The sequence below is a fragment of the Heterocephalus glaber genome, unplaced genomic scaffold (assembly GCF_053883595.1).
Source record: "Heterocephalus glaber isolate CG9 unplaced genomic scaffold, H.glaber_assembly_v1.0 deba00000331, whole genome shotgun sequence".
NCBI classification, from domain to species: domain Eukaryota; kingdom Metazoa; phylum Chordata; class Mammalia; order Rodentia; family Bathyergidae; genus Heterocephalus; species Heterocephalus glaber.
This window is the reverse complement of record NW_028258142.1, coordinates 66,158,039-66,731,024: the sequence shown is the minus strand read 5'-3', so window position 1 is coordinate 66,731,024 and position 572,986 is coordinate 66,158,039. Positions and strand designations below refer to the sequence as shown.

General features: G+C 49.7%; 4 protein-coding genes across 11 annotated transcripts; 1 reads left to right on the top strand and 3 right to left on the bottom strand.

Annotated features, from left to right (window-relative positions):
* The first annotated feature begins 111,673 nt into the window (after nucleotides 1-111,673).
* On the top strand, nucleotides 111,674-433,366 carry Piezo2 (piezo type mechanosensitive ion channel component 2). 5 transcript variants are annotated; one of them, XM_087194939.1, is made up of 56 exons: nucleotides 111,674-111,829; nucleotides 171,363-171,458; nucleotides 223,235-223,360; nucleotides 262,119-262,161; nucleotides 294,538-294,700; nucleotides 303,360-303,570; nucleotides 304,758-304,971; nucleotides 330,346-330,508; nucleotides 333,624-333,743; nucleotides 336,376-336,414; nucleotides 337,184-337,322; nucleotides 339,980-340,128; nucleotides 342,937-343,167; nucleotides 346,577-346,700; nucleotides 348,049-348,344; nucleotides 349,401-349,549; nucleotides 350,897-351,070; nucleotides 354,150-354,191; nucleotides 357,004-357,036; nucleotides 357,457-357,692; nucleotides 359,132-359,292; nucleotides 361,032-361,208; nucleotides 361,459-361,584; nucleotides 362,522-362,722; nucleotides 363,266-363,470; nucleotides 363,550-363,651; nucleotides 364,120-364,285; nucleotides 371,725-371,968; nucleotides 374,928-375,024; nucleotides 375,840-375,999; nucleotides 378,528-378,617; nucleotides 379,917-380,038; nucleotides 381,074-381,145; nucleotides 385,159-385,265; nucleotides 386,378-386,476; nucleotides 389,573-389,687; nucleotides 395,091-395,150; nucleotides 397,495-397,661; nucleotides 398,611-398,777; nucleotides 401,577-401,744; nucleotides 403,698-404,144; nucleotides 404,738-404,996; nucleotides 406,533-406,715; nucleotides 407,663-407,915; nucleotides 408,742-408,874; nucleotides 409,656-409,803; nucleotides 409,881-410,095; nucleotides 415,619-415,777; nucleotides 417,051-417,198; nucleotides 423,028-423,216; nucleotides 423,550-423,642; nucleotides 424,893-425,065; nucleotides 426,331-426,459; nucleotides 428,738-428,817; nucleotides 431,003-431,186; nucleotides 431,954-433,366. In XM_087194939.1, the coding sequence occupies exons 1-56, from the start codon at nucleotides 111,766-111,768 to the stop codon at nucleotides 432,204-432,206; spliced, it is 8,664 nt and encodes a 2,887-aa protein (XP_087051065.1). In that variant the 5' UTR covers nucleotides 111,674-111,765; the 3' UTR covers nucleotides 432,207-433,366. The 5 variants fall into 5 exon arrangements, with proteins under 5 accessions (XP_087051065.1, XP_087051085.1, XP_087051075.1 ...); XM_087194959.1 differs by lacking the exons at nucleotides 386,378-386,476; nucleotides 401,577-401,744 and having other exon boundaries at nucleotides 403,698-403,785; nucleotides 404,020-404,144; XM_087194949.1 differs by lacking the exons at nucleotides 357,004-357,036; nucleotides 386,378-386,476.
* Nucleotides 433,367-454,427: 21,061 nt separating this feature from the next.
* Napg (NSF attachment protein gamma) lies at nucleotides 454,428-475,285 on the bottom strand. 4 transcript variants are annotated; one of them, XM_087194929.1, is made up of 12 exons: nucleotides 475,182-475,285; nucleotides 470,243-470,310; nucleotides 469,033-469,117; nucleotides 468,301-468,318; nucleotides 467,200-467,230; nucleotides 464,023-464,132; nucleotides 463,854-463,920; nucleotides 463,517-463,587; nucleotides 459,597-459,675; nucleotides 458,488-458,567; nucleotides 457,910-458,039; nucleotides 454,428-456,640 (listed from the first exon to the last, which is right to left on the bottom strand). In XM_087194929.1, the coding sequence occupies exons 3-12, from the start codon at nucleotides 469,053-469,055 to the stop codon at nucleotides 456,500-456,502; spliced, it is 750 nt and encodes a 249-aa protein (XP_087051055.1). In that variant the 5' UTR covers nucleotides 469,056-469,117; nucleotides 470,243-470,310; nucleotides 475,182-475,285; the 3' UTR covers nucleotides 454,428-456,499. The 4 variants fall into 4 exon arrangements, with proteins under 4 accessions (XP_087051055.1, XP_087051048.1, XP_004853298.1 ...); XM_087194922.1 differs by having other exon boundaries at nucleotides 475,135-475,244; XM_004853241.4 differs by lacking the exon at nucleotides 475,182-475,285 and adding an exon at nucleotides 473,738-473,932.
* Nucleotides 475,286-492,634: 17,349 nt separating this feature from the next.
* On the bottom strand, nucleotides 492,635-520,927 carry Apcdd1 (APC down-regulated 1). The gene is made up of 5 exons (XM_021265255.2): nucleotides 520,696-520,927; nucleotides 510,690-510,873; nucleotides 507,499-508,024; nucleotides 495,912-496,233; nucleotides 492,635-494,403 (listed from the first exon to the last, which is right to left on the bottom strand). The coding sequence occupies exons 1-5, from the start codon at nucleotides 520,742-520,744 to the stop codon at nucleotides 493,955-493,957; spliced, it is 1,530 nt and encodes a 509-aa protein (XP_021120914.1). The 5' UTR covers nucleotides 520,745-520,927; the 3' UTR covers nucleotides 492,635-493,954.
* A 35,561-nt stretch (nucleotides 520,928-556,488) lies between these two features.
* Nucleotides 556,489-561,273, bottom strand: LOC101714529 (disintegrin and metalloproteinase domain-containing protein 21). Its single transcript, XM_004853240.3, has 2 exons — nucleotides 561,140-561,273; nucleotides 556,489-559,434 (listed from the first exon to the last, which is right to left on the bottom strand). Exons 1-2 carry the CDS (start codon nucleotides 561,271-561,273, stop codon nucleotides 557,145-557,147), a joined length of 2,424 nt encoding a protein of 807 aa, XP_004853297.2. The 3' UTR covers nucleotides 556,489-557,144.
* Between the last annotated feature and the right edge of the window lie 11,713 nt (nucleotides 561,274-572,986).

The following is a 572,986-nucleotide window of genomic DNA, read 5'->3' as shown; positions in this document are numbered from 1 at the left end:
AAAATCTCAACAAAAATGATTTTGACCATTTTATCTCTTTTACAGTATAATTCTGATTGTGAGATAGAATCATAGTACTTTCCTCTGTGTATCTGGCTTTAGGAGGTAGGCACACCACACACGGGTGTAGAGAAATACTAAATTGCTCCTTAATATATTCCAAAGGAGTAAGAGGTTCAGATATAGAGTCCCAATTTAAAATAAGAGAAACAAATATGGCATCCCATAAGTCTCTGCTTGATTCCTGTGCCCCCTAGGGCATTCCTAGGGAGTCCCCCAAGGTTTATACAACTCCACAGTAGGTTGCTACCAACTGGAGAGAGAACCAGAAAATAAAACTGGACTGGACTATCTACCCTTTGCCAGTGTATGACCTTATCTTCCTCATGGAACTCATATCCTTACTCCAGTAGGTACTCTTAAAGTTCAAGTTACAATCAACTTCAACCATAACAATCATGTTTAGAGAAGGAAGTATTGCTAGCACATCAAGGGATTTAAACCACTGCTATCTAGTTCCTTGAAAGAGAGAGAGGAAAATAAGTCAACAGTCAAATTAGGGCACTTTTCCTGCAAAAGAGATCACCTCCAGAGATGGTAAGTCAGAGATTCTGCCCTGGGCCCTAGGGCAGAGAAAGCTCTGAGAAATTTCTGTTGTCTGTCCAGTCATTTAGGCACCTTTTATTAGCAGCGATACAAGGCTACTCCTTTAAGGTCCATTTTAAATTCACTAAGTATTTGAAACTCATAGGTCCTCCTAGCAGCCACAATCTATGGACTTCCTATGCACACATGAATGAAGAGAAAGGCTGGCTAAGATAGTCCCATATTCTAGTTAACAAGTAAAAACACAAATGCAAGTTACTGATTGCTATTTTTCCTAGTGTAAGACAAAACAGTTGTTGCAAGTTGCCTTAGTCTGACTTTCTGGAAGGAGGAGTGGTCTGACTACAAGGGATTTTCAAATGAACTCCCAAAAAGGTGGAGAAAAGTTTATGTGGAGTTTTTAACTCACTAGCAGAGAGAAAAAGCCCAAATAAAGCTTAAGCTAGTTAAACAGCCCCCAAAATTACCATACAGCATTTTATAAGTCCACAGTCACGTTCCAAAGTCCATAACCTATCAGAAAAGGCATTTTTCTTCCTTACCTACACACATAAATGATTAAGACCATGCCTAGGTGGAAGAAAATGTTTAGGTATTTTTACTCTATCAAAGATTTGTTTTGTACATTTGTCTAGAGGTCTTACTAGTAGGAGAGAAAGGAGTCCAAACCTGTATCTCAACTCTTAACAGAGGCGTAAGAAAGGGCTCTGACAGCATCGTGTCAGATCACTCTGAGACAGAGGATCTCTGATGATCACTGATAGAGTTCCCCTTTCACCTCACTGAGGAGTCAGATAGGGCCAAGATGTGGAGATTTTCTGCTGGTTACCCAGACGGGCTGTCAGGACCTAGTTTCTTCTGAGGGACCTTTGGATATCTGCCAGAAAGTAGCCCTGGTCATGACCCCTCAGTTGTCACCTCAGTTTCCACTAGTTCCATGAAATCAGAGATCTGTCTCCAAAAGGAACCCAATTGCCTATCTGGTAAACATTCCACCCACCATTGGTGTCAGTGGGAGTGGGGATTCACCAGAGGGCAACCAGAGAAACCTGTCCTCTGCTTTGAGAGTGGCAGCTGCCCTAAAGGCAATTACTAGCTGGCAAAGTAACCAGTGTTTGGCATTCTATAAGGGACAGATAAAAGCCTGAACTGTTTTTATCTGAGTTGATTTCATAAGAGACCCATTTTACAACATTTTTAAGCAATGAAGTCCAAATGCAACACATGCAAAACAAGAATAAAATGTAGTTTTAACAAAAGACAATGCATAAGAAAAACAAGAAATGAAAACATTTAAATCACACAGCTTAAAATTAAGACACTTTTGAAACAAAAGCCAAAATAAAGGTCAGAATTTATGGAACAAAAACGAGAATCTGTGAGACAAATGTCCAGAGCCTGTGAAATGAAAAGTTACACTCTATGAAGCAAAAAGTCCAAAGTTAGAACCTGTGGAACAAGAGCAAACTCTTACCTCTGGCCAGTAATCTCGGTGGAACCTCCAAAATGATATAGGGGAAGAGATGTAACTCCCACACCTGTCAGATATCCAAAACACAAGTTCATGTTCTCTAAAATCAAAGAATGAGTTCTAGGAACAATGGAGGTTAAGAGTAGGAAAAATTTATTGAGAGAAAGACAGCTTCTGTCTAAGAGACACAGAAGGGGGACTGGAAAGTGGGTGGCCCCTATGTGTTTGCTATTTGCATTTTTTGACCTACACCTCTGTTTCCTCCAATCCTGGTCACCACTGCTTTATCCTCTATTTCTATGTGTTTGATTAAAAATTTTTTTTTTTAAAATTCCACATGAGATTATGCAGCCTTTTTCTTTATGTGGCTCACGCCACTGGGATGCTCTCCAGGTCTGTCTGTGTCTTGACAAATACCAGGGTCTTCTGAGGATTCCATGTGTCCTTGAGTTTCTCCAGCTGGTCCCCTGGCCATGAACACCCAGGAGCCTGCTGTATCCTGGCTGCTGTGAAGGGTGCTGCAGGGAATGGGTCGGTGAAGATGTCTTTATAAAACAATTTTTTATACTTACCAGTACATGTTTGCAGTACCAAGTGATCACCTTCACCATGGGGAGTAGCATGTACTTAACACATCTCAGTTCTTTTCTCACCCCTTTCCTCCCTTCATCCCCTCTCCCTCCACTCTTGGTCCCCTTCCCATATGCAAAAGATCTAGCTCCCTGCTTCCTATTATCTATCTTTCATTTTGCTCTTAATTTATTTATACTCTGGATTACTCATATAAGAGAAACCATGTGATATTTAAGCTTGTGTGTCTGGTTTATTTCACTCAGCATTATGGTCTCAAGGTGCAGCCATTTTCCTATAGATGTCTCAAGTTTATCATCTTTATGGCAGAGTAGTACTCCACTGTGTGTAAGTACTACATATTCTTTATCCATCTGCTGATGGACACACAGGCCGCTTCCAAGATGTAACTATTAGGAGTTGTGCTGCTATAAATATGTGTATGCACGAATCACTGTAGTATGGTGTCTTTAACTCTTTCAGGAAGATCCTAGGAGGGGAATACTGGGTTGAATGGAATTTCTCATTTTGCCCTTTGGAGGGCTCTCCACATTGATTTCCATAGTGGTCGCTCTAGTTCACACGCCCACCAGCAGTGGAGAAGGTTCCTTTCCCCGCAGCCTCGCCAGCACTTGTTATTACTTGATTTCCTAATGACGGCCGTTCTTTCAGGAGAAGATACCGTTTGCTGCCCCTGGGTGCATGTGCACAGGAGGGCCGCCAGGACGGGTGGCTGTTTTAACCCTGTAGGTGCCTGTGCACTGTTGCCCACAGAGGCTGTCCCGGGACACCCCTGTGGCAGGGCACGCAGCCTCCCCTCTGCACCCTCGGCAGCCCGTGCCATCTGTGTCTTGGTCACAGCCGTGCTACCAGGTGTGAGGCCTCATCTACAGCTAACAAGGTTCCTTTGAAGAGGATGCTGGAGTTGAGCCACAGCCGTTTTCTTTTTAATTGATGAGATCCTTAAATCAAAGGGAACCCAGGTCGAAGACCAAGCTGTCCTGGTTATTTGTGGAAATTTAGTCAAGTTCATTAGGGTTTTAAGTTTTTTCCACCTGTACGGCAGAGAGAGCGACCAGCCGTGCAGCTGCACTCCTACTCGGTCAGACAGGGTCGAAGGCCAGGCCCGGGCAGCAGTGGTGCTGCCGCTGTCCCTCCCACCCTGTCTGCTGTGAGACTCCTAAGCAGGGTCAGTGCATGGAGAATAAACTTGCCGACAGGAGGTCCGATTTGGGGATCCCCTGCCGGAGTGCTGAGCGGGCCCATGTGGGTCAGTTTAATTCTCGCTGCATTGGACCCAAAGTCAGAGAAGCGCAAGGAACCCTAGGCGCAGGGCCAGGCTTTAGAACAACAAGCACTCTGAGGTGATTTACGGCCTTTTGGAGAGGAAATGGTACAGGAAGGGGCAACTCAGTCAAGTGCGTTAATTATTCACGGCTTTATGGCCGGGAGGGAGTGAAAGCTTCTGTCTGCAGCCTGGCGCTGCCTCGCAGACTCAGACTCCGAGAGGAAGACGCGGCTCTCCTGAGGGTTCACGCTCCTCAGAGGTTCCGGGAGGTCCTTAGGGCGGCGTCTTTCAGCCCAGTTGACCGCAGTGCAGAACTGAGGCGGGTGCAGGCCTGCGCGCTGCGTCCCCGCCCTCTGTCGCTGTCTTCACGTGCGTCCGCAGTTTCCCTCAGAGAAGTATGTGACCCTGGCCCCAAGACAGCCCTCACGAAGGAGAAGCCCCTGCACAGAGGCCTGGCCTTCCTGGGTTGTGCGGAGCTCACAGAGCCAACGCTGGCCCGGGCCTGGCCGTGCGGCCAGGAAGCCCAGAGCCCCAAGGATTAAAGCCAGGACCTCGGCCTCAGTGCTAGCGTGGAGCCAGCCTGGCTCTTTGGGGTGCTGGGAAACAAAGGACCTCGAGGGGCAGCTTGGACCACAGAGCTTCGCTTCTTTTCAGCTCTGGGGAGAAGCCTGAGCTTGGGGTGCTGAGGGCTGCTCTCCTACCCACTTGAGTGCGCAGCACGTCCCCACGTGGTCCGTGCCTCCTGCTCTCGAGTGGCACAGTCATTACCCGAGTGAGAGCGGCTGCAGCACCTCCTGGGTCTGTCTGCAGACCCAGGCCCACACGGCCTGGAGTTGGGGCCCAGCTGGAACCCGGGACACAGTTCAGCCTCGGGGCATGAGCTGCTTACGTGACCTGCGTGGTCACCGTGGCCAAGTGTGTGTGGACAGATGTCTCCTTCTTCTCGGCCATTCCCAGAGTGAAATTGCCTCCTCCAGTAGTAGTTCGTGCTTCATTTTTAAAGAAGCCTCAGACCTGTTTTCCGAAACGGTCACTGTGTTCGCGTCTCCAATGCCCTCGGTTGAGTGCCCTGCCTGCTCGTGTCTTGCCGAGGTACACCATGAACTGCGCTGCCACTAACACTGGGCCAGGGTGTGATTCTTGGCTTTCTGGGCAGATCTGTGGTAGCAGAGGATGCCGGGCATCTTCTTGTGTGTTAGGTGCTGTCTTTATTACCTTATCTGCCCATTTTTTAAACCAGATTTTTATTAGACTGTTTATTATTATTCAGGTAGGTGTTCAGTGTATGTTCCAGATACAAGTGCCTGGTCAATTATATGTTTTGTGTACATTTTCTCCCATTCTATGGCACAATTTTCACTTCCTAATAAGCATCTTTTGAGGAGAAAAGTTTTTTTTAGTTTTGGTGAAATTTATGAGTTTTATAAATAAAATGTATCAACAAAGAAATTTATCACTTTTCTTTCATAATTCATGTCTTAGTGTATTGCCCTTCCTGTTGTTTTGCTTGGAACTCGTTGAGCGTCTTGGTTCTGGGGGATTATTGCTTTCACTAAATTTGGAAAATTCTCAGCTGTTGTATTTTTAAGTGTTTTCTTACACTCCTTCCAGGGACTCCCGTTACAGATATGTTATTTCTTTTGAAATCTCCTTCTCTCTCATCTCATTGACAGTTCCTAACGCACGCTTTCTAGCTCATTACCCTCTTACCTGTAACATCGAGCCCACCGCTGACCCTACCAAGCGTGCGTCTGGATTTCCATGTGGCAGGTCCCATTTGCTCGTTGCCAGCCCCAGCTGCTTGCCTCCTTCCCTATCCCTCAGCACACTGCGCTTCCCCGTACCTTCTCTGCCTTGCAGGATGCGGCCCTAGCAACTTCAGGTGTCCTTGTCCCCTCACTTTATTACCTTTGTCACTTCGGGGGCTCCTGTACCTACTGATTGGTAATTTCCTTCATGATGGGCTGTTTTTTCCTGTTTCTGGTAATTTTTAATGGAATGCTCAACATTGTGATTGTCTTGCAGTTCGTTCTGGGAGTTTTGGTTTTCCTTGGAGTTACTGTCTGGGACAGAGAACAGTTCAGGGCTCTAGTGCTTGCTCTGAGGTGGCTTTCTGGTGGTGTGGGGACCCACCTGGTCCCTCTGCTGGGGCACCCTTCCCGTGGACAGGAGGGAGGAGGCCCGTGCCACCCAGCCCTGCACCCGGGGGCGCTCAGGAAGCGCAGCCTTAGTCCTTGGCAATGCGGCTCCCCAGCAGCCTCCCCACAGCCAGCAGCCCTCATGTAGTTCATCCTGAGCCCCAGGACTTCGTCACCGTCAGGAGCAGAATTTCGTATGGAAAGAAGGGGGTCTTCTTTCACCCCGATACATCTGCTAACAGTGGGCATGGGCAGAAAGTCCCCGTGACAGCCCCTGTGGCCAGCCAGGAAGGCCGGGGTAAGGTGGGCTGAAGTTGGGAGTAAGGGAGCAATCAGTTCCCCTTGGGATGGAGTGACTCTCAGGATGAGGCCCGGAGCGGCTCCTGATGGCTTCCTGTCCCAGGAAAGAGCGAGGCTTGGGGATCCTCAGCCCCACAGCAGGGAGCCCCCACGGCCAGTGCCGGCCTGGAGCAGAATCAGCAGGGGAGCCCAGGAGCCACAGGCGTGGAGCCTGTGCAGCGTCCCAGCCCCAGCCCGGGCAGCGTGATGGCCGGTGGCTGCGTTGCTTAGGCACAGGGCAGAGACAGTCTCTGTCCCCTGTGGCCCCACAGCAGGGGAGCCGTGGGAACAGCTTGGAATCCAAGCCTGGGACAGCACCTGGGGCGGAGTTCGTCACTGATCCCCCAGGGGTGTGAGGAGTGAGCCCCCCACCCGCCCGGCTCTGCTCAGTGTCCCCGGGTTGCCCCTCACCAGCCATGCATGCTGGGAGCCGCTGGCCACCCGGGCACTCAAGCTCCATGGCACAGGGCAGCACCTTCTGTCCACGGAATACGGCAGGTTAAGAGTGACTCTCGGAGGGCCAACAGGTAGCCCACCAGGGCTACCCTGCAGAAATTTTAGAAAATTACAGATCGTCCAAAGATGGAAGACCGAAGTTCCGTAAATGAGCAGTTTGGTGTCTGCCCCTCCAGCCTGTCTCTTGCTCACGCATCTGTAGGTCTACGGCATGGACCTGTCGCCCGTATAGGTGCACCACACACCTGCATGCCAGAGTCACCCATGTGCACACATCATCTACATACGGGGATCACTGGGCTCCACACGACCTGACAATTTGCTCTAATTATCCAGTACTATATTCCACCCAAACGAGATCACACTGTGGATGCTGTTTGCATTTTGCTTATTCATTTAACAATATAGCAAGATTTCCCCACAGAAAGAAATGTTTTTTCTTTTTGTTTTAGCCTTGAGGTATAAGCCACTAGAAACCGTGGGACTTGGGTTTTAAATTTTGCTTAATGTGAGATGATAAGTCCAATGGTAAATATTTTACCAAAGATCCAGATAGAGTGGTGAATTAAGAAATAGAGTTCCCTGAATATTACATTTTCTTCTTTTCTTGCTTCAACAAAGTAAAACGGGTTCAGAAGCTTTCCTCTGACGTGGAAATTTGCAGAATAACTACTCTTTTGATAAAACCATGAACAGTATTTAAAAGAAAACTTTCTAGTGTAATTTGGGTATTAGAGGATCTTCTCAGATTGTAATGGAGCAGTGGTTAAGCGAAAGCAACAACTATTACTCAAATGTCCTTTATCCAGAATGCTCAAGACCAGATGTGTTTTGGATTTAAGATTCTTCTCAGAGTTTGGAATGTTTGTGCATACACAATGAGAGATCTCGGAGACAGGACCCAAGTCTAACATGAAATTTAGTATTTATACACCTTATCCACACTGTCCAGGGACAATTTTATGCAGTATTTTTGGGTCCTCCGTGTTTCAACTGAGACCTGTCCCACGAGGTCAGGGGAGGAGTTTTCCACTGTGGGGTGGCAGTGGCACTCGCGTGCTGGGATGCTCCAGCTGCAGCAGAGACCCGGTGGGAAAGCAGTGGGGGAGTCTTCTGTCTGGGGCCTCTCCACCCTCGAGAGGTCTCGGGCCTCCGTGACAAGCGGAGAAAGGCGATGAAGCACGGGTCAGCCACGCCCATATGCTCTGTGCTAAGTGACCGCCGGGTCCCAGGCGGCTCCCGGGCCCAGAGGACAGCGGCATCCACACACCCACTACCGAGACGGTCTCTGCCCAGAGAACTCCGCGTCCCAGCCACGGCCCCCACCGGCGACGGGGCAGCATGGCTTCCTTGCTCTCGTTCCAGACATTGCCTTGGACTGAATGTTTACTATTGAAAATACAAACCACCCTGTCTCCTCATTCTCGCCCTCATTTCCTAAAGACGAAAACAAGCCTAATTATTTGGCTCTTTCTTGCGGTACAGTGATTCCCTTTTCTCAGGACGAGCTGTGAACTACCAAGCCTCCGAGATCCCCTCTGGGAGGCGGGTTTTCAGCAAGCCGCAGCCTCTCCTCCGCAGTCTCTGCCGGGCCTGGGGCCTCCTTTGCTAATGGGACCCGTCATCTCCACGGCAGCTGCCGAACTCCCGACCCTCTCTAAGAGCGCTGGAGGCGGCCACAGCCCGGGGACCCAGAGGTCCTGCTCCACTTCTCAGAGCCTGGAAGGAGCGGGTCTCTCTTCTGACGGCCAGAGCCCTTCCTGAATTTGGAGATTTCCTTTGCTTTTGGCTTTTAACTCCAAGCTCTCTGGGGACACATAAAAATCATAGTTCTTCAAAGTAGTTTTTTCCATTAGGAAAGAGGCCGTTCTGATCATTTTGTACCAAAGCAGATAAAACTTGACATATTTTTGAGAGAAAAGTACAAAAAAATCCAAGAATTTGTTCTTTATGAGAAGAGTTTTACTAATTTCTCTTTTCCTGTGCTGGATGACAAGTGTTTTCAATTTTTATGCTGCACAGGTTCTTCAAAACAAGCATTAGGAGTCATACCCCATTTTCTGTAAGTGTTCCCAACCCTGGAAAACATCCCCATCTTATGGAATTAATAACTCTGTTATAAATGTGTCCGTGTGTGAAGTAGGGCCCAAGAATGGAAGGTGAAAGGCTGCCACTAAGACGACTGGTCGAAAGAGTAAATAGCCTAGGACTCTGGCAGTTGTTAGCACTAGACTTTAAATGTGATTTTTGGAAAATACTAATGGAGATAAATTTGGGCACCAAGGTCACAGACTAAGAGGTATGCAAAACGTGGCTCCCGCTGGAGGTGCTTTCCTGCATCAGGGGCTCACTGGGGAGAGCCTTGGCACATGTAGGGCACACGTCTTGAGAGCTCAGCTTAGCAAAATAGTGATGCCAAGTCCACCTCCCTCCCAGAGCCAGGTGGCGGCAAGACACAAACCCCTTTTATGCCATGTTTTCTCTCTAGGTGTGATCAAAAATGGCCAATCTACCACAGTATGAATAACACCCTTGCCTCCTACAGCCATCCGCCGAAATCATAGTCCCCAGCCCCTGGACTGGCCCAGGCCCACAGGGACTGGATGGGGCGGCCTGGTGCATGGTGAGCACAGCTCTGCGTCTGCAGAAGGCTGTCTGCCGCCCGCTCAGCATCTCCCCAGGACATCGGCCACAGCCAGGGCCTGTTCTCGAAGAACCCACGCTTGGGTTGTGCAGACAAATAAGCTTTCCTTTTGGCAATGCTGGGTCTGAACCCAGGGTCTCATACAAGGCTCTATTGCTGAGCTTTATCCTTGGTCCCGAAAAAGGTACCTTTGGGTTTAGATCCTTCAGCAAACATGGCCCTGCTTTTCCTGGGTCGCTTCCCCAGGGATCCACCCAGTGTGGAGTGTCGGGAGTAATTCTACATCATTTTGGGGAAAAATCATTTGGTTAGCCTAGTTCTCCTGCCTACAGCCCAGCTATGGAATTCCGAGACATAACTCCATTTTGGCCTCCGGTCACAGCTGGGACCTCAGTGATCCGGTGATGCTGTGATTCTCCAGGACAAGAAACATCCTGGGAGCTGAGAACATCCTGGGAGGAGCAAACATCTACTCGGTTCCTCCTTGTTCTTGGATTGTTACATCTTGTTTACCTGGATGTACTGAACTCTCTGCCAGTCATTTGTTACACTTGTTTCTCCTGATGTACTGAATAAAAGGTGCAGTAAGCTGGGGGTTTTCGTCTTTGCCGCCCAGAGCAGCACTGATCAGACCCAAAGCTCAGCTTCTTCTCAGTCTCATTTGTCTACCTTTCCTGTATAATAGGTTAATTCGCCTTATGCTGCCGTGGCTGGCAGGAGATGAGGACTCACCACCGAGGTTCCAGTAACGTCCCCTTCCCAGTCCCCTACAGTGGAGGAGCTGCTCAAGAGCGCGCTCTGTTCAGCAATGGTGTGGGACCTCAGGACGCAGAGACCTCTTTCCCTCAGGTAACGATCTGATTTAACCCTGTGCTCCCTTCCTCCCTTCTCTCTCTTTTATGTTGTGGTGCTGGGGCCCAAACCCGTGGCCTTGCGTTCCTCAGTGGATTTTCTGGGAATCGGCCCCTGTGACTAGTGTGATTGTCAAGAGAGGGGGTTGGGGCTGGTCCTGAGTGGAGGCAAACATTGTGTGAAGAGGAAGTTGACTCCTTTAAGGCCTCTGTGTGATCCACCAACAAAAAGAGCTTCGTTTTCCAGTGAGGGGAATGGGCCACTTCTGCAGACTCAGGAGGTCCAGGAGAATTGAAGGACTCAAAGTTCTTAATTACACCCAGAGGGTATTCTCATTCCAACTTCATTATTGTGCTCTGCTTGTAGTATAAGGGACCTACTGGGCTGAGGGTCTAGTGTCACTGAAACTCAGTTGTTCTTGTGATAAACCCTGGGCTTCGTTCCTCACTCTCCCTGCCTGTCGGCAGCAGGGTTTATTAAATACCTTCAGGCTATCACATGTTGCTGTAAAGGCTTAGTCGCTGTTGGGTGTACCGTCACCCTGTTCCATCATTATCTCTCTTCTGTGACTCAGTCGGCTCTCCCTACATCCAAGCGGTTCCGTAGTCCTTCCCACCTTCCTACCACACCTCTCAAGGGCAGGACACAGCCTCTGTGGCCCTTCTCACTGGCTTGCCATCCATTTGCACACCAGGGGAGGAATTAGCTCTTGTGCCACTACAGCAGTGATGGCAAACCTTGTAGAGAGCGAGTGCCAAAACTGCAACTGCAAACCCGCTTATTTATCACCCAGCGCCAACACCGGAATTCAACCTGGATATTCGATGCTGGGCTGCTGGGCTGGCTTGGATTGTACGCCAACAGAGAGAGGGCTCTGCGTGGCTTCTTCCGCACACCTGCCATAGGGTTGCCACCACTGCACTAGAGCATTCCAGGTGATATGTAAACTCCTCCCTCAGCACTGGCACCAATGCCAGCCCTCCAGCATGTGCTCTGCACCTGAATCCCAGTAAAAAACAGGCTTGCTAGGGCCACTCCATGTAGCAGTGCTCTTAGGTTGGTTTTCCTGAGCACAGAGTTAGAAGTGGGTGGTTACACCGATGCTTCTCTGAGGAGGCTCTCAGGAGACACCTCTGGGAGGAAGAGAGGGTGGGTGGGATACTGATCACAGTGCAGCTGCAACTGATGCTGCAGCTGGTCTCACAGAGAGCTCTGGGGCTGAACTGGCTGCAAAGCTTCCTCAGACCAGAAAGTGGCAAGCCCTTATAAGCTTCCATCAGCCCAGTGAGGGCTGGTAGTTCTTATGGCTACAGATCATTTCAGGAGGAACACAGTGGTGGGTGGTCTTAGCAGCTGGGCCATGGATGCCTCATCTTAAAGACAGGATCTAGTTGCAGTATACATTACAGTGGAGCTTAAAAATATTTTCCCCTTCTGGCACCTGCCTCGCAAGTGCAAGGTCCTGAGTTTGATCCCTGGTACAAAAAAAAAAAAGTCTTCCTTAATTCTCCCTTAGGTAGGAAATCATCACCTATGTCCCAATGATGAAAGATTGATCTTGGAAATTAAAAATACAGTACCTTTTACATTAGTATCTCCCAAAATTAAATGCTTCAGTACAAATCTAACAAAATATTTACAAGATTGACCTGAGGAAAACTACAAAACTCTGATGAAAGAAATCAAAGGAAAACTTTAAAAATGGAGAAATATCCTCCTTTCATGGACAGGAAGACCCAGTATCACCAAGATGGAGAGCTATCCCATGTTCATGGATAGAAAGTCTTAGTATCATCAAGATGAGTTTTCTTCACAACTTGTTCTATATTCAGTACACCGAACAAAACCTCAGTGAATTATTTTATGGGCATTGAAAATGATTCTAAGGCACATATGGAGAGCCAAAGAACACAAAGAAGCTAATGAACCAATCAAAGAAGAACAAAGAGGACTGAATCTGCTTAAGACCTAGTACAAAACTGCGGCAGTGGGGGCAGTGTGGTATGGGCAAAGGAATGGACCATGACACCCATCGAACAGAGCACAGGCCCCCAACACAGGCCTACATAAAAGCGTTTAACTGACCTTTGACAAAGGAGGAGATATAGTACAATGGAGAAACAACCAGTCTTTTAGAAGAAGTCTGAACACCACCCTCTAGCCAAAAGAAAATCTATACAGAGCTTATAGCTTTCACAGAATTAAGGCAACATGGACCACAGTGCCAAACACAAACAGAAAACTGTAAAACTCAGGAGACAATCTGGGTGATGTTAGATATGAGAAAAACTTTACAAAAATGCAACACCAAAGGCATAATCCATGAAAGAACCAGTGACAAATGGAACTTCATTCAAATTCAAAACTTCTGCTCTGCTTTGTTAAGAGTTTTAGACAAGAAGTGTAGTGGAAAATATTTGTAAAGATACACCTCAGAAAGGGCTGTTGGCCAATATATACAAGGAACCTATAAGACTCAACTGTAGAAAAACGAATGACTCAATTTTAAAAAGGGTGAAAGACCTGAACAGACACTTCACCAAAGAAGATAAACAGATGGTAAATAAGTACACGAACAGATATTCAGCATCATTATACCATTAGGCAATTGTAGTAAGACAACTGTACATTCATTAAAATTTGCTAAAACCCAAAACGCTGACAACACCCAGTGCCGGCAAGGATGTAGAGCAACAGGAACTCTTATCCACTGTTCATGGGAATGAAAAATTGAAGGCTATTTTGGAAGACAGTTTGGCAGTTTCTTTAAAAACTTAACCTACTTTTACTGTGCAATTTAGCAATAATGCTTCTTGGTATTTGGGTGAGCTGAAAACACATGTCCACACATGGACATACCCACAGGTGTTTACAGCAGTGTGGTTCATAATTGCCAAAACTCAGAAGCAACCAAAATGTCCTTCAGGTGGTGAACAGATAAATAAACTGTGATCCACTCAGACAGTGGAATATTATTAAGTGCTGAAAATAAATTAGTTATCAAATAATTAAAAGACATGAAGGAAATTTAAATGAATAGTACCAAATGAAAGATGCCAATCTGAAAAGACTATTGCTGTGTGGCTCCAACGTTATGGCATTCTAGAAAAGGCAAAACCATGGTGACAGAAAAAAGATCAGAGGTTGGCATGGGCTGGGGTGGGAGGGACGACAGAGTAGGGAAGTTGTGTGAGGTGGTGACACTACCTGTGGTATTGTAGCAGGAGGTACTGTCATGACTACACCTCTGTCCATACCCACAGAACACACAGCATCAGGAGTGAACCCTGGAGTAACTGGGACCCGGGTGATGGTGATGTTCAGGGCGGGTGCACCCAGTCATAGATGGGCCACAGCACGGGCTGTGTGTGTTGGGCTGAGAGTAAATGAGAATTCTCTGTACTTTCCATTCAATCCTGCTGTGAACCCAAAACTGCTCTGAAAAATAAAAGTATGAAAAATGAAGGCTTTTAAACTCAATAGTGACTTAAACTTGATCATTCTTTTATAAGTATTTACTATGTAACATAGTTTCCAAAACGAGAAATTTTGTGTTCTGTCTGAACAATTTCATTAAAAGGCAGAAGACTGGGATGAAGTTTAAAGTTAGCAAAAGTATATGACTCTAAGCTGCAGACGCTGTATTTTAAAGAGCTTTACCAGAAACAGTCATCTCCTTCTCACCACCACACCGGCTTGAGCGAGAGGGCTCAGCGGGAGCCGCTCCTCCCGACTACCATCCACGTCACAGGTGAGACAGGGAAAGTGCACCTGGCCTGTGCGTGTGCCTGCACACCTAGTCCCCACAAACATCCCCAACCCTGCCTACACCATTAACTCCAGACTGAGTTTGTGTCTGTCAGAATGAGATTACCATTTTGATAAGGAGAAACAGCACAAATCCTTAAGTCATACTCTAATATAAAATCTCTCTCTCTCTCTCTCTCTCTCTCTCTCTCTCTCTCTCAGTAAGGGCCATTAGTTCAATCTGGACCAAACCAATATTTCCTGGCAAAAGACAAAAGACAAATTATTGCTTTAAAATTTGTGAAAGGGAGCAGTAAGTTTTTCTCTTTGATCATCTGAGAAGAATTAGTAGGATTTATTAATCCTGGGTATTTTTTAAAATTTTATTTTATTGGTACATTTTAGGTATTCAATATAATGACATTCATCATTGGAAATTTGCACCTTTACATAATCAATCTTGAATATTTTGATCTCAGTCTCTAACAAATCACTGAAAATGATCACTTATGGCAACCAACCTATTCCAGGAGGGGCATTTGCAGGGCTTTTCTCAGCCTCCAGAGGCGATGGGCCCTTCTGTCAGAGAGCCACAGGGCAAACACCTACAGCAGAGCAGCGAACAAGTGTATTGGAGTAAAGATGCAGTTAAGCATCTATGAACCATTTTTTTTTTTAAAGAAGCGGAAAAGAATAAAATTTCCAGGAATCACTAAAACCTGCAGAGCTGCAGCAGCAGACTTGTACTTACTTCTGGACCAACAGTGTCCTAAATGGGTAAAAACAGGCTTTGGATTTGTTGCACAATTATTCTCAAGTGCAATTTAAACAGAGTCAGGCTCAAATCTTTCCAGCATAAATGGCCACCAGATTACTACCCGTGTGTTAGTAAATGGCACATAAGAGACTATCCCAATTAAGCAGAGCCAGATACAGGTGTTTCCAGCTTAAGGCCCAGCGCCATGCCATTCACAGCCACTACCATGGGCAGGCTCCCAGAGCTGTTGGAGCCTGCATTCAGGAGCGGGACCCAAGGCAAGGTGCCAAAGGAAATACAGTAACAAGCCCCAGGCAAGAGTGTACATGCTGCCTTGGTCAAAGCGTTAAAAATAACGTCGGGCTGCCAAAAGTAGAAGCGATGGGGGCAGTGGCCTTATTGTTGTTCTTTGAACCAACAACAATCCTATTTTTATTCTCTGCAGAAGGGAAAGAGTCACAGTAGTTACCCCTCTGCTAGAGCTCATGCCTATGGCTTGGCCAAGGGGTAGCTCTCTCTGGAATCTGGCCGAGGTTGACCACTGCCACAGCGGCCAGGAAACCAACTGCTGCTCCCAGAGCCTGGTAAGTGTCCTGTTCTTAGGTTCTTCTTTTCAGTGGGTGGAACCATCTTCCCTGCACTTGCTGCAGTAGCTCATCTGGATGCCAATGTCATTTCCATGTTCTCTTTGAGGAGTGCAGGAACTAAAATGGAAACTTTTGCAACTTTATGAATACTTCGGTATTAACTTCCTATTGCTGCCAGAGTAAATTACCACAAACTTAATAGCTTAAAACAACACAAATTTATATTATAGTTTTGGAGATCAGAAATCCCCAAATTGAGGTGTCAGCAAGGCTGGCTTCTTTCCAGAAGCTCTGGGAGAAAGCTATTTCTTTGACCTTTCCAATTTCTCGAGGCCATCTCCATTCCTTGGCTTGTGGCCCCTTCCTCCATCCTCAAAGCCAGTTTTGATTCCTCCTTCTCTCATACCTTGGTCCTCCTGCCTCCCTATAAAAGGGGCCCTCAATTCCACTGAACCCACCCAAATACTCCAGGATACTAGTCCTTTCTCCAACCCTTGGTCACATCTATACAGCTTCATTTACCATTTAAGCTAATATATTCATAGACTTAGGGGATTAGGGGTTGGACAGATTTGGGGGCATTATGCTGTCTACCAGAGTCCAGACCTAGCTCCCAAGATCCACATGAATTCCATAGGCAAAATGTCTAGCCCCCCTGCCACCACAATCCCTGAAAAAAACAGGGGTAGCAATCTTATTTAAAGACAAAGTAGATTTCAAACCGAAACTAATTAAGAGAGACAAAGATGGTCACTACATCCTTGTGAAGGGAACAATCCAAGAGGAAGAGATGACAATCATAAATATATATGCACCAAATACTAATGCCCCCAACTATACAAAACAAATATTAATGGACATGAAAAACCAAATAAGCACTAATACAATTGTAGTGGGGGACCTCAATACACCACTATCACAAATAAACAGATCATCTAGACAAAAAATCAACAACAAAATATTAGAACTGAACCAAGCTATTGAACAAATGGACTTAATAGATGTTTACAGAGTGTTCCACCCCACAAAATCAGAATACACATTCTTTTTGGCTGCACACTGGTCATTCTCCAAAAATAGACCACATGCTAGCTTACAGAACATGTTTAAGTAAATGCAAAGGAATTGAAGTTATCCCCTGTATATTATCAGACCATAGTACCATAAAATTGGAGATCAATAGCATAAGAAACTACAAAAACCCCACAAAAACATATAAATTGAACAACACTCTCCTGAACAACCAATGGGTCACAGAGGAAATTAAAGAAGAAATTAGACAGTTTTTACAAATAAATGATAATGCAAATACAACATATAGGAACATTATGGGATATAATGAAAGCAGGTCTATGAGGGAAATTCATAGCAGTGAATGCCCATACTAGGAAAACAGAGTGAGCTCAAATAAACAACTCAAGGCTGAACCTCAAGCTCCTAGAAAAAGAAGAGCAAGACAAAGCCAAAGCTCTTTCAAGGGAGGAAATTATAGAGATCAGAACAGAAATCAGTGCAATGGAGACTAAGAGAATGACACAAAAAAATTAACAAATTGAAGAGGTGGTTTTTCGAAGGAATAAATAAAATCGATAAACCCTTAGCCAACCTTATCAAAAAAGAAGGAAAGAAAAGGCTCAAATCCATGCAATTAAGAATGAAAAAGGTGAAGTCACAACAGATCCAGCAGAAATCCAGAGGATCATCAATACCTACTTCAAGAACCTGTACTCTAATAAAATGAAAAACACAGAAGAAATGGACAGATTCCTAGATACATATGAATTACCAAAGTTGAACGAAGAAAATATAAAAATTCTAAACACCCCAATTATGATCAATGAAATTGAAAATGTAATTAAAAATTTACCAACAAAGAGAAGCCCAGGGCCTGATGGCTTCACTGCTGAATTCTACAAGACACTTAGAAGAGAACTATTGCCATTACTCTTTAAACTCTTCAATGAAATTGAAAGTGAAGCAATACTTTCAAATTCATTCCTGGAAGCAAGTGTTACTTTGATTCCAAAACCAGGGAAAGACCCAATCAAAAAAGAGAACTACAGGCCAATCCCCCTAATGAACATAGATGCAAAAAAACCAAGATAGAGGGTCATCAAGAAGATCAGACACCCTGACCAAGTTGAATTTATCCCAGGGATGCAAGGATGGTTCAACATTCGAAAATCAATAAATGTAATACACTATATTAACAGAGTCAAGGACAAAAACCATATGATCATCTCAATAGATGCAGAAAAAGCATTCAACAAAATCCAACACCCATTCATGATAAAAAAAAACCCTACAGAAAATTGGAATAGAAGGTCTTTATCTCAACCTGATTAAGGCTATCTATGAAAAACCAACAGCCAACATCATACTAAGTGATCAAAAACTGAAAACTTTCATGCTAAAATCAGGAACAAGGCAAGGATGTCCACTATCACCACTCCTATTCAATATAGTTTTGGAAACATTAGCCACAGCAATTAGACAAGAGAAAGAAATAAAAGGAATAAAGATAGGAAAGGAAGAAGTTAAACTGTCATTATTTGCTGACGATACGATACTCTACATAGAAGACCCAGAAAACTCAGCCAAAAGGCTTCTAGACTTAATTGACAGATTCAGTAGAGTAGCTGGATACAAGGTCAACACGCAAAAATCAATAGTCTTCTCATACACAAATAACAGACCCACTGAAAGAGAAATTAGGGAAACAATCCTTTTCACAATAGCATCCCCAAAAATGAAATATCTAGGAATCAATCTAACAAAGGAAGCAAAAGACCTCTACATTGAGAACTACAGCACTCTGAAAAAAGAGATTGAAGAGGATATAAGAAAATGGAGAGACATCCCCCGTTCCTGGGTAGGAAGAACCAATACAGTGAAAATAGCCATACTTCCAAAACTGTTATACAGATTCAGTGCAATCCCAATTGAAATCCTAACAGCATATTTCACAGAACTAGAGAAAACAATCCAAAAGTTCATCTCAAACCAGAAGAGACCTAGAATAGTAAAAGCAATTCTAGGCAACAGAGACATGACAGGGGGTATCACAATCCCCAATTTGAAACTGTACTACAAAGCCACTGTAATAAAAACAGCATGGTACTGGCAAAGAAATAGACCCGAGGATCAGTGGAATAGATTAGAAGATGCAGAAACAACTCCAGACATACTCAGCCACCTCATCGTTGACAAAAGAGCCAAACAACCTCACTGGAGGAAAGATAGCCCCTTTAACAAACAGTATTGGAAAAACTAGATTTCAACCTGCTAAAGATTAAAACTAGACCCATATCTATCACCATGCACTGATCTAAAATCGAAGTGGATTGAAGATCTAAATATTAAAACAGAAACACTAAACGTGCTGGAAGATTAGTTAGGTAGAACACTTGAAGACATTGGCATAGGAAAAGACTTTATGAACAAAACCTCAGTAATACGGGAACTAGCACAAAGAATCAACAACTGGGATCTCATCTTATTAAAAAGCTTCTGCACTGCAAGAGAAACCACCAACAGAGCTAAGAGACAACCTACAAGGTGAGAAAAAATTTTAGCAGCTGTACCTCAGACAAAGGACTACTATCTAGAATATATAAAGAACTGAAAAAAATCAGACCCCCCAAATTTAAAGACCCAATTCAAAAATGGGCATCTGAAATGAAAAGACATTTCTCAGACAAAGAAGTAAAAGCAGCAAATAAACATATGAAAAAATGCTCAACATCACTCATCATTTGAGAGATGCAGATGAAAACAACATTGAGATTCCACCTCACCCCAGAAAGAATGGCTGCTATCAAGAAATCAACCAATAACAAATGCTGGCTGGGGTGTGGAGAGAAAGGAACCCTTCTCCCTTGTTGGTGGGAGTGCATACTGGTGCAACCACTGTGGAAATCAGTATAGAGATACCTCAAAGAACTAAGATTAGAAGTTCCATTTGACCCAGCTATTCCTCTGCTGGGTATCTTCCCAAAAGAATTAAAAGAATCATACCACAGTGATATATGTGCACCCATGTTTATAGCGGCACAGTTTGTAATAGCTAAAGCTTGGAAACAGCTCAAGTGCCCATCAACTGGAAACTGGATAAAGAAGATGTGTGTGTTTTTTTAAAAAAATAAAATGGAGTACTACTCAGCCACAAAAAACGAGAAATTACAGACAATTTATAGCTAAGTGGATGCACATTGAGGCCATACTCTTAAGTGAAATAAATAGGACACACATGTAAATACCGAATACTTTCTCTGGTATGAAAAACTAAAAGTATAAATAAGGATTAAAATGAATGACTGATAATGTGAAATAGGAAGAAAAGGTCCAAAGGGGAAGGGGAAGTGGGAGGAGTAGGGGAAAGAAAAGAAGGGAAAGGGAAAACTATGAGAACAGGAAAAACACAGAAACAAAGCCTTTGTAAATAGGGAAGGTTGGAGGGGTGAAGGGAGGGCAGGAGAATGGGGAAAAAATAAGAACCAAGATACATCATGTACAGGTACAAGTTCCCAATGAGAAATGTAAATGTATTGTATACCTAAAATGTACCAATAAAAGAATTTATGAAAGTAAAAAAAATGATTAAATAGATACAGAATACAGTGAAACCAGTAAAGTTCATCAGTCATTGGGGTTTATTCTTTTTTTTCCAGGAAGAGATGGAATTAATGACTAATGACAGGAGGCATGTTTAATAAATAATGGCACCTACCTTATATGGTGATATCTGGGCTGGAATACAGGGGAACTTTCTGCTGTGATGTGGAAAAGACTTGAATTCTTTCTATCCAACACATGTCTATTACCATTGTCATCTCTGAAATCAATTTATGATTTTTGTAACCCTAGAGCTTTGTGTTTATTAAAATTGTAAGGGCTGGGGATTTAGCTCAGTGGCGCCACGCCTCTCTCACAAGCACAAGGTCCTGAGTTCAATTCCTAGTACTGAAAAAAAAAATCTAGGCCCCATCCCAACATCTCCCAACGTCTGAAACCATCGAAGACTCTCAGTGCTGCTCTCTGCCCAGTCATGCCACAGAGAGAGCCCAAGCAGCTGGCAACACAGGCATGGGTGCTGTGGTACCACAGTGGCACTGGCACTGGACCCCTTGCATAACTTGTCATTTCTTTCTGGAACACCTTTTTCACCATTGCTAGGAATGCCTTCGTCTTTTACATGGTGGTAGTCTCTAAAGCTTGCATCTAGCACAGCAGCTATAGTTGGGACAGGCATGAATTTGGTGACAGTTTGATAGTCCCTGCTCATATTTCGTGGAAAGGTACCATGGACACCCAACTCCTTGTGGGTGCTAGGTGATCATTCATTCTGCCACACTCCTTTGCTTCTTCCCCCCATCTTTCTGAACTTTCTGGTGAGTAACTGGAACCACACAGAGCAGCAAATGTAGAAACATACCAGACTGAATCTGTATCACATTTAAGGGCAATGTGCAAAGCTTTTTTCACAACGTGGACAACGACTGTGTTAATGACAAGTCTTTCTTCACTATGAGTTATGTTGTCATAACAACAGCCCACATGTTCCTAGGTCTCCAGCTCTTGAGGAACCACAGTGGTTCAATGACAACCAAGAGATTTTGGTTTAAACCAGTTGCTGACTTCACTGTGTAGAAAAGAATATTATTTCCACTAACACAGGGTGTCCAATAGCTGATATATATTGGATCTAAGTGCACCTTTCCCCAGCAAACTCCAGGACTGCCCCTCTACTGCCACCTGCCTTGGTTGGCAAGAGAGATGGAGACATTCCAGGCAGGGGGAAGGGCATTCAGTTGTCTTCCAGCAACCTTCACACATAAATCTACTTTAGTGGCAAATGCAACTGAGGTTCACTATCCATCCAAATGTATGTCACATCTCTAGCAAAGGGTGCCATTATTTTGCTCTGGATTAGCAAGATTTTTGAAATTTTTTGTGGTTCTTTTGCACAAACCAGCCAATCATTATGAAACGAACAAAAGAGAATTTGTCTTTCAGCCAGTAAGGTGCAGTGCCTTTGCGGGTCACTCTGCCCACACTCACCGCCCCCAGAGCCACAGCACAGCTAGAAAACGCCGTGGCCCTGCCTGGGACACTGGGGCTCTTTGACCTTTGGCCCCTACACATAGCCGCCGGACATATGATCCACTGCGAGTCTGGCTGGGTTTAGAAAACCTCACATGAGAAACATTCTTGGCTTTCCGAAGACAATCGGCAATTCCCCAGAATTTAATATTACAGTCAACAAGGCTGATTTATACATTATGCATCTGTACCTGGCCAGCTGCAACACACTACTCTGGAAAAAACAATGGGATCAAATAAAACACTGGCAATGTCTGATCTTTGACAGAACAGAAACACAGGGCCAAATTTAAAAAAAAAATTATGTGCTTGCCTCTGGCTTTCCGGGCAGGAGAGCTGGAAAAACTGACCTGTAAAGTATGATGTCTTCTTCTCCTTCTCAAGGTTGCTCTGGCTGCAGCTCAGATGGCTTCTTGCTTTGGGACTCAAAGGTCACTGTGTCCTCGGGACTGTCCAGGAAGATGCTTGTCTTTGTGTCAGTAATCCCCAAATCTTCTCCGCCCTCTAGCCATGATCGTGACAGGCAAAACCAAACGATCCCTAAACTGTTCATTTAAAATAATTTTTAAAATATGCTAGAGGCTTTTATTTTCCTTCTCATCAGACTTTTACAAAATGATGAGAGTTGTGTTTTCATCTTAAACATTTTATCAAAGGAATACAAAAAAGAATGATTTGGGGGAAGTGTTTAGGACTCTGTTTCTGGGACGAAACTAAGGAATGATGCCAAATAAATCATTATAAATCAGTAACAGTAATACTGTCCACCTGATACTGTACCATGAAATACACCTGGGATGTTATTTAATACACATAACATGGAATGGAGCTACTTCTTTTATCTCCACTTTGCTTGACAAAAAGATGCTTTTGTGCGGGTAGATAACAAATCCAAGGTCACAGACAAGAAATATGCAAGAATGGAAAATGAACCAAGGCCCGCCTGGCTGCAGGGTTCTTGATCTTCACTGTTACACGTATGCTATCTGCAGACTCGGAAAACATAGCAACAAAACCTAGATTTTCGAAATTAAACCTATTAGATTTTTCAAATCCAAACTCGACCACCAACAAGCTGATGGGCTTAACAAGCCTTGCTTCCTGCTGTCGCAAGGCTGGTGGTGACCAGCATGACAGCACCCAGCAGAGCACCCAGAGGACAACGAGCTGCCACTGGTGGCCAGTTTTCACACAAAGCATGCCATTCTCTTAGGACAGGTATGCATGTGTGTCACAGCCAGGGGAAGGTCTGAATTTCACTGCTGAATTTAACCTGGTGGCTCCTACTTAAATTTAAATTTGCTTTAAGGAAAGACCTTAAAAACTACTCACGGTACACTGTGGAGACCACAAACCGCGAAGGAGCACAGCCTTAGCACAGCTGTATGTAAGGCAGGCAGGGGCGGCCGGCTGAGGTCACTCTCTGGCTGCTGGGGCTGAGGACACCTCGCGGCTTCCCGGATGTTCCCAGGAATCTGCCCTGGCACTCTGTGTCATCGAGGGAGCCTCCAGGTCCTGAGCATGACGCAGGATGAGGAGGCACTGTCCCAAGGGACAGGCCCCTGGACAGCTGGGGTCACAGGCAGAGGGGTCTTGAGAAGCTCACCAGGGGAGGGGAAGAAAGACACTGTGCAGCACATTGGCGCCAACCCGACTAGCCATTTATAGTCCAAAGCAAGGAGACAGTGTGGTCGCCAGGCCTCTGCCGCAGAGGTCTGTCAGGACTGTCTTCACCAACCAGGGCCTGGGGTCACCATGCCTCTGATTTTGGGGTCCGTGGCGGGTGGGGAGATGGCTGTGTGTGTACACACTGAAACGAAGCTCCAATTCCTCTCCCATACATCGATGGACTTAAAACGGCGCCATTTATGTCTCTTGCCCAAATGTCTGAGTTCTAAATGTGTGTAACTAACTACACTTGGCCTGTTGTCTTGAACTTTCTGCAGGCAGCCCAAAGTCTACAGCCCCTAATGAGCTTTTCCTGTCCCCTGGAGAAGCACCCTGTCCCTACTCCTCCGTCTTCTCCCTTTCTTCTCTACTTTCAGAGTTCACTAACTCAAACCACTCCTTACCCAGCCGCTCAAACTATAAACTAGTTATTTTTTCCTTAGGGTTATGACCGTATTTATTATCTATGTTGTCTTGGGGTTATAGCTATAACCCCTTATTCTTTATGTATTGTTCTGAAACTTAGTTAAAAATCCTGTGGAGATAAATGTTTTGTTATTATCTGCTATGGTAATGACAAAGAGACAAGACACTGTAGTGCAGTGCTAACAGATGAGACGGTCAACTCACTAATAGTGTGGACTGTCTATCAGACTGGTTTTACTACACTGATGTTGACTGGTGAGCATGACGATCCCCACGTTCTTAGTCCTTCTGGTAGCAGTTTAGACTCCTGAATTCTTCCCTGCAGGCTTTCAGGGGAAAATGTCCTCTCCTCCTCATCTTTCCAAGAAGTGGATGAGGCCTGGAACTCTGAGGGGAAGCGCTCTGCTGGGCTCGCTTTCTCTCTGTGCCAGTGACACACACTCATGTTTATTCTCCGATTCTGAGTCACTACTGAGCTTAAATTCCTTCCCTGTGCTTTAAGTTGTAGATCACTCATCTAAGAGGAGATCTGAGGAATGCCAGGGTATCGCCAAAGGGCATGGTCTTATGTGGTTTGTTTTGCAGTGACTTCCTATCTATTTTTTATGAATAACAAGAACAGATCAAAGCGAATTTCTTGGTGCTGCTGCATTTGCTTTTAGACATTCTAGTGTTGGGAGCTGGAGGGCAGAGATTCCTTTCAGACCATTCCAGTCTTCAAATGGCAGGAAGGGTCAGAGACATAGCTGGCTCCAGGACATATGTCGGGAAGGGAGACTTGCCGTGGAGGAAAGGACACACACCGGCATGAGAGGAGGGCAGAGCAGCTGGCGACAAGTGGGTGCAGGGTCATCTGGAAAGGTGGCCCTCTGGAAAAACAGATCCTCTTCCTGCTTGATGCTATCAGAAATGCCATAGTCAGGGATGCGTTTACAGCTTCCGACCCTGACAAAGCACCAACACTGGGCCATGCAGAGGAGCTAAGCCTTGGCCGTCCTTCTGCCGTCAGTTTGTATCTGAGAAGAACGTGAGGGACGCATGCAGAGGGCAGGGTGTGGGGCGTGGAGCAGAGGACCAACGCGAACTGCTACCAGACACAGCAGGCGGGTGGATGACAGCACAGCAGGTGAGCCTGAAGACCACCAGGTGGAGCAGGAGTGTTTCTGCGTGCAGCTTCTGGGTAGGCCTCCTCCCATCAAGGCCTGCTCCGGGCCTCCCACTGTCCCGCCTCTCTGTTGTTACAGCCATCTCCGCCCTGTTTCAGAACACTTCCAATCTCCCGGAATCTTCCTGATCTTTCTGAGTCCTGAGACTCGGAGAAAGGATTTTGTTCTATGGTCTGCCTTTTCTAATTGTTTTGACTTTTTGCGTGCAATTATTTCAGCAGTAAAAGTGAAGGCATGTATACTGGTGAGTGATGTGTGTGCGACTGTGCATGGAGGAAACGAGTGACAGCAATTGCCCCCCCCCCCAACACGGGGCAGGAGGGGCCCCTAGGAGGCTGCTGCACCCTTGTCATGGCGTTGCCATTGGTCCCATGAAGTGAGCAGTGTTTCCGCAGCAGTTCTGCACATCTTCCTCACGGAATCCCTAGGCACTGGGGGAACACAGTCTTTAACCTGTACAAACTTTTTTATTAACCTCAATTTTCCAACTTACATTCTAAAATCTGCTTCATCACTCAACAAATGTCACATGCTGCTTAAGCGCGTTTGAGCTTTCTCATGGTAGTGTTTGTTCATCTGTGAGCATGAAGCGCAGTGCATGAGTGGATAGCAGAGAGCCCGGAGCAACCCCGGGCTGCCCAGCTTGGAGGACACAGGCTCTGCTCTGCCTGTGGGTCACCGCCCTCCAGCGTGGTCTTCAAGGGGAAGCCTCTGGGTCATTTCTGATAGTTTTTCTGCATTTATAAAACATTTTTTGAGCGCACACAATTGTTTTTTAAACAGGCAGCCAAAGAACAGTAGGAACACAGCCACTTGCATTCCTGACTCCCCGAATGAAGGCTGCAGGGACACATATGTTTGAGCTGAGTGACTGCCCCTTTGGGAGAAAGGGAGCCTCATCCACCCATGCAGTTGCTTCTCCAGGAAGTCTCTTTGTCCAGCCAAGCTGACAAGATGAACTGGCAGACCACCGGTAAAACACTGAGGTAAGCTAATAAAGACACTGTCTTACATCGACATTTACATTCATAGGTAATGAAGAGTAAGTAGTAACACTCCAATTCCAGAAGTTCCATATTAGCTTCAGAAAAATATTTTGATTGAGAGAAGTTGGCATCGATTGAAAAGAAATGACAAACATATCACCACAAAGGAAAAAAGAGATGATTCCTTTTTTTCTTTTCTATTCTTTTTCTTTTGAGATGGGGGTCATGCTACCTTACATATGCTGGCCTTGAACTCTGGGTCTCAGGCAATCCTCCTGCTTCAGCCTCCCAAGTAGCTGGGGCCTTGGGGCTACAAGTATGCACTATTGTGCTTGCCTTAAAAGATCATCTTTTGGGCTGGGGATTTAGCTCAGTGGTTCCACCGCCTGCCTCACAAGTGCAAGGTCCTGAGTTCGATCCCCAGTACAAAAACAAAACAAAAAGATGATCTTTTTAAAAATAAGGTAAAAGTGAGGCAGGCTACATGTCATATCCCAAGTATAAACATTCCACATAATCATAAAATTGATAAAATAAGCAGAAATGGGCAACAAAAACTGCATTTTTAATTTGGCCTTAAGCTATTTCAAAGGCAAGACATTTTTCCCTTAAAAAAAAAAACTTGATTGAACCATACAATAAAAGAAAACTATTTGCTAAGGAGCTGGGGCAATGACGACACAGCTTGGATCATCTCTGGGAGGTCACCGAGGAGAGGTCAGGCACCATCACTGTCACCCAAGGGGAGTCACAGTGGAAAGCAGAAGCTGAGCCCTTGAAGGTCCCGCTTCCCACAGTCACTGGTCTGCCTTCAGCTCCACCACATGTCCCTGTCTTCATCTGGGGATCGGGCTGGAGGATTGGCACAGTCTACCTCGGGGCGCCACAGGACCCCTGGACCAGGACTCCCTGGTCACTGTTGTCCCTCAAGAGAAAGCCCTGAGGCCCAGCATGCAGGCTCAGGCTGCAAGTAGAGGCAGGGAGGCTGGACCCTAGGCAGCAGCCAGCAGGGGCTGGGGCCAGGCCTGCGCACGAGACACGTGTCACACCTTCAGTCTCCAGAGGACAAGACTCATCTGCAGGCGGGCGGATGATGTTTAAATGCACACGCTCAGTGCCTGCAGGGACATGTGAAGGTTACCAGGTCTGTAAAAGAACAGCCCCTGCAAAGATATGTATTTTTTAAGGATTTAAATACTTAGGGATAGGTGCCATGCTGTGGCCGAGGGTTGTGGCACTTAATTCAGAAGAGCCCATGGAGGCGAGGGTGCAACCAGTATCAGGTGCGCGCTTCGCAGTCAACAGAAGAGGGGTCTGGCAAAGCCTTCCTCACCTGTGCAAAGAGCAGCCAGCCAGGTCTGACTTCCGTTCTTCCTTTTACAGTCAGTTCTGTGCGTGGACCCAGCTGTGGAGCCGCCTGTGAGGTGAGGACACCGGGGCCTCAGTTGGCTGCAGACCCTGGTGGGAACCCTGTGTGTGCCCAGCCCCTCAAGCAGCAGTGTCTCCGTGGGCACGGTCATCCGCAGACCACCTTGCGGGGCAGCTTTCCCACTGGGACAGACATCTGGTGCGGGCACTGAGGAGGAGGAAGAGCTATTTGGCTCACGGTTCAGGTGCTGTATGCCTGGGCGCACAGTACATGGTGGTGGGAGCTGTGCTGTACCAGGCTTCTCACCTCACAGAAACCAGGAAGCACAGAGGAAGGGGAGGGTCCCCACCTCTCTGAGCCCACGCCCCAGTGACCTCACTTCCACCCACCAGGCCCCCACCTGCTCCCAGGAGCAGCGGGCGCTGGCATAGGACATCCGGGAACCACACCATGACAGCCGCTGAGCCTGCAGCTCCTGCTCTGCTTGGGGATGCGAACGACAGCCCAACACCAACTCTTGAAGTCTTGTCTCTGTGATAAATGGACAAACTGTAAAAACCAAGAGACATCTGAATGAAACTCAGAGCACACAGAGCACACAGGACCTCCACAAACAACGGGAATGTCAGGTGGAAAAGAAACCCGCAGAGACAAAGGAGGGGAACTTGGGAAAACTCCAGACAGAACAGAAGAGATGGTGGAAGCCGTTAACGCACAATGCTGTGTTAAAGGATCCAGCCCGCTATGAAACCAAACAGAGGCAGAGCTCTTGGAAACCAAAACAGGCAGAGATGGAGAGAGGTCGACATAAAAATGGAATGATTTAATATTATATGGTTCAAGTTCTAAGTATTCATCTGGAAGATACACTTGGAGAAATCTCTCATGACGTCCCATAAAGGAAAAAAAGCAAAAGAAGTGAAAGAAAAGTTTAAAAACAAAGAAGATTGTTCTAAGAAGTCCAATACCCATCTAACAAGACTTCCAGAAAGAATTCAAGAAGGCAAAAAATGAAATAACTTTTAAGAAAGAAAGGAGAAGAGAAGGAAGGAAAGAAGGAAAAGAAGGAAGAAAGTCCCCTGGTATGAAAGAAGTTTTTAACTTTCAGTTTTAGTCTACTGAATGCCAAAGGAAAATTGAGAAGTGACTATTATAAGAATTCTGAATTTTAACAAAAGAGCATTCTTAAAGGTCTCACCATAAAGCAAAACAAAATAAGCACAAAACAAAACACACAAACAAACCATGCATTAGACTTTTACTGGTATCAAGAGATTCTAGATCTACAGCAAAATCATCATTTATGTGTTAGGGTAAAGAAGTCTTTCTAGATGCATAAAGACTCAAAATATCTTTTCTGCAAACAAAATTAATAAATAATAAATTGAAATAAATATGCTAAAAGAGTCAATAAAAGAAAAAGTCATGGGCTGTGTGAGTCTGTGATAAACAAAGTTGCCAGCAACATGGATTTAATTTTTACAGTGAAAAATGTGAATATCTTACATTCATTAGCTAAGTGAGAAATCTATATTCATATAATATATGTATATAATATATGACGACTCTGGGACACTTGATGAAAACATACCAAAGTTAAGATGGAAGTTGAAAATAAAGGGCAAACACATGAAAAACAGACTACTTTTTAAGAAAAGAGTAAGCAATTAAAAACAGGATGTGGTTGCTGTTCAGGTCACAGGTTTAATGCAGTGGGTATAAAATGCAACCCTTGCCAAAATCCCAAGCCCCAGGACTATTTATACACAGTGTGAAACAATTTTCAAGTGTATGTTTGTATGCATGGTTATAGAACTTTGGCAACAATAGTCAAGATAATTACAGAAGTGACAAATGCTCAGAATTGGAGTAAGAATTGGAAAAAGCCAATAAAACACACTGTACCCCAGAGGCAATTCCAAATACATGAGACTGTAATTCATAATAATGTCAAAAATTCACCACATGATTGTGGAGTATTATAAAGTCAAAGGTGTTTTTATTTTGCTGATATAGTGCCATACACCTGTAATCCCAGTGCTAAGGGAGGCTGAAGCAGGAGGACCCTAACTTCAAACCCAGTCTAGGCAATTTAGTTACTTATTAGGACCATGTCTCAAAATAAAGGCTGAGGATGTAGCTCAGTGCTAAAGCCCTGGGTTCAATTCCCAATGCCAAGGGAGGAAGGGAAAAGACAAATCTCATACAGAAATGAGAAAAGGCCAGAAATATTATATTTTGTTTCATTACCAAAAATTTATAAGATTTGATCATAAATCATGTTCCTGAGGATGCACAGACAGAAACTCCCAAGTACTTTATAAAAACATCTGATTAGATCAAACATCCTTTAATGTAATTTAGTTGTAACTACCCAAAGGTAAGTGTTTTCCTTAATATGTATGGCACAAAATGATAATGGTGTATACAATTTTTCAGTTATTTTTTATGTGGTCTTATTTATCTATTTTAATTTTTGTTTCCTGTGCCCTTTGCATATTGTCAATATTCAAAATGTCAATATATAAATGTCAGTATACAAAATGTCAATATACAAAAGCTTTTAATTTTGATTAAGTATATTTGTCTATTTTTTCCTTTGAATATTTGTGCTTTTACAAATGATTTCCTGGTCTAAGATCACAAAGCTTTGTACTTGTGTTTCCTTCTAGGAGTTTCATGCCTTTAGCTCTTCTACTTACATCTTTGTTTATTTTACCCTTTGGGGTGAGGTAGGGGTCCAACTTCACTTTCTTGCCTGTGGCTCTCCAGTCATCCCAGTGACATTTGTTGAGTAGACTACTATATTCTTTCCCAATAAATGGTTTTGATTGTTTGTTAAAAATCAATTGACCACAAACATGGCTATTTCTGGACTCTCAGTTGTATCCTGTTGACCTATGTATCTATCCAGAATCAAGACCTCAGTGTCTTGGTTACTGTACCTTTGTGGTAGATTTTGAAGTGGGAAATGTGTGCGTTTAAATTTTGTTCTTTTTCAGGAATGCTTTGACTGTAGTGTCTTGATATGAATTTTAGGATCAGCTTCTCAATTATAACCAAAAAATCCAGCTGTGATTCTGACAGAGATCATATTGAAGTTGTGATCAATGAAATTAATTTATGCCACGAGGTTAATATTAACAATATTAAATCTTCCAACTGATAAGCATAAGGTGTCTTGCGTTGATTTAGTACATCTTTAATTCTTTCAATGTTTCATAGTTTTCAGTGTATAATTTGTGTAAATCTTGCACTTCTTTGGCTAAATTTTTTCCTTATATTTTATTCTTTTGATGGTATTATACATGAAGTTTTCTTTATTTTTGTATTTTTATTGCCAATATATAGTAATAACATTGGTTTTTCATATTGATGTTATATCCGGTAACTTTGCTAAATTTATCCCAAGTGGGTTGTTTGCTTTTTGATTCCTTAAGGTCATATATACAGAGAGAGTTTGATATAACTGTGTATCATCTCAGAATTTTCCTGATAGAATTTGGTAGTCAGGGCTTGAACTTTTATAAGCAGTACAGCATAAGATTGGACTCTCATCTCTAGTTTTGGCCAATACCAGTACCGAAATCAAGCCAGTGACCTGGCTGCATTACGTCACAGACCCGAGCCCTTCCTCTTAGAAGGAACAGTCACTAAACATCTGAAACTTACAGTGGATCAGGAATGCAAATGGCTGTGCTCCTACTGTTCTTCGGCCAACTGTTTAAAAATCTCATGAGAAAATAACTGTGTTTACTAAAAAATGTGTTTTTAATTTTAATTTTTTTTTTTTTTTTTTTTTGGTGCCAGGGATCGAATTCAGGTCCTTGCGCTTGCGCAGCAGGTGGTGAAACCACTGAGCTAAATCCCCGGCCCTTTAATTTTGATTTTTATTAGCAGTCCACGATTGCATTCCTCTTTGGAAGTTGGTACATGTACGGACACAGCTTACTTCTTTTTACACCCTTCCCCTCCCTTTCCTCCCTCTCCCTCCACTCTTCAACCCCTTCCCATTTGCAGACCTGTCTTCCTGCTTCCTATTAAGTATCTTATACTTTGCTCTGTATTTATACTTTGGGTTTCTCATATAAGAGAAACCATGTGATATTTAAGCTTGTGGGTCTTACTACTCTGCTATAAAGGATAAATTTGAGTCATGGGTAGGAAAATAGATGTCACTTGAGACCATAATGTCAAGTGAGAAAAATTATTTTTAAGTTCAAGAAAATTGTCAGGAATAACCTAGAGGCAGCCCGGATGATGACAAGAACTGCAGGCGGGAACACACACAGGCACAGTTGTTTACAGCTAAACGTGCTGTGAGAAGGCGGGGGAGGATATTGGAGGAAGGTCTCTGAGGGCTGTGCCTCTGGAGGGTGTAGCTCTCTATCTCGTGCTGCTGTGCTTTCCTGGACTCTGCTTCCCAGCTGCTGTGAACAAGCACCTTTGCTCCACCACACCCTTCCACCATGATGTTCTGCCTTTAATCTAGTCAGCCATGGACTGAAACCACTGAAACCATGAGCCCAGTTAAGATGTGGGTATCAGGTATTGTGTCCAGCAGTGGGGAAGCTGACCATTACATGTGAACATGTGTCTAGCAGAATCACCTGCAGTAGCTCAATTCAAACTCCCTGGTTTCTGACCCTGGTTTAGAATACATCTTCCATATTACTGGCAGGTCAAGCTTGACATGTGCAGTCTCCTAAAGGATGAAGAAACACTGTCAACCAGTAATGTGTTCTACAAGACATTTTGATGTGTAAATTTGTTTTAAAAAACATTTAAACTTTCAATATTCAAAAGTTTAAATATTTAACATCCACAAAAGAAAAGAAAAGAAACTATCTCCTTGTATGACATCATCATTCAAAGGATAACACAAAAGCATTTTTATTGATGATTAAGAGGTGAGTGTTTTATGTCATGAACCAGGCTTTCAGAAGCAGCTTATAAACTAAAATCACATTATTTTGCTTAAACACTCAGCAACATTTTATTGCCATCTAGTTAACTGATATACATGGCAATTTAATCATTCTGTTCCCAGATACACACTTGGCAGCTATTTTATTTTGGTGAGTCATCAGGAAATTTTGCTGCTTAGTATTAAATATTCTATGAGAGCTTTATTGATATTTTTTCAATTACAAGGTAAATATTTAATTACTTTTGATTTTAGAGATTTCTGGTTGGTTTTATGAACCTCCAAAGAAACCGCTTTCTGGAATTGATTGCTAGACTGGCTGTAGGTTATCTATTTAGCACTTTCCTTTTCTAAAAGCTTTATTAATTATGAACCTCACTCTTTCTGTAATTTTTACCAGTCTTTTTAGGCCTTGTTTTCCAGGTGTCTTGGGACACCAGGAAACTATAGGGTGTGGCTCTTGTGGCCACCCTCCTGGCCTTGGTGAGGACCTGCTGCTTTATTGTTCTGATGGGTGTCAGGCTGGCCCGTAAGGCCTTACTTACACAAAGGTTTAGTTGTTATAAACACCCTGCGTGCACTGCCTTCCTTCTGAGCTGGAACTCCAAGAATGACCTCTGGTCATGGTGTAGTCTGTTCGTGAGTGGCTCCTGGTCCCCATCTGTAAAGAAGGTGTACAGGTGTCTGTTCTCATGGGGACTCTTCAGGGTCAGGAGAAACCTTAGCCCACCTCAGCCCTCCATCAGCTTGGCCCTAAGCCTGAGTACTCGTTGCTCTCTACCAACCAAAGCTACAGGGGCAGAAGGATCCGTAGACATTGAATGAGTGCATTTTCTGGATACTAGAGAACCTGCTGTGGCTCACAGTGGCTCATGAGATCTGGACTGAAGACCGTGCAGGCCATGCTGCGAAGTTGCCCTTGCTGACTTCGGTGTGGTCATGGTGGTGGCACTGCTGAGGGCCAGTCCTTGCCATGTCCTCCTGCAGTAGCCACCCAGGGCACTTCTGTCTCCAGGGCTTCCGCTCAGGAGGACACTGATCTTTGCTTAGTGACAGCAGGAGGTCCCTGGCCCCATTTCGTGCTGCTTTGCAGGTATTTCCAGCAGTGCCACTGACTCCCGTTTCTGTCTCATTGGCAGTGGCAAACACTGGGAGCTGTGGCTGGGGACACCTCTCCTAGAGACAGACGACCTGAGGCTTAGGTTGGGTACACTCTACTGCTGCTCTCACTGCCTGCTCCTTCTGTTTCTTGTGATTTCCCCACTGCCTCTATGCATGTATTTATATAAGCTATCTGCATCCTGTTTCCTTCAACATACAAGGAAGGAATAAACATTTTAAAAATTATACTCTGTGTATGATACAGGATTGACTGAGATCCACACACAGCCTGTCTCAAAGAGAGCGATTTTCTAAGTAAGCCTCATTTCTGACAATTAAACTTTAAATTAAACTTCATCCCATACTTACTCTTGACCCCAAAGACCTTGGATGTGATGCTGACCTCTGCCATGACCTTGGGCTGGCCTTGGCTCCCCCCCCCCCCCAGCCCACTCCTGCCTCTCAACTGCTGTGCCTGGGGTGTCAACCTCAGGAAGGGACACTGCTGCTGTGACACAGCCATGGTGACATGAGTGCATGGCCTGTCAGTTGGTGGACAGATTGACCATGACTCGGGAGCCAGGCTGCGCGAGCACTGCCAGGGGCCAGAACAGGGAGGTGGCCAGGAAGGACTCTGTCTGTATGTGGCCTGGCTCAGGACGGGACAGACAGACTTCTTGTCACTCGTGGAAGTGAGGGACTGCTTTTTCCCCCTCCCTTCTAGGCCATGAGAAGAAAACAAGGGAATGAGTGTGGCTGAGTCAGGAAGACCCCTGCCTGCAGAGCTGCTCGGGGTCTTTGTTACTCTCCGTCTCCATCACCTGTCCATAGAATTTGACCATGACAAGGTGAGCAGCTGAAAGTGTGACTGGGTTAGCGGTAGGGTTCGGTTAGTTCAGAAAGATCTAACAGCACAGCATGGGTTAAGGGAACATCTTTTCTCCTGCACGTTAATTTTTAGTAGACCAAAAGCGGATGCTAGGCTGAACTGGGAGCTGGGATGGGAGCAGCTCAGAGTGGCACAGTCCCCAGTGCCGTGGATGTGCAGCCCCTGTGTGCGGGGACAGTGAGCATGATGCTGACCCCAGCTGCGGCCTCTTCAGCTGCTCCTTCCTATGCAGCATTTCTCTATTGAAACTGGTTGTGCTGCCTTTGTCCACTTTGCAGATGCAGCATCTCCGAAGTTTATGGCTTCAGTTGTCCTACTTTCCCTCTTGCAAGTTCTGCTCCTGCCTGCATGGGTGACGATGATGAGGTGTGAGACGCCATCACAGGTTGCTCACTCCCACCTGTGTTCTGAGGCAGGGACAGAAGGGCCTCGACCCTGGGGAGTGGGGTGATGGAGCTTTGGGAGCCTGGGGTGGCTGCATCTTAGTGTAGAAAGCAGACTTTTCCTTAAGTAAAAGAGAAAGTGCTTTCCCACACGGAGCCATCAGTGTTCTGGAAAGAAGCAGAAATGGTTTCCAAGAAATGGAATTTAAAGCATTTTTATAGATTTTGAAATTAAAAGGGCTCCGAAGTAGGACGATACACACCGGTCACCGAGAGCAGAAGCCTGTGGTCCATGTCCCGGGTGCTCCAGCCCAGGGCTGGCTTTGGATGTCCTGGCCTGCTGTCCTTGCTCCCATCCTGTCTGAGGACTGAGGAAGTCTGGGTGTGCAGGTCACATCCCATGAGGCACGACGAGCAGGTATGAACGTCTCCCAGCTGATCTGATCTGTAAGCGAAGGCCTTTATTTAGGAGATCCTCACAAATTCCCCGTATTAACTTATCACCTAACCTGGCCAAACTTTCCCACATTTTTTCCTGAATTTACACTCCTCTTGAATTGTCTTCACATCTCCAGTTTGAAGCTACACATGCCGTAATAGCATTTTTGTTTCAACCACTCCCTAGTCTCTCAGAGGCTTGCAACTTAAATTTTGGCCCCTAGGTCAGCAACAGCAGCAGTCGGTGTCTTGTGGAAGCTTGTTAGACATCGGAATAGTGAATTCCTTCCAGAACTCAGAATGAAAATCTACATTTTGTGCTCCAGGCAGTTCTGATGCACTTGCAACTAGAGAAACTCGGAGTTATCTTAGCCTGTTTCCAGTTTGCTATAAGGTGCTTGAGTTTCATGCTATTATTATCGCTAGGACATGGAATGTCAAGTAGGTCCTGTTGTGGTCACATTCTGTGAAAATGACCATGTGGACAGAAGAAATGTCCTCGTCAGGAGGCATCATGAAAATAAATGCAAATTACATGTGTACAGTCAGCGGCAGGCGTCATGCTAGGCATTTCACACATTATATTTAAGTCAATCCTTTTAAAAACTGAGAGCACCAATTATTGATCATATTTTTCTAATTCATATTGAGAAATGTAGAGTTAAAGGAAGTTTCCTTGGCCACCCAGCTGGGGAGCAGGGCTGGGGGTCTGAGGGCTCCTCTCACACTACCCTGCACTCATGGGTACCCGCCTCCTTTGCCACTCGGTGCTGCAGATTGCAGAGAGCACTGGCAGTTCAGGATTAGTATTTTATGTATACTTTTTGTAATCTAGACAACCAAGAATTCTGGCTATCTACTAACACAGAGATTTGCTTTAGGTATAAACACTTCAAACAAAATCATTATTGATTCTTGAAATTATTCATGACTGTTTGAGTTTTTGTTTGAAATAGATTGTATTTTATCTGTGATGATAAGGCCAATTCTACAGTGTTGAAATTCAAGAATTTTTATGCCTAAATATATGAGCAATATTGGACTTTTCCTAAGTACTCGCGTGACTTTTCTACACTTCCTTGGAGTTAAGTTGGATAGTCCCCGGTCTAGACCAAAATGGTGCACGAATTGTGAGTAACATTGTCTGGTTAGTTTTTTGTTGTACTATACAGTTTTCTAAGGCTTACAATACTCAGAAGTTATTATTTTGACTTTTTCAAAACAGCAACTGTTTTTGGAGGCTGAAGGGTCAACACTGGGAGGCCCCATGCGTCTGGCCTCTCCTGGGTCCTCCAGGCAGACCAGGTTCCAGCCCCGGGCACAGGTGTGATGAAACTATAGGATTTTATGATGTTCTAATATTATCACTCAGCCTAGAACTGGGTGGATAATTTTTCTTTAAATATGGTGAAGAAATTCTCAGGGATTTTGAAGTTGTAAAAATCATTTTAGCTAACTGTTAATGCCTTTCACTCTATTAAAAAGTGAATGCCCACTAGGTCACTAAGATCACCGGCACATCTGCCTGGCGATGCCCTGTCCCTTCTCAGGAAGGCAGTCCTTCCACAGCTTCCTGCCGCAGACTGAAGTCTGAACTGGGGTGTGGGCGAAGCTGCTACTGCTGAACCCAAGGTGACAACTGGGCCACAGTCAGACTCTCTAAGCTGTGTGGCGCCACAGGGGATCTGCCAGGAAATCTGTGCCAAAATGGGACAGTGGTTATTACGGCAGGCTGATTTCCCGAGAAAAGCTCAATGGAAATCAAGGAGAGACATGTCGAGGAAAAAAGAGAAAGATATACAAAGAGAAATAAGGAAGCCATGAGGGAAAATGTTGGCTGGGATACCGACTGTGTAAAAAGAAGCCAGGAAAGAAAGTGGAGGAGGCCAGACCTCGAGTCCCCCGTCAGAGTCATGGGGCAAGCCCAGAACACCTCCTGGACTGAAGTCCACCCGGACCCATCCTTTCCCCTTCTGTGTGTGCCATCCCTCGGGGGTGGTTGTCTCCCCTCCCTATTCAATGTCATTTGGCCACTGGTGACTCCATATGCACAGAGATCAGTGCTAGTCCATCCACATGCTCGGAGATTAGGATGATAACGGAAACTGAGGTCAAAGACAGGAAAGAGTGAGCGAAAGTGTGCCACGTTCTGTGGTTCTGAAGAGCTGTGGGCTGCTGACCACTCACTCTGGTGACGTCAGTGCCACCAGTGCCTTGGTCGGAATGATTTCAGAGCAGGAGGGGCAAACCCTGGATTTAACCGGGTGGACTAGAGAACTGGAGGAGAGGCATTTATGAGGATAGAAACAATTCTCAAAAACACATTTAATAGAGACAACAGAGAAACGGGGTGGCAGTGGTACGAGGAAATTGCATAAAGGGAAGGAAGTATTAAGTTTGGGGAGATTTCAGCATATTTCTATCCCCATAGGGATGGGCCAGTAGGGAGGGAAATGAGGATCCAAAAAAAGAGGGGTCAATTTAGAGGTGAATCCTCAAGGGATTCACCCAACCTTTTGGCACTAAGGGCTGGTTTTGCGGAAGGCAGTTTTTCCATGGGTGATGTGGGCGTTGTGGTTTCAGGATGATTCATGCGCATTACATTTATTGTGTACTTTACTCCTATTATTGATACATTGTAGTATATAATGAAACAATTATAAAGTTCCCCATAATGCAGACTCGGGGAACCCTGAGCTTGCTATCCCGCAACCAGATGTCCCCTCTGGGGTGAGGGGACACAGTGACAATCGAAGTGTGTTGCTATGTCCAGCCCACTCTGTAATCTCATTTTGGTTGTTGTCCCTGAGGAAAACTCTGCTTCAAAAAAGGCAGAATATTGGAAAGGGAAACAAACATACTTTTAAAGCCACCATCATTTGTGATCTCAAGCATCTGATCTTCCAGCATGGATGAGGTCACTTCACCTGGCTTATTCACATGGGGGTACAGACTCGCTCCTTTCCAGTTCAGGGCTCTTTTGTGGTGGGTAGTAACGCTCAGACTCTTCTGCATGCTGATTCAGGTGATCATGCACCAGCCAGGAGAAAGGGCCTGGCTCAGACTCAAGATCTCTGCTAAGTCTGAGACAGTTCAAAAGCCCTGATGTTCTTATTGCCCCCCAGAATTCTGGTTTGGCTGTGAATGCAGCCACTTTTCCTGCCAACCTCTCCCCTGAAGTCACAGATGGAGTTTTTCAGCAGGGTGAATATGTCCGAGGATTAAGCAAGGTTTGTGACCATTGTGTCACTGAAATGTGCTGCCAGTGGTGACTGCTTTTCAAAAAGAAATCTCTGGAGCAGCTCTCACAACTCAGTCTGTGGCCAGGGATCTCCTTTAGAAAGCCGCCTCCCTCTGTGTGAGAGATGTATGGCTGCATCCATCTCCTCACAGAGTGACGTGAACAGACACGCGCTAAGCACGTGCACTTTAATATGGCTGATGACTAAATCACATCCTGCAAAACATCCTTAGGCTCAGGTGACATTCTGCAGCCGACCAGCATTTCTCTGTGGCAGTGCATTGACTCAAACTCAGAAGTGACTCTGACCAGAGCAGTGAAATCAGAAAGCCATCTAGTTGTGGCAGCCACTCCATCTGTGCATAAACTGACACAAAACGACCAATTCAGTTTTTCTGCTATGGGATCATCGGGGACTTGGATACAGTAGTTGACTTGGATACAATTCGTTTGTAACCAGAATTGTGGAAAGAATTAAGTTCATGAACCGAGGTGCCACTGTAGTTCTGCCACTGTGGTGTTGGCTGGCAGTGAAGGTGCACAGGACACGTCTTCTTGCACACCCTCCTGAAGAGTATGTCACACAAAAACGAGCACTGTTGCGTTGATGTCAACACCAGTAGACTCATTAACCTGGGCTGTGTACCACAGTGGCTCATTAATCCTAACAACTGTGCCTCAATATCCCCTGCCATTTCATCAGTTTGCTAGGTGCCAGCTGAAAGATGAACACATGTTATTGTTGAACAGCAGCCTCCTAAAAGTTCAGGACAAATACTACGTGTTCATGTTTTTATCTTCTTTTGAAAACTCCAAAGGTTTGTCTTTATGCAGAGTTCTTGGTCTCCACATAGCTGAACAGTTTTGAAGGTTTAATGGCTTCATTGGGTAGCTGCTGCCACATATTACACAAGTGGGGTTGGAGAATGTGAATCACTGGTTGCAATGAACCCCTAATTTTAGTAGGCCTCTTGGTATCTTCTTTCAAATGTAGCTATTGATTTCTGATGGTATCTGTGCACATAGACCTCTCTGCTATGTTCATTATATATTTGCAGCCTCTCCCCAGTGCTAGCATCACTGTCTCAGCTCCACCTCCAATCATCAGGCATTAGATTCTCATGATGAGCAGGGAATCTGGAGCCGTCACTTGCACAGGTCACAGGAGAGTCTATGCTCCTCTGAGGATCTAAGGCTGCCAGTGAACTGACGGGGGATGGACCTCAGGTGGTCACCAGAGGGAGGGGATTCAGAGTGAATATGATGAAGCTTTACTTGCCAGACCCTGTTCCTCTCCTGCTGGGCAGCCCAGTTCCAGTGCCAGTCCACCACCTGGGGGTTGGGGACCCTGCTCAAGGGGACAAGAGAAGGTGGCATCCAGTGCACAGGTGACTGTTTTCTTCGTGATATAGCCAGAGAATAAGATGTGAAAATACAATTAATAAGTCTGGTTATGGAAATTCCATAGATAAGGAAAATCCTGTGTTTCAAAAATATACCTGGAACATTTACAAAAACTGATCATTTAATATTCCAAAAAGTAAGTCTCAATGCATTTCAGGAACTTACGTAAACATGTTCCCTCTATTCAAAGCAATAATGTTAGATGGCAATAACAAAAACACTTTTTGCTCTGAGGTATTTCTTGGTACTCCCAGTACTGGTCTCAGATTACTTGGAAAGGGTCACAAGAACAGTGTTACCCTGGGTCTGGAAGGCAAGACCCCTGTGCTGCTCCTGTCGGGTCATGTGGCTATCTGCTCTGGGGCAGAGCTCTGCCAATGACTTGTATCTGTGCTGAGCAGCCTGCGAGCTCCCTATCTTGGAAGGCCTTCTGCCAGAGACTCGTGTTTTCCATGCCCGCCTTACCCTCCTGTGGGAAAGTCCTGGCCCCAGGGCCCAGAGCCACATCTCACAAGCTGTGAGTTTCACTGGAGGGGTCTGTGGTTGTTTAATCTTATCGCTGCGACAAAGTGGTTTCCCATCAAGATGTGACTGTCAACTTCATGTTGCCCACTGAGGCTCTCAGTCCCACGCTGTGTTTCAGTATTTGTTTTTAGACACTTAAATGAAATTTAATCACCTCTACTCATTCACATACTTAGAAGAGTGAAGGACTATTCTATCATGTAGTCTGACAGTGACATTTATATAATGTATCTACATATATGTAAGTCAAGCTCATGCTGTTAGGTGTTATATTAAAGATAAACTTGAAAGAAAGCCCATGAGCCTGCTTCCTATCCCTTCCCAAAGGGTGAATATAAAATAAAAGGCTGCATGTGGATACCTGAAAGCCTTTGGTAGGCAGCATAACAATAGCTTTTTGTGAAGTTCAAATGTGATAATGTCTGAGTGTCTTGAATATGTCACAGCACAATGCACGTGTAAGATGTACCATCAGTCACCTATGTTGTCAGAAGAAAGAAAAGCAATAAAATAAGGCAGCCAGTCTTGACCTCGATGGTGAGGATACAGTGCTCAGACTAACTACTGAACAAATACTTTCTTGGGAAGGACAGATCCAGCAGTCTCTGCTCTGCAATTCCACTACTGCTGAGCATGCTTTCTAAAAGTTGACAAAATAATGAAAAGAATATAGCTTAGAATGCTGAATTAAGAGATACCCAGCGCCTTGACTACAGGCAGAGTCTGACGTGCCTTTGGTTCACTGCAGGTTTACAGACCATCTGACCCCGCCCCGTCACACCTTCCCGGAAGGAAGGGTTCTTTTCCCTCAAGACCGGCCTGGCAGACATCAGCACATCCTTTGCAAGGTAGCATTTTTAGCTTTAAGGGTTTTGTGAAGCCTTTAACAAAGAAGAAGGATTTCGAAGGATGAAATCAGGCCAAGATCTGCAGACATAAGAGAAGCTCCTGGGGCAAAATGGGGACCAAGACTGCTTCCTGTCCCTCGGGTGGCTGGAAGAGTCTGGCTGCAGCGGCCAGAAGACAGCAGGCTCTGGTGTGGGCTGTGGCTCCTGGGAGGCCTGGCTGAGGACAGTCCCCCCATGCCAGCGCCCATTCAGTGTCCGCCCCAGTTTGTTCTACTTTAAATAGCTGCCCTGATGACTCCAGGAAGTGGGTTTCAGGGCAAAGCGATGACCAAGTCTGGCCCAAAGAAAACTTTCCTGCAGGCGCTGCCTGTACAGCAGGATGGGTTGAGACTCAGGAAGCAGAGTGGCCCCAGGATCTATCTTTGAAGTCTTTCTTCTAGGCCTGTGGCCCACTCTGGGCTCTGCTCAGCTTACCTCTTTCCTCTGTGTCCACTGTGTGCTGCTTCTGTGATTCGGAACATATTTATTCATCTGGCCAGGAAAGAGTTTGTCACTGGTATTTATTCACGAGGAATAAACACAGAAAACAAGTTGGCAAACAGGACGGGAATGAGGGCCATTCTCCAGGCCTGTAGCTTCACGCTGGCTTTTGTGTCGGTGCTTGCTCGCTTGCGAACGCAGAAGCACAGGGTCTGACTTGTCTGCAGCTGCGCCTCCTGCAGGGGTCTGGATGCTCTGGTCAGTGGGGTGTAGGAGGGGAAGAAGGGCAGGCCTCACGGGCCTTGTTCTCCTCTTTCGGACTGGAAAATAAACTCAGCAAATAGGGCAAACACTCTACCTGGCCGGGGGCCCGGCTGCACCTGACACACGCGCTGTTTCATCAGTCCAAGTCCCACCTCCTTCCACAGAAACACGGCTCGGGCTCACAGTGTTGACTGGCGCGCGGGGTTTTTCTCGGGGGACATAACGGGCCCCGAGGCCATCAGCGGTGTCCTAGGGCCGCGGCCGCAGCCGAACGCGGAGACAGAGAGGCAAGGCCCGTGCGGACCTGAGACGGCCCCTCCAGGAGCGGGCGCACTTAACCAAGGTTTTTCAGTCTGCACCGGGCTTGGTGTGAGAGACTCAGAGGTCCTGGCCAGGCAAAGACCTCCGAGAGGGAGCATGTGCCTAACCGGCACTGCAGGGAAGGCGGACCTTCCGCCAAGACAGGCCCCGCCCCTCCGACTTCCGGTGGGGGCCGTCCGCGATCCCCCTGCGCCCGGTTTAGGCCTCAGGTGGCTCCGCCCTGTGCTCTGAGCCAGGCCCGTGCTTGCGCAGAAGCCGCTCCGGCGCCCCTGCGGCCGGGCTGCCTTGTGGACCGGGTTCTGGCTCCGGTGTTCCTGCCTACGGCCCCTGGTGGCACAGTAAGCAGCAGGGAAGGAAACAACCGGAGCCCTCCTGGAAACAGCTTTCCCTCCTGGAGCTTGGACATGTGTTCAGGCCGTACCCTCCCTCCCGCCTGGGGATTTAGAAAGCACTCCTGCCCTGCTGAGGATGTCAAGTCCTGCGGCTTGGCTTGGCTCAGCAGATGCCTTCCTGCTGATGTCCCTGTTGTGCTTGTGGGGTGCGGTACACCCGATGTGCACTGCAGGACCACCAGGTTCCTCAACGTCTGCCCGCAAGCTCCGTCATGGGCTGGACACATGTAGACCTTTGCATGCACGTGTGTATGCCTTTACAACTGCGGTTTGTAGAAAGCACCAGAGTACTGATTTAAAGAGAGGCCTCGGTCTTTTGTACAGAGCAGGGAGAGGGCTGAGCGAATTGCAGTCGCTGTTCCCCAGGTGCCTGTGTGGATGCACAGCTGGATCAGAAGCTTAGCTGTTGCAGCCTTGCAAACGACTGGAGAAGTCATTGCTGCGCTCCATTTGGCTCTCCGGATCTTCTTTCTTTTCTTTCTTTTCTGGATAAATAACACAGAAGTTAAGTAGACCCTACCTGGAAGGAGCCCCAGGATGCGTGTGCAGTGCATGGCAGGCGTGCTGGTATTCAATCAGGGCCGGGTAGATGTGAACAGGGAGACTTTCAGTCCATGCCAGGCTTGGTGGAAGGCTCTTTGAGGTTTGTAACGTGTGCCAAAGATGGAGGGAATCGGCAGAGGTTTGGGTTGAGTGCAGGCCAGAGGGTTCCCAGCCTGGGCTGGAAGCAGCGTAGGATGTGAGAGTTTTACATGGTTTCCATCCAGGGCAAGGTAAGGCTTCAAACAGCAACCACCAGGAGCCAAATGAAAGACAGGATTTCATAAATCCATCCCGGAGCTTGGGCAGAGTGCCAGGGAGCAGAGGGGACCAGGGCGCCCGTCACGGGGAGGGAGTTCTTGCCATGTCTGAACCTGTGGCATGGCTGCAGCAGACAGGAAGCACTGCCCCCAGCGCCCAGTGACCTGGGCTTCTTTTCGCTCTCTCGCTTTGAGGTCGGTGTGTCTGCACTAGTGACATGCACACCCTGGCCTGGTCTGTGTGACACTGCCGGGTGGGAGGAGTGCTTCGGGGTCAGGGGCGGGGGGCTGCTTGCTGGGTGGCTTTGCAATCTAACTCAATATTCTGCCGGCACTTTTAATAAAAAGCCACAGTTGGTGAGCTATTTTAAGCATCTGTGTAACCACTTGTATTATTTTGTGAGTGTCCTGTTGTGCAGGTGTGTTTTGTGCCCAGTACATTTTGAGGCTAACAGAAATCTCCAGAGGCCAACATGAACGCGAAACAAGTAATCCGTGCTCCCACCCCCAGCGACAGAATCAGCATCAGCGGCCGGCCGGTGGCCAGGAGGAGGCCAGGCCTGGGGCCGAGTGAGCCCTCTGGCTGCGGGCACGTGGCAGCTTTGGGAGTGGGCCCAGGGGCACAGGCAGAAACTGGTCCTGCTGCATGGAGCCTTGCCCTCCACGGCCCAGGTCCACGCCTGCTTGCGCTGCTGTCCCCAGGACCACCGACAAGGAAGGTGGCTTGCAGACCACAGACATTCGTTCTTTCCTCACAGCCCTGCTGGAAGTCTGAGGTCGCTGCCAGTGTGTCGGGGCCCTAGGGAGCCCTGTGCGGGGACAGAGCCCAAGGCCACGGGTGGGTCTCACTCAGTTACTAAGTTTCCCAGGCTGGGCTTGAACTTGGAATCCTCCTGCTTCAACTTCCCAGGGTCCTGGGGTTGCAGGTGTGCATCACTGGGTTTTTCATACGCAAGAACCTAGGGCAGCTGACAAGCGAAGGGGATGAGGAAGCAGCTGTGAGGAGGTTCTCTGACAGACTGCAGGAAGCGGACGGTCACCTCTGCCTGTCCAGTCCCTTAGCTCCTCTTCTGGGAGGAGAGAGCAGGGCTGTCCCACAGGCATGGCAGGTGTCACGCAAGTCTGCAACAGGAAGCCCCAAACAGTTTGGAATCACGCAGGACCCTTTCTTGTCCCTGAATCTCATGGAGTTGATTGTGCTGTTCACTTGGCTAAAATGTCTGGTGGGCAGTGAATGTCCACTCATCGTCAGGCGACCAGAGAGCTTTGACTTCTCACAGAGGACCCAGGCCCCTGGGGCTTCTCTCTTCTCTGTTCTGTCTGAACAGAAATCGACCACTCCTCACTTGTGTGGTTTGGCGCTCAGGCTCCACACCCCTTCACATGGCAATGTGACCTGCAACTCCCAAGGCGATGCTCCCCGTTGGCCTGAGTTCCTTGGGGATTGGTGACTTGTGGGTGGAGCAGACACGGCCTCCCTGGAGACGCTGTGCTGGCCGCATCCTACACAGCATTTTACAGACAGACTGGGCAACCCAGAGACTCGGCCTGCCGCTCCTCCATTTTCATTGAATTTGTAACCAGAAAACTTCATTTCTTCACCTGCCTTAAATGCATGGGGAAAAGTCGACAGGCAGTTTTCAGTTGTCCCTATGTGGCAGTCATCCACAGGCGACGCCTTGTGAACAGGCTGCACTGCCCACTCTCAGCTGGCAGACACCGGGGGAATGCCGCTCCTTTGCCAGGGAAATTGGGAAACACCAGTACAGTAACTCAACATTAGCTACACTTTCAGAATTTTGAAAAACAGAGCAAGATGGAACCAAGTGCTGATCGATTTTTACCCTCAAAGGTACGACTTGTGCATCACGTCAGCAGACTCTACCACTCCAAACGGAGCTCAGTACTGACCCGACCTACAGCCAGGAGGGCAGTGCCTTCCAGCAGCTCCAGTGTGGCGCCCAGCTGAGTGCAGCCAGACCCCACAGCTTGGGCCAGCCCCACGGTGGTCACATCTATGACTGGACTCCTCCCTGTGCTGAGCAGTCATCGAGCCTGCCCACTGCTGCAGAGGAAAGCACTACGAGGTCTTCCAAGGCTGTTCTCTGTGCACATGGTCCTTACAGAGTCTTTCAGAGTAACAAGGCAGTCATGGATTCAGATGGTCAGAAATGTAGGACTCGCAGGTCATCCGTCTCCTGACACGCGAGTGGTGGCTTTGCAGACAATGAGCAGTGGTCATCTGACGGCCAATCCTCCTTCAAATCCAAGGTGCTGAGATGCAGGCAGAGCTCCCTACAGCTGGCTGCGAACATGGTTCGTCCCAGGAAGCTGGCACAGTGGTGGAAAGGTGCTCAGAAGCATTTCCAGCCGTGTCTGTTACAGCAAAATTGTTTCCCTTGGCATCCTTCAGGAGCTGGGCAGCGGTCACTTCCTGGGCACTGTCCTGGCCAGGGAGGGCATTCCTTGTGTTGAAGGACGATGCAAGTGCTTCATGCATCCACTAAATGGATGGGAAACGGTACTGCCTTGTGTGATCTAGAGCTCTCAGCTGAATTGTTGACTGAGTGGAGTCATTCAACAGGAATGTCTGGGTCAGGCTGACATTTGTCTCAGGCAGCATCTTGGGTTGGATTTCAGTGATCGCAGCGGGGCTTGGAGGGGTCTGAAGGGACCTCATCAGGGAGCTGGGTCTCAGTTTAGAGTTGTGTACAATAAGCCTCAGGAAGTGCGTGGCCCCCTGCACAGCAGACGTGAGCACTGGGGTCTGTGTGCCTCCGTGTGCGTGCGTGTGTGCGTGTGCATGTGCGTGTATTCATAAATGCCTTCCCTTAGCTAAGGGATTCATGAGTCTCAGCAGGTCTGGTGGTGGTGGCCTCCAAAAGGCAAGAAGCCCCACTGTGGGGAGCAGAAGGCACTTCTGGTGCAGAAGAGGTAAGTGCTACCCTAAAAGTCTGCTGACCAGGCCACGGAAGACATCTCCAGCTCCCGCCTGGGCCCAGCAGGTCTCCCTGCCTGACTTGCAACCCACTTGCGGGATGGATGGTCACCGCTGCCAGCTGCCAGGGGCTCAGCAAGGCTGGGTCCACCTGTGAGGACAAGTCCTTGTCCACTGAAACCCACCATGAGCTCTGTGCATCCACCACGTGGCCTGGCAGTGGGCACGGGACCTGTGCGGGCCCTGAGAAGGAAGGGCCGGTGGGGATTGGCGAAGCATCCGCCTTGACAAAGGTTGAAGGAGAGACGTTTGCAGGCCGGGCCTTCCTACCTGGGCAGGGCGTGGATGTGTGAGGACACACTGTCAGGCCGGCTGAAACCACTCTGTCACCATGAGAAGACCAACTTGAGGCTGGAGAGGCTCCGTTCAACAAGCAGCGTTACCTGCGGGGTTTGTTAAGTGAGATCACAACTGCCCCTTTCAAGAAGCCCTGAGAAGGAGCCCTTCTGTTGTTTCTGAGAAAGCCCCTTCGCTGGGAGGGGCAGGGCAGAGGGAGCCCTTCAGCATGGAGTCAGGGCACATGCGTTCCTCCTCCAGCCCTGTGGCTCCACTGGGCCTGGACTCAGCGTGCTGAGCCCGGCACCAGAATCTGTCAAGGTCCCCCCAGGTGACCTGCTCTTACCTGACGCCCTTTCCCGATCGCATGCACGAAGGGGCGAGAGGAAACCTGGAGGTGACAGGCTTGTCTACCGGGGTGATCATTTCATGGTGCACGGTACCCCCAACTCATCAGACCGTGTGAGGTGATGTGTTTCGTTGTGAAGGGCATGGAATGCACACCCTTCCTGTCTCCTGGGCCTCAGGCTCTTGGGCTCCTCCCCGCTCCCCTGTGCCGCTGCCTGAGAACTGCTCGTTCGCCTTCCATTCACAGTCTCCTTCAGATCTGCAGCTCCCTTTTGCCTGCACGCCCCCCTGCCTGCCCTCCTCTGTGGCAGCAAGAGTCCCACTGTTATTCTTTTGTTCCTCTCCCTTGCTAGTCCGTAAGCCTAAAATAGTGTGCTGGCCACTATCAAGAGTGCTTTAGAAATGGTGGGCACTGTGCACTATGTAATATTTATTCAGCACTTACCGTGGGCCAAGTACTGTTCCACACGCTCTGCATGCATCTCATTAAACCTCTCTCCATGAGAAATCGGTAGTGTACTGTTGTTCTTTGCAGCTGAGGAAATTAACACTCAGAGATTTAGGTAATGGATGTGAGAAGGCACAGCCAGACAGGGTGGCACCAGAGGATCAGTAAGGAAATAGCAATCACTTTTGGAGTGACTGAATTTCTAATTCTTCCAGGTGGGTATTTTAATGCTTATTTTATAGGAAATGAGTGGACATGCAGGAGCCTGAGGACTCACTGTAGCTGCCCTAGAGCCCAGGTGTCTCAGCTAGCAGCTGGGGTCCGATCTCCCTCACCCTCCCAAGGCCCTGTCTGAACAGGGTCCTCATGGTGGCCAAAGGCTGCAGGAATCCATCACTGGAAGGAAAATATCCAGTGTATCAAAGTGAAATAAAAATATGGAGACCATTATGTTGGGTGCTGTTGCAGGCCAGTCCCCAGCTGGTGGTGCTATTGGGAGGTGGAGGCGCCTTTAGCAAGCAAGGCCTCATGGGAGGAAGTGAGGTCACTGCTGCTCTTTCTACTTCCTGGATGCCATGAGGGGAGCAGCCTTGCCTTCCACATGCTCCCACCATGACGGAAAGGCCGCCACAGGGCTTCAGTGGTGGGGCCATTGGACCACAAACTGAAACTTCTGAAACCATGAGCTAAAGTAAGTCTTTCTGCCTTTAAGTTGATTATCTCAGGTATTTTGTCACAGCAACAGGAAGCTGAATCTCCAAAAAAGAACTTACATTTGGGAATTTAAAAAGGTAGGATTGCAATCCAGGATGCTCTTGCTCAGGGAGGGCTGGCCCCTAGTATGTCTGAGGAACACAGGGAAGTCTGAGGTCTTCCTGGGGAAAAGGGAAAGCCACATGAGATGTCTAGGAAGTGCGCAGATCCTAGCGGCCCATGCTTGGGGCCTGGCAGCTGAGAGGCAGTGGCCTGTCCTGAGTCACGCAGGCTGTGTGGCGGTGCAGGTGGCAGGACAGTGCTGGGCTGTGAACAGCTGGTCGTCCTGGTGACAGCTGCTGGGAGAGACACATGGTGCCTGCGTGTCCTCCCTTGGGCCCCACGTCTCTCAGAGTCTGACACAGACGACTCTGGTTTGAACCTGATGACCTCCACTGAGAGAAAAGCGTCAATCCACACAGCAAGGTGACCTTGTAAGTCCCCCATGGGGGACTTTAACCTGCAGGAAATACAGACCATGACCTAGAGTCAAGGATTTGAGGCAGGTCAGGACTTCAGGGTTATTTCTTCAAATTATTTAACAATCGAATCTTCTGAAAACATAGTCTAAGAGTTCAAAGTTCTAAGGAAAATCAAATTTAAAAGTGTGTCTTACTTTTGTAAAAACCAACATACAAACACATTTTGTGTATGTAAAAAAAAGTTTAAATAATGGACAATCCCTTTACATAAGGTGCTTTTAATTGCCTGTGTCTGTTACTTGCTGGTGATAAAATCCCTGATTCAGTGATACTATGGTGTTTAACTCTGCTCTGTTTTTAATTAATTAAGTGTATCGGTGCATTTTAGATATGCATAATGATGACATTCAGCATAGGGAATCTGTACCTGGACGTGAGAGATCTTGGTTCTTTTTTTTCCCCACTCCCCTCCCCTCCCTTCCACCCTTTCCCCTCCTTATTTACAAAAGCTCTGTTTCCATTTTTTCCTTCCCCTTCCTTCCTTTCCCTCTTCTCTCTCCCTAGTTTCCCTTCCCATTTGAGCATTTTCTTCCTGTTTCACAACAGCTATTATACATTTTGGTCCTTTTTTACACTTTTGGTTTCTAATATCTAGGATATATAAAGAACTCAAAAAGCATACCCCCCAAATTTAAAGACCCAATCTAAAATTGGGCATTTGAAATGAATACACACTTCTCAGATGAAGAAGTACAAATGGCAAATAAATACATGAAAAAAAGTTCAATCACTGGTTATTCAAGAGATGCAGATGGAAAACAACGCTGAGATTCCACCTCACCCCAGAAAGAATGGCTGCTCTCAAGAAATCAACCAATAACAATGCTGTCGGGGGTGTGGGGAAAGAGGAACCCTGCTCCACTGCTGGTGGGAGTGCAGATTTCCTCCCTCTTTCATCTGTCATTTTATTTTCCTTGGTGCGTACTAGCTGCACAGGAAGGGCCTGACTTGGGCTGCGGGGGAAAGCATACAGGAGGCCGCTCCTTCCCACCCTCCCTCCTCCTTGTTCCCTGCCCTCTTTCTCTAATGGCTCCTCTTCTACTTTCATGTAATCTCTGGGCTGTTTTCTTTTTTCTTAGATCCAATGTAGCACAATATTTATCCTTCTGGGTCTGACTTATTTTGTTTAACATGATGATCTTTTTTTAATATAGAGAAAGTTTGTCTTAGCCTAGGAGTTCACAGAAATAGAAACTCGGTTCTTTGTTCTATCACAGGAAAATCAGTCATATGCCTTTTGAGTGTCTTTGAGGTAATACTGTTGCTCGGTCTAAGACAAGCGGTTGGATGTGGAGACGCAGGGAGACAGCTGAACCAGAGACGCTGCTCAGGCTGCTTCAAAGTCTCCATCCCGGGTATTAAGGTGGAATTTCCTTCCTTCCCTTCCTCCCTCCCTCCTTCCTTTCCCGCGATGAAACAGAATCATTTGTCACAGAATCATTTGTTGCAGAAAGATCTCGGACAGAGGTCAACTTCAGTAGAAATGTAAAATGCCAGTCGTCTGCTAGGGCTCAGCCCAACGGCCGGCCCGAACTCTGCGACCCCAGCACGGTACTCAGGGTGTTCTCCGCAGCGAGGCTGTGGAGGAGCAGCGCTGAAAGGCTGGCCTTAGACTGCGGACGGATGTGCTAGGCAGGGGGAGGCGACCACACAGCCCCAGCTGTGTCACCGACAGACCCGCTCTTTGCCGTCCTCTGTTCTGTGGAGCACCTATTATCTTCACAGGAAAAGACGCCAAGCCCTGGACTGGACAAGCAGCGAGCAGCATGGTGTTATGCCTGCTGGCAGATAGGTTTCTCTTCGCCTGCACAGCCATGCGGACGAGTTGTTTCCCTCCCCATCGGCAGTAGTTTGGATCTTGAATGCGCCCTAAAGCCCATGTGTCAGGGACCTTGGGGGTGATGGCGGGGCCCAGCGGCCATTCTTGGGTAATGGGTGGGCCCTGGAGGGGGAGAACTGGGACCCAGCCCTTCCTCTTTGGCTTCCGGGTTTTGCTCCACTGCACACTCCCTCTGTGGTGCGCTGCCTGTCACAGCCCCAGGGCCAGGAACATGGGCCGGACCCTCCGAAGCTGGGCCAACATCCCGCTGCTCTCATAACCCGCTCACCTCTGGTGTTTCTCAGAGTGAGGGGAAGCTGGCCCATGCACCACCTTCGTGTCTCTGCTGTTTTGGTTTAGAATATATAGTTGAGATTTTTTCATCATTACTTCTAGGCTTCCAGATGCAGTGTTGTATTTTCAAGCTTCTCTTTTACAATCTGAATTCCAAGTTATGCAGATGCTGGATGCAAGGCAGGCAGTGTACGTGGAGTGTGTTCCCGGAGCCGGCAAGTCTCCACCGCTGACCCAGGGTCACCTGACGTGGCCATGTGGCCAGCAAGGTCCCAGGTGCTGCGTTTCCTGGATTCCAGGTGGAACCCTGGCAGGTTGTGCTGTGTGGCATGGACAGCCTGGCTGCCTCTCGGAGTTGTTTACAGGGCAATAAGGAAGAGATAAAAATAGAAAAATATAGTTTTGACAAAGTCAAAGCGGTATTTAGAACTATTTTAATGAAATCAGGTTGCTGGAAACAGAACATGGGATGTGTGTAGAAGTGAAAAGCACGCTGGCACATCCTTAGGGAGGGGCTGGGAGAGAGGAAATGGAGCCAGCGGATGAGAACAGAAAACCCTGCCTGGTTCCTGCTGCATGGTGACCCGAGTGGGGACAGCACATTCCCTGGACGTCCGGAGCCACACGCAGCTGCTGCCCCCTCTGTGGTCTGGCCTTGGACCTTCTGGACTTTGGGGAACTGGGAGTTTCCGAGGGAGAGTCTGAGGCCTGGACAGGCCCCAGGAGGGAGCAGTGGCCCAGGACAATCCTCCCTTATCAGTAGCAAGTCTCGTCCACACATCCTCTGCTTCTCACGGATTTGTTTCATTTTCACTTTTCTTAGCAGACATTGGCAGTGCATAATGATCCATTCACCACAGAGAGCTGGTACATGGACATGCACACCTTAATTTTCTTCACTTCCGCATCTGCGATTTAACCTCAGAGTCCACAAGGGAGACAAGGCAGCAGCAGGTCGCCCGGACTCAGCCTGGGCTCCCTGGAACTTAGGGACAGATCTGTGGGCTCTGGGGTCCCACCCATGTTGGTTATTTTTGAGTGTTTTTCTTACTAAATGCTCGGGCCTATTAAAATGCTCTCTAGGGAGCCTTTTTTAAAAAAAGAACATTCTTATTTCAGACAAATTGCCAAAGTTTTTATTCTTTCAATCTATTCAAAATCCAAAAGGATAAACCATCAGTTCCCAAAAAACAGGAAGCAATGCAAACCAAAGGGTTCTCCTCTGTGTTTGGATGTTGAGCACCGGGAGAGGGGTGAAAACCCACACTGTCCTGCCGTGTGAACAGTGACAAGCGCGTGCGTAAGTCGGTCTGTGCCCAGGGGCGGGGACGGCAGAGAGGAGCTGGTCCCTGCCTGCTGTGCTTGCCTCTGAGCTGCTGGTCTCTCCCCTCCGAGCCCCACCAGAGCGGCTGAGCTCAGCCTCTGCTGGCCCAGCCTCCCGGCTCCCTCCTCTTCCTGGAGGCCCCACCAGGCCCTTGCCCCAGGCACCAGGCCAAACACATCATTCTTTCTCCTCAACCCCGAGAGCCACGCTGAGTAAATCTGAGCTCAGCCTCGAAGCTGAAACCGGCCTGCAAAGCGTGCCAAGCCCGCCCTCCCCTGCTTTTCTCCTGCCTTCCGCTCCTCTGCAGACCTGGAGTTTGCACACAGCTTCCTGAGTGTGCGCTTTGCCTTTCAGCCTCTGGGTCCACGCTTCCTGTGCCCGCCCCCCGGGTCCTTGGACTCAGGGCCTTCAAGAGCCGCCTGGGTGTTTGAGGGCCGGGATTTAGCTCAGTGGTTTCGCCACCTGAAGGTGTTTGAGTCGCTCCTTAGCAGTGCCCTCCGCATCCCGACCGTCCATCCCAGCCCTCTGAACTGACTCCCTCCTGGCCACAGCCAGGGGCTGCACTGGCCTTGCTACTCAACCCACGGAAAGGGGTTAGACTCGGTTCTCCCAAAACCTTTCCAATTCAGCTCAGAGCCTCCCGGGACCGGGACCCACATTACCCCTGTCTTCCTTCCACTCCCCCTGCCACCCCTGCCCTTTGTCCCTGGCAGACGGGCTCTACCCACACAGGGGCCGATGCCGCAGACGTCAGTAACGTGAGCTGCCTGGACCCTGACGGACGGGCGCGGGTGCTGCTCTGTGTGTGGGGACAGCTGTGTCCGGCGCCCCGGCCTCTGTCGGCCTGCAGGGCAGTCCATGGGTGTCCCTTGCTCGCTGCGCGACGGACAACCCACGCGCCAGTGTCTTTACCTGCCAAGTCTGATGAGGAGACCTGTTGCTGACAGGTAACGCCTTACAATCCGAGTCCCTCCCCAGCTTTCCTTGTCTGGAGCCGGGGCCTCCCCTGGGGTGCTCTCGGCTTGTGCCTGGGCATGGGGTTCAGCTCGTGCACTTCAGTGCTTGACGTATTTGCCCCTTAGTACCTGTCAGGGAAACCCTTGAAGGCATTTTAGTATAATCTCCAATTTAAAAACGAGGAGCGAGGCATGCTGAGACTAGGGCGCTCCACTAGGAAGTGACGGCTGCCTTTCCTCCCAGCCTGCGTGGTTAGCGGCAGCGCCCGCCTACCTTTCTGACATCAGAGTGCACGAGATGCCTTCAGAGCCTGGCCACAGCAGGTGTTTAGTGACAAATTCTGTTGCTGCTCTCAACTCAGGATTTCATTCACTGCTGTAGTGTTTCATCATTCTGTAGAGGGACTTGAGCATCCACAGAGTTCGGTGTCCACGGGAGCCTGGGACGGCCCTCCAGATACAGGGATGGCAGTGCCATCGGAGGAGAGCCACTGCCGCCACGGCCACTGTTCAGCCTTGCCGGGTCTGTGTCTCCTTTGTTCGAGGCTGGACACGCCTAAGGAGGACTGAGCAGCCCACCCGGGCCATCTGAAGGGAAGCTTTCTGGGAGGCTCACTCTAGAGACCTGGGCACAGCCATCAGGGGCAGTGAGAGTGACACGCACTGGACCCTGCGTTGTGAGGGCTCAGGGTCACCTCCCCGGTGTCACCTGTTGCTCTTCTGACCACTGTACCCGAACTAGCTGGTTCTCGATGCAGCTGACCTGGGGTCCTTTCTTGGCCTGCTCTCGTGGGTTCTCGGGGTTGAGGGAGGAAGACAGTCCATGACAATGGAAAACCCATTTCGCCAACCTCCAGGCAGAGGTCCGTGGCTACCTCTCCCCCGGTGGACCTTCAGAAGGAAGAGTGGCCTGGTCCTGATGGCCCCACATGGCTTGGCCCTGGGCCATGCTAGGGTACAGTGCCCAGTCCAGCCAGGGCAGGGGGAGCAGGACACAGAGTGCGGGTAGAGAAGGGGACAGAGCTAGAGGCCTGCTTAGAGCCAGAAGAGCCAGAAGGCAAGGACTCCTCAGGGTGTGGGGCCAGCGGCTCCATGGCAGGGCTGGGGCCCAGCGGGAAGTGGGCTGCATGGGCCTTCCTGGCCACAGGGACCCTTGGGGTCCCCAGAGAAGTCGGGGGGCTCCTCAGTGTGCATTAGCAGGGTGGACAAGGCAGCACTCTCCTTCCCTCCACCCCTCCTTGTTCCCACCCTGCTGCCTGCCTGCCTGCCTCCCTCCCTTCCTTCCGTCCTTCCGTCCTTCCTTTCTTTTTTGTTTTCATTTAAGAAAATTCTAAAGCCAGGTGTGCTGGTGCACAGGTATCACCCCAGCACTCTGGGAGGCTGAGGCGGGAGAACTGCAAGTTCCAACCCAGCCTGGGCAGCCTGACCCTGGAGTGTCCCAACCAGCTGTCACAAAATTCAGGAGCCTCCTTATCTCTGAGCTTATCAAGGAACTCCACTTTTGAAAAAGTTCTTCAGTATTTCATTGCTTCTTTAGGAGCAATGACTTGTAACGGTTTCCTTGCATGCAACTTTATTTTTAACTCTGTAAAAGCAGAGGGCATGATGGTACCTGGGGTGCCCCGGGCTGCTCTGGGCCTGTGCTCCTCACGTGACTCATCAGTCAGGGTGACGTGTGCATCTGCTGGAACGGGCCTCATTTCTCTACGGGGAGGCCCTCCTGGTCCCTTCTCCCAGCCACACTTGGAGGCGTGCATTGGCCAGCGTGACTGCATGTCCAGGGCCGGTCCTGCCAGGATGGAGCGAGTCCTGGAAGAGCACACATTAGCAACCTCGAGGTCACAGAGCCAGCGCCAGCCACGCTGGGTGGCAGCATCGTGATCTGCCCTATCCGTCTCGCTTTTGTCCCAGGACACCAGGGTGGGCACTGGGCAGTTCTTCCTTCGGAGGACAAACTAGAGTGAGCTGGGCACAGGTGCAGGCTCGGCACCAAGCCCCGGAAGCCCTGGGCCCACTGAGTGTCAGCAACAGATGCCGGTGGCCTCTGTGTCTCGGAAGCGACCCTCAGAGAACCCGGGAGGCGCAGAGGTGACTGCTCCTCTGCGGCATCAGGTGCAACTTGAGTCTCGTCACAGGGAGAGCAGCACGGGGTTGCTGGTCTGGGGCGGGGGCAACACCCAGCAGAAGGGAGCGTGCAGGTAACGCTGGCCCTGGGCTGTGACTGAAGCTTTTGTGCGGAAGCTCCCTAGGAGCGGGGTGAGCTGTGAGGCCCAGTTGGAGGTGTCAGCCTCTTGTGCAAGGGAGACGCCACAGCCCCAAATCCGTTCACTACACAGCCGTGCTGTGGAGGGTGGGCTAGCCCAGGGCCCTCTGACCAGGAGCAGGCCCCGCCCCGAGCCTGGCTGCGCTGCTCCACGCAAATTGGTCTCTTGAAGGCGGATCGGCTTAGACCCAGGCAGCGGAGGGTCAGATGAGGGGAGCAGGAGGCGAGATGAGCGTCTCCCGGGAGAAGCGTCTGGCAGTTGCTCACGGGGCAGGTATGGGGCGCGCGAACCTCCCCCAGGGACGAGAGGAAGCCTGAGAGTAGCTGAGTGAGCGGCCCTCCGCCCCCAGGGTCAACGGTGCTGGCACAGGAGCTGAGGGGGCTCGAAAAGCCAGCCCTGTTCTCACCGTGTCCTTGCCCTTCCAGCTCCCTCAGAGCCACTTCCGGCAGTTTGTCCCACTCCCAGTCACCACCAGGAAAAGCCGAAACAGATGGGTTTTCCGGGACGCTGAACCCTGGTCGGGAGCAGGCGCACCGTAGGCACAGCTCAGTGGGGAAGTCCCCGGGGAGGGCGCAGTTGCTGCCCTTTCTTTCCTGGCCCACCTCCTCCTGCCAGGTGGCTGGAAGTCCGGATGCTCCTCGCTCTGCCTGAACCTGCGGGGTGGAGGTCGCCCCTGGCACAGCGCTCACCGCCGGCTCTTTCCGGGGGGCTCCGCAGGCAGCCACCTCTCCACGTGCTGGAGCAGCAGCGCCTGTGCCCTTCCAGAAGCCACGCCCAGGGCCCATGAGGAGGGAGACGGGGGCAGTGGCTTCGCGCTTCACAGGGATCCCAGTCGCTGCGCCCTCAGGCTCCGCGACGCGTGCGCTGTGCGCTTGTCTCTCACGTGGTCTGGAGGTGGCCAGGGGCTGCAGGAAGCCTGAGTGCTCCCTTAGTGAGAAACACACGGGCCGGGGCCTGGCAGCCTCCCTCGCCCTGTGATCACACTTGGCTTCCAGTGCAGTGACTTTGGGCCTTAGCCAAAATCGAGAGAAGACAAAATAACCTTTGTTGTTGTTGTTTTGTTTTGTTTGCATTGCTGGGCTACATCCGGAGCCCTTTTATTCTATTTATTCATTTTACTTTGAGACAGGGTCTCGCTAAGTTGCCGAGTTAGGCTCGAACTTGTAGCCCTCCTGCCTCAGCCTCCCAAGTGGCTGGGATTACAGTTGTGTACCAGAAAAGCGACTGAATGTTCCTTTTAAGCTGCACCTCCCCTGGCCCGGGCTGGAGGACAGCGTGGCCAACAGTCTCCTCCCACCCCGTGAGGAGGTTCTGTTCTTCACTGGGTGAGCTCCTGACCCGATGAGCGTCACAGCCTGACACAAGCCCCGTCCCCATCTGCACGATCCACTTGCGGATCCTGGGACAGGCCACTACCCCTCCCACCTGAACACACCTCAGTGCGCACCCACAGCCCCGCCGAGGGGGACCTGCCTCGCCGCCTCCCGAGTGCTGGTGCCTGCAGCACACAAGTGGTCCGGCCGGCACTGAAATCCATGGGGGCAGCACCAGCTGCCTCAGAAATCACATGCACTTTCTCTGCTGGCTTCTAGGCAACTTGGCAAAAAAAGTCATGAAATCGGCTTTTTGGGTATGATGAGAATGTTAAAGTTTTAGCCAAATATCCGACTGGTCCACAGATCAAAGGTTGGCATTTCCCAGTGAACTTCATTTGCTTGGAATTTTTTAAAAAAGTGCTTCATTTGTTTCATTCCCTAGTGATGTGAGTCAGTGGCTTCCCCAGGCTGCTCTCCAGCCTCAGTGCCCGAGAGGTCATCAAAGCTGTGCTGGAGACGGGGCCTCGGGGTGCCCGGGCCCCTTTGCTCTCTCCCCATGCTCCTCGCCCCCCAGCCAGTGCACGGCAGCACAAGCTGCCATCGAGGTGGGACAGCAGCAGCAGAAGCAGACCCGGAGTGCCACGTCTCGCCTTCCTCAGCAGCTCCGGCGAGGGCCAACAGGGCAGTGCCCACTGGGCCACCTGATTCCTGTCTCCTTGGATACCCGTCATCGCCCAACCCCAGCCTCGCACCACGTGCACGCACACACTCCTCTGCAGCGCACAACCAGGTCTTTGCACTTCTCCAGGACTGCCGATTCGGGACGCACAGACACATTTCAGCAAAACGTACCCTGCGACACCACCAGTTAGAAGTCCGACCCTGGACTATGACCGAGCTGTGCTGTGCTCCCGCAAAGCTGTGCCTGGCACTTCGAGCCTGTTTCATTTCCCTTCCAGTTCCTCGGCGTGCACCAGCAAAGGGAGCTTGCAGCCGAGGGCATGAGGAGTTTCATCTGCCGCCTGAACTGGAGTGTTCTTCCTTTCTTCTCCAACAGATGGAGATCATTAATTGGGCATGAAAAATGGTCTGCAGCGGCGTCTGAGAGGAGGCACGTGGCAACCAGGGTTTCTGTGGCCTCTGCAAGATTTATTAGGTGTGGGGCACAGGCAGCTCGAGGCTGGGCTGGGCTGGCTCAGGAGGCCAGTGCCCACTGTGAATAAGGATGCGCGTTTGTCACACGGACACAGGGCATCCAGGTGTGAGCGTCAGCTAAAGCCAGCAGGGGAGGGACCCACTAAATAGTAAGGTTTTGAGCTGAAATTTTGCCAGAAGTAGGAAGTGGTTTTCATTTTCAGGGAGTTGCAGGAATGTTCAGATCTCCCCTGTCTTTCCAGGGTTAAGTTGCTCACAGTTCCCCAGAGAGGGGATGAGCGTATTAAACATGCTTGGGCACAGGACAGCAACATTGTGGGCCCAACAAGTGAAGCTCCTTCTTCAGGAAGAGTATTAGGAATATTATTTTAGTTCTTTTCTGCCGTTAAAATTTTGGATCTCTGGCTGGGGTATCATTCCAAGCTACTATTTACCCCTCAGTCCATCTGGTGATACAGTAGCGCTCAGGAGTTTCAGCTGTGTTTATGCAGATATTTAGGAAAACATTAGGTCTCTTGAGTTTGTAGATATTAATTTCAGCTGCTTTCTCCTGGTACAAATTTCACACTTTGGACAGAATTCTGACATCATAATGTGGCTCTGCCATGGTTGGAACATGTCCCTCTGAGGTTCCCTGGGAAATGTCATCTTCTGGTGAGTGGATTGAAGAAGAGGCCTCTGGGAAGTGGCTGTGGCCTGAGGGCGTCACCCTGCTGAGTGGGGTCAGGGAGCTCACATGGGGAGCCCCTCCTGTCCTGCCACGTGAGGACACAGAGAGAAGGTGTCACCCACAAGGCCAGGACTTCCAGGGGACACCAAGTCTCGGCATCTTAGCCTCGGGTTTTTCAGCCTTTGAAGCTCTCCTCAGTCTGTCTTGAAATTGCAAATTAATCCTCCTTACTGCTACCTGTTGCTATAGGTTTCCATCTGAAATGGTGTATTTTTCTCCCAAGCCCCGATTTTGACCTTAAACTCCAGACTCGCTAATCCCATTACCTCCTTGGCATCTCCACACAGATGTCTACTCACCATCTTACCTCACCAGGACCAAAGCTGAGCTCCGGACCCCTTCCCCTCCTGCCCCTCTCAGGCAATGTCCTATCTCATGGAGTCCCCAGCAAGCAGTTGCATGAGTGCCGCACCCTGGATTCGGTCGTGGCCATGCAAGCCACGGCCCACTTCCTAGCAGCTCTCCCTCAGCTTACTTCGGTCACTGCACTGCCCCTGCCCTGGCCCCAGCCACCGCCTCTGTCCCTGACTCTGGAGCTGGGCACCCACGCACGGTCCAGAGTGGCTCTTTACCATGGCTCTGGCCCGTCCTTGCCACTGGGAGGAGAACCAGGCACCTTCTTGTGCCCCTCAAGGGCTCATAAAATATATGACACCAAGAGTCATAATTCTTAAAATATGTGAACACATTATTAACATAAATCCTCACGGAATCTTTGTTCAGAATTTCAGTAGTTATGTTAAAAATTATATGAACTCTAACATAAAAATAACTGGAAAATCCCCAAATACTGGGAAACTCAAAAACACTCTTCTAGAAATGTATGTCAGAGAATTATTCTCAAGAGAAATCAGGAAACATTTATCTGAATAAAATACTCCCTTCTCTTTTATGTCTTGAAGTAATTAAAACAAAATTGGTGTTGTTGCTTCTTTGAATGTTTGGAATTCCTGAAGTGGTCTCTGCATAGAATTTTCTTTTGAATAAGGTTTTGAACTACAGATTTGATTTCTTTAACTAATGTAGGACTATTCAGGTTATCTGTTTCATCTTGGGTGAATTTTATTTTGTGACTCTCATCAGTTTTATTAATCCTTCCTGAATCATTGATTTTTTGTTTTGTATTTTTTATTTCATTTATTTATGGCATTATTTAAATATTTAAGTCATTCTTCCTTTCTGTGGTTCCAGGTTTTTCTTCTTTTTTTTGGTTTCTTGATGCAGAAGCTTAAAATAATGATTTAAAATTTTTCTTCTTTTCTAATAAAAGCATTGAATTTTGTTATAAATTTCCCTCTATGCCTCACTTTAGCTATGTCCCATGACTTTTAATAAATTTCACTTAATTCAGTTTAAATATTTTCTGATTTTCTAAATTCCCTTGAGACTTCCTCCTTGGCATATATATATATATATATATTTATATGTATGTATACACACACACATGTGTATATACACACAGATATATGTCTTTTTTTAACCAAGGTGTGTCCACTTTCAAGTGCGTGGTGCTTTTCAGTTGCTATTGTCGGAGTTCACATACTTTTAACATGTTTACTGAGACTCTGACAGAGACCCTGTTGGAACAGGTACTCGTCCCTGTTCAGTGCCTACGTAGCTGTAAGTCCCTTTCAATGCCAGCTGTTCCCTTATCTAAAGCATCAGGTCCTCCGAGCCTTCCTGGACACCATGTCTGGGCATGGCCACCCTGGCCCCTTCTGCCACCTCTGCACACTGTGTGACGCCCCCGCTGGGTCTTCGGTTCCTGCCCAGTTGTTCTCTGTCCATTGCTTCCCACTTTCTGCACGTTCTTTCCCACAGAGGCCTCTGCTCTGTGTGAACTGCTCCTCTGGGGTCTCAGCCCTCCAGACACCCTGGGCAGATGGCGGGAGGGAGCCTCGCCTGGCCTGTTAGGGTCACTGACACTCAGTGTCCTCCTCCTCTGCCCCTTGTGGAAATCCTGCTGTGCCTCAGCACCTGGCTGGCAGCACATTTCCCTAGTCCCTTTGACCACTCCTGACTGACCCTCCATAGAAGTGCTGATGTGCTCGCTGCACATGAAATTCCCTCCAGAGCAGAGCAGGCCCTCGTTGCTGAGGGCCACTGTCACGAGCTGTATCCTGCATACTTTGGAGCTCAAGGGAGTTCTTTGCTTTCTTTTTCTCTTTGCTACTGCTGACTCCACGAGTGATTCTCAGAAAATGGAACCAAGATGTTCTTTAGCCAAAGCGCTTCCCTCAGGAGACAGGACAGCACCTCTCCAGAGCTGTGTATGGGGACATGAGAGACCCATGGGACAAACAAAATTCCCTTTCAAAGAGCACGGGGACCCTGCCCACTCCCCTCCACTCACCCTGTTGATGAAGGAGGGCCCCACCTGAGGTGGTACAAGAGGATGGAACGCAGGACGGCCACAGTGAGCCCACGTGATCCCCAGCCCAGGAGTGGCAGTGCGGTCAGGAGTGGGTGGGCCTGGCTCCCGTGGGAGGTGCTATCGGCTTACCCAGTTTTCTGGCTGGCAGAGAACTGAAGCCCCTGAGATGGGAGAGCAAGGGAACCCAGCGGGTGCAGCAGATGGGGGGTGGCCAGGGAGCCCTCCCTGCTGGGTGGGGTGGGGGGGAGCTCTGCTCAGGCCTGCAGGCCCTGCAAGGGTCTAAGATGTCAACGCTTGAAACTGAGAGCAATGATGAACAGCTCCATCTATTACAAGACTTCTTAGAGCTTCTAAAATGCTAATGGCAATGCAATTTCAAGAGGAGGCAACAGGATTGGTAGTTCTTAAACCCGTGTACACACTACAGCACTTACAGAGGAGCATTTTGTGGATTAGCATTGCGGAAAATGCTGCCTTAGAAGATTGATATACCCAACATGGGGCTAAAATGGCCACAACTAAAGTGACTGTCCATTTAATTTAATGAATTATAAAAGTTGGACATGCTGTTGCCTACTTATACTCAAGGTAAAGAAAGGGCTTGTGTCTTGAAAACATGTCTTTTCTACTAAGTGGTACTTACGGCGCAAATATTTCATTTGAAGCTTTCTAAGATCAGCTTCCTGTGTTTCATTTAGATGGCATCTGTGCTCAGAGGGGAGCTTCTAGCAGCAAATGTGTATATTAGTAAAGAAGAAATACCCACAAAACAGCAAACTAAGCTTTCACTTCAAGTAACCAGAGCAGAGAGAAATTTAAGCCTAAAGCAATTACAGGAAGTGAAGTGGGTAATAAAAATTAGAGCACAAATCGAAGAAATTGAAAATAGGGAAACAATAGAAAAAAACAAACAAAACCCACAGCTAGTTATTCAAAAAGATCAATAAAAGATCAACAAAATTGAAAAACCTCTAGCCAGAATGTCCAAAAAAATAGAGAACAAATATTAATATCTTAAATGAAGGAGAAATCATCACTAAGGATACCATGGACATTAAATGAATAAAAAGGCAATATGATGAGTAACTAACCTTCACAAATTTGATAACTTAGATAAAAAAGGATGTATCCCTTAAAACACACAAACTATCAAACTGACGCAGGCGTGGTCAGTAGCCGGCCAAGTCTGTATCTGGTAAGGATGTTGAGTTGATATTTAATTACCTCCCATAAAAGTAAGCACCAGCTTCAGACGATTTCATGGATGGAGTCTAAAAAATACACAAAAGTAAATGGCGTCAGCCTTCTGCAGTCTCTCTGAGAAAACAGAACGCAAAGAACTGTTTCTTAACTCGTTCTCAGAAGTCAACAATACCCTAAGACCAAACCAGATGAAGATGTTACAGGAAAGAAAAACTAGAAGACAAGCATCTGTCATCAACATTGGTGCCCAGACCCTCAGCAAGCCAGGTGTGGTGGTGCACAACAGAAATCCCAGTGTTCTGGAAGGCAGAGGCAGGAGGAGCCCAGTCTCAGCAACTCAATGCCTTAGGGAGGACCTATCTCAAAATAGAAAATAAGGAGGGGCTGGAGCTCTGGCTCAGTTCGAGAGCCCTGGTTTTAACTTCCACTATACACACACTAAAAAATTAGTGAATCAACCAACAGTTATTTTAAAGCATATATGCCATATCCAAATGAGATTTATTTCAGACTTGCAAGGCTGATTCCAAATTTAAGAAGCAATCAATGTAATCTATGATATCAACAGGCTAACTGAGGGAGAAAGAGCAGTTGACAAAATCCAACAGCTCTTAATGATAAAAAGTCTCAAAAATATATATATATAGGAGTGGAACTTCCTTACCTGTACAAAGAATGTCTATCAAAAAATCTACAGGGCTGGGGATTTAGCTCAGTGGTTCTAGCACCTGCCTCGAAAGCAGAAGGACCCAAGTTCGAACCCCGGTACCAAAAAAAAATCTACATGCAGTCATGTTGAATGCTGGGAAAGTGTTCTGCCAAGATCGGGAACAAAGCAAGGACATCCTTGACCACCCCCCTGTAACATCATCCTGGAAGTCCTAGCTAGGATAATACCAGGACTAGAACGGAAAAGGGAAGAGGGAGGCAGCCTGGGGAGGATGGAAGGAAACTGTCTTTGTTCAAAGATGGAATGATTGTTATCTGTAGAAAACCACAAATACAGCGGACCCTTGACTTACAAACTCAATCCATTCCCGAGGGCTGATTGTAATTCAAGTTGGTCAGTGAAGGCTCAGGCGCCTCTACACAGCCTTCTTAATTCTCAAGATTTCTCAGCTAACCCCACACAGGAGAGGACGCTGTCATGTTCCTTCCAGAACTCTTCAAGGGTTAGATCTGTATCTGAGACCATCTGGAAGCACAAGTGGCCACCACCGGGGTCGTAACTCAAGACTTAGTTAAAACTAAAACTCCAGTCATAATCCAAGTTATTCGTATGCCAGGCCGGTTGTAACTCAAGGGTCTACTGTAATTGACAAGCAAGATAACAAAAAAAACCTTGCTGTAATTAACAGGCAATTAACTATAGCCAGGCCTCAGAATGCAAGGTTAATATGCAGAAGCCAATTACTTTCCTATGCATCGGCAATGAATAATTTCAATTTGAAAGTAAAGCACACCGGTTACACTGCTCAAAAATAGAAATTTGTAGGTATAAATCAACAAATAAGTGAAAGATCTACCTGCAATAAAATACAAAACTTGGGAAATAAGTAAAAGAAGATCTAGTAAAAGAGATACAGTTGATATTTATGGATTTGAAGACTGAGTATAGCTAAGAGTCATGTCTGTCCTACTAAATCTGTAGGATCAATGTCATCACAGTGAAAATTCCAGCAAGCTATTTTAAGGATATTGACCAGACAAACTTTAAGTTCACATTGCAAGTTTACAACTGAGAACTTCCCACAGGAGGGAAGTCTATGAAAAAGGACTGGTTTTTAAAAAAAGTTTTTATTTATTTATTTATTTATTTATTTATTTATTTATTTATTTAGACAGGGTCTTGCTATGTAGTCCAGGCTGGCCTCAAACTTGAGGTGATCCTCCCGTTTCAGCCTCCTGAATGCTCAGATTACAAGCATGCACCGCTACACCTGGCAAAAATATTGTATACTTATACGACGCAACAATGTGGACATCTATATAAAAATGCCTAGGAATATTGTTAAAGGAAAAGGGGTTCACAAAGGCTGTGCATAGACTCATGTGCGTAAAAACATAGCAGAGAGATTCACAAAAAATGTCTTTGACTCAACATAAATCAGGCTGCAAAGCAGCACTCATGTGTAGGGTTATAGCTGAATTTTACTTTCTTCTTTATGTAGCTCTAGTTTATTTTCATTCCTTTAAATAGACAAATATTCTTTTTAGAAGAAAGTAATAAAAACTCTTTACAAATTCAATTTTTTTTTTGGTACCGGGGATCGAACTCGGGACCTTGCACTTGTGAGGCAGGCGCTGGAACCACTGAGCTAAATCCCCAGCCCTTAAAAATACAATTTTATTTGATGTAAAAGAAAAATAGGAAGTAGAAAAATACAGCAACACACAACTAGACAAAGTATTTTCTTCTCTTCTCAAAGGTAGGAGAGCCCTGGCGTCTGATCTCAGCGCTGGCGACCCTGTGGCCTTGCCCTGAGACAGCAGGCTTGGTGTGCGGGGCCCAGGGTGAAAGGGAGCTTGTTCAGGTGCAGGGGCTCAGAACACAGCAGCTGTGTCGCTGTGGGGCCCAAGGTCTGGTCTCCCAGGTGACCAGGTGACCTGGTCTGGGTCAAGCGGCTCCCCGTCTGAGACCCCCCAGGGTCTGGTTGTCGGGGCTGGTGCCAGGACCAGGGACAGTGAGATGCAGCTGCAGGTGGGGAGCCCAGGCTGAGGCCGGAAGCAGATGAGAGTTTGAGAATCTTCTGGACCAAAGGAACAGGGTTCTTGCGATTTATGCATGACAAGGGCGAGGATGCAGAGACCAGGTCAAAGGAAAGGAAATGTCAGGAACAGGAGACAGGATCCTGACAGCCGGGCCTGGTCAGAAAGGCTCTGTGGTCCTCCCTGCCCCTGAGGCAGTCTGGCTGCAGCGTCCTGCACTTCTGGGCCTCTCCTGGCTGGGCAGGGATGTGAACCCCAGAGCGCATGAGCCTGTGTGATGACAGGTCCCCATCTGTGGCCTTTGGCAGACCTGCATGCACACTGCATGGTGGCACAGGCAGGCTGGCTTTGCTCACGGGTGCAAGCCACACTGTCCAAACTGCAGCCCGGGGCTGGGCTCTGTGAGTCCGAGTCCTCCACTTCCCATCGCCGCAGTGGCAAACTCCTGCTACGGGCTTCTCATGCAGTGAAGGTTATTTTGGCTCACGGTTCTGGAGGATCAAGTCCAAGGGTGGACAGGTCCTGGGGTTTGGGCTGCTGGCAGGCAGCACAGCATAGTGGACGTGTGTAGGGGTGAGCAAGGCTCTCTCCAGCCTGGAAGCAGAGAGACCTCAAGACCAGAGCCTCACAGCCCTTCAGGGCTCCCAGTGACTTAAGGGCCTCCATGGGCACCAAGCCCTTACCCACGGCTTTGGTGATACTCCTATGCACCCAAGTGACAGCACCTTCTCAGGCCTCCCCCGAGAGACACGGCAGCCCTCCTGCACAGGCCACTACTGCCAGGAGTCAGGCCCTGAGCCCCGGCCCGGGGTGAGTGGCCCTGATGCCCTCTATGGGCAGTGATCTCAGCCTGTGCTCAGGTTGGCAACCACCAGCCTCGGAGGAAGTCGGGAATTTAATTCTTCCTCCAGCAGGGTGTTCATTCTCTATTAGAAGGACAATGTCCTAGTTTTCCAAACTCTAAAATCATAGCTTTTAACCAAGCACGAAATGAGCACTCATCTAAGAATTTATTGAACTTAAAGAGGGAGACAGTGAGATGTCACGAGCAATTCAAAAAGCGTTTTTTTTTTTTTTGGAGTCAAAGTCATGCAGCAGAGGGTAAGGCTGCTGGCTTAGACAGGAAAGAGGTCAGTGCCAGCAGGACCATAAGCAAAGCAACCATTATTCCTGGGAAATGCAGCCTCTCCTGTCAGTGGGTTATAGAAAAGGTTAAAAATGACATTTTCTTAACTCTTGCTAAGAATTCTAAGGTAAATCTATCTTCTCAAAAGAGAGAAAGCCAAGTTTCAAGTTTTAATATAACATAATATTTGACAGAAAGACTTTCACAAGATTTTCCCCCTCATGAATAAATCCATAAAAAATGAGCCAACGTTGGCAAAATTTTAATGTTTTTCTGTATCTTTCAGACCCACTCTTGTAAATCAAAGCAAATGAAAGCTCTTCCTGCAAACCATCTACAACTTCCTATATCCATTGGGATTTTGTTTTTCTCTGTTTTATCTCTCGTTCTGGAAGAGAGGGGCGACTTACAGCAAAGCTGTCTCTCCAGGCAACCCCGGGTCCCCAACCCTAACGCCCTGTGTGCACGCAGCCCATGCTGGGACCTGGCTACCTCCACTTCCAGCTGTGACCCTGACTTTTATAGAGAAAAACCTGGGTGACGGGGAGCTGAGACCGCCTGCTGGGTGGGATGTTCCACAGCCACAGATCCCCTCTGCTCACCAGTGCGAATGCTGCAATGGATCACCACATACTGAGAATAATGAGGGCAATTTTGAGCAACCTGACGAAAGCTAACTAGAACAGCAGAACTCAGGACAGGTAAAGACATTCTTGAATAACGTGTCGTCCATTAAAGTTAGTGACGAGAGGACAGATGATCGGCATGCGGGGGAAGCACGTGCTCGGGTGCCAGCCCCTCGATTCCCTCCTGAAGATCTCACTGAAGGTGGACTAGTGCGACCCTTAACTTATGAAGCAGGCTGACTGGGTGCAGTTGGAGGTGTCCAGACCCTGGCTGCACACGTCTGTGTGTATCTGTGGGGTGTAATGTGTGGATCAGGGACTGAGCAGAGCGTGCTGTCCTTCCCTGGGCTGCTGGGCCTCCTCCGGTCCCTTGGAGGCCAGAACAGAGCAAGAGGCTGAGCAGTGGGAGGCAGAGGTGGGAGGGCTGCAAGTTTGAGCCCAGCCGGAGAACTTGGCAACTTTCCAAGATCCTGTCTGAAGATGAAAAAGAAAGAAAGGGCTGGGATGTCGCTCGGGGAAAAGGCCCTGGGTTCAGTCCCCAACCCCCAGTGCTGCAGATAAAATAAAGCAAGATAAAATAGCTGGGCAAGTAAGGTCATTCTCTGCCTCCTGCTCTGAAAGCAGGATGTCGGCCTGGTGCCTGTGGCCTGGGACGGGAACTTCTGCCTTTGGTCCCCCAGTCCTCAAGCCTTTGCCCTGGGCAAAACACAGACACACAGACACACACACACACACACACACACACACACACACACACACACACACACACTGCTCCTTCTGCTTCTCTGGAGAACCCTGTCTAACACAGGCAGGTGCATAAACCAAAAGCTTAAAGAGCATGCCAATAATTAAAAAATCTAAGGATCAAAAATAAAAGAGATTTCCTCAACGCGTAAGTTAAGGAAGAATGGCTGCAGACCCCTTTCCCATACGTGCAAAGCCATTTGATCTGGATCGCGCCCGTTCCAGGGACCGTGTCTCCACCGGGGTGGCTGCCTCCTGCCCCTCGCTCCCTCCTCTCTCTTAAGCGCTGGGCGCCCCATCTTCCTGTCATGCCCCAGTTCCACCAGGCCCTCAGAAGACAGTAAGCAAATAAATTGGTAAATGAACAAATGGTTGTTTTTCCCCCAGAGTCAATATAAGTAAAATTCAATAAATAGAATTCAATTAGTTTGTCACAGTGAAACAAAACATTGTACTGAAGCAAAAAACGTTAAATTTCAGGCTTCAAAAGTGACAAGAAAAGGTTTAACACAGAGCCTACACCCCACGCCAGAGCTGCGTGTGTGGTGTCGGGTCTCAGTCTTGTCCCGCTTTGCCTCCTTGCCTGGCTGCCTCTGTACTGCGCACCTGGCACCTCCCATCTTCCCCCTGGCTCTGAGGGCTGTGATCTTCTGAGGGAGGGCAGGGACAGGGAGGGTTTTCGGCCTTTGAATCCTCGGCCACCCCACCCGGGGGATAAGCAAACAGTGCCTACTTAAGTCGCCCACACTCAGTCCTGGGTCTCATGGCCCCCGGTGCCTGGAGTCTGGCCCATCCCCACTGTTGCAGGGTTCTGGGACCAGCCGGGGTGCCCTTGGGACTCCGTGCCATGTGGAGATGCAGTGCCCATTTCCTTGTGTGTCCCAGGCCGCGCTGCGCTACTGCAGTGTACAACATCACTGTGTGACAGCTACAGAGATCCCATGGATTCCTGTGTTTTTACCCCCTCATTCCCACAGGAAACAAGGGTACAGGGGTTCACTGTGCACAGCACCCATGACAGAGCCGTGACTTGAAGTCTTTCTCAACAACCTGCATATTACTCTACAGTTTCCTGTAAAGAGGACAGGCAATGAGAGGAGAGGAAGCACAGTAAATGTCTGTGGTTAGAAAAGCCCAGGATGAATAATTTAAAGGACAGATTTCCTGCAGACGTGTATTTGCTGGGCTTTAGAAGGGACGCCTCACGCTGAGGGAGTGCCATGTTCCATCCCGATGACTGGTGAGGGCTTTGTTCCCAGCCCCATCACGCTGTGCCTGGGGAAACCGGCCCTGCTGTGCTGCCCTGCTCAAGCTTGGGAACACCCTGGCCTGGCCCTGAGTGATGGGCATGGCGGTGGCGGTGCTCTGCGTGCTGGCTGAGTGCTGCACACTGTCCGACTCGGAGACCCAGGATGCACATGTGGGCCTGTGTCACACGTGGGACTAAGCCGGGATGGGCCTTGTCAGGTGTAGCAGCACAGACAGCAGGAGCGCATGGACAGTGGGCCTGGCCTGGGAGGCCCCGTTCTGGTGCAGAGTCGACCCTGAGCTCAGGTCCCTCCCTGCCCACGACTGGGCTCGGTAAAGGGTGCTGCACCAGGGCAGTCTAGACTTGCTGGTTCAGAAGCTGCAGACACCTGACCCAGGCGCCAGACAAGTGGGTAACAGATCGGGGCTCTAAATTATTCACGATTTCTTTACAACTGCCTTGACAGAAGCCCTCCGCATCCAGCCGGGCCCAGGGCCCCCAGATCCTCCTCCTCCGGGCCCCAAGTGTGGCTGTGGAACCCTGCTCCACCTGGGAAGCACACGAGACTCAAGGCCAATGTGATTTCAGCCTGCTTGGCACCAAATCATACAGCATATTCTGGGCTGGGTGTGCGGCTCAGGGGTAGAACATGAAGCCCGGACACCAACTCCTAGCACTGAAAAAATGTAAAGGATATCTGTATATGTGTGCATATAAAAGCACATACATACGTGTGTGTTCTGCTATCTTCTTCTTTATTCAAATGAGAATCTACCCATGAGAGTCAACACCGGTTCCCCTGAGGCTCGCAGGCCTATGGTCACCCACAGCACACACACAGTCTACCTTGTGGCTCATTGCTATTTTTATTTGATTTCTTTTTTCTGATACTGGGGATCGAACTCGGGTCCTTGTGCTTTTAAAAGAGGCAGGCGGCGGAACCACTGAGCTGAATCCCCGGCCCTTTTATTTGATTACTTTAATCATTTTTAATAACACTTGCGAACACTGCCCTAACGGGTCCTTTATAGCATCCATTTGCATGCCTGTGAGGGGTTCAGCCTGCACAACATCCAGTCCTGTCCAGTGGGTGGTGCAGATGTTGTCTCAAATACAGAACGGGCTAATTCTCTGTGCCTGTCTCACACCACACCCACCAGCGACAAATCAAAGCACCACAGTTTCTCCACCACTGGGTTCACATCGAGTACTGAGGTTCTTTGTTTGCCAATCTGATAGGAGAAAAAAAAGCAGAACCCCATGTCCTTTAGTAAGCATTTCTTTGTTGATGGATGAGTTCAAGGTGCGCTGCCCTGCTTATTGATTATTTGTATTGCTTGTTAAGTGGTCTTCCCGTTCAGCTACTTAGCCCTTCTTACTCCCAGGTCATTGATCTTCGAGCTCAGATTGTAGCTCCTCCTTGAGTGTCCTGGTACCATCTCTGCTGTTACTCCTGATATTCTGACCACAATTCCACTGCTGTGCTCTGCTTTCTCCTCCTGTTAGACACAGGAGCGCCTGGGCAGCAGGAGCTGTCGTGGGGACCTGTGCTCCTGTTTGCAGTCTCTCTTCCGGCTTGGTAGGAAGTATGTGGAAAGAAGGGGAAATTATGGAAAGCCCAGAGATGCCACTGTTTGCTCCAGATGGTGACCGGAGCGTGCGGAAGGCGGGTCGTTCACTCTTCTGTCTCCCCTGAAGTCTAGGAACGGACAGCCACTGCAATATGTCTTTTGTTTAGGCTGTTAGAAATTTTAATAGGACTTGAATTGTTCATGACATTTGCAGTGTACAAACAAATTGGAAAAATGTGGTTTTTAAAAGCGCTGAAGTCTTAGAAATGCAATAGGCCTTGAAGTCAGCCTCCTGCTCACCGAGCTGAGGAATCGGTGGGAGTGCAATGTTCTCAGTGGACTTTGGCATAAAGTAGACAGGAAGAAGTTGTGCACAGCCAGCCCTGAGTGCAGAGGTGCCCACTCATGAGCTCCAGGGCTTCCCCATGACCGTCCACACAGTGGGTCAGGATGGCTCCAGATGCCGCCCACTCCCAGGGGTCCTGCCTGGGTGGCTCATGTTTGGGACACAGACGTCTGCCTGGGCCAGAAGAGGCGGTGTGTGGCCCTTGTCCCAGCTTCCCTTGCCTCCGACTGCTGCCTGCGAGGTTCTGTTGGACCAGCAGTGCAGCTGAGCTCTCCCTCTCGCCACTCATCGGTAAAGCCCTGGGGTCCTCAGGCATCCAGACTGGAGACGGCCGTCTCAGCCCACCCCGTTCCAGGCCCTCGGTGACACTGGCCCTGACATCCCTGCACATGGCCCTTTTGTTCCACCACTGTCATGGTCCACACCTGCTAGCCTGGCCTTGTTTACCACCGCTGGTCACACTTGCCATGAAGTGGGCTCCCGACACCCAGAGGGACCACCCTGTCCAGCTCCAGACCATCCCTGGGTTCTGAGGAGCCTGTGACTGCACCACCAGCTCCAGAACTCAGGTCTGCCCAGTACCGTGCTCGCTTCCTGCCGGGTTTCCACCACTCCCGAAGCTAAGCTGGACTGTGGCTGCCCTCGGATGTGGCCCACACTTCCTGTCTCCACCTGCACTCGCTATCCTTCCCCACGAAGGGGTTGGCCCTGGTATTCAGTCAGCAGCCTGCGGAGGCTGCTGTGTCACACGCACTCGGCTGTGGGAATCTTCATCCTCCCTGGTGGCAGAACCACAGCTTTCTCTGGAACGCAGGGCCAAGAAGCCCCTCTGCCCCCTCAAGTCCCACTCTTCAGCTGTCTTCATGACTGCAGTGGCAGCAACAGCCTCATTCTTGGCTGTCTGTGACCCCAGATCTCTGGTTTCTGGGAAGAGAATGGGAAGGCGACGGTGAACTGCCAGTGCGCGTCATGGCTGTTGTTCGATGTCGGCTCCCCTCTGTCCCCAGGAGTGACCATCAGGAGCATAAGAGGCTCGCACACAAGGGGCGGCCAGATGGTACCTTCCCATCTTCGCCAACGGCATCCTGGCCGGGAGCCCGTTACCCAGCTTTGGTGACGATGAGGTTGAGTGATGGGAACTTCCTCATGGGTCTTCCCAGGCATAAGCCAAGTCCCCAGCCTCTCTTACCACAACTGGGCTGTTCCTGCACAGGGACCTGTGGAGAAAGAATTCCTTCTCCCAGGACCCTGCCAAAATAGATAACACGAACACCTGTCAGACAGCATCTACCATCTTATCTGACATCCATCTGTCATCTGTCTGTCCATCCATCCATCCATGGCTCCGGCCAGGGTGCTGTTGACACAGGGGCGGAAGGCCTTGTATTTCTTTTCCAGGCCCGACTGCATTGGCTAGAATTCTCATACGAAGCTGAATAAAGGAAGAGGACACACATGACCCGCCAGACCCACCCGATGTGTGCTCGCCCGCTGTCGCTTTGACCCCCACTCTCCCAACACAGCTGGGGGACAGGGGGTGGATGCATCTAACTGCTGTTTTCTCGGGTAAATTTTGGGAAGATTGTGTCTTGCATGGTGTTTGCATTTTCATATAATTTCTCAAATGTGCCGACACATGTTTGTTCACAACAGTTCTTTACCATGTTTTGCCGCCCCCACTCTTTAGTGTCTGCAGACAGAAGCGAAGACGCCTGTTTCCAGATACGGGGAATCTGTATTTCTTCCCTTTACTTGTGATTGATGGGATGAATTTCACCAAGTTTTGATTTTGTTACTTCTTTCCTTTGTTGTTCTGTTTTCTGTCTTATCTCTGCTTTATTCTTTTTTCCTGTCAATTTCTTTTCTAACTTTTCGTACTTCATCAGTCCACGTCTGTGGCACCCAGCGGCTCCACTCCTCCCGTGCGGGGGGCACACGTGCACAACACCCCATTTGTCTTTTCATCTTCTTCCCTCCCCTCCCTCTCCCTTTCTTCCCTTTCCTGATTCCCTTCCCATTTGCAAAAAGTCTATCCCCCCATCTCCTATTGTCTATTATTGTGCTCTTTAATTTATTTATACTTTGGATTTCTCATGTACGGGAAACCATGCGATATTTAGGCTTGTGTGTCTGGTTTACTTCACCTAACATTATGGTCTCAAGGTGCATCCTTTTTCCTGCAGATGATGCCTTTTCTTTGCTGTGTAACAAATGGCTTCAGCGTGATCTGCCCAGGTGACGCAAGCTCGCTGTCCGAGGTCTCTGCACAGGGCAGAGCAGACGCTCTGCTCAGGCTCTCACGGGCTGCAGATGCGTTGTCCCCTGGGCCGCACCTCCCCTGAGGCTCAGGCCCCAGTCATTTGGGTGCTGACAGAGCTCAGCTTCTTGCGGCTGTGGCCCCACTTTCCGGCCAGCTCCTCCGCTCACCTCTCAGCGCCTCGCTGCCGCCTGTCTCAGAGCACAGCCTGGCTGCGTGCGCTCCTGCTCCAGCCCAGTGAGAGGACGTCTCTGAGGTGTCACCGCTTGTTTCTTTGGTGGTACTGGGCACTGAACCCAGGCCTTCGCCCTGAGCTACATCCCCTACCATTTCTTTGACTTGTGAGACAGGGGCTCGCTGAGCGGCCCAGCTGTGCTGGAACTTGTGACTTTCCTGCCTCACTGTCTTTCTCACCGGGAGGGGTGAGATGGGCCCACTCAAGTTCCTCTTTCTTTTGATTAACTCGCTTTGGTTGACTTGTCCTAACCATAGATGGGGAATTCCTTCTGCTGTACAAAGTGGAATGATTCTGGAAGTGGCTTCCTGTGTATTCCCAGACCCCTCCCAAGCGCCAGGGACATTTCATTGGGTGGGCATTAAGGGGAGGGACTTTGGAGTCCGTTATAGATTCTGGCTGCCGCATAATTGTTTCCTTTTCTCTTCTCTGGATTTAACTTGGTTTTCTTCTTCTGGCTTCTCCAGGCCTTCCAGTTGAAACCTTTGTTACTCTTCACAGTAGCAGGAGCAGCCTCCCCGGGGCCCTGCTTCCACGGCATCCCACACATTGTGATATCTTGTGTTTTCATTTTCCTTTGGTTTAAAATACTTCCCAATTTCTCTCTTGGTTTTTTCTTTGACCCATGACTTATTCTGAAGTGTGATATTTCATTCCCAAAGTTGAGGAATTTCCCAGAGAGCTTTCTGCTATTGAATTTTGATTCAACTCCATTATGGTCACAGAGTTTTCTTTGTGTGACTTGGATCTGTGGATTCAGATTTACAGAGACGACTTTACAACACAGAATGTTTATCTTGGTAAATGCGCTGAGGTTCTTGTGGGCTTGAAAAGCGTGTGTTTCTGGCCACGGTCGGAGGGAGGGTCAGTAGACGTCGGTCAGGTCCGGTTGCTGGGTAACTGAGCTTCCACGCTCTCTGTAGTCCTGTCTCCTCATCCCATCTGTCACAAAGAGAAGGCTGAGACGTCGCAGTGTGCCTCTGTGGATTCGTCTGTCGCAGTCATTGCTTCTGCTGCCTTGAAACTCTGCCATTAGGTCCATAACATTGGTCTTTCAGCTTTAATACAGCGTTTGATGTGAAACAGGCCCTGCTGCCTCATACTCTCAATGTCCCACCACAGGGCTCCTGGTCATGTCGCAGCCTCAGGACCACCAAGGCTCGGCTATGACAGCAGGGAGAGGGAGCAGCTCCCGGGCCCCAGGAGTGCACAGTCTGCCCCCAAAGAGCACCCTGGACGTGAAAGCTCACTGCTTCTACCACAGCCCCGCAGGTGCACGGGAAGGAGGATGAGGAGCTACATCTCTGAGGGCCTTCTCTGTGTTGCATCGGTAGCAGACTCTGGTCACTCCTCTTCCTGATGCTGGTGTGGTTGATTAGCTGGCTTCCTGTTTGTGATTTATTAGGCCCGTGCTGAGCACACCTCACAGACAGCCCCACTTGGGCTTTAGGTCAGTTAACTCCATTTTATACACAAGAGGACTTGAGGCTCAGGGGGGTAATGGGCTAGCGGAGGCCCCCAGTTTATAACTTGGGCCATGCATGAGTGGCTGGCGCCCTCCCGGCTTGTTCCATGGCACACTTTTGTCCCTCTGCTGATGCAGTTGAAGTACCCCAGTGGCTGGCTATGGACGGAGAGGGCAGGTGAGCCGTGCAGATGGGACCATGGTGACCACAGGGTCCTGGCAAGTGGAGGAAGAGGGCAAGAGAGTCCATCAGACAGACAAGGCAGAGGCAAGCCAAGGACTTCAGCTGTGGAGAGCTCAACCTGCCAGGTTAGCTTTGTAGACAAAACAGGGGAGCAGGTGCCAAGGAAGAGGTGGCTTCTGGGAGCTGAGGATGACCCTCATTGGTGGCCAGCAAGAAAATGGGATATCAAAAGAGTTCAAGTCATCATACTACAGTAATCCATGCCTACCATGTTCACGGCAGCACAACTCATAACAGCAGCCTGTATGTCCATCAACTGATGAATCAATTAAAAAATGTGCGATTTTTACACAATGGAGCATTACTCTGCTATAAAAAGAATAAATCTGAGTCACCTGTAGGAAAATGGATGTATCTTGAGACCATAATGTTAAGTTAAATAAATCAGACACACAGGCCTAAATATCACATTATTACACAGGCCTAAATTATCACATTGGGTTTCTTTTTATATGAGAAACCCAAAGTATAAACAAATTAAAGAGCAAAAGAAAAGATAATAGGAAACAAAGAGATCTTTTGTAAATTGGAAGAGGGTGAAGAGATAGAAGGAGGGAGAAGGGAGGGGAAGGGAAGGGAACATAGAAAGAATTATGATGTGTCATGTCTATGTACCAACTCTCCACGATGAACGTGATCACAGTGTACTGCAAACATGGACTAATAAAAATAAAAATTAAAAAGAACAAGAAAACAGGTGCCTCAGTGATGCAGTCCTGCCTAGCTGAGTTCTGCTTCGACCAGAGTAGCTGTCAAGCTGGCTCACCCGGGGCCTCTGCAGGAACAGGGCGGGGGGTGGGGTGGGGGGCTGGTGGTGACAGCTGTGCCAGACTGAGAGGAGTGGTGGTCGGGGCGCCTGCGATGTCACTGTTAGGCCCGCAGCGCTGCATCTTCTTTGCTCTGAAGTCCATGCTGGGAGATGGAGCCATGTTATTCCACAATGAAACGCATTCTGTGTCTGTCCTGTGGACTTTGGAAAACTCCAATCAGAGGAGGCTCCGTGGTGTTTAAACACGCACCACTATAACCCATCAGTGTGGACTGCAAACCAACAGCTCAAATTTCAGACACCTTCATTGCTTTTGTCTGCTACTATGCAGAAGGTTACACTCCTTCTCTGTGGGAGGAACCTAGCTATAATGAGGGCCAGAGGAGGAGAGCCAGTCCATGCCATTTCTGTTCCTGTTTTAGTTCACCTTGTGTTTGTCACCTGTGTGACCAGGGCTATGGCAGAGAGTCAAACCCGCCGGATGGAGAGATGGTTCCTGGTGAAGCCAACTGAATAGATTAAGAACTGCCTAGCAGATTGGTGGACTCAGTTCTGGGCATGTCTGTGGATGATTGACACCTAGGCTGCACCCGAGGAGGGACAGCTGGCTCTGAATGTGGGTGGCACCAATCAATAGGCTTGCAGCCCAGTGGGAATGAAAAGGAAAAGAAAAGGAAGTCTTCCCTTTTGCTTCTTTAGAAGGGCTCAAGTTTGCTATTGCCTTTGGAACTTCCTCTCTGGTTCCTGATTTAGGCTTCCAGCACAGACCCTTCAGCTTTCCAATATGGACTTTCATCTTCTGTAGGCAGCTATTGTCAGCCCACTCAGTAAACCCTCTACATATCATACATATCATATTAATGTTATATATTTCAGATGGGCAAGAACCATGCCATAGGGCTGCTGGTCTTTCATCAGTGGCTGGTCCTGGTGTCCCCTGCTCTACCCCTGTGCCCCAGGGGGGCCCTGTCACTCCTTCCTCAAGAACACTGAGTACCAAGGAAGGACAAGCAGCTGGACCTGGGGCTGCACATTCAGGAAGACCTGGTGATTGCCAGGGGAGCTGCAGCCATTCATCTTCTGTGCTCAGCTCCGAGTAGCAGTTGTCAGGGGCACAGAAGGGTCATCAAGAGGAGGTGTTCCACCCAGGCACTGGAGTGCACACTTACGGTTCCAGCTACTCAGGAGGCTGAGGTGGGAAGATCGTGAGTTTGAGGTCAGCCTGGGCAACATTGCAATACCCCATCTTAAAAACAAAACAAAATAACAACAAAAGAAAGATGTTACAGTGTTTGCAGTTCCCATTACATTTTATTAATTCGGAAATGGGATCTAAGGCGGGTATAATAATTCTCAGAATTATGGACTCAGCAAGTGGTTAATATTCAAAACCATCCTCCCTATCTCCAAGCCTGTGTCCTCTTTACGATGACACCTACCAGCTACTGATCTGTCCAGCATTCAGGGACGGATCTTTTCTATCCCCTTCTTTTCTAAGCTCACAGTGTCCCTCCCCAGCAGTGCAGAGCGGCACGCCGCGCCTAGGTGCACAGTGTCTGTGACAAAGCTTGGCCCTCCACTCATTTCTTATTCAGTGACTTTTAATTGTCCTTCGTCCAAACTTGAAGCTCTTCCTCAGTAACTAGCTAGCAGCATGGGAGGGCTCCATCTCAGAGTCTAGTTACATGTCTGCTGGAAGCCACAGGTCATAGAAGTTGCCAACATCACTTGTTTTCCCTAAGTTCCCAGCTCTTAGAAAACTTGTGTATGATTTTTTAGGAAAATAGAATTATTTTTCTTAAAAATTGAGTTTTTATTGACCCAAAGGATGTTGAAAACATATGTCCACACCAAAACCTACACCTAGATGTTTATTTTAGGCTTATACATAATTCCCTACACCTGACAGCTACAGAAAAGACCTTCAGGAAGTGAACAGATAAATGAACTGGCATTTCCTAACAAAGGATATTACTGAGTGATAAAAAGAAATGAGCTTTCAAACCATAAAAAGACATAGAGGAATCTTAATACATATTACTACGTTTAAGAAGCCATTCTGGAAATGTGACATACTGTATGGTTCTCAACTATATGAATTCTGGGAAGGACAAAATAACAGAGACAGTAAAAAGATTAGTGGTTACAGGAGTTGAGAGTAGAAAGTAGGGATAAATAACAGAACACAGTCATTTTTAGGGTTGTGAAAATATTCCCTTTGACACTGTTATAGCTTGTATCTAGACATGCCTCCAAAGACTCATACATTCATAGGTGTGGCTTGTGGGACATGGCTGGTTCTAGGGTGTGTGGATATAGATTTTGGGAATGATAACTGGATCAGTCCTCTGATTGGGTTAGCATGTTTTTGTGTGTGGATGATGGATTTACTGAAGACACAGTCCCCACCCTGGGTTTGGTTGGTACCAATCAATAGGCTTGTAGCCTGGATGGAATATAAAGAGACAGAGGAAGACAGGCTTGCTGCCTCCTGCTTGCCCTGATATGGACTGTTTCTCCTCTGAGACGCCCCTCTGCCATGCCACCCTGCCCTGGAGCCAGCCAACTATGTACTTAAACCTCTATAAACTGAGATAGAATAAACCTTTTCTCCTTTAACTTTTAGGTGTTGAGTGTTTTGTCTCAGCAATGAGAAAATAACTAATATTACACTATAATGGTATATACATGTCATTACACATTTGTCCAACCCCATAGAACGTACAATATCAAGAATGAATTCTAATGAAAATTATAGCATCTGGGTGGTAATTGTGATGTGTCAGAGCATGTTTATCATTTTAACAAATGCACCACTCTCTTGGGGGATGTTGATGATGGGGGATGCTGTTCATGTGGGACAGGGTGTGTGGGAATCCCTGCTTATTCCTCTCAGTTTTCCAGTGAAACTAAGACTTCTCTAAAAATAAATATTTAAATTTTTTTTTGGTACCAGGGATTGAACTTAGGACCTCGTGCTTGCAAGGCAGGTGAGGTGCCACTGAGCTAAATCCCTGGCCCCTTTAAAAAATTTGTTATAGCCTTATTAAATGGGTACTGGCAGGTTTTTAAAAATATGCATATATAATATTAAAATATATGTTTAAAAAAATATATGTATTTTTACAATTTTATAATTGTCTACATTCTCACTCATTGGGTTTAATAAAAGGTATTCTCAGTTTGTCCGTGACTCACATCAAGCATTGTTTTTCACAACAGTTTTGGAGATTTCTCAATGACTTTAAGTAAAAGATACCCTAGATTTCCAAGCAGCATCTCCTTCCTGTTCGTTAAAGTTTACTTGTCTCCTAAACTCAAAGCTCTTTCTAGATGACTCCTATTCTTGGATCCCAAAACTGTTTTCAACAGAATGATGTCACTGTGCCAGGCCAGGCTTGTTGCTTGGCCCCAGATTCCTTTTCATGCAGACCTCCTGGAAAGTGGCAGGGTTGCCGGGCTTCGGGGCCAGAACAGGGAGTTCTGGTGGGACAGGTCATGAAAAAGGGGACATAGGCACAAAACAGCAGTGAAAATGTTAGCTTTCAAATGATTTATCTTTTATATTTTTCATTTGAAATAAATTAGATATCTATGCAACTGTTTTCCTAACTGAGCTTATTACTAGTCAAGAACAATTAATTGAAAATAATTTCAAAGGAGATACATTCCTAAGGAGAAAGCATTGCTTCCCCTCCATTTAGCAGACGGACAAGTGACAGAATCCATATGAGCATGAGGCCTGGCAGAAGCGAGTGCCTGGATGTCAAGCTCTTGGCGGGGCGGTACGTCTGACGGTCAGAATAACAGCAGCAGCAGGCGGCCTCTGGGTCTGGATGCCTTTTGTTTAGATTTCTAGTTTCTTTTGCTTCAGCATGAAAGAAGTGAAAAGAAAGAAAACTGCCTGAGAATTGCTTAACTGGCTTTTGGCAATAAAACCTGTAACTCGGAGAAAAAGTGATTTTGGCTCTTGTAACTCTGAACTAATGGAATGCAGAAGACAGGAAGGCTAATGAGGAGAGGTGGTGGAGGTGAGGCTCAGCTATGAGAAACAGTGGGCTGTGCTTCTCTCACTTCACCGCACCCTGTGCCCGTGCCAGGTAGCAGGCAGCAGGCAGAGGAGGCTCTAGGAAGGTGGAGAGAAAGTGGGGGTCTGCTCTGCTGGGAGGAGAGCCGAGCCCTGTGATTATTACAGAGTGGAATCATGTTTAGTTTTCCTAAGCTTGTGAATTTCAACGTGGGATTTCCAAGTGTGGGCTCTTGGGATTTCTATGAAATTTTCAAAGGATTCATGAGGTTAAAACTAGTTTCACACAACAACACAATCTCACTTGCATTTTTCACCACATTTGTATTTGTATTGAAAAGGGCAAGGAAATGGAACACCAGAACACAAGTATTCAGACAGTGGCAAAACCTGCGCTGTGGATACGGTAGGAGATAGGAACATCACAGTGGATCACACAGACTTCAAGAATAATGAGAGACACTTGGGAGCAGATCCCAGTCATGATGGCTACCACTGTCCTAGACTCAGGGTTTTTAAAACAAAAATGTGGGTTTCACTTGGGCTTATGGTTGATAAAACAGCAGCACTGTTTTAACTCTACGAGCACTGGCAGGCCAGGAGCTGTCTCCTGCATGTCCTGTGCGAGAACGCCATCTGGGGCAGACATGCTCCATGTAGGGGCTCTCGGGCACCACTTCAGTTGCCATTGGGGCAGTCCTTCCACAGAGCTACCAGCAAACATGAGTTCTTCACCCCTAAGCTCTGGACAAAAGTTTTCTCAAAAGGTGAAGTGAGCCTGTCATTTTAAAGAACACCATGGCTGGTATTTGTTGACATGTTAAGACTAGAAGTTTCAAGTGAACATTAGAATTATTGAAAACTTACAAGAGTTAGAATCAGACATCTTCCAGTTTTAAAGAATTCATGGTGAAATTTGTAGTGAAAATAACAATGGTGAATTTTCAATATTGTGTGATGAAATATATTCACATTTATAAAATCAACCTAAATATTTGAATCAATATTTTCCAAATAATAAAAGCACCATGTGACACAATCATATGTAGATATATGGTCCATTCCAAGTGAAAGATAGACCATTGAATCTTTCTCTCTTTTCTTCGTGTGTGTTTGTGTGTGTGTGTGTGTGTGTGTGTGTGTGTGATGAAGATTTAACTCGGGCCTTGTGCAAGGAGATACCCTTCCCAGGTCAGTGAATTTTGGTGCACCAAAAATATTTCATTGACATGGTAACAGATTCCTCACTGAAGTTAAGTGTAAAGAAATAACGATTTAGAAGTTTAATTACTGTCAAAAAGGAGAGGGACATGTAAGCCCTAGAGATCTTCGCCTGGGTCTTCAGTTGAGTCCTAATGGCTGTGTGCATGGATGGAAATTACTCAGTGCTGGGGAAAGAACCACCCAAAGGGAAAAGAGGAAATTAAGCTGGAGCTTGTACCAGGTGGCCATGCTCTCTGTTCCAGCGGCCAGTGTGGAACACCTCGTAACTCATGAGCATTGGGCAGAGCTCTCCGACGTCCATATGGAGTGCTGACCAGGACGGACCATGTTCCAGGCCAAGGGAAAATCTTCAAATTTAAAAGGATCCAAGCCATGCAAAACATGTTTTCTGTCCATAATGAAAATCATTTAAAGGTCACTAACAGAAAAATACCTGGAAAATCCCCAAGTATTTGGAAACTAAGTAGGATACTAAAAAGCCATGGAAAAAAGGAAAATAGAAAGAAGATTTTAAGTTGAAGTAAAATTGACAATCATCTATTCAGACTTGCAAGGTAAAAGAAGGAACATAAAACATTTATAACATTTATCGTTATCAGAAATGAGATAGATAACATCACAATGAATTATAAAGACATTGAGAACAATGAAACTTAAGAACAACTCTACAGCAAAATAAAATCAATAATGAAAGTAAAGAGGATAATTTCTTGAAAGAGACTAACAAAGGTCACACAAGAAGAAATTGAGAAACTGAGATGGAAACTCCAGGTTCAGTTGTCTTCGTTGACTTATTCTACCATGCATGTAAGGGAGAAATAATCGGATTTATAGATAAATTTATCCAGAACAATTGAAATTCCATGAAGCCAGTATTACTCTAATTTCAAAACCAGCTGAAAATATTGAAGCAAGTGAAAGTTATAAATATCCCCTATAAACATTAAAGCAAAAAAGAAATCTAGCAAAACCTTAGTAAATAGAATCCAGCCATATATAAAAGGCTAGTTCATCATATAAACAATGAGATATAGAGCCAGGGATTTAGCTCAGCAGTGCTGCACCTGCCTGGCAAGCACAAGGTCCTGAGTTCGATTCCTGGTACCAGAAAAAAAAAGAGATATAGGGGGATTAATCTGAAAAATATATGCAAGATTTACTAAAAACTATAAAACATTATTTTCAAAACTAAGGACATAAATATATGAAATGATTTACAAGTTTGTAGATCAAGACTCAACATGATTACAATGTCAATTCTTCCCATATCAATCTATAAATTCAATGCAATTCTGGCCAGAGTCCCAGAATACATTTTGTGGAAACAATAAAACGGATTTTAAAATTTATACAAAGAGGCAAAAAATATAGAATAGGCAAACAATTTTCTAAAAGTACAGAATTCAGGACTTACATTTCCTATCTTAAAATCTTACTATAAAGCTTACAGTAATCAATTCAATATGTTAGACAGATTAATGAAATAGTATACAGTCTTGAAATACACAGATGTGGGGGGGGGGTCAATTTATTTTTACCAAAGGTACAAGGCAGTTTGGTGGAGAAAGAATAACATATTTGATAAATGGTAATGGAATGATAGAATATCTACATACAAAAAGTGGAATCTAAAATTCACAGCTTTTACAAATGTTAACTAGTAACAAATGATAGACTTTATAGAGCTTAAACCTAAAGCTTTTAGGAGAAAACAAAGGGTAAAATTTTTGTGACACAAGCTTAGGCAGGGACTTGTGTGGACACATGTGTCACTTCTCTTGGGAAAATGCCGATGAGCAGAACGTCTGAGTCAGATGATGTATGTGTATTTAATTTTTGAGCAATGCCTGGATTATGGTGTGAGTGTAGACATTTTAAGTTGCCACAGTAGGCCTCCATCATTCTCTTGGTGCATGTGTGGGAAGGCTCATGTGTCCTCGGGGACCCCACTGCACTCTTCTGGGTCTGGAGCTCTGCAGGGGGTCCGCTCAAGGCTCCAGCTGAGCACAGTTAATGCAGGCTCAGGAGGAAGCCACTGCTGAGCCAGGGCCCCCTGAATGAACCCCACGAGCAGGCAGAACTCCCCGAACAGTGTGATACCCGCAGCTCACAGAGGGTGGGAGAGGACTTTGCTACTGTCTGCTTCAAGGTCACTTCAGGCAGAGCACGTCGGTGGGTTTCCTGGGCTCCTGTGTCACCCAAACACCCTAGAGCGTGTGCTGCCTCCACCTCTCAATTACCCGAGGGGCCAAGGAGTCCATGTAGAGGTGGCCATCTCCTGGCTTGCCAGCAAACTGCCCCTCGTGCCTTCCCCAGTAGAAGGGCACCGAGTCCAGGTGCCCCGTGGTGCAGGAGCTGAGGCTGCCCACATACTGGCTTCCCCGACGCAGCCTGCCTTTGCCTCCCATGTCCAGCCCAGCAGGAACAGGTGGGGAGAGCAGGCCGGCCTTGCAGAGGGGCAGCAGGGACAGCATGGGGGCCTGGGCCCCGGTGGGTGAAGCCACGTAGGATGGCACCGGGAGGCCCTGAAGGCTGAACTATCCCTGGACCCTGGCCCAGACCCAAGGCGGAGCTTCCACCCCAAGCCTGGGGGAGGTTGTGCTGCTGGACAGGAGAGGTACACAGATCTAGACTCCCCTAAAATTAATGCAAATTGCTTGGCACACAATTAAAAAGTCATTTGTCTTAACAAGAATGAAGGAAGGCTCAAAGGCTCTACAAAATAAGTCTATTAATTTTTCAGAATTCACAATTCTGCAATCAATGAGGTTGGAAGTATCTGACAAAGATTTTAAAGCAGCAGTTATAAAAATGCTTCCACAGCAATTACAACACATCAGCAAGGAAATAGAAGTTATAATGAAATGAAGCAAATGGAAAATACAGTAACAAGCAAACACAAAACTCACTGGGTTAGTTCAAAAGTAGAATGGGGATGCTGGGACAGAGAAATGTATAATTACTCAAATAGGGAGAAAATGGAAAATAAAGGACTTCGGGTAGCTGTAGACGGTAACAAAAGATCTAACACAGATCACATGGTCTGAATTTCGGAAGAAGAGAGAAAAATATAAGGCTGAAAAGGGGTCAGCTAAACAATGGCAGGAAGCTTTTTAGGTAAAAGATATAAAGTATGGGTAATCTAGAGTCAAGGAGGTGAACAGAGTGAAATCCATGGCGGAACATACCATCATTAAACTCCGGAGAACTGGAGACCCACACACGAGTTTCAGAGCAGCCGGAGAAAGTGACGTGTTACACACAGGGAAGGAGAGAGCTTCTCAGACCCCACCGAGGCAGAGAAAACGGCAGAGCATACTCGAAGGACAAGAGTAAGCCCGCCCCTTCACACAAGCTGATTCCATGGGTGTGGCTGTGATTTGTCCCCCTGGGGTCCCTGTGTCAGCAGCTTGGTCCTGCGTGGAGGTCATGGGCCTCAGGAGTGGGGCCTGGGGGAGGTCGTCAGGCTGCAGGCCGCACCCAGAGAGACCGATGCAGCCTGGTGTGAGTTCTCCTGAGTGGGTTGCTTTGAAGTGGGCCCACCCCGCACTCACCATCCCTTCTACAAGCAGCCAGCTCCTTAAACACTGGCCCAGCTTCCTGTGCCTGCTCATGTGCGTGTTCTGAACGAGTCATCTGCTTCTCCACCATGGTGGGACCCCTTCAGGGACTCAGGAGACGCCAAGCAGATGGGACCCTCAGTCTTGGGCTGTCAGCGGCTTTCCTGTCTGTGTTCTAATCACGCCTCCTCTGGTTGTAAGTACTCAGCTTCATGTGTGTTGTTCGAGCAACAGAAAAGGGGCTCAGAAGGCATCCAAGCATACTCTCCATGAGTGGAGGAGAAGGAAGGTGTCCTCAGGCAAACACAAACTGAGAGAGCTTTGCACAGCAGGCCTAGGCCTAGAGACAACCAGGGGAAATCCTGCAAGCAGGAAGGACATAATATCATAAGCTTTGGGGCCTCTGGAGGCAAAGAACAGCAGACGGGAAAAATCTGGGTAATATGTTACCCTCCTCTGAGTTTCTTAAATGATGACTGAAGTAGGAATTCTAACGCTGTCTGATGTTGGGCTCTGTATATGTAGAGGAATCCCTGGGACAATTTTATTTTCAAAATGGGGAAGAAGGGTACCAAACGGAAGTAAGGTTTCCGCACTCCCCTTTCGTGGTAAGATGCTGACTCATGTATGCTGTGCCATACGCACACGGCGATCCCTCGGAACAACACCGGGAAGACCCCAGCATTGCACTCAGACTCAGGAAGAAGAGAGGGAAGAGTCCTTCACAGTGTTCATGTACCACAGAAGAAACCAGAAGAGAAACAGGAGCAGGAGGCAGAAAAGAAACAGAAACATAGGCTGGACTAATGGCAGAGGGAGCCTTAGCGTAGCAACATGAGCTTGAAACACAAATTGCCTAAATACTGGTTCAAAGACAGTGATCCTCAGAGAACTTTGAGCCCCTGAGACCAAACCGCACGCTGCACGCAGCGATGTCACTTCAGTGCCGGGACACAGGCAGGGGGAGCGTGAACTTCCGGAAGAGCGTGCATCTTGCGGCCCTTGAAGAGTTTGCTTCCAGGGACCCGGCTCACAAGGGTCAGCTCAGGGGCCGGCCGGCTGTCGAGGAGGTGCCAGGGTGCAGCCAGCTGTGGGAGAGGGCTCTGGAAGGACCCACTGGCGGAGAGGAACGGAGCAGCCGCCTCCTGAGTGCTCTCCTCGGAAGCCCAGGCCACTCTGGAGATCGAGTGGCTCAGGAGCACAGACGGAAGCTGGCCTGAATTCAGAGGAAGGGCGAGGGTGTGGAGACCACTGGGCGCGGTGCGTGAGCCCCAGCGAGCAAGGCCGGGAGCAAGGGCTGGGCCCCCAAGACACCCCGTCCCCAGACAGGGTCCCGGTACCTGCTGGCCGCAGGATCCCCATCACTTCTCCCCTTTCAGTGCAGTCCCTGTGGACACGGCCAGGGCCCGGGAGGTGCTGATAAACTGGTGTGCAGAATGGACTGTGCCACAATGATGTTTATAAAAAAATCATTTTACCCATCAAAAAAATCTTTCAACAGCCTTTAATTCTAGAAATGTATCCTAAAGTGATCTCGGAGAGAAGGGCTTGCCATATGTAAATTCAATTCGGGATTTCAGTGTTAAGATTAAAGGCACAAAGGAGCTTCCTTCGTCTAGGGCAGGGCAGGCACCATGGGCCCCCTCTGGAACCGCGTCTGCAGCCAAAGGGAGTCAGACCAGCCTTTAGACAGCCAGCGCTGCCAGGCCTGGGCTGTCTGAGGGGGCTGCAAAATCTCCTCACTGGGCACCTGTGCCCACCGGGCTGCAGAGCACCATGGTCACTGGTCAGGCTCCTCCTCTGCTCTTTTCTCCTTCTGATCGTCTACAGCTACTGACCCTGGGCTTTAGGGTTCCAACACTGAAAGCCTCTTTCTTTATGCTTTTGTAATTATCTTATAATGTAATTTTCTTTCCAAAGGCGATGAGGTAAGCAGCAGCCTCCTTCTATAATTATCTTTTCAATGCAAACATTTCGGAACAGAAGCTGCAGAGGAACCAGTCTCTGCCCCTTCCATAATGCCTAAGATGTTTTGTGGAGACCATGTTTTCGGGGTGCTGGCCTCCCCATCTGGCCCACCACCCTGCTAGCAGGACTTGCACGCAGACAGGCAAGAGTCCATGCCCTTTCCCCCTGTCCTGCTGTGGTCTGAACCTTTCTCATGAATAGATTGGCTTGTTTTTCTCAACAGTGAATCTGAAGTTAGCACTTTTTTTCTTCCCTTGCTTGACTTGGAATCTAGAGCAACTGTGTGTGAGTGTGTGTGTGATCGATTAACTTCCCAGGAAGAAAGGTAGCTACCGAATAAAAAGAAACACATTTCTTCTGCAGGTAGAGCAATCCTTTTGAAAACGATGCCTTGCTTGCTGGCACTGTGGGCCTCTCGGAGTAACCTCTAGTGCTTCTGAGGGGCTTGGAACGTGTTGGTAGAAACCACCCCATATAACTAATATGCTTTTTTAAAATTAAAATGTCTGGGTTTATACTCTACTGAACTGTGAGGGAAATGAAGTCATACCTGTGGTGCTGCCCCCTTCCTTAGATATATACGCCGCTGTTAGTAGTTTATATTTAGGAAGAGTCTCTGCCTCTTGCCATCATCAGGTAACCTAATATAATTTATCAAAATATTTTTTAAAAATAACAACCTTAGTGAAATCAGAATCCCACTATGGCATTCTGGTGGGATTCGTGAGTGTGCAGAAGGAAAAAGATTTCTAAGCACATTTTTATTTATTTATTTATTTATTTATTTCCCATTAACTTTATTGGTACATTTTAGGTATACAGTACAGTTACATTCATCATTAGGCTCTTGTACCATTACTTGAGTCTCTTGGTTCTTATTTTTTTTTCCCTTTCCTTTGCCCTTCCTTCACCCCCTCCACCCTTCCCTATTTGCAAAGACCTTGATTCCATTTTTTTTCCTCTTCTTATATTTTTTCCTTTCCCTTTTTTCCCTTCCCCTACCCCTCCAATTACCCTGCTCTTTTAGACCTTTTCTTCCTGTTACACAATATCAGTTATACGTTTTTTAAATTACAATATTAAGATCTAGGAGGCATTACCACAGATTTTACAGAATTTAAAAGGATATAGAAAGCATATTACAAAAATCTTTTTTGAAATAAATTTGACAACTTCTTAGAAGTACCTTGGAAGACAAATTAATGAAACTAACTCTTTAGGAAATATAAAATTTGAATAGCACCTATTAAAGAAAGTATATTCCTAGCTTGAAAACCTACCTATATGACAACAGCAGGCTCATATACATTTTAACTGAGGAACTATATCAAACAATTAAAGCAGAAAAAAGAAGGAACACTTCTCCCCTCATTTTAGGAACTCAACATTGTGCTAATCCTCAAACTGGATAAAGATAATAGAAGAAAAAAGTATGAACATAGATAGAAATTTGTTTAACAAAACAAACTATTAGAAGTCAGATCTGGCAGTATGTAGAAAGTGGTTTTGTTATAGGGATGGCAGTGTTGGTTCAGCACTGGAAGATCCACCCCCAAAAGTCATCATTTTAACAGGGGAAAGGAAAAAGCCATATGATCCTGTCATTAGTTGGAGAAAAAGTATTGGACTAAACTCTACAGCTGTTCGTGGTAAAAGCTATCAGGAGACTAGAAGTAGAACAGAACCTTCTCAACAGATTAAAGACATGTACTCCATACTTCCAGCAAAAATTCCTTATATAAATGGAGAAGATACAATGCTTTCTCCTTAAGGTGAGGAACAAGGGCAGATATGCTTACTCTTTATCTGTCCATTAAACTTTGAAACTTAGGTCCCACCAAAATAGTCTGGCAATAAAATGACACAATTAGGATAGGATTGGCAAGGTAGAAGCAAAATCTTTATATGTAGATGAAATGATCATCTACAGAGAAAATACTAAAAAATCTCTAGGAGCCCCTGGAACTTGTATTTGAATTTAGCAGGATTAGAAAACACAAGGTATATATAAAAATTCAGGTCTGTGTATACTTGCTATAAATGAAGAACTGGATATTGAAATTTTAAAGTTATGTAGGAGTACAAAGGACCCAGAAAAGCCAAAAACAAAAACAAAAACAGTGTTGGAAGATGTTTAGCACCCAATTTTAAGACTTCTTCTAAAGCTACAGTAATCAAGGCAGTGTCGGTGTAAGGAAAGACATATAGATCATTTGAATCAAACAGAGAATCTAGAAATAGAACCACACATATATGGTCCACTGAGTTTTGAAAGATTATTTAATATTAGCATTTTATAGAATATAAACTCGATTCAAGAGCCAAGGAAGAGACAGTGTCTTCAGCAAATGGCACTAGAACACCTGGTATCCGTATATAAAAAATTAACCTCAACCCTTTTTTTGCACACATGAAAATAACTTGAAGGGATCTATGAACCTAAATAAGAAAGCCTAAAAGTATAAAACTTTAAGAAGAAATTATAAGGGAAAATATTTATGAATTCAGGGTAGGCAAGAACTACCTAGGATACAAAAACCATGATGTATAAAAGAAAAAAAATTGATGAGATTCCATCAAAATTTAGAACTTTAAATGACATCATTCAAATGAAAAGTAGTCCTTAAACAGACCATATTTACAATGCATATAACCTATGAGCAGAATATATAAAGAATTCTTAGAGCTCATTAATAGACAACCCAATTAAAATGTAGACATAAGAAGATGATAAATAGCCAGTATAGCACAAGGAATGGTGTGCAACTCTAGAATCAGAAAAATACTAATCAGTACAATAACAAGATTGAATTATACATTCATTAGGGAGATGAAGTCAAAAGTTTTAAAAGCCTTGTCATGACTTTTTCTTTTTGTTGGATTCTCCCCCTTTGCATTTAATTTCTTACGCCCAATGGATTCATTCTGCTGGGCTTCCTGGGGTTGTGATCCCTTTGTCTTTTCCTAGGGTATTGTCTAAAATTTTGTGGAGTGCCAGTTTGGTATTCATGAAGTTCCTGAGGTGCCCTTTATCATGAAAGTATCTTATTTCTCCATCAATTTTGAAAGATAGTTTTGCAGGGTACATCAATCTGGGTTGGAGGCTGTTTTCCTTTAGGGCTTGGAATACGTCACTCCAAGCTCTTCTTGCCTTGAGAGTTTGCATTGAGAAGTCTGCTGTGATTCTGATGGGCTTTCCTTTGTATGTGATTTGTTTCTTTTCTCTCACTGCTTGTAGAATTTTATTCTTCTGTTGGATTTCTGGAATCCTAACTATTATATGCCTATGTATAGATTTTTTTTTTGATTAAGGTTAGCTGGAGTCCTATATGCCTCACTTATCTGTACGTCAAGTTCTTTTCCCTTCCTTGGGAAGTTTTCTGCCATCACTTCTGTGAAGAGTTTTTTTATGTCATCTGCACTCTCTCCTCTTTCTTCATTGACTCCAATCAGTCTTATGTTATTCTTCTTTGCATTGTCTAGCAGCTGCTGGATTGATTTCTCATGTCCCCTTACAATTTTAAAGCAATTTTTCTTTTCCTGGTCACTAATTGCAATCTTATTTTCTATATGTGAAATTCTATCCTCAGATTGGTTCATTCTGCTGCGCAGACTTTCAATGGAGTTTTTAATCTCTTGGAAATGTTTGCATGTGTTTTATGGATTCCATTTGTTTCCTATGTTGGGATTCCATCATGTTCCTCAGATCCTCTATTTTTTTATCTGTGTCCTCTCTAGATTTATTAATCATGTCTTGCACCATGAGCAAAATCTTTGCTGTTATCTGAGTAATTATTTCTGATTTCATTTTTCCCAGATCCTCTTTTGTTGCCAGTTCAGAGAGTCCAGGTGGTTGAGTATCAGATTGTTCCATCTGGTTTCCCTTTAGGGTTGCTGTAGGTGATCTGGAACTCTGTTTTTGAGGCTTGTTTATGTGTTTTCTCATTTCCACGGCTGGGGGGGGGGTTGCTTCTGGTGCCCACGTGGCTCACCTCTCCCCTAGGAGCTTGGGATGGCAGTGGGGGAGCTTCCTTCCGGGTTCTGGGACCAGCTCAGCTTCTCTGCCCTAGGAGCTTGGGATGGCCTCTAAGCACATTTGTAAAAGATAATCTCTTGTGAAGATTCGTGGTGCTTTAAGAAAAAAGATTAAGCCCTTTCAGAGAATCTGCTAAAATTATGTTCATTGGACATATTTACCAAATCCTTGAGCTTGTAACATTTACTTTCCAAAGGTTGTTTTGGGATAACAGTTAACAGGAATAGATATGATTGTGTTGTGGCATGTGGAGTTGAAGCCCTTTTCTCATGTGAGCTCCTGGACTGTCGGTTCTCTGCCGTCAAGGCCAGTGCTGTGTGAAAGTGCACTGTCCATTTCACTGCTTCATCATTCTGTGCAACACAGCGTCTACACCCGGCTGATGGACCTCCCTGGGGCTAGAGGCTGGGACGCGTTCTGGCCGTTGTCTCTCCACCGAATGGATGCAGTCTCTCCTTTATGACCCTCTTTTCCTTTTCATTTCCAAGGAGCAATAACATCAAGGCTTTATGGCTTGGATAAAATCCCACAGTTGCCAAGTTTACTGTTTATTGTGTTATATATATGCCTGTAATCCCAGCACTCTGGGAGGCTGAGGCAGGAGGATTGAAAGTTTGAGTCTAGCCTGGGCAACCTAATGAGACGCTATCTGAAAATAAAAAAAAAAAGGGCAGGGGATGTAGCTCAGTGTGAAGGCTCTGGGTTTATTCTCCAGTGCTTCAGAACAAATGGACATGGCTCAGAGCCACTCCACACACTGAAGCAATGAGCAGCTCACTCCACGTATAAAGGGCTTCACGCACCAGATGAGCACTCGGGGTAGGACCCCAAGAGACTGTCCTGCCCATTTTGGTTGCTTAGACCAGATTTTTATAGGTGCCAAGAGTCAGTGAGCTTCCCTGGTGCCTGCTTGGCCTTCATACCTGCTGATGCGTATTTGTTGAATCTGCCCATCACACCTGGCTGCTGGGCAGAGCTTGGAGCTGTTGTCTTTCCTTGACAATGTCTATGTCCTTATGACCCAGAGCAGTGCCTAACAGTACTGTGTGCTCAGTACCAGCGAGGTGACTGATGAAGCACTTGGCAACAGTGAGCCCCCGGCCAGGCAGGGCTGAGATGGCTGAGGATGTGGGTCAGACATGTGCGGAGTCCAGGACTCAGATCCCAGGTGTGGGCCCAGGGGCAGAAGATGACAGGTGAGCCTGGGTTCTCCTGCTGACAGGATGGGGGGACAGTGACTCTCTCTGCCTCACAGAGTTGCAGGGAGAACTGGGCTCCTAGATGGGAGCATTTGGGGTGGAGTTCAGTGCACAGTGAGCACTCAGTAACTTAGTCTGCTGGGTGCTTGAGCAGAATGCTGCAAACCGGGGGACACCTACACATAACGCATCTCCCAGGCCAGCCCTGGAGGCTGAGCAGCCAGGACCGAGGTGCTAGCAGACCCCGCGTGACAAGGGCATGCTCACTGCTTGGCAGAGCCGTCTGGGCCATGGTCCTCATGGCCAAAGAAGTGGGGGTCTCCCGGGTCTCTCCAAGGGTGCTGATGGCGTGACCCCATGACCCAGTCACTCTCCTCGTGCCTGGTGCTGGTCCGGGCCTGTGAGGTCTCTCTCTGTCCTTGGCTGTGGCCCCACCGGCCACCACCTGAGCAACATGGTGTCCCTGTGACCGGCGGGGTCACGCCCTCCCCTTCTGGTGCTCTCCTGCGCCTGTCTTCTACTTTTGGGCCCCGTGTGGCTGCATCGGTCCTACCAGACATTCCCCCTAAAGTCAGCCGAGGGGCAGCTTCCATGTGCCCTTTCCACGTTCGGCGCTTTTCGAAGTTCTGAGTTGGGACGTGCACACTGAGCGGTCGGGGTTCGGGGGCCTCACTCTGAACTACACTACTGTTTTTGAAGTAAATGTCTGTTCAACCACAGCCATGTCACCATGTCTCTGCACAGCTGCACCCACAGGTAAACACAGCTGGGCTACGTGCACTGGCACGGGAATAAAAGCTCCAAGTCAAGCCAGTGCTGGAGGAGACTAAAGGAAGATGTTCCTCACCAGGTGGGCTTTGATGGAACAATTCCAGAGAAGCATGCAAGGTGGCAGCAGGTCCGGGCTGGCCTTTCTGTCCCCCTCTCCCTGCACTGCGGCCAGGAAGCCTCCCAGAAGCTGCATTGTCACGTTCCCTAGAGTTTGCACCTTGAGAAGCCACGCACATCAGGGGCACCCAGTAGAGCCTGGGCCCTCTGGGGCAACGAGTGCACTCGAGAAGGATGCTGTACATGCTCAAGGGTGCTCACGCACAGTGCTCTGCTGTCACACTGGGCTTTCCTGTAAGGCTGTTAGTATAAACTGAGTATGGGGTTACGTTAACATTGTGGAGTGGCACAACAAGAATATCTAATTATTTCAGTAGTTTTCTACAGTATGTGTAAATAGGACCCTTTTCATTAGGGAAAAAAATGAACAGCAGCCTGCATCCTAAAGGGTTTCTTACACACAGCCCTCTCTGTGCTGTCTGCTGAGTAAATGCTGACCTTCTTACACTCCTGAGCATTTAGGCTTCGCCCCACGCCCTGGAGTGGACGCAAGGCTCCACAGAGCCGGGCTCTGAGTTGACTCGCTGACTCCGCAAGGGCGGTGTGTACACTGGCACGGGCTCAGCAATGCTTATTGGACAAAGGCAATGTATTCTTCCCTATTGACTTCCATGTGATTCAGTTTGCAGTAAGTACGAGAGTAACCTTAATAAACAGCCCTCTGAACTTAAAAGCAAGTTTGCACTTTGTGGTTAACTTTTCTTTTACTGCATGACTTCCAAAATGATGACCTAGCTTTTTGGATCTTGGAAACCTTTTAGCCAAGTAATGAAAATGAATGGTCGTGCAAATGCTTGGAATCATAATCTAAAAGTTGATAGATTGCGATTCAACTAATGTTGAAGGCAGACACTATGGATTTATAGTTTTAATAAAGTTAGATAAAAGGTAAATTGTACTTTAATTGCACAGGAAGGCAATGAAGGATTAACTTTAAATCTATCATTCTACTTATTTTTAAATGTTGAAAATTAATAACTGTCGGTATTTATGATGGGTACGATGTGGATGATTGTATATATGAAAGTATGTGAGGCTGTTGGTTTGTTAATGAGTTTGATGAAATCTATCATTTTAGATAAAGTCATGGATGGGCAATTTCCATAGTAAATAAGTGTTTTTCATTTGAAAAGCTCGCATTAGTTACTTTGAAGCATACTTGTGCTTTGTTTTTCCCCTTGCTTCTCTGGCAATGTGGACAGTTGCACACACAGGCTCAAGTGATTACTAAGCCTTGTTCAGGTTGTGTTCTACTCAGTGTCCCCTGCACACCTCAGAATTATCCCTGTAATAACAAGGGCTGACTTTATGCTTTTAGTTCTGGGATTTTCTTTTCATTTCACCACGTTTCTCTGACCCATTGCAGATTCATTTGGAGATTATGGGTCTTTTCCTACTGAACTTTATTATTTTTGTAGATGATAAAGCTTGTCTGCTCACAGGGTAGCAATATTGGCTGAAATTAAGTGAATTCCTTACATTCTGTAATCAATTGATGAACTTCTAGCAGGATTTCTTTATGGAAACAAGGAAACATTTTTACCTATATATGTTCAAGGGACTCTCTAGTTTGGTAGCTTTGAAACAGAAATGTGTTCTTTATACACATTCAGAATGCTTATGGAAAGCTCCAGCAGGGTGGCTAAATAGCCTAGATTGCTGAAATGTTTTAGCTTTTGTTAATTTTTGGTGAAAATCCACATCAACAATATCTTCTCTTGTTATTGTCATATTTCTGTTAGTCATTTCTTTTTTCTTTTTTTGGTTTTTTGAGACAGGGTCTCGCTATGTAGTTCAAACTCCCCTTGAACTCACTATGTAGCCCAGACTGGCCTTGAACTTGCAGCAATCCTCCTGCCTCAGCCTCCCGAGTGCTGGGATTATAGGCATGTGCTAGCACACCCAGCTTCTTCTGTTAGTCATTTCTAAAACCGGAGTCTGCAACGAAATCTTCAGAAGTTATGAATTAATTAGCTTATAAAGACCCACTGTGTCCCTGGATTTGTGCTTGGTGTTAAGAGATGTGCCTGGAACACAGGATCTCATTAGAATCAAGAGTTCTTTTCCGATGGACAGCTATGTGCTTACATCACCCCTGCAATATGGAAAACATCGGTTATTGCTGATATGTTACTCCTCATTAGAAAGGTTCAGGTGAATGTAAAGAATGAATTGGTTGAAATTTATGTTTATCTCTGAACATTTGATAGATCAAGGTTATTTGACAGAGATTAAATATGGCCAGAGGCTAAATTATGCACTTGAGTCAAACACTGGGACAGAGACCTGTCCAAACTGTTTCATAAGGCTGACATATTTTGGATCACATGTTTTCTGAACCTAAAATGTTTTACCAGGCATCACATAAAATTTTTTAAGCAACTTTGCTTTTGCGTAAGTTTCATGACCACTCTTTAGGGATCTGGAATACACAATTTTATGAGGGACTCAGCAGTGGAACATTCTCCCCAGCCCTGACATGCAGCCAACCTTACCCAGTGCTTGTGCTTCTCAGTGGAGGGGACTTCCAGGGTCATTCTAAGCCTGACAAGGCAGCCGAGGATTTATATGTCAGCTGGAGCCACCACACTGCTTCTATATATTTCCCATCACCCTTAGAGTCCCAACTTTTGGTTCTCTAAAATAAGTGAGTTTCTTTAGTTTTGCTGTCACAGCTGCCTCAAAGTCCTGAATCGATTAACAAAGTTCACCTTTCGTGGTCATTGTGACCTTGGGGAAAGCCACAGTCGCACAGTGCCAGATCTGGTGGATGAGGTGGACGAGGACTCAGCAGGGAGGGAGAGGATTCTGAGGGGATTAGTGACCACGTGCCTTTTACTGCAGTGAACATTTTAATGCAAGCATTCATCACACATTTCCATCACCTGTCCTACACTAAGACTCAGAGCCCTTAGAAATACAAGACATGTGGGTTCCTCATCCACAGGTTATTTGGGAAAAATAGAAAGAAACGGTCTGTAGACATGTACAGATCCTTCGCTCAGCGTTATTCCCTACACAACACAGTGCACATCCATTTACACAGTGTTTACCTGTATTGGGCATGACAGCTATCCAGAGATGACTGAAGTTCACAGCTGTGTAGACATTCTTTGCCATCCATGGAAGGGAGTTGGTTGGTGTCCACAGTGGGTCTGAGAGCCGATCTGGGCTAAGTCGCCCAGGCTGGGGTGAACTTGAGACCCTCCTGCCTCAGCCTCCCAGAGTGCTGGGATTATAAATTGCTCACATTGTATGCGGCAAGGATAAATGTGTGGTTCCACTTCTGGTTTCATGTGCTCCGGAAGTGAGTGCGTTCTCACATGGGGTTTGGTTTAAGAGGCTTCAAGGTGACTGCTCTAGCACAGAGCTTCCTGGCAATTCCAAAATAGCCCGGAGACCTTCGTTGGGATCTACAGCGCCAGCTGCCCTTGTGGGCGGGAGCTGCCATTCCTCCCGGTCCCCGGGCACAGGAAGCTGTGAGTCAGGGTCCGACTGCTCGCTCTCGCAGCTCGCTGGGAGGTGAAGAAGGGGCGGTGCTCCGGACCGCAGGCTCCTGGGTCCTCCGCACCGCAGGCTCCTGGGTCCTCCGCGTCTGCCGGGTGGATGCTGAGCGTCATAGCGCCGGTGAGCACAGCCCGGTCTGACAAGTTGAGTGGTGTCTCCGGGAAGTCCGGATGGGGAGGCGGCCAGAGCAGACTCTCTGAGAGGCCCAGGCCTGAGGGAGGCTGATGTCCCTGATGCCAGAGGAAGACTGACAGTCCCCCGAGCTGCCCTGGCATTGGTTAGACCCACCGACTGGTTCACCTTAGTGAGGACGAGTCAGGAATGGCCAGCGCCTGAGGAGAAGCTTGAAGGAGGACCTCGTGCCCTCCTTGTTATAATTCAGTCTTCCCTAACTTGCTCCCTGGGCTCCTGGTGTGGCCGGTGGGACCGAGAAGAGGCCTTGGCCCCATGGCCCCTGCTCCCCAGCTTCTAGACCCGTCTCCGCTCTGAGCCCCAGTCCCACGAAGGGCCCAGCCGGCCCCTGGCTTTCTGCAGTCCCCAGTGGGACCCCTTGAAATTCTGTCACCCCAGCTCAGCTACTATGTGGTTAATTCTCCCCCCAAATATCCCAACTTGGAAGCTGAAGCCACTGAGAAATGCTGCTTTAGATCATGGCTGGATTGTTGGACTCAAAAGTTCTGTAATTCAGTTGATCCTGGACTCGATGATGAAAGAATTGGATTAATCATTGAAGACATCAAAAGCCACCTCTTTCTAATGTGGACATGAAGCCCAGAGGGCTAAAGCACAGCCCAGCTTTGGGGACTCCTCATGTCTTTCTCTGAGATGCTGGGGTGGGTGAGATCAGTCACTGCCCAGGGGACACACTGTGGGGGACACAGCCCTTTTGAGCTGATCCCTCTTCAAAAGTAAGAAACATGGGCTGGGATATTGCTCAGTGCTTGCCCTTCATGTGCAGGGCCCTGGGTTTGGGCCCCAGAGCCCCCCAAAGCGAAGCACATGTTGGAAGTATCTACATATTCACAGTGTCCGTACTAAATGACTCCTGTGCTTTGATGTGAATTAGTCAGTGAGATGCAGCAGTGCTGCCTGCCTTGAAAAGGAGGTATTTCTAACACTGAGCCAATCTGGAGGAAAAATTAGGCAGGAATGATCTTTGTTTTTGGAACATTAATTTTCTGAAATCTAAAGCAAATCCAGAGAGGGATGAAAGAGAAAGGGTTTGCACTGATGACTTCCAGGTCTGCGGGAAATGCCATGAGCACGTGGCTGGCAGTGTGGAGGACCCCACTCCACCTGGGGACAGTAGCTTCACCTCAGGGTGCAGCAGGCTGACCCGGAGGCTGCCGAGATCCCGACAGCTCCATTAACCCCACGCCCACTGGCACCAGGTCTTCCCTGCTTCCTAAGACTAAGCCAGAAATTCCTTTCCCTCCACAGAGCCTGGGGCCATCGCCCACCGTCCTGCTTTCTCCTGGGATGTCTCTGGCCCTTCTGTCCTGAGAGCCACGGGTGTGGTGGCAGGAAGATCCCCTCCTACAAGGGAAGTGGCCGTGCTCCGCTGGCTGCCACTGGCTGTCAGGGGATGGGCCTTCCGGGTGAAGGACATGCAGAGCCGTGATGCCTGCAGAAAGGTGCTTCCTTCCTTCCTTCCCTCCTCCTCTGACTTCCTCCTTCGTCTTCTCCATGCCAGAGCCCCTCGCTCTGCGCTGGCATGTCACTCCAAGAGACAGTTGTCCTTGGTGCCCTCCTGCTGATGGGAGGCATCAGGCTCCGGTGCCCGCTCCCACTGCCCTCCCACGTCTCGGCCTCCGGAGATCGGAGTGCACAGGGATCCCAGGCTCTGCCACCCAGGCCTGCCCACGGAGTCTCCTCCCTGCTACCCTGAGGAGTTTGGGTGCCACGGAGCTGGGCCTGCCGGTCTCCATGTGCCCTTGGCCATGGCTGGGCCTCCTCCCCAAGAAAAACCTCTGCCCCACAGGACAGGGCTCTGGGCGCAGGGACGGCCCCGTCATACAGAGGCCACTGTCCACTCGTGGCCAGCGCCCGCAGGTCCTCTTGGCGTCAACTGTCCAGGCCCTGCTCGCTGGCCTCGTCCTGGGAGTGCAGCCTCAAGTGGAGAAGCCATGCCACCCATTGTGGGGCCGCAGGCACAGGGCCAGGTTGAGCATGGGAGGGCCCCATGGGGAGGTTCCTGGAGGGAGGGAAGTGGGCGCTGTGCGCAGAAGGGCAGGAGGGAGGAGGGCTCCGTGCGCGCCTCTGGTCCTGCTCTCCAGGTGACTCCTCGGCCCCTCCCGGGGTGGCCCGGCTCTATTTCTGGGATGTCTCACCTATGGATGCGTCCAAGGGAACTGCCTGGCCCAGACACTGCAGGGTGATTCCAGGCCTAGTGTTCCAAGGAAAACGCATCACCACCTGACAGTCCTCCTGGGCTCTCTTCAGCGCTGATGTGTTCTGCAGGAGGTGTGGGAGCAGGATAGTCTGAGTCATATGGAATCGCTTCAGAGCGGTCTGGGCAGGGCTGGGGCGGAGCAGCAAAGGACTGGCCAGGTCCTCGTGGAGCTGACCGAGGGGCAGAGCCAGGACGGCAGGAGTTCCAGGAGACGCTTAGCTGTCCCTATTCTGCACACAGAGGCTTGCCAAGCCGAGGCTGGGCCCGGGCTGTAGATCAGCAGCTGCTGATGCAGGTGGAGATCAGGAAACACTGTGTCCAGCGCTTCTGAAGCTCCCAGGGCTGTGTGGTCAGACCACTCAGCTCAGCCCATCTCTTCCTCCTTGCTACTGTGGGGTATCGTGCTTTTATTTCCTGGGGATGGAGCAGTAGTGAAGGGATGATGTGCCTTCCTTCGCCTTGCAGACAACCTCAATCCAGAGCGGCCAGGGGACATTTCTGGTGCACCTAGCCCTGGCTCCTCCTCCTGTCGCAGGCCCGGCCACCTGTCACTGTGGAGCTCTTGAGGCCTGAGGGACTCCAGTGGGCCACACATGGATGGCCAGCCTCCCTCCAGCATCCTGCCATGCTACATGGGACAGGTGGCCACCGAGGGTTCATGACACATGCAGTGGGCCGAAGGTGACTGTGGCAGGGGAGAGTCCACAAAGATTGACAGTAGAGCAGACATCTGGGCAGCAGCTGCAGGGGTGCTTATTTACCAGGCAGAAACAGGATCAGTGGGTGGAAGAGACCCCCATTCCTGGGTCTGCTGCAGCACTATTCAAAACAGATAAGAAACGAAATCAACTACGCGTCTGTCGCCACATGCATGCAGAAAGAAAATGTGATTCACATACACAGCGGAACACAACTCAGACATGAAAAAGAGTGGAATCCAAGCTGAGCATAGTGATGTCCGACTGTAATCCCATGCTCTGGGCAGTTGAGGCAGGAAGACCCCAACTTCAGGCCAAGCCTGGGCGACATAGCAACTTAGCAAGACTTGGTTTCAAAATAAAAATTAGAAATGGCTGCGGATGCTGCTCAGAGAAGGCCTGGGTTCTATCCCAGCACAGCAGAAAAAGGAGTCATTAGTGACAACATGGGTGAATCTGGAGACCATTGTGTTCCATGAAATATGCCGGACCCTGAAGGACCAGGCCTCAGGTTCTCTCCACCATGGCCTGAAAAGCTGATCTCAGACATGCAGACTGGCACTGCTCAGGGAGGAGGGAGCAGGGTGCATTTGCCGAGAGAAGTCGCTCCGGGTTGTACGGAGGTGACCATGGCTCAGCGCCACAGGGTCTTCCTTGGACCTCGGGAGAGAGCCGGAGCTGTTCAATGGCCTAACCAGAATCTAACACAGAAAAGATGGGGCTGCTGGGGAGGTGGGTGAGTGGACTGCCTTGGTTTGGTCACTGCAATGCGGCGGAGTTGGGATGTCGCAGTGCACCCCGAAAACGTGCACAATCATTATGCACCAATCACAGAGCAGCGACCACCGGTACAGAGGGAGATGGCCCTGGGCAGAGGAGGAAGGGAAGGCGGGGAAGCGGGACCTGCTGCAAGGAGGGAAGGTACGGGCTCAGGTCTGCGGCCCGGGCCTCCTCTGTCTTCTGCGGCCCAGAAACACCTCTCTGTCGTCTTTTTCATGGAACAGTTCCTGAAAGTCGATCATCCCTTCCCCACTTTGGAAGACCTTCCCAAGAGATGGGATTGGTGGAGACAGTGCGCACTAAGGACTGGAAAGAAGAAAGGAACAGGAGAAGGAGATGAGACAGAGGAAGTGTGAGCTCTGCCCAGCAGGGCCTTCAGAGCAAAGCGGACTGGCTCCTTTATTCAAGTGGACTTGCAGATGCACGATAATTTAACACTGCGGTTTTACTGCCATTGTATTTTGCCTCTTGTCTTAGGGAAGATGGGATAAAAAATGCTTTGCTGTTTTTCCTCTTGGCTGTACAGCAGCATAATGTAATTACCAAACTGTAAAAATACAACATTAGTACCATAGCTGTGTAATTACCAAGCCAATGACCTGGGCGTAGGGCTAACGTGAGGTCACGGAACTGCTGCCTTGTTCTCCTAAACCTCATAAAACTCCTTAAAATAACCCCTGTTTCGTCATCTCTCTTAAGTGTTGAAGATCAGAAGCTTTCCCTTAATCATAAACAAGACGTATGCACAACCTTCAGTGCTGGAATCCTGTTAAAAATATTCGTATAGAAAGAGAGATAAACTACAGATTAGAAGTCTTTCTGTTTTCACAGCTTTCTAAGGGCTGAATATTTAGGAGTATATTTTTCTTCCAAAATGTAATCTTGTCAGCATTTTGTCACTTGCAGAAAAGTAAATTAAAGGGTAATATCTTAAAATCAACCACACTTTTCTGACTATTTTCAATGGACTTGATAAAATGTATTGTTATTGCATTGCCTTAGAATCATTTACTACTAAAAGGAGATACTTAAAATATTCACCGACTTTCAAAATTTTATATTTTCAGGAGGAGTTGAAAGGAAAATAAAATAATACAATAAGTACATATGCCCTCCATATAAATCTCAAAAATGTTAACATTTATTATATGTATACTACACACATATATACATGTTTCCTCCCTGTCTGTCTTTCTCTACATATAAATTTTGTTGTTATCAAGTATTTGAAAATAAATTGCTGGCCTTATGAAATGTCACCCCAAATAGTTCTGCTTATGTCTCCTGGGAAGAAAGCCCTTCACCTAAAATGCCATTATTATATTATTAAAAAGTCTGTAGATTAAAAATATCATTTCACGTCCAATCCATAGTCAAATTCCCAAAGCCCCAGTTATGTCTTTGCAGGTCCTTCTTTAACACACAGGATCTGACTGGCCTCGTGCGCTGCCTGTTTCTCATTTGTCTCCTAACCAGGGCCCTGAGCTCACCTCCGCCTGGCTCCTGTGCTCCCTGCACTTCCGTAAGTCCGCAGTGAGCATGGAGGCTTCATGGCAGTCTGCACAGACACTTCAGAGACGACCTCGGTCCTGCCAGATGCATCACCCTGAGAAGAGAGGCACGTGTGGGCTTCAGCTTGGTGACTTGGTTAAGTGGTGGTGGCCAGGTCATCCCATCGGAAAGGAAAGCTCTCATCTTGCAATTAGTAAATGACCAGCCAGGTGCTACCCACGCTTCACAAATATCCTGCTCTCCAAAGATTTGTGGGTGTGTAAAATGATGGGTTTCAAATCCCACCCTCTCTTCTACATCTGTTGCTTACATATGGTCAGTGTTCTCTCTAGCCCGCCATTCTACAGCTTTTGAGTATTACTGTCTTACTATGTTGTTACGTACTGAATGTGTTCAAGTCTGTCACAGTGATTGTTCCTCCCAGGGTTCAGAAGCCCTACTGCTGGCCGGATGGGTCTGTTCCCTCCGTCTTCGGGTCCCCGTTGTGTCCCTGTCTTTCCTGTGCCTTTGCTCTCTGGCAAGGACCTCAGAGCTCCCTGTCCTCCCCTGTCCCAGTCCTGGGGGCAGCCAGGCCGCCTCTGAGGCTGGAACCCCTGGAGCGGGACATTCTTGGGACATAGGGACTGGCACGAAGGACCCTTGTGGCTGTTGTAGGGACCCCGTGGCCCTGTGCCCGGGGGCAGCGGGAAGGACACATCTCTCCAGGGACCGTGCTGCCTGTGACACCAGGCCTTGGCAGCGAGGGACTAGCACCTCCTCCTCAAGGTCAGTGTTTGTGTGGCCACCGGCACAGAGAGGCGAGGTACGGACCTTTTCTGGCTTCTTCCCGCCTCCCTCCCTGGAGTGATCTCAGGTTGATGACATAATGTCGAGAAGCACTGGGGCTCCAGGAGGAAGGGACTAGATAGGCACAAGGCACCGTCACTATCACGACCATCTGCCCAGCCTCCCTCCTCTGGGGAAGTGCGAAGCCGCATTTCCCCCGAGTTCCTGATCCATGTGGCTGGTCCTCGCTCTCCGGTCACACTGCACCTTCTCAATACTAGAGAAAGCAGAAACGTGAAATGTCAAGTAAGCTGCCTCGGGTCACCACGGGGCTGGGGCAGAGTGCCCGACGCCTCCTGCACCCCGTGGTCACACTGCTCCCCAGAGGAGGGACAAGTCGCTGCACCCGTGTCGTGTCCCTGGTGTCCTCATGGGGAGAAAGTGGCTGTGGGAGTCGGCATAAGGACTGCAGTGTGGCCAGTGGCTGTGTCCCGTGAGAGGGACGGGAGCCCAGCACACGCGTCTGACAGTGTGGATCGCTCTTCCTGATATCCTCAGTCCTGCACAACTCCACTCTGCTGAACCAAGTGCCACTAGGTACAGATGTGGTGGCTCCACAGGGTCAGTGGCCCTGTCCCGGTGCTGAGTAGTGGGCGCACAGCCCAGGCCTCAGAGTGCAGTCCTGTCTGCAAGGTGCCCGTGAGGTTCCTGCTGTCCCCTGGCACTGCAGGCCACAGAAAGCTTGCTACTACCTGGCTGCTCTCGTCTCTCAGCAGAGCTTCCACTGCCCTGGAGGCCAGGGCTGCCCTGGGGAGAACAAGGAGAAAGGAGTTCGGAGACAAAGGGAGAGGAAGACAGCCTCTCAGCCTAGGCCTTGGCCCTCAGAGCACCCTGGCTCTTCTGCACTGTATCTTCTTCCAGCCTGGAAAGAAATGGCACAAATGGAGGGGTCCACTGTCTCAGACACCACCAGGGAAGAAAGGATCAGTGGCTCGTGGTGGCACATGGGGACACCGGAGTGCAGGGAGAAATAAGCCATGAATGAAATGTCTGAGTTTATTGCCCTAGTGCTGGACAATCAGGTTATTTCTAGTGTTCTCACTACGGTTAAATGATATTTTAGTGAACTAGTTTCTTTGCTTTTCCTTTTTGGTAAATGTATACAATTTGTGTGATATATATTTTCCTCCAATCCTTTATTCAAGGAATCTTCAAATCTACATTGCATCCAACAAAAAAAATGAAAGTTTCTATTTTGCCATAATTGATCATTACATTTTGAAGTTGCTAATAATTTATTTCACGGGTAAAAGAATTGTACTTTGTTTTGGTTGTAACTTTTCTAATTTTAGCTTTCAGTAAGATTGAGTATCTTCCTGTGAGTTAATTTTTCTCCCAGGTAAATTTCATGGATTGTTTAAACAACACGAATAGCAACTGCAGCTCATTGTCATATATGTTTTGATTATGCTCCTCAGCTTGTTTTTCTAAAACCATCATTTAAATATTAATGATGCCAATTCTTTTTGCTGTGGAATACGTAAAATGCAGAGATACTGGGCAGACCTGTCTGCATGGATTGGGGCCTGCCTGCTTCTCGGGGGGTGGGAGTTGGGGTGGGGTGGGGCACTGTCCTCTTGGGCGAGGACCAGAAGGGAACAGATGATTTCCTGGGGCTCAGACACGCTGCCAGGGGGAGCCTGAGACTCAACTGTTACCCTGGCGTGTTGCTTGGAGAGGAACCTGGACTGCGAGTTGGATAGGAAGGGGCCACGTGTTGGGTTGTGATAGGTTAGAGTCCTGGGAATGAAGCCGCCTGTCCAGGTGAGCCAATGCCCATGCCAAGGCCCAGAAAGACACCTCCTCCACGCTGTCCTCCTGTGGGACACAGCAGGGCCCGGGGCTCTCCTAGCTGCACTGCTCCTCCTGTCTCAAAATCTTTATAATTTTATCTTGGAATGAAAAAGACTGACCGTGTCAAGCACTGAAAAAGACATGGGGCAACTGGAACTCTCACATGCCATTGATGGGCTTGTGACTGGGCCCCAACTTCCTGGAAGACTGAGTTGCTATAGCAATGACCACCCTAGGAGCCAGGCACTCCACTCTTATATTTTTACACTGGAGAAATGAATTCATACTTCTCCCCAAAGACTTGTCGAAGAATACTCAGCTTGGTTATGTTAACAAGTATTCGCCAGGAGAGACCTTAAGATGAGAGAGAAGCTTTATTTCAGTTCCAGGGGGGTCACTTATGCAAAGGAGGAATGTCAGTGTGCTCAGCCTTGATTGGTTGGCTTTATGTAACTGAGGATGGCAGCCACGCCCACTCCTGATTTGCATATGGCTGTAGGCAGTACCTCATTGGTCAGATCCTGCAGCACAGGGATCTCTTCCCAGTGGTTCACCCAGCAGCTGGGACCCCAAAGCACCCAGGCAGGGTGGCCAAAGGCAGCGTATGGTCCTTCCAGGGAGAGTGCCTGGGGCCCAGTCACCACCAAAGGGTGTCAGCCCCAGGCCGAACCACAGACCCAGCTGGCCTCTTGGGACACTTCCTGCGGTGCAGCTCTTCTTAAGGTTGCCAGCTGTATTTCTAAGAGCCCCAAAGTGGAAACCATCAGCAGGAGAAAAATAAGAGAACTTGGTACTCATACCAGGAAGCAGCAGCAAAGAGTGGTGCTCTGGTGCTCACAGTGACCTGGGCAATCTCCCAGACGCTGCACAGGCTGATCCAGGCACCACGGAGCCGTGGACGGTGCTGATTATAGAAACTCCTGTACCAGCAGGGCCGATGGAGAAGCCATGAATGTGCACGTTGTGTGCCCGCTGACACTGCTGTCGAAGTGTGGCCATAAGGAGGTGGAGGAAATTATCTTGAGCTCCTGTTTGCTCGAGAAGTTCACAGGACAGCGGAGCAGGTGTGGTAGAGATGGACAGCAAGGCTCCTGGTTTCTCGTGGGCACATCCCTGTGCTCTCGGGTTTCTCATGGGTCTGCCGGAAGTGCCCAGGGAGCCACACAGAAGGTGGTGGCTGGGGTGAGTGGAGCTCAAGATGAGGGTGTCACCAATGACTGACGGGGTGGGGAGAGTGACAGCCCTGGCCCAGGGCTTTCCCTGAACCAGCATCCATGTGGAAAGCAGGCAAGGGCTAAGGCCCACCGAGGGCCACAGGTCCCTGTGGGGGCCTCTCTTCCTGGTGGTCCCTCCCGTGTTCGCCAGCTGTGTCTGCTACGAGCTGTGCCTGTGAAGGAAAGGACAGGACCCCACCTCCTAGCAGGGGTGGGAGGAAGGGAGTGGATCTGGAAGTGAGATGGAGCCAGTTTCCTGCAGGGTGTTGGCTCTTTCAGTGCAAACAAAACACAGCATGTACCAGCTACAAAATGCCACTTGTGTGATTTCAGTGCTCCTGCATATGAGGTAAAGGCTCTTATACTTGCATTTTTTAAAAAAGTAGCGCAAAATATAATTGTTAAAGGCCAGGTGTGGTGGCCTGTGCCTTAAGTCACAGCTATTGGGAGGCTGAGGCAGGAAGATCATACAAGCCCAGGAGTTCAAGGCCAGCCTGGCTAACATAGTGAGACCTTGTCTCAAACACAAGTAAAATACAAAGGCTTATGGTGAAAGTCATGATAATTTAAGTGACTTTAATTTTTCTTAGAACAACATTAAATGCAAATATAAATGTTATGGCAGTGCGAGGGATGAGGAGGGGAGAGGCAAAGGGAAAACGTCTTCTTTCAGGGCTCTGAGCGGAGCCGCACTTTCCTACTTCCTGAGGAGTGAGGCTCGGCCTCCGGGAAGTCCTCGCTGTTCTGAGACGTGCAGCATCTGAAGCATGAGTTTGGAAGTCTCCTTGAAGGCCTATCCACCTCTACTGCCACAGCACTGTGGCTTTGTAAACGTCTCTTTCTCAGCTGAGTTAGCAGAATGCAAGCAAAGCCTTGTCTCCCTTCGAGGGGGAGGAGAGGGCCCTGGCTCCCCGCTGCGTGGAGGCCTGGGGAAGGCGAGCGCGCGCGCTATGTTTAGCAAGGAGGAGCTTGCACACCTCAGTGCAGGCCGCAGAGCGCTTTCCCCCGGTGTTCGTCCCACCCGGGAGAGCTCCCCAAGGGCCCCAACAGCACCTGTGTCCCATGTTCGGTGCTTGTGGCCAGCACTTGATCACGACCACCAAGGCCTTCCTGTGTGGACAACGGTACGTGGGCCACGCGAGCATCGCTGCAGACAGAAGGCGCATCCCTATGTTCCCCAGGCACGCAGGTGGGAAGGGAAGTCGCCTGGACACACAAACTGCGGAGGGAAAAAGGCAGAACTCAGAACGGCCAGAGAGGCCAGAGAGGTGGCTCCACCCCGCCCGCGTGTCCCTGTGTGGAGTCCGCGGGGCGGCTGGCACTCGGAGCGGTTTCCCCGACGCCGATGCCGTGGAAAGCGGGCGCTGGTCGGGCCTCTGAGCCCCGCTGATGGACCGCGGAGACTCCCTGAGATCTGCTCTGGATTCCTTGAACGATCGCGGTAAACACTGCTGCCCGTGGGCTGCTGTCCGTCCTTTCTGCCTGGGATAGTATTCCTTCTAGCCCACCTGGGCAATTCCTCAATGTATTCAGCTAGTGTACTGCGTCTGCTCCGGGTCCAGCAGGAAGTCCGTTGTCCTTGGGCTCGCGCTCTGGATTCCGTGGACTCTGCAGGACCCGGGAGACAGCAGTATCTCAGAGGCCCGGTCCCCTTCCCTCCCCTTGGAGGGGCCTAGGTGAGCCGCTTACCCGAGCCTCTGGCTAGCGCTTCCGAAGTCCCTCGGCACACATACTTGGCCCGTGGCTTACTGACACTCTCGGGGGTGTCTACCAGCCCTCGGGGAGCCCTTGCATACGGGCAGGGCTGCGGGGGCTCTGCCGGCCTTGGGGTCTCCCAATGAACCTGTCACAAGCCTGCGGCTGCCCGGATGTGTGAGGCTTGTGCCTCCGGCTCCCTTCTTGCGTTTTAAATACTTTTTAGCCAAAAGGTGGCAGTGCAGGAAAGTGAGTGACCCGGCGGACTCTGCAGTCAGAATCCCATCTCCTAGTCGCAGGCTCAGCAGTAACCGCTCCCCCCAGCCTCGCTCACACGCATCGACGTCAAGTACACACGTTTGCACACGCCTGAAATCTCTTAGGAAGCCTAACTAACCCAAATCGCCCGCTCCTAATAAATACTAACATTTCTGTGACCATTGAAGAGGTCCGGATGGTGTCATGACTGCAGCCTGGTCCAGAACAAATATGTGTTGACGGATGAATGTCTAATTGGACAAGGAGATTTTCTTGCCTGTGTGGTTATAGGTATAGAAAAAGCTTGGAATATTTTTGGTTTAGTAACTTGCTTTGAGTGACTACATTTCCTGCTATATTAGCCCCCAAATTCTAGTTTCCTACTGCAAAAACCTTCCTCGAGTTGGATGACCCTTTCTGGACGAGGTGATGTTAAAACCAGCAGCCTCGTCGAAGGCTTCATGAGCAAACTCAGCTCAGCCAGACAACCCCCAACCCCCAGATCAAACTCTGCTCCTGGCGGTGGCTGTAAATAATAAATGGTGGTTTCCGTGTTTTAGTATCGGCCACCTGGGTGCCTGTGGTGCCCAAGGCAGCTCACGGGCTTCACAGAGCACCTTCCCATGAGTTCAAGATGCATGCATCTCATAACAATCAAATACAAATCGACACGTTCCTCTATTTCTTCCTCATCCAGTTACGGGCCTGTGTGTGTTATGGAAGCATATCAATGGATGCTATCATCATTTGGAAACAGTATTTTGCTTTGTAGTCTGCTTTATAGATGAAACTGTGTCTGTGTCCTCAAAGCCTACAATCTAGTTGGAAAGATAAGGCACAAACACTTACCAGTCAGCTGGTTTTACAAAGTTCTTTAACTGCAGACACAAAAGCAGCTGCCTCACCACGGTATAAACTGTACAGTGCCCCAGCAGGACAACCATGTTGAAGACCCAGATGTGAGGAGCAGTGCATTTCACTGTCTATTCCTGTGGTCAGAGCGCATGAGGATAACCTGCTTGGCAGAAGAATAACAAGACTACACTTCCTATGAAATACTACTGCTGTAAACCTAAGGTCGTTTAGAAAAATTTTGTGACTACAGAATATAGTCATCCCTGGGCCTCACTGGGGGATCATTCCAGGCCACCCCATGAATACTTGGGGCAGCTGGTGCCCAGGCCCAGTGCAGGAAATGGTGCAGGATTTGCACGGAGCCCAGGCACGTACACCCCCCTTGTCTCTGCCCTCTCTAGATGATGTACAATGCCTCACATGACGCAAATGTGCATGAGCAGTTGTTATGTTGGATTGTTGAGGGAAAAATAACAAGAAAAAACCTGTATATATTCAGTAGAGTCAGGGCTTTGAGTTTAACCCACAGATGTGGAGGGAGGATATTATTAGCAAACAGAATAAAGGCTTCCATTCACCGTCCAAGTTTGCTTAAGTTTAAAAGTCAAAGACTCTGTGGGCCCTAAAGAAATTACCTAAATAAGTATTGTGATAATGTTATGATAATTGCAAGTGCAAATATAGAAACGTATGTATTTAGATGTTTGCTTAGCACACAGTAAAGGAAACGTGTTGCCGTGCTAGCAGATGCACTCTCTAAGTGGGTGAGGGCACCCACAGACCCCAGCCGACTGCACTGGGGGAAACGATGCATGGATGACCTCTCTGATCCCTGCGGGACACAGCCTTCTGAAAGAGTCTCTCTACCCTGAGCTCTTCCTAAAGCAGCCAGCACAGGATAACTGAACTAGGTGAGTGAGGGCGTGAGGCGGGGAAGGTGACTGGAGCCACAGAGCCCACCTCGCCTGGCGGGGTGCTTAGCCTTTGGGGCAAAGATGCCGATTCCGAATGGTTCTGTCCACCAGGGGAGCATTAAACTAAGTTCAGGAAGGGTGGAGGACAAACAAGGTGACCCCATACAGGACACGTAACACGTCCTCTATAGCCCAAACCAAACAGGAGAGTGTCTGTCATTGTAAACATATTTCAGGAGCCCGAGTGACACTGTTTCACGGATTCTGGACCAAACCCTGTTTTCCAACAACAGCGGTGACACAGTAAGAGTAACAATACCAGCCAATACCCATGCCTTTGGCATACTCCAAGCACCATGTGGATTGCTGCTGTCTGTCTGTGTGGTCTCTGTATTATGGGTTTGATCACTTTCTTCAAGTTCCCAGTGAAGAAACTGGGGTATTAACATTTCCAGTATTTATCAAAACAAGTCATTGTTGCACAGGGAGGGCAGCTGGTACCTTCTTCATTCCCGGTGGGAAGCTGCCATCCTGTGCTTTAGATGCTGTGTGCCAGCTTTCTGGTACTGTAACAAATACGAGATAAACCAACTCAAAAAGAGGAAAGGTTTATTCTGGCTCTCAGTCCATGGCCCCACTGCTTTGGCCAGTGATTGCACAGGACACTCAGGGGCTGCACAGGGCAGAGAGGTCCATTCACTTCACACCCAGCGCCAAAAGCAAGAGGAGGAGATGCAGGTCTCCCAGTGCTCTCCGCGCCCAGCATGATCTGGGGTCTGCCAGTCACCCTTCTGTTAAAGGCTGTAGCACTTCCAATAATGCTGGGGACACTCACGCAAGCACAGCAAGCTCTCATCAAATGCCAAAGCCACACATCTGTGAGCATGGAGTGTGCTTTATTCCTCACCAAGCCGTTTTCTAACCTGTGCACCTGTGCACGCTTTTAGAGTTCAGGGACGACCGTGCCCAGATGGAGGACTGCTCCTGAGCACGGATCAAAGCCCCAGAGGGCTGCTGAGCCCTTGCAAACATGCCTATCTATATGCCACATACTGGTCCTCGAGGCAAGAAGGCTGGGGTGAAACAGCGGTTGTGAAAATGGTACCCCAGGCTGGGAGGGGAAGCCTGGTCTGGGATGTTGGATGGAAATCCAGTGCGCTGTTTTCTGAGTTCTGACTGGAGAGGGAAGAAAGTGGTGTCTACACTGAATCACCCAAGAGCTTTTAAAAATTCCTAGATGTGGGCACAGGGCCACACCTGGCCACTTAGCCAGGATTTCTGGGAGTGTGGACAGTGGCCAGGTGGCTGGGCTTGAGAGCCTGGTGTTGGACATCGTCTACCGCTGGAGCTTCCCCTCCAGGTAGATGTGTCCAGCTCCAAACAGGGACGAGGCGCTGAGATCTCCAGGAGCTGAACAGCCACATTGGCACCTGTGTGGCACAGCAAGCACAGGTGCCATTGGTGGAGTCACTGCCCACTGGGTGGCTGTGTCTCCTCACCAGACGTCCAACAGGCGATTTCGATGAACTCTAGGTGGTTGTTAATAGGGAAGGCACAGCAAGACCACAGAAAGGACCAGAGGGAGCCAGAGTCAAATGCGCTGCTAACCAAAGCTCTGGGCTCCGTCCCCACTGTCTCTGGGCTCCCCATGTCGCCTGGGGGTAGACACTTTCCAAACTTGTGGGTGGCCGCACACAGAGGCTGTCTAAGTTTCAAGGCGTCTTCCTAGGATGTTAACCGTCCTGGGTCTTTCATGAAAAAACACCACAAACCAAAAAACAAAACCAAACAAAATGAAAAACAATGAGTCTTTGTGCAACTTTCTCTGCACTTCTTGGGGAATTTGTGAAGGCACCGAACTCTAGCACCAAGCTCACTGTACCCTGAGCGGCAATGTCCCTAAAGGACAGGTCACACGCTCAAGCGAGTGCTGGCCCGGAACAGAGGTTCGCTTGGTTGTCCTTGCTGGTTGTTCATCTGCTCCCTCTACAAAGCCCAGAGCACAGAGGCGGGCACAATCCTCCCTGCAGATCCAGAGCCCGTCTGCCTCCTGGCCCAGGGTGAGCCCACCCTGGTCCAATGCCCGGTCCCTGTCCCCACAGTCCTGAAACCAGAGACTCGGGCACTCTGGACTCCCCCAGCTAAACCAGACTTCTCTAGACCTCGTCTAGAAAATGCTCGAAAGGCAGGTTCTTAGAACACTTCTGCACCAGCGTTCTCTCTCCGGAACCACAAGCAGGAAACAAACCCGAGGCGCTAGGAGAGTTCCTGAAGCGTACCAGGTGGACGCGCACCTGCGCGTCTGTGCAGTTCTGGAAAAGGCTAGGATCATCCAGTGCCCAGCAGTCGGGACCACAGGACCTGGGTGAACTGCGGCTCTGTTGTGCTTCATCAACGCCAGGGTGGCTATCTGTGGACCTAGCCGGAGTGACAGCCCGGTTCTAGCTCGGTTACTCCGGGCTGGCCAAGCCATCACTGATTCCTGGCTTGGGCGGGCCTGGACGGGACGACGTCGCGGGCTAGGGCGCAGCCCACCTGGCCGCCTCTGGGTGTGCGCTGCGCCAGCCCGGGGCGGAGCTGGGCGGGGCGGGGCGGGCGGGCAGCGCGGGGGCCGAGCCCTGGGCCCCAGACACGCCCGTCCGGCGCGCTGCAAGGTCCCCGACGTGGAGAAGCGCGCGCTGCCCCTGCCGGCCTTGCGGAGGGCGCTCTGGGCACCGGGCGCTTGTTGGCGGCGTCCGGCCCCGCCCCACCCCACCCCGCCCCGCCCGCCCGCGATCCGCCTGGAGGGCGGGGCTGCAGCCCCAGGACGCGGAGCTCACGCCCCGCGGGTCGGTCGGGGATGCTCGGCGCCCTGCGGCCCGGAGCCGGGGCGCGCGCGGGCTGAGCCGCCGGCGGTGCGTGAGGCGGACGCGTGGGCTCGGAGGGCCCGGCCCGGAGGTCCTGAGCGACGACCCGAGCCTGCGAGGGTAGCCTCACTCGGGCCCACGCCGCTCGGACGCGCAGGTCGGCCGGGCCCGCGGCTGCCCAGGCCGGGGGCGATGCCTGGGCGGCTGCGGGCGGGCGGCGGCGGGAGGCCCAGGGCAGGCGAGGGCCCGGCGTCCGGGCGCTAAGGACCGCAGCTGCTCGGCGGGACTCGGCCTCGCCGCCGGCGCGATGGCCTCGGAGGTGGTGTGCGGACTCGTCTTCAGGCTGCTGCTGCCCGTCTGCCTGGCAGTCGGTGAGTCCGGGACACTCACCCAGGTTTCCGGGATGGCCAGGGGCGTCTGGGCAGGGGCTTCCTGGCGACCTCAAGGGGGCCCTCGAGGGGACTTAGACGCGGCGCCCGCGGAGCCGGGGCCCCAGCCCGGCTGGGCTTCCCGCCCGCCCGGGCGCACGGAGTCGGGGTTGGGATCGTGCTCCCGGGCCGGCTCGCGGGCTCCGGAGGCTTTGGGCCGAACTTCGCGTGGGTTCTCTCTAGTGCAGGGCTGATTGTGCGTACGTGGCCAGTGAGGTTGGAAGGCGGTGTGGATCACCCGAGGGACAGCACAGGATCCTGGTGGGGACCTTGTCTTCCCCGGCGTCCGGGGCGCTCAGAGCGTGGGGCTTCGGTGGCACCCGGGGTGGGGTGCGCCTCCCCGCCCTGGATCCCGGCCAGGCGGCGCAGCGAGGGTCTGGGAGCTTCCTCCTCCCTCCCTCTCCGCCGAAGCCCCGCTGGGAAGCGCTGGGTGCCGAGTCCCGCCCGCCTGCCGCCCGCGCTCTCCACAGGCGCAGAGCAGAGCGGCAGGGTTGGGACTTCGCGGGCGGCCGCGGCAGCCACCACTTCTGCGGGGCGCCCAGGCCGCGGGGCTTCTGGCGTCCCCGCTGTGTTGGGTGCTTTGGACCCGCCGGGAGGACGCGCAGCGCCGTCCCCACTGCACCAGGTGGAAGTGCGCCCTGGCCCAGGCCCCCTCTCGCGTCCGCCAGAGGCCGAGGCTGGGCCGCACCGCGCTGCGCCTTGCACCCGTGCGTGCCTTCTGCAGTCCATGCTAACCGCGCGGGAGTCCGCCCGGCTCCCGCGTGTGGTTCCCGGCGGCCCCCAGCCCGGGCGTCTGGGGGACCCTGTCACTGGACCCTTGTCCTCTGTGACCGCCGGGTGGGGTGCAGGAGAGCGCGGCTCCACAGAGCCGTGTGTGCCCGCGGGCAGCCTTAGTGCGCCGCACACGCACACGGGTGGTGACACAGCGCGGCTTGGCCCCACATGGGAGCGCTGGCACCTCAGCTTTCTGTTCTTGACGGGAAGCTTGGCCAGGCAGGGTTAGCTGAGCTTCTGGTGGGGGCTGGGTGTGGGGGTCGGACGGGCTGGGAGGGGAACTGGGAGGTACTGGGTCCCTCGCCCCTGCCCCCCACCTCCCTCTGCACAGGGCTGGGCAGAGGTCGCCTGCAGCCAGCTCATCCACTCTGCAGTGAGCACAGGGTGCCTGACCTTGACCCACCACCATCTCCCCAGGGCTGCAGCCTTGGCGTTTGGCATGGGCTTCCAGGCCTCAGGGCTTTGGAAGGAGGGTTGTGCTTCCCCCCAGGTAGCCCCCCACTGCTGGGTTGGACCAGTCTGGGGTTCCCCATTACCCCCCCCCCCCCCACACTCCGGTCTCCTGTGATGCCTCTGGCCAGTGTTCACAGCCTGAGGCCTGAGCCAGGGCAGGCTGAGGACGGCTGGGGCCTGGCTGTGCGGCAGGAGCTCGGCTTCCAGGGGCTCAGGCTGGAGAGCCGAATCCCACCTCCCTGCTGTGTCCTGGGCACAGAAGACACTGGGGTCCCCTCACTCCTTTGCACTTCCAGGAGCATCTGGAGGCTGACCTGCCTGTGAGGGAGCATGTGTGAGGAGCTGTGAGTGTGTGTGTGTGACACGAGTGTGTGAGATGTGTGAGTGTCTGTTACGAGTGTGTATGAGTGTCTGGAGCTGTGTGTGTATAGGTGTGTGTGTGTGGCATGTGCAGTTCGAGTGTGTGTGTGGGGTGTCATGTGCTGTGTCCCCCAGTCTCCCGAGTTCTGCTTGGCCTGGTGGAAGGTGACTGGGCCCCACCTTCACCAGTGGACGGATCCACAGGTGGGCTCACAGGCCTTCCGGAGGTCATGGAGACTGGGAAGGGTGGCGGGAGGGAGGGCCCTGGGCTGTGACCCTGGGCCTGTGTCCTGTCCCTGGGCCCTCATCTCTGGCTCTCTCCTGTTTCCTGGCTGCAGTGATGTGGGCAGCTGCGCCCCCGCCCTTCCCCACGGTGTCCTGCCCAGAAGCACCACCTCCGACTGAAATGCTGGGACCACGAGCTGAAGCCAGTGTCTCCTCTTCTGAGGTGTTTTTGTTGGGGATTTTGTCACAGTGACTAGGCGAACACACTGCGTGAGTGGGAAGTCAGGAGCGTGTGATTGTCCTGTTGGGCTGGGGGCAGAGCTGTCCCCACCCAGCCACTCCCTGGCAGGCCTGTTGTTGGAGCAGCCACGGTGGGCTCTCCTGTGGGAGTAGGGAGAGGCCTGGCCCGCAGCCACCTCTCGGGATGTGTGCTGGCTGCTCTGGAACAGAGCAGTTTCTGATGGGCAGCAGGAACCCGGTGGGGAAGATACCACCTTCATTCTTCCGCGGGAAGTGGCTGTTTTCAAGGTTATCGGAGGGTTTCAGGTCTGCTCGCTCCCAAGCTGCTACTAAATCAAATATTCAGGTTTCCCTCACCTCCTGGGCATGGGGAGTGCAGCGAGCTGCCTGCCATTAGGATCGATTTCACATTTTAGCCGTCTATTTTTACATCTGGGCAGGGCAGCTTCAAAGCCAAGCCTTTGAGGAGGCTCTTTCCTTCACGCCCCTTTCTCTCACAAGGGTGTGAAGTTTTCCTGCAGAGGCACAGGCAGCCCTGGCTTTCCACCACGGATGGGTGTGAGAAACGACTGCCTTTGTGAGCCAGCTGATGGCTGCTTTGCTTTTTCCACGAGAAGTGAGGAGTGAGGGCAGGGTGCCTCGTCGTCTCCCAGGCTGTGTGCTTCTCCAGTGTTTTTGTTCTAGGAGGAGCACAGAGCCATAACAGAACATGTTGTTTACCATCCAGAGTGAACATCTGCTTACTGATGCCTATGTCCATGGCGCTGAGCGGTCTAAATATCTGGAAAACTACCTCTGACTCCTTGATAGCATCTGATTATATGCATAATACATGATAAATGGCAAAAATCTTTCATGATCTTATAAATCTTTGATAATTATAACATCTGATCCTTGTTGAACACCTTACATGTCGGAGTATTTTTGCATTTATTTTCATTTAATGTAGTGCAGTCCTGCTTTCCAACTTGGTTTTTGGGGGTGCTGGGGTTTCCTGTGGGGAGGGCACCCAGGCCTCGTGCGTGCTGAGCTGTGCCCTGGTGGCTTGTCTGGAGGTGTGCAGTTCGAGTCCACGCTAGGGTTAGGGAGGGGTCCTGCCCTTGTTCCCGTGGTCCTGACCACCGCCTTGCTCGGGGCTACCTGGGCCTCCCTGACGCCTTGTGCAGAAGCCGGGCTCCTACTTTCAGGAAGGGGGGCCAAGCTGGGGTGGAAGTCAGGGGAAGAGGAGGGCAGATGCCTTGGTTGAAGCTTTTTTTTTTTTTGGTACCGGGGATTGAACTCAGGACCTTCCGCTTGTGAGGCAGGAGGTGGAACCACTGAGCTAAATCCCAGGCACTCGGTTGAGGCTTTTTAACACCACCTGAGCATGAAGGGCCAGAGGTCAGGAGAGAACAGGGCAGAAAAGGGGTCTGAGTAGCACTACAAACAGTCTAGCAACCAACTAATGCTTTGAGGGCAAGTGCACTTGGATAATGTTGCACACTCAGAAGTTTTCTCTAAATCTCTCTTCAGAGATATTTGGATTAAAATCAGAGTAAAAATATGAGGTCACTTCTGAAATGCGTGTAGGTATGACCATCTAAAGTGACCTTCTCCTGTTGCTCAACATACTTTCCCCGGGCAGCAGACCTCGCCACACGGCCCAGGACTTACAGGTGAGGCCTATTTGTGTCATTGTGGATCTTTGCTCCGGCCAGTGAGTGTTCAGCATTGCTGCTGCCCTCCTGCTTTGGTCCTGGGCCTCAGCTGCTGCAGGCCTCCTGGCTCCTTCTCAGCCTTACTTGTTACTATTTGTCACTCTATTTGTTACTGTTACAGACACTACTTGTTATTCTTGAAAACAAAGACGATAGAGAGGATTAGACATTTGTAGGTAAAGAAAGTATTTATGTTCTGTAAAGTATTTTGGCAAAGATTCGGAAGGCGTTCTGTCACTGGAGCAGTGATGTCTGTCCAGCCCTCTGTGGACCGCTGTGTGTTTATCACAGTGGGAGGTGAGCTTGGGGTCACAGGTGGCGGTGACCTGGCCCTGCCATTCCACCTGCAGACACAGTGTCCTTTGTGCTTGTTCTTTCTTTTTGGGGCCTCCTTTTGGGTGTGGTTGTGTGGTGGTCCGCACCACACACCTTGTGTTTGCCCATTGGCACAGGGTAGGTGCTCTGGGGCATTGGTGACACTAGCCAGAGGGCTTAGGAGCGGCAACCTGGAGACCTTAGCCTTGCAGGTGGTGGCAGGACCAGGAGGGGCTGGCAGCAGGAGACAGGGCTCAGAAGGGCAGCTGAGGGCTGCCCGGAGCAAATCCCACAGAAGTTGGTGTGTGGCAGGGAGGGTTTTTGGACTGTCAGGATTTTCTCCCCAGTTTTACTCAGTCTTTTAGATCTCTCTGGTTGCATATTTCCCGCTAACCACTGTATTTCCTAGAACGGTACTAAGTCCCTACACCTCAGTTTCATAGTCTTTGTTCAGTCTGACTTGGTTGTTTTTTTTTGAACTGGGGATTGAACTCAGGTCCTTGTGCTTGTGCAGCAGGCAGCAAAACCACTGAGGTAAATCCCGGGCCCACTGACTTGGTTTTTTAATGTGGGATTTTCCTTTTGGGTCCTTGTGTGACCAACAGCCAGATGTCCGTGAAGGCATGTGGTAATAATGTGTGGGCTGTCAGAGCTTTTCGCACAGCATTCAGGGGAACTTAGGATGGTGAAGCATGACCAGGTACCTCAGCAACTGCAGACACTGCATGTAGTATACCTTGGCGGACTCTGTAAGATTTGCAGATTTGAACAGTTGTTTTGGGGACAGGACCCAAGTCAACAAAATAAACATCCTGTTGAATGGAGGTGAAGTGCAAAGGTGTACTGGGAAACATGTTGGCATACCTGGCACCAGTGCAGAGGTTTGTCACATCTCCAGGCATCTGGGGGGCCTTCCCGGGAGATTAGAGGGCGCTCTGTGGGAGGTGCCCGTCCCACCTGGGGTGCTGACAGCATTCCGGCTTGTCACATTGCCCTGGTTAGCTCAGCCCAGTCACTGAACTGCTGTTTGATTGTGTTGGGCTCAGGCCGGGCCTTGCATGTGTGAAGCACCAGGGTTACGCCTGGCCCCAGGGAAATGCTCCTTACAGTGTAAGAGAGAATGTGATTTTTGTGCTTTTCTGGTTTAAAAAGCATGTGTTTGTCAGCTTCCTGTGGCTGGGACAAGTCTCTGATGTAAGCAGCCCCTGGAGGAGAGCTGGGCCGGGCTCGGGGCTGCTGGTCCCTGTCCCCAGGCCCTGTGCTGTGGGCTGTGGTGGCCCCGTGGGGGGTGACTGGAGTGTGTGTGAGGCGGCTGCTCACCCCATGACAGCTGGGAAGACACACACACACATGCACACACACACACACACATGCACACACACACACACGCGCGCGCGCACACACACACACACGCGCACACACACACATATGCTGAGTGGAGGCCACTCCTGTTGTGCTTCCAAGTCCCTCCTCGGTGGTCTCTGGGGTAAGGAGGATGAGACCCCTCACTCCTCTCTGGGGGGCGGGAGGAGGCAGGGCCCCAGGTTGGTGTGCAGATGGCGGCCCCAGCAGAGCTCTTGTCTAAGGAGCCTCGTGATCACTGGTTTCCAGCACAGAGTTGGAGGACTCCATGTGGGCACAATTGCCGGGACCCTCTGCTGTCAGATCCGGCTGAATTTATTGATTTGGGTCCCAAACTGGGGCTTCTGACTGTCTGGGTGACTTGGTTAGAATGGGCTCCAGGGTCCAGGGTGTGTCGCCTTTGAGTGAGCCACACCCAGCATGGGCACTGTGGACGCATGTCGACACAAGCATGTGTACACACACACACACACACACACACACCCAGAGTGGGAGGGAGGGGGATGAGGAGGATGAAAGGAAAGGAGGAGGCAGGCAGAGGAAGATAGAGGAGGAGGACAGGGAGGGAGGAAGGAGGAGGAAGGAAGGCCCCTAACTGGTGGCTTTTGGCTGAAGCTGGGACCCCAGGGTGACCCAGGCCTGGGGAGCTCCGTGCCAGCCCTGCTCCAGTGATGGCCTTGGTGTAAGAATGGCCGGGGATTTAGCTCAGTGGCATCGCTTGTCTGGAAAGTGCAAGGTCCTGAGTTCGATCCCAGCTATGAAAAAAAAAAAAAAAGAAAAAAAGAATGGGGAGGTGTGGGGAGGCCTGGCGGGGGAGTGAGCAGTGCTGCGCGGTCAGCCTCTCCCGGGAGCGAGGGTCCGGGGCAGCCCTGTCCGTGTCCTGAGAAGTAATGGGGGCAGTCATCCCGGGAAGGCGTGGCTCACAGACCGCAACACCAGAGGAGGAGGTCGCCGAGCTTCTGGATGGCAGGTAGAACCAAGCCTGCTCAGGACAGCTGTGGGCCGGGCCCAGAGGTCCTGCTGAGAGGCCCAAGCCCCTTAAATGGGAGGGAAGGGCCCTGTGATGCTGCGTGGCCCGTCTCCTTTCATTCCCCTCTCCCGTCCGTCCAATGCTTGGAGTAGCAAGTCTGCATTCAGCGTGCTGAATCTGTGGAATGACAAAGTGGCCATGCGTTAACTGAGCGTGAATATACACTGTTTCCTACCCTTCATCTCACTGGCTGAAGAGGATGCTCTAAACGAGTGGTGTTGGGGTGCTCTGGAGGCCCAGGTGATGGTGGGTCTGTAGTCCCCCAGCCCTGGACTTCTGTGTGTGGACCGGGCTCTGTCCTGCATCCCTGTGACCTTGATCAAGCCGTGCCACTCTCTGTCTTATGCGTGCAGTGTGTAGAGCGGTAGGTGAGGGAGCGTCAGGCCCAGAGGTCCACCAGGTTCGGATGACAGTGACCTGGGCTGCCCTGAACAGGGTACATGGGTGATGAGCACTCAGTGCACAGTGGCTCTCTGCCCCCGCTGGATGAAGTGTGCCGTTCGCTTCGGACCCGCCCTCCACCAGCAGCAGGGCCCTCAGCAGGTGGCGCAGAGCCACAGAACTGGGTCATCTCTGGAGGGGCGGAAGCCAGCTTGGGGCGGGTGGCCCTGCCATCCCCCACAAAGCCAGCTGCCGCGGAATGTGAAGGTGGCTTCCTTCTCCTGCCCAGGTGGACGACTGCCACCCTGCGCCCCTGCCCCTTGTCCCAACGGAGTCTTTCCTCCCCGCAGGTTCAGGGATGATCTTCCTGACAACAAAGACACCTGACAAAGTACTTTCTGGAACTGTGGCTTTCTCTAACTTCAAGGATTGTGTCTGATCTTTGTACTTCAGGTTTCTGTACATTCATGGGGTGATCACAAAATATGGCGAATATTTAAATTAAAAAGTTATTACAGTAAAAATCAGATTGCCACTAACCCTTCTCAAAATTTTCCTGATTGTTTTGCCCACACTCCTCCCATCATCCTCTCCACGTTCTGCAGCAGCTCCGGAGCCCTCTTTCCCTAGGGTCTTTAGCTGTGCTGTCCTGGCTGCCTCGATGTCCTGAACCGATTCGAAATGTTTCCCTTTCGTGGCCATTTTGACTTTGAGGCAGAGCCAGAAGTCGCACAGTGCCAGATCTGGTGAATGAGGCCAGTGGGGATACATGATTATGTTTTTGTTAACCCTCCTTTCTTTTGGATGGCACTTGGCAGTGGCATTTGCTGTAATTTTTAAATCACACCTTGTAAAGACACTCAGGAAAGAGGATTCCAGAGCTGCTTCAGAAAGTGGCAAGAAGGATGGAATCAGGTGTATTTGAACCGAGGGGGAGGCTTTGGAGGAGGATTTGTAGCAATGGGTCTTTTACTGTAATATGTTCTTAAAATTTAAATACATAGCATCATTTTTGATGAGGCCTTGGGTGAACACTTGTATGCCACTTCACTGACTCATTGAATAACTTCTTTCCCTTGAGTATCTCAGAAGTCTGAATATAGTGTTAAGGTCTAGCTTCCAGCAATTACTGGTTTCTCAGTCTTTAAGGATAAAATTCTAACAGCCTAATTTATCCTTTCTGGGACTTCTATAAATGAGAATTTTATCAGTATGGCGGTTAACACCTTTTACTTGCTTCGCAGTGAAAAGAGAAAGAAAAACCCATGTGACAATGTAAAGTTTGACCAGAGCAGCATCCTTGAAGTGCATATTATTTTTTAAAATGTTTTCAGCTTTTTGGAACCACAGAAATCGATCTGTTTTCTCTGTGGTCAGATCCTCTAGGTCAGCAGATTTGGCCACTGGAGCAGAGAGGCGGAAGGACAAGCCTTCCCATGCAGCCTCACGACGCTTCTGCCCCGAAGGGCCATGGGGGCTCCTGAGGTCCCCAGGCCTGGGCTCACCTGGGAGTGGGCCGGGATTGAGTGAGTACAGGTGGGGTGGTGTGCAGAGGGCTGGGCCGGGGCCTGATCACAGCTCTGCAGCTGCACTAATGAGCAAGGTGACCTCACCGTGTTCTCAGGGACGGCATCTGTGCTGGCAGGGGCTTCAAGACTGAGATGCTTTCAGGGTCCTTGTAGAGTGATTTCTGTGCATACTTTTTAAGTCTGAAAAGGTCTAACTAGAAACCAGTGATTTAAAACCAACACACCAGGATTTGTACATCTAAATTGTTCTGATTTCTTAAAAAGCATCTTATTTACATTATTTGTATTGACCCTAAAAAAGGGTTAGGAGCTGCTACAGGAGATGTTACCATGGTGGTGGACAGAGTAAGGATCCTTCAGGGCAGCTGGCTGTGGAGGAGAAGCCTAGCTTCGGCCTCGAAAGTCTGGTGTGTTAGAAACCTCCCTTACCTGCTGCCAGACAGTGACATGGGGACTTCGCCTCCCCAGTGATGGCAAAGATAAGAATATGTGTGTGTGGTCCCATTGGGGTTTGAATGGCTGTATGTGTCTTTGCAGACATGAAGGACTTGTACCATCACAGTGAATGATCAGACAGGAAGGAAAGCCCAGCTATACTATAATAATAATTGATGCTCATGGTCTCACAGGACATGGAATCAAAAGAAGATATGTTGACTAGAATACAGAATTGTCTTAGTTACTTCTCTAGTAGGTGAGACAAAATAGTCGACACCCAGAGTTAAAGGAGGAAAGGTTTATTTCAGCTCACAGTTTGTAGAGATTTCAGTCCAAAGTTGGCTGGCTTCATGGCAGAGGGGAAACAGTCCATAGCAGGGAGGCAGGAATCAGAAGGCAGCAGCAGCAGCAGCGAAGCAGCAGAAGCTGCCTTCATATTCTATCCAGGCTGTAAGCCTATTGATTGGTGCCATCCACACCCAGGGTGGAGCAGCCCTAGTCTCAGCATCACACCTTTAATTCCTTTAATCCCAGCATCACACACCTTAGACTCAGCCACCTCTGAAAATCCCCACGTGTGACTTTGTTAGTCAGGGGAGCACATCTAGATACAAGCCATGACAAGAATTAATCAGTGTGGGCTGGGGATTTAGCTCAGTGGTTCTGGTGCCTACCTTGCAAGCACAAGGTCCCGAGTTCGATCCCCGGTACCAAAAAAAAAAAAAAAAAAAAGAATCAGTGTGGCATTACAATGACATTGTAGGCCTTAGGTCTACTTAGTTGGATAATTCTGTGACCAGGAGCGGAAAGGGAGGCTCACAAATCTTGAAGTGAGTAGGAAAGAGCCCTGGGGCTCCCCAGGCAGATGTTGCTGTCCTGGTTTCAGAGCTAGCTGTGGGTTTTGGGCGCCTCCTCTTTCTCTTCTTCCTTCTCCTCTTCCTCCTCCTCATCCTCTTCCTTTTCTCCCTCATTCTCTTCCTCCTTCTCCTTCTCTTCCTCCTCCTCTTTGTCTTCCTCCTCCTTTGTGAAACTAATTCTGAGTGCCTGTGTCCCCAGGATACCCCTTCCTGCCATTGGCTGGGAGCTCAGACTCATTGGAGCTGGAAAGCAATGAAACATTCTTAGTGCGAGCCAGGCTTTCATGCCAGGCCCATGGCCCCTGGCCACCTGTCTTCAGCTAGGAGAGAGGACAAGAGGTCAGGTTATGAGATAGGGAGGAAGAGGTCCTGGAGTGGGATGTGTTTCTCCTCATCCCAGGTTTTCCAGAGACCCCGGCTCCCTGGAATTTTTCACTAACCACCACAGACCCCTTCAGCAATTGCTTCAGACTTCACTTGAGTTTGGCAGCTGTACAGAGGAGGGTCACAGAATACTTCTGGCCCATGGTGGCACTGCCTGGCCATGCTCCCCCCAGCCCAGGCATGGGATTCAGGGGTTAACACTTTTATGTTTCCACGCATTAAAACCACCCTCTCCTCCCACTGATTTCTTGCCCTCTGGTTATTTTTAAAGTATGTGGATGGTTCTGAGAAGCACCTCTTAAAGTGGATATCAAAATATTTTGAGCAGTTTTTACAAAATTCCTGTCTTCTCGAAGTCATTACTCAGAAGGGCACAGATCTCAGATGCTGTCTTAGTCTCATGACACCGCTTATTGTCCTAGTGAGGGCCACTCAGATTTTCGTGTTAGGTCTCCTTCTGGAATATGCATTTTAAGTGTAGTGCTGGCTAGGTGTGGTGACACGCACCTGTAACCCCAGCACTCTGGGAGGCTGAGACAGGAGGATTGAAAATTTCAGCCCACCCTGAGCAACTTAGTAATTTAAAAAGACCTTGTCTCAAAATAAAAGCTGAACATAGGTCTGGGAGTGGAGTTCAGTGTGAAGGCCCTGGGTTCAGTCTCCAGTGCTACAAAATAAGAAGGAAAGAAAGATACCAAATAAATAAATAACTGGTCTTCCAAGGAAGGGGAACAGTGCTGGTGCAACAGGCTCTGCTGGATGTCTTTGCAGCAGTGCCTCGCTCTGACAAAGCTGCACACATCTGCATGCAGGATTCCTTTTCTTGAAGAACGTATTTGAAGTGTGGTTTTCACAGTCCACATCTGATTTTGTTTCTTTCCAGCGATTATTTTTATCACCCTCTGGCTCTGATCAGCGACCCCCTGCCGTGAGCTCAGTCCACATTTCCCAGAATGCCTCAGGTCCTGCCGGGACCGAGAGCGCATGCGCCTTTTCGGCCTGGCCCGCGCTGGACCTGGGCTCTGAGGCGGAGGAGCCGAGGCTGGCATCGCGCTGGTTCGCATGTCCTTGTCCATTTTGACGCTGCTGCTTGGTTTCTTTGTTTGCTGTTGCCCAAGCAGTATGGCGGTTTCCGCGTCTTGGGGAGGTTCCTGTCCCGCCGGCTTCCCATCTGTGTCATCCCGGTCACGTCCTGGCCGCGTCTGCATCTCATTTCCTACTAACGACGTAAGTTATTATTATTATTATTATTTTTTGCTTAATTCTTTTCTTTCTCCTTCAAAACTAAACAGCTGAGTTCCCAGACACAGCCCGAGGTTCTCGGCGGAGTCTTCGGGTGGTGCCGGTCCCTCGCGGACCACGGGGTACGCGGGGGATGCAGGCCGTGGAGGCCCTTCTGGTTCTCGGGCCTCGAAAGTGCGTTCTGGCCTCTGGCTCTGCAGTTCACGGTGTGCTTCCTTTTGGGAAACGGGTTTATTTCACATAGACTTTCAGTATCTGAAGCCAGCGTTTTTGACCCCAAGAGTAAGAAGAATTTTGTGATTAGGCATTTTTGACAAATCCCAGCCCCTGTAAAGGAAACATTCTATGTGTGGCAGGCCGGCCAGGGAGCATGCGTTTCTGAGAGCAGCTTGGCATGCACTGCACCCTGCACCTGTTTGACCACCGCACCCCCAGTTTGTCCCCTGGCACTTGTGTGTTGGAGACACACCTTGGAAAATTCGGGACTTCTGGAATTTTGTCCCAACTGGGGGACCAATGAAGAGAGGAGCGTGTTCTGGGATCTGGATCTTCTGAAGATCCCCAAAGCTCTCTTTTTTTAGGTCTGAGAGTGAAGCCAACCCTAGGTTGAATGTCCCGTCCAAACTACCAGGAGAAGGAACTGGATTGTCGTTACCAGGTTTCTGGGCTTGTGTTTGTGTGATCATTTATTTGTTTCTCAAAAGGTGAGAAACCGGATATTCTGGTGGCCGTAGATCCCTGGACCCAAGCAGACTGTGCCAGCCTCCAGGCTGGGAGCAACTCGCTTCTGAGCCAGTGAGGGGTAGACTGAGTCACATGGCCCCACCTGGCCCTGGGCTTCTGGGCTAGATGCAGCATGGCCTCCAGGGCCTTGGAGTCCTCCTTGGGTCTGTCCTCCCACACATGCCACAGTGAGCTGTGTGACATTAAGTGGGCTGTCATCTTAAGGTTTATAGCCTCTTCTGCTGTTCTGATGCAGTTAAAAAACAAACACTAAATCCTTCACTTGGCTGTAAACCCCGGTCCTGCACCCTCCTGCCACCCGGAGTTGTTGTTCTTACTCAGTTACAGCTGGTTTTGCTGCAACGTTGTTGTCTTTGCTGCTTGCTGTGACACTCGTCCTCAGATCCCCACGGGATATCACCGCCAGGCGTCTCTGCACATGATCACTGTGTCCCAGAGCACCTGCCACGTCCGTGTCTCACTGAGCTGTTGCCACTGACCTCTCTCATGCTCACCAGTGTTGGTAGTTTCCTGTTCCTGTCTCCTCTGCTTCCTCTAGTAAAGCACCTGGCCCAGGTGTACAGCTCCTGTGTGATCACCCAGTGCAGCACTGTGCTGTCACCGACACTGCAGAGGAAGTGGCTCCCGCATGCTCTTCCACCAGCTTATGTCTCAGGCTCCTTATCTGCACAAAAGAGATCATAGCAATACCTGCAAAGTAATGTGGGCGAGGGTGTGGCCCATTGGTAGTGTGGTTGCCTGCTGTGCACAAGGCCCTGGGTTTGTTCCCGCACCAAAACAGAGAGGCATGCAGGTCAGGGAGTGAGCTGAAGGAAGCACGCAGCCCTTGGCGGTGACAGCCCCAACCCTGCCCCTCCACCTGCTCGCCCCAGCAGGCTGCGTCCTGCCTGCGCAGTTGCACCATGGAAGAGCACCGGGAGCAGCGGATTCTGGCTGTGAAGGACGGATGTCCCCGTGCTGCTCTTAGCATATCCTGCCTGGGGCGTGTCTTGCCCCTTAATACAGTTGAATCAGGGAAAGCCGGTGCCGACAGGGAGAGAGGTCTCAACACTTGGGAGAATTTCGCCCTGCTCAGGGAGGACCCCAGGCCTGTCAGCTGGTTGTGCTGTTGTCTTGTCTCAGGCTGGGGCCTCTCTGTCATAGACCCCCCTTAGCTCCGGGTTTGCAGTTTCTTTCCCTCCTTCCTGGTGGTTATAACAGCACTGCATAAAGCCAGGACACTCTTCCCTGAACTTAACCCATTATTTAGAGTGGAGTGTGTCTCGGGTTCCTCAGATACAGGGAGGAAGCAATTCAACAACTTAATAAAGTGTGCTGGCTTCGTAGAACTCAGCAGGCATCTTGTCAGCCAAAAGTCATTTCGTTGTATATGTGATGGGGCTGACTTCCTTCCTTCCTCAAGCATCTTGAGATAAAGTTGAATTTCTAAAATTGCTGAAATGCTGCATTCAACATCACAGTAATGAGGCAATACTGGTGATTTAATGAGAATGCCTTTTGCTTGCTGGACACTTTGTTGGTGTCTAGAACATATTTACATAGTTTTGGGGTTATAAGCTCAAGAAGGGCTGGGGTTGTGTTTTCTTGCTTAGTGGTCTCCCATGTCCCCTGCAGATGCCTGACAGACGGTACAGCTGTTACCTATTTGAGTGTATGTGCCTGGGTTAAGGTTCCCATTTCATAGTTGCAAGTGCTCTGTGAAATAGGTAGCATTCTCTTGTGTTTATACCACGAGTAAATGGAAAGGAACTTGGTTTTACATGAGAAAATAGAAGCTCAGAAGCACTAATTACCTTTTTTTTTGGTTGTTGGATATCAGGCAGCTGGTGGATCAGGACCAGGATGTCAGTGTTTCCATTTTTAGTCTAGTTTCAGCAACAAAGGAAGTTGCTCTCAAGTGCTGATTCTTATACATGCTGCTGATCTGGATCTTTCGATCTATGTTCTCCATTTCTGCAGAGTGAGTTTTTAAAAAGACAACCTGACATGTTTGTCTGCCCATTGCAGCCCACATGGAAACTAACGCACCAGTGTTCAGATGGCAGTGTGCCGTTTATTCCCAGGGGAAGTGGCCGGTTCTTCCACAGCAGGAAGGATGCAGTACTTCCTCATCTCTCCAACAGTGCATCCTGGAGTTTGAGCCTGGGGCAGAGTTGGGCGTCTGCTGGGCACCACGGCAGTCCTGGGTGGCACACAAATGCAACTCTGCCAGTATTTTCGGCTACTGCTGCTAGGTTCTTTCCTGTTGCACAGTGCTGTTGCCATAGTTCTAGGGCCAGATACAGTGGGTGATTACACTGTGCACCATCCACAGTGGATGGCAGGAGGGCAAAAAGCAAATTCCTCAACTTCTCTTGGGCCCCGCTGGCGGAGCCATTGTGTCCCTAGAGAAACAAAGTAGTTGAAGGGTTTGATGTGGGGTGGCCTTCAACTGGCTAGGTGTAAGCAGCTCCCGTTTCCAACTTCAGATGAGCCTGGAAGGTCATTTCCTAGGTTGTCATTCATTCATTTAACAAGTATGTGCTGGGTACCCATTGTCAGCTGCATGACTCTGCCTATACTTACAAACTCTGATAAGTTAGTATTTGAGAAGTGCGTGTATACCTGGGATGTACACCATGACATTTTTATGTTTGTGTACATTGTTGAATGGCTGGATCCAGCTATTTACCATATGCATTACCTCACATGCTTATTATTTGGTGGTGAAAACTTAAAATCTACTCTCATCAATCTTAGCTTATCTCTATAGTATACAAGATGCCAGAGCTCTGTGTGGTGTACAGATTAATTTGAATCTTTTTATGTTCTTGAAAATGAAAGGATTCACCCCCAAATCTTCTATGGTCATATTTCACACGAATACAGAATGGTCTCTACTAATTAACCTAGTAGTGAGATTTTACCTGGAAATGAAAAAGCTTATGACAGACGCTTCCCTGCTGGCATTAGCAAATCTTTGTTTCATAGGAAAGGAGTAGCGATGCACGTGTGGGCGTGGCCTGACCCGTTTGCAGTTAGCACGTATTGGACGTGGAAGCAAAGTGTGGTTATGTGTGTCTGGCAGAGGTAGATACGGTGGGACCCAGCTCCTCATGAAATCCCGTGCAAGACCCAGAGGGACCTGCTGTGACTTGTTGGATGTATCTTCCCCGCCACTTTGAGTCTCTTAGGAGAGAGAATTAGGGATGCTATGGTAAGGGGCATCTTCTCAGAATATCTTGGTAGATTTAGACTTATGTATTACAGTAGATCATTAAAGTGCAATACTTACTTTAAAAACATGGTATATATACATATCAGCTTTAATTCTCAGGGACTTACTCTGTTTGGTTTGAAATGCTAAGGGTTTATCTGAGCTGACTGAGGGCTGCATGTAGTTAGGGTAACCGCTTATTGGGATGGCCGTCTGGCTACTTGCGGGTGAAGAAATGCATATCCAGTGTCTTTCAGACAAATCTTGCTGTACGGAAGGATGAGATGCCGAGACCATCCGCCCTCAGTGTTCTTACTTGGGTTTTATTAATAGAAACCTCAACTTGGGAACTATTACACTGAATTTTTTTTCAGAACTTTTGCCTGTTGCCTGTGCAGCATTGGTCCCAGTTCCCATGATAGCGGATCTGCAGTGAAGCGGCTGACTGTCTCACATGGAGGCTGTGTGTGTGTGGTCGTCTTTGAGTCAGGATTTAGAAGAAGGAAAATTATACTTTTAATATTTCAGACAACATTTGTGAAATACCATTATTAATGATGGTATTCATTGGTGTGGGCATCTGCTGAGGACATTACAAAATTCCTTGGCTGTTTGAAATGAGACGTTTAGAAGGTGAAACTTGAAAATATCTACCAGTGGTGCTGGAAAATGGGGAAAGTCCTCAGCGAGAGGGAAGGAGGTGTTCTCATCTGGGGATGATCTTTACGGTGAGGGGCATGATCTTTCACCTGGCCTCACTCTGTAGTTAACTGAACAAAATAAGGAGGACAGATGAGAGAGCATGGTGCCCCTGTGTACAAGTGTCGGCGAATATGCCGACAGAGGTCGTTGCCTCTCTCTGCTGGGTCTAATGCTGTGACACAACTTACCCACGTTTGGTGTCAGGGAGGGTTTGACCTGTAAAATCCTCTGGAATTCAAATGAAAGTCTTTCCAGGAGAAATCTGAGAATGTTCGGGAGTAGAAGCAGCGATTGAGCAAGCTGAATTCTTCAGATATGTGAGAATGAAGTCAGGCTCTGTCAGCTTTCTTGTAGTTGATATGATGTTTTGATGCATGTATTTTTAATAGAATTATGTATTTCTTCATAAGGTGTTTGTTCAAATTGAATGGGATTTAATCAGCATATATCTTTATGGTTTTAAAAATGTACCAGTGTATTTAGGAAGAGCAAAAATACATTCTTTCTGATCCAGGTTCCAAAGCTGCAGGCACAGTAGAAAGAGTGACATGGCCTTGTGTGGTGAGGTACTTGACTCGTGTTCCCACAAGTATCCTCAGAAGCCTGTGGCTGAGAGCTGAAGACGCCATCAGATTTGGATTTGATTGGGATGCATAGAATTCCACAAATCAATGGTTCTTTGAAGCTTTTTTAAAAATTCGTTTTAAGGCTTTGCATTCAGAATCTGTTTAGTGGACCTCGAACCAGTGGCAGGTGGAATCAGTTGTTTGTCGTTGGATTGGACCCTGGGCCCGGCACCCCTTGCCTTAGCAGTCAGCAAGGAGCTCAGTAAAGCCTGGTGCACTGCTTTCTCTCTTCCAGTTTCTGGAAGGGGAGCAGGGAGGTGGGGAAGCAGTCATCCTGTTAAATGCAGAAGAGCCTGACTCCCCAGGACCGGGATGTGTGAACCGCTCGAGCCCGTTAGGCTGACAGTGTAAGTGAAGAAAGGGTCTCTTTGAGGCAGCCCCTTCTGTGGCAGCGTTTCTCTTAGGAGACGCCCCTTGGACTTGCACTTGGCTTGAGCCGGTGTGGCCCTGCTGGTGCTTCGCAGCAGGTGTGGAGCCTCCCAGGAGGCCGAGGGTATGGACCCTTTCTGGGCTGGGGATGGCATCTTGTGGTCAGTTTGGGGACAGCAGGTCTGGGACGCTCTTGGCAATGTGAATGGCACTTGGGCAGTGTTGGGGCCCCATGGGGCTCTGGGCAGTCCCACCTGCTTCTCTGGGAAGCAGGCCCACTGAGTCTGGCTATTCTAAGTGATGTCACGGGGTGGACTCACCTCTGAAGTGGTAGCTGGGTAAAAACTACAGTTTCATATCGGCTGCTGCGTACCAGTTTTGCAGGTGGTGGCTGTTGCTTTGTTGCTTTGTGAATTCATACAGCTGTTTACCAGCTGCCAGAAACTGAGCCTGACAGGTCAGTGCATCCTACACCGTGGATTTGCCCTCATCTGTCCCTGGTGTGTGGCGGGCAGTGTGGGGTGTTTTCCTGAGGACTCCGTTCAGCCGAATGTGCACGGGGCCTTACACCAGGGACACAGTGTTGTGGCCTTCTGTTTTGGCAGAAGCAGCCCTGCCGCATCCTCAGATTACAGTGTTCACGTAACCCACAGGGCCGGAAGAGCTTTCAGCAGAGAAGTCACAAACAGTTCTTCTAGAGCTTAATTAGGCAGAGGCACTTATTGGTTGATGCTTTTTTAATTGAGCCATTATAACTTGGTTTTATTTGTAATCAAATGCAATTGTGTATTCCATTGCTTTTTTCCATTTACCCAAGAGCTACTCTGTTTGTCTTTTTGTACTGTTCCTCAGTGGTGAGACTGTAGATTCCAGTGGTCTGGCTTCCTCCTCCCAGCCGGTCCTTGCCCTCCCACAGCTGTACCAGGGCCCCTGGCTGCACGACAGGGCCCAGGTGTTCCTGCGATGAAGGCGGAGAGCCAGCTTCCTCCAGGCTTAGTGTTTCTAGTTCTAACTCTGCCGGTAATCACATCTACATTGTTTCCTTGACCTGCATCTTCAGACAGAATCTGGCAGTAAAGTCTCTTTGGCATTATTTGGTATAAAGGAGTGATTTTTACTTGAGCAGTTCATTCCATGCAAAGCTCACAGCGAAAGGATGTGGTTAGTTACAGTTTGCATGGGTAATTCATCCTTAGGACATTATTTTACAGTAGAATCAGGCCAGGTGAGAAATTTCTGTTGCCATTATTCCAGTTTGGGACCCTCCCAGCCCTGGCTGACTTTGGACGGGATGCAAAGGGGAGGTGTGACCGAAGGTGTCTACTCTTCTGTCTGTGTTGTGGTGCCGTTGGCAGGAGTTTGGCAGGGAGGGCGATAATAACACTTCTCAGGGGCCTCACCCACTTTCCAGTGGGGCAGAGAAGAAGCAAGTGCATGGAAGGAGCTGCGGATGGGCACCCGCAGGTCAGGGCCCTGCGGCATGGCGGGCAGCAGATGGCATGCACTCATGCCCTGAGGCTGCTTGGATCCCACCCTGGGGTGGCTTTTGCTCAAGCTGTGGCTCAAGCACACCTATTTACAGTGACAGCCGTGGCCCAGAGAGTCATTTATACAGCACAGCAAGCAGGCAGTGATCTTCAGCCATGGTAAGAAGTTTATGGGATTAAGGAAACAAAAATTATTGCATGTGTGCTGACAACATGAAAGTCTGGCCGGCCTACCAGTGAATAGACTGCTGAGTGTTCTTAGCCAAAGGACTGGAAGCTGAGACCAGGTCTGAGGCCGTCTTTGGATGCACTGCACTGAGCGCCACGACCTGAGGAAGCAGGCTTTCGGGGGGTGGAGGTGCTGACCCTGCGGCCTTCGTCCCAGGCTCCTGTACTCCTGCTGAGCCAGACACCCAAGGAAGAGCCCCAACTCTGAGGCTCCCCAGCCCAACCTTCTCTGGTGCGAGTTGTGTCTTCAAGTAGAGACCACATTTCGATCCCATACGGAATCATCCAAAGGCAGATTTTCTCTGACTCAACCAGGAACGCTCAAATCCTCAGGCTGTGGGAGTTTTCAGACTTCCTGATGGAGGCGGTGGACAAACTCTAGGGGAAACCTTCGTGGCAGCTGCGTGCTCTGTTGCGTTTTTCTAAGTCTGTATGGGATGGGCCTCCTGGTTCACAGAGAGAAGGTGCCATTGGGTGCTCTGTCGTCCTGCTTTGGGAACGTCGAGAGCAGCTTGTAGATGCCCCGAAGCTGGGAGGTTGAGTTCCCAGGGACAGATCCTGTTGCCGGTCACTCAGGACTCAGATGTGAGGCCCCATGTTGGGTCCTGTTCACGGTGCCCGGGAGGTGAGTGCTCCATAAAATCCCACTCCCTGCTCCAGCTTTGTTGACTCTTGACTCTACTCTGTTCCTTAGCATCTGTTTCTGCTTGGACTCTGAAAGCTTCCAGGTTTGAATCTCTCTTTGGGATTTATCAAGAGCTCCTTGAACTGTAGGAATCATATTTTGCTTCTACACAGAAAATTACTTTCAACTCAGCAGGATCCTGGGTGGGAAAGGAAATTTGAGAACTTTACTCAATCACACCACGGGGACCGGCCAGCTGAGTGTCCCAAGGTGCCTTTCTATGCTGTCCGGACAGACACCGCCTGTCCTGCAAAGGCCCTGTGTGTGGCTTCCTTTCATGACTGAGGCTCGAGGAAGCTCTGCCCTGCACAGGAACCCTCCCTGAGCAGTGACCCGGATCGAGCGCTGTAGAGGCTCCGTGTTGAAGGCATTGAGCGGACTCTGAACACTGGCCTGAGTTTCCCTCTGTAATTGCTGTGTAATCTTTACGGTGACCACTGGGAAGTCACAGCTTTTATGGAAACTGCATATTTACAGGGTGCTTTCTCCAGCTCATTACGTTCATCACTCAGCTCTAAGCTGTAGAAACCCTTTCCCTCTCAGCTCCTGACGTGCACGCCTGAGAAGTTCATCCCAGACCAACAGAGGGGTGAAAATGTCTGTTTAAAATTTTCTTTTCAGGCCAGGCTTGGTGGTGCACTCCTGTAATCCCAGCACTTGGGAGGCTGAAGCAGGAGGTTCACTGGGAGTTCCAGGAGAGCCTGCAACTACAAACCGAGACCCTGTCTCAAAAAACAAAAGCAAAACAAACAAAATTTTCTTTCCAAGATGTCCATATGCACATATATTTTATCATTTTGAGGATTAAGTTTCTTCTTATAGGCTATGGGAGGTTCTCCTTACACTTCCCTTTCTAGAAGGACCCAAACTTGGTTAATTAAATATTACACTTAAAGTATTTGGAACACTTACATATTAGTGCAGGCATTTGGTCTAATATTATGGTTGCCAGATTAAATCAAGATCTCCAGTTAAATTTGAATTTGAGATAAGCAGTGGATATCTTTCTTTGAGTAACGTATGCTTCATGCAGTATTTTGGGCAGTTAGATATTCTCCATATTCATATATTATGTGCATTACTATGAGTCTATATGTATGTAAAATTTTGGATTCACTTGTTAATATTACATCATAATATTTCTATCTTGCTACCTGGTCTTCCTAGTTATTATTTCAATGGCTGTGAACTAGGATCAGATTTAAGTTCCATGCTGAGATCTGTTTTGGGCATTTTGAATATCATGTATTTTTACTTACAGCATTAATTTAAAACTTATCTTTCCCGATTTCAAAAAGATTTAGAAAGCGTAGCACGAGTGGATATCTAAACAAGGATTCTTGTTCCTTTGCAATGTTTCTTTAAGGCACTTCCTTGGAGACTATTTTAAGTTTAATAACCAATTATAAAATTTAATTTTCAGTTACTAATCATGTAGTACAGGAACTTTCTTTTTATCTCAGACTGTTAAAATGTGAACATTTGTTTCTGAATTCTGTGTTTTGATGAATACTCATTTAAATGTCCATAACCAAACCATCAATCCTAAGTAACCAGGTCTGGATGTCCCCAAAACTTCATAGTTGTTAAATATTACATAGTTGTAAAATATTATCTCTGGGAAGAGACAGAGGAATAACAGCAAGAGAAAATATCAGTGTTTCCAAGTTTTTGTATGCACCCTTGGATGGACTGGGTGAAGCTGGCTCTCCCCACCATCTTAGTGCAGAGTCAGACCAGCTGCTCTGCTGTTGCTGTGTGATTTATAAGAGCGGAATCAACCCAAGTACCAAAGATTCCAAAATAGTCGGTGAGCTCCTTGGTGGTTTTGAAGCCCTCTAGCATTGGCTTACTCTTGGGGCTAATTTGTGACCGCTGTGAAAACTCTGCGTTGACTCCTTATGCAGGAAGCCTAGCTGTTGCTGCAGCTTCTTTTCAGCTGGTTGGAAAGTAGACACCATACCACGCCCTGGCTCTGATCACACTGTGCCCATCGTGTGCACTGTGTCAGAGGATGGGACACCAGGGACAGTGGGTCTCAGCCTGAGCAGCAGCACTGCAGTCCCCACACATCCGTCCACAGTGCACCTCTTCAGCCCAGCCCAGGCCCAGCAACCTAGACCCAGATGGAGGGCGCAGTGGTGCACTTGGCCCAGAGTCCCAGGTGACTGAGAGCCTCGCAGGAGGACATCATGGGTGAGGCTCTTTCTGGAGCAGAGAACTTCAAGGAGGAGGAAAAGACATCTAGAGCCATTGCTACCTGATCTCTGTGCCAGTATTACACAGTACAGTAAAGATCACGATTGCATTGAAAATCAGTGTGAGACACCACAAACTACTCACCTTCAGGACTGAGCAAGGAAGAGGGTCTGTGGGGGCTTGTGTAGCTGTGGTGAGTTAACCTTAGCCAGTGTGCTCATGGAGTCTTTAAAATTTTTTTATTGGTACACATCTGCAGTAGTTAATGTCTACATTCATCTTAGGGTGTAGATACATGCACTTAACACATCTTCATTTCCCTTCATTCCCCTTCCCTTCCCTTCCATCCTCCCTCCTTCTCTCGTATTTTTGTTTCTTTTTTTTTTTTTAAGTTCATGTTTGGGATATGTCATGATTGCATTCATTGTGGGGAGTTGGTCCATGTGCGCACACACATCTCCGTTCTTTCTACCTCCCCTCTCGGTTCCCTTCCCATTTGTGAAAGATCTATCTTCCTATTTCCTTTTGCTTGTCTTTTATTTTGTTCTTTAAATTTTTTGTACTTTGGATTTCTCATGAGAGAAGCCCTACTGTTTTTGGCTTAGGCGTCTGTGTGACCCCGGACACAGAGGTGATTTGACCTGTTTAGATGCCTAGTCTTCCCAGCACATCACATTGAAGGCGTTTTTCCTGTTAAGTAGAATTTATTTTAGAGAGTTTTTCAGGTCATAGCACGACTGAGGTGAGAGGATGGTGCTCTTAGGGTCCCCTCCTTGGACACCCCTACCGTCATGGACACACCACAGGGTCAGCCTGCAAGGACCAGTCACTGTCCTCACCACTGATGTCCATAGTCTACATGAGGTCAATAGAAAGTATAAACTGTATTATTAGAATGACTATTTCTCTGTTGTAACTGTAGGACATGATCTTCTAGGTAAACCATTAGCATTTTTCCCAAGGTGAAAATATTTAAGTTTTAGTATAATTATTGAGTATGTAAACTTCCATATAAAACCATATAGAAGTCTGATATACTTCTGACCCTCCACAATGACAAATGTTCCATTTTAACGCATTTTTATACCAGTTAGGAAGTTTTTTTAACTGAAGATGCAGAGTGAATTGCAGTTTGATACCATAGAAATCTGAAGGGTTGGTGTTGTCATGAATCAAGGTGTAGATTTATTTACCCAAGTTTATAAGCAGAAAGTTTGAGTTTTCTAACTCTTAAGCAGACTCAGTAAAATTTGTTTTCATTAACCTGAAACACTGTTCTCGGATGTTTTGTGTCATATTTAGGGTGATTGAAATGTGTTTCAGTCACATTTCATTTTCCTGTGGTTTCATAAAAGTCAGTTCTAATAGTGGGCTTTATAATAAAGGCATCTGACTCCTAGTTTAATTTGACTCTTTCAGCATCAATATGCGTTAGATCGTTTCATTTTCTTCTCTGTGAAACTATTGAAAATAATTAAATGCTTCAGTCTGGAACTTGTTTTGCAGTCGTCACATGATCCATAAGTTGGCAGTGTCCGTGTTGTGTTGGTGGTTGCTGCAGACTCACTAGAATGCTCTTCCTTTCAAGAGTGTGCTATTTGCGCATCTTCCTCAAGTCCAAAGCTGCTTCAACAGCACAGAGGACTCCTTCTGTCTCAATGCGTCTCTCCCCCAGCATCCTATACTTTGCACTCGTTGCACTAAGATGATCATTGCTCACAGAGCTTCCAGCAGCATTTGTGATCTGCAGTCGCTGTTTTTGGAGTCAGGGTTACGGCAGCAGGCTGGCAGAGAGGGAAATGCCGCCGCTGATCACAGCCCAAGTCCCAACTGTGTGGCTGCACTGCACCTTCAGAGATCTGCACCAGGGCTCCTGCAGTTTCCTGTCTGAACACATCTTAGACCAGGGTTTGTGGCCTGAGCTGCAACATAGATGTGTCTGTGTCAGGCACAATTTTCAGATGAAATTATTCTCCCAAGTCACCGAAACGTGCACGTCTCAACCTCTCATTTGTGAATTTCTGATCTGGAACTTAAGAAGTGTACTGAATGAAAGTTACTCATCTTGGCAACTGTGTTGTCTGTGTGACACTTGTGTTTGGGTGCACGAGTGTGTTAGGATAGATAAGCTGCAGGTGGGTGGTGAGTCACGGAGACAGATGCACTCTTTAGGAGGACTTTGTAGATGTGGTAGCAGGTGCACGACCATTTGCTATGTAAAAACAGAGAGGATTGGCGGGAAGAGCACAGGCTTGGAGTCGGGCATACCCCAGTGGCAGCTGTCACTTGTGGCTGGAGCACAGATCTGATCGCCTGAGCCCCTCATCCCCGTCCTCACCTGGAGATGAGACCTATTGATTTTCACAGCAGAGGTGGTCAGGGCGAGTCAGCAGTCAGTTCCTGATGCCGCACCCGCTGACTGCAGAGGAAGCATAAGGAGAACATCTCGACCTCGGGGTGTCATGTGCCGTCCGAGGAGAAGGAGGATGGGCTGAAGGAAGCCTCTCGAGGGGACGCTCCGCGAGGCCTGGGGAGTGTGGAGTCCCCGCAATGGTGTCCCACTCACCTGCTCTCTATTAAGTGCAAGCCTTGTCCTGGCTGTGTGAACAGAAAGACGTACACAGCATCGTCCTTGCAGCTTTTGTTGAATAAGCTGTTGGTCGGTAGAAATTTCTTACTGTTTGAGTGTCATGAATAATTACATTTTTCCTAAATAACTGTCTTGATTTTAATCTTCTGGAGGTGGCAGTTGTGTTTTTGCAGATTTAAGGGCTGTTGTGAGCTAAAGCCTTGGGGTGGTATTTATTTTGCCGTCTGCACCAATTCCCTTTGCCCCGCCTCCTCTGGGCCTCTGTTGAGTGGGATGAGTCTGCTCTCTACTAATCTGGAGGTGGATAAACTGCAGTGGCCACATGGACTTCTGAACTCACAGCCTTTCCTTTTTGTGAGGTTGAGCACCTTCTCTTATCTGGCTTCCTTGAATTCTTTCAGGAAGAAGGAGAGTTGTGCAAAACCAGACAACAGTAAGAAGGTGGTGGGGAAGTGGAGAGATTCAAGGCTCCAGAGCTTTGTTATGAAGAGGCAGCGATGGTGCTGGCAGTGGGAAAGGAGAAGGCACCTGGGCTTCTGGCATCATGGGCCTGGCCTGAGAGGGGCAACCTGTGCTTTGAGAAGGAGCAGGGACAAGAGGACATCACTTGGAAATGAACCCATGAGTTGATTCTTTGAAAGAACCACTGGGATTGCCTTCTGCACAAACAGTTTGAGGCCTGTGCTGGTGTTTTGAGTAGAAACAATGCCAGAGTTCCATCTGGAAAACATGACTATGACCCCTTCCCAAGCCAAAGACGGACATACACAGCCGAGCCACAGTCATGTGCCGTCCGACCAGATTCTTATTTTGAGGTTTCTGAATGGGTCGAGAACATGACATGGGAGAATTCTAAGGGGCAGTCTCCAGAGAGCAGGTGTGCAGGGAGGGAAGGTCACCCTGATACACGTGGGCAGGCGGGAAGGTCACCCGGGTACGGGTGTGCAGGGAGGGAATGACAGTGGGAACAGGTGGGGTTCTGAGGGACCCTCGTGTTTCCTGGCCTTCTTGTGTGAGCAGTGTCCTGGATCCCCTGTGTCTTTAGAAGGCGATTCCCATGTGAGTGCATTTTCCTCAGCAGTGCAGACAGCTTTTCCTCCTTGCCGGTCCTCGAGAAGGCTTCTTTGCTGTTACGGTGGGGAGTCCTGCAGTCATGCAGGTGTCCGCTGCGTCACCCTGAAGCTTTGCTGGACAGGAGCTTTCTGGGACCTCTGCCTCAGGCTGTGAACCTGCCGTCTTCCCAGACCCCTGGGTGCTCCCTGTCACGGGGGTTCCCAGCTGCACCGAGGTGATGCTTTTTGGTGCCCAGGCCCCGAAGCGAGTCCTCAGGAGGGAGGTGAGGGTTTGGAAGCCACTGCTCCAGGCCTCCCAGGCCATCTTGGGGACAGGAACTGGGGTGGAGATGCTCACCCAGATGAGGCTCCCAGGCGACTCACAGGTCTCTCCCTGGATGCTGGGGCGGGGCCGGCACTGCTTGGCCCTGCAGAGGTGGCCCCTGAGCGACTGCTCTGTGCAGGGGCGTTTTCTCATCTGGAGGCCTGAGGTCCAGGATGAATTTTAAAAGTATACTTACAAATGACTTTTCCTCCCACATGCTGGAAAGTAAAATTTGAGCAGTACAAGTAAACTAAGGTTCATGGTCAGCCTTGTGTGACTTGCATTGTCCACTCATCCCGAAGCAGAGACCGATTGTTTGGGAATAAGTGTGTCCATGAGGCCCTGGTGCCTCCAGCTGGATCTTTCCTGGAGAGAGGATCAATCTAATGTGCTCTGATGCAGACTTGCCCATGCGTACATTTTGCAGTGTCATTTTGGTACAGTGATGGAACTTTGCAGGGAGACCTCAGGAGCCGATGGCCTTGGCGACACGGCCAGGCCAGGCCATTCTAGGATGCGCCGTGTCCTGATGCTGCTCTGTCTCTGGTGGAGCCCATGGGTTGGGCCGGGCAGTGTGTGGGTGACGGGGGCTGTGTTGCCCGATGGTCGTCGACCCCGTCCATCTAGTTTGCTGCAGCCGCGCCTGATGCTCTCTGAGAAGCAACCTGGAGCCCTCTGCAGAAGAGGCTGCCACGCTGGCAAGGCCGGGGTGGTGCTCGTGACACAGGATGGATGCGCTGGGGCCACAGCTCCTCCCACAAGGCATTCAGAATCCCTGGAAGGACTTGCACGGCTCCCGGGGGACTTCAGTTTTGTGAGTATGTGTTTGCAGTGCATGAAGTTTACTTCATCTTAGTGAGCAGGTGCATACACATAACCCAGTTGGATTGTTTTTTATCTCCCTTCCCTCTCCCCCTCTCATAAGAGTTTTATTTTAAATAGCAGTTGTTCTTTTTTTGGGGAAGTACTAGAGATTGAACCCAGGGCCTTTGCCCTGAGCTACATTCCAAGGCCTTTTTTATTTTAATTTTTAGGCAGGTTCTCGATAAGTTGCTAAGTTGCCCAAACTAGTCTTGAACTTTTGATCTTCCTGCCTCAGCCTTCCAGAATGCTGTGATTACAGGCATCTCACCAGGCCTGGTTTAAATATTGAAGGAATTCTTGTTTCTGAGAGTAACAGAGATAGGAACTTGCATGGCTTGTTTCTTCAGAATCCACCCAGCAGGTCTAGCCACTTCGAGTGTGAGTTTCTTACAGAGCAGTACAGAGTGCCGGCCCTCTGAGTGGGGCTGTGTGGCATGGAGTCCCTACAGTGATCTTCCATTCGAAACAACCGGCAGCTTGGCTACGGGACTGACTTCCAGTACGATGAGTGCAGGCCACAGGGTGACCACGACCTCTACGTCTCCGTCACCTCTGCGTCAGTCACCACACACAGGTGGAGGAAGCAAAGAGGGTGCCCACGAACATAGAAGGCACGCGGGCTTTGTCTGAAAGGCAGAAGCTCGACATAGTTGCAAATCACCTCAGAGCACTTTGGCCACAAGCATTCTTGGTTTGTTTTCCTTCTGTACTGAAGTTGGTCATGGAGGGGGAGGTTACAGTGAGTTTCCTGTCATCACAGTGGTGATAGAGGTGGTGTGGAATATGTTTGTGTGGTCCACTGTGCAAGTCAGACGCTCCAAAGGTGCAGGTCCCCGATCTCCCCAGGTCCAGGGCTGGGAGCAGAGCTCTGCATGTGCTGAGGTCAGCCCAGCGCTGCACGCTCCTCTGGCGGGCAGGCTCCTCTGGTGGGCAGGCTCCCCAGGGGAGCACTGGGCTCAGGAGTGTGGCTGATGCTGTGGCCGTGGTTTCTCCCCATGGGGACTCCGTGTTGTCAGCAAGGCCAGGTGTGGGACAGCCAGTCCTGTAGATGGGAGACGAATGTGTGAGTGGACAAAGGCTGCTTTCTGGAGCTGCAGCTCCAGCACGGACAGTAGGACAGGCAGGCAGAGGGGAGGCAGCCCCTGAGAGACACTGGGTTTCTCACATGATTAGGCCCACATAGCAAAGCTGCTGCCACAGTAGCCTGTGCTTCCTCCTTGCACAGTTCCCTCCTGCCCTCTGTCCCATGCTGCCTGTCAGCCCAGGATAGAGAGGGACAGAGAAGCTACCTCATGGCAGAGTGGGGTAGGCATGACCTTGGATCATGGTCAGAGTTTGCGTTGTTGAAAGGAGGTGGCTGCTCTGATCGCTACACTGGGGCTGTGTTTGGGGCTTGTTTTGACCCCAGGAAGTGATGGGATGTATTGGTCAGGTTTCCTGTTGCTGGGACACAATACCCAACACCTATAGCTAAAAGGAAGACAGGTTTAATTTGGCTTCTGGTTTCAGGGGATTCAGTCCATGGTGGGCTGCTCCAAGGCAGAAACATCATGGCAGAGGAGTATGGAGGAGCAAAGCTGCTTAGTTCACGGTGACCAGGAAGCAGAGGAGGGGAGGGAACTGCTCCAGAGAGGAAGGGGCCAGAGGCCAGACATAGACCCCAAGGCCAGGCCTACATGGCCCACCAGACACACCTGGAAGTGTCTGCCAATCCCCTGGCAGATCCCAAGATAGTCAGCTTGACCCTCACCCTAACCTCCATTCGAGCCTTGCCCAGGTTTTTATCGCAGGGGCAGGGCGGGTTAACCAGAGTGGACCACAACATGCACCACCATGGCAGACTTAAAACCACTTCCATTATACCCCAGTTTGTGTTTGTTCAGCTGTGGGCTATGGTAGCTGCTCACTCGCTTTGTTTTCTTAGTTTAGAAAGGTTTTAGTCCATTGGAAAGAGAAGATTTCTGTCAAGTCTCAGGTATGCTATCACTGCAGCCACTTGCAAGGTTAAGAAAGAAGATAAAGGATTAAGGATGAAGCCTAATTCTAAATGATCGAGTCTCTGGACTCTAAATTGGATCCCACAGTTCCTGGGGAAATAACTGTTCACATTCCTTACTGCATCAGCAGGTACAGAGTCAGAGGTTTGAAAGCCAAAAATACTCAGCTGCACTTGTGTCCTCACCCTGCTCATTAATTTGTGGCCTCGCTTGAGCACCTGTGATAGGAACTCTAAGTGTGCGAATCCACACGTCCAGAGGCTAGTCCTGGAGTCCCCAAGGACCCTGCCCGCCATGGCCCTGAGAGCCTCAGATTGTGTCAGTGTGAGGATTTAAACACTAAACACAATCTTTTTATTTTTGTTGTTTAGTTTGGGGCCAGATTAAGTCATGAGAAATAGAATTTCTTGGTGAAAATGTCATATTTTCCATTTCAAAATTTCAACAACTAAAGTAAAAAATATTTTTAGTGTTATTGGCAGCTTTTTTCTAATTACATAAAAATGTGTGTGTGTCTGTGTTTAGTACTGTGGACTGAATGTAGGGCCTTCATATTGAGCTACATCTTCAGTCCTTTCTTGTTTTTTTTTTAAAACAAGGTCTCAATAAGTCACCCAGGCTGAGATTGAACTTGGAATCCTCCTGCCTTCAGCCTCCCAGAGTGCTGAGATCATAGACATGCGCCACGCCACCGTGAAGATAATATTAGGGTTTAGAGCCAATGGTCTCTTGTATGAAGTGGCCAGGCATGTAATCTCAGCACTGTGGGAGGCTGAGGCAGGAGTGTGGCAGGTTCGAGTCAAGCTTGGACAATTTAGTGACTTAGACCCTGTCTCAAAATGAAAAACTTAAAAGAGGGCTGGGGGAATTGTAGCCTAGTAAAAGGCCTTGGGTTTGCTCAATCCCTAGTGTTGCAGCAACAACAACAATAACAAATAAAGGAGAGGAAAGAAGGAAGGAAGGACGAAGGGAAAGGGAAGGCAGGAAGGAAGGAAGGACAGATGGCTCAGAGGGGCAGCTTGGACTGGGTGCAGAGCCCTCCCCACAGCGCTGGGTCCTGGGTCTTGGGCATCTCGCCGTTTCCCCAGGAGCTGGCCGAGCGCCAGGCTGCCCGGGCAGTGTAGTGGCTCCTGACTCTACTCTGCAAACCCTTTGTGATAATTAATTCCATTGCTTTTTAAAAGCATTGAAATGGAAGGAAAAATCAAATGAAACAATTTGTTGAAACCAATTATTTTAGCAAGAGAATCAAATGATTGTGGATTCAGGGCAGTGGATGTATTCAATTAAAAACCCCACTCTTTGAATAATTACCGAGACTCTCCTCCCAGCTAGAACTTGGAATCTGCCTGGCAGAGTGCTCAGCTTGCTGACCCATGCGGGTGGGCGGGTGTGAGGATCGGTGGCGCCCCACATCAGTGTGTGAGACCCCCACTCTCCTTAAGATAAAAATAATTAAAGATTTTTTATGGCAAAAGACTTCATAAACAAACTGAAAGGCAGATGACAGCAAGACAGTGTTTACAACTCCATGGCTAACAAAGGCGTGCTCTCTGGAACACAGAAGCCTCTCCCAGTCCACCTGGGGGAGGAGAGAGCAGGACACTGGAAGTGGTATCTGCCAACAGAGAAAGCACAGAAGAAAGCTACCTCGTTAGTGTACAGATTCCACACGGACCTATCAAGGAACAGATGGAAAAATACACAGACTGAGTCGGAATTGCTGAGGGTGCGTTTGATTCGGAGCTTCTGCATGGGACATGTGTTTTTCAGTTTTGGGGAGATTTGATGTTGTCTATTTAGATTTAAAATACATCCGTTTAGGGTGTTAGCTCACAGAAACACCGACACAAAGACCTGGCTATGTGAGGCCCACAGTTGAATGCAGGACTATGGAAAAATAGTGAGGTATCAGTCTGTTCCTATAAGACTGGTTAAAAGTAGATTAAGTTAATCATATCAAGTATGGAAACTATGTAGTCTTTAGGTTGCAATACCTATATATATAATGTATGGATTGTTTAATAGGCAAGTTATCAAACCTTGTCTATATAATATGATCTCACTTTTGTAAAAAGAAACTGGTTTAGAAGAGTACACTTGTACTCTCAAATTTAATTCAGAGTACTTGTAGAGAATAATTCAGTCTAGGTTATGGGAGAACTTTCTTTTTTTTTTGCAAATATTTTATCTTTGAAAAGTTTCATTAGAGTACCACTGTGTAAAAATACAGAAGATTGGAAAGTAAGGAAGCCTAGGAAGAGACAAAGGTCACCTGGCATCAGTGCCCCACCTGAACGGAGCCATACCCCGGGCCTCGTCTGAGGTTTCCCATGGGCCAGCAGTTGGTGCGATCTCCCTTCCTGAGCCGTGTGATAATGTAACCATTCCACATGGTTGGACATTAGCCAGTTTCTCATTTTTAAGCCTTAAGAATAAGGCTGAGGTTAACATCCTTGGTGCATAAGTCTTTTCGCCAGTGCTGGTTATTTCCTAAAATAGATTCCCAGAATTCCTTCGACTGACGCATGGGGTGAAAGCGAATCAGCGTTAGTTTCCATAACTCATTTATTTTATACAATATGTCCTTCACGTCGAGGTGTGGGGGACGTGGAGGTAAAAGCGAGGGCTCGCGCTGTCCCTTTGTTGCTGACGTGCCGTGTGCAAAGCGCTTGGCACCAGGGCGGAGCAGAGTCCACCAGCTCTTTTTACGTTTCTGTATTTCACGAAGCGGTGTCCTTGTCGTGCCATCCCCGTCACTTAAACGTGTGAAAACTGTGCTCAGCTTGTAAGCACGGAGTGGAGTGCGAGCGGTTTCCATGGAGACGGCCAGGCCTGGTCAGCACTGCTATTTGTGTCTGTCGTGTCCCCAGCCCATGCACAGAAGTGTCCTGTGCCGGGAGGGTCAGCTGTTTTTACCTGACAGTGCTCTGCAGGACAGCAACACTGTTGGCTGTGGATCTGTATACCTGTCCTAGACGGTTGAGGGACATCCCTCGCTCTGCTCCCCGAGGCGGACTGCAGAAGGATTGGTGCTGTGTCCTGTGGTCTCCTGGGCTGTATGGTGACCCACTGCCTATTCTTCTGTCCTAGTGTCCTCCTGCTTCCTGGTTTCCCAACCTACCTTGCTGCCAAGACTCCAGGTCACTGTGTGTGTGCGTGCATGTGTGTCTGTGGGGACCAAGAGGGTAAAGGGCAGGAAACCAGCCATGAATCGGGGAGATTTAAAGTCTGCCACTTCCTGTTTCTCTTGGAAATCCTGGCGAGAGAACTGGGAACAAATGGCCCAGAGACTGCTTAGCACAGCTTCTTGTACTTGCCACTGAAGAAACAGAAGCCCGGCAACAGCAACTGTGAGGATTTGTCCCTCGGAGCGCTCCATGGGGACAGGAGCCAGGTGTGGGACCAGGTCAGCTCCTGTGTCAGAGCTCGCTGGCCTTGGGCAGGGCTCAGCTTCAAACCAGGCCATTGTCACAGGCCCAGTGGGATGGGGGGGTTAGTGGCAGGACTCAGAACCCAAGGACCCAGGTCCGTCTGGGCCAGGCCGTGTGACATGGGGCCCTGTCCTGTGGCTGTCTTGCTGAGGGCTCTGCCAGTGGCCGAGCACCACAGCATGAAGACTGGGAGCCCTCGGGGCCTGAGGCACCTGGGAACAAGATGAGGGACTCACGGTGGCTGAGAAGGCCCAGTGCCTTGGCCAGTTCAGTCTGCCTTGAGATTCCTGCCATGCTGAGGGGCAGAGTCGGAGCCACATGGCCAACGTCCTCCGTTCAGCACGGACACAGGACCGGCTCCCAGTGTGTGTTTGGAAGAGGCAGAGCTTCTCCCTCAGGCAGCTGAGTTTAATTTATCGCCTTCTACTTCAGCAGACTCCAAAGAGAGACTAGATGGAGCAGCTGGGCCAGGGTGCTGTTGTTGGAAGTCAGGGAGACCAGGGAAGGACGGGGGACCAAGCCATCCCTGCCTTGCCAGACCAGATCAGGGTACTTATGGGAGGCCTTTGGGATTGGCCCAGGAATCCCGTGATGCCAGTTCAACTCAAGTTCTTCATCCGGAACCCACGAACACTGCCTGCTTCTAGCTCGCTCCTTAGTTCTCACCTGGTGTGGAGGAAATGACTGGGCCTGCGCTAGAAGCTTGTAGGGCTGGGGCTGACTCCCAGGGCAGGGGGGCGGAGGTGTGGTGGGCACAGGGCTGCCTGGCCGGGCTCTTGCTGCCCTTGTCTGGGGTGACTTCTCTGCCAAGGCTGGACGCCAGGGCAGGATGGGGCACCCCATGCTGCAAGGTCCTCCACAGACTTCAGCATTTGCCTCCTGAGCCGCTCCCATCTCTGCAGGACAAGGAAGGGGCCTCAGTGGATTCTCGCTGGGCGCCCAGGGGAGGGAAGAAGCAGTGTCTACCACCTGCTGGCTGAGCCACATGTCCAGGGGCTCATGGCCATTGTCACCCCCTCCACCCCGAAGACTTGGGCGTCTCTGCATCCACAGGTGTGTCCCCAGCCTCCCTGAGATGTGCGCAGGGGCCCTGGGTGGGGGTGAGTGGGACCGAGCAGGCTCAGGTCCACCCCCAGCCGGCGGCACAGTCTGGTGGCACCTTGAAAGTGGCTCTGGGGACACACTTTCTCAGGGTGATCTTCAGGCTGTAGGAAAAGTGGGAAGAGTGTAGGGCCCTCCCCGTGGCCCTGTCACTGGACTTTTACTAAGAGCACCTCCGTTTGCAGTCTGGTGTGCATTTCTGAGAGAGCTGGGGAGGGCCCAGCCGTGCGGAGCAATCAGTGCTCCTTTGTGCCTGCTTTCCCTTCTGGTCTGGAATCTGCACTGAGAAGTCTGCAAGGCACCGGTGCACTCAGGAGGCGGCGTGGGGTGGTCTGGGCGGGTTCTGGGTGCTGCAGGCTGTGCTCGGGTGGCTTTGGGGAGCTGCTGAGGTCCTGGCCATCAGGGCCTTGGGCGGAGGACAGCTGAGTGGCTGTGCCTGGAAGCAGCTGTAGCACAGTGGAGAGGCCTCCATGTGGAGTCAGAGCCAGAGCTGCAGTTCTCTGTGTGACCTGAAAGCTGCTCGGCCTGCGCTTTGTCCCCATAAAATGTCAAACGGCTGCACCGGCAGCGTGGAGCCGAGCCACAGTGTGTGTGTGGAAGTGGGGCCATCACAGAGCTCATCAGATTATCACTGTTGAAAACTGGGGCTCTTCAGCTCCCCACACCACACATGCAGATTCTGTATGCATTTAGTAGTCAATCACATAGCACCTCCTTGCCCAGCGCTCAGGGCCAGGTGCTGAGCCTGGTCCCCAGGGCATGGTATTTGGAAGCCAAGCTGTCTTCCTTCACACGCTGGGCAGGTGAACGCTTCAGTTTGGCTTCGGTTTTACCGCTTCGGTTACAGGTGGGAGGGGCTTGTGTTTCTCTGGAGGAGTTTTGGACACTGGTGGACCCAGATCCCATCTTCGGACAGCTGCTCAACCTCAGGAGGGGGACTGCAGCGCGGATTCCCGGGGACCCACCTTGGCCATCGGTAACTGTCTGATCACATGGCCAGAATGAGCCTTTCTCTCTTACTGAATTTGTGTATAAAGTCTGAAGAAGACAGAGAGTAAGTGAAACCCTATTCAATCTCTGCTTGCTCGGTAAATTGCAGACATCAGCAGGATGATGATTTTATTCCTTTTTTCTCTGGGAGGTGGGGTGAGGTCTCACTGTGTTGCCCACACTGGCCTGTAACTCCTGGGTGCAAGTAACCCTCCTGCCTCAGCCTCCTGAGTAGTAGGACTGCAGGTGCGCCCACCACACCAGTGTGTGGAGCCTGCTTCAGAGCCGCTTCGGGGTGTTCCTCTGAGACAGGCAGGGCTTACTGTGAGCGTATCACGGGGCGTCGTTTCCTAGGTGGCCCTGACTTATTCGGGACCCAGAGTGCGGCTCTGGGCAAACATGGAGAGAAAGCAGCCGCTGTGCTCTGTGAGGCTGCAGAAGGGCCGAGTCCAGCCCACTTCTGAGCACCCAGAAGGCAGAGTGCTGAGTCCTAGCGGTGGGAGGAGTCACTCTCGGAGACCAGGGCACCTTCCCCAGGCCAGCTCTGGGATTGCTAGGGCTTGGGGTGGGAACAGTGGAGTTAAATGAACACCTAGGAAGCTGGGTGTGGTGGCACACACCTGTGATCTCAGCACTCTGGGAGGCTGAGGCAGGAAGATTTCAAGGTTGAGCCCAGCCTGAGTGACTTAGGGAGATCTCATCCCAGAATAAAATAATATATTAAAAGGGCTGGGGATGTAGCTCAGTGCAAAGGCTCTGGGTCCAGTCCCTAGTAACACACACCCACACACACAGGCGGCACTTGTACTTACTAAGCCAACATTTTTGTGCGGTCAGCTGTGCACTCAGGGCTGGGTGGTGGCAGCAGCCTTGGGTACTGTGACCTTTTCGCTCCGCCCGAGGCTGCAGGCTGAGGTCCTGACCCAGACACTGAGCTGCATTGAGGAGCTGTGTCCGCCACTGCACGAAGTCTGATTGTTCAGATTTCTCAAACCAACTTGATAGCCAAGTTCATCCCTGCCTGGCTAAAAATGTGCCTCAGGTGTTTTTTTCATGGAAATTTTAAAAGAATTTTAAAATTAATAACTTACCTTTCTGGTTATAAAGCAATTATGTTAATTGTAGAGAATTAAAAATAGACGAAAATGTTTGGGTATGTAACAGACTGGCTCCTCTTGTGCTGTACAGTGATGGCTATGCTACTCTTCTGTCTCCTTACTGTAGCTTTTATCAACTGAATATTTAAATATCTTAACAAGATTGAATCATACGCCGCCTATCTTTTATAATTTGCTGTATTTATTCAACAATCTCCTGGTTCTTCATCATCAAGATTTAAAGGGGATGAGCGGATTCCACAGCTGGCCTGTCCTGGCATGCTCACTGCTGTCCTGTGTTACTTCCGCCTCTTTGCTCGTATCGCCCACGGTCTTGGTATAGACTCTGTCAGTCACCGTGGGCTCCTGGTCCTGGGCCAGCCTCTGCAGTCAGTCTCCATCCCTGAATCTCCTTCTGCAGTCACAGTGGTGCCAGAGACCTCTCTAGAGATTCTTGTGAGCCGCTTCTGAGTGAAAGTAAGCTTCACATGAGACGCACAGATGCGGGCTGTGCCTCACGAGTAGCACAAGCCCTTGTCCCAGGCTCCCGTTGCTGCTGAAGGCTTGCAGGTTGACTGGTTGGTTCTGGAGTAATTTCTCTGCACAAAGTGCTCCATTAGTGCCACTCTTCAGAGCCCGCCATCCTGGTAGGGTTTTCCCCTCGATGCCTATAAATGCAGCAGAGAATATTCTTCTTTAGTCCTAGAGTGAGGCTCCAGGTGCCCCCTGTGCACCGGCACTGCGACCCCCAGGTTCTCTGCTGCTTCCTTCTTTTGCACATTTCTCTTCTCCATGCAAACCCACAGTGTTCCTGTTTTCTCAAAGAGCCCTGCGCCCACTCTTGAAGGAAGCAGGGAGTGTGTTTGTGAACTGGCTGGAAAGATAAAGTGGTTGTGCATCTATTTTTGCCTGTGTTTGTTCTTTTAGCTTATCAGGTGCTTTGCCGAGAAGCACTTGGCTTCCACTGCCCTCCCCCTCTCCCTGCCTGCTCCCTCTCTCCGTGGGCCAGGTGGAAATGGTTTCCATAGCACCCAGCCATTGGTGGGCTCCTGAGCCCTTAGATGGTGTCAGGTTAGGCACAGCACCGCCCGCATGCAGTGGCCTCTCCTTGACTTCCATTTCCCAGCTTAAAGCCAAATATCAATACTTTCTTTTTTTACTTTTTCTTTGATCTTTTGCAGTGCTCGAGATCGAACCCAGGGCTCAGAGGTGCTGGGTAAGCGCTGGAACACTGAGCTGCATCCCCAGCGACCCAACCCGCAAAGCACTTTGCGTTTCTTTCCCTCTCTCCTTCCCTCCCTCTCCTTTTTTGCCTTCCCCTCTCCCTCTCCCCCTTCCTTCTCCCCTGGTGTGGCTCTGATGGACCAGACCTGGCTGCCAGCCCGTGGAAGGTCGGCAGACCTCAGCGCCCCAGGAATCTCAGCTGCTTCCTTCCCCCCTTCTCCCTCAGCAGGGCTGGCCTGGCTACTCAACTCCCTGGCCTTCTCAGAACTTCTGATGAGACCCTGGTGCAGTGCCGCTCAGTTCCCTGCAGCAGGAAGGGGAAATGGAAGCATGTGGCTGACTCCTGCCCTGGTTTTGCCCTCCTTTCTGAGACCTGCATCTACGAGGCCTGTAGTTCTTTTCACAGGACTGAAACTGTCCAGGGCCGATTGGTTGATGGATGGGCGGTGGTGCCTCACACGCTGGGCAGCGTGCTCAACCCCTGTCCAGGGCACCTGGGTGCCGGTGGCCATGTGGCAGGACAGCCAGGGGCGCGTTCTCCGTCTCGGGGGTGGGGGGGATCGCGGCTTCACACGTGCGCGCACCAAGGAGGCTGGCGGGGACTCCGGGCTCCTCCGGCACCGAGAGTGCGCAAACCTGGAAGGGTGGCCCCACCGGCCTCTCCCGACCGACCGAGTTGTGCAGCTGCCCCTGGGCACACGTTTCAGGGGCTCAGCAGCCCCATGCTCCCCGTGGGGCTGGGGGTGAGGGATCCTCTCGCAGCGCGCCTGTCCCGTGGAGTGGAGCGAGTGTTCCTTCTCCAGCTCAGTTACTTTCCCTGCCGAGGTGCCCGCTAGCGTGGTGTGTGCTGCAGCCTGGGCTGGCCTAGGGCCGCCTGCCGTGGTTCTTTATTTATAACCAAGGAATAGTGCACTTGGAAGATAAAGCACTGATAGGCCATCGTGCTGTCCAGAGTTTACAAATCAGGACACAGCAAGACTCATCCGTGTGATTGCATCAGAGCAATCGGGACGGAAGGGCCAGAAAGAGGCCGCGTCTGGGCCTCGGCAGGAGAAGTGTGGCTGATGAGCTGACGTGCAGAAGAAGCTCGCGGTCCAAGGAAGTGTGCGTGGCATCGTTTCCTCCATCTGCCTTTGTGCGAGGGGATCCACTCGGGAGGCTGCGCTGCTCCTGCTGGCCTGGCCTCTATGCTCCGGATTAATTCCAGGACCCATGCGCCTCAGGCCCCGGGGCCACAGGACGGAGCAAGGCTCACGCTGGGGGAGACCGGACTGCGAGTGTGGGCAGGGTGTGTGTGGTTAGCACCTGTCTTAGCTTCCTGTGTGCATGAGGTGGCTTCCGTCACGCATCTGCCTAGATCGGAAGGAAACGCAGGCCACAGTGCCTTTGTAGATGAGGCTGAAGAGCCACAGAGACCGGCAGAGGGGCCAGTCGAGGTGGCTTTGTCTTCAGATGCCCCTATGCTGGGAGGGAGGGGACGGGCAGCACCACGAGAGGTCCTGGGGCCTCTTCTTGGCCCCCGAGGCTCCACCCTGAGTCGCTTCCCTTGGAGAAAAGGGGAGACTGGCACGGAGGTAGACGGGCCTCAACGCTGCCTGAAGTGAGCGCTGCGTGCTTGGTGAGAGGCTCGGGCCGAGGGCGGAGCTCCCCAGCCCCTGGAGAGCCGGGCTGTGGCCGTGTTTGTGGGCAGAGGAGTAGCGCCCGAGTCGCCCAGAGAGAGACGCTGGGTTTAGGAGGAAACGGGAAGCCCGGGTGCACAGGGAGCAGTGACTGGGGGGGCGGGCAGACTGCAGCCACCAGGCCTGCTCTGCTGCGGGCCAGACGCATGTGTGATGTGACTTGTGCCTGGCCTGCACACCTGCGCCCCGCCCAGAGGGGGAGCCGACCAAACCTGTGCGCTTCCCTCCGCCCTGTGAAAGGCGTGGTACTGGGGACCTTTGGGCTCTGCGGCCTGTGGCTGTGCCATGGCGCCCGGGTTAGGGTTAGCGGTGCAGGCTTGGGAGCAGGGGGCCAGTTCAGAAGCAGGAGGAGGCGGGCTGAAGAGGAGCCAGCCCTCTCCCACCGTAAGAGGCTACCGGAGGGGTCGCCGTACAGGGACTGAGCTGCGTGAGGAGGCGGGCATGAGGTCCCTGCCTGCCGGCGAGGCTGCGGGTCCGGAGCCTGTGGCGGAGCCCGGTAGTGTGGGACTGCGAGACAGCAACAAGAGTGCCCTGCCCACCCGACCGCCCTCGGGTCAGGCGGAGACCGGGCAGTGTGAGTCCTGCACGCCCGCCTGGTGGAGGGGCCTGGAGCGGACATCCAGACCCAAGGCGAGGGAGGGTCACAGTGGGGTGACCCCCGTCCACAGGAGCCTGTTCTGTCCTGCATGAAGATCTGCAGGGCACAAGCGTGGGAGCTGCACACAGATGAGCCAGGTGTGGTGGTCCCAGCTACGCAGGAGGCTGAGGCGGGAGGATCACTTGAGCCTAGGCATTCAAGGCCGGCCTGGGCAGCATAGCAGGAACCTGTCTCAACAAAAAGAGAAGGACAAAAAGAAAAGAAATGATGGGAAGAAAGTGCTACCTACTGATTCAGTCAATGCATACTGGATGCAAGTGTTGAAATATCCCACTGAGCCCTATTAATACATCACTTAACACATGTTAATAATAATAATGAAAAGGAACCCAAGTTCAGGCACCACCTGGCCAACCTCACCTGCTATGGTCACCTGGTCTTTCTTCCGTGTCCCCTTCTCTGGAAGAACGGTGATGTCACCCACTCCACAGGCCCCGAGTGTGGCTCAGGAGACACAGGGCTTGGTACCCTGGCAGGGTTCCCAGGCGTCTTCCCTGGGACCCTTTCATTGGCTCAGCAGAGGATTACAAGGAGAAAATTTAATTCTGTCAGCAATAAAATAACTAGGACCCCTTCCCTGCCTCTCCTTCTGCTTAGTCGAATTGGTGGACTCGGACTCTTGAATTAAAATGGACCACACAGACTGGCAACTCGGGTTTCAGACCTGCACAAGCAGCCACCCCTGTGAGGCGCTCCTATCCAGCCCCCGGGCACGAGTGGGTCAGCCCGGAGCACTCAGGGTGACTTTCAGACACCCCCAATCCTCCTCCTGGGGTCCCCTGCCAAGTGTCCCGCTTTGTTTCTGCCTCACTTCTGGCTGAAGAGAGAGTCCAGAGCCTCCAGAGTGAACCCCTTACACTTCGTGGGCAGTGCCACGAGAGGCCCATGCCACCTCCCACAGGGCTTGTGCCCTGAATGGCCTCCCAGCTGTCTTCTATCTTTTCCCTTCCAGAAGCCACCGGAAGCATTTCCCCTCAGGCTGGGCATTTCTGCCTTACCTGGATGTCCTGGGACCACTCATCCTAACCAGAGAGCCACCCAAGGAAACATCCACATGAACACAGTTTTAAGAGAAATTCTGCGCTAGCTACTAGATGGATAAAAATATTTCTATCTTGTAATAAGACACAGTACAGCAGCTTTTTAGTCTTAGACATGGAAGAAAACATAGGAGTGAACAAGATATCCAGGGGGTGTTTAAATTTAAAAACTTGTTACAGTAAAAGACACATTGTCACTAATCCCAGCCCTGCAGACACTCCCCTCCCTTCACACACACTCCTCCTGTCCCGGCCCCTTCCTGCAGCAGCTCCGGAGTCCTCTTTCCTGAGGGTCTTCAGCTGTGCTGTCCTGGCTGCCTCAGTGTCCTGAATGGATTCAAAACCTTTCCTTTGCATGGTCATTCTGACTTTGGGGAAGAGCCGGAAGCCACACGGTGCCAGATCCAGGGAATGAGGAGGCTGAGGACACAAGTGCTGTGTTCTTAGGAGCCGGTCTTTCTGTTGGATGGTGTTTGGCAGCAGCATTCACCGTATTTTTTAATCACATTTTCTAAATACACTCAGGAGAGAAGACTTCCAGGACTGCTTCTGAAAGTGCCGAGAATAGTGGGGTGTGTTTGGAGTGGGGCAGGATTTGAGAGGGTTCATGGCAATGTCTTTCATTGTGACATGTTTAAAAGTCGAGACATTGCCCATGCACCCCTGTCTCCCTTACGGCAGTCACTTTGCCGCCTCTTCTTCACCTGTCCCCTGAGTGTGCTCGCTTCTGTCTGAGCCAGGGTCCCACCCAGCTACTGGTGGGGTGCAGGGCAGGGTGAGCAGGGCATGGAGCGAGCCCTAGGCTCACCAAATGCTAGAGCGAGGAGTGCGGCCTTACTGCCGAGCTGTGAAGTCACCTGTGCCCGAGTTCCTGCCTTGGGGTGTAGAGGTGGCCAGCTAGGGTGACACCCAGTCCTGGGCAGTTTCTCCCATCATCACGCCTGTGGCATCCTGGGGAGAGGCACCTGGGCGGTGTCTCTGGAGCATTTTAGGGAGAACTGCAGCCTGGAGTTGGGTTTCCTTTAGATTCCAGATTGTAATTTTAGATAATCTGGAACAAAAATCAGCACGTGCCACATGATGGCTGAGGGGAAAAGAAAGAAAAAGGAACAAACTGAGAAAAAAAGAATTATTGCTGTCCAGGTTTCATCTGGTCTGAGGAAGGAAACCAGAGTTAGAGGACCCGGCAGAGGCAGCCACTCGTGAGGAGGGGTGACATCATGCTTGGGATGCCGCTCACTAGTCAAGTGAGTCACTGCTGTGCGACGCTAGTTAGACTTCCTGTGTTGATCCTCACAAACACAGCGGTGGATGGATTCCTCCTGCTTGTAACTGAAGAAGGGGAAGGACAGTGCTGTGGGCGAGAGGAGCAGTGTTCTGCTTCCTTGCAGGGGGAGCATGTCCAGCCTGCCAGGATAGACACCTGGGCCGCACTGTGGGTCACAGACTGTGGGTCACAGTCTGCGCTGACCGAGTAGGACGCATCCGTCCCACACAGAAGTGGCCCCCGCAGCTAAGGTCAGAGGGGTCACTGCAGAGTGTGCCCCCTGGGAGGGGAGCCGGCCTCTGTCACCTTGCAGAAATTCCGATCTGCACAATTCCTTCTCCGTGCAGGCGTCTTGAGGCCTGGGATGTTAATAGGTTTGCTTGAAGCACCTGCTCTGGGATTAAAATTGCATTTTCCTCCTCTGGGGTGGCCACATAGGGCTGGTGCTGTGGGCCCAGTGTGTGCAGTTGATACACATTAGTGCCCTGTGAACACCAGCAGCTCACAGAGAGGATGCGTCACACCCATTGGAAAGGCGTGGAGTTTTGGCTTTACTCACCTCTTTCTTCTAAGAGAAGAAAGGTACCCTGGTGCTTCCTTCTCGCTCCTGGCCTCTTCCCGCAGGGCTCAGTGGAAGTTACACTGCACATGTCCTTGCTAGTATTTCTTTCTCTGAACCCGGGGCTTTGTGCATGCTCAGCAAGTGCTCTGCCCTGCCTGGGCTATGCCCCAGCCCACACTCAGGCATTTATTTCTCCCGGTACTTGCTTCTCTGTCCCTCTTAACGCTCCCATAGGCTGTACGGTAGGTGGATCGGCCGCGGCGAAGCACCTCACCCGCATGGTGAGAGCTGCTGCACCTCATTGCTATTGGGCAGATATTGACCAGCTTCCCCTCATTCTGTTGCAAAGGGCTGTGCCGTGCATCCCTTTACCCTTCATATGTACCCTGTCTGGTTGTCACGTTCTTATCTGTGAGGCACCACCCCAGGCTCCCTGCAGACACAAGGACGAAGCCCGATTCTCATGGCCCAGGCCTAGCAGTTAGCAGTATGTATGTGCTGACGTCCTACACAGCTGTAGACCGTGAGATCCTGAGAGTGACAGAGCCAAAGTGCAATGGATCAGAAGAGATGAGATGGTGACTTTCCCCTTGGGTCGTCTTTTAGATACAGAGTATATTTTTGGACACTAAAGATAAAAAGTTCTTCCTCCTGTAATTGCATTTCTCCAGAAGGAATGATGTTAACAGTATAACAGTCTTGGTGATGTTTTCTGCTCCAATGAGAGATCGGGGGATATCTTGTTACTTTCATGTTGCTGGGACAAAATACCTGACACCTGCAAGTTAAGGAGGAAAGGTTTATTCAGGCTCACAGTTTGTAGAGGTTTCAGTCCATAGTCAGCTGGCTCTAAGGAGGGCAGGACGGTAGAGGGACATCACTGAGGAGAAACAGTTTATGGCATAGCAGGCAGGAACCAGCATGCTGTCCTTCTTCCTCTTTTTATTCCATCCAGGCTACAAGCCTATTGGTTGGTGACACACACACTCAGGGTGGGGCTTCCCTCTTCAGTAAATCCATTCAGTCACACCCAGAACTATGCCAAACCAATTAATGGGTTAATCCAGCACCACACGCCCATGATCCAGCATGACACCCATGATCTAGTAATACATCCCCATGATCCAGTATCATACCCCATGATCCAGTATCATACCCCATGATCCAATATCACACATCCATGATCCAGTATCACATGTCCATGATCCAGAATCACACCCCACGATCCAGTATCACATCCAGGATCCAGTATCTCACCCCCTGATCCAGTGTCTCACCCCCTGATCCAGTATCACATCCAGGATCCAGTATCATACCCCATGGTCCAGTATCACATCCGTGATCCAGTATCACACCCATGATCCAGTATCACATCTCATGATCCAGTATCTCATCCATGATCCAGTATCACACTCCGTGATCCAGTATTACAGACTCATGATCCAGTATCACATCCATGATCCAGTATCGCATCCATGATCCAGTATCACACCCTCATGACCTCTACCTGGAGCGCATGAGGTTTTTGGGGGACGTCTAGATGTAAGCCAAAACAAGGAGTAAGGGCAGGGACTCCAGAGCTAGTGCAGGGGGGTTAACTCCATTTACCTAACACTGGGTCACGTATTCCCTCCCAGCCTCAGTTTCCTCTAAGTGAGGATGTCCATCCGTCACAGTGTCTGCCTCTTAGACTTGTCCTCTGTGATACTTTGCAGTCTTTTACTCCCGTTGTTCACTACCCCATTCGCCAGTTGTTCTGTGACTGTGGCCTCGGATTACATGGGATGGAAATACACACTGAATTATTCCCGTATGGCCAGACATGGACCCTTTTCCATTCAGGCAAAATATGACTTTGCTGAGGTTATGAGGACTTTTTAGAGGAGATGACAAACATTGCAGCTACTTACGAATTTTGGGCAGAGAAAATTACAGGTTGGCAAAGAAAGAGGCAATAATTTATTTCATTCAGTAAATAGTTACTGGGTGCTTACAGTGTTCAGAAATTGCCATAGAAACTGGAAGTAGAGTAACAAACAGGAAACAAGGCCTACTCCACAGTGGCCCGGTGCTGGTGATGTGCACATTTGGGGAATGGCTGGTGGGGGAATTAGAGGAAGTTCACTTAAGGGGTGCATTGTTGCTTGTTCTTCAAGTGTTAGGCCAAGAGCAGCAGGGTTCTACCACCTTCCTGTGCCCCAGTGAAAATCTGCCAAGTGACCCAGCAGAGGTATTTGTGGAGCAAACACGACCTCTGTAGAGGTTTGTTAGAAACGGTCCCTGCAGGTCTCAGAGTGGCTTTTGAGTTATAGCTGCTATTTGGAGGTAAACTCTACCAAGGTGGCCTCACTTTTGGGGAACACAAGGCAGTGCCCTAAACGTATGGATCATTTAGCAAATGCAAGGCATAAGGATAGGCCATGAGAGGTGAGGTGTCATCTGTGCCTGGGAGATCTTTATCTAAAGTAAAAAAGATCAAAGGCTCTTGTGCCTCAGGCCAATGGAGCAGCAGAGTTCCTGTGGTCCTCACTTTGTTCTCCAGTAAGACTGCCCTGGCAGCATTGTTATGGCCTTCGTTTTTGAAGGGAGGCTCAGGAGGCAGGGGAGGCCAGGGGAGCTGAGATATGGCTGTGGGTTGCCCCAGGGGGCTCCTTTGTGCCCCACTCCTAGGATTACAGACCGCTGTGATCTGACCAGTGTGGGAGAAGGCACGGAGTAGGCAGAGATTGGTCAAAGAGATCTGGCGGGAAAGGCCACTTTGGAGGTTTTTGTCCAATTTATCGCGACTTAGGATGTTGCTCTGGTGGCAGAGGTTTCATGCTGTGGTCAGAGGCTGTTTGTCATTAGTTCTGGGATGGAGCACTCAGACCCAGAAGGAATCAAGGGCTGAATTCTCACTTTTTTAGCTGCAGAAGTAGCTGACAGGGTGATAGCGATAGTCCCAGTTGTTTCAGGGAAGAGGGTGTTCCCAGGGAGAGGCAGGAAGGAGGTCATAGTGGATTTAGCAAGGCAACAACAGTAACTTCTAAGCAGCGTTGAGCTATGTGAGTTGTTCCACCAGACCCCAGGTCGTGCCACTCCGTGAACTGAAGGCAGAAGAGCTGTGACCTCCTTGTGGTTGGCAGAACTGATTTCTTTCAGGCTGAGGAGTTGCTGCCAAGAATAACATAGAATATTCTGCCGTCTGCAGGAAGAGCCTACACAAATCTATTTTTAATAAGTTCTTGAAAGAAGAAAACCGTGGCAGGCAGTAAATTAATCCAGTTATTGCAAAACCACTGCTGCTTACAGAAAGCTGGATCTGTGTGTACACTCTGGGCTTTGCCAGTGCTGGAGACAGGCTAGAACGATACCGATCTCTTATTTCCCAAGTGGAAGTGTCCTTCAGTCTCCACTTTGTAGCCAGCCTCCGTGTGTGTTAGGTTGAACTAGTGAACTTGCTAACATTCGAGATCTTTTGGCATAGGAACCCATGGAGTTCAGTTGTTCAACCTAATAGCTCAGAGGCACTGATGTAGCAGGTGTGGAGGGTCTGTGGGCTTCGGAAACTGACTGAAACTTTAAGGAGTTGCCTTACAAACGCCTGCTGCTCCCTCCTGGCCCAGGGTTGGGAAGCTCGGCTGTGGGAGCTGGCGGTGGCGTAGAGCATGGACGTGTGAGGAAGAGAAGTTCATCTTCGGGAAAATTGTGGAAGAGTAGAGTTAACAAAAATATGACAGTTAATAAAGACAGATAATTAAAAATCAAGAACACAAAACAAATTTAAAAGGAGATCTAAAACTAAACACAAATGGCTCACTTATTATAAACACAATGTTTTTGCTGAGGACAGTAGGCTTTAATTCTTAAAGAGCAATAGCTCTTTACAGATTACAGCTTATTTATAATTAACTTTTTAAAATCCAGAACAAGTTCTGCATTCTGTTGATGTGGACCATTAGAGAGGTACAGTGATGTATAGCAGTGTGAGTTGTTGAATTCTACACAAATGAGTTCAGACCCACTGCATGGGAAGTCTGTCCTTCACGCGAGAATACATGTGTACCAGCAAGGTAGCAGCCTTTGGTCTTCGGTCTACAAAGCATAGCGGACATCCCTAAACTAAACAGGAGCAAATAGTGTTAGTGCTGACGGCCCCTCCAGTCCCACCACCCACCCTACTCACTGCAGTGGTGACAAGTTGTACTTCGGGGGACTTGGGCTTCAGATTCACGTGCAGAGCTCTGCACACTCATGAGGGAGCAGAGCGGATGCCCCTCCTCCTCCCCCCTCCGGAGCCTTGCACACATGTGCTCTAGCCCAGGCTGTCCTCCCAGCCCTCCTAGTTTCCACTGTAATTTTTCAGATGGTTTAAGAAATTACACATTCACACAAATGCTTCATTTCCTTCTTGCTGTGGTGAGGATCCATCCCTGGTGCTGTTCTCTCAGGCAGAGGCAATTGTGTGTCGTGGACACCGCTGAGCTTGAGCAGAGGGCTTGGGTTTTCCGTACAACTTTTTGTGGGCACACTTGTAAAATAGTACAAAGTGTATTAAAAGGTATTTTTAAAGGAGGAAAATATTAGCACCATTTACTTAAAAAAAATTCTGTAGACTCTGCAATCCATCAGGATGAATTTATAAAACTCAGTGACACTTTTAATACTGTTGTTAATATTTGATCTCATGTCTATGGGTGCCTGCTATATGTTAAACAGAACTTACCCTTTCATATTCATTCCAGGCAATGAACTTTTAAACTCACTGCCAAACAAAACATCAAATTATGATCTTAGTGATCATCTACTGTGACTCATATTTTACATCCCAATTTGTTTGGACAAAGTATAAAATTCAGACCAATTTTTCATTTAAATAGGCTTAACATTTTTAGTAAGCCAAGTCGTGGTTATGATTTTATACTAACAATTTGACTCTAGGTACTTGTAATCTATTACCTTGTAAAGATCTTGTTTTCCTTGAAATTTTACCCTAAAATTCCATTCTTTTAGCTAATTTATTTAATGACATTAATGCACAATATAAGATTTCTATTTCTTTCGTAATTATTTTATTTTTGAATTTTATTGTACATGTTTCCTGTACATGCAGTTTACAGTTGTCTCGAGGAGTGGTTACATGTGCAAACTAGAGCTTGTTTCCTTTTTTTAACCCCCTTCCCTCCATTCCCTCCTCCTCCTCTGCTTCCCGCATCCCGTTTTTCGTTCCTGTTGACATCACTTGTCTTAGCTCATCTTATGACGTGTAGTGCTCACATTAATTGGGGATATTAGGCTCCTGTACAGGGCACATCTTTGTTCTGCTCATTTCCCCTTCCCCTCCCCCTCACCCCTTGTCTTTGTTCTTTGGACCACTTCTCTATTGCAAGAGATCTGTCCCCATGTCCCCTTCCATCCATCCTTGTTTACTCTCTGTTTGTACTTTGCCTCACTCAAAAGAGAGATACCATACAGTATTTAAACTTGTGTGTCTGTTTTATTTCACTCAACATTATACTTCCCAGGTGCATCCATTTTCCTACAAGTGTCTAAAATCTGTCATTCTTTATAGGCGAGTAGTATTCCATTTTATATAGATACTACATTTTCTTTATCCAATCGTCTATTGATGGGTGTACAGACTGTTTCCAGGATTTAGCTGTTATGAATTGTGCTGCTATAAACATTGGTATGCATATATCGCTGTAGTATGTGTCTTAAGCTCTTTGGGAAAGATACCTGGAAGCGGGTAGCTGAGTCATATGGAATTTTTAATTTCAGTTCTTTGTGAAATCTCCATACTGACTTCCTTAATGGTTGAGCTAGTTTACATTTTGTTTCTTAAAGTGTAAGAAATGCATGACTGAACCATCAGTTTTGTGTTGACACTCTCAACACAACAAGGTCAGCTTTAACACATCTCTGGGTAAAAAGCCAATGTTCGGATATACGAGCTGTCTTTAAACCTGAGATCACATTTTCTTGTTTGAAAATATTTCTGTTGGTTTTTTTATGTCACAAGTATCTGAAGATCCTTTTGGCGTGCTGAGAACCATGGTGTCTGAGAAGAGGCTCGGCCTATGTCCTGCCCTTCTTGACGGCAGCGCAAGAGACTGGTGTCACCTTTGTTGAAGAAACGGTGTTTTTGCCACTGCCTTCGGGGGGCATTGGGAGGACCTGGGGGTGCAGAGGCCAGAGGTGGAGGACAGGGAGGGTGTGCTCTGGTCTGCACTCTGCGTTCTGAAGTGTTGCTGTTTGGGACACTTCCAGCTCTAACCGGATGTGTGTAAGGGGAAGGGATGCTATACAAACAGACAGTGAATCAGGCGGAATAACCACCTCGCTTTCGTCTCTCCTTTCTTTGATAATTCTACTTCCTTGGGGAAAATCTATGATTGTTTAATTTGTTTCCTGCTCCATTGTAAATACTTTGCAGCTGGGCCTGCCTCTGTCTCTCTCTAACTTATGAAGTAACAAAAGATTTTGAGAGGACATCTATCCAAAAAGCAATTGATTGCTCCAGAGTCCAGAAAGAAAATATTAAAAATGTAAACAGTTTCTAGAATCACTGAGTTGGCAGAACTGTTTTGTCATTTGATATTGAGGTTGCTTCTTCTGAGTAATGTGTATCTATCTAGTGCTCTGGCAACTGTTAAAATAAACAAAGCTCGGTGGGCCAGTAAAAGAGCCTTAGAAGGTACTTAGTGGAAATGCAGGCTCTAAACATCCCTGGTTGCAGGCGGTGAATAGTGAGACGTTGCCTGGCCTTGCTAAAAGGGTGCAGGAAGTAGGAAAGCACACCCTGCTGCAGATTCAGCCCTGGGAGCACTTACCTACAGTAACGTCATCTGAAATTATTACCGTGAGCTGTGATGGGAGGGCGGTTTAAAGTGGGCTGTCTGTGAGCAGAGTGCAGTGGTAGGGAACTTGCTATCCTTCCAACACAAGGAAGGTGGCCTGGCCATCTTAACAACGTCAGATCTGTAAAGATTCTGTATCGAAAAATTGTAAGTTGTCCAGGTGGCATCTACCACTCTTCCCACTTGTAGAGGTTTTCAGAAACCATGTGGCAACTTTCATCTTCAGAAAATAAAATTTGCAGCTGATCTTCACAGCTCAAGTGGTGGCCTTGGTGTGCACACTGCTCTTCAGCTTGCTCGGGGCCTCAGGTTTCTCTCAGCCTCCTGCAAAATTTCCATCTAGCTTTGGAGGGTGAAAGCCAGGTGGGAAGAGTGGAGACTGCACTGATTCTTGTTGAGAGCAGAGTCTTCTTCCTGTGAGCACTGGGGTCTGCGTCTTTCTTGCTCTGCCAAGAATGTAATTGTCCAGGCCAAGGCTGAGGCTGGGGCCTGGCCTGGTGAGCCATCAGCTCCTTATGCAACGTGATGGTGGGTGATTCATCTCTTGGTCCAGAGCAGGGCAGCATCACGCTGGACGAAGGAGGAGCATTTGCCTTCTGAGGGCTTTTTAGCTAGAATGTGCTGTCCTGCCAAGTTCAAAGACATATTTCGCCCTAGATGGGGATAAGTCACTTAGATATGGCACTTGATGTCCTCTCGAGCTTGGATAAGTCCAGGGTGGCAGCTTCCAACAGATAAAGTCAGGCAGAAACTTTGACAGTTTGATGCCTGCTGCCAGTCAAGTGGTATATTTCAGACTAAAGGAAAGGAATGTGCATTTTTAGATGTGGCTTATTATTTATTTAATTTAGGTCTTAGTTACCATGTAGTGAGCAGGTGAAAGAACACACTTAGTCTCCAATTCCTGGGTCAAGCCCTCTGGCTCAACATCCCCATGGGCTGCATTCGGTCACCAGGCCGGGCACAGCCAGGCAAGGATCTGCTGCCCACTGCACATGTGGTTGGGGGCTGGAAACATCCCTCACCCCACGGGCTCCCCACTGGATAACACACCAGGTGGCAGGTGGCTCCCCTCACAGGGGGCCGGGCAGAGGGGGCAAGAGGCCCAGGACAGAAGCCACAGGGCTTCTGCACCCGAAGCCCTGTGTTCGAGGTGTTCGGTGTACCCTGGGATGTCACATGCATACTGACCCCTCGGGGACTCTGGGAAGGGGCACTGGCTGCCCTCAGGGACTGTATTCTGGGGCACTCACTCTTGGGGTCATAGGAATCCTGCCCTCACGTGTCCTCTGGAGTCAGCTCCTGCCTCCACCACCCACCACCCTGGTATTGGAGCACCTGTACCCCCACACTATAGATTCTGTGGTGTTTCACAGTTTGGGTCTTACACACTTCTTTAATCCATTTTTGAGTGAGTTTTATACCGTCCTTTCCCGTGTCCTGGGGCACACGTTTCAGGACAGTCAGTGAATGCCTGTGTCAGCTGTAGGGCTGAAACCGTACCTTAGCAGTGACATTGGATGGCCCATCTGGTCACTGGGCCAGCAACTGTGTGACCAGGGGCTGTGGTGTGCAAGGCGGGACTGTGGGGCAAAGGAGAGATGACTGCCCAGGGTGGAGATAAAGCCGATTGTGCAAGATTTTGCACAATTTAAAATTTATGAGTTACTTCTAGAATTTCCCGTTTTATATTTCGAGTGGTGGTTGACTGTGGAAGGGAAGGCTGCAGATAAGGGGGACACATGTGTATGCTGTGGGATGAGGGCCCGACGTCATCCTTCTGCCCGTGGACATCCAGTTTCCCAACACAGTTTATGAAGGGACTGTCCTTTCCCCCTCCTATGATCCATGCACAGATTGTCTAAAATGTCTAAAATCAACTATGTGGTTTTATTTCTGAGCTCTCTTTTCTGTTTCATTATTTGATGTATTTGATGTTATGCCAGAAGATACCTGTGTATATGCTTTGATCAAGATTGCTTTGGCCATTTAGGCTCTTTGATGGTTTCTAACAAATTTTAATTTTTTATTTTAATTTCTGAGAAAGTCCCATTGGAATTTTTTATAGCAATTGCATTGAATCTGTAGATTACTTTGAGGAGTATGGGCAGTTTAGCATTATTAATTTTTCTAATCCATGAACATGGGATATCTTTCCATTTATTTGTGATTTCTTCAATTTTTTCTATCAGTGTTTTTTCTTGAGTATTCAGTGGACAAGGCTTTTTCTTTGTTAGTAAAATTGATACCTAAGTATTTCTTGTAACTGTGATGAATAGGATTATTTTATTGATTTCTTTTTTCAGGTAGTTTGATGTTTTATATAAATGTGATCAGTTTTGTATGTTGATTTTGTGTTCTGTAGCTTAACTGATTTTTAAAAATAATTGTAACACTTTTGGTAGCATTGTCAGGGTTTTCTATATTTAAGATCATGCACTAGCAAGCAGAAACAATTTTGGCTCTTTTTTTCCACTTTGGTTGACTTTATTTGTTTCTCTTGCTTAACTGTGCTGACTGGGACTTCCAGTACTGTGTCAAATAGAAGTGGTGAGGGTGGGCACCCTTGTCTTGTTCCTAACTTACAGGAAGAGCTTTTAGCTTTACACTGGTGAGCATGCTGTTAGCTGTTATTGTATTGAAACACATTCCCTAGTCCTTAATTTGTTGAAACGTTTTATTTTAATCATGAATATGTGAATGTTGTCAAACATATTCTGCATCTTTGAGATGGTCATACGGTTTTTGTCAAAAGAATGAAGATTCTGTTAATCTGGTGGATCACATTTATGTGTTTGTGGATGTTGAACCATCCTTGCATCCCTGGGATAAAGTCCACTTGTTCTCAGTGAATGATTCTTTTAGTGTGCTACTGAATTCAGTTTAGTAGATTTTGTTAAGGAGTTTTGCAGCTCTTTTCATCAGCAATATTGGCCTGTGATTTAATAATTTTTTGTGGTGTCCTTTTCTGTCACTGGTATTTGGATAACAGTGGCCTCAAAATGAATTTGAAGTGTTCCCTCTTCTGCCATCTTTGTGGGAAATTGAGAAGGACTGGTGTTATTTCTTCTTAAATGTTTGGTGGGCCTGGACTTTTCTTTGACAGAAAGTTTATTACATATTCAGTCCCCTTACTTATTTTTTAGTCTGTTTGGGTTTTCTATTTCCTCATAATTCCATCATGTTAGTTTGAATGTATCAAGGGATTTTGCCATATAGAGGTTCTTAGTAGTCTTTTATGGTCCTCTGTATTTCTGTGGTAACTCTGATATGTCTCCTCTTTCATTTCTGATTTTGTCTTTTGTATTTTCCTTAGATTTTTATCAATTCTGTTTATCTTTTCAAAAAACAACTTTTTTACATAATTATTCTGTTGTTTTCTACTCTATTCTTTTTTTGTATTAAATTCTTTTATTGGCACATTGTAGGTATACAACACAATTACATTTCTCACTGGGAATTGTACCTTTACATAATGCATCTTGGTTCTTATTTTTTCCCCATTCCTAGCCCTCCCTTCATGCCCTCCACCTTTCCCTATTTACAAAGACTTTATTTCCATTTTTTCCATTTCTCATCATTTTTCCTTTCCCTTCTTTCCTTTCCCCTGCCCCTCCCACTACCCCTACCCCTTTGGACCTTTTCTTCCTATTTTACATTTTCGATTATTCATTCTAATCATTGGTACGTTTTAGGTATACAATATAATGACATTCATCATTGGAAATTTGTACCTTTACATAGTCTCTCTTGGTTCTTATTTTTCACCCTTGCCCAGCCCTTCCTTCAACCCCTCCATTCCTCCCTATTTACAAAGATTTTGTTCCTATTTTTCCATTTTCTCATATTAATCCCATTCCCTTCTATCCTTTCCCCTAGCCCTCCCACTTCCTTCCCCTTTGCCCCTTTTCTTCTGATTTCACATTATCTATTATACATTTAGTCCTTATTTACACTTTCAGTTTCTCACACCAGAGAAACTATTTGGTATTTACACATGTGTGTCCTATTTATTTCACTTAAGAGTATTGACTCAATTTGCATCCACTTAGCTATAAATGTCTCTAATTTCTCATTTTTGATGACTGAGTAGTACTCCATTTTATAAAAAAACCACATTTTCTTTATCTGATCTCCAGTTGATGGATATTTGGGCTGTTTCCAAGTTTTAGCTATTACAAACTGCACTGCTATGAACATGGGCACACATATATCACTGTGGTATGATTCTTTTAATTCTTTGGGGAAGATCCCCAGCAGTGGAATAGCGAGGTCAAATGGGACTTCCAGTCCTAGTTCTTTGAGGTATCTCCATACTGATTTCCACAGTGGTTGCACCAGTCTACACTCCCACCAGCAGTGGAGCAGGGTTCCTCTTTCCCCACAGCCCAGCCAGCATTTGTTATTGGTTGATTTCATGATAGCAGCCATTCTTTCTGGAGTGAAGTGGAGTCTCAGTGTTGTTTTCATTTGCATCTCTCAAATGACCAGTGATGTTGAACATTATTTCATGTATTTATTTGCTATTTCTACTTCTTTGTCTGAGAAATGTCTGTTCATTTCAGATGCCCATTTCTGGATTGGGTCTTTAAATTTGGGAGGTCTGATCTTTTGAAGTTCTTTATAGATTCAAGATAGTAGACCTTTGTCTGAGGAAGAGCAGGTGAAGATTTTTTCCCACATTGTGGGTTGTCTCTTCACATTGCTGGTGGTTTCTCTTGCTGTGCAGAAGCCTTTTAATAAGAAGAGATCCCACTTGTTGATTGTTTGTGCTAATTCACGGGCAACTGAGGTTTTGTTCATAAAATCTTTTCCTACACCAATGTCTTCAAGGGTTCTACCTAACCTCTGTTCCAGCTGGTTCAGAGTTTCCATTTTAATATTTAGATCTTTAATCCATTTTGATTTTAGTTTAGTGCATGGTGAGAGATATAGGTCTAGTTTTAATCTTTGGCAAGTTGAAGCCCAATTTTTCCAGCACCATTTATTAAAGAGGCTCTCTTTCCTCCAGTGAGGGTGTTTGGCTCCTTTGTCGAAGATGAGATGGCTGAGTGTGCCTGGAGTTGTTTCTGCATCTTCTAATCTGTTCCACTGGTCCTCAAGTCTGTTTCTTTGCCAGTACCATGCTGTTTTTATCACAGTAGCTTTGTAGTAGAGTTGCAGGTTGGGGATTGTGATACCCCCTGCCATGTCTCTGTTACCTAAAATTGCTTTTGCTATTCTAGGTCTCTTCTTGTTCCAAATGAATTTTTGGATTGTTTTCTCGAGGTCTATAAAGTATGGTGCTGGGATCTCAATTGGAATTGCATTAAATCTATATAGCAGTTTTGGAAGTATGGCCATTTTCACTATGTTAATCCTTCCTACCCAGGACCAGGGGATGTCTGTCCATTTTCTGATATCATCTTCAATCTCTCTTTTTAGAGTGCCATAGTTTTCAGAGAAGAGGTCTTTGTTTTCTTTTGTTAGGATGATTCCTAGGTATTTCAGTTTTTTGGATGCTATTGTGAAAGGAATTATTTGCCCTATTTCTCTCTCAGTGAGTCTGTCATTGGTGTAGAGGAAAGCTATTGATTTTTGTGTGTTGACCTTGTAACCAGCTACTTGACTGAATTTGTTTATTAAGTCTAGAAGACTTTTGGTGGAGTTATTGGGGTCCTCTATATAGAGTATCATGTCATCTGCAAATAATGACAATTTGACTTCTTCATTACCTATCTTTATTCCTTTTATTTCTTTCTCTTGTCTAATTGCCGTGGCTAATGTGTCCAGAACTATATTGAACAAGAGTGGTGATAGTGGACATCCTTGTCTTGTTCCTAATTTTAGTGTGAAGGGTTTCAGTTTTTGACCATTTAGTATGATATTGGCTGTTGGTTTTTCATAGATGGCTTCTTTCAGTTTGAGGTAGAGACCATCTATTCCAATTTTTTGTAGGGTTTTTATCATAAATGCATGTTGGATTTTGTCAAATGGTTTTTCTGCATCTATGGAGATAATCATATGGTTTTTGTCCTTGGCTCTATTGATACAGTGTATTACATTGATTGATTTTCGTATATTGAACCATCCCTGCATCCCTGGGATGAATCCCACTTGATCAGGGTGTATGATCTTCTTGATGATCTTCTGCATTCTGTTTGCCATTATCTTATTAAGGATTTTTGCATCTATATTCATTAGTGAGATTGGCCTATAGTTCTCCTTTTCAGTTGGGTCTTTCTCTGCTTTGGGGATCAAGGTGATGCTTGCTTCCAGGAATGAATTTGGGAGTATTGCTTCCCTTTCAATTTCATTGAAGAGTTTAAACAGTAGTGGCAGTAGTTCCTCTCTAAATGTCTTGTAGAATTCAGCAGTGAAGCCATCAGGGCCCAGGCTTTTCTTAGTTGATAAACTTTTAATTACATTTTCAATTTTATTGGTTGATATTGGGTTGTTCAGAATTTTTAGGTCTTCTTCGTTCAACTTTGGTAATTCATATGTATCTAGGAATCTGTCCATGTCTTCTGTGTTGTCCACCTTATTGGCGTATAGGTTCTGGAAGTAGGTATTGATGATCCTCTGGATTTCTGCTGGGTCTGTTGTAATTTCACCCTTTTCATTCCTAATTGCATGGATTTGGGCCTTTTCTTTCCTTTTTCTGACAAGGTTGGCTAAAGGTTTGTCAATTTTGTTGATTCTTTTGAAGAACCAACTCTTGGCTTCATTGATTTTTTTTGTATCGTTCTCTTAGTCTCCATTGCATTGATTTCTGGTCTTATCTTTATAATTTCCTCCCTTGTATGAGCTTTGGGGTTGTCCTGCTCTTCTTCTTCTAGAAGCTTGAGGTTCAGCATGAGGTTGTTTAATTGGGCTTGTTCTGTTTTCCTAATATGCGTATTCACTGCTATGAATTTCCCTCAAAAGACTGCTTTCATTGTGTCCCATAGATTCCAATATGTTGTATTGTCATTGTCATTTAATTGAAGGAACTGTCTGATTTCTTCTTTAATTTCCTCTGTGACACATTGGTTATTCAGAAGTGTGTTGTTCATTTTCCACATGTTTATGAAATTTTTTGAGTTTCTTTTGCTATGGATCTCCAATTTCATTGCACTATGGTCTGATAATATACAGGGGATAACTTCAATTCCTTTGCACTTACTTAAACATGTTCTATGTGTGAGTATGTGGTCTATTTTTGAGAATGACCCATGTGCAGCTGAGAAAAATGTGTATTCTGATTTTGAGGGGTGGAAGACTCTGTAAACATCTGTTAAGTTCATTTGTTCAAGAGTTCGATTGAGTTCTAGTATTTCATTACTTATTTTTAGTCTAGTTGATCTATCTATTTGTGACATTGGGGTGTTGAGGTCCCCCACTACAATTGTATTAGTGCATATATGACTTTTCATGTCCGTTAGTATTTGTTTTATATTGTTGGGTGCACTAGTGTTTGTTGCATAGATATTTATGATTGTCATCTCTTCCTCTTGGATTCTTCCCTTTAAAAGGATGTAGTGTCCTTCTTCATCTCTCTTAATCAGTCTTGGTTTGAAATCTACTTGATCTGCCAAGAGGATAGCTACTCCTGCTTTTTTTCGGGTTCCTGTCACATGGAGTATTGTTTTCCCCCCTTTACCTTTCAGTCTATGAGTTTCCTTTTGAATTAAGTGTGTTTCTTGTATGCAGCATATTGTTGGATTTTGCTTCTTAACCCATTCTGCCAGTCTATTTCTTTTGATTGGTGAATTGAGACCATTAACGTTGATGGTTATAACTAAAATGTATTGACTTGTCATTGCCATGACTTTTTCTTTTTATTGGATTCTCCCCCTTTACATTTAATTTCTTTTCATGCCAGATGGGTTCATTCTGCTTTGCTTCCTGGGGTTGTGATCCTCAATGTCTGTTCCTAGGATATTGTGTAAAATTCTTTGGAGTGCTGGTTTGGTATTCATGAAGTTCCTAAGGTGCTCTTTGTCATGAAAGTATCTTATTTCTCCATCAATTTTGAAAGATAGTTTTGCAGGGTACATCAATCTGGGTTGGAGGCTGTTTTCTTTTAGGGCTTGGAATATGTCACTCCAAGCTCTTCTTGCCTTAATGGTTTGTGCTGAGAAGTCTGCTGTGATTCTGATGGGCTTTCCTTTGTATGTGATTTGTTTCTTTTCTCTGACGGCTTGGAGAACTTTGTTCTTCTGTTGAGTTCCTGGAATCTTAACAATTATATGCCTATGTGTAGTTTTTTTTGATCAAGGCTATTTGGAGTCCTATATGCCTTATCTGTGTGTCAATCTCTTTTCCCCTGCTTGGGAAGTTTTCTGCCATTATTTCTGTGAAGAGATTTTTTATGTCATCTCCTCTCTCTCCTGTTTCTTCGTTGAGCGCAATCAGTCTTATGTTATTCTTCTTTGCATCATCTAGCAGCTGCTGGATTGATTTCTCATGTTCCCTTATAATTTTGAAGCAATTTTTCTTTTCCTGGTCACTAATTGCAATCTTATCTTCTATATCTGAAATTCTGTCCTCACATTGGCTCATTCTGCTGTGTAGACTTTCAATGGAGTTTTTCATGTCCTGGAAATCTATTTGCATCTGTTTTATGGATTCCATTTGTTTCTTATGTTGGGATTCCATCATGTTCCTGAGCTCCTCTCTAGATTTATTAATCATGTCTTGCACTAGGGGCACAATTTCTCCTGTTATCTGAGAAATTATTTCTGATTTCATTTTTTCCAGATCCCCTTTTGTTGCCAGTTCAGTGGGTCCAGGTGGTTGAGTATCAGAGTATTCCATCTCATTTCCCTTTGGGGTTGCTGTAGGTGATCTGGAAGTCTGGTTTTGAGACTTATTTACTTGTTTTCTCATTTCGACTGGGGCAGGGGGGCTGTTAGCGCCTGCACGGATTACCTCCTCTGAGCTGGGTGAGGTGGGACAGGGGCCGGGAGCAGTGGTAGGGATGGTGATCCAAAGCCCTTTCCTGTGGGCTGGGAGCAACGGGAGGGATGGTGGCCAGGAAGCCCCTTCCTCTGGACCAGGAGCAGTGGGATGATGGCTCAGAAGCCCCTCCCTCTGGGCCGGGAGCGGTGGGAGGGATGGTGGCCTGGAAGCCCCTTCCTCTGGGCCAGGAGCAGCTGGACAGAAGGTGGCCCACAAGCCCTTTCCTTTGGGCTGGGAGCAGCGGGAGGGATGATGACCAGGAAGCCCCTTCCTCTGGACCAGGAACAGTGGGACGACGGCTCAGATGCCCCTACCTCTGGGCCAGGAACAGCAGGACTCAGTACCTTGGTCTGGTGGTCTGGTGTCCTCTGTGTCTTTGTAGTGTGGAACCAGGTGGCTGCCTGTCTGCAGCGGTATGATTCTGTGTCTTCTGCTTGACTCAGGACCTCGGTAGGGCGTGCACAGACCTTCCTGTGTGCAGCGGGCTGATTCGGCGTATTCTGCAGGACTGGGGACCTCGGTAGGGCGTGGGCAAACCCGCCTGTCTGCAGCGGGCTGACTGGACTCCTCTACTTTATTCTTTATCATTTCCTTTCTTTTACTAATTTTGGGCTTCATTTGTTCTTTGTTAGTTCCTGAAGTATAGGGTTACATTATTTGATGTCATTCTTCTTTTTATCTAGGCATTTGCTGCTATAAACTTTTCAGAGTTGCTTTTGATACATCCCAAAAGCTTGGTATCCATTTCATTTGTCTCATTATATTTTTAAATGTTGCTAATGTTTTTTTTCTTTGACCCATTGATTGTTCAGGAACATGTTGTTTAATTTCCATCTATTTGTGAATTTTTCAAAAGTCTTGCTATTAATTTCTAATTTCATAGCACTGTAGATATAAAGGTATTTGATGTGATTCCAGTCTTCTTAAATTTTTTAGAACTTGTCTTGTGGTATGACATGTGTCTATCCTGGAGTATCTTTCCCACACACTAGAGAAGAGTGTGTGTTCTACTGCTGTTGGCTGGAAAGTTCTATATATGTCTGATCGACCCATTTAGTCTAACATTTAGTTTAGGTCTAAAGTTTTCCTATTGATTTTCTGTCTAGATGATCTGCCCATTGTTGAAAGTGAGGAACTACGTCTCCACTATTATATTACAAGCTACTTATTCCTTATATCTATCATTATTTACTTGACATATTTAGGGGGTCTAGTGTTGGGTACATATATATTTACAACTGTTATATCTTCCTAATGAATTGACCCTTTATCAGTATGTAATTACCTTCTTTGCTTCATTTTAATTTTTCATGTAAAATATATTGTTTTCTGATATACTCATAGCTGCCTCATTCTCTTTTCATTTCCATTTCTTGAAATATCTTTTTCTATCCCTTTAATTTCAGTTTCTGTGTTCTTAAGTGTAAAGTGCGTGTCTTGCAGGCAGTACATATATAGTTGGGTTTTCAATCCATTCAGCCACTCTGTCTTTTGATGGGAGAACTTAATGCATTTACATTCAAGGTAATCATCGACAGCCAAGATCTTATTACCTCCATTTTATTCATTGTTTTGTGACTATTTTATACATCTTTTTTCCTATCTTTTGATGATTTCTCCAGTGATACACTTTGGTTTCTTACTTTTTATCTTTTGTGAATCTACCATAAGCTTTTGCTTGTTGAATGTAATTAGGTTTGCATAATACATCTTATAGATATAACAGGCTATTTGAAGCTGATAACAATTTAATTTTAATTGTCTATAAGAAGTCTACACATTTACTCCACCCTTCTCCCAACATTTTATGCTTTATGTCACAGTTTACATCTATTTTATATTGCACATCTTCAATAATTATTGTAGCTATTACAGTGGTACCCCGGATCATGAATGCTCTGTTCACAAACAATTCTGTTCTCACACAAGAGCATTTGACAAAATTTTGCTTCCATTCACAAACTTTACATCAGGTGACAAACACAACTCCAGCCATCTTCCCCCAAATCATACAACAAATTAAGTTCATGGACCATGCCACCACTGTGTTAGTTTTTTAAACCATTCTTTTGTAAACTTTATACTTCCTGACTGGACCATGCATTTTAATTCTGTTTCACATCTTGTTCCACATAGTGCTCAACATGAAACACTCAATGCGTTACTTTGTGATTGACGTGCCTTTCAGGGAGTGATACTGCTCAGCCCAGTGATGTCTCTTACCATCACTCACACTTGATTTACGGGCCACTGGTTCTGGGATCCTGCCATTACTGATGACATTCTCTTCTCTTCTCTCTTTCCACCCACAGCATGTGCGTTCCGGTACAATGGGCTTTCCTTTGTCTACCTGATCTACCTCCTGCTCATTCCTCTGTTCTCAGAACCAACAAAAGCGACGATGCAAGGTAAGAGCCTTTCCTGTTCTCTCCTGGTTGTCCAGTCCACTGTACTGTGCCGGGCTCCTTGCCTTTGTCTTTCTCCAGTGGGAAAGACGTCATCTGTGCACATGGTCCCTTGGGCAGTGGGGGTCCCGCAAGGGAAGGGCTGCCCAGGTGGGCTGCAGGCGACTTGCCGTGATGCCCAGGCCCAGATGCTCCCTGTAGATGTTCTCTGTTAGGTCCTTAGCAGCGGGCCTGGTGGGGTGTCTGAAAGGTTTAACTCTCAGTATTGTCAGGCAGACATGGCCCAGGCAGGCAGTATGGCGCATGGGGCTGGGCTTCGGGTTGCTGAGGAGAGCACTCTGAGCAGTGCAGGAGGAGACGGGGTGGGAGGCCCGTCCAGCTCTGCTTTTGTGCCTGTGAGATCTGTTAAGTGGGTGCCGCATGGCAAGGGTGGCGAGCAGTCACTGCAGGTTTAGTTCTCAGCACTAAACCCCCACAAAGCTCCAGTCCTTTCTCACCCTCTGCAAGACCTCGCAGTGCAGAAGAGAAGAGAAGAGAAGCCGCGTTTTCGGAGGCTCTGATGAGGAAGAATGCTCTGGTTTGTGAATTTATCTAATTGAAGTTCTTCCACAATTATAAAGTGAAAGTGACACTGAGTTAATTTAATAAACCATTTAAAAAACTTTCTTTGCAGTGCTGGGGATTGAACCCAGCATCCTCACACTGAGCTACAATCCCAGTTCTTTTTTTAAAATTTTTTTTGAGTCAAGTTCTCACTAAATCACTAAGTTGTCCATGCTGGGCTTGAACTTGGGACCCTCCTGGTTCAGCTTCCCAGAGTGCTGGGAGGACAGGTGTGAGCCCGGCTAGGTTGTTTGTTCCTTAGACACACCTCCATAGCAAGAACTAAGGAGCATGGCAGGGCCGGAAGCGGGTGTGACAGTGTCTGTTTGCGGGAAGGGAAGGAAGTTGGGTCTGACATGCAGAGCAGCATGGACCGTGTGGGCGCTGGAGAAGCAGAGCACAGACCCCGTGTGCACAGAACAGCAAGTGCGGCTCCAGCTCTCCCGGCCTCTCATTCATTCCCCGGGCTCCAGAGCATCAAGGCCGCTTGCCCTGGCCGCGGGACTGCGGTGCTGGCCTGATGTTGCTGCCTCAGGCCTGGCTCCCCCACAGCTCCCGAGTCCCTTCCACACTCACTACACAAGCTGCCCATCTTGTCAAACACAGCCCCTTCCTCGCATTCAGCACGAGCAGAGCGGCTCCCGGCCTCAGCAGCAAGGTGACAGCACAGCCTGTGACGGAGATGGAGAGTGGAGGACACTCTCCACTCTTGGAGGACAGACGAAGCTGCTTTACTCGGCGCAGGCAAACAGGTGGCCTGGCCCTGAGCAGAACCAGCGGAGCATGGGGAAGAGCATGGACCAAAGTGAGAAGTGGTCACCAGTGAGGCGTTGGTCAGAGGATTTAATGCCTCGAGGAGTCAGGGTGAAGGCAGCGTGGTTTGTGCTCCTCGCCTGGTGGTGGCTGTGCCGAGGTCTCTGGAATCAAGGCCGGGACCCGATGGCCTTTCCCGCCTGGCCAAGCTGGGGGTAGGGTGGTGGCCAGGCTCTGCCATGTCCCCTGGCACGATACAGCCCACTCCTGCTTTGGGAGCGTTCAGAACACTGCCACACTTTAAAACCATGCACTCTCGTGTGTCCCATTAAATTATCGCTGTTATACCATGAGAGCCCCTCCTCAGCCGGCTGGGACATGAGGCAACTGGGTCCCAGTTCATGTGGCTGCCCCAGCTTTCTTTCCCTGAGCCAGCAGCCCTGAGCGTGAGGTGGTGTCAGGGGCCATTGGTCTCCGCCCGGCACATCTCAGTGGCTCCACCGGGCAGTCAGGATCACGCCACACCAGGGGGTGGAGCAAAGCACAGCTCCTCTGCCACGGAGGGGCCCAGGTGATGCCGTGTCATGGGGCTGGGCGCAGACAGCAGGGCAGGTGCAGGTCTGTGCTGCCGGCAGTGCCTCAGTGCAGCTCACTCTCGGCCCTCCCAGGAGCCCCAACACAGCAGTGTGGCATTTTGTCTTCCTCCTTCCTGCGTTTCGGCACCAGGAATCTTGATTGGTCTTCAGCGTAGCCTCCTGTGTTAGTTTCCGCAGTCGTAGGCAGGTACCTCTGGAAGCAGGTACCCCAAGGTTTTCTGAGTGTGTGGGACGCCCATCCATGCACCCCTAAAACCTGTGTTTTGAGGCATCTTGGGTCAGTCCTCCCTGGTGGCTCAGGGGTCCTGTGTGGTGCCCAGCTGTGCGGGTGAGGCCTGAAGTGCATGCGGAGTGGCTTTTCAGGGAAACTCGGCCCTAAGCTCCTGACACTAGGCTCTGTGCTCTGACACCTTTCACAAGTCTGATGGGTCTGTTGGCGAATTGCAAGGAGCACGAGAGTGGAGCTGTCCCTGTGCCCAGATTGTCTGTGAATCTGCGTGGATCTGCATCTACCCCAGGAGCTGGTGTGGCCCTGGCCGGGCCTGGGCCATGCAGTGTCGCGGAGCCCTGGATGGGAGCCAGGCCATCCTCTGCCCTCCAGCTGGACTGACTGCGTGTTCACCTGTGTGATCTGTTTCGAAGCGGGCCCCTCAAAGCCTCATTTAACATGCGTATTTGGTGCATTTTTCCTCCAGTGTGTGACTGTCAGGAAGGCAAAGGTGTACAGTTTGCTTGCTGCTATATTTCCTGGCCCTGAAGCAGGCCCTGAGGGCTCTCAGTACACACTGTGAAATGAATGAATGGAGCCATCGCCAGGGCTGGGGTCCCAGGAGTGTCTGTGAATGAAGCTACCGACCTGTGCGCACCTTGTCCCTGGCACAGCCAAGGCCAGAGACTGGTGTGTGGCAGGCACCAGGCTGCTGGGGACGGGTGCGCTTGGGAAGAGGCCTTGGCACTATACTCATTCAGATTTAATTAGGACTGGAGGATTCAGAGCAGCTGAAGACACAGAGACCATTAGAATGGTTTATGCTGTTGCCCACCACGACGGAGATTTCATTTAAGCCTACATACCCTGGGGAAGGCAGCAGGCACCTTCTTGCCCTTCAGGAACTGTGCTCTGTGCGGGGACTGAGCGTATTCTCCACTGGATCCAGTCACTCCGTGGCCAGGTGCTTCGAGTGTGTGAGGTGTATCCAGACACAAATAGGTTCCCTCGCGTTGTGATGCGTGGAGTATAGTGCATTGGTCAGCACGGTGGAAGGATCTGTACTTTGTCTGGATGGAATGTAAGTCTTAAAGCTGAGGCTGGAGGAAGGCCGCAGTGTGTGCTCAGTAAATACTGGCCCACACTGTTGTCACCGTTCTCAAGCGCAATGTTACTGCTTGGATGTCAGAGTGAGCTGGATGTACCCTTGCTCGTGGCTTACCGTCGCTAGTCTTTACTAGTTGAGGGATTGTGGAGCTTTCTCACCTTTGGTAAACGAGTCCATAATTTCAAGGTGTCTCTGATTAACGGTTCAATGATATTTCGGTTAGTAACCTATTAAGGGAGAGCCAGTCGCGCTGTCTTCTGAATACATCTTTATATTCACGAGCTTTAACCTCATTCTCGCAGTGAACTTTTGATTAAAAATGATGATCAAGGAGCCTCACATTCTGGGGGTGCACAGGTGCCCTGTGTGTGGACTGCCACACCCGCAGCCCCGGGCTGTTCTGCCTCACACCCAGGACACAGGAAATCCTGGGGCCTTGGGAGGAGGGAGCCAGGTGGTGGGTCAGGGTGTGGCCGACAGACTGCTGTGTGCAGGGCTGAGAGTCTGGAGAGATGACATGAGCAAACCCAGGCCCATTTCTGTCCGCTTTGGCTCGGATTGATGGTGTGCATGTGTTGAGGGTGACCGGTTCTTTCTTTCAACACGCATTAATCCAGAGACTCTCCACACAGCTCCGTGTTGGGCTTTGGAGGATACAGAGGTGCAGCGTGCATAGCTCTTCACTGGAGTGGCCTCTTCCTTCCCCACCTTGGACATCTGGTGCCTCATTGGGTGGTGGCTTTTCCATGGCACAAGCAGCCACCTGCTTCCTGTGGCGAAGCCACTGTGCTCTGAGCTGACTCTCTGGTGCCTGACGGCACTGTCTCAGAGCACGAGATGACCCTGGGACCGCTGTCAGCCTTGCTGGGGAACACTGGTGACAAAGTGAGCCGTACTGATCTAAAGAAACCAGGACAGTTAGCGTGGATCCCAGGGTCTGACAGTCACTGCTCCCATGAGCAAGGAGGCGGGAGGCTGATTTGAGGAGGCACAGGCGAGAAATGCACGTGGAGCTGATGAATGTCTGCGTGGTGAGCAGGTGTGCAAGGATGGATTTGTGGCATCTCTCATGTTGTTGCAGGAGACCCCCAGGAGGGAAGGCGGCAGCTTGGGAAGCGTCAGCTCCTGGTTTACTCTAGAATCCTGGTGACTGCAGTCAGGCAGTGGCCGTGCATCCAGCTGGGATGCAGGCACCAGAGTGGGCGGGTGCTAGTCCATAAGAAGAGAGCTAGACAGCTGTTCTGCCCCTGCCCCGTGTGCCAGGTGCTGCACTGAGCCCCCTCCTTTTGTCAGAGGATAGAAGAACCACTGTGATTGCAAGACAGCGCCTCCATTCCAGATGGGAACACGGCTGTGAGCGAACTGGCCTGGGAGTCCACTGAGCACTCAGCTCCCACCTGGCGCCGGTGGAGGGACTGGGCTGGCAGCAGCAAGACCCACCCCACCTGGCCAGCCCAGCTCTCTCGCCTCCCCACACCCCAGCACAAGTCCCTGGCTATGCCTGTGAGTCCTGGAAGTCTGGTCTCTTGGCAGTGTCAGCACACACTCTCCATGCCTCCTGCACTCTCGGCACACAGGTGACTGTGCAGCATTGCCACGGCCTGCCCACGCTCTGGGTGCAGCAGATGAGTACCCAGCCAGTGTGCGGCCGGTGCCTTGCTGGAAGCCACTCCTGTCTGCTTGTGCCCTTCCGGTAAAGCCCACTGTCGTGCGTCCTCACAGGCTGAAGGTGGGGGCCAGGCAGGTCTTCTTTTTCCTCTTTGGGTAAGTCATTTACTTGTGGGGGCCAGTTGAATTTTGTGGGCTGCATCGCGTCAGCCTACAGCAAGGGCCTCTCAGAAGCCTTGCCACTGGAATCGGTTCATACGTGAGATGCTCATGTCGCACAGACACAGGGTGAGGGTCACGTGGTGTCACTGCCTGAGATGTGCGACCGCACACAGCTGGCTCTGGCCCAGGGGCCCCAGCTCCTTCAGAAGCCTTGTTTTAGAGCAGACAGCTCTGGCAGAGATGAGAACGAAACTCCTGGGGGCGATGACAGGGAAGCCCCCGGAGCCTCAGTGGGTCTCCCTGACGTCCCGGGCATGACAGTCGGCTCCCCGGGAGGAGGCACCCATGGCAGGGCCCTGTCTGCTGAGCCAGCGCGGTGGCCAAGGAGTGCGGTGGGTTTGTGGCAGCCCTGCTGTGAGCATGGTTTTCCCCAGGTGCCCTTGTGGAGGAGAGTCCTGCTTCCCTGCTTGAAAGGAGGAAGCCTCTCAAACAGCCTTATTTTTCCCTTAGCGAACTTTGCTTTGTTATTTGGAGAGGGTAGCAGTTAGCCGGATGGGTCTGCTTGCATTGCACGCCAGGCGCATTGCTCACCTTGTGTCTTGTGCGCCGGGTGTTCTCCAACACCTGTGGAGACAGAGTCAGAAGGGTGAGCCCTGGAGGCCCCTGCCTTCTGGTGAGGATTCTGACCAGGAGAAACCCTGAGCGGGCCAAGTGAAGTTTGCACTGTTTCCAAGGCTGCCTTCAGAGGGCGGGAGAGAGGGCAGATGTTACACTGCACAGTTTGGGACAGGGGCCCCTGCCTGGCTGGAAGTCGCACTAATCTCAGAATGCTCACCGTGTTTGCGTAAAGTAAACACCGGAAGAGCCTTACCCTGAGCTTGTGACCGGGGCGGGACACTTAGCTGGAGTCACTAATGGCACCGGGGAAGACAAATGACTCTCAGTTTGCCCTACCTGAAGAGGCCAAGAGGTCTGCAACTTGTTCAGCTGTGTTTAGACACCAGAAAGGAAATAGTAGCAGATATTTAGAACTGCTTGCATCTGGTTTTTGTTAAAAACAGTCTTTAGACCATTAGGCTTATTATTACTGTTCACTGTGTCACAGTAACACAAACAGCAGGAAGACGTTTAATTGAGTAAATTATTAGGTAAGTGTTTATTGTCAATAATATCTGTTCACTACCGAAAGGAAAGGTGCCAAGGTGCCTGATTCTTTAATTCTTTAATAAATTAATGATAGCACTTTTAGGTTATTTTACCTGTTCTTTTCTGGGATGGTACAGATGTAATATTCCATTGTTGTTTTAAATTTAGCACGCAGTATTCAGGCAGATGGAGGGAATTTTCTACTCAATAAATTCCCAGCTCAGGAAACATCGAATCTTGTTATTATGACTGAAAAAAAAAGATCTCAGAAGTCTCAAGGTTTTTTGCTTTATTTGGCTATAATGGACCTTTTGTTTAAATGGCGCTCTGTCATTACAGTGCCTTAATTCACTTGAATGGGTATCAGTCGATCAGCTCTTTGAATGCTGGAGCTTTTGTGTCTTCATTTGTCAAACATTTCCTGGTGCCTTCTCTGTGAAGCTGTGTAGTAGGTGACTGAAGATGCAGCTTAGACAGGGCCAGGCCCTCTGTCCCACCAGGGGTCTGTACAAGCCTGGGGTCTTGGCTGTCAGATTCCCAGCCTCCTGGTTTCCTTGTATGTTGGGTGCTGGGCTCAGTTCCTGGTGAGAGTTCGTAAGCCAGCTGCCCCACAGGTAACCCAGGGGCTCTGACAGGCACTCCCAGGCTCTGTGGAGGGGACCAGGGGCTCTGACATTTATTTTTCCTTTAACAGTGTGCAACTCTAGTGCATTGACCAACAATTGTTTCTGATCAGTTTACTTCAGTTTTGCACCTGGCTTGCTTGGAAGGCGGCTGGATAGCTCACGTCATGTGTGCTGCCTCTTTTCGGCACGGCCACTTGGTTTGTACAGCTTCAAACCTTACTGTCCAGCGGGCTGAGGGCTCTGCAAGTGTAGACCATCTGTTACTGACCTGGGCCCCTCTCGTTCCACTGCAATCTTCTCTGCAACACAGAGCAGCCTCAGTGTGGGGCCATTTATCTGGGACAGCAGCTTCCACACCCCACCTGGCAGGTGCCTGGGGGTTGGCAGGAGGACCAGGAGCCCACAGCTGTGTGCTCCGATGGCACATGGGTTTTGGGTCCTGGAGAAGCCTCGTCTGTCTCCCCTGGGTGGCTGTCATCACCTCGCTGGAGGGTCCCCTGTCATCTGCCAGTGCCCACTGCTTTACCATGGACTCCCCACCCAGGGCTAAGGCTCTGGGAGATGAAAATGGCTCCTTACAGTGAGTGCCAGGGTGGCTGCAGGAACAGTCAGCCATGGTGACATCCCAGCTGTCCCTGCAGGGGACGCTGCCTGGCCCCTCACCTGCACCTCTTGGCCAGGACCAAGGATGGGTCCTTCTGTGATCCCTGCTGCACACCCCCAGCGAGAGCCCTACTTCCAGGGTCTGCCTTCCAGTGGTTTGGTCCCATGGGTGCCCAGGCCCTGGCCTCACTGAGTTTGGAGTCAGCAGAGCAGGGGATCTCCGACCTCTGTGTGCTGCCCTCTATCACTGCTGTTCTCCAGTGCATACCCCGAGGGCCACACCAGGCCAGGCTCTGACCCGGCTCCATAGGCTCCAGGGACAGCAGGAGAGAGCGTGACTTCCTGATGCTGAGCCCCTCCCCCAAGTGACCTGTCCCCTTGCCTCTGGCCTGCCTCAGCCTCCTTGTGTTGGGTCACCCCAGCAGCACATGGCGGAGGTCATCTGGGGCCTCCTGCCTGCCTTGGCCTCCTGGGGCGACCTTGCTGTGCCAAGCTAGGTGGTGGGTGGGACCCATGGCTGCTCCACTGGACCCAGAGAGAAGGGAGAGGTCAGTTCCTCGGGTGACATGGGGCACAGGGGAGCAGCTGGTGAGGTGGAACCTGAGCCAATGCTGGCAGCAGCTGTGGTGGGGCCAGCGGCTGCCCCACACCTGGACGCCTCGCCTCTCCTGCCTCAGTCTGTGCTGGCGAGCGCAGAGTAGGTGGCATTAGTTCCTCCTCACTGGTCACTTGTGCTCTGTGGCCAGGTGATTAGCAGGGCACCGAGGGTGGGGCTGTGCTGTCCACACGGGGCTTGGTGTGCTTGTCTCGCACCCCGGGACCTGTGCACCCTGAGGAGCAGAGGCCGCTCTGTCGCTCAGCATATGTCGGCATAAAATATTCAGCAGCCTGGGCAGCACAAAGGCTGCTCATGAGCAGCGTGAGCAGGGAGGAGATCAGCCTTCGGTCGGGGGGAGGGCTTGTCTGGGAATGTGGTGTCCTGGTCCGGAGTCTGGGTGCTGTGTGGGCTGAGTGTGGGCCCGAGCTGATCTGCATGTTTATTCCGGGCCCCTGGCCTGTGGGCCGAGCTGCATGGTTGCGGCCCGAGGGTTGGGGCACCTGTCCCGTGCTTTCGGGCTTCTGCTGTCCACAGACACAGACGCTGGCCTAGGAACTGGCTGTGCATCACTGAGCGAGTGTGAGGCGGCCTGGAGCCGCGGGGCCCCTGCGGTACAAGCTCAGCCTCACGGGGCGCCCTGAGGTCCGGGCTGCGCATGCAGTCAGTGCTCACAGATTCTGCGCTCACTCTTGCATTTGACTCCCTGCTGAGGCTGCTTCGTACCCACAAGTAGGTCCTCAGAGCACTTCCGGGGCCCTCAGGGAAGGTGCAGAGCATACAGAGAAAGAGCCGGGTGTGCTGGGGACTCCGTGTCCCTGGCGGGATGGAACAGGTGGCCTGGACCCCGCCTGCTGCTGTGCCGTCTGCTGCTCGGACTCCAGAAGGCACGGAGAGGGCTTCGCTGGCTGTGTCCAGGCTCAGGTGCCAGCGCTGTGGGTGCCAAGGTCAGCGCTAGCAAGTCCGCATGTATCCTGCGGGCGGCCTTAGGAGTGTGCGGACGTGGGGTCTGGAGCATCTGAAGGAGGTGGGCAGAGGCCGGGACCCTCCCCAGACCCCAGGGCACAGTCACAGTCACAGGATGTTTGCTGATCCTGTGTCCACAGTTCCCAAACAACAAGGGCTGACTTCGGATGCTGCCCTGGACCATGAGGGTGAGTCTCACAGCCTGCAGCCGGGAGAGGAGAGTGCAGTCCCCCGTCCCTGCCTTTCTGGAATGGTACCCTGGGTTTCCCTCTGCAAAGACAGCAGCTCAGGAGAGTGTTGGGTGGATGAGCAGCTGGGGTTGCATCTGCAGAGTCTTTCTGAGACTCCTTTCCTGGGAAGTGCCCCACCATTGGGTGCAGCTGCCCCAGTGGGGCGGGGGAGGAGTCTGCTCGCCTTTGCATTTCCACTCCCTAAATCGATCTTAACTTAATGATAGCGATATCTCTGCTCCCATTTCACAAGTTGCTTTCATTACTCTTGAAATTGGCACCCCCAGGAGAGGGTGAGGCCGGCTCAGCAGTCTCTGGGCTGCTGCACAGTGAGTGTGTGGGGGAGCTGTGGGGTCGCAGCCCCGGGAGTTCTGTGCCCAAGTTTGGATTCTGAAGTCTGGAAGCGCATGAAAGGAGGGGTCCAGAAACCTCGGATGTCATCACCTAGGCGCTCAGCAATCTTACTTTTAAAAAACCAGTGAATTTTCTGTCCCAAAGTGTACACACTCACAACACATGCATGACATGCGGACACGCAGGCGCAGGCGCAGGCGCACGCACTCTAGGGGCTCCGAGCACACCTTTCCCGGTGACTCATGATGTCTCCCCACTCCAGGTTCTTCTTTAACTTACACATTGGCCCTCTGCGCTGGCACTGTCAGCTGTTCTCTCCCCTCTACACAGAGAAAACTGTTTCCAGAAATGACACAAAACTATGCACAGTCTATAGGACGGTGTGCCAGCAATAGTCAGGATTCCAGAGGGAATACAGTATGGCCAATGAAAATTTTAATTACAAACAAGTAACTTTGAATGTAATTATATTCCCAAACCTTACTCATTTTTACTTGAAATTGAACTTTACTGCAAATCCTGTATTTTTATGTTAAATCTGGCTGTGCTAAGGATCATCAGTACCTACCCTCCCTGTCCCGTAGCTGAGGGATGAGCGATTCCCTCCCCTTCACACTCCTGTTTTGGCTCAGTTTGGGCTCTGGAAGATCAGCACTGAGAGCCTGGTGCTCACTTCCGAGTGAGGTGTCCGTCTGTCCTGCGGTCTCAGCGCTGGTTCACACAGAGGTCCTGTGTCCTCCCTGAGCCAGGAGGGAGACGGGCCTGACCCTGAGGAGGATGACCCTCATCCCAGCTGCTGGCAAACCCTTCTTCTTATGCTGGACCACTTTTGGAGAACACGTTTTGGGATTTACTCACAAAACTAAAACCAAGTGTTATCTGCAGAATCTTCTTTGAAGATTGTTTTTTTTTGTTGTTTTGTTTTGTCTGTGTTGCCCAGACTGGCCTTGAACTCACAGCTGTCCTCCTGCCTCAGCCTCCCGAGTGCAGGGATTACAGGCGTGTGCCACTGTGCCTCACTGAAGACGTATTTTCTGTGTCTTGTGAAGCTCCGAATCTGACTCCGCTCAGCAGGTGGGGTGGGCCCAGGTGCCATCTTGCCGGTGGTCCAGGGACATTCACAGTGTGCTGAGCTCGTGGTGGGCTTTATTTCCTGCACCTGTCACTAGAATGCATCGTCTCTCAAGCACGCTTGGGGACAGGGCCGGCCGCCTTTCTAGCAGGTGGCCGCATGGAGCACCGCTGTGGAAGGACAGGGCCTTGGCGCAGTCATTGGCTCTGCCTGCAGCACCCTCCCCTGCCCCACTCTGGCCGTCTGTCGCCGGCAGCCCCGTCCTAGCACTGCTGCTCGGCAGACAGGCACATCCTGCTGTCTTTGTGGCAGCTGCCCCCAGGGTCTGGGAGGCTGGGGCTGGTGGAGCCGCAGAGCTTCCTGTCCCACCCTGGCCCCACCAGGGCCGTGGCGACAGCATGCACGGAGCACACCAGGCCCAGCTGGCAGCCTGTGGTGTGGGATGCTGACTGCACCACTGAGCGGTGGACCTGGAACAGCAGCTCTGCACACATGCAGCTTCCTCAGCACTGCTCCTGGGCAGGCGCAGCTTTTCCTGTCGCCTGGGTGAGGGACGTCTTGGCGCAGAGGGCGGGGGTGAACTGTGCTTTCTCCTGCCCCAGACACGTGGTCTCCTAGATGCCCCTCCAGGCTGCGGCTGGGATGCGGTCGGTCACCAGGCAGCCTCCGGCCACCGCTGCGAGGAGCAGGGGCTGCCGTTCTTCCTGTGCAGTCTGAGGCGGAACTTTGGTAGTGGCTGGGTTTTCAGGCATTGGGGTATGGAGTGAACTCTGTTGTTCTGTGGGAGAATTAGGTGAGGAGGTAGCAAATGGATTTGCTCCTTAGGGGATTTTTCACTCACCTTTCCAGATTAGCATAGCACTTGCATTATTAATAAGTAGTCTTACAGCAGCAGTAGTTTCTACTCTTCTCTCCTGAAGAAGACCCAAACAATAGCAAAAACCTGAGGAACAGATTTAGTACAAACACCAGAGGACCACAGATGTGGGGAGATAGTGTGGCCAGATGCACCGTGACTGACATCACGATTTCCTCAGTTCCAGCGATTTAGTTTATGCCCCTGACCTTTGGGAACAATGACAGCGCTGTCTGGGACACAGGATGGATTCTGGAGGGCTGTTCTGGCCTGGAAGTCAAGTCTTTGTCTATTCATGGACTCGGGCCACCCTCCCGGCCATCCCCTCCAGTCTGCATGGACTGCCCCACTCCTGAGTGTGGTGTTGAGCTGTCCCTGTGTCCCCCGTCCTCAGGGCCTGTGATTGTGTCGGAGTTGTCGTGAGTCACGCTGTCCTGTCTGCTCAGCAGCAGGCGGCAGCTCCTCCGAACCCCAGATTATGCCTGTGTGTGTGTGTATGTCACCGGGGTTCCCCCAGTGGGTCGGCCAATGGTCAGAAAAGTTGAATTAGAAACCAGCCACTTAGTGATTCGCGTTTCCCAACTGCTGGGACCACCCTTCTGCTGAAGACAGCCACGCTCTGGCCTGGGTGGGGTCTGGCCCAGAGGAAGGGTCCTGTTCCCACCAGGAGCGCCATTTTGTGTGACTAGTTCACCAGTGGTGGCTTCCAAGGTCCTCCCGATGGTGCTCACTCACCCCATTTAATTGCCTCGTTCCTAGGGCTTCTAGAGAAAATGAGACCTCTCAAGCAACCCTTCAGAGGGAGCGTTATTTGGCCTTTGAATTGTGCAAAAAACAAGAATGCTTTTCTTTAGAGTGGAGACTAATGGAATCTAACTCCATGGAAATCAAATTTATTGGGCAGAAAAATGGCTCCTAATGCCAGCACCGACTTAATGGTGAAACCCTAATGCACTGTTTTCCCCTGCACTGAGGCCCATCGTGGGGATGGGGACGAATGGTGGAGGGAGGAGTGCGCAGACAGAGGTGTGAGGCTGGGGAGCGTGTGGCAGTCGCCCTCTGGGGTAGGGATGCGTGGATGGCTTTAGGTGGTGTGTGGACTTAGGTTTTCCGTGTGAATGGCCAAACCCTGAAATCTCACAGCACCCGGAAGCAAACCCTTTTGTATGACCCTCCAAGAGCAGCAGCAAGACATCTATTTATGGAGCTCATTTAATTGGGCCAAAGAGTGGCTTTGTCTGTGGATGTGAAGATGACGGTCATGGCCCGGTTACACTCCCAGCAACGTGCCCGTCGCTGCCTCCGCCTGCGGGGAAGACTTCCTCTGTTGGGACTCAGGAGCTGTGATGGTGTGGGTCTCCAGTGCACACGGGGCCATGTGCTGAAGACCTGGTCACCAGCCAGGATGCTGTTGGGGGTGCTTTGGTGAGTGGGGCCTTGTGAGAGGAGGTCAGGCCACCTGGAGGGCCCTGGGAGGGACCTGGGACCCGCCCGTCCTGTTCCCACTCTGCCCGCAGGCAGAATTGCTGTTCTGCTGCCTCTCACAGCCTCAGAAGCACTGAGTCTGTTGGCTGTGGACTATGGGCCACAAGAACCTTTCCTCCTTTTAAGCTGGTCACCTCAGGTATTCTGTTACAATAAAGTCAAACTAGCACAGATATAAAGAAATATAAATGGATCAGCTAAACTCAAGGGGTTCATAATATAATTCTGAGATTATGCTTGAAAACAATGTTAAATGGATAGATGGAACATTGCTCTGATAGTAACAGAAGCACAGATAGTTGAACTTTTCTGTTCTGTAACAACAAATGGATGTGGACTTGTGGATACCGAGGAGCATGCACTGAAAACTCTGCTGAGGGTTTGAGGTACTTTCTCAAACTTCCTTTGAGTTTAGTGGGTGCAGGGCCAACTGCTCAGTGTGCCATTCTGGTCTCCCGAGTGGGGAGGGCCGTGCACGTCACCTAGGCGGCGGGATGTGTGTGTTGGAGCCTGGAACACGACGGCGCATGCCTGCCCCAGCCTGCACAGCTGTCGGTCAGAAGCAGAGTCTGTGTCTGTTCCTGGGTGATGAGGATGGAAAGGTTCTCAGAGCCATATTTCTGATTCCTGAAAATGCAGCAGGAAGGTAGATCTTGGAGTCTTCTGTGGCTAGTTAAAAGTTTAACTTGTGTTTGCTGGTTTTTAGTTCTGTGGGTGTTGCCGGAAGGGGGAAAGTGTGTGTGTGTGTGTGTGTGTGTGTGTGTGTGTGTGTTTAAAATAGAGCCAGCTTAAGAAGTGGGATTTGATAGGGGATGAGAAATTCAGGGGAGAAGGTGTAAGGAGGAGTCAAACCATTTGCTTGGATGTTGGCAAGGAGGGACACGCTGTCCTGCAACCTGAAGTCAGAAAACAGCCCAATGAAAACCTTTTCCAAAGCAGGCTGGCTCGGCAAGTCTTCTCAAGCAGTGTCTGGGTACCCTGGGCCCTGGAATGGGCTTGCTTCCTTCCTGCCCATAGAATGTTCCAGCTCAGCGTGCGGGGTCGCCTGCGGTGGAGGTGCAGCCCCCCTCCTCTTTTCCAGGCTCCCAGTCCTGCTCGTAACAGAGCTGCAGGTCTACGCATAGCTTTCCTGAGCAGTCTACTCCACAGCATTCACTTCACTCCGGCTTGGGACCTTCTTGGCGGGGTGGGTTTGGCTGTTAGGGTTTATTTTGTAAATGCCACATGCCATCAACACCTGCCTTTGCTCAGTTGGCTTTTTAAGGGTACATCTGTCACCGCCCCACCCATGCCTGGCCAGTGCTCACCATCTTCTCTTCTTAGAGAAGGTGGAAAAACTGAAGAAATTGGAAAAAGTTTAAGGATAACCCTTTCTAATGTGTAAAAGTTGCAGATGTTATCTAATTGGTCCATCAGAGCTGGACTTGTAGGTTGTATGGAGCTAACCTTATTTGCATGTATTTATTTATTTATATTTGCATTTTACCAGGGAGGAGGTTGAAGTCAGAGAAGTTACACAGTCTGTCTGAGTTTGCACATCTCCGAGTGGCAGGGACACGGAGACGCCCATGCTTAGACTCAGTGCTCCTTCCTCACTATGTGCTGCTCCCTGGACTGGGCTGCCACGTGCCATGCCCTAGCTGCACTCAGATGCGATGGGAGGGTGAGGAGGGACATCTCCCCCATCTCCCTGGGCAGTGGCCAGAGGATGGGTGAGCAGAAGGGACTGCACAGGACCAACAACATCTGGAGCAGGTGACAGGTCTTACTCAGCATTCCCAGCATATGCTTGGCGTGAGAATAGTTTCCTTTAGTTTTCTGTCATTGAGGAGGCTTGGAAGGGAAACACAGCTTAGGAATAATATTGCTCACTGAAGCAGTTTGAAGACTGTGGCTTTTCCTTATGGTCTCAAAGTGCATCCATTTTCCTACAAATTAGTCAAGTTTATCCTTCTCTATGGCAGAGTAGTACTCCATTGTGTGTAAACACCACATCTTCTTTATCCATTCATCTGCTGATGAACATATAGGTCCCTTCTAAGATTTAGCGACTATGAGTTGTGCTGTTACAAACATTGGTGCGCATTCATGTCTGTAATAGGATGTCTGTAACTCTTTCAGGAAGATACCTGGAAGGGGAATAGCTGGAATGAATGGAATTTCTAGTTTAGTTTTTTGAGTAATCTCCATGCTGATTTCCATTGCAGTTGTTTACATTCCCTCCAACAGTGTAGAAGGTTCCTTTCTCCCCAAAGCCTCTCCAGCATTTGTTATTATTTGATTTCTTGATGATGATTCTTTCTGGGGTAAGATGGAAGCTCAATGTTGTTCTAATTTGCACTTTCCTAGTGACAAACATGCACTAATGAAAATAAAAATGAGCTAGAGGCCAAGGATGCTCTGGACTCGAGTGGAGTCCATGCGTGTTGCGGTGCAAGTGCAGGGCTCGATGGGCCATCTCAGTGGCGGGACACAGAGGCAGTTGCAGTAGTGAGCTGGCTCTGTGTGCGGTAATCACCAGTTATCACAGAAGCTCCTTGCCAAGGCACTGTGGCACTCATTCAGTGTCACTCCGATTTTACTGATACTCTGTTCCCAATTTATCCCATTTGACAGTTTTAGTAAGACCTACTGATTACACGGATGAAACAAACCTTCAGTAGTTCAGTGACTTCAGTGTTCTGTTAAGAGTTTTATACAAAATAAAACACATTTTATATCAAATATGTAAATGTTTCTTTACATCTTACTTCAGTTCAAATAGGATGTGAGAGGGTTACAAAGGCACATGGAGCCGAGTAAGACATAGGAAGGAAGATACCCCGGGGATGAGTTCATGCCCCAAAGCCACAGCTTTGCCCAGGCGGGTCATAGAAACTCTGAGTGTCGTAGGGAAGTGATTGGGTACAGGGTGTGGAGTCCTACGTGAGGTGCACTACGGATTCCGAGGTGCTGCGTCGAGGCGTCACTTCCGCCTGCTCATACCCAGGAAGAAGGCGTGGACGATGCTTGGAAGCCACCTTCCTACAGCTTCCACAGTGGCCACGGGGGCAAGGCTGCTTCCAGCTTGTCTCTCAGCATCGGGTACGGCCAGGGGCTCCAGGGGAACCGAGCACTGTGTTTGCTTGGGGCCAGGTTCTCGGTGCTGCTGGCGTCAGGGTTGCCTGGATTGGGTCAGACTCCAGGACAAGGGCGGGCTTTGCAGCATGTGGGGGAGGTGGTACAGAAGCCTCTGTGTCCCCTCCAAACCCACACTGAGGTCCAGTCCTGCATGAGTTATGACTCATGCACATGAGTCATGCATATGCCTGGGTGGACCCATTCCTGAGACACAGTCCTGGGCCCACAGCCGCTCTCGAGTGAGTCTGCCACAAAGGCAGTCTGGCCGCTGTCCTCCAGGCTGTGAGGTGGCACCACATGCAACCCCACGCCTTGGACCAGAATCATCAGCTTGGATAGACCTCTTGTCTTTATGACTTTGAGGTACTGTGTTGTTAGGAACAGAAAATGGACTAAGACGCGTCCTCTGACAGATACACGGAATACAGGTATTGTTTGTTCTCCATTAGGGGACTGACTCATGGGCTTTTGGAGTCAGGGAATCCTGTTCTTTTAGTACTTAGCTTATTTCAAATGTGTGTGGTCAAAACTACAGTGAATATTTAAATAAAAGAATGTCTTACAGTACAAGACAGTGCATTACCATTAATTTCCCTCAGAATTTTCCCTTTCCCTGCTTCAGACACTCTCATCCCATCATCCTTGCCATTTCCTGCAGCAGCTCTGGAGTCCTCTCCTCATTGTCTTTAGCTGCGCTGTCCTGGCTGCCTCGATGTCCTGAATGGATTCAAAATGTTTCCCTTTTATGGTCATTTTGACTTTGGGGAGGAGCCAGAAGTCTCACAGTGCCAGATCTGGTGAATAAAGTGGATGAGGATTCAGGGTCATGTTTTTACAAGCCTGCCTTTTCATGGGATGGGATTGGGCAGCAGTGCTCACCATGTTTTTTATCACACTTTGTAATGACACTCACAAAAGAGGACTCCAGAACTGCTTCAGAAAGTTGCAAGAACAATGGGATAGTGTGTTTGGAGTGAGGGGGAGTGTCAATATATCTTTTGACTTTGAATTGCTCAGTGTGTATTTTGGTCCACCCTGTACATTTGGGACTGTGCAGCGTACCTTTCCAGAGGAGGGTTGTGGCATGTTGCTTTGACCCTTGTCATCCTGCCCAGAAGCCCTCTGTGGACGGTTTTCTGGGTGAGTGGCTTGCTCTGTAGACTGGTTGCTTACTGGATGTGGTTTTCCTGTCTCCTGACAGTGATCCTGTATAGGGCCCCTCTGCGTGGCTCCTACCCATCTACCCTGGTGTCCCTAAGAGCTGTGGGCTGGCCCTGCCTGAGCTCTGGAAGTCTTCATCTCCCGCTGTGACCTGGCGAGTGGGCAGCTGGCGGTGGGGCTGCGGGCACTGGAGGTCGCTGGTCACCTCTCACCTCCTCTCTGATGCTGGCGGAAAGGTCTGCCTGGCGGGCAGGACCTGGTGATTTGGCGGACGTGTGGCACAGGGTTTTAAAATCATTCTGAGTGCCTGACACTCGAGACTGAGAGGGATTTTGTTTTCTGTGTTTCCAAGGCCACAAAGCCTGTGTTTGCTTTCACTCCACCCGTGAGCAGCAGGTCAGGAAGGCCAGGGGAACAGTCCTAAATATCGGTACGTTTATTTTGCTAAATAGACGTCGGATCGGCAAGAAGTAGCACAGAGCTCCTGACTCCAGTTTCAGGGAGAGGATGAGGGGACCTGGGGTGAGCTAGGTCCTCGGATGCCAGCCCCAGCTCCTGAGGAGTCACACACAGCACTGGGCAGAAAGAGACCACCAGCCAGTAAAGCCTGGCAAAGCTTTGGATTAAAACAGATGTTCCAATAAAGAATAGATGTATTTTCTCTCCCTTCAGTTAACTCAGCGCAGTGCTGTGTGTTTAACCTCCTCAGTGTTGAGTTATAACCCAGCCCCAAGCCTGCAGGGGCTCGGAAATGGTTCCTCTGCTGCACTGCACGTTCACAGCACTCGGGGACCCTGTGCCTGGGGACACGGAGTGCCCCGCGCCTGCAGGGTCTGTGTGCATTTTAAGTCAGATTTTGTGTTCCTTGTGGAGGCCTGGTTGGCACCGTTGGTCCTCCGGTGTGGCTGGCATGCGCTATACATGTGTGACTCTGCAGGGTTTGTGTTGGAGACTCGTGCTTTTTCAGTGAAACGAAGTTACCCTGACCCTGGGCGTCAGAGACAGCTTCCGGGGCCACATGTCTGCTACGGGATGTGACCCCAAGCTGTTGAATCCAGGGCCCGACTCCACTGTCTTGAAGTCAGCGTTATGCTGAGGTTGCTGGCGTTGGTTTCCAAACAAGCGTGTGGCAGCAGGAGGCCCTGGGACCCAGCACGGTCTGTGGGACAGATGGTGCTCCACCATCGCCAACCAGCACCTGGCCCGAATCCTGGTGGCCGCGCCAGTCCTGCCTCCTCTGACTAGTGCTGGGGCCGTCCGTGTGTCGCGTCGTGCCTGGACACGTGGCTTCTTAGGGCTGGAAGGAAGGCAGGACAGGCCCCTCCTGGCTCCCAGGTGCTGGCCATCAGCCTTGCCCGGTGGTGCCAAGGTCCCAGCAGTTAGGAAAGAGTAGTGGGCGCCAGGGAGTCCTGACTCTTGTGCCTGTAAGTGTGACTCCCTCCTGGCTTCCCAGACTGCCCGAGGTGAGTGCTGGGTGGGGTGGGGGCACTGGAGAGCTTCCCCAGCATCCACCCGCAGGCCTGAGAGGAGCTGGCTTTGGGAGCACTGTGGGTGGAAGCACAGCCTTTCCCCAGACAGCACTCAGTGTGTGCGTGCGCACAGCCGGCTCACACACCAGTGCACCCATCACAGGCAGGGGCCTTGAAGCTGACAGTTGCCCCCCTGCTTAGACCACCACCGTTCTGAGTGGACGCAAGCCTGCCCTCATCCCAGTCCCTCTCAGAGTTCTCTGGGCTCCCTGTGCTCTTACTGTCCTCTCCTCTTCCTCATGCTGGCTGGAGTTGCTCCGCAGAGCTCTGCCTCACGAGAGCAGGGCAGGAACCCAGTGTCTGCTCCCCTGCAACAGAGGACATCACAGGAGATGCCGACCCCTCCATCTGCAGACATGTAAATGTATGGCCTGCACTGCATCCTTCCTTGATCCCCTCAAAGAAGCCTCTGGGCCAGTTCAGAGCCCACCGGCTTCCTTTCTTCCCAGTGTGGTCCTGGTCCTGTGGGCCGGGCCCCCCAGAGGAGCATTGCGTTCCCTAGGGCTGTTGCTCCATTGAGAAAGACACCCCTGGCGACCGTGATCAGTGTGAACTTGGACGTAGAGCAGGCCGCCAAAACCTTAGCTCCTGTCATCGCCACTGTCAGCACCATTGTCACTGGAATCAGACGTAAATGTGAGACGGAGGCAGGGACAGAGACAGAGGCAGAGACAGAGACAGGCAGAGAGATGTGGAGAGACACAGAGAGACACAGACAGACGCGGAGACGTGGAGACGCGGAGAGGCAGAGAGTGAGCAATGTTCTGGGGAGGGTAAGTGCAGGGCCCGTGTCCCGCCGGCCAGTGCCTGTGCAGCCCAAAATGTACCGCCTGAGCCTGCAGCCGACTGCCGCCCCGCTCCCGGCCTCCCCGCAGCAACAAAGGCACCCTCGTGCCCACCTGCGCCCTGTGATGCGGCTGCTGTGTGTTCTGCGTCCGAGGTCACTGTAAGCTCAGTGTGGTGCTTAAACATCCTTAATATTGCTTCTGCGTGAACTAAAAAGTATAAATATAGTACAGTTTAAATATCACCTCTGTGAAGGTTGTTCAGATAGCAAAATTGTATCAATTCCAGCATTATGAAATTCAGCTATTTTTAAGAAGTGCCTAGGCCAAGATACAAGCGGTCCTCACCATTTTTTCTCAATTAAAATATTAGTTAAAAGTGGAGTCTAATTTTAGAAGTGTTGATGTATGAGATTTGTAATCTCATATTTATAGCCTCTAATCTTGCTAAAGGTATAAGTACATTTTTACAGCATGACTGGAGCTAACCAAGTTAATTTTTTAAAAAAAGTCTTTATTTTAAGTGAGACGATTTTTCTGAGTGTGTCTTCCCTAGGACTGCCTGTTCAGGGTAGCCTTGAATGGGCGAGGAATCTGAAAGTGGGCAGCTTCTGCCCACACACACCAGCCAGGCTGGCACTGGCACTGGGCGTGGCTTTCGGACACCAGGACACAAGCAGATGCAAGGAGCTGGCGGATAAAGAAGCACTGAGCTTCTTAAGTCCCAGTCACCGTCACCAGCCGGCCCGGGCCTGGGCCTTCTCACAGCTGCACTGCAGGGCCTGGCTGGAAAGCTAGTGACAGTCAGGCGGTGTAGACACCAGGTCTGGAGCCAAAGGAGGGTTTGTGGCTTGATCCTAAAATCCAGCACTGATTGCTGTTGACTCCTGGACACTTTCCCCTTCATTCTGACATTTTTCAAATGACAGAACATCTTGTGGCTGAGAAGTGGGCCGCTGTCCTTTCCTCTAAATCTGGCCGTGAGTGTGAGACTCTGCTCAAATGCTTCACGTCTTGCTTCCTCGTCTTTATACCGTGCACCAGGGCCTGGCACCTTGGCCCAGATGTGGGTGGCGGTTGATGATTAGCGCTTTTCACAAAGGCCCGAGGACGCCAGGAATGAAGGGCCCTGTGCAGAACCAGCCTTCTTGTGTGGCTTGATGGGAGTAAGAATTGCCCCATCTTTCAGAACAGATGCCGAGGATTTCAAGCTCAGCAGGGCTGTGCAGGCTGACCTGGGAGCTCTTGGTCCCGGGAGACAGCTCGGGACAGCAGCCCTGGCCCCCGGAGGGCGGGGTGCGGACGAAGGTGGAGGAGTGGCCCGCAGGGCCTCTGGGAGGGAGAGGAGGGCTCACAGTGGAGCGGCAGCGTGGGGGTCTCCGGGCAGAGACCACAGAGGACGGACAGCCTGGGCCACTCAAGAGAGAGGCGGCCGTGGAGCTGGGCGGGCGGCCTGGGGGCCTGGGGGACCAGGCAAAGGCTTTGGCCTCGACTCTTGTTTGTAAACACTTTCATGTTTTACTTCCTTCTAAAATTTTTAATCGACATCTAATCATGGTACTTGTTTGTGGGGTACAACGTGAGACTTTGATAAATACATATGTGTCGTAACCCGGGGTGATCGGCATCCTCGTCACACCTCTGTATGGGGAGACCTCATGCTCCAGCCTCCTTGTGCCTCCTGATGAGGAGAGGCTGCCCCTGCAGTCACCCCCGCCGTCCTCCTGTCTGGGATCTGACCCTGACCGCTGCTCTGCTCCCTTCCGCGTTGAGGTCAACCTTCTCAGCTTCTGCAGAGGAGAGAGGGCACAGTGTGTGACTCCTGGCCCCGGCTTCTCTCGCTCCTATGCTATTGCAGCCCCACCTGAGCTTGCGAGGTGTGGTGGGGCGCCGTCGGGAGGCCAAGTGTGGAGAAGTCCTCTGAGGAGCCTCTGTCCACGGCAGGGCCTGGGGACCTGGAGGAGGGCCTGCTTTCAGTCTGTTCTGGAGGAAAACCTGGCAGGATGTGCAGATGGATTTGTATGGAATGTGGCAGGGAGGGGCCGCAGGGACGGAGGGAGGTACTGGGCTTGGTATCCAGGCCCTGGCGGGCGGCAGTGCACTGGCCTGCAGCGGGACCAGGGCCAGGGTCGTCTGGGCCCCCAGCTCCTTCTGGATGGGAGGTGATTGGCTTGGCGGGAAATCTGCCAAATGGGGCTGTCCCTTGAGCCAAGTTCAGACTCACTCTTAAATGCAGTATGGAGAAGGCCCAGACCGAATTTTAACTGTGACTGTGAGAAGTTAATGCAGTATCCAGCTAGTCTGATGCTGTTACGAGTTCATGGAAACTTTACAGCTCACGTGAAGGTCCCCCAATTCCTGCATAAGTAACTGACAGCAGAGCTTGCACTTGATGATGTTTAGAGGGAAGGAACCCAGCCCAACATCTTCAGTTCCGCCTGCTGACACCTGCTGCATCCTCCAGGGACTGGAGCGGCAGGGTTCTGGTGGGGTCCGAGCCCAAGAAGGAGCAGGACTGCAGCATGGCAGCCGCGTGTTGCATGGAGCCGGTCAGACTGCTGGTGCCTCTCTGTGGGAAGGAAGTGTGCTTCCCGTGGACTGCAGGAGCGAGCATCCCCAGCTCCACTGGGTCCTGTGAGCTCACAGGAAGCAAGCGACCAGGCTGCATTTGTGACCCCGCACATGGGGCCCACGTCAGAGGAAGCAGGGTGCTATATGAAATGTACCATACGAGAGCTCCGCACAGAGATGCCGCTGTCTGCACTGTCGTTTGCGGGTGGGAACGGAGTATCAGTTGCAGTTTCCAGAGCTTGGAGCAAGTGGCACTCCCGCGTGAAATCATGAACACTCATGTCTGTAGGTACAAGCTGAGCTGCCTCCAGTGTGAACACGGGAGTCTGAAATGCTCCAAAGCTGGGAGCGTTTTGCACGCTGACCTGACACCATAAGTGGAAGATTCCAGCCCTGATGCTTTGTTTTGTCCCCAGAATTATGAAAATACTGTACCCGCTGTGAGTGTGTATCAGGTGTGTAGGACACATGAAGGCATTTCATGCTTAAACTGCGCTCCAGCCAAAGCCGTGTTACCTGTGTGCACCACACAAATGCAGTTTCATTATATTCACGCAGACATCCCATCCGCTGCAGATGCTCTGGTGCCAGGTGTTTCGGGTCAGGGACATGTGCCCTGCATAGGGGTTCAGAGCCGCTTCGGTGAGCCTGCCCCACACTGTCCCCGGGTCGCCCAGCACCAGGGTATGAACAGCTCATTCTCCAACCTGGGATAACTCTCAGATGCAGCTTTTGAAGAATTTGTCCAAAAGAATACTGCGGTAGAGCTCTTTTTAGTATGTTTAATTATTCTTTTTTAGTCTATTCTGTTCTTTAAAAAAATAAAGTACAAAACTCTCCAATGGAAAAACACTTTCCCAGCCATAAGGTGCAGTCTCAGTCCTGGCTGGGGCTCTTGGTGATCTGCGGGTAGCGCTGTGCCTGCTGGAGTGACAGCCAGGGGCTATTTTCATTGATGTTAATGATTTCTACATTTATTTGTACAGTATAATTGTGAAAGAAGACCCCAGATGGAACTTAAACCCCCTGTACTTCCCTCTGTCCATCAACCCATTACCTAAGACCATTTTTAAAATTAGATTTTCTCCACTTAAAGGAAAAGAAAACAAGTCATATCAATAAAACGCGGTGTTGAAGATTTTTCCAGATGACCGTTAGGTATAGCTCTCATGCAAAGCTTGTATTATCTCAAAAATTAAATTTTAAACAATTATGTTTCCCATTTCCTTGTCAGTTTGTACTATTCCTTTGTACTGTCCAGCCTCTGGCCCTTGTTCTGCATTGCCCGGCGTGTGCCCTTTGCTCTGCCGGCCGTCCTGGTCCTGGGCTTGGCTCTAAGTGGACTCAGGTCCAGCAGAGCTGGTTGTACCTGGACCAAGCTGGCATCCTCCCTGCCCTCGGCTCCGTCCCAGCCCACCCGTCCTGCAGCTGTGCAGGTCGCTCACTGTGGCCATTGCAGCCGGGCTTTCCCTCGTGCCCACAGTGCCCCAGTGGACTGCTGGGTGACAATGCCTGCGTCTTGGGCGGAGCCTCACCTGGGGACCAGGCCCTGAACGGAACTCTGGAGGGTGCGCATCAGCTCACCAGCTTGGGGAGAGGAGTCCTGGTCACTCAGCGCTTGTCTTCTTTTATCCCTTTGTGGGGTTCAGACCTGCACACAGTGACCGGCTGTCTCGCTTCCCTCTTCCTGTCTTCGAGCTGAGGAGCAGCAGCCCCTGTGCCTGGCTCTGTTCCGAACTCCTCACAGCTCATTAGGGAGAGTGCTGTGTTAGCATATCCTGAAGGCAGAAGTAAACCAGGGGGCACAGAAAGGGCAGGGGGAATTCGGGGACATGTGGCCTTGCAGTCAGATGTGGGCACAGGCAGAGGAGCAGCCCCCCGTGCTGTGCCTCGGGCCCTGAGAGCTTCCTTGGTGACAGATGCTGTGGAAGGCAGGTGCCAAAGGACGAGCTCGGAGGAGCAGCCAGGAAAGAGGAGCCCAAGGGACAACATGGGAGCCACAGCAAGGCCACAGGTCCCTCAGCAGAGATGCGGGGCTCTGTCTCCCTGGGGCTCCGTGTGCTGAGACCCCGGTCCCCATGTGGCACTGTGGACCTCTGGGAGCTGGAGCCCTTGGGGGCCCTCTGGTCACCGGGCTGTGCCCTCCAGAGGGTGGATGGGCCTGGACTTTGGTCTCCTCTCAGCCCCCAACATTGTCAGCCGGCCCGTCTGCCCAGCCTTGGACTGGAAACTCCAAACTCAAGCCAAAACAACCATTTCCTTTGTTAGTTAATTTCCCCTGTGTTGGGTCATAGTGAAAGGAAGCCAGCACGAGGAAGTTGTCCAAGTTGTCCGTGGTGCAGAGCGACCCTGAGGGGCCAGTTCTGGCGTTCTGCTGCACAGGAAGGCCGCTGCTCACAAGGTTGTCTCAAAAGGGAGGGTTTCACCTGTTCTGATGGCAAAGAAACTACCCAGGTCCTGCACCAGTTGTCACGCTGGGCCTCATGAGATGTGCAGTGGAAACAGGAACTTGAGGGAACCCCAGAACTTGAGTTGGAGCACGGAAGTCGGGTGTGGGGAGTCCCCACATGGGGTGGGGTGCGCAGGTATCCCTGTGCACATGGGGTGTCCCTGTGTGTGGTGCATGAGGCGAACTCCTGATGTGGAACCCAAAGCTCATGGCTAACTCCTGACGCCTCGTCGCAGCCATGTGCCAACTGCCCTGGTGGTTTTGTTCCTGGAGACGATGTCCTCTGCTTACTCACGTGGTAGAGACTGGACGCCATCGAGGACGCCATCGAGGCCCCGAGGCCCCGAGGCCAGAGCACCAGCCCACACTCCTGACATACTCAGCACAGCTCTTTCAGCCCATTGCCTGGAGCAAGAGGAGAAGAAGTCGGCCAGAGACACACATGGGTCTTTTGCTGAAGGGCAGAGCCTGAGTTTCTCTAGAATGAAGGGGACCGGGGGACAGGCGGTGGCAGGAACATGGCACAGACATGTTGTCCCTGATGGCTAGCTGGGAGCCTCCTGAGGAGGCTGGGCTGGTGAGAAGGTGCAGCTCAGGGACGGCAGGGCTTGGGGCTGGTGGAGGTGGTCAGAGCTTCCTTCTTGAGCCTGGGAAGGTAAACTGAGTCTGACCTATGAGGCCCTGGGGCAATGATTGGTCTCGAGCTCCCGGTACCCATGTCTACAGTGGGGCTGCACATGTGGGGATTTCCTGTCAGTCGAGGACCTGCAGTTTAGGCACCAAAAAGTTTCTCTGACCCGCAGCCATCTTTACCTCCTTAGGTTCTTTGATTGCACTTGGGGGTCAGTTTGGGACATGAGTCTCGCGGAAGATAACGCAACAGAGCTTAGGGCAAAGGAGGGAGAGCGCCCTGCCCAAAGACGTGCTGCAAGTGTTCCCAGAGCTGCCTGTGTTGTGAGACCTTGCTTTCAAGACCGGACTTCAGGAGCGAGACCAGTTAGTTGTGTAAAAACCAAAAAAGCTCATTCTGTGAAATACAGAGTGCCGCTTTGCCTGTGGCCGCCAGCTACCTCCTGGTTAGCGGTTAGCAAGCAGCTCGAGACATGTAATTTGAGTGTCTTCCAGCCCTACTCTGCAATTACTGGGTTGTTTGGATGGCCGTTGCCTGCCACGATCTTGCCCACAACCCCAAGAGCTGTGGGAGTTTATTTTTCTAGAAAAATACAGTAATTCATCAGTGCCAGGTACAGACAGGAAAGCGACTAGCCTGCACATGTGCAAGTCAGAAACGTCTCATTTTGCATTTTGAGTTGAGCTAATGACAGGAAATAACTGGACCCCAAGTGCCAATTTCACCTAAGCCAAGCAGAACGGTATTGCAGGAAGTCGTTGGGTCCAGACTGTGGAGCCAGCAGAAGCTGTGGAACCTGGAGTTGCGACTGGGGCTCCGGGGCATCGAGCCCATCAGGCAGCATGGGCTGAGGTCAAGAGCTGCAAACCAAGGAGCTGCATAAAACATAATTAAAAGCCACAGCCTCAGCTTTCAAAAAGGGATCCCTTCTGCCTTTGCCTTTTCTTACCAAGGAGATAATTATGCTTTGTTTTCTTCCAACCACTGTCTCAAAATCCCAAACTTTCAAAATTACAGAATTGAAGTTGAGGTTTCTAATTGTTTCATAGAAAGCATTTAAGGAAGAGGATACTTATTTCAACAGCTGAAGAATGGGTAAAATCAGCCCCTAAGGGAGCCCGTGCATTCATCTTACAAGTATTTCTCCTGCACGTAGAAGGCTCAGGGCCAGGGCTGGAGGTCCCAAGCTGCAGTACCTCTTGTCTTCTTGGGTTGCTCCCTGGTGAGCTCTAATAAACAAGGTAATAATCAAGTAAATAATTCCATTACAGATTGTAATAAGTGCTGCAAAGAAAATAGACAGGATGATGAAATAGAGTGTATGAGTTATTTTTGCTGTATAACAGTTGCAGTATCAGAGGTGTACAAAAGCCAGCATTGCACAGCCATGTGAGTGTCTGGGCACAGGAGTAAACTCAGTGAGCCCCACAGGACACTTGGCAGGGCTGGGCATGCAAAACCTGCAAAGAGGAAGCCATGGGAGAAACTGGAAGGAAGCTTTGAGGGCATGGTCTCAGAGGCTGCTCTGAGGAAGTTGAAACAGAAGAAGGAAAAAGCAGCCAGTTGTGCTGAGAACTGGGGGAAGGGTTTACTGCCCAGGAAGGACATGGTTCCTGGGCAGCAGAAAAGACTCACCTACCTCGAGGGTCTAGGGATGAGGTGAGAGCCAGAAGCAGATTGGGAAGGGAGCCCACAGGTTGGCAGGCAGGTTGGAGAGGTCCTGTGGGGATGCGGGGGGTCGGGGGGAGGTTAGGGCTTGGTAAGGAATTTTAATTTGATTTTCAGCGCTAGGAGAAGCCCCAGAATATTTTAGGAAGGGACTGTGTGACAAAAGTAGTCTTTAAAAGATCTCTGGTGCCTGAGTGGACAGAGGAGGAAAAGTAGTTCAGAGAGAACCCTGGAAAACTGCTGCCTTCCTTTGGGACAGTCCAGGAATCTCCAGGAGACGGGGAGGGAGGAGAATCAGCGGGGTCACTGAAGAATTGGGCTCTGAAGGACACAGAGCAATCAGGGATCTCTCCTGAATTTTTGGAACTTGAGGTCCTCCTGCCTCAGCCTCCCAGAGTGCTGGGATCATGGGCGTGTGCCACTAACCCCAGCTTCAAGCCATTCTTTTTAAAACATAAGTTAGTCATATGCTGTAAAATTTTCACACCAAACCATCTGCTCATTGCTGACTCCCCAGAACATTTGGATACAAAGGGCTCTTCGGACATGACTGTGTCAGGCGGCATTAACTCTCCATCTTTGACTGCCAGAGAATATTCTCTGATTACTCGGAGGAGTCGGAGGCTTGGGGTGGCCTGGAGGATGAAAGCAGCAGGTGGAGCCCCCTGGTGGTCTGCAGGCCCAGCGTTGTGGGAAGGGGCCTGGGTCTGTGTCCTGTGGACTTAGCCCAGCACCCATCTAGCAGGGGGTGGTGCCCAAGCAGCGGTGGTTCACAGTTGAACCACCAGTGGAGTTGGTCCTGCGACCCAGCACACCAGCCCTGCACCTCTCCTTCCCCTGGGCTTTGTAACCCCACTTGCAGTATCCTCCAAGTTGTGTCAGCCATCCTCTGTCATGTCTGGAAAGACTGAGGACTGTGGGACTTGTGTTTCCAAGAGCCTTTGTTATGGAGCAACAGCACCTCTGAGAATCGAAACAGCCTCGGCAGCTCCTGGCTTGTTAGGAGCCTGTGCGCCGGGTTCTCTTAGAGTCTGAGTTTCCCTGTCACTGCTGAATGGGCCGTTCAGTTTCTGATCAGGCCACGCGTCAGACCACCCAGGCAGCTGCAATGGCTCCTGTGAGTCAGAAGGCGGCGGCCTGGGCCATCTGGTCTACCAGCAACCTCCCACAACCCTAGATGACCTTGACTAAATTTAATAAAATGATAAAGTCAACATCAAGTACTCATGAATGCTTATTGTGTTTGTTTTGTAACAATAGCGGCACTTGTGATGAGAAACTATCACAAACTCTGCGGTTCAGACAGTGTGAGAGTACATTTGTGCCATACCGTGGTCAGAAGCGCCAGGAATGGGTCCTTCCTGGAGGTCAGGCGAATCCTGTCACCGAGGGAGCTTCCAGAGGCTGCCGGCACGCTGTGCTGTCAGGGCTGGTGACCTTTCGTCCTCAAGGCTGTGGGGACCAGCCTGGGCTTTCTCACATGATGCTGCGTCTCTCCGTTCTCCTTCCCTCCAGGACTCCATGACTGCACCTGGACGAGCCAGGCTTGTCTCCCCAGCACGCGAACCCAATCCAATCACATCTCACGTCAGAAGCCATGGAAGGTCACACAGTCAGGTTCTGGGAACTGCGTATCTGAAGAAGTTCAAGAATTAATCTGGAAATTTAAAATACATGAGCAACTTCATGTCTTAAAGGAAATCCTGGATAATCATGCGGGTTTATATACTCTTGAAAGTGCCTTTACCTTCAAGAATAAGGCACAACTTGCTAGCCTTTCCCTAAAATTTTTCCCCTTTTCCAAAGGGATAAGACAAACACTATTGTTAATGTGCCCATTTTCAATTATACAGATGTTCATATTTTTTTTTTTTTTGGTAGACTTTTATGTTGGTTAAGCTTAATTGTCAGCTTGATTGGCTTGGTTGCCTAAGGGATTAGTACAGCACCCTTCTGGGTGTGTCTGGTGGGCGTGGGGGTGTGACCTTGGGGTCTGTATCTGGCCCCTGGCCCCTCCCTCTCTGATGCTGTTTCCCTGCTCTGCTTCCTGGCTGACATGAACTAAGCAGCTTTGCACTCCTGCTCCTTCCACCATGATGTTCTGTCTTAGAGCAGCCGTACATGGACTGCATCCCCTGAAACCATGAGCCAAACAGACTTCTCCTCCTTTAAGTTGTGGGTGTTGCGTATTATGTCCCAACGATGAAAAGCGGAGACCAACTGGGATATAGCAAGGATTGTGGAAAATAATAATTTTCTTGGGAACTACAAGTCCAAGGGCAGCTTGTACCGTTTTTTGTGGCTCCTTTCTCTTCAGGCTTTAAAATGGGTTCTCCAGGGTGTGGATCTTAGGAAGTAATAGTGTTTGAATGCTAGAAAATGGGTGTGATAGAAAAGATGCATGAATGGTGATTGTAAAGTGTTGTGTTTGATTTAATGTAGAATTTGGATCCTATTATATGTAAGAATATTAAAGCAAAATTATTTAGCATATTTAATATATGAACATTGTCCAGAAAGATACCATAATAGGGATTTCATGAGCTATGGGAAGGAAATAGTTAAATGTAACTAAGTTTAAATATGCTACAAAGGGGAGAGACATTTTGAATGAGTTGGTTTTAGAACTTGAGAAAACTCCACAGAGAGTGGTTGTCCCAAGAGGGACTTTATTTCCCTCTGATTTGGTACTCACAGACAGGTGCTGGCTGCCACGTGCAGACAGTGCTGAACACAGGCAATCCCAGTGCTCTGCGCTGTGTCTCTGATGAGGGCCTTTACCTAGGAAGTGCTGGCTCCTCACGCCCTGCCTGTGTTTCTGTTTGCTTGGTCTGCAACAACAAGAAGCCAGGGGCTGAGCGACTTGAACAAGAGGTGTTCACGTCTCCTCACTGTGGCAGCTGGGAGTCGGGGCCAGGACACCTCTCACTTTGGCTCATGCACAGCCACCTTCTCCCTGTGTCCTCTCCTGCTCTTCCCTCTGGGCGTGTCCCGAGTCCTAACCTTATCTTGTAAGGACACCAGTGATGCTGGATTAGGACCTTGGGGCACCTTAGCACCTCCAGACCATCACACCTGAGGTCCTGAGTGTTAGGACTTCAACACAGGAATTATGGCATGGACACAGTTCGGCCTGTTAACATTTATTTGTACAGTGTTCCACACATATAACTCTGTGTAAATACTAAAGAAGCTTCGTGATCTTAAAAAAAGAAAGCCCTACAATCTGTTTAACTCCTCAGTTGGAGGAAAGCATCATTGCTGCTGCCTGTCTGCTTCTGCAGCCACCTTTCCCACCGACCCAGACCCCAGCCAGGTCTTCGAGTCTCGCCTTGGCTGGCTGTGGGATTTCCCAGGGAACATTAGGACCATGGTCTGATGACCCTGGGCAATGATGTTAGATCTTCTGGGCCCAGAGAAAGGACATCCTGTTTTTAACAGGGTCTGAGCAGCTTTAAGGCACAGCAAGGCTGTTGAAACCTGGAACTCTGCAGAGACCCAACAGGCAGGTGTCTGCTCTCCAGGGCCCATGGGTTCCTCTGGCCCTCAGGAGCACCCTGCAGCCACCCTGCTCATGTGTAGGAGGAGGGTGAGTCACTGAGACCCTGGAGGACATGGACAAAAGCACAGAGTAGTTAAACAGCAGAATTCCATCCTTAACACAGGCAAGGGGATATATAAGAAGTCGGCAGACACGATTGCATGCAGAGGCTGCTAGGTCCATTTCCTAGTGGGATTCATCAGCTGGAAGATTGTTATCCATGGCAGAGGACACAAATATTTATAATCTGTGATTACTACTGCAGAGCAGCATACACACTTCCTGGGAGACTTGAGAACACCCACGTACCTCGAATCACCTAGTGGGCCCCCACGCTCTCTGAAACGTGACTGTGTGCTATTTACCTTCATTGCCATGGCGCCCAGCAAAATTCTCCACAGGATGCAGTCAGTGAGTGTGAGAATGGATGAGGGTGTGCTGAGGGTATGCGAGGACGGAACTCTGGACCAAAGTGCAGTTTGGACTCTTGGTGATCAGGGCTAGAGGTCCAGCGCCACCCCTTCCCAAGGCCAGACGCCAAAATGTGTAGCGGAAGCAGGTGGACTGCAGAGCTGGCGGGTGAGCGGCAGGCATTGTCCCCGGGCCATGGGGTGCACAGGTGGTCAGGAAGCTAGGCCACTGTAGAGCTCCATGTGTGGTGATGAGGACCAGGTCCAGCGTGTGTCTCGGCACATCCTGGGGGTGTGATGTATACAGGTGTTTCAGTGTTTGGCGCTAGGTCATGGCTGTAGCTGGGAGAGTTTGATCCCTGTCTAGCTGACCTGGCAAAATGATTCCCTCTGAGGGGCATCTCTATGCTAAGAAGTCTGCTGCCTACCCAGGGTAGGGGTCAGCCACGGAGAAAGAGTCCCAAGGTGACCTACTTAGGAGGTGGCTTGTGCTCTGCAGTGGCAGACTTTGGAGCAGTTCAGATTTTAGATATTGGTTTAGGGATGCTCAATGTAAAGTCTATTCCCAAATCTGAAAACTCCACCCTCTGAAACATTCTGGTCCCAGGTGTTCCTGACCCGCAATCCCAGCCTGCCTTGCTCTTTGTCAGACAGGGTGTCCGCGGGGGCTGCATCCATGGGGGTGTGGGGGCCTGTGGTGGGCATTCCACACTTGGGCTCACACAGCCCGGCCCGCTGTCACTTCTGTACCTCGCCTTCCACCTGGAGGTGGCGTGGCCTGGGGTGGGACTTCATTCCTGGAGGGAGACTCAGCCTTCCCTACAGTGCGGATGAGTGCCGACTGCAGTGTGCTCAGTCGTGCTTCTTTGTGCAAATAGATTTAGTTTGTTTCCTGTTTGAAGAACAGCTTCACTAGAGGGGATTTCTGGTTGGCATCTTTCCCTCCCTTCAACTCTGACCTGCAGGCCCAGGGCTACTGCTTCCTTAGCCTATGCCGAGGTCCCCATAAATCTCGGGTTCTCCTCTGCTTCAGGTGTGTTCCTGCAGGTTAGGGATGCTTCGGGTCAGCTCCTTTGAGCCTTTGGAAATGCTCTCCTCACCTCAGAACTGCTGGGAGTCTGACTGCTGAATCCCAGAGTGACTTTTCTTTGTGTCGCCTATGGCTGGGCTTTACTGAGAATTTTGTTTTGCTTTGTTTTTGTGGTGCTGGGACTGGAACCCTAGCCTGTAAGAGGACAGGGGCTTCCCACCGAGCCACACCCCAGGGTGGGAGTCGCCTCGGGGGCACAGGGGCACTGAGGCCAACAGTCCCAGCCCTCGGGAGCTTTCCAGGTGTCAGACCCACTGAGATGAGATATAGCCGGAAGGCCTGTGCATGTCACTTTGTCCAGTCCGTGCTGGGCCCCAGGTTAGAGGGAGGGTGTTAGTGTAAAGCACATGTTGCCCTAGGGAGAGAGGGTATAATTTCCTTTAACAAATGAGTCTTTCTGAACAGACTTGGGAGTGTACCCTTCTCTTTCAAGGTCACATTTTAAGTCGCTGTGCATATCTTCATCTAAATAATAAAGGTCCCAGGGTAAAAATGAGAAATGTAATGAAAAGAAAGCTACTTTAATAGGGGAGGATTTTCATTCTTCAAATATGTGTGAGAGTCAAATAATAAATAAGGAGAGGGCTGCACGTCGACATTGGTGTACCAAGGATGGAAGAGGGAGGAGGGAGGACGGGAGAAGGGAGAAGGCAGGCACTGCTGTTCCCTTCCTTGCGTGTTCTGGAGCCCTCTGCCCTGAGTCTTCTGTCCCACTGAAGTCAGAGGCTGGACCTTGTGCTCAGCAAGGTCTAATCCCCGTGGCCCTGCTAACCAACGTCTCTCTCCCGGGGGTGCCTGACGCATGCACTCAGTTTCTCATTCATTCCACCAACCAGCCTCGTGTGCTTTCTGCTCTGCACTTTTCTGTGCTTTGGGAGCACAGGGATGCCAGGCCTGGAGCAGGATCTGTGACACTATGACGCTTGCCTCTGGAAGGGAGGGACGAACAGCGGAAGGTGGTCCTGGGAGAGCTGCAAGCTTTGAGGAGTGCCCAGGAGACGGGTCCCCATCAGCCTCCGGGTGGACCTGCATCTGTGCCAGAGGAGAGCGGTGCTGGACGTCTACAGGGAAACAGAGTCCTCTCCTCACCACCTTCACAGAGAGATGGACACTGTCACTGTAGCTTTGGGGACAAATGAATCGAAGAGATCCATTTCCTAAACTGGGGAGAGAGCAGAGGTTTGGGCCTCCCTGGGCCAGGCCCTCCCTTCCCAGATGAGTCACTGTGGCTGTGGGACAGGCAGCACCGGGCTCGATGCCAGCCGGCCAGGGGCACCAGCATGGCGTCACGGGCGGCCAGTCACAGCAGCCAGGTGGCGTCCCTGCTCCAGCCAGCTAAGCTGCCCCTCGGGACAGTGGCTGCACAGGAAGTGAAGCACCACTAACAGCCCCACCCTGAAGCGCCCACTGCTGAGGTGTCCTGGGCATCACCCCTGCTGCAGCTCTGATGGAAGCACCAGTCACTAGAGTCCCGAGACCACAGCCTTACAGGGGACCGCAAAGGACAGACGCCTTCACGGAGAATCCCACGGGGTGGCGTGTGGGCCTGGGGGGGCCTCAAGGCCCCAGTGAACAGGTCCTAAGGGGCTGTGTCCTGGGCTGCGAGGACGGGCAGGACTTGGCAGCATTGTGACCATCTGGGCCCCCTGACACAGAAGGTGGCAGCTGGCTTCACAAAGTGACACAAAGTGCGAGGACTTCTGCTGGCTTGATGTGAATCGCCGTTGCCCACACACTGCAGTCAGCTCTCGGGCCACCCCCTGTCCCGGCGTGTCCTCTGGCCCTCTCATGGGCATGTGATGAGACTGGAGGGCAGAGCGGAGGCCCCGGCCAGCTCACCCCACGTCCCCCCTTCCTTCCAACCGAGTCCCTAAGGCAGCTGGGCTGAAAGCAGGTGACACTGACCCAGGTGGCACAGGCCTCATCACTGAGCGACGACTGACTGGCCCGAGGTGGTGGCTCTGGGCCCTGTGGGAGTTTTCAGAACCAGGACCGCAGGTGGAGCGGCCCGGTCTCCATTTGGATCTGGTCAGTGCCCAAGTTCTGTCTTCTCTGGAGTCTGGGGAGCAGGGTGCCGGCCACTGCGACGCCAGGTGTCAGTGCTGGCAGCCCGCCAGTGTGCCCCACGTGGACAGAGGGAGGAGAGCACGCTTCCCGGAGCAGGAGGCCCTGCCCTTCCGCGCCTCCGGGAGACTCAGCAGCCACCTTTGTTTAGGGTCAGAGTGGTGAAAGTTATAGCATGGTTTTCTGGGGAAAAAAAAGTTAAAAATGACAAAAAATAATGACTGTCTGCTCTTGTCCCTGTGTTGTATGGTTTGTTTCCCACGCTGGCAGCAAGCCCTGGGCCCGGCTGTGTGTTACATCGAAGCTTTTCTCAGGACTCTGCTGTTCCCACAGCCTTGAACCCGTGCCCCCTGCGCCCGAGGAGACCCCAGGCCGGGGCAGCAGTGGGACAGTGCCGCCCACGTCCGAGCCCTGGCTTCCCTCACGCCTGGCCCTGAGCCTATGCAGGGGACTCAGCCCACTGGGAAGAAGCCCTGAGCGACTGGAAACCCCAGTGTCCCTCAGCCTTGGCCTCTCCTCGCCACACCTGTCCTCAGAGGACTGAGCAGAGCAGGGTGCTGAGGGCGGTCATTGCGCAGCCGCTTCAGCAGGACTGGATGTATTTTAACACGTTCCACCTGAACACCTTCATTCGTTCACCTAGACTAAAGCCACCCTAAAACATGACTAAGAAATAGTAATAACTAATGAACTAATAATTAAGGATATCTTTGCAGATTGAGTTCTGACCCTTGACCCAGTTTGCTTCAGGAAGAGGTGAGACTGGAGCAGGCGAGGGTGGGCGGGCGGGGTCTCCTCCCGCACAGACCTGTGTGACCCCGTTCAGGGCGGCTGTGGCCCCCTGGAGGACTTGCAGACCCAGCCGAATCTGCGGGAAGCCTCCGAGGAAACTCCTCGGCTGCCCAGGCACAGTGCCTCTTGTTTATTTGTACTTACAAACGTTTCACTATCTGGAATGCCGTCTTCCACTCCAGTGGGGGCCAACGAACAGCAGGGTCAGTGTGTGCCCACCGTGACCGGTTTGCCTGTTTGGGAGCTAAATTAGATGGTTGGAAAAAATCAGGAGTAAAATACTATTTCAAGACCCAGGGTAATTGTCTGAAATCCGAAGCTCAGTGTCTGCTGAAGTTCTGTTGGCTTCAGCTTCAGCTCCCCAGCAGCATCTCCAGTACCCAGGAAAAATAACCTACGAAGCAGAGAGGTTTTTTGTGGCTCTGGGAGACTGCGGAGGCTCCAGCCACAGTGGGTGACCCTCCCTGAGCCGGGAACTAGAAGCAAAGAGGAGAGAAGGATGGGGCCTGGGGCCTGCTGACCCTTCCAGGGCACCACATGACTTCATGTGGCTTCAGGACCTCCACTGGCCCCGCCTCTTGAGGCTGCCACTCTGGGGACCCCGCTTTGACATGGGCCTCTGGAGACATTGGCCACAACCTCAGCAGGAGCTGGGGGTGCAGTGAGCGGGGCACAGGGCAGCTCCGGACAAAGGATCTGGAGGAAAAACCTGGACTTCTGATGCCCGGAAAGGGTGCGGTGCCACCTGGTGGGAGCCCTGTCAGCTATCAACTGTCTCTCTGTGTCTACTGGCCTGGAAGAGTTAAAGGCGTCACTTACAGTGATACATGCACACCCATGTTTACAGCATCAGCTTCTTTCCATTGCTTATCCTGGAGTGTAGTATTGTGGGAAATCCTTTAAATAGATCGTTTGTTCTCCCTGATACGTTTCGCCTAGATGTAATATATCTGTTCTATACATGTGGACTGCACCACACTGCTGCTTGGCTGGTCTAGTTGAGCTGTGCACATCATGAAAAGGTTGCCTCAGGAGTGAGCAGAGAGGACTTTGTGCAACACCGGCCTCTTACTCGGTGGCGTACCCAGGACAGCACCCAGGAGAAGTGTCCTGCTGTGGTTTCACCAAAAAGACAGTGACCGCTGGCTGAGAACTTTCCTTTAGGCATTCAGGGGTTTGGGTGTGGATTGCTTCTTAAGGGGAAAATTTCAGAGTTAGTTACAAAACCCAGCACCGTCACCACAACAGTGGGTTTCCTGTGTCTGATGTCCCATTGAAATCACTCGCTAAGGTGTCATGGCTGTGTCTAGACGTCCCCCAAAGCCTGATGTGGTGGTCACAGGTGGGGCTTTTCAGAGGTGTCTGGGGCTACAGTGTGTGAGGCTGGGACTGATTCATGGTGCAGTGCTAGGCTCCAGGGCTCTAGGGTTAAGGGTGTGAGTGTCACTCGCCCTAAGTAGTCTGGATAGGATAAAAGGGGCAGGGAAACATGGTTGAGATCCCTTGTGGTTTTTGCTACCTTGTGGGCGCCATGAACTGTTCTCCTCTGCAGTGCCTCTGTGCCACACCGCCCTGCCTTGGAGCCAGCCGATTGTAGACTGAAGTCTCTACGAACTGTGAGCTAAATAAACCTTTCCCCTTTAACTTCGGGTGTCAGTTATTTTGTCTCAGCAGCGAGGGAAAAGTAACTAAGATGTAGGCAATCAGACCTTCCTAATTACTTGCAGAAGGATAATAAATGAGGGGTGACAGTCCTGTCTATTTTAAATCCCAGTCTTTGAATGGAAGGTAAGTAGTTGTCTTTTTTTTTTTTTTCAGCTTTTGTTATAGAGGAATATATTACAAATTTAAAAATGAGTGAATAAAAACCAAAGTTTATTGAGGAAAACTACTTCTTCTCTTTGTTATTTATTTCCTTTGTTAGTACTGAAATTCTTCTGCTTTGGCCTTCATATAAATATACTGTTTGGGGGCTGCGGATATAGCTCAGTGGTTCCACTGCCTGCCTCACAAGCGTAAGGTCCTGAGTTCAATCCACAGTGCCAAAAAGAAAAAAAAAGAAAATCTTAGATGTACTGTTTGGTACTATATCGTTTTCGCCATAGATGATTTATTTTGTGTTTCTGCTGCTTGGATTCTGTTGGAAATCATCTCGAAGTTATCATGAGTATTTTTATTCTTTAAAACATAAACTCCATTTCCTTAGGTTTCTAATTATGAGTACTGATTAGGTGATATATCTTGGGATAATTCAGATTGTAAGCACATTCATATTTCTTATAGCGGTAGGAGTCCCAACTTAAAACACAGTGGCAACATGATACCCTCAGTTATTTCTGTGGACATGGACTATTTACCAGGCCAGAGAAACAGAGACCATCTAGAAATGCCATGGATTAACTGGAGCATGGCTGTAGTTAGGGTGTGTGTGTGAAGACACGCTTTGCATCCCCGACGGTTGCTCTCCTTCGTTCCTGAAGTCCCCGGTTTCCACAGAACCACTTTGCTTCAGTCTGAAGGGACGCTGAGCATTGCTTTTAGAGCAGATCTTCATTTCCTTCATCTGACAATGTCTTCTCTTTGCCTTCATTCCTGAAGGCTATTTTCACAGGATGTAGACATCTGGATTCACAGTTCTTTTCTTTCACAACTGTAGAAATGTTTTTTCACTGATTTATGGGCCTTGTTGCTTATGAGTTTTAAATTGTTGTCTCTGTATGTAATTTGACATTTATATCTTCCTTCAAGAGCTTTTGTCTTAGGTTTGTAAGAGGTACTTATTGTGTCTTGGGGTGATTTTTTGAGTTAGCCCCATTTAGAATTTGCTGAGCTCATTGAAGGTAAAAATTGTATCTTCATGAAGTTTTTAAAAATTTTTGAGTTACAGTATTAGCCACACATTCTTCCTGTGCCTCTTTCTCCATCCACCTAATAACTGGGATGATACAGACTTGTGCTGTCTAGGATCTCTGAGGCTATATTAAGTTTTTTTGTCTTTGGCTCTCTTTCTTCACATTGGATAATTTTTATTATTTCTTCATGTTTCATGACTCATTTCTTTATCATCTCCATTCTTCTAATTTGCTCAGTATCTTAGTTGCTTTTCTTGTTGCTGAGATAAAATACCTGACACACAAAGATAAAAGAGGAAAGGTGTATTTGGCTCACAGTTTGCAGAGGTCTGAGTCCCTAGTCAGCTGGCTCCAAGGCAGGGTGGCGCGGCAGAGGGGCATTGCAGAGGAGAAGCAGCTCATGGCAAGTAGAAAGCAGAAGGTAGAAGACAATAAGTAGAAAGCTATAAGTGACAAGCAGAGACCCCATTCTGTCCCTTATGTCTTACCCAGGCTACCCATCCTTAAAGTGGGTAGCACTCACACCCAGAGAAGGGGGTCAGTCTTAATCCTAGTGGTGCACCCTGAATCAGTGCCAGGATCACATCCTCAATCCCAGCATCACACACCATAGATCCAGCCGCCTCCAAAAAGCCCCACTTATGACTACATGAGGCTTTGAGAGGACATCTAGACACAAGCCATAACAAAAGGAAACAAGCTAGAAATTAGTAACCGAAGGAAAAGTGGGAAGTTCATAAATACACAGAAGTTAAACAAAATATTTCTAAATAACTAATGGGTCAAAGAGATGATCATAAGGAAACTGAAGACATATGGAAATGGAAGCACAGTCCATCTACCAAACTTAAATCGATGCAGAGAGAGCAGTGTTCAGAGGAAAGCCAAGTTGTGAACAACTACATCATAAAGCCACACTGATCTCAAACCAGTCGCCTAGCATTACACCATACAGAGCTAGAGGAAGAAGGACAAACTGAACAGAGCCAGCTGAAGAAGTGAAGTAATAAAACAGACAAGATCCATGAAATAGAGGAGGCTAGAAAAATAAAGAATCAACAAAACTGAAAGTTGGTCTTTTACAAAGATCAACCAAATTGACAAACCTTTAGCCAGCTTGACAAATCAGTAAAGAGAGATGTAAATACTAAACTCAGAAATGAACAATCTACCAAATACGATACTATAGCTATTAAAATTCCTGTGGGGCTGGGGATTTAGCTCAGTGGTTTCGCCGCCTGCTGTGCAAGCTCAAGGACCAGAGTTCGATCTCCGGTACCAAACAAATAAAAAAATAAAAAAATAAAAATAAAATTCCTGTGGGTTTTTTTTTGGCATAAGTTATAAAGCTGATCCTCAAGTTCATATGGAAACACAAAGGGGTCCAAAGAGCAAAAATAGGCAGAACCTCATGTCAGAAGGGTACAGGAGCAAAGCTGCGCAGTTCGTGGTGGCCTGAAGCAGAGCAGGGGAACAGTGGCAGAGAGGAAGGGGCAGGAACCAGACAGACCCCACGGCTGTGCCACCAGGACCACCTGGACACATTCAGAAGTGTGCTTTACTAAGTCAGTGGACAGCTCTCGAGCCCTCAAGGTGGCAGTCCAGCTTAACGTCACACTGCACTCATCAAAATAGTATCATTGCCACAAAGGTAGAAATACAGAGCAATAAAATAGACTTTTCTTCTTCAGAGAAAATATGCACATAGCCAGCAAGCACATGAAAAAATGTTCAGCATCATTAATTATTAGGAAAATGCAAATCAAAACTACAATGGGATACTACTTGACGTTCAGTAGGATGGCAATATTACTAAAAATAAAAACTTAAAAAAACAGTTGACAAATCTTGACGGAGATGTGGAGAAACTGAAACCTTGCACTTGTCTGGTCAGAATGTAAAATGGTACCTGCTGAGGCAGGCAGTTTGGCAGCTCCTCAGGAGGCTAAACATGCAATTGCCACATGATACAGTAGTTCCTATCCTAGTGTCCACACAAGATGGTTGCAGAAAGGTTCTCAAACACAGGCCTGTGCATGTCCATGGCAGCACTATGGACAGGAGCCAGAAGGACCCACAGTCCATCAGAGGTGATGTAGGAGCAGACTTACGTGCGTACAGTGGGATGACAGTCAGCCACAAGCAGAGCGAAGGGCTAGTCAGTGGTGCAGTGTGGGTGAACCTTGAAAATGTTGTGCTAAGTGAAGCAGTCGAGTCACAAAAGGCCACACACTGCAGCTACATTTATGTGAACCAGCTGTAGAATTAGGAAGCTGCCTTGTGGCTACCAGGGGATAAGGAGGAATTAGGGAGCAACTGCCCAATAGATGCTTTCGGAGGATGGCAGTGTTTTGGGAGTTGATAGAGGCAACAATTGCACAGCATTGTGAATGCTGATTGGTGCTGAATTTCACATCCATCTATCTGTCCATCTGTCTAGCTACCGTCTGTCATCTGTCATCTGTCATCTATCTTATCTATCTATTGCATACTTGACAAGTAAAATCTGCTTGTTTATAACAATAATCCAATATTATTTAACTGATCTTGAGAAAATGTATGTGTGTGTGTTAATCCTGAGTTCGCACCAGTGAAAGCAGTAAAGCCTACAGTGCCACTGAAGACACCATTTCCCTTTGACTCTTGCATACATTTATACTACATGTTCAATTGTTTTTTGACTAATAGAAATCAGCCTTATTCATTTGCTTTCATTTAAGCAACTGATGGCATGTCCACAGTGTTTCACGAATTAGGAAAATATAGACAGCATTTTAGAACAAAAACCCACGAGGCAAGTTTGGTTCTTTTCTTCCCGTTTATGGTGTTTTGGACCTTCCAGCTTCACTTGTGACTGGAGGTCCAGGTTTCCCTTGAGGGGATTTGGGGATTCCCCTGCCCTGGGTCCAGGTCAGCCATGGAAAACACCCAAGTAACTGCCCTGAGCCCAGGGCCTGCAGCTGGTGGGCTGCCCTGTGTGTGGTTTCTGGGGCCGCCCAGGGCAGAGTCTGCACATCACTGACTAGAAGCAGGGGATGCTGGGTGCTCCCGTGATGCACTGTGCCTGCTGGGGAGAGGTGGCAGAGTGAAAGGGGACTCTTTGTGCTACCAAGAAATAACTGCATGCATGAAATACTCAATGTGTCTCATATGCATCTTGGTTAGTGCTTACTTGCTCCGCGGGAGCTTTTCCTTGGCGCACCCCCATTACTCCCGATTCTGTTGCCTGCGCAGAGCCAGTGGCCAGGAGCTTCCCACTCTGCTTGCTTTGGCTGCTCTGCAGTCAGATCTTTTATCCACCTGGGGTTGACTTCCGCAGATGTGGCAAGATGAAGAGCCGAGTTCATTCTCTTGCTCCGAGATAGCTAATTCTCCCAACACCACTCGAGGAAGCCCTCTTCCTTCCTGGCATTCCTGGCGCCCCCTGCAAAACCGGCTGGCCATGTGTGTGGGGTTCATTTCTGCTCTCTATCATTCTGTTCCTCTGTGTGGTTGTGTGTGCTTATGCTGTGAATGTTCTCTTTCATTGTTATGGTTTTGTCGGAAAATTTGAAATGAGGAAGAAGTGTTAAGCGTTCACTTTTGTGCTTGTTCAGTTGCGTTAGCTACTTGGAGCCTTACTGGTTCCAGATGAAGTTTAGAATAGTTATTTTTTTCTGTTTCTGTGAAAAATGCCATTAGAATCTTGATAGGGATTGTATTGAATCTGTAGATCATTTTGAGTAGTATGACCATTTAAACATTATTAATGCAGCTAAGACTGGTGGCTCATACCTATAATCCTAGCATTCTGGGATGCCAGAGCAAGAGGATCTCAACTTTGAACTTAGCCTGGGAAAGTTAGCAACACTGTGTATCAAAATGGAAAATAAAAAAGAGTTTAGAATGTAAGTCATTGCAAAGGCCCTGGGCTCAGTACCCAGTGCCCCCACCAAATCTTACAAACTGTGAGCATGGGATTGTTTTCATCTATTTATATCCACTTTACTTTCTCTCGTCAGTGTTTCATAGTTTTCAGTGTATACGTCTTTTACTTCGTTGGTTAAATTTATGTCTCAGTATTTCATTCTTTTAAATATTTTGTAAAAGGAGTTTTTCCTTAATTTCTTTTCCAGGTAGTTGGTTGTCAGTGTATAGAAACACAGCTGATTTTAAATGATGATTTTATATGATGATGAAACTTAACTTACTAGTTTTAAGAGATTTTTGGTGGAATCTTCCAAAACATTTATTTGTCAAGTTTGTTGATCTTTTCAAAATACCAACTTTCAGTTCAGTGATCTTTTCTGTTGCTTCCTAGTTCTCATTTCATTTATTTTTACCCTTCTCTTTATTCTTTCCTAACCTCTAATGTGGTTGGGCTTTGATTGTTCTCACTTTTCTAGTTCTAGGTTGCTTATTTGAGATCCATATTTGTCTTAGTCATCTTCTGGTGTAAACTTCTTCTTACAACTGCCTCTGCTGCTATGCATAAGCATGTTGTGTTTGTTGCGTTTCTATTTTCATTTGTCTCCAGTAATATATATTGATTTTTGGCTGTCCTGGGGATCCATCCCAAGGCCTCCCACATGCTAAGCAGAAGGTCTACCACTGAGCTACAGCCCGGACTTCTGGCAAGTTTTTATTTCTCTTTGGATTTCTCCTTCCATCCATTTTTCTGTTCAAGCAGAGGTTGAATAATTTCCCATTTTTTTCAATTGCCCAAATTTTCACCTGTTAGTGATTTCCAGTTTCATACCCTAAAGTCACTCAAGGTTCTTAATATGTGCAAATTTATTAAATTTGTTCAAACTTCTTTTGAAGCCTAATCTATGATCTATCCTGGAGAATATTCTTTGTATGCTTGGGAAGAATATGGCCTGTTTCTATGGGATAGAACTTTCTGTATATCCATTGGTGTATGGTATGGTTAAAATCTTGGTTTTTTAACTGATTTTCTGTCTCTGTGATCTAGTCGTTGATGAAAATAAAATACTTAGATCTCCTGTGTTGCTATTTCTCCTTTCAGTTCTCTTAATATTTGCTTATTTAGGGTTCTGATGTTATGTGCATACATGCGTATGCAAAATTATTATGTCCTTTTGAAGAGTTGACTGTTTTATCTTCATATAGTTCCTACTTTGTCTCTTGTGAGTTTTTGACCCAAAGCCCATTTTGTCTGATATAAGAACAGATATCTCTGCCCTCTTTTGGCTACCACTTGCATGGAATGTCTTCTCTAGTTCCTTTCTTTTCAGACTATATTATGTCCTTAAAATGAATTTCTTGTAGCCAGTGTAGAATTGGGCCTCGTTTTTAATCCATCCAGTCACCCACAGCTTGTGATGACAAAATTGAATCCATTTACATGTAAAATAAATGTTGATAGGGAAGGACCTACTGTTGCCATTTTATTAGTTATTTTTTGACTCTTTGTAGTTTCTTTGTTCCTTTCTTCCTCTTTCTGCCTGCCTTAGCAGTTAGATATCTTTGTAGTGGTATATTTTGATTCTCTTTATCTTTTGTGCATCTACTTTAGGTTTTAGCTTTGTGATTACTATGAGGCTTACAGAAATCATTTTACTTTTTTAAAAAATTGTTTTAAATTGCTAGCAACATTTTTCAATCATATACAAAAACTGTATTTGTACTTCTACCCACATTTTGTGTTGATATCACAATTTACATCATTATAAATCTGTATTCATGGACATGCATTGTCATTTTCAGTTCTTTGGAGTTATAATTTTTGTGTTAGATTTCAGTGTGACTGATATGCCTCCCCTTCGAATGTAAGTGTATTCCGAATTTGTCTCCATACTTAGCTTTCCCCCTGTGTTTTTTTATCTTCCTATGGGTCTTGGTTTGATTTAGAACTCCCTTTAGCATTTTGTGAAGCTGATCTCATGGTGATAACTTCCCTCAGCTCTTGCTGACTGGGGAAGCCTCCCATCTCCCTCGTGTCTGAAGGGACAGCATTGCTGGGTGCACTTTTGGTTGGCAGTCTTTTCCCTCAGCACCTTGAGTGTATCACCCCTCTCCTGGCCTGCTGGGAAATGCAGTCATAGTCTCCTGGCAGTGCTCACATTGTCCACATGTTCCCTGGTGGAGAAGCTGCAGGGTGGCCAGGCCTCTCCTGGCACCATCTGTGTCACCTTGAGGAGGTGTCCTGGGTAAAGGGACTCTGGTCTCTTGACTTCTCAGTTTGTTGGCACGTGGATATTTTTCCCATGGAGCTTCTGGAAATGCAGCCGAGATGCCAGGCCTCCCGCGGGAGCCCTCCCAGCCAGGGGCGCTGAGGCTTGGCTTTGTGGGGAGAGGAGTGCTGGGACCTCATTCTGCCTTCTGAAAGGTGTCATCACCTCCTGTCCCTTAATTTGTAGGATCAACTTTGACATTTATCAAGTTAATATAAGTAAATCAGCTTGTTTCTGAGGAGCACATGTTATTCCATTGCATCTTTTTTTCTATATAAGGAATCTTTGTTTTGGCTTCTGTTTTTTGTTTTCTTTTAAACTTGTAGGCATATAGAGTGCCTTAATGTCTGTTCAAATATACCAGCCTCTCTCATTTTTGGCCTTATTTCTTAATATTTCCAAATTAACATAGAAATACATGGAGTTTTATTCTTAAATATATTTTAAAGATAAGTTGAGAACTTAAAACATTTTCTTTTATGTGTTTTGAAATGTTGTGTTTATTGAAAGTATAGAAGTTTCTTCAGGAGCTTCATGGGCACGTGGGCTCCCGCCAGAGGCCCACCATTCCATCCCTAAGTGAGGGCAGATCCTGAGGAGCAGCTATGTGGCCCAGACCAGCTCGGGCACACCTGCCCAATCCAAAGGCCCACCCAGAAAGGGGCTGCACGGGCACACAGGCTTCAGCCAGAGGCTTGCCATACCATCAGCCACAGCCAGGGACCTGCCTGGAAAAGTGCTACACAGGCACACATAATACCCAGAGGCTCACCCCGATACCATTGATAAATGCAAGGAGACCCTAGTCAAAGCCAGTTCAGACAACAGGAACTGGGGTGCACAGCCCCAACCAAAGGCCCTCCCAGACAATAGCTACATAGGGGCCCCAGTGAGAGGCACACCTAGATACCATCCCAAGTGTGCTCAGGCCCCAGCCAGAAGCCCACCCAGACAATAGGTCAGCTCAGGAATCCAGAAAGCCACCACTCTGAACCCAGGAATTGGTGTACTGGTGAGCAGCAGAGTAAAGACTGCTTTGTGGCTTGCTGAGAATTCAAGACCACTGGGTGAGCAAAAAATTGCCTCAGCAAAGACACAGGAGGCTGCATCTGTTGAAATGAGAAGACATGTAAATAAGTCCCCAAACCAGACTTCCAGATCACCTAATGGAATCCCAAAGGGCAATGAGATGGGACAATCTGATATCCAACCACCTGGACTCCCTGAACTGGCAATGAAAGGGGCCCTGGAAAAAATGAAGTCAGAAATAATTTCTCAGATAACAGGAGAGATTGTGCCCATAGTACAAGACATAATTAATAAATTAGAGCAGACACAGATAAAAAAATAGAGGAGCTGAGGAATATGATGGAATCCCAACATAGGGAACAAATGGAATCCATAAAACAGATGCAAGGAGATTTCCAGGAGATTACAAACTCCATTGAAAGTTTATGCAACAGAATGAGCCAGTGCGAGGATAGAATTTCAGATATAGAAGATAGGATTGCAGTTAGTGATCAGGAAAAGAAAAATTTCTTAGAAATAGTAAGGGACCATGAGAAATCAATCCAGCAGCTGCTAGACGATGCAAAGAATAACATCAGAGTGATTGGTGTCAAGGAAGAAACAAGAGAGAGTGCAGATGACATAAAAAAAAACTGTTCACAGAAGAAGTGGCAGAAAACTTCCCAAATAGGGGAAAAGAACTTGACATAGAGATAAGTGAGGCATATAGGACTCCAACTAGCCATGATAAAAAAAAAATTTACACATAGCCATATAATAGTTAAGATTCCAGAAACCCAACAGAAGAACAAAATTCTACAAGTAGTGAGAGAAAAGAAACAAATCACATACAACGGAAAGCCCATCAGAATCACAGAAGACTTCTCAGTGCAAACCCACAAGGCAAGAAGAGCATGGAGCAATGTATTTCAAGGACTAAAGGAAAACAGCCTCCAGCCCAGATTGATGTACCCTGCTAAACTATCTTTTCAAAATTGATGGAGAAATAAGATATTTTCATGACAAAGAGCACCTTAGGAACTTCATGAATACCAAACCAGCACTCCAAAAAATTTTAGACACTATCCTAGGAAAAGACAACAAATATCGCAACCCCAGAAAGCCCAGCAGAATGAATCTGTCAGGTGTGACAAGAAATTAAATGCAAAGGGGGAGAATCCAACAAAAAGAAAAAGTCATGACAAGGAAAAGTCAATATGTATCAATTATAACCATCAATGTTAATGGTCTCAATTCACCAATCAAAAGAAATAGACTGGAAGAACGGGTCAAGAAACAAGATCCAACACTATGCTGCATACAAGAAATACGATTAAAAAAGAAACTCATAGACTGAAAGTTAAAGGGTGGAAAACAATACTCCATGTGACAGGAACCTGAAAGAAAGGAGGAGTAGCTATCCTCTTTGCAGGTCAAGTGGATTTCAAACCAACACTGATTAAGAGAGACAAAGAAGGACACTACATCCTTGTTAAAGGAAACAATCCAAGAGGAAGAGATGACAGTCATTAATATATATGCACCAAACACTAGTGCACCCAACTATATAAAACAAATACTAAAGGACATGAAAAGTCATGTAAGCACTAATACAATAGTAGTGGGGTACCTTAATACCCCTCCCTCACAAATAGATCAACTAGACAAGAAATAAACAACTAAATACTAGAACTCAATCAAACTCTTGAACAAATGAACTTAATAGATGTTTCCAGAATGTTCCACTTCACAAAATCAGAACACACATTCTTTTCAGCTGCACATGGGTCGTTCTCTAAAATAGACCGCATGCTCGCTCATAGAACACGTTTAAGTAAGTGCAAAGGAACTGAAGTTATCCCCTGTATATTGTCAGACCACAGTGCAATGAAATTGGAGATCAATAGCAAAAGAAACTGCAAGAATTTCATAAACACATGGAAACTGCACAACACACTGCTGAATAACCAGTGGGTCACAAAGGAAATTAAAAGAAGAAATCAGACAGGCCCTACAATTAAATGACAATGACAGTACAACATATCGCAATCTATAAGACACAATGAAAGCAGTCTTTTGAGGGAAATTCATAGCAGTGAATACTCACATTAGGAAAACAGAGCGAGCTCAATTACACAACTTGATGCTGAACCTCAAGCTTCTAGAAAAAGAAGAGCAAGACAAACCCAAAACCCATAGAAGGAAGGAAATTATAAAGATCAGGGCAGAAATCAATGCAATGGAGAGACCTAGAGAACAATACAAAAAAATCAATGAAGCCAAGAGTTGGTTCTTTGAAAGAATAAACAAAATTGACAAATCCTTAGCCAATTTATCAAAAAAAGGAAAGAAAAGGCCCAAATCCATGCAATTAGGAATGAAAAGGGTGAAATTACAATGGACCCAGCAGAAATCCAGAGGATCATCAATACCTACTTCGAGAACCTATATGCCAATAAGATAGAAAACACAGAAGAAATGGACAGATTCCTAGATACTTGTGAATTATCAAAGTTGAACAAAGGTGACCTTAAAAATTCTGAACAACCCAATATCAATCAATGAAATTGAAAATGTAATTAAAAACTTACCAACTAAGAAAAGCCCAGATGGGCTTCACTGCTGATGGCTTCACTGCTGAATTCTACAAGACATTTAGAGAGGAACTACTGCCACTACTGTTTAAACTCGTCAGTGAAATCCAAAGGGAATACTCCCAAATTCATTCCTGGAAGCAAGCATCACCTTGATCCCCAAAGCAGACAAAGATCCAACCAAAAAAGAGAACCTATAGGCCATTCTCACTAATGAACATAGATGTAAAAATCCTTAATAAGATACTGGCAAATAGGAGACAGAAGATCATACACCCTGACCAAGTGGGATTCATCCCAAGGATGCAGGGATGGTTCAACATATGCAAATCAATAAATGTAGTACACTACATTAATAGAGCCAAGGACAAAAACCATATGATCATCTCAATAGATGGAGAAAAATATTTGACAAAATCCAACACACATTTATGATAAAAACTCTACAAAAAATTAGAATAGATGGTCTCTACCTCAATCTGATAAAAGCCATCTATGAAAAGCCAACACCCGGTATCATACTAAATGGTCAAAAGCTGAAATCTTTCACACTAAAATCAGGAACAAGACAAGAATGTCCACTGTCACCACTCCTATTCAATATAGGTCTGGAAATATTAGCCACAGCAATTAGACAAGAGAAAGAAGTACAAGGAAAAAAGATAGGAAATGAAGTCAAATAGTATTTGCAGATGACATGATACTCTACATAGAAGACTCTACGAACTCCACCAAAAGTCTTCTAGACTTAATAACCAAATTCAGTAAAGTAGCTGGATACAAGGTCAACACAAAAATCAATAGCTTTTCTGTACACAAAAAACAGACTCACTGAGAGAGAAATGGGGCAATCCATGCCTTTCACAATAGCATCCAAAAAATTGAAATTCCTGGGAATCAGCCTAATAAAAGAAATCAAAGACCTCTACTCTGAAAACTATAGCACTCTGAAAAGAGAGATTGAAGATGATATCAGAAAATGGAAAGACATCCCTTGCTCCTGGGTAGGAAGAATCAACATAGTGAAAATGGCCATACTTCCAAAACTGCTATATAGATTCAATGCAATCCCAATTGAAATCCCAGCAGCATACTTCACAGACCTGGAGGAAACAATCCAAAAATTTATTTGGAACAATAAGAGACCTAGAATAGCAACAGCAATTCTAAGCAACAGAGACATGGCTGGGGTATCACAATCCCCAACTTGAAACTATACTACAAAGCTACTGTTATAAAAACAGCATGGTACTGGCAAAGAAATAGACCTGAGGACCAGTGGATCAGATTAGAAGATGCAGAAACAACTCCAGACACACTCAGCCACCTCATCTTTGACAAAGGAGTCCAACACCCTCACTGGAGGAAAGATAGCCTCTTTAATTAATGGTGTTGGAAAAATTGGGTTTCAACTTGCCAAAGATTAAAACTAGACCTATATCTCTCACCATGCACTAAACTAAAATTGAAATGGACTAAAGATCGAAATATTAAAACAGAAACACTAAACTGGCTGGAAGAGAGGTTAGAAAGAACTCTTGAAGACATTGGTATAGGAAAAGATTTTATGAACAAAACCTCAGTTGCCCGTGAACTAGCAGAAACAATCAACAAGTGGGATCTCTTCTTACTAAAAGGCTTCTGCACAGCAAGAGAATCCACCAACAGTGTGAAAAGACAACTCACAATGTGAGAAAAATTTTTACCAGTTGTCCCTCAGACAAAGATTTACTATCTAACATCTATAAAGAACTTAAAAAAATCAGTCTTCCCAAATTTAAAGACCCAATCCAAAAATGGGCATCTGAAATGAACAGACATTTCTCAGACAAAGAAGTAGAAATAGCAAATAAACATATGAAAAAATGTTCAACATCACTGGTCATTCGAGATATGCAAATGAAAGCAACACTGAGATTCCACCTCACCCCAGAAAGAATGCCACTATCATAAAATAAACCAATAACAAATGCTGGCGGGGCTGTGAGGAAGGAGGAACACTGCTTCGGTGCTGGTGGGAGTGTGGACTGGTGCAACCACTGTGGAAATCAGTATGGAGATACCTCAAAGAACTAGGACTGGAAATCCCATTTGACCACACTATTCCACTGCTGGGTATCTTCTCCAAAGAATTAAAAGAATCATACCATAGCGATATATGTTCACCCATGTTCATAGCAGCATAGTTCGTAATAGCTAAAACTTGGAAGCAGCCCAAATGCCCATCAACTGGAGACTGGATAAAGAAGATGTGGTTTTTTAATAAAATGGAGTATTACTCAGCCATAAAAAATGAGAAACTAGAGACATTTATTGCTAAATGGATGCACATTGAGGTGATACTCTTAAGTGAAATAAATAGGACACACGTGTGTAAATACCGAATAGTTTCTCTGGTGTGAGAAACTGAAAGTGTAAATAAGGACTAAAAGGTGTAATAGATAATGTGAAATAGGAAGAAAAGGGGCAAAGGGGAAGGGGAAATAGGAGGGGCAGGGGAAAAGAAGGGAATGGAATTAATATGAGAAAAAGAAAAAGTGGAAAGAAAGTCTTTGTAAATAGGAGGGAAGGAGAGGTTGAAGGGATGGCGGGGGAATGGGGAAAAAAATAAGAACCCAGATGGATTATGTAAAGGTGCAAATTTCCAGTGATGAATGTCATATTGTAGACCTTAAATGTACCAGTATAATTAATAAAAAAAGAAGTTTCTTCAGGTAGTTCATTTGAAATTGTGTTGAATTTGTAGACTAAATTTGGGAGAAATTGACCTCTATCACAACTCATTCATGAATGTAGCATATCTCTTCTTTTATTCATATCTTCTTGTTTGTTTTTCTACTTTAACCATGAAAGTCTTACTTGCTCTGTTAACTTTTAAATATTTTTGTTAATCAGAGTGCACCCAGAGTAGCAGAACAATAGGAAACATGTCTCTACGAAGTGCATGTTTCTCTTGCACATCAGCTAGTTTTCCTGGACTTGCTTTACAAACTGACCATGAGAACTGGCTATGGAGATCCGGGTCTGTGAGGCACAGGCACGGGGAGGTGAAGGAATCCAGCTTGCAGGCAGGGCTCCAGCTCCTGTCCACGTGGAGGAGTTAAGTCTCCCTCTTGTTCTCAAGCTCTCCGTCTCCTCCACCTGACCTGGGGCCTCTTGTCTGAATGAGTCAGGCCTGTGCAGGCGATGGAGGACAGTCTCCCCGGCCAAGATCCCCTGCCTGTGGACTGTAATGGCCTCTTTGCCTACAGGAGTGCCTAATTAAATAACCGCGCTAGAGCCGAGCCACACTGATTTGTGACACCGTGCCGATCCAGTTTTGATTGCTAATTAAGTTGTATCTCATTTTTGGTATATTGATTTCTGTTAGATAATTTTGTATCTGAATCACTTCCCCAATTCTTACATTTGTTCTCGTATTAATTTGTCTGTTCGGTTTGGCCTTCTATATTGATATTGATATTGATATCATCTGAAAATAATTCCATTCGATCATATTATCTGCAAATAAAGCTAGATATGCAGACTTCAGTTTTTAAAAATCTTATGGCATTGGCCAGAACACCCAGAAATAAGTTAATTTATGGTGATTACATTGAATGTCTGTGATTCTCTGACATTGGTGGGACTATGTGTAAAATTCCAACATAAACGAGATGCTTGTTCTAGGTATGATATAAATCCTGTAAGGATGTTTCCTTCTGCTCCTAGTTTTCTTAAGTGTGTTTTGAAATTATAAACACATGCTGAACTTTAGGAAATTTTTCTTTTATATCCATTGAGAAAATCATCATATGACCACACTGGTGTGTGAATTTCACTTTTATATTTGTTAATGTGAAAATACACTTGCTTTTCTGCAATAAAGTCTAGCTGATTATGATGTGTTATGCTAGCTTAAATGGGTAGCAAATTTTTAAAATAATTGTGGTCTGTGTTCATAAGTAAATTGGCTTATACCATAGTTTTCTTTTGTAGCTTTAATTTTGAAATTAAAGTCAACCTAACTTTGTAAAATGTTACAGGCTACTTTCCTTCTTTCTCCTTCCTAGAACTCCTTTTATAACAGGGGTTTATCTGTTCCTGCAGAGTTTGCAGCATTTACGCATAGAATTTCCTGGGCCAGGGCCTTTTGTGTTTCCATCGTAACAGGCTGTATGAAGAATAGGAATGTGTCTTTCTTTTACAGTGAAGTTTTGATAAATGCAAAGCCAGTTGTACAACGCTGCTTAGGGAGCATTAGAGCTTTCACTCAAAGTAAGTTATCACCCTCCCTCTGCGCAGAAGTCTGCTTAGAGAGAGGCCTTGCAGAAGTGCAGAGTGCCTGTTTGCTCCCGGGTCTCTAAGTCTCTGCTTTCTGTCCTCAGGACACACGGGTCGGCTGCTCAAGTCCCTGTGCCTCCTGAGCCTCTCCTTCCTGCTGCTGCACATCGTCTTCCACATCACGCTGGCAAGCCTCGAGGCCCAGCACCGCATCGCGCCTGGCTACAACTGTGAGTGTCCGGGGCTGCGCTTTGTATCTCATGTGTGTCTGAGAATGCCATGGGTCATTGTCAGCGTGCGCCTAGAAATGATGTGTGGTGATTTGCAATCCAGTGTAGCATGATTACATAAGAAGCTTCGCCATAGAAGCGAGGTCACAGACAGTGAACCCAACATAGGCTGGATACAGGGGTCTCGTCTGTATGTGGAATATTGTCATTAGAGTTCACCTGAAATCAAGATGTACACACAGCCTTTGGGGCCACAGGTATTGGGAAAGATAGTGGAGTCTTTTATTAAAGATAGTAAGAAAAGATATATATATATAGTTTCTAGCAAGACAAATAAGAGTACAAAAGTAGAATAACTTTATGTGAATTATATGTATGACAATGACATCAACCCTATTACAAACTGTAATGTGAGATTTCTCATGTCTTTATGGGAAAATGTCACAACACAGATTATTTTTCAAACTGGGGGTTATTTCCTGGTATTCATAGAGAAGTAATATGTCTTATGAGCATTATGTGTTTAATTTATGATCTGAGAAAGTCCATATACCGATGTTTTGTCTAGATGTTATCTTTCCAAAATAAACCATGCTTCTGTTTTTGTAGGACATGTGATTGTCACTCCAAGTACAGAAACATTTCAAGCACATGGAATACTACCCATATGTTTTAAGTTAAACATAAAGAAACCCTGGGATATGTGAACTAGGCTGCAATAACAGTTGTAACTTGTCAGTTTTTCCTTGAAGAACTCATTTGTGGGTTTGAAATTTCCTGAACTCTCCTGAGCCCCAAGACAAGAAATGTGAAGTAAACATACCCTTCCCTCTGAAGTAGAGAGTTCAGAACTCTCCATGGATCAAAGGGTATTAACTTAAATGAGGTGAGGGGATTCTTCAATAGAATTCATATTTGTGAATTGCTTATTGTCCCTCGCTGCATGTGCAGAACTAAGCATGTGTTCCTTTTGGTCACTCTCTTCACTTTGGAGTTCCTTTGCTGACTGTGCCTACCAAAGTGATTTTCATTAAAGACCCATAATTTAAGCATGCTTGCTACACTTAAAATTAATAAATTATTCACATACTGTAAAATTCATCCATTTAAAGTATACAGTTAGATGGTTTTTAATTTAGAAGACAGTGTAACCACCTAAAACACAAGTTTCAGAAGAGTATTCACCCTTAAACCCCGTGTCCACCAATAGTTCTTCCCATCGCCTTCCCAGCCACCCCTAGGCAACCACTAAGCTACTTTCTTTCTCTGTCAGATTTACCTGTTCTGCCCCTTTTGGAATTATAAAGGAGTGGAGTTCCAAGATATGTGGCCTTGGTGTCTGTCTGACTTGATGTAGTGTGATGTGTTGAGGTCCTGTGTGCTGTGATCTGCATCAGTACTTCATTCCTTTCCCTGGAGCAATGTTATTCTGTTGTTAAGATGTGGTTCGATAAAGCCAAATGTCATCTCATTACTAAAGTTTTGAACAAACACAATGTTTAAATAATAGCATTTCAGCTGTGTATAGTGATGAAAAGGCTTTCTCTTTGGCTAGGCTCGCACTGCTTTGGACCATGTAGAAAGGTGAGCAGCACAGCTCTGTGTAATTCCCAGGCAGAAATGCTTTGGCCGTGTCACAGCCAGGCGGTCCTGGAGCATAAGGACGGATTTTATAACCATAAGCAGAATCTGCCTAAAAGGCGTTTTCAAGAATAATGAGTTCTCCATCACTAGAAGTATTTCATCACAGATACATTAAAAGTTATCAGATTTTAAAAATTGAGTTTGTAAGTACATTATCTTGCCTCCTTCTGCAAATAATACCAGGTTGCCGAGCAGTGTGGAGTGCTTGGACAATGAACTTCGTGATGGCTTCTGGCTCACAGAGTCTGGGCATTTCTATTTTTATCCACAGTGATGATTTTTCCACAACTCTATAGTGATCAAAATAAGAATGCAGTATGAAATGCTAAGACAACATTCTTTCCTCTGCAGTGTACTTTTGTTCTCTTTTATAAGGTGTAGACAGACAGTTACACTCACACACACACACACACACACACACACACACACACACCCATCTGGTCTTGCCTCAGCCCCTCCTTCCCAGCCAGGGATTCAGGACACCCGAGCAGCACTGCAGGTGGGATCAGTGCCCTGGAGAGCTCTGTGTCTCCCAGGGGTGCAAGGAGGAGGCCACCTGGGTGTAGACAGGGCTGGCCTCCTGACATCCCACTTCTCGGGCGTCCTTGGCCAACCCCGTCTTGTGGAGTCAGATCTGCCTTTCCTAAGCTTTCTTCCTAGATATCTGGGCTTCTTGATAGTGGGGTTTGCCTGTGTCTCTGCCAGAGGTCTTTGTGTTTGTGCACAAGTGTGGGCTACACTCATTTCTTCCTGCACTGTCCCTTGAGCTAGTCACAACCTACGGGGATGTCTTCCCCCACCCTCGACTTGCTGTCCCCATAGGAAATCCCTCCTCTGCTCCACAGAGAGGCCTTTGAAAGGAAGTTACAGTAGTAAACTTGGTTTCTACAAAGTTGGATTCCAACTCAAAGTCTCTTTCTAGCAAAATCAAAGTTCCAAATGGAAGTTCCAGTATTTTTGATGGAGTAATCAGTAGACAAGAGGATGTGTTTAAAGATGGATGAAAAGAAAGTTGAGTTCTTTCGTTACTTGAAGTTAAGTTTCTAGACATTGTAAATTTCTTCTGAAAACTCTAGCTGCACATGCTACAGCATCAGCTCCCCAGGTGTTGCACATTATTTTGGGTTCAGTTGCATGTGTAGCATTAATATTAATACATTCTTGGAAAAGGGCAAACGAGAAGGACAAACAAACTTCAGAGCTTGGCAGGCTGGCTTAGTGTCCAAAATTGACACAGACTAGGTTTTCAGCCTCGAGCATTTTTTAATGATCAAATTATATAAACTCCAGAAAATACTGTTAGGGTGGGTAATGGAAATATCGGCTTTTAATTTAGGGTTGAGTTCACTATAGTGATGTTATTGTTTCTCCAGCAGTTGGAGTTATGGTTACACCATCAGAGTTGCAAACACAAACTCAGTTGTTTTGATATCCTAAGTTTGAAGCTCAGCCTTCTTTGGCATCTGTAAATAGAAAGTGGCAGATTTTCAAATCAAAAGGCAAACACTGTCTTGGTCATCGGGGTTGTAAATTTTGAATGCATTTCTCTGTGTTGAAGAAACTGGTAAACAAAAATGAAATAACCCAGGCTGGTCAGGTTTCTCAATCACAGTCAAGTGGTATTCAAATTCAAGACCACCAAGTGCTCATTTATATGTGTTTAGTTTTTTTCCTAATGACCTCTTTCCCTATTTAAAACTGTATCCTCACTCCCATTATAAGGAACGCTCTCAGCATCTCTCAGGAATCTGACATGTGCTTGGTGACAACAGTAGCATTTATAAATACGGAGTCCTTGTAGGTTCTTGTCCCCTTGAGTCCCATGAATATTAACTATCAGTAGTAAGATTTTATTGTAGCCTATTTCGTGTGTGCTGGCTGGCAGGTTTGTTAAAGGTGCTATTGTGCAGAACTGAAACCTGACATCACCCCCTCTTTCTTTCCAAAGCAGGGATCTCAGAGTGAGCTAGAAGTCCCTGGAGCAGGGAGAACTCTGCACCTTCTGCTCAAATGTGTTGTGCCACTAACTCAAATATTTTCATTCCATCAAAACTATGCTGCTTAAATAAACGCCAGGCCAGTTCCAGTTCTGTCACAACAGGGTCATAGGAGGGGCTTGCCTGACCGTGTGGTCTGTGGGTGGCCAAGCGGGCACCGTCTTTAGCAATCTGGGTTTGTGCAGCACCGATGCAGGGAGTCGACCAAAAGCAATCTGGAGCTCACAACTGCAAGAGAGAATTTCCTGGTGGCGACTGCTCCACACGATAGCTGCCCTCAAGGCCATGGGCTGAGATCATGAGATTCCTCTTCCTTTTGCTCCTGCTTTCGTGGTGCAGCTGTGCTCCGCTCTTCTCAAGGCGTCCGGTTGCCCTATTCCATTCTCTACCTGGGTCTTCTGGGCGGCTGCACAAAGGACACTGCAGGGCAGGCAGGCCTGTCTGGTGCTGTCCAGCTGCAGACAGCAGTGCCACCTGGTCCACTTGGGGGCCAGGCCTGGCCACCATGTCTCGTGCCCTGTGCACGCAGCCATGGCGGTCTTGCAGAGCCGCCCCGATCCTGGGTGTTCACCTCCTCATCAGCGTGGTGTTTGGGGCGTTTTTGCTGCTGCTTGGAGGAGACTCCTTTCAGAGTCTGGCGGGACAGTTCCTGGTGTTGAGGCCAGGATGCTCTTTTTCCATCTCCTCGTCCTTGCTTGTTTCTTCTGCTGTGCTCGGTGGCCCCCTCGTATTGGGCCCTCAGGTCCCCCATGGGTGGGGGCATCGAGGGTCTGTGTCTCCTCATTCTGAGAGACAACACACCTCTGCCCAGAGGTCCACTGCCCGGGGTGTCGTGGTGGCCTTAACAGTGCTCGTTCCTGATCCCCTTCTGTCCTCAAAGCACATGGCTCCCAGAGTAAGACCCCATGTGATGTGTCCATGTGGGGGACAGACACAGGCCCCATGGGGACAGATGCAGGGACCGACGGTGGTCCTCACCCCATGAGTATCACCGGGGTAGCATCACTGACTGGCACTCTTACCGTGTTCGCTGGGGATGGCCCTGACCCTGCAGCCACCTGGTAGGTCTGTCCTGGTACAAAGGACCCCATGGCCTCAGGAAATTCTCTGGTTTTCCATGCTGTAACAGTGCCAGGGAGCAGAGTTAACAGGTATGAAGTGGGGGACATGTGTGTGAGGGACTCACCCCTGTGGGCTGCAGGGCCAGGGTTCAAATCCCCTCCCATGCTGCCCAGCCCCTGACTTGGGCACCCACAGCTCCCCGATACAACATGAAAACCAGGGTGCAGCTCCTCCTCATCTGTCGGTGCAAGGGGAACCCCAGCCCCACTTTCCACGAAGGTGGTCCAGGCCGAGGGGACCTCGTGGTTCTGCAGCCCTGGGCACCAGATGGACTGGCTGTCCTGCTGACCTAGTGGGGAGCAGTCCCAGTCCCAGATATTCAAGGCAGGGGCCTGCATGGAGGTGGTGCAGAGAGCCATCCTGTCACAGTGCTCGGCTGCAGCCAGGGTCCTGAAGCAAAGACCACGAGCAGTGCTCACACCCAGAGCCAGGCGCAGGCAGAGCTGAGGGGGGCGTGGAGGGGAGCCATCCCCTGGGTGGAAACTCATGGGCCAGTGCCACACGAAGGAGGGACAGACTCATGGCGAGGGGCATGGCACACAGCAGTTTCCAGAGAGGATCTCCCTGGGTTGTGAGGAACATGTTTATGAAAATGTTCATACTATTTATTGTCTGAGTCAATTTAGGCCATTTGGCGACCCAGCACTACTCCCCCTGTGCCTCAGTTACTCCACTGCGAAGGGCAGGTGGCAGTTGGCATCACATTGGTTGAGAAGCTAATGGGAGTCCGTGGACATGCCCAGGAAGTGTGAGCTGGTTATGTTAACCCTTAGACAGGTTATGTTTCTCACCCAGGGTTGCACACATGCAGAGCACTAGAGACATCTCGGTCCAGGTCAGGCACAGGTGTGTGGGTGAAGTCGGGGTGAGGCACAAACAGTGCCCTGCCCCGTGCTCTAGCTGACTCTCTCACCAGTTCTGTCCCACCTGGCTTCATACACACCGTGCCCTATGGCTGGAATCGCAGACGCCAGGGCTCCGTGGTGCTGGTGGAAGGGGGGGTACCTGGGGCCTGTGTCTCTAGGAACCTCATGTCCTCCTTCCAGGGCTGGCACCCCAGCCCTGCTCTTGGAACTGCCCAGGGCTTCTGGGTCCTGTATGGCTCCTCCTCCTTTCTAACTCACCCCAGGCCCTCCAGCTGGTGATAAATCTGGAATTCACTGTTTTTTCACCCTTTCTAGATATAGAATTCTAGAAAAATGGAAGTCTCCGGAAGAGAAGAAACTAGCACTTTTGTGTCCTGTGACTAGTGCTCTACCTTACATATCTCCTTCCACGCTTACTGTGTGGCTTTCGCCACCGACAGGGACACTGAGGCAGGGCAGACAGTGACTCATATTCCGTCACTTAATTACTTAGTGGTATAGCTAGAATTGCAGTTCAGTTTTCTGGGCTCCGTACTCCATATTCCCTCCAGTCTAGCCTGCAGCCTCATAAGTTTCTTGGGCGTTTTCATGGAGAAGTTGAGAGATGATTACTTAGATTCTGAGGAATATATCAGATGAGAATGTGCAAATTTTGGGAGGTGGTGCGTAAGAAGATGTGTAAAGTGTCCTTGGTTCATGTTGGTTGGGAGTGGCCTCATGGACTTGGTACATGATGTTGGCTTTGAGGACACCTTGGCCCCTGGGAGGAGATGGGGGATGTAATAGGGACCTTGCCGGCCCAACCACTGGCCGCCGGAGCACGTTCCCGTCTCCTGGAGCCCAGCCCCTGCCCCTCTTCCCGTGGGCCTGGCCATATTCCTGGGTCAGTGGGCTGAGAGCCCAGGTCTTCCGTGCTACAGCTGGATCGGCTCTGTATTTTAAAGCCTGAGAAAATTGGAGACTTGTTTTTGAGGATGTAAATCAGTCATTAAACCCACAAGAATGTACTGGGAGTCTTTTTGTGAGCAGAAATCGACTTCCGTGCAGCGGGAGGCCCTGAGGTCCTGGACCCTGAGCCACCTCAGAGACCCACATGCACAGTGGGTCCTGACGCAGCACGGAAGTCTGCAGTGTCTGAGTCAGCTGCGAGGTTGGAGCGGGTGTCAGGGCGGTGGTGATGTCACATCTGAGGGCGGTTCGGGACACACCTCAGCCCTCCTCCCTCCGGAACCCCCGCCGGAATCCTCGTGCTGCCTGGCACACCCTCTCTCCTCAGTGACCCTGGCCAGGCTCAGCTCGCAGGCCCCCACCCAGTGCAGCCCCTCCAGCCACCTCTTCCCTCCCTGGGCTCTGCCTCACCGTGCGGCACCCCAGCGCAGTGTGAAGTATCTCTTTGGTTCTGTTTTGATCTGAAGCTGCTTTGATAATAGCATCTGTGCGTAATGGCCCTCAAGTGCCAGGCGTGTTTTATTCACATCGTCCCAGCTGCGTGTCCCGGTCCTGGGACGTGCCCGGCCCTCCGCACCATGCTCCGTGCGGGAGCCTGGAGAGACTGGTGGTGGCTGGGTCCCGCGCACCCTGCTCGGCTGCCCTTCAGCACGGCGCCTCCCTCGGGGTTGAGCTGATCTCGGGGTGCCTGAGGGCTCCCAATGCCCTGAGGACGGTTGGTCGGCAGTGAGCTCTTCACAGAGTGTGCAGCAGCTCCTCCAGCTCCCGAGTTAGAATGCCACTGAGTGGAGGTTGGAACTCTGCACTTGACCCACGTTTGGTAGCCGGAGCCCCTGCCACAGTGCGATGTGCGACCCTGAATAAAGGCGTCTGCAGCAGCAGGAAACAGATGCAGGTGCTACAGATGCCACAGACGCCGCTCCCTTGCTCCATTCTGGTTCTGGCCCAGCTGTTGCTGCCGCTCTCACACTCGGGCACATGAGAGCCCTGGAGTGGCTGCAGGTGACAGTGTCCTCCTTCCTGGCCCTCTGTCCCCATGCCCTGCCCTCCAGCTGCAGGTGACAGTAGTTCCCACTGTACCTCTCACCTCAGGAGGGTTCATCAGCAGGAGGAGTTTGGCTGCTCTTTCAAAGACATCTATCAGTCAGTTACTCGGTGTGTGTTTCCTTTGCAAAAGGAAGTTCAATTGCCATCTACATTTAGAGAAAGTAGGAGTGAAAAATACCAAAGAGCTGGAGCCGGAGGTAACACAGGGGGAAGAGGAGACGGGTTGTGGTGGGGCGAGTGTGCTTTGGCCTGGGGTCTCACACTAGCCCGGGAGGACCCTGCCAAGGACGTCACCCGACCCATGCCCTCCAGTTCTTGTAAGGTGAACACAGAGCAGGAAGTCTAAAACGATCTGGAATTGATTTTGTTTGCTTAAATAACAATTTCCCTAACCTCAGTGTCATGACACAGCATTTCTAGTGTGAATTATTTACAATAAAAGCACTGAGGCAGGTCTGTGTGGTATGGGAGTAAATGCAGCCTCACAGTTTTAGAAGGACAACACCAAGCTCCATCTACGTGTGCTCAGTTTACAGTAGAGTGGAAGGGCATTTCAAGGGCACAAGGGAGGCCACAGAGTCAGGCCAAGTACAGTGCTGATATTCCAGAAAGTACTGACTGAGCGGTGCAAGTGTACTTACCCTTCAGATCCCTTACGAGCTGCTGTGTGTCTCAGGACTTAGATTTGTGAGTTCATGGATTGAAGCCATGTTTCCCTGTTAACACAAGTTTGGACTTAACACAATTAATCTTGATTCCAAGAATGTATTTTAAAGAACAAAGATTGGCAAAGAAGTTACTAATATCATTCACACCTTACATTCAATTTGGAGAAAGATTTAAGCATATCCTGGTGACCCCTATTAAATAAGAGAATATATAGAAATTAATATTATAGACCTATTATACAAAAATGTTATAGACAGATGTTTTACTTATGATTTTACCATTTATTGTTCACTGTTTGCAAACATGTATTGTGTTTTTGGTTATTGTTTCAAATTCTTTTTCTTTACTTTGTGTATATTTTTGCATGTTACGTTTTCTTCTATGTGTTCAGCGGATAATCCACTCTGTAAAGGGCAGTCGCTCAGGGACAGCCCAAGAGTGTGAAGATAGCTCAGAAAGGCAGAGCTGACCCCCGAGCCCGGCAGTCCCGTGGGCTGCTTCATCTCCCTGCTCTACCTCGGGTCACGGTAGCAACCGACACACCCTGTATCCAATCAGGACGGAAAGGCCAGAGTCCCTTCATTTTCTCATTTTGCAGAATCGGGACAATATTTTCATTGCAATCTCACCTTCATTTTTATAGGTACAACTCAAAAACACCATTTTGTATTTGCTCCCTTCATGAAGAAACGTGACTGCTACATTTTAATTTTAACAATGATAATTATATCTTGCGTTATTAATTTTCAGAATGTCTTCCCCAGAAGTAGGCCCTGCACAGCCATCAATAAAGTTAGACTTAACTGGTTCCAGTTAGTCACGCCCCCTCATCCCGCCCTGTACACCTGTGTTCACAGCTGTTTGCTGCAGCCTTTCCGAGTGCACTTGCTCTGTCCAGTGCCCAGCACAGGCTCTGTGCTCCAGGCTTCCAGCCTGCAGGCAGGCAGTGGGAACACAGGGACCCCAAAGGGTCTGACATGGCCTGCCACTGAGGGTGCCCCCGGGGCCATGGGAATACATGTAGTGGCCCTAGAAAGGTGGCTGGGTGTCCTTGCCAGAGACATCGGTGCTGCTGCAGGTGGAGACTGATGCCAGGGCACTTGTGTGTGGGGTCAGAGGAGCCCAGCAGGGCAGGGAGAGGAGCCAAAGCCAGTGTGACAGTGGGCACGGGGAGTGGAGCAGGAGCCAGCACAGGGGCCCTCTGACCCTTGGGGTTTGTAGGCAGTGGGGAGAGGATGAGTTCTCAGCAGGGAAGAGAAATGTGGCAACTCCTCCAGCCTCTCTGAAGCATCATCCCTGCGGTCAGCCTGGCCCCTCTGCTGCCCACTCTGGTGGCCGCCTCTCTACTCTGCTCCTGTGAGGTTACTTTTTAGGCTGCACATGTGAGTGAGGTCATGCAGCTCTCTGTCTTTCTGTGTCTTCCTTGTCTCATCTAGGGTGATGTTCTCCAGGTCCATCCATGTTGGCACCAGTGACAGCATTTCCTTCTTTTGAAGGCTTCCATGGTGTATATGGACCATGTGTTCTTTATCCCTGCATCCTCTGTGGGCGTTTACATCATTTCCCTATCTTGACCATTTTGAACTGTGTTGAAATGAATGCAGGAATGCAGGTGTGTACTCAACATTGTCTGTGAACACTGTCACATGTAAATTTATTATTTCTTTCCTTAGGATCAATTTCCAGGAGTGGCTTATGTAGGCCGAGTAGTTTGACTCTTCTGCCTCTGTTCTGTACCATTCTTTAACATGTCTGTACCTCTTAGAATATCACCAACAAAGGCAGTTGGGTGGACAGATGGATGGATAGATATTTTTAAAGTGTAGGCTCAAGGTCTTGGGCCTCCCTGAGGTCTCAGAAAAATCCTAACTGACAGCCCCACTCTGCTATGCAGATTTCCAACAAGTATGTAAAAAACCCAACCTCATTAGTCTTGAGGTACACACAGGTAACTGCCATGTGCTACAACTTCACACCAACTGGAATGGCTGAAATAAAAAGACAAATCATACTAAGTGTTGGTGAGAATCTGGAGAAACCATTGCTCTCACACACTGCTGGAGGGAATGTGACCTGGCACAGCTGCTGTGGGAAACAGTTTGGTAATTCTTCAGAAATTACACACAGAACTGCTATATTCTCTGACAGTTCCACCCTGTGTATGGGCCCAAAGAGTGGAAAAGAGTTTAGACTGGCACTGTTCACACCAGGACTATTCACAATAGGCAAAAGGTGGAAACCACCCAAGCACCCATCAGAGGATGTTTGGCCAAACAAAACAAAAGTGTGGTGTGTGTAGACACAGAATATTGTTCACTCACAAAATGAAATACAGTAAGGGCTCTAGTGTGGCTGAACCAGAAGTCACACTCAGTGAAGAAGGCAGATGCAAATGCCCGAGTGAGATGAATGCCAGAGGAGCCCTGCCTGGGATGGGCGGTGGCTGCTCAGCTCTGTGACCTCTCCCAGTGCCCTCTTGCTCCCTCTCCAGCAGTTAGGCCTGCGGGGTGTGTGCTTCACCTCAGCAAGGAGAAGAGATGAATGCTCATCCTGTGCACCAAAACCTCATCACGTCTGAGTAAAGCTTTGTGCGCCTTAGAAGATGTAAATAGTCCAGGCTTCTTTTAAAAATAATCACCAGGGGGGCCAGAGATTTAGCTCAGTGGTTCTGGTGCCTTCCTTGCAAGTGCAAGTACCCAAGTTTGATCCCCAGTACCAAAAAACCCCCCCAAAAACACCAGTGAAATGAGCCTCTTCTCCTGCACTTACTATTTGCGTTTATTTTGTGGAAGTTTTGCCATCTTGTGGCTCATGCTACTCTCTGTACGTGTGCTTTACAAGATTGATTTAAATATTGATTTTTTAAAAATTATTGATCCTTTTTTCCCTCATTTTTATTGGTATAATCCATTGTTGCTATTTTTTATTGCTTCAGTGTGATAAATCTTCAAATTTTGTTTCTATTGTGCACTATTTCTTACTAGTTTTTATCATTTAAAATATATGCAGCTCTTTAATTTGTCTGGAGCTTATTTTGCACAGAGACTTCGAAGACTGGAATCCCCCAAAGTCTCCTAGCTGTCCTGACCATCACTTCTAAACAAGCCTGCCTTCTAGAGCAGCAGGCAGGCTTCACCCTCAGAGCCAGCTCTCAGGGCTGGGGGTCGGGTTCTGGTAGGTGGGGCCCTCTCTCCTGGGCCTCCCTTCACTCTTTCTCTGATTCCGAGTAAGTTTGTGAAACCAAAATTCAGGTAAGAGCTTGGGTCTTGAGGACCCCAAATCAGGGCAGCAGCACCCTGCGTGGTATCTACTGAGACCTCAGTCATCTTCATTTCAGAGTCAGGCATGAGCTCCATGTGGCTCTCAGTGCCAAATGTCAGATTGACAGACAGCTTCTGTGAGGGTAACATCGGGCCACACACTTCCAGACTCTGTATTCAGTTTATGAGTGTTGTTCCTCTCATTCTGCCATGAATTAAGGCAGTGTGAAAAGGCACAGCAGCCCTGCTTACTGGCGGGGGACAGGTTCCCCTGAAACCTCGACCAGTGCCTCTTCCCTCGGGTGCTACACTGTCCTCTAACATCCCATGGTAGCATTTCATTTACAAAGTCGGCATGGTAAGAGATCGGCAATGGCTGACGATAACCAGAACAGCTACCGTGAGGTGGCCAGACTCACTGCTCTTGCACTCGGCACTGTGTTCAGCAAGGCCAGGGCTTCACCGAATAGGGCCTGTGCCGTGGTCTGTGTCTAGATGTCCCCTAAAGCCTCTTAGAGTTTTAGATGGGGGATTTTCAGAGGTGGCTGAATCTAGAGTGTGATGCTAGGATCAGTGGTGTGTGATTATTAACCCAGTCCGTGATTGCTTTGGCACTGCCCTACTCCCAGTGGCCTAGAGAAAGTATAGAAGGGGCAGAGAGACGCTGCCATGGCCCTGGTCACTGTGCTACCTTAGGTCCCCATGAACCGTTGTCCCTCTGCCACGCCTCCCTGCCTTGGAGCCAGCCGGCTATGGACTGAGACCTCTACAAACTGGAATTTGTGAGCTGGAATACGCCTTTCCTCCTTTAACTTTGGGTGTTGGGTATTTTGTCTCAGCAATGAGAAAAGTAACTGAGCCTGAATCCCCTGAGGGTCGCTCTGGAACTGAGGCAGCCACTGAGGGCTGCACAGTGGGGTACGCCAGACACCCCAGTCCCGGAGGGGCAGAGCTGGATGGGGAGAGATCTCACTACTCAGAGCAGTGCCCAGGTTAAAACTTCGGAATTGTGCATTCAACGATTTTCCAGTTAACATTTTCAGATGGCATTGCCTGCAGTAACTGAAACCACAGAAAGGGAGACTCCAGATAAGGGGGACCACTGTGCTGCTGTGTTTTGAGGGGGGAAACTAAAGATAAATGCCAATAAGGAATTGTGGGGTTTTTCCTACAGCTACCTGGTGGAATCAGTGAATGTGCAAAACCATTCTTTACTTTCTCCAGGTTTTATTTCCTGATCAGCATCATGACTTTATATGTCATATATATTTGGTAAACTTCTAAAGTTAGACTTAGGTGGAGACACACAAATATTGTTTTGAATCTAGAGCATAAATGCAACTGTGTTTGCTATCCGATATCTCCCACTAAGCTGATTTTTTTTTTTTTTTGGTACTGGGGATCGAACTCAGGACCTTGCGCTTTCAAGGCAGGCACCAGAACCACTGAGCTAAATCCCCAGCCCAGCTGATTTTTTTCTAAGGATATTTCTACTTAATCTTGACTGAAAGAATGTTTCTGAGTATGTTTACAGCTTCAGAGCCAATTCTGCTATTCTAAAGTTTGTAAAGTGATGGAGGAGTCTGCATATTAGGATGGGATGCAGCTTCAGAGTCGTGTTAACAAATGACTATCAGTTTCTGGCTGAAGGGGAAAAGCTTCTGATATTTAGCTAATGTGGACTCACAAACCGGTGGCTGGAAAGGACCATAGCAAGCGTGACCCTCCAGGTGAAGAGGCCACGTGGCACGTGTGTTTGGGGGATCCAGTTATAGAACTAAAAAGACAGTGAAGCGAGGCTGTGAGTCCGTTTCTGGAGAAAGGAATCAGTACTTGGTAAGGGGGAACTAGAAGAAAGAGGAAACGTAGCACCGCTGAATGAAGCAAAATGTCCTGGCTCTGGAAGTCACGAAGCACATAAGTGGCAGAAGGACTGACAGAAACCCCAGCAGCTGCGGAGACCAGGTGCAGATGGACCGTGGTGCCGGACCACGGAGCAAGGACAAAGCCTGTGAGCAGCAACCAGGACACCGGGGAATGGAGAAAACCTCACAGGAAATGCCACGTGTCTGAGGAGGCTTGGGAGGGCAGGTCAGGGGCTGCAGAGTGGCCGAGCAGAGGGCCGAGGCTCTGGGGGACTGTGTGTCACCCACTGGGAGCTCAGCCTGGGTGGATGTCGTGCTGCATTATTTCTGAGAGCCTTTTACTGAACTGAGCACCTGAGATGGCTCTTACTGAGGGCCACCCAGGGACCAGAACCATCCTGATGTGAGTGCTCCCATGTGTGGATTAGGCAGTTGTGGACTCGGGTCCTCGCGAGTGGGGAAAGTGCTGGCTATGAGCAGCAGGGTGTGTTCCAGGGCATTGCACGTGGCCTTCAGAATTCACTGCTCAGCGCCCTCTGCGTGCCTCACAGGGCACACCCACTAACACGCAACACAGTGGCCAGTGGCTCTTGGGGAGTCCCTGCATTTCCTCCTGGACGCGACAGCCATCTGGCCACCTTGGCTTTCACTGTTAAGGCTTGAGGAGCACGGCCTTCCATCACTTGTGAAGGATCTCTTCTGCTGAACTCACGGTGTCTTTGTGGGCCTCCAGCCTTGCAGACACAGGGTGCCAGGCGTCTACTGCTGGCTAACTTGAGGGGACCCCGCGGGAGCACTGCACGTGAGGATCTTCAAGTGTTCATGCGAGCTGACTCGTTTTAAATTTCTGTAGCTTCAGTGTAGCAGACTCTTCCACTACATGGCGCATTCCAGATGTCCCGGACCATCTTTTCCACTTCAGAAACAAGGAAGCAGACACCGTAGTTCCTGGTCTTTTTCAAGATCACAGAGGAAGAGGAGTGCGACAGAGCTTGCACCAGACACATAACCAGTGCTCGGTTAATCATGTGCTGGGAAAATCCAGGGCAGAGCTCATACATGGGGGCGGGGACATTTTCCAGCCAGAGTAGGCAACTCAGGGAAAACCCAAACAAACATACATGGATAAGTAAAAATCAACCAATCACGTATACAGTAAATAGACTTTCAGCCTACATTTAGAGAAGACAGTTATTTATTGTCATCGCTGCCACTGTGCTATTCTGGATGTCACAGAAGCTGATCCGTTCCCGGGGCTATCAGCAGCTGAGGCTTTTAGGGTGGAAGGTGCTGCACTTTGCATTTTTAGTATTTTTTAGAATTTGAGTGACTATAAAAGTATAAAAACTTTTATATGGCTTAATGAGGGTAACGTCCTTTGCCTCTTGCTTCATAAAGAGAATTCTCTTAAGCTATTTTTGAAATATTTAAAACGAGCTCTAAAGCAGTGCAGTAAAACCAACATTAGCATTGGAAATATGTATTATATTGTCATCATTTTTAGGATTTTATTTTTATTTATTTATTTATTTATTTATTTGGTACCTGGGATCAAACTCGGGTCCTTGTGCTTGTGCAGCAGGCAGCGAAACCACTGAACTAAATCCCCGGCCCAGGATTTTATTTTTAAAGAGACAAAGTGCTACAAAATTTCTGTCAGATCAAGCTCAGAGCCTTATGGTTACGAATATCTCAGAGCAGATAGAAACTATTTGCTCTGACTTGACCATTATGCATTCAACACATGTGCTGAATTACTGTGTGGTACTCTGTAAAGAGGTACAATCATTAATATGTGGAGCCACTTAAAACATTTAAAGCTTGATTTACTTAAATTTGATAATTTGTAGGCTCTGAAAATAAAAAAGTATGCAAAATAAATTTTATATTCTCTGAAACTCAAAATAATGGGGATTTTAATTTTATTTGGGAACAATATTTGTAACATGAGTGTTGTCCTTATTTACTTTTAAGTAACTATAGTGCAATAAAAATTTACCAATGTAAAATACTTTGTGATCAGATTAAAGTTTATGACATGATGTGGTGGCACATGAATATTTGAATTAAAAGAAATGGAGATGCTTGTTTTATTAGAGCTATAATTTATTTTTGTAATTTATCCTTGTTATTTTTATCTGACATAAAGATTGTGCATTACTATCATGTCATGTTTGATATATGTACATAGTATATAATGTTCAAATCGGGGTAGACGTATCTAATTCCTCAAACATATCTTGTTTCTTTATGGTGAGAATTCAATTCAAGTTTTTTCTTCTAGTTTTTATTTCCTTCTTTTTTTTTTTTTTTTTTGTACCAGGGATCGAACTCGGGTCCTTGTACTTGCGCAGCAGGCAATGAAGCCATTGAGCTAAATCCCTGGCCCTTCTTCTAGTTTTTAAAGAATGTAGGTGGTCCATTATCACTGTCTGCCATCACCAGCCTCAGTGCTGCGGTGGACATTCTTGGTCCACGCTGTACCGCAGCGCTGCCGGTCGCCCACCCTCCCCGAAGCTCCCTTTCAGGTGAGAGTGGTGTTGAAGTCGGGAATCCTTTTGTGTCTCTGCAGCAAGGGGTGAGTGCAGGAGCCCAGGGGCGGGGCACATTCCCTCAGTGTCCCTGTGCACAGTGGTGAGCAGCAGCAGCGTCCACTCAGTGCAGGTGAAGAAGGAGCTCTTCGTGCTCTGTCTCCTGGCACTGGCTGTAGCGGATGTCTTCACGTAGCTTCCCACACAGTACAAGGGAGCCTGGACCCGTGACTCTCCTCTCTCCTCTCGAAGTCAGCCAGAATCTAGATTATTATCGAAGAATCTGCCTTTAAGCATTGTAAGCTTCAAATAATTGTGAGGGTAGTTACATGAGCTCTGTGAAGTCACATCTTTTTCTGTGGTCTTGGTAGCAGCGTGCACGCCTTCCCACCCTGTGACTATGGGAATGAAACAAGACACGTACGTCTCCCACGTGAATCTGGTCAAAGTAGTGAAATTCATCTCACTACAGGGGCAGCTCACTAATAAGACTGATAAGAACAGATACTATTTCTTGACAAAATGTATGGAAGGTCCTTCCTTGGTTTGCAGCTGTAGGAGGACACTGTGCACAGTGTTTGGAGTTTATTTTCCTCTTAGAATTATTATTTATGTTTGGCTTTCAGTCATGGCAGTAAATATTCTCAATAGTGACATAATTTTAAAATTTATTACCCTATAGTAACTGTACCAGTAAAATTTATATTCAATAATAAACAATTCCCGAAGAGTTGGTATTTTTATTTATGCTTTAGAGTTACCAAATTCATACCCTGCAGTATGTCTAGGTTTTTATGGCCCTAACACATTATAAATACTCAACTGTCTGAAGTACATGAGTGCACTTCTGGAAAAAGTAGCTTTTTATTTTTATTTGCATAAAGCTAGAGATGTTATTAATCTATTTACTTTAATTGACAAATAATAATTGTACATATTTTAGTATACAATGTGATGTCTTGGTCTATGTATATATTGTAGAAAGATTTACTCAAAAGAGTTAAAGTATCCATAACTTCAAAAACTTACATTTTTATTGTAGTAGTTTTCTTTGGGTTTATTCTATTCACCTTTAACTCATCACAGTTGGCTTTCCCAAGATATTAAAGCACTTCACTTATTATGAGCCTTGAAACAGTGGACTCACATTTATTCTTGTCCAACCTGTAAGCTGTCATTGTCACATATCTTATGCTATGAACCCTATAATGTGTATCTCCTGTGTCTGTTTGAACACTCACCTTTCACAGAAATTGAGAGGCTTCGTAGAACAACTGAACCTCTGGCTCCAGGACAAGCTGTGCCTTCATGGGTCACACATTCCTGTGGTATCCTTTCCTCTTATCTGCAGGGGTTGCTTCAGTACTTCCTTTTTTGATTGATATTTTCATGGTAAATCTTTGCCTTTTTACTCGCAACCTCTATTTCTGCAATGTCTTTCTTGACATAGAATACACAATTAAAATTCCTTTTTTTTTTTTTTTTTTTTTTTTGGTCCTTGGAACATACTGTACCACTTCCTTCTGTCCAGGTAAGATGTTTGTTCAAATGTAAGGTGGGCTTCCTTTGATAAGTAATGCATCACTTTTCTCTGTCTACTTTCAGAGTTTTTCCTTTGCCCAAAAGATGATTTGTCCTGAGACATTTTTATTTATTTATCCAGCTCATATTTCTTTCTCAGATTAAGTAAATTCTATGGAGGACTTTCCCCTCTAGTTCATCATGTCAATTGTATCCTCTATTATCTCCTATTAAGCCCATCTAACATGTTTTTAAGTGTTTTCTTTTATATATTTTGTTTCACAACCTCCATTTAGTTTTCTTTTTAATAACTTTCACTTCTTTATTAAGATTTTCTATGTTTCCATTTGTTTCAAGATGATTCGCAATTGTATGTTGAAGCATGTTTATGTTGTCACTTTAAGATTCTTGCCAGATACTTCTAACAACTGATATCCCTTAGTGCTGCTATCTTAGATTTTTTTATCCTTCAGGTTATGGTTTTCCTGGTTCTAGCTAGGATGAGTGAATTTTAACTGCATCATGGATATTTTGGGTGTTATGGGATTCTGGATACTCTTCAACTTTTCTTCACCAAGCCATTCCCCTGTTGAGGTGTACTGTGGGGGCCGAGAGGGTACCTACCATGCTGTTGAGCTTTTCCCTAGGCCCTGCCATTCCCACTCAGCATGCTGGAGGTCTGCTTGCCCTTGACCCTGCTGGTACATCCTAATGAAGTGGGCACTGTCTCATACCATCTTGTCGGCTCCAAGGCTCCTGGCTGAGCCTGGTTGACTCCAAGGAGCAGAGGAATGGAAGCCAGAGTCACCACTTGGTAGCTTTCAGATGGAGATGAAATTGAATGTGCCCACTGAGCATCCCTTTTGTTTCTGAAAGATAGTCCTGCAGGGTATGAAAAATGAAAGTTGACAGGCTTTCATTTTTCTCCTAGGACTTTGAAAAAAATTATTTCACTGCTTTTGTACTTTGTTGCTTCTGGTACAAAAATCTGCTGTCATTGTTACCTTTGTTTCTTTGTATGTACCATGACTCCTTTCTCTGGCTGCCTTTAAGGTTTTCCGTTTTTCGTTGATCAGGAGGATTTATACATGATATGTCTGCCATAGGGAGAGTTTCTTCCCCATTCTCATTCCTGGACTTCACAGAGTTCTTGGATTTGTGTGTTCAAAGCTTCATCAGATATGGAGAATATTTGGCCATTTTCCAGGGCCTGATTGCATGGATACTGTGCTATATGATGCCCTTTTCATTTTTATCAACTGATCTTTCTTTCTAAGCTCTATGTGTGTTGCTTTCTCCTGTTTTAGCTTCACCTTTGCTAGCTTTTTCTTCTGCAAAGTCTGATCCACTGTAACTTTCCCATTCAGTGCACTTTCATCTTAGATACTGTAGTTTTTACTTCAATAAGCTTGTTTTCTTAGTATCCTCTATAAATCTACTTAATTTTTGAATACACAGAATATGATTGTGATAACTGCTTTGATTTTCTTGTTTGTTGATTTAAATACCTGTGGAAGTTCTGGGGAGATTTTGACTGATTTTTGCTAAGTGTGGGTCACATTTCTCTGCTTCTTTAGGTATGTGGTGATTTTTAATTGGATGATTACCTTGTAAATCTTACTTTGTTAGATGCTAGATATTTTAATATCCCTAAATGTATTTTTAAACTCCACTCCGGATTGCAATTAAGCTATCTAAAAACACTTTAGTACTTCAGGGTCTTCTTGTAATATTTATTAGGCAGAATCAGAGAAGCACTCACTCTGTGTCCAGATCTTCCCCACCACTGGGGAAGACCTTGGGTTACTCTCCTGGGTGCTGTGGGGAGCTGGTATTGCAGACGCTGCACAGTCTCACCTCCCGGAGGTTCTCCCCAGATCTGGCATCCTCCTGTACCCTGTGCTGACCTCTGCCCAGCCTCACCGAAGATCCTAGGCTCTGCTGAGAGCCTGTGTCCCTCTAGGGCCACCCCTGTGCGCTGCAGCTCTCACAGCCTCCCCGGATTTGCAACCAGGTGTCCTGTACTCTGCACATGGGCATGCTGCCATGGTGGGGGTCTGGGAGCCCCTGTTGGGTTTGTGTTAGCTGTTTTCTTCTCATCAGGGACCACTGTTCTTTGTTCCTTGAGATTCAACATTTTGAAAATCTTTATTTCATGACTTTGTCCTCTTGGTTATCTCAGCTGGGCGGGTAAATCTGAATTCTGTAACTCCTTCTTGACTGAAAATAGAAACTCCTGTCAGGCTGAAGATAAAGAGTATTCACTGCTCTTGCTCCCAATATTGGATTCAGGATAACTGTTCTTAGGCAATCCAGCTGTTTCTCTCTGGCTGATTTTAAAGTATTTTCTTTGGCTCTGATGTTCTTGACTTTCATTAAGGTATGTATCTGTGTAAATTTCTCTTTATTCATTCTTGTCTGTGTTTCATTGGACTTTCATAGTACCACTGAAGAATTGATGCATTGGGTGAAATCTGGAAAAATGTGTGCACATTATCTCTGATCTTTGTTTTGTTCCTGTCATTTTCATTCCTTCATTTTGGAACTCTGATCAGGGTGTTGCTCTGTCCTTCCTGATGTAGTTTGGATAATTTCTTCCCATCTTTCCCTCCCTCATCCCAAACTGGTGATTGCTGCATCTACTGAGTATTTGTTTTAAATATTTTTATTTTCATTTCTTTTTAGGTTTTTCCCCTTTGGTTCTTTTCAAAGTCCTCTGTTTGTAGTGTTGGTCTTTTGCCCTCTACTTCTGTCCTCAGTCTTTGTTTTTGTTTGCTAAACATAATAAACCAGCCCGTTTTCTGCCCCATCACTCAGTCTAGTATCCCATCTCTAGGTTGCTGCTTCTAGTTTCAGCTTGGGTCTCTGGATTCTCGAATGTTTGGTTTGTGTTCTTTCATCTTTTATTCCTGGGAAAACTGCATAGGGAGACACTTAGAGGCTGAGGATGGATATGTGTCCCTTTGTAAGGGAACATCTTTGCTTATACCAGAAGTCTGGGGGGCCCTTCCAACTTGGAACCTCCTTCATATAAATTCTCAGCTTCCCAGCTTCCCAGCTTCTTGGACCATTTGGGTTGTGTGAATCCTGGTGGCAAACTTGTGTATGGATGTTAGTTCTTGGGGCAGGCGCTGTCCTCCCTTTTCTTGGCAGACACAGACAGGTTACCTTGTCACTTTCTTCTGTGTTGGGTTCATTTCCAGGAAAAATTCATATGCTGAGAGAAACAGTGATGGAGTAATAGTGATGGAACAGCAGTAATGGAGTCAGTGCCAGGACTCTGCCACACACTTGCTCATCCGCCTACCTTTCACACCAGTGGTTTCACCAACACACTCACTCAACATTATTTTAATCAGTAGCAAATCCTCTTCATGTGGCTCTCCCAGGACATGATGGGCACACTGGTCCCTGGTTCCTCTGTTTCTGACCAGGGCATCACCCGTCCTTGAAGAAAACCAGTGACTCCTGTGCATGTCACACACGGCATGTGCCCTCACAGTGCTGCAGAGATGCAGAGCCCCGAAGGCTCTGCTGTCTTCCACCTCGTCTCTCCTGCAGTAGGTGCCCCGAGCTCCTCCTGCATCAGCCCTGGGTGCAGGTGGGCCAGAGGCGCAGACTCGGATACCAGGGCCAATACAGCAACACAGCGCTCTCTCCCCGTTGTTAAGACCATTAGTGCACCCTGCACTAGAGACCTTCTCAGGAAGCCGTGTTAGGGACCTCAGCTCATGTTTGGAACGTGAGTAATCCCTACCGCGCTGTCGCTTCAGTGTTCTGGAAGATCATCTTCCTTGCTTGAAATGAATTACTGTATCCATTTGTAGCATTCCTCTTTATTTCTGGTCATGAAGAATTAGTGTGTTTATTGTCATCTGTTAGAGTGATATGTTTTATTCATCACAGGTAAAGGCTAAGTAATGATTGTTTAGTACTTTCCAAGGAATTGTTCAAAGCTAATTAAAATTAAAAGCTAAAAATATTAAATCTTTGCTGACTTCCTACAGGGCCTCTGTGGGGAGACTGATTTACGAGTCTTTCCTTCCTCTGGAGTCTTGGCAGAAGTCAAGGCTTAAAATAGGTGTTTGCTTGTGCTCAGGCCCTGCTTCTGTGAAAGCTCAATTAGATGCCTAAGCTGTTCACTTCTTCGCATGTTTTACATTTCTGTAGCACTTGACTATGCAGAGTGCGCCTTGCACTATTATTTCCATCAAGAGCTGGTGAGACATTGTGTATTTGTCACCTGCTGTGACAGATGAAGAGGCTGAGGATGGAGTGTGCATCTGACCGTGCTCTTTCTGCTATTCCGTAGATGCCATGTTTCCCACACGGGTGACTTAGCGAGTGTGACTCACTGGAAGTGACACCATCACGCCAGGCTAGGTGCTCCATTATGTGATTGTTAGCAGCAAAGGAAGCCCTCCTTCCATGCCATCCACACTTGGGACCCATCTCCATTTCTTCTGAGAGTGTCCCCTTCTTTGTGTTGCTTCCTGAAACCCAGGGTGGGTGTCACAGCCAACTGACTGGAAGCTGTTTTTAAATGAACAGGTTACTGCGACTTAGTTTACTGTTTTCTTAGATCACAAGCCAAGGCAAAGGCTTTGAGAATGTGGAGCCTGATCCAGCCAAATGGTGGGAAGGAGAGCACAGGAGGACATTGAGTGGGCTGAGTGGCGAGAACAGACTGAGTGAGGTGGCCCTGGAGGCTTAGGGGCTTGGGAGGAAGTTCCCCAAGCTGGGAGAAGAGCGCTATTGAAGTGAGAGGGACGGAGTGGGGGAATCTGCGGAGATCCAGGCTGGCTCTTTAAGCCAGAGCTGCTTAGAAGTGCTTCTGCCTGTCCTGTCAGCCATGTGACAAAGAAGAGGCTCAGAGCATAGCAGAGGTGATGCAGAGGAGGACCGATCATCTCTGAATCCCAGCCACAGGAGAGTCTGTGACCGCAGCGGGTGTGCAGGGTGGGGATGTGTGGAGACTGCTGTGCACACGGCTGCCCAAACACGACTGTCCAGAAGGCTCAGGACGCCGGCTCAGAGGCGAGGCTCAGGTCGGAGCCCTCCTGGGGCTGTGGGGAAGAGCAGCTGAGGCTGTGTCACTGCAGTCAGCACTGCCAGCTGGGTCAGGATTTCAGGAGCAGTGTTTAATTGTGTGCCCTCTCCCGGTCATCTCCTGTGATGTGCTGGTAAATAGTTTACGTTTCCTAAACAAAATACTTGTGTTTCTGGATGACAGGAAGCCGGAATTGTCTATTTTAGGAGTTGTCCGTTGAGGAGAAGCCAAAGCCGACTAAAAGAAAAAGTCCCAACGGCTCTGGACCTGGCCAGATGGGAGCAATGCGGCGAGGGGAGGTGGCTCCACCAGGAGGCAGCCGCTTTCTCCACCAGCCTGCGGTGCCCCTGGGAGGTTCAGGTCTGCAGTCTGGCAGTTCTGTCCTCACAGCAGAACAGGGCTCCATTCTTATCTCTAGCAAATGTGTATTCTGCGGGCTGAGTTTTGGACAGTCTGCCCGGGAGAGATGGTATCTGACTGTTTCCTTCCTGCATCTGGGGAACTCCAGCCCCAGGCCTTTTAGTCTTGGCAAAACCTTCCCAGCCAAGCTCCAGGCCTTTACCTCCCCCAGCCCAGGAGAATAAGCAGACGGAGCAGACCACTCACCCTCAGGCAGAGGCCCGGCACGCTGGCAAGTGCCCCTCAGCAGCCCTAGCGTGGCTGCCTGCTTTTGTAGGGAGAGGTTTCTGGGTCTCTTTCCTTCTCTTTGCCTCTTTCTTTCTTTCTTTCTTTCTTTCTTTCTTTCTTTCTTTCTTTCTTTCTTTCTTTCTTTCTTTCTTTCTTTCTCTCTCTCTTCCTTCCTTCCTTTCTTCCTTCCTTCCTTTCTTTCTTTCTTCTCCTCCCTCCCCTCCTTCCTTCCTTCCTTTCTTTCTTGTTCTTTCTGTCTTTCCTTCTTTCGAGTATATAAAAAGCAATTTCTAGCAGACATTCCAAAGCAAGCTCCACCTTTATAAATCCAATGAAAGTTTATGAGCTGTAAAGTTTGCATTGCTTTAAAAAAAAGTGAATTGAGGCACTGCAGTTTCTGAGCCCTGAGCCAAAGCTCCCTGAGCACAAAGCAAGGCCAGCGGGGGCTGAGAGGCTGTGGCTTGGGACAGGAGAGCTGCCAGAGCCTCCGCGTGCTGAGCCTCAGGAGCACACATCCACGCAGCAGCCTGGTTCCTCCAGCTCTGAAGAGCAGGTGGAGGATGGTTCGGTGCAGAGACCGCAGCCAGAGCAGAGTGCAGAGTGGGCGTCGGGGATACCAGTGTGGACGGACTGCCTCCCAGAGGACCTGCTGCCGCACCTATCTTCAGCAGTCACAGGGAAGAGGGGACCCTGAGAGCAGGGTCCCCTCGGAGTCAGCGTCCATGAGGGCGTGGGCTCTGTCCTGCTGCTGCTGTGGTCTGAGTCCGCCTGGGCTGTGTGGCCTGCGCTGTGGGGCCAGCACGGAGTGCCCCATCCCTCTTCCCCCAGCGTCCTGCGTCCCAGTGCCCACGAGCCTTTGTGGCTGGTGCACAGGCCCCTCCCAGGATCCCCTCCGGCCAGTTCTCCACGGCGGGGAGCGGCTGCATCTGGCTCATCTCAGGAACAAGGACCTTCCCTGTGGCTCTGATGTACAGCGCAGCTGGCTCCTGCTTGGAGTGTTCACTCGGGGCTCTAGATACCTTTCCTCAGCGGCAGGGAGCTACAGAGGCTGCACCTCAGGCAAGAGTGGCTCTGGCTCAGTGAGACGGGCCAGGACGTCCCGCCCCCCCCCCCCCCCGCAGATGCACCCTCATCAGCCCCCAGGCGGTGCTGGCGGGAGCAGCCCGGCCCAATCCAGGGTGCCCCAGCCCTGTGCCCTTCTCCCCACACCTCCTGGCACGTTCCCTGCGCCTCTGCTGGAACCGCGCCTGGAAGCGCTGTGCGAAGTGGGGGCCAGGCTGTCGGGGCCGGCCACAAGGCTCTCCAGTCACTAGTGAGCAGGGCTCTGGCCCTTCTGTAGTGCTGGGCTTCGTGTGTGCTCTGGGACAGGAGGTGACAGTGACATGGCGGGGCCTGGGTGACCAAGTCATTTGTTCACATTTGTGAGATTCATTCATGTGCAACACCCTTTTTCATTTATTTTATTTACAGCCTGTAAGAACTGAGGATTTTAACAAATGAAATAAAGCAGGTTCCCTCCTTCCAAGAGGGGAAAGTAGCATGGGGCAGAACAGAAGAGTCCAGCGTAGCTGAGCCAGCACGCATATCCTTGACGTCGCTTCCAGAGGCCTTGGGTGGCAGCCGCTTGGTGGCCATCAGCAGCCCTCAGGGCTGGGCCCCGTGCCTCAGTTCCTCCTGAGAGCTGCTGCCAGTTGATGGCTGATGGAAAGCTGTGTCGTGGTGCTGTGAGCCCCGACTCAAGTCCTGTGACCTGACACCCGGGTTCCCTGTGAGCCCTGAGCCCCATAAGATGGAAACCGGGGTCTTGGCTGCTGTCAGAGCTTCTGTCCTCGGTCCTAGCAGCCAGTGGGTGAGCACCACCCTGTGCCCTAGGCCGAGTGCTGCTGAAGGGCCGGTGCTCCCTAGACTGAGCTCAGCAGCCCGACCCAGGCCTGGACTACTCCTCCCCCTGTGCTGCACTGGAGTGCAGGTGTGGCATCTCCACTGCCGTGAGGGGGTGACATCAATGGGTGGAGTCTGCTCCAGGGAGGGTGTGGGCCAGTCTGCCTTGACCTGGCCTGGGCGCCTGGAGCCCCAGCAGGAGGGGCCTTGGTCTTTAGTGAAGGTTGCTGTCTTGGTCACTTTTCCCATTGCTGAGACACAATGCCAGACACCCAGAGTTAAAGGGGGAGGTTTATTTAGGTACAGTTTGGAGAAGTTTAGTCCTGGGCCAAGGCAGGCTGGCACATGGCAGAGGGGCACCGGTTCATGGCACTCAGAGGTAGCAAAGCAAGAAGGGACAAGACAAGCTCTTTCTGTGCCTTATATTGTATCCAGGCTACCAGGATTAGGGCGGTGCCAGGCCAATCAGTGGACTGGTTTAGTAATCACACACCCTTAATCCCAGCGTCACACACCCCAGGTCTAGCCACCTCTAAAAAGCCCCACCTATGACCACATGTGGCTTTGGGGGACATTGAGACACAGGCACAACAGTCGCCTATCATTTCAGGAGCTCTTAAGACCTCATACTTGAAAATACTGTCTATCATCCATCCATCTATCTATCATCTATCATCTATCTACTATCATCTGTCTATCATCTATCTGTCTGTCATCTGTATAGCTCCCTAGCTAGCTGTGTCTGTTTTAAGGTAGATGTGTGCTCCATCTCTGCCTGAAGTGTGTTCGTTTGCTGTCCACTGGTTCGGGTCCACGGCCCAGCACTTTGCTGGGTGTGGAGGCTACAGTCAGACATTCCTGAGTGTGGATGTCACACCCAGCAGTGGTGGTAGGAGCGTTCTGAAGAGGCGTGGCTGTCACTCTGCAGTGACGTCGGCCCCCTCCTGTGGCCTGGTAGCTGAGGTTGCCCCCACGGCAGGGCCTGGGCTGGAGCAGCCTGGGTCACTGCCTCCACCTCACACTGCTGTGTGGGACTCAGAGCCCCACACGCGCTTCCCTGGCCAGCAGCCCATGCTTCCTGGGGGGACTTTGCTGAAGAGGAAATGGGGAAGGAAGGCAGGCAAGAGAGAGGGGGAAGGGAGGCAGGAAGAGGAGGGGGAGGTACAGCAGGGAAGGAAAGAATAGGAAGGGAGGGAGGAAGGCCCAACCCTGATGCTGGGGAGTGCCACGCTGAGGGGGTCAGATGGGGCCCTGGGAAGGGAGCACCCCTCCTGTGTGTGACCTCCTTGTGATTTCTGTGTGAAAAATAGCAACACGCTGTGTTCCTGCTTTCACTCAAGCCGCTTGGGTGAGGGTGGTGAGAGGTATATTTTCTTTTTAAATTTTCTTCTTTGTTTTCCTTCAATGTTGTTATTTTGAGGTGAGGTTGCTCTGTGTTGCTCAGACTGGCCTTCAATCCCTGGGTTCCAAGGATCCTCCTGCTTCAGCCTCCCAATTAGCTGGGACCACTGGCTGGGACTGTGGTCCGCACCAGGGCGCCCAGCTGAGGAGAGTGTGTTTGTCCACCCTTGGCCTTGTCGCTGAGCAGAGAGAGGCCTCACTGGCAGTGTTGGTGTTGTGTCTTCTGGCCGGACAGTGGTGTTAAGCCCCGGATGCTGCCCCGGCATCCGACCCCGAAAGCCCAGCCGGGCTGCTGCTCTGAGCTTGCGGGGTGGGGCAGGGATAGTTGGCCTAATGTGCTGCCTGCGGCCTGGCCACGGCCCTCTCGTCAGTCCCTGCTTTCACTGTGTCTCCATCTTTGTCCCTTTCTGGAGGGGGCAGCGAGGGGCAGGCCCGAGACTTCGTGGAGGCTGGAAGTCTGTTTCTTGGGCTCATTCCCTGTGGTCCTCCATCCGTCCTGCCGGATCCAGGCTGCCGGCCTGGCTGAGCAGAGCTCCTCCAGCCCAGCCGGGGCCCTCAGAACTTCCTGCCTTGGTGCTCTTGGCCTCAAAGTGAAGTCCTGTGGCCCCGTCCGACTGAGGCCTTGAGCCAAGCTGAGGACCCTGAGGCCACAGCCCCCAGCAGCGAGGTCTGCGGACTTGGTGCTCCCAGGCCAGACTCCAGGACATGACCAAGCCCTGGCTGGCGGCCTTGGAGGTGGTGTCTGTGGCTTCCCCGGGAGGGCAGACTGTATTGGGGCAGAAAGAATAGAAGACATTCGGACTGTTAGGGGTCCTGGCGGCTGGCTTAGGACAAGCTGGGGACACCAGAAAAGTCAGGCTTGAGATTGCAGTGGGGCCGCAGCCTTGAGTGTCTCACACACACGCACACACGCACACACACACATGCACACACACGCACACACGCAGAGGAAGAACAGAAAAAGACCTGCGTGCGGCCTCCTGGAAGCCCCGCTGTTTGTGCAAGCGCTGGGATTTCAGCCTCGTCTCCCAAGCCCTGCTCCTCTTCCCCACAGCCACAGAGTTCACTTCCTGCCCTGTGACTTGCAGGACCCAGGTCCCTGCTGCCAGCCCACCATCTTGTGGGGATTCGGGCTCAGTCGATATTTACGGAATGCATCAAGCAACTGTCTTACTTTTCCTGTTCCATGGGAGTTGTTAAATTATTGGCCAACTTTCTTACCAGAATTCTTAGATTGATGTTGACTGACAGACCGTGCGGCACCTGTCCAGGGCGACCTGCGGTGTTCTAGGGCTTTGGCGCACTGTAGACCCTTGAGTTGTCTGCACCTCAAGTGCTTGTTGCTTCTCCGTGGCGAGGACCCGTGGAGTGCCCCTCTGGGTGCTGAGGCACATGGTGCAGCACTGCTGATTGCAACACCAGCAACCCCCTCCTGTCCCCTTGGCTTGGCGCTCATTAACCAATCTCCCACCTCCTCCCTGCCTCTACTTCCCCGTCCTCAGGGAGCCCCTCTGCTCTTCCCACCCATGGGATCAGCATTTTTAGATTCCAGGTGTGACTGGAACTGTGCAGTACTGGTCCTTCTGTGCATGACTCATTTCCCTTAGCATCTGATCCCCAGCTTCACCCACCTTGTTGCAGATGGTAGACGCCGTCCTTTTTAGGGGTGAGTAGTATTCCAGTGTGCATGGGCACCCATTTCCCCCATGCATTAATCTAGCAGAGGACAGCTTGGGTGACTCAGGAATGCAGCACTGTTCCGTCTGACCCCAGAGAGTACAGAGAAGTCTGCCGTGTTCTAAGCATGATGTACTGTCCAGATCAAGATGACTAAATATAGGCTAGATAGAGAGATGAGAGCTCCCACATACACTTATTAACTCAGTTACTATTTTATTATTTCATAATATATTTTGATGTGTTACAAGTAGATATTAATAAAGAATATAAACACCATTCTATGAAAAAATAATTTTTCATAACAAAAATTATTAGAAAATAACCATAATAAATACACTGTGAATCATGATCTTAAATAATATATTTTTTCATTTGCTAATCTTTCTACTCATTTCCTAATAATACTATACCTTTTTTGCATAAAGCATTTTAAGTACTGACAAAGTATCTCACATTCTGTATAATTTTGAACAATTTCTTCCCATTTCACAATATTTATTATTCTTTTTGGTTCTTATTTTTACTTTAGTTTCTCACACCAGAGAGAATATTTGCACATGTGTGTTCCATTTCTTTCACTTTCACTTAAGAATATTGTCTCAAGGTGCATGCATTTACCTAGAAATGGCTCGAGTCTATCTTTGTTTATGGCTGAATAGTCCTCCACTGTATAAAAAACCACGTCTTTCTGTCCATTCATCAGTTGGTGGGCATCTGGGCTGCTTCCAAGCTTTAGCTGTTACAAACTGTGCTGCTGTAAACATAGGTGCACATATATCACTGTGGTATGATTCTTTTAATTCTTTTGGGAAGATACCTCACTGGGGAATAGCTGGGTCAAATGGGACCTCTAATCCTAGTTTTTTGAGGACTCTCCACACTGATTTCCGTAGTGGTTGCACCAATCTACAGTCCCACCAACAGTGGAGAAGGGTTCCTCTTTCCCCACAGCCCCGCCAGTATTTGTTGTTGGCTGATTTCTCAATAATACTCATTCTTTTTGGGGTGAGGTGGAATCTCAGCATTGCTTTCATTTGCATCTCTCGAATGACCAGTGATGTTGAACATTTTTTCATATATGTATTTGCTGTTTCTACTTTTTTATCTGAGAAGTGTGTATTCATCTCAGATGCCCATTTTTTGGATTGGGTCTTTAAATTTGGGTGAACTGATGTTTTTTAATTCTTTATATATACTAGATATTAGTCCTTTGTCTGAGGAACCACTGCCTCTGACAACCACTAGGTTGTCTTTTCACTCTGTTAGTGATTTCTCTTGCTGTGCAAAAGCTTTTTAGTAAGATGAGGTCCAAGTTGTTGATTCTTTGTAGTATTTTCTGTGTAGCTAGGGTTTTGTTCATGAAGTCTTTGCCTCCTCCTATATCTGCAAGCATTCTACGTATTTTCTCTTCTAGCAGGTTTAGGGTTTCTGTTTTAATATTTAGATCTTTGATCCACTTTGATTTAGTTTAGTACATGGCTAGAGACACTGGTCCAGTTTTAGTCTTTGGCATGTGGAAAGCCAGTTTTTCCAGTGAGGGTGTGTGGTCCCTTTGTCAAAGATAAGGTGTGAGTGTGTTTGAGGTTCCTTCTGTGTCTTCTAATCTGTTCCACTGATCTTTGGGTCTGGTTTTTGCCAGTACCATGCTGTTTTTATAACATTCATAATATTTTTTCAATCGCATTAAAAATAAAGAACTGCACACCGCCTGGCCCTTTGTGTGATAAACACTGGTCTTTTGTCTGAATTTTTTATGTATAGTCATCTTTTTATATTAAGGGAAAATAGAACTAAGTGGCTATTGCAAGTTGGAAGTGCATAAATCTGCCCCATGAGTTTATTATCTTATTCGGAAATTTCCCACTGTCCAAGCATCCACCATGATTCTCTACTTAATTTTCCAAGCGAGCATTAGGCTTTGGCACCGCTTCGGCAGTGTGGGGTTTGTAGTGCGTGTGGAGAAAGCCACAGCCCATGGGCAGCCGGGTCAAGCCATGCAAGAGGCCAGGTATGCAGAAGGGGGTCCTGCCCTGGCCGGGTAACTGCGCTCGAGGGCTGGCCAGCGTTTCATAAAGGCCAGCGAGTGAGAAAACGAGATCATTTCTTCCTCTTGCTCCCGCAGGCACGAGTGCATTTTTAATGGGAAAGTGCAGTTGTTTCTCAGGTTTCTGGCCGGTCCACGCGCCCCTCCCCAGTCCCTCGCTGCGGCTGTGTCCTTGGCACAGAGGGGACGGACCCGGGTCTTGCTCTCCTGCCTGTTTTATGGGGCAGCCACATAAACACCAGCTGGAGTACTTTATCTTCCATAAGCTCTTCAAGAAGGACATCATGAGAAAGGAGCGGAGCTTGCGTGGATTTGGCCCTGATGGACTTTGTTTGCATGTCTCCTAAGAGGATCTTAGGAGTGCCTTAGCAAACACACTCAGCGGGAAAATATAGAATGAACACGGATAGCCGAAACCACGCCATACAGTGAGGCGCCAGATGAAAAGAAGCCATGCTGCAACGTATTTCTGTACACGTCAGCACCCATCTTTGCTTAAATGTGTGCATGCACGCGGTGTGTGGGGCAGCGGACTGAGGAGAGGCACCAGCCGCGGGTGTTCAGCATGCCGAGTCCCTGGTTTCTGGGCAGTCCGCTGGCTCTCCCCTACCACACAGCCAGGCCTCCTGGGTGCCGCCTCCCCTGCCCTGCCTTGTGCTGAGGCTGCGAAGAGTCTGTGGCTACCCAGCGCACAGGTGTCCACTCACCTCTGGAGGCGCCTGAGGAGCCCGCGGGACCGGTGTGGGTGTGTCCAGAGCGGGTCGCTGCGCACAGCAGCGGGAGCGGAGGCCCCGGCGGGTGGTGTCCTGCTGCTGCTGCCCTTGGCCTGCCAAGCCGCCTTGCTGCTCCGGATTGGGAAGAACCCACGTCCTGACAGAGGGGAAGAGCGCGGCGGGAAAATGTGGCGGTCATCGCCAGACAGCTCGGCGCTGAGGCCAGGAGCGCAGGCCCCGTGGGTGGCCATGACTCCTGGGGGCGGGTGACATCTGAGGTGCAGATGCAGGCTCCTGGTGGCCCGCGAGCGGCTGCGGTCACGGTGCCCCTGCAGCAGCAGCAGCACGGGGCCGCGGCGCCATCAGGGCGAGGGACGGGCTGGACTGTGCTCGCTCACACCTCCGGGGGCTGGCTGCCTCGGCCACGCGCTCACAGCGGTTTGTCAGGAAGGTCACAGGGTGGACCAGGGCCAGCCTTGGACCCAGCACTGCGGCACAGCCGGCCCAAGCGGAAGTGTGGTGCAGATGCCGACGCCCGGGCCAGGGATGTTCCGGGCCGACGCGGTGCGCTTGAGGCTCATGAAGCTCCTATCTGTCTGTGCTTGAAATAACTGGAATTACGGCTCCTGCAAGCGGCTTCCTCAGTCAGCTCTCATGAGAAAGGCAGAATGGACAGACAAAGGCGTCTCCAGGGTTTATTTTCCACAGTAGCTTTTCGAGCATGTGTGGGGCCACTTCAGAGGCTCCCGGCCTACCAGACCTGGGCAGTAGAGATTCAGCCTTCACTGAGGAAGGTGGCTGGGCATGTTTTCCACACTGGCTAAGCAGGCGGCTTCCTCTGTATAACCCAAGTGAATTGGTGTGTCCCTGTCGGGGACCCGCAGTCGGCTGAGAGCTGCTCTGTGGCCGAGCAGAGCAACCCTCATGCTCCCTGCCGTCCCCACCGTGAGCGGGGCGCACCCCAGGGCCTCCCGCTCTGCATCCACGCCTGCCTGTCGGCCTCCCTGCCCCTGCTCCTCTTCGTCGCAGGACATGGCTCCTGCGTCTGCTCACTGCTCCCCACCCTCAGCTCAGGGAGACGGCCTGGGTCCCGCCCAGAACAGCCCCACTCCACCTGGCTTCGTCTGGCGCCCCCTCTCGGGCTCAGCTCAGCCTGGGGTTTCCGAGCAGAAGATGTCCGCTTGGATCCCAGATGCCGTTGTCTGTAACTCCCCGAAGCTGTGTTTTATTTATCTCTGCAGTGCTGAAGACGGGACTCAGGAATGCTAGGCAAGTGCTCACCACTAAACCACACTGCTAGCCCTGACACCTGTCACCAGCCTTTCCTGGAAGCCAAGTGCACAGGTCACCCCGGCCAGGCTGGCCCCGCTATGAAGCTGACTCCCCTGCTCTTAAAACTCCTCCCTCTGCATTCTTATACCTTCTTCTTAAAAAACAAAGCAAAACAAAACCCCTGAGTCCTCTTTCTTGACTTGCCCTTTAAATATCATGAGGTTTTTCTCCAGAGTGTATTCTTGATCCCCCCATAGTAAGAAATCTAAGCATTCCTGCCAAAGGAGGAGCCTACCGAGCAGGAAACGTGCAGTCACGGGGACGTCATGGGCCTGAGCAGCTGTGAGAGGTTCAGTGCCAGGTCGCTGAGCACAGGAGGCGGGAGTCTCTGCTTGCTCCTTGCCTTTTGTCACAAACTGAGTTTTACCGTCGCTGTATTTAAAGACTGCGTGTGAATGTTCTATAACCCTTACACATTTAGGCTCTTTCCAGAGTGCACGTTGGGTGGCTGCGAAGAAGTGTGCATCCTCTGTTGTTTCTGTGGCTTTGTCCTGCTGAGTCTGCTGTTCCCAGCAGGCGCTGGCCGTGGCCCCCATGCCCAGCCCTCCCCACCCTGCCATCCACTTGCTTCTGAGGGGGAGAATGTGAGAGGCCCTCCGTGGCAGAAAATGGTGCTTTACAGAATAATGAGTCATTTGACAGGAGAACTGCCACTTAAGGGAGAATAAAGAATGGTGACTTTTTTCCTATCTGCATCTCTCACCCTGAATCCATTAATAATAAATCTCATCTGGGAAGGAGGACTTGGGAAATTTGCAGATCTCACCAGTCACCCCAAAACACTGGAACTGCTCATTGCCTGGGGAAATGGCTCTGCTTGTGTGACAGCACCCATTAAAGCACCTACTTCTGAGTTTTCAGTACATTACACTAAAGTCAAGCACAAGATCGTCTTGATATTTGCAAAGTGAAGTGTTATTATTTTCTCTTAAAATTTCACATTATATTCACAGTGTTTGGTGCAAGTGACGCTTCTGGCAGAAAATTTATACATGGGATAGTTTCCTGATAGTTGCATAGACAATTTCTGTGCCAGGTCGCCTGGCAGCCCCTGTGGTGTATGAAAAGACAAGGGGTGATTGCACAATACTGTATGGTGAATGTTTAAGCTCAAAACACTTATTACGGTAAAAGACATATCACCGTCAGTATCCTCAAGATGCTCCCCCTCCCTTCAACCACACTTATCTCATTGTTCTTGCCACTTTCTGAAGCAGGCCTGGAGTCCTCTTTCCTGAGTGTCTTTAGGAGCTATGATCAAGAATATGGTGACTGCTGGTGCTGAGCACCATCCAGCAGAAAGGCAGCTCATAAAAACATGGCAGTGCATCCTCATCCACCTTACTCCCCGGATCTGGCACTGTGCGACTTCTGGCTCTTCCCCAAAATCAAAATGACCACAAAAGAGAAACGTTTTGAATCAATTCAGGACATCAAGGCAGCCACAACAGTGCAGCTGACGATATCAGGAAAGAGGACTCCAGAGCTGCTTTAGAAAGTGACAAGAACGATGGGATAGGGCCTGCGGTTTAGCTCAGTGGCGCCCCGCCTACCTGGCAAGCACAAGGTCCTGAGTTCGATTCCCAATACAAAACAAATTACAAAAAACAAAGCAAAACAAAAAAAAAGATGGGATAAATGTATTCAAAGCTAGGGAAATGTTGGGAAGGGAATTAGTGGCAGTGTCTTTTACTATAACAATTTTTAAAAATTTAAACACATGCTATATTTTTATCACACTTCATACTTCTATTTTTATAGGAATATGCTGGAAAAAACCAACTGCTTTTATGAATTATTAGTCATTTTCTGCTGGTTATTTTAAAAAAGCAGAGAGACAGGTCCCAATCCGAGTGTCACAGGGGTTGAGATGGCCCCGGTGGGAAGCTGTTGGTCACTGAATTTGATATCTGCATGGCCCACAGGGCCCACCAGTGCATTAGGAAACCTAGAGGGAAAGTCAGGCGGCTTTTGTGGTGGTTGGAGTTGTGTGCTAAATGGACCAAAAGCATGGCAGATAAAACTAATGAGTGGGAAACATGATGGTGAGTGACAGGTTACGACACAAAGACAGAGACTTGCTTTTCTGATGGTAACGTGTGGAAAAGTAAAATCACAGCCTGGAAAGGACCTGTTGAAAGCGCCCCCATGTACCACGAGGGGAGGAGAAGACCCGGACCTGAGATGGCCAGAGGTGGAGCTCTGGTGGGAGTTCATGTGCCCGGTTCCCGGCACGAGCACAGCCCTGTGCTTTCAAACTAGGACTTCAGAAAGATGAGCAGAAGTGAAAATACACATGCTGTCACCTCACACTCTACAGCTTGTGCGTGACCCCCGATCTGATCTCTGTGTGTTTGCACAGCTGGAGCCCTGCTGTGCACACTGAGTGTGACACAAAGCTCCCCAGGCACCAGAGCCCTGCAGAAGGCCACGGGAGCAGGAGCTGGCCAGTGACAGACACCGTCGGCTACACATGCACACGCTTCCAACATTAGTGACCTCACGGATTGAACTACGAGTAATAAATTTATTTTGAATTCCATGTATAACCAGATGGGGCAGAAGACAAATGACACAAAAGGAGAATAAGGGCAGGAAAATGCAGGGGGAGGTGGCTTGGTCTACTCCCTGCTGCTGTAACTGAGTGCACAGACAGTAGTGTACAGGAAGTGGGGTGGCTCTGTGGGGGCCTCCTGCCGTGCTGGAATGCGGTGGAGGCATCACCCAAGAAGCAGGGCAAGCTGCCTGCACAGCTCCTGCTTTGTTTCTGGAAGGGTTTCTCGTGCCAACCTGGGGCGGGGCCCATGACCCCCTTCCAGTGACGGTGAGCCTTTCAAAAACCCAAGTGTCCAGACTGCAACCCCAAACCCACTTACTTATCCCAAAGTGCCAGCACTGCAATTGAACCTGAATCCTGAGGTTCTAGTTTAGAAAAAACAAATCATACATTAACATCTCTTGTCTTAGAAGAAAAACAAATGACATGCGGGTTGTAGGGATCGGGGCTATTCCATCTGAATCACCTCCCAAAGGCCACCGCCAAATACCACCCACGTCTGCATCTGGGGCTAAGTCTGCCCTCCAGGAGCATGGAGGGGTCACATCCCAGCTCCAGCAGAAGGGAAGACAAGGCTCACAGAAGACAAGCACGAGTGGGAAAGCACAGAGCCGTGGCCCCCACCCCAGCCTCTCCACACCCCAGCTCTCTCGCCTGGGAAGGAGTGGACTCAGTCCCGGTCTCAGATGGCTGGAGGGTCGCGTCGGCTAACGCACCTACAAGGCCAGCACCTTGGAAGGCCTCAGGTGTAAGCTGCTTTTATTGCTATGTCAATTCTAGGGAAAATATCCACTCTCTTGGTTTAAAGTATGGCTAAAAATGATTAAAAATTCTTTGATCACAGAATTATTCTATTCCTGTCTTTCCTTAACTCTTGTCATCTTGGGCTATAGATTTCAGTTCAGTCAGGTATTGGGGCCAATAAGGAAGATTTAAAGGTGGAGAATCCTGATTCATTGGTTCTAACTACTTTGCCTAAGATTGAAGAGGGAAAAATCTCATATGAATTGTAGCCACTTCCTTAGGCTTGTATTTTTATTTTTATGGCTACTGCTGTTATTCGCTTTTTCCAGAGAAATGCAGCACACTTCAGGTGTCTCAGTAGTGTACAGCTGTCCCTTCCCTGGGGCCCACATCCAAGGCCACAGTGGGCCTCTGTGTACTGTGTTCGCTGTACTCGTACCAACCTGTGACAAAGCTTAATTTACACATTAGGCACAGTAAGATTAACAACAATAACTCGTGATAAAGTAGAACAATTATAAAAGCATAAAAAAGCGATTTTAAACATACAAATCTTGTATTTCTGAAATTTTCCATTTAATATTTTTAGACTGTGTTGACCCCGAGTGACTAAAACTGCAGTAAGCAAAACCACTGTGAATCTCACTGTAAAAGCGTTTGTCCAGGGAGCCGGCCGGCTCCCTTTGACTTCTTAATATTTTCTCCATGTTGGCTGCTTTGGCAGAGGAGAATAATCTCCCCTTACCATGTAGAGCATGCTTAATGGCTTTAAAAGAATTCCCCAGCAACGAAGTAATGAGCTGCCAGAAATCTGCTGGGTTCCAAAGGCTCTGGGCTCATCTGTTCCGTTTATCGTGTGTTTCTTGTTCTTCATGACTAAGTGCTCACAAAAGATGTGAAAATGTAAGCCTCCAGAGCATTGGGGGTTTCAGGGCAGGAAGCGTGTTTTAATGTATCCAGCCTCATTCCCAGCATGTGAGGACAGACGGTTAGGAAAGTACCAACAGCAGAAACCATGAGCCCAAGGGATGTGCAAGGCACTGACGTTACTGACAGAAGCAGTCGGCAGAACTGGGTGGCTCATGCAGAGACCCCAGTCTGTCCGTGTGCGAAGAGTCCTTTGCTCAGAACCAGGAGGCAGATGTCTTCTTCATTTAGCGGCCCCGGCCAAAGGGCCAATGGTGCCATATGGCACATTGGTTCTTTTTAAAATTTTACCTTAATAGCAAATCACATCTATTAAGAAAAAGAATTTTCTTAAAATCTTTTATAATCTGGGGAAACACTGGAAATACAGAAAAACCTAAAAGGTACTCTGTTTCTCCCTGGAAGCCGATAACCTGAGAGCATGCTCCTGATGAGTGTCTCCACCTCCCGCGCCCTCCCACTCCAGCTGCTCACCTGGTGGGTGGGGCCTGGTGGGGCCTGTGGCCCTTGGCTGCTCTGTGTTTCCACCTGGCCACTGCCTTAACTGCTGAGACTTCAGGGACTAGATAATTGTCTTCACCAGTCCCAGAGCCAGATTCTTCCTGGTCTCCACGAGACACAAAGCCGGGAGACACCCCTCGGGGCTGCTTCCCCGGGCCAGCAGTCTGGGCGGGTAGTGCAGTCTGTCTTCAAGCCTGCTTGGCACAGATGCTGGAATGCAGCCGGTCAGAGTGGTGTCGGCCAAGATCAAAGCCTGGCTCTGCTTCAGATTTGTGTGTATGATTCATATGTGAACTTTCATTCTTTATTGCTAATAAAATTATTTAAGACTCTGCATCATGACCATCTAGCCTTGAGCCTCAGGGTGAAACATCGTCTTCAGTCCATCTCGGGCTGCCAGGGTTGTCTCCTGTGCTGTGATGGGGATCTGTGTGATCCCTGGAGATAAAGCCTCAGGCAGAGTTCAGAAGAAAAAAACATGAGCATGATCCAGTTTGTTTTGACCTAGGAAAGAAGCAGAGCCACTCAGCTGCCTCTGCAGACTAAAGGTGGTGCCCCCCACCTGCCGGCAGGACCGTGCCTTACAGAGAGGCAGCAAGGATCCGTGAGACCTGTTGTGGTTAGCAGCTAGTGCATAGCACAGCACAGCTTGTGAGTTTAGGGCAAGGTGTGTAGTTGTTTGCAGTAGTTACTGAAATCAGTATTTTTGCCACTGATTGAACACAGGGAGAATGTAAAATTGTGGATTAGCACAAATTCTTAATGCCTGCACATGCATTTCTTATTAAAATACTTTTTGACACAAATTAGCACTTTTCTGTATATGAGATAGAGAAAATTATTATATACCTATAATGTAGAGAAGAAATATTACATGAATAAAATGTACGCCAGTGACAGCGAACCTTTTAGAGACCAAGTACCCAAACTGCAACCCAAAACCCACTTATTTATCATAAAGTGCCAACACTGCGATTAAACCTGAGTACTGAGGTTTTAGTTTAGAAAAAGTAACTCATACATTAACATCTTATGTCTTAAAAAAAAAACCCCACAATAACATGCGTGTCATAGGTTCATCACCACTGAAATAATCTTTTTTATACCCAGCTGTACATTTTTTATGATGTGGGTATATTACTCATGTGACTTACAATAGCATTCTTGTGTTCTTCTGATTAAAAATAGTTTAAATTTTTTACAGAAAGATCTGTTGATCCTGTACTTTAACATCAGTAAGAGAAAGGCATAACTTTCAGTGAGTTGGAACTTCAGAGGTTCATCTAGATGTCAGTATGAAATTAAAGCTGAATGTCAGAATCCCCAACATACCACGTGCTATTTCTTTATTTTTAACAAGAGAGTTTTACAGGTCTGATTCTGCACTGGAAACCCTTAGGTGTTTAGGGGTGACTGTGTGGAAGCTTTTAGTTTGCTCTAATGGCATTTGCTCACTTTTGCCTGGGTGCCATGCATGGAATCTAGAAAACCTATGCAGTGGAAGGAAAGAGCAGAATGAGGCTCCCAGAGCAGGCACAGTTGGCAAGAGGGCTAGGGGGCAGAGAGTGACCGTGGGTGCGAGGTTACCATTTTATAGGAGAAAGAGATTCTTATCATGGACTGCATGGTAACGTGGCTATAATAAACAATAACTTATTTTATATTTCAAAATAATTAGAAGAGAGGACTTGTTCTCACCACTGGAAAATGATTAACGTTTGAGGTGATGAATACATTAATTTTCCTGAGTAGATCCTGATGCTGTGTCTCCGTAAGAGAGAGCCATCTTCATGCCTGAGGGGAACTGATTCTGTCTCTCCTTCCGTTACAGGCTCAACGTGGGAAAAGACATTTCGGCAGATTGGCTTTGAAAGGTAAGCAGGGGTTGGCATGACTCCACTTTTAGCTACTCTGTCCTGCTTTATTTTGAGTAACTTTTGACTTTTGATCTGGTGCCATTTTGCCTCTCTGAGTCTCAAGGTCTTGTAGAGCTAGAACTTTACTTTGTAAAATCCTTGCCTGCACATGCAGTGGAAATAGCGATTACATAGGACCTTTAGGTGAAAATGCTTCTTGGACTGTGAAACAGTACAAAACCTATATTGTATAGCTGCAGAATTACAGAATTAGATTGATGCTTTCTTAGGTTCTCCACCTCCTATGTGGCATGTTAGGTTCTACAGCAGGGAAATTTCCCTCCTCTTGAGTCTTCCTTCATACTTTGAAACGTGACAGAATAAGCACCAAGAATAGCAAAGTGAGTGCCATGTGTCCACCCCATGCATCGACAAGACTCGAACATCCTGTCATTTCCTCCCATGAGGCCACAGCACATCTTGGCAAAACGTGGGCATTTTTCCACCGCACCCATAATGCCTTTTCCATTCCTGATACCTTTCCTTAATATCCAGTCAACATTTAAATTTCCTGACTGTCACATGAATGTCATTGTTTGTGGTCTGAATGGGCTTGCTACAGATCCACACAGCCCTGTTACAGCCCTTGAGCCTCTTTGCATAGAGCAGCACCCACCCCTCCTCTTCTAGCTCTTTTTGGTTTTCCTCACATCGCTGACTTTGAAAGAAATTAAGTCTGCTGTCTTGTAGAACGTCTCCCATTCTGGCTTTGTCTGTTTGTGATATTGTTTGATTTATTATTCTAACTCCCAGTGTCGACTAAATTCCAATGATTCCACCTTGAGCCTTTGAGAACAACTTGAGGTCGGCCTCTTGTGGTTTTGACACCAACCTACTAGTGTTCTTTTGCCAGTTTCAGGCACCCCAAGCTGGCCGGGTCACCTGGTACCCCAACCTGGAGTCGGCTGGTCACCCATGGGGCCCTTTCTTGGTGAGAAAGTGTATTTTGAAACCACAATCTAAACACTAAGGGTGCTCATCCATTCTGGAGGTCATTGTTTCTGGGCTTCAATGATGGAAGTAGGAAATTTACTTTACTTTTAATGAGAAATCCTGAATTCATAGAATACTTCCAACTCTAATGTAGTCTTGCAAAGTTTTTAACTTCTCTGGTGTTAGATTTTCATCACTTTTTTTTCCCTGAAAATCATGACTCTTAACATGTTTCATTTTAAGTGTACGCAATCTCCTCAAAAATACTAATTTACCACTAATAAAAGATGACTGGATATAGTTTTTAAAATTTTTCATTTGTCCTAATTTGATGTTCCATTCAGGATGTATAATCAAAAGACCGAAAAGTATAGAATTCAAAATTATTTTTCTTCTCTTTCTGTGATCATATCTCAGACTTTATATGTAATTTGGTTTAAGTTCAGCATATTTCTCTTTCAGTTTATTTTTGAAGATGTAACATTTGCAAGAAAGACTCTAAGACCACATCCTTGCTGAAAGGTTTTCAGAGAAATGTTGGTTCCCCTCTTTCCCACATGCTCTGTGGCCTCTTTTGCACTAACCATGTTAAAAGCTTTGGGCTCAGCCTCTGATGTTGGTTTCTGGAACAGGGAGCCCTGTGCCTCAGCTCCGAGCTGAGGATGGGGGTCCCCTTCCCTTCTCTCTGGGTCCATCTCCCCTGGCCCTGTCCCACGTCAGGCTGTGAACACAGCACACCTGTGGGGGCTCGCCACACCAGGGGCGGGAGCCATCAGGGCCCTGATGATGCAGGGTCGCCCGGAACCCCCATGGGTCCTGGGTCTCTCTTCCCACCAGACCCCGCTCTGACGCAGGCTGAGAGTGGGTGTTCTGGTCCGCAGCATTACCCTCGTCCCATCCCGGGTCTATAGCCAAGACGTGCCAGCGGCCCCCGTAACTTCCCAGGGAGTCAAGCCTGGTGGGCCAGTGCTGTCCCACACCAGGCACATGGGCTTAAACCAGCGCACTGACGAGGGCTTTCTGCCTAAAGGGAATCACTATCTATTTGATCCGTTAATATGTTTACAAAGGATTGAAGCAGGTTCAGCCAGGTCACCTGCCTTCTTCCCCAACGCCAGTGCTCATGGGGGGAGACATGGGCCCAGGCCGCTGGCTTCACCTCCTTCTGCTGGAGCAGCACTGCCTGCTCGGCCAGGACAGTGGAGGTGGACAATCTGGCTGTGTCGTCTTTTAGGGAAGTATGTCAAGATGAATGACGGTTTCTCCAGGTACCTTAGGAATACTTTCCTGCCCACAAAGAGGTCAGTTCAAGTGGAATTTTGCTACGTGTTGCCAAATTTCCCCCCACAGTCTTCAATAGTTTTCACTCCCACCTGCAGTGCTTTGGAGAAAGCTGTCAAACTCGGGCCTCTGCCAGCCTGAGAGATAAGAGAGCATCCCGGCCGGCGGCCTTTCTCTGTGCATGGCCGGGTTGTTCCCACCATGGGCAGAGTGAGAGCTCTGCTTTGCCCTGAGTGAAGCACTTTGGGCAACAGCTGCACAGGCTGCCCAGGGCCGGGCCCCAGCCCGCTGCTGACCCCCTGGAGGATGTTTTCACGAAACCAGCCATGTGCCAGACGCTGTGTTAGAGCCCTTCCAGCTCACACGTCAGCCCTCAGGCGAGGAGCTGGCAGAACTGCAAAGGGACAGACAGGGAGCCGTTAGGGTATGCAGGCCACACAATCTCGCCATTTTTCACTTTTGCTGTTGGAGCAGAAAGCAGCCAGAGATATTGCGTACGGCTGTATCGCAAGAAAACTTTCTTTATAAAACAGGAAGCTCTGGGGCTCAGTGGTTCCATCACCTGCCTTGAAAGCCCAAAGTCCCGAGGTTGATTCCCGGTACCAAAAAACCCCTAGGAAACTCGGGACTTGGAGCTGCTGACGACCCCCAGTGTAATCTGCACAAAACACGGGGTTGCCAAGCTGGTGACGCAGAGGCACCGCGGCCTCTCAGATCTGTCTGCTTCCATGACCAAGCTTTCTACACTGTGCCACGCAGCGCCTGAGTTACAGGTCTCTGGCTCGGTGTGTCTGCGCAGCATGGGGAAGTAGCCTCCGGTTTCGAGTCTTATCGACTGTTCTTGCTTTAGGACTGTTTTGAATAAAGCCAGGCAGTATAGTACCCACATTACACTGCTTCATTCAGTCCGAATCGTCACGGAGGTGAATGTCCTTAGGGTACACAGCCAGGGATCCCTCACTGCTGCCCACAGCCTTGCCATCCTCCCAGACCCCACACTGAGGCTCACTGAGGGCGCTTGGTGATTGCTGTGTTCTTAGGTGCCGTAAAATGCTACTGTGTGTGTTCTCACTGAAGGGCACACAGCGCTCTGTGCCTCGCATGAGCAGATATTGGTGCAGGTGACCATACATTCACAGTTCAGACTGGGACAGTAGGGCTGCTAAAGAGGGCTTTGCCTTTTCCCTTTGCAACTTTAGCCTTATCTTTGCCTTAAAGAAAATCCCAGTGACAGCTCACAGAAAGCCGGCTGGTTCTACAGAGCAATCCTCAGCGATATCAATCTTTTCCTTGTGTGTTTCCTTGAAGTGTGGCCCTGCACCTGCAGGCTGGCAGGTGATTATACTCACACTGCCACAGTTTATGTTTATGTGGCTGACCCCATGGCAGGAGGTCAGGGTCCCTTTGCACACAATTGCGTCTCCCCTCTGGGGCCGACAGGAGTTCATTCAGGGTTTCCTCAGAAGTGCAGTAAGGTGAGTGCGTGCCTGGCGCTCCTGGAAAATCCCATGGATGTCTACACAGCAAGGTGCACTCAGCTGCTTTGTTGCTGTAGTTTCTGTTTTGGTTTCAGCTAGAAATCTCACTTTCTGTGGAGATTTTCTAAGTTTATGATTATGGCTCAGTCGTTTATGAGTCCGTGTTACAGGTGTGCCAGGCTAGCACAGCATTGTGAACCGATGACACGCCGATGTGCTAAGTAAGAGTTACCAGCAAAGGTGGCTTTGCAACTGGAATGGCAGTGGCTTCCCACAGCAGGGCTCGCTTCCGGCTCGTGCAGGTGCCGAGGAGGCCATGGCAGTGTGTTGGCCGCGTCGCTCCTTCTGCACCTTTGTGCCGGGTGACGCTTGAGTATGCCCAGGTGCCATAAATGTGCCCCCTGCAGGAGGCATTTGTCACTGCAGCTCACTTGCCGTCCAGCCATGTGCCCAGGAGGGACTGCAGGCAGGAACGTCAGAAACCCTAGCAACACCTGCCCCGGAGCCCTCCAAACAACGTCTGGACGTGGTTTTCTCTTTATAAAGCTATGCTTTTCCTTAAGAAAAGATACTTCAGCGAGTAAGTAGGCTTAGCACAGAGTGAGAGAGGAGGTCTTGCTCTCTGGAAAACCTCATTGGGCCGATTTAAAATAACAACTGACTGCTGAGCTCTTGCCCATCTTCATTTAAAAAGCAAAGAGCGATTCTCAGGAAGTGTGTGTCATCAGCAGCGCCCTTACCTCCAGCGAGTCTCCGTGACGCTGTACCCCATGGCCCGAGGAAGTGCCTTGCGGTTCAGAGAACTCTCCAATGCAGAGATTCCCTGCAAACGGCTGCTGTGATGCAACACCCCCCCAGGATGTCCCCACAGGGCAGACAGGACTCCGAGGTGTGGCTGTGCTCTCCCTTCAGCTGATCCCTGGACCCGCCTCCTCGCTCCTCTATGCTGGACACGATTCCCTGTGGACCTTTTCCCATCCCCGGTGCCCCAGGCCCTGCTCCCCTCATGCTGTTCATGTGCTTCTCTCGGCCCTGGACAGGCTGCTTGGAAGTATTTTCCCTTCCTGTCTCGTCCTCTAGATGAGAAGCCTGAAGTGTGCGAGGGCAGATCTGTTCTGAAGTCTGGTGTCCACACCTACTGGGTAGTGGGCTGAGCTAGTGACAGCCTGGTTGGGGGCACAGGCACAGGGTCGCAGGGGAAACCCCGCTGTGGGAAAGCCAAGCTGGAGAGCAGCCAGAGTGTGTTCCCCTGCGTCCACCCTCAGAGCCTGCAGTGCTGCAGGCAGCATCAGGCAGAGACGAGGCTGGGCTTTGTGCTGCGTGAGTGTGGAAACCACTCCCTGCTGGAGCTCTGTGTCAGCGTTGGGCCGTTTCTCAGCCTTTGCTCCCCAGCCTCTGCTGTAACACGCTGAGTGTGTTGGGAGCTCCGTGGTGGTGGATGCCAGCGAGGCACCTGGCACCTCCTCCAGCAGGTGAGAAGTAGGCCAAGGATGGAGCTGCCACCGCTGATTGCAGGAAGGCTGACCAAGTCCATCCTTGCACCCTGTGCTATGGTTTGCGTGTCCCTAAAGGGCCATGTGTTCGAGGTGTGGTTCCCGGGGTGGCCGCATTGGGAGGTGGTGGCACTTTTAGGGTGGCCCAGGGATTGGTCTTGGTCTTCGAGGTACTGCCTTTGGAAAGGATGAAGGGAGCATTCTGGAGCATATGTCCTTGCAAATGTGTTTCTGTGTGCTGAGTGCAGTCAACCCCACTCCATGCACCCCCACGCCACCCACTCCGTGACATCATTTGCTGTGCAGCCTCCCCAGGCCCCGTGGGCCACCAGGATTGGACCCCGTGCCTCCCAGCTGAGCCTGTGATCCCCTTGTCTTCACGAATGGCCTGTCTCAGGGAGTTGGTTGTAGGGACTGCAGGATGACTAGTGCTTGTCTCGTTGGCCTTTCCTCATTGAGGACCCCTCCTGCTCCCCCAAAGCACCCCAACCTCCCCAGCTCCTGTGCTCTGCGTCCCTCTCTGTCTCCCGCCCCTCCTGTCTGCATTAGAACAAAACAGCTGTGTCCGAAGTCCCACACACACTTGGCATCCCAGGTGCCCCGCTCCCTCCCGGCCTGTACCCTCTGGGCACAGAATCGGCTCTTCTTACGTTGCCGTCTCCAGTGCAGGCCCAGGGATTGGCAAATAAGGGCCTTAATAAATGCTGGGAAACAAATTGCTTTCAGACAAATTAGTAGTGTGTCCTTGCTCTGTTGTCCTATCGGCCACTCTCACAGAATTTGCTTTTCTCAATATGTTTTAGTTGCTATTGACTATTCTTTTCAAGAATGAATCGTTTTTTAGGGGAAATTTAAAGCCAAATTTAAGTTTTTATCCTCAAGTTGTATAATTCACGAGCTGGTTCATAGAAACTAATGTTATTTCTTTAGATAATGTTATATAAAATATTGAAAAATAATGAAAAAGTAGATCCCATGGGTGGTTTTACTGTATGCTGTTTTATCTGAATGCTTACACCCAAGAAATGAGATAGAAGTGCGATCAGCTGGGAGAAAGATAACCCTCTGTGCTTTTGCAGTTATTGCTGAATTTCTCTGAAGCTTGAAGGTGAGGTAAGCTGGTGGGCGGGAAGGGTGATGCGGCTTCATTGGCATCGAGACAGGGATTTCTCTCTGAGAGGCACTCAGAAGGTGCTGCTGCCTCCCCGTAGTTGTGGGTGTGAAAGGTCCCCTGGCTGCTCTGTACGTGACAGCGCCACGCGCCCGGAGGTGCACAGTCCGGCTTCCCTGTGCAGCGATGCACCCCGCTCTGGCGCCGGCTTTCCGGAAGATGGGCTCAGAAATCCCTTCAGGCAGGAGGCACAGGAATATTCCTGGGAAGTTTAGCAACCTATTTTGAAACTATGATATACATTTGTCAGAGCAGTTTACATTCAGGAAATGACCAGAACAAAAGGATGTTTCTGTAGCTTAGTGTTTAAAATTAAGGCCAACTTATTAATATATTCATTTATTTGAACATTTTAAAACCACCACTTCCTGCCCCCTCCTGGGCTAGACTTGGGGTTTTCCAATGCACATCACAGGAAGGAGTGAGATTTGTTGAGCACTTGTCCTGGCATCCCTGCTAAGGAGTTTGCCTGTAGGATTTATTGAATCTTCCCAAGGTGCTTTAGTCCACTTTTGGAGCTCACCGTGGTCTACCTGCCTCACAGGGCAGCTTCAAGACCAGGCCAAGGCTTCATGCTTGGTCAGGGTGGGCTGCAGAGGCTGTGGACTGGCCATGGCTCTGCTCCAGGCTGCCCTCAGGGGCTGACCCGAGACTTCCTTAGGCTGGGGAAGTCACCACGGCCACACCGAGCAGAGGCCCTGAGAGACTGGCCATTTCCGCTGGCTGTTCACTCCCCCAGAAGTGACAGCCAGCCCGTTAGCTCTGTCGCTACTCTGTGCCAGGCTCTGTGGGGGCACGGGCGGCACATCCACCCTCGGGGCCCTGCAGACCTCACAGGAAGGAGCAGGACATGTGGTGTTGCTGCAGGAAAGCAGAGGGTGTGGCGACATAATCACACGTGGGTTCCCTCAGCGCTCACGCTGCCCTCAGGATCACTAAGCAAGGCGCGTCACAGCGAAGCGGAGCACATTTGGTGCGATTCTCCCACCCTTCACATACCCATGTCGCACAGCCACGCTGGGTGCGGGGTGCGGAAGAGGCAGCTTGGCTGTCAGAGGCTATCAGGGTGCAAACACAAAGCATCACCTGTGAGGCCATGGATGGTGTTTGTGTGTCAGTGACGCTGCATCTCGGGGCTCCTGACCGCACTGCAGCCACCGTCAGACCTGCTGGGGCCACAGGACAGTGCAGTGGTAAGGGTGAAACGGAGTCAGGTCACCTGGGGAGCATCCTGGGGCTTTGGCTCTGCCTCAGTGGGCCTGGGAGGAGTGTGGGAAGGAGAGGGTCCAGGGGAAGATAAGGGTCTCAGTCGGATTTCTGCTGCTGTAACATAACACCTGACACTGGGTGACGTGTAAAGGAAAGAGGTTTGATTGGTTCATGACTCTGGAGGCTGGGACGGGCACACTGCATGGTGCCGGCATCTGGTGTGGCCTCCTGGCTGAGTTATGGGGTGGCAGGGGCACCCCGAGGCAGGAGTGTGCATACGGAGTCAGATCTTTCCTAAGGGCCTTGCTGCAGGGAGCTCAGCCCTGTGAGGACCAGCCACTCTGCTGACCTCCACGCTGGGGAGGGATCCAGTTCTCAGCATCCACGTGGGGGGGGGCTCGTGAACCTCAGGGGACGAACCACGGCCACTCAGCTGGCTGTGCTGTTGGAGAGTCCCATGGGCAGCAGTGTGGACCAGCTGCAGGGCTGGAGGAGAGAGGAGTTGGCTAGAAGCTGCTGTGCTCACTTGGGAGGAGGCTCCCGGACGCTGGGGCGCAGCAGTGACTGTGCCCTGTGATGACCAGGTGTGTGGGAGGAAGGGACACTAAGCTCCTGCTTGGTGCACACTGAGTGTCTGTGCAGGGCAGAGGGCAGGGGTGGGCATATTCGTCCGGCTTCAGCTCACTGTGCCTCCCCAGCCAGGTCTGCACCCACCCCGTGGGAGGTTTGCACCCTGCACTCAGGCGCCCAGGAGGGCAGAAGTGGTGGGGTGCTGCAGGGACAGTTGCCCACCCAAGCTTCCCGGGAGTCCGAGCAGCGGGGCCTGCTGGCCACACACGTGTCCCGTCCCCTCTTCCCACTGTGCTGTCCAGGTGACAGCCCTCGTGCCACCTGCAGGCACCCGGTCGGGGCTGTGCTGGCAGGCCCGGAACTGCCCTGGGCCTAGGTACACGTCCTCACTGGTTGCAGCTAAAGAGCCGGGGCCCCTGTTTTATCTTCGGCATGGATTTATGCTGCAAAGGTACAGAGTAGCCTCTTATTCTCCACACTATCGTTTTAATCACCACTCATGAACCGTTAGAAACCCTAGTTTGTAACTTTTAGGTAACAGGAAGTGCTGTGTCTCAGGTAGCCTGAGGACTTGCTTTCTGGGGAGACTCTCGGTGCATAAACAGCAGATTCCATGTCCCACTCTCGGTGTACAAAGAGCTCAGCAGCACAGCGCTCCCCATGGTCTCAGTGTGGCTCTCCTGCTTTCAGTGGAGGCACCTGTGGGGCTCTGAGCCCCACTTGGAAGATGCTGTCCTGCAGTTGGAGGCCTGGAGACCCTGGAGCCCCCACCCCCGAGCTGCGTGGGGCCCACTGAGGCACGGAGGAATGAAGCAGAAGAGCCAGAAATGTGGGTTTTTTTTAGTTCAAGACGTGGTCAGATCCAAATGTGACCTCATATTTAGTACATTGAATTTATTTTGTCATCATCTAACAGTAAGCCTATCAAAATATCAGTAACCCCGCTCAGCCAGCCCTGGACGTGACGTGGGCAATGTGTGTTCATCCACTGCACGAAGCTTCATGGCACCCTTCAGTGTGTGGCACACACCAGACTGGACTGGAAGTCGAGCCCCAGCAGTCCTTGCCCAGCAACCCTGTGCTCAAAAGGCGTGGACAGGAGAGTGGGGCTCTGAACACCATTATTCCTCTGTTCTCTGGCTCTAGGTCAGGTGGGTAGCAGTGGTCAGAAATAACTCTGTTCTCCATTCTGAAGTAGATGGAACTCTGCCCCCCCAGGGGAAGGTGCCTCCCGTGTGTGTGTGTGTGTGTGTGTGTGTGTGTGTGTGTGTGTGTACATAAGTAGATGGTCTGTACGCCCTGCTGAGCACCTGCAGCTCAGACTTGGGGCAGAATCCTGCTCCTAACATTTTGGACAGAGCCCGAGACACAAAGAGGGGAGCCCGGGGTGGCAGTGTTAGAGGTGAGGCTGGTTTGGAAAACCCCCATGAATCAGAGAGGACAGGCTCCTCTTTGTCATCGGCGTCTCTGGCGCTTGCTGACACTCGCGAAAGTCGCACCGTTGGGTTTGCTCCGAGGAAGCTCACCCATGGACGTACTCATCAGCTAGGAAGCAGTGTGTTTGTTTTCAACGATTACTTTCCTCTCCGTTTCAAAACTGATCGTTAACTAGGGAGGCAGGCATCGACTGAGGGACAATGTTTCTACACACCTGAGTTCAGGGATGCGGACACCTGACCAGGTGTGAGCCCACGGGACAGCGGGAACGGCCCTGCTGACACCCCGCTCGACGCTCAGCGTCCAAATGCAAACGCCGAGCACTTGCAGAGACGCAGTGACTGGAAGTCCCCTTCAGCACTGCGAGAGGAAATGACTCGTGGTGACGAAGACCAGCTTAGTCCAGGCCGAGGGCCACTCCCCAGCGTGCACGTGTGGCTCACCCCAAGCTCTGAGAGACTTGCTGAAGCCCGTTGTCACGACGTGGCCGCCCTCCCTCCCTTGACAGTGCACCGAGGTCTTCTTCATCCTTGCACAAGCACCAAGCACCCTGAAACCCCACAGTCAGAAGAGAGTTAGACGTTGCCACCAAGCTTCCTGTCCGGGACACCACGGAATCATTTCCACCAAGTGGCTCTCGTGCAGTTGGTCAGATCTGCTGTTGCTCTGTTCCTCCCAATACCCTGCGTATACGTGAAGCACATCACAAGCCGCAGAGCTGACACGTGTGCACCTGCGAGTGTATCTGTTTGTGTAGCGAAAGCAGGCAGTGGACATCTTCAGGCTGGTGAAAGTGTGGCTGAGGATGCTGGCTTCCAGCTGGGGAAGTCGTTAGCTCAACCTTCTTCCTTCGAGCAGTGCCGACAGCGAGTAAGTATTTGGTAGAAAGATCTATTTTTCTTCCAGGAAAAATATATAATCTTTGAGGCTTCTTGTCTTTCTTTCAAAACATGATTGAAAGAAAATGTCTTCCGATTTGTCGTGTGCATCTGGGTTAGATCAGGTCACTGTGACTGACATGAGCTGACCAAGTAGGAATGAGAGAAGCGAGTCTGCACCAAAGGGTCCTCACGTGGAGGACCCAGCTCCATGTGGCTCCCTAGTGCCTCGTTCCGTACAGAATCAGAGGAATCGGCACGAACACTTGGGTTTCCTTCGTGGTGTCCTCAGAGCCTTCAGCCTGGAGTCCGAAGTGCAACATGAGGACACAGGAAGCCATGCCATGGGCGGGAGAGAGGACCTGGTGTGACATGCTGGCAGTCTGTGCTGATGGACGGGCTCACTAGCTCCTACCTTCGGGACTGAAACCAGCTCTTCCCTAGCTGAGGTACTTGACTGGCTCAGCAGCGCCACAGCCTCGGCTGGTGCTCAGACAGAGCCATGAGGACTGTGCGAGTTCGCCACCAGGGGCCTGAGAAATAATCTCAGGTGACCCCAGGGACACGCTTCCTTCTGGATGTCCTCCTGCCTCGTCTGTCCACACACACACACACACGCGCACACACACACACACCCGTTCCTCAGTGCACAGACTGAAGGGGCAACAGTCGTGGTATTGTGCCTGTGGTTTCGTGGTTTCACACGCAGGCAGTGTGCAGAGGGAGACCCGAAGAGCTTCTGTGACCTCTCTGGATGCACAGAGGTCTCCTGACGGTGACAGCGATGCCGTGTCCGTCCCCCAGAGCAGTTCACAGCCTGGGGGTGGGGGCATCCTGTCATCAGTTGCATCTTGAAGCTGCCTTGCCACCATGTGCCCCAGTCCCCTCCTTCCCCACCTGTCTGTCCACCCCTCCGGGTCAGGGCTCCTGCCCAGCTGCACCTGTCACCTTCTGTGAGACATGTAGGCATCGCCTTGCCCTGCTGCCCCGCCCTGGGGAGCAGCTCTGCAAATGCCGTGTTACCAGCCTTCCCTGGTCTTGCACCAGCTCTTCCATATCCCATTCCTCTTAGGGAGGAAAGCAGAACTATCCTTACTGAAACATGGCTACAGTCCAGTCTTCCCTACTCCCTGAATTAATTCAACTTCCAGCCTCATAGTCCCCCCTTCCCCACCCGAGTCCCAGTCAGGTCTTTCACTGGTTCCTTGACACCTTCGTGAAACCCATCTCTCCTGATTTCATACATGGACATTATTTTCACTAACACGACATTTTTACTGTTTACATTTTTGCCTTAGGCAAAACTCTCACCTTTCATAAAGCAGGCCTGGAAGGGCAGCACAGCACACCTAAGGGCAGCACAGCGTCTTAACTAAGCCAAGTGGTTGCAGTGTGTTAATGTGAAGCAGTTACAATGTAAACATCTATCTGTAGACAGTTTGTAAGCCAGAGCTTTACATGGAGGTTTTTTCATCCCTATAACGAAGGATTTGTGGGGTTTGGACTGACCTTTCTGCAATCATTTATAGTAGGGAAAATCTTTACCTGTTTTTATTAAGACTGAGTAATCCCTTATGAAAGAGGAAGAAAGATTTAAATTATTTTATTATATAAAGAACAGTCGTAATTTCAGAAGGATCATGTAAAAGAGTTAGTTTGTTGATACTCAGGTTGTGTTTTCCTCTTAGCCCAAGGGTTTAATTTCAGAAGTTATTCCTGTGCATTTAAAAATGTGTTTAAAGTCAGTAATATCAGAAAAGCCACGAATATTGTTCCACAGCAAGCGTATCAACAGTCCTGGCTTTCGGAGGAGGCAGTGATATAGTTAGTGTGTTTAATTTTTCACCCAGTAATCTCAGGATTTGGGATTCAGTACAGTTTAAACACGCTTTCCAGAAATGCATGGACTGAAGTATTTCAGATTTCAGCGTTTTTCAATTTCAGAGATTTGCATACACATAATGAGATACCTTGAGGATGGGACTCAGTCTAAATGGAAAATTCACCTCTGTTCCCTGTAGACATTGTCTGAAAGTAATTGCTGTACAGCATTTTCAATAATTTCGTGTATGGAAAAAAGTTTCCTAATGTGGGGTTTTCCACTGGTATCGTCATGGCAGTGCTCAAAGTGCTTCATATTTTGGATTTGGATTTGGAGATCGATCAAGGATGCTCATTCTGCATACGAGCAGCTCCCCTCATCCCGCGGGGCAGGAAGGCTGGCCTCATCAAGAGCTTGGGAGACAGTTTTTCTGCAGAGTTAGTGGAAGGCCAGGCCAGAGGAGCATGGTGCTCAGGAGACCACACCCGCCAGGTCCGTGGGGCACAGCGTGGGGACGGAGCAGCCCACAGTGATCTGCTCCCCAGGGGAGGGGCGGGGGACACCAGCATTCGCCCAGCAGCCAGCAGCCTAACACAGGGCATCCCTTCTCTTGGAGTGCCTGAGCAGGACACAGCAGGAGGGTGTCATGCGGGGAGCAATAGAAGCCCTGATCAGTGGACACGCTGACTACACAGGCAGGTACAAACTTTAAGTTAGATAAGTCGGGAGCCTCCAAGGAGGCTCCAAATGGCTCAAGCCAGATGTCGCTTATTGACCTGCTTGCCGTAAACAGAGAGAAAATTGTTTGCTCCGGGTCATCATGACAAATGTTTGGGTTTGAAAACTTCTCTGCACTCTGCTCTGCCCAGTAAAATATATTTATTTAGAAATCTCCGCAGATAATCAAATTCCACCTTGGACTGAGTGCAGTTTCAGAGGGTTTGCTGGTGGTTTGCATAAGGGCTGTAATGGATGGAAACCACAGAGGAGTGGGGAGGAGAGAGGAATGAGGGAGGGGGAGGAAGAGGAGTAGGAGAAAGAGAAGGAGACCTCTGCTCTCCAGAGTCTGAAACAAAGGCTGCAGCGCTGCCCGTCGCTGCGTGGCCAGGGGCACTTTCCAGAAGCAGCACTGAGCTTCTCCGGGAAGCATGTCAGGGGGGGTCACACGAAGGCTGCTGGGTGTGACTCCGTCAAGGTCCCTGGGATCTGCGGTCTGGGTGCTGTGGTTTGTCCCTGGCCTCTGCATTGACCTAAGTTACTTTTAGGACAGAGAGAAAAACAAAACAGGCACAACACAACCAGTGTCTGCTGTTGCTGTGGGCATAGGGTAGAGATGAAACTTGTGGGTGAAGGGAGCATGCGCTTCCCGATGAGAGGCACAAGATCTGCAGCCACACATTTGGCTCTGGGCAGCACATCACAGAGCAGCCTCCCGAGGGCCCAACTCTCCTTGCTGGTCACGCAGGAGGGCACAGAGCCCAAGGATCCAGCTTGCTCGCAACCAACAGCAGTGTGGGACAGGTGCCTGTGGGGTTCAGAGTTGCTGAAGGAGACAGCATGGAGACATCTGTGCGAGGGCCCGCTGCAGGCTGCCGCAGTACGCGTGTCCAGGGCACCGCCGGGTGTGCAGGGAAGCATGCCAGTGGCACGCGAAAACGAGAAACTTGGTACAGCACCAAAGGCCACTGCTGAGTGTGCAGCTCCCCGATGGGTCCCCCGAGACGCAGGAAGATCTCTTGTACAGTTCTACTGAGGGGTTTGTTAAATAAGGACCTTGAGTGCCAATGTGTTGCTTGTTCTCAGACCCCCACGAGGCGGCTCGGCCTCTGCAGGGACGGCACTTGCTTGGCTCCCCCAGGAACCAACACCAGAAGCTCCTGGACTAGACTGGAAGGGAGGCGGGCAGAGGAAAGGGACAGTGTGTCCCCGTGACATCCTGGGGTCAGGGTGACCCGACTGGCCTGCGGAGCTCCTCTGAGAGGTCTGGCCCTGCAGCGGGAGGCTGCGTCCTGTGAATAGGCCGGGAACCGCCCTTTTGGTCATGTGGAGCCGAAAGAGCCAGGCTGAGAAACACATGCCGCACACTCGCTCGCTCTCAATAATGTGCAGAATCCAGAGCAGACACCAGGAAAGGAGAGGGGCTCTCATGAGGAAGGGAAGAGGGGAGGGGGATATGATCGAAACATACAACATGCACTCGGCTGCCCCGAACAGCGAGACGGGGTCCTTGAGGGGCACGGTCAAAATACATCCCTCGAATGGACAGGTCTGCCGAGCTGAGCCCATGCATCTGTGCAAACAGTCAGCATGAAGAAAGCGACAAGAAATAAGCAAACAACAGCAGTGAAAACGAAACACTTGCCGCTCAAGTGTGCATCCAGATCACAATGGCAACAGCTCGACTCTTATTTATTTATGAAACCAACAGATCTCCGCCTAGGAGAAAGTCTCTCAGGAGCCCAGCTGTCATCCCAAGTCAGTGATTTGGTCATAGCTCTTGAACCATTAAAACAGAATTCCAGACTGGGGATTTCCAGAGGAAACAGTTTCCTCCGCACCCAACACTGTGGATTCACCCTCGCCATAAACCCTTCCTGTTCGGAGCCCTGAAGTGCAGGAAGAGCTCCTGCTGAAATCCAGCACTGTGGCCTGCAGGTCCTGTGGCTCAGCTAGGGTATTGGAAATGCCCTGCTCTGACCAGGGCGCTGGTGCTGGGCTGTTTTTCTCTGTTCTCTGGGCCCCTCTGCCACTTTGTGCTGCAACACTCCAAACGCTGCTGGGCCCTCCCCTCCTCCTGCCCCTCCTCCTGTTCCTCCTCCTTCCTTTCTCTTCCGCTTCTACATCCTCTTCCTGCGCTAGGCCTCCCCCCACCCCATCTCTTCTCCTTCCTGGCCCTCCTCTCCCTGTCCATCTCCTGGTGTGCTGAGCTGTCCTCTGCAGTCACTGACACCGCACCCTCTGTAAGTGTGACCAGCACACGGCCCCGAGGCAGTCAGGCAGCAGTGCTTTCCTCCCCTTCGGTGTCTCCACCACCTTCCCCAGAAAGGGCCTCGAGAGTCACCCTGCTGGAGGGACCATGGGGCCCAGCCTGCTCCACACTCAGCTGCTCACAGTGCCCGCTGCACAGCCCCGAGCCCCCCATGGCGGCGGCAGGCGGGGGCCTCATGCTGCCTGAGGACGTGCATGGCCATGTCTGTGACACCGGTGCTCCTCTCGCTTGTGGGTCCTGTCTCTCACCCCTCAGCCCTCAGCTGGTGGTCAGTCCCACCCTGCACAGTGCTTTCTGCCCACACTCTGCATAGCCGGCTCCATTAACCTGGGAGCCGAAGTGCATATAAAATGTTCTTTGACTTTTCTGTTGGTAGTGTACGCTGCTGTGCTGTAATTTATACCTTACAAATTTTTATTTTCATTGCTTAGATTTTTTTAGCATAGGATATACTGTTTTATTTTTATTCAGCACCTAATGATACAAATGTGTGGGGTAAGATGCAAGCGCATTACACGTTCACCAGATCAGGGGCCCCACCTCTGAAACTGATCGTTTCTCTGTAGTGAAATGCTCACACCCCAGCTACTCTGAAATGTAGAGTCCACCAAAAAATGCATACACCAAGAAAAGACAAACTGGTATAAATATCTTAATACTAAATTCATTGAGGTGTCATGAGATTAATACAAGTTACCTAGGCCTCTACAATTACAAGAGTGCTCAAAGCGGTGGCCATTGGCTTCCAGACATTTATTAGCCTGTCAAACTGCTGAAGTGTCCACGTTATTGTTTGGTGGACTCTGTATAATTTGCTGTTGTTAGCCATCGTCACTCTCGTGTGCAACAGGACACCAAGCAGTTGTCCTCCTGCCTGGCCCAACCTAACACCCACGCTGATGCAGCCCAGGTGTCCAGCCTTCCTCTCTCCCCTTCCATGAGGTCAACCCTCAGATTCTGCACATCAGGGGGACCTTGTGGCCTCTGCCTCTGCCTGGTGGACATCACATCATGCCCTGCGGTTTCCTTCACGTCACTGCGAGTGACGCGGCCTCTTCCTTTTGGATGGCTGAATCCAGATGGTCCACTCATCAGCCATGGCCCATCTTGCGCTGTGTCCTGTGCGGCGCGTGCCAGGTGCGGGGTTGCTTCTGCGCCCTGACTCCGTTGTCTTTGGATGTAAACCCGGAAGTGGGTGAGCTGGATCCTGTAGAGCTTTCTTCTTAATTTTTGAGGAGCTTCCATGTGGTTGTTTATGAATCTGTGCAGTAACGGCTGTGCTGATTTACATTCTCCCCACGGCTTCCCTTGTGCCGCCCTCTGACGTCATCTCAGTGCTGTTCCATGTGTGGGGGTGTTGACTCCTGGGACAGTTTGACCACTGGAGTCTCGCACAGCCTGGGGGCCCTAACCTGCAAGCTCAGAGTCAAAATGCTGGGAGACTGTGCCTTCCCCTGTGGGGTTTCAAGTGCACTCGGCTCCCAGAGATTTGAACAAAGACCGGTTTTATCTTCACCTTGGCCCTGCAAGGCTGCCCCACCTGCTTACTAAAACAGGATTTTCCCACAGAGTGGTTTCAAATTTCTTTTTAAAAAAAGAACAAAAAACAAAACTACACCAAGAAATGAACTTGATGTCGTGACCTTGTACAACACAAACTTAGTTTCAAAAGAAATGCTCTTACCACATGCTATGCATGCTGATACTTTTGTTGGGCCTTATTCTGCTACATTTCAGAAAAAATAAAATACGCTATCACTGGGCAGAGCCCAAGAAGGTCCCAAAGCCAAGCTGGGGACCTCTACTCACCCTGCCCGTGGCACAGGTTGCAGGTTCACTGACGTCCATCATGGGAGAAGAACTTTTAGGACACACCAGGAAGCGGCATAAAGAGACTTAGTGGGCAGAATTTTAGTAGTACACACTGAGAAATAGAGTGCCGCCCTCAGAAGTGAGAGAGAGGCACCGGGTGGCCTCGATCTGGGTATATTTATGGGGATTTGGGGTGAAAATCTTCAGAATTGAGAATCTATAGAGAGGGGATCCACTTCCAGATGACCAGCTACAGCTCTTCCCCAGGGGGGAGTGATGCCCTTTGGGCTGACAGCCAGCACCCGGGACGGAGCGAGGGGCCCGGCCTGGGGAAGCTCATTCACAGTGAGGAGGTGGCCTGTGCACAGGTAGGGAGGCCCGTTTACAGGTGAGAGGGCATGGCATGGGCATGTTGTGTCTTTAAGGACCTTAGGGATTTTTTTGACTGGGTTTGTGCCTTGAACCTGCAGTTGTTACTAAAAGTGCAATTTTAAAAGTACAATTTTTCTTGTCTCCTTTCTACCTATCTTATTTTCCTGTCCTGCCTCTTGGCCCCTCCTCCCAGACTTTGAACCCTTAGAGGACTTGGAGGGCCGCAGGTCTGTCTTCTGTGAGCCCCTCAGGCTGAGACAGGGCCGATCCTGCCTCACCAGGGGTCAGGGTCTCCTCCTCACTGACCTAAAGGAGACAGGCTAGACGGGCAAGTGCCAAAGCCCTAAAAAGAGAATGGCGAACCATCTTTAATATTAACCTCTGGGTCTTAACATGTTGACCCAAGTACAACAGGTAGAGTGTAAGAATATGTAGACTCCTCTCGATTTTGTTAATGAGAAAACTAAATTTTTAAAATGTTAATTATAGTAATGGCCAAGGAATAAATCAGGTAAAGATTATGTGTGTTTCACACGAACATTTGGCCATGAAAGCTCTTATTACAGGCTTCAGAACCTGGGATTTGGCCTCTGCTCTGTAGATTCATGGATCCTTGTAGTGCCTGGCTCTAGACCATGGAGTTAGTTTACACCACAGAAGGAATAAGCTTTAGTAGCCGGAACATTTGTATTGGCATTTAACCCTATGGGCAGACCTACTAAGAAGCCAGATTTTTACTGAGGAATATTTATTGTATATCAAAGTAACATGATGACGATACACTAAGAGGCTGAAGGACACGTTTTTGGAAAAGTTAGTGGGACTGGGAGTTGTGACATTTTATGGCTGGATTAAGATGTCCTGAGTGCGGCTGGAGACTCCGATGGGTGCTGATGCGGTGTCTGGAGCCCCTTTTGTCTGTGCTTGCCTGTCCTGTTTCTGTATTACTGTCACTCTCAGTGTAAGCCTGACTGGTATGGCTCCCTCAGGGGTTACTTTTGGGGCCACATGAGGACCCCCTTAGCTCCTCCGGTTTTTCTTCTACGAATTGCGTTGTCTGCCATGATGGGTCTCAGTCTGCTTGGCCTCGTGGCTTCCTTGGAAGTGTTGGGAGCACTGTGCTCTTCGGGGACCCCTTCTGAGCACAGGGCACACTGGTTGGCTCCTGACCTCAGGATCTAACAGTCCCCTTCTTGGGAGGTGGGGTGACCCAGTAGGCCTTTCAGAGGGTTCTTCTCGTGACATGGGTCCTCCTGACTTTGGAGGGAAAGAGCCAAACTATTGGCTGTCCTTCGAGCCCTCTGTCTTCCTTAGCTCGGGTCTCTCAGCCTCAGTTGTTAAACACCCAGCCCATTGCACTCTTGAATCAGGAGTAGTCGGTCTTAATTTTAACCATTCTAACCCCTTCTGGCTACCGGGAGCTTCGATTAATCACGGTTAGTGTTTGCGTCAGCTGCAGGCAGTGTCACAGGCCATCGCAATGCTGTTCAGGTTGTCTTTCAGGAGATGTTTTCCTGCACCATGGTGGCAGATAACAGTCACAGAGTTGTACAAGGAAAGTGAAAAATAAAAATAAGAGTAAACATAGCATTTTAGGGTAACAGTTATGATGGCATCATTATAGCAGAACAATTAGGTTCTTCTTATTATCTCTAAAAATACATTGAAATTCCCATTTTAGTATAATGTAACTTATCAATAACGGGTTACCTTTATCCAATTAAAAATATTAAGTCATACACATAAATTCTCATCTCAACTTGCTCCTTTTTGAAATAAAGTGTCTTCTAAGTAGAATGTACTTGTTCACCGATGATCTCTAATCTTCAAAGATTAAAGATTTTTAATCATTAGCATGGGTATCCCTGGACTGCGTAGTGTTTGATATATCTGACTATCATGATACAATTAGAAACACATAAATATCAGCCTGGAAAAGTCCGTTATTGCAAATGATTTTGTTTGAAGACATCAAATATGGTGATTTTTTAAAGTTTTGTATTTTAGAAGGCTTGGACATCTAAGGAACATAAATGAATTTAATATACTAAGAAGTTAGTGATAGCTGGCATCACAGCTATATAAAAATCTTTTCCAAATATTAATTTAGCTTTTGCTCTGAAGGTGAAACTTAGGTTTAAAAAAACAAAACAAAACAGGTTTGCAAAGTATCAGCACTGACAAGACTCCAGGGATACTTTAAGACCTCCTCCAAGTTCAGGAAGTAGTGTTGACCACAAACAGATTTACTACCCAATGGTAATAAATAGATCTATTACCACTCAGGCGCAGACAACATAGCTCTCCTAGTGGACATTGCTGTCCTGACTTTCCTGGGGCCAGGTGTCTAAGCAGCCCACCCTAAGTTTCCTGGGGTCAAGACTGCCCAAGTAGCAGCTCACATCAACTTTCCCAGGGTCAGACCAAGGCCCACCCAAACTTTCCTAAGGTCTGCTGCACAGCCCACCTGAACTTGGGGTCAGACTGTGCACACACCTACCCCAACTTTCTGTCCTGACTACTATAGTCATCCCTGCCAGTCGTGCAGAAATCTGCCCCATGATCAGGCACATTGGCCAGTCCTCTTGCTTTAATAACCAGGGCAAGTATCCTTGCCCCTGGCATACTGCTACTTCCAGGCCCTCAAAAGTATGCAAAAACTACTTTGCATCTTTCACAGTAGATCAGAAAGGTGGAAAGTAGTTGTACACAATAGCTGAGCTTGATTCAAAAAGTTCCCCCAAAGGTCTTTGTATCCAGGAACCTGTGACATCCTGTAGAGAACTCCTAGAGGATTTAACAAGTCTGGAGATGCCTCATTCTGTTGTAATTTAAAAGCACATACTGTTTGAGATAGAGAGATCAACTTAAGACTAAAATATCATGAGATTACCAAAACCAAAGAAGGTGGAAGGAGGGAACAAGGTGGCATTGAAGAAGCCACTCTGTGAGATCCCATAAGAGTACTGTGTGGAGCTGTAGGGCTGGAGCAGGTGCCTTCAGAACCAGGAAGTCCATGGTGACTGCACTTCAGATAGCCATAGAGGGCTGAAGTGAAGCTCTTGTCCTGGGTGGGCAAAGCCCTGAGGGCATGCATCTTTAAGCTGTGTCCAGGGAAGGGGAGTCTGTCCTGTCTCCCTTCCTCAACACAGCATAGAGCTGCTGGCTAGGGAGGAGGAGAGAAATAGCTGGGCTCCGGCTAGTTTTACCAAGTTACTGCATCACCATTTATCTTTTCTGCATCAGCAGAAAGCATGGGGAGTAGAGCCCTTCTCCCAGTGTGGTAGTGTTGCCCAGAGAGGAGGAGAAACCAAGGAGATTTGGGCCTATGTCGAGCCAGGAGTTTGGGCATGGTTTACTTTCCTCTCCGGTCAGCATCAGCACCCAGGCTGGACACATAAGATGGGAGCCTTTCTTCCTCACCTGAGCAGAGAGGAATAGTCACTGTTTCCCAGAGCTGTAAAACACTCAGAGCTCTGAGCTCCCATGCATCCCCCTGCTAATTAACAACAGAAAAGGATAAAGGATTTGTTTCCTGACAGATGAAAGCCTCAGAGTAGGAGAGGAGAAGGGACAAGAAAGGGACTGAGTTTTTAGGGGAGAGGGTGAAAAACAAAAAAGAAAGCCAGTGGGATCCTTCTTGGTTTGAGTCCAGAGGCTCTTTCAGGGGCCAAGGAGGATATAACCCAGATGCTACTTGAATCTGTATGGTTTAGGTTGTGTTCCCAGCCACCCAAAAAGGGCATCAGGCAGACCAAGTTTATGACTTTCAGATTTGAGAGTGAGGAAGGTGAGGGATGAGAGAAAAAGGATTAAAAGAGCAGTGTAGAGGGTTTCCTTTATCTAACATGTTTAGGCAAAAAGGCTTGTCTGACTTATGGAGACAGCTTTCTTGATTGCCATCCTGAGACTGGTTCTCTCCACTGTGTCTTGGGACCAGTCTTCCCATACTGGTGGGTGAAGAAACCTTGCTAGAAACACTGGATGGGTTTGTTCTTCCGATTCCCTCCCTGGTGAGCAAGTTTTAGTTCCATCTGACCCAGGAATGGGTGTGTTGACCAGAGAGGACATCTAACAAGGGTGCTACTTGACCTAGAGTGCACCTCTTGACATCTCTCCACACTTCAAGTTAGAGGGACCAAGGGCCTTGTGTCTTTGGTGCTGTCAGGTGTAAGCGCTTATTTTCTCATTTAGGAAAAACCTAAAGCTGTAAATGTTTGCAAAAAGAGAAAGCAACAAAGAAAGAAGGCGGGGGCAGGGCGGGAGAAAAGTATAGAGAGAAGTACAAGAAAATAGGAGAAGAGAGAGCAAGAAGGTGAAGAGAGAGGTGGTAGGAGAAAGAGGAGAAAAGAGAGAGAGAGAGAAAAGGAAGAAGCCGTGCCTTGGAGGGCAACGATTTGGGGGAGGGGGAAAGGGAAAAAATGAAATGCCCTCAGCTGGACTTACTAAAGTCATAGTCCCAGTGTAACTTTACCTCCTGGCTGGCTCGCCAAAAGAAATGTCATTGGACAGGGAAAAGTCCCCAGTGCAGAGATGGGGAACCTTGACTCACCCCACCCACAAGATAGGCTGCTGGTTTGCTGACTTCCATCACAGAAAAGAATTTTCAATATGTGTCAGTAGGAGGTTTATTAAGCAGAATTTTTAAAGTCACATTTGGAGAAAAAAGTTTTAAATTAAAATTAGAATTTTTAAATTAGAATTTTTCTTATCTCCTTCCTACTTATTTTCCCTATCCTGAATGTGTACTAGTTTTATTTTATAATAACTAATTAGTTGTGCCATGTAACTGAGTGAATGAGGGGTTGCGAGGCTAGGGCCTAGAGGAGGACTGTGAGCCAGAAGGAAGCCAGAGGCATCTCCAGCTGTACCGCTCCCTGCAGAGGTGACAGTGAGTTACTTCATGGCATCTGCAGCTCAGCCACACAAACAGGTGACAGGCTCTGCTTCCAGTCCCACCACTGTGCACTGTGGGGAGGTCCACAGTCCTGTCCCTTCAGGACTGTGCCAGGAACACTGACCTGCTCTTGGGGACTGTGTCTTCCTCTAAGCTGGTGAGAATCTCTGACCTAGCTCAGACAGAGGCAGTTTTGCTCTTTTCCTTTTTCAGTAATTCCCAAAAGCTTTGCAAGCCAGTAAGGAAGGCCAGGACTTTGCAGGGTTCCAGGAGGAGCATAGTTGTTGTTATAGACTAAAGAATTCATCCTGGGAATTGGGCTGGCCACAGCTGTGGGCAGGGCTGGGGAGCGAAGGTCCAAGAGGAAAGATAGAGAGACTCACAGTCAGTCCAAGGACAATGCATCCAGCAGCCAGCACAGGACCTGTAGGGCGTGCATGGGAAGGCCCTGGGGAAGCTCTTTCCACCTTTGTGGAAAACCAAGTGCCTGGTGGGGCCTGGGGTGGCTGCCGCAGGAGAATGGGGATAAAGGAGCCCCTACACCTCTGGTGTGTCTGTCCCTGTCCCCAGCTAAACGGGCTTCACGCACACCTTTCTAGCACATCCAGGGGTCTCCATCCACTTCTCACACAGGCCCCTGCAGGTTGGGGACTCTGGGGACAGTCCCAGCTCAGCTGTGTTGACAGGCACAGGACCACTAGCTGTGGGAGGTTATTCTGAAACCCAGATCACCTTTCTCTAGACCTTTAACTCTTATCTCCCAGAGAAATAGCACAAACACTCCTGGTTAATTTCTCAAATCTGCAAAGACATTATAGTCACCATTTAGTTGAAAAGGGCAAACCTTTGGCCCAAAGACTCAAAATAATTCACTATCAAAACCATGAGACTTCTCCTTCTGGCCTCATCAGAGCACTCTTCCTCCTCTAAACAGAGGCAGTCGCCCTGGTCTTTGCTGTCTCCTTGTACCTGAGCATTTGGTCAGTGGTGCCTCATTCAGCAGAGGAGCTGCAGAGTGGGGGAAACCGATAGTCCACGGGGAGAGATGAAGAGCATTGTGGGTGGCAGGTGGACACAGACGCATGTCCCTGTCTCTCCTCTCATCTCCCTCCAGCCTTCCCACTGCAAGAAGCCATGAAGAGCCGAACCATCTCTCCATATCTTTCCACTTCTTTTTGTCCCTCTTCTATCAAGCCTTCGTCCATTGTGGCTGCCAAGGATGCATGCGGGGCAAAGCCGTGGCACCTTGCTTTGGCTGTAGCCGTGTTTCCTCCCCGTGGGAGCTGGGTCTCTGGGGATGGTGTCTTGTGACAATGAGGTGGGGGGTACTCAGTGTGACAGCAGCTTCCTGTCAGGGAAGGCAGATGTGGAAGGTGGATGAGGCAGCTGCAGCAGTTTGGAAAGTAGTTACATTAAATAATTAAGCAACTGGACACATAACAAAATATATGACGGTTAACGTGAGCCAGATTTCTCAGGACTGGAGCAAAGGCTAGAAAGATTCCAGAGGTGTTAAATTCAAATTGAAAGTATCAGAATCAATGCATGAGTTGAAATAAGTATGCACAAGAATGTATGGAAAGTTTTCAGTGTCATCTGTGTGAATCAAGGTCTACGCAGATATCTCCAGTCTCTGTTGAGTGAACAGATCTCAAGATAGTGACTCCAGGAGCAGCAGCCCCTCCAAGAGCAAGATCTGAGTGCCAGCTCTGAATGCCACACTGCACTACAAGAAAGGGGGCTCTTCAGAGAAGTGGCAGCCTGAGGGGAGAAGGCAAGGAGCTGAGAGAAGATGGGCCTGCAAACCTTACTGCATCAGGAAATAGGGCCACACACAGTGAGCCGTGGGACAGCCAGCTCACAGGGGCTCTCGCAACTCAGGGCAATTTCAGCATCAAAACAAGCTGATAATTTCAAAACACAGCTCATCTAAAAAAATAGGAATTCAGAGGCTACACTGATAACAGTTAGCTAAGCAGTTAGTTAATTGGAGATAAGGGGAAGTGTCTGCTTGCATTAGAACACCGATTAATAATGGTGGACATAGCTAATCACCTTTGGCAGCATCATAATGGGATGTGATAGACACAGGAATTGTTAATGACTGCTAAGCTTGGTGTAAGGAGGTTGATAAGGAATGGGATACTCATTTAGTTTGGAACATGTCCCTACACCATGCAAATCAAATGCAGCTAGAAAGATAATGACTTCAGCAGAGAAAGCTGTCACTCACAAACTTGCCCAGGTCACCCAGGTGGGGTCAGGGTTGTGCCCCTGATACGCTGTACTGAGAGGGACATAGTGTTGTGTCTGTGTCCTTCCTGCAAGAATCCATGAGCCAGGTTGGGAGATGTCCTACACAGCGAAAGATGGTACCCACTCGGGCTGTGAAGGACAAAGGTCAAAGAGTGAGGAGCTGTCCCCGGTCCAGGAAGATGGATGGGTCTTGAGGCTGAATGTAACCCATGGCCCAGGTTAGGGTTCCAGGGACAAAGGAGTGTGGGACATTACAGGCACATCTGAGTGGAGTTCCTGCCAGCTGACAGTGCAGCATCACATAGTGGTGTGGAGTTGCATGCTGGTCTTGAACAGGATGGTGGTATTGAACTGGATGGCAGTATTGTATCAGTACAGTAAGTCCCTGACTTATGAACAAGTTCTGTTCCGAGAGAAGGTTTGTCAGCTGGATTCATTTGTAAGTCCAACAAAATGAGTCCTAGACACCTTTGACACAAAAAATACAATGTAAAGCATAAAAAACCAAATGTGAATTCTGTTCATATCGGTGTCTTTTACGAAGTTCTTATTCCTAGACATGCGTGCACTGCGACTGCTCTCAAAGTCACTAAACCCAAGCTACTAAAGGCACCTGCATCACACAGGTCGTATTTAAGCTTAAGGAAAACCACTGTGTGACCTTCAGAAGCCACCGGGAAACCACATCCAAGCCTTCGATGGCTCGTATTTGTTTAAAGAATGCTCATTTGTGGTTCTACCCACATTACTGCCGTTTGATGGAAGCTGACCTCTCTACCAACAGAGCCTGGGGCCCTGCTCCCCTGGGGCCTCGAGACTGGGTCACCGTTTGCCAACTTCCTGCTTCTGTGGTGCCAGGTTGGAGCCCAGGACCTGGCAGTGCCAGGCGTGTGCCTTCAGAGCTGCCCTCCGCCCTGGGGTATACTGCCCACTGCTCCTCCTCAGCACTGCCTGAGATTTTTCTAGGGTTTTCTTCTCCACTGTTCCTATGTGAATCCCACCACCTCCTGGGTTGGGCTTTTCATAGTCAAAATGAAATTTTAAAGTTGGGAAGACCTGGAGGCACCATCATCTTATAAGGTGAGAAAATGAAGCTTGGAAAAATAAAACCTACCCACCTGCCCCGCCTCTGGTCTGGACTCTGATGGGAGAACAGGGATTGGTTACTAAGTGAGACGCCAGTCGGTCATTGTCCCCCAGACAAGATAACTGACCTACGTCCTTCAGGTGTGCTCTCCAGAAGGAATTCTCAGCTGCGTGGGTATGCTGGCTTTTAAAAATAATACAAAAGGTTAATGATAAACTTTTATATCTACCAATGAGCTCCAGCAGGCTTAAGAACTTAAACAGCACCAAACAGTTGATTGTCTCTGTCTTGCCTTGAATTATGTTTGTTGTTTTCATCTCATTCCTTATGTGTGACTCTCTCTATATCCCTATTTTTTCACATTGGCTACATTTTTTGTCCATCGTCTTGTTTGTGAGATATGCCCTTATTCATTGGCATGGACCTAGCTCACACATACACTTGCATTTATCTGTTGCTCTAATATCTTATCATCTGGACACACTGTCATTCAACCTGTGCATTCTTTCAGTCTGTCTGTTCTTCTCTTCATGGATGAGCAGCTGATTCCAAACTTCAGCTACCTGGAATCTCTTTTAAAGAGGCACAGTTACTCTGTGACTGATAAGATCCATGGACTGCCACAGCATTGGTGAGGAAACATTTGCTGTTTCAGAGAACAGACATTTGATGCAGCTTAAAATATGCTGTCAAGTGTGACCCGTGTCCTTGGCATGAGCCCGGAAAACAGCATGATTGAGGTTGACATCTGATGGTGAAATGTCCACATTGATCTAGTGATTTATGAAAACAGAATTTCTGTGTAAAACCTGCTTAGCCAAATGTAGAATTCACGTGAAATACAATTTAGTTGTAGTCAAATGCCCTCTCACATATAGTTACGTTTGAAACCCTCGCACATGCATTTACTCCATGCATACACCAGCCTTTGGCAGTCTAATTTATTTGTTGACTTTAGTCAACATGTGTGAGATGATGCCTCCAGCACAGCTGGTCTCCGGGCGTAAGTCCCAAGTGACCTCAGCGTGAGGTACAGCTCTGCACCTGAGTGACCCCCACACACAGCTCACACATGGATGGAAGTGACACTGCTCTCCCAGAGCCCGGTTCCCATCCTGTGCACCACACCTTTGGGGCCGTGGCGATGCCCCGAGCTCACAGACACCCCAAACGCGGTGCCTTCACCAGCCTCACCTCCTCAGCACACCAGGGACTGTGCCCAGCACAGGCTCCGCACTTGATAACTTGATTTGCTCTCATGAGTAGAAACTTCTACCACATTGAGCCATTCCATGTTCATGAAACACACTTATTTTTCTCTTGTTTTTGAACCTAACATGTTTATTTATCAAAACCAAACATATATCCTACTGATTTACACTGTGCAATCTTGGCGATTAAATCTGCATATGCCAATAACTGGGACTTTACCTGTGATTCCCAGAGCCCCATGCTGTTCCCCCCGCAACAGCAGTCTTCCTCCCAGGTGCCTGTGTCTCATCTTCCCCACACTGAGCCTCGTCTCACTGATTCTTCCACTGTGCCCTGGGAAGTGAAGCCAAAGTCTTGGGCTGCGAGCAGCATCGTGTCCTGCCTGGGGCCCGAGTGCGTCCACCTAGCCGTGGCAATCATCTGCAGTTCACTGCCTTGGGGGAGTGCAGAGGTGCAGCGACAGCCGCTGCTGCCAGGCGGACTTGCAGACAAGGAGAGACCCACGGTGTTGGCTGCTACATGGCATCCGCAGGAGCGAGTGGCTGGCTCTCTCGTGGGATGAGTGCTGGAGCACTCAGGAAGGCCACAGGTGGACAGGAGGCAGGGAGACTTGGCAGTGGGAATTCAGAAGCTTCGCTGACCCAGGGAGCAGATGGACGGGCGCTCAGCAGAGAGTCGCCTACACACTGGGCGCCTGCCTGCAGTAGCCTGGGATGGGCTAGAGACCATGATGAGGGAGAAGGCAGGCAGGACTTGTGCCCTGCTCAGGAGAAACCCATTTCCTGTAGGCAGAGGCCAAGCACCATCTGCTTCCTGCCTCTAACAACTGAGCTCTGGGAGCACTGGTGAGGCCTGGTCTGAAGAAGAGACTCGGACTGAACAGGGAGGCCACCATCACCACGGTCCTAGGACAGAGCCAGGTGTGGGGAGGAAAGGGCAGGTGGGCCAGGCCAGCGCAATCTCAGGAAGACAGAACCCACGCAGGCTTCTCAGCAGGAGGACAGAAGTCTTCAGGCTCTGTCGTGGGTGCTAGATGGACGATACCACCAGTTTTCAAGGTAAAGAGCAGATGAAGAAAGCGGGTTTTGAAATAATGTGAACATTTCGTTTTGAAAAACGCTGGGATACTAAAGAGATATCTAGTAAAAAAAAGGCATCTGCTGATATTTCTCAGGTGTCCAGTGTGAGCAGGGCATGCAGAGTTGTGAGTCATTGTGCAGGTGTCTTCGGGAGCCTGGAGGTGGACGTACGTCAGAAGAGTCTACGGTGGAGAGCAGGACCTGGTGAGCTCATGGTCCTTTCAGCAGGAAGCACAGGAGAGTCTGGTTGTGCAGTCCAACTTGGGGATTCTTGGTGGATTTGCCAGCAGCGCGGGTCTTCTGGGGTGTTCTTGGGGGGTGGGAAATGGGTACATGACGTCAGAAAGCTGAGGTGGAGGGCCTTGGAGCCGGAATGTGCTGAGAATGGGGACGGGTGGCTCCAGCCCGGCAGCCGCAGACCCCTGGAGCCCGGAGCAGGCACCTTCTGCTGTGGTAGGGGGAAGCCGGGTGAGGTGAAGCTGGATGCAGCGGGTGCTAGGGAGAGAAAGCCCTGGCCGCCACAAGTCCTGCTCGCCATGTGCTGAGCCTGTCACTTGCTCTTCCATGTGGCGCTCTCTGTGATCTGTAGGATGAGGAAAGGGAGTGGCCTGTTTCTCTCTGCCGGCTCTGCAGTTTGAACGCTTGTGCAGTGAGTGCGAGGACTGTTGGGTGATTAGGTAAGGGAACGGAACGAGGTATCCATGACCTCAGAAATGGAAACCAAGGTTATGGGGAATAGCTACACCTCAGTATAGTCCCCAAGTCATGCACTCGTTTTACCAGGAACCTAGAACAATGGGCATTCCCTAACCTAACATTCCCGCAATCCATCCTTGAACATCTGCTCTATAGATGGTGGAAGATGTTAGCTGAAATCTTTAAGAAATTGTCTTGGGGTCAAGTAAATGTGCTAAGTGTTGCCTTAAATGAATTCAAATTAATTGTGCTCCCTCAGAACTTCTCAAGTCTTTGAGCATAATAATGTGCAGTATGAGCTCCTAGCACTTACTTGACCAAAACTATGTTTCTTTTGTCTTGCTTTATCTCAAGGCACAGCATTTCTGGGGAGGAGTGCCCTGATGCACATACTTTATTTAAAATTCTTTAAACAGCGAGGCAGGCCACTTTACCGTTAGGAAGGCGAGAGTGCAAACTGATCATTGTGCGAACTCCTCACTGCGCTGTCCAAAGCCTGGCTGTTTCCCCAGTGGCCTAGTGATGAATGTGAGGGCCTTGTTAGGTCAGCAGGCTGTGCTGGGCATGTCGCGCTCCGGGGCTGAATGACTCCATTCTAATGGGACTCGGATTCCAGCTCGGGTCCAGTAGCTGCATTCTAGCACAGCTGTGAGATGATTGCTTTTGCAGACCACGGCGTTTACCCCCTTCATGTGCACATGCTGTGAAATGTCTCTCTGGGGACTGAGAAGCACAAGGCGGAGCTGTCACCTGAAGTGACTGGCCAGGAGCTGGGGCCTGATGTGATCCACAGGTGGCAGGCGCAGCTCTGGCTCCTGCCTGCCTGTCCCAGCTGTGGGAGAAGCTTCGGGACCCTGGCTGGGGCTCCCCTTCCTCGGGAACCTTGTCCAGCCCAGCCTGGTGTTGCCTCTTGTACATGGCTGCAGTCATTCTATTTTCCATGAACAGCTATACAGATCGATTGTCCAACAACCCCCCCCCGGCCCAGGGGCTCTGGGGACCCCAGCCCCATCGGGGACAGCCAGCCTGGCTGTGGCACTCTGGTCGCTTTCCTGGACTCCCCTTCTTTGTCCTGTCCCAGTGGCATTAACTTATGCTTCATCAGAGCATGTGGAGCACACTTTGAAAGCATCCAGTGAACTTCCATGTTTTCCCAGGACAGAATCTTTCATCAGGGGTCATTAACACGCACTTCATGTAGGTGAAGCTTTCTTAATTGAATTTTCTCAGTCTTGCCCAAAATAAAAGGCAGTTTCCATTTCTTAGCATCTGACACACGATGATTATTTTATTTGTGGAATAGGAGTTCAGAGCCATTTATAAACATGAAGCTGTTACAGAGAAATGCCTTTCCCAGGCCCTCTTATTAAAAAAGCAAATGAGACTGGTCTGAGGATGGAGTCCTACAAGATCCTGGATTAGAAGACATTTATTTAATTAAATATGGTCTTTTATGTACTACAGTATAGTGAAAAGTAAATGGAAACATTCTCTGTATAACAGTAGTGAACTAATCCTGTCTGACCACAGTGATAGGTAAAAGTTACCAATAACTGTGAAAATGTTAGTGACATACTAAGGAAACGGATGACTTTCAGAACAGCAGGTGAAATATGAGTTCAGCTCTGGCGGCTCTCACCCTGTACACAGGAATGGGGCTGGAAGGGAGCTGTGGAGACGCACGGATGAGGCTGTGGGCATTGAAGGCATCAATTTACACTTCATCGAAATGACTTATAATCCCATCACTCTGTATCAGGGTGACTCTTGGGAAGTTCGTCACCTTTTCAGGCTTAATGTTTTCGTATGGAAAAGGGCTGCCTCCACTTGGTGGTTGGTTGGATTCATAATATTGTGAATTCTGAGCACAGAAGCACTCAGTAAGCGGTAGATACTAATAATTTTTTATTTACCAAAGGGTAAATGTAAACTTTATTATGTAATATTAATAACTTTACTTCCAGTGTTTACCAAAATGCTTACAATGTGAATGAAACGACTCGCAATGCACAGGGTGTATGTGACTAAACATACTCAGTCCTCTGTATCTCACCTTCTGTGTGTGGGGATCAGTAATCACAGGCTGAAAGTCCGTGGGGAAAATTCCATGAGTACTGAACATGTACACATGTTTTCTCTTGTGAAATTCCCCAACAGTGGAGGGTACAGCTATCTCTGTAACACTGATATCATGCCGAGCATCGGAAGTCATCAAGGATGATGCACATGCCCTGCTGTGTGCGGGGTGCACTTCAGGTCGTGGTCCAACCCAATGACACTGTGAGAGGGAGCATGAGCATCTTGGAGTTGGTGTCCACAGCTCCCAGAAGCTGTCCCCTGTGGATGTGGAGGGTGACTGTGTTTGCCTACATCAGGATGGCCTGCGTCCCTCTCTTCTACTTCCTTTTATGGCTGATGGACGTTTCCTTAAACTGAATGCTCCTGTGATGCCCCCTGTTAGCCTTTCCACAGGTGCCCCTCACCGGGAGGTTCTGGGCTCCCTGCTCCGATGCATTCTGTGCCCCTCAGTCTGTGTGGCTTTCTGGTCACCAGTAGTCCTTTCACTCATGTATCCTTGCCAGAGTTTGTTCCTCCTTCTGTGGTTGAGCAGAGACTGCCAGGAGTCAGTGCTATATGGCTCCAGATGGCAGCACCAGGTACTGCGGGTCCAGGCCGTGTGCCTTGTGAGCTCATATTTCACTCGTGACTGCAGTGACACCATGACCATCACCCGGCACTGCAGTAGGAGCCCAGGGCCGTGCTGGCTGCCACATGCTGGATGGTGGGACGTCTCGGGGCCCCTGAGCTCCGTCCACACTCACCCCAACCCTGGTCCGGATGAGACAGCGTGTGGTGGCCATGCTCAGGACAGCTCCACGAGCCCTTACTGGCGCCTGCAGACAGACAGACAGACAGACCTCCTTTCCACCTCCCTTCCCCTTTGCTGTCTTCAGGGCCAGATTTGCTTTGAGGTCTCAGTTGTAACAGGGCCGGACAGGGGTGAGAAGATCTCAGGGCGGTGAGTGCTGCTGTCTTCCAGCCACAGGCTGCGTGGAAACATGTGTCTCCATTTCCCAAGCCAAGTGCGTTATTCCATACCTGAGCCATTCATCATGCTTTCTGAGGTCGTGGCCTGGAGGCTCCTTCCACTGCAGTGCACAGGGAAGGCACACGGTCTCCGCTCTCTGTCCCCCAGAGAGAATGGTGTTGCTCACAAGTCCTCCGGTGGCGGGTGGGAGGTGGCCTTGGTGTCACACCTGTGCCAAGTCCCACACGTTCTCTCTGCCATGGGAAGAACACCCTGGGCCCGTCCTTCCCAGGACAGCAGGGACAATGGTCAGCTGAGTGTGCGGAGTCCAGAGAGTCCTGGGTCTGAGGATGGCGCTGACATTTTCTCCGTCTCCCCTTCTAGCTTCAGCCTGCATTTACAATACAGTATCTTGTAGTTGCTGGTGTGTGCTCGGTTTTAAGCTGCTTCAACCAGCTTATAGGCAGCTGCGTTTGTATGGGATATGTGGCTTCAAGCCTGATCACAAAGCCCTCTGGTGCCTTCTGGGCAGAAACCAAGCTTCTTTTCCTTTAAAGAACAAGGAGCGGAGCCCGCTGTGAGGCAGTGAACCCCTCACACAGGCACGACTAACCGCCTCCGTGTTCCCCCGTAGCTTGGAGGGTGCAGACGCTGGCAACGGGATCCGAGTGTTCGTGCCGGACATCGGGATGTTCATCGTCAGCCTGACCATCTGGCTCGTCTGTAGGAACATGGTCCAGAAACCCGCAGTGGAGGAAACAGCCCGGGACACCCCCGAGTTTGAAAACGAAGAACTGGTAAGTCCCACGGCCCGCATCTTCACACCGTGCTCCCCAGCGCCTGGCCCCCGGGTGGGTGGGAGGCTCCCCGTAGTGCCCAGTGGTCACCACGCAGCGGCCTGCGCGGCCCACACCTCAGCCCTCAGGTGCTCTCAGCAGGACCGGGCCCTGGCCCTTCCCACTGCCCCACCATCACCTGCATTGGCCTGACAGCCGCCCGGAGTCCCTGCACCAGATCGTGACCCTCTTGGTCTGAGTGTCACCAGTAGGGCCTCTGCCGTCGCCAGCCCGCTAACGAAATGCCATAGTTAGGGAAGCAAACTCATTCTTCCTTGAGGGAAGGCCGGTCACTTTGCCTGCCAGTGCAGCTGTGGCACACTATGGCCAGGGTTAGGTGCTCCGGAAGAAGAGCGTGAGAGCGGAAGGAAAAGGTAGAAATAAAGAGTGAAGCTGTTTTAGCTCATGGGAAGCTCAGGAGCAACCCAGACCGGGAGCACTTTAGTTTTCATTTATTTTTGTTAGACCCTGTGTGCCTGCGCGAAGGGAGTCAGGGCGTGGACACAGCGCTCTAAACCTGTTTTACTCCCTTCCCCACCCACCTTCTCTGGGCCCCTTCCCATCTGCAGAAGACCCGATTCCCTGGTTCCTATCACTTATGCTTTATTTTGCTTTTATTCGCTGTGTTTCTCATATAGAGAAGCCATGTGATTGCTAAGCTTGTGTGATTTATGTCTCTTAGCATTACCGTCTCAAGTGTATTCATTTTCCTGCAGTGACTGAAATTTATTCTTCCTTATGGCAGAATAGTGCTCCATTATGTTTAACTCCACATTTTCCTTATCCATTCATCTGTTGATCAACAATATCCTAACACACGTTAGGTGACATCACTTTAAAAGTCATTGCTCTTTTTTCTTTTTTCTTTTTGGTACCGGGGATCAAACTTGGGACCTTGCGCTTGCAAGGCAGGTGGTGGAGCACTGAGCTAAACCCCTGGCCCACATTGCTCTTTTTAAATTAAAAATAACTGACATTTATAAAGATAAAAGTCACTCAAAAATACTTGATTTGGCCATTTGACACAAGATATTTGGAACTAGCAAATGTTTTCAGTTACAAACTTTAGTAAGAAATTAAACCAGGCATGGTAGTATGTGGTATCGCATTGCCATCCCAGAACTCTGGGAGGCTGAGGCAGGAGGATTACAAGTTCTACCCCGGCCTGGACAGCTGAGGGACTTAATGAGACCCTGTCTCAAAATAAAAAGGGGTTGGTGACGTAGCCCAGTGCAAAAGCCCTGGGCTCAGTCCCCAGTACCACAAAAACCAAAAAGTAAACTTTTCAAGCTGACTTTAATAGACATTACTTACTTGAGAATGTTAATCACTAAGACATCAAAGGAAGAAAACTCTCAGTTACGCCGCATAATTTATGTCCTTCACCAATAAGCAGACACTTGCCTTGTATGCCCATTTCAAAACAAGACAGTGAAGAGAGGATAAAATTCAGTAAACCGATGCAAACTACAGATTATATTACTGCCTGAAACCCTTACGGTTAATGCTGTACAATCACACTGCCTGTGACTATTCTGATCATTTTTAGGGCAAGAAAGGTGCATGACATAAAAAATAATTGTAGCAGAGTAGCTGCTAACAATATCTTGCGTTCACATCTAGAAATTCTAGAAATGGATAAAACCATGACTACAATTTCGTGGACTTTACAGTTTCAGGACAGGGAATTTAAATCTTGAATATTTGAGTGTCATTATATAATATTTACAGTTTTGAAAGATACTGCTGAAATAATCCTTATTAAAAATTATCCAGGTTTGGCAGAAGTAAGCCATTTGCTCAAGTACTCCGAGCTTGAGGCTCTTCACTGTGGTCTCTGAAGGTGCGATTCCTTCGCGGTCACCCTCACCCTGCAGATGGAGGCCCAGGGTCACTGCAGAAACCCAGTGGCTGTGCGATGTCTGAGGCAGTTCTCTGTCTTCCTCCTTCTTGTGCAAAGTGGGTTAATGGGCTCAGTGGCAGTGCGTGCATGTAGTGTCTGCGAGGCCCCGGGTTTAATCCACAGCAGTAAGAGCGAAGTAAGAAAGAAGCTGATAATAAATCACAGAGTTTTTGTGAATACTAAATTAAATATCAAAGGAAGCGCACCTAGCACAGTGCCTGGTCATTTGTCCCCATCTGGACCCTCTCCCTGTGAGAGGCAGTGGACAGTTTCAAACTCAAGGTCCTCTTAGAAGTCCAGAAACCTAGAGTGAAACTTAGAGCAGACAGCGCGTTTGCGGCAACCCACTCTGCGAAGGAATCTCCTGTTCTGCTTACATGGCCAGGCGTGAGCCGCAGCCTGTCCTGAACAGGATGCGTCAGCAGGGACCAACTGGGGACTCGAGCTGGGGGACGGTTAGGAGGAAGGCTCACGCATCGGGTGCGGGAGAGACCATGGCGCCACTGCAGGACCGGCTGCAATCATGTTTCCTCCCTCGCGATGCTCCGTTTTCTTATTTAGACTCACGGTGCCTCTTTCCCATTTGAAACTTGTTTAAGCATCTAAACCTCGTACAAGATTAATCACATCATTTGAAGATGACAGTGACACAGAGAGGTTCCCTAGAGGAACACTTCTCATGCTGGGCTCTGAGGATACTGAATCCCTTCATAGAGGTCAGTTTTCCTTCTCGGTAAAATTTGGTTTTGGCTATGCAGATATCACTTTCCGTGCTTAGTCCATTCCTGGCCACCAGCTAGCCCAGGGGGATAGGGAGGTGGCTGTGTCCCTGGCACTCACCATGAGGAATGGTCCCTACATGCGATAGCGGGCCAGGAGGCTGAATGGAGTAGGAGCCCAGAGCCAAAGCAAGTGAAGGAATTTGTTTTATTTTTGAAGGGCCCAATTACTTCCTACTGCTGCTTATAAATCTTGGCATTGGCACTCCAGAATGTTTGGGTTTGAGGATCCTGAAATAATGATGTTTGCTGCTATTGTGTCTGCATTCATTCGCCTCAGTGGAGCAGTGGCTCCTCTTCCACAGCAGCAAAGCCCTGGGGACCCAGGTCTCCTTGATTGGATGATGGGGTTCATGTGGGCTGGTTGGAGGGTGTTCCCAAACCCAAGGGTCCCTTAAAGACCCCTCTGGGGAAGTAGAGTCACAGGGCGTCGGTGCAGCTGGGGTTTTGTCCTGCTCGGGTTTTTGCAGAGTCATAGGGAGCCCAGCTCAGCAGGGAAGCCACCTCCTCATGTGCCAGAGAAAGTTTCCTCAGCAGACATGTCTGTGCTCATGTTTATTTGTTCATTTTGATTCAGAGCACATCTGCCAGTCACAGATTCAGTCAAACATTCCTACTCTGAAACTTTAAAAAATGAGTTGTATTATGAAAATTAAATTGTGTAGTAAAGGGTTCTCCATGCACTGAAATACTGAGTTCACCAAAGTGATATTATCTGTGTATCCTATACGTGTAGTTCTTTCAAGCTATGTCCTGGGACTTGAGTGAGGCCTTATTTTTAAGCAAATACCATTTTCATATATTTTAAACCAAGTTTATAAAAAAGTGTTTATCCAAATAGAAACTGCAGTCAAAACTTGATCTATGAAAGAGTCAATTTTAATAGTCTGACAAATCAAATACTTTTTAAAAATAAAGGATAAAAAGCGTATTTTAATATAAGCTATCTGCCCTTCTCCTGTTAAAAGCAGGGACAGCATTTAGGCCCTGCGGAAGTGCATTGAAATCCGCCCTGAGTCTCAGTGCACCCTCTGCCTCCTAACACACACACACCGCCCCCAGCGCCGTGGCACCCGCAGCCCGGCACAGAAAGTTGCCCATGCTCCGAGCCGCAGACGTCCGTGCTGAGCTCCAAGTTCCATCTGTCCCCAGCAAGGCGCGAAGACTGGAAGAAGCCCTGGCCGCAGGCCTGGCCTGCACACAGCTCCAGCCTGACTTCGTCCCGAGGCTCCTTCTGAGAGGTCCTGGCCCCACTTCTGAGCAGGCACACAGCCCTGAGAAGCCCTGCAGGCCCCGCACTTCCTGTCTTTCCCTGGAGGGAAACCTGTCTCTGGGCCTGTCCCCAAGACGTTGTCTCCCCCACTGTCCTGGACAACCAGGTGACCCTGAAGGGCTCCTGAAGGTCACTCTTGGGGTGGGGGAGAACTTCCTGTCTGCGCCCCTCGCAGTGGCTCTCAGGGCTGGCAGTGGTGATTGCCGTTGGTTTAGACGAAAGAGAAGCTTTCGGACTGGGGAAGTCCCGGCCAGCTTCTTCATGGAGAGGGTTACCTTTGGCCCCCAGAGCCTTCCCGCCACCTCTCCCTGGCCACCTGGTGAGAGTGTGGGTGCCGCTCCCCCTGCCTCCAGACAGCAGCCCCGGGAGAAGCCCACCCACAGTGCCTGCCGCACAGGAAGTCAGGGCGCCCTGGGTACAGAGCTCAGGGGCGACCTTTGCCCCGCTGCGTAACAAGCGCCACTTACAGAGGGTTAAGGGCTGGGAGGCCAGGGCGTAGCTCGGTGGGAGAGCACTTGCAAAAGTAGAAAAGAGGAACCAGGATCCGGAAGTGAGCCCAGAGCTTTTAAACTGCCATCGTTTTTGTGTTACCCGTTCACGCGGGCCATGGGTGACAGTGCGTGCCTGTCCTCTCTGCCCTCTTCAAGAAATCAAAGGAGCCTTTGACCTTTATGATGTTTCTAGATCAATATTGGTAGAAATTCTCAGAACGCTTTGTTCTGTTCCGGGAACACTTGATAGGTGATTTTAAGCATTTAAATTGCAAATATCAATAAAGCACACCTATAGGAAATTTGTGAGAAACCCTGCCCGTTGGGGGGCTGAGCAGGGTGGTGGCCCCCGAGGTGAGAGGACCTGCAGTGTCCCCTCGCCACCCCTGTGTCACCCAGGAGCTCCTGGGCCTGCCTTCTTCCTCTCTCCTCCTGGAACTGGAAGCAGCCTGCACCAGGACAGTCACCGCCCTCCACCCACCCCATCCAGGTCAGCGTGGGCTCTATCCATGCCTAGGTGTGGCCAGACCTGGAGCTCCTCGTCCCCTGCAGCGGCAGCAGCTGTGGCTCTACCTCCAGATTCTGTTCCAGCTCACTCTGTCCTCTGCCACCATCCTCAACAAGCAGCCCCTGCCTCCCAAAGGAGGCAGAAATACCCCTCAGAGGGGACCCCCCACTTCCATCTCGCTCTTTTTGCAGTTTCCTGCAGTGTCCCTCAGGAGACACCAGGGGTCAAGGACGCTGCTGTCTTGTTCCAGGTATGGTGAAATCACCCTGGATGGAGCACCTGGCCACGCCCACACCCGGTAGCTGGACACAGACACCCAGCGCCAAATAGAGAGGCAGAGCCAGAGCTATGTGTGCAGGGCTGTGTGCCTGTGAACACTGCTTTGGTTTAGCTGTCTGTAGGTGATCTTGTTTTTAATTTGAAAGCAATATTCCTTTAAGCAAAGGGCCAGACCCATTTGCCAGTCTCCCCTGCCATCCTCTGCTTCCCACGCATCACTGACTGGTGACCCAGCCCAGCCAGTGCAGGTCCCAGGGGTGGTTACAGACCTCTTAGGGACACAGCCTTGGGGGTTCGGCAGCCGAGTGCTAAGTGCCCAGCCCCCTGCTCAGCCTGAAGAAAGGGGGAGGCTTCCACTGCTCAGGCCCTGCAGTGTGGCTGGAGGTGGAGGAGATGCTGAGGTCAGTTTCTGCGGCAGGTTTCCCATCAAGGGGGCCACAAGGCAAGTCTAGCAGGATACGCCATGGTGGGCACCCATGGGCTGACAGCCCAGGACCCTGCCTTCCTGCATACCCTGACGCGAGTCCCGGTTCCTCAGGTGGGGCTGGCCACCTGTCCTCGGATGCCCCACATGGCCCTCACGGGGTGCCAAGCACAAGCTCTTGTATGCTTGGGACCCACCAGTGTAAATAGGTGTTGAGTAGAAGGACAGCATGCGGGCCACTGCGGGTGGGAGGTGACCATGAACGGGAGGTGACCTCGGGCAGGAGATGACCGTAGGCAGGTGACCATGGGTGGAGGTGACTGCGGGTGGGGTGACCCTAGGCGGGACTTGGAAGCTGCTGTGTGCAGAGACCACAGGACGCATGCAGAGCTGGGTCCATAGCGCTTATTGGATTTTTGAAATCAGGAACTTTTATTTATTTTTTAGTGTTCAGTTTTTTCTTTTAAACTGGCAAACAGTAGTTGTATGCATTTATGGGTTGCAAACGTGTCTGCATACCTGTACGTGTGTAGTAACAGAATGACTGGACCACGGCAGTCCACACATCTATGCCTTGCAGATGTCACTCGTGTTGAGAACATGTAACATCCCAGCATCAAGCCATGCTGTAATGTGTAGTGGTCACTGTACAGCGGTCATCGAGGCTGTTGTGCCTCCTGCCCCGGCCCTGCCCTGGCTGACAAGGTTCAGCCCTGTAGACTCTGTGTGGAGGGAGGGTTTGTGTCTGGCCTGGCAGCCTGCACACAGCAAAAGTCCTCTAGTTGTGTTGTCATGAAAACCAGGATTCCTGTTGAAGCCAGTGTGTTGAAGAAGTGAGGCAGAGGTCTCCAAAGCCCTTGGGTAGGCTTTAGATTTGGTGTGGTCACAGCTCTAGGTGATGTTCTAGTGGACTTCGTAAACCCTGCTCTCTGCTGCTCCCGTGGTCCCCTGCAGGCTCTAGCTGTGTCCACCAGGGGGGACAGAGCCTCCTGTCAGTACACACAGTGCACATCCTCTCCTGCCACGGAGGCTCACAGGGTGGGGACAGTGCCTGAGGCTGAGCCAGCAGGCGGGACAGCAGGGCCCAGGGTTGCCACCCCACCCTGTAGTCTCTGCTCAGCAGGTTCAGGAAGCATCTCCATCCGGGCCCAGTTCTGGTGTGGCTCACTGGAAGGACCAGTGAGGGTTCCTCCACACTGCATCTAACAGCCTCACCAGGCTCCAGGCCCTGAGGCTTCCTTGATTTGACCATGTCTGAAGTACAGGACGTTTGCATGAAAGTCACAGAGGGTTCCGTAGGGGACCCAAGTAGCCCTTGCCCCCCGCCCCCGCCGTGTGTGTGTGTGTGTGTGTGTGTGTGTGTGTGCGTGCACGCGCGCGTTCTGTTTTCTTTTCTTGAGACAGGGCCTTGCTACAGAGCCCAGGCTGGCCTCAGACTCCCAGCCTTCCTCTTGCCTAAGCTTGCCCAGTGCTGAGGGCTCAGGTGTGCACCCTTGAGCCTAGCCCTTCCATGGTTTTCCTCCCTTCCAAGCAACTTCCTCCGAGGAGGGGACTTTCCCTGTGTCGCTCACCTGTTGTGGACTGAGGAGAACCCACAGGCCCTGGCCTGTGTGTGGACACAGGGTGGGGGGAAGCCAGGTGCTGCTTGGGACAGTGTCCTCCCAGGTGGGGTGCAGGGAGCTGGGGCTGCTCCCCAAGTCCTTCCCTCCCTGTGGCATGCATGGAAGCGGGGGTGAGAGGCTTCATGGCCTTCCTGCTGTGCCACCCCCTCTCCAAGCCACAGCCTTGGCCTTGCTGCTGCAACCCACCACAGGGGTGGCTCTGTGCATGCAATGTCCTGCCCCCAGGGAGGCCACGCCCACGGGGAGGCTGGAAGCCTCGAGGAGAGCCTGGCCCGCCGAGTCTCTGCAGACCTTCTCCTGGCAGGCCGCAGAGTGGATTGGAAGAGGGCGTGTCAGCCCAGAGCGGACAGCCAGACGTTTTGCTCTGTGGACGGGGCTCTCCGAGGGCATGGGCTGACGGGTGCATAGACACTTGAGCTAAATGTCCCCGAGAACCTGTGACCTGGGGCCCAGGGCTGAGGACTCCAAGCCCCTTGGCCTGGAGACGCGTCCCATTCCCCTTCCATCTCCAGATGATGGCTTCTGTGTATGAGTCCTTCAGAAACCTGGCCTTTTAGGGAAAGACAGTCATTAGCACCCGATTTCCCATTTACTGTCTAAAAGTAACAAGTGAGCAAAAAGCACCTGTGTGCTGAAAAATGAGAAATGTCTGTGTGTTTGCTTGTGTGGGCACGCGTTTCCCCCAGCTCCCTAGTGACCCTGCCCTGGGTGGAGCCAGAGTCCTTCCCCAGAGGGATAAACCAGAAAGCAACTGCACACGCAGCCAGGGAGCCCAAGCCGTCCTCCTGCTAGGCCAGGAAACACTGAAGTGGCAACCAAGATAACCTCAGACAGCAGAGGGGCTTCCTGAGCACCAACCATGCCACCCACAGCCTCAGCGCTGTGGCGGCAGTGAGTCTCCCGGCAACCGAGGAGGAGCAGTAGAGAAAGACCAAACCAAGACTGGCACAGCTGAGATGGCTAACAGACGCTTGGGCGGTTTCTTCTCCTGCCTGTAAGAAGCCAGGTGTGGTGGTACATGGCTGTGACCCCAGCACTCTGGGAGGCTGAGGTAGGAGGATCTCAATTTTGAGCCCAATATGGGCAACTTAGCAACTTAGTGAGACCCTGGCTCACAACAAAAAGGGCTGAAGACGTAGCTTGTAGAAGAGGCCCTGGATTCAATGCCCAGTACCTCAAAAAAGAAAGAAGGGGGAGAGAGAGCACAGGTACTGATGCCCTGGCAAGGCCCCCGGGGCCCTGTGCTAGGGATGTCCTGCCCATGTCCTCAGGACAACCAGAGGGACCAGGCACTGCGGGCGGCAGGGGCTGGACTGGGCATTTCTGCTTGTCACCTTGCAGGCCAGAGGAGAGAAAATGGACTCCAAGGAGGCACTGATTGAGGATGAGGACCTGGACGGGGCTGACATGGAGGACACCGAGGGGGAGGACAGTGCCCGGCTGAGGCTGTTCCGCCAGCTGGCCTCGCTGGCCTCGCGACTCAAAGAGTTCGTGGGGAATATGATCACCACGGCCGGCAAGGTGGTGGTCACCATCCTCCTGGGCTCCTCAGGTGAGTGTGGGAGGGACAGGGATGAGCTGCAGCCACAGCCCACCGGAAGCCAGCGGCTCCATTCTGGTCTGGGCATTTTCGGATGGTTTCTGTTCACTCTGGGAAACACCGTGTTTCACGTCTCAGGGGCCTCACTTCCTGGGCTCAGGTTAGAGTCACAGCCATTTCCCTCCCCCGAGCCACAAGTTGCACTAACACAGTGGCCTGTGCACCTGGGCAGTGTGTCCCGCCTTCCAAGGCCCAGCTGTCAGCACTGACCCCGGAACCCTCGCTGAACTCCTGGAAGTCTGATTGCAATCTCCAGGCGAGACTCACTTCCGCCAAGGGCAGGATGGCCCCTTACTCCATAGTAAAGTTAGCTCCATCTTTCTCTCCAGATCCGTAGCCCCCAGCTCGGGATGCTGTTAGAATTGAGTCCCCCAGACTCTTTCCAAAAAGGGCCAAGATTAGATGACTCCGCTGTTTTTTACTAGGAAAAAAGAGGGAAAGAAAGAATTTCTCAAGAAATAAAACCCAGTGTTTTAATCAGGAGTCCTTTCACATGCCCGATTAAATCATCATAACATCTGTAAAGCGCCAGCCTCTTCTTGCATCTCCTCTTTGTGGGATAGGATGAGGATGTGAGGAGACTTCAGCTGCCAGAGTGTACTATTATTATGAATACTACTTAACTAAAAAGTAAGTAAAACCGGGAGTGTGATGCCGCACACCTGTAACCTCAGAACTTGGTAGGCTGAGGCAGGAGGATTGCTGACAGTTTGAGGCCACCCTGGGCTACACAGTGATTTCAAGTCCAGCCTGAACTGCATAGAGAGACCCTGTCTCAAAAAAAAATTAAAAAGGTAAATCATTGTAAAGGAAAAGCTGTGATAAAGTTGGAGCAGATGCGCAGTTATTCCTGAAACATCGAAAAGAGAAACCAGTCAAGAAAGGTGCAGATTCTCTTGGTGAGAAAAGCAGTGTCCTCAGCTCAAGAGACCCTGGTAGAATCTCTCTGTCATCTTGTCTTTCCTAGAAAACTGTTGCTGTTCTGTGGTCTTCTTCACAATGAATGGAGCACTGGTTTTGATTGGATGTGGTCGCTGCTGTGAAGCAGGGCCACTCCATTCATCCCAGCCTCGGTGCCTATGGGTGCAGGGTGCCCCAGTTCCCCATCACTGACACCTTGTCCCTGTCCCTGTCCCCAGGCATGATGCTGCCCTCACTGACCTCGGCTGTCTACTTCTTCGTCTTCCTGGGCCTGTGCACCTGGTGGTCCTGGTGCCGCACGTTTGACCCACTACTGTTCAGCTGCCTCTGTGTCCTGCTGGCCATCTTCACAGCCGGGCACCTAATTGGGCTGTACTTATACCAGTTCCAGTTCTTCCAGGAGGCCGTACCCCCCAATGACTACTACGCAAGGTGAGGGGTGCAGGTGGTAAGGAGAGGCTGTGCTGTCCCCACCTGCTGTGATCATTTTCAGTGTTGAACAAAGACTTGTCAGAGTGGGGAAGCCACTGTCTCAGTTACTTTTTCATTGCTGAGACAAAATACCTGACACTTACAAGTTAAAGAAGGAAAGGTTTATTCCAGCTCACAGTTTATAGAGGTCTCAGTCCATAGTTGGCTGGCTGCAAGGCAGGGTGGCTTGGCAGAGGGGCATCACAGAGGAGAAACAGTCCTTGGCAGGGCAAGCAGGAAGCAGTACCAATGAGCTTCCCTTTCCCTTTTATTTCATCTAAGCTACAAGCCTATTGGTTGGTGCCACCCACACCCAGGGTGGGCCTTCCTGTTACCCACCCCAGAGCAATGCTAAACCAATGAGTGCACTAATTTAGTGATCACACACCCTTAGCCCATATCCACACACCATAGATCCAGCCACCTCCAAAAAGCCCCACCTATGAGCACATGAGGCTTTGGGGGGACATTTAGATACAAGCCATGACAGACACCTAGCCCTTCAGTTTTATTGGGCAACTCAGTCTAGAAGGGAAAAACGGATCCCCTTGCTTGGAGGTGCTGTTGGCCTGGAGGAAGGGGTGCTGCCGTTTGTGGCACTCGGGGCTGATACTGATTCTCCTGGAGGAACACTACACTGAAGAATAATTAGGCAGTGTCTCCAGCAACCAGCTAGAAAGAGCTTGCACTGGCCACGTGTATGATGAACAAAAGTAGGAACGGTTCATTGTAAACAGTGAAAAATAACAACATGGTGAGAGGAATAGCTGATGATTTGCCTCAGTTCCAAGTGACCATTGTACCAAGTCCTCATTGTGAGAATGCGATTGAAGGTAAAGAATCCAGAGTAGACTTTGATTTCCTAGGGATTCTAAACCATTCTCAAAGAGGGAAACCTCCTTACAAGATAACAGGGACCAATGAAAGGGAGAGAAATAATAAGATTAGAAAATTACTGTTTATTAATCCTTCATGAAGTGTCTGATTCTGACCACCACCTGAGGTTGCTGCTTGCAGGCTGGTGGGGATGGAGGGTCTTGACTGCTGGTCATTGCAAAGGGAAGATCTTAGTTCACAACAGCGGTCGATACATGGCCAGCTGACCATAGTCCACCCCCAGGGCGGGGCAGCATGACACCCCTCTTGATGTGGCATGGTGTGTGACATCTGTGGCTGCTGATGACAGCCCGCAGACCTGATCGCCAGAGTGCAAGAGGAGATCAGAAACGGCTTTAAATGGTTCCAGGAGAAAGACCGGCAGAGCAAAGCCGGGGTGTGGTCCACACAGCTGATGACCTGGTCTCTAAAATCAGCATCCAGCAGAGCAAGAGAGTGTACAGGGTGGGTGAGAGCACCCTCGTTACAGAAGTCCACAGACGCCCCACAAGCACGTGTGGGTCTGTGGATTGGACGGCCTGGGTCCCTGCTCAACAGCCGATTCCTAAGGGTGTTTGGGGTCAAGCGGGGAGCTTTCAGTGCCGAGTGGGCATTAGATGCCGGTGTTGCTGACTCCGGGCCCTGCGTGAGGGAGTGGTGACGTGCAGGGAAGGCCACTGTCCTGAGTGCGGCGTGGGGGCGACATTGGGGCCTTGAGTATATACAGTTGCTGGGACGGGTGATCTCGGGAGTCCCCACCATCCTCAGCAGTGGAGATGTCCACAAGTGCAAGTGACAGGGAGGTGAAGGGGCAGGAGTTCGCAGAGCCCAGGGCACTGCCGTGTGAAGACCGCGTGGGTCCCCTCCTCTGCCGTGCCCTGGGAAGTGGGGTGCGTCCTGCCCTCCCGCTGGGAAATGGGGGACTGTGTTTTCACAGAGCACAAATAGCATCATGTGAGCGGTGCAGGCACATGGCTTTGTGTGACAGTGATCCCGAAGGTGCCGTGTGTGCTTCCGCTGATTCCTGGGCGGAATCAGCCCATAAAAATACCACTTTATTTCTGTGTCTGCATGGTGCAGAATGCAGTATGTCAGTCAAATTCCAAACCACCTAAATTCAGTGAAATAAAAACGGTGCCCTACACACACACATGCAGCCTTAATTCTAAATCCAGTTGGCTCGGCTGGGGTGGACCTGGAAACTGGAGACTCGGCCCGTCTAACTGGGAAGCGCAGGCAGTGAGGGCCCCTCGACGGTGCAGGTTACACAGTGCTTCTTTCAGCAAGAGGGAATGAATGCTCGATTTCACTGCAGCTGTCCCTTCTGCACTAAATGGGTCCTGCCATTTCTTTCAGACTTCTAATTCTCGGTTTATTGAACACATATAGAAAAAATGCTGCGCACTGTTGAAAGAGCAGCCTTTCAGGTGATGACTTAATCGGAAATGTAAATATCCTGGTAGGGCCATAGTTAGGGGGCGGGTTGGGGTTCTTTCTCCCTGCTAGTTGAGAGCCTTTTCTGCCATCTAGAGCTGATGGTAGGAAATACAGTGGTGCCTCAGTTTGTGAACTCAATTCCTTCCACAGTTCTAGAAGATGACCATGTTGCTGTTCATCACCTGATGCAGAGTTCGCAAACAAAAGCAGAATTTGCCAAATGCTTCTGTTTGCAAACCAAATTGTTCAAAAACAAAAGTGTTCATAAATGCAGGTGCTACTGTACAAGGACTATTTATAACCACCTTGAAAACGCTTGCGTAGATCAGGCAAGTTCTGTGCAGGGTCGGTGAGCAGGTATTTAAAAACTTCATAACCCTGCAATTTGAATTCCATGTTTTCGTCACACTTTACAAAGTATTTTCCCATTGTTTTTTCCAGCCCTTTGACAATATCAAACTCATGAGTGACTCAAACTGTACTGAGACAGGTGGAGGCCCAGGCTCGGCCCTGGGGCGATGGTCTGCCTCCTGTGGTGTAGACAGCAGCTGTTCTACTGGTGTTGCCATAGTTGTTTTTCCTCTGAATTGTCACAAACTGAAAAGTCTAGTCATCACTTCTTAGAGACATGGTGTCTCTCCCAGGTCAGAGTCTGGTCCTGACCTCTCATGGAGTGGGTCACTAAGAACCAGGTAGCTCCTCAGGACACGATGTCTGAGTGGATCAGTGCCATTGGTGAATTTCCTGTTGGAGGTCCCATCCACCCCTTAAGCTGTGATAATGGGACCTTGTACGTTATTCTTTTAGATCTTTGGAATTAACATCTTTAAAACCATTGCTTTCTCCTAAGGAGCAGTTTTAATTCATTGCTATTAGCCCCAGTGTCTGAGTTGGAAAAAAATTCAAACTGTAAATGAGCACAGATAGATAGATGGATGGATAGATAGGTGGATGGATGGATGGGAGGTTGGGTGGATGGATGGATGGATGGATGGTTGGGTGGATGATGGATGGATGGGTGGGTGGATAGACGGATGGGTTGATGGATGGGTGGATGGATAGATGGATGGATGGATGGGTGGGTGGGTGGGTGGATGGATGGATGAGTGGGTGGGTGGGTGGATGGATGGATGGATGGGTGGGTGGATGGATGAATGGATGGATGGATGAGTGGGTGGATAGATGTATGGGTGGATGGATGGATGTTGTCCTTCAGAGGTCTTTATCACAAAGGTCGAAGCCACAGAGACTCTGGCCCCTTCATCCAGCTTCTGGACACAGCTGCCATTGAAACCCTCCAAGGGTGCTGATCCTTTCCAAGGCTACCTGTTGGGTACTCTAGTGAAAGTGATCCTTATTTTTAGACACACTGAATTGATTTTTTATTGTTATTGATGTAATACATGATTGTTGGGGATTATTTGAAAAGTAAGAGAGGAAAACACTTTTTTTAAAAAATGTAATTCTAACTCCCCAAAATGAATACTACTGACTTGTGGTCTGTATTATTCCAGTATTTTCCCTTTGGTACTTTCTGAAGATGAACTTTGAATCCTACCAGACATGCTGTTTTAAAACGAGCTTTACTCTTCTGAGCACTGCAGCTTCCTAGGCTGTGAATCTCCAAAGTGCACTTTCAACAGGATGCAGAGCATTTGCTACGAAGCTGCTCTGTGCCTCAGCCTGTCCCTGGGTTGTCACTGGGCTGACAGTCCCTCTTTTCTGCTCTGTGCCAGAACCGACATCACATTACCTCTAAATCTGAATAAACTCATAAAGACCAAGAAGCAACCCCACAACCCTGTGCGTGCTGGTTCTGTGTGAGGATCCCGAGGTTGTGGTCCGGAGCCAACATCCTATTAACTACTGGTTGTGATGCCCTCCCCACACCAGTGTTACCTGCTGAGAGCCTTGCCTCCTGTGAGAGTTCATCTTGATTGCCAGCTTGATTGGCTTGATAGATGCCTGCAGATCAGTAAGGCACACCTCTGTGGTGGTAGGCCATGGAGGAGCGAGCGACCTTAGGGATTAGATCAAGTCCCTGCCCCCTTCTCTTGGGCTCTTCCTTGCTCTCTGCTTCACAGAGGCCATGAATTGAGCAGCTTTCCTCTTCCACAGCCTTTGCCATGATGGCAGCCTAGGAGCTAGCCAACCATGGACTGAAACTTCTGAAACCATGAGCCAAGTAAACCTTTTCTCCCTTTAATTGTTCATTGTGACCCAGCAATGGGAATTTGACCTGTATTCCTGGGCTGGCCCAGATGGAGGGGTCTTGTTTTTCCAGGGTGAGCCTGTCTTTTTAACTCAGTGAACCCAAGGATCATCTGGTTCTTGGCAGACTCCCTTAGACCTTGGTGGACTTTTTCCCATTATTTTATCCAGCAGAGGCCGTAGAGAGCTGGACTGAGGAACATGTGGGAGAGACCAAGGCTGCCCGGAAGCTTGGTGTGATGTTGAGTCGGGAGAGAATTACTGATGTCTTCCATCTGTGCACACAGGAGTGGCATGGCAATATTTTCCAAAACAAACTTCAAGACTCATTGTTTGACAAGGATGAGTGCACTTCCAGGAAGGTTAAGGCAAAGTAGGGTTATCCTTCCCAAATCTGAAATGCTGTAGTCCATTACAGCCCTAAAATTATTAGTGATCACACTTTTGAAGTTGACCCAGCGAAATAAAGCTTCAAATTAATCCACATAACTAAGTAAAGATCCATGTATACCATTCAGATAGCTGACTTAATAGGCTAGAGACCTGTTGAGACTTACTGTGCCATGTCTCCCTAAGAAAAATGCGGAACTAAACAAAATTTTCCTTAGCCAATGCAAAGTGCTGTCCCTTGCAGAGGTTTATATTGGCACAAAGAGCTTGTGAAGACAGCAGGCATCTCACATTTTTAAAACTTTTATTGGTGGCTGTGGGCAGTGTCCACTGTGGGGAGTTGGCATGTGTGGATAACACACCCACGTTTACTCCTCTTTCTATCATCCCCTCTGCCTTCCCTTCATCTCTTGGCCCCCTTCTCATTTTCAAAAGACCTAACTCCTTATTCCCTGTTTTCTATTTTTAGTTTGCTGTTTTTATTATTTACACTTTGGGTTTCTCATATAAGAGAAACCGTGTGATATTTAAGTTTATATGTCTCATTGATTTCACTTAACATTATGGTTGCAATGTGCATCCATTTTCCTACAAATGACCAAAATTTATCCTTCCTTGTGGCAGAGTAGTACTCCACTGTATACAAGCACCATATTTTCTTCGTCTGTTCCTCTGAACATATAGGTCACTTCCAAGATTTAGCTATTATGAGTTGTGCTTCTATAAACACGGGTATGCATGGATCGCTATAATATGATGTCTTTAACTCTTTTGGAAGATAACTAGAAGTGGAATACCTGGGTTGAGTGGAATTTATATTTTTAGGTTTGGGGGAATTTCCATACTGATTTCCATAGTGCTTGTACTAGTTTACATTCCCACCAACAGTGTAGAAGTGTTTATTTTACCCCACAGCCTTACCGGCATTTGTTATCATTAGATTTTTTTGGTGCTAGCCGTTCTTTCTGGAATAAGATAGAATCTCAGTGTTGTCTTAATTTGTATTTTTCTCATGGCCAATGACATTGAACATTTTTTCATGTATTTATTGACGAATTGTACTTTTTCTGAGAAGTGTATTCATTCAGGTTGACTATTTTTTGATTGAGACTTTGATTTTGGAGGGGTCTACTTTTTCTGAGTTCTTTACATATTCTAGATATTAGTCCTCTGTCCAAGAAGTAGCTGGAAATGTATTTTTCAATCTTGTAGTTGTCTCTTCACTTAGTCATTTCTTTTGCTGTGCAGAAACTTTATAATTTGATTTAATCCCATTTGTTGATTCTTGATGCTATTTCATGTTTAATTGGGGTTCCGTTCAGAAAGTCCTTACCTATATCTATGTCTTTAGGAGTATTTCCTATTTTATCTTCCAGCAGATTAAGTGTTTCTGTTTTAATATTTTGATCTTTGATCCATTTTGATTTTAGTTTAGTACATGGTGAGAAATATGGGTCTAGACTCAATCTTCTGCATGTGGATATCCAGTTTTCCCAGCACCATTTATTAGAGAGGCTGTCTTTCCTGCAGGGTATGTTTTCTCCCTCTTTGTCAAAGACCAGATGGCTGAATGTGCCTGGCATTGTTTGTGCATCTTCTAGTTTGTTCCATCACTTCACAAGTCTGTTTTTGTGCCAGTACCATACTGTTTTTAACACTGTGACTTTGTAATATATCTTCGAATCCAGGATTGTGATGCCTCCCACTTTGCTCTTTTGCCAAGGATTGCTTTTACTATTCTGGGTCTCTTCTTGCTCCATATACATCTTAGCATTGTTTTTTTAGTTCTGTAAGAAATGCTCTTGGTATTTTGTTTGGGATTGCATTAAATCTATATAGTAGTTTGGGCGGTATTGTCATCCTGACAGTATTGATTCTTCCTGCCCAGGAATAGGGGATATCTTTCCATTTTCTGATGTCCTCTTCAATTTCCTTTTTCAGTGTACTATAGTTTTTGTTATAGAGATCTTTCACTTCCTTGGTTAGGTTAATTTCTAAGAATTTAATTTATCTTTAAGGTATTGTGAATGGTATTGTTTCCTAATTTCATTCTTAATGGGTTCATTGTTGGTGTACAGGAATGCTGTTTCCTAGAATCAAATGATAAGGCCAGGATAACATAGCAGAACCTATGAGACACAGTGAAAGCAGTCCTAAGAGCAAAGTTTATAGCTATGAATTCCCACATCAGAAAACAGAGCAAGCTCAAATAAGTAACCTAATGATGCACCTCAAAGTCCTAGAAAAACAAGAACAATCCAAATCCAAAGCTAGTACAAGAAAGAAAATAATAAATACCAGAGTGAAAATTAATGAAATTGAGAGAAAAAAGAATTGATGAATCAAAGAATAAACAGACAGACTCTTAGCCAAACTCACTGAAAGAAGGAAAGAAAAGAGCACACCCATGCGATTAAAAGTGAAAAAGGTGAAATCACCAAAAGCCAGAAGATTATTAGTAACTACTTCAAAAACCTATATTCCAGGGCCGGGGATTCAGCTCAGTGGTTTTGCCACCTGCTGCACAAGCACAAGGACCCGAGTTCGATCCCCGATACCAAAAAAAAAACCCAAACAAAACAAAACAAAACAAAAAAAACACCCTATATTCCAAAAAATTGGAAAATCTGAAAGAAATTGATAGAGGTCTAGATACAAATGAATTACAGAAAGTGAACCAAAAGGACATAGAAATGCCGAACAAACCGAGAACAAGCAGTGATACTGAGGCAGTCCTAAAAATCATCTCATGTTTTGAACGATGGAGCAGGATTGGGGGATTAAAGGTGCAGGGCTGATTGGGGTCTGCCAGTGACTGGGGCACAGACCCTACCTGTCCCTGCCTGGGACACTTGGCCCATTCACGGGCCTGGGCATGAGCCCGACCCTGCGTGGGCTGAGCCAGCAAGGATGTGTGGGCCCTAGAAACTTCCAGTGCACTCATAGTCAGTAGGTGTTCGTTCTTCTCTGCTCACTTGTGACTTCTGTTAAAAGCCAATGTTAATAGTTTGACAGCACATGGTTGGCTGTGTTTCCCTGTGAAGATGACACCGAGTAATTTTGAGATGAATTTTTCTGAAAATAGTCCTTGATGTCACTAGACAGGTCCAAGGAGGTCCCCCTAGGAGGGAGTTGGGGACGGGTTCCTGATACTCACTGTAGACTAGAAGGCGCTGGAGAGACACAGTGGGATTCTGAGGTGAAGGCTGGATGCACACCAAGGGCACTGGGAAGATAGAGTCGTCCTCTCAGGGAGCCCTCCAGTGGCTGACCCAGGATGCTGTCTGAAGGCAGCCTTTGACTCCATTACCACCCACCTGGCACCCAGTGGTCTTGTGATCAGGTTGCTTGCCATTAGTGAATTAAAACAAAAACTGACTTTATCAACCAGGTTAAAATCTAAACTATTTCTGTGCATGTGGAGGTTAGAGCCGTGGTAACCGTTTAGTAGTTTTGTTCGTGTGGTGTTTGTTTTGAAACTGGAAGTTTTGATGTAGCTCTTAGAATTATGAACTTACAGATCCTTCAGATTCTTAGGAATTGGGGTGTGGTGGGGCTGGAAAGAAAAGAAACAGTAAAACAAAACAGAAACAGCCTTGGGAGGTTAAGGCCTGGGCCACATTGGGTAACTCCGATCATGCCTTAAACTACAGTTTCCTTGTCTTCCTTATTTCTTCTGTGCCACCTCACTTGACAAAATGTGAGCTTTTGGCCTGTTTTTTTTGTTTTTTTAAAATCTCAAGCTATGTAGATAATTCAGGTTCTTGAGTAGGTCAGGGTGCTGAGCGTGACAGGAGGCTGGTATAAATGCTGACCGTTTTCTTAATCCTCAAGTGCATGCCAGGAACCCGTAAGTATGTTTCCCGATCTATTCATGAACATTTTGTGCATGGCAAGCACTGAGTTGAGTAGCCAGCTTTGACTAGTTCTACCCTTGCTGCTGCCTCTCATTCCCTCTCCACCTCCAGCATCACCGCAGAGGCGGGCCCTGATCACTCAGGTTCAGTTCATAGTTTTGCTGCTGGGTTCACCTTAGGTTGGGAAGTTGAAAAACGAAAAGGTGGAAAGGATGGGGAGATTCTCAGGCCATTCTCATGGAAATAACCCTCTATTAAATACATGTACAGTGATTTTCCCTGTTAGTCATTTTTGTTGCCCTTTCCATAAATCATGATGATTAGAAAATGAATCATGTTTAATGAAGGATAAGCTCATGTTTATTTCAGGATTAAACTGATGTCAACAAAAGAGGTCCTCCAGCATTGTGAGCTCATCCCATGATAAACAACCAGGAGGTTAAGAAACAAGCCTTAAAAGTACAATGTCATTTATTACATTTATACTATCTTTACAGTAGCCCTAAAGGGTCCGTTGCATGTAGGGAGAAATAAAGACCTCGGGCAGGGCATCGCTGTCCCTGGGTTGGGGGACCGGAAAGAGCGCACTCAGCCCTCCCACGGAAGGTCTGTGGCAGTTGGCTCTGCAAGTGCTTCCAGAAGCCTGATTGCTTCCAGAATGCTGTGTGGGCCTGGCTTGCATCCCCCAGCACAGGCTTAGTAACTAACTTAGTGGCTAGAAACAGGCTTGAAAGTCTAAAAGGTTCTTCTGGGAGACTAGTTGTTGGGAACTTCCTCTGAGGAGCCCAGTGCTGGGGAAGCACACGCAGAGCCATCACTCACTGCCTCGAACCCAGGTGGACCTGGGCAGGTTAGTCCTTCCTTCTCCTCTTAGTATCCACAGGTGCCCCAGGCAGTGTGGCCTGTAATGTTGTTGTTTTATTTGTAGAGTTGTAAGGGACACAATGGCCAACAGGCGTTCGGTTCCGCTTTGAAGACTTCGTGATGGACTCTGTCCTTGTCAGGTCACAGAGTTCATTTGTGCTCATCTGAAAGGTGACACACAGGAGCTGAAACAGAACTGAGTCGCCCCAGATGAAGAGAGAGACAAAAGAACCTCAATAGCTGGAGCCCAGGTCCATCGGGACAACAGGCCACACCTTATGGTTGCCTGGGGTTCATAGCTTATGGGGTGCGGTGCAGACCAGCTCCTCAGGCAAGGGGCATCCTGCAGCGGGATCCTTGGCCTTGGGTCCCAGCCCTGCGCCTCTGCGTGCGATGTGATCCAGCCTCCCTGACCTTGCCCTCCAGGGCTCCAGCCTGGTCTCAGTCCACTGAGTGTCACGCCTGTGCCCGTGGGCATCCCCCAGGAAGGCCTCCCGCACAGTTTCATGGAGCAGGAGTCCGTCCTCTGTGGACACCGAGGGTGCCTCTCCATTGAGCAGACTGGTGATGCTTCCCAGGCTACAGAGGAACAGAACAGCTCGCCTGCAGGCACCTGACCTGGCGTGAAGGCCGTTCTGCTCAGAAGGCCCAGTGTGTGCCACTCCTTGGGAAGAGGATGGGAGAGGATGGCAGGGACATCCAGAGCACCTGGAGTGTTACCGGATGGAGGGCCCAGGGGCTTCTCTCCAGGTTCTTGGTGTCTCAGACAAAGAACTAGAAAGGACACACAGAAAAGGCACCGAGGTGTACATGTATTAAAGAGGGAAAAGAGTGTGAGTGGGCTGAGAAGCAGCTCATGAAGCAGCCCCAAGGATGAGGGAGGTGGTCTTAGCCTCCCAGACCCCAGGTTATTTCCCTCCCAGACAAGTCATCCTGCCACTCACTCACTAGGCATGGTGCCAAGTGTGAACTGTTCTGTGGAAGTGCTCACTTGACTTCCGCCATATGTAAATAAAGGATCATGAGCAGTGTCTTTTGATTGGCTGTGCCCACATGCAAATGAAGAATTGAAGAGGATGACTTCTGATTGGTCCTGTGAACAGCACCAGATTCAAGTGAGGGATTGAAAGCAGCACTTTTCTGATTGGTTCTGTGTACAGTGAGGATGGCATCGCTGTACTGGGAGTGTCCCAAACCCTGTGGCCCTGTCTTGAAAGCTCTGTGCCTCTGTTTCCCTATCTAGGAAATGGGTGTGGAAAGCATGCCTTGCTGGGCGCGAGGTTGTGTGTGCCCTGGGAGGACGCAGTTCAGGTCCTTGGAAATGTTAGGTTGCTGCTAGAAAGTCACTGATTTTTTTCTGCTGAGGCCACCGCCGTTTCCCATGTTCAGACTCACTCTCCGTTCTCTCAACTCCAGGCCCTCCAAACACACATGAAGCTGCTCCACTCAGCTTCCACCTCCTATGGGAAAGTCACCCTCTTCCTGCTCATCTCCCTGCTCCTACGCTTCCCCCAGGGCCCAGCTCAGGGACCTCCTCTGGACCTTCCCTGGTCCTCCTGTGAGGAGCATGAATGTCCCTGGGCAGTTTTTCTGTGCAGGCTGGCTGCATGGCTCCATGACCATCTGTGTGCATGGCCAGGTCCTTGCCTCTTGAGGTCCTGACTGTCAGGGGGTGTGAAGGCCCGCATGGCCTCTGAGGACTGGAGGAGCTGATCTTCCCTGGGCTCCCACGAGCTCCCAGTCCAAGCTGTGCTCTCTCCCCACTCCATTTCCGCTCCTCGTGCATCGAAATAACATGAGACTTTACTTGTCCTGAACTCCAAGCCCCAGAGGGGCCACAGGCAGAAGATGAGTGGGAAGCTACTGTCCCAGAGGATCACCATCAGTTCTTCTTCTCGTGCCAGGGCTCGGGTTCCCCGACCCCCTAGGGATCCATCGGGCTCAGCTCAGGGGCCACACAAGGCGATGGCCAAAGCAGCTGAGGTCCCTTCAGTGCAGAGTGGGCCAATATTTAGATTTGGCTTTAGAAAAATGATGTGTTTATATTATTTACTTATTTAGGAAACTCAAGGTTAGCTTTCTGCCTCCTAGTCGAATATAGCTACAGTAGTAAATAGCCTTCACTTTGGAGGAAGTTAAGTGATTTCAGCTCATGTCCAGTGTGCTCTTCAGAGACTCCGTTTGCTTCTTAATTGACACTTTGGGGGCCGTTTCTCAGTTTAGGGGGCTGGCCTTGAAAATGGGACGTGGTCCGGACCATGTGGGGTGGTACCACTGACATGCACAGGGTTCCGGTGCGTGGAAGTCAGGGACAGTCTGAGTTCTTGTTTCCTTCTTTCTGGTGCTTGTGTGGGAAACACAGTGTGATTTTTGTTATTAAGCAAACTTTTAGATGTGAGGGTTCATAAGTTTTTCTGTACTGATTGACTTCCAATTTATGTGGAGGCCGGTAGCCTAGTAAAATCCAGTCTCACATAGAAACTCCTCCTCCAGCTTCTCTGAAAAGTCCAGCCACTGTCCCTGTATCGCTGGTCCACAGAATTGGCTCTGTCTCTGGAAAGTTTAGTTCCATTTAATTCTTTTCCTTGGTATTTTTTCTATAAAACAAAGTATGTTCCTTAAATAAAATCAAGATGAAGTTTTAAGTATATATGTATGTTTTTCAATAATACATGCATATATATAATGCACATAAATGGCAAAAACTGTAGTAATACCTTTACATAAGCTTATTGTAAATATTTAATGAATTAATATTTGTAAAGCAGTGCCTATAGATAATAAATGTAAAGAGAGATATTTGTTAAATAAATTTTAAATTAAGTTGTCTTAATAGTTAAGTTTTCCACATTTGATTAGAATTTTAATTACAACATATAAGAATAATACATCCCATCTCTCTTTTTTTTTTTTTTTGGTACCAGGGATCAAACTCGGGTCCTTGTCCTTGCGAGGCAGGCGGTGGCACCACTGAGCTAAATCCCCAGCCCTCGTCTCTTATTTTTAAACTCTGAGTTCAAACATGAATTTTGGTTTTAGGTAACATAAGTTTAGTGTTTGTTTGCCTGCCTTAGAAAATACTATAATCTTTCTCTCAGTTACTCTGTGGACACTTGGATTAGTATATTTTAGATCTTACTTAATTATCCTAAGAGGTACTGTTACTTTTTAAGTGCATTTTTCAAAGGGAAAGGGCAGTACCAGAGCTTGCAGTGGCTAAGCAGCGTGTTTACTGAAGGATGAAATTGGGACCTGACCTGAATCTACCTTACTTCTGGCCTCGCTCGTGCCTGTATTAGCTGTGTTAAGCATGATCCCCTTCACAAAACTGTGCGCCCACCCTATAACATGCCCCCACTTCCCTCCTGGAGTATTTGTGAGCAATTCCTTCACACTTCCTGGTGCCAGACGTCTTCGGGATCCCCAGCCTCTGCATTTCCCTCACCTTGGTCCAGGAGCTCTGGATTTGAACCCAGGTGAAAGAGACCCCTAGTCATGGCATCAGTAGGCACCCATTGGCCAGGCCTGTTGGGTGAGGACAGAGCGGGCCCTAGGGATACGCAGCTTCTGGATGCAGGCACAGAGCCCTGCTGGTGGATCTCCCAGCAGCTGAGGCTCCTGCCTGCATCTAACTTACCTTTGGGTTGCCTTGGTATTGGGTATCCTGTCTGACCCGCCACAGGCTCCAGTGAAGGTTTGGTATATGACACAATCTCAAAATCAGAAAGGGAATAAAGATGTCTCATAGTTTAGTATATGTTCTTCTAAATATGCCCCAAACAGTCATTGTTAATGGACATATCCAAAACAATGTCTGGGTAATACATGGAGGTTCTTTCAGCTGTGAAAACAAATAGCAAATTAGTGATGGTAGAATTTCTTGTGGTGGAAACACTGACTGTTCCTTCAAGTTAAGATAACAGTGTATGGAAAAAAGAAATTTAAAGAGATCTTTTGGGGAAGGCATTTTAGAGCAAAACAATTATTTAACCATCGAGCTTTTTATTGGAATGTGTGACCAGCCTGTTTGTTAGTTAAAATCTTCATCTCTGCTCTGGATTTTAACTGATTGCAGCAACACCCCATTAATTCTTCAGTTCTATTACAGATGAGCCAATTTGGCTGCCCCCTGAAGAATTTTAAGAATAAACACACAGAAGTGTGCTGCCTTGTCTCTGCTGGGATTGTTGAGGTTGTGGCTGTTGTTTATGCAGTAACTCCCACCGTCGTGTCTGCTTGTCACTTCCAGGTCACTATGACTCAAGCATGAGACATTCATTCAGGCACAAGGACCAAATGCTTTGATTTTTCTCATCAGAGTTTCTGTGAGGAAACTAAGAGGATTTGGCAAATGTTCTCAGAAACTTGCTGGTTACTCATTACAGCTCTCCTGAAGTATGGTCGATATGGAATGAGCTGAACATATTCAAAGTGTGCATTTTGATAAGTTTTGACATAGAAGCATCCATGGAACATCCTCAGAATCAAGATGATGGGTCCACCTGGCCTGTTCCTGGCTGGGACACTCTCCTGTCTTTCTCCTGCCTGTCCAGTGTCCAGGAAACCACTGGTCTGCTTTCTGTACCTAGATTTACTTACACTTTCGAGGAGCTTACATAAATGGAATCGTGTAATACCTGCTCTTCTCTGGGAGGGGCATGGTTGGAGTCAGAAGTACGTCTGTCTCCCTTCACTCCTCCTGGTGAGCCTGCTCTGCTCTGTGCAGAGCTGCCCCTGACAGCTTCCGCCCTACACATTGTCACTCAAGGTGATGGAGTTGGTCTCTTCCAGGTTCACACCTGTGGTTCTCAGACTTCACTGTGGTTTTAATATGCATTCCCTTAATGACTAATAAAGCTAAGAATATTTTCATGAGCTGATTCAGTATTTTTAAAAGAAGTCTTTTAAAATACTTTAGCTACTTTTTTAAAAATTAGAACTGTTTTCTTGGTATTAAATTTTGAAAGCTGTTTAGATAAATATGACAGCTATCACTTGTCAGGTATGTATTTTTGCAGAAATATCCTCACTCTGTGAAACATCATCCTCTTAACTAAATAGTGCTAGAACAGAGTTTTTAATTTCAGTGAAGTCCACTTGGTCGATTTGGTTTTTTTATCAATCATGTTTTTGGTATGGTATTTCATAAATTGTTGCTAAACTTCAGTTCACAAAATTTTCCTCTATGTTTTTTCTAGAAATTTTGTAGTATTTCAAAAAAATATGATGTTGTGTTATTCCAGAATCATTTATTGAAAAGAATTTCTTCAGCATCACCATTATACCTTTCTTAAAAATGAAGTGTCTTGCAAGGACCTGAGTTCAATCCCTGGTACCAAAAAAAACCCCCCAAAAATGAAGTGTCTGTTTAAGTGTGGTTGGGTTTAAATATGGACTGTATTCTGCATCATTGGTTTTTATGGCACTGTGTCATGTTTGTGTAGTTAATCCTTTATTTTTTAAAATTCATAGTCATTAAGGCTATTCTGAGTACCTTATGACTCCACATAAATTTTAAATATGTTTTCAATTTTATAGGAAAACCTGCTAGGGCTTTGATTGGGATTGCATTGATTCTTTACAAAAGTCTGGCATTAGACTTTCTAGGTTGTGCATATGGCATGGAGCTTTTCCAATTTATTTTTAATTTTTAGTGCCTAGGTCTTTCATGTCTGTTGTCACCATTATCTCTTAAGTATTTCATAATATGAATGATGTTGAAAATGGTAATTTTAAATTTCTGACTATTTGTTGCTGATAATATAAAAATATAATTATGTTGTATATTTATCCTATATCCTGCCACTTTGTTACACACTTGCATTGGTTTTGCATTGATTGTACAAGACTTTTTTGTAGATTCCATCTGGTTTTCTACACAGACCAGCTCACCTACAAGTAAAGACAATTTACCTTCATTCTTTTCAAACTTAGCACCTTTTATTTCTATTTCTTATCACCCTTGCTAGAAATTCCAGTGTTGAAGAGGTCAAAATGAGTACCCTTGTTTTATTTTCCCTTTCAGGGAGAAAGCATTTACTCTGTCTTTATTAAGTATGATGTTAATAGGTTTTTCACAGATGTCCTTTATCAAGTTGATAAAAATTCCCATCAATTTGCTGAGAAATTCTACCCACAAAGATCAGATTTAACACACATTTTTTCCAATCCATATTGAAATCATCTGGCTTTTTTAACTTTTCTAGTCTGTTAATATGGTGAATTGCTGCTTCCAGATTTTAAGTCACCTTGTTACTCCCATGATAAATCTCTCTTGGCCATGAGGGATTATCCTGGGGTGTGGGTTCTAGCTCAAGATTAGAGCATGTGCTTATCATGCATGATACACTGGGTTGAATCTCCAGAAAAACAGCAAAAAAGATATTAGCCTTGTTACATATTGCTGGATTTGAATTGATAAAATTTTGTTTAGAATTTTTTCATTCATCATTGTAAAGATATTGATCTGTAGGTTTCTTTCAGTGGATTATCTTTGGCATCAAGATGATGCTAAGATGACTTGGAAAATATTTTTTTCAGCAATCTGGAAGACTGATGTAGTATGGGTATTATCTTTTTTTAATGCTTGGCAGAATCCACTAGTAAAACTAGGGACTTGAAGATTTTCCTTATGGGAAAGGTTTTAACCACAAATTCAGTTTCTTTCATAGATTTAAGACTGTCAAGGTTGTCTCTTTCCTCTTCAGGTTTGGAGTTTGAATCTTCCAAAGACTTTCCCTTCCTATGTAAATTTTCAGATTTGTTGGCAGGAAGTAGTAATATCCACAGAGTGATGTGATGATCTGAAGCCAGCCCACCTGACTTGTGAGCCTCACCACTCACTGCCTTTCCAGTCATCGGAGCCTCAAATCTACATGTGTAGTGGGAATCATGGCAGATTTCCTGAAGTTTTTATGGCACTGTGGTTACTGCAGGACCTGATTCATCAGGGAAAGCACTTGCTGTCGGTGTCTTTCTCTTCTGTGTTGTAGCTTTATTGTCCATCAACATCAAGGACTTTAAAATGAGATATTTAAGCCCCTATTGATATCATTGCAACTTAGGAGAAATTTGATTTGTGTGTGACAAAAGTACCTCCATTTGCTTCCTCTTATGTTGTATCTTCCATTACAGAAAGCTTCAAAGCTTACAGGTTGAGTGAGGTCTTATTGTCATAAAAAGCAGAACAGGGGCTTGGAAGGTCAGCTGGTCCTGGGAGTCTTGGTCCTGACTCAGATTTCTTGCAGAGCTATGTTCAGGCAAGGAAAAGAGATCAGCAGTTAAAATACTCACAGAATCCAGTATTCATTATGAACCCGTCAAGTGACAGCAAAGAAATAGCGCCTATAATCACTACTTGGAGTGGCCTCAGTTTGTCCACAACTATGTTTCTGCATACAGCACACTTTTTACTGGGTACGAAATCGTCCTTTGGACAGAATACGATTTAGTGTAAATATAGCATAAAACCCAATTACAGAAAATTGGCAAGTAGTTAAGACATAAATGTGCCCCACAATCTTCAAAGGCATGATGTAAAGCTCAGGAGACTCGAGACTGGATGCAGTTTTTCTGAGCTTGAAAAAACAACGTAGCATGAAATCTGTCAAATTACAGTTTTCTCTCACACAGAACCATGTCCACAGGTTTGGCATGGAAACATGTTTAAAGTCTAAATAAGCAACTAATGAAAAAGGATGGTTAAACATTGGCTGTGTTTTCCATATGATGCAATTCAGCAGGAAGGGGAGGAATTGAAAGCCAGAGTAGCAAAACCTCATGTGTAAAAGGCAGCATTATATCCACATCGATGGCATGCCACAAGAAATCTGGAGGCTCGCTGGAAAGAGACTTTAAAGGGCATAGAATCTTGCTGACACAGAGATACTTGTCTGACATTGAGGAAATTTCCTAAAGTGATGCGTGGCACAAACACTGCTTCCTGTGGATACCTAACGACGTAGACGTTTCCGACAGTGGTCCCTGGTTTCATTCACAAATACAAGTTAATTCTGTTGCACCCACCACAGTTAGATTTGGGGCCTCTTGGTTTCACTTTGCAGTTTGGGTCGGGGGAGACTTTGACACCCTCCACTAGTGGTTCTCACTCTTCCTTGCTGCCCCAGGAGTCTGAAGCAAAGACTGACCTGCTGGTGACAATGCAGTGTCCTTGGGACCTGTTCCCTTACCCCTCGTGCCAGTCAGCAAGGGTGCTGGAGCACTCTGCAGGACTCTGGGCCAGGATGGTGGGCGCTGTGTGAAAAGAGCCCTCAAGAAATTCTGCTTTCCCCTGAGCGGGGACTTCACCTGTTGAGGATCGCTGACTGTCCCCGAAGACTGTCCCCATTCTAGACTTGGACAGCATGGACTCCCACACTTTGTGTCAGCCACAGGACTGCTGGCCACCTCCCCACCCCACCTTCCTCTTGGCCTGGGAGGTGTTCATTCTGTGCAGAGCATTTCTTTGTTTAGCATAAGAAACTAACACAGAGCACGGGTGGGTAAGAGAGCTCATGGGCCGCAGTAGAAGCTATGCTTTGCTGAGGCCAATCTGAAACCAAGTGCAGACTGAGCTCTTTCTTTCTTTGACCACATTACCAAGATCAAAGAAATCTCTCTTGGTGAACATCCTGACATTAATCATGACACACAGGACAGTGATTTTGATTCTGTGCACCCTCCCAACCCACTGTGGCCTCCCCCACTGCTGCTCAGCCTCACCAGCCCTCTGGAGCCCGATTCACTGAGAGGGGTTGCTTTCTATTTCGGCGTAAGAGGACACATGAATACTTATGCTTGCCAGTGCCATGGATATAGTACTAAACCGTGACCCGGGCATAAGCCAAGTTTATGCTTTAATTCATAATAGCAGGGTTTCTTAGGCAGCTGTTGTGTGCTGTGATGTTATTCTGTGAGCATGGTGTCATGTACCTCATCACCTAAAATCTAGTAATTAGCAACAAAGCAGTGGAATTTGCAATCGATTGGCAATAAAGTTTCCAGGTGCCCTGGCTTCTACTTCTAGCTATTTTCTTCATTGTAGTCAAGTCAGAAGACTTGAGCAAGTCAGAAGAAAGCAGGACAGGGTGTGGAGGTGGGTTCAGGAGTGGAGAAGTCAAGTCACTGATGGCTACGGTCCTCGTTAGCCCTACAGCACCTGTGACTTGAGGCAGGCCTGTCGGCCTCCAGAGCAGCCCATGCCATGCTTGAGATGGGTTGGGTTTGCTTTCTGCTCACCAGAAAGTCAACATGGTGAGTTCCATGACAGCACTGGGGGAGAAGAGTTGATGTGGCCCAGCATTCTAAAATTGGGTGATGAGATAAGAGCAGAGAGCAGTTAAGCCTGACGGGAGAAGTTTTGCTGCATTTCCTAGGAATCTGTCAGTTTCCGACACTAACATTACACTAGCAGTGAGTAACTGCTAGTTTTCTCCGAGGAGGTTATTATAGAAAGGCCCACTGGATCTTTGTGATGGAATCTGCACTAAGATACTGCTGGTCAGAATTGAGTTCTAGGGGAAATAACTGGGAATGTCAGTGATTCGTGTGAGAAGCTAGGGGTTTCCTGTGTAGCCATTCAGTCTTGAGCGAATTTCCAGCATGACATTATGTACATAGCTCAATGAAATGGAGGGGGAAGGAAAGCTAGAAAAACAGAGCAGATATCTGGACAGTTTCTGTGTCCTTGTTTTCGTATTTGACAGCAAACACTCTCCGATGGCTGCTTGCTAGTATTCTAAATCTGCACTATCTTGTCTCATTCTGTGTCTGCCGTACATTGCGTGTTCAAAACATGGCAGAAAGGACTGCGTCTGGTAGAGTACTTAGTGGTAAATGAACCAGTTTACTCCAGTCCACCTAAGATAGGGGTCTGGGTGACCGGGAGGCTTTGGTGGTCACTTGTGGGTGTCTCTGCAGGGCCTCATCTGAAGCAGACAACGATCTTGGGGCAGCAGGGGTCATTGAGAGGGCGCGGGCAGAGGCAAGTATCCCCACAGGTACCTTGCTTGGCCTGGACTTGCCTATAGAAACGAGGTGTCCCATTCCCTCTTCCACGGCCACCAGCTACTCAGCACTCCCTGCAGGCAAAGAAACTGTCTCTGTCAGTGACAGTGGCCTTGAGATGCTGAGCTCAAGGCTCAACATGGGGATTCCCATGGGGACCACGGCACCTGGGTCTGGCACCAAGCCCTGCTCTGGGGAGATTGACTGTGTGCACGGTACTGGCCTCCCACCCTCACCAGTGCCACCATGCAAGTCCTTGGCCTGTGAGCGCTCCGCCTCCGCTGTGCTGCTTCCCTTCCATTTCAATTAAGAATGAGGAGATGATTAAAATGTTTTCTTTGGAGGGTCATTTTCCCAAAATATTGAGGCCACTTTATGTCAGTTGGGAGGAACCTGTTTCTTGGCTTCAGAAGCAGGTCTCACACCTGCCTTCGGCGTGTATCAGCCTAGCTGCACACATGCCCATTCTCGCTCGCTCCCTGATGCTGACTTAATTACAGAGTGGCCTCCCTGTGAGAGCCCTGTCACCAGTGGCTCAAGGCTCTTGGGGAGAAAAGGCTAAATTGAAAGTGCTGGTGTCTCATCTTACACCCACAGAATGCACAGCATAGCAGGTGTTGGCAAGGGCATGGTGCACCAGAGTGGGAATGCGGAAGGCGCTGCCACTGCCCCAAGCAGGAAGCAGTTCCCAGCAAGTAAGGGTACAGTTGCCCTGTGATCCAGCAGTTGCACTCCGGGTTATATGCCTGAAAGAGTTGAAAGCAAGATTTCAAGGGATGTTTTACACCTGTGTTCATCACAGCACTGTTCACAAGGGTGAAGTGTGGAGGCTCCTGTTGTTGGATGGAGGATAAATGAAGTGTGGGTACGCGCACCATGGAACACGAGCCACGCCTCGGGTGATACGGAACTCTGACACGCACTGTCACACAGTCACCCTTGTGGGCGCCGTGCCCAGAGCAATGAGCCAGTCCCACAAGATGCGTGCTCTGATCCCAGTTCTCTCGGGTGCCCTGGAGGAAAATTCGGACAGAAGAGTAGACCAGTGGCTCCCAGGAACTGGCAAGAGAAGACGGGGAACAGTTGAGTGAGCCCAGGGTTTTGGCTTTGCAGCATGGAGGCATTCTGGATATTGTTTGCTCAGTATTGACGGAGTCAGCACCACTGGGCTGTGTCCCTGAAACTGCGTGTTTCCCCACAGTTAAATCATGTTTGAAGCGTGGCGTCAGTCTCACAGTCCCAGCGTTCCGCATCTCCCGCACACTGCAGGTTCCTGTTACTAGACACCGAGCAGGTGTGACCCTGAAGCAGGTGGTCCCTTCATAAATCTGCCACCGCGTGCACCTGGGAGCCAGTGTCCTGCCAAGTCACATCGGCCACGTGTGGCGAGACGTTGTGAGTGCTCTGGAGCGGGAGAGAAAGGGGCGAAGACGGGCTCTGCAGGGCGGGGAGGCACACAGAGCCCCGAGAGGCAGCTGCAGGTGCATGGGCCTGGGAGGAAGGCAGCTCAGCAAAGTCCTTTGGCCGACTGCCTCTTTCTCCTCAGTGCAGGGAGTGCATCTTGTACATAACCCGAGCAAAGCGCTGCCGCAGGATCTGACAGGGATCACCCAGGTTGGCTTCTGTTTTGTTCCTATTGGGTTTGGAACCTTATGGTTTAATTATAAACGTGACGTGTTGGTCAGCTTTTCATCAAGGTACCAAAATACCTGACGGAGGCCAAGTGTATGAAGGAAAGGGGATCATCTGCACACAGTCCTGGAGAGTCGAGGGCACGGCACAGTGCAGAGGGGCAAGGCTATCGGGGTGCAGGGAGGGAGCTGGGGACAGCGTCCCGGGGCCTTCCAAGGGCTCACACCCAAGGGGTCCCAGCGGGCCCGCCCCTCAGGCCCTCCGCCCAGGGCCACCACAGGAGGCCGTGCCGCCTGGATTCTCAGAGTAAGAGGCAGGGTCTGCGGCCCACACTTGCTGATTGGTCCATTCAGAGGGGAAAGTTCAAGATCCTCCTATGCGGCTGGCAGAGAACAAGAGCAACATCAGCTGTAGATGGCCGGGATGTGCTTAAGGGAACGAGAGCGGCTCCTGTTGGCCTCGTCCTCGCCCTCTTCGTACTGCCCAAGCCCGCCTAAAGCCATGGCTGCTGGGCTTCGAGCAACAGCAGTGTCTCCCGGAGGTGCTAGGAGGTCCAGTGTGTCTGCAGCCCAGACCACGCCTTCTACTCCCTTTCTCTTTTAAAAGCAGGAACTTTGCTGACCATTAGTGCCTTCTCCCACCAGGACGGTGACTTTCGGGTGTAGCTAAGTCTTACGTGCTCAGTTCAGTGCCTCAGTTCAGAGCCGGGCAATGTGACTCCAGGACAGTTGTGGCTGCAGCCTAGCAGGCAGGTGTCCCCACATCTCAGATGAGCAGCAGCAACTCAAAGGGGCAGGATGACGCCACAGGAAGGAAGAGGCGGGCATCAGTTTCCGGCTGCTGTAATGACCTGTGAGGAATGAAGAAAGCATGCCCACAGCACAAAGCATGTCATAAATGAGCACGAGGGCTCCGAGGACAGGCTGTGGCTGTAATAGAATCCTGCACTCCTGGGCCACAGCTGGTACCCTGGCTGATCATGATGGAAGGGACACACAGAGGTTGAGAGAGAGACAGGAATCAGAGGGCGCAGTTGGAACCGGAAGCTACAGTCCTGAGTATCAGAGTCGAAGCCCTGCCTGGCCTAAGACATTGGTGGCTCTCAGAGAGAGACTAAAGGCATTTTGCACACTGAGACGGACAGAAGCTTTTTGGTGGCCACAGGCAGGATGCTCTGGTTTAGATCTGAAGTGTCCCCTAAGGTCTCCAGTGTTTGGAAGATGAGGGCTCACGAGGGTGCTGCGCTCATCAGTTGGGGTTGGGGGCTGTGGTGTGGAGATTTCAGAGAGTCTGAAGCCTCCCTGTCTTGCTCCTTGGGTCTGCATGGCCTAGGACTAGGTGGAGCGACCTGGTACATGCACCCCCAATTCTTGAGATGACAACCCCAGAAAAGTCACAACTGGTGAGAAGAGGATGGGTAAGGATAGTAAGACCCACGTGGCTGGCTTTTATGGTAAAGCCTAGAGCCCCGGAGCTCACCCTTTCATGTCTGGGAGAAAGAAGGTGCGGCTGTCATGGGGCTGCAGATGCCATTCTCTCTCGGGGACCTCGGCTCATGCTCCAGGACAGCAGAGCAGATGGGCCGTGCCCTAAGGGCCCATCTGTCTCCGTGGGGACCACGTTGCCAGGCTCACCCTCAGCCTCCCTTGGGTAGATGCTGGATTTGGAAGGCCTTCTGCATTTAGGGTAAGATTGTCCCAAAACTGTCCTTCTGTGTCCAGATGCTCACGCCCCAGCCCCAGCGCTGTTAGACCCCCTCGCAAGTGCCTGCCCAGAATGGCAGTCACTTAACAAACACCCACAGGCTCTCAGTGGAATGAGGTGGCCTGGGCTACCACGTGGACGAGGGACGTTCAGGATGCAGAGAAGGGAAAGGCCTCCTCTTCCTGTCTCCAGTGAGCACTGAGTGGGGTGGACCACGCCACGGCCCGGGTCCCACTGCTGTGGGAGAGTGAAGATCATCGACTAAATGTGCTAGTGACTGATTCGCTCACACACAGACATGCAGGCCTGCATGCCTGAGGGGCAGGGTTCCAGGACCCTGCAGATCCCCGCTCTCTGGCCACCCAGGTCCTTTGTCTAAGGTGCAGAGTAGAGGCATGACCCCCATGCTCTGAATAATCTCTCGGTTACTCGGAATACCTACTGCGATGGAAGTGCTGTGCAAATAACCGCTGGGCTGCATTCTGTCGCAAATAATGACCAGTAAGAGTTGGAATGTGTGCAGAAATGTAGGTGCAGATGTTTCCCCAGATACTTTTGGGTGTGTGTTTGGTGGAGTGCACTGAGGGGAGCCCACAGGGTGGACCGCCATCTGCCTTCGTGCTCAGTCGGGTGAAAGTGGGCAGGGCCCTTTCTCCATTAGGGAGTGCTCCTTGTGGGAAACATCGGGTGTGCACTGTGGCTGCCACACATTTGCATGAGATCTCACACCTGGTGCCACAACAGCAGTCTGACCCTCAGTGTGCGTGTGGATGCGTGCCAGGCGCGCCGGGAGGAGTTAGGGCCCCGTGGAGAAGGTGTGACCGTGGAGGTGGCCTGAAGTCCTCATGGGATGCAGAGATCAGTGTACAAACAGCTGTGGAAAGTTACCATTAAATTTCTGGTGGGTGAAGTGGGCTCTTGTAAACCGCAGCTGGATGAGATCATTTCTAGCTGAGGTGCCAGGTGTGAGGATGTGGAAACTAGAACCGACCACTTACATTAACCTAAAAGCCCATCCGATTTTAAATCTAAGAGCTTTTTTCATTCTGCAAGAAATTACACTTCAGTACAGGGCTGTAAAAAACATGGTCAGAAAGTTCCACTATTCTGAGTAGAATCTTTTGTATTAAAGGATTTTTCTTTATATATTTAATTTGCTTAAGATTAATGTATTAACTGTATATATTAATGAGATTCAGTGTGATACTTTGTACTTTTATCTTTCAGAAGCTAACTACAAAAAATCTTCCTGGACTTAAGAAAAAAGTCCTATAGTAAAAACAAGTTCTAGTATGCTGTTTTTTTCTAATATAATTGAAGAAAGTTAAATTTCTCTTTATCTTACTTTGATATTTGTTTGGTATCACTGCATTTGCTTTGTGATAGAGAACAGTTATAACATTGAGAGGTTTTATGAAGGAAAACATACCATCTTTGATGTCTCATAAGTGAATATAGAATGTGAGAGAAAAATTAAAGGAAGTTCATGTATAGAAGATGCAAACAATAGAAAGGCATGGAATGCATTTAGGATGTAAAAGTTTTATTCATTTAGTAGCATCTTGCCTTAAACTGCACATCAAAATGAATTCTAAATAAGCCATATTTTATACATTTCCTCACTATATAATCGAAAGCATTCTGATTTATAGGGGAAAGCAGCATTAAAAAATAAACCATTTCAGGGCTGGGGATTTAGCTTAGTGGTTCTGGTGCCTGCCTCGCAAGCACAAGGTCTCAAGTTTGATCCCGAGTACTAAAAAATAAATAAATAAATAAAAATAAACCATTTCAAAGTTTAACAAGCCATGTAAAGATGTCTTTCAAAGTAATCGATTAATTACAAAGCTTTGAAAAAATCAAATTGCCCATAAATGAAATTTGACAGAAATATATCTTACAGAAATTCTGCTTAGTATTTGACTTTCATAGCCGAACTACAGAACTATGTCCAATTTCAATATTTGCCCCATAATATCAACACTAGCTGACTAGCTCATGCTAAGTCCAGCCAGAAACAAAATATTTGCTCATTTAGCTGGACTTGGTAACATGTTACCACATACTTGGCATTTCAGTATTGCAGGGTTTTAGTAGGGCTAATTGGCAATTAAAATGTGCACTTCTGAAAGGTGTGCGAGAATTTTGTTAGCTGGATTTTGAGCCAGTATGAAGATCATCACTCTAATGTTGGCATTACTCTTACACATTACTCACGCATGTTTTAAGAGAGTGAAGATTGCATGCACATCACATGGGCCTGCATGCATTCATTATGTCATGCTGGACTTCTGCACCTGGGCCAGGGCGGGGCAGCCTCTGACAGACAGCTTGAGCCATTTTCTTTGTTTTTGCACAGGCTGTTTGGTATCAAGTCAGTGATCCAAACCGACTGTTCCAGTACTTGGAAGATCATCGTCAACCCAGACCTGTCCTGGTACCACCACGCCAACCCCATCCTGCTGCTGGTCATGTACTACACGCTGGCCACACTGATCCGAATCTGGCTCCAGGAGCCCCTCGTAAGGTCCAGGGTCTCAGAGCAGCCTGGGTCTCCCAGGGAGTGGCCTGTCCCTTCTGCCTCCCTGCGACCCCTGCTGACTGCCCCCACGCCGCCCCGCTGCAGCGCTCCGGTCTAGGTGCCTGATGCTGCCAAGGGTGAGGGAGGCAGAATCTGGTCAGCAAGGACAGGCTTCCTGTGCGAGTGCCACTCGGGGTCGCCACGAATCGCTGGCAGGGAAGAGAGCTGAGGGTTCGTTTTTACTGGGCATTTACTAAGTATGGGTAATACTCTAGGCTGTTTACAGACTTTGTCTCCTTCAATCCCTAAATCCCCTTGAAGAGCAAGGATCATTACCTCACAGATGAGGAAAATGAGGAGGTTACAGGGGCCCCTTTTCCTGAAATCATAAACTTACCCATGGGTGTAAATCAGAATCCAGCTATGTCAGACAAACAGCTAAGGTGGCAAGGACCCCGCGGCCCTTTCTCCACCGTGGTGGGCATTCCCAGGCCTGCTCCAGCCTGAGGACCTTGGTGCCTGCAGCCTGCACGGTGGGAGGGGCCTCGGGGGAACAAGGTTGTCCCTGTGGGAGCACTAGGAGCCCTGAGCCTCTGAGGGAGAACGAAGTGTGTGGCCTCTCTCCTGGGCCCTCTTGTGTCTCCCTGTGACTGTGAGGAACTCAGCTTCCAGGTAGGGTTGGGTTGGGCCAGAGCTGCCCCACTCAGCACCTGCAAGGGGCGCCACTCATGGCAGAAGCAGCTCGGAGGCTGGTGAGCCAAGGCCTGCGGTTCTTGTTGCCTTTTTCTCACTCCTGCCTAGGCCTGGAGCAGTTTCCCTCCTTGCTCTGTCCTGTCCTCACACCCACCTGCCATGCTCGAGACACACACTCACCCATCAGTCAGACAGCAGATGCTGTCCAAGGCCAGCTGACCGCGCCCACAGCAGGCAGGACCCACACTTCCTCAGGGAAACGCAGACTGGGAGAACTCGATGGCACCTGATGGGGACATGACTGAGGGTGGGCGAGGCGCAGGTCTCTGTCCCGCCCTGCCAGAGCCACCATCTTTCCGTCTTTCTGCCTGTGTGGCACATGTGGCCCATCCTGGGGTCACGTACAGGGCCACTGCCACCCACAGGAGTTAGCAGGATGCGCAAAGAGCATCTTCCTGGGGGCCTGGAGGATGCTTCTACAGTCCAGCTCCTCTGTGAGGTCAGAAGGGGTCCCTGTCATCTGCTGTCACATTTCTCTAGCTCTTAGGAAATTTGACTGTGCCAGGGAAACCCTGTAAAATGTCATTATGTTTGCTCCCTTCACTAACATAGGAAGTGTGATTTTAAAATACAGTGAACATTTAAATTTCTAAAGAGTACTGCAGTAAAAGACACATTGCCTGAATTCCCCTCAAAATCCTCCCCCTTTCTTTGAATACACTGATCCCATCATCCTTGCCATTTTCTGCAGCAGCTCTGGAGTCCTCTTTGTGAATATCTGTAGTTGCGCTGTCCTGGCTGCCTTGATGTCCTAAATTTATTCAGAACGTTTCCCTTTCACGGCCATTTTCAGTTTGGGGAAGAGCTGGAAGTCGCGCGGCACCACATCTACTGAGCGAGGTGGATGATGACGCAGCGCCACGTATTTATGCCGTGTGTTTACCATCTGTCGGGTGGTAGTCAGGAGCGGCGTTCACGCTAATTTTATAATCACACCTTGTAAAGACTCACAATAAAAGGACTCCAGAACTGTTTCAGAAAGTCACAAGAACAATGGGGCAAATGTATTCCAAGAGAGAGAAGGCATTTTGAGGGAGATTAATGGCAGTGTAACAACTTTTTACTCTAATAAGTTTTTAAAAATTTAAACAGTCACCATATATTTTATCATTCATTGTGCATATGAATATGTATACGTCCATAAATAAAGTGGTATACAGAAATGAAAATGTATGGTGGGAACTGTTTCTGAGTAACTCCTTACCATTACGGAAATACAGGCGCTGTGGCTGTAGGAGGCCCTGCCTGTGGCTTTCCCTCTCCGCCCAGGCCCTGGCGTATTCTGTGGTCGCACCCATGAGCTGTCTGGGAAGCAAGGGGTGGCAGGGACAGGGCTGGGCACCCGGGCAGTAGCAGCAGCGCTGGTCGCAGGACCCAGTGTCCACACCCAAGGGGTCCACATCGTAAGGGGGCCGGGCAGAGGAGAGAGTGAGACAGTGTCGGGAGGCAGAACCCTGACCGAATCACCCTCCACGGGACCTGGCACATTTCCTGAAAAATGCTGGCCATTAACTGGGTGTGGGGCCGAAGGTCCATCACACATGTTTAAAAAGACAGAGCGGCAGCTATGGAGCGTTCACGTCCTGCCGATGCTCCTTGACTGGTGGTGGGTTCGCCTCCCAGCAAGCTGCCATGAGTTGAGAATGTCATTAACTCACAATTCACCTCAGACACTGGCCCTGCGAGACTCTAAGCAGCCTCAGATCACGCGGTCAGACTGGGCGGGCAGGACTGCCCAGTGCAAAGCCCTTTCACAAGGGCGGGTGCCGGTGTCTCTGCTGTCCGCTCTGGGCCAGCCCTGGAGGTGCCCAGCACTCGCTGTCACCACCAGCTCCAGGAGCAGGGAAAGGGCTGCCTCTGCTGTACACCCCAGATGGCACCCCCTTGGGAACTAGGAGCACGTCCTGTATGCATTCTTCCCTGGCACACAGAACCCAGGGATGGGCAGTGACACCCAGTGCTCTCCCGCCCACTACCATCGACGAGTGGATGCCCTTCTTGTGGGGCCCCTCTTCTGGGAAGGTCTCGAAGCCCCAGGCTCCTGTTCCCTCTGCATGCAGCCTCTGCCGTACAGCCGGCTGGAGGTGCTGAGCTGAGGTCAGCAGGCTCGCACAAGCTCTGAGCTGGCCACAGAGCTCATGTTGCAAAGCCGGGCCATTTCCCTGGAGGGCACACTGAGGAGGTCTGGGGCTTCTCGGGGATCGGGGAACATTTCACATCCCTGTCTGTACTGAGCCCCAGACAGCATTTTCGTTATTCTGAGACTGCGCCCATCGCATCCCATGTGGAGGACACATCAGGTTGAAAAGCGACAGTGGGTGAAGGTGGGCCCCTCCCACCCAGGCTGTGACTGTGTGTTCTAGGTGCCAGATGAGATGGCCAAGGATGAGGACTGCGCCCTGGGTGACAGCCCCAGCCAGCACTCGGCGGAGCGGCGGCGGAGCTTGTGGTATGCGGCCCACTACCCGACCGACGAGAGGAAGGTAGCCGCCCGCTTGCTTTTGCTCGTGTTTTACCCTTGCAGAGGGGCTAGGACAGCAGAGTCAACCCAGGCTGCTCCAGGGTTGCAGAGGGTGGGCTGAGCAGGCTCAGTGCCCGGCGCTTCTGGGGGATGCCACAGCCCAGCCCAGTGAGGACACTGCTCATGTCCGCACTTTCTGGCGACATCCCTCAGTCCTAGAGGAATGGGCTGTGTTTCTTTTTTTTTAACTTCTATATTTAAAATATACAGCAAACAAAGGAGCAGTGTATGGATGTCCTCTGCTGAGTGACCAGCCGCAGATGGTGCATTGTACATGACTCACATGGCTGTGGATCGTTGGTTTACCCTTTTGAACTCCCTTCTGTCAGAGCTCTGTGGATCCCTGACCGTGGCCGAGTCATGGAGGCAAATGCTCTTACACTCTTGGCAGGTCCCTGGCTGCCCCATGCCAGTGCATCGAGGAGCAGACCCTTGGACTTGGGGACAGATGTGGGTGGGGGCAGAGGTTCTGAGCTGTCAGGGAGTCTGGGGTCCTGCAGGCACTGCTGCCTGTCCTAGCACCTGTCTCCAGATGGCAGACCATGACAGGGTTTGGCCGCCGTGTTCCCAGTGAGGCCCTGGGTTTCCAGGGACCCTGAGGCCTGACAGGGTGCTCACGATCACAACTGTTCCCCAGTCCACCCCGCAGAGAGGGCTGTAGATTGAGCACTTTGCAGCTGAGAGCACACAAAGCACAGCGGAGCGGGACAGCCAGTGTCACTCGAGAACAACCAGCAGCCAGCAGGAGCCACAGCCCCGCCACGTGACAGTGTTCCGGTCCATGATGTCCACGTAGAGGCCGATGCCCTGCAAGAGTATAATGACCTGAAAGTGTCCCATCTCCCAGTGCTGTGGCCATGTTGCAGCACGGCCCTGTTCAGTACTCGGATTGGTACCAGTGCTGGCAGAAACAAATGTGCTTTTAAGACGAGTGTCCTATGGCCCAAATGGATATTGCCCCAGAGTCTGCAGGAGGTTCATTCTGCCGTGGCTGCCACCACTCTCCCCGCTCCCCCAGCCTCTCCCAGTCCACAGCCCCACACATGGCCAAGGCCTGTACAGGGGCACCACTGTTGCCATGAGACCGTATTTCCCCATGTTTAGATGCACAGATACTGCTGTGTCACAAGTGTGTGCAGCACTGAGCTCAGTGCCATGCTGTGCAAGGCATGGCCCAGGTGTGTGGCAGAACCTGCCATGTGGCCTGGGTAATCTCACCTGAAGGATGCATCTATGTTGCCTAACAGTGCATCTGTGAGCAAGTGTCTCATCGTTCACCGAGGGCTATGTTCATTTTCTGGAATCCTTTCCTTGACATACACATCTTTTTAATATCCTGTGTGACCAGCAGGCCACGCAGGAAGTCTGCCAAGGGTCCCAGTGAGGATCCGACCCCCATGTCCCCATATACACCACGTTTAGCTGCGGGACGGTGAGAGCAAAACAGGGTCCTTCAAGCCCAGCAGGTGATGCTGCCAGGTCACTGCTGCCCAGAAGGATGGTGCCCGGCTGAGAGACCCACTGAAGGCCATGGGATGAGCAGATGTCAGTTCGTGGAGTGGGCATATGCACTGTGTGGCTCGGGTTCCAGTGACGGTCATCTCTCAGCAGTGCCCTCCTGGTGCTGCTTCATGCAGCTTGTGGCTCTGACCCAGACTGACTCCCCACAGCTGCGGTCAAGGCCTCCCGGGAAAGGCTATCTGTAACAACCCAGGGAGACGTAAATGCCCTCTTCCTCCAGCCTCGTGCCCCTGCCAGGCCAGGTCCTCTGCAGGACTCACTGGAGCAACTTCCCCTGGCAGACCAGCCAGACGCTAAAAGACCTATACAAGTATAGGCAGCGGCACTGTTTTTTCAGCATTTGGTTTTCTTTGAAGATACAGATATCTCAATAATTTATTTATGTTAATATACAATGGGTTTTTAAAGACCTCATAAGTAACTAATTTTTGAGTGCCTCAGTTTGAGTTCCTGGTATGGCAGATACTGATAGATGGACTCCACATCCACAAAGACTCTTGAGGACCTCCAGTGGCTTCTAAGAACTTAGAACTGAGTCCAGACTCCAGAATGTTGCAGACCTATTTGCTGTGCTAATAATTATTTGAGGAAAGCCCAAACATTTGGCACCAATATAACTTATAAACATGATCATGTAGTAATCATTTTGTTGTGTTAACATGCAAATCTTAAAATAATCTTCAAACTTCAGTACAATCAATGTTTTTTGTTTTTTTACTAAGAAACTTTTCTTGAAAAGTAAATGCTTTCAGAATTCTATAGATTTCTCTAAGGGTTTTAGCAGCATAAAACCAAGTGGCTTATTCCATTAAAAGATAGCACCTAAAAAAGATAGTAACTTCTGTGGCTGCATAGTTGCTGTCATAATGAAACCTAGCTAAACACGCAAGTGGCTCCAGTAAACAGTGTCATACAGCTCAGTTACCTGTCGCTTACACTCTGCATGGCAGCGTTAACGTGCTGGCCTCCTCCAGCTAGAGAGCGCAGTCTGTGTGGAGGGAATGTTGTAGAGGTAAGCACCACAGCGCTTCTGGCTCGCTTCCTAACATGCTGTCCTGCATTGCTTTTTGCAGCTTCTGTCCATGACCCAAGACGACTACAAACCATCTGATGTTAGTATACCCTTAGAATTATCATTTATGCCTACGTAAGTCACTTGAAAGTTACAAATGGGGTGAGCTCCTCTGAGTCTACTTAAGGATGTACAAAATTGCCATAAGTTTTTCGGTTATTTTCTTGCAGAAATGATAGCTGGTTTATTGCTATGACAAATGCTGACTCATGCTGTAACCTTGCATATAACTACACAAAGTCTATTTAAACCTTGAGAAAGCCTTGTCTGTCTCTGGGGGTGTTGTTTAAGCATTTTGTGCAGTGGCTGTGCTGATAACTGCATAATTTAGAGGAGCAGCCTCGCGTGCTCGTGAATACACGTGTGCAGTGTGCGCATGTACATGTATGTGTTAGCCTGATGGTGATAAGACCAGAGACAGAGGGAAGCCCAGGTGTGCGGCCTTCGAGGTGGGCATGCATCCTGGGGGCATCTCAGCAGAGACCTGAGCCCTCTGCAGAGCCGCGGGGAGTGTGGGGCAGGGCTGGTGTGGGCAGGGAGGTCTGCAGGACCTCCCGGCGCGAGGCGGGACACTGGCCCTGCCTCTGCAGGCCTTTCCTGGGGACACCGAGTGGTTCTCTTGCACTGCTGCCGCTGTGCAGACAGGGTTTGGAGGGGGACTGCACACGGCCCACCTTGCAGTAGCGTTTGCATACTTGGCAGTCAGCTTCCCATTGGCTGCTGGCTGTGGGGTGGTGCGTGGTGTGGAGGGGTGGTGCCCACAGACACCCTGAGCTGTACTCAGCTGTCCTCTCCCTGCCCTGCCACAGGGCCTGCTGGTGACGGTGAACGGCAACCCTGTGGACTACCACACCATCCACCCAAGCCTGCCCCTGGAGAATGGCCCCGCCAAGGCCGACCTGTACTCCACACCCCACTACCGCTGGGAGCCCTTGGAGGGGTCTGCAGGTGAGGAGCCCGGGCCCTGGGGCCACAGTTGTGATCCTGGCCCACTGGCCTTTCCTTGGCTGTTTGCTCCGTTTGCTTCATTACTTTCAGCAGGCATCTCGCCTTCCTGCCCAGTGTCTCTGAGCACTGGCTCCATGTGGCACCAGTGTGTTGCTGTTTGTGTCCTGTTCTTATCTGCAAAGTAAGTGGCCAGTTGGGGCAAACTTAGGAAAACAAAAGGTTTTAGCCAGGCATGGTGGTGCACACTGTAATCCTATCGCTCCAGAGGCTGAGGCAGGAGTATTCCTGCAAGTTCAAGTCAAGCCTGGGATACTCAATGAGTTACTCAAGGCTACCCTGGACTACACAGCAAGACCCTGTCTCAATAAAACAAAACAAATTTCAAACATGTAAACTTTTAATAGCATGAAATCTACAGGGATATGTGTATGTTCATGTGTGTGTATAGAGATCTAGGTCTGTATCTGTATGGTGCTCTGTTGTTGATATTGCAGCAATAGTCAGTGCTTTTTCTGGATAATTTATGACTGTTTTAAGAATGAGTCCTTTTTTCCATTCAGGAGGCCTGGCCCTGTGGGGGACAGTTGCCCAGACCTGACGAGGCCCTGGTGTCCCCAGTACTGAGGGCCAGGTCAAATCTTGCATTGTGTCTCCTTTTATTGTGTTGACAGAAAGCTCTTCAGGTGATAAATTGGTGCCTGGGACTGAGCTCTTACCCACGGACTTGTTTTCAGTCTGCACGGTGTTCTTTTGTTTTTTTTTTTGGGGGTACTGGGGATTGAACTTGGGCCCTTGCGCTTGTGCAGCAGGTGGCAAAACCACTGAGCTAAATCCCCAGCCCTGCACAGTGTTCTTGAAACAAAAATCTAACTAAACACCAGCATCTTTAAGCTGCAGCCCTGACCTAGAAACGGAAGTGTCTGGAATGGCTCGGAGAATGTGGACATGGGCAGCACCAGCCCCTCCACTCTGCAGAGCACTGGTTGACTCGCCCGTTGCTCCTTCCCTGGGAACTGCAGCCCTCGCAGCTCAAGACAGTGAATGAGGAAAGGGAAAATGGAGCTGAGAGCCCCTCATCTTCACCCCAGGCACATGAAGCGTGCTCAGAGACCTCCCCACATCATCCCTGCCTGGCCTGCTCTGACATCCCGTTCTTCCTAATTCTTCTCAGTACTTCCTGCCAAGCCCCGACAGTGCCACTACCTGCTACCTGGCAGGTCACCCACATTCTCAGTGAGCTTGGATCGAGGTCAGCCCGCCCTGCACACACGCATGCACACACGCACACACACACACCAACTCCCGTGGCACCCGTGAGCTCCAGCAGTGTCAGAAGCCACTGCTTTGCCACTTCTGCTGCCCATGCACAGACATTCTAGGCTCCCACTCACCAATGCAGAGCTCAGGGTCTGGGTGCTCCCCAGTCGCCACTCAGAGCCTCGGCCCAGAGCCACAGACGCAGCCTCCAGTGGGCACCGGGCTGGGAGCCGGCCCGGGATGCAGGTCATCGCCAAGACCCCTTCTCTTTATGCTGCCTGCATGAGAGCACACTGACGTTTGCCCACTGCCAAGGCAGCCCAAGCACATTCACACCGTAATCTGAACTTGCAGAAGTAAAACAAATCTGGAAAGTTGCTCTGATGTTGACTCTGCAGACACAGAAGAAGCTGGGAGTCATGACACACTCCTGTAATCCCAGCACTTGGGGGGCTGAGGCAGGAGGATCAAGGCCTGCCTGAACTGCATAGTAAGACCCTGTCTAGAAAAAGAGAGAGAGAGAGAGAGAGAGAGAGAGAGAGAGAGAGAGAGAGAGAGCACTACAGACAGAAGCATTGCAAGCAGAGGCACAGGACACTGTCAGGCTGGGGTCCAGGTGCTGGAGGGATGAGGCACAGCAGCCCCTTCCCTGCTGAGGGTCCCCCAGGGCCCCTGTGGGGTGGCAGAGGTGGCCGCTGGCTTTTCTGTGGCTTATTCTTCAGAGTACTAGCACACTCCCAGCTGTGGCCCTTTACGTGCAGCCCAGTTAATCTGAACAAGAAAGACAGGAGGACATTTTACCTGGTGACTCACATTTCTCTGGGGCAGGAACCTGGGTGTGACCAGCTGGGTCCACCTTGAGGTCCCTCATGAGATGGCATCAAACCCCCACCCACCCTCTAGCCCTATAGCCCTTGCTGTCTTGCTGGAAGCTGGCGGGTGGGAGACCTCAGTTCCTGACACCCAGGTAGAGCCACTGGGCAGTTATAATCCAGCATCTGGCAGTCCTAGGGACAGGTGACAGAAGGTGTCCATGGCAAAAGCCACAGTCCTTTACAACAGAACCTGGGGTGGCACTCCGTCTCGTCTCTTGGGGAGCCGTCTGTGGCTACAAAGAGCATCGCATCCCAGGCCTGAGTGCCAGGAGGCTGAGCTTCTGGGGCTCTCTTCCAGAACCTTCCACTTCCTCTCCTGCACTCTCCTGAGCTGGGTACCATACACCTGACCACCCAGGACTTACGGATTCTATTTGAATTCTAGGGGTTTTATTAATTAGAAATAATTCCTGAAGTCTGAACTAAAAGGCCATGCCCAAACCACGCCTGAGCTGCACTGCTTGGGATGTGTCGGTAGATGTCAGCTGTCTGCATGGTAGTTACGTGATGTACCTGTCCATCTAGAAAAGAAAGAGGATGAGGAGTATGAGAAGGAAGAATCTGAAGGGGAAAGGAGCCGGGAAGACAAGAGAAGTGTTAAAGTCCACGCCATGGTGTCCGTGTTCCAGTTCATCATGAAACAGAGCTACATCTGTGCCCTCATTGCCATGATGGTAGGTACCGGGCTACTGCCAGGCTGGCTGCACGCCCAGGGTGCCCGCTCCAGCCAGGACGAGTCCTGCGTCCTAAGGCCTTGGCAGACCTCAGTCGGTCCTGTTAGTTTTTCATGGGGTGTTTGCATGGTAGGCTACAAAATCATCTCCTCTCCGACTCTGCTTGCCCTCTTTTTAAGTATTAATACGTGTCTCTCAAATTTGCTCACCACACCCAACTCCCCCATTTTGCCAACTTACAAAGACGTACTGGGCAGCTTTTCTAGAAGATGTTGAAGGAACTCAAGGTTGGCCACACTGCTTTTATTTCTCTGCGACAGTGAGTGTGGCCAGCATGTCTTGTCTGAGACACAGCTGAGACTTGGTTGTGTCACAGCTGCCACCGCACTGCCCATGAGCTGCTTCCGGCCATGAGTGCCCAGGTCCTGCCTCCTCCACCTCCCCACCTGTACATCTCAGCTTCAGAAGCAGAGATTAAAAAGCTCTACTCTCTCTCCATCCTAAAAAGAAATTTTTCTCAAGACATCTGATTCGGTTTTGAGAAATCTAAAACTCTTATTTAAAACAATTCTTCCAAATTCTGTGTCAATGGTGAGATCCTATGGACAACTTGATGATAAGAAAATGAAAATATTTTATATCTCTTCGGAAATTCCCCAAACACGGTTGCACTGGTTGCACCAGGCCCTCAGTCCGTCTGCTTCCTGGAGAAAGCTGCTGGCGCAGCACCAGCCCCTGTCAGGACCCCTGGCTTTCCTGAGAGGAGGTGGAAGCAGAGCGCCTTGAAATCCGAGGTGCTCCTTTGAGGGTGGCCACTTCCATTCTTCAGATGGAATGCATTCTGTGCACTTTGATTAATTTCTGATATTTCCATGTTCCTCCTCCAAAATGGCCACAAATCTGTGATTGTTAAATGTTAATCACTTATTGTAATAAAGGCAATATGCAATTCTGATACTTCATATTTTCCCACTCTCGTATTGCTAAGTCTGGTCTTTCCCTTATGAAATAGAGCTAAAACCAAAACACTTCAGTGCACTTTTTTATTTAGTAGGAAAAAATCTATTGTAAAAATACCAGTCCTCCTTGCAAGACTGGCCCTGGCCTGGTGCAGTGACCTTGCCTTACTGGAGCCACAGCATTAAAGGTTCAGCAGCAGCCCTCCAGAAAGCACCCACGAGGGAGGCTTTCTCCTCACAGACAGAACCTGAGCAGTGGGGAGCCAGGTCCGCTAGAATCATTTATGTATTTATTTGAAAATAGGAAGCAGGAGGATGCTGTGCTCTCAGACAGCTCAGCAGCCGAATGCTGGAAGCGATGTTGTGTAGCCTCTGCTCCCTGCCCCACAGCTAGGCCACAAGTGGCACCAGGACAAAGCCAGAGCACTTTTTAGTGTCCCTGGTTGCCCGCTTCTCCCGGGACCCACCCTCAACCTCCCACACATGGGCAGCGTGGGAAGAAACCCACCGGGGCTTCAGAAGCTTGACAATAGTCCCTGGATCACACAAAAATGGCAAAGTTATATCTGCATTTCATACCGGAATAGGTGCATTAAATACATTACTTCATACAAATCCATTAAATTTGTGATATATTAGATGTTACCTAAACTTTGATACACACTATTTCTAACGAAGAATATTTTCATGAAAATAATTCGGATGATTTCATTTGTCAGTTACTAACTTCATTTCAAGAAAAGCAGTTTTAATTTCCAGTATATAAGTGTTTTTTAACCAGTGATTTTAAATAACTCATCACTTAAAAAGCGAGTGGTGTTTCAGGACAGATTTCCAAATTGCTGGGAGGAGATATTTGTCTGTTCTCTGCTGGCTTCCTTTACCTTTGTTCCTGTCTAGCTTCCTAAAGCAAAACAGACCAGGAAAACATTTTGGACGTTAGTACACTCTTGGTCATGATCTTCAAGAACGTGATTGAGCTGGGATTTAGCTCAGTGGTTCCAGCGCCTGCCTCGCAAGCGCAAGGTCCTGAGTTTGATCCCTGGTACCAAAAAAAAAAAAAAAGAAAGAAAGAAAAAAAGAACGTGATTGATTTCAGTTAGCTCCAAACATACCTAGGAAATGTTTGAAAATGTCTTTTCACATACACAAAATGGTATCAGGGACTACAGAAACATGGCAGGTTTCCTGGAGCTAACAGCGCACATGGCCCTGACTTATAGGCTGTCTGGTAGCTGCCATTTGATGGTTCATGTCTGATTCTTTGAAAGTTTAATGGGAATGGAAGAAAATGCGCCATTTGTTCAGAGAGCCGCTGGCTGTTTAGTGCTCACCCTCACTGGGCAGAGGCTGGGCCTGGCCTTTGTTGGTTTGGATGTGAGGGAGCCTAACCCACAGCCTCCTCACGGGAACTCTCTGTCGCCAGCGTGGCCCAGCTGCCTGAATTGTATGCTTAACCTTGTGATTCTCCAGATGTTTTATTTCACAGCTCAGTGATGGCTCATACTCACAAATCATTCATAAATGACTCCAGACTGTTTCGAGAAAGGAAAGGAAGAATCACTTACACCTGAGTTTAAGACTAGCCAGTAGGGAAGGGGAGAGACTCGGGCTAGTGGGAAGAGGACTGCACCGCAGGTCCCAGGGAGACGAAAGGCACACCATCCGCAGGAGCTCCCATTTCCCCTCTCTCTGCTCCTCTGCCACGGGCCAGGCTCAGTTACTCCGCACAGCTCTGTCCTCTTTCTCCTTTGGGGATCCCTGACCTTTCCTTTACAGCAAACTTCAACCTTACCAGAGTGAGGAGGCCGTACCGCACTGACCCTGGTGGTTTCTCTCCCTCCCTGAGGCCTGGAGCATCACCTACCACAGCTGGCTGACATTCGTGCTGCTGATCTGGTCCTGCACTCTGTGGATGATCCGCAGCAGGAGGAAGTACGCCATGGTCAGCTCCCCATTCATGGTCATCTACGCCAATCTGCTGCTGGTGCTGCAGTACATATGGAGCTTCGAACTTCCGGAGATTAAAAAGGTCCCGGGATTTCTAGAGAAGAAAGAGCCAGGAGAACTTGCCTCAAAGGTAAGTAAATAGAAAGCAATGAAACCAAACCACAGTAATGGTATTAGTCGTGTTAAGCAAAACCTTACAAAAAGAAGCTCCAAATAGTCAGTGCTTTGCAAAAAATGAACATTTGTAAGACTGAGAACTAATTTACACTGCTTACAAGCCTTGTCACTGAACCTGAACATATATTACACCCCGTTTTTAGCTTTTACTTCAAAATGATAATGCTTTCTACTTAAAGAAAAATCATAGGATAGATTATTTCTAGTATAAATTATAGTGTAGTATTACTGAGATGCGGTAATAGGAGCATACAGTGTAAAACAGAAAAATACAGTGTAAAATGTAGCAAGGGGCTAGAGGATTTTCTTCAACAGATTAACACTTTATAAAAGAGATCTGTTTGCTCACTGCTTTTACAGTCATTACTGTTGACAACATGCTTTCTCCAGTAATGTCCTAAAAACATTTTAGCAGCAAAAATTCTTCTGACCCTTGCATTTTCTTCTTGTGCTGCTGTGCCTCCATCCGTAATTAGAACATTCATAGTCTTGTCGTTGCCATGATTTCCGTGGACCATCTCAATAGTTTCTACTCCAGAAGGTGAGGTGACCCAGCTTACTCCCCATCTTGTTGGCAGAGCGGCAGGCTCTGGACACCCCTATGTGCACTGAGGACTTAAACAGCAAAGGCCGCTCAGTGCATGTGTCCACTGAGCCTTGACATTTTTTCTCTACCAGACAGAGAAGAAAATCAGTATCTCTGAAGAAGTGATCTGTGCAGCACGAAATCCACCTTTTCCTGGGAACAGCCACTTAGATCACCAGACAGCCCGAATCCCAGGCAGTCAGCCGTAAGGGCACCAGGAGGCGAAAGACTGGTCCTCCAACAGTTCTTACTAAAGAGCTTTGAGGCGAAGGGTGATGTTATCCCCACAGTGAACACCCACAGCAGAGGTGCTGTGTCGGGCCGTGGGGACTCCATCCACTAATCCATTCACCCTCCATCCTCCCGTCCCCAACTCCCATGCCTCTGCTTTCTCCCCAAACTGTACTCTGGTGAAAATCCCACGTCTTATGCTCATTTACAAGTCTCCTTCATCTTTCCATCTCCTTGATGAACTTTTCTTTCCATCATTTCCCCTTAAACACAGAAACAAATGCACATACACAACTGGTGAACTAGTCACTCTCTATGAGAGAAATTCAGAATCTTGGAGAAATTCAAATTCTCACCCTCTTGGCTGTGTAAGTCCATTCCAAGCTGACTCAGTATCACAGAGACATGGAAAAGGCATCCAGCTAGTGTAGAGAATGTGACTCCCTGCCTAATCGAAAAATAGCAGTTCCTTGGGAGGGAAATGTTACTACTCATTTTAAAAACCAGATTCTAAGAAATGAGGCTCTGCGTTTATATTTTAATGCAACCAGAAGCTCAAAAAAAGTACCAGTTTCTGTCACAGACATCTCCAGGCTTCGAAAATCTCCAGCAGGGTGTTGTTCATAAAAACACGGCACTGAGCCCAGATTGTCCGCAGGGTGCCAGTGAGTCCGTGCGATGGAAATGAGAGAGGGGGAGTCTGACCATGGTCCTCACAGACCTGCGCACCTCCAGCTGAGCCAGACTGAGTTTTGGGGCGCATTCCTGGGCCCTGGTGTCTCATTCCAGGCATCATCAAATTGTGTCACCCAGGGCCGGGGATGTAGCTCAGTGGTGCCGCACCTGCCTGGCAAGCGCAAGGTCCTGAGTTCCATCCCTGGTTCTGCCAAAAAAAAAAAAAAAAAAAAAAAAAAATTGTGTCACCCACCGCTTTGAAAGTCTGGTTTTAATTTGTCTTCCCTGGGAAACACATCCCACAGGGCCTAGTTCCTCCTGACCTCTCTGAATATGCATCATATTCCCTTTCCTGTTCACAGCTGTAGTTCTATCTGTAGTGACTTACAGAATTTTAATCCCCGATTTTCAGAAGTGCACACTGTGGTTCTTGATTTGTTTAGGCCCTGGGTATAGTTACCAGCACACAATGGACACTGGTGTACGTTGAAAGAAAATGATAAATAGACATTTATAGATAATTAAGTAGGTAGTTATACAAAGTAAAAATAACTTACTTGCTTTTTAAAATATTTTTTCATTTCTTTGACGAGTATTTATGAAAAGCCTGCTTGGAACCACAGTGAGATGCCATTTCACATCTACCAGGCAGGCTATAATCAGAAAGGACAGATAACAGGGCTGGGGATTTAGCTCAGTGATTCTGCCACCTGCCTCACAAGTGCAAAATCCCAAGTTCGATCCTGGTACCAAAAAAAAAAAAAAAAAAGAAAGGACAGATAACAAATGTCCTGAGGACCAGGAGAAATTGGAACTGTTACACACTGCTGGTGGGAATGTAAAGTGGGGCAGCAGTTTTCGAAAATGTTTGGCGTTTGTCAGCTCCTCAAAATGTTGAACACAATCATCATCCCATCACCACTTCCTGCTTGTCTTAGGGTTACGTACCTGAGAGAAATGCAGATATGTCCACAGAAAAAGTCACATGTAAATCCTCGGGGCAGCATTAACCACGGCCACCGAAGCAATAGCCACAGGGAAGCTCACACAACCTATATGCCCATCAGCTGGCAAATGAACACATAAAAGCCTCATGTTCACTCACTGGAATATTATTTAATAAGAAAATGGAACAACTGTATATGTCACCATGTGAACAAACCCTAAAAACATGCTGGGCATAATGTTGGAAAAGAACACGTGGCATATCTTATATAATTCCATTTGTTTAAATTGTCTAGTTTAAACAAATCTATGCAAACAAGAAATTTGTGGTGATTGATTAGAGCCAAGATAGGGAGACAAGGAGGTCACTGCTCTGGAATCCTCTTTAGACTGAGGAAGATATTTTCAAATTGATGATGGTGATGGTTGCACAACCTATGACAGCAGTGAAACCATGGAACTGCATTCTGTCTCTTTTTGGTGCTGGGGATTGAACCCAGGGCCTGTACATCCGAAACACTCCCTGCACCACTGAGCTAAGGCCCAGCCCTGAGTCCCACGCTTAGGGTGCTAACTGTGTGGGGTGTGGATTATATCTCAGTAAAGCTATCGCCAGAGACAGAAGCAGCCGCTTGCAAACCAGCTGTTGCATTCCCTGAAGAACAAGATTAGCTGAGGACAATTGTGGGGGCCTCTGGTCACTGTGTCCTGCACCCTGCTAAGCATGCTCCTGGCCCAACATGTGCAGCCTCCTGAGCAAAGGGGCCGAGAAGCAGCCACTTCCAGGAAAATCCCAGTGGGCCCAGACCCGGTCTCGGGTGCCAAGGTTTGGGGGCTGGGGTCTCACCGCAATGTGGAGAGACCAGAGAGGAGTTTACACTGCACACGGTGCATAATTCTGGTGTTGCTCACTCTCTCATTCCAGATTCTCTTCACTATCACTTTTTGGCTCCTGCTGCGGCAGCACCTCACGGAGCAAAAAGCTCTTCGGGAAAAGGAAGCTCTTTTGTCAGAAGTCAAAATAGGAAGTCAGGAAAATGAAGAAAAAGGTAAATTAGTGTGGACAGTGTGTGGCCACATTTTTTTGTGTGTCCTCTGCAAAATTATAAAGAGCCCAAACTGTGCCGTAAAACCTCTGTGGTTCAGCTCGGAAGGAAGAGGGACTTGAATGCAGGGGAGGAAGGGACAGGGTTACAACGTGCAGCTATTAGGGTTCACGTGACAATTCACAGTGAGCGTCGAGGGGAGGAAAAGTGACTCCCAGCAGAAGGAGTGAGGCTCAGAGGGGCTCAGTGATTTCTCCCAGCACACACTTCTGGTGAGTATTGGGGCCAGGGGACTGACTCAGACCTTTTAACTCGAATCCTTCCATTTTCTGAAATAACACACCACAAGGTAAATGGAAGGGGCAGGGAGGAAGGGCAGCAGCTCCGGTTAGCACCTCGAGGGCTTTAGACCTGCAATCCAGACGACACGAGAGTGGCTTGCTCCCCACTGCCCTGAGCGCACGAGGTGGCAGGAGAGCCGTACATGCAGAGTGGGCGAGGGCCCCTCGTGGTCCAGTAGGCAGCCCTGCTGTGGAATGGACACTCTGGGCATCTCCCGCGCCAGGCCGGGGCTCTGTCCCGGAGCCCTGAGAGCATCAGTAGAGCCCAACTAGGGTGTGTTCCACGTCTGCTCATTTAGGCCCAACTGTCAGTTGCTTTTCAACAACAGAAGTCTGTCTGTAGGATTTTAATCTTGGCAGTGACTTTGCACTAGATGAATCAGTTAGTTTTGGTGAAGCATGGTTAATTGAGAGCGACAGCTGATCTGTCCTCCTCCCTTAATCTTCGCTCCCATACTCAGGGAGTGGGAGGTTGTTGGAATAAACAAAGCACATGTAGGTAGCTTGGTGACACAGACGTGAGTCCTGACTGCTAGCATATTCTAAAGCAAGAGGAACTGTTTTCAATTCCTATGCCTAAAATTGCTTTAGACTTGGTTAAATTATAATTATTCTTTATATTTAATTTGTACTCTTTTGGTTAGGATTGTTGGCATGGTAACAGGCCGGAAAGGCTCGGATCATCTAGAGCCATGAGATAATTAGAATTTGAAATTGGCATAGTTATTTTGATTTGTGCTTTTGTCACCTATTTATTTTTCTAGAACGTGGATCCTAGACACTGGCAATGAGAAAAGTGTTATGAAGAGATTAGTATAAAATATTACTAAGTGTATTTTCTTTTAAACTACATTTCAGGAAGCTGTGAAAATTGTCTATGAATCGGCTGTGCATGTTGTGCTATTTATCCAAGTCACATACAGACACCTAGAATAGACACTCCCTGCCCACAAGCCAAGTGTGGCTCTGCTCAGATGCCCCTCATAATGGCACTGCTTTCTGTTTTGAAGATGAGGACCTGGAAGAGGTGCAAGTGGAAGGAGAGCCCAAGGAGAAGGAGGAGGAAGAGGGGGAGGGGCCGAAGGAGGAGAAGCAGGAGACAAAGGAGGAGGAGGAGGAAGCAGAGGAAGACGGAGATGACCAGGACATCATGAAAGTCTTGGGCAACCTGGTGGTGGCCATGTTCATCAAGTACTGGATCTACGTGTGCGGTGGCATGTTCTTCTTCGTCAGCTTTGAGGGCAAGATCGTCATGTACAAGATCATCTACATGGTGCTCTTCCTGTTCTGTGTGGCCTTGTACCAGGTAGGGAAACTCAGAATGGCACCCAATCCAAGTCCTCTCCTGTCCCAGGAACACACGTGAGCTCCCTCCCCAGAGAGTGCACGTTACCCTGAGCCCACGGACGCAACACCAAGATGACCCGTGAAAGCCAGACGTCACCCCAGGAACCCCTGTGTGAGATTCACACATCAGCCTGTTCTCCATTTAAAAATTAGAGATTCTTTAAAAATCAGGAAAAAGTATGCAACTTTCTCAAAAATTCCTGATTCAAAAAGAAATTGTTATAATCGAATTAGATCTTTGAACCCAGTGCTGGGATGATCTTAAACAGTGGAGCATTCTCTGGGTTGCTAGGTATGAGGAAACCCCACTTGTCCATGTCCGTGCATGTGCACACATCTGTGTGTGTGCCACACCATGCGTTAGCATGTTCCTGGCTGAAACTTCTACAAGATTATGTTGAAACAAGTTGTCCTCTCCAGAAACCCAGTTTTACCCAACGTGAGAAGGGAATCCAGTGATGGAAACTGGTACAACAGTGCAATATTTTTGGCAGATAACCAGCAAAACAAAGCATGACAGAGAGCAGAGTCTGTTACAGGTGGGGATAAAAGGGTCTCAGGGGAAATGAGTGAACTTCTAAAGACTTTTACAAATCCAGGGTATGTGGACTCTGAGCGCCCACAGCTCGTGGCCAAGAGCGATGTGCTCTCCCTGTGGCTCACGTTTGTACCACACAGTGCCACGCTGGATCCCAAAGTTGCCAGCATTTTCCCTGAGCAGTGACTACAGCGATGCAGTGCCATTCCTCGGCTGCCTCCCAGGCCGAGCGTGCCTCTCCTGCTCAGTCTGCACCATCTGCACAGCAGCCCTCGACCTGCCCGGGCAGCCAGGAGGGCGGGGCTCTAACCACACCCCGGCCTGAATTAGGAATGGGAGTTTAAAAACTAAGCACAAGATTGACCTTACTTTCCAGCGCTCCTGCGGATGATCACTTGTCTTAGTTAGACACCGAATGCTTTCTGAGCTTCCTGTAACCCTCTTTTTCTCCTCTGCTTTCCAACCTCTGTGTCTCAGGTCCACTACGAGTGGTGGCGGAAGATTCTGAAATACTTTTGGATGTCAGTAGTCATATACACGATGCTGGTGCTCATCTTTATCTACACGTATCAGTTTGAAAACTTCCCCAGCTTGTGGCAAAACATGACGGGGCTGAAGAAAGAGAAGTAAGCGCACGGTGGGCGCCGGGTGGGGTGTGGGCTGTGCGGTGACAGACTGCTTAACAATGCGCGCTCGTTGTTCAGGATGATGTTGGTGGGCTGTGATGTCACCGGGGTCTATAATTTCCCCGGGACAGGCTTCATCAGAGGCCCCTCTGTGTCCCCTCTACCATCCCTGGGCCGGGGTCATGGCAGCAGCTTCCTGATGTTGACTGAAACATGAATTTTCATCCCTGCTTTAATGAAACGGTTTTCCGAGGGTCGGTCCAGGGAACTCACCTGCTTGGCTGCTGGCTGTGCTTCCTGCTTGCAGCCCAGAGCTCGGCTCTTGGGTCACAGCAGGCTCAAGGCTGTTGGTAGAAGGCAGAGCCTCGGGTCTGTGGTGCTGAGCATGGACTCCAGGATCCAGAGCGTTTTCCCTTTCTGATTTGCTCTGTGAGCTTCCGGACTTAGTCTGGAAATCCAACCGGAATCGGACCTGGGGCTGAGCAGACAGATGTATCCAGGAGAACTGCAGGTCTCACTGATTGACCGTCCCGGGCGCTTTCTGGGGCCAGACCCGTGGCTGGGTCACAGTGGGGAGCTGGGGGATGGCCCAAGGCCTGGCCCTGGAGCTTGCACGCTAGCAGAGGAGGCGAACAGGAGCATTTGTCTGTCGTGCCTGAGTTCCTGGAAGCTTCTGACCGTTTAGGAAGAAACAGCGGGTGGCGGTAGTGAGTGGTGGGGAACTGGAAGGAGTGGTCCAGGTAGGCTTCCTGGAGGAGGTGGAGAAGAGCCAGGTTCCCTCTGGGAAAGAGTGCAGTGGGGCTGGGTGTGGGAGAGTGGTCCAGGCAGAGAGGAGAGCAGAGGCAAAGGTGCCAAGGCAGGGCACAGCCGGGCCAGGGCCTCTGAGGACTGGTGGACAGGAGAGCAGGACAGAGGAGGCTTGGCCCAGGCCCACCACACCACGGGAGCGTGAGAATACCCTCCGCAAACACAGGGTGAGAAACAACTGAATTCCCGGCTTCCAGCAGAGGTTGGTGAAGGCTGTGCTGTGCTGCACCATGAAGCTGAAGCCAGGACCAGGGGCGCCCGGGGCTGTGCAGCTGGGAGGGGCCTCAGCCCGAGCCCTGCCCGTGGGGCTTCTGCAGGGGGGGCGGAGGAGGCGGCGGGCAGCAGGAGGCGGCACCCAGCAGGCTGCCCCAGGAGGCCAGAGGCTGCGTGGGGGTCGGGGAGGCATGGCCCAGAGTCCCAAGCACAGTGAAGGCAGAGATGTGGGCTGGCAGAGGGGCCCCACAGGGAGGAGCAGCAGCGGCTGCATGAGTCAGGACCGTGGGGCCTAAGAGGTGCTCTGCCTTTGCTGTTCTCTTCCAGGCTGGAGGACCTGGGCCTGAAGCAGTTCACTGTGGCTGAGCTGTTCACACGCATCTTCATCCCCACCTCCTTCCTGCTCGTGTGCATCTTGCACCTGCACTACTTCCACGACCGCTTCTTGGAGCTCACAGACCTCAAAGCCATTCCCAGCAAGGAAGACAGCACCATCTACAGGTGAGTGCCAGAAGGACAGGGACTCCGGCCCCCGGAAGCCAGCCTGGGCACCTGCCCGGGGCCTGTGTGCTCAGGGACAGGATGGTCTAGCCTAGCGCTTCAGCCTTGTGCTTTCTACTGGTGTTAATGCACAAGCGAGAAAGAGAAAGCAAAGGGAACACCGTGGAGCACTTGGTGATGCTTTCCGACACCAGGGTGGTGACTTAGGACGGGTTAATGCGATCCGGCTGTGACTCGGGGAGTCTCAGAGTGACTGTCCAGACCGGGGCATCTGAGAGTTGGTGGTGCAGGTGTAGACCCAGGCTGGCTGTGTGTCGGCAGGACATTTACCACATCTTCCTAACTCGGGGTACATAGAGAAGTCACAGGACAGCGGAGCAGAGGAAGATGTGCAAACAGCTGGAAGGATGGAACCTGCCATCTCCTAGTGCCTAGAATGCTAGTTAAGGAGGGAGGCAAAGGCAGTGTCTTCTTCCAGCAGCTTCCTGCTGTTTTCCCTCATCAACAAATGCAGATTGTTTACAATGCTGCCTGGGATATTGCTGGCCCGTGTCCAGAAACCGCAGTGAGTCCTGGACCCACCTGAGGTCCGTCCCACCTCAGGGAAATCGCAAGTGCTCTTCTGAAGGATGCTTACCCTGGTCCTCCACTGAGCCCGAGTCAGTCCCGGGAAACCCGTGCCGAGCAGCCCAGGGAGCAGAGGGTGCAGCAAGATGAGCAGTGAGGTCCCGGTTGGGAATTCCCTGCCATTCTCAGACTTCTGGGGAAACCGTGAGCACCTTAATAGAATGTGAAGTAGAACTGTATCATACTCATTTTAGGGAATACTGAACGTCCAGGGTTCTGTTATGGTAGAAACTGGAGTTATGGATAACTCTGAAACACCTTCATCTGATGGTGAAAGTTAGTTTACACTCTTTATTTATGATCTGCGGACTTCTTTTCCTTATGAGCTTTGTTTGCGATTACATTTAGTTCTTATTCCCAGTATCCTCCGCTGACTACAACCAGCATGTCAGCGACTCTCAGAGGACAGTGGAACAGAAGGAAGAGGGATGGACCAGGGATGAGGCGTCTGGGCACCGCCATGACGGCTGGGTGCTCGGACTCCCCACGTACTTACCCCTGCTTCCTGCAGGGGCAGCCAAAGAGTAGGAAAAACAAAGCAGTGATTAGAAGTATGGAGGCCTCAGAGGTGAACTTGCTAGCAGAGGAAATCACCCCAAGTTCAAAAGATTACAGAGACAATGCCTGTACGAGAAGAGCGGGAGCTGTCAATGGCAGAAACGATTACTGGGTAATGTTTGACGTTGCTGGGATACCTATGGATGACACTAGTATTTGACACTGTAACTGTACACACTGTATACATCCTCACTTTTCAGTCATATTCAATATTCAAGAAAAATCTTTTAGCACAGATTTGCACGTGTATCATTGCTAATGATACTTATTATTATCTTGCCTTCTCTTATTAAAATCCCTCCGTACACAGCTTTTCCTTGCTGGTAGTTATGTTGTGGGTCTGAGGCTTCTGTGGCCCAATCAAGCAGAGAGAGATCATTGTGTGTCGAGAGGGCAGGCAAGTATGGGGCTGTACTCTTGCAGAAAACAGTCAGTTTGGCTCACAGAGTTTTCCTGTGTAAAGAACCACAGGTTTGGGACCGAGTGGGTGCACAGCCCGCTCCAAGGGTGGATGGCGGTTAAGCCCTGCCTGCTCTGCTGTCCCCCAGGGCAGAAAGAGAGCACAGACAGGAGGGGCCGCTTGGCCCTGAGCACTCCCCACATGGTGAACTTTACAAGGGAGTCTAGGGAGCAGGGAGAGGGCTGAAAGCTCAGCTACCTGATGAGTTTAAGCACATGGGATTGATTGTACTTCAAAGTCTGGAAAAAGGTCTCCTAGGAACTTAGGGAATTTAAGGAACTCACTCAAGATGGGTATTGGGGAATTTAATGCAAGAAGTTCATGTTCATATGGAAGTCCCAAAATTTTAACTTCGGCATGGGATGTACAATTCCAGCTGTTAGCAACTCTTGCTGGTGGCAGTGTGTCCTCACTAACAGGTGTCCTCGTCCCAGAGTAAACCACAGTATTTCCAATGACTGCATAAAAATCAAAGCAACAAAGAAAAATAAATATCTCTACCACTGGGCTTAACTGTCACACCTTGCTCCTGTGCCCGCTCTTCTCTAGCACGCTTCACACACGCCAGCTGTGAGCAGTGGATTCATTTTCTTTAGCTCAGTTTCGGGACTATCTTTGTGGGAATCTAACTAATCTTTTCCCGTCTTCTCCACCTCCGTGTGCGTGTGTGTGTCTGTGTGCGCACATATGTCCTGTAAGCAAATATAATTTGTGTATGAAGCAGAATTTATTGTTTTTAGCCTTACCAAATTTATGAAGTTAGCTTTGTGGAAAACTTTTATAATGTGCATAAGAAGCAGCTACTGTTATTTCTACGCAGCCAATGTCAGATCACATATCCACTGATAATAACATCTATTATAATATACTGGTAGAAATAATATATTTATTACATAATGTATAATTCATAATAATTTATTAAAAACCCTTTACCCATTTAAATATCCATGTACTCTGTCTGCAACTCATGTCAGAAAATATTGCTTTTCATGTAGAAACAAAACAACTTCTTTTTCAAACTTCAGTTTTTTAAGACCTTAGAGAAAATATATTGACTGTGGTTACTTAGTAGATTTTTTTCCCTTTTTTTAAAATTCTGGGAAAAGAGCAAAAATAAATCCTTTCAGTTGTATTTTCTTTGATAGAATGTATATCAAGAGGTCTCAGCATCATCTCCCTGAGCAAGCGTTGCTGGGAAGGACAGTGAGCGTGCAGAGTGTGTGTGTGTGTGTGTGTCTGTCCCCTGAGTGTGTCTGAGTTGTGCTGTGGCTATGCTTGGTGCCCCCAACTCTTCGAGGCAGATCACCTGCATGGACAAGCCAAGCGATGGCTGATGGCTCACCTGGCGACAGGAAGCCCGAAGGATGCCTGCCTTGCGTCTCTGCCTAATGGTGTCCTCTTTTTCTCTCCTGTCTCCCACCGCCTCCTGCGCAGCCATGCCAAAGTCAATGGTCGCGTGTATCTGATAAGAAATAGGTGGGTACTTCCGTATTTTCTCCCCTGCCTTTGTCAACAACTGTCTCTTGCGTGTCAAGCTCTCCACTGCTTTGTAAGTGAGAGCGGTGTCCCCCTGGGGGACAGTGGCCTCCAGTTGCGTGGGCCTTGGGTGTGGAGATCGCCAGGGTCTTCATCAGGTGCTCAGAGACGGCTCTGGTTCCAGCCTGGCCTCGGAGTTGGCTCCTGGGGGAGTTACCAAGTGACTCCCTTGCGAGGTCACCTCTACCCAGAGCCTGTGACTGAGCTCAGCTCAAGGTCGGCCTCCTCCACACGCCCCCTCGTGAGCACCAGCACCCTGCCAAAGTCCCCACCTCGCCCACCCTGAGTCCCCATGGCCCTGTGTCCCCTCTGTACCCTCTTTCCCTGCTGCTCCCTGCCCTTCCCCCTGCTCGTCTCCTTTGCTAGAGGCCCAGCTCCTCAGGTCTGAACAAGGACCCCCCCCCCAATCCCAGGGCCTCACCCACTGTTTGGCGCCCGCTAGGTGTCTCCTGATGGAAGTGACCTGACAGGTGTGCTGATGTCGGAGCTGGAGTCTTAAGTTGATCGTCTCCCCATATGTGCATTACTGAGTGGTGCCCTGTAGAAGTATATGTCTAACCTGCCTTTAATTAGGATGGATTTATGATATAGGTCACCGAAGCCTGCTAAAGCAATCCTTAGAAAAGGGCTCCTTGCTTTAATTTGCTTTGTTCTGTACCTAACACTGTGCTAAGCACTTACGGAAACTGCCTTAATTTTCAAAACCTCCTAGGAGTCCGGGAGGACTGGTCCATTTGGCAGGTCAGCAGACTGAGGCCTAGAGGGTGAGAGTGTGGTTTCGCAGCGCCACTTGGCTAGTGGCTTATTCAGCTGGGGCCTGAGCTCAAGTATTTCTGATTCCAAAACCTGTGCTTTCAGCATTTTCCACTGCATCCCAGAAATACCATGGAAAGAATGAAAAATAAAAGGGTGCACACGAGATGTATTTTTACAATTGTACAAGCCCATCGTGCACTTCAAATACTTCATCTGCACATATTTCACACACAGACTTTCAGGAGTGTGCAGGGCAAGATACAGAATGAGCTCCTGGGCTAATGGGTGCGGCCCGATCCATGTGTCTTCATTTTATTTTGTTGTCATCCATTCCAAGCCCATGCCCCGACCCAGAGAGCGCCTGAGAGTCCCAGCCCACTTTCCGTCTCAGGTCAGGCTGGTGCCAGTGAGCAGCATGTAGATGAGCTGTAGTTCTGCCGGGTCCCGGCCTGAGACAACTCCAGGTTTCTAGAGGCGGGTCTGGGCCTCCTTGCCCGGGGCTCCCTCCAGGGTGGCCCAGTGCCTCATCCGTCGTCTCCCTCACTGAGCGCCATGTGCACAGCAGTTGGGGCCGTTGTTGCCAAAGGAACGCTGTGTGGTGCAGCTGCAGCCGCAGGGACCGCACCCAGGCAGCAGCCTCACCCATCAGCAGCAGCCACAGCTGCAGCGATGATTTCCAAGTTGCCATCCCCAGGGCATGTGTGTGACACGCACAGTCCGGCAAGGTCACAGCTCACACTCCTGTCCCCTGGGCGGGTGTCTTCCAACAGCCAAAGGGAACAGTGCGCCGCGTCCACTCCTGGCCCCCAAGCCCAGTCCTGACCGCAGGACAGCCAGGGGGTAGCAGGGTTCAGGGAGTGGCTCTGGTGTGGACGGCAGGGCAGGACGTTGGAGCCCTGGAGAGGGAGGGCAGATTGACCAGCCGAGTAAGGGAGTGGTGTGGCGCCACCCGGCTCCTCCTGGGCTCGGGGCCAGAACCCGAGGGTGGGCTTGGCACCCCCAGCAGGGGCTCCCTCCTGAGGGATGGAGGGGGCTTCGCCAGAGCCTCAGTCATGTTCACATCTGAAATCCGAAAATTCAAAATAGCTTAGGATTTATCTGCAAATCCACTCGTTGTATCCAAAAGTAACTGAGCTTCCGAAGAGCAAATAATTGACCCAGAGTCCACAGGTAGAATATTACCAGTTGTCATTCTGCAAGGACCTACTGTGGTCCTTAGGGTCATTGGAGCTCCGGGACCTTTTCCTGAGACGTTCCTAAGTATGCAAGTGTTCTCTAAAGCATTCATTTGAATGTGAATTTAAAAATTTCATCTTTTTACAAAATGTAGGAAGTTAGGCATCATGGGGCATACCGATAGTCCCAGCAACTCAGAAGGCCGAGGCAGGATGAACACTTGAGACCAAGGACTTTGTGGCCAGTCTGGGCAATAGAGTGAGGCCTGGTCTCAAAACAAATTGTGCCGAGGGTCACGACCATGACTGTCCACTCGAGGCACACCGCAGGCCCCAGCGCAGTGGGCTCAGTGGAAGCTCTCCCGTGCCCCACCCCAGCTCAGATCCCTCCGTCCCCCACAGCCGTGTCCACAGTGGACACCGAACACCCTCCAGGCTGCGCTGCAGACGGCTTCACCCCCTAAGACTGTTCGCCTCATTGCTCCCTCCGACCTGGCAGGTGGGCGGCTTCCTCCCTGCAGAGCACCTGCCTGGGAATGCCCAACTCCTGCAGACAGAAGTGCGAATGCTTCCCAGAGAGCATGCATCCCCGTGGGCCGTTCTCACCCTCACACCTGCGCCTGTGCACTCTCCAGCCGCTGCCAGCCCGGGCCCTGGGCCCCAGCTCGCAGCTGAGCCGGGAATGTGCGGCCCCAGGCCTCCGCACTCTGCACCCCGAATGCAGTCGCGATGATGTGTAGCATGATGTGTGATCTCTGACCTTCCTCATAATTCCTCTTCTCATCTCCTTTTTTCCTTTCTATTCCAATTACTTTGAGCAGCATCAAGAAAAAATTCCCAATCCACCAAAATGAGTAAGTCCCCCGTGAAGCCATGAGATGCCTGTCCAACCCGGCACCATTTCATGCTTCTCCATCCTAAACTCTGACCATTTCTCCTTCGGGAAAAATGTCAAGTTTGGGTGCCGACAGCTCTCATTCCCGAGGACTCCCTGGAGCCTTGGTGAGAGAAGCCAATCAAAGCTCAGCTCACAGTTTGTTTTTAGAAAGAACCTAAAACAAACCAACCAACCCAAAGCGGCAACTCGCCGACACCCCCTATCCTCATTGCAGGGTGCTGTGCTTGCACCGGGTTTCCGCTTTGTCTACTGCTCCTCCTCCGCCTCCTCCTCCTCCTCCTCCTCCTCCTCCTCCTCCTCCTCCTCCTCCTCCTCCTCACGGCCCTGCTGCTCTTCCCCACACCTGGCCCGGGCCTCAGCTGCCCTCTGCCCACAGGTTGGCACACCCCGAGGGCAGCCTGCCCGACCTGGCCATGATGCACCTGACCCCCAGCCTGGACAAGCCTGAAGTCCACAAGCAGGCGGAGCCGGGGCAGCAGCACCCTGAGGGACAGGAGCAGACGGAGGAAGGCAGGAAGGGTGAGCCCTCGAAGGACGGCAAGGACTCAGAGGAGGACTCAGAGGAGGACTCGGAGGAAGAAGAGGAGTTGGAGGAGGAGGAGGAGCTGTCAGGTAACCGTGAGATGGGCCATAAGCCAGAAGGATCTGCGTGACCCAGTCGCTGGGACACAACCGGGATCAACGGCAGGGCTTCCTCCCTTTGGTCCACTCAGTTGCTCCTGCTTCCAAGGCTCCCATAATCTCCGGGAGTCTGGCTGAGAGCTGGGGCCGCTGGAAGAGTGCTGGACATGCAGGGTGCCCCTGCCCACCCCTGCCCGCGCCTACAGGGTCCCCAGACAGCTGTGTCGGAAGCTGAAGCCCCGCCTCAGCCTGGGGACACCATCTGGGGACGCTGCAGTGCCTGGACCTGGCAGTGAAGGCTGTGTCCTCCTGCCCTCGTCTCAGGGGTGTCACGGCCCAGCCAACGCTGTCACCCCGGGGTCCCGCTGCACACTCTTTCCTGCTCTTCTTCCCGGAGCCCAGCTGGTGGGTGCAGACACTCCTCAGTTCTCTCTAGGCCCCTGACCCTGCCCCTCCCTCTGGCCCTTGGTCTCCTTCCCTTCCACGGAAGGTCTGTCTCCCTGTGTCCATCATCTGTCTGCCTTTTATTTTGCTGTTTCGCTCATTTAGTTAATAAGAGCCCAGGAAGGGAGCTCCCTCTCGAAGGCCAGCTCCCCTCACCTGTCCCTTCTTGCAGTCATCTCCGAGGACCCCAGGGAGGACTGTGTGCCGCAGGGGTGCAAGGAGGGAGCCTGGCCAGGGGCCGAAGCTAGGGTGCTGTTGGCTCCTGGAGGCAGGTCGCAGGTGCTCACCAGATGCCTCGCTCACTTTCCCCCCACTCCCTGTGCACGTGCTGTCTACACTGCATTCACGGCAGACTCTGGGCCTTTCCGTTGCTGCTACCTGGGTCCTTCTGCGCGTGAGCTATTTTCACACGCGCTGAACCTTGCGTGGCTTCAGGCCCAAGCCCAGCAATGGGGACAGCGCCCAGGCCAGGGAAAGACAGCACCTGAGGAGGGAGTTAGAGCAGAGTGGCTCAGTCATAGGCGCAAACACAGCCGAATTCTTCTTTACGCTAATCCAGGGATGGCGAAGGCTTTAGAGACAAGTGCCCAAACTGCAACCTAGAGCTCACTTAATTATGCAAAGTGCCAACACTGTAGTTAAACCCGAATACTGAGATTTTAGTTTAGCAAAAGAACTCAGACATTAACAATAACCCACAGCAACAGAGCTCTCGATGACACAACAGCACGCTGCTGCACTGGTGCCTTAGGTTCGCCACCACTGCGCTAGTTGAACGGAAGAGGGGCTGAGTGGCATTGTCCTCAAGTCTCTGTGGGACACCAGTGTCACCAGCACCGCTTGGGCCCCAGGCCACCCTCCTCTGGGGCCCGCAGACCTCATCCCTGGCACTCAGCCCCAGCCTGAGTCCCAGGGAAGCCTCAGGGCTGGCCTGGGTGGATACACACACCCAGCTGTGTGCCTTCGGGCTCTGTTGTGTTTCGCAGATTTACGGAGCAAGTGGCACTTGGTGATCGACCGGCTCACTGTGCTCTTCCTGAAGTTCCTGGAGTTCTTCCACAAGCTGCAGGTGTTCGTGTGGTGGATGCTGGAGCTGCACATCACCAAGATTGTCTCCTCCTACATCATCTGGGTGTCTGTGAAAGAGGCAAGTGAAGGTGGGGCCTGGCTCTGCCATGCAGCGGGGTGGACAGAGAGGACAGCGCAGGGCATGGGCGGGGACAGGGGACTGCGCGGCCCTGGTGGGCGGCCACACTGCAGAGCCACTGGTTTTCAGCTCCTTTGTGTTGTCGGCTCCGCTGGGGGCCTGCTTTCTTGTACCTCGGTTGGGATCCACCTTGCTGCTTCCTCTTGGGGACAGTAGCTTTCCGTTTATGGGACAAGGGCTAAACACAAGTTTCAGAATCGGATCAGATCCTTGACAGACCACACTTTGTTCACTCGGGGATCTCCTGAGACAGGATGGTGGTCCCCACTGCGTCTGTTACGAAGGGAATCATCTCTCTGCTGGTGGCCAGCTCTCCTTCCCTGTGGGAGTGCAGGCTCTGTTTTCATTTATTCAACCAATAACTGGCATGGTCGTGATTTCCCTGGGCTGATTTGAATTGGATACAACTCAGAATCTCTGCTCCTGAAAAAGTAGTCAGGGAACCACTGGCTGTCATCATTAAAACGTTAGATAACAGTAAAAGCTTACGACTACAGCACCATAGAGCGGGGTGGGGGGATTGCATTGAGCTGTGCAGTCTGCACCAGAGCTTCCTCCCACTTCACACGAAGCACCTGAAATGGACAGGCCACGGTTTTAAGTAGGAGCAGGACCAGCGTGCACTCTGCCCTGTGACAGTTGCAGCAGAAACCCGGTGTCCGCCCTGCTGGTCAGCAGCTGCCCCTTTGAGTTAACTGCCAGGGTCTGTTGACTGAGAGCGAAAGACTTCCAGCATTTGGACCATGTAGGGAATCGATCAATTCTAATACAACTTGAGGGTCGGAACAGTAAGGAGAAATGGAAAGAGCTGGAGAGGAGCCTGGCTGAAAACGGCAGACACCGTTTCTGAAGCAGCCACATCTGACTGCAGTGATCTCTGCCCATGAGGAATTGGGCTGCCAGGCCCTGAAGGCCCGGGAAGACCATTTCAATTTTGTTCTGCGTGGAGACTGAACACAAGGCCATCACACTGACTTGCGTCCCCAACGCTTAGTTATTTTCTATTTTGAGGCCGGGCCTCACTGTGTTCCCCAGCCAGAACTCAAACTTGTGACCCTCCTGCCTCAGCCTCCTGAGTGCTGGGATCACAGGCAGTCACCACCATGCCAGCTAGGAAGACAATTCAGTGAGGGCAGTGGGCCTCAAGTAAAAGAGGGGTCGGATGCAGAAGGTCCATTCTCTAAGAGAAAGAAAAGGGAGGAGGAAGAGAGAGCTAAAAGCGAGAGCGGGCAGGAGAGAATAGGTGCGCTCCGGGGATGATGTGGAGCAGGTCTCGTTGCTGAGCAACACTGGCTGTAGGGGGCAGCTCAGCCCTGTGCTGAGACTCTGGAGCACTTGTGGCTGCCTAACAGCATCACGTCTGCAGCTGGCATCGCCGAGCAAGCGCCCGCGGTGGCACAGCGTGGACCCTGAGCCGAGCTGTCGCCTCTGTCTGTCTCCGCCTCCGCCTCCCTCTCCCTTTGCTGGTGCCCTCCACCAGTGCACTGCCGGCCCTGCGCCTCCCCGCTCCCGCCCACCCCCTAGGGGACGCAGGGCCCTCAGGCCCACACCTCACCCGCCCAGCGTCCCCAGCACCAAAGCCTCGCACGCACGAGGACGTCCACGGGAAAACCGAGTGCTGAGCCACGCACTTCCGCCCTGTTATGTGTTTCCTTCCCGGCTCTGATTTGCGTTTCCAGGTGTCTTTGTTCAACTATGTGTTTCTGATTTCCTGGGCCTTCGCTCTGCCCTACGCCAAGCTTCGCCGTCTAGCTTCCAGCGTCTGCACCGTCTGGACCTGTGTGATCATTGTCTGCAAGATGCTGTACCAGCTCCAGACCATCAAGCCCAGCACCTTTTCTGTTAACTGCACCTTGGTGAGCCAGGGCGGGACCTCCTGGGGTCCTGTGGGCGGGGCCTGCGCGCTGCGCATGCTCTGTCCGCTCTGAGTCGCCTCCCCGCCCCCTCCCGCTGGCGTCTTGGAGCTGCCCTGGCCCTGGAGATGGGCCGTGCAGAGTCCCTCCCTGTCCCCTGAGGCCCTCGGTGGAAGCTGAAGAACAGTGGGAACTCTTCAGCCCCAGCACTATCCGGGGAGCCATTTTTTACTCCGTTTGCTCTTCTTTTCAGCCAAATGAAAACCAAACCAACATACCTCTCAAGGAGCTGAACAAGTCCCTGCTCTACAGCGCCCCCATCGACCCCACGGAGTGGGTGGGCCTGAGGAAGTCTTCTCCCCTGCTCGTCTACCTGAGGGTGAGGTCTGGGCCAGGCCTGGGGTCTCCGGTTCTGGCCTTGAGCGCTCACAGCCCACCTGCTAGGAACCTGGCCTTCTCATGTGGCTGCTGGAATCACCTGTGCGACAGGCCACCAAACATTACAATCAGCATTGCATGCACTGTAGAGAAATCAGCCGCGCACTCTGAGCTTGACTAAGTAAAATATGACCATACTGCGTTAGAACAGCACACAAGCATCACAGGCGCAAGGTCCAAAGGCCCATCAGAATTGAGCCATGCCCAGAACACATTACAAAGTTAAAGGGATTTCAGAACCCTGTGCAGGTTCTGCACAGAGAGAGAAAAATATTGGATAAAATTTACCAAATGGTCACGGTGATTGTTTCTGAGAAAGGGCTGTAGCATTACAAGACTGTTTTGCTGTCCAAATTCTGTCTCTCTCTGTTTACTAAAGGGCATCCGTTACAGTTAGATGTAACAAAATAAAGTATATCTTTGCAAAAAGCACTTAAACGGTACACAGTTGTACGAACAATGAAAACAAGATATTTCAGATCTTTCACGTTTTTCTTTGGTGGACAATTCTGCAGTCCCAATCTTACTACACAGACAAGCCAGTTAAAAAGGTTACACTCTGCACCTGGCATTTTTACATATATGCAGCAGCCCAGTTTCAGTATGTTGTTATTCTAAGTTTTCTTCATATGGTAGATGTCTTTGGGAATATTTCCTGCTATAATAGCAGTTGGATAAACAAACAGATATTTGGGGATGACGCCACGATAAATAAGACAAAGCGACACTGGACCTTCATATTGTGCTAAATGCAAGTGGGATTTTATAAAGCCCTTTAGACACCCACCATTAAATACAGTGATTGTGGGGATTGTGTAAAATTAGCAAATTGTAAAGCATGTGTGTGCACAGTGTGCTTCCTTGTTTCTTACGTGTAGAATAATCTCCTGATGTTGGCCATCCTGGCCTTTGAAGTCACCATTTACCGGCACCAGGAGTATTACCGAGGCCGGAACAAGCTGACAGCCCCCGTGTCGAAGACGATCTTCCACGACGTCACCAGGCTCCACCTGGATGACGGGTTGCTTAGCTGTGCCAAGTACTTCACAAACTACTTCTTCTACAAGTTCGGCCTGGAGGTGAGTGTCCTCGCCTCGGGCTCTGCTGCTCCCTGCCTGGGGACTTCAGTGCCTGCTCTGGCCAGCCGGGCTGTGAGGACTGTCCCTGTCCCTGTGGGGTCCACAGAGGGCTGGCTCCGGCCGGCATCTTCTGGGACTGGGTGTCAGTATCCCCTCGTCCACAGCAAGTGCTGGCTTAACCCATGGACATCGGCTGCCGTGCTAGTTTCTCAGTTGGAATAGAAGTCATTGACCATTTTTCTTTCCGCGCATTCTGCAAGTGGGTCTGCAGCTGAAGGAACCGTTTAACCTAGATGGTGGTGTGGTGGTGACAGTGCCTGTCCTTTCAGAGAAGGAGAATTTGCAGGAAGACACTGCAACTGTGGCTCCAAGTGGTTTTTCAGTTGTCCCTTGGAAGTGATCTGAACACTTCTGTCTTCCTAGAAGTCTCTCCGCAGAGCCAGAGGGGACGCATTGGGGGCCATCTCGGCCACCAGGCTGGCCCCGGACACTGTGCCCCTTCCCTGTAAACCCAATTCTCTTGCCTTTGTCATCCTCACACAGACCTGTTTCCTACTGTCAGTGAATGTCATCGGCCAGAGGATGGACTTCTATGCCATGATCCACGCCTGCTGGCTGATCGGCGTCCTGTACCGCCGCCGGAGGAAAGCCATAGCCGAGGTGTGGCCCAAGTACTGCTGCTTCCTGGCCTGCATCCTTACCCTGCAGTACCTGGTGTGCATTGGGGTGCCCCCTGCACCCTGCCGAGGTGAGCATCCACGGTCCCCTGCCCTGTGCAGGCTCCCCAGAGGAGGCATGGCGCACTGACTGCCGTGTGCCTCCTGCAGATTACCCATGGAGGCTCAAGGGGGCTGACTTCAACGACAACATCATCAAGTGGCTGTACTTCCCTGACTTCATCGTGAGGCCCAACCCTGTGTTCCTGGTCTGTAAGTGGGGGCTTGGCCTGGGCAGCTTCTCTGTGTTCTCCACCCGCTGTGTGTCCCCTCCTGGCTTCCTCCCTGGGCTTCCTAAGCATGGAGAGGCTGACATGTGCGTCCGCCCCACCTGAGGGGATAGGAGAGCAGGTGCTGCAGGGCCCTCAGGAGAGGCTGCCCGGCCTGGACACATCTGGGTTTAATTTTAGAAACAAAGACGCCAGCAGTAGTGCAGGCTGATGGTGAGGACCTGAGGCTGCTCTGTGCCACGCTCCAGGGTGCCCTGCTCCCACAAATGCCCACGGCCTGGCTGCTCTCCAGCCCTCCCTGGGGCCTGGTGCTGGGGCACCTTGTGGCTACAAGCACAGGTCCCTCTTGTCCCCCTTGGGGAAGGTGGGGCTTGGCCCTGACCTTAATTCCACAGGGCTACCATGGAGCTCAAGAGAGGGCTGGGCCGAGCGACCTCCCCTCTTCTCGCAGATGACTTCATGCTGCTGCTGTGCGCCTCCCTGCAGCGGCAGATCTTCGAGGATGAGAACAAGGCTGCAGTGCGCATCATGGCCGGTGACAATGTCGAGATCTGCATGAACCTGGATGCGGCCTCATTCAGCCAGCACAACCCTGTCCCTGACTTTATTCACTGCAGGTAACAGCCAGCAGCGTGTCCGGCCCAGAAGGGCCATCCCTCCATCCTTCTTCCACGTCCTGTGCCCCTGTGCCCACGTCCTGAGCAGGGAGATCCACAGAGCCCTCTGCCCGGTGTCCCCTCTGCTGTGATCCCTGTGTGGGCTCCTTCAGCCCTGTCCTTCCGGTGGCCCGGTGGCCCCATGACAGTGCTAGTTTTGGCCATGCCAGTTTCTCGCTCTGCCATTCCTCTGCTTTCTCTGGTGGCCTGGTGTCTGGGACACCTCTGTCCCCTCCTGCGGCCTGAGGGGCTCCGCCCAGCCTCTGCCTAAGCCATGTGACAGAGCTGATGTGACTTCTTGTACCCTGTGAGATAGAACAGCCTGTCCCTGAGGCTGGCTGGGTGCTGTCCCCTCCCCTGCTATCCCACGGGGAGGCCTCACCCAGCCTGCCGGCGTGGTCACAGTGGAGCCACTGTCCGCAGGAAGAAGTTCCCACCCCAGCCCCCAGAGACCCCGCCTTACAACACCTGCCACCTTCCACCCCGAGGGTGATTCCTGGAGCCCGGGGCCAGCTTCCTGCAGCCGCTGTCCTGTCCCTGTGGTTCTGGGCCTCTACGGCACATTGTCACTTCAGTGGTGCCCCGTCCCCCAGTGCAATCCAGGCGCCAGGCTGTTCCAGGCACTTTGAGTCTATAGAGCCCCAGGACAGCACAGGGGACAGGACATTAGGGACCTGAGCCCCTCAGCAGAGCCCCAGCTCTGGAGCCCTAAGCACTTTAGCACCTTGAGGCTACATAAGCTCAACACGTTTAAACCAATAAGTGACTTTTCTTCCACATGACTTGCTGGGTAAACTTGAGATTCACACACACATACACACACACACACACACACACACACACACACACACCTGGGAATGGGGACTGAACCAGCCCTTTTTATTTCTTTCTTTTGAGGCAGGGTTAAGTCACTAAGTTGCCCAGGCTGCTGGGATTACACGTGTGCACCACAGCACATGGCTTAGACTTGAGATTCTTTTTGTAAACACTGATCTAAGACAAGGCTTCCAACTTTGCCTTTTCTCACATCGGCACCCGTTTCCATACAGCAAAGGGAACAGGCTCAGCACTTTACAGTGTACTCATAAAAGCCCGAAAATCAATGCAGATCAAAGCTTGTATGCATCACTCATTTTTAAAGCTGAATCATTTTACAAATTGATTTCTTTCAAATTTTTAGACCTGTTAATCAAAAAAGTGACACCCCTCCTCCTTATGGGGTAGAACTGAGAAATACCTGGTAGTGACGGAAGGGGCTGTGAGTAGCTTTGCTCCCACAGGGTCGGCGCCAGGCATGACAGGTCATCCTCGGGGCTGTGCCTCCACCAGCCCCGGGTACTGGGATTTGAAAGGGAAGCACCTACATGCTGAGGAGGAGAACCGGGCTTGGGGGACAAATGAACTGACCACAGGCCGGGAGGGAGGCGCTGGAGAGTACACACTGTCCTAACAGATGTGTGTGCACCCTGACTTCAGTCCACAGCTCTCTCTGAAGACCTGTGAGCCTGGCCACTTCCCTGGCTACCACAGTGGTCCTGGCCCCTGAGAATTCCTGACTTTTTCCTTTTCCTCCTTTGCTTATGAAGCCAAGCAAGGACACAGCAGCTTCTAGAAAAGAAAAGTTCATAAAAATGCTTTAAACATGTTACTCCACAAAAGGAAAGGTCACAAGTTCACCTGTGTGAAACAACTCATCATTCCCCAGCAGCGCTGTGTAGGTTAAGTACAGTTCGTATTCTATTACAGGCTTACTTACTAACTGCCTGAAACACTACAACCCACTAGTCAAGGAACACATCCAAAATTGTTTGTCTGATGCTCCTCACCTGGAAAGAGAAAGAGCTGAGGCAAACCGCTCATGGCAAAGGAGCTGTAGCTGAGTGAATGCAGGCCGCCCAGGCTCTGGAAGCCCCGGCAGCTGTGCTTTCCTGCAAAGACACCAAGTCCTGGACCCCAATCTCAGCGTCTAGCTGAGAAGACTTGTTGGGGAGGGACAGCCTCCAAAAGGATCTTGACTCGGCTAGGGACATCCAGGCCAAGGCAGAGGATCAGAAAGACCCCCAGCCCCACCATGGTAGCATCTGCACTGTCTCATCTCTAAGGAGAGTTTTCTCATCTGTAGCGAAACCTTCTCGTGTAATGTGATTTTGTTAGTTATGTCTATTAATTTCTAGTTTAGAGAAGAAATCCATTGTGACCTTTTTTCCTTCACTTCATATCTTAAGATTTCTTTTGCTCTGCAGTCGTTTGCGCCTCCCCTAGAAAGACAAAGAGGAATTTTGAAAATAAGATATTTCCATGATGGACAGGGCACCTAAAGAAATTCATGACCACCAGATCAGCTCGCTAAAGAATTCTCAAGGATTCCTAGAAAGAGATAATGCCAAAAGGTCTAAAAGAATGAAAGCATTGGGTAGGGATAGCAATTAAGTAGAAGGGAAAGACAGCAAAACAGCAACAGGAAACTAATACAATGACAGGAATATCAGTTATCAATGTAAATGGGCTCAATTTGCCAATCAAAAGATAGATTAGGAGAATGGATCAAGATACAAAATCCTACAGTATGCTGTACAGAAGAAACATTTAACACAAAAGGAAATTCATAGACCAAGATGGAAAACAATATTGCATGCAATAGGAACCCAAAAACAAGTGGGAATAGCTATCCTATTTTCAAAGTGGACTTTGAGCTAAAGCTGATCAAAAGAGGCATAGAAGACCTTACATGTTTATTGGTTAAGGAAACTATTCAACAGCCAGAAATAACAGTTACAAACATATTACATCAAACCATGGTGTACCCAGCTTCATAGAACAAACACTATTAAATATAAAACATCAGATAAACATCAATATAATTTGAGTGGGGGCCTCAATACCCCACTATCACAAATAGACCGATCAACTAAACAAAAACTCAGTAAAGAAATATCAGAGTTGAACCAAGCCTTCAAACAAATGAACTTAATAGGTATGGACAGTGTTCTACCAGAATACAGAATACGTATTCTTTTCAAGAGCAAAGGGTTTTCTTTCCAAAATAGACCACATCCTAGCTAATAAAGCATGCTTAAGTAAATGCAAGAGAATCAAAATTATCCCATACATACTGTCAGATCACAGTGCTATGAAACTAGAAATCAATAGCAAAAGAAACCGTAGAAACTATGCAAAAAAATGGGAATTAAATGTCACACTCTTGAATAATCAGTGAGGCACAGAAGAAATTAAGGAAGAAATAAGACAGTTCCTAGAATAAAGTGATAATGTCAGTACAACATACCAGAACTTATGGGACACAATAAAAGCAGTCCCATTAGGGAAGTTTATAGCTGTGAATGCTCACATCAATAAAACACAACAAACCCATATAAATAACCTAATGATGCATATCTAGGTCCTAGAAAAAATAAGAACAAACCTAGAGCTTGTATAAGAAAGGAAATTATAAAGATCAAGGCAGAAACCAATAAAATGGGAACTTAAAAAAAAATACAAAGAATCAATGAAAGAGGTTATTTGATTTTTGGGTTTTTTTGGTTTTTTGGTTTTTGGCTTTTTTGGTACCGAGGATCGAACTTGGGACCTTGCGCTTGCACGGCAGGCACCAGAACCATTGAGCTAAATCCCTGGCAGTCAAAGAGGTTTTTTGAAAGAATAAACAAAATAGACAAACCCTTAGCCAGTCTTACCAAAAAAAGACAAATCAGTGCAACTAGAAATAAAAAATGAGAAGCCACAATGGACACTGCCAAATTCCAGAAAATCACTAGCAACAACTTCATATACCTGTATGCCAAAAAATTGGAAAATGCAGAAGAAAAGGAGAAATTCCTAGATACACATATCAATTACCAAAACAACCAAGAAGACCTAAAAATCTTGAATCCAATAACAGGCAGTGAAATTAAGGGAGTAATTTTTAAAACTCTACCAATTATGAAAAGCCCAGGACCTGATGGATCCACAACTGAATTCTACAAGAACTTCAGGGAAGATCTAGCAGCAATTCTCCTCAAACTCTCTAATGAAACTGAGAGGGAGGAGTACTGCCAAAATCTTTCTTGGAAGAAAACAGTACCAATCCCAAAACCAAAGATCTAACCAAAAAAGAGAACTATAGGCCAGTCTCTCTAATGAAGAGAGAAGAAAAAATCCTCAACAAAATACTGGTAGACAGAATGCAACAAATCGTCAAAAAGACCATACACCATGATCAAGTATACTTCATCCCAGGGATGCCAGGATGGTTCAACATACACAAATCAACGAATTAATTCATCGTATAAACAGAACAAAGACAAAAATGCTATGATCATCTCAATAGATGAAGAAAAGGCCCTTGACAAAATCCAACATCCATTCATGATAAAAAAAAAAAAAGAAAAAAGAAAAAAACGGAAAAAAAATAGGTATAGAAGCACCTTATCTCAATGTGATAAAAGCCACTTAGGACCAACATACTGCCAACACCATATTAAATGTGGAAAAAACTTAAATGCTTTCCTTCCAAAATCAAGAACAAGACGAGGATGTCCATTATCACCTGTTCAACATAGTCCTTAAACCATTAGCCAGAGCAGTCAGGCTGGAGAAAGAAATAAAAGGGATGTGAATAGGAAAGGATGAGTTCCGTGTATCATTATTTACAAATGCCAAGATCCTTGCCTACCAGATGCAAAAAACTCCACCCAATGCTCCTAGAATTAATAACCAAATTCAGCAATGTAGCAGGATACAAAATAAACTCACAAAGATCAATAGCATTCCCATACACTAATAATGAACTCATTGACTAAAAAATTAGGAAAACAATACCATTCACAATAGCATCAAGAAAAATTACATACCTAGGAATTATCCTAACCAAAGAAGTGAAAGATCTCTACAATGAAAATTACATCACTCTGAAAAAGGAAATTAGGGAGGACATCAGAAAATGGAAGGATACCCTGTTTCTAGATAGGCAGAATCAATATAATCAAAACAGCTATACTTCCAAAACTGACATACAGATTTAATGCAATCCCAAATCAAAATACCAACAGCTTTTCTCACAGATCTAGAACAATCCTAAAATTCAAATGGAACCAGAAGAGACCCCAGAATAGCAAAACCAGTCCTGGGTAACAAAAGCAAAGCAGGAGGCATCACAATATCAGATTTGAAGTTATACTTCAAAGCTACTATAATTAAAACAGCATGGCACTGACACAAAAACAGGCGTTTGGATCAATGGAACAGAACAGATGATGCAGAAACAATCCCAGGAACATACAGCCAAAGGGGCCAAAAACACACACTGGAGGAAAGACAGCCTCTCTAAAAAATGGTGCTGGGAATACTGGCTATCCACATGCAGAAGACTGAGTCTAGACTCATGTATCTCACCAAGCACCAAACTAAAATCAAAATGGATCAAGGATCTAAGTGTTAAAACAGAAACACTTAATCTGTAAGATAAAAGAGGTAAACTCTTAAAGACATAGACGCAGGCAAGGACTTTCTGGACAGAACTCCAATGGCACAAATAATTCCAAGAATCACCAAATGGATTATATCAAATTAAAAAGTTTCTGTACAACAAAGGAAACAACAGGGTGAAGAGACAATCTACAGGATTGGAAAAATGTTTATCAGCTGTTCTTCTAACAGGACTAACATCTAGAATATAGAAAGAACTCCAAAAATTGGAATTCCCAAAATAAAAGAGCCAGTCAAGGAATGGAAAACTGAAATGAATAGACACTTCTCAGAAGAAGCAAAAATGGCCAAGAAATACATGAAGAAAATGTTCAACATGTTGCCCACTAGAGAAATGCAAATTAAAACAACACTGAGATTCCATCTTACCCCAGAAAGAATAGATAGGATAAAAAATGTAATAACAAATGCTGGTGAGGCTACGGGGAAAGAGGAACTCTACTATATTGTTGGCGGGTGTGTAAACTAGTACAGCCACTATAGAAATCAGTGTGGAGATTCCTCAAAAAACTAAAACTAGGAATTCCACTTGACCCATCTGTCCCCCTTGTAGGTATCTTCCCAAAAGAGTTAAAGTCATCGTATTACAGTGATATGTGCTTTCCCAGGTTTATAGCAGCACAATTTGTAATAACTAAATCTTGGAAACAGCCTATATGTCCCTCAACAGATGAATGGATAAAGAAAATATGGTATGTATGCACAGTGGAATACTACTATGCCATAAAGAATGATACACTTGAGGCACTTGTGGGCAGAAGGATGCAACTTGAGAACATAATGTTAAGTGAAATAAGTCAGACACACGGCTTACATATCACAAGGTTTCTCTCATATGAGAAGCTCAGGGTATGTGCATATATGTGTGTGTGTATATATACATATATATATATATATATATATATATATATATGACACTGTGTATATGTATATCAAAATAGTAGATAGACAAATAGGAAGTATGGAGAAGCCCAAATAATTCCCCAAGTTATCTCATCCATTATTTCAAAACACTTTAGTATATATGCTAATCTGTTTCATTCATACTATAAAGTTCTCTTCATTGAAAAGAAAGTTTTGTGCTATTATCCTTCCAATTTTAGTATATGTGCTGCCGAAGCGAGCACATTTTGTGCTATTATCTATTTGTTACTTTTTTGTAAGAGTCTTTTTGTCCATGTATTGACCATTATTATTCTCTACTTATTTGTTACAAGATTTTGTTTTATTTTTTCATTGAAGTAAGAAGAGTGCCTCTTAATATTATCTTTATTAACGTCTATTTGTATTACATTAAAATTTAAAAAAGAAAGTAAATTAGGGTTTGCCAGGGCCTGAGGGGAGGGAGAATGGGGTGACCACTAACAAGGATGAAGTTTCTTTTTGAGATGATAAAAACATTCAAAATGGGATGGTGAAAATGTTGCCCTACCTTGTGAACAGAGTAAAATCCACTGCATTGTACATTTTGACTTTTTTTTTTTTTTTGGTACTGGGGATCGAACTCAGGACCTTGCACTTGCGAGGCAGGTGATGGAACTGCTGAGCTAAATCCCCGGTCCGCATTATACATTTTGAAAGGGTGGACTTTATGGTTTGTAAATTATATCTTAATAAGACCGTTAGAAAAAAATAAAGAAATTTTAAAGAGGAATTTTGAGTTCTCAAGTAGGCAGAGCACGCTGCTCTTGGTGCGAAGCTGGGCTGCCTTAGGTCACCCTGAGCGGGTGCCTGGCTTGTTTCCCCCACGCATGGCCTGCAGACCCAACTGTGTGAGTCAGAGGTGAATGCAGGGCTCGTGTGCACCGCTGCCAAGTGCTTTCATAGAAAGTGCAGTGCAGGGTGAGAATTCTCCCTCCCATTCTCAAAGGAGAAACTCCTGGTGGTGTTTTGTGGTTGTGCTTCTTCTCTAGGTCCTACCTGGACATGTCCAAGGTGGTCATCTTCAGCTACCTCTTCTGGTTTGTCCTCACCATCATCTTCATCACGGGCACCACCAGGATCAGCATTTTCTGCATGGGCTACCTAGTGGCCTGCTTCTACTTCCTGCTCTTCGGGGGTGACCTGCTGCTGAAGCCCATCAGGAGCATCCTGCGCTACTGGGACTGGCTGATCGCCTACAACGTCTTCGTCATCACCATGAAGAACATCCTGTCGGTAGGTGGCCCGTGCGTGGCACCGTGCTCTGTGTGAGATCAAACAGTATGCTGGGTGCTTCGTAAGAGCCTCTCGCCTCTCACGTGGCTCTGTCACAAACTCCAAATAAGATGCTGCAAATTCAGGATTCGAGTGACAGTTTATGCCTGTTTTGCCACTTTAAGCAGCACTTTTGTGCATTTCTACTCTCAGGATCACGAGATGAGAGAATATGTATGCACAGGAATCAACCCTAAATGTCTTTAGATTAATTTTCATTAATCAAAACCTCTCCATCACTCATAGAATGTGTTTGAAGAGGCCCTTTGATGAGCTGAATCAGAGTTAGGGAATCTTTTCAGTTATGTCACGTTCACAAGAGAGCAACTGGCACACACCTGTAATCCCCGCTACACGGGAGGCTGAGGCAGGAGAATCACAAGTCTGAGGCCAGCCTGGGCAGCTTAGCAAGATCCTGGCTCAGTGTAAAATAAAAAGGGCTGGGGATGTAACTCAGTGGTAGAGTGCTTGCCTGGGGTTGATCCCCCATGTTTTTTCTTCTGACAAAAGAAAAAAAGCAGCTTCCACCTAGCAGGAGTTGCAGATGTGTAAAGTGAGCACCCTTCCCGGAGCACAGTGGGTGGGGAGGGGGCTGCGGTGCGGAAGTGTCTGTCTGTGGAGATGTGGAGGGTGCTGCACAGTGGCCTCTGGGACTGGACCCCTCCTGAGATGTGGCAGAGACAGAGCTGAGGACATGTGCTGCTTGCTGTGTGGTAGCATCTGAGTCTGGCCGCTCCTAGTGGCGGGCAGAGCACAATGCTGTCTGGTGCTGACCACTGCAGAGGCCTAGCGAGTGTTCAGGCCACAAGGACACCAGGAGGTCAGCAGCTGTGGGACAGTGGTCAGCGGGCTTCAGCCGCTGCAGGAGTGAACACCTCCTACTGCTGTGTTACCTGGTACCGGCCTCGCACCGCTGTGACTTGGTTGCAGGGAGAGAGCACCAGGCAGTGCAGCCGCATGCTAGGAGGGCTGTGGGGCTTCGTGGGGTGGTTCTGCCCATGGGCTGCTGTGTCCAGAGGCCTCTCGAAGCAAGTCTGTGCAGTTGCGAGGACCTGAGCATTACTCAGTGGTCCAGTGAAAGACTCATTTTCTAGTTGACAAAGTGAGTTTCAGTCGGCAGTGTGACGGCGCTGCCACGAGTCTCCAGCTGCAGCAGTGCTGAAGCTGTTGCAGAGTGTGAGCGGGATGGTGGAAAGCCTTTTGCTCTTTTATTTTCACTTTTAATTTTTAAAAAAATGTTTGTTAGTACATGTTTGCAGCACATAGTTTGCAGCGGCACAGAGCACACTCCAGGCTTCTCACCCCTTCCCACCCCACCTCTCGGTGCCCTTCCCCTTGGCTGCTGCAAAACAGCTCTCTGTTTCCTAGTGTTGTAGTATTAAGTGAAGGAAATCAGACACACGCAGGCTTAAACATCGCACAACTTCTGTGAGAGACCCAAAGTGTAAGTAATTTAAAGAACAAAATAAAAGACAGATAATTGAGTGTCTTTCATTCTAAAGCTGGTCTCAACTTGAGGGACCTGCTGCTGGAGGCTGCCCCCGGCACCCGCCCCCACCCATCCATTCTGCAGACCTGTTCCTCGCTGACCACTGTTTCCTATTTAGAAGAACCGGCGATGAAGAGCACGCAGGTTTCGCCCTTTAACCCACATTCTGAAAGGGAGGACTCACCGTATGAAGGGCCACTGCAGTTATTAGTCAGCGTGATCATAACACTGGAGGGAAACCAAAACGGAAAAAGAGTGAAGAGAAGGGAAGGATGGAGGAGAGGGGAGGGAGGGGAAGGGCGCCCACCTCTTGCCTAGGTACGTTGCCAGGAAGCTTCCTGGACACAGCACTATTTGAACCCAGGACACTAGGAGAATAAATGGAAGGGTTTCCGGGGAGACAGAGGGCGAAGGACCTTCCGTGCCTGGAGAAGGCCCACAGAAGCGAGGCCGAAGGGACGGAATGCGGTCTGGGGAACCCAGTTCTCGGGGCTGAGGGGCCCATGCTGAGAATCCGCTGCTTTGGGAGCAGACCCTAATGTTGGCCTCCTCGCCTGCGCCCCAGACACAGAGCGGCCGGCCCCTTTCTGTGCCTGCCGACATGGGCTCGCGTGGCCTGGGAACCCCGGGATCTGAACTTACATAAGTAGAATGGGGAATTCATTGCTGTGGGAAAGCCATGAGCCAGGCAGTGGGACAGGTTTCCTTACACAGAGAATTAGCTCAGCGATTCTCAGAACACCCAGTCTCTCTGGGATCCCCGGCGGTGGGTGTCAGGGCCCCTAGGAACCCCAGACCCTCTGATGCTCAACTCCATGTACACAATGGTGTGGTGTTTGCACGCAGCCCACCCACGTATCCAGACCACTTCCGTGCCTGGCACAGCGTGAATGCCGTGTAATGCATGGTACAACGCTGTTTAGGGAATAATGACAGGAGAAGGTCCATGCCTGTTCAGTACAGATGCAGTTTCTGAGGTCTGAGGCCCATTGATTCTGAGGATGCAGACTCCGCGGGTGGACGGTGGAGGGGCTGCACTCTTGGCTGCTGTCCTTGGAGCTGTGCCCTGCAGCTGGTCCTGAATGGTCTCCTGGGAACAAGACAGCTTTCCTTTGGCCTGTGAGGAAGGAATTCAACCAAATCCCAGCTTGCAGCATGCCCGTCACAGAGCAGGGCCTTTGTCCTACGTGGTGCTGTGATTTCCTCTTAAGAACTGAGGTCTCCTGAGTACATGGCTACACTGAGGCCTTCCCTCTCCTCCTTGGGCCCCACTTCCCGGCCCTCATGTTATCCCCAACACAGCTGGCACGACCATGCGGTGACGTGCATGTGGGTCCCTGCACCCTGCCTGTGACCCTGCACATTGGGGCTCTCACCCCACACTGTGCTCTGGTTTGGGGTTCCTGAACCTGCCTCCTGTTTGTTTTCCAGATCGGCGCCTGTGGATACATTGGGACGCTGGTGAAGAACAGCTGCTGGTTGATCCAAGCCTTCAGCCTGGCCTGCACCGTCAAAGGCTACACAATGCGTAAGTAGGAGAGGCGTCTTCAGGGTGGACTGGCAGCCAGGGAAGACGGCTGTGCTATTCTTGGTAAAGCTGGGCTGCAGCAATAACGAGGAGAGGTCAGAATGGAGACCAAGGCTGTCCCTTTACGGAGGCGGCGGAGCTACAGTGCACCAAGGATGCCTCGTCCATGACAGGAGAAGACCCTTCTCCTGATCATTTCTAGAACCTTCCATCCTAGGGGCCTAGGGCTGGAGTGGTGCTGTAGTCACTCCACGCCCTGTGAGTTGGAGCCGCTCAGAGCCCCCATCAGAATCCAGGGCCCTCAAGGACCCTTCCCTCTGCACAAGCTCTGGAGACGAGTGGAAATCCCAGGAGCTCACTCACGAAGAAGGGTCAGAGCCCAGGATGGAGCCATGCTTGCTCTCTGTGGACACAGTGCTGTCCCCACTGTGCTTCTAACCCAGGCCCCACTTAGCACCACGCTTCCTGTGCTTCCTGGGCAGACTCTGTGTCCCCAGTCCCCGGCCACCCTGGGGGGACTTCATCCTCTGTGGGTGTGCCCTTCAGGATTGGAGCCTGTCCTCTGTCACATGGCCCTTTGTGGGTCCCCTCAGAGAGGAGGCTGCTCAGGGCCTCCATGTAGCAAGCCTACTGTGTGGCCGTCAGCCCCAGGAACCCGTGTTGGTGCAGGACACGGCTTGTAAGCAAATCAGCGCTTGGGTGGCGAGTGCACCAGAATCCTGCTGGGCCACCGGCCCTCGCCACAGATGTCCTAAAACAGCCTGGGAAAGGATGCTCACTTTAGTGTCCCCACTCCCACCCCACCCGCCCCACAGCTTCCGACGACGCGTCCTGCAAGCTGCCCAGCGGGGAGGCGGGCATCATCTGGGACAGCATCTGCTTTGCCTTCCTCCTACTGCAGCGAAGGGTGTTCATGAGCTACTACTTCCTGCACGTCGTGGCTGACATAAAAGCGTCCCAGATCCTGGCGTCCAGGTGGGTCAGGCAAGGAGGCCAGGGTTCTGTCGGGAGCTCCCCTGGGAGAAACAGCGGCCGAGCTCGCCCCAGGGGGAGTAGAGGATTAAGAAATCCCTCCCTCTGGGAGGACCAGGGCAGAGGAGCCAGCGCCAGGCCTGTGCAGTGCTGCAGTCTGGGCGGGGTGGCGCTGTCAGGACGTGGGTCACCCTGGCAGGTGGCAGGTGGCACAGGGTGCCCCAGAAGCAGCTCCTCTGTGACTTGGCCATGAGGGCTGGTCCAGCCCATCCCCACTCCCACCCTGTCTTAGGAAGAACGTCCTGATGGGGGAGAAACGTCCTGACGGTTCCCAGGTCTGACGTAGAGAAGCAGTGTGTGTGTCCCCCTCGTTCTAAGGCACCCCAGAAACTTAACAAGGAGGAAGCAGTCCCATTTCTAAAGGGGCAAATAATTGGAGCAACTTCTCTCAAAGGAAAACACACCGCAGGGCAGTGGGGCTGCAGCTCCGGGTTATGGGGTGAGCGTAACTTGCCCGGGGCCCTGGGTTCAACAGCAGCACGGAAAGGAAGAAGGGGGTGGGCAGGGCAGGCAGGGGTCAGGTGGTCACTGCTGCCGGCGCCCTGTTCTTCCCCCCTGGAGAGCTATGCCAGGAGCCCACTGTTTCAGGGCCACCTTGGCTCTTGTCACTACCTTTGGCCGCAGGGGGAGGGCACCTCATGGGGGCCTGTGGCGGGTGAACAGTGACTTCTGTCACGTGCAGTGTCCGTCCTGCTGCTCACCTCTGTAGTGGTTTCCTAGTGGCCAGGTCATCATTTTCAGAACAAGTTCCATGTCTCAGGCCAGGACCAGCCTTACTTATTTACACGCGCAGCTGGTACTTGGCAGGCAAAGGCATCTCTTTTCTTACCGCCCTCCAAAACGTTGGCCCCTAGAGATCTCAGACATCTGAGGAAGCCAGGCTCTTCCCCAGAGCGCTGGGACTGTTCAGAAAGCGTGTCCTTCGTGTCTCGGTAGGAGCGGCTGCTTTGTCCCCGGCTTGTCAGAGAGCAGCCCTGTCGTCTCCCACAGCGCCGAGCCACGGAGCTCCCGAGGGCCCCGGCTCTCGTTCCTCCAGCGCTGTCTGCGTCTTGGTCACGGGGCTTGCAGGCTGCCCGGCCCATAGGCTGCTCCACATGGGCGGCCCCTTCTCCCTGAGCCCTCTCATGCTGGAAAGAGCCAGAGACCTCTTAGGCCATCGTTTGTGTTTTCTTCTCTTTTCAGATGGAACACAAGGCCTTTGCACTGAGTTACATTCTCACCTCTTTCCTACTTTTTATTTTGAGACAGGGTTTTGCTAAGTCATTAAGTTACCCAAGCTGGACTCAAACTTGCAATCCTGCCTCCGCCTCCCAGACTGCTTGGGATCACAGGTTTATGCCAGCACACCCAGTGTCCTGGGCCATTTTTATTGGGGTGCTCCTCTGCCCGTGCCTTAACCACCCCACTCCAGCCCTGAGCTGGACCCCACTGCCTTAGGCATGAGGTTTTTGACCTGTGGATCTCAGGGACCCACTTACAGCCAACAGCAAGTGTGAGGGAGGAGGCCTCCAGGGCCAGGCCGTGAGGTCGCAGGGAGCGGGAAGCAAGGCAGCCTCGCCTTCCGAGGCCACCGAGTGAGCAGGGGAGAGAGCCGGGAGCCCGGGGTGCCCCGGAAAGGCAGAGGAAGAGTGGCAAACAGGGTGGGGCCCAGGCTGCAGCCGGGCAGGGCCCAGGAGATCCCCGGGAGGACGGCCCCAGCTGCTGTCCCCTGGAGAAGGGCGTGGGCCTGAGAGCGAGAAGCCAGGGACATGGCCTCCTGGCACCGTCCGGAGCCTGTTCAGCCTTGCAAGGACTGAGCAGCCAGCCGCCCGCTCCCCCAGCAGAGTCTGTGACAGGAGGATAGGGCGGCTCACGCAGCCGCGCCATGGGGAAGTGGAGGGGTCCCAGGACGGGCCCGGGAGACCCCTCCTGTAAGGATGACCCTCCGCGGGGCCCGGGGCTGTGGGGTTTGCTGGCCACAGCCAGGGCAGCATCGGGGCTGTGAGAGAGCTAAGGAGCCCGTGCGGACGCTTCCGGCTGGTTGAGAAGCGAGAGGGACAGGAGGCGTGGGAGCTCCCGGGAGGGAGCCAGAGAGAGGAGAGCTGGGGAGTCCTGAGACAAAGCGGGCCTCTGCCCCCAGTCCCCGGGCCCACCAAGGAGCCAGGCTGCAGGCGCCCTCTCTCCCGTGTGCTGAGGAATAGCTCAGTCCTCCCGGTTGGTTCCACAGTCTGGCGAGGTCAGGGGAATGGCCCCCAGTGGGACGTTTCAGTGGGACATTCTGAGGGACACATCGGAGGAGACTCGTGGCCCGGCGTGTCCCCGCCCTGGCGTGGGCAGCATTCCCAGGCACGCACAGGAAGGGGCTCCGGAGGGCCGACATCTCCCAGTCAGGACCCATGCCTGGGCTGCCCTGTGTCCTGACTCGCCATCACTTCCGGAAGGCGAGGGTGACTGGGACCCGAATCTGTTCTGTGCTTCTGCTTTTCCCGTAGAGGGGCTGAACTCTTCCAGGCCACCATCGTGAAAGCCGTGAAAGCAAGAATAGAGGAGGAGAAAAAGTCCATGGACCAGCTGAAGAGACAGTAAGGACCCTGTGTTCTCACTCGCCCTCCTTCCTGTTCTGACTTCTAGGCACCAATGGGGGCCTCTCCACTGGCAGGGAGCCCCAGTCCCTGAAAAGCCCATGGTGTCAATGCTCACAGCACCCCCATTAGCTCTGGGGTTGGAGCCACCTCCAGGCCCCACCCTGAACTTGAAAGCAGCTTAACAAGGCTGCTCCAGGGCATGGGAAGGGGCCATCCACACAGCCAAATGCTCTGAAATTAGGCCTTGCATGCCTACCTCAGGATTTTTGTTAAGATGAAGCCAGCTAAGAATAGGACAGTGTCCCCAAGTCCAAGCACTGGGAGCCAGTGGTCACAGGCCCACCCATGGGTTAAAGAGGTGACTTGGAAGCGTCCTTTGATTTAACATAGTCCAGTCTCCAGGGAGAAGCAGCGCCCCTCCATGGTAGAGGCCTGGAGCACAATGGCCTGGCCTCTGCCCTGTGTATGTGGCAGAGCGCTGCCCGCTGTGCCAGTCTGCACTGGCCGAGGGACAGTGACTCCACTCAGGAGAGTCCCGCATTCCACGGGAGAGATTCTCTTAGAGAGAACGGGATTGCTGAGGACTTGTGGCACTTCTGTGTCTGAGGATCGGGTTTAAAAGCTGATGGTCATAGGACTGAAAGCTGGAAGATTTCCCCAAGAAAGTGGTGTTGCTCCATGAAGCCGCCAGAAAGGTTCCCTGAGTTTGGAAGAAAACTTTACCTCGACCTCCTTTACCGACTTTCTCCCTCCAAGCAGAAACATTTCCTGTCATACATTAGGCAATGCCTTGGCATGGTTATTTTCACCAAGACATAAGTTATATATAAAAAATATAATGCAAAGGTGGTGTGACACAACTGTTGTTATTTCTAGGGAGCTGTCTAAATCAGGTCCACAGGAATGGCAAATTCGGACCCACATTAGAATGAGGAGCTTCTCATTTCTCTTGTGAGGCTGGATCATAACTCATATTGCTGAGTTTCCATTTGTGTAAGAGTGCAAACCTCAGGAGACACAGGACTGTGTTCTCCAGCACTCTGTGCTCAGGCTGTGCCCCAGGGACTGTGCACCAGTCCTCAGCTGTGTGGCTGCAGATCCCGCGGCTGCTCTGGCCTCTATGACTGCCTGCGGAGTAAGGTGTGTAAAGCAAGGAGATGTGTGGCTAGCAAACAGCCGTTCCACAGTTCTTAAGTGCTTTGAAGTAAGTGGACGGCTTTGCACACATAAAGGTAACACCGACAGGAGAAGGCTCGCGTGCGCTCCTGGGGTTACTCTTGCTGCTTTGTGTTGCAGGATGGATCGCATCAAGGCCAGGCAGCAGAAGTACAAAAAGGGTAAGGAGAGGATGCTAAGCTTGACCCAGGAGTCAGGGGAAGGCCAGGACACCCAGAAACTCTCCGAAGAAGACGACGAAAGTATGTCAAGACATTTTCTTCCTGTTCAAGAACCTTGACATTGAATGATAGCATGGTGTTAGGTAGGGCTGTAGAATAACGTTACTTCTCATTCTGCCAGTATCATCAGTGTATATTTTTTAACTCAGGCAGTTGAACTTTTCCATTTTGAATGAGATGAATTTGTTTCATAAAGTACATATCTGATGAGGGAGTGGATTTGTAAGTATCTGCTCTTTAGATGCCTCTGAGGAGCACACAGCCTAGCTTGCCTCGTAGACATCTGCTTATGAAGAAAATTGGCATGATTTTGCTTACTCTGTTCTTTTAGGGGCGATATTTCCAATATGCCACCTTTGATGTCTATCAATTTTATATGAAAATTAAATATTCGTGCATTATTTTATGTGGCACTTGAATACTGGTAGTTAAAATAGCAGTTATTGCCTGTTCCAGTGACATTTAGTGTAAAATTTAATGCAAATTCAGTGTTGTTTCTCATTACAGATTTTATTATATCCAGTTGAAATTTTAAAGGCCTTTTTATAGAAGTGTGCATGCTTTTCTGTTTGAAGGGAGTAGAGAAATATCACATGATAATTTTCCAGTACATATTAGCTTTTCATCATCAGCGAAGTTATTTTTCAACCACTCATTAAAGTAATCAGAAGAAAAATTTTTGGTTATTGTAATTTATGTATTTTACAAATTATTTGCCACTAAATGTTTCTATTAAATTTGACTAGGCCTTTCTGTTAATTTAATGGAAACTTCCACGTGAGGTGCATTTTGAGGACCCTTTCTTATATTTCTTTGTATGCCCTCAGCTCCTAGGAAGAAAGTGGAAATGTAGCTTACTGCTAAAGAATGGCCTGTGTTTATCCTGTGAGCCAGCTGTTAGAACTATATGCTTTCAGATTTCCTAGAATTCTTTCTCCTGACCTCTGAGAGACTTTTGCAATTTACCTAGATTTGGCGATTGAGCCGTTAAAGCGTGTGTTCAGAACGTGTTTGCTCATTTTATGAGAATTAATATTTGGACATATTTCATTTTAGGAGAAGCAGACAAACAGAAAGCCAAGGGCAAAACAAAGCAGTGGTGGCGGCCTTGGGTCGATCATGCTTCCAGTAGGTTCTCCCGACCCTCCCTGATCTCACCAGCTAACCCTTATATCCTTGACCAGAATCAGGCTCCCTGTGACCTGTGTCCCATGCACGGTTTGACCCTTGTGACTTGATAGGGGTTGATGTGTGGGAAAACTCCCGTGCCTGGGGCCCCTGGCCCTGGGCTCAGCTCCTGCTGGAAGCTGCTGCTCACTACGCTGGCTACAGAGGCCGATCCGTGGCCGACAGACGTACCTCACAAAGCCCAGAAGAGTTGATTCTGAATGACCCAACGCTGAGGTCCAGGGCTTGCTGGTTCTGCTTGTATGGTTAAAACCCCTTATCAAAATGACTCTAGGCTCCTGGAATCTAATTCAAGGATGGCCGTTATGTCCAAGCCTCTGTGACCCTCTATGAGGCACTGACCTCATTCCCAGAGCTTTGATTTTATTTGCACTTGAGGGTTTTTTGGCAATATGTGAAGTATAAGGAGGAAGGTTATCTTTAAATCCACTTACCTCCTCGGCTACCTCCTGTCCCATCCAGATGACTCTAAAACCGCACTCCAAATACCTGTGCCCAGCATATGCTGAGCAGTGACCAGTAGATGTAAAAACCAGAGAGTGGGCTTGCTGGCCACCTGGAATGTGGTGTGCTTCTGCCCAGATCCTAAAAGCATGAGTGAGAAATTGTCGAAACACTGGCCATTTTTGTCGTGCTGACAAAGAGGTTATCCCTCTTGGCCAGTGGCTTTACATGAAGTGGCTAGTTTCAACCTGGCCCTCTTCGGTGTGTTGGGAGACTGAAGAACTGCTGCTTCACAGTGGCTCACTTGGTGTCTTCAGTCCCTTCTGACTGATGCCCAACGCTGTGGCGAATCTAAGCGGGTGAGGAGTCGCCAAAGTGTGTACATCACACAGCGCCAGGAGGGCCTCTCCTAGGAGCAGTTTCCAAATCAGTAGAAAATCAAGTAAACCTGTATTCTGTCTTACACCCGATTCTTGTGCCATGCACATTTGGTATTGGCCTCTCACACCCAGAAATCATTTTCTAAAAATTGGCAAGCTAGTTTAATGAGACCATCTTTGAAATTTGCTGTTTCTGGAAATAATTACATTTGACCCTCAGAGTTGAATTTTAGCAGTGAGGTATAGAGAGTCCTAGTTGATTCTGCCCAAGTCAGAGTGGGAGCCCAGTGGCTGGCTGGCTGGCTGTCTATGGTGGACAGGTTTGTCCGGCTGATAGTCTGACACGGTGGAGTGCTGGGGGCTGTTTCTATCAAGTCACAAGTAAACTGTGCCTACCTTTCTTTTCTTAAGGGCCTCTGCTAGCTCAGAGAGACCTGCCCACTTCGGAACCTTGTCATTCTGAATGTCCTGTCCCTTCCGCTCGGGGGGAGTCCCACTGTGATCACCGTGGTGCCTCTCCTTTCTGTCTAAGCATTGCGTTTTCCAAGGCATTGGATATGGTCTTTGATAATCATCTTACCAGTGGTGATGATCTGAAGAACTTCCTGTGAAGGTTACTGGGGTTAGATTGTTCACGTTCATTTCACCCTCATTATACCAATTTCTTGGTGACTGGTGTTACCCTAAATGTGCCTTGTCACAATACCTTGTGGGGCAATAATGCAGGGATGTGTGTGATTCACAGTTTGGAATCCTATTTTGACTATAATGTTAAATTTTTCTACAAAGCATACTTTCTCATACAAGCTTGAGAGGAACAAAAGGAAAAGAAGGTCTAGTTTACTTTTTAGTCTTTGATGAGCTCCAAAACTTATCTTTAGATCTGGAAGAATTTTATTCAAAGCCCTTCTTCTGTCCTGTTGAGTAATTGGACTTTCAAAGAGAGATTCCTTAGAGATACGAGTTCTAATATCCAAGTGTAAATCTGTCAATGACCTATGGAAGCTGCCGTGTTATCGATGTCCCTGGTGGGCAGCCGAGACCCCGGCGTGGTCATGGGGGCCACGTCTCCTTCTTCCACACCTGTGTGCACACACGGGCTTGCATTATTGCTGTTCAATGATGCCTTCCTCGCAAAGCAGACATCTCCCTCCTGACGCAGTGCTGCCTGCATCAATACTGAGCCTTGTTCTGCTGATAAATGTCTGCAGTAATGGGCCAAGAGTCTGAGGATGCCCGTGGTGGGGCGCAAAAGTTAATTCCACACCCAGGAGCTCAGCACCACCCTCAGCACCATGCTGTGTGTGTCCACAGGGGCAGGAGGCACATGCTCCCAGAAGAGCTCTTCTACTTGTTATCGGCAGACAGCACTGTTATTTCTCTGTGTTTCAGTAATACTTTATAAATAATAAGAAGCTTTTTTAAATATTACCTTCTTTTATTAATGTGCCAATTTGCACATAACAAATTAGAGTCGTTTCTTGTGATAAAATCCACACTGTAAATGCTTTCGATGAAAAGCCCCTTGGGCTCGTTCATATGGATAAATGTTACAGAAGGTATGATTGAACACAGCGTTAGCTGTTGTTGAGTTTAGTGCCTATAATGAGGGTAAAATGCTTCATTTACAGTACCCTGTGTTTTTCCTAAATGACCACATGACATAGAGTCCCCAGACTTCCCTGCCAGTCTCTGGGCTTCTGTGTGGGCGTTGCCTTCACTGTCCTCCTCACTATTCAGCTTAACGCTGTAACTTTGGTTTGTTCTTGGTTATTCTTACCTTATGTTGTGTTGCGTTTATTTCCTCAGACATGGACCCGGCACTCCGGGTCTATTTTTTTCTCCAAAGTAAAAATATCAAACTACAGTGCTTCTCTGTTCAAGGATATAAGGCCCAATTCATCCACTCTGCGTCCTCAAGAAAGGAGGCTTCAGACTCGTGTGAAATTGCAGGCAAAATTACTTGGCTTTTGACTGTGTTTAGCGATATGCAGACAACTAACTTTCAACAAGCCAAGGGTTTCCATTACCTCATTACCTTGCGATGTCTGAGCCCAAAGACCTCGTGAGATGTCACATGAGGTCACCCCAAAGATGCCTTGGCATCTGCTAACCCAAGTGGAACTGGGAATGCAGATATGTTTTCCCAAACGATGATACAGTCCTTGTAGCATCAGAAATGTATGTGCTGGGTCTCTTTTCTCCGATAAACTTAAAATGCTCTCTAGGCTGATCAAGACTGAATCTCGTTAAGTTTCCTTCCACCTCTGGACATTTCCATTGCCTCTTGATACAGGCGTGTTCCCACAGGGCAAGGGTCGGGCAGGCCATGGCACCCACGCTCTGTGTGCTGTGTCCAGGCCAGCAGAGTCTGCTCTGCATCCTGTTGAGCCCCGGGAGGGCCGCGCTGCCCAGAAGCCTGGCAGTGCTGAGCCGTGCAGACCCCGTCTGCATTCCCCTCTGCCTTGGCACGAGCAGAAGCAGACAGAGCGGTGGTCCTCGCAGTGTTGTTATGTTTCGTTTTGTCTTCGGTGTTACCTACATGTTTCCTCCCATGACAATGTGTGTGTGACTTTTCCTTTTTGTTCACTCTTCGGATGTCTTGTCCTCTGTGTGTTGTCTGGTGTCCTGTGTGGAGAAGCCAGGTCTGCATAGTATCGAGTGAAGTGGAGGGCTGGTGGCACCAACCTTGGTTCCCAATCGTTCCAATTGGCTTCTCCATCGCAGAGGACGCCAGCTCCTCCACTGCACTCTGGCCTTGTCTAACAGGCACTGTTGACTGATTGTGGAACGGTAGTTCTCAACACGTGGGCCGTGTTGGCCACAAAACTGGCTGCTGCAGAACTGATCTGACTCAGCCGAGCTAATTTGCAACAAAGAAGGGCGCGGACAGCAGGTCGGCCGTGCAGCGCCGTGGGACAGGCCTTGTCCTCTGTGGACCCGGCCGTGCCGCCCTGCATAGTGCAGGCCCAGATGGGTTCTCTTCGTCTCCTGTTTTCCTCCCTGCTCACGTTTCTTGTCGCGGTGCTTTTCTGGTCTGTTTGTATATCTGTACGGGGAATTTCATGAAGATTCCCCAATTATTTCATCTCCCTTTCGAAAAATAAGCAAATATTTTGTTTTGCTTAGTGGTCAGGAGTGGAGATTATTATTTGTTTGAAACGGATAGTGAAGAAGAGGAAGAGGAAGAACTGAAGAAGGAGGACGAGGAGCTCCCAAGAAAGTCAGCATTCCAGGTAAGCAGGAGCCACAAGGGTTCTGTCAAGAGCTAGCTGAGGAGCTTTCCCGTGGACAGATGTTGGATGCAGCCCTGCCTGTGTCGCCACACTGGGGGGTCTTGAGAAACTGTGGAGGCCCTGGGGCCGGGCTCCACCACAGCCACAGCCTGGCACTGTTTCTGGATCAGGTCTTCACTCCCTTGCATCAAAATGTTCGCTGATGCTTTAAAAAAATAAAGCTTCATTGGGTGAACTTTAGTTTTGTTGCAAGTAAGAGATGAAAAAGACTTCTTTGGCATTGCTTTGGGCTGCTTGAATGAACTTAGGGGTTGGGGTGTGGAACCACTGACTATGAAAATACTCTACTTGCTCTGCTTTGAAACAAAAGATTGTTTAACTATTGCTGCAGGTTTTAGAAATCAGTTTCCTTTGCCCTGCTCAAGACTTGAGAATGTATTGGAATCATAATAATGACATCTGGCCGAGTTCTGATCTTTTCAGCTTTGCTACCTTCCTGTTCCAGAACCTGCATCTCATTGTCCATACCGGGGGCTGGGCCAGGGGGTGTCCTGCTCCTTTCAGATGAGCTTTTGCCCCTGATGGTACCTGGGACGACAGCTTGGTGTCTGCTTCCTTTCCTGGTGACTACCTGTGGGGATGGTTGCTTCTGGTTTGTCACACAAGGCACATAGGGCGTACCCACCAGCCACATGATGTGCCCGTCATAAGGTCACGGCCACACTGCTGGCCAGGTCTTCTCCAGCTGGCAGGCTGAAGACACCCTTGTCTTCCCGACGATGTGGAGACACCTTGGTCTGCTGCTGCCTCCCTTCCTCCCTGTGTGTCTTGGTGATGGTGTCTGTGTGCATGCTGCAGCTGGCCTGCCGAGTACTAATGACTTGATTTTCTTCTCACGAGTTTGATTCTAAGCCCCCTCTTAGGTGGTACCTTCTCTCTGGTGGGTGACAGGCAACGACTGATGTCCTCATTCCTCACAGGTGCACCACATCTTTCTAGCTTCAATGCTTGCACGTTAACTGAGTTGGTGTTGATGTACAAACTCACATGACGTCCTGTACGAAGTGATTAGTGTTCCCTACTAATTATTCTTGCTTTGTCCTTCTTTGTAGAGAGCTATTGGGAAGTTTGCATCAGCCATTTTAGCCTTGCCAAAGTCTGTCATTAAACTTCCCAAAACTATTCTCCAGTACTTAATCAGAGCTGCCAAGGTATTTCATGTTTTCCTGACGTGTAGTGTGTGACTTTGCTCCGTAGAACTTTAGACAAATACATCCGCATATCTGCATTTTCTCTGTTCTATACATCCTGCCATGGAGGAGCTAAAAGGATGCAAAATCTTAAGAAAAATTTTCCAAAACAAGTTCTTAGATGCCAGACTGCTTATTATTTGCTTCTTGTTTTTAAGCTGACACCAGAGACAATAGAGAATAGAAAGGGAAAATGCAGACATGTACTTACTCTCTGTCTCCTCATAGCTGCGTTTCGGTGACATCTCATTTCAAAGGGGTCATATCTGCTGCATGCTCAGTTATGATGAGAGAAACACGTGGTAACTCTTCTCAGAAAGCTGGTGAAATTCTGGGTGAGCTCCCAAAAGGCTCCTTTGGCTCCATCCCCTGTTGGTTCCCCTTTCGTCTCGCTCTCCCTAAATTGCACCTGACCGTCCTGTTTCTGGGCTCACTGTGGCTCCTCAGCTCCTGCCCCATGGGCTCTGTGATGGTGTCATTGAATACACTGTTGGATGGTTCCCAGTCCGTTCATCGCATGCGCACAAGAAGTTACTCAGCTGCCTCGCTGTATTCCCATCATTACTGAACACCACAGATGACAAATGAAAGTCCTTGTACTGTATGGAAGCCCTTTCTCCCAAAGCTAGCCAGGGATAGGCACAGGTACTGAAGCGCAGGGTCTCTGTGCTCCTCTAGCCTTAAGCAAATGGTGGAGACAGTGGCAGAGACCAGGGTGTCTCACATTGTCCCCACATCTTACTGAAACGCAGGCTCTGACACGCAGCCCATGGACCCTCAGTTTCACAAGCCCCCAGCTCCACCCCAAGTAGCCGAGCGCAGACCTGCAAGGTCCTTCCGTTTATAAAACACCAGGAAGCTCTCTGTTAGCTAAGAGTCACTATGCTGCTTTCTCTTTTGTGGCTACCACAGGACCCAGTTCATATGCTAAATTGTATTTAAGTGAAAAACTACAATGCATCGGTCCCATTTTTCTGCTAAACACATGGCACAAAGAAGGTGGTGGATCACGCTTGAAATAAAGCACAGATTGTCAACCTTCCCCATTTCAGTGCAAGAGCTCCACTTCGGCAGAGCTCTCCCTGTTTTTAAAAAATACATGCATGTTTTCATAGTAAGAGTTCAGTGAAAATGAATCCCATTTCCCCCTAATATATATGATAAAGTTGAAGGTAAATTCATTTGAATCAAAGTTGAGATAAAGTCAGGGACACACAAAAGCGGTGTCCACTTGGAGACCCCGAAGTCTTCTACGTACATTTCTGAGTATTTTTCCACCATGGTAGGTGGTGCTAAATGCCTGAGTCCCCCGGGTGGGCTCATCCGCTTGGTGACAGTAAGAGTGACCAGGGGACAATGGGGCTGTTCTGGAGGGCCCCCCCGTCCTGAGTCTTCCAACATTTGTGTTTGCAAACCTCAATGTGAAGATGATTTACCTACAAGCAAAGAATTGCCGAAGGTTCCAGCCCCTCCTTCCTCTTGCTTCCCCTGCTGTTGCATAATCTCAGTGAGGGGCAGGCAGGGGTCCTCACTCAGGGACCGTATGGCCACTTGTCCTAGCGTCTCGCCCCCTCTGCAGGGTCTGCCTTCCCCTGTGAACAGCTCCTGCTCCCTCCTTCCCCACCGAGTTCGCTTTTTCTCCAGAGCAAAAGAACTCTTCCAGTTCATACCCGCGATGTTCGCAGACCCTAATTACCTCCTTATTTTTCTATTTTCGGGATTCTTTCACTCTCTAAGACATTGCAGTAACAGTTTTTGACAGGAAATGTTGACGTATGCCCCTTAGCACCTGACACTCTCACACTCCGTGCTGAAGGAAGTTTGCTTTGGGGGTGCTAACCTTAGAGACGGTAGAATTCCTGATTAACATGCCACAAACATGCACACGGGCCTTCCTCTCCTCCAGTCCATTTTCTCACTTTATTCAGTATATTTTTGGCATATTTGACATTTATTGCCTGTTGAATGTGTTATCCAAAAATGATACAGATTTTCTGTTGGTCTTCACTGCCCACACAATTCAGATTTCTGCAGTGAGGAGAACAGTGATTTTGGTGCCTGTGGTCCTTCCACTTCACATGTGGAAAAGCTGACCCTTCAATTTCCCACTGGTACCATAAGGTCAGTGGTTCATTCAGGCTGTGTTCTTCAAAGATTCCAGAAACCTGAAAATAACGTAGGATAAGATAAAAATATCTGGGGTCCCAGGAGCCCCCAGAAAGCATCCATTTAACTTTACCTTCATAGGGAAAAGCCAGCTTCCCTGAGACCCAGGTGTGTGGGGTGCATGGGGCATGCCTGCCTGGCTTTGAGGTTTCTCCACGGCTTCTCTTTTTCTTTTTTCCGCATGATTCTGGAGACGTGGGGGTGGGCTGTTCAGAACTGCTGTCTGCTGGTTATTGGTCACAATATGTTAATGCAACTATTTTCAGCTCTTGAACTCAAATGACGAAAGGCAACCAAAACAGCACGGTTTCCCTTCCATACTCCTGGAATAACGACCTATCCTTGACACCACCCCATTCTTTCTCTCAAAATGCTAATCACCTGCAAAAGCCTTTCTCAAGTTGCTGGTAATAGCTGTTATTCACAAAGGAGAGTATCGAATGTGCAAAACTACTTCCCCAAAGTGAATATTAAGTCCTGTCTTGTTGGGGTTCGTTCTATTTGTGATGGGAGAAACCACTCTGACCACCTTGGTGAGGCTTCCAGCTATTCCTGCTGGGAGTAGAACAAAATAATCAAACACCAAGGGTTACGGAGGCAGTGGGATTCAGGAATTGGGGGAAGGGTTTGTATTTCCCCAAAGTCCCCATCAGGGTCGTCTGTGATAGCAAATGAAGTCTATTCTCACAGCATCTGTTTCACATTAAACCTTGGGGTAATGAAAACAGCGCAAGTCAGCCCAACATCTGGAGGTGAAGAAGGGTGGGTGGGTTTGGGAGTATTGGGAGAAAAAGAAAAATTTCCTGAACTTAGAAAGCTTGGAATAGGTCCCTCTTCTTTTCACTGCAAATTATTAAAAAGCCAGAAAGTAATTGCACTTTCTTCCTTCAGTTTGTGTATCAAGCCTGGATTACTGACCCTAAGACGGCACTCAGACAGCGGCGCACGGAGAAGAAAAAGTCTGCAAGAGAAGAGCAGAAATGCAAGAGGAGAGGATCCGGGGAGGGTGAGTCTCCGCTCCCATAGCTGGGCACACCAGGAGGACAGGAAGGACAGAGACATCCAGGGATGATGTTTTACATTCCACGGAGAGCCGAGTTCTGTTTGCCCTTAATCACTCAACGGCCAGCACTTGGAATGTATTGATGCAGAAATTTAAATTAAGATAGATATTATAAAGTGGAAAGAAAAGAGAGGAACAACTTTAACCCAAAGAAAATAGAAGGGGAAAAGGTAATATTGAGTAATGAGACAGGAGTACAAGAAAAAGCCTTTGAACATTAAGCTAAAAGCTAGTCGTGGGGGAAAGAAATCAATGAGAAAGATGAACCTTTGGCAATTTGATCCAGAAAAAAGGGAGAGTGCACTCAAGAGTCCAGAATGACAAATGGCACAGGCCTGGAGCCAATTCTCTGCTCACAGCTCTTGTCCTGAGGACATCGAAGAAGTGAGCGTCAGGACCACAGTGGGGAGTGAAGCAGGTGTGCTGTACTGGAAAGAACAAAGAAAGCTCTCTCTGCCCAAGGCAGGTTCCCAAGGAGGACCCTGGGGAGGCCCAAGCCAGGCCCTTACATTCACTTTGGGTTGTGCAAAAGAGGCAGTTTGTCGCTGACGGTGTCATCTGCTGCCGTTTGCAAATGTAGTGTGTGTGTGAAGATGAAGGGATGCAGTTGCTGCTGTTGCTCCGCTTCCTGTTGTCAGCAGATTTGATGAGCCCTTCGTCCTTTGGGCTCCAGCTTCCTGAGGCATGGCTCAGTCTCCCCAGGCCCGGCCTTCTGTTGACTCGGGCCCCTACCCCACTCCGCCTACCCTCCCTCTGTCTCCTGGCCTCAAACTCTTACCGGATTCAGCCTCATGCCAGTGGGTGGGCCCTGAACACATTTCCAAGGGACAGAGTACTCCAGGCGGCAGCCAGGATCACCACAGGCAGTGGGAAAGCACGCCTGCTGTGGCTGAGGGTCTTTTCACCCAACCTTCCACTAAGGGTTAGTGTTCTGAGTGTGTCAGGAGCTCCTAAAAGTCAAGAGGAAAGTTCAACCCAACAACTGCAAGGATAGGAGAAATAATTCACAGACCAGAAAATGAGCATGTCCAAAAATGTCCAGTCTCACTAGTAATCCAAGAAGCACAGACTAAATATTTTGATGTACTAGTTTTAAAAATGTTTACCAGTGGGTTGGCAAAAGCCTAAACATTTCCTGATTGCTGCTTGAGAGCTGGTAAGAAGCGAGGTGCCTCCATGCACCGTGAGAGGCGTGTAGAGAGGCCTGTGTCCACACCTGTTCACACGTACGTGTCGTGCGGCAGACCCCACTCTAGGTGTGCGGCTCGTCGGAAGCCATCTTCGCATCTGTGCACCCGTCCACATGTCTAAGAATACCCACCAGACATCTCTATTAATGACAAGACTTTGGAACCCCTAAATGGATAAGCAGGATAATGAATGAATTATGTTACCGGTGTACTGTGGAATGCTATTCAGCAGCTTCAAAACGATATGGGTAGCTCTGAATTGACATGGAGAGCAATTCCTGACAGATTATTAAGTGAAAAACACTACTTAAAATGGGGCTGCAGGGAATGAAGCCATTAATGAAACAAAGATGACCAGGTTCCCTTGATATATTTTGCATTTTTAATGGGTGCATATGATAGTGATTAAATGCAAAAGAAAGAGGGCCGGGGATTTACCTCAGTGGTTTCACCACCTGCTGCTCAAGCGCAAGGACTGGAGTTCGATCCCTGGTACCAAAAAAAAAAAAAAAAAAAAAAGCAAAAGAAAGATCTGGAAGAATACTTAGCATATTAACCACAGTAGTTACTTCTTGGGAGAATGGAGATTAAGTGGTCTGATTAAAAGAAACTTGAGGCCTGTCTTCCACAGTTTTTGACTTTTTTACAAAGAAAACACACCCATAGATTGCTTGTGAAATTCCAGGAATAAATAAAAGGAAAATTTTCATTTCTAATGTAATTTTAATTGAAAAACCTCTCTTCTTTTCAACCTTCCTTCCCCCTTCTATCTCTTGGTCACTTTAATTCGATTTTTATTTGTGTAAGGAGACAGATGAGTTCAAATTCCTCTGGTGAAGGCCTTGGAGTAGGGACGTAGATCAAGCCCTGCCCCCCAGGCCCTCCGCATCCAGCCTTGAAGGGACACCGCTAACCACGTGCCGTCCCCTTTTCCAAGTGCATATAGCTTAACTGTTTGCTTTTCAAAAATGAGTTCATGCTTACAAGTAACTCTTGTACTTTCATTAACAGTATGTCATGGACATTTCTCCAATTAAAAATGTATGAAACTATATATCATTTTTAATAGCTGCAAAAGATCCCACAATACAGATATGCATAATTTATTCATTCATTTCATCCTTAATGGACAGAAAGTCTGCTTCCGGATTTTTGCCACAGTAAGCAGTGCTACCAGACACTTGCAAAAGTTTCCTAGGTAGTGAGACATGTGTCTGTTTGTGTACTTAAAGGTACAAGGCACATGCTTTCCACAGACTGGATTCTCTAAAGTGGGATTACTTTTGATTTTAATACATATTTTCCTAAAGGTTTTAGTAATTCACGCTACTTCATGTCAGGTACAAGAGGCTTCTCCTTCCTACACCTAGGCTGTTACTGCTCTCTCGGTCATTTGTCTCTCCGAGGGATGACAGGTGGCCTTTATTCCCATTTGAATTCTATTGAATTCCGAACTAATGAGACTGAGCATTTGATTTCACATTTTCTATGTAATTTGTATTTCCAGTTTTAAGATTTAAGCACTTCTGCCTTTTGTCATATCATTCTATTATTTGTTCTTTTCTTCTTAATTGAGGTTCTTTATATGTTAGGTGTACTATTGTTTCTATTTGGATTTAGAGTAAGGTATATGTTATCTAAATGGACTTTTAAATTTTTATATCAAATGCATATTTCTCACTGTAGTTTTATAATCATCCTCTGGCTTACAAAGCCTCTCCCCCAAATATTAAACAAATGTTTTCCTATATTTCCTGCTAATTGTATGAACGTCTTAAATTTTTTATTATATGAATTCAGATGTAATCTGTAGGCTTCTAAATGGATAGGTAACTTCATTCTATTAGATGATGCTTCCTTGTTGCTCAGATTCCACTGCCACTGCCACCAGGGTTAGCTCCTCCACCTGGGGTCCACTCTGGATCTCTCTGATCCTCTCTCCACTCTTGGGCTCTGGGCCGGCACCACGTACTCCTGAGCCCCAGAGCCACGAAATTAGCTGTGATGTTTAGGAAGGCAGATGTCCCTTATTTAAAATTGCATTTGCTCTTAGATATTTTTTCTCTCGGAATCTTTGCTGGGTCCCAGGAGTGTGTCAGTGAGTCACCTGAGGAAGGTGTCCCACCAGTTAGTTACCTGCAAGTCACAGTGGTGATGCTAGCACTGCAGTGGACATGCACGCCTCCTTTAGTAAATGCTCATGCAGCGTCACCCTGGTGAAAGGCAGCACTTCTTCCACCTCTCCTCTGAGCTGCACAGTCTGTCCTTGGATGGCTGGAGCTCTAGTCAGCACTTTGGGCTCAGTAACGTACGAGGTCCTTCCCACAGCCCCCGCTGTGCAGACACAGGAACCTCGGCCCAAAGAAAAAAGAGACTGCCATGCTCCCAGGGCCAGTCAGGTACTAGCTGGTCTTCACTTCCTGGCAGGCGTCTTGGCTTCGAAGCCCCATGTCCTCACCAGCCCAGAAGACAGGTGTAGGGGAAAATCTCTACTGGGGACCAGAAGGAAAAAGAATCTCTTGTATGTAAGAGCATCAGAGGATGTCTCCTCACAATGGTAGCTTCTGCACAGACTGGCATTCTGGAAGTGAAAGCAAAGCGTGCACAGACACTAAAGAGCAAGTCAGCTTAGCTGGTAGAGACAGTGTGTGAAACGCTGGCAGAAGGGAAGAGAGGACACTGAGATTTACCCAGAGCTAAGTTTGCAAAGATGTCCTGTGGTCAGATCACGAACAGGGTTCATTATGGTTACCAGATAAAACACAGGAAGCCCAGCAAATTTGAGTTTTCTAAATGAAAAACAGGTAATGTTTAGCTTAAGTACAACCTGAACATAATTTATGAACTATAGGGGAAAGGGACATTGCTGGAACCTCTGCTGTGGGTCCCTCCTGTGAGCCACTACAGCACAAGGCAAATTAAAGAATAGACAGGAAACGATATTTAGAGTGGAGAAGCTGAGTCTTGGGTCCTGCTCAGTGCTGCTGATGGCAGCAAAGACAAAGGCCCCCAAACACATCCAGTGTTTATTGAATGCAATTGTGGGAAGGAATAGGGAGCAGGGTGTGCTTTGAAGGCACCTAGTGAGACACTGCTGAACACCTGGCACGACGGCGCCAGGCAGGGCTGTCAGGGAGTCGGCACTGCTGATCTTGCTTGGATGGAACAGACCGGTACTGGGACCAGGTGCAATCAGCAAGCAACCCATCAGGTCAGTGAGAAGCCGTAATTCAGGGGAGAGGATTTTATTGGGGCCATGCAGCCCTCGGCTTCACATAACTCAGCAGAGCGCTGCCACTTCATAGACCAGGGCCTAGGTTTCCGTGGCAGACATTGAGGGAGGGGCTATACTCACCCAGTGTGCCATCTGACACGCCTATTTGAGTCACATAGAGCTTCGGTCTGACTCCTGATAATAATATAGCTGAATTATGGAAAGCAAGAGGCATGTGCCACTTATAGAGCACTAGTACTGTGCAGGATGTCTGCTGCAATGAACATACCTACACTAAACAGATTCCTTTTTTATCTGAAGTTGAAGTTTGACAGGACATCTGTATTTTTATTTACTAGATCTTTCCATCTTAACTTTAAACAAGGGGGTTAGGAACCCAATGGAATCCTCTGATGTCATCTTAAGACAGTGGCAAACTAAAATTTATAACACCACCCCAATGTATTCAAAATTAAAATTTCATAGCATGTCTTGGGAAGTGGCCCTCTTTCTGTGAAGGGACAAACAAGGAGTATAGAAGCCCATTGTGGGACAAAAGTGGCCCCGATGACCCATAAGGAAATGGGCTTGCCTGTGTTCCATTAAACTTTGACCTTAATACAATTTTTCCATGCACAAAAGACTACTCTCCTTTATATTTTTTCAATTATTAAACAGATGAAAGCCTTGCAGGACTCAGGCCTTCCGACAGTAACCAGCTGGCCGAATCTGGCTGAGGGTTGTAGTCACCTACTTGGTAGGCATAATCTTTATTCCAGAGTGCACAGAAATGAGCACTGAATTATTACAACTTCTCCCCAGGAACTCTTGGAATAGGCAGAATGTCCCAGACTGGGTGATAAATTCCTTCCCACCCAGAATAGTCTTGGCATTTCATTGCCCTGCACAGAATGTGACTCGTCTTTATCAAACCCCCTGCAGGTCTGGTGGACTGGGAAGACCGAGAGGAGGAGCCAGTCAAAAAGAAATCTGATGGACCAGGTAACACAGCAGACAAGCCCAGTGCGGGAATCTGAAAATGACCTGCTCCCGGACAGTGCAGAATGGAAAGCTGGCTGGAAAATAATAAGCCCAGGACTGCTTCCCAGCTGGGGCAAAATACTCCACATCCCTTGAAATCCCATCTCCCCTGAAATTGCAAAGCAGCTCCTAAAATGTAGCTGGCAGAGCCCAGCTGGTGAGACGTGGGCTTCGAGTCTGTCTACAAAGTCCCGTGGACGGGAACCGAGGAAGGGCAGCTGAGGGACAAATTCTAATGTTCCATAGAAACTATCAGGGTGAAGACACAAACAATACTGGCCATAAATTTTTCTTTTTTATAAAATCTTTTAATTTTTTTCTTTTGAAGTGACACATAATAACTGAATGAATCAGAGAAAAAAGTCATCAAAAACGGGGCTGCTTACATGTATCAGGGTGTAACCCGAGCCTTGAGGCAAACTTCCCTTCCTTGTCTACACAAAGCAGCTAAAGGTTGTGACCCAGCCAGTGTGGGCGAAACACGTTTTGTTCATGCTCACTGTGCAGGGGGCGCAGGGAGTGAGAAAAGTCCCACTTGCGGTGCCTCTGGCCACCGCTCCTCCGAGGAGTCCCACAGGCTGGGGCCTGGTCTTCTACTCCTGCCCTGTTCTCCCCTCTTCCTGCTTCCCACAATACCCTCTCCCTTCCTTCTCTCTGCAGGCTGCCAGTCCCCTGCCCTGGGGACCTGTGCAGAGGCTGTGATCTCACAGCCAAACGTCCACCCTGCTCTTCCTTCCCAAGACAGCGGGGCTGTGCCTAAGGAAGCTCTGTAGCCCCTAGGCCCAGTGCAAAATGCCCTTTCCACTTCAGAGTGGACTTGGGTTCACGCTGCACTCCAGTGGGGAGGACAGGGAGCCCCCGGGGCCCGTCTGAGGCCCCAGAGAGGCGCACACGCACAGAGCACGTGGGGACTATCACGCTGGAGGCCACTGTGACTGCACAGGGCGGTCGGTACGGTCGGTGTGGAGCCTCCCTCTTCCGCCCAGGTCCTCCCTGTTGTCTGGGGCCAAGGCACAGGGAGCCACCGTCCAGGAAACCAACCCAGCCATCGTGTCTCTGTGTGAGTGCGCGTGTGTGTGCCCGCGCGTGTGTGTGCCCGCGCGTGCTGAGAGCACCAACAGTCTTCTGTGTCACATTTGCAGTACACAGCACAGGAGCAACACCTCTGGTCCCTGTGCTGTACGCAGACCTCCAGACACAAGACACACTCCAGGCCACACACTCGGACCCCTGGCCCAGCTTCCCGCCCGCCCGCCTCCCGGCCCTGGAGCCTGCCCCACGCTCTGCTTCCAAGGGTTCGGCAGCCCAGCGTCCACACCCAAGTGAGAGCACTCAGGCTTACTTCATTTAGTACAGTGCCCTCTACATTCACCTATCTTGTTGCAAATGACAGGATCTGAATTTTTATAGCTATATAATATTCCTCAACTGAGGTCACAGCTATGGGACCTCCTCAGGCCTTTCTCAGCAATCAAGGGGCTCTTGTTTAAACCTCAGGGCGCCCTGGAGAGGCACAGGCTGTGTTGCCAATGCTGTGCACAGGATGGGGGCCTGGGTTGAGCTGCGGTGTGACAGCTGTCCAGCCCCCCAGAAACAGCCGGGCCCGGAGGAAGGGATCCCAGGCTGTGCTGGCTGGAGGGCGTGGAAGTCTGTCTTGTAGGTCCAATGAAAACAGCTGGCAGACGTGCAGACGCTTACTCTGTGTGTTGAGCCCTCTGAGAACTAGCTTTAGGTGTTTGGAAACACAAACGTAGCAAGAAGCACCAAAGTCTGAGTGTATAAGCAGAGCATTCTCCCCCAGCAGTTCTTACTTAAGAATACAAAAATGATAAATTCTGGGACCCAGGGGGGTGGATGCGAACTGTGCCCGTCCTTGTGGCCATAACAGGCATGGCCTGTAACTGAATGCAGTCGGTTTGCCTGCGAATTGCGAGGCCCGTGGATTCGGCCCGCTCGGGCCCACCACCGCCTCCAAGTAACCAGTGTAGCCGCCCTCACAGGTGCAGACCGCGCAGGAGGTGGGCGGGTCCTCAAGGCATGCCTGGGGTGCCCAGTGTTTGTCGGGTTCTTGGACCTAGAGACACCACCTTTGACCCTTTGGGTCAGACTTCACGAAGCCGACATGGATTTTGTTTTAGTTCTGCCACCGCCTCGGTAGCCCCAGCCAGGTCACGCTGAGGCTCAGTCCCCTCTGCTCGACAGGGACGCAGGGCAGATGCAGGCCCGGCATGGGGAAGCCTTGCTCAGGTCTGGAGCCACATCCGGTGTCCCCTTCTTCTGACACGGCGCTGTCCCTCCCTCCTAGACAACATCATCAAACGGATATTCAACATCGTGAAGTTCACCTGGGTGCTGTTCCTGGCCACCGTGGACAGCTTCACCACGTGGCTCAACTCCATCTCCAGGGAGCACATCGACATCTCCACGGTGCTGAGGATTGAGCGGTGCATGCTGACCCGAGAGATCAAGAAGGTAGCCCTGCAGTGTAATTTGCACCTCCTCCCACATTTGAGAGAGTCAGGGCAGAAATGGTGGTGCACGCCTGTAAATCCTCTACTCTGGGAGGCCGAGGCAGGAGGATCTCAAGTTAGTTAGCAATTTAGTCACTTAGTGAGACCCTGTCTCAAAATAAAGGGGGAAGGAGGTGGCTCAGTGGGAAGATCCTGGCTTCAGTCCTCAGTACTGCAACAGAAAGGGATTTCAAAGATCATATATAGGTTTTATATCTGTCATCCAAAATGCTTGGGTCCAGAAATGTTTCAGATCTCTAATTTTTTTTTTTAGATATTCAGATACATAGTGAGATGCCCTAGGGGAGATCGCCTAAGTCTAAACATGAAGTTCATTTCTATTTCACACACTTCATGCACATAGCCCGAGCCGATTGCATACTGTAGATTTAGGCGTCCACATTCTGCCTGGGACTGAGTGAGAGGTTGGATGAAGTAGTCACACACTAACCACACACGTTTGCATGCACGTGCATGCACACACAAGGGCCTGGTAAGATGGCCACTTTATTCATTGCCCCTCCTCTCCACAGTTTACAGGTGTACAGCTTAGATGTCTCCTGTGAGGGTTGCAGCTCAGTCTAAAACTTCTCTCGGGAGAAGTTAAGCTATATGTAGAGCAGCAAAATGCACAATAGTCACATATAGATTGCACTTAATAGTAATATTCCATTTCTGGAATGCTTACTATGATTCAGCAAAATTATCTGCACTCGAGAATGAGTTTCTTGTTAGAACTGCCTAGTGACGCTGGGTGACATTCATGACTGTGCCATGCAGGAGGTGGGTGGGTCCCCGAGCAGACTGCGGTCCCCAGCCTGGCCAGCCTGGTACTGGTCTTGTGCTGGCAGGCAGGGGCCTTGGGGGCCAGGCAGGTGCCCCATAAGAACTTCGGCATGTCCCCTTCACAGGGCAATGTCCCAACGCGTGAGAGCATCCACATGTACTACCAGAACCACATCATGAACCTTTCCCAGGAGTCCGGCCTGGATACCATCGAGGACCGGCCCGGAGCCAGGCCCGGGGCCCCACCGGCCCACAGGATGGACAGCTTAGATTCCCACGACAGCATCTCCAGGTACCTCCTCTCTCAGCACAGGGTCACTCCTGGCCAAGATGAATGAAGTGGACACCGCCAATGAGAAATGAATGGATGGGTGAACGTTAATCAGACGCTTGCAGGGTGTCCCCCCCTAGATGAAGCAGGCGAAAGCGGAAGTCAGTAGTGAGCTATGGGGACCCGCACGCTCTCCAGGCACGGGACAGAGTCCCAGGCTCCAGGTAAAGGACAAGGCCCCTCCCTGTCCCCAGTCTCTTGCCTTCCAAAAGGCTGCTCCACTGAGGGTCCTTTTACGAGGGACTTCCACCTCTGTTGCGTCTTTCCTGTCCTGAATCACTGCTTTCAGAATTTTAGAATAAACATTTCAGAGCTGATCCTGCCAGCTCCCTTCCCTTCACGCCAGGATGTGCAGGGACCCTGCTGGTAGTGGCTAAGCCAGGGCCGGCACAGAGCACAGGACGCAGGCAGCCTGCATCCCTGAGGATCCTTCCCGGAGTGGAAGTGAGTGATGGCCACCCCTACTCTTCAACCATGGAGCTCGGTACAGAGGGGTTTAAGACACATCTGAAGGTCACAGGGCTAGGAGTCTCCAACAGCCCAGCTCCACAGGTGCACGGTTCCGGTTCCTCTGTGACCTACCAAGCAGGAGAGCTCAGAGGTGTGGTGTGTGGTGTGCTGGGTGTCTCCGCTGCTGCTGCCTCCAGCTCCAGGGTCCCTGTCCCAGAGACACCCAGGGCTCCTTGCAGCAAGGCTCCTGGACCCACTCAGGTCTGCTGGCAGGCAGTGCTCCCTGTGTGTCCAGACCCCTGGGGGCACTGACACTGCCTCTCCATCCAGCCTGGAACCAACCGGACCTGGAAAATGGAATGGAAGTGCTGTTTGTAACTTGCTGAAGTACTCTACTGAGCATTTCGGATTTAGTCCAATGTTTTGCTCCCAGTAATTACCTATTGACGCAGATCTGTATTTGTTGGTATGGAGAGACATCCAACATACATGTACATATGTAAATACTTAGATTTTAAAATATGCATGCTACATTGGTTTTATTTTTAAAACCGTGTATTCAGGCATATATAGATTTGGATGTAGTTCTTGTGCACATAGAACCGCACAGGTATGTTCCTTCTCGTCTTCCCAAAATAAGTATTGATTTTTTAGAACTCTTTCAGGGTTAATAAAAGAGATTACATTTTGCATTTCATTGGGGAATAATCGTGGCTTATTTATCGATTCCAAAGTCACACAGATGTTTCAGCCAGTGTGTGTTTTTGTGAGAAGAGGAAGCACTTAGGACAGGAACCTTTCAGAGTTTTGGGTCAGACCGTTGATTTCCTCAGCGCCCTTCTGTTGAAGAAGTTTTTAATTCCTGGCATTCAGTGGCGCTGCTTGTAGCACCTCACACTCTCCCCCAGAAAGCAGCCTGTAGCTACCCTTTTGAGAGTGGAGCTTAGTTTTCTCCTAACAGGCTTCGTAGGGCTGTCATTACTAATTCTGTGGCTGATTTTTATTTCCGGTGAACTTAATGACTATCTTATTTGAAAGCTGCCCATCTAAGTTTGTTCTTATTACAGTAAATCTAGGTCTGTCCGTACACCAGGTTTAAATGAAGTCGTTCCCCCTTTTGTTTGCAGTCTGCCTGGCTCTCCTCCCTTGAGGCTTAGTGGCCAGTGACCTTGCCACACCTCTTCCTTCACGCGGGGCTGCCAGAGGGCCAGTGGCCTCCCCAGGGGGGGACGCACACTCCCGTCTAGCTCCTGCCGTGACATCCCGGTTACCCACCTGACTGTCCGCAGGCAGTGGCGAAGGTGGGTCAGTATCTTCCGTGATAGAAGAGTCCCACTTTCCTTCCAGTGAGGTGTAAAGTGGCAAACTTGGTTTTTAATGGTCGACTCCTGAAATCAGACCGCACCCACCTTCCTGAAGCTGCCATATCAGCTGAAATTGCTGCAGGTCCATCCTGAGACACTTACCCAGGTCTGAAAGGGGTGGTCACCATTTGAAAGGTGCCACCCGGGCGGTCCTCGTGTGCTCTGAGGGGCCCTGTGTGCCTCCGCCCTGCCCTCCCTGTTGGTACCACAGATGAGAGCTAGAGCCCAGGAGTGGAGACCCAGGCCACGATCTGGAGCAAACATTAGGTAAAAATGAAACATTAACAGACAAAAAACCCTGGCATTGCTAGAATTCCCTTGTTATTTATTTTCTGTGTAGCATTTCATTTTGTTTTTTGATGTTGGTTGATATCCAGCTGCATATCGAACCAGCATCTCTCCTACGTGCAAGGCCTCTGGTTTGACTTAGCCGAGTATCATGCAGAACGAGGGTGGAAGGTCAGTTGGTTGGGTCGTTCCTGAGCTTCCCCTCTGGCATTTTCAAGACAGTGGTAAAAAAAAAGAAATACATTAAGCAAATTCTATGAGCAGTTATTTCTGCTTATGCAATTGGGTTCAAAAACGCTCTTGAAGGACTTGGGATTGCAGTTCTAAAGAAAACATATTTCTTCAGTTATGAAAACCTCCACTGCAAAGTTGTATGCACTGTGCTTCTCAAGAGGACTCGGGGCCTTGCCGCTGGCCTGTGTCCCCGCCCCGTTCAGAGAGGGCTGTGTGCCAGTTTATCGCAGCCAACGTGTCGTTTACGCTCCAGTCTTCCTGTGCTTCACTGTTCAGCTGAACAGGTCCTCCCTGTCCCTGCGCGGCCGTCGTGGTGTTGGCGGCGTTGTGTGTGGTTGCTGCATGGCCGGGTGTCGATCTGTTATCCATGTGACTTCATGCCACTGTGTTAATTCTGTGTCTCTGTGACTGTTTGCGCCGCTAGCTGCTACACTGAAGCCACCATGCTGTTTTCGAGGCAGTCCACCCTTGATGACTTAGACGGACCAGACCCTGTGCCCAAAACGAGCGAGCGCTCGAGGCCTCGGCTCCGTAAAATGCTCAGCATGGACATGTCCTCCTCATCCGCTGACAGTGGCAGCTTAGCGTCCAGGTGCTTACCTCATGCATGCTTTGATCTGTACCTCGTCACCTCCTCCTGGGTGTCATTGCCGATATCAGTTCTGTGATGTGTGTAGTTTTGTTTGTCATCTTTATTTTAGAGTGTGCATGACTAACCACAGCATCACCGCTGACTTTTGGAGACACGGTGTCCCAGGGCAGCTCTCTGAGAACCTGAACTGCTCCTCAGTTTTTGTCTGTTAGAAATGACTTAAAAATACTTATCATAAACTTGGTCCTTTAAGGATTTCACACTTTCCATGTTCAAAGATGTAAGTTTGTTTCCCGCATTTGATTTAGAGCTTTTAAAGGCAGCCCTCACAGGGGAAAATGCTTCTTCAGGATTTTACCAAAAAATACAGAGGGCTAAAAAGTGAAAATGTGCCTTACAGTACTGTTTGATAAAGCATAACTCTGCATACTGCATAGTTCATGTACATAACTAACATAGAAGTCAGCATATATTTTACCACTGGCTTTTGAAAAGAATTAGTTTGATACGGTAGACCGTGTCACCTTGTAGACTATCACTTGTTTTGTTTGTAAAAAGAAACTTATTCTGGGCCTCAGTCTACTCGTTAAACCCTATGGTAAAACACTGATCACTTAGAAATGCAGTTACCTGCATCTGACCCCAACTCCCCTGTGAGTTGCCGAGTTGCCAGGAGCAGCGGGCAGGGCTCAGCTGTTGCTGTGGCCCAGCCCCAGGCAGATGCCTCCCTCCTGGGTGCGGTGCCGCAGTGGCCCCTGGACCAGAGCGCGTGGAGCACAAGCGAGGCGCATAGGGCGCAGGCCGGAGCTCCTGGTTTCCAGCCATCCTGGAAGCTGCGCCAGGGTGGAGTTAGCTCCAAAGGTCCAGGGGGCTGGGGTCGGGCTTCGCTTCCGTGGCTTCCCCAGAGCCCCTGTCCCTTGAGGTAAGTCAGCAAAGCCTGGCCAGGCCTGGCTTCCTGCACACTTAGGGCCAAACCCCGGGGCTCCACACGGAGCAGGCCTCCCTCTGGGCTTCCTCAATGCAGGCTGTGGAGAGGGAGGTGGATGTGACCTGGGCACTTGAGACTCCCAGTGTTCACAGAACCCGGCTTCACACATGCCGTTCAACGAACAGTGCACATCTAGGGCCTGGAAAAGTGTTCTCCAGCCGCCCAACTTCAGGTCCCTGGTGCTAACTGCTGCCGTCCTCCTGCCGGCCATGAGTTCGAGGGCGTGGCGCTCCACTCCCATTTCCAACCTCTCCTGCTCATGCTGGCGGGGATGTTAGAAGAACAAGGGACAAGTGAGGGGGAAGGATGTAGACAAAGAGCACACAGCGTGACGGGAAGGGTAGAGAAACCAGTAGAAGAAAGAGGCTGAAGCCGACGGGAGCCAGGGGTGCAGCCAGCAGCCGGAGGACGAGGCTCTGCGGGGAGTGGTGGCACCCCGGGAAAGGCACAGGGCTTGGAGAGAAAGGGCTGCCTGCCCAGGGGTGCAGGGAATTCACCCAGGCACTGCACAACAACAAGAAAAAGGCAAGGTAGGGAAGCAAGGTGAAAAAGTCACAGGGCGACGGAAGCGTGCGTTTGTTCAGTTAGTTCAGCAGCGTTTACCCTGGGAGCAGGGTTGAGAGCAGAGTGGCCCCGTGAGGTCCGTCCACGCGCTCTCCGTGAGGCTGGCTTCGCTCTGCCGGGAGTCCCGACGCGGCTGTGAGCCTCTGCACAGAGGGGCTTGCTCCCTGCCCTGGGCTTCAGCGGTGGCATTGCTTTCAAGGACACTGGTTGCAGTTCCTGCAGCTCAGGAATGAAAATCCTGAAGGCTCAGGGCAAATGCAGTGCAGTCCCTTGGGGTATTTCCTGTCCCCTAAGCCCAGAAGTTCATACTTGGGAGTCCTGGGGCGGTGTCTGCCGACCTGGAGAGAATCCGGGCCATGCAGACGCTGAGCCAGGGCCCGTGCCCTCCTCTGTCCCCACAGCGAGCCCACGCAGTGCACCATGCTGTACTCCCGCCAGGGGACCACGGAGACCATCGAGGAGGTGGAGGCGGAGGCGGAGGAGGAGACAGTGGGTGCCCAGCTGGAGGAGGAGGAGGAGGAGGAGGAGGAGGAGGAGGAGGAGGAGGAGGAGGAGGAGGAGGAGCACGGGGCCGAGTGTGGGGCAGAGGCTGAGGAGGCCAGCCTCAGCCCCGAGGACGAGGAGGACGAGCCACCGCTGCTCTCCACCAATGACGGGGACATGGAGGTGCCACCCTCCTACAGCAAAGCTGTCAGCTTCGAGCACTTGTCCTTCGGCTCGCAGGACGGCGCCGAAGCCAAGAACCACATGGTGGTCAGCCCGGACGACAGCCGCACCGACAAGCTGGAGTCCAGCCTGCTGCCACCCCTGACCCACGAGCTGACGGCCAGCGAGCTGCTGCTCAACAAGTAAGGGCCAGGCTCTGCTCACACGCACACACGCACGCACGCGCTCTGTGTGCGCCACGCTGGGAAGTGTGTGCGGCAGAAGCTCACACCCCGGCCACGGAGTCACACTTGGGCTCTTGGCTGACTGAGTTAGGGAACAGCAAGGCCGACGGAGGGCCGAGCTGACTGCCCAGTGGAACAGCGCCTCCTACAGCCAAGACCCTAATCCCAAAACCCCAGATCGAAGTGAGCCCAAGACTGACGTGCTTTGAGTGCCTGCCTGGTGCTGGAAGTGGGTGATTTCATGCCAGGAAACTTTGTTTTATTTACAGTTGCATATCACCCTCAGGCCATATGGATAAAATATATATGAAACATAAATGATTTTCGTGTCTAAACTTGGGTTCCAAGCGCAAGATACCTTATTTTGCATGCAAATATTCCAAAATCTGAAACATCCCAAATCCAAAACACACTTATCCTTTTGGACACGGGCTCCTCAGCCTGCACGAGGAACCCGCAAAGGGAACTAGGGCCCGGGAAGCAGGGTTCCCGCGGGAGGGACCTCGCCAAGGGACGTGGGACAGCGTCTCATTGTCTCCTCCGTGTGTCAGGATGTTCCATGACGACGAGCTGGAGGAGTCCGAGAGGTTCTACGTGGGCCAGCCGCGCTTCCTGCTGCTGTTCTACGCCATGTACAACACGCTGGTGGCCCGCTCCGAGATGGTGTGCTACTTCGTGATCATCCTCAACCACATGGTGTCCGCCTCCATGATCACGCTGCTGCTGCCCATCCTTATCTTCCTGTGGGCCATGCTCTCTGTGCCCAGGCCCAGCCGGCGCTTCTGGATGATGGCCATCGTCTACACCGAGGTGGGTGATGGGAGGGTGGAGTGGCTCTCGGGAAGGTAAGGAGCCGCTCGGGGTTACCTGACTGGCCAGGGGGACCGGTGAGTGGCGGGGGGCCCAGAGCCCGCTGCCAGCCCTGCAGCACCGGCTGCCGTCCCCTCAGGCCCACAGGCAGGGTGCCCCTGACAGGGAGAGTGAGGGCCCCCAGGTGGGCAGGGGACTGGATTTCCTACCCTGCCCCCTTGGTCCAGTGACTGCCCGAGGCCCAGGACAAGGCTCACAGGCCTGGTGCCCCGGCTCCCGGGTGCTGGCAATGCTCAGGCTGCGATGCTCCTTCCTGCTCGGGCCACCGCTGTCCTGGTCACGGCACTATCGTGATCCCAACAGCACAGTGCCCAAGGCAGACGGGGCTCAGAGCCTGGAAGGGCGGTGGGCGCTCGGGTAACTCAGCAGTCGAGTGAACAGGCCTCCCCAAGTGCCCAGCGAGAGAAAGGAGAGAGAGGAGCTGTTAGGTGGCTTGGCCTGCCCGCCCTGGTCGGTGCCTCGCTGAACCTTCCGTCATCAGCATACCCGGAGCATGGGGAATGGACACCACTCCCAGCCACTCGCAGCACGAGGTGCCTGCCAGATGCCATCCTCACCTAGGGTGGGGAGGAGGAGGAGGCACCGAAAATAGAAAAGCGGACAAGACCCACTTACATAGCTTTCCTCTTAAAAATAAAAGTGCTCTTTGTTAGCAGGGCTTGGTGGTATGCCTGTAAACTCAGCACCGGGAGGCTGAGGCAGGAGGATCCCATGTTCAAGCCCAGCCTAGGTGACTTAGCAACTTAGTAAGACCCTTCCTTAAAATAAAAATAAATAAAAAATGGGCTGGAGAAGTAGCACGCTGTGAAGGCCCTGGGTTCAATCTCCAGTGCCTCAAAGGAAAAATCCAAAATGGTTCTTTGTTATGTTGGGTTCTCCGTTTCCCAAAACATCAAGGAATGAAGTAAATAGGAAATTAAATGGATGCTGATTCACTCTACAATTTGAACTATTGCCCAAAACCAAGAACTGTACCAGGCGTGAGAATACAAAGATAAACAGAGAAAAATTAGTTGTTTCTTTTACTCGGTGGCTCACAGCCACAGGTGACAGACACGATGGAGGGAACTGGAAGCCGTGTATCCAAACCTGCGCGGCCCCGGGGGTCCGGGTCGGAGCCAGGCGTGACACAGGAAGGTGCAGACATGCTTCGGCTCAGCTGGTCCTGGTGACCGTGTTCAGTAGCTGATTAAATCAGTGCACAGTCCAGTTCCTCACAAACGGAGGAGCGAGCCTTGGTGGAGGCAGGGTGGAGCCCTCTGGCCCTGCTGTGTCTGTGGGACGCTCGCCACACCAAGTATCGCTGGTTCCCACGCCCGTGACCCGGGCCCGGGACTCTCATCCCACACGGCTGCATGCGTTCCTGCCATCGAAGCTGGGAGCCAGGCTTTTCCCAAACTGTCAGCCGTCGTTTCTCCTATCACCCTAACTCCCGGAAGGAGAAAAACAATGCCTCATCTCCATCGTCCTGTGCAGGTGGCGATTGTGGTGAAGTATTTCTTCCAGTTCGGGTTCTTCCCCTGGAACAAGAACGTGGAGATCCACAAGGACAAGCCCTACCACCCGCCGAACATCATCGGGGTGGAGAAGAAGGAGGGCTACGTGCTCTACGACCTCATCCAGCTCCTGGCACTCTTCTTCCACCGCTCCATCCTGAAGGTGCGGCGGGGCGGGGCGCGGCGGGGCGGGGCGCGGCTGGGCCCCAGGCCTCGCGTGCTCTCCAGGACACTTCTGACGGCCTGGCCTAGGCCTGACCAGGGAGCGCCGGAGCGGAGCGCGAGGCCGCTCTCGCAGCAGGAGGAAGCCCGGGGTGGGCAGGACAGCTGGCCCACACAGGCCCAGCCGCTCTGCTCCCGGGCACACGGGGGAACTGTACGCTGCGCCCGCTGTGCCCTCCAGCTGCGATGGCCGAGGCCCGAGACCGCGCGGCGGATCCCTGAGCCGATGCGCCTGCTTCCGCAGCCTCACTGCACTCCTCCTCCCCTAACCTTGTGCTCTTTATAAACTGTTTTAAGTTTATTTTGTCAGGTGTGGCTTCACCAGTCCCCGGGTTCTCTCTGAGCACGGCCATGGCATTAGCCTCGCACACACACGCACACGCACGGTTGTGACTTTGTTTCCGGTGAACCGACCATTCCCAGTCACCTGGAGCGCTGTCCGCTCTGCACACCTCCCCCCTTACAGACCCTCTGCCCTGTTTCCTGGGAGCAGAACCCAGACTCTGCAGAAGGCCTGGCAGCCTTTGTCGCGCCATGGCCAGCGCCTCCTGAGTGGAATCAATCCTCGGAGCTTTGTCCCTGAGCTGCTGACCTTGCTCCTCCACGGCAGCCGTGGACACTGGCCCCACCTGTCCAGACTCAAGTCGGGAAAGGGCGTTCACGGGGAGCTGCCGGGTCCCTCCCTGTGTCACCCGAGCACCGCCTCTCCCGCTCAGCTCTGTGGCCACACCGGCCACGGACATGGCCCCTCCTGGGCCTCGGGTGCAGCCCTCAGCCATGAGCTCCTCTGCCCCCTTGCTCCCCAGCCGAGGGCCAGTGCTGCCGTCGGTCCGGGCACTCAGCCGTCCCTCCCGGAATCTGGTCTCATTGTCCTTTCCTCCCGCCCAGTGCCACGGCTTGTGGGACGAGGAGGAGGCCGTGGACAGCGGCACCGACAAGGCCGACTCGGATGCTGAGCTTTCCCTCAGCCGTAGCAGGAGAGACTCCGCAGACTCGCTCAAGTCCATTGACCTGGCCGCCTCCGTGGAGTCAGTGCAGGTGACCTTCCCCGAGCCGCCCAGGGCCCTGCGTAGGAAGCGCTCGAGCAGCAGCGGCCGGGACTCCCCCGGCTCCAGCTTCTCCTCCAACAGGTCCAAAAGAGGTGCGTGTCCCGCGACATCTGGGCTGGAACAGCCCCCATGCTGCCGGGGGTCCGGGGAGGTGAGTCAGCGGGAGCTAGCAGGAGACAGACATCGCACCGGGAAGAGTGCACGGGCCAGATGGACCCAAGTTCAAATCCCACCTCTGCTCGAAACATCCAGTTCCTCCCCAGGACAGGCTGTGAAGTCACTGTGCGCAGGCCACAGCCCTGGGGGCCTCCTGAGCATCAGGCACGGGGAAGTGCCTGCACTGTAGCAGACGCTCTCCTGAGTGTGTCCCAGTGGCCTCAAGCGCAGCTCAGTTTGGAAATGGGTTTCAGTGTCATCGGGGGGAACTTCAGCCATGCAGTCCAGTCACCTCCTAAGCTGGGAGTTAAGTCCTCACTAGACCTCGAGGAGATCAGGAAGCAGACGCACCCTGCTTTGTATTTCTCGGTCTGAGGTCTGAAGCTCTCCAGACACCTGTGTGTGTCCATCTTCAGGGCCAGTTTTGGGGCAGACACAGTCCTCATATAGTTGGAGAAATCAGGTTATGATAAAGGCGTGGGTCACACCCCCCATCTGGAAAAGCCACAACTTTATTTGGTGCCATAAAAGCTGTTCTTTGAAGTGTTTCTTGCTGGGACAAAGGTTACGGGACAATCAGGGTGGAGCCTCCCCTAGGGTGAAACCTCACAGGTCTGCTCCTCGAGGGGCGGAGTTGAGAGGACAGATCCCTGAATGTGCGAGGCCTTCGTGCCCAGCGCACCCAGCAGCCAGCCCAGGCCTCCCATGTGGCTCCCAGGCCCCAGGGTTCCCCCTCGGAAACCCTGCTCCTCACTCCCCCAGGCAGCACAAGCACCCGGAACAGCAGCCAGAAGGGCAGCAGCATCCTGAGCGTGAAGCAGAAGAGCAGGAGGGAGCTGTACGTGAAGAAGCTGCAGGGGCACCTGGTCCGGGCCAAGGCCTTCACCATCCGGAAGTGAGTGCACGGCTGCCGGCCGGCCGGGCTGAGCCTGCACCCCGTGGTGGTCCTTTCCTCCATGCCACAGGGTAGCAAACATCATCTGGTCCCTGGTGGGGTAAAACCACCCATGGTTGTGTTGTTCTTAAAAATCATTTTCCAGCAAGCACAATGGCTTTCCCATGCACCGCATTTATGCCCACGTTCTTCCTACCTGAGCAAAGCAAACGAGCGACTCTGGGGCTCATAGCACACAATCCTGGCATGGTCACCGCGCAGCCTGGTGGACGGAGCGGGCCTCGAGGTCAGAGCCAGGCAGGCCTCAGGCATGCACTCAGGGTGCCCGTGGAGAGATAGCTGGGTCATCAGGGCACAGAGCTGGTCCCCAGCGCCTGTGTGGCCCTGCCCACCTGTGGGGGCCACCCCAGCAAGGCAGGGCCACAGGCTTCAGTGGGGCTGTACCTGCAGGCTGCCAAGCAAGCCAGTGGCACCCAGAGCAGGGTAGGCTGGAGAGAGGCTGGAGACGGGACGCTCAGTGGGGAAGGACGAGGCAGGAAGGAGACCAAAGCGGGCACCTCGCACCCCCACACGTTCCCAGGGCCACCCCCACCCGCCCTGAGCCCCGGGTTCCGTTAGCACCCAGCCTGGCAGAATCCGCAGCAGGCTCCGGTCACAAGGACAGCGTGGCAGTGTCAGGCTGCAAGCAGCCCTGTCCCCGCACTTGGAGCGGCGAAGACAGTGCCTAGTGCCTTTCCCCGCCTGCATCCCAGAAGCAAGCACACGGGTCTCTGTTTCACAGGACTCTGCAAATCTACGTGCCCATCCGGCAGTTCTTCTACAACCTCATCCACCCAGACTACAGCGCCGTGACCGACGTGTATGTGCTCATGTTCCTGGCCGACACCGTGGACTTCATCATCATCGTCTTTGGCTTCTGGGCCTTCGGGGTAGGTTGGCTGCTGACCGAGCGCCGGCTTCCCATGTGGGAGAGGCCCCTCCGCACCAACCCCGCTCTCCTCCCCAGAAACACTCGGCAGCTGCAGACATCACGTCCTCGCTGTCTGAGGACCAGGTCCCCGGGCCATTCCTGGTGATGGTGCTCATCCAGTTCGGCACCATGGTGGTGGACCGGGCGCTTTACCTCAGGAAGACTGTGCTGGGCAAGGTCATTTTCCAGGTCATCCTCGTGTTTGGAATTCACTTCTGGATGTTCTTCATCCTCCCTGGTGTCACAGAGAGGTGAGTGTCTCAGGTAGATTCCCAGAGGTCCTGGCTGCAAGTGCATCTGTGGTAGCCCAGGGCCGGAATCGATGGTAAATCAGCGCAAATGGGAAGTGGAAATTGATTCCTCCGGGATGTCTTGGCTGACTCTCACCTGAGCTCACAGAAGCGGTTTTCAGAGCTGGGGAAGCCACAGCCTCTGTGACTGAGGCTCAGGTGACTTAGAAACCGGAGTGGGGTCGTGGGCACACTGTCGGGGGCGAGGACCGTGTCAGACAGAGTGACGGGGAATGGAGGCCGTTAATCGGCAGAGGAAGGGACAGCAGGAGGAGGGCAGTGGCAGTAGTTCCCACGTGGTCGGGAAGAGGGGCCCTCAGCCACGCTGCTGCTCCCTCTGTCCACACGGCGGTCGCTGCTGGCGGAAGTGAGCTGAGAGTCAGGGTGGGTGAGATGACAGTGGCGCCTCAGCAGGGAGCCTGGTGCCGCTGTCTTCCCCTGGGTCCAGGGCACTGACCTGCTCGCCCCAGGTGCGGCCTCCCCTGGTCTCTCTCCTCCGAGGCACCATCCGGTCCTAGCTCCTTAGACCTCAGCCCAGTGTCCCTGCTCCTCGTGGGGTCTCACCCCACGCCTTCACCATGGCGTGCCCCAGTTAATGCTTCATGTGTGAACCGCTGAACAGCCAGTCCAAGAAAGGAAACAAGTCCATGGCTGCGGGCAGGGGCATCAGCGGAGAGGTCCCCAGGGTGGGGGGGCCCAGCGTGGCAGGATGGAGCAGGGCTGTCGCTTCCTGTGGCTGTGTCCACCAGCAGCTGAGTCTCCCACAGCCAGCATGGGAGCTGTGTCCCCGACCACAAGGCCTCCCCAGCTGGCACGGTTCCTGAGGACCGGCCTGGGGGCAGCTGTCCTGCTGTGACCCGGCCTCAGACCCCCTGGGCATCGGGAAAGTACCAGGGATCCAACTCGGGTCCTTCTGCTTGCGAGGCAGGCGGTGGAACCACTGAGCTTCTTCCTCGGCCCTAAACTCCATCTTTCGATCACAGCTGAGCGCCATCCTCAACCAGGTCTTGTGAACAGCCTGGCAGGCAGGCTGGCTGACTACGTTTTGGGAAGTGGGAAGAGAAAGTAATACCAATTAGACTTTACTTATGTGGCTCTTCAGGAAGCCAAAGCAGACCCAACCCTGAGGAGGAAATCTGACCTGCAGCTCCAGCAGCAGCACAGCGCTGCTCTCCTTTGGGAGCCTAGACTGACTGTAGTGCGCCGATCGCTACTTCCAAATAACAACTGATGGGATGCAAATATTTTAACAGGAAAGGAGCTAGGAAAATGTTCCTGAGGCCAAGGTAGAACTAAAGAAATAAAGGATTCTTACCAGAAAACACCAGGAGCCCAGTAGCTTCTCCTTCCACAGCATATAGTGGGGGTGAGTGTATGAGGCACGATTGAAAGACACAGTGAATGTTCAGTTTTCTCTCTTAAATTTATTACAGTAAAAGACACATTGCCACTGAGCCCACCCCACTCCTCACCCTCACTTTCAACACACTCATCCCATCTTGCCATGTTCTGGAGCAGCTCTGGAGTCCTCTTTCCTGAGTGTCTGTAGTTGTGCTGTGTGGCTGCCTCCGTGTCCTGAATGGATTCAAAACCTTTCCCTTGCATGGTCATTCTGACTTTGGGGAAGAGCCGGAAACTGCACGGAGCCAGATCCGGTGACTGAGGTGGCGGAGGACACCGTCATGATGTCAGAGCAGTCTTTCTGTTGGATGCACTCGGCAGTGACATCACACACTTCTGATCACACCTTGTGATGATCCGAGGAAAGGCTCCCAGAACTGCTTCAGAAGGTGGCGAGAAGGAGGAGCCAAGTGCGTTTTCAGTGAGGGGAGAAGCTAGGAAAGGCATCAGCGACAGTGTGCCTTTCACCATAATAAATTTTTCAAAAATCTGAATATTTACTGCCTATTTTGATCATACCTCAGAGCTCAGATTATAAGAATAATTCAAATTAGGGCAGCTGTTTGTACAAATATCAGAATTCCTTCATGAAAATGTTATGAATCTTGTTGTTCTTTAAAGTAATTATAATATGCGCTACAAATATTTAATTCTTCCCATCCTTTAAATCAGAGAAATAAACCAAATGTGACACCCAAGGTAGCCAAATGATGAATTCGAATGTTTTCTGTTAAATCAGAGAGCATTCAGTAAAGACCCTCTCCACCAGCCTCCACGGAAACTCCAAATTTCAGAGACTGTAACTTTCAAAAAATTCCTAAAATTGCTGTCTAGTTTTACAGATTAGAGCAGCCAAACCCCATGGAGAAAAGCACTCTCCCCAAACTATGGGCTGATTGTGGTGAAGCGAGATCCTGGTCCAAACCTCGGGGGCCTTGGGTCGCCCTCCCTCGCAGGGAGCACCCGCACCTTCCTCCAGCCTTGCTGAGAGCAGCCGGCCTGGTCCCTCACTGTGCAGTGTGGCCAGGGTTGGTTCTCCCCCCCCCCACCAGCCCCCTGGATCTCTGCCACGTCCCACCGGACCCCACAGAAACCATGCTTCCAGACGCATGCTGCTGTGTGGCCACCCTCCAGCTGGCACTAGTGTCCATTGCGGTCTCAGCAAATCACTGCAGCCCAGTGGCTTAAAGCCACACAAATGTACCAGCTTACGGCTCTGGGGTCAGCATTCCGATGCAGGTTCGTGGGCTAAAGCCGAGGTGTTGGTTGCTGGATGAATGAAGAAAGCTGCCCTGACTCGCAGTCATGCCTGGCTTACTCACTTCCCTTTGTTGTCCAGGGCAGAGCAGGGGAGGAGGTGTGCCACCCAAGTGAGCAAGCGCCGCCCACCTGGGTCCCCAGGCACACAGTGTGATAAGCGTCTGTCTCCTTGAAGATTACCGTCCAGCCTCACCGAATACCCTTCCTAGAACACCAGCTTAGGGGGCCTTATTTGGGGACATTTAGCAAGATGTATAGGACCAATAAGCCTTCTGTTGTCTCTGTCAGCACATCACTGGCAGTGTCGTTTCTCGTCACTTCAAACCATGCGACCACCACACTGGCATCCAGAGTTTACTCTTCCTCCCTCCAGTACTGTCATGGTGCGTCTGTACCGCCCGGCACGCTCACACACCTGGAGGGACTCAGGGTGGCGCGCCCACTGCGGAAGACAGTCTGGCGTCTCCTGAGGGCTTCTGTTCACCTCCCATGGGATCTGGCAGTTGTGGGTGTGCATGTGGAAATGCAAACCTGTGTCCATACGCAGATGTGCATGCCAAGGTTCCTAGCAGCTTTTGCGCAGTAGTCCCTGACAGGAAGTGAGCCAGATGTCCACGGAGAGGCGAGAGGCTGAGCACACTGCAGGGTACATCTAGCCCGGAAGACCACTCAGCAACAGAAAGCAAAGGAGTGTTGGTCACGGGGCGGTGGGCGTGAACCTCAGGCAGTTGGGAAGCCGGGGACTGTAGGGCGCCTTAAGGGAGCATTAGGAGGCGCAGGTGGAGCTGCGGCGGGAGCCTCTCCATGCTTGCTGCGTGTGCGAGAAAGGAGAGAAGCAAGACCGCGGGGGCTCCTGAAAACCCGGGAGCCAGGACCTTAGGGGCTGATGAACACGTCCACTGCTGTGGCTGCGCCTGGTTCGGGTCTGATCATGAGGACAAAGGTCAGCACTTAGTCATGCTACCAGCCTGAGATCTCGTCCTCCGCTCTGCACCAGTTACATCTCAAAAAAGCTGTTATGGGAAAGGGTCAGTTGGTTTTAAAGCCTGAGTGTCGGTGAACATTTTCCTTTGGACATTCTTATCTCCAGTGTCTTGGGAACCGGGCTAGGGCCCTGCTCTTCACCGTTCATGATCGCTTTCGCCTCCCAGAAGAACAGTGGCTGTACTTCCTCTCCTTCTAGCCTGAGAAAACTGGACTCGAAAGAGTAAGCAAGCTGGCCAGGGGCATTCCCACGGGTCAGTGCCCAGCATGACCTCACTAGTTTACTTTTCTCCATAATATTGACTGACTGACTGATTGATTGATTGAGGCAAAACTTAAACCCAGTGCCTGTCACACACTAATCTTCATCCAAGTATTTTTGTTACATCCGATTGCCTGATGTGGGACAGGCAAGAACGGATCCCTCCTGTCCTTAAAGTCCCACCCCAGGACAGTCTGAGTGAATGAGCACCATGCAGTGGCCAGCGCTTGGGGAAAGGCCACTCCATATCCCTGTCTCCATTCCCCTGAAGTCACCACTTCACCGCCATGTTGGGAATACTCAGGAGGCTGGGAAGTTGAGGGACTGTGGTCACCTCCAGGGGCCTGCAGTGGAAGCCGGGGAGGAGGAAAGAGGAGCATTTCAGTCTTGAAAGCAAAAGCCCAACTTTTTGTGGACTTCTGTCAAGAAGGAAATGAAGGAAATAAGCAGACACAGAGTCAGTGAATCCACAGCCAGGATGGCAGCAGGAAGACCACTGGCCTGATGGCCTCCAAGGCCGCCCTAGGACTGAGTCCAGCCGCCTGGGACTCTGACTGAGGCTAAAAGGACTGAAACACAGCGAAATTTGCCATGCCAGGCCACAGCAGAGGCCCCAGCCCAGCCCAGCCACAGGCCACCTCTGCTGCTCACTGAAGAGGCATAGTTTTCATTTCTAAAAAATAACAAAATTAAGTTAGTGAGAAATCCAAAGTGAACACAAAGAGTAATACGTTGCTTGTGTAAAAATCTCCAAGTGCTGCTCCTAATTTTAAAGACAAAGAAGACACTAAAGTGTCACCACGTCAGAAGTCTTCATTCCTTTTGGAAATGTGCACGGGCCATATTTAAGACTCTTGCAAAACACCACATTTATCAAAGATGGAAATGTTTCCAGAGCTCGTCCATCCTGGAAAATGGGTCCCTAGTGTGCAGCGGTTGCTCGGGTGTGAATTAGCTCTCAGGAGCCACACAGCCCACGAGTCACCACTCGCTGCACAAAGCCTGGGTCTGCTGCCGAGGACGTCATCTCTGGAAGGCAGGTCAGGGGGCCGGGCACAGCACCAGAGGTGGGCAGCGCTCTCAGAGAACACACTGCCGTCTTGAGGGACAGACGCCACTACCTGTGAACAGACCCCAGCCCAGGTTTGGGAAGCTTGTGAATCCACTGCCTGTCCACGTAGAGGCCTAGGAAGAAATGGAGGGTGCTCTGCCCAGCCTCCCTCCTCCCACTTATTCCGGGTCGTGAGTCCTTTTAAGCAAACATGCACCTTTTTTCTTTCATAAGCTTTAATCTGGAGTATGGTCGCTGCCTCATTTAAGAATATATTTATTAGTAAATTCACTTAAGAGTAAGTTAATGTAATCCTGGCCATGGCAACTGAATAATGTACATGATTACAGGATCTGTTTAATTATTGGATTTTCTTTTGCCCTGGAAGTGACCCCCAGTGTACAGAGAATTTCTTAGGACTGACTAAATGGCAGAGGGGAAATTCACTTTGATTTAATTCTAACTGGTATATTCTTGTAACAGAAACATTCCATTCCTTCACTTCCCACACTTTTACATTTTGTAGGAAATTCAGCCAGAACCTGGTCGCTCAGCTCTGGTACTTTGTGAAGTGTGTTTACTTCGGACTGTCTGCCTACCAGATCCGCTGTGGCTACCCGACACGCGTCCTTGGGAACTTCCTCACCAAGAGCTACAATTATGTCAACCTCTTCCTGTTCCAAGGGTAAGGACACTTGTGGTCACTGACGGAGCCATTGGAAGGCATGTGGTGTCCCCCTGGGAAGGGACAGGAAGGAGAATACAGTGATGTCATCGCCCTGGAACTCTTCCCAGCCTGGCCATGGGCAGATGTGGCTGCTTAGGCCCCTTCCTGGGAGTGAGCACCACATGGCTGGCCAGGAAGTTGTCCTGGCATCCCCCACCGTGGTCAGTCTTTTATCTCAGTATCCTGCCTAATTACCTTGACAATATTTAATGATGAAAATTAGGGCTCCATAATCCTTTAGTTTTAATATGCTTCTGGGTATGATGTCATAGCGTATTTCAAGTCTGAGCTTTTCCAAAACACCTGTGGCACTGTTAGTGGACAATGAGCATGTGCATGGAAGAGGGGCGCTTATCTGGCCCCTGCCAGCCTGACTCACCTGGTCCTGATGGTGAATTAGCTCCTCAAACACAGTGCATTCGCTCTTCCCCGTGGTGACCTTCCTGGCAGCCTCTCCTGTTTCCTGGAAGTTGTTTCTCAGCATAAAAGACGAGGCTGCTCAGGCTCAGCAGAGCTGGGGACAGTGACTTATGCAGTGGGGCGATGGGTGCTTCCAGAGGTGGGGCCTGCCGTGGGGTTTATTTAGTGCGAGCTGGGTCTGAACCTGTCTTTTCCAGGCTGGATTTGTGTCCACACCGTGGAGCTGAGGGGTCCAGGGCCCACTTCTGAGTGAGGACCCTAGGACGAGCCCAAGGTCTCCAGTCTGGGGAGGGTCTGTGGTGCTCAGGAAGTACAGGATGTTCCTCAGGGCCCAGCGGGCCAGGCCACACTACTCCAAATTGCAATGACAGGTGCACGTCCTCCGGCCTGGCTCTGGGGCATCCCCTGCTCCATCTCGCCTCCCCTGCTCCATCTTGCCTCCCCATCTGCCCTCAGCTCTTCCTTCCCAGCGAACGATCTTCACTAACATCCAGCACAGCGACGCAGTGCCCCTGAGCCAAACGCTGCTCATAATGCAAACAGATAAGGGAGAGAGAAGCTGAGCAACCCTCAGATTTATGTGAACTGCAGTCCCAGTGCAGGCAGACATCAGGGAAAATAACAGCGTGAAAAGCACTAGTCCTTCATGGGCTTCCTATGCAGAGCAGCCGTTTGCATGCTGAGTTTTACTGTGGTAGTCACCTGAGAGTTTTCCACAAGTCTCAGGGTCAAACAGTAAGGATCGCAGGAGCCCCCGGGACGGATGGTGATGGGGCCACCCAGTGTCTCTGACTAGCTGTGGTTCTGGCAGGTTCCGCCTGGTCCCGTTTCTCACCGAGCTGAGGGCAGTGATGGACTGGGTGTGGACTGACACGACCTTGAGCCTGTCCAGCTGGATCTGCGTGGAGGACATCTACGCACACATCTTCATCCTGAAGTGCTGGCGGGAGTCGGAGAAGGTAGGACGCCGAGGAAAGTGCCCGTCTGTTTCTCTGAGATCAGCTTGGTTACAAGGTTAATATGGATGTCTGCAGGGTTTGTGGCACAAATAAGTGGAGCCAGGGGCAAAAACCATCATGACCTATAGAACTGTTGACTTCAGGACACCTGGAGTTGAGGATTTTAACTTCCTGTGCCTTCCTGAGCAACAGCGGGTTTTCTTCGTTTGGCAACAGTATATTGTAGTTATGTTTTAAAAAGAAACGATGCATTGCTGCGTGGCCCAGGAGTCCTCAGTGCCCTTTGGGGCAGGGGAATGGTGTGGGCAGACAGGCGGGCCCAGTGCCCTGGGCTCACCTCCGCTCCTGAGTCATTCTCTGCAGAGGAACGGGCAATGGAACTCTGTGCATAGGAAATTGAAGTACAAGTATTTGTTTATTCTTCTAGATGGAATATTAAGGTTTAAGTATAAGTAAAATTACTGCTATTTATAGACTTTTTCAAAAGTTTAGCATATGAAACCAAGACCTGTTGCATTTTAGCAATTGAAATACCCAACTACCAGTAGTGGGTGATAGGAGATGTCTGCTTATCTCAGCTCATGCATATCCCTTTGGAAACATTTCCTGTAGTCTGTGTAATTTCTAGTGCATTCTGCAGCCTCCCCTGAGAATTGCAGCTTTATAGTCGTGGGGCCCACCGTGCTGTGGCCTGGGGTTCACGGGGTTTGTAGGACTGAAGGAAATGAGGCCTGGCAGTGGCTAAAATCTTCTTCACACGGCCTTATTTTTAAGGCATAAAGAAATTGGTATGATGACAAAATGTCTCAGCCCATTCTTTGTTGCTGCAACAGAACACCCAAGACCCAGTAACTTATGAAGAAAGCAGGTTTATCATGGCTCACAGTTCTAGAGGACAGGAAGGTGCTGGCATCAGCTCAGCTTTCATTCAGGGCCGCCTGCTGCTCACTCGTGGTGGTAAAATAGAAAATAAGCAGGCATGTGTGGGACAGAGGGAAGAGGGGCTGAACTCCTGCCGTGGTTAACCCATTGCCACGGGAAACCATAAAGCCTGCCACAAGGACAGACCCTCATGTGGTGCAGATGCCTCCCCACCTTTCCACACACTGCAGAAGAAGCCTCTCCATGAGGGTTAGTGGGGACAGACCAGATCCAATCCACAGAGGACGCTGAGGGTAGTGACCAGAGGGACAGAGGGGTCTGGACAACATGACCTGTGAGGAAAAGGAGAAAGAGCCAAGAATTGTTTGGTCTAAAGTAGGAAAATATGAGGGGTGGGTAAAGCAGAAATAATAGCTGTTTTCAACAACTTAAAGTACTGGAAAGAAAAGCAAAACTAGAATCAATTTGAGGGGAAAAAATAAATCATAAAGCAGAATTAAGACAAGAAGTCAAAAACTCCAGCAGATTTCAGTGGATTATAAAGAAATTTCTAAGCACTAAGGCTACTCCACTACAGAATTGGCTGCCACAAAGTGTTCAATTACATACACAGGGTCACACAGACAATAATTTAGACACTAGCTCTACCTCCATGTGTTAATCAGGTTTTTGTCACTGTAACAAAATACCTGAGATAAATCGCCTTAAAAAGACAACAGGTTTACGTTAACTCACGGCCCATGACCAGTTGGCCTTGGTCCTGTAGCTGCACAGAACATCATGGCAGGAGGGCTTGGTAGAGGACCCCAATCACCTCACGGTGACTGAGAAGCCAAACAGGAGACCGAAGTCCCAGAATCCCTTTCTAGGCTGTGCTCCTGATGAGCTACGACCTCCCACTAGGCCCCACCCCCAAAAGGCCCTGCCCCCTCCCAGACGCACCACTCGGGCAAGTCTTTAACACACCTGCGTGTGGGAACATCACAAGTCCAAGCTGTAGTGCTCCTGCTCTGGAGTCCTTCGTTCCCAGACAGAGAGCAGTGTGCATTGCTCCTAACAAAGCACCTCCAACAGCTCAGAGAGGACACTCGCTTCCCCCAGCCCGCGACACCTCCGGGGCTGAGCTGGCACCACAGGATAACTTACTGGGTCTGTCCTGTGGCCGCTGTCATCTGTTGGCCTGGAGCTTGGGTCTGGCCCTGGTACTGTAGGTGTGCAGTCATCGCTCACAACCCATGACGGACTGCTTCTGACATCCCTCTTGGGGACTTAGTCACTTCCTCATTGCTGGGACAAAATACCTGATACCCACAAGTTTAGGAAGCAGAGGTTTATTCTGGCTCACATTTCAGTCCACAGTCAGCTGGCTCCGAGGCAGAACAGCATGGCAGAGGGGCCTGGCGGAGGAGAGCTGCTTATGGCATGGCGGACAGGAAGCAGGGTCAAGGGAGGAGCCTGAAGGGAGACAGAACTTCCGGGTCACACCCACAGTGACCACCTCTTCCGACCACCCCACATCGTAACCGCAAGTCAGCCATAAACCCCAGAATTCAATCGCACTCCACAAGCCCCACCTGTGAGCGTGTGCGGCTTTAGGACAGAAACTATAACAGATACCAGAGCCTGCGGATGCTCACGTCCCTTCCATAAGACTTCTTAGTGCTGGCTCCTTACGGCGCCCGTCTACCCTGTGCTCTAAGTAAGCTCCGGTGCATTCACGCACCTCAGACAGTGCATGTGCTGTGACAGTAGCTCCTGTGCCACGTGTGTCAGGGGATAAAGACCAGAAAAGGTCTGCACATGTCCAGTACAGACAGCTTTCCCCAAATATTTCTGATCCAAAGTGGTCGAGTTTGCAGACGTAGCACCTAAAGAAGTAGCCACCGGCGGGCGGTGTGTCTGTCTCGTCCTCCGGAGCAGAGTGCTGCCTCTTCCCCAGTTGCCTGTCCTGTCCTGAGGCTCCAAGCCGCTCACCACTGCCCCCACCAGGTCCCTGCGTGGGTCAAAGCCAGTTCAGAGGCAGCTTAGATTCCAGGGGGAAGAGAGCCTGGCGGGTTGGCAAAGGCGTGCTGCTTAGGGCTCTGCACACCTCAAGGAGAATTTGAGGATTTTTTTTTTTTTGTAATGTACACTAAACTTTTACTAAGCACACCTGTGTGTGGGAACTGCTAAGCGAGAACAATCCGGCAGTGCCCCACCTGGCCTGGGCCTTCGGAGCGCAGTGATGTTGCTAACAGCTCCACAGACCTGCAACACGAGACAGCTGCCCTGACAGGGGCGCGGGAGGAGGCCCCTGGGGCTGGCAGGCCTCTGGGTGCGAAAGCTGCCTGTGGGCGGCGTCTGCATTTCTGCATCTGCGCCTGGGTGCTTTGGTACGGTCCTCTCTCCTCTGCTTTCCACAGAGACCCGCGTTTGTCCTCCGTCCTGTGGGCTCTCCCTGTCCAACTCCTCAGCTCCCGGGCAGCATCGACACCCCTTTCTTGTGGGCCTTTCCGGCTTGGCTCCCGAAGTTCAAAGTGCATCTGTCCCCAGAGGGCTCAACAACCCTTCCAGGAGCCCATGTCTCTTGCTTTGTCTGTGTTGTGAGCGTTGCGATAAGATCTGTGTAAACACTTTGTGAAGCAAGAGCGATTTCCTGGGAGCCAAAATGTTGGTGGGCAAATCCCCAATTCCAGCCGCTCCTCCTGCTGTTTCCGGTGAGCTCTGGGCAGCCACAGCACAGTGTGGGTTCAGAGTGCTCCCCAGGTCTGTAGTAAAGGCTGTGGCGTTCCTCTTGGTGGCAGGAGGAAGCCCAGGAAGGAGACACTGAGACACCTGCCCTTCTCAGCCCCCATGAGTTTACAGATCCTTCCACCACCCCTCCAGCACATGTGCTGGGTCACCAGAGGCCCACAGCAGTAAGGCCAAGTGCCCATGGCCTGACACCCCAAAATAAGCCATTGGTGAGCCATTGGTGAGCCAAAATAAGCCAAGTCAATTAATCTCGGGTATTGTGTCTAGTGATGGAACCTAAACCAACACAAGCCGTTCCCCAAACACCTTAGGAAGCTGTCAGAAATGCGCCTGCAACAGGAATGGCAAACTGGGAAATGTGGCGAGGAGCTGAGTCACCTAGGAAAGGGATCGTGGAGCAGCCCAGGACAGGAAGGTGACAGCCCCACAGGCCTTCCCCATCAGCCCAGGGAGTGTGGGAGGGTGAGCAGAGGCAAGAGGAGAAGGCCAGGGCCTGGGGCTTCTGCAGTGACCGCTGGCCCTTGAGAACAGCCGAGGTCTCACTTTGGGGAGGAGAGAGCACAGTGCCCTGGCAGAGACAAAGCGAGCCCCTTTTTTTGTATTAAATTCTTTTATTGGTACCTTGTAGGTAGACAACACAATTACATTTCTCACTGGGAATTGCACCTTTACATGGTGCATCTTGGTTCGTATTTTTTCCCCATTCCCAGCCCTCCCTTCACCCCCTCCACCCTTCCCTATTTACAAAGACTTTATTTCCATTTTTTCCATTTTTCCTTTCCCTTCTTTCCTTTCCCCTGAAAGTGAGCCCCTTAACACACAGAACCCTGCACCCTGCAGTGGTGGATGGCTGGTGGTCTAAACTTGCCTCCTTGAGGGAAGAGTGGAATCCACGCACATGCGTGTGTTTCTGTGTGTGTGTGCATGTGCACATGCACCTACATGCACCTACACATAGATGTTGTTGAAATACACATTTCACATTTTCAAATGTTAGACTCCAGTTTTACTTTCAAAACAGTAAGTCTGAAATAGATCATTGCAGTCAACAGTATCACACACCAGTGCAAGGGCCTGCTGCCCCTGACCTCTGACGGCTCACATGGTGTGGAGCTTGAACACTGAGCAGGCAGAGTCCATGCTGACCTCCACCCACACCCGGCCCAGCCTCATTCTCCCGGTTCCAGAACTGTGTCCAGCAGCCACGGCAGGTCGGCTGGGCACAGCTCCACGGCCTCCTCTGGGTTGGAGCCTACAGCCCGGTGCCTGTAGTTCCACTGTTTCTCCTTTTTCTGATCTGCTGGGATAAGCAGGTCCCTTTCGGGGAGTGGGGTGACCACCGTGTTAAGTGCATCATCTATGTGCTTTGTCTCCTGTTGCTGATAGCATAAGGGCACAGGATGGGTGAGTTTAACCATAAGATGCTTGTTGGGGCTCATGGTTCTGGTGCAAGGTCAAGGGCAGCTCCTGGCGACGCCTTCTCATTGGCAGAGGCCTGTGGTGGACCAGGGTGTCACATGGTGAGAGACAGGAGAACTCAGGAGACTTAGCCAGCTGGCGTAGCAGACCCACTGCAGATGAACCATTAACCCACTCGCCAGTTCACGAAGGGGCTCTGGTCACCATTGGTGGGACCTGCCAGGTCCACCTCTGGGTGTCTCATGGTGGGGCTGAAATGTCGTCCTGAGGTTTGGAGAGGCCGACCTCCTCCCTAGCACAGCACAGCCCTCGGTCTCAGCACCGACCCCTGAGTGCAGTGCAGAGCTCGGCCCTCTGCCCGCCCACGGCCTCTGAGCTCAGCACAGTGGTGCCGGGGGAGCGGGGCATCTCATTCTAGGACCTGAACCACATGGACAGTGTGGTCAGGCTTAAACTAAAAGTAACATCATCCTACCCTCCAGCTACATGTGCAGGGAGGTTGAAAAGCGGAGGTTTTGAATATTCAGAAACTTGAAGTGAAATGTCTTTTCTCATGTGATCCCTTAAAAGCAGAATGTTTATCCAGCAGGATAAGGGATGCACAGGGTAGCTTGAGGGGGGCGTTGGGCCAGGTGTAGGGACCGGGAGCCTGGCTCAGTACAGTTCCAAGGCTCGACAAGGCGGCAGTGGCCCTGTGGGAGCCAGCAGAGCAGATCAGGGTGGAATCCATGTGCCCTGACACCCGCCTCTCCCCGACCTGCCTCGCCTGAGCCGTTCTGAACCTTTCTGTTGCAGAGGTACCCTCAGCCCCGGGGCCAGAAGAAGAAGAAAGTGGTGAAGTATGGCATGGGGGGCATGATCATCGTCCTGCTCATTTGCATCGTCTGGTTTCCTCTTCTCTTCATGTCTTTGATCAAGTCTGTCGCTGGGGTCATCAACCAGCCCCTGGACGTCTCTGTCACAATCACCTTGGGAGGGTACCAGGTAACCTGGGTCACACCTAGCCCCACACCCTTCCTAAACTGCACTCTTTCATGCGTGACTGTTGGGATATTTAGCGGGGAGGGGCTTTGCCTATCCACATGCTCTGTCTAAATGTTGGCCGTTCATCATGTACGTTATGTATGCAATGAGGTGCACAAACAGAGAAAGCATTGCTCCATCTGGCATTTAGCACAGGGATAACCAGTTCAAAAGGACAGGTCTGAGGGCAGCTGCCTTCCGGGACTCAGGGGTTGATAAACTATGTCAGTGTTCAACCCAGGATACAAAGAAGAGCTGGGAGATCCTGACAGCATTGTGTACTTTGTTTTCCAGCCGATTTTCACAATGAGTGCCCAACAAAGCCAGCTGAAAGTCATGGACAACCAGAGGTTTGGTGCATTTATAAAAAAGTTCTCTAGGGACACCGTAAGTAAACACATGTCATGGGTCTCTATGAAGACCTTCTGTTTAGGGGAGTTCACAGGTTGTCGGGCTGTTTCTTGCTCTACCCTGCTTGCAGGGGTGGGAGGAACGACTTTTCTGGGATTACCAGTTATATGGCAGGGCCCTGGCCACTGTGATCATCTAAGAAGTTATATCTATGTTCTTGGACATAAATGGTAATAATCATAGTTTGAATTTGTAACATTTTAATATAAGATCAATCTATATGGATCCATTTTTGTAAACTTTTTAAACTGAGATGGATATTGATCCTTGGATCAGTAGGTCTAATCTGGGAATTTATCCTATGACAGTAATTCAAAATGTGGGAAAGCAATATGTAAGTACTTGCTTAAGAATGCATCCTCTTTGTGAATGGAAATGGGAAGCAATTTGAGGGTTCAGCAAAGAGTGGTAGGTGAAGCAGACTAGGACAGATGTGTTAAAGGAGTTTGATCAACACTGGTCACACGCCAACAGTCACAGTAAGGGAGAGCTTCCACTTTTACTTCATGTATATGCTTTGTTGACTGGAGCTCTTCCAAGTAACTTCTATTGTAATAAAGAAATAATCAGTACAAAAACTGTAAATAGTGTGACCATTTCTCAAGCTACAATATAAATGAGAAAGTTATAGACATTTTTTTAATGATAAAAAGCAGGAATCCATCCCCTGCTGCCTAGAACAGTGCCAGTGTTCTGGTAGCTGAGTTATACCTGATGTCATATATTCCCTTCTCTGTATCTCAAGCTTTCGATGATATGAGACAGTAGTTCTCATCATCAAAAGTAATTTTTCAAATAATGTCTTTAATTGAAGGACGTGATTAGGTAAATGGATACATTCCTGCACCAAAAATGCACACTGCCAAAAGGAACCTTGAGCAGTGAGCAGCTCTGAAGACGGCGGGGGGGGGGGGGGGGTGTGCCTGGGTGGATGAAATGCTTGTCTCACAAGAAGACAGGCCGCCTCCGCTGATAAGTACCCTTCCTAGTGGAGGGGAAAGTGATCGCAGTGACCTGGCTCTCCTTGATTATTTGACTGGAAGGAAGAGAGAAGGTGCCTGGGGGTCAGCAGACAAAGGACAGGCGAGGCTTCAGGCCCAAGCGATACAGATGCTCCCCTGGGGAAAGAAATCCTCTGTGCAGTCAGGAAAAGGCAGAGTCATTGCTGTCTCTCTCCAGCAGCATGTCTGGGATCTATTTATGCCTGTGCTTTTGTGTGTGTACAGGGTGCTATGCAATTTCTGGAAAATTATGAAAGAGAAGATATAACAGTAGCAGAACTGGAAGGAAACTCAAATTCTTTGTGGACCATCAGCCCTCCCAGTAAGCAGAAAATGATACAGGAACTCACGGACCCCAATAGTAGCTTCTCTGTTGTTTTTTCATGGAGTATCCAGAGGTAGTTACTGTATTTCCGTGCATCATTGTCCCTTTCCCAGGCGCAGCTCCGGCGGGTGGGGGAAGAAGGATAGAAGCACTAGGGGAATGTGGAATGATCATTGCATCCTTGGGAAGTCTCTCCTAATACCAAAGCCAGCCCTTTTGTTTATGGAATAGCAACTTGTCCCGGAACCGATGACCAGACTGTCTCACTTTTCATACATATGAAATTAACTTCACTTAGAAAGTGGCTGGAAGTAAGTTCTCTGCACAAGACAGAGAATTAAAGAGCAGAAAGAGGGTGAAGATTTATAAAATGAAAACATCTGGGTGAATTGTGAGGTTTCCATGAAAGGATGAAGTTTGGTCTCAGTGATAAAGAAATCACATCCTCTGTACCTGGGATTATCTCTGCATCCCCGGCACACCAGAGGGGTCCGGGCAGATCTCTTCCCTGGGCTGGGGTCTCGGGCCCTTGGCACCGCAGAAGGGGTGGAGCAAGCTGAGACTTGCTCCCCACGACCCGAACCCCGGGCTAGCACACGACCACTGCTTTGCCTTCACTAGCGTAGTCACAGTGCATCTTAGAAAAAGCTCCTTCGTGTAGCTCTGGTGTCCACTGCTTGAGTGACACAGCTCTGGACACCTCGCTGGCTGATCACCGTGGTTTCTGTCATCAAGGACTTGACGTCCGGGACTCCATGCCAGCAGGCAGTAGGTTCACATAGGTCTCCACAGTACCAACTGCTTCGTTAAATTCACAAAGAATCATGACGCAGACAGAAGAAGGCTTTCTGAACTCTAAAAAAACTCACAAGAAAATGGAAAGGTCTCTTTGATGTGGGTTTTCAGAATTTAGAGAACTCCTTTAATTTCCTTTTTCTCCTTGGAAGTGTCGCAAATGTCTCACCAATTTCTGGGCTGATTGCCAAAACTTTACTTCCTAGCTTTTTATTTGAAGTGCTAAATAATTTTAAAATTCAATATCTGATTGAACATTCCTTTTAAAACATGAATTCAGTTATGCTTTCAGCCAGCAGACTATGCCATCCCCATTCTGTTTCAAAAGTGTTTGTGGCCCCACCGGGTTTTATTAACTTGTTCATCTACGAAGGTAAACGCTGAGGTGAGGTGGACAGGAAGGGCTGGGATGACAGCTGTGGGCTCAGTGAAAGCCTGGGGAGGGGCCTAGAATTTGGAGTCAAGTTACTTTTGAAATCTCTTCTGGACTTTGGAATATTCACTAACATTGTGCTTTTTTCTTTCTTCCTTTTTTCTTCATAGAAACATGAGTCTGGGTGCAAAAGCAGAAATAGCAACAGATAAGCTCACGTTTCCTCTTAAAAATGTCACACGAGAAAGTATAGCTAAAATGATTGCTGGCAATGACACGGAAAGTTCAAAGACACCTGTGTAAGTCTCTTCCCTGTAGGGGTCTCACATGGGGGTCTTAGTTATTTTTCTCACTACTGAGACAAAATACCTGACACTTAAAGGAGGAAAGCTTTATTTTGGCTGACAGTTTGCAGAGGTTTCAGTCCATAGTCGGCTCACTCCAAGGTGGCATGGCAGAGGGGCACCGCAGAGGAGAAACAGTTCATGGCACAGGCAGCAAGCAGCGATGTGCAGCAGCAGAAGCAGAAGCTACAGCAGCAGCAACGAGTGCAGCCCTCTTTCTGTCCCTTATATTCCATCCAGGGTACCTGCCCTTAGGGTGGGGAGCGCTCACACTAGGCTAGGCACCCTGCATCCCAGAGTCATATTCTTAACCCCAGCATCACACACCCTAGATCCAGCTACCTATGAAAACCTCACCTATGACCACATGAGCCTTTGGGGACATCTGCATACAAGCCCTAACCGTGGGTGTGGCTGGTACAGAATCTCCGTCTACAGATTCACAAGTAGCTGTATGGCAGGCTCACAGGAGAGGGTCTGTCTGTGGTACACTGACCACATGATGTGCAGTGTAGACTCTGTGTCACCACACTCCAGAGGAGGCTCACTGGGTTCCCTCTGAGGGAGCCCCTGCTGCCCCCGTATTCCTTCCCCTCAGATGCCTCCATCCAGCAGCCCAGGGAGCAGTGACACCTCCCTCCTGGCTGGCCAGGGTCACCAAAAGCCAGAGAAGAGCCCTTCCCTCTATGCCTCCTACCTGCCAGGGTCTGAACACAAAGCCGACTGAATTGGGGTCAGGTGGGCAGGGTCACAAGGGTCAGAGAAAACTGAGGAGAAGAAGTGGACTTCAAAATGTTACCTCGTTATATACATGATGTGATCAAAACATACAGTGAATCTTTAATTTTTTTTAATGATGACATTAAAAGACACATTACCACGAACCCCCTCAAAAGCCTCCCCTCACTTCGAACACACTGATCTCTTCATTCTCGGTACTTTCTGCAGCAGCCTTGGAAGTCCTCTTTTGTGAGAGTCTACAAGGTGTGATCAGAAATATGGTAAATGCTGCTGCCGCCAAGTGCCAACCAATGGGAAGGCAAGCTCCTAAAAATGGGAAAGCGTGTCCTCACTGGATCCAGCGCTGTGGGACTTCTGGTTCGTCCCCAAAGTCAAAATGACCGGGAAAGGGACATGTTTTGAATCAGTTCAGGACATTGAAATACCCCCAACTGCACAAGACACTCAAAAAAGAGGACTTCCAGACCTGCTTCAGAAAGTAACAAGAACAGTGGGATAAGAGTTCAAAGTGAAGCAGACGATTTGGGGAGGGATCCATGGTGACACGCTTTTACTGTAATAAAGGGGTTTTTCTTTAGTTCAAACACTCAGCATACTTTTCAGTTACATCTTGTACATACTCCACTTCAGACAGGCCAGCTGTGAGGCTTAGAACCCAATAGGAGGACTAGCAAGAAAACAGGATGTTGGGGCCCGGATGTGGCTCAGTGGTGCACACTTACCTAACTTGCAGCAGCCCTGGGTTCAGTTCCAGCATCACAAAATTAAAAAAGCAATGATACTGATCTAAAACTGCTACACAGCATATTCCAGACATCCACCAGCAGACTCCAGTTTTGTCCCACAGTTTGTCCTGGCCCTGTTAATGTGTTCAGCATAAGGACCACCAGGACGCAGTCGGTGAAAGTCCCTGGATGAAGGAAGGTGTTCTGCATAAATCGCAGACGTTCAGGGTTCTTGAAGATCATCAAATCCTCTCCATTGTTTCCAGATGAGAACTTGGGGCTGAGTCTGCTCCAGGTCACTTGCTCAGATCTCAGGACCTGCTCCAGAAACACAGCAGGTTGGAGTCCAAATCCCACGTTTCCCTCACTCCCACCACATCCATTCGTGCCACCCAAGGGATTATAGATAATCTTGAATCCTGCAATTACAGCAGGAGAGTATTCAGTGCATTACGGATAAGCTCTACAGGAAAGAGAACACCTTGGCATCAGAAATCAGTGACAGACCCAGGACCCCCGGGAGCCAGGCTGCAGCCCTTGACTTGCTGTATGCTGAGTTCGCTTGTGAATCTGGATGGGACCTGGGAATCTGTTCAGCTTCGAGGGATTCTGAGTATCATGGAAACGCACAATCAGATGCTGATGCACTACATTGATGTATAAAGACTCATCATTATTTGTTTAATAGAAGGCCAAAAATAGCAATACAGTTTGATTTTAGGAGGGTCAAACAACTAAAACTGTATTGTCTTTTTCTCACCTCACAGGACAATAGAAAAGATATACCCATATTACGTGAAAGCACCGAGCGACTCTAACTCAAAACCTATAAAGCAGCTTTTATCAGGTAGGAACAAGTTATTTCAAAACTTTTTAAAATCTTATTTTTGTCTGGTATCAACAGTTTGTACTTTGAGGCTTTATGGAGCTACTTTCCCTGTGTGAGAAGAACCAAAACCCTTCATCTACCTGTGCACACCTCAGAGCCCTGTTCTTCATTTTCTTTGTCTCTTTGGTAAAAAACCTGCGACTGACGTAGATCCAGATTTAGTGAGCCACAGTTCTGCTTGACCAGTCTCTACTTGTTTTTGTCAGCAGCCAGGGTGCTGACAGCCTCACGCTTGTTAAACGCTGCTGCCTCCCGGAGAAGCAGTAAAAGGCAGTGTGACAGTGACCTGGTCCAGCCTGAGAGCTGTCAGCGCCTCCTTGAGGCACCCTTCAGCGATAGCACTTCTCCAGTGTCACAGTGAGGGTGTGCAGGCCCTGTCTCTGGGTGACAGTCGTGTTCCTCCTGATGTTCTGGCCAGCCACCGAGCACACCATGCAGGGCACACGTGTGTGATGGCGTACACCATGTAGCCTCCCTCTCGGTGGAAAGTGTCCGGTATTCACGATGCCCTTCCTCCTTCCTGCCAGGTTCAGGGAAAGGGGCATCCTCTCTGTGTTTCCAGGTCAGCCTCCATTGCGCCCAGCCCCTGCCCCTCCTTGACTCCACCTGCAGCTTCACTGAGCTCCCTGGTCCTTCCCACCCCCCCACACACACTGGCATCTGTGCCTGTCTGTGATGTCACCATGGGTAGAGGTAGCACAGGTTGGAGGTTATCGCAGTTTACATGTGAGGAGCTGAGGCTCTGGGTATGGTTTACTCAGCCAGTCATGCAACCAGTACGTGGTAGAACTAGATCCAAACCTGGGTCTGGGCTCAGGACCAGATGCTTCCCCTCATACCTGTCTCTGGACTTCAGAACCCTAATTATCCTGTTCCTGAGTGTCCTGAGCTTTAATTCTGGGTAAGAATTTTGGCTGTAGTAGTGTCCTGCTATCCTTAACTGTTCTGCATTCATTCATCTGTCTCTCTATCCACCCACTCATTCAGCCCCTATCCATCCATCCAATCATCCATCTGTCCATCTATCCATCCCCTCATCCCCCCACCCGTCATTCCATTCATCCATTGATCCTTCCATCCATCCCCTCATCCATTTGTCCATCTGTCCATCCATCCACTCCTTCACCCCTCATCCATCCTTACAACCCTCCATTAATCCATCCATCCATTCATCCAGCTACTCATCCTTCCTTCCACCCACCCATCCATCCATCCAACAGACATTTTCTGCCGGGTACTGCCCTAGATTCTTAAGATTGAAAACTTGATCATGGAATAAGGCAAATATGATTCACCCTCTTTCAGAGTTCAGTCACTGCCACACTTCTCAATGGAAGCACTGTTACCAGTGAGGGTGGTGAAATCTTCTTAGAAAGCTTGTGCACTATAACCCCCAGTTTGTCATTCGCCCCATCTTTTACTGTTATTTTGCATTCACCCTGTGGTCCAACAGAAGCAATCACTGACCAAACGTTACAATTTTAGAGCCTCGCAGAGATTCATGCCGCCAGTCCTTCCTGAAATGAGTGCCAGTCCCACCCCACCTGCACGTCTTGAAGTTCTCACTCAGCCAAACTTGGCTCAGAGGTCATTTCATCTTTGAAACTCTCATGAGTCACACCAGCCAGAAGTGCTCTGTCTAAGTGGAGAGACCTGAACACTGCTGGTCCTAGGGTGGTTGCAGTGTGACCATAAACTATGCTTGCACACATGGTCTTTTCCCATTAAGAGAAGGAGCAATGACATGTGCAATTCTGCAGCCTTCAGCACTAAGAGAGCACTTCCAGGAGGCACTCAGCCAATGCAGATAATATTAACGAATCAGTCCATTGCACCGGAAGTCAGTGACTGGGGTCGAACGTCCCCATAGCTGTTTGGAGTGCTTGGCACAGCAGCTCAGGGTGGACCCTCCAACCCCTGTGCACTCCTGTGCACGTGTATGATGATCACCAAGCTCCTTAGTGGAAAAAGACACCACCCGCACTCGGCTGGTAGCGTGGTCAGTGTGCTCACATGTTCTGTTCACCTGGACCCCTGCGCTGCAGCCAGGGACCAGGTCCGGCCATCTGAGAGCTGCTGGTTGCACCCAGTCCTCCAACTCTCACCTCTCACGGTGACTGGATTTTGCTTTTCTCCCTTCCAGAAAAAGATTTCATGAATATAACCATCATTCTGTCCAGAGACAACACGATTAAGTCTAGCAGTGAGTGGTGGGTCCTCAACCTGACCGGCGACAGAGTATACGACCAGGAGTCTCAGGCTCTGGAGCTGATGGTCTTCAACGACAAGGTCAGCCCCCCCAGCCTGGGGTTCCTGGCTGGCTACGGGTAAGGACGCGCTCAGCCCCTGTCGGTTACGCCTCTGCTTCTCAACCCTAGGACATTGTGGGTAGGAATGCTTTGTTTCTTCTTAGAATTCTCAAGTTGTATAGCTGCATTGTTAAAATTCACATAGCCTTGAGGGGCCCAGGAGGTAGCTCAGTGGTTCTGCCGCCTGCCTCGAAGCACAAGGTCCTGAGTTCAATCCCCGGTACCAAAATAAATAAATAAAATCCACATAGCCTTGTCCCTTGATTTCAAAAAAATAAGGAACCAGAGGTTCAAAGACACGAAACGTCTAGTGTCACACACAACCCCAGATTGTGGATGGCTTCTTTACTCTGTGCCTTCCTGTTATGCCCTTGCTTGATGAAATTCAGTATTTAAATCTGGAAATTGGCGTGATTCTCTGCTTTCATTGCCCTCTGACCCTTAGCAGATGGATCAGTTAGATGTCAGCTGTGAGCACATCAAACGATCTCCTCATGGCCTGATTGGTGCTGAGACCTTGAGATACACACATCCTGCACAGGACACAAGAATGACATGTCGTATTTCCCAGAGTTCACCTCAGAAAAAGTAATTTTCCACCCAGAATTGTATTATAAGAGTAAATTTCTGAGAAAGACAGGATTTTTAAAGGGAAAGAGCTGGTTTCAGAAAAGTGTGTAGTGCTGTTGCATTTCTACCGAATCCCTTGCATCTTACCGGAATGGTTCCCATGTTTCCTTGGCCATCGCTAACTGCCAGGTGCAAACCTGCTTCCTGTTTTCCAGCATCATGGGATTATACGCTTCGGTTGTCCTAGTGATTGGGAAGTTTGTCCGGGAGTTCTTCAGTGGCATCTCGCACTCCATCATGTTCGAAGAGCTTCCGAATGTGGATCGGATTCTGAAGTTATGCACAGATATTTTTTTAGTTCGAGAGACAGGGGAACTGGAACTAGAAGAAGATCTCTATGCCAAGTTAATATTCCTGTACCGCTCACCAGAGACGATGATCAAATGGACCAGAGAAAAGACAAACTGACGCCTAGGGCCCAAACTACAAATCATGCTAACATTTGAATTTTTTTACAAAAGCACAACATTCTCCTCAGAGCTAAGCATTCTAGTTCAGTGGCATTGGTTTCTCTCCTGGCAGGTGAGCAAAGGAGCTGACCTCCTTTTGCAGTCTGAGCTGCCTTGCAAGAGGAGGTGCTGCTGAAGACATTGTACTGCCTTTTCTCTGAAATCAGGGCTACTTGCTCTATGTTTTAGTCAGTGGCGTCTTGCACTCTGATTGACCGCATCAAAGATCCAGGCACGGTGCCTTCTCTGGGAGCGACAGAAGCAGGAAGAGGGCAGAGGTCGTGTTTCACCCTGTGGGGCCACCTGTCTCCTGGGGTGACGCCATGAGGCCATCACCAGCTCCTACCCAGCTGGGGATGTGCTGAAGGAGCTCGGGACCCTCAGCAGCCCAAGTAAGCAACAGCAGTCGCAGGCAGGAGCCCCGACTGTGTTTCCGGGCAAGAGAGGGAACCAGGAGCCCCCAAGCTGCCCGCAGAAAGCCAGCCTCACTCTAAGCAAAAAGTTAACATTAGCGACACTCTTACTGCCTTATCTTAACTGAAGATGAATAAGAAATCTTTTCCATGAAACACCAGTGACTTCTCAGGAAAAAAAAGAAAAGCAGCAACACCAATGGGCAGCCGGAGGGGCGTGGCGGAGGGCAGCCGGCCGGACCGGGACCGGGACCAGGACCCGGATGGCGCCTCCTCCCTCCGAGGTCCCGGGTGCTCCCCACCCGCCCCGCCCTGACTCGCTTTCCCCCACTTTGATGATTAAGGCAAGGGTTTTTCCAGTATGTGACATTTTCCTTCCTGTTTTTCAGGTATATCAAAGAGTTTACATATTCCAATTCACATTTTTACATCTGAGACGGGTTTTTTAAGTTCATAATTATGAAAGAAATATGTATATTGAGCTTGGGGAAATAAAAATGGCCTTTTCTTAAATTATTATCATTGGTAATACAACTTCCTGAAATAACAATGTAGCATGAAAAATTTATGACTGAAATATGTAGTTTTCATTCTATATTAAAAATAGTTTCTGAGAAGAATCATTGAGCTGGAATATGTCAAAAATGTGATCGTGTGTGGTTTGGGTTCAGGGCCGAGTTCAAATAAAGCACATCTTGCAAAGTCATTGAAAGGATGTTCTTTGTTCTGCCTTTTTGTGTGAGATAGGAAAAATTGTTTCAGTAGGCTGTGCAGAGGGGTTTGCTGAGGTGAGAAACTGCTTCTTGTTGGCTCTCTCTTTTCCCATGTGGCTGCTCTATATGCCAGGACAAACCGTTGACACAGAAGCTGCCAAAGAGGAAACCTTTCCAGTGGATGCGGAGCTTTGAAATAATAGCTGAGCAGAGCCAGGCATGATGGTGCACGCCTGTAATACCAGCACACACAGGAGGCTGAGGCAGGAGGATCGCCATCAGTTCAAGGCCAGCCTGGCCTACATGGTGAGGCCTTGTCTCCAGAAAAAAGCTAAATAAATAAATAAAAGCAGAGTTTTCAGAGTCTTCTAGAGAATTGATCAGTGCATGCTGTTCTCATGCCCTGAAAAGCAGCAGCTTCCGTCTCTACAACAATAAACTCCCTCCTCCTAGAGGCCCTGCGGTGACATTCTGATTCCCTGGCAACAGAGTGATCATGGTGCCTATGTCTGGTGTGAGTTCTCTCTTCTTCTTCTAAAAAGAACTTGACAAGGAATTTCTAAACAGCAAATTGTAGCACATTTAGCAAAGAGCAGACATAGGAAGACTGGCGTGAAGAGAATGTGTACAGGTCAAAGGGTGCCAGAACTGAAATACTGGTGAGCGAACAGTTCCCAGGGTCCAAGAGAGGACCTGAGGAGCCTAAGTGGGTTCTTTTGCAGGGCAGGGGCTATTTTGAGTGCAGGTAAGAGAGATGCTAGCACTTAATCTTTACATTTTCAACCCTTATAACTGTGCCTCTCTCTCCTATGTTTGTGGTATTTCTATTGCTGTCACAGTGTAAGTCTGCAGTAAGACTGTGGGGTCCGTGAGCTGTCTTCTACCCAAGCTAAGTCCTGCCCCCGCGACCATGGCAGGCAGGCGGCACCGACATCCGGGTGGGACGGGGTTAATGAGGACACTGCTCATTGAGGGTCTTGCCAGGAAGTCTGAGAAGGCGCCAGAGAGCCTTAGGAACCGTCTACACTCCAGAGCCGCCTGAGTCGGTGCCTCGAAGGTGTTGAGGAGATCCAGATAGAACTGTTCCTGCCCCGGCCTACAGTCCTGCTCTGGCTCCCCAACCCTGGCCACAGCACCAGGTACCCTTTGCCTGAGGCTGGCTCAGGAGCTGCCATGTAATACAGTGGACCCTTGAGTTACAACCAGCCTGACATACAAACACCTTGAGTTATGACCAGAATTTTAGCTTTAACTTCGGACTGAAGTCTTGAGTTACGACCCAAATGCCAGTGGTTTGTGCTTCCAGATGGTCTCAGATACAGAAATCCTGGGCCAGTGTCTCTCTAAGGACACCGAGATCAGCTTGTGTGCAGAAGAGAGACTTTGAAGGCTGTATAGAGGAGCCTGGGGCTTCATGGACCAACTTGAGTCACAACCAGCCCTTGGGAATGGACTGAGTTTGTGTGTAAGTCAAGGTCCACTGCAGTAATGCACCCCGCAGCGGCGGTGTCTGGGTCAGGCATGTGCCGGACCTCAGGTCCTCCTCGCTGTGGAATGTCCGCACGCCCAGTGGGGTGCCTTGAGGGTGAGACCTGAGTCCAAGCACAAACTTCCCTTCCATTTCACGCAGACCTTACATACGGAGCACAAGGTTTTTAAGAATCTTGTGCATGAGCAAAGGCTGTGGCTCACAGCTAATGGAGCTGCAAGGAGGCATCCCCTTGGGAATGCCACACGAGCTGTGTCTGTCTAAGCACTGTCACCTGGGGCAAGGCCATGTTGGTTAGTGCTCAGAAAGTTCCCGACTGCACAGCACGTGGCCTTCGGATTTTCTGGTTAGGGAGGCTCAGCCCAGAAGAGAAGGAAAAGGAGGAATAATATCCCAATGCCCCGTCGGTACTAGCTCTCACCATTGTCCCAAACCCAGGGCTAAACGGAGGAGGAGCATGCGCTGTAGAGGTCTCCCAGGGCGTAGGTGAAGCCAGGCTTGGATCCTCCCCAGGAAGTGACTCCAGCCACTGCTGCAAAGAGGCTGCTGGAAGCTCCTGGTCTTCAGCTTCTGTCTGCCCCTGGCCAGGCACTGGTTGGTGCCACCCCAGACCCGGCAGCTGGATTCCCAAAGGCTTTCTGGTGCTGGGTGAGGGACACAGAGACACTGGTGACCACCCCGTCTCTGCTCCCACAGTACTGGTGCAGGCAGGTGAGAAACACCCTTCCCGGAGGACAGGCCGCTTCTGGTGTTGGATGAAGTGTGAAGCGTGTCCTCAGGACTCGCGTATTGCAGAAGATCCTCCCCGAGCAGCTCTGCTGTGGGAAGTAGAGCCCTGGTCTCAAAGTGTGCTGCGGCATCGTGACATGCTTGTCTCGTTCCTGTCCTTGCCTTGTTACAGGAGTGTCGGTCACGATGGGAATATCGGTTTTACTTGGGGAATGTGGGACTCAGTGCAGTGTCACAATTTCTGCCTAAAGCCAGGACGTAGGGCAGACGAAAAAGTGCTGCTCAGCTGAGCCACAGCCATTCCCACCTGGCAGGGGAGCAGCAGCAGGGCTCAGATGAGCCTGGGGGCACTGGGGGCCCATGGGACACTCAGGGGATTGTGGGTAGGAGAATCTCCGCCGTGCGGTCTGCGGTAAGACGTGGTAGCGACAGTCACCACGTCAGGCTGGAGGCGTGGGTCTGCCATGCCTCTTCCGTGTCTATCGTGTTTTCCTTTCCAGGCTTCTCTCCCCACACCTGTGCACAAAGCCTTACAGCTCTCAGGATTCTGGGCTGCCGCCGTAGGTGCTGACCAGACCTCCATGGCCTCACCAGTTCTGTGTGCTGGAGTTGAAGGATGAACACACTGGAAAGTGGAGGTCGAGATTCTCTGACCCTTGCCAGGGCTCAGACTGTTGGGCCTGTTGTGTTTTCTCCATGATCAGAAAGTTTGAGGTTCCTAATACCCGTGGACAAAGAAGGCACTGTTTCCTGCTGAAACAGTCACCAAGGGTGACTGAGCCAATGATCTCCCTCAGCTTCCTTCCCCATGATTGCTGGAATCCGGCCAAAGTGCAACACGCTGAGCTCAACATGGGCGGCACGTCAGCCCTCCTCATGCCACCGTTTGGTTCCCCGGAGCCCTGCAGGCCGTGGTCAGAGGCCAGTTGGAAGGAAGCTGGCCTTCCTGAGGGCTGGCCGACACCTCTACCTGCCCCACATGCACTCAGTCCGCATGGCAGGACAGAGGTGGGGGGTGAGCGCTGTCCCCCCAGACGGTCCCCAGGACCCAGGGCCGTGGTCAGGGCACTCAGGGACAGAGAGCGGACCTCCAGGTCACACTCAGAGAGACCAGATGCGGACAGTGTGAGGAGGTGGGGCCTTTCCCGTGAGGAGAGCAGCCCTGTCACCTGGGAACGGCCCTGGTCCTGCAGGTCCCACGCTCAAGGAAGCCAAAGCGTGAGCAGGTGCGGATGTGACCTCAAGCCCCGTAACCACTGAGCTAAGTCCGTGGCCCGACGGCTTGCTTTTGGATGCCCCACGCCAGAGAGAGTGACACGCCGGGCCAGCAGAGCACACAGCCTCCAGCCCTTGTGCAGGCTTCAGACTGTGCCCTGTACCCCAGGCTCAGACTGGTGGCCGGCCGTGTCCGGGTCTGTTTGGGGGCTGCGAGGAGCCTTCCCCCCACTCCCCCGGGGCCTTGCTGAGCTCTTCAGACTGAGGTGTCTTCCTCGGGTGGGAAGGCGCTGGACAGACTTGTTTCAACGCCCAAAAAAGTAAATAATAGAGAAAATAACTTCCTTAGCATTAAAAAGACCGTAAAAGAAAAGGAGATACACAAAAAATAGATGAGACAGCTGGAAACAAAACCAAAATGGCTGACCTAATTCCATGCAGGTCATACAATTAAGTGTTTAATTAAATAACTATAAAATTGCATAAACATGTAAATAGGTATAAGTGAACTGTACATTGTAATCAACTCAAGGAATTGCCAAACTGGACCAAAACCAAGACCTAACTGTATTTGTGCATGTTTCCCATAAGAGAGAAACTTTAAATATAGAGACACAAGGTGATTAAAAGTGAAAGCATATTAAAAAATATACCACACAAACAGTTAGCATAGGAAGGCTGAAAAGATTATATTGATGCAGATGTAATGGACTATGAGAAAAATAATTACCAGAAACACAAAGGGACATTACTTAATGATGAAAGGGTCAAAATAGCAATATAGTACCAATTCTTTCTCTCTCACACACACACACATATATGTGTATATATATGTATACATGTGCATATACAAACATGTGTACATAGGTGTGTATACATATGTGTACATATGCATGTGTATGTATCTATATACACAAACCAAGTTATAAACAGGTATGGGTGGGGAATTTCAGTATTCCTGTCTGTAATTAACAAAGCAAATAGGAAAAAAATCAGCCATAGACAACATGGCCGAAAAGCTGCAGTGGCATCACGGAACTGGAGGCCCTGACCATCTGGGCGTGCCCGATGTCTGTGGGAGGCTCCAGCAGCACCTGGAGCAGAGCAGCCACGTCATTCTCAGGCTTACCGGAAACAGTCTCCCAGAAAGACCGCATTCTGGAGCCCAGCATGCACCCTCACAGACACACAGGACAGAAATCGTGCAATGTCTGCTGTCAAATCACACTGGGGTTAAAACAAAATTAAGTAACAAAAGTATAACTGGAAAATTCCACAACCAATGGAGATTAAACAACACACTTCTAAATGACACATGACTCCAAGAAGAAATCTTGAGAGGTTCAGAGTATTTGAATTCAGTGAAAATTAAAACATACCAGAATGTATGGAATGCAGTGAACTTTATAGTTTTAAGTGCTTTAGATAATAAGAGAGATCTAAAAACAATAATCTCAATTTTCATCTTAGGAATCTACAAAAAAGAACCGATTAAGTTCCAGATAAGCAAAATCAAAGATAAAATATAGTGCAGGAATCAATGAAATTGCAAATAGAAAAATAATGAACTAAAAAACCAGTTTTATGAGATGACCAATAAAACCAACAAGTCAAAGCCAGGTAAACTGAGAAAAAAATAGGCAAAAAAAATAGGCAAATTAAATTGCTAGTACTGCAAATGAAAAAAGGGACATCACTCCAGATCCGTTGGGCATTAAAAGAATAAGTGGATACTGTGGGGCAATTCTGTTATCAAATTCTGATGATCAAATTCTACAAATTTGATAACTCAGATGAAATAGACCAGTTCCTAGAAAGACAAAATGTGCCCAAACTCACCAAACAAGGCACAGACAATTTGAATAGGACCCTGGCTATAACAGAAAGTGAATGGACAATAACTGCAAAGCAGAAAACACCAGGCCCAGAGGGGTTCGTTGTTGAGCTCTACCAGACATTAAGGAAAATATTACATCAACTGTCTATAATCTCCTTAAAGACTGTAGTAGAGGGATTGTTACCTAATTCATGCCATGAGGTCAGAATCATCCTAATACCAACGTCAGACAAAATATTTCAAGAACCCCCCCCCGATATCTTTCATGAGCATAGATGGCAAAAGTCCTCAACAAAATATTAGCAAATCAAAATTTACAATGTATAAAAATAGTTTATATATAAAATGAAAAATGAGACTCACTCCAGATAAACAATTATAATTCAATATTAAAAAGTAATTAATGTGATCCACTACACCAGTAGGCCTTAAAAAAAAAAGATGCAGAAGAAAATATTTGACAAAATCCAGCACCAATATTTTTTTTTCAAATCTCTACCGTAAACTAAGAATAAAGGGGAAACTTCTTCAATTTCATAAAGAATAACTACCACAGTCTACAGCAAACCTGGTACTTACTGGGCTGGTTAATAGAAATGAGATGCTGTGCTGTTGAGAGCAGGAATGGGGCGAAGATGTCCCTCTCACTAGTCCTCAGTATCTTACTGAAACTCCTTGTTAATACAATAAGATAAGGCAATAAAAAGTAAATAGTTAGGAAAAGAAAAAATAAAACTCTCTCTCTTTGCAGGTGACCTGATTGCCTATGCCTATATATATCCAAATAATCAACAGCAGCAACAGAAAAATCTGAAAATAATAGTGAGGTTGCAAGAAACAAGATTAACATACAAAAGCCAGTTCTCGGCAACACACAAACAGAATTTGAAATAAAAACACAATAACATTTATATTAGCATCCCAATAAATACTTTTTCACCAAATTAAAAAATATATCATCCAATGAAATATATCATTATTTGCAACATGAATGCAATTTATCAAATTAAATATATCTTCACCAAAATGACATACAGATGACAAATGATCATATGAAAAGAGACTGCATCACACACCATCAGGAAAATGCAAAGTAAAACAACAGTGAGGTGCAGCCACACCCACGAGGACAGCCAAAATCCAGAGTGCTGACGCACTGGTGCTGCTGGGATTCAGGGCAGCAGAGCTAGCAGACACTCCCAGAGGGAGCACACACAGCTGACCCGCTGTGCTCGTGGGCACCTCGTCCACAGGTTCAGCCAACTGGGTATTGACAATATCAGACCAGAATGTGTCTGTACTGAACACGGACACTCTGTTTCCTGTCGTTCTTCCCTAACCAACACAGCAATCACATTTCTGCTGCACCAGGCGTGACAAGTAACTGAGAGACCATTAAAGGCTGTGCTTCGTACACCCTATTACAGAGCTGATTGCAGCACCTTCAGATCTGGTGACCTCAGGAGTCCTGGAAACATCCCCCTCAGACACTGAAGGATGGTGGCTCTGCCATTTGGGCAGACAGCTTGGTGGTTTCTTGCTAAACTATCCCTACTCTTGCTATACACACCAGCAATGACACTTCTCCGGCCTTGCCCAAAGGACTTGGAAATCTGTGTTCACACAAAGACCTCGCTTGAGTGTTTAGAGGAGCCTTATTTATGATTGCCAAAACACAGGAGCAGCCAAGATGTGTTTCAGGAGATGGATGGATAAATAAACCATGGCCCGATCAAATATTTATTTAGCACTTAAAAGAAACTATCTGTGAAGCTGTGAAGATATATGCAGGAAGCTGAAACACATGCTACTGAGTGAGAGAAGCCAGTCTTGAGAATCCTAACTGTGACACTCTGGGAAAGGAGGTCCATGGAGACACTCAAAAGACCAGCGGTTGCCAGGGGCTTAGAGCGGGGCAAGGGAAGGATGGAGAGGAAGAGCTTGGAGGATGTTTAGTGTGGCCCTGGAGCAGTGGACAGTGGAAGGTACAACAGCAGCAGACCCTGCGGCAAGCACTCGGCTCTGGCTGACTGGATGGGCCACCCTCGTCACAGCGTGGCACTGTGTGGGACGTGGCCAGTGGACGGGGTATGCTTGTGGGGCTTCTCTGTGACTTCCTCAGCCTGGACAGGAGCCTGGTCCCAAGTAACACAGTGAGGCAAGGTGGCACACACCTGCAATCCCAGAGGCTAGGCAGGAGGATGGTGAGTTGGAGCCCCAATAAGGCAACTGAGTGACTTACCCAGGCCCTGTCTCAGAATAAAAATAAACTGAAAGGGCTGGGGTTGCAGCTCAGTGTGAACGCCCTGGCTTCAATCCCAAGCACCACAAACAGAACAAAACAGGTGGCAGGCTGGTTTGGCCGTGCCATGGAGCACGACACGCCCTGCTGGAGACCATGGGGCCCTCCCATCGAGACTGTGTGGGACGGGACAGAAGGGCCCCTGTGAGGAGCGGCGGTGTGCACCTTCTCTCCTGTGAACTGCTTCTCTGTGTCCCCAGCCAGGGTCCTCCTCGGACACCACCTCCTCCCCGTGGCTGCCTGCGGCCCGGATCCTGGACCCCCAGTCTTGCCTGCCGTCTTCCCTGCTGTCCATCCAGGCTGCACAGGGCTCAGTCCTGGGCCCAGGGTGCTTTCTCATCCGGTAGGGCCAGAAGCTTCTGTGAAGTGCACGCATCTTCCTTGAGAAAAGTGCAAGGATGGGAAAAGAAAGCAGCTGTCCGGTTCGCCATTCATGTTCCCTCGCCTGCCGTGGGACGTCAGAGAAGCACAGACCATCGCGGCGCAAGAGAGCTGAGAGGCCCACCTTGCTCCCCCGGGCGGCCGTGTGCCGCTTGCCGCTGCCCCACCCACGGTGGCCGCTCTGCTCACTCCTGCCACCCCCGCTCTCCCAGGAACTGCTCTGGGAGCCCTGAAGCCTCTGCACCCAGACTCCACCCTGGAGCCGACTCCCAGGCTGCGTGTCAGTGGGGACCTCAGAATGTGGCCTTCTTGGAAGCAGGGTCCCCCTGGACTCGGGCAGCCCTGAGGGTAATGACCGCTGTCCTTGGAGGACGAAGACAAGCGCGAAGATGACTGCGTCTGGACAGAGCGGATATCGCAGGTGGGAGGCGCGGGTGCCTCACTGTGCGTCCTGTCGCCGGAACAGAACACGCAGCAGGCAGCACGTGCGGGAGGACCTCGGGCCCCAGCCCTGCACCGGGCCTGCTCCTGCGCGGTCTGGAAATCAAAGGGCCAGGGAGGCAAGGGGTGTGAAAGGCTGGGACTCAGAGGAGCCTGGGGTGCAGAGAGCAGAAATGAAGAGGGCGGGGTGCAGCTCAGTGGGGCGCGCCTGCCTCGTGTCGGCGGCCCTGGGTTCAGTGCCCAGAACCGCAAAATAAAATGGCAGAAGTGGGAGAGAAGGGAAGAGCCCGGCCACAGAGGGGCGGGAAGAGCGGAGAAAGGTCGCGCCCTGACCCGGCCTCTCGCCGGAGCACAGGCTCTTTCTCCCTGCGCCCCGGGGCCAGGTGCACCCAGGGCACTGCGCAGGGGCAGGCGCGGGGCTGGAGCCCGGCCGGACGCCGAGGACTGCGGCTGCCAGGCTGGGCGCGGCTGGGCCAGCGTCCACTCCCCCGCCCCCCCGCCCGGTGCACCCAGCCCGGGAGCATCAGGAGTTTCCTCCTGGATCCGAGGACACGGTGCAGACTGCGGCCAACCTCGGACCACCAGGCCGAGGCCCTGCCCCGCCTCCGGGGAGCACACATCACGGGAATGGAGACGGAGAGAGCCAGGACCTTTACGTCCTCGCTCAAGGTGACAGCGTGAGCTTGAGAAGAGCGCACAGCTGGGCCTCTGCTGGGAGCTCCGGAAACGGCGGCCCTGTGCGTCCTCCTGCGGGGCGCAGCGGCCCACAGCCCCGTCCCCAGCCCGGCCAGAGCCCACCGCCGAGCTCCGTGCAGCGGGCTCCGCGCCCTCCCGCCGTTTCTCCCCAGCCGCCCCAGGACGGCCAGACCGAGTCTGCACGTTTGGCCTGCAGGGCCTCCTGCTCGTGCGAGGAGCCCTGGCCCGGGGGCCAGAGGAGCCGCCTCCCCCAGACCTGGCTCTGTGAAAAGGCCGGCGACTTGCACTTTGCAAAGGGAAGGGATGGGCGGGGTGGAGACGGGATTAGCAGGCGTGATGCACATGCACCACCTCCCCGCGAGCAGTGTCGCCGCTACTGCTGCAAACGTGCACTGATAAAATCGAAAACTAAAAGGACAAGAAAAAGGGAGGCTGGAGACAGGCAGCACGCACGGCAGCCATGCGCTCCAGATGTGTCTGGCGGGAAGCAGCGGGTCGGAGGGCTGGGGACCGCTGGGGACCGCTGGGGACCGCTGCGGACAGCGCGAGGGCGCCCGGTGTCTGGCCTCTGCCCCGCACCCGCGTGGCCCGCACCAGGACGTGGCGCCCTGCCCGCTCGCTTCCCTGGCTTCCAGCCGACGCCTTCTCCGCTGCCCCCTGCTGTTCCTGAGGGGCTCCCCACCCACCCCTGTCCCAGCTGCAGGCGCTGCTCAGGTGCTGTTGGTCCTGGCGCGGGCACACTGCAGGCAGGGGACACTTCCCAGGGCCTGCCAGCGAGACTGAGCCAAGAGTACCCTGCACTTGAGGAAGAGGGGCACAGACAAGGAAATCTGCATTACTTAATGGTTTTTAGAGGGTGTCTTACTATGTAGTTCAGGCAGATCTTCCTGCCTCAGCCTCTGGACTGCTGGGATTATAGTCAGGGCCGCTGCACCTGGACAGGGAACCCTGGACACAGGCAGCGGCCCACAGCTGCTGAGGGACGGCCGGCTGAGGACCAGACACCTCTGCCTTCCTCGGCTGGCCTTTCGCGGCTTGGTCCCAGCTTCCTGTAGGCCTTGCTCTTGCCTGGCACTGATGCTCACTGGTCTCCGGCCCCGCCTTGCAGCCAGCACCACAAACCAGAGCTTTGCGAGTTAGAGTTCGCTCCTTCAGTGGCTTCCGCACACCTAGGGCAGGGGGAAACGCTCCCCCGACCCTCAGCCCAGATGAAAGGACCGATGTGCAGATGGCAACCCAGGGGCGTCAAAGAGCCGCAGAGGCCGGTGGTGATAGAGCGGTGTGGAGCTCTGCCTGCCCTTCCGCTGTCCGCTGTCCTTACTGGGGAAGACTCTCGCCCGGTGCCCCTCCATCTCCTCGGAGCTGGCTCGGAATAAACCCCCTGTCCTTGTTCCCAAAATGAGCGTCCTCCTTTGCTTTGGTCAGCGGGGAGCGGGTGGACCTGAGCTGTGGCCGGTGTCGGGGGCACCCGGGCCCTGCAGAGGACGGGGCGCTCGGTCACACGGCTCTGGGACCAGGCCGCACACTGGAGGGGAAAGCGGTGCGGACGGCTTGGTTTCAGAGGTGTCTCGAGTGGGGTGGAATCTTCCAAAGGGATGACCTGAAAAGTGACTGCGACAGAGAGGCTGGGAGACAGGGAATAGGCGACCGCGCTGCAGTGGGGACGACTGGAACTCAGCAGGGGCCCTGGGCACGTCCAGAGGCGAACGCAGGCGCCCTGGCTGGGGCGCACCCTGAGGAGCTGGGTTTGCAGGCCAGTGGGCTCAGCTGAGCCCGGAGCCCACTGGGACCTGGCTGGTGTGGCCTGTGGCAGAGGGCGGGGTCATCGCTCCCGAGTGCCCAGCTTCCAGCTGCAGTCCGCCTTCCCGAGGCTGTAGGGCTGTAGGGCTGTAGGGTGAGGCAGGCCCTGGGAGCCCGGGACTGGAGCTGTGGAGACCAGGAGACCCCTGGGAGGGCCGCAGTCAGAGACCTGTCCACCGAGGTCCCCACCCGGCCAGGGAGCCCCTCGGGCCAAACTCAGCTTCCTGCAGCCCATGGTGACGGCAAAGCGAGGCCCTGGAGAGAACACCAGCACTGGGCTGGAACCACACAGACGCCCAGAGCCGGCCAGAACGGAACCACGCTCCACGAAGGCCGCACTCACGGGTCACCCTGAGGGGCATTGGACGCAGCCCCTGTAGGAGCCTTGCGACCGCTGGCCCCACCTCTGCTGGCGAACCAGGGCTCAGAGCAGGCGTCTGGGCGCTGCTTCACGGGGCCTCCTCGCTTCCTGCGATTTCCGAAGAGCAGCTGGAATGTTTTGCAGGGTGTGGACGCGGGAACTGATACTTGCTCGGGGTGCAGCTGACAGTGGGGAGAATTTCCAGTGCTCTCCAGCACACTGGTGACTTCAGCCGACAGCCATTAATTGACTATTTCAAACTAGCTGGCAGACAGGATTTCTGCTGTCCCCAGCAGAGAGCGGCGGTGACTCTCTGGGCCAAGGAACAGCCAGAGACCCTGACTGGAGGTGACACACTGTGTCTGCCACGCTGTACCCCATAAACATGCACAATCGCTGTGCATCCGTTAAAGCGAAAAGATTTTTTTAATGTACAATAAAGTGTGCCTTAGGTTACACTTACGCTCTTAAACACAAGGATGAAAATGAAGTTTCTGAACCAGTGAGCAAAGGCAAGTTAGGTCGGAATCCAGGGACCGTCAGCACAGCCGAGCTCACCCTGAAAGCACCTCCGCCTGCCTCAGAGGACGGTGGCCAGCGTGACCCGGCCTGGGATGCCGGGGGATGTAAGTGTGAGACCTGAAGGGAAAGGAAGGAAGCCAGAAGGACAGGGGCCGCTCGTCACCTTACTCTCCGCAGCCAGGCCGCACCCAGCTGGGGGGGCTCAGGCCCTCCCACCTCGCCAGGTCACCCGCCCAAGGAACGAACTCAGAAGCTGGTGTGGCTGCGACTCGATGTGCCCAAAGCCTCAGCAGGCGAGTCTGGGCTTCTCACAGGTGGCTGGATCTGCAGTGTGACGTGTGAGGCCAGGTGGCCTGGACACAAGGTCGGGCACAGAACGAGACTTGCCGCTTGTAGCTTGGTCCCTTCGCCCCCCTCATGAGCTGCTTCTCCTCCGCAATGCCCCTCTCCGAGCCACCCCGCCTCGGAGCCAGCGATGCAGGACTGAAACCTCTGCACACTGTGAGCCAACTGAACCTCTCCTTTAACTCTGGCTATTGAGTGGTTTGTCTCGGCAAGGAGAAAAATGACTAAGACAGAAGCCCAGACTCCAAGTTGGCCTGATGAAGTTGTTTCTCAGAGAGATGTCAGGCCACCGGCCAGGAGGCGAGTGGAGGCACAGTCGCCCTGCCAAGAACGCCAGAGGGGCCAACGCAGCTGCCCCGTGCAGCCACCTGGGGCTGGGCAGGGCAGTGAGGGTCCTAGGGGAACTAGAGGGGTGAAGGTACCGTAAGTGTGGGGAGCAGTGGAAACCTACAGTGGCAGCTAGGAAAGCGGTTTTGCTGTTTTTAAATGTATTGAGTTCATTGGTCCATTTTAGGTCTGCCTTATGATGACATTCATCACTGCGAATCTGTACCTGTACATGCTGTATCTTGGTTCTCATTTTCTCCATTCCCTTTCCCTCCCTTCAGCCCCTCCGCCCTTCCCTATACACACAAGCTTTGATTCTGTTTTTCCTTCCTTTACTTTTTTCTTTCCTTTCTCCCCCTCACCCCCAGTTCCCCTTCCCCTTTGAACATTTTCTTCCTATTTCACATTATCTATTGTACATTTTGGTCCTCATTTACACTTTCAGTTTCTCACACTGGAAAAACAATTCGGTATTTACACATGTGTGTCCTACGTATTTCATGTAAGAATATGGCCTCAAGGTGCATCCGTTTAGCTATAAATGTCTCTAGTTTCTCATTCATTATGGCTGAGTAGTACTCCATTTTATAAAAAAAAAAAACCAAAACAAACACATCTTCTTCATCCAGTCTCCAGTTGATGGGCATTTGGGCTGTTTCCAAGTTTTAGCTATTGCAAACTGTGCCATATATCCCTGTGCATATATGGATGTGCCTATATCCCTGGGGTATGATGCTTTTAACTCTTTTGAGAATATACCCAGAAGGGGAATAGCAGGGTCAAATGGGACCTCTAATCCTAGATTTTTGAGGAATCTCATTTCCACAGTGGTTGCACCAGTCTGCACTCTCACCAATGGTGGAGAAGGGTTTCTTTTCCCCCACAGCCCTCCAGTCTTTGTTATTGGCTGATTTCTTAATAGCAGCCATTCTTTCTGGAGTGAGATAGAATCACAGTGTTGTTTTCATCTGCATCTCTTGAATGACCAGTGATGTTGAACATTTTTTCCTATGTTTATTTGCTGCTTCTACTTCTTTGTCTGAGAAATGTCTGTTGCTTTTAGACGCCTATTTTTGGATTGGGTCTTTAAATTTGGGGGGTCTGGTTTTTTTTTTTAATTCTCTATATATTCTAGATAGTAGTTCTTTGAGGAACAGCTGGTAGAAAATTTTTCCCAGATTGTAGGTTGTCTCTTCACTCTGTTGGTGGTTTCTCTTGCTATGCAGAAGCTTTTAGTAAGATGAGATCCCAGTTGTTGATTCTTTGTGCTAATTTCCGTGTGACTGAGGTTTTGTTCATAAAGTCTTTTCTTAAGCCAATGTCTTCAAGGGTTCTACCTAACCTATCTTACAGCATGTTTAGTGTTTCTGTTTTAATGTTTAGATTTTTGACCCATTTCAATTTTAGTTTAGTGCATGGTGAAAGATATGGGTCTAGATTTAATCTTTGGCAAGTTGAAATCCAGTTTTTCCAGCACCATTTATTAAAGAGGCTATCATTCCTCCAGTGAAGGCAGTTGGCTCCCTTGTCAAGGATGAGGTGGCTGAGTGTGTCTGGAGTTGTTTCTGCATCTTCTAATCTATTCCATTGATCCTCAAGTCTGTTTCTTTGCCAGTACCATGCTGTTTTTATCACAGTAGCTTTGTAGTATAGTTTCAAGTTGGGGATTGTGATACCCCCTGCCTTGTCTTTGCTGCCTAGGATTGCTTTTGCTATTCTAGGTCTCTTCTGGTTCCAAATGAATTTTTGGATTGTTTCTCTAGTTCTGTGAAATATGCTGTTGGGATTTCAATCAGGGTTACACTGAATCTATATAGCAACTTTGGAAGTATGGTCATTTTCACTATATTGGTTCTTCCTACCCAGGAACAAGGGATGTCTTCCTATTTTCTGATATCTTCTTCAATCTCTTTTTTTTCAGAGTGCTGTAGTTTTCAGTATAGAGGTCTTTAACTTCCTTTGTTAGATTGATTCCTAGATTGATTCATTTGTTGGGGTGCTATTGTGAAAGGAATCGTTTCCTCAATTTCTCTCTCAGTGAGTCTGTTGTTCATGTACAAGAAGGCTATTGATTGTTGAGTGTTGACCTTGTATCCAGCTACTCTACTGATCTGGTTATTAAGTCTAGAAGACTTTTGGTGGACTTCTTGGGGTCTTCTATATAGAGTATCATGTCATATACAAATAATGACAATTTAACTACTTCCTTTCCTATCTTTATTCCTTTTATTTCTTTCTCTTTTCTAATTGTTGTGGCTAATGTTTCCAGAACTATACTGAATAGGAGTGGTGATAGTGGACATCCTTGTCTTGTTCCTAATTTTAGAGTGAAAGATCTCAGTTTTTGACCATTCAGTATGATGTTGGCTGTTAGTTTGTCATAGGTGGCTCTTATCAGGTTGAGATAAAGACCATCTGTACCAATTTTCTGTAGGGTTTTTTTTTTTATCATGAATGGGTGTCAGACCTTGTCAAACACTTTTTCTGCATCTACTGTGATGATCATATGATTTTTTACCTTGACTCTTTTAATATAGTGTATTACATTTATTGATTTGCATATGTTGAACCATCCTTGCATCCCTGGGATGAATCCCACTTGGCCAGGGTGTATGATCTTCTTGAAGATCTTCTGTATTCTGTTTGCCAGTATCTTATTGAGGATTTTTTCCTCTATGTTCATTAGTGAGATTGGCCTGTAGTTCTCTTTTTTGGTTGGGTCTTTCTCTGCTTTCAGGATCAACGTAATGCTTGCTTCCAGGAATGAATTTGGGAGTATTGCTTCCCTTTCAATTTCATTAAAGAGTTTGTGAAGTAGTGACATTAGCTCTTCCCTAAATCTCTTGTAGAATTTAACAGTGAAGCCAGCAGGGCTTGGGCTTTTCTTTGTTGGTAAGTTTTTAATTACATTTTTAATTTCATTGATTGATATTGAGTTGTTTAGAATTTTTGTATCTTATTCATTCAACTTTGGTAATTCATATGTATCTAGGAATCCGTCCATTTCTTCAGTGTTTTCCATCTTACTGGAGTAATTTCTCAAAGTAGGTATTGATGATACTCTGGGTTTCTGCTGGATCTGTTGTAATTTCACCCTTTTCATTCCTAATTGCAAGGATTTGGGTTTTTTCTTTCTTTTTTTTTGATAAGATTGGCTAAGGGTTTGTCAATTTTATTTATTCTTTCAAAGAACCAACTCTTCAATTTGTTGATTTTTTTGTATCATTCTCTTAGTCTCCATTGCATTGATTTCTGCACTGATCTTTATAGTTTCTTCCCTTGTATGAGCTTTGGGTTTATCTTGCTCTTCTTTTACTAGGAGCTCATGGATCAGCATTAGGTTGTTTATTTGTGCTTGCTCTGTTTTCCTAATATGTGCATTCACTGCTTTGAATTTCCCTTGTAGGACTGCTTTCATTGTGTCCCAAAAATTCCAGTATGTTGTATTGGCATTATCACTTAATTGTACAAACTGTCTAATTTCTTCTTTAATTTCCTCTGTGACCCATTGGTTGTTCAGGATGGTGTTATTCAATTTTCATGTGTTTGTGAAGTTCTTGTGATTTCTTTTGCTATTGATTTCCAATTTCCTTGTGTTATGGTCTGATAATATACAGGGAATAACTTCAATTCCTTTGCATTTACTTAAGCATGTTCTATGAGCTAGCATGTGGTCTATTTTGGAGAACAACCTGTGTGCAGATGAGAAGACTGTGTATTCTGATTTTGTGGGGTGGAACACTGTGTAAACATCTATTAAGTCCATTTGTTCACAAGTTTGGTTCAGTTCTAATATTTTGTTGTTGATTTTTTGTCTAGTTAATCTGTCTATTTGTGACAGTGGGGTATTGAGGTCTCCCACTAGTATTGTATTAGTGCTTACTTGATTTTTCATGTCCGTTAATATTTGTTTTATGTAGTAGGGTGCACTGATATTTGGTGCATATATATTTATGATTGTCATTTCTTCCTCTTGGATTGTTCCCTTTACAAGAATATAGTGGCCTTCTTTGTCTCTCTTAATTAGTTTTGGTTTGAAATCCACTTTGTCTGCAAATAGGAAAGTTGCTCCTGCTTTTTTCCCAGTTCCTGTTGCATGGAGTATTGTTTTCCATCCTTTGACTTTCAGTTTGTGAATTTTTAAAAATTAAGTGTGTTTCTTGTATACAGCATATTGTTGGATCTTGCTTCTTGATCCGTTCTGCCAGTCTATTTCTTTTGATTGGTGAAATGAGGTCATTAACATTCATAGTTATAACTGATATATATTGACTTATCCTTATCATGATATTTTCCTGTGGTTGGTTCTTTTATTTTTTCCCCTTTCCATTTAATTTCTTGCCTTGTCTGATGGCTTCATTCTGTTGGGCTTCATGGAATTGTAATCCTCTCTGTCTTTTTCTAGGATACTGTTTAGAATATTTTGGAGTGGTGCTTTGGTATTCGTGAAGTTCCTCAGGTGTTCTTTGTTGTCAAAGTATCTTATTTCTTGATTTTGAAAAGATAGTTTTGCAGGATACATCAATCTGGGTTAGAGGTTGTTTTCTTGTAGGGCTTGAAATACTTCACTCAGGGTCTTCTTGACTTGAGGGTTTGTGTTAAGAAGTCTGCTGTGATTCTGATGGGCTTTCCTTTATATGTGATTTGTTTCTTTTCTCTAACTGCTTTTAATATTTTGTTCTTCTGCTTGGTTTGTGGAATCTTGATGATTAAATCTCAGTGTAGATTTTTTTTTTTATCATGGCTAGTTGGAGTCCTATATGCCTCATTTATGTATGTCAAATCCTTTTTCCCTGCTTGGGAAGTTTTCTGCCATTACTTCTGTGAAGTTTTTTTTTTAATGTTGTTTGCACTATTGCCTGGTTTTTTACTGACTCTGATCAGTCTTATTATTCTTTGCATCACCTTGCAGCTGCTGGATTGATTTCTTGTGGTGCCTTGTTATTTTTAAGAAATCTCTCTTTCATGGTCACTAACCACAATCCTGTCCTCTAAATCTGATATTCTGTCCTCACATTAGCTAATTCTGCTGTGTATACTTTCAGTGGAGTTATTAATCTCCTGGATATCTGAAACTGTTTCATGATTTCCATTTCTCTTCTATGCTGGGCATTCATGGTTTCCATCATTTCCTGAGCTCCTCTATCCTTTTATCTGTTTCTCTTCTACAGTCACTAAGCATGTCTTTCATTCTTGTCACCATCTCTGAAGTTATCTGGGAAATTATTTCTGTTTTGATTTTTTTCTAGAGCCTCATTCATCTGTTTTGTTATTTCCTGTGTTATCAGTTCAGGGTGTCCAGATGGTTGGCTTTTGGATTGTTCTACCTTGTTGTCTGCTGAATTTGCCTTTGGTGCGCTGGAGGTCTGGGTTTGAGTCTTGTTTAGGTGTCTTCTCTCTTATTTTCATTTTTTGTTGATGTTTTTGGTTTAATTACTGGTTTGATACTTTTATATTGCTGATTGCAAGTATCTTTATTGCCATTATTTAGAACTCTTAGGGAATGATTACTTCTCATAGGTGTCTTCCAAGTATAGCTGGTCTTTGGGTTTTCAGTCTGTAATGATCCTTAGACGATCTTGGTTTTGGTATACCAGGAAGGACAAGTGATTAGAAAAATCACGTCACCTTGGCCAAAGTAATACAATCAGCATCAACAATAGCATCAAACACAGCTTAGAAAATGACAAATTGTGGTAACTATTAATCCATCACCTTTAAGCACATGAACTAGACTTGTGGTTTTATATCAAAATCAAGGACCAACCAGAAATATGTTTGCAGTAAATAAGCCCTTCAGTATAATGAATTTACCCTCCAGAAAGAAGACTTAGAAGTGGGGCAGGGGGTTAGAGAGATAGGAGGAGAGAGAAACATTAGAAATGCGGCTACAGGACACAGGAAGATCTTGCAAACTTTGGGAAACTGGTGAAGACAGGAGGAAAAAAGAGAAGGAAGGAACAAAAACAAGAACAGAACAAACTAACAGCAACAGAAAAACTAGAAACTGTATTCACTATCCTATAAAAATAAGAGCAATTGAGAAAAAAAAAGGACAGAAACAGGAACAAGAAAGGAGAGAAATGAAGGAGGAGGAGGAAGAGGAAGAGGAGGAGGAAGAGGAAGAAGGAGAAGAGAAAAAAGGAGAGAAAAAAAAGTCCCCTTCAGGACGTGTCTCTGCTGTCTCTGGTGGACAATGTGGGGAGCAGCATGCTGATCCAGGTCAATTAATCTCAGTGAGCCAGCTGTAGTACACTGAGATTCAGGCTGGTTTCTGGCTGTGAGGCTGGAATTGAGCTCCCTGACCTGCAGGTTTGAACTCTGCATGGTTCTACTGTAGGTTTGAGCTGCCTTTCCCTTGAAGTGAGTCTGGGTTCTAGTAGGAGGTGCTGAACCCACCAACTCACCAACCGCTGTACTTTGCTGAGTCTTTATTACAGAGACTCTCTTTGCTCTCCCAGGGGGCTTCAATTGTCAACAAGCTTCAGAGAGGCCCTCTCTCTGCTGCTCACCGCTGCTTTAACTTCTCAAGCGTCTAACAGTGGCCTTGCTGGCCCTGGGCACCTCTGCCACAGGGATCCAGATCCCTATGGCAGTCCACATGGGGCAGGCCCTTTGGGTGTGGCACAGTCTGAGGGCTAGGAAGTTAGTTGAAGGCTTGAGGACATAAGTGGATTATGTCCCAGTTGCAGTGGCTGGCTTCTCCTCTCCTGGGCCACAGGCTGCTAATGCTTCAGCCCATCATGATCAGGAGCTCCCTTCCAGGATGGCAGCAGGCACTGGGGAGACCTGCTTCACTATGCCCCTGCCTCTGTGCCCTACGGTGCGCCCCAGGCCTGCCATGATGATCTGTTGGGGGTGTGTGGCATTGAAGAACAGGAGCTATCATTTTAAACCAGAGCTGGAGGTCGTTCTGGACTGGGCAACTGTTATAGGGTCACCTCCCCAGAATCCAGCCCACGCTGGCTGCAGTCTAGTTGATCAATCTAGTGTCTGATGGGTGAACTGTGAGTTTATCAATTTGACGTTATGGCTTAAATGCACGAAATCTGGAAAGATGCAGAACCCAACTGGGCAATAAATATACTTCAAGTAGGGAAAGGCACGAGCTTCTATCTTGTTGTGGTAGAACTTACCCACCCAAATAGGTTACCAAAAACATGTGGAGGCTCTGCTGAAGGAGGACTTTAAGATACCAAGGTGAATGGCATAGGCTTGATGTCCCCTCTGGCACAGGACAGGAAGTGAGCCAGGCCAAGCATGCTCACCTGGGGGGGGGGTGTGTGTGTGTGAGAATTGTTCCTCAGCAGCCACTGTGGTTACCCCAGGGTCCAACAGTTTTCAAAACTGTGCCTGGTGGCACACCTGGTCCCCTTATTTGGCCACGTTATAGGACTTGCCTTGGGCAGTACTGAAATAAGTATACTGGAGCTAACACTTCCTATTTTTAGGAACAAACTTTAAAATCATTTTGGTAATCTGCCTGTTTATATTTAAGGTTCTTGGAATACTTAGAAATTCGACATACTCTTATTGATTTGCGAATTTAAACTCACCAACAGTATTAGAAAATTCAAAAGCTCAATTTACTGTGTGTATGTCGGATTTGTTAGCTTTGTAACAGTTAAGTATTTCAAAGCTTTTTAAATTTAAGTCCTCTTAATGCAAATTAGACCTCTTAAAAGATTTGGGTGAATTAGATGTAAGAAAATACAGCTATATAGTGTTCTCACCTTACGCTCTACAGGGAATTAAGTGACCAAGTTTGTACACACACCTAATTATCTGAGGAATCTTAATGCTGATTAGAGATGTCTTTCCATGTACGTTTAGATGCTAACACACCACACTTGGGTGCAAGGTTTGTGCTCCTTTTCCAAAACTGATGCTTCTCAGTCCACTTTTTTTTCAAGCCTTTTTCAGGCCTTGAACGCATCAAATTGGTATCAGTGTTGATCCTTTTACTGCAGGAGCTGCCATGAAACAATGACTGTGGTGGGTGGCAGGAGCCGTGTCCTGCTGCAAATGCCACGGTGACCACAGACGCCCAGAACAAGCAGTCCTTAGGGCGCACACCACACCCGCACTGTGTCTAAGAGCCGCTCTTCCTGTATTACTTCTGCGTACTCCAGCTTCTCCTACATCTAGGCATCAGCTGACACTGTCAAATGTCACTCTATGTGGATGCTATTACAGAGTGAGCATCCCTAAGTGTCTAACTACACACAGGTCAATCTGGGAACAGTAACTGCAAGTCACTGCTGTTCCTGTTACTTTTCTCAGCTTCACACAATTTCACCTTCCTTAGCCCACTGAAAAGCTATCCCTTTGGAAGACGTATTGGTACAGATCACTAGGTAGTGGATTTTACAGCAGTACTATCGTAACTGAATGACTGGTACTTTAAAGATCTCAAATAGTTTAACTCTCGAAAGGTACCTGACTCCCAAAGTCAAAGCAGAAAATACAAGTGAAGAGAAAAAAAAAATACTATTCTTGTAAAATATAGCTGAGATCATAGAAATAAGACACTGAGATTATAGAAATAAGATCACAGAAATGAAATAAAGCTAAGATCACAGAAATAATGAAAAAGCAAACAAAATAAAGACCGTACTTATTTAGTTTCACGTTTTATTTTCATAATTATCTTCTGATAGAAGCAATAATCTGTATTTCTATAACAACACATTTAATGTCAAAGAGCTGGAAAAAATAGGAATAGAGCAGATTCCATACACAAACACCATACTCTGCATATGTACAAATAATTCAATATATTAAATATACTTTGTATACTACTTACTATATAGAACACTGGAACTAGATTCTGAGCATATTCATGCAGACTTTCATCGTGATAAAGTGAGGACACTGGAGTTCTGGAAAACTATTCTTGTTGTAAACATCATTTTCTGACTATGCTCTCAGGATGAGACTTATGCAGATGGAAAAATAAAACATGTAGGTGTGGCACAAAAGCTCTTCATAGACCCACAGAGGACGACCCTGACATGGAGGAGCTCTCCGGAAGTCGGCATGTTCAGCCTGAGGGTGCAGGGTGGGACAGGGGTGTCCCCTGCAGCTCCAAGGTCAGCAGCGTGCTGGGATCATTCCCTTTTGTCTTCAGTGTGTAAAACTAAGTGTTCCTGGCCCCACAGGCTGTGCTGAGTAGCATGCTGTGCAGAGAGAAAGCCCACACGTCTGTGAGCGCTGCCGATCCGCTCACACGGATTACTAGTTTGCTCAAAGGAGCCTTAGCAGAAGATTCCAGAAGTTTCTGACTGGACCTAAAGGTACATGCAGCAGTGATGAGACCTCAGAAAGCTTATCTTCTCCTTAAATAAAAATGCCTAAGTACAGTCGTTTTCACACCGCTCACAATCTCAGTACAATGAGGAAAAATGAGCTGCCACCTGCTGAACTGCAGGTAACTTCAGGGGCGCCCAGGTGAAGTCATACTAACATCCGCCCTCACTGGGAGACAGACAGGGGCTTCCTCTGAGCAAAGCTGTGGCCGGGGTCACCAGTACCCTCTTCTGAGTGTTTCAGGAAGCCCAGTGAAACAAAGCAGGCTGGGTTCTGCTAGGGGAGGAGTCTAAAGGGACCCAGATGGGGCTGAATGGAGAGAAAAGCAGCTTGGGGCAGTGCCAGCGGGGCGTGCAGGGCCACACTGCTGCTGTCCTATGCTTCCAGGTGGCAGGCAACGAGGCAGGTCTAAGCCACACAGGGTGCAAAAGGAATGCTTCAAAAATAACATGTCAGGACACCACCCAGTATGAGAATACTGGCAGCCCAGGGTTTAACATGTCTCTCAAATACAGTTCTCCCTTTTCAGCCAAACCTTTGTAGTATGCCACATCCCATGTTCAGTAATAGTCTAGCTGCAACTCCTAGCGAACCAGAAACCATGCTCTGGAGGGAGAGACACAGGAGTTAGGATGATGGAACTCGACCCCTTCGCACTATGTGGGCAGGATGCTGGCTTCCGCGTGGTCAGGAGCTGAGCAGGTCTCCAGGCAGTCCCTGTGCCTCTGTACGTGCAAGAATCTCCCGCATGCAGAACACTGGAAACAGGACTGCCTTCACAGAACGCCTCCAGCACTTTGTAAAGTCGCATACAAAAGCTTATATGCATCTTATGTACGCACCTCGAGTCTCACAACTGCTTCATCTCAGTCTCATCTCTGAGAAAGACCTAAACCCTAAACGCCTCCAGTGTCATGGGGGATAAATTTCCTTTTCAAAACAAAGTACGTTTTTAATATAATAATTCTTTCACTGGTAAACTTCACTTTCAGCAGCAATATTAAATAAAATACAAAGAAATCCTCTGACAGTAAATTACAGGACCACCAGAGAGGAAGGGCACCAGTGCCCACGGCCCTTTTGTTTAGCATATGACTTGTCTAGAATTTGGCTTGCAAAGTTTAAAATCAACGGGATTGACATATGACAGCAGATAGTCTGCTAATTCCTGTTCTTACAATGAAAAAGAAAATGCATGACATAGTAGATACAATGGCTGATTTGGGAAATGGTAACTAAGAATCATCTTTATTAGTATTCAAAATCACGACCTCAAGGAAGTCGAGATAACTTTCAATGAGTCCCAGGTCCATGAAAATGGTATGTCAAAATTCTCCCTTCCTTTTTTCCTTTTCTTGTTGTAAGCAAAATACTAGCACAGTCCTCCTGAGTATTCATCTTCCTCCTCCTCAGGGGCTGCAGGGGCCACGCCGTCGGGCTTGGCCTGGGGGGTTGCTGGTGACTTCCTGATTCCTCCTCCTGGCACCACCAAGCTCAGGCCCAGTTTGGCGTACTGTCAACAACAGGTAAGAAAGGCTGTGAGCTCAGCAACTGGACCCCTGCCATGTGGCTTCTGGACGGGGAGCCACCAAGCTCAGGCCCAGCTGCACGGCCTGTCAGGACAGGACAGGCTGTGAGTGGAGAACATGTCTCAGTGGGGGTTAAGCAAGAAATGACAGCGCCTCGGCCTCCACCCTCACCAACACCACGACCACCCTGGATGGGAAACACAGAGACCCTAACGTGCAGGTGCACAACTGCAGCACACCAAGTAGGTGCCACACTCGGGACCTGAGATGACTCAGACACACCACGTCACACTTCTGGCCCCTAGGAAGCAAAGATTGGCTGGGTGTGTGAGAGAAGTGAGGGGCAAATCTTAAGAAATCTATACCAATTTACAAAAGCCTGTCTAAGAATTTACGTAGGAAAACGTTTCTCTGCACGTATCATCGTGACAAATGGACGGCCTGCAGCTGACCTGACTCTACGACAGGACTTTAAACCACCACTCACCAATTTCCTGAGAAAAGGTAGTGGGAAGGAAGCCAGGGCCGCTCTCACAAGTGAGGCCATTCTCACCTCGACTGGAGGGCCTTTCATGACACCCTGGCATGATGACGCCAGGAGCTCACCACTACGGATGAGTCACCTGGAGGTGGGGGACCATCAACAGCAGCCCGTACCACCCAGCAGTGCCACGCAAGCGGCACAGTGCTGGTCTGCTGAGCTGCCAGGACCACATCGTGGGCCTCTTTCAGACAAGAAGCCGGAAGAAAAGAAACTTATTAACTAAACGCCTTCAGAGGGAAAGAGACTGCAGGAGATGCTGACAGGCTAAGTTTAAAAATGTGCCACAGTGAGCCAGGTGTGGTGGCACAGGCCTGTGATCCCAGCACTCTGGGAGGCTGAGGCAGAGGAGTGCCATGTTCAAGCCCAGCTGGGGCAGCTTAGGGAGACCCTGTCTCAAAATAAAAAATACAACAGGGCCAGGACACAGCTTAGTATAAAAGCCCTGGGTTTAATCCCTGGTACTACAAAATAAGTAGATCAATTTAAAAAGTTAAAACGTGCTATGGTCAATGCAGCAATGAGTCGGTGAAGGGCTGCAGAATCATGGGGTTGACGTCCAGGTTTCCTACACTAAGGAGGAAGTCAGTGGGATTGCCTGGTTCTTTTCTGAGTGAGTCTGGGCTGAAAAGCTGTGGTAGAAAATCTCTCAAATCACAGAAAGCCCCTGGCAAGTGGAGGGCAGAGCGCCCACCCGCCCGGCAGCACTCACATCATTGTCCATGTACTTGAAGAGGGGCGAGTTGCAGACCTCCGACACCTGGTCTTGGTCCTGCTGGTCGTAGCCCTCGAGGAGCTGCTCGAGCGAGGCACAGTCCTCGCTGCCGTTGAAGCCCGGGATGCTGTGGAGACAAAACGTGCACTTCGTCACCGCTCCCCAGAGAACGCCTCTCCCCCAGGGCGCCACCCGGCAGAGCTGGGACAAAGCCAGTGACAGGGCTGTTCTGGCACTGCCCAGGGCTGGGATGCTGCTCAACACCCAGTGGGGCACAGGGCGCCCACAAAGGACTGGTCCAGCCCTGAATGCCAACCGGATGGGCCGCCCTGCACAGGACTCCCTCCCGCCATCTTTGGGCAGCACACAGGGCAGCTCTGCCTTTCCTGCACTTTATTTCTCAGGAAGCAAACATGACAGGGTGATTCAAGTCACGCACCCCCGTGGAAACCCTGAACTGAAAGGGTGGCGGAGGACCCCATCCTAAGTCTGACAGCCAGAGCTTGTCTGAGTGGCAACGGGGCTTAAGGAACAGAAACGCCAACCCTGTCTCAAGGGCGGCTGCCGGCGCTGACCTGTAGCTCTCCCTGACACACCGCTCTGCAGCCACGTAGTCATTTCTGTGCAGGTGAACCAAGACCTGAGCGATGGTTTTCTAAAACAAAGCAGAGGGCTGTGGTCCATAAAGCCGTCCTCCGGGCATCGTCTAAAACATCTGGAATTCGCCTTTCAGTGTGGGTTTGTATGGAGAGGTTTATAAAGTCTGTAGTAAATCCCAAAGACACCGGAGAGAAAACCGCCCCCGGGACCCGGCTCTGCAAGCTGCGGGCCACATGGGGATCACAAAGCCTCAGAAGACCCTGCACGTCCCGCAGGGAATGTCTTTGGGTGTCTGTACCATCTTGAGAAGAGGAAAGGTGGGGAGCCCGTAGGTCCACAACTGGACACCAGGAGTGTCTGCAGGAAGGCTTTAGCTAACAGACAGTACCACGCGTAGGCGGACAGCACAGGGGCGCAGGAGCAGGCGCACTCATAAAACCTCACGGCAGCTCAGCGCCCCAGGCTGCCTGTGTTCTCAGAACGCTGCTCTCCTGCTCTGGGTCCCCCCGCGCCCACCGTCCCTAAGGCAGGTCCCAGGCCTTAGGGCAGTGGTGGTGAACCCCGGGCAGCAGTGGGCAGCAGTGGGCTGCTCGCATCACTGAACGCTCTCGCTCTCATGGCTTCTGCCATCACTCCCTGGGGAGTCCCTCTCCCTCTCCCCTGCGGGTCTCCTCCCTGCTGTCCTGGCTCCTCCCTACAGGTCTCTGGATCTCCTAGCATGGTGGTGGCCGCGCCCCAGCTGGAAGGGTGGCTTCCTAGGAGAACCCCGTGTGGCCTGTGCTGCTCAGGCTTCCTGGGGTGCTGCAGACGGGGCCAGGGACTCGCTCTCCATCTGCTGTGTCCGAGTGCTTGCTCCCCTCCGGGCTGCGTGCTTTTGCTCACTTTACAGAGAGTAGGGAGTTGCTTTCTGTACTTTCCTGGTAGTTTTAATTCTAATCAGCAAGACTAGGCAGTAATGGCTTACTCGGTCTTGGTAGAAGTGTTATTTTACAAATACCCACAGAATCCCTGTTTAGGCATTTATTTATACCAATGTGAAAAATTACCCAATGTATAACCACAAATGAGCTCTTTCAAAGAATACCTTGTAACAAGTTGGGTAATTCTCAATTTCCTTATAAATGTTCTTTTCTTTCTGAATAGAGAGTGCCGCCTCATCAAACCTGAAAGCAAAACAGAGAAACATAAACAAGGCAGATCTGCCTGAGGTCCCTTCAGAAGGTATCTGATATCACAGACTTTAGAGAAGCTGAGAGACCCAGTGCTTACCAAATGCAGCATAATGCAGACTTCCATCTGCCCTGCGCCATGCCTGGCCCTGGCCTGGGCATCAGGCTGGCTGCACGGGACACAGGAGTGCATGGCACCAAGGCCCACACATCAGTGAGCACCTAGCAAACGCAACGGCCCTGACCCCAGCACCCGGACTCCTCTCCAGGGACTCCAGAGCACCCTCTAACTTGGCATCGCTTGGGAGAAGGAAGCTCAGCGTAGAAGGGGGTGTGACAGTGGTACTCTAAGACTGCCCCAGGGTTCTCGAGCTCACAGGACCTGTGTAAATGCTCCCCTGGGGTGGGCCTGGCCTGGGAACACGGTGGGGCTCCCCTGGGTTCAGTGCTGGGGGCGGCCTGCGGGGAGGTCTGTCCGCAGGGCCTGAGCCCCCGCAGTTAGTGTCACTGCAAACGACCTTGCAGAGCGCAGGCTGAGGAACTGATGCAGCGCTATCCGAGAATGGTTACAGGCTGACAGCCACGAGAAGCCGGGGACCTCTGTCCACAACTGCAAAGGAACAAATTCTACCAATAGCCAGCGAGCCTCAGATGCCATCACAGCCCACAGAGCTGACACACAGAACTGGGAAGTAACTGACTGTGTTTCAAGATGCTGAGCTTCTGGTAATTTGTCTCACAAACAGAAAATTAATGCATGGGGTCCCACGGGGGTCGGTATCACTTGTGACATGAGCATGAGCTTAGCACAGACTCTGTTTTATAAAACACACAGCAGAGACGTCCTGTGCCCATAATGTCCAGATTCTATCACTCCGGTAGGAATACAGCACTGCAAACTCTTAACACATTCATCTAAGAGGCTGTGTTCTGCAACGTGAATTAGTTCTTTCATTGTCATAAAAACAGCATCTCCGTGTGCTTATAACCACCTAGCAAAGCACCAGAAGAAACACTGCATTTCTGAGCCTGGAGTGGAAAAAGTTGATCAACTTTGCTAAAGTCCATGGACCTGGCATAAAAAGCCATCCATCTTCGAAGGTATCCAGGAAACTTATCAAACTTACAATGAAACACAGATGCTCCTGACTTTCCCGTCAGGTAATTCTTACTGCTCCTAAGAGAATGTGCCTAGTTTTGCTGCAGAGGGTGAATTGCTTTTGTCTTCCTATAACTGAAAGATTTAGACCAAAATAAACTGAACCCTAAGCCCCACCCACAGCAATTAAGTGCCTAAGACAGGAAACTGCCACAGACTTGGTTCCTCCCCAGCTCCAGCTGTTTCCCAAATGCCAATGTCTTGTTTTTTGGTACCGGGGATCGAACTCGGGACCTTGCACTTGCAAGGCAGGCGGCGGAACCACTGAGCCAAATATCCAGCCACCAACGTCTGTCTTAGCCTACAAGCCTTCCAGTCTTGTCACACTCCCAACGGAGGCCCTCACAGCATGGGATCACAGACAGGCCGCGCCCACAGTGGACGGGACAGTTACCGCAGCAGAAACCCAGGGGACGCCTGCCTGGACACCGCCCTCCCAGCATTTAGGGCCTAGGGACTGGCCCACTCCCACGGGTGCCGAGTGGGAACACTCACCACGTGCCCCTGCTCCAGCTCTCGGGGAGGCTCAGCCCTCGTCAGCATCAGCTTGCGGGGAAGGACAAAGGCCCCAATGCTCCCTGAGTGAAATTCTGGGCCTCTGACTTAGGGCTCTCCAGAACCGGAGGGAAAGCATGAGACCAGGAGACATGAAGCAGACTGGCTGCTTCTGCTGCACTCGTGCGCACTGCAGTGTAAGGTTCCTCAGGCTCCCACAGGCCAAGCACAGGAGGCCACATTCTCCTGGGTGTTACATGCGGAGCATCCAAGCTCGCCACCTGCTATAGTTCTTTCAGGACACCGCGGCCTCCGCTCAGATCACTACCTCAGTGTGGTCACGGATCACAAGAACGGGCCCGATTATCTCTCCAGCAGGATCAACTCTTGGTGTGTCTTACTACCCTGCACTACTCAATGCCCTGGCAGAAGTACTCAGGCAGCAGGCTTTTAATTCTTTCATACCACTCGTACCCAGGGACACTTTCCACAGTATCAAATTCTGTCATTTTCCTGAGTAAGTTTACATCAACTTTTATGATGTTATACAATTTAAAATTAAATTTCCACAAAGCTGGCTTTTGTTTAAACACTGCAGAAATTCTCATTATAAAATGCAGTTTTACTAAAAAGAAGGAAAAACCAAACAACCCTAGTAAAGCACACCCTGAAGGACCCCTCCCAGCACGCCCAGATGGCCCCGGGGACAGGAGGGCCACGCTGTGCAGTGCCTGCTCCGGGCCATGGCTCCAGCACGGCTGTCAAAACCGAATGGCACCGACTGGCACCGGCTGCAGGGCGAGGGGGGCGCGTCCCCCACACGGGTGCCAGAGGAGCTCTCGAGCCCGGGCTCCTCCCTCGCCTGACCTCCTTCCCTGCAGCTTTAGGTGGTCTACAGTTTGGGAAATAGGCGGGAAAGATGGGAAGCGCAGCCCAAGGGACTGTGCTCGCCTTCTGCCCACCCATCACCTGCAACCTCTCCCTCCCTTGGGCGGCTCCTGCAGGGGGGCTTCCAGGCTCTTCATGGAGGAGGAGGCCACAGCAGGCTGGGATGTGCAGGACACCGCCCCTGTGTCTAGGCAGGGCCGGCACATGAGGGGGACTCGAGGTGACACATCGCAGGTCAGCCACTCTGCACAGCCTAGGGGCCGCTGCCACACTCAGGGATCTGACCTTGGACCCGAGTCTGCATTTCCGGGAACCAGTGGCTAGTAGAACGAATAAAGGTGATGATTCAAACTGATTTGTGAATCGAACTGTTCCATGTTTTAGTACAAAAGGCTTCATTTAAAAGCACAACAAAATTTCTATTCCGTTTAGGCCAACAAAAACCTAATCAATGAAAAGGCTTTATATAAACAGTGGTAGAGCTAAGTGAGAACATGACAATAGTTAATTCTAGGTTTAGTCTGATGTTATTCTAAACGTTTCAATTATATTTTAAAATATGGTGTCTTAATTAAGAAAAAAATGCAGTCCCAGAAAGGGACTGATAGATTCAGCAGTCATTTCTATTTTAATTTCTTGACAAAATAAATCTGGGGTCTTCTCTGTCACCAGAGAGCTACGTGCGAGTTTTAATTAGGACATTTGTCTCCAAGCTTACACTGTCCTAAGGGCGTTTATCTTAAATACTGCAGTATTAAGTGAGGACGTGGCAAGCACGATTTTATCATGATACAAACTGCACTACGCATAAGGTGAGGTAAAGTAGAAGAGACCCAATGGAGGTCTAGCTTTCCAGCATCCAGCAGTCTGTGCTCTAAGCCACATATGCCAAGGATAAAAAGATGCACACCCTGTTCAGTGACACAATGTGACCAAGAAACTGTCACTCTTCCTGAGTGAGGGTTAAAGTGTTTCTGTCTTTCATCCCAATATACATGTATTTCCTCAAGAGAGAAACATTCTAGACGAAGTAACAAATGAAGAAAACTGTTCTCTTTCATCTGCTGGGCTACATCCAAGCCGATGAAAGAACAATGCATAAATCTGGGCACCGCACTGTAGAAACGCAGACCTTCTGACACTGAACTCGACGCGCCCACTGTTGCTGTCGACTCTTCTCCTGGGTGGCCTGCTGTGCCTACGGCTGATGCCAGCAAGATGAACGAGCTGGACCCTCAAGCATTTAACTGACCCAAATGCAGACTCCCAGGAGCGCAGCTGGGAAAGCTTTACCTGCGTCCGCGAACTAGCAGCCTGGAGGCTTTTCCCAGCAATTCAACCGCCTGCCGGAGACGCTCCTCATTCTGAAGGAATCAAAGAAAGGGAGTGTTGGCTGCTTTAATGGGGCACCTTCTTACCCTCCGACAGTAACTCTAAGGAAGTGATGGCACTGTGTCGGGAGTGCGGAGCTGCTAGCCCATTCACTACTCTCCAACAGGAAAAAGGAACAGAGTTCAGTTGTGAGCATGGAAAAGCTTGGCAAACTACCCACTGCATTTCTGTTTTCCTGTAAGTTATTGCTCTAGACACTCTTAAGTAATCAAAGAAAAACAGGAGGGTTCCAACTTACTTCAAACACATTAGCTGTCTGCTGATACAACTGTACAGCCTTTTCAGGATCTACATTTTCTATCAGCCTGAATTAGACAAGAGAATGTGACTTATGTGAGAAACAGAAAACTCGTTTCAGAGGACGTTAAAATCAGAAGAGCAGGACTTCCGCGGGGTGGCGCACTCACTTCCCGGCGCGCTCCAGGGCCATGGCGGCCGTGTCCGGGGTGCCGTTCTCCAGGTACATCGTGCTGGCTTTCTCGATCAGCTGGACGGCCTCCGGCAGCTTCTGCATCTCCTTTGGGCAGAGCACGCGGCACAGGTCAACTTAAGAAACGCAGTTAACAACTGGAAACTCACTAATTTTCTTCCTGTTTGATGAGAGCAAGTGACACGTGACATGTCACTCTGCGACATCAGGCAGCATCGCGCCCTCCCCCACGGGACACTTCACTGGCCAGACTACGACGGCTCCAGTCCATCCTCGCTTCACAGACTTTCAGAGGCACCGTGTAACGTGGACTGGGAAAACCTGCTCGGAACTATTTTTCCAAGCCTCACAGCGCTTTAAACACTTCTGAGGCTACTGTGCCGAGGGTCACGCACCAGCAGCCCCAGGGCTGCACTCCACTTCTAAGGACATTTTGGTTGAATCATGCAGTATTTTTAAATTAGATACTTTCACGGAACTTTTGTTTTACAGCCTCCTTTTTAAAAAGTCCCCAAAGGCTATGGCAACAGGGCTCGCAGTCCCACGAGGCAGCGGCCCCGTCAGGAGCGGGTGCCTCGGGGGCGGGCAGCGCTTCTCCATGCCTCCTGCCCACTCCTGACACCTCAGTGGCCCCTGCACCTGGGTCCGGCAGAATCCGTGGCCCCAGACATATCTTACTCTCATTTTGTGAATCTCAGACCTTTTGGTCCTAACATCTCCAAATCAAAAATTTATTAGAAACTGAAAATGGAAATCATTTAAAAGCTCAAAGTTTACAGGAGTTGTGCGGTTAGGGTTGACCTGCGTGTGGTGACGCAGGCACACTGACATCTCATGGATCGCGGGCAAATCAGCCTGCTTAGCCCCTCACCGAGCCGACAAACACTCAGATGTCTCCAGCAAAACCGCAGCCCCCATACTCACCAATTCTAAAACAGAACTTTTTCATTATTCAGTTATGGAGACAGACGGAAGGGCACTACACGAGATAAAGCTGCTACCAATTACTACTCAAGTGAAACACAGTACATTCCCATCTCCGATGAAAACATTCTTTTGTTCTAGAAACCAAAGTTCAGTAAGAGACCCCAAGTCTTTGGACTGGAACATGTTGAAGGATATTTGGGAAAACTTTGATCCTGCGGGTCATTTTCACTTTTATAGACCATTCCTTCCATAATTCACCAACCCATTCATTAAATGTATACTGAACATAAGAGCATCTGGGGATAAAAGAACAAGAACACAGGGCATACAGAGCAGTGACTGCATCAGAGATGGAGGGAAGAAGTGTCACCGAGACCTAGCTTTAAAGATGAACGACAACTATACACCTCCCTGCCTTGCTTGACACCTGGGAGCGACCAGGGTCCAACCACAGCACTGACACTTCTCAGAATAAAAGTCGGGCGGTGCCACTCACTTCCAAGTGCTATTTCCAGTGGCTTGTGTGCCATGGCACCGTACTGTCCCTATGGGGCAAACAGGACATGAAATCCCAGGTCACAGGTGACAGCACCAGCGTAGCTCTGACAAGCCCCGGGGTTCCCTTGGGCCTGGCCTCCAAGCTGCCACCCCCTCAGCCCTGCCACACAGTAAATGGGAAGCTCTGTAGGACAGAGGGGTGGAAATCACAGCTCAGGGCTCCCAATGCCACTCGGCACTGTCCCCAGCCGTTTAAACCAAGCACAAGACCGTGCAGAAAACATTTCCTTTCTTGTTTCCCCATCCATCTCATTTTCCTTTACTCAGAGTGAAGCCTTTTCAATCTCAAATTAAACAGCTACTTGGGCAACAGAAGTGATGCTTGAGTCACCTTAGCACAGCTGCTGGAACATAAATGGAGGTGGTGAGAACTACCTCGTTCTAGCACTGGATATCCTAAAACCAGATCTGAGGTGCACCAAGACTAAAACCACCTGGGCCTCTCCTAGCTCCTGGGGAAGCAGGAGCTGAGAACACATTCCTCCTGGCTTCTTTCTCTGCTGCTAGTAACCTAACCTGTGACACCTAATGTCAACTCAGCTGCATGTTCAGCCAGAAAAGCTTTATTTCAATGGACATGGACCATTTCATCTAAAGTACCACATTTTTAAAATTCTCTTAAAATTTTTAGATAACTGCTCATTTTCAATAAACATGCTTATGCTCAAATATTTTCTATCTGCTTATGATAGATTCACAGAATTGGAACTGCTGTGTCAAAGGCTACGAAATTTTTAAACTAAGTATGTTAATGGCTATTACAGACACTTCTTTGTTCTCCCCAATGTTTCTAAACGTTCCACAATAAGCATCCATTCACTGAAAAAAATCAGTAAGTTAGTATTATCAAAGTCACAGAGAGCTAGACATGGTGACACTCGCCTGTAATCCCAGCCCCGGAAGGCTGAGGGCAGTGAGTTCAAGCCCAGCCCGGGCTACATACAGACCCTGTGTCTCAAAAACCAAAGTCACAGAAAAGAAAAACTTTACTGAAGCGTACGTTTTTAAAACAAAGCCATGGGAACTTTAAATATTTCGAGTAACTTGTACCACAACAGAAAGCACATATAAAAATGGAGAGGAAAATATTTCATTTTGATTGCCACCCGGCATACCTAGAGTCACTGTCTTAAGGAGTCTGTCCCAGCTTACGACAGCAGGATATTAATCCCTAGCCTGCTTTCAAGAAGGCTTAATATCAAAATAATCCATTCAAGAAACAAGTAAAGCAGCAATAGCTGAAGTCTCCGATTCTCTTTGTTGCCAACTGCAATTTATTTATAAAATAAAAACCTCCTCTCTACAACCCACAAATAACCAAGACACATATAAAGTTTCCACCACCTTAAGACGCCCTTAAGTTTTCAAATGCAGGGAAAGCACACATCTGACTGATTTCTCGGCAACGCACACCTGTCCTGATTGCAGAGCTGAGCCTTGCTGTCCCCAGTCCCCCAGTACATCTCTCCTCATGTCATATTTTACACTTGCTACCTGAAGGCACAAAGAACTCACCCTACGTGCCCCACCAGCACTGCCCCAGACAGTACATCTTAACTTAGCATCTCTTGCTTTACTGCAAGGAAACTTTTCAGCCTCCACATAAATTCTATCCCAACAATTCATTCAACCCATACAATAGCTCTGACATAACAAGGATGTGACTGACCTTCAGCATCATGCCAGCTTGTTCATAGGCTCTGCAAAGAGAAGACCATGTCTTTGGTGAGACTTAATGAACTAAGGGAGTGCAGGACTGGTGGGGAAGTGACTCCAATGAAAGTGGGTGGCCACAATGTATCCCTCCAATGTGTGTATCACCCCACAGCATCAACTGTGCTTGGTTTTATTTTCCTGGGCAATAATGCTTTAGGAACAGCAAATGCTAAGTTGAAAAGATTTTATTTTGCAGATATAAAATTAAGTAAGGCTCAAAAAGGTTAAATGACAACCCCAAGCCTAATTTGACAAACCTAAATCTAACTTTTAAAACAAAACTTTCCACAAAAGCAAGAAAAAGCCTGCTACTCTCCCACAGGCACTATTAACTAACATGAAAGGGGAGGCGGGGATTTTAACTCACTAATTTCTTCAGACTACTGAACAAAATAGTCCTGAAAATAGTACGCCGAGTTTAATTTAAACACATACCTTACAATTAGGAGTGCCTTAGTCTTTAAGATTCAGTTAAAGGCCAAAGCAAATGACAATAACTGTCAGGCTTGTATCTATACGTCCCCCAAAGCCTCACTCACTCCTAGTGGGGCTTTTCCACTTGGATCTAGGTGTGTGAATATGGCTTAAGGGTGTGCGATAACCAAATTGGTCCACTGATTGATTGAGCAGAGTTCTGGGTGTGGATAATGGGATGCCCCACCTGGATGTGGGGGGCAACAACCAGCAGGCTTGTAGTCTCAATGGAATAAAAGGGATGGGAAGCTGGATACTGCCGCTTCCTGCCTGCCACACCATGGACTGTTTCTCCTCTGCAATGCCCCTCTGCCGTGCCATCCCGCCTTGGAACCAGACAACCGTGGCCTGAAACCTCTACAAACTGTGAGCTAAAGTACACCTTTTCTCCTTTAACTTGTAGGTGCCAGGTATTTTGTCCCAGCAAAAAGAAAGTAACTAAGGCAATAACTATTTTATTTACATTAATACAAAAATAATTATGTACAAATTTATAACTTTGAAAATCTTTAGTAGCCTATAATAGTGACTTTTAAAACATAATCTGCAAACAAATAAAAACATGGAGAGTGTTACTTACTTGGCAGCATGGAAAAGACTGAATGGATGCAACAATGTCAAAATTAAGGAAAAAAGAGGAAATCAATAGTTTTTACACAGCTACTACTTAAAAGACTTAAAAAATCACTAGCCCAATTGGTTCCAAAAGACAAATCCTACAAATAGGTTAAAAATATATAATAATTCAATGCCTGTTGAAGTCTTAAGATCACAGAATTCACAAAATATTGACAAAACATCACAGATTTAAATTCTTTTTACCATGTATTAATCTGACCAGTTTTACTAAAATGCAAGATTATTGTGACTATAATTTGGAAGTAAGGCAAAATAAACACTTTTAATTGATAAGTTTTAAGATACCTTAGGAAATTTTTAAAAAACTACTTAGAAATCTTATTTCTAAGGAAGACTCTACTTTTAAAAATGTACGTGTGTATACATTTTCAATATGTGTGCTTTAATTTCATTCTTCAGCATGTATCCCTTCACCTCAAGTAAAACCACTGTCAAGTAAAATTGGCAACTATAATAGAAAACAAACTCTCGAATGCAGCTCTGTAAACCACTGTGAACCTCATGATCAAACATCACTACAAATGCTCTGTCAGAGCTTAGAAATACATCATTTTTATAACCATTCTCTAATTTAAGAGTATTTTACTTCACATGCAGCAAATTTATAGTAAGAGAACTTTCTGTCAAAGTTATCTATTTGTTCAAATTCTTTTTTAAAGGTTGAAAAAGATACGCCCTATTATTTTCATGGGCCATGGCTTCCCTCAGGCAGGCATCTTTTGCTTGTTCAAACTGTTTGGCGTTTTTAAAAGCAACAGCTGAAACGAAACAACAACAAAATAAATATATCCATCTACACATATAGACTTCCTATTTCTATTATTAAAAAATCTCAAATGAACCATTACTGAAATCTACATTTCATATGAAGTATCACAAAGTATGCTAGCAATTTCAAATACCTAGGAAGTTTCATAAAACTATAAAATATTTCTTTTTCCTGAAGGAATTCTTTTACAACTTTTCTGATTATCAGTATTTCAGAAGTATTTTCAACACTGTTGTTGTTGCTGTTTGTTTTGTTTTGTTTCTGACTACTGGCAGTACAGCAGTGCCACTCGAAACCTAGAATTCCAAGGCCAGCACTCCCAGGGCTCCTGCAAGAGTCGGGCAGGGCCTTCGGTCCCAAAAGGTAGCAGCTCACTTCAGGAACTCTGCACGTCACCACAGAAACGGTGCTTCCGGTGGAGCTCATTAAATTATTTAGGAACTAAAGACCAATATATACTTAATTTTACAATAAACCTTTCCTCTTGGCAGGTTCAAATAAATGTCTAGCAATGCATCTCTTAAAAAACAAAACTTTTGCTAGGCATGGTGGTAATGCCTGTAATTCCAGCACCTGAGAGACTGAGGCAGGATTGCTATGAGTTCAAGGCCAGCCTGGGCTACATAGTAAGACCTTGGCTCAAAAAAAAAAAACAAAACAAACTGACAAAAACAGAAATATGAGTCTGGGGGTCTAGGGTTGTAGCTCAGTGGGAGAGAGGTCCCTGAGTTCCATTCCTAGTACTGCCAAAAAAACAAAACCAAACAAAAAGCTCGAGGCTTTTATATAGCTTGAGTTAGCCATGAAAAAGGCATCTTACTTTTCAGAGACTAAAGTATATTGTCAGGAGTTTAAAAAGTGTAATCATTAGGGCAAAAGAATGAGGAGTGACTCTAAGATACAACCTTACCAATTTGGGGAACCTTTCTAAGAGATGGCAGCTCTACCCTACACCTCTGAAAAAAATGCAAAAGCTTAAGCAGTTGCTCTGTTTTGCTTTTTAACTATTAAAAGCCTTGTAGGAAACATTAAGCGAAAGCATCCTGATGACATAAAGCTATCAGACTGTTTTTTGGGTTACACACTGCAACAATAGGATTATAGTCACAAATACCTGCTTTTCCGTATTCTGAAGCGGCACTGTCATAGTCTGGCTTCCATTTTAAAAAACCAGTTTTTAGGCTAGAATGAAAGAAAGATACATTTAACAGAAGTTGCCAACTACATTTGCAGGTCAGAATCCTGCTTATAATGATTGTGTAGGTCACTAAAATGAATTTTTTAAAAAGGGAAGGCATCAGGCATAACCCTCCCGCACCTAACCCACCTCCACTCAGACCTATTCACAGTACATACAACCTCACCTCTTTCCCTCTCACTACCAGACATGGTTTTCTCACTCTGAAGTGCCCAGATGGGCAGCTCCAGCATTACCTGGTCACTTGCCGGAAATGCACACTGCTGCTCCACCCCAGGTCCACAGAACCAGAACCTTGGGGTGGGTGCAGTAATCCACGCTTAGCAGGCCTAGAGGTGCTTAATGTTCAAGAACCTCAAAGCACCGTATCTTCACCCTAGCAGCTGAGAGGCTAGGGTACAGAGTACAGAGAAAAGGTGGAGTCATCAGCATATGCTATGCTGAAGACACAGAGAGGAGCCCCTAGGGAGACTGCAGAGAGAGGACAGAGACAAATGTTCAGAGGAGTAACACAGGGACTTGGTCCAAAGCTGAGAATTAGCTGCAGTGAAGAAGGACAAACGAAAAGAGGACAGTGCAGTAACCAAAAGAAACTGCCTTCCATATCACCATTGCCTTTAGATGCCAAATCAAAGAACAATCAATTTGCCCTTTTTGCAATATTTTCCATTTTTATTTTAAAGTAATACCAGATGTATAGTGTAACTCAGTGGGTGTCAAACATGGGTGTTTGGGCATAAGAATTACTGAACACCATCTTAAATTCTAAATTTCAGTTCAAGTGGGGAAAGCCTGCTTACATATAACACTGTTACTACCTCATTATGAATTGGGGGCAACTTAGATGAGAGCGGGCCCTCGGAAGTACACCCTACATTTTGAGACAGCTCAACCAACTGGCCACAGAATCTGTTAAGTAACATTTTTTTTACTATGAAATTAAGGTATTTAACATCTAACATGTGTTTACATACTGTAACAATATTCAAAGTTGTATGCAAGTTTTCAAGCTTACCAAGAATTTCATTGCTCAGAAAACTAAAATCCTTAAAATTGCAGGATATCTATTTTAATCCACAAAATTGAGGAAATACACAATAAATTAAAGTTCTGACTCTCCACCCCATACCAAAACACTCACTACATTCCGCGCGTAATAGAGAATTATTTAAGTCCCACTGAGAACAAGATATAATGATTTGTCTAATGTGCTACACCTCCAAAGAGCAGGAGATTTAAAAATACCAAAGATAGGGCTGGGGATTTAGCTGAGTGGTTTCGCTGCCTGCTGCACAAGTGTAAGGACCCGAGTTTGATCCCCGGTACCAAAAAAAAAAAAAAAAGTCAAAGATCAACACCACTCAACTGAGCCTCACCAATTAGGAAAAAGAAGGTATTGTAGTTTAGTTCAGTTTCATAGCTAACCTCCATTTGTTTTGACTTTTTGTCTGAAGTCAATAAGGAAATTCACCAATTTCCTAGGACAAAAGAAATCAGCAAAACTACCATTTATCTGAGGGGATTACTGACTACTATTAGAAAATAGAGAAAATCAAATCTCTTCTGAGCTCCTGCCCATTTTCCCTGCCACCTGCTGCACTACTCGCCTCAAGGGCCTTAAACATGACCCTAAGCTGGGGCCCTAAACATAACCCTAAGCTGGGGCCCAACACCTCGCTGCTGCCCCAGCCTTACCCATAATCTTCCCCTTCATCTGCAGTCACTGTCTCGGCTAAGGACCACTCCCTCCACTCCATCTGCTAAATCACCTCCATAGCCAAGCAAGTCATTAATACATTCACAGTGAGGCTGTGATTCACGTCTCGCTGCTGGGTGGATCTGAGCCACCAGTCATACACGCACGACCGTCCCCTCAGTGGTACGAGCCGCCCGATGGGACCGTCATGCAGAAACCTCTGGTGGTTCAAGCCAGCGGGGACATGTTAAAGCTTGTCAATTCTATTAGATATATGCTGCCCAATCCTGTGCCATTATTTAACTCAGGCCATCACCACCTCTCCCTGAAGTCACAGCCAACTAACCGGCCTCATAGTGCCTCAGGAGCCACCTTTCCCTCTGTATCCCCTCCTCTCCCAGCACCTCGAAGACAGTAACCCCCACCTCCTCCACCAAACCCGAGCGCTTCTAGTCTAGCACTGAATATCTATTCCTATTCATCTGCATACCTGCCTGCCCTCCTGTGAATTCTAAGCTCTTGAGAAAATGACCAGTTCAGGATGCCCAGTACCCCAGTGGCTGGTACAGGTATGCAGACATAAATGTCTGCTTAATGAAAAAGCCACAGTTCTCTCCCCTTCCTTCCTCACAGTCCATCCTCCACAATGCTGCCCAAAAGGCCCCCTGGTTATTCCATGCAGAGAAAAACTAATGCCCAGGTCCATCCAGGGTGGTCTCTTCACAGCCCAGCCCTACCTCCTCTTGGTACAGCGCCCCGAGCTCATTCTCCGCCCTTCGGACACCACGGCCTGTGTACAGAACCACTGAAGATTTTCCCTTTTTAAAATTCCTTATTTTGGAAACCTTGCTGGCAGAATGAACTTGTGTGTTGACAGCTTTACTGTGATCTTTACTGCATGTACTATTCTCACTGTACTTTTACTTTGCTCCCACTAGACTCCTGTGGCTACTTCCTGCACCAAGAGAGCCCAGCACCTGGCCCCCGCCCATTAGTAGGAGGCATCATCATCATCAGCTTGAATGCTGCACTGGCTCTGTCCTCTTCCAACTGTGCAGCCCTGGGCAAGTCAGTGGGAGGCTTCTCTGAGCCTAACTGCAAAGTTGTCTTGCAGATCTCAGATTACAAAATTAAAGCACCTAACGCAGTAGGCTTTTCATTTTAATTGCTGAATTAAAAAATAATCGTTGGGCATAACGTAAGCGGGGGAGAAGGAAGGGGTCAAAAGATTAAGAGAATTAGCTGCGTGCCACAAATATTGCCGGGCGCCTGCTGAGGCCTGCTCGAGGAGGCGGCAGCACACACTCAAGAGCTAAGAATACAGAGTTCTTGCCCTCAGGAACAGCAGGCTGGTGGATGAGGAATCTGGGGCTCATCGACAGCCGCTCCACGACACCGGTTCTCAACAAGGACTCTGTCCTTTAGGGGGCACTGGTTGTCACAGTGGAGAGAGGCAGAGGTGCAGTTGGCATTTGGTGGCTGGAGACCAGGGGTGGCTTCCGTAAAGATCAGCACACAGGGCCCGCCGCGGGGGACCCTCGGCTCCCGGCCGGCTGTGGAGCCCAGCTCAGAGAAGCCGCCGCGAAGCTCACGAGAGCCACGGCCAGGACTGGGCCAGGGTTCCGCGCACCGCGCCCTCCAGTCCGCCGGAGCTGCCCGGGTCCCGGCCAGAAGGGGCCCAGAGTCCGCAATAGGGGCCGCGGCCGCTCACTCACTATTTCTCTGCCTTAGCCAGGTGCTCCAGCCCCTCGTTTATTTTCTGGGCAGCCATCTCCAGGTCCGGTCCCTGAGGTGGGGCGAGAGCTCCGCCACCCCGAGCCTGCGACACCGGCAGCCGCGAGGGAGACGCCGCGGAGGACGCCGGGAGCAGCGTGCAGGCTGCGCAGGGGAGGCCGGGATGGTGGCAGTGAGCGCATACGGAGGCCCGAAGAGCTCAAACTTGCTGAGCGAAGGGGGAGGGAGCCAAAGGCGCTCCGCCCGGAGAGGACGCAGGCGCAAAGCAGAAGCGCTGGTCCCGCTCCAGACTTCCTGCCAGGCGTGGTGGGCACTGACTAGGGTGTCTGTCTGACTTCAGCGTTTGCTAGATAAGGGTTCAAGGCTCAGTCCCCAGCGCTGGTGCTCTTGGAGGCGGGGGCCTACAGGAGGCGGGGCCTGGCGGGAGGGGCGAGGTCCCCGGAGCCCCTGTGCCCTCCTCTTCCCTCTCTCTCACTTCCGGGCTATAGGACAGGAGCAGCTTCATCTGCTTAGAGCTCCTGCCTGAGCCGCTGCCTCTCCACAGTCCCAAAAGCAACGGGCCTCGCGACCATGGACAGGACCTGAGTTAGGCGCCAAATAAACCTCCTTATAGTCATCTTTCTAAGCTGATTGGCTCAGCTACTTGTTACAGTAACAGAAAGCTGGCGAACACAGCCACCACTCCAGGCTGTGTTTACAGTCAGTTTACACAGCCTGCTTTACCAATCCATATCACTCAGTTGCTCTGGCCCAGACTGTCAGTTCCCCGGGTTTCCTCCTTCCTTCCTCCCTGCCTGGAAAGCACAGCTTTCCGCTTATTCTATATCCCCCGGCGAGCAGCTGACCAGCCGGGGCCAGTGGCTGGCAGTGGGGCCTCTTCTCCGCCCTCCTCTCTTCCTTAGACTGATGGGTAAGTGCTGCCCACGTGAGACCCATCACTTGGCTCCATCTTTCGGAAACTGTCACCTTTCCGTCCTAAAGGGACAGAGTGAACCACTCCTCCCTCCCCAGAGCCGCCCGGCGCGGCCGGAGTCACTGCCATGGATGCCAGCCTGTCCTGGCCTCACGGGGTGAGCCCCGGCACGGCAGCGAGGACCCTCTCCGCAGGGGAGAGAGCCAAGGCCTGCAGCCGCTCCCAGGCCCGAGCAACCTCCACCTCGCACAGCCCGGTCCAGTCGTGGACTCGCTTTCTGCGGTTCCCCACACTACAGGCTCTGCCCCGGGGCCTGTGCCTCTCTCCTGGCTGGGTGTGACACCAGGAGGCCGGGTGCCCCGCGGGACCTCTAGGGTGTGCAACGCCAAGCCTGGGGTTGGGGCACACGGCGGGCTCTGGATGGCACGGGGCACAGGCGGAGCAGCGTCTCCTCCACTTTCTGACCTGGGAACCGCGAGCGGGCCCGCCCCGGGTCAGAGTCCTGTCAGTACCGAGCTCCGAGGCAGCTCACAACAGGGTCGCTGCGCAGCCCTCGGCCGGGCCGGAAACTGCAGGGTCTGAGCGGGGAATGCAGCGCGCTTAGCAGTCTGACCTGAGCCCCGCCTCTCCGCCCAAGCCCGCCCCTCTCCGCCCAAGCCCGCCCCCCGCTGGCGGGGCCACGCCCCCCGTCCCGGAAGCTGCGGCGAGCCTGCGTCTCCCGGGGGTCGGCCTGAGACGCCGCAGCTCGTGGGCTACACTGCGGTGACGCTCGGAGGCTCGCTCGGGGATGGGCGCTTCCTTCCGAGGGTGGGCGGGGACACCGTGGGCCCCTGCAGCCTGGACGCCGGGCCGGTCCTGCGGTTCCGCGCGGGCCCACCCTCCCTGGCTCCCTCGCCGCCACGCCCGGAGTGCCCCGCGCCGTGCAGGGAAGCGGGCCGGGCTTGAGCCCCTCTTCACGACCGCCCTCGCCTTCACACCCTCCGGACGAAGGAGCACGTGCTTCATGTTGCTGTTTTAAAGGCAGAGCTAGAGCGCGCTCTGCTGAGGGGCTCGGGAGACAGACGCTGTCCTTCCGGGGCGTCGGCGGACCCCGTGCGCGGCTCGGCGGGAGGCGCCGGCCCCCGCTGGGTCCCCCCGTTTCGCTGTGGCTGCATTCTGTGCAAATGCACGTTATGCACGGGTGAAATGAGGTGAGCGTTTACTCCCGCCGCCCTTCCTTAACGACGGTCTTAGAATGGCGTGTGCTTTCCTTAAAGTCCTCGGGCTCCGCACCTTTGCAGCCGTCCTGAAAGCAGAGCGGCGAGCGGGGCCGGTGTGCGGGGCCGTGACGGCGTGGGGCTGCTCGCAGGGCCCTGTGGGCGGTGGAAACCGGACGGGCTGAGGCGGAGCTCGCCGAACTCGGAGGGAGTCGGGGGTCGCGGGCGAGAGTACAGCGGGGTGTGGGCGCCGCCGCGCGGGGCTGAGGCGGCGCTGAGTGCTGGGCGGCCAGCGAGGCTGCGGAGGAGCCGGGCCAGGGCGACTGCGCGCCAAGCCACAGGGCGGCCGGGTCACGACTGATCTCAAGGGTGAAAAACTGAAACTGTTTGAACATTTTGCAGAAGACATCTTTTGCAGCAGCTCTCCGCGAGTGTAATGAGAGACTGATAAATGTTAATAAAGACGCTCACAAAGCTCGTGATCTATGACATAATATAAAGCTCATTCGCACATGAAGTTGTCAAAGCCACGAAAAGACCTAGGGCAGCAGAAGCAGCGGCTGCGCCGTTTCTCCAGCTCCCTGAAGAGACACCTGTCTGCGAGGCACAGGCGAAAGGGCACGGGGAGCTCGGCCGAGGGCTGCAAGGTGCCGGTGAGGCTCTGACGGTTACGGCCCGGGGGGACCACGGCAGAGGACCCTTCTCGCCCGGTCCCTCCGTGTCTGCCCACTGGGTGGAGCTCGTGGCCCACAGTTGTCTCAGGAGGAGGCGCTGGACCCAGAATTGTCTGAGGGCTAAGGATTTAGCATTACTCACAAATGAAAGGAGACCTTCCGGATTTGGAGAAAGAAAAAGGAAATCTTCAGCGCCGCAGCAAAATCAGACATGAAAGGAGACGGCTGTAGCCTGGCAAATAAGAAAATAAACAAGTGCATGAAAGGGACGTTTTCCTTTTAAACCGTTTTTGCAAAGGGTTTTTCTTCCCTGAAAAACAAAATACTAAAATAGCAAGCTGCGATTTCATTTATACATCCTTCTCAAGAGGAAATCTAATAATAACAAGGAGTTCCCATTGGGCCCCTGCTTCTTTCATAATGTAAATATATCTCCTCTGGGAAGAGAAACCTAGGCTTAGCCAGGTACTTTGCATCTAAGGTTGTGATTGTATTCACTTGGGTTTTTTTCATTTTCTTTTACCTTGAACAACCTCTTAACCCAAAGAAGTTTTAGACTCTACAGTCACATTCACATTCAAGGTTGGTAGTATAATTTCTTTTTCTAAAAAAGTAACAAGATGATTCGCTCTGTCATGCTCTGGATCCCATCAGGAAGTGGTTTGCCCTTCAGCAAGTCATCTCATGAGGCCAAATGTCCATATTTGAGAGAGCAGGGCCGCGTACCAGGAGAGAAAAGGCTCAGTCAGTCACACTTCAATCCTCAGCTTCATTTCTTATAATACATTGTTTGGCCTCTGTGAGCTTCCGTTTCCTTTATAGTAACGATGTGGCAGAGTAGAAGTGGCAGCTGGCATAGCTTGACTCTGAGGTGTCTCCCAGAGGTTCAGGCGTTAAAGTCTTGGTCCCTGGCTATCACGCTGTCCGGAGGGGGTGGAGCCTTTAGGAAGTGGGGCCTCGGGAGGAAGTGAGGTCATCAGAGGGCGTGGCCCTGAAGCAGGGTTTGGGACCCTACGCCTTCCTCAGTCTGTCTTTTCTTCCCTGCTACTCAAGGGATTGGCTCCTGCCGTGAGTTCACATCAGACCAGTGGGCCGTGGGCTGAAGCCTCCCTACTGTCACAAACCTCTCCTCCTATAAGTTGATTATCTCAAGTGTTTTGTCACATACAGAAACAGCTGCCTAGCACAGCAGCCAAGCCTGATGTTCCTCCCATTGAGCGGTGGCGTCTGTGTCGCCTGCTTTGGGACCTGGGTAGTTCTGTGACCGACCCACCGCCCATGGGGGAAGTGGCCTGGGCCATCTTCAGGCCACCACCTCTGGGCACAGGCCGCCCCCACGTCCCATAAGGAGACACGAAACAGGCTTCCGGGGCCAGTCCAGCCATCCCTGGGCCGCCATCCTGCCGAGGTCCCGGCCATGGGAATCAGAAGCCCCTTGACCCGCTCCTTGGATGCCCGATCCAGGCCGCCCTGAGCTGTGACGGCAGCGACACCCCTGGACTCTCGGGCAGTCAACCAGGCGGCAGCGCCTGGAGCTGCCCATGGTGAGCGCTCCCAAACAGCCCTCAGCAGTTCTGTCTCTTTTGCTTGGTTTCCCATGGAGCCTGGGTTAGAAACACGGCACAGTCCAGCCCTGCTTGGGGGTGACCTGGCATCCCTTGCAGCTGGCCAGCGTGAGCCCTACGGGCATGGGGACTGCAAATCCTCTGGAGCCGCAGGCGGCCAGGAGCAAGACGGCCCCTAAGCTCCCTGGCAGGCATAGCCACCAGACGCGTGCCCTGTCCCCGAGCAACGTGCCTCCCCTGCATTCCAGGGACATCAGAGTGCTCGCAGGCAGTGCCCTGGGCTCTCTTCTTTCTGTTTTTCCTCCCGCAAATCTGCCCGACTCCTCACTGGGCAGGCACTGGGCAACTGGGGACCAACAGGCCAGGGGGCCGGGGAGTGTTGGGCAGTTGTTGCTCTGCCAGCCTGGCTGAGAGCCTCAAGCCCGCTGCCTCTGGCCCCGTAACCAGATCTTCACAGGTGTTTTAGGGACACTTAGCATGGGACCTTCTGGGACCTCCTGAGCACAGGTCACCCACCGTCCCTCTGCAGCACATGCTTTAGGGCACAGATGTCCTGTGCTGTCTTGCCTGTCCTGGGCTCAGTGGCTCCCCATGGATGGAAGAAAATTACCAGCTCCTGGGGGTGAGAACTCACCCGAGGCGTGGCTCTCGGGCTCTGGCTGGTGGCCCAGGGGCCATGCTGGGGCGGACGCGAACAGCTGGGGAGCAGAGGGTTCTGCTGAAGGACTTTGAGGCCTCTGTCTCCTAACAGGACTCAGGCTCGCTGCTGTGACCAGGAGAGGGACAAGTAGCTGGGTGTGAGGAGCCTGCCCTGTGTTCCTCAGGAACTGCTTAAAAGGCAGGAAGCCCTGGAAGCAAACCTAGGAGAACAAAGCGAGGGACAGACGCGTGGGCACGGCTGGACCAGGCCCCAAGGAGGGGAGCGAGGCCCCGGACCCACGTAGCCACCCCTCAGCGCCCACCCGAGGCCAGGCTCCCTTGGCCCTGCTGCCCTCCTTCCTCTAGCTTATACCTTCTGTTGCCCGAAGACCCAGCTCTGTCCCAGCGCCCCACGGAGCCCCAGGCCCAGGCTTCTCCGGCTGATGCCGCCTGCACTGGGGACAGAAGGACAGTGAGCCGCCCACCTCTCGGGCCGGGCGTGTGTCACTGACAGGCGCACAGGCCAACACGAGGACACGGTGCTTGGTGCGCTTCTGGACCGCGCTGGCAGACCCACCTCCCACAGGCAGTGAGAAGGCCACAGCCCTGTCCCCAAACAAGCCTGCTCCTCCAGCCTCCCCTTCCAAGTCTCTCCACAGGCGGTGGCATTTCCCACAGAAACTCTGAGTTGGGGATTGTGACTGGGAAGTCCAAGACTGGACTCCAGCATAAGGAAGTGCTAACCGAGAGGGTGTCCTGCTCCAGCCTGCGGGGTGACTCTTTGGTATTCAAAACAGGCTCATGAGTCGGCCCTCCACGGTTACCATCTGCTGGTCCTGTGTATCAAAGTGCAAATCGATGAATGTGGCAGAGCTTAGCAACTTTAAGGTGTCGCCTGTCAGGTACCTGGGCTTCCTGGTGGCTGGCATTAGACACCCTCACAGTGGCAGCTCGGTGCCCAGTGCGGCTCTGGCCAGTCCAGGCCAGGGAGGTTCAGCAAGAGGCCTGCTTGCTTCCCGTGGCTCTGGGCACTAGGCACTGGGCAGAGGACACAGACTTCTGCACGTGTCCTGGACTATCTGGACATCACTGCCCCAGATGAGCTCTTTTCTGCCTGCTAAGTGAAGGATTCCCTTTCTGATTCTTACGCAAGCATTGAAAACAATTTTTTTTGGCTCAGGAGGAAATTTGCAATTAACTTTGCTGCTGACAGTAGTTTTTTTTTTTTTTTTTTTTGGTACCAGGGATTGAACTCGGGTCCTCGTGCTTATAAGGCAGGAGGCGGAACCACTGAGCTAAATCCCCAGCCCCAAAGCGAAAGTAAAGGGAATGTTTCTGCTTGGTTTTAAGTCTTAGATTGAGAATTAAACTCACATTCATATTAGGAAAAACCCTACATGTTTTACACAGCACTGAGTGTCTTTGAGTTAGGTCACAAGATAGTTTTTGAAGCTAAAGTCCTGTTAATTTGGCTGACAGAGCTCTGATGAAATGCTTGCTCTCTGGTCAAATTTTGTAATATTCGGCAGCTTTAAGTCCCGTCTAGAGTGGTTGTTAGTGGAGCCGGGCCTTCAGGTTGGCAGGGACCACATGGCCCATGTGGGGTTCGCTGGCTCATCTGGAGCACGTTCAGCCACCAGCATTCGAGTGTGGATGCTCAGGGTCAATTCCGAGCCTTCCCAAAGAGCTTGCTCTCTAACAACAGGGACGTAATCAATCACAGCTTCTCAAGTTACAAATGAGAAAACCGCCCCCAAAGAGATGACAGGAGGAGAGGAGGCACAGGAAGCGTCAGGAGGGGCGGGTGTGGAGGGACCTCAGAGCCTCAGAGGAGTTGGAGAGATGAGACTCCAGGGTTGGTCATGAACCACCAAGACGGCCTCTGGCACCACTGCTCAGGAGGTGCGGATGCGAGAGCTGGCACGGAGTCCCGAGGCTGGCTGGACGGCCCCACCTCTCCCCATGGAGGAAAGACATGTTCTGGTCACCCTGGGTATTCTTCACATCTGGAGAAGGATCTATTTTGAATATATTTATTAATTTGTGGCTGTGTGATTATCTGGAGATGTTCAGGGAACAGCCTTATTGGGGAAGGGACACTATTAGCAACAAGAACAGTCTGTCCTAAATTGACTCCTGCCTGGTAAGCAACTGCAGGGAACGGTCAAAGGCTTCTTAAAACTGTAATTGAAAAAAGAAAAGAAGCAGAGCTAACCTTGGCGTGCTGCAACCCAGTGGCTCCTGAACTGGGCTCAGGCTGCCTCGGACCCCAAAAAGGACTGGGGTTTGTGGAAGCCGCCTCAGAGCTGAGGCCACCTCCTGGGAGGTGACCAGGCAGAGAGCTACAGCCTGGGAAGGGGTGCGGCTTTGTAAGACAAAGGAAAAGACCCTAGGAAGCACCCACCCCACGACACACACACACACACACAAACACACACACACACACACACACACACACACACACCACGCACTGTTGGGGACAGCAGGGACTTTCTTCCCAGAGGAGGGGTGGCCTGGCTAAAGGCTGTTAGGCACCAGCTCTGTGGAAAGATAAGGGGACCGGCAGAAAGAGAGGGGCGCAGGGAGGGGCATGCTGAGGGCTCCTGTCTGCACGTCACCTCACTGTCGGGCAGCCCGGGAGTGACCTGTGCCCAGTGAGACAGAACTGCCTTCTCAACTGCCAGAGACCCATGACACCTCACAAGACCACGGGTTGGACGGAAGTGGACAGCTAGGCAGGAGGGGAAACACGGTTCTCCCTTGCCAGCCCTCCTGTGAGAGTGCTGACAAGAGGGGCCGGACACTGCCGAGGATGGTGTGCCGCTGGGAGAGGCCCAGGCTGCCATGCCAGGAGCCACCGCGGGTGGGCGGGTGAGCTCTCCCCTTCCCCGTACGCCTGGCCTGCACCAGCCCATCCAAGAGCAACCTTGGCTATGTTCTTAAAAAGCAAGGATGCCTCCACGTGGGGTTGTGCAATACATGATACTGCTCCCCAGATGAGCGATTTCGGGACCTGAGCTTGGACAGGCTTAATGAAGCTGTCGTGTCCAACGTCCCGCAGAACTCTGCATGCAGACCCAGCCCTGTGAGTATTAACTGACGCCCCGTAACAGCACACTGTAATCATGGCCGGGCTCTGGGGACAAATAATTAGGGCCTTTGATGGGAAGGAGGCCTCCCGTTCCCAAGGCCTCGAGTTTATGGCTCATGTCATCAGGAGTCTCGTCTCTCTCCACGGACTGCCTTCCATTAGCACGGAACAACATCTCACTTTTGTGTTATGGGAAGTCCCTTCAGTTGGTCTTCATTAGATCTGACTAAAGGATGAAAGTCAAGGATTGCTAACATGGCCTGGGAAAGGCGCACACAGCGAAGGCGAGCAGCAGAAGAGAACTGTTTTCTAACGACCCCTGGACTGGTGGAGGCTAAGTTCACAGGGTCCCGTGTGGTAAATGTGAGTGACGGTCCTCATGCTTGGCCTGGATGTGGCAGACCTGGGGGTGGAACACAAGTAGCCTCACCGCCGTCTCCACGTCAGCGGGGGCTGCACAGTTTGTCTGGCATCTGCAGTCTTGGACGGAAGTGAGGGGCTACACTGGGAGCAAACAAGTGGGCTCTTCCTCTTTGACTATGATCCCCAAAGGAGAGATCTCTCTGCTGTCAGAAACATTCGGTGTTTTTCTTGAGCAATTAATTCGTTCAAGTCACATGAAATTGCAAGTCCTGTTTCCACTTTGGCTTCCAGAAATGCTGGCACTAAGCAGACTCACCTCCAGCAGCCTTTACTGTTTGACAGCGCCTCCCGGCACACTGAGGCCACATCTGGATTGCTGTTCCTCTCACAGCCCGACGCTCTGGCTGTCCAGATGTCCTCGGCTATTTTTATATTCTGTTTGGTTTTGTTGAGTTGTAGGTATTTCCGTAAGCTGCCTTGAATCAATTTTGGAATAAAGTAGGATATGAATAAGTAAATCAAGAAATGCTGATTGCAAATTAAAGAACTCAAGCAGTTTAACCATACAATCCAAACTAATGCAGTAAGATGAAAACCAAGCAAACAGGTCATCCATTGGAAAGCACAAACAGTAAAGCACTAAGCTAAGCAAAAGATAAATTCATAGCCCTGCCTGATGTTTTAAATACAAACAGTTGCTATCAGCACACAGTGGTGTTCCATTCTTTATCTTCTCCTGAAAAGATGCCCAATCCTCAGAGCTTCTTGGTCCTCCATGGAATAACACCTGGGGGTCCTGTCTCCCACAACTCTCCTGACCTCTCCTAACCTCTGGCCCTGCAGACTGATCCAGTTTTCTCATTGCAATTAGGTCTTTTCTGTGAGCTTTACTAAGCACCGGATCTGTTGAAGGTAAAATACTTCAACAAGCATCTTCATGTAGTATCTGTTATTTGGTGTGTTATTTATGATGCATCTCATAGATGCCAGACCCGAGGGAGGCAGAACTGACACTCGAATAACTTCTAAATAGACATGGCAACTACATTACATACACCATTTCCTTTCAGAACACTTGGAGTCTTCTCCATGTCTCATATTAATGGTCTGTTGAACCCTTGCAATTATATACCATGTAATAGAAAAGAAACAACTTTATCTTCCAAATCTTCAAGGGCACCAATCCCTAAAATGAATGTTGTCTTATTTATCAACCATAACGTATTCAGCCAGAATTGATCCATTCTAGAGAAATGTGTTACATTTCTGTTACTGTATCAAATACCTGAGACAATCAACTTAGAAGAAAGATTTATTTGGGCTCACAGTTTTGGAGCTTCAGTCCATACCGGCTGGCCTGTTGCTTTGGGGCTGTGGCAGCAGGAGGGCATGGTGGAACAAAATCACCCAGCCCATGGCCAGAGAGTGAAAGAGAGAGAGGAGGAGACAGGTCCCACAATCCCCTTCAAGACACCTCCTCAATGATCTGAAGACCCTACCCCCTACGGTCCCACTCTGGAGACCCAGGCTTTGCCACCTGGGCTTTTGGTGACACTGAAGATCCAAGGCAGCAAGGAAGTGGTAGCACAACATCATTTTCATGGGTCCAAATACAGCTAAGATATTTTATTCAGCGTTTTCAGGGAAATGTCAACTTGTCAACCCAGAGCTTGATCAAAAGCCCCAGAATGGCACTGGGACCAGGAGCACTGGTGTCATTGGTCTGAGGAAGGTGTGAAGGGCTGAAGCCTGTGGCTTGGCTTCCAGAACAGAACTGGGAGGGGCAGTTCCCTGGGAGCTTACCAAGTAAAGGAAGAGTCTCACTCCCTCTGACAACTAGGGCCATGGGTGAAGGAAGACAGACTGATTTCAGCCCGATGTGAGAAAGGGTTTCCCAACGTGTTTCCAAGTGGAGTAAGCCACCCTGGGGAATTGAGCAATGTCCCTGGAAGTGTGCATGTGGGACTAAACAGCCTCCATCTGGTGTGGGCAGCACCAGGCAGAGGCAAAGCTTTCTCTGAGTGTAAAATCCTCCCTTTGTGGTTTTTGGAGTATGAAGCCTTGTTTTGTTGCAGCATATTGTCTGCTGTTAAATAGTGGGAGGTCTTAGCCTCATTTATCTGTTTACTTGTTAGTCGTGTAAAATTGGTGACTCTCAAAGTAGGTATTTGAACTTTAGAACATGTTATGGCTTGTATCTAGATGTCCCCCCAAAGCCTCGTGTGGTCATAGGTGGGGCTTTTTGGAGGTGGCTGGATCTAGGGTGTGTGAATGTGGATTAAGGGTGTGAGATACTGGATTAGCCCACTAACTGGTTTACCATAGTTCTAATGTGGGTAATGGAAAGTCCCACCCTGAGTGTGGGTGGCACCATCCAAAAGGCTTGTAGCCTGCATGGGATAAAAGGGAAAGGGAGGCTCATTGCTGCTTGCTGCTTCCTACCTGCCTTGGATTGACTGTTTCTCCTCTGCCATGTCTCTTTGCTGTGCCATCCTGCCTGGGAGCCAGATGACTGGACTGAAACCTCTACAAACCATGAGCTAAAATAAACCTTTCCTCCTCTAATTTTGCCTCAGAAATGAGCAAGGTAACCAAGACAGAACAGCTGACTTAAGTCACATCATCTGAGATGAACAAACCCAGCTGTTTGTTCCTGTGCCATTGCATTTAGCATGATTCCTATGAACAGCAGGTCAGCCAGGCACAGCAGGAAGAAAGATGCTGGGATTCATCCATTTTGCAAGAGTGGCTTAACAATTCTTTCAAATTTGTTTGCTACAAAATGTTTGGGAATGCAGCAGAGTTTTGCATGAAGGTTACTTTTATTTTAATGTAAGACTTGGTTATTAAGTTGTGGAATCACATGTAGTGGGCAAGGTTTTGAAGCATAGGTCACCAAATGTTTCAAAAATAATCTGATAACTATAAAGAACCAAGTTCTCATTCCAATTCATTGCTCTTGGGTCTTTTTAGATAGACAGAATATGATAAAATAGCATTAGTCTCTAGCTTGTGGTTTATAAATATTTTAAAGAAAAAGTTCCTAAAACTTATTAGAAGGAAAAGAAGGCTTAAGTTTTGAAGATATGGTTAATGAATAGATTTATTTTGAGGTGGTGAAGGATTTCAAAACATAAAAATAGAGCTTACTTCAGTGCCCATCATGAAAATATACTAAGAAAACTTGATTTTGAAGATTAGCAGGCTATTCATGTACTTTTCAGGCTGGGTTGATATTAATTCAGACTGGAATGTTTAAAACTTAAGATGTTCATTGTAAACCTCAGGGTAACTACTAAGAAAATAACTTAAAAATAGAGCAAAAATTGAACACTAGGGAAAATAAATACAAAAGAAGGCAGTAATGATGAAATTGAGTAAAAATATACGTGATATCTGAAACAAACTTTTAAGTAAAACCAAGCTGTTTCTTATTCATAGTAAATGGATCTGATCAGAATTTCCCACCCAGCCTACAGAATTCTAGGGCTTTTCTAGCCAGCATCTACAAACCTTTCCAAATTCCTCCTGCAATCTAGTTCCAAAGGCTTCTGAACCATATGGTCAGATACATCACAGAAACAACCCCGCTCCTGGTACCAAGGTTTTCTCTTAGCCAGGTTTCTTGTCACTGGGAGAAAATACCGAATTCCTGCAATTTAAAGGAAGAGAGGTTTATTCTGGCTCACAGTATCAGAAGTTTCAGTCCATGGTCAGCAGGCTGAAATGCAGAAACAGTCCCATGGAAGGATCTGGCACAGAACACATTTGCTCAAATTCTGACCAGGAAGCAATATGGCCCTACTTCCTCAGAGCACATTCAGCTACTAAACTCATAAATGAATGAAGCAATCAATGAGTATAGTGTCTCCATAATTCAGTCACCTTCCAAGCACATGAGACTTTGGGAAATATTTTAGATTTAACCCATAACAACTTCTTAACTTCTTCTACAAAGCTATGGTTACTTTCAAAACTGAAGCCAGACAAAGACATTACAAGAAAAGAAAACTGCATACTAAAGTCCCTTACAAACACAGGTGCAAAAATTCTCAATGAAATACTAGCCAAGTGTATCCTGCAGCATGTTTGTCTTAGTTTCTTTCTTTGTTGCTGGGACAGAACACCCAAAACCCACAACTTATGGAAGGAGATGTTTATTTTGGTGCACAGTTTGTAGAGGTTCCAGTCCATAGTCTCAGCTGGCTCCAGAGTGGGTTAGCGTGGCAGAGGGGCATGGCAGAGGAAAAACAGCTCATGGCATGGTAGCAGGAATCACAGAGAGAGAGAGAGATTAAGGACAGAGAGAGGGAGATAGACCCTTCCAGGCCACACCCCTAGTGCCCCCGCCTCCTTTGATGAGGCTTTACCTCCCAACATCACATTTAGCTATAAACTCATCATGGACTAATCAGCTGGTGAGTATCACATCCCCATGATCCAATCACCTCCCAAAAGCCCCACCTATGAGTACATGAGGCTTTGGAGAGACATCTAGATATAAACTGTAACAATGTTCAAAAACTTATGTACCATGACCAAGTAGGATTTATCTCCAAAATGTAAGGGTGGTTCAGCATAATAAACCCAAGCAATACAATTCACAATTAATAGAATAACAGTAAAAAAAGAAACAACCATATGATCAGTTGATGCAGAAATAGCATTGGAAAAAATCCAATAGTCTTTCATGAGTTAAAAAAACAAAACAAAACAACCACTCACTAAACTAGAAATAGAGAAGAGTCCCTCAAGATGATAAATGGCATTTATGAAAAGTTCCCCAGCTAACAGCACACTCAGCAGTGAAAAATGAAAAGCTTTCTCCTTGATATCAAAACAAGACAAAGATTTCTTGTTCCTGGATTTCAAGGGTGTTGCCACTTATATTTGACATTTTGCTGAATGTTCTGCCCAGAGCAATTAATCAAAAAAAATCCAAATTGTAAAGGAAGAAAAAAAACTATGTCTATTCACAGATGGTATAATATTAAATATAGAAAATACTAAAGAATCCTCATAAAATTACTGGAGCTAATAAATGAATCAGTGAGTCGCAGGTCAGCAGACACAAAAATGAGTTATATTTTGTGCAGTAGCAATCACCATCTGAAAAGTAAAGTAATAAAATAATTCAAGTTACAATTGAATTTAAAAGAAGAAAATATTTGAAAACAAATCTAACTAAGAAGGTGCGAGACTTATGCTCTGAAAACTATAAAATACTGCTGAAAGAAAGTAAAGAAGACCTAAATAAATGGAAAGGCATAATTTGTTCATGGATTGAAAGACTTGATATTATTAAGACAGTCATAGTCTCCAAATTGATCTATAAATTCAGTGTGTTCCTTATCAAAATTCCTGGTAGCCTCTTTTTTCTTTTTGCAGAAATAGAAGAGCCAATCACAAAGTTTATGCAGAATTACTAAGAACTTCAAATAACCAAAACTAAGACAAAGGCAAAATTGGAGAACATATGATTCTCAATTCAAAACTTACTCTAAAGGTACAGTAATTTTTAAAATGTGGTACTGATATAAGGGTACACCATAGATAAAAGTACACCAGAGTTCACAGTCTCATAGCTCATGGAATATAATTAGGGCTGCAGAAGTAAGTCCATGCGTACGTTGCTGCTTGACCTTAGCAGGACTGCCAAGGTCCCTCAGTGGGGAAAGAACAGTCTGGCTATCTGTGTGGCAGAGTGGCTGGGATTACAGGGGCCTGGTACTGTGCCTGGCTTGCATTCATATTTTTAATCACTTTTTATGCTGTCTTTCCAATGCATCCACCTTAAGTTTCATGGACACAACAACCCCCCTCCCCTTGTAAAAAATTTTAGCAATTATTTTATGTATTAATTTTTTTCTCATTAAAAAATCAACTTTAAAATAAAAGTATGTTTCAACCAAAAGAACAGCAGGCATAAATAAGTTTGGCAATGAAGACAAGTGACTATGACATCTCAGCTGGTGGCAGCAGAGCCCGGGGTCCCAGGGCCCCAGGAAATAATGCATGCCTCTTAGACCCATGTCTGCTCAGGAGCCCCCACGGTCCTGCCGTAATGCAGGTGTGGCTGCGGTGCTGGATTGTGCACTTCTAGCCAGTTCTAGATGCAGCCAGAGTGCGGCCCGTGGACCACTGGGAGGGACCAGCTGGGAGAGTGGCAGGGATGGAGCTGTGGGTCTAGAAGCGGCTCAGCACAGGCTGCTCTCCTCCTGTTTTCCCTTGGATCTGCTCAGCTCTGAAACCCAAGCTTCCCACCGAACGTCTAGGGAAGCCAGATGCACAGAGCAAAGAAGAGGCCGAGGCATCTATGGACAGCATCACTGCCCAAGGTGCTCAAAGCGGTCAGCAAAAGGGAAACCCATTTCCGGAGCCAGATCTGTCCTCTTTGGCCTTTGACGAATCATTGCCAGGGCAGCTAAAGTAAGAGGCTTCATCTTCCTTCCTTCCTAGATTTGTGTTGTGTCTTAAGCTTCCAGATTTCCTATGCACTTTCTAATGATTTTTATTGCTATCATTTTCTGTACCATCCTGGTGTTTTCTGAGTGAACTGAAACCGAGACAATAACTGAAAATTACCAGTTAACTCCGAGGTCTGTGAAACTGATCCAAATCAGAGACCCAGTGAGAGGCTGGGCTCAGGACCACAGTGTAGGAGCCCGCCCGACTCCCTAAGAGAAAGGCTGCTCAGGAAGAGAAAGCTTTGTGTTCTTTAGGCCAGGCTGATCATTTGAATTCATATCCAGTGCTTTATTACACTCAAAAAGGCACACCACTTCTTTGGATCTTTGGCTCAATAATCACTTTGATGTTTTATTTATTGATGCAAAAAAAAAGTACTTGCCTTTCAAGTTTGTTAGCTCTCATGTCAATGGAATTTTTCAAAGTATTTAGCAAGCAGCTCCGCAGCACTGTCTCCCCTGTTTCAAGTTGGCACGGGATTCTGAAGTGTTACTGGTGCCCCCGGGTGTTTCCTGCCATTTAGTTTCGAGCTAATAAGGAAATACAGAGATTGGCTAGAATTTGCTATGAACACAGCAGCATGCTGGAACATACTCAAAGGGGGCTCTTTAGAAGAATGCACTTTATTGTCTCAGGGACTTTGTTTTCTAGGCTATTGAAATTATTTGTATTTGGAAATCAGAGCAATTTCTTGTCTTTGACCAAATCTTTCATGAAGTCTAAACTTCCATGTTTATGGAATCCATCTGTGACATCATTAAGTGGTTTCCGCAGTTAATAAAAAAAAAAAAAGAAATTGCCAAGAAGTGACAATATGAGATGTAAAATATTGGGGGAGGGGAATGTCTGCTGAAGTCTGTTGTTCATGTTTTAAAGCAGTTAGCTGGGCTTTTGCTGTTAGGTTGCGGGAGTTGCTTATGTGCTTTGGATGTTAGCACCTTATCAGGTTTATGGTCTGCAGATCCTTTCTCCCAGCCCATGGTTTTCTTTTCACACTGTTGTTTCCTTTGCTGTGTGCAATTTTTAGTTGGATGTCATCCATTTACTTATTTTTGCTTTTGCTGCCTGCGCTTTTGGAGCGATCTCTGTGAAATCCGAACTAATACCAAGTTCACAAGACTTTTCCCTATGTTTTTTTCTATGACTTTTACAGGTCCAGGTTGTAGTTAAGGCTTTCATACATTTTGCCTGGGCATGGGGAGAGGGACAAGGGAAGCTGCTCCTCAGTGGGTATAAAGTTTCGGTTGTGCCAGGTAGGTAAGTTTTAGAGTCACTCTGTACCACACCCTGCCCGTGGCTGACAGCTCAGTACCCCGCAATCCAAAAGTGACTCAAAGGGTAGATCTCACACGCAACAAAGAAGTCATAGTCCTCATCTTTTAACACATGGGGTATCTTGGTGGTGGAGAGTTTTCATATTGAAAATAAGCATATCTGTTCTCTAAGTCATCTGTGAGAAGGCAGAGAACACGGAGCATAGAAAATAGCCTGGGGTAAAAGTATGCAATCCAGTCTGAATTCAGTGATCAGTTGCCAGCCTCCCCGACATGGAAGGCGACGCTTGTGAGGGTGAAAAGTGCTCCCATCCCGGCCGTACAGACCTGAGCAGTCTGCCTGTGTTCGGTCCCTTCTCCCACACCCACACTGGCCAGGGGCAGCCTGCTGTGTGCTCACACCACCTGTGGGTGCATGAAGGGCCATGTCAGGGGATGTGCACCGAAGACTGCCCGCCTGCCAAAGAGCTGCCTCCCAGACAGGCTGGCACCAGGCACAACCCACTGTGCAGGAAATGTGAAGGCCTCATCTGAAACGATGATTCAAGCTCATGTTTACTTGGTCCCTCTCATAAAATCAGATATGACAGAAAATAACTCAAAAGACTATCATCCAAAAGGGGACTGTACAAAGATAACCTCAAAAGTAGGCACCACCAAAGTTTAGGAAAACTGCCCAGGGCTGGTGAAGCGCGCTAGGGCTGGAGGCAGAAGCCTTTGAACCTTCACCTGAAGGGTCAGGAGGAAGTGGTTCCTGTGACCCAGAGGGGCAGCTGCGGGCAAGGGTGTCTGAGCGGAGCTGTGACTCTGGCTGCCATCGGCTCCTGCTGCCTGGGGTCACCTGCTGTACCCCTTAGTGGCAGGCAAGGCTGTGGTCGTGGGGAGCGAGGGGGGAGTGAGGACAGCAGGATGAAGCGGTGGAAGATAACCCGCATTCTGAGCTGCGGAAGCTCCTCCTGGCTCTCTGGAGCCTGTCCTGAGGAGCCGGCCTCACCACACAGCGCTGCACCTTCAAACTGCAGACAGACCTGCACGTCTGAAGAGAGCAGACTGGCCCGCCTCATACCAAGGCCTCGAAGTCGGAAGCAGTGGCTGAACGTCTGACTCTGTGCCAACATCGGGAGAAGCAGTGGAGAGGCGCAGTGAGTGCAGGAGCAACAGGTCTGTCTATGCGTGTATGCGGATGAAGCTGTGGCTGGGGATGTGATGAGCCAGAACCGTACAGAGCAGTGCGCCGGGGTATAGCTGTGCTCTAAGAGATGGGGACACCGAGTGCACAGGCTTCCACCCAGAGGCTCCTGCCCCGTGTCTCACAGCACGCTTCTTCTATGCACCATCACGGTCGGCACTGAAGGGCTCGTCTGACTTCAGGCGTTCAAATACTCATCACCTGAAATCAAAGTGTCACATGTGCTTGTGTGTGCAGGAGTCCATTCTGAAAGCACTTCGGGCCAGGAATTCCCTTTCTGAGGCCAGGCTCAGCCTGAATGGTAGCCTAAGTCTTGATTACATCCACATTTTACTGTCACAAAGAGCAGCTTTCTCACCCAGCACTTCCCCTGGTGCTGAGGCCACCGTGTCTCCAGTTCATGTGTTAGATGCTGACTCCTCTGTGCAGCAGGCCCAGAAGGCGGGGCCTGGCTCGGAGCCTTGGGGGATGGATTAACAGCTTTCTCCTCGGAGTGAGTGCTAACCCTCACGCAACTGGACGTTACCGCGAGGTCAGGTTGTTACAGAGCACGTCAGCCCGGACCCTTGCCTCTTGGGCACTTGTCAGCTCATCCTCCTCCTTTCTGCCACAGCTGGAAGCAGCACTGGGCCCTGCCCAGTCACAGGCTCCTGACCTTGGATTTCTCTGTCTCCAGAACCGTAAGCCAGATAAACCTCTCCTCTTTGTAAATCTCCGAAGATCAATGTTACAGCGATGGACTCAGACACCCAGTTGCAGCAGGGCAGTGAGGTCTGCGAGAGTGTCCTACACTTCCTGCCTCTTCCAGTCCTGGCATCTGCGAGCACCATCACCTGCCTCCAACCTGGGCGAGAGCTCCGCCCTGGCAGCCTGCCGTGTCACAGCACGAGTGAGCTCATTCTAGAGCATTCCGAGCCAGCCCCACCTTTCCCAGACAGCATCTGGGTCCTGTGCTAACATCTCTGGCTCTCAAGCCCCAGCGACCCAGAGAGGGATGGCTGTTTCCCCAAGGCGGTGGGAAGTCACTATGACCACTGCCATGGATGCCTGGGGACCTAATTTTAGAGACCTTTGCCAATGCTAATTCAACATAAGCGAGAGCTGATGGAGCACAGATGGGCGTCTCAGCACCACGTACAAGCCTGTATCAGTGATCAGGGAACAGATTATGTTGGCCCTTGGCTGTAATGATTTGCTGTGTCAGAGGTGGTGGGCTGATGTTTGCAGTCGTCCCTGAGACACAAACACACACACACACACACACACACACACAATACCTGTGTGCAGGTTCATATCTATGTATTTGGATGTATGTGCTCATGTATACAGCATACTTTATGGTTAAGCCTAGGTGGGTATCAGTGAGCTTTACAAATCTATTACTCTTATGATGAATCACTGAGGAATTCTTTCGTGGTGAATTCAGTTTTTCACATGATTTTATTACCTCCCCTAAAGCGAGTATCAGTATTAAATAGATTCACATATAAAATGTATTTTATGAAATTATTTTTGACCTGTTTATTAAACTTGGCAGAAGTTAAGTTAGCATTTCCATTTGGTATAAACCCCTCAGGTATGCACCACAGGCAGAATGGACTCTGAACATAAGCACTTTGGATTCTGCCATGGTCCTTCCGGAGCGCCGCCCATGGCTTCAGCACTCAGCTACCCCATGTGAGGATGGTTCTGCTGGCCCATATCTACCTTGTGACATCTTGGCTCTCGGCACCCCTGCTTCCCTGTCCTGGTCTCTACCAGCAATGGCACTTGGCGATCAGGTAGCACCAAACAGTGGGCCTGAGGCTCAAGGTCAGGATGCAGCCAGGCTGAAGGCAGGAAGGAAACTGAGTCAAGCTGCACACCAAGGATGTGATGATTTAATAAAGCCTCCGGCACGGCCAGGCAGATCTCAGGGAGGAGCTGTCAGAGGCAGGAGCTGGGATAGCTCTGCCCCCACCCTGACAGTCAGAGGGAGCCTGGACTCGGCCCCACAGAGGAAAGCGTGCAACAAGTGGGCGCCTCTTGTCTACTCCTGTGGCTCTGACACCTCCACTGCCCCAAGCATGGCTGCTGCTCGCCACCCAGCAACAGGGTGCTTCACTGTTTCCCCACCTACCCTGGTCTCCCAAGAGGGGAAATGCAGCTGCTTGCATCCTGTCCTCAGTCAAACCAGCAAATAACAAACACCTCGTCTCAACATTGCAAATCAGTGATGTAAAAACAGTTTAAATTACTTTGGAACTTTAATTACAGAAACTTTTCCACACTTCTGAAAGTTGTGATTCTCTTGTTTCTGTAAAGATATCCCGGTTAAACCCTGCACCCTCTACGTACACATCTACACCCACATCTCCTCTATCAGCAGAGGTGTCTAGATGGCAGCCCCAAACCAACTGTGCGCCAGGTTCCAGCCTGTGAACCTTGGAGACCAAGACTCCAAGGAGGGTGGAGGCAGCGCAGTCAAGGCAGGAAAGGTCGGGGCTTGGCTGGAGGCTCTTCTAAGCTCAACTCTCAGAAATCTAATCATTAAGAGGACCCAGCGCCCACCCCACTGCCTCCACCAAACACACCAGCCGAAACTGCGGAGTTAAAGTGCAATTACTGCTGCGAACTCGCTGAGGCCAGAGAGCCGGCTGGACGGAGTTCAAAGCAGAAACTTCAAACGGGGCTGCTCTGACTCAGGGCGGGCAGGGAGGGAGAGGGGAAGGGAGCGACAGCTCTCAGGCATTCAAGTGCATCAAGAGAATCAGTGTCTTTCTTCCCATAAAGAAAATCTGCACGTGGTAAGGAACCCTAGTTCAAAAAACCAGAACTTCCTACGAGCTAGCTGGGCCCGCCCCAGTGCAGCAGAGTCTGGAGGCCGGCAAGGGCGGCCAGCAGCACGGGCTGCGCTCTCCTTCCGGGCGCCGGGCTGCGCTGTTCGCCCCCACCGTCCGCAGACAGGTCCTCCGCTCTGGGAGAGGAGGAGGCGCACTGCACCAGGGGCATCTGGTAGGACGTGGCCCTCTTCTCTGGCCGGTCCGGGCTGGACCCGTCACTGGGCCGCTGGCCATTGAAGAGCAGGTAGCGCCCGCGGGCATCCTGCTCCATCTTGAAGATCTCATACTCCGTGTGAGGCAGCTTGATGCCCAGCGCCATGCAGCCATTGGTGTGTGTGACGTCCTGCTGCACGCCCACCTGCCAGGAGCCCTCAGCCCCACACTCGTCACCATTGAAGACATTGAGAAGCGAGGCTGTGGCCGAGTCCATGGGGGTCACCTTCATGTGATTCACTGCAGAGGAGAGAGGAGAGTCCGTGATGCCGAGGGAAAGCCGGGGACGCACCAGCAAAGCTCCATCGCAGCAAGGCGGCCTTCAGAGCCGGCTGCCACAGGACTTTCGGGTGGGGACTCTGCCTGTCTCTGGGAGTGGCAGCCCCCCCCCGCCACTGTCAGCCATGCATCCACATCTGCGGCTCCCAAATCAGGAGATGCAGCCACCCACAGATGAGCAAGGCTGGGAAGCAGGCTGCTCTGCTCCGAGCCCGCGCACTGCGGGTTTATTCCCTGAATGACAGTGTAGCTGTTTAATGGGGTGATGCTGCATTAGTAGGTACAGTCACCTAGAGATGATTCACAGCACACAGTACACACACTGGAGGACGTATGTGATGGCGAAGACAAACACTGCCGTTCGGTGACCTCCCTGGGAAGGGAGCACATTCCCCGCAGACACGAAGGGCACTGTATGCTGTGAGTGAGGCCAGAAAACAGAGTATGTGTGGGGACCGCCCCCCACAGGGGTGAAATTAAACAGCAGCACAGCACTCCTCGCAAGTGCATCTGATGACCATGACTCTTTAGGATGCAAGGTCATGCGACAAACTGGAATGTTATCTTATGAAAAGGTTTCGAGGTGTCTAAGTTTTGCTGGCAAATATCCCAGCTAGTTAGTGTTCTCAGAAATCAATGCTGGCACATAACTCGGGCATCTAAAATATGCTGCAAGCAAAAAAGTATGAGTGAGCCCGTGTAGAGGCGGCTTATTAACACCTCCTGTTGGTTCGCTCACACTGTTCACACTGAGAGGCCAGCACCTTAGCACTGTGTACATCACACCCTGGGCCTGGGTGAACTCGCCAGAGACGGCCCTCAGTTGGGCACGGTCATCCCAGGACCAAAGCCACCTCCCCAGCAGGAGGGCTCGGAGCCCTCGGGCTTTGCCTATACTGACTGAGACGTCCTGCTGACCGGACTGAGGTGTCACCTGGCCACCACACCCAGCACTTGGCTGTCCCTCTGCTCGGTGTGACAGGGCTGACACTAGTTCGTGAAGATGCTCAAGCTTACAAGCAAAACAAATCCAGCAGCCACAGCCCTCCTCTCTGAGGACAGGACACAGCTGGAAGCTCTGGCCACCGCTCACTGCTCTCACTGCCAGCCTGTGACAACTGCTCAAGGGCAGGGCAAGCTCCACAAAGAAAAGAGGATGCAAACACCCACTCCTTCTCCCCACTAGGAGGCACCCGGTGTGTGAGCTGCTGCAGCTGCCACTACCAGAGGTACTTGGGACGCCCCAGGCTGAGTGTCCAGCTGCCTGCATGTCGGGGGCCCCCAGTACCCGAGGCTGCAGGTGGAGATCGCAGGTCCCACCGAGGAATGGGCTCCTGGGGTTTCCGAGGAGCAGAGCAGCCGCACTCACTCCCACTCTCGCCCCAGCAGGGGGCAGAAGAGAAGTCCTCTCCCTGTGCTGCGGGCTGCTCCCAAACTGCACCTGCACGGTCCCTGGGGCCATGGCCTACCTTTGAACACGAACTCCGTGCCGCCCACGACCCTGGAGGACAGCAGCCCGCGGCTGTAGCGGCCCCGGGCGTAGATGGTGAAGGTCGGGTGCTTGCACACAGGGTCCGAGTAGTGGTAGTAGTGGCCCTCCCAGGTGTTGTTGTTGTTGTGGAAGATGAAGTGGCGCGTGAGGAAGAGGACTTCGGGGCGCACCTCGCAGCGCTGGCTCACCCACTCCCCGTGCAGGCCCACAGTCAGGTCCGCCTTCGGGGGCAGCAGCGGGGGGTGGTGCTCATCCGAGCGGTAGATGATCCGACAGGCGATGCAGGCGTGGTCGTGGTTCTGCAGCCGGGAGAGAGACACCCTCAGGGACCCCGGTCTTTGCAAGATAGTGCACAGGGCTCCCCCACCTGCCCCCAAGGGGCTCAAGAGGGTCAGGAAGCGGCAGCGGCCAGTTCACCAGCATTTGTGACCTGGACTGACAAGGTATAGCTGGAGCCAGGTCTGTGCAGAGAGGACTGTGTGTGCGGGGCGCGCACACGCGCGTGCACACACACACACACACACACACACTGTGTACACAGGTATTCACGAGACAGCAGAGCCGGCCAGAACATCTCAGCTGTGCTGCACTCTAGAATCCTATTGGGTTTCAGAACCCATGTGCTGGATGTTTGATTTTAGAAAGAAAGGGTGGCAACTCCTGGCACCCCGGAGGACAGCGACTGTCAGGTGACTGGGGTAGGTATTGGCGAGGGTGTGGAGAGATTGGAACCCTGTGTCCTGCTGGGGTAAGGAACAGGACACAGCCACTATATGTATGGTTTGCTGACCCCTCAAAGAGCTCAGCACAGAACTGCCATGTGATCCAGGTGTGCATCCAAAAGCAGAAAGCAGGGATGCAGACAGGCACATGAGCACATGAGCACGCTGGTCCTGGCAGCCAGAAGGAAGTGTCCTGAGTCCTGTCCACAAGCAGCTGGGGAAGTACCACAGTGTGGCCCAAGAGCAAAGAGGTCCTTGGCCCAGGCTTCGGCCCAGGTGAATGCACCCTGGGGACGGAGCACTAGGTGAGCCAAGCCATTGCAGGATGCGCACTGTCTGATCCCACCGGCAGGCAGTGAAATTCAGACAGGAAGTGGCGCAGTGGCTCCCAGGGGCTGGGGTGAGCAGCGCTGGGGGAGCTGGTGCTCTCAGGGCGGAGCTCCCGTCTGCGAGACGATGGGTTCTGGAGGCTGCACAATGGGAATGTAACTGATAGACAGCACTGAACTGCACCCCGAACGTGGGCAGGATGGCAAACTTCATGCTGCTTTCCTGCAACTGCAATTTCTAATTAAAAAATCATAAGGCATGTTAGAGAAAAAGAAAGGGCAGCCTCCTACGGCTACGGGTGAGGGCTGTGCAGCAATGGCAGGGACCCGGGCCAGGATGGGATGGGGAGGTGGGTGCACAGCACAGCCTCAGGGCTCTTCTCAAGACTCCTGCCTCCTCCAGCTGTGCAGAAAGCCCAAGTGTGGTTGTCGGGAGAGCCGGGTCCCGAATGCGGGGCCCACCCTGCGCTGCTGGACTCCAGTCCCGGCCCCTGCCTCATCCCGAGCAGGGAGTGTCTCTTGTCTGCTCCCATGGCTGGTGCCAGCACAGGGGCTCACAGTACACTACCCACTGGGACCACACAGCCAGCACGAACCTGCTTGGCCAGCCCGGCGTGGCCTCAGCCCTGGGCGCAGGCTGGCGGCCGTCACCCCGGCGGGCATGTGTTACCTGGAGCCGGAAGTCTCAACACCAGGCACAAGTGGGTGTGGCACAAGGTGAGGAGCTTGGAGCTGTGATTTCTGAGAAGGAAAAGTTCTTTCACCCATGGGGCTCATGGCTCATAGAGGACGATCTCAGATGGATGCTGTGGGCAGCAGAGGCCAAGTCCACGCGGGCCTGAGGCTTCCCACGGGGCCTGAGCCTGTGGTCGGCAGGGAGTGGGCATCAGTCAGCTATGGTGAGGGCCGGCGAGGGAGATCACGGGTCCTTGGCCCAGCAGGTCCTGAGGGCCACAGCTCAGCTCCAGACTCACAGCTGCCAGCCTGGGGCAACCTGTCCACTTCTCTTGTTTCCTCTTCCTCCTTCACGTGGCCTCCATCATCACAGGGACTGTGTGAAGCCACCAGACAGGAATGGGGGCAGGTGGCTGGGTGCCCACCAGGTCTGCAGGCCCCAGAAAGGGCCCCTTCGGGTGTGCCCCACCCAAGAGACACACATCAGGCCACCAAGTCAGGAACTGAGGACAGCGAGGAGCCTGGACTCAGCCGCTAGGCCACAATGTGTGCGGCGGAGGTCCCAGACTCTTGAAACCTCATGGTCCAACTGGTCAGGCAACTCGATGCCTGTGCCAGGCCCAGCAAGGGACCCACCGTCTCCACCAAAGCCTCCCTGGCACCCAGCTTCCAGCCCGCACAGTCTGAGGAGACAAATCACCGGGACTTCACAGACAGGGGCTCTTGTGCTGGCACCAAGGCTGAGCAGCACCCAGTCCTGGCCAAGTGCCGTGGCCAGCGTGGCCTGCAAGGGCAGAGAAGCGCCCAGAGCCTGTGCTCTGGCAGGTGACAGGCGTGGAGCCACAGGTCCCGAGTCACCCGAGGGGAGCCGAATGCCGCCCTTCTGCAGGTCCTGCTCATACCCTCCACCCTCTGCCTGCCTTTGTGCCCTGGCCTGGCCCCGCCTGGGCCTGCGACCTGAGTCTGGGGGCTCCAAAACATCAGCTGGCCCAACTCAGTACCCACGTGAGCATCAATCCCAGGAAAGCTTGGTTTTCCTCAAACACCAGTGTCCACTCAGGAAAAGCTCAGAAAGCTGCTTGGACGGGAAGCAAGCAACCTCAGTTCTTGCAGGCGATGCCTGGGATAGTGTTGCAGATCAAGTGCTCCCCGAGGAATGTCCCCCTGCCCCGCTGACATCAGCACCAGGGAGCCCCACCCACCCGGCTAGCTGTCTGCCCAAATCTGACCACACTAAGGACCTCACGGGGTGCAATCTACAGAGCCTGTCTTCAGGGGTTGGTGTATTTCATCAGCACGGTCTTTAGGGTCCATGCACCTGCAGCAGATGCCAGGGCTTCCTTTAAGGCTGAATCGCACTCCATTGTATGCACACATAGCTCCTCCTATCTATCCAGCTGTCTGTGGACAGGCGCTTGCACTGTTTCTGCTGTGACCAGGGTGTAGGAATACCTACTTGAGTATCTGCTTCAGTCTTCTGGGGTATAATTCCAGAAGTAGAAAGCTGAATCATGTGGTCAATGTATGAGTAATTTTTGAGGAACATCCTGCTGTTTGCTGTAGTGGATGCACCATTTCTACCAACCAAGTACAGGGTCCCAGCTCTCCCACATCCCCACCAACACTTGTTATTTTCATCTTTTCTCATAAGCCATCCTGATGGGGGACTTGGCATCCACTGTGTTTTTCTAAATTTACATTTTCCTAAGGACTTGTGACATGGATCACCTTTCTGTGTGCTTATTGACCATCTGCGTATCTTTTTGCATTTTTCAATTTTGTCATTGTTGTTGACTAAGTTACTTTCTGAGACAACTCTTTACCATTAAGAAACCAAAGATAAAATAAACAAGAGAGGTCCTTTCGGCTTGTTTGCAGATACTGTCAGCAGGGGGCTGTTTTAGACAGTTTGTAAGAAGATTGTTCCATGTTTTGTAGACATGAAGTTTAACAATTTTCCATAAATTCTTACAATCCTTGGCTTGAACAGAAATTTTAAGAGACCTGCAGGTACAACTCCAGGGAAGCAGAGTAAAGCCTGTATACTGTATTGACTCTACAGCTTCTCTGTCCTAATGTGCTTTTCTTATAGCCTTTCAAGAGTGCTAAATGGGCAGAGAAGTGCATATGGACTTCTTAAACGTGCAAAATGATTTGGACTAGGAAATACCATGTGCTTTGTGAAATTGCTCTTTTGATTCTTTGGGCCACATTTGGATGCCTGGTTCTCATCTGAGAATGGGCCTCTCCTAGGCTTACTGATGTGGCTTCCACACCAGTCCACTTCCCTGATCTCAGAAAGGACCATTGAATGTCAGAGTCTCTGTGCCCAGATCTGAAGGTTAAAGGCAGAGGGACTACAATGTGCTTCCTCTTTGCCATGTGGAGAAGCTTTAGTTCAGGGGTCAGGAATTGTAGCTCAGTGATGGAGGCAGACCACTAGCCCACCATGTGAGTGGCCCCGGATTCACTCACCAGCACCGCATGCGCGCACACACACACACCCCTGCAACTCAAAGGAGAGAGGAGAAAAGGGATCCCTAGTAATCTCCAAAAGAAAATCAGACTGATTCTAAAAATGAAAACCAAATCTTATACTTCTGAAGTGAGCAGCACGGCTGGCAAGGAGTGGAGTTTGCCTCCTCTGCGCCCCAATTCCTGCCGGGCTCCCTGGCGCCCAGTTCAACATAGCAGTTTGCCCATCAGGACATTGCTGCTGAGGGCCACGGGATCCCCGCCTGGGCTGCCCAGCCTCTGAGACAGGGTTCCTTGTCTAGTTAAGACCAACAAGGTGAAGAGGAACTTGGCTCCGATGACTACAAACCACAAGTGGACTCAGGACCCCAATCGGGGCCCAGGACTTGCCAAGTGCTACCCTGGACCCTTGGCTCTTGGGCCAAGGCCCTGCAAGAACAGACCCCCCAACCCCCTCCAGGGCTCCAGCCTGGGACGACTTCCGGGCCGATGACGGATGGCCTCTCCAGCTCTCTCCGTTTCCTGCCAGTATTTATTTCTGTAGTGCTGGTGCCTCAACATCTGCTGATCGTGTCCACTTGTTTCCGTCGTCTTTCCAGAATGGAAGGAATGCCCAAGAGGCTTGCTGCACACAGAGCGGCTGCAGAGGCAGGCTGGGGGCAGCACATGCCTGCGCAGGCAGTTTCCTAGGAGGAAAGTTTGGTTTGGGAAGAAAAGAGAACAGAGAATGGGAACTTCCTTTCCTAGGTTTTGCTCCAGGGGATCAAAGGAGTCACAGTCAGAAAAGAGCCTGTGGTGGCTGGTAGCTGGTGGCCCGAGTCCAAGCCTCATCTGCGTCTGCACCCTCTGTGTGGTGGGTCTCCTCCTGCTGCAGACCCTCCCAGGCCTCTCAGTGCCTCCCTGCTCTGAGACCAGGGCTGGACAGTCCCCTCTCTCATCTGTGACCTCAGCTGCAATGAGGCTCCTGAGGGGGCAGGCTGCCGGGACGGAGTTGTGGAGGGCGCTGTCGGAGCGGGAGAGGAGGTGGTGTCTACCCACCGGAGGGGACCTCCTGTGGGATCTGTTACCTTGGGCTCATTCTGATCACCGTCAGGATGACTCTACCATCAGAGGATGTGGAGTGACCGCTGTGGCCTCCAAGGTTATGTCCCCAGAATGCCGCAGGTACAGACATGGGTGGTGGGAGGCATCCGTCTACCCTGTTGCAGTGGACCGAATGTCTGTGGCCACTGGAAACGCCTATGCTGAAATCCTAACCCCAGCACAAGGGTCCTGGGAGGTGATTAGGTCAGGAGGGTGGAGACCCAAGAAGAGATCAGAGCCTTTAAAAAGGAGGGGTGCTCTCCCGCTGTCTTCCTGCTACACGAGACGGAATGAGGAGAAGGCGGAGAAGGCCGTGTACTCCCTGGAAGAGCGCCACCCCCGACCACGTGTGCTGGCAGCCTCTACCCTGAATTCCAACCTCCAGGGCCCGAGGCGTAAATGTCTGCTGCTCCGAAGCCCAGCAGGGTGCTCATCTGCGCATCCCATGCCACCGAGACACCTGCAGTCCAGCTCTGCTCCCGGAAGAGGGGCAGCCAATGCACAGAAGCCCAGGTGCACTTGGTCACCCTCGAAGGCGGTGGTGCAGGAGCCTCAGAGAAGGTCACAGGGACCCTGCAGAGTGACCCAAAGCCTCCTGCAACCATCCAGGAAGGGGCCTGGGCCAGCAGGATGAGAGCAGAAGGGCGAAAGGGAGACTGGTGCTTTCTGGCTGCTGTGGTTTGAATGCGTCCTCTAGAAGTTCGTGTGTTAGAAACCCAGTCCCCAAATCCACATGTCAACGGCAGGTCAAGGAGGGACCTTCGGGAGGGCATCAGCGCTGGACAAAGTCATGGAGCAGGCCCTGCGGTGCAGTCAGTGCTTCCTAAGGAGAGGAAGAGGGACCCCCACCAGTACACTTCCTGCCTCAGCCTGGCTGCTCTCTGCCACGCTAGGATGCAGCAAGGAGGCCTCACCAGATGCTGATGCCATGCTCTTGGGCTTCAGCCTCCAGAAGCCTGAGCTCAGCAAACCTCTACTAATTATAAATTTCCAGCCTCAGAGATTTTGTTATAGCAACAGAAAACAGCCTGAGGCCCTGGGTTTGTCACCGCCTACTGGAGACTTCGGGAAGCAAAGGTCAACAGAATACTGTACCCTCGGGGGAAGCAGGGGCACTTGTGGCCAAAGGAGTGACTTGGCAGTTCTGCAAGCACTGTGCCAAGAAACTTAGAGCCTGGGAAGTGGGGCTCTCAAGGCCTCCCTGCTCTCACAAACAGCAGTGACCCCATCTGCACTCCACAATGTCTGCACCGCATGCACCAAGCTCAACGGTCAGGTGAGAAGGACCTCGCAGCACCTTCTTCTGCAGAAAGCTTTACAATTGTTGTCGGCATGAATTTTGCATTTATTTTCACTTGACTGCTTCTTCAACTCCTAGAAATTGTCTTCCATTTAAACTGAAGCTAATTTTAAAAATTAAATTAGATCTGCAGTGAATCCAAGGACCCTTCTTTCTGCCCTGCTGCTTGCAATAGGGAAGGGAGGCTGCTTTCCAGATGGCCAGGTTCCCACCTGGTGGGGTTTCCTTCTGCCCCTCCCGCCCAATCTTGCCTTTTAAGGGATGAAATGTTTACCACTTGCATCATTCCTGTCAACACATCTTACTTGTGTGTCTGCTACTTCCTTAAATCAAGCAACCTGCAGGGGAAAACGCAGGTCTGGATCTGGATCTGCAACAAAAGTGCCTGCCAGCGTGGTGCACACAGCAGGTGTGGGACCCCTCCCCAGCCTAGGCCCACAGACATCCACGAGAGCAACACTTTTAGAGTCAGAGCCAGGCACTGACCCTGCAGCCAGCTCTCCTTTCACACAAGGTGCAGCACTGACTGTCTCGGTGGACACCTGGACACTGGGTCTCTTTGGCCTTCCACTCTACCATCTCTTCCATCACCCACCACCTCTGCAGGAAGAGGAAGGATAAGCACTGGGCTCACTCCCCACCTCGCTGACCAAGGACACATTCGGACCTGCCACACAGCCTGTCCCTTGCAGCAGAGCCACCCAATCCAAAGTCCTTCTGATGTCACTGATATCGAGAAGTCCTCAGCTCCCTCATATTTTTTATGTACACTCAGCCATCTGTATCCGTGTGTTTTGCATCTGAAGATTTAACCAATTGAGGATCAAAAATATTGGGGAAAAAGCCATGTCCGAGCTGAACACGTGCAGACACTGCTCCTGGTCATTATTCCCTACCCTGTACAGCAGGACAATCCTCCACGTGGCGGAGGCGTTGCAGCGGGTGTGCTGTCACCCAGCATGGCTTCGAGTACATGGGAGGACGTGTGCAGGTCCCACACAAACTGCAGTTTTACAGAAAGGACGTGAGCACCCACAGACTTTGGTTCCTGCAGGCCCTAGCATCATCCTGTGGACACGGAGGGATGACCTAGCAGGACCAGAGCTGCAGCTTCCGGTGCACGGGAGTGCCCCATCTCTGCAGGGCTGGGTCCTGGGGAGCTGCAGGTTTGCTGGGACAGTGGATTTAGGATGTGCATCCTGGGGAACGCTGGCTGGCTTCCAGACAACCCCTTTCATTTACAACCCTTCGGCTGAATCAGAGCAGGATTTTGGAGGAATACCAATTCCATTTGCTTGTAGGTTGGATCCTGAGGCTTTAGTCATCTGAAGATCATGGAGATCATTTGCTGTCATTACCATTCGATTCTGCCACCATGAAGAATGAACGTGACCCCTCACCCTTCCACCGCAGGGCTCTGGCGATTCCAGGCAGAGCTTGCGGCTGCCTGAGGTGAAGTTCCACTTGGGAAAAACATCTTCTTTCAGCTGCCTTGATTTCTGTTAATGGAAGTGGCCAATTTCCTCTGAAAGAACTCCCCCATACCTGATTCTCTGCAAACATAATTTGTTTGCCAAAGGACTTGGAACCTCATGGCAAAGCAGCATAAAGCTTAGAAAAACACGCTGACCTGAAGTTTCTATTTTTACATGGTATCCTGTTTCCACAGGGGCCGAGGCTAGTGGTTTCAAACTCAATTTAGCATTTAAACTAATTTTCAGCCAGGTCTCTGTGGACCAGCAATTAGGGAGGCGCAGAGTTCAGAGGAGGAGGCCCCGCCCTCCGGGCAGCCCTGCGATCTCTGGAGATGTTCTCTGCGCTGCTTCCCACCCTGTGTCCGGGCCACAGCCAGTGCGGGAGACCTGGTGCGCAGGGCCTGTGGGCACATGCCAGTCTGTGAAGACTCCACAGCAAGTCCACGTGCCCTCCCCAGAGCTGTCCCGGGGAAGAACCTAAAGCTTCCTGAGGACTCCTCAGCACAGCGCGGGCCAGGAGGTACACGGTGAGGGCCAACAGGAGAAGAGTGGCCCTCTCAGCTCGGGGCCACGTGCCCCCGCAGGGCCCAGCTGCTCTGCCTGCAGCCAGGGGCGCCAAGTGCGGAGGCCAGGCCCTGTGTGCAGTGGCTGTTCTTCGGCTAAACTTTCATGTTATGTGGTGACATGGTTTAGGTGCTGTGAAATCATGTGACAGACCTTGGAAGGTACGAGGGTGATGCTTTGGGCCTGCCGCAGCCCCCTCAGAGGGACCACGAGAAGCCGAGCCCTTCAGACACACAGGCCCCTTCCCCTTCTCCCTTCGCATTGGGTCACACACGCGAGACCAGGCACTGGTGCTATTCAACCGGGGTTCACCTGCTCTTTATTGGGTGTGACCCTGGGAGCACCCAGGTTCCTTGTTTCCGGAATCAGGGCTTCGGGCCTGGGGTTTCCTAAGAGTCCGGTACATGTTCCCACAACTGCCTTACACGAGCAGGGAGGGCGAGTGGGAGGAAACGTTCCACAGCTCGGCCTCCTACGGCACTCTGACCCCCATGTTCCCAGGCCCCTGGCACGGCACCCTCTGCCCGGCAGGGCTTCGCACTCCAGCCAGGGCAGCCGGGTTGCCCGATGCCATTCCATGGTCCTCCTTGCATTTCTACCCTGTCACAGGAAGAACACACGAAGGCTCCTTGAGGTTAAGAAGCTACCAGTGACACAGCTAATGACAGCAGAACTGGATCCCAGGACTGGCTCCCTTTCCAAAGCCCATATGCTGGCCAATTTATGCAGATGATGGTAAAAGGAAATTAAAGGATAGACACACAGACAGACGGCTTGGGGTGGGGTGCAACTGTGGGGTAGAGCACTTGCCCAGGGGGCTCGAAGCCCTGGGTTTGATCCCCAGTACTGAGAACAAAATAGCCTCACATTTTTTGCTCCTATACTAATTTAAAGGTCCTCCTCATGACTGCCATCCTCAATTCCCAGGCCCAGGGTTCAGACATGCTTTCAAGACACTTTGCTCCAGGAGCCGTGCATGCCTGGCACTCCCAACAGATGGGCGGAGGAGTGAGGAACTGGCCACCAGGAGGGTCCCCATCCCAGATGGACAGCGTGGGGCGCCGGCTCAGCAGCGCCACTGTGACCTGCGCGGCATCAGAGAGCCGGGGGCTGGAGAAGCAGCAGTGCACTGGGGTGCAGGGGCTGGCAGGAAAAGGTGGTCCGAATTAATTAACCCTTGTTTGCTTCAGTGCTGAAGGGCTCCATGGCCCCAGGAGATGCACCTGACCCTGGGCGGGGCACAGGAAGACCAGGTGGGGCCAGGCTCACCTTGACTGCTGCGCTGTCACCAGGGACTCCGCCCGAGGGACACGGGAGGGCACGCAGCCTGCCAGCAGGTCTGGTCTCCAGGAGGCTGCGGGTGATGGGTGGCAGGGGCTCTTGGCTAAGGAGAAGTTACTGGGTAGCTTGTGACTCCTTTTACTCACGACAGCCACACCTCCAACCCCAGGGCCCGGGGAAGGTGCCAGACTACGTGCGGGGCTGCCACAGGAGGCTATGACATCGGGTCCCCTCCCACCACCGCCAGCGTGATTCCAAGAGGCGCTGCCCAGCTGAGGCTCAGTGCTGGCTCTGGATGCTGCTCTGGGTTGCAAAGTCCCCAGATTGCATCTGGAAGCCCACGCACGACTCATCCATTCCCCCAGAGACCCAGGGCCAGAGCCAGGACCACATCCTTGCCTAGGTAGGTTCTCCTGTGATGCTGGGCAGCACTTCAGGCTTCTTCCCTCACCTGCCACTTGAGGAGGACATCGGGGACCCAGGCTGGGGCACAGGCACTGGGCACCAGAGCCTGCCCCCGCCTGCCAAAGGCACCTGTGTCTCTTGGTGCACCTGCCGCATCCAAGGCAAGAACAGGGACCTGGCTTCCCCTCTAGGAAGAACCCCAGGGTGGCAGCGAGAATCCTCCCAGCACCAGGGCAGCCAGGCAGGGAGCACTGGGCCCAGGACACGGCCCTGAGCTGGACGAGACCTGCCCCGAGGAAACAGGCTCAAGTGGGCTCCCTCAGCATATTGACCCCTTTATAACGAAGGCCATTGTCATCCATGCGCTCACAGTAACAGATAATAAAGGTAAACTGAGCAGTCTTTGGAGAGGAAGCTCTCAGAGATATCTGGACAGGCTGAGTGAGCTCAAAGGACTACTAAGAAAACAGAGTTTTAAAAGAATGAATAGACAGCAAACAAAACTCAACCAGGGCTCTGCAGTGAGTGTTGGGAGCCCGCACCAAGCCAGGCAATGGCGGGGTATGGGGGTGCTCGCCCCCAGGCTGGGTCTGTCTGCTCCCCCAGGCCAAGGTCGCCAGCTTCTGAGGTGGACACGGGGAGTTCCGCCCTGGCCCCATGTGGAACATGGGGAAGGAAAGGCCGTGCTACAGTGTAGCACTCAGGTGAAGAGTATGATCAGGTCTGAGACTTTTCCTGGGTCCGGGGTCCAGGTCCACCCTCGACCTCACATGTCACTTAAGAGAGTGGAAAGAACCGGGGCCAACAGAGAGATGTGGGTTCGAGGGTGGGCGGTGAAACCTGCGCACTGCCGGACAATGGGGACTCAAGCCTGGGACCCTGGCCGCCACCTCTGCCCAAGGGCATCCTGCTGCCGACTATCTCGGGAGGTGCTGGGTCCCTGTGGGATCCACAGCCCCACGGTACATGCTTCCCCTTCCTCCACGGCGAGGGAGGCGCTACCTACCCCTGGCGTCTGGTGTGTCTTCCAAGTGTGGCCCTGATGACCACGTCCCTTCACACCCTTTCAGGAGTCTGCCGCGTCCCTAGGATGTCAGAGCTGCAGGGTTCTCCAGGACCTGAGGTCCCGGTCACCAAGCACACAGGTGCGGAGCCTCCCCTCAGCCCTGGCAGCCCCCCTGGCCTCTTCCTTCTCCCCTCACAGGTCCCTTCAGACCTCCACCACAGGCCCAGGGCATGGGCCAAGCTCACTCACCTGGGCACTCTGCAGGGGCGGCTGGTAGCTGGACGGCCGGTAGAACCTCCTCTGGCTGGCATCTGTGTGGATGTCACCAAGGAACAGCTCCTCCACGAGGTGGTCCAGGCGGTGCAGGTAGTGCTTCTCCACACGGAGCAGCTGCAGCTCATGCATGGCGAAGCGCAGGGCCTGGGTACACTCGAAGCCGCCCTCGGCCCGCCACAGGTCATAGGCCGTATCCTGCACCCAGGGGCCCCTGGCCACAAAGCCAGGACATGTGCGGTTCACCAGCTGGCTGAGCTGCTCGGCCACCGTGTCCGTGTGGCAAATGACCTGAACACCGTGCAGCTGGTAGTCGGCCTCGGTGCCCCCTCGGATGATCCAGGAGGCCTGGCGCAGGCGGATCTTGCCCCGGACGATGAGCGTGTAGGTGGGGTCCGTGCAGCGGTTGCTGCCATAGTAGAACTGGTAGGCCTTGAAGGTGTTGTTGGGGTAGAACCGGTAGGACCTCGTGATGAACTCTGGCCCAGACCGCACTTCACAGCTGGAGGACACAGGAGGAGAGGCCCCTGTGAGCTCGGAGTGTACGCGGGAGAGTTGAGGGGGCGAAACTCCTAGGAGCTATGTGGGACTCGAACCTGCATTCTGCAGTAGGGCAAACTGAGGCACAGGTTAGGAACATGCCCAGGGTCATACAAGCAGTGAGGATCAAACCCGAACCCAAACCCAGGCAGCCAGTTCCATGACTGTCCCTGATCACAGTGCTGTCCCCAGCCACAGAGGTGGCCCCGCTTCACTGAGAACTTCTGTTTTTCTGGACACGGAAGAGGGTCTGGCTAGCCCATTCCAGGAGCTCTGAGCTGACTCTAGGAGAATGTGCGTGTTTAGCCCCTCCCCCAAAGAGGCAGGCAGGAGACAGCCACTGTGCCCTCGTGGCAAAGAGCAATCTACTCTCTCATTAATTCAAATTGAGTTTTACCTCTGGAAAAAGAGGTGGCTGGGTGGAGGCAAAGCTGATGGAACAAGAGCGACAGGGGTCCCTGAGGTTCGTGCTGGTGGACAGTGAGCAAAGGTTCTTTGGGGCTGCATAGGGCGGGTGCTGGGCCTATACTGGAAACACTCAGACCCAGGTTTCCAGGGCAGAATGGCTCGGGGCTGTCTCCCACTGCTGTGGTGTCATCAGTTCCTGTGTTCCTAGCTCCGCCCCCAGCAGGGGAGAGAAGGGACCCCCAAGTCACGGGCCAAGGGGTTTGCAGCCCCATCAGACCCTGCTCCCGGGCCTGTCCGCAGCCCAGCTCTCTGGGGCTGGACTTCTAATTGCTCCTGTCCATGCCTGACTGGGTGCTGGGCTGGGCTCAAATCTCAAACTCAAGGGCTTCTCAGAGAATGGCTAGCATTTCCACTGTGCGGCCAGCAGGCTGGTGAGACAGCCAAGGCGGGCAGTCTGTCCTGGGACACAGGGCAGGCAGCACCCTGAGCATCGGTCGCTGGAGCCACAGGCGTGGCAAGAGAGGAGAGGCTCAGGTGACAAGTGGCCGTGGTCTGCAGGGTCTGGGTGGGAAAGGCCCTGCTTTTTATTTTTAAGCTTCTGCTCTGGCCACAGTGCTTGTCAGGCGCCGCCACTCGGGCCACCCACAGCTCTGCCATCAGGCGCCCCAAGTGTGCGGCCAGCAGCTGTCATTCCCAGACCACTTTTCCTCCCACCCTCGGGCCGTGCTGCAGCCAGAGGTCCCCAGTTAGTGATTTCAACACTGCCGTTACACGAAGCGCTCTAGCTACTTCCTGCCTCTCTTCAGTTAGGAAACCTGTGAGCTGAGTGTGCTGCACACATCTGTAGTATGGTGTCAACTACTCAGGAGGCTGAGGCAGGAGGATCGCTTGAGCCCAGGAGTTCAACGCCAGCCTGGGGCAACTGTCTCAGAAAAAAAAAAAAGAAAAGAACTAAAACTAAAAAAGAAGGGAGAGGGAGACTGTTCTCTTCCTCCAGGGCTGCTCTCCCAGGTTCTCTGCGCCCCAGCTGGCCACAGGACTGTGCTGGGGGGCTCTCCAGTGCAGCCTGGCTCCTGCTCACTCTGTATCCAGCTGGACTTGCTAGCTTCTCCCACAGGAAGTTCTTCCCATAGTCTCTAAAGACTCCTGGCTCCAGGGCCCCTCTCTGCTAGACTTTCTGGAGCTCACTCTTACCCTAAAGGCTGGCTCCCGGATTCTCGCACGTCTCGCCCCTCCACCCCTCATAACGCAGCCTTGTATATTCATTTGTGAACTCCCTGCAGATAGGAGCCACTCTGGTCTACGCACGAAATAGAGAGGAGCCGCACAGAGCAGGCACCGAGCAGATCATCATTCTAAAGTTATGACTTCACATGAAGATTTTTATGCAAATAATTTATCATGAAGTTATTCTGAGAGCCTTTTACTTTCTTTTTTTTTTTGGTACCGGAGATCGAACTTGGGTCCTTGCACTTGCGCAGCAGGCGGTGAAACCACTGAGCTAAATCCCCGGCCAATGAGAGGCTATTTTTAGGGAAAAAAAATCTGGGTCTTCATCATCTTTCTCCATATACATCTAATCTCTCCCCAAGGTACCTGGAGGCTGCTACCTGTATCCCAGCAATAGTGCTAGGGGAGAAGTGATCAGACCCCAAGTTAGTCTTGTTAATGCTCAACAATTTAATGGGTGTGGGGGGAAACACCACAAATCAGCCTCTAGGCTATTTTTAAAAGCTCTAATGACAGATAAGCCAGAGCTCAAACTGGGATAACTCTCAGCTCCACAGCATGGAAAAGAATCTAAGAACTTCGCCCTGGCTAGAGAGGCAGCTTTCAGCACACTCTCAGAGCCCTGAAGCTGTATATTAAATTACCAGAATATGGCTAGAATATTTAGACCATAAGAAGCTTGCAAGTCATGTTTCAGGGATGTGAAACACAGACGCTTAATTTCACTTGCTAATGGTTTCTTTTTATACACAAGTGGTCCCGGAGTTCAGTAAACAAGGGTCTATTCACTCCTGCCACTCGATTCACGGTGGCACAACACAATCTCTGCTCCGGGTGGGATTTCTACAGGGCTGAGCTGCTTCTCACCCAGCCCTAATTTCAAAGAGCAGCCTGGCTCTTTGTCAGCATTCAGACAGCACCTCAGTCATTCTCTCTGCACCCCAGAAGCCACAGAGGGGTCTTCGTCCCTCCCGCCCAGCCATGCTCACCCCGTGGACACCCAGTGGCCCTCGATGGCGGGCGGCATCTGCACAGTGATCCGTGCTCCGTTGTGGAGGTGCCTGAGCATGTGGTGGCACTGCGATTCCCTGAAGGCCCGCCAGGCGCTCTTCTCTAAGGACCGAGGGTGGGACCTGCTGTCGGGGTGCAGGAGGGCAGAACCCTCCCCCAGCCCTGCAAAAGAGAAGGGGACTTAGCCAGGAGGTCAAGAGACGCTGGCATGGCCTGGCCATCGCATGGGAGGCACCCTCCAGAGTGGGGTGTCCTGGTGAGACAGCAGGGTCCTGGGAGATGAGCAGCTAAGGAGCCCGGCTGCCCAAGGCCATCCAGCTTGTTCCCAACACAGCCAGCGAGCAAATCCACGTGTCTGTCAAACTGCAGGTCACAGAGGGGAGAGGAGTGGCCACCAAGGAGGAAGGGATGGGTTGAAGGGAGGCTGTGGCAGGAGTCAGCAGGAAGGCAGCCGTGCACCTGAGGCACCGAGTGGGAGGACCAGGGAGGCCAGCCACGGAGACCCTGGCGGGGAGCCCTGTGTGCACTGCTGAGGCTGGACCTGGGTGGACCCCAGGTCCACAGCGCGGAGGCCCAGGCTCCAGCAGGTGACGCTGACAGGGCGGGCCTCGGAGGGCTGAGCCCTAGGATGGCGTCAGGGCCGTGGTGGGGTGGGGCTGCCCTCAGAGGAAGTGAGGAATGCCCTCTTGCGGGGCTGGTTCCTTCTCAAAGGCGGCTGTGTGCAGGAGCAGCCTGGCCAGTCCAGCCTCTGGCTTCCCGCGAGCCCCTTCTCCCCTGTGCTCCCATCACTGTCCCACCCACAGTCATGTGGCACAACCAAAGCGTCTTCACCAGAGCCGGCAGGGTGCCGTGCGGGGTTCCAGCCTCCAAACCTGGGTTAAAGAATCCTTTTCTCTACAAAGCAACCAGCCTTGAGTATCGCGTCACAGTCACAGAAAACGGCACGATACTGCCGTCCGTGCGGCCGCGGTCGAAGGAGACTGAGCCAAGGGCTCTCCTCTCACAGGAAAATGACTTGACCTTTTCCTCAATTGTCTTCCATGGCCCACAGCTCACGCCACAAAGCTAGAGACAAACGAAACAAGCCATGGAAAGTTTCCAGTGGAAAGCAACTGTAAGAATATGGCATGTGTTTTATTTCCCAGGAGTAAAGCAATTCTGGCAACAAGTTTATCTCTAGCTCAAATGGTTTAGGTTGGCCAAAGTTTACCTCAAACTGTCACCAGCCTGACATTCTGAAAAAAGCCATGAAAACAAACAGAACTGTGACCAAACATCCGGCTCATCCCCTCTAAGATTCCACCTGCACGAACGAACACACAGATGGGTCTTTCTGAGGCACCTATTATGTACTCACCACTGTGCCAACAGAAAAGACACCAGTTAGAAAATGTGGACAAAACTATTCAAACTCATGCCAATTAAAATGCACCTATGAGCATGTTACTTATGAGGAGACAATTATCTGTTTTAACCAACAACTGCATAACTTCATAAAGAAATACGGTTGATGACATCATTTGAAAAGAAAAACTCAGCTTCGGAGTTACGGTGACTCATGGCAACAGATCATCCAGATGTCTGTGACATTCAGGTATTTGCCCTCATGAGGCCAAAACCTTAAGACTGAACCAATTTAAAATAAAGTCCTAGGCACAAGAAGTCGAAAGCCACAACAGCCCGTAATAGCGAAAGCTTGGAAACATCCCAAGTGGCCATTAACTAGAAACTGGATAAAGTAGATGTGGTTTTTTTATAAAATGGAGTACTACTCAGCCATAAAGAATGAGAAACTATTTCGCCGCCTGCTGCGCAAGTGCAAGGACCCAAGTTCGATCCCTGGTACCAAAAAAAAAAAAAAAAAAAAAGAATGAGAAATTAGACATTTATAGCTAAATGGATGCATACTGAGGCCATCCTCTTAAGTGAAATAAATAGGACACACATGTATAAATACCCAATAGTTTCTCTGGTGTGAGAAACTGAGAGTGTAATTAATGAAACACACAGGTGAAATCGCCTAATAACATATTTCTCGGATCGTGTTTCCATTGTGTGTCATATGACTGTATAGAAATTTTAATTAGGGAGAAGCTTGGCTTGCAGTCTGCTAACTGGAGTTTTTTTCCAGACCACTATTTGTTCAGTGTTGGTTTTGGGGATCTTTCTGAAACAAATCACATCCTCCCGTGTCTTGTTGGTGCTTGAGATGCTTTTTTAAGTTATATGGGAAAATGTTTAAGTGCTTTTCGGTTTTGTTTTGGCTGAGTTCTACTGTATTTGAATATTATTGTAGTTTTTTTCCCCTTGCATTGTTCTTCTTTGAATGGTTTTAGCTTTTGTATGTGTGTGTGTGTGTGTGTGTGTTTGATAATAAAGTTATTAAAAAAAAAAAGTCGAAAGCCCCCATGTGTGAACTCAGGTTTCCCTCCAGGACCATTAATCTTCATATGTCAACTTGACTGGATTAATGGATGCCTAACAGATTAATAAAGCATGATCCTGGGTGTGTCTGGTGGGTCATGGAGGCGTGGCCTTGGGTACTGTATCTGGTCCCCAGTCCCTTTCCCTCTGGTGCTGTCCTCCTGCTCTGCTCCCTGGCTACCACGAACTAGGCAGCTTTGCTCTACCATGCCCTTCTGCCATGATGTTCCTGCCTTGAAACAGCCAACCATGGACTGAATCCCCTGAAACTGTATGCCACATTAAACCTCCCCTCCTTTACACTGTGGGTGTCAGGTAGTATGTCCCAGGGACTGGAAAGCTGACTACTACACCCTCAGAGAAAAAAGCTGCTATGGGCATTATTCAACTAAACGAAAACTGGGAAAAGATTTTTGACACAAGATCTGTGTTGGGTTTGGAGTAAATGCGACCAACCTCCCATCAGCCACAGGTAGCCAAATCACTGAGGCTGGTCTGGGCGGGGACAAAGGAAACACTCAAAATGGGAAACGTCTGTGCAGTGATGTCATCACAAGGTATGGCTATGAAGCAAGGGCCTCCTGTCCAGAAGCCTCCATCTCCCCCGAGGGAGGGCACTGTCACTGGAGCGGGCTCCTGCATCCCCTTCCCAGTTGAGGTTGCCAGGATACAGGAGGAAGCAAGTGTGTGTGGATCACTCATCTTTTTCTCTCCAGACCCGCTGCTTACACAGCATTCTGATCAGCTCTTCATGAGAATGTGGCCCTGGGACCGTTTGGCAAGGGTCAGCTGGGAAGTCTGGCCAGATGAGGGCGAGCCACTCCCAAGCCCAGCACAGACACATCTACACGGCATCCTCTGACAAGTCTTTTTCTGTTAATCTGTTAATCCCCATTTGTCTGACACCCTGCTGGTCTCTCCCTTGGCTCTGAGCTCATGTAAGGGTGAGGGGCCTATTCATCATGCCTCTACCAGCCCTCCATGCCTCTAACCACCTCCTGAATGGTGACGGTGAGCAACGCTGAATGCAGGAGTGGAACGGACCACACCTCCAGTCCAGTGAGGCTGTGATGTGATCAATCAAATGCAGCTGGCTTAAAAAAGATTTTAATTCAAGTCCTGAGGCCTTGGGAGTCGGAGGAAGACTCCACTTGAAATACGACCCTAAGCCTTCAGTAAAGATGCAACATCTCACAGCCAAGCTGTGTCCTGAAACTCGATTTGTAGACTCCTGTGCACCCTGGACTGTTTCCCTAGAAAGATAATAGAAGCCAGAGTGCAGAGCATGTGGGTGAAGTCTGGGGCTAAGCTGCTTAGGTTTGAAACTGGATCTGCCACTTAAAGGATTTCACTGAATCAGAGACTGGGGCGATGGTTAAGATGCTTCATTACTTTACTGCCAGTGACAAACACTTGCCTTTCAACGATGACACAAGGCCTTAACAACAGTCCCGAGACGCCCATGAGTCATTCACAGCAGTTCTGAGCGCGCTGACATTTCTTTTCTCACTCAAGGAGACCTGGCGAGTTCTCCTGCCATGTCTGCATCTGTTTGCTCTAGGTGCATCTCAGCAGTGGAACACAAAAGTAGCACTGCCTCCTCCTCCTCCTCCTCCTCCCCAAGGAGCCAAGTGGAGGTGTGAGGGGGTGAGAAAGTGGGTGACTGCCGCTCTTCTTCCGTGGTCAATACTTGCTTTTCTAATGTCACAAGAACACTCCCCTCTGTCTCTTGCTGGTCTGATTTTTGCAGACTTTTCCCTTCAGGCCTGGGAGTGTAATTTATAAGCACATTGTGGAGAATGACCATGACTGCTCACTCAATTGCATCCTCTCTTGATTTTCAAAACTAGCCTCTTTGCAAATAAAGCCAAGATACACAGTGCAGGACAGTGCCTGCTGTTCTTACGAAAGCCCAGAGAGCCGGCGGGGCAGCAGGAGCATCCAGAGAGCTCGACAGCTGGCAGAGTTGACCCAGGGCAGGTGACTCAAGGCTCTCGCTCTAGAGCAGTGGTGGCAAACCCATGGCATGTGTGTTACTTGTTTTTAAGACAAAAGATGTTGATGTGCAAGTTGTTTTTTCTAAGCTAACACCTCAGTGATCAGGTTTAATTGCAGCACTGGCACGTGGCAGTAAGTAAGTGGGTTTGGGCTGCAGTTTGGATGCTCGCCTCTCAAAGGTTTGCCATCACTGCTCTAGGGAGACAATGTCTGTGCAAGGTAGAAAACGGGGTAGCCGTTTGTATTAGTGTGTCTTCCATGCTGTAACAAAGTCCCTCAGGCTGGGCAGGCTGTGTGTAAAAATAAGCTTACTCAGCTCCGTTTTGGAGGTCTCAGGGCCCCAGGGGCCAGGACTCATCCCACGGGATGGCACCACGAATCGGGTGGCACGCTGACACAGGAAGCTCAGAGAGCTGGGGCCAGGCCTGCTCTGCACGAACAAAGGCCGATGTCCCCAGGGACTTCACCAGCGGTCACTGTGGTGCGTACAGCCACACTGGGGACAACACGACCAACACAGGGTCCCAGAGGGAAACCATATCGGTGGCCCCATGTTTCTCCTCCAAGTACCCAGCACCCCAATTACTCTCAGGGAGAAAAAGGGAAGGGAAAGCAATGTTGCTATCAGCAAGTGGCCTCCAGGGTGCGCCTGGCTCCCATGATGTGGGACACATGCATGGCCTTGTGACTGCTGTGTCCAGTAGCGGACTGGAAAGGCCCGTGAAGCACCAACTCCAGACGGAGTGTGACAGCAGCACACTTCCACATGGACATTCATCCAAACTACCAGAAAGGCTCCGGCAGCCAGGCGCTAAGCTAGGCACAGTAGCCACAAACAGTGTCTCCCAGCTCCGCAAGTCTCAGTGGAGTGAGGAAGCCAGGCCTCACTAATGGGGCTGCTCCCACAACTGGAAGTGGTTAATCACAATGTCTGGTTGTTGAGACTTCTGAGTAAGGAGGCGATCCAACGACTTCCCTGTAACATAGCAGGCACAGGTGAATTAGTATGGCCAATGGGCAGTTTCTTTGGGGAGAACATGTCACAGAGAAGTTAGCGTGCAAAGAAGTGGTTCGCCTGTTGAAAAGGAATTAAGTCTTTGGACAGAGCGAACAGGTTCAAGTTCCTGAGTTTTCAATATCCTTTTAACCAGAATTATCTACACAGACATATTCCATGTTCTTCACCTGCCTATCTAGATTGGGAGGTCAAAAATTCCAACCCACTATACATGATACAATATCAAATCCGCTGGGATGGAAGCACACTTGGGACTGAACAAGTCTTTGATGAGGACAGTTTCAATATACGTGCTCTAACACTTGAAAAAACCCTACTTTAAAAGGTTAAACGAACATGATGTCAACATACAAACACTGGCTGGCTGTGTGGGAGTGGAGGGTTCTAAGTCAGTCTCTTTTCATTCATTCCGCAGGTATCTGTACTTTATATGACACGCCACTCCATCCCAAGAGTGAGGGAAGCTGTCTCAAGTCACAACTAGTGTGAGCTGTAAAATGCTGCTGATCAGACTGAACGCAGGTAATTACTTAGCCATGAAATTGTCCCTCGCAATTAAATAAGCAGTCACTGCTGTGAGTATGTGTTTGAAGCCGTGCCTGGTGGATAAACTCCAATGCAGTGCCCCACTTTGGGATAAAGGCTCATACATATGGCAGAGGGCAATGGATGCTAACACCGTTTAGGTCCTCATGTGTTCTAAGTTCTGCTTCTTATTCCCAGTCTTTTTTTTTTTTCTGTAATAAACAAAACCTTAAGAGAACTGCTCTTACCAGTCTGTACACTTTCACACTAGAAGTATTTTTCCTTTAAGAGATATAATAAAGTCAACATTTCAAATTTCTGGACAAGCTCTTTTTCTGTCACCTTCCAATGCCAAGGTCCCCAGGAGAGACACAGGCTGAAGCTGAGGCAGCAAGAGTTTGCAGGTTGAGTCTGCACCGTCGCACACGTGCATGCGCGAGTGTAGCATATATGTATGTGTGTGGTTTGAAAGTATGTGTGTGGTATATGTATGTGGTGTGTATGCGACAGTTATGTATGCAGTATATACTTGTGGTTGTGTGTGTGGTGTATGCTTGTGTGTGTGCGGTGTTTGTGGTACGTGTGTGCATGGTATATATGGATGCATACGTATGTGTGGCATGTGCATGATGTGTTTAAAGTGTGCGTGCAAGCGTGTCACATATGCTTGTGGTGTGTGTATGACGTGTGCTTATAGCATGTATACTGCATGTACATAATGCGTGTGTGGTGTGTGGGTTTGTGTTCGTGGGTGCAGGATGGCGCCCTGTCCTCCCAGCTCTCAGGCTCCACCCCGTTTCCCCGCACCCACCCCTGCATACTCTTCAGGAACCCTCAGGACTGCCCCTCCCAGTTGCCCGAGCCCTGGCAGGCAGAGATCCCTGGCAAGTGGCAGCCTCACCCAGGAGTCGCTGAGTGGACAGCAAGCTGGGTGAATGCAACCAGAAAACTCCCAGAGCCCAACACCCTGGTCACTTCAGGGTGACAACACACTCCCAGGCTAACCTTTAGTCCTATGCCTCCACCTTCCGGAATAATCCATCCCCAAATCGGAGAGCTCTAAGCAACGATCTGTACCAGACGATCTGACCCTGTAGGGGCTCCCCCAGGTCAGTCTCTGCTGCTGGGCCCAGGCGAAGGCTGCCTCCTGAGACCCGGCCTTGCGCCCTTGGCCTCCTGCCAACCATACCACCGATGCCTCATTTCCCAATTCCACTCTGAAACGCCGTACGCTTTACTCTGATTGATTATATCGAGGTGTCATTGTTGGGTCCCTCCACAGAACACGATTAGTCATATCGCCCACCTATATTTAGTTCTTTTCTCATCTAGGGGAAGAATGCACAGGCCCCCAGAGAACCCCTCGGCCACACTTCTGAAGCCAGCCCAGGGAGTTAAGCCGAGAATACAAACATCTGCTTCAGGCCTTGCCCCCTGCTGCGTAGAAATGAGTCATGTTCCTTTTCAAGATTTCATTTTCTTTTTATGACGACAAGGGAAAAAAAGGTGCAGAGAAGACAATGTTTTCTTGGTTACAAAAGCTGTCTTTGGTAAAGGGGTATCTCAAAAGATTTCTGCTTTGCCCCATTGCTATGTTTTCTCGAATTCTGTTGGTTAAGCATTCACTTGGTCTCTATGCAGTTTTTTAAAGTTTTGACAGAAAAAGCTTGAAGGAAAAGGAAGTGTTGAAAAAATCTCCACCTCTCCGAAAAGTCAATGAGTTCTACAAAAGTAAACAGTGCTTGAGAGAAGACAGCTCGCCGGGTGTCAGCTCCACGGTGTACCACCAGACACTTCCACCAGCAGAGGCTGCCGTCCCCGCGTCCCTGGGCACCTCCTCCGAGCCGTGTCCTGCAGCTGAGTGAGTTTTAGAATCTGGCATCTGAACGGCCCTGGCTTTTCATCCCAGCAAAGAAAACAATGATAATGGATATCTTCCAGCTGCATACCTTCATGACACTCAATAGGTTTTATTTGGATTAAGAAATGCAATTGCTTTTAGAATCCAAAGAGGAGGAAAGCAAAAGTGACATGTATACTTTAATGCCATCACATTTTGAACTTGGGTCTCGCACTACATTTACAGTTTTTAAAAAGAGCAAAAATAAACAACAAGGCTCCAGTCTTGCCAGAGTCTAATGTACGCACCAATAGGGTTTAGGGATAAGTTCTGGCTTGCAATGATTCAAACAGAAGTGGCCAAAAAGCCTAACAAAGCCTGGGTGTCACAGGGGTTCCTTCCTGGCGGCACTGCACACTTTTTAACCTTATTAACCTGCCTTGTTGGTGCAGCAAAGAATCTAACTGGTGTTGGAAACTAAATTTGTCAGTCTGTCACAGGCACATGTAGAATCACTGCTATTGCCTATGAGGGCACTACCACAGAATCCAAGGCTGGCCAATGCAAACGCCCACTTACCCGGAAAAACTCTTTAACCATTCTAAGATTTCAGACCATGTCTTTCAGAAGTAAAACTTGTATTGAAATAAGTGATCCAGCTTCCTCTGCTGCTGCAGAACTTATGAAGGCCCACAAAACCCTGGCTGTGAAGAAGGCACGCTCCCCAAACCATTCTCTTCAGTTAGGCTGATTAGAACCATTTTTGGTTAAAACCACTTCGATCCTGTAAAAATTGGGGTGAGGGGATATCCCATTTTTATGTTGCTTTATATGATCCTAGCTAATTATGACCAAAACATTATGACAAAACATCCTTAGACCCTGCCTGAACATCTTATAAAACGAACAACTCTTCCAAACTGTTTATCTCCAGCAGGTATCAACTCCAGGCAAAACTCCCTGCAGGACCTCAGTAGCTCTTTGGACAACTTTTGTTTTCGTAATTTAGCAAGCGCAGATGCATTTTGAAATTGCATCTCCTCGTGTAGTTTACCCATGTCCTCCAACTACACTTTGCAGACGTCCCTGTGCATCTTGCTCTCTCCATGCCCACACCGCCTGGCACCATGCTGCCGCTCACACACTAAGCTTGAAGGGCAACTTCCAGTTACTCCTGGTCTACTGCCCCCACCCCAGCACAGCAGGGTCAACTCCCCCAGCCCCACACAGCTACTACTGACTCCGGATGGCAAGCAGGGAGATCTTTAGCCACACCACACCAAAGATACACTTGGTTACGCTGGGGCTTTTGATACCTGTTGGCTCTCAGCATCCCAGCCAGAGCGGAGCAGGAGTATGATTGCAACCTTCAAAGAGGGAGGGAACACAGCATAGGACAGGGTCTGACAGCTCCTTCTGCAGCTCAACAGTGATTTTATGGCAAAAAATCCTGTTGATGCCCAATTTTCAAGTCATTTTTTATATATGAAAGTCTCCTGATCATCCTTTTTCTTCACAGAGATCACCACTTTTAAGAGGGACGAGTTCGCCTGTTTCATCTCTCTCCTGTCTTTCCTTTCCTGTGTGTGTGGCAGCTGCTGTTTGATCTGCTCATTGGCTCTGATTTGTTTCATGTTTCAGCCAAAGATTAAAACTGCTCTGTAACTCTAAGCAGATGGGCCCAGGAGTCCAACCCTATAATTATACCTTTCTCTCTCTGCACTGAGCTGCAAGTGTTCCGTCCGGACTTTTACAGTGCTGGGATGTCCCGCTAGGCACACCTCAGCAGGCAGGTCCGGCCCAACCGCGAAGTCACGGGCCTGGGGGCTGGGACCGCCCGCCCCCGCAGGGCTACAAAGAAAACTCTCCTGGCCGGGGCCCAACTCTGGGGTCCGGGCCCGATCCTCATTCCCGCTCCAGCTGCAGGTCTGCCGGCTGGGGCTCCCGGGAGGGGGAGCCGTGAAGGGACCCCAGGAGGTCGGGTGTCCAGCCCCGGGGTCAGCGCGGCGGACGGCTCGTCCCGGCGTGCTCAGCCCGGCCTGGGCGCTGCTCGGCGCCCGCACAAAGCCCTCGCTGTGCGCCGTGCGCTTTCCGGAGCGCGCCGGGCTTGGGGCCGGAGGTGGGCACGCCGGGCAGCGCCAAGCCAGCCGCCACCGCAGGACGCCCCGGAGGTACTCACCGCGCAGCAGCAGGGCCGCGAGCACGCTCCGCAGCAGCACCGCGCGCATCTCCGCCCGGCGCGCGGCCGCCGCCCGGCCCCCCAGCTCCTTCGCGGCCTCAGGCGGCCGCCCGGCGCCCCATGCCCGGCGCAGGGTTGCGGGGCGCGCGCCCCCTCGGCGGCCTCGGGCCCCGGTCCGCGCCCCGGCCCCGGTCCGCGCCCCACCGCGCTCGCCGCCTGGGCTGCAGTGTGGGACGCAGCCGCGCGGCCTCCGCATCTTCCCGGGCCGGGGCGGGGTCCTGGAGGGGCGTAGCGGGAACGGGCTCCGCCCCCGGGAAGGCGCCAGGAGGGAGCCGCCTGGCCCCGCCCCTCCTTGCTCTCCTCCCCCTCCCCTGCCCTCCCCTGCCCTCCCCTGCCCTCCCTCTCGTCCCTCTCCCAGCCCCCTTTGCCTGAGGCCCCTCCAGCAGGAGAAGGTGCCCTTCGCCTCTGCCCCATACCAGCCGCTCAGTGCGCGGCTTCCCAGGGCCTGGTGCGCTCTGAGCCTGGCGGTGCCTGCGGGAGCCCCTTCTCTGTCCGCCCTCTCCGCAGCCAGACTCCTCCGGGCTGGAGGGTCTCCCAGGGATCCTCCTCCTGCGAGCCGAGGACCGCGCCCCCTTCACTTCTCTCAGGGCAGGCGGAGGTCTGCAGCCGCGGGAGGGCAGCCGAGGGCCAGGCAGGCCGCCCCCCCAGCCCACTCCGCTCCAGGCTGGGGGCTCACCCGGGGCTGCCGGCGCAGAGCTGCGGCTTCGTCCCAGGAGCGTCCCGGACCGTGCCTCCCTCCCTCCCCTGAGTCTGAGCCGCTGCTGCCTCAGTCTGTCAGAGAGAAGCCTGCGACAAGCCAAGGACTGAGGACGGAGGAGGTCTGTTGACAGAAACTGAACGGTGTCAGGGCGACCATCACTAAATTAGCGGGACAGTTAGGTCATACATTACTTCGGTCGCTAGTTGATTTTGTTATTGAAATGCGAAACAAGAGGACCAAGAGGCCAGCTGAAATTTGGGATCATCTTGGTCGTCAAGTTATTTCATTTCTGTTTTTCCAACTGGCTTTACTGGTGTGGAATAAACATATTCAGAATGATGTCAACGCTTTGAAATTTGTTTTACCCATTTGTTTTCTCCTGCAGTGTCACCGATTTAAACAGGACTTGCCCAGAAATGTCCTCGTTCACTCCTGCCTGTCGAGAAGGTCCAGATTTGTCCTGACTACAGGGTTTGTTTTCTGCATTCATTCTTTTAAACAGGGTCTTGAACTCTTAGACTCAATCTCTTCTCCTATCTCATCCACCCAAGTGGCTGGAACCACAGACCACCACCATGCAGGACACTGCATTACATTTTACCTTTTACCTCTAGAGTGGACCCACTTTGGAGAAGAATAAGGAAAAAGTACAGCACAAATGTATCTTCGGCTGCTTATTGTGACGGCCTTGTAGCGGCACTGGGGAGAGGCAGTTCTTAAATCCAGCTCCAAATCTGGGCCCTGGGGAAAGCTGGGGAAAGCTGGGGAATCCTGGGCGCAATTGTGAGTGTTCAGCCTGCAGTCCCTCGGGCATCCCTAAGTCTCCACGAGCAGGGCCTAGAACAAGAGGCCCCGGAGGACAGACTCGACCAGCACGTGGGGAAGGGCTTGCAGTGGGGACGCGAGCAGACACTGTTCCCCTCATCACTCCGTGGCATGACCCTGCCATCCAGTGAGGTGAGGGGTTGTCGCAGGTCGTTGAGAGGCGTTTCCATCCGCAGGGAGGCGCGTGCTTCTGTGCTAGCCGTGCACCACTCTGTCCGAGGGAGAGGGCTTCCGTGGAGCTGGGAACCGGGGGACCCTGGAAGATGGCACAGGCGAGGCCGGGTGAAGGTCAGCGGCGTAGGAACCCGCCCCTTTGTCGTCCACCAGTTCTGCCCTTGGCCCTCTGGAGATGCTTCCTTGGGCCTCTCCTGTCCTGCACCCACATAGTCCCCACTTGACCGCCAGCTCCTGGCTGCTGTTCATTCTTTTTTTTTTTTTTTTTTTTTTTTTGCAGTTGGCGAATATCTACTCTATTTATTTATTTTTCCATTAAGTTTATTGGTACATTTTGGGTACACATTATGATCACGTTCAACACTGGGAATTTGTACCTGTACATTTCATATGTATATATTAGTTCTTGTTTTTTCCCCATTCCCCTGCCCTCCCTTCTACCCCTCCACCCTTCCTATTTACAAACCTTTTGTTTCTGTTTCTTCCTTCTTTTCTCATATTTCTTTCCTTCCCTTCTTTCTTTTCCCCCACCCTCCCCTCTCTACTTCCCCTTCTCCATCGGTCCTTTTCTCCCATCAACTGGTGACTGGATAAAGAAGATGCGGTTTTTCTATAAAATGGAGTACTCCGCTGTAATGAATGGTAAGCTGGAGACATTTATAGCTGAGTGGATGCACAGTAAGGTGATACCCTTAAGTGCAATAAGCAGGACACACGCATAAATTCTGAACAGTTTCTCTGGTGTGAGAAACTGAAAGTGTAAATAAGGATCATTCCATCTTTTTGTTTCTTTGTTCTTGGTGCTGGGGATCAAACCCAAGGATGCTTTGCCACTGTGTTTCGTCTCCAGTCCTTTTTATCTTTTACTCTGAGATAGGATCTCATTAAGTTGCCCATGCTGGCCTGGACCTTGATCCTTCTGCCTCAGCCCTCTGAATAGCCAAGATCGTAGACAGCACCGTGGTGCCCTCCCTGTTGTACCACTTTTTAAAAGCAGGGTAACTAAGTGACCCGGCCTTATCACCGGCATTGGTGATTCCTCGTCTGTCCCCGCCGAGGAGCCCAAGTTTAAAGCTTGGTCCAGCCGCCCACAGGAAATGCTCCACACAAGCTTCTTGCCCTCATCTTTCATAGCCTCTGCCACCCAGGGCCACCCTGGCCAGGGACCCCTGCAGCTCTGAGTTCTGAGGCCTGGGTGTAGAGGGCACTGGAGGGGAAGAGCTCCCCAGCACCATCCTGACAGAGCCTATTACAACTACGCACATGTCCATATATGCATTTGTCCTGCAATTTTAATCTCCTCCCTTTGGGTGTCACTATGGTTTAGATCTAAAACGTCCCTGAAGCCTCATGCACTCGTAGGCAGGGCTTGTGGGTTATGGGGGCTTCTAGCTGACTTGCTGTTAAGAGGTGGGGTCTGGTCAGGGGAGCTGGGTCATGGGGTCGTGGCCTGGAAGGCTGCATCTCTTCCCTGCTCTCTTTCTCTGTTTCTCTGCGCCTGTGGTGGGAGCAGCTTCTCCCCTGCGATGCCCCTGTGCCAGGCCACCCTGCCTTAGAGCCAGCCGACTACGAACGGAAACCTCTACAGACTGTGAGCCAAAATAAGCCCTTCTTAGAGTTGTGGGTGTTGGGCGTTGTGTCTCAGCAATGAGAAAGTGACTAAGACAGGTGCTAGGTGGTGTCTATGCAGATGCTGTGCTATCCCCAGCAGTGCCTAGCCAAACGCAGAGATGAACTGAAGTGTGAGCAGGTCTATCACCTGCAGATTCCCTACAGGCAACAGTGAGTAGGGGATACAGCAGATCATGACATTGACGTGACAGCACCCACCCCTATGTGGAAGGCAGCTGGGATCTCTCAGAACCAGACTGACTTCGGACCCTCCCGTTACGGCCAGGTGACGTCAACCTAGAGGCCTTAACAGTGACGAGAGGTGAGGAGGGATGGGGCTCATGCACCACACCCAGCGCTGTGCCTGCTCCTGTGGGAGCACCAGTAACAAACCACAGGAACCCCCGGGGGTCCTGCAGGCTGCCCCCCGATTCCCTCAGGCAGGCATAATGAGCACTGTCTGTATCCACCAGAAGACACCCACTCACTCAGCAACTCTCCCTTAGCCCTGCTACGTTGAGCATGGGATTCACGCACATAAATGCACATTAATCCACCAGGAAGACAGAGAACAGCACCAGGATTCCACGATGGGAAGCATCCCTGTCCTCTCCCTGAGGTCCAATTTCCAAGTTCAGAACTCATCTTTTTGGCCATCCTCCCAGAGATACCAGAGCGCTCTCAGGGTCTTTGCCCACGTGTTCCTTAACAAAAGAAGAACTGAGTTCATGGACTCAGCCCAGCTACAGTGCAAATCATCCTTAAATGCTGCAGGGCCGGGCTTTCACTGAGTCCCTCTGCTTAAACTCGAAGGGCAGTGGAAAGGTGGACCCGCATCCCCTGTCTGGAGTACCCCAGCACCCAAAGGCGTCTGCCCTTCCCGAGCATTTGCTGGGGAGACACTGCTGGAACTTCACAACCCTTGTCTTCCACCATAGGCCTGAGTGGGGAGAGAGAGTGGAGACTTGGCTTTGCTTTTTGGCTTTGCTGTGTTTATTTTGAGCTCGGGGGTAACCAGATTTTTCTTTCTTTTCCTCTATATCTCTCCTGTTATTTATTATTTTTAGCTGGAGGTGGAGAGCTAGTAATGCCACCAAGTATTGGCACTTGGCTCTCTTCTAACTTGCAAGCACTATCTCATTCTCTTTGGCTTTCCATGTTGTGTAATATAGATTCCGTATCTCAAGGATCTGAGCCTTTAATGAGGTTGCAAAACCCTTTCCCAGTGAAAGCCAAGAGGATCAGGGTGGGAGCTGGTCTACAGGTGCTTGAGGGTCCTATTTAGGTGGGTTTGGGGCCGATGGTTTGCTCCTCAGCTCTAGCTTCCCTTCCCTTCCCTTTCCCTGTGCTGGCTTTCCCTGGGCCAGGCCCTGTGGGCTCCATAAGGTATTCCTGGGGAACACTTGGTGTACAGGATGGAACCCCGGCTCAGTCTGCTCCTCACACTGTTCATTGCCCTGATGAAGTTGCCTGGGCCCCTACCGTTCATTCCCTGTGGAGTTTCTCCAACAGCAGCAAGCAGAGGACCTGAGAGAGGGCTGGTGACCTCCCCACCCCCAGGTCTTCTACAGAGAAGGACAGTGGTTTGTTCAAGACCCGGCAACAATCCCATCACTGAACAGACTGATAGTCCTGCATATAGTTAGTATGAGAACACTGCATCATGGAGGATGGTGAAGACCCTGGAAGTAGCTCTTAGAGTCATGATGCTCTGTACAAGCTCTGGGTAGATCTCACTGTGGGTCAAAGAGCCTAAAGGTGGTGATAGTGGGGGAAGGCAAGGTTGGCCCAAGGCCCGAGGAAATGACTGGTATTTCAGCATTACTTAGGGAAAGAGAAGTCCTCTGTCTTTATATCTGGGACTTGGATCTCATATATGTCAGCTGTCTTAGTTATTTTTGCATTGCCGGGACACAATACCTGACACCCACAAGTTAAAGGAGGAGAGGTTTCTTTTGGTTCACAGTTTTTAGAGGTTTCAGTCTATGATCAGCTGGCTCCAAGGCAGGGCAGCATGGCAGAGGAGAAACAGTCCATGGCAGGGCAGGTAGGAAGCAGGGAGAGATCAAAGGAAGAGGAGGGAGACAGACCCTTCCAGGCCATGCTCCAGTGCCTCACCTCCTCCCACCAGGCTTCACCTCCCAGCATCACATTTAAGTATAAACTCATCAGTGGACTGATCTACTACGAGTATCAGCCCGTGATCCAGCCATTTCCCAAAGCCCCACCTATAGGTGCATGAGGCTTTGGGGACATCTAGACATAAACCATAACATCAGCTGTCAGGTGTTTACTTATTCATGATGCAAGGTAGTATGTCTGGCTTGTATGAACAGCCTCTGATGGACGAATTCTAGAAAGGTTGCTATTCTTTTCTTTTTTTTTTTTGTACCGGGGATTGAACTTGGGTCCTTGCACTTGCGAGGCAGGCGGCGGAACTACTGAGCTAAATCCCTGACCCAAGATTGCTATTCTTACAGATGAAAAACAGCAATATTTTCTTACCAGACTTCCCAAGTCATTTTTCCCACTTTATATGCCATTTGGTTGCAAAAATGCTTTGAAGTTAAAATAAATAAAAACAAAAAGACAGCAAGCAAACAGTAAACTTACTAAAACATTCCCCTGGACTGCCATAACCTCATGACTTGTGAAGTGATAGGACATGCAAAGAAGTTTCTTTCCTCCCTACTGAGAGGTGCAGTGTTTATATGTACTTCTTTGTTTATTTTCTCCTTCCAAACTAGCACAACTTCTAGAAATATGATGATGTGGCATCTTCAACCCATTAAATTAATTTCATTTCTAGCAGAAACAGAAGTTGTTACAGTGTAGAAATGGAATGGTTTAGTTTTATTTCATTTGCTGTTCAGGTGCTGTTTAACTCAGAGTTCACAAGTTATACAGAACAGCTGAAATACAGTCCGAATTTACACACACCCACAAAGAAAAATAATAACAGTATTAAAGGGCATTGTGTCTTATTGCCTAAGGGAGGCCATCTTCATGCAGCTGCTACACAACCAGGCTCTGTGTGTGTGTTTGTGTGTGTGCTTACGTGTGCGTGTGTGCAGTGTTTACTCCATACATTTACAAAATATGCCCAGTAATATGAATAAATCAGAGAAAGACAAGGCAGAATTGGACAAAGGTCACCCTGCTGGCTGGTTTGCAGTCTCCCTCGAGCATTTCGCACATCCATACCAAGCAGGAAAATACTGGAGCCATAGTGTCCCGGACCAACACCTTGTGTGTGTGAAGGGTCAATGTGTGACCAGACAACACAGCCTTCTACGGCTAAAGCAAACCATCTGCTCAGAAGGGACTGGCACGCAGGGCAGCCCTGGGGCTTGAGTCTGCCCTGTCTGATTTTCTGTTCCAGCACCGAGATGGCCTGGCCCAGCCCCAGCACAGATGACAAAGGGGACGCTGAATTGTGTGGCTCAGGAGTGGTGCGGGCCGAGAGGGCTGAGGCAGAGAGGCTGAGGGCCACATACCCAGGAAAGGCTCTGGCAGGGCTTTGGAGTGAGCTGGGCAACATCTCTGAGTGCTTGAGGTACGGCCCCGGGACACTGTGCTTCAGTGTACCAGGGGAGAGAGCCAAAGACCCCCAAATGCTGGCAATACGTTTTCTAGTCTCTTCCTTAGGGTTAGGGACTCAACATTTAAAATTTTTTAGATATTGTTTTAGTGACACCGAGCATCACAGCCACATCTGAGGACCTGGACTGCCACCTTCATAGGGTTTGTTGGCAGCAGAGTTTATGGTCTGGGCTGAAAATGGCTCCCCACTTCACAGCCAGCCTGTGCTGGTGCTGGTTCCGAGGGACTGCGGAAGGCAGGTAACCAATGTCTCTCAGCTGGTGAGAGTACAGATTGTGGCGGCAGATTGGGATCGTTTCAATTCTTTACCGTGTTGAAGTGATTGATACCCTCCCCAGTCTCTCCCAAAGCTCAGTTCCTCACTTGTGTGTGATGGCGGTGCCAGCCTCAGAGGCCTCCGAGGGGCTGGTAGAAGCCCATCCTGAGAGGAGACGGTAGCTGCCCACCGCAGCAGAGACCAGCACTGGCTAATTCTCAGTCACTTTCCTTGTCCCTGAGAAACAATAGCGAAGACCCACAACTTAAGGGCTCATAGTTCAGTCCATGGTTGGCCAGTTCCAAAGAAGGAGCAGCATAACAGAGGGACATGGCTGAAGAGAGAGCCTTTCAACATGGCAGACAGGAAGCAGGCAGAGATGGAGATCGAGTCTGGAAAAGAGGTACACCCTTCAGAGTCACACACCCTTCCAGGTCCACCTATCCACCTACAGTGACTGCCTCTTCCAACCAGACCCCAGCCCCTAACCGGAAGTCAGGTGTACGCGCCCATAATCCAATCACCTTCCACAAGCTCTGCCTTGAGGCTCTTGGGGACAGCTAGACACAAACCATGATGCTAAGGGAAACATACAGCGTAGAGCTTGCCTTGGGAAATGTGCCCCTGCTGTACCCCTTGGACTGGGCTGCAAGATGGTTCTTTGGATGCCCCCGATGCCAAATGGGTCTCTAGAATGGCCCCATCCCCTCTGAGCTGGTGACCAGCTGCCCCTCCTGCCTCATTCACACCCAAAAGGATTCTTAGAGTAAATTCTAAAGGTTTCCCCCTCATCCCCAGGAGTCTCTGGCCCAAACTTAGCGCGGTGAGTTGGTCTAGCCACATCTAGGTCACACGTCTACATCTTCGCCTGCCAGAGAGAAGGCGGTGTTGAGCTTCTACGTGGGAGGTGACTCCTCCACATCCCAGGAAGGGGGCTCATGTGCCGGTGGACAAATGTCCATGTCAAGGACCTGGCAGATGTCCTTAGGGTTCCTTCACTGTGTGTGTCTTCAGTTCATACAGGTTCAATATTCCTAGTCCAAAATCTCTAAATCTGAAATGCTCCAAGATGTAAAACCTTTTGGATATTGACCTGATGGCAAAGATAGAAGATTCCACATCGTGAAACATGGCCCCGTGCTCAAAGTTATTAAAAATCTTTTATTGACTTCAGCTTATGCGTATGTCTTAACCACTTTCCCACCATTGGGACGAAATACACAATACCTACAATTTAAAGGAGGAGTGGTTTATTTGCCTCACAGTTTCTAGTGGGTTCAGTCCATGGTTGGCTGGCAGAAGTGGCATGCTAGGAGGGCCTGGCAGAGTGAAGCTGCTCAACCTATGGTAGCCAAGAGGCAAAGACAGAAGGGAGGAGCTGGGGAGGGCAACACACCCTCCAAAGGTGTGCTCCTAGTGACCCGTCCCTTCTAACCAGGCCCCACCTCCTAACAGCATCAATCCATGGAAGAGCACAGCACTGATGACCCAATCCCCTTCCAAAAGCCCCACCTCTGAACACAAGACACTTTGGGGAACATTCTGGATCCAAACCTTAACAGTGTATATGAAACACAAAGTAATGTGGGGCCCATCACAACATAGCTCATTAGGCCTATGCAAATATTCTAAAATCTAAAATAAGCAAAATATGATCAGAAATTCTCCTGGTTCCACCATTTGAGAAAAAGAATATTCAATTTGTAATCATGAACTGATCTCCCACAGGCCGATAATAGACTAAGAATATTTTTTTTGAGAACATGCTTTTGGGTAACAAACAAGATAGGAAATTTTCTCTCAGCCCCTGGATTATGGTAACGGCTTTTATGTCCAGTTGGAAAGGAAGACTATTTTCTCATCGCCTCAGACATCAGAAGTGAGTGCACACTGCCAAGGGTCTCCTGCATGTCTGAAGACTTGGGGCTTGTGTGGTCTTGACCATCTCTCCTTTGCGATTTCGGATCAGTTGTATCTCTGCAGGTCAGTTCTCTGTTGGATAAATGCGCCTTGTCCCTGGGACAGCTATCCAGTGACACCACAAAGAAGAAGTCACGGTAGGCAAGCGACATCTCTGGAGTGCAACAGGCACTCAGTGTCCCCGAGGATTTTGTCCTTGCGCCTTGTGGTGTAATCTCACCTGTGTGGTCCTGGGGTACTGGGGTCCCCCTCCTTGGGCTTTCCTTGGCCTTTGAGCTCCTTGGAAAAGTCAATGCTCTGTGGGAACCCTGTGGCCTGAGTCTGGGCTTCCCGTCTCAAGTGTGTCTGTTCTTTTATCATGAGAAGACCTAACATCCTGCTCCCAGGAAGAAACCAAGGACGGAAGGAGAGGGTGGTCACAGGTGCGAGAACTGGCCACGGAGGCGTGAATCTGAGGCCCTGGGGCTCAGGGGTGAGCTGAGCCTCGTAGGATCCCCAGACCAAATTCCCTTGTATTATTAACTTGCACCGTGTACGCGGGAGCCCGTGTGTGTTCTTGAGAGCATGAAGCCCGCCCCCGCACCCCGGTCACAGGTACCATGGGACAGACCACCAGAGCCCTTGTTGGTGCAGCCTCGGAGGGGCACACATCAAGAGGCTGCCATGTTCGAGGTCTGGGTGTCTTTGGCCCTGCATTCCCCCAGTCTTCCTTCATCCCTCTACCCAAAGCTGCCAAGGTCTCTGGGGAGCTCAAAGAGGCAGTTGTGGACCATACTCGAGAAGGCCTCTGGGTCAGGAGGGGAGGGAGGCCAAAGCCACGCCAGACCGGGCCACAGAGGAAGAGACATGAGACGCTGGAGATGCCAGCAGATCTACCCAAGGCCACCAGCTGGCAGGTGAGGCCAACATGTCCTGTCCACGCCAAAGCTCTGGCCTGGACCAAGCCTAGCTCTGGGTCCTGGGAAGGGTGAGGACACTCTTGGGACACTCAGCCTCCCCAGGAAAGTCTGTGGAAAGCCACCAGAGTGTCCCCTGCTCTGGGCCACTTCTCAGGAAGGGATGGTGCTTCCTCAGTGTAAGACCAGCAAATGTGGAAGTGACAAGATCCCCGGCCGCAGGGGCGAGGGGAGGAGGGAGCTGCAGGGCCGGCGCTTCTGGTTATTCCCACCACAAAGCAAGGAAAGGTCCAAGCATTTACTCTGCGCAGTGGCTGGTCCTGTCCTTGGTGTGAGCTGCAGCTGTCGTGAGTCACGAATCAGGTGTGGCCCAGCGGTCTCCAGGGAGCCGAGGCTGCCACCTCTCTGCAGTTGGCTCTGGAGTCACTCATGGGCTTTTGATGAGAAATGCTTCCAATGTTTGTAATGACGTTGAGAGTCACCATGAAAACTGTGGTGGTACATGCCTGTAATCCCGCACTCTGGGAAAATGAGGCAAGAGAACTGGAAGTTCGAGACCAGGCCGAGCATCTCAGTGCATCCATGCCTCTACATAAATCATAAAAACTGAGCCAGGGATGTAGCTCAGAGCCAAGGCCCTGGGTTCAATCCCAGAACTGAAAAATAAAGAGCAACAGCAGTTATTTATTATATTACTCTCAAGGCAAAGGTGACCTAAAAAGAAAAATAATAAACAAGGAAGAAACTTTTTTCAAAGAAACTTTTTTTTTCCCCATTAAGTTTATTGGTACACTTTCAGTATAAAATACAGTTACTTTCATCATTGGGATACTGTACCATTACATGAGTATCTTGGTTTTTATTTTTTCCCCTTCCCTTGCCCTCCTTTCACCCCCTCCACCCTTCCCTATTTGCAAAGACTTTGTTTCCATTTTTTTCCTTTTCTCATATTTTTTCTTTTCCCTTCTTTCCTTTCCCCTACCCCTCCCACTTCTCCTGCTCCTTTAGACCTTTACTTCCTGTTACACAATATCAATTATACATTTTTAAAAATTATAATATCAAGATCTAGGAGACATTACCACAGATTTTACAGAATTTAAAAGGATATAGAACGCATATTACAAAAATCTGTTTTGAAATAAATTTGACAACTTCTAAGAAGTACCTTGGAAGACAAATTAATGAAACTAACTCTGGAGGAAATATAAAATTTGAATAGCACCTATTAAAGAAAGTATATTCCTAGCTTGAAAACCTACCTATATGACAACAGCAGGCTCATATACATTTTAACTGAAAAATTGTATCAAACAATTAAAGAAGAATAAAGAAGGAACACTTCTCCCCTCATTTTAGGAACTCAACATTGTGCCAATCCTAAAACTGGATAAAGATAATAGAAGAAAAAAGTATGAACATAGATAGAAATTTGTTTCACAAAACAAACTATTAGAAGTCAGATCTGGCAGGATGTAGAAAGTGGTTTTGTTATAGGGATGGCAGTGTTGGTTCAGCCTTGGAAGATCCACCCCCAAAAGTCATCATTTTAACAGGGGAAAGGAAAAAGCCATATGATCCTGTCACTAGTTGGAGAAAAAGTATTGGACTAAATTCTACAGCTGTTCATGATAAAAGCTATCATGAGACTAGAAGTAGAACAGAACTTTCTCAACGGATTAAAGACATGTACTCCATACTTCCAGCAAAAATGCCTTATATGAATGGAGAAGATATAATGCTTTCTCCCTAAGGTGAGGAACAAGGGCAGATATGCCTACTCTTCATCTGTCCATTAAACTTTGAAACATAGGCCTAAACCAAAATAGTCTGGCAATAAAATGACACAATTAGGATAGGATTGGCAAGGTAGAAGCAAAATCTTTATATGTAGATGAAATGATCTTCTACAGAGAAAATAATAAGAAATCTCTAGGAGCCCCTAGAACTTGTATTTGAACTTAGCAAGATTAGAAAACACAAGGTATATATAAAAATTCAGGTCTATGTATACTTGCTATTAATGAAGAATTGCATACTGAAATTTAAAAGTTATGTAGGAGTACAAAGGACCCAGAAAAGTAAAAAGAAAGAGAAAAAAAAACAGTGTTGGAAGACTTCTAGTACCTAATTTTAAGACTTCCTCTAAAGCTATAGTAATCAAGGCAGTGTTGGTGTAAGGAAAGAAATAGATCATTGGAATAAAACAGAGAATCTAGAAATAGAATCACATATATATGGTCCACTGAGTTCTAAAAGATTATTTAACATTAACATTTTATAGAATATAAACTCAATTCAAGAGCTGAGGGAAAGATAGTGTTTTCAGCAAATGGCACTAGAACACCTGGTATCTGTATATAAAAAATTAACCTCAACCCTTTATTTCCATACATAAAAATAACTTGAAAGGATCTATGAACCTAAATATGAAACCCTAAAAGTATAAAACTTTAAGAAGAAATTATAAGGGAATATGTTTATGAATTCAGGTTAGGCAAGAACTTCCCAGGATACAAAAAACATGATGTATAAAAGAAAAAAATTGATAAATAAGATTCTATCAAAATTTAGAACTTTAAATGCCATCATTAAAATGAGAAGTAGACCTTAAACAGACCATATTTACAATGCATATAACCTATGTCCAGAATATATAAAGAACTCTTACAGCCATTAATAGACAACCCAACTAAAAAGTAGACACAAGAAGATGATAAATATAGCACAAGGAAAGGTGTGCAACATTAGAATCAGAAAAAAACTAATCAGTACAATAACAAGATTGAATTATACACTCATTAGGGAGATGAAGTTAAAAGCTTTAAAAGCCTTGTCATGACTTTCTTTTTGTTGGAATCTCCCCCTTTGCGTTTAATTTGTCATGCCCAATAGATTCATTCTGCTGGGCTCCCTGTGGTTGTGATCCTCATTGTCTTTTCCTAGGGTATTGTCTAAAATTTTGTGGAGTGCCGGTTTGGTATTCATGAAGTTCCTAAGGTTCTCTTTATCATGAAAGTATCTTATTTCTTCATCAATTTTGAAAGACAGTTTTGCAGGGTACGTCAGTCTGGGTTGGAGGCTGTTTTCCTTTAGCACTTGAAATACATCACTCCAAGCTCTTGCCTTGAGGGTTTGCATTGAGAAGTCTGCTGTGATTCTGATGGGCTTTCCTTTGTATGTGATTTGTTTCTTTTCTCTCACTGCTTGTAGAATTTTGTTCTTCTGTTGGGTTTCTGGAATCCTATTATATGCCTATGTGTAGATTTTTTTGATCAAGGATAGTTGGAGTCCTATATGCCTCACTTACCTGTATGTCAAGTTCTCTTTTCCTGCTTGGGAAGTTTTCTGCCATCACTTCTGTGAACAGTGTTTTTATGTCATCTACACCCTCTTCTGTTTCTTCATTGACTCTGACCAGTCTTATGCTATTCTTCTTTGCATAGTCTAGCAGCTGCTGGATTGCTTTCTCATGGTCCCTTACAATTTTAAAGCAATTTTTTCTTTTCCTGGTCACTAATTGCAATCTTATCTTCTATATCTGAAATTCTGTCCTCACATTGGTTCATTCTGCTGCGTAGACTTTCAATGGAGTTTTTAATCTCCTAGAAATCTGTTTGCGTCTGTTTTATGGATTCCATTTGTTTCCTATATTGGGATTCCATCATGTTCCTCAGATCCTCTATTTTTTTATCTGTGTCCTCTCTAGATTTATTAATCATGTCTTGCATTATGGGCACAATCTTTGCTGTTATCTGAGAAATTATTTCTGATTTCATTTTTTCCAGATCCTCTTTTGTTGCCAGTTCAGGGAGTCCAGGTGGTTGAGTAACATAGTGTTCCATCTTGTTTCCCTTTAGGGTTGCTGTAGGTGAGCTGGAAGTCTGTTTTTGAGGCTTGTTTACATGTCTTCTCATTTCCAGGGGTGGGGGGTGCTTTTGGCGCCTGCGCGGCTCACGTTCTCTGCCCTAGGAGCATGGAATGGCAGTGGGGGAGCCTCCTGGGTGCTGGGACTGGCTTACCTTCTCTCTTCAAAGAAACTCTTGCTATGGAAAAAAAATGAAAATAGAGACTTGCTATTATTTCAATTATCAAATGATTTTGTTAATAAAATAATACAAAAACTTTCTATTTCTATTCTTAACATGCTCAGGAAGCAAACTTTCTAAAATGTCAATTTCAAATCTGTACCTTAAAGGTTTATAACTTCTGATTAGCTAGCAAAGAAGCCAACAGTGCAGAATCTTGAGTGATATAAGAAGATGAAAATGTTTTATGAAACTTTGATGAAATAGGTAGATAGGATAGAAAAACAAGAGCCATGATTTACAGCGACCGTGCCTAGTACCTTCTCCTGCCTGGATCTGAGTCACTTCTAGCTGTGCCTTCCTCAGCCACCTTAGCCAAAACAGCCAAGAGTCAAGAAGTGCAATATTTTTCAGGGTTTTCCAAAGAAGCATAGTAAATCACAAAGCAGAGAAAGCTTTTGTATCATTAATAATGTTTACTATATTCAGCTGATCTCTCTTTCAAAGAACCATCTCGTCTATGCTTTATGAAGAACAGTTAGAAAGATGCTCTGTTTTGTTTCTTAACCAGTAGGTCTACGTGAACACAAACATAAAGAGACCTCCACTCTAGAGGTTTTGTAAAATCTGAAAAAACTGGATCCTGTACTGTAGGTGAGGCAAAGGGAAGACCTCCTTTCTATTTAGTTACAGGGAACATTCATTGAGCGTTGGAAGCTGAACTAAAAGCCTTAAGAGAATTCCTGAAATTTGTTAATTTTGTGTTTCAAATAAATAGTGAAGGACAAAGAATATTAAGCTTAAAAATTGTGTGTAATTTACATGCTTGACTGTCTATAAATATATTGCCTGTTAGATTTTTAAATAATATCCTAATAAGCAAGGGTCAAATGCAGCAGGGCCAGGGATTTAGCTCAGTGGTTCCACCACCTGCCTTGCAAGCACAAGGACCAGGGTTCGATCTCCAGTACCCAAAAAACAGCTGGTAGCAGTAGATAAAATATTATAATACAGAAATAGCCAGTTGAATGTACTCAAAGGACCTCTGGTCTATTTAATTTAATCTCTGTTTGTCTTTAAAGACTTACTTTTAGCATCTAATTTTAAGGTATTTAAAAAATTGGCTTACTAAATAATACCAGAGCTTTTTTTTTTTTTTTTTTTGGTACCGGGGATTGAACTCGGGTCCTTGTGCTTGTGCAGCAGGCCGTGAAACCATTGAGTTAAATCCCTGGCCCAATACCAGACCTTTTTAAAGGGCTCTTATCAATGTCCTCTGGGGTCTAAATTTGAGGAATGCTTCCTACCACCCTCACTTTGTGACAAACATTTATATATTCTGTATGTTCTGAAAAATCTAGTTATTTTTGGACTGATTTTTAGTTTCAATTTTAGAATCCTGTGGTGATGGCAATTCAGCCACACGTGGATTTTGGTTTATTTACCTTCTTTCTTTAGATCCACGAGTATATTGTCAGTTTCCAGCTGGGGCCTCACTAGCACCTGTAGACGTCTCCTCTCACATCTAAAAATGTAGCCAAGTGGGACAGTCTTGAAGTATTTGATCTGGTCAACTCCTGTGCATAAAGCTAATAAAAAAGGGAATGTAATACCATGTAAGACCAGTTAGGGATTTACCGTATAAGATCTGTTAGGAATTGACGATAGTTACTGAGAAACAAATTAAACATCCAATCTATTGAGGGTCTATAATCTATTGAGGGACCAACTATTGTTTTAGAAATTAACAAATAAGTAAGTGAAAATGCTCAACAGATGTATTGTAAATACAGAACATTTTCTGCATTAACTAGGTTGTAGCTGCACCATTGCATCTGGGTTTATTTTGAGCCTAACATCAAACTGGGATAGCTGAGTTCAGCAAACTGATCCATGAAGCTGGTAAAACTGGATTCCAAACAAAAACCCAAACTTTGTTATTAATGACTTTCAGATAATTTTTTACTGAGTTTTCCACGTTATTGCAATGAAAATGATTTACATAATTTTGACCCTAAATTTTCTGAGTCCTCCAGAAACCCAAGGCCTTGGCAAAGGATTTGTTTCCTATTGAATATTAGGGAAATCTGCCCCTGATTGCTTCCAGGCGGCTTTCTCACTGTTCTGTCCTCCACAGATCTAGGCTGGGGGAGGCCAACAGCCTTTGAATCACGATCTGGCTCTTCAGGGCTCAGTGTGTGAAGCTGGACTGTTCCAATTGGACATTTGATGTGGTCAACATCTCAAGTCTTCTTCTTATGCATTTGAGGAATGCTAATTAGTTGTTTTGGGTGCTCTCTTAATGATTTACTTTAGGAAAACTTCCCAATCTTATGCTCTTTCGAGACAATGCTGTTGAAAACATACATCTGAAATGTCACATGTGGTTTGCTGCAAACAATTATGTTTTTTTATTGACAGAGTTTTTTATTCCCTTTTTCTTTTTCATTAGTTTCACTGACTTCAGTTAAATCATATTCATGTGAACAATGACAAGTTGCCTCAGAAGACAGAACTATTTTACTACAGCATATAAACATGAGTGTCAGTATAAATACACTCCCGTGTGCAAACAGCTACACACATGTGTGTGTTTAGGTCTGCATCTTCAGACACAAAATGACAACCATAAGCTTTGAAGATTGTCTATTAAAAAAAAAATACAAAGGAGAAGAAAGTTCTGAAACATGTCTGCAACCCATGTGAAATGCATTTAGGTTTTTCAAAGTGAATGGAAGGCTTTCAATTTCAACAGAAGTAAATTGCTGTCATTATTAATAGCAGACATGTGGCTGTGCTTTTAATTGAGACCAAAAGTGTGAGTTCTTCCTGGTACAAAGACAGCACAAACCAAGACATAGTTACATGGTCAGAAGTCATTTTGAATCCTTCAAAATTCTTTCTCTTTTTAAATGTCTGAAAATTCAGTGTCTGGCCTTAGAGTTCCAGGGAAAGCTAGTTTGAAAAGTGGGACCACGAGTAGAGCAGGAAAAGAGTATCTTTCCTTCCAGTGTTGAATGAGGGCAGCAAGATTTGTGTCTTTAAAGGAGAATTAGGGCAAAACTCGCCCCCAGAGACGCCTGAGTAGCGCACTCCTTCATTCCGGGGTGGTCTTTCTCCCAGGATCATACCTCCCTCTCCTACACGGTTTGGCCTAAGAAACGAAGTCCCACTTACTAACATTTTGCTCTAATAAAAGCGCTGTAAAACTGTCTGGAGGTAGAGACTGATGGTCCCTGGAAAGCCACACGAAGTGACAACGCTGCCTGCAAAGGGCTTGTAGTCAGACAGGTCTGCGGTCACCCCAGGGGAGGCAGCAGTGGTCATGGTGGAAAGCTCACCTCTGGGCACGGGAGGAAACACGGGGTCAGGCTGCAGGGGAGGTCACTGTCCAGGGCGGCTCCCTGGCTGGGCAGCTCTTACACTCAGTGCATGTCACACCGCCTGCCTGGCTGTGAAAAGGCAGGGCCCTGGCCCAGCCCAAGGCTGATTCTCTAGGTCAGGTGAGGCCTGAGGCTACCCCAGGAGAGCCACTGTCCTGGAGGAGCGCGTGCCTGGGCAGGTTCTACAGGAGGAAGTGCCACTGGGAGCCCTTGGGGAACTCTGAGAAGGCCCAGGGAGGGAGAGCCAGTGCTCCAGCGTGCCAGGGTCAGAGGGGTTTGGTGCAGGGCATAGAGCTAAAAGCGGCAAGGCCCGAGGTGCACTGGGAGCAACAGGGGGATGGAGCCAGACAGGTGGGCACAGTGCCTGCCCCAGTCACTGGCAGGGCCAAGGCAGGGGCTCTGGCGCCAACTGGAGCAGCACGGAGCCATAGCAGGGCCTACCTCAGGGGAGGAGCGCTGGGGGGCTTCACGTTGGAAGAGGGTCACTTGGAAAGGCCTGGGGCAGGCAGTTCGCAGAGGGTGGGGCTTGACAGAAGGAAGCCCGAGTAGACTCGGTGGGGGCTGTGTTTGGGGGGGTGGTGCAGGAGGGAGGGGAGAGGCACACCCGGGAGGCAGAGCTCGAGGGACCTGGGGACCCACTGGAGAATCTGGGTGTTGGAGAATATGCTCCTGCTCTGGGACCAAGGAGATGGCTCTGGGCACCAGTGCGCCACTTTATGGACTGGAGACCAGTGTGATTGGACGAGGTGGGTGGAGGAGCGGCGACAGTAACTCAGCCTTCCCCTTAGACCTGAGGGGCCTCTGCTCTCTGCTGCGGGTGGGCACGGATTTGCTGGTGATCGTCACAGGGATGGCGAGAATGGTTCTGTGCCCAGACAGAGCCTCTCTTGAGTCCTCGCCTTCCCTCCTGCCCACCTAACTTCCTTCCCTCCCTGCCTCCCTCCCTCCCTCCCTCCTTCCTTCCTTCTTTCCTTCCTTCCTTCCTTCCTTCTTTGGTTTTGATACTGGGGATTGAGCCTAGGGCCTCTGCACTCAGCTACAGCGCCAGCCCTTTTGCTTGTCAATTTTCAGACACAGTCTTGCAAAGTCGCCAAGTTGTCCAGGCTAGGCTCCAACTCACGCTTCTCCTGCCTCGGCTTCCTTTAAGAGAGCAGTCCCGCCCCTTTGCAGAACTCCACCTACTGCGCTGCACGTGTGGTTTGTATCCCTAATGCACCTTGCACGGCCTCTTTGTTTCAGCCAAGCAGTCTGCATTCTTGGCCCTGGTCAGCCTTTGGGCGTGTGTGACTCGCGTTGGCTTGGACGTGGATTTCTGTCCAACCCTCAACAGCAGCCCGGTGCAGTTTCTACAGGACTGCCGTGTAGGCAGGGCCAAGGGCTCTCTGACTTTCTGGAGGGCTGACCAGTTTGGAATTTGGAGAGGGGCTCGGAGATGACTTTGCAGAGTGACCAGCGAGCTGCTCCCTTCCTCTGATCCAAAGGGACAGCCGCTCGCTGAGTGTGCCTTTGCCTGGTGAGGGCCAGGGCCAGCACAGAGGCGAGACTGGCACCCTGCCACCTCCTCCACACACATCTTCCAGGCCTGCTCTGCCCCGCCAGGGTCTCGGAGCTGGCCACATGGACCACCTCGGGCCATGCCTGGTGTTGTAGATGTAGCACTGCGCTTCTGGGTGTCAGCCAAAAAGTCGAGCCAGGGGACACTTTTTGAAAGGACTCTGCTTCCACCTTCGCTCCTCCTGCAGGCCTGGACCTTGTCGGCTTTGCTCCTCCGATCGAACTTGTTCTACGCCATCTCCAGTCTCCAGGTTGCTGGCTTCTTGTCCCTGTCACTGCTTCCTTCCAGCCTGGCCTTCCTATGTCCCGCGTGTCCGGCCCTCGGCTGCCCTGGACCTGGCTTTCCTAGCTCATCCAGGCTGCTGGCTTCTGCTGGCCTCGGTCTTTCAGCCGCCAGCTGTGGAAGAGGGCCCGGCGGGGGACTCACCTGGAGACAGCCACAACTGGGCGCTGGAGGGAAGTGTCATCTGGACGGGCCAGCAGCTTCTCCCGTCCTACAAGCCACGGCGGCTCGCTGACCGGATCGGCTTTGTGTTTGAGAGACGCAGTGGGTGCAGCTCGCCCTCTTCCCATTCACCTATTCGGTTTCCCTTCAGAGCATCTGCTTTCTCCTTTGGGATAAAAAGAGTCGTAATCGTTCTCAGTATTTAAGCACCACAGAAGAATACAAGTAAGACAGTGAAAGAAGTCAGCTGAAACCTCACCGCAAGAATCAAGTATCTTTAGCGCTATGTGGACAAATTCCCAGACAGCTTCCTGTGATCATATGCAAATCATGCATATGAGATCATGTTGCTTATTTTCTGTTTTTAAGATAAAACAAGCAAATATATTTTTCTAAAATTAAGTAGAAACTTAAGTAAAAATTCGGAGATTTTGGAACCTCAGAGCGGTGTTTCCCTACCATGAGAGTCTTTCCTTAGGGTCCCTCTGTGCTCTCTCTGGAGAGGCTCCTGCTCACTGGGGAGAAGGGCTGGGCCTTGGTACGGAAAGGCAAGTGGTCTCCACTGCTCGAGGGTTCGGGCTGGGGCTCAGAACCCCAAGTTGGACGCATCAGTGGGGTCAGTAGGCACGCGGTTGTGTAGCAGAGCCCCGGGCGGTGCAGGTCTGCCCAGCGGGGAGACCCTGAGTCGCCCCGAGGAAGCCTTGGCCATGAGGAGGAGCAGAACGGGCTGTGTTGTTGCCCGGAATGGGTTTCCAAACGCAAAGCCGCGAGCTGTTTCTGGGTACTAATGATGTGGGTGACACTGAGGATGTGGTGCCTGACATTTACGTAAGGAAGCAGCAGAAGATGTCTGAGCGTGTGCGTCCCCTGTGACGAAGCTTGTAAGATTGCGTCCAGACGGCAATTCCAGGGCACGTGAGAGCACAGGTGCACTTCCCGGGCCAGGACAGGAACATTGCTTCTTCCTGTGGGCCGAGGTCAGCCGAGATCCACACACCTGTGAGTCGGCGACAAGATTCCCATGGAAGTGGTGGCAGGGACCGTTGTCCCATGTAGACCTCGAGTGCCAGGCTTTTAAATACCAGACGAACGACCTGCTAGTGCTGTACAACATTCCTGCACACGGAAATCGGGAGGAAGTTTGGGACCCTCAGGACGCCAGTACCAGAAGAGCAGACAAGGCTGAGCCGCAGCTGGGAGGGCGGTGCTGGTCCTCCACTCACTGGCAAGGGCAGAAACACGGGGCTCTGTGGGGAGTGCAGCAGGATTCTCCCTCTGCCTGTGATCTACCTGGACTGTCTGCTCTTCTGCCTGACCTGCCGCGCATCACCCCAGTGCCAGCAGAGCTAGCTGTCCTCAAACAGTCGCCAGCTCCACCTTCACAGCCAATGTTGGGCTTTCCGGCCAAGCCTGAGTGTTTCAGCTTCCGTTCCAGACACCGAGGGCTGCGGTCCTTTTCCCGGACTCCGGTAATCAGCACAGTGCAGAGCAGTTTCCCCCGGGAGTCCTGGGAGGGGCAGGGGCCCTGTGTGGCCCAGTCCCTCCTCGAGTGTGCCCTGGGCCGGTCACCTCCCAGCTTCACACCGCTTCTCCTGAGCCGCAGACGGGGGACGCTGCCTACCTGAGAGCGTCCCTAAGCCCCCACCCAGTGGCCAGCCAGACGGATCTTCTGTCCAGCCACAGTGGATTCCATCCACTTCCAGTCCCGTGTTTCCCACGTGAATGTAGCTTGAAATCCAGGCTCGCTCCTGTCTCCAGGCCAGAGAGGCTTCTGAGGGCTGGTAGTAATACACACCTGAGGGCAGCACGTTGAGGCCATGTGTGCTGCGTGGGGCAGGATACTGGCCAGGCTTGATGGAAGTGGCATGGAATGGAAAAGGTTGTCTGAACTTACACATCACTTAGCATTGGTGAGCCCCTTTCAGCTGAGCTCCCGGTGTCCTCCCTCCAGTCAATCCCATTTGTGCAGACAAAGCCCAAGGCCCCGGGCTCCCAGATGTGCAAAGGGACCAGCTGGTACAGAGGCCATGTGGTCCAGGCTGGAGGTCCCTCAGAGCAGTGTCTGTTCCTGGCCTGGGTGCTGGGGACGGCGAGTGGTGAATATCCAGTTGGCTCTGCCGCATGGGTCTCAGGACTGACGACGCCTGTAGTGTACGCGCACTTTCCCTTAAGCGTCTCTTAGTGGCTATGTCTCCCATGTGTGATTCACCCGAGTCCTTTTTGAATTAGTCTCTTCTTTCCCTTGATGTATCAGCATCACTTCCTCCATCCGCTGACAAGTTAGTGTAGCCAACAACATTTCCTCCTCTCTGTTGCCAAGATGACTTCCCTCAGGCATTGGGGTTCCTTCCCTTCAGCTGAGGCTTCCCACACTGTGACTGACCCGTGCTCTCTGAAGTCCACTCTTGTCGTGTCTTAGCCTCTTCTTGGGCCAAAAAATCCACTGTATGGAGTCACCCAGGCTGTGGAGGCCACTCTCTCCCCGGACCCAGATCATTTGCTGACTTGTCCCTCTCTGAACTTGGAGTGCAATGGTCTTTTTGAGGCTTGCAGGCAGATTAATCCACAAGAGTCTGAAGGCCAGCCATGGCTTGGTGGAGAGTCCCTCTTTGAGAATACTGATTTCTTTGTGGCTCTGAATCAGGTGCTTCCACGTGGTAATCCACAGTAATACCCAAGTCATTCCTAAAACCCCTACGAATTATGTTCAGACCAAAAGAGACTTCAAGCTTCACTCGATAGACTAGAGAGGGCTTTTAGTCCATCCAAATTAGTAAAATACTTGAGAACCTTTTTTAAAGCTTCTCTAAGAGAGCATCCTCCTTATTAATCCAACTGCAGACTCCTTACATGCCTGCACACATGCATATACTACATGTACAGAGAGATTTTTATATGTCCAGATCGACACGAACATAACACACAGAAGAGATCTCACATACACATGCACACATACAGGGCTGAGAATAAAGTCACGAGCAAACAGTAACAGATGTATTTGTGGCGATGTCACTGTGAGAATGAGAACAGCAGAATAGTTTATGAAATTCAAAGTAATTTGAGAAAGGTCCAAGAAGAGACACCATGAGCTTCAGGAAGGAGCTGGGTTTCCTTTGGTCTTAAAAGATTTGGCCAAAGGCAGACCCCAGGAAGAGAGGCCTGCACACGATCCTCCATGAGGCGCCCTGGCTTCCCGGGCCAGCAGCTGGGGTCAGGGTGCCATGGCCTCTGGGCAGAAAGATGAGGGGTCCTGGGGACCCTGAGGGCGCCACAGGCCGCCTGCTCGTCCCTGTGAGCAGCACCTGTGGAGCCTTCTCTGCAGGGCCCTTGAGCAGGCGCAGGATTCGGCTCCAGCCCTTTGTCCCGCAGCCTGGTCTGAGCTGGCTGAGCATCCCGATCTTCCGGCTTCGGAGCCGCTGAATCCCTTCCCAGGTCGTCCTGCTGCCCCTGGCACCCTCAGCTTGGTTCACCTCCCGGTTTGGGCCCATGAGACTTCCCCTTCCCCGGCCAAGGCGGGACCGCTCATGCAGGATGGCCCCTTGTCCAGGACCGGTCTCAGCACTGCTGGAGTGACGTCCTGCTCCCCTCTGTACCACCTGGGGAAGCAGTGTGGGGTCTCGGGGAAGGCAGGGGCGTGGGCGCCCACCGCTCGTCACTGTCCCAGCCCCCATCCTGGGGACACGTGTGCTGTTCCTCGCCTGTCCTCACTGGCAGACCAGGTCACACATCAAAACTGCCCAAGAGCCCTGGGAGTGGAAACGATGCTGTGTGTTGTTGTTGCTGTCGTTTGAATGAAATGCGATACGACTTTACTTCCTTCTCTGCAGCCTTACAGCAGAGTCCACTCGGGCCGAGTGCGGGCTTCCTGGCCCTGTCCCCTCCCCTTCCTCGCTCTCCCTCTTGCCGGGCACTGGGACCTGGGTCTGTCCCACCTGGGCAGAAGGAAAGAGGAAGGGTCCTCCGTCCCCAGCCTGGCCCGGGGTGGCTGTTTTCTAAGCTCCTGGATCTCTGCGGAGTGGAGGGAGTGATCCCAGGCCCCTGCCGGCCAGGCCAGAGAGACCCTGTGGGGACAGGATGCTCACCAGACGGTCTGCTTCTGGCTCAGGAACAGCCTGGTGGGCAGGTGTGGAAGGCAGGTGCAGGGACCTGGCGGTGGGGATGGGACAGGTCGGGCAGGGTATTGCCCACCCCTACCGTGGCCCCAAGCTGCCTGCGGTCCCTCTGCCAGCCCTGCCCCCCAGGACTCTGCAGTGCTGGAGGTGACCGCTGCCCATGCTGTCACTGGGGTGGGCCAGAGGCACAACTGCGCAGGGCTCCAAGCTGGCCTGGTCCTGCCTGTGTCTCCAGTCCCCAGAGTCGGCCTCCCCCGAGAGCCTCAAAGGTGGGGACTGCCCTTCTCAGGGAGGGCCCCGCTGCAGGTGGCCAAAGCCAAAGGCAGGAGGAGCAGTTCCTGCTACACAGGAGGCTGAGAAGAGGTCAGCCAGGCTGAGCGTCCTGCGCCCAGATCCTGGGAAGAGCGGGAGTCGGGTTCCTCAGACTGGAGCATCTGCACATGCAGAATGCAACTTCTGTGGCCCGCTTTGCTCAACTTCACCCCTGCAGGGTCTAGGCCCAGCTCCCCACCGCTTTCATGCTGACTTTGCACCAGCAGAGGACTCAGGAGAGGACTCAGTGCGGGGACTGAAGTGGCCATATGCATTTGCACCTCGTGCCTTTGCAGAGCTACTGGGCTGTGGGACACACAGGCGATCATTTTGCCAGTCCTTGTGCTACGGACTCCGGCAACCACTCTGCACATTCAGATGAGGCTAACGCTGTTTTCCATCTCTGTGAATTAACCAAGAGTGTGTGTTGATGTTTTTAAAGCCATTCGGCACAGGCTAGAAACTGCTCTGTGTACATTCTGTGACGCTGTGGGGTTGAGCATGAAGACGGAGATCGGAAAGAGAACTACAGAGCTCTCCCATCTCAGGAAAAGCAGGGCCAGCTTCCTGGCTTAGACCCTGGCATCTAATCGGCCCCCAGAGAGGCCAGTTCTCTACCTGCTGTGAACGGCGAGCCGAAGCCCAGACAGAATCCCGGGCCTGCTCATACTCCCTGGCTGGGGACCAGATGATATGGACAGACCCTGCCCGAGGGCATCTTGGTTGTCCCTGGGGGAAAACCGCAGTCCCTGCAACTTTAGCCTCCACTCAGGAGACTTGAAAGCCAAGTGGTCTCCCCTTGGCCTTCCTGTTTTGCAGTCTTGGGGAACGCTGGTTGTTTGCTGGCTTCGGAGCTGCTTGTATGACCTCCCAAAAGGCAAGCCAGAGAGCAAAGGATGCAAGTGTGCTGCTTCAGGCCTGGGATGCAAGGAGGCCTCCAGTCGGTGCCTCGGGAGCCCTGTGGGTGGTGGCCATGGACGCACATCACATGCAGATTGCAGATCCCAGAAAGCAGGAAGCTGCAGAGTTGCAGCCAAACAGGGAAGCCTGTGGTGACTGGTGCAGTGACTGCTCACGCTTGACCTGATGCGGCAGACCTGTCCCAGGCATTGTCCCCGAGTCCCAGTGATGACCAGAGAGCAGGTGGAGCCCAGCTTTCCTGGGGGTTCCTGTTGCAGCCCGCAGTCTATAAAGCTCCCGAGTCATAGCCCCAGTACAGCTTGATGTCTGCTTCAGAGGAGCAGCGAGGCCCTGTGTCCCCAGGCAGGGGTTCACGGACACCCCAGACACACGGGATACAAAGGAGAGAACACGGTTTCCATGGAAAATTTAATTCAATGCATGGTTCAAGACTCTCAAGCAAGTGGACTGACAAGATCCGTTCTGCCTTGAGACCTCAGAATTGGTCCTCAGCGGAAAGGTGGCTTTTCATGGAAACTTCATTTTTGCACTAGGTCAACACTTGAGTAAAATGCCAACTTCCACCAAGAAGTTACATGAAAGGTTCTTTTCCCCAGAGAGCTTGTGAACAGACGCTGAGGCCATCGGTCGCCAGAACCTCTGGACTCCAGGATGGTCTTTGCCAAGGGACGGGTCCCTCCTGGCTTCCTCCCTGCTGTTGTCAGGGAGACTCGACAGTGAAAATGGCACCTACTGAGCACCATCAGTCCCACACACGCCAAGCTTTCGGGTACGCATTCTCTTACACCTCCATTCGGCCACGGTAGTCTTCAAAATACCACTGAGGGTGGAATTACTGTTCTTGCTTTGTGTCAAACTCTTTTTTTTTTTTTTTAATTCTTTTATTGGTACATTGTAGGTATACAACACAATTACATTTCTCACTGGGAATTGTACCTTTACATGATGCATCTTGGTTCTTATTTTTTCCCCATTCCTAGCCCTCCCTTCACGCCCTCCACCCTTCCCTATTTACAAAGACTTTATTTCCATTTCTCATCATTTTTTCCTTTCCCTTCTTTCCTTTCCCCTGCCCCTCCCACTACCCCTACCCCTACCCCTTTGGACCTTTTCTTCCTATTTTACATTATCGATTATTCATTCTAATCATTGGTACATTTTAGGTATACAATATAAGGACATTCATCATTGGAAATTTGTACCTTTACCTAGTCTCTCTTGGTTATTATTTTTCACCCTTGCCCAGCCCTCCCTTCATCCCCTCCATTCCTCCCTATTTACAAAGATTTTGTTCCTATTTTTCCATTTTCTCATATTAATCCCATTCCCTTCTATCCTTTCTCCTAGCCCTCCCACTTCCTTCCCCTTGGCTCCTTTTCTTCCTATTTCACATGACCTATTATACATTTAGTCCTTATTTACATTTTCAGTTTCTCACACCAGAGAAACTATTTGGTATTTACACATGTGTGTCCTATTTATTTCACTTAAGAGTATTGCCTCAATGTGCATCCACTTAGCTATAAATGTCTCTAATTTCTCATTTTTTATGGTTGAGTAGTACTCCATTTTATAAAAAAACCCCCACATTTTCTTTATCCAGTCTCCAGTTGATGGGCATTTGGGCTGTTTCCAAGTTTTAGCTATTACAAACTGTGCTGCTATGAACATGGGTGCACATATATCACTGTGGTATGATTCTTTTAATTCTTGGGGAAGATCCCCAGCAGTGGAATAGCGGGGTCAAATGGGACTTCCAGTCCGAGTTCTTTGAGGTATCTCCATACTGATTTCCACAGTGGTTGCACCAGTCTACACTCCCACCAGCAGTGGAGCAGGGTTCCTCTTTCCCCACAGCCCCACTGGCATTTGTTATTGGTTGATTTCATGATAGCAGCCTTTCTTTCTGGAGTGAAGTGGAATCTCAGTGTTGTTGTCATTTGCATCTCTCAAATGACCAGTGATGTTGAACATTATTTCATGTATTTATTTGCTATTTCTACTTCTTTGTCTGAGAAATGTCTGTTCATTTCAGATGCCCATTTTTGGATTGGGTCTTTAAATTTGGGAGGTCTGATCTTTGTAAGTTCTTTATAGATTCAAGATAGTAGACCTTTGTCTGAGGTAGAGCAGGTGAAGATTTTTTCCCACATTGTGGGTTGTCTCTTCACACTGCTGGTGGTTTCTCTTGCTGTGCAGAAGCCTTTTAATAAGAAGAGATCCTACTTGTTGATTGTTTGTGCTAGTTCACGGGCAACTGAGGTTTTGTTCATAAAATCTTTTCCTACACTGATGTCTTCAAGGGTTCTACCTAACCTCTGTTCCAACTGGTTCAGAGTTTCTATTTTAATATTTAGATCTTTAATCCATTTTGATTTTAGTTTAGTGCATGGTGAGAGATAGGTCTAGTTTTAATCTTTGGCAAGTTGAAGCCCTATTCTTCCAGCACCATGTATTAAAGAGGCTATCTTTCCTCCAGTGAGGGTGTTTGGCTCCTTTATCGAAGATAAGATGGCTGAGTGTGTCTGGCGTTGTTTCTGCATCTTCTAATCTGTTCCACTGGTCCTCAGGTCTCTTTCTTTGCCAGTACCATGCTGTTTTTATCACAGTGGCTTTGTAGTATAGTTGCAGGCTGGGGATTGTGATACCCCCTGCCATGTCTCTGTTGCTTAGAATTGCTTTTGCTATTCTGGGTCTCTTCTTGTTCCAAATGAGTTTTTGGATTGTTTTCTCAAGGTCCATGAAGTAGGCTGCTGGGATCTCAATTGGAATTGCATTAAATCCATATAGCAGTTTTGGAAGTATGGCCATTTTCACTATATTAATCCTTCCTACCCAGGAGCAGGGGATGTCTGCCCATTTTCTGATATCATCTTCAATCTCTCTTTTCAGAGTGCCATAGTTTTCAGAGAAGAGGTCTTTGATTTCTTTAGTTAGGTTGATTCCTAGGTATTTCAGTTTTTTGGGTGCTATTGTGAAAGGAATTATTTGCCCTATTTCTCTCTCAGTGAGTCTGTTGTTCGTGTAGAGGAAAGCTATTGATTTTTGTGTGTTGACCTAGAAGACTTTTGGTGGCATTCTTGGGGTCTTCTATATAGAGTATCATGTCATCTGCAAATAATGACAATTTGACTTCTTCATTACCTATCTTTATTCCCTTTATTTCTTTCTCTTGTCTAATTGCCATGGCTAATGTTTCCAGAACTATATTGCACAAGAGTGGTGATAGTGAACATCCTTGTCTTGCTCCTAATTTTAGTGTGAAGGGTTTCAGTTTTTGACCATTTAGTATGATATTGGCTGTTGGTTTTTCATAGATAGCTTCTATCAGTTTGAGGTAGAGAGCATCTATTCTAATTTTTTGTAGAGCTTTTATCATAAATGCATGTTGGATTTTGTCAAATGCTTTTTCTGCGTCTATGGAGATGATCATATGGTTTTGGTCCTTGGCTCTGTTGATATAGTGTATTACATTGATTGATTTGCGTATATTGAACCATCCCTGCATCCCTGGGATGAATCCCACTTGATCAGGATGTGTGATCTTCTTGATGATCTTGTGCATTCTGTTTGGCATTATCTCATTAAGGATTTTTGCATCTATGTTCCTTAGTGAGATTGGCCTACAGTTCTCCTTTTCGGTTGGGTCTTTCTCTGCTTTGGGGATCAAGGTGATGCTTGCTTCCAGGAATGAATTTGGGAGTATTGCTTCCCTTTCAATTTCACTGAAGAGTTTAAACAGTAGTGGCAGCAGTTCCTCTCTAAATGTCTTGTAGAATTCAGCAGTGAAGCCATCAGGGCCCGTGCTTTTCTTAGGTGATAAGTTTTTAATTACATTTTCAATTTCATTGGTTGATATTGGGTTTTTCAGAATTTTGAGGTCTTCTTCGTTCAACTTTGGTAATTCATATGTATCTAGGAATCTGTCCATTTCTTCTGAGTTGTCCATCTTATTGGCGTATAGGTTCTGGAAGTAGGTATTGATGATCCTCTGGATTTCTGCTGGGTCTGTTGTAGTTTCACCCTTTTCATTCCTAATTGCATGGATTTGGGCCTTTTCTGTCCTCTTTCTGACAAGGTTGTCTAAGGGTTTGTCAATTTTGTTGATTCTTTCGAAGAACCAACTCTTGGCTTCATTGATTTTTTTGTATCATTCTCTTAGTCTCCATTGCATTGATTTCTGGTCTTATCTTTATAATTTCCTCCCTTGTATGAGCTTTGGGGTTGTCCTGCTCTTCTTTTTCTAGAAGCTTGAGGTTCAGCATGAGGTTGTTTAATTGGGCTTGTTCTGTTTTCCTAATATGCGTATTCACTGCTATGAATTTCCCTCGTAAGTCTGCTTTCATTGTGTCCCATAGATTCCGATATGTTGTATTGTCATTGTCATTTAATGGAAGGAACTGTCTGATTTCTTCTTTAATTTCCTCTGTGACCCATTGGTTATTCAGAAGTGTGTTGTTCAATTTCCACCGGGTTTATGAAATTTTTTGAGTTTCTTTTGCTATGGATCTCCAATTTCATCACACTATGGTCTGATAATATACAGGGGATAACTTCAATTCCTTTGCACTTACTTAAACATGTTCTATGTGTGAGAATGCGGTCTATTTTGGAGAATGACCCATGTGCAGCTGAGAAGAATGTGTATTCTGATTTTGTGGGTGGAAGACTCTGTAAACATCTGTGAAGTTCATTTGTTCAAGAGTTTGATTGAGTTCTAGTATTTCATTACTTATTTTTTGTCTAGTTGATCTATCTATTTGTGACAGTGGGGTATTGAGGTCCCCCACTACAATTGTATTAGTGCATATATGACTTTTCATGTCCATTAGTATTTGTTTTATATAGGTGGGTGCGCACTAGTGTTTGGTGCATAGATATTTATGATTGTCATCTCTTCCTCTTGGATTCTTCCCTTTACAAGGATGTAGTGTCCTTCTTCATCTCTCTTAATCAGTGTTGGTTTGAAATCTACTTGATCTGCAAAGAGGACAGCTACTCCTGCTTTTTTTCAGGTTCCTGTCACATGGAGTATTGTTTTCCACCCTTTAACTTTCAGTCTATGAGTTTCCTTTTGAATTAAGTGTGTTTCTTGTATGCAGCATATTGTTGGATTTTGCTTCTTGACCCATTCTGTCAGTCTATTTCTTTTGTGTATGAAACTCTTGTGGGGAATTTATGACAATTGGCTCTTTCCCTGGCATTGGGCTGACACTGTGAAATGGTGCAAGTTCATGTTGGCAGCACAGGCCCGTTGTGATCTGGAAGCTACCGTTTCCTATACGTATTCTCCACATGGAAGTTCATTAGCAAGGTGCTTCCCAGCATCCTCCTCAAGTGGGGGTCTATCTAACCCAGGCCTCCACATGTTTCTTCACCCTGGCTGTGAGGCTGGACGCTGCCACCCTCACGCAGCAGGCACAAGGCTGAGACGGCACCAGAGGTTGGAAACCACAGGCCTGCAGGTGCTGTCTGTGAATACACAGCACTACAACCACTGCAGCCTTGGTCTGCTTGGCAGCAGGCCCAGAGCCCAGGCTCGGAGAGGCAGAGCTGCCTAGGTCAGCCCCAGCTGTGCAGGATGGCCAGGAGCACACAGCCTGCCGGCCTTTTTCTGTCTCTTCACTTGCTGAAGCTGAAGGCCACAGACTGAAATGCGGAAAAGAATGGAGGTTTCTTCAGCTCCGAACTGAGTCTAGGAAGTGTCAGACCTGGACTGCATCTGGTGAGCCCCTTCTTGCGGGAGGGCTCTCTGCAGCTCCCCAAGGTGACCAGGGCATCACAGGGGACGATGAGCAAAGAGTTCCAGCTCAGGTCTCACCTCCTCGCCCTAGGAAGCCACAGTCCCATGTGAGTCGACCCCTGTGTTGTGGCTTCCTTTACCTTTAAAAGCCTCCATGGAGCCTCTGAAAACATGAGTTGGGGGGAGCTTCGGCACGCTCAAACCTCCACAGGCACCTTAGTGGTCCCTGAGCTCTGGGCTCTGAGTCGGTGCTTCCTGCTGCCCCTGAATGCCACCATTTGTCTATGCTGCAGAGCAGGAGCCCCGACGGGCTGTGTCTGGCAAATGGACCAAGAGCAAGGGGCCCTTGGTGCCCTAAAGCAAGCCTGCTCGTAGGAGGCCTTCTAATCCTCGGAGTGCTTTCTGGGCTTTACCTCGTCTCCCAAGGAGATCCTGTGGGCCAGGAATTACCACCAAGGTGAAATGATGGCCAGAGCCTCAAAGTCTTTCCGAGGTCAGAGCGGCTGGCGGGCAGGTGATGCTGTGTTTCCTGTTCACAAGGACGGATGCCTTCGAAAGGGGAATGTCCTCTGTGCCTCGGAACCTTGAAGCAGACACAGCAGAGCTGTCCATCCGGTGAGAAAGTCATTGTTTTCCAGGAGGACTGAGCTGGGTGCTGAGGGCCCGGATTCCCACAGCTCTGGAGCTGCTAAGAGCCAGGTGTCTCCTCGGTGGCTCCCCTGCGGGGCCCGAGTGGTAATGGTGTCTGTGTGATGAGGGCTGAGCAGGTCCTGAAAGCGAGAGTGAGTTACCTTAGAGAGTGGCCCGAATGTCCAGGATCCTGGCTTCTGCTGTACCTTGAGTACTGGACTGTTCCTCCACAACGGAAGTTAAGAAGTTTCGTTTGGAGTGCAGGAGATCCCTCAGGACTCATCCTGGTGTTACCATGCCCTGTTCCGAAGGTTAATGGAAAACTGCAACAACCCAATCCAGGCAGGATAACAACCGCCCCAAACCTTTAGGAAGGGGGTATGGGTCACCCCACCAGGGAAAGTACCGGGCTGGCCGAGGCCTGCGCGGAAGCAGAGCGGGGCACAGAAACTGTCTTAGAAGGAGGTATAAATACCAGCTCCACCCACACCGCTGGGGGCAGAAGCAAGGACTGTCATTTCCCTGTGCATTTCTTTCGCATTTTGTTCACGAGCAAGTGCATATACGCCCACATAGGAAGTAGGTGTCTGTTTTCTTCCTTGTGAAATAACAGTGCTTGACTTGAATGCAGTTCTTAGCATTGTTCCATCCATATTCTAACGCTTCACTTATGGAATGTTAGAAGCGCAGGCATCACCCACAGGAAACCGGCCGTCTACTCCGGGGAAGGTGTGAGCGCATTTCCATTCGGACCCAGGATACTTGTATCATGGTAGGAATAGTTGAACTTGAAGACTGAGTGTGCTCGGGTGATGTGTCTGGTTGTCAAGGTGACAAGGGGTGCATTCTGAGAGCTAATTCTGACAGGTCTAACTTGATGCGAGCCGAGCCGTGGCCACCCGGGAGCTGAGTGAGCTTTGGGTGTGTCTGCGGATGACTGGCCTATGGGCCACACACCAGGAGGGAAGACGGAGCCTGGATGGGTGCATCAACCAGGAGGCTCACAGTTTGGAGAGAGTAAAGAGAGAAGAAGGAGCTGTTTCCGTTTCGGGAAAGCTCTGGTCCTGGCCATGGGCTTGGGAGGTCGGTCTCCAGATTCTTGAGCCCGCTTTCCACCCCAAGCTTGTACCAGAGACTTACAGTGAGCTTCCTGGCCAGTGCCCTTGCTGGCTGCAGCTCGCCAGTGTGCAGACAGCTACTTTGGATTCTGCTGCGTGGCCACAGCAGATGGCTGTGGGGGGCTTCTGCTTCTGCTCCTGGAAGCCCCTCCTCCATCCCTTGGGTCAGCACTTTGGACCCTGACCCTGTCCCTCCAGGAACCCAAGACACCCCATGAGAGCTGCCAAGTGGGGCTCCTTCACGGGGAGCAATGAGGTAGGAAGGTGGGCCAAGAAGGGGCCCAGGACGCTCAGTGTCTCCACAGAGCTGCTCAGAGGGCCTGGCCCAGGCCCAGCTGTCCTGTCGGCTTTGTGTCCACAGCAGTGGCTCCCATGTTATTGACTTGAGCACGCAAGGCCAAGAGAAGCCGTTGTCTCCTGGACCGCGCCCAGTGGGACATCCAGTGTGTGTTCAGGGTGGCAGTGCCTCCGCCGGGACCCACAGGCACTTGGAGGACAGTTGCCCCTGCAGTGACCCGCAAGCACGCAGTGCTGATGGGGTGCTCCGTGGAGCGGGACCCGGCCCAGGGCATGGCAGCCAGCCGGCAAGTCACCCTCTGTGTCGGATGGCTTCATCGTGATAACGCAGAACACCCAGCCGATGCCTGGGCAGCAGTGAGAACCAGCTTGTGAGGCCTCTGCAGGGAGGTCTGTGGGAGGAGCCCCGCGGAGTGTGTGCTGGGAGAGGCAGCAACCCCTGGCCTGCTCACCTCTGGAACCTTCCCTCCTGCAGGCAGCACCCCCAGGGGAGGGCCCCTGGCAGTTTGGGGATCCCACATCCTCCCCTCCCCTGGCTCTGAGAAGCTCAGCCCCACCCACAGGGAGCAGTGCGGCCCAGCCTGCTCAGATGCAGGTCATCCCGAGGACAGCTCAGGGCCAACTGCACAGCAGGCCTCATCCCTCAGCCGGGAGCCCCGTCCGCCCCCTGGGCCCAGTGCAATGAGTGAGTCTGCTGGATTCTCAGACATCCCTGGCACAGGCCGATAACTTCATGCTTCCAGTAACTTCTCCCTGGTCTTCTTGGGGTCGAGATGCCAAAGGGATCCCAGGAGATTCCTGAAGCAAGTGCTCCATGGACTGAGACATCACGTGGAGCTCCCAGAACTCGAAGACACAGCCCTGGGAGCCTCTGAGGGTCTCGGTCGCTCGTCCTTGTGGGCAGGGACTAGGGATGGCTGGCTCTGCTTTCCTGCCATAAGCTCTGAGGCCCAGCAGCCAGGGGTCAGAGCGTGTGAGGCTCCTGCCCCACTGGCGTCCTCCAGAGAGAAGCACCAGACCCAGTCCCTCCCCGCCCTGCTCAGGGAGAGGGGGACACTGGGCCCGAGTCACCCAAATGTCCCTGTGGTCTGAAGGCTTCCAGGCAGAGAGAGGACCCTTCGGCCACAGAGCCTCTCCACGTGGTCACTTTGGCAGTAGCTCTGGCCCCGGGGCCAGGCGGCTTCAGGCAGCTGGGGGAAAGGCTGTCTAGAGGATGCTCCTCAGTGAATTCCCTTTTTTCCCTTGTATCCACCATTGATGAAAGCCTTTGAAAGGGAAGAGGGTATAAAACAGTCATTTGTTGAACGTATCAAATCCTGGTGGGCTCCAACAATATTTGTGTTGCTCTGGATGCACAAAGCTTCCCATCCGCTGTCATTTCCAAAGCTTTGTCCCGCCACCATCCCGAAGGCCTGGCTCATTGTGAACTTCTCTGAGCAGGCTGATCGGACCTATCCGCTCCCACTCTTCTTCCTGTGTCTCCAGGCCTTTGCTGAAGCTCGCCCCGCCGAGCAGCCCGCAGCCTCCTCTTCCTGTCAGGTCAGGGCCGCCCTGGGAGCTCTCCTGGTTCATGCCCAGTCTGGCGAGCTGTCAGAGGGCCTCCACCGATCTGAGGGGCCGAGGGTGCCCGAGCCTTTCCCCCTTGTAAGAATGGGGCCCAGGCCGATGAGGGTTCCTCTGGATGATTTTTTCTCTGTACTGATAAACTCCTTATAAATAACATAACCAGCATTTCATTGACAGGCGGCAGTGCAGGGCATCGTGCTCAAGTTATCAGCTAGTTTCCCAGGTGTGGCAGCCACAGACGTCTTCTCCTCTGAAGTAAATAAAGTTCTACCTGTTTAACAAGAGCCAGTTTAACATATGGGAGGCGCTCACTGCTTTTAGTTTTTGCTGCTCTTGCGGATTTCTTCTTTGAAATAGTGAAACCAGTGAGACCTGCAATACTGAGTTGTTGTTACAAGTTGTATGATAGGCTGAAAAAAAGACTTTCAGTGATTTTTGAAGGGGATCAGTTTCTGATTTAAAGAAGAATAAACATTAGGATGAGTCACGTGCTGTGGGAAAGGGTTGGGGAACAGAAAGATGAACATGTCACAGCCGGCCTTTGCTCCCAGAGGCTTGAAATGCTCACAGCTGTCTGCTCCGCCTGGCCATCTGATGCCCTCTGCCACGGGACAGTGCAGCCAGGAGGCCTTGGCCCGATGCTGAGCAGGTGCTGAGCAGGTGCTGAGCGATGGCAATGCATGCCAGCACCACACTGGCAGACTCGTGAGCCTCCACCACCAGGGAGAGAGAGAACATCAGAGGCCTTTTTCCAAATTTGTCTCAGTTACATTCGCACATATCTTTACATGGAAACTGTGAAATTTGCTTTCAAAGTTCCATGCTGAGAACAACACACAAAACTGTGCCCTTTCCTAGGCAGACGGTGGCATAGCCCGTTTACTCTGTCATCGCTGCATGGTGAGCTGGGCCTGAGGCAGGGACACAGGGAAGCCTCGCGCTGTCCTCAGGGCCCGAGTGCTCTGCACAGGGTGCCCTCCTCCGCCTGGTTACGGCCGCTGGAGGATGTCCCAAGGTCACTCTTGTCCACCATGAACGTTGGCAGCAAGCAGGAAGACAGTGCTAGCACACACACACCCTCCCGGGCTCTGGCCTTGGGCTTGCCAACCTCCAGAGACTCTGCAAACAGATTCGGACAAGATTCTGGAGTTGTGCTGTTATCGGGTAGCTTGCTCCTCAGAAGGGGCTGGCCAGCGAAATGTTCCCGGGTTGGGTTGCTAGTTTCTCTTTCTGGAGTTAGATGGTAGGTTCTCCTCGTCTCAAAGAAAGAATTGGAGGAAAGTGGCCAAAAGCAGTGGCAACATTTATTCAAGAAAGTAAAAGTGAAGAGCCAGAGAGATGCTGGCTTTGCAGAGCAAGCGCGGGCCAACTAAAGAGAAAAGGAGGGTGTGAGCAAAGATCAGAGCACGCACTGCATCTGGAAACACGGTGCGGCCCAGCTACCCTAGAGAGCTGGGAGAGTCTTTCGTGCACTCCTGGTTCCCTGTGCAATCCCAGGACCTGAGGACCCTGGGAGAACCCAGGATGACCCCACGATGGCAAGGCCAACGTGAGCCTCAGTCACAGGGCTGCGTTCCTGCTGGTGGGGATGTGGCCCGAGTCTGGGTGCTTCCCCCGGGCCACCTTCTGCTGGGAAGCAGCTGAGCGTGGCTTCATCTGTGGTGGCCAGGCCGGCCCCCGGCCCCGGAAGAAAGCCAGGCCTGCAACACCCCCCCAGAGAGTGCTTGGTGTCCTAGCACGGTCCCCCGGGCCTCAGGAGGAACGTGCACCCTGATGCCCCCTCCTCCTGGAAAGGGCAAATCCTGTGCCTGCCACTTCCAGGAGGGAGCCTGTTGGCCCGTGGCTCCTCCAGTCGCTTGGGCGTCTTTCTAAGTCCCCTTTGCTGCCTGCCCCTTGCTCTCTACCGGGAGCATCCTCCTAAGGCACCCTCTCGGTCTGGGGCCTGCTTCGCTGACTCCCAGAGGCTGCCCAGGCTCCTCCTGTGCTCTTGGTGCTCAGCTCCCACCTGGGCTCGCGAGCTTTCCTTGGCTGTGACAAGGTACGTGAGACAAGCAGCTTACGGGGAGGAAGGTTTTATTTTGGATTCATTCCACGGTGAGCATCTGCAGCCTCTCGAGGAACAGCTGACGTCCACAGAGCCCACGCCTCCCATCTTCCCCCACGTGCACTCAGGCCCCTGGAGGCTTGTGTGGCCCTCCAGGGCTTGAGGCTTTGCCATCTTCTCTTGCGATTCCTCCCAGGTGCCGGCCCCCCCCAACCCCCCGTGGCTTTATAGGGGCAGGATGCTGACTTCTTTTAAGCTGGCTGAGGCTGTCTTACTTCCCGAACTGTGGCAGTCCTGATAGTTCGCACATTTGTGGCCACCCCAAAGAGCAGCGCTGCTATGAACGCATAAATGCGAGCGAAGAGGATTCTCAAATAATGCACTGGCTCAGGGTTCTGTGTGATTTTCCGCACTGTTCTTGGAGGTGGTCCACTGCTCTCACTCCCCCCGGCACCTCTCTTTAGGCACCGTGGAGGAGCCCAACCTATGTGACAATGACATTGCCTCTTGTTGTTGCAGACTCCCTTAAAATCACACTTCTGTGGTTTACAGTCGTAGTTGATTGATTGCACAGAGCTACTGCAGCGATGATGACTGCAGTATTTTCCCGGACCGCAGGGAGTACCAGCTCGCACAAATCCAAGGTCAATAGCGTTTGCACCACGGTGTTCATCTAGTCCAAAACACCAAGAGTCTTCATACTTAGACTGATGGAATGAAACATGTTCATCCACCCGGGGTAGGTGGGTGACGTTGCCACACTGCAGCCTTCCGCAGGGAATATCGTTTATTCCACAAGCTGCGAAAGTGAGTGCTCCATATCTCCTATAACAAAACCCAAATCTGTTGGCTTTTGTATTTATTTGATAGCAGATATCATCACCGTTTCTAGCATTTCTTCCAAAGATTTCTCTGCAGTGCATGGTGCGGTCAGTACAATTTCCATGATAACAGTAGCCCTCTTCAGTGCACGGGGATCCATTTTGTAGATACAGGTTTTCTGGACACAAGACTGTGTTTCCAGGACAGTACTCTGGAAGGTCGCATATATTGAGCATGGCTCTGCAGAGCGTCCCCGCTGGGGCATAGGTGCAGTTCCTGCAGCAGGTTTGCCCATCACAAACGCTGCCGGGCGTAAAGCGACAGGAACTCTCACAACACGGGTTGGCATAACACCGCTTGAAGGATCCGCAATCACACTGCTCCTCTCCTTCCGTTTTTCTGTCCCCGCAAATGTGCTTTGTATAGCTCATATTAAAATATGTAAAGTTTGGATCATACAGGCACAGCACGGAGTCCTGTGAAAGTGTGTGTGCCAGGTCCACATAGGAGCAGTTACTGAACGCATCTGTCAGCACAGGATGCTTGTTCATTACGCAGGTGGCCCTTCTCTGGCACTGGCAATAGCGTGAATCGTATTCTAGACCAAAAGATCTCCCAATCTGCTGTGCCCCTACGACAGATACTAGGAATACATGTCTGTCCCTCACACCAAGATAGACCAGGTTCCGATCACTGCATATGCTATACTTGGGTGGAGCAACATCCAATTCGTAAGGTCCTGGAATAAGTATCACGAAGGTTGAAGAGCATGGCCATTTCTTATAGATGACCCTCGTGAAGAACTGAGCGTAAGGACCGTCTGGCACCCTAAAGTCCATGATTGGCACTGGATCTGCCTTATCATATACACTCAAAACAGTCACAGTGTACCTCGCAGATAGATTTTCAAGTATTGCTTGAACCACACCAGCCAGTGTCATCATATATTTCACGCAAACTGTGACATTGCCATGTCTCTTGAACACCACGTTGGTACATTGAAGATGGCCCGATATGCCAAAGGGATGGAATAGATACACTTTACTAGGGATCCTGGGGCTTGCAGTGATATTGGCTCCATCGAACAATGAGTGCTCCTTCTCGGTGGCTCTGTATCTAGGCTCCGTTGCATTGGCGTCCACCGCTATCTGAGACACGATGTGCTCAAAAGCGAGAGAATCCTTGAGGGGCTTGATTTCATAGGTGAGGTCATCCAGCTTGATGATGCCTTCCAGGCCTCCGTAGCATGTGTCGATGTTGGCCACCGAGTGAGGAACTCCTTCCACGTAGCCGAGGTAGTTACAGTCCAGAGGGAAGTAGGGGTACTCCATCTGCAAGGCACCTTGGTCATTCTGCGTCAGCAGCAGCAGATGTCTGGCGAGGAACTGTGTTTTTCTCCGCAGATGGATGATGTGCCTCTGGCCCCCAAAGTGCAGGCTGTAGGAGAGCCAGCCAGGCACCCGAAGGCCTTTGCCATAGTGCGTGTGCCTCCGGGGAACCACCACCTCAGCAGAGATGTAGCGCCACGAGGGGCGGCCGAGGAGGCCCTGGACTGGACCCAGGAGCGCCCACAGCCCCAACAGCAGAAGCGGAGCCCTGAGGGCACGTTCGTCTCTGCCCACCTCATGCCACTGTTCAGGGAGTCTCAGCTGTGAGGAGTGGATATTGGGGTCTCCTGGGGGCAGCCAGGTCTGAGGTTTCCACTCTGGCCACTTCACCCTGGTGCAGACAGGCACAGAGGGCAGAGGACCTAGGCAGGCTCCCAGCCTGGGACCCTTTGTGGTCACCTTGACCACCTAAAGGGATGATGAGGTAACAGCCAGGGGAGTGGCAGGCGAGGCCTGGGCATTCATTCGCTCTCCTGGGTTGCCAAGGGGAAGGTTGGCCCGGGAATGCTCCTCTCACTGGACGGTGGCCACGACAGGCTGACCAATTACCTTCGAGCCCTTGGACCAACTGCACGCCTGTGGCTGCTCTAGAAGCAGCAGTCCTCTCAGACTCGTCTGGCTCAACGAGGAGGCTTTCCTCCAGTGCACTGCCACCCCTGTGCTGCGGCCCGCGCCGTGCAAATAAAGACTCACTTGTAAACGTGCCGCCGATTTGTTCCTTGGGGACTGTGGGATCAGAGGATGCTGCAAACCTGCTGGGGATTCTGGTCCTCTCTCGTGCAGACAGGAAGGAGGGTCGTCTCCAAAGAAAGAGCAATTAGCACCAGGGCCTGCTAGCACAGAAGACGGAAGAGCTCCAGAGACCAGCAGCCCCCAGGATGAGCAGCAGAGGCCGGCACTTGGCAGGGTGGACTCATTAGGAGGCGATCGCTGGGCTCGGCTTTAGGACGCAGGTACCAGAGTTTGTTCCTCAGTAGTAGCTCAGCAGAAGTCTCCACCTCAGAGCCACACACGTTCTCTTAAGGGGTGTGTGTGCAAGTGTGTGAGTGTGCGTGTGTGTGCTCGCGCGTGTGTGTGTCCTGGGGGGGGGGGGTCAAACAGCAGCTGCACTGACCAACGATGAACTCTGCTCGCCAGGCACTTTGTGCTTTCTTTCTTGGAGAGACGCTGTAACTGCAGGCTGGACCTTGTGACTACTTCGGAGGATTTGAAATTCCACACAATAGAGAGACTTTTGCAAATGACATCTTAATTCCAATTTCACATTTCCAGGCATGTGGAAGAATGAAAATGAGAAAACCGGGGTGCCCAGGGCACTGACTGGCAGTAGCAGAAGGGTTTCAACCCCTGTCTTCACGGTGGAAGTTTCCATACACACATTTACCAGGATGAACCTAAGTACAGCGTCACTGGAGCTGAGATGCATAGGCCCAAGCTCTGGGTCCATGTGTTGTTCCGTATGACTTCTCACTCTGGTGAATGCCCGGCCTTCTGGTCTCACAGGCTGTGTGCTTCCCATTCGTGCTGTGCTTTAGTGGAGATCATTTCACCTGCACATACATTCAGCAGCTCCTTAGGACCACCGAGGTGTGAGGAATGAACTCTGGACCATAAAAGTTGGAGTCAGTCCAGGACCTCCCTCTGATGAGCTGCAGTCTGCTCAGCTGGTCACTTAACAGTGCTGAACTCGCAGTTCCTGAGCAGTGGGCAGCAGACTGAGTAGCTCCCGATTCAGGGTCCCGACTGGCAGATGGAATGTGGATGCCACGCATCTGAAGCCTTGTGAACTGCTGAGGGCCCCGGAAGCTTGATTTTCTGGAGTCCTTTCCTCCGAGGTCTGCAGATGCATTCACGCATTAGCAGGATACTGGTAGCCCAGGGACAGCCGCTGCTCAGGAGCCCCAGGCTTCGTGGCAGCTTCTGGCACAGCCACTGGGAGCCATTGCACTTGGCTGTGTGCTGCCCTGATCAGACGGGTGCCTCCGTCCAGCGGTCAGGGGCTGAGGGCAGCACCGGGCTCCTCTGCCCACCCAGACCTGGCCACTCGGCAACCTGTGAGCACACACAGCTCCTTCAGACCCTCTGCCATGGTGGGCAGCCTCCGGGGAGGTGGCAGTGCCAAGGGCCCTGGGCAGGGCTCCCCCTCTGGCTGCCTGTCCTCGTCCACCATGAAGCTTCCTCACCCTGGCCCTGGCCCTGGCCTCAAGGCTCTGCTCAGCCACCGTCCAGGAGCCCAGTGAGAAGCCTGCCCCAGGTGTCCCCAGTCCTGTGAGTGTCCCGCACCCACGCTTCGGGTCGGGCTCCCTGACATCCCACCCCTGGCTCCGCAGCTGCTATCAGGTCTTCTCTGCGGCTCTGGGCATCTGCTTCCACCACAGACAATCAGCACTGCCTGCTCCTGTGGTCTCTACAAGCCGCCCCCCGCCATATTCCTACTGTGCTCCTGCAGGTCGCTGACTCATTCCGGAAGCATCCAGGATCAGCTCCCAGGGCAAGCTCCGCCCTGTCTGAGGAGCGCTCAGGAGGGTGGCTCCTTTCACCCTCAGGAATCCTTGGAAGATCCGTGCTGTCCCTAGCCTGCTCTTCCCCATGAGAAAACAGAGGAGCACAGATGGTAGGGCAGAGCCACACCTCGAGGAGTGGAGCCCGAGTTGGAAGCCAGGCCTGCAGGGTCCTCAGCCCTGTCCTCAGCTGCTGCAGGGAGCTGCCGGGGCCTCCCGGGGGCCTGGCTGAGAAGAGGCCTGCTCCCCCCAGGCGCTGTCTCCCTCACTCCCTTGGGCCTCTCAGGGTCAGCTGAGCTCGGTACAAACACCTAGGGCAGCCAGACAGGACTAGGCCCTCGAGGGTCAGTGCAGAAGACGAGAACACATTGTAACTGTGGCGGGAGGCGCATCGGGGGAAGGCCAGGCCGCAAGACAGAGACAGAATGACCTGAGCAGGCCAAGTGCCTCCCCAAGGCATAGCTGTGCTTAGCTGGTATCACCTGGCCTGTAAAGCCCAGGTCCACGTCAGGCTCCGAGGTGGGCCACAGGCCTCCCGACCCAACCCCTCCTCAAAAGGCTCTCGTTCTTTCCATGGACCCTTGCTGCGTGACCTGCTTCCCCTGTGGGTCAATGTTCCCTAAGCGGCTACACTGGTGACCTTGCTGGGCGATCGTAGCTCTGACCCACACTGTACTGCTCTGGTGAGTTTGCTCTATGAAACTTCCTTTGAGAAGTGAGCTCCTTGGCAACCCGCTTTGGGGTCCCCTCCTGTCCGTCGGGAGCTCTCCCTCCATCAACTTTTCCCAGCTTTCACCTGCGCGGTTCCTCAGAGCTCATTGTTGGATTCTGGGTGCACCCCGGGCGCATGTGACCTCCAGCGGCCAGGAGTTGCATTTCCCCTGTATCACTCTTGCTGGCAGCAACCCTCAGGCAGCAGGCTCAGGCTGGCCGTTCTTGCTCTCCTGGCAGGGACCCTTGCTACTTTGCCTGCATGCAGAGGCTAGGGTGTTTATGGAGTTTTCTGTTCCCCTCTCTGCCCAGGCGGGACTGTTTGTGAGGCTGTTTCCGTGGGGGTCCCGTGGAGGGACGGTGTAGATGAGAGGTGTTTCCTCATCCCGAGGGGGTGTCAGGCGGCACAGCGGTGGATGCTGAGTCGCCCTCGTGGAAGACTCAGTTTGGTTACTGCGGGGCTTTGGGGCCCAAGCTGGGCCTGGAGCCTGCTGTGGTGCTGTGCCCGGAGCCCCACCCCGCCTGTCCCTGTCTGTGGGCCGGGTAGGACTGTGAGATCCGCTGGCGCTGCTGGCGTCTGTGTGCCCTCTGGTGCAGTGATGCTGGCGGCGCCTCTGCAGGGCACCGTTTTGCTTTTTGACTCTGTGCCTCTGTGTGTGGATTGAAACAGCGTCACGGCGCCGGAAACGCAGGTCAGCGGGCACAGTGGGGGCAGGAATCTCCAACAGGCTGAGCTCTCCCGGCCACACCCAGCGCTGCGCAGGCTGGGACAGAGGGCGCCACCCCACACGGGAGAGGTTCCATTGGCGTCACGCGTGTTCGTGAGCACGGATGTGACCTGTGCGTGGACTGTGAGAAGGACAGCACCGGGGAAGGGGGGCAGGCAGCGAGGCTGAGGCAGGACTGTTCAGGGCCTGCCGGAGAGCAGGTGCCAGCGGACCTCTGGCTTCCTTCTGAGCATGTGAACTGGGATTCTGCAGGCCTTGGCGGGGCGTGCTGCTGTGTGAGAAGCAGCTCCCTGCTCCTGTGGGGCTGTTTCCAAGGCAACTCCTGGTGTAAGAAAGGTCGGGGAGCTTCCTGCCCAGGAGAAGGCCCGGCATCCAGAGAGGCTGCAGAGCTGGGCTGGAAGGAAGGTCCCAGCCACAGCGCTGCTTCCCCAGGCTCAGGTTGATGGGCACCTTCCTGGTGCAGAAGGCCGAGAGCATTATGGGTCGCGCAGGCTGAGACCCCTGTGTATGGGCAGCAGCCACGGTCGGGGCTCTGGGCTCCTTGCTGCCGACTCCCCAGAGCTTCCTGGCCCGGGCCACACGGCTCCCTGCAGGGGCTGAGAGGAAGGCTCTGGGTGGTGATCTCTCTCTGTCTCTCTGTGTTTCTCCCCCTTTTCTCTCTGTCTCTCTGGTTCTCTGCCATGAGAGTGACAGAGCAACTCTATCCAATAAAATAGGCCCTTGCTTGCCGCCATGTGTTTTCCCCCACAGAATGTTTTATTCTAGCACTGGAACAGTTTGCTCCTGCCCAGTGTATGGAGATGTTTCATAACTGGTTGAACTTGTGCCCTCTAAGGAATGTTGCTAGCTCTGCCCCTCTCAAGAATGATTTTAGCCACACCCCATTATAAGAATGTTGTGCTGGCTCTGCCCCCTTATAAGTATTTTGTTAAGCCCCACCCCCTTACAAGAATGTTGCTCAGCCCCGCCCCTTCTGAGAATATTCTGTAGCTCCGCCCCCCTGCTCCAGTGAGCATGCTCGCCTGCCTTGTAGATCTCTATATAAGGAGGCTCCCATTTCTGGTAGGGTGCTCAGACTTGGGAGTATGAACTCCTCTGAGCCCACCGGAGTACTAAAGGTGTTTCTCCACCTCTTCCAGTGACCCTCGGATTCTTGAGTCTTCAAATTTCGGTAGCTGCGACACTGAGCTGTGGCTCTCCGCTGTGCCTGAGAGCTGTAACACTTGGCTGCGGCACTGAGCTGTTCCGCTCTGCCACAACAAGAGGTCTGAGCCCCTTTGCCTGCCCGTCCTGACAGCTGGCGAGGGTGTGCTGGGCCCTTGTCCCTCACCCCACGCACTTGTTCGTGACAGGTGAGTGGCAGGTGAGTGGAAGGTGACCTGGAAAAGGAGGTTCCCAGTCCTCCCAGCTCAGCAGCCGATCTCATTGCCCCGAGTGTGCAGGACTTCAGTTCCAGGTGCAAACTTCTGAGGCTTGGGTTCCCAGCAGCCAGAAAAGGATGTGCGCTAGCGAGCTGAGGTGCAGCTGCTGGGCTGTGCAGGCCTCTCTGGCCCTGGCACCTCCACCTCAGGCCGAGCGGTTCACTGGCGGTTGGTGCCATGGCAGTGTCTGTGGAAGGATCTTCCCCGAGGAGCATACTGCTCTGCGGGTGGGTGAGGTAGATTTCTGTCACCGTGAGAAAATACCTGAGAAGGCCGACTTCCAAGGGGGAAAGTTTTATTTTGTCTCAGTTGGAAGAGCTTGCAGTCCATGGTTACTTGGCCTCACTGAGAGCACAGCTTGAAGAAGTGAGTAAGGAAGTTGCTTACCTCATAGCCAGGAAGTGACAGACAGGAAGGGGTGGGGTCAAATGTCCTCTTCAAGGCCGCGCCCCTCATGACCTCACTTCCTCCCACTAGGCTCAGTCCTTAAAGTTTCTACCACTGGCTAGTGACCATGTCTTAGTAGAGGGTTCTTTGGGGAACATCCCAAATCTAAACTCTACTACCGTGTGACCTTTTTATTTGATTATTTCTAGGTTTTCTCAAACTTTGTACTTCCCAAATTCACAGTTCTCTCTGTGCTAGGGTTTGAATATCACCTGAGTGTTCTTTGGGTATTGATGTGCTGAAATTCAAAGCCTTTCTGAGATGTATGAAGAATGTTTAAATTTAATTGACTCTGGTGCTTAGAGGTAGGATTTTGGGGGAAGTGTATGTGGGGAGAAGGCCGTCAGCATGAAGGGCCAAAGAGTGCATCCTGATGGCTTTAAATCCAGTGGGAGAGAGATTCACACATACACACAGACTCTTTATTTCTTCCTCAGGACTCTGCCAGTAGAGAGCTGTTACCAGAGGTGACTCTTAGCCCTTGTACCCCCAGAATTGTGACCCTAAGGAAACTTTTTTCTTTATAAAGTTAACCTTTCTCTGGTATTGTATTATAGTAATGTAAAATGGACAAATACACCACCCTCTCCCTCACAGTCAATCTAGATCTCTTCAAGTGTTTGCTACTGAATGACACCAATAGTCCCCTTTTTCTTGCTAGAAAGTTGCCACATTTCCCACTAAGTGTCTCTTATATTATCTGCCCATTTCTCTCCTTTACCTCTTTCCCATCTATCCTTCTCTGCCTAAACCAGCGAAGTGAATTTTCAACTGTTTTCTCTCTATACCCACCTTAGCTCTTCTAATTCCATCTCCACAAAGTAGTCAGAGTAGATTTTCAAAAGCAAAACTGGTTTGTACTCATCCCTGGCTTCAAACTCTTCCAGGAGATGATGGCTTCTAGGGGAAAGCCTAAGTCCTTCATATGCCAGTGGGTCCCTGATGGTGTAGCCCCTTATGTTAGTCACTTTTCCTGTTGCTGGGACACAATACCCAACACCCACAATTTATAGGAGGAGAGGTTTGTGTATCTCATAGTTTCAGAGGATTCAGTCCATGGTTGGTTGCACCAAGGCAGGAACATCATGACAGAAGGGCATGGAAGAGCAAAGATACTTAGTTCATGGTTTCTGGGAAGCAGAGCAGAGAAAGAGGCCAGGCACCAGACACAAACCCAAGGGCAGGCCTCCATGGCCAACCAGACACACCTCGGAGTACGCTTTCCTTATCTGCTAGGTGCTCCTTAACCCAAAGCAGTTGGCTAATCAAGATTAACCATCATGCTCCTGTCTTTCTGCAGCATTCTCTCACATCCACTCCAGACCCCTGCAGCCTCCACCCATTCTTGCAGTGGACCTCATGATTTTAGTCCCAGAATGGACCTTAGAGGGTCACCACAGAAGCCCCTTTCTGTTCAGGAATCAAGCACACACTAATAGCTTGGGCACAGTAGTGGTATAGGCACCCTACTGTGTGGTCTGGATTCTCGCCTTGTTCCCTCTGCTATTCCGAATGTCCAGCCCCGTCATCTGCCCCACTTGGTCTCAACAGAAATCCTTGAGATCAATACACTCCATCGCCATTTCTACCTAACACACTAGATGCCCAGATCTCATTGAGGTTGAATGATCTGCTCAAGGTCACGTGCTTGTGTGAGCACCAGAGCTGAGGTCAAACCCAGGTAAGCCTTGGTCCATGTTCGCGGTGAACCTTAAGCCCAGTGTTGCCATGACCTGGGCTTGCAGGTACCCAAAGTGCTTCCCCTCTGACAAGGGCAGTTTGTCTTCCAGCAACTCGTCCCATTTGCAGTCTGTGTTTAGATAGTGTTTTCGTCCCCATTTAGCTAGAGTCTTTCTCTGATAACTTCTACCTGACTACTGTGCTCCTTTTCCTCAGGGCAAATAAAGCATTTGGGTGCCTGTGTTTGTGCAATGCTCACTTTGTCAAGGCCTCAGTTTGGAGTTTGACGACTAAGATGCTAGCAGGTGGGAGGGCAGTTTCCAGCCACACATGGTAGAATCTCGAGGTTTGGTGGGGACAGAGACTGCATCGTGCGTGAGAAGGGAGCCTTGCCCAGACCTCAAGGGGCCAGGATGGCCAGAGCCCAAGTCTGACCCACTAGACTGACCTTACAGGGAATTAATTTAAGAGGGAAAATCTAGTTCGCCAAAGCCGGCAAGGCTCTGTTAAGAATGTGAAGAGCTTATTTACACTTTCAGTTTCTCACACCAGAGAAACTATTCAGTATTTACACACGTGTGTCCTGTTTATTTCACTTAAGGGTATGTCCTCAATATGCATCCATTTAGCTATAAATGACGCTAGTTTCTCATTCTTTATGGCTGAGTGGTAAATAAGGATTAAAATGAATAATTCATAATTTGAAATGGGAAAAGGTCCAAAGGTGTAGGGGTGGTGGGAGGGGAAGGGGAAAGGGAAGAAGGGAAAGGAAAAATTATCATAAAGAAAAAAAATGAAAACGAAATCTATGTGAATAGGGAAGGGTGGAGGGGGTGAAGGGCGCACAGGTAATGCGGAAAAAAATAAGAACCAAGATACATCATGTACAGGTACAAGCACCCAATGATAAATGTAAGCGTGTTGTATACCTAAAATGTACCAATAAAAGAATTAAAAAAAATATATATATATATATATAAAGAATGTGAAGAGCTTTAGGGGGAAGTGAAGACAAATCCATGCCATGAGCTAAGAATCATGAAGCGATTCAGGTCCCAAAGCTCTGGTTTCCCAAGTTATTAAAACTCCTGGGAAAGACAGTGCACCTGGGGTTATACTTTCTGAATGCAACACGAACTTGACCAAGGCCTAGTGTGCTCTTCATCTCTGGGAAGCCTCCCCCAGAGGCTGGATTCCAGGCAATGCCACCAGGCTCTGCCCATGAGAGCTGCTGCTCACGATCCACCCCTGTGGTGCCTGCCCCGTGGCTCCTGTGGAGAAACATGCAAGAGGGCTCAGTTTGCAACTCTCACATTGTCGGTGCCTCATGCCTTTCAGACAGTTTGCCTTCTGCTCCACTGGTGTGAAAGGTATGAGCAGCATCTGGCCAGGTGCACAAGTGCACTTCTCTACACAGGAGGCATAAGTGACCCAGGGTCCCAAGGATGGACGTGTCATGAACAGCACACGCCCTCTCTCCGAGAAAGCACAGGCAAGGGGAAGGGAAGCTCTGTGTTGGGAGTTTGGAGGAGGTTGGAGGAAAGGTGCTGGCCTTGCAGTGGCCATGAGCTTGTGAGCAGGTGCAGCAACACCATGGTGAGCATGGTCATCTCCTGACGCTTGCAGTGCTGGGCCAGACCTCATGCCTGCCAGCCCAGGCTCCCAAGCTGGCCTCCAGTGCCTCTCCACTTTCTGCATGGTGATTCCAGCTTGGGCACACTGAGTTGCAATGTACCCTCCCTCCTCTTCACACGAATGCAGTGTCCTTTGAAAGTCCCAGGGAGAGGGCTGCCACCTTTGATTTTTAAAAGAGTAAACATTACAGAGGTGAGGCAAAGGACAGTACACATTCTGAGCTCATAACCCCAAGAGCATTCACACAGGGGGCACCCACGGGCCTGAGGCTGGGATGAGGACACTCTGGGATGAAGCCACTCCCTGCCTTCCAGCCCTGGGACAGATGGGTGCAAGGGGTCTCTAGGATAACAACACCTGACCTCCATGGAACTGAGGGGTGAGCTCAGACTAGGCCTTCAGCAGGCTACAGCTCATTTACAATCTGGCAACTGCCTCCCTCTCTGCCTTCCTTTTCAATAACATCCACATGGAGGCAGAGTTCTTATATCGGAAAAGCCACCCTTTTGCAATGTGATCTGCTGTGATTTTTTCCTGCAGTCAAAGATGCTCAGCCATCACTTCTATCTAATTTCAGAGCATTTTTGTCATCCCCCAAAGAAACTCTGTACTTATCATTAGTTACTTTCTCTCCTGTCTGCCTCTGTTCCCTGGCAACCATTAATCAACTTTCTGTTTCTATGGATTTACCTTTTCTGAACAGTTCACATAAATAAAATCATACAACATTTGACTTCTTGTGACAAGCTTTTCTAACTTACCATTGATGTTCAAGGTTCACACATGCAATAGCATGCATCCGTGCATCATTACTCAATGTAACTGAGTAATGTCCCACTTTATGGATGTACTATATTTTGTTTATGAATTTGTCAGTGGATGGACATTTGGACATTTTCCAAGATTTTGGACATTATAGGTAATGCTGTTAGGAACATTTCTGTACAAGCTTTTGTGTAGATATGTTTTCAGTTCACCTGGATATAGAACTAGGAGTGGGATTAATGGATCATATCATAACTTGATGTTTAACTCTGTTGAACAACTGCTGAATTGTTCCAAAGTGCCTATGTCCTGGTGCAATCCCACTAGGATAGAATGAAGGTTTCAGTTCTTACACAGTTTCACAAATTCTTGTTTGTTTGGTTTTTTTGTCTTTTTATTTCAGCCATATTAATGGATGTAAAGTTTTAAAATGCACTTCCTTCCTGATCTTTTTAATATGTTAAGTGACCATTTATACATCTTCTACATGATGAATAAAAAATATCCATTCAGATAGTTTTTTCCATTTTAAATGGTTTGTCTTTTTATTTTTGAATTTTAAGAGTTCTTTATATATTTTGGATAGAAGACCTCTGTGAGAGATATGGTTTGCAAATGTTTTCTCCTTTTCTTTAGGTTATATTTTTGCTTTTTTTCTTTGGTTCTTTTGAAGCTCAAATGTTATCAATTTTCATGAAATCTAATTTAACTTTTTTTTTTTGCTTGTGCTTTTGGGGCCCTATCTAAGAAACCATTGTTTGATTAAAGGACACTAAATTTTATTTCTATGTTTTCTTCTAAAAATTTTTATTTTCACTTTTAAATTACATAGGTCTGTAATCCATTTGTAGTTAATTTTTGTATAGGGTGTGAAGTAGGCATCAAACTTAACCTTTTTGGTGGATGATACCAATTGTGCCAATACTAGTTTTCATAAAGACTACCCTTTCCCTATTGAATTTTCCTGGCACTTTTGTCAAAATTTAATTGACACAATGTAAGAGTCTCTTTCTAGACTCCCAGTTCTATCCCATTGACCTCTATTTCTGTCATTTATATCAATATCCCAAGTTTTGGTTGTTGCACCTTGGGAGTAAATTTTGCAGGAAATGTGTATCCTCTTTTTTTTCCCCTCCCCAAATTAGGCTATTCTGAGCCCTTGGAATTTTCACATGAATTTTAGGATTAGTTCATCAATTTCTGCAGAAAGAGAGAGAGAGAGAGAGAGAGAGAGAGAGAGAGAGAGGGAGAGAGGGAGAGAAAGGAGGAGGAGGAGTGAGGAGGAGGGGGAGGAAAGAGGAAAGGACAAGAGAGGGGAGAAGAGGAGAGAAGAGAAGAGAAAGGAAGGAAAGGGGAAAAGGCAGTTCATATTTTGACAGAGATTTGTTGAATATGCAGATCACTTTGATGAGTACAACCACTGTAACAATGCTATAGCTCTCATCCATGAACATGGGATGTCTTTCCACTTATTTAGGTCTTCTTTCATTCTTTCAGTGATAGTTTGCACTGTTACTGTGCCAATCTTATGTTTCTGTTATTACACTTATTCTCGACTTGGTTAGCCTGTTTAGGTCTCTCTCCCTTAGGGTCTCAGTTTTCCTTAGAATGTCTGGTGCCAGGATTTAAATGTGGGCAATTTTTCTTGTCCTTATCTAAGTAGTACCATGGCTTTAAATCTTTATTAATCTCTTCTATAATCAAATGGGACATTTTCTGAGTTTAATTCTCCAGAGCCTGAGAAGACAGCAAGCTGGAAACATGGGCACAAAGTTCAGGGCCTGCCTGGGTGGCTGCCCCAATATTTAGAGATGCAGCTATTGCCTGCCAGGAGGCATCAAGACATGTATCTGATTGTATAGGATTTAAAAATTATTCCAGCTGTTTCTTCACCACCTCATATACCACTAGTTCATTCACTGCATTTTACATAAGCACTTTCTGTCTAACACAGAGATAAGTAGGACAGTATTTTCCTTGAAGGGATAGAAAACATAACCAAAGAAAGAGCCATGCAGACAAAATGGTGATATGAGAACTTAAACCAAAGAGACAAAAAGCAAGCTGAGGGTACATGAGTGAGAGTTATATTTGTACTGCTGTGGCAGAAAAGTATTATGGAAGTGGACACATTTGAAACTCATCTCAAAAAATGAGATAAGTTTAAGGAAGCAGAGTTGAGGTTAGGAATGGAGACATTTATCCTACTGAAGATGAGAACAGAGAAAGGAAGGGACAGGAGGCTGTGTTGTACAATGAGAAAATGTCAGAGCACTCAGTGATCCTGGAGCACAGAGGGAGAAAGATGCAACAGAATGTGCTCTGCAAGTTAGAGCTACACCGGTCCTAGTGCTTCTGCATGGCCACTGTCATCTATGTCAAACCAGTCTGAGTTACAGTGTTGAGTCTAGGTTACCAAAGATATCTTCCTAACATCCTGCCATGTAATCCCTCCTACCAGGAGCTGAGTTCTTGTTTTTCCCAGGCTATTAGTTATCTTATTCTCTGCTAAACAACTGTATTGCCCAGCCTCCCTCATAGCTGGATGGAGGCATGCAGCTAAGATTAGAAGTATTGTATGGTACTTCCAGGAAGTCTTTGTCAAAGGAAGAGCCATAGCCTGGATGGAATAAAAGGGAAAGAAGAGAAAATCTCACTCATGCTTCTTTGAAGGAGCTTTGGTCTTTGCATTGCCTTTGGGCATCCATCTCCAGGCTTCCAGTGCAGACCCTCAACTTTCCAATAGGATGCACCAGACTCAGTGGGTACCAGGCCTTCCACTTTGGTGTGGATCCTCGGATCTTCAGCACACAGATGGTCACTTTGCACTCTTCCACACCCAACTCTGCAGGCAGCCATTGTAAGCCTGCCTTGTAAATCCTTTATATCATAATTGTTAATTATGACATTGAATCTGTTCCCCTAGAGAACCCTAAGTGATATGATGAGTTTCTTAGAATGAACTCATCGTTGAGGGGTGTGGGATTGTACAATGGAGCCTCAAGGAGCTGGTCTCTTCCTAGCTGATGGTGAAGAGTGGACCCTGCTCCAGATGGTCACTGCCCCCCCACCCCGGGAGAGAGTGGCCCAACCTCTTCCTCTGAGGCCAAGCATATCCAAGAGTTGCAGCAGTCCCTGAAGGTTCCCCCTTCCTGATGAAAAGCTCAGTCATGTGACTCACTTTGGCCAATGGTAAACAGAGGAGTGGCACGTGCTAGTCCTTAGTAGAGAGAAAAGGGTCATTTCTTGGCTCTATACCTGTCTTCTCCCTTGGCACTGAGACTGGCTTGTCCCTCGTAGGGACGGACCCTTTCACCTGAATCCTGGAGCAAAGAGCTGAAGAAGCAGAGCTCCAGCTTCAGGGGAAGTAGATGCAAAGTGAAGAAGAAGCAAATCCCCCTTCTTGTGAACCAATGAGACTTTGTTCCCCAAGGCATCATGACAGCTTAATTTATGACTTTGCATTTTGACGATGGTGTGAAACTGATATGCATTCCATGGAAACTGTGTTTTGGCCTTGGGTCTTTTCCTATCCTGTTGTATGTGGTACAATCCTTTCTCTTGATGCTGGGCAATGCAGGAGATCCCAGTCAACCATGAGATCACAGGAGAACAACCAACACTCCACATGTACTGTGTTGCTCTGGGTACAGTACTCACAAAGCTAGGCTGACTCTGTGCACTTTCCCCTTGCAGTGGGTTTATTGGATGGGGTTTCATCATAAGTTGAGGCACATCTGTGTTTATAATGGCACACAGTATAGCTTTCCAAAGGCTGGCAGTGCCACACAAACCCATCTACTGCATCCAACTTCACACTCTGCTATTTGATTGCATGGGACACAGTAATTGGTGTGCACAGTGAACTGAGCCATCTCCGAGCTGCTCTGCGGCTCACTCACACTCTTCTCCAGGCCCCAGGGAGGGAGGCACACTAGGGCTGGAAGGGGCTCAAGGGTACAGTGCTTGCCTAGCACCCACAAGGCCATCGGGTA

Coding starts and splice junctions, on each gene's coding strand:
- Piezo2 (XM_087194939.1), top strand. CDS start 111,766: ATGGCCTCGGAGGTGGTGTGCGGACTCGTCTTCAGGCTGCTGCTGCCC. Junction 351,071..354,149: donor GAAGACAGCACCATCTACAG/GTGAGTGCCAGA, acceptor CCTCCTGCGCAG/CCATGCCAAAGTCAATGGTC. Junction 395,151..397,494: donor AAAGAAATCTGATGGACCAG/GTAACACAGCAG, acceptor CCTCCCTCCTAG/ACAACATCATCAAACGGATA.
- Napg (XM_004853241.4), bottom strand. CDS start 473,793: ATGGCTGCCCAGAAAATAAACGAGGGGCTGGAGCACCTGGCTAAGGCA. Junction 470,311..473,737: donor CTGGCTAAGGCAGAGAAATA/GTGAGTGAGCGG, acceptor CTTTCATTCTAG/CCTAAAAACTGGTTTTTTAA. Junction 469,118..470,242: donor TTCAGAATACGGAAAAGCAG/GTATTTGTGACT, acceptor GTTTCGTTTCAG/CTGTTGCTTTTAAAAACGCC.
- Apcdd1 (XM_021265255.2), bottom strand. CDS start 520,744: ATGCGCGCGGTGCTGCTGCGGAGCGTGCTCGCGGCCCTGCTGCTGCGC. Junction 508,025..510,689: donor GGCCACTGGGTGTCCACGGG/GTGAGCATGGCT, acceptor TGTGTCCTCCAG/CTGTGAAGTGCGGTCTGGGC. Junction 494,404..495,911: donor CACGGAGTTCGTGTTCAAAG/GTAGGCCATGGC, acceptor TCTCCTCTGCAG/TGAATCACATGAAGGTGACC.
- LOC101714529 (XM_004853240.3), bottom strand. CDS start 561,273: ATGGTGGACGAGGACAGGCAGCCAGAGGGGGAGCCCTGCCCAGGGCCC. Junction 559,435..561,139: donor ACAGGTTGCCGAGTGGCCAG/GTCTGGGTGGGC, acceptor TGTCTGCACCAG/GGTGAAGTGGCCAGAGTGGA.